The sequence below is a fragment of the Papio anubis genome, chromosome 4, assembly GCF_008728515.1.
Source record: "Papio anubis isolate 15944 chromosome 4, Panubis1.0, whole genome shotgun sequence".
NCBI classification, from domain to species: Eukaryota; Metazoa; Chordata; class Mammalia; order Primates; family Cercopithecidae; genus Papio; species Papio anubis.
Window position 1 is genome coordinate 66,988,946 of NC_044979.1, and position 512,778 is coordinate 67,501,723.

The 512,778-nt window shown below is 37.5% G+C and overlaps 3 protein-coding genes and 2 long non-coding RNA genes across 31 annotated transcripts; 2 read left to right on the forward strand and 3 right to left on the reverse strand.

Annotated features, from left to right (window-relative positions):
- The first annotated feature begins 29,207 nt into the window (after nucleotides 1–29,207).
- ADAM22 (ADAM metallopeptidase domain 22) lies at nucleotides 29,208–275,686 on the forward strand. Of its 18 annotated transcripts, none has more exons than XM_021936095.2 (33): nucleotides 29,208–29,616; nucleotides 30,100–30,260; nucleotides 65,623–65,699; nucleotides 154,493–154,559; nucleotides 180,093–180,175; nucleotides 189,537–189,600; nucleotides 191,697–191,766; nucleotides 200,685–200,755; nucleotides 203,065–203,139; nucleotides 204,825–204,896; nucleotides 205,708–205,874; nucleotides 207,295–207,379; nucleotides 208,764–208,854; nucleotides 210,419–210,470; nucleotides 217,229–217,328; nucleotides 219,315–219,386; nucleotides 219,606–219,698; nucleotides 223,164–223,244; nucleotides 225,177–225,227; nucleotides 225,441–225,504; nucleotides 227,391–227,496; nucleotides 229,903–230,022; nucleotides 236,445–236,613; nucleotides 239,531–239,645; nucleotides 241,832–241,922; nucleotides 245,205–245,222; nucleotides 251,901–252,095; nucleotides 254,423–254,523; nucleotides 254,877–254,943; nucleotides 257,214–257,324; nucleotides 259,521–259,607; nucleotides 266,010–266,133; nucleotides 269,051–275,686. In XM_021936095.2, the coding sequence occupies exons 1-33, from the start codon at nucleotides 29,532–29,534 to the stop codon at nucleotides 269,069–269,071; spliced, it is 3,006 nt and encodes a 1,001-aa protein (XP_021791787.2). In that variant the 5' UTR covers nucleotides 29,208–29,531; the 3' UTR covers nucleotides 269,072–275,686. The 18 variants fall into 18 exon arrangements, with proteins under 18 accessions (XP_021791787.2, XP_021791790.2, XP_021791791.2 ...); XM_021936098.2 differs by having other exon boundaries at nucleotides 29,212–29,616; nucleotides 251,901–252,008; XM_021936099.2 differs by lacking the exon at nucleotides 257,214–257,324 and having other exon boundaries at nucleotides 29,212–29,616.
- Nucleotides 275,687–277,969: 2,283 nt separating this feature from the next.
- SRI (sorcin) lies at nucleotides 277,970–298,634 on the reverse strand. Of its 3 annotated transcripts, none has more exons than XM_003896362.2 (8): nucleotides 298,391–298,634; nucleotides 291,744–291,827; nucleotides 289,938–290,007; nucleotides 283,674–283,717; nucleotides 282,755–282,902; nucleotides 282,069–282,182; nucleotides 281,268–281,326; nucleotides 277,970–279,364 (listed from the first exon to the last, which is right to left on the reverse strand). In XM_003896362.2, exons 1-8 carry the CDS (start codon nucleotides 298,394–298,396, stop codon nucleotides 279,338–279,340), a joined length of 552 nt encoding a protein of 183 aa, XP_003896411.1. In that variant the 5' UTR covers nucleotides 298,397–298,634; the 3' UTR covers nucleotides 277,970–279,337. The 3 variants fall into 3 exon arrangements, with proteins under 3 accessions (XP_003896411.1, XP_003896409.1, XP_009201757.1); XM_003896360.3 differs by lacking the exon at nucleotides 298,391–298,634 and adding an exon at nucleotides 292,839–292,971; XM_009203493.4 differs by lacking the exon at nucleotides 298,391–298,634 and adding an exon at nucleotides 292,023–292,341 and having other exon boundaries at nucleotides 279,151–279,364.
- A 41,017-nt stretch (nucleotides 298,635–339,651) lies between these two features.
- On the reverse strand, nucleotides 339,652–377,729 carry STEAP4 (STEAP4 metalloreductase). Of its 3 annotated transcripts, none has more exons than XR_002521103.2 (6): nucleotides 377,605–377,729; nucleotides 352,597–353,054; nucleotides 351,419–351,946; nucleotides 349,714–349,878; nucleotides 347,999–348,424; nucleotides 339,652–341,305 (listed from the first exon to the last, which is right to left on the reverse strand). XR_002521103.2 is itself a non-coding variant. In XM_003896358.5 (5 exons), the coding sequence occupies exons 2-5, from the start codon at nucleotides 353,050–353,052 to the stop codon at nucleotides 348,194–348,196; spliced, it is 1,380 nt and encodes a 459-aa protein (XP_003896407.1). In that variant the 5' UTR covers nucleotides 353,053–353,054; nucleotides 377,605–377,729; the 3' UTR covers nucleotides 346,829–348,193. The 3 variants fall into 3 exon arrangements, 1 of the variants encoding a protein (XP_003896407.1); XR_002521104.2 differs by lacking the exon at nucleotides 339,652–341,305 and adding an exon at nucleotides 346,829–347,190; XM_003896358.5 differs by lacking the exon at nucleotides 339,652–341,305 and having other exon boundaries at nucleotides 346,829–348,424.
- On the forward strand, nucleotides 366,652–512,465 carry LOC103883093. 5 transcript variants are annotated; one of them, XR_645191.4, is made up of 8 exons: nucleotides 366,652–366,816; nucleotides 435,527–435,679; nucleotides 437,169–437,223; nucleotides 440,647–440,757; nucleotides 476,518–476,592; nucleotides 478,289–478,404; nucleotides 496,883–496,984; nucleotides 510,367–512,465. It is a non-coding gene; the product is annotated as an uncharacterized LOC103883093 (long non-coding RNA). The 5 variants fall into 5 exon arrangements; XR_645192.4 differs by lacking the exon at nucleotides 496,883–496,984; XR_004183197.1 differs by lacking the exon at nucleotides 476,518–476,592.
- Nucleotides 424,448–485,295, reverse strand: LOC103883092. Of its 2 annotated transcripts, none has more exons than XR_002521105.2 (6): nucleotides 485,215–485,295; nucleotides 484,355–484,500; nucleotides 481,419–481,562; nucleotides 480,174–480,310; nucleotides 435,464–435,527; nucleotides 424,448–424,811 (listed from the first exon to the last, which is right to left on the reverse strand). It is a non-coding gene; the product is annotated as an uncharacterized LOC103883092 (long non-coding RNA). The 2 variants fall into 2 exon arrangements; XR_002521106.2 differs by having other exon boundaries at nucleotides 484,355–484,429; nucleotides 485,215–485,292.
- Nucleotides 512,466–512,778: the final 313 nt, after the last annotated feature.

Here is a 512,778-nt window from a genome sequence, read left to right on the forward strand (position 1 = left end):
TGACTGTTTGGACAGCATCAATGAATACTGGCTTTTTAACACCTGTATTTTTCACACCAGTACCTTAAGTAGACTCAATAAGAGTCTTTACAGTGCATACATGCAAACCCTGTTTCCATTGTAAATTATTCCATTTTCTGTCACAAATACATGTATGTATGTGTAAATATCAGGTTTTGTAGACAACCTTTGAAAAATCTAAATGGAACTTGGGAAATTATTTGCAGGTTTATTTCCCTTCAATTATCAGTGTTCCCCAAATTTTTCAAATAACTAAAAGGTATGTAAAGTCACTCTATGATCCTTTGACTTTAAGAGTAACAGTGTCTGGCTGGGTGTGGTGGCTTACGCCTGTAATCCCAGCACTTTGAGAGGCCAAGGCAGGCGGATCACGAGGTCAGGAGATCGAGACCATCCTGGCCAACATGACGAAACCCTGTCTCTACTAAACTACAAAAAATTCGCTGGGCATAGTGGTGTGCTCCTGTAATCCCAGCTACTTGGGAGGCTGAGGCAGGAGAATTGCTTGAACCCCGGAGACAGAGATTGCAGTGAGCTGAGATTGCGCCACCACACTCCAGCTTGGTGACAGAGTGAGACTCCGTCTCAAAAAAAAAAGTGACTTCAATTTGCAGTGGTACTCTGGGCATCATTTTACATTAAGTTATTAAGGAGAGAAAGTCTGAACCCTTCAGTAAAACTTGTTAAACTATTTTGACACTGAACATTGAACTTTTAGAACACCACACAGTCTTCATAATGAGTATTCAGCTTTTTTCAAGTGCTTAAATTTCAGTTTATTTGGAGTAATTTCAGTTTACTTGGGCTACCACATACAGTTGGTTTGGATTGTGCTGTGCAGCTATGCAGATGGGCACCCAGCCAATGAGATGAAGGCAGGTTATTTGCAGCAAGTAGTGTTTCCTGGCAATGAGATGCATCTGCCTAGAGGTAGGGGTAGTTTTTCCTAATTTTTACCAAGGCACAGCCAAGGTAATGTTTACCCAGAAGGTGCTTTGCCTTTTTGTTTTTCTTTGTTTTGTTGTTTTTTGATACTAGGTCTCTCTTGTCCAGGCCTGGTTACCATGGTGCAATCAGCTTATCGTGGCCTCAGACTCCTGGGCTTAGCCGGGCACTGGCTCATGCCTGTCATCCCAGTACTTTGGGAAGCTGAGATAGGAGGATCACTTGTGATCAGGAGTTCAAGGTGAGCCTGGGCAGCATAGCTAAACTTTGTTTTTATTTAAAAAAAAAAAAAAATTGCAGGGTTTGGTGGCACATGCCTGTAGCCCCAGCTACTCAGGTGGCTGACATGGGAGGATCCTTGACTTGAGCACAGTTCTTTTTCTTCTCTTTTTTTTTTTTTTTTTTTTTGAGTGATGGGTTTTTTGGTGTGTTGTCTAGGCTGGTCTCAAACACCTAACCATAAGTGATCCTAATTCTCTAATAGCACTTATGGTTTAGTTCCCCGATTTGTTCACAAAAGGACACTTAATCTTTAATGTAGCAAGGTATCTTGAAAAATAGGAATCTTCAGAGATCATCACCAGGGTAGACAGGAAACTTGGTTTACTTGATAGAAAGTGACCTGCATTGCCAAAGTTGTCCAGACAACAAATCCCCAGCAAGCACGGGATAAAGTAGAATTCTGTAATTTCAAGAGTACCGAAGTTAAAAGATGTTAGGAAAGAAAAGAAACAGGCACCCTAATTAACTTTCATCTAAAGGTAACAGTCTAGCATTCAAAGTTGATTCTATATTTCTAGGGGTGGTCAGAGCAGCAGCAGTGAAGACAGTTTGATACTGTGACTCAAAAATGAATGTTTATTTTTCTAAGATATACAAGTACACAGTTGTAGCAAAAGGTGTATTTCACAAAAATCATTATCATTGGTTTTTGAAGCCAATGACCTTTCTGCATGCATAGTTTAGTATTACGTCTAATATTAGAATAATTTGTGGAATCATACATAGATGCTTCTGATTCTAAAATTTGTAATTTGTATCTATAATGAATGTGCAAGCAAAATATATATGTTTAAAAGAGGAATAGAAAACAAAGAATTTTATGTGTAAAACTTTGACCTAAAACCATTGAATTTGAACCCTTATTTCTAGAAATGTAAGATTATTCTGTGTTATCAGATAGAATTTTGGGGTTTTGGGGGTTTTTTTAAAGCACTTAGTTGCCAGGATGGATGTGTAATTCTATTCTGCCATCTAAAGGATATATTAAAATACTCTAGGTTAATAAATGTTATTTAAATATTACCAGCTTCTCTAAATGCAGTTTTGATTATGAGAACAAAGACAGTTTTATGTTACATTTCAATCAGAAATTATTCCAGTGCTGTTTCATTAATAAAGTGAAATGTAAGAATGATAGGCTTCTTCCTATAAGAGGTGGAAAGGTTCTTAAGCATAATAATAAATGTAAAGTAAACCTCAATCTTAAAACCATGAGTTTGCCAAGTAAAAAAGGTCTAAACAATGCCAGTCACAGAGTGGTATGCTCAAGAGAAATTAATTGGAGCCAGTTACCCTAGATAACAACCACAATGGACTTGCCTGTATTAAAGTTGTGCTATAACAAATTATATACTATACATGAGCCATGTGCTATAATTACATTATTTGTCATGGGAGGTGTCAGAGACTAGAGAGGAAGAATGGCATAGTACAAAGATAAACCAAATGAAACGGCCATTTAGCCTTTTAGCTGCATTAGTTATAGGGAATATCAGAACTTAGGTCTTGCTAACAGTATTTTTAATTAGCATTAATTTTATAGGCAATATTTGAGGAAAGTAGCCTCTTTAAAATCCCACAGCAAAAAAAAAAAAAAAAAAGTCTAGGAGCAGCTCTGGGCAATTAAAGGGGCAAAAACAAATTTGTCAGCAAAAAGTAATCCTGCAAGAAAAAAGTATGCCAATTTTGAACACTGTGATAACATGATGGAAAAGAAAAACTAAAACACAGATATACTCAGCCATACTTATTGAAGAATATGACCAATTCCTTCGTGAGAAGTCAGAATTATCAAAGTCCTTGTATATTATTTTTGTTTGTTTTACTTGGTTATGCTTAAATGTACAGTAGCATTTAGCTTTTGTACTATAGGATAAGATCAGTTGTCTTCAGTTCTACTGCTGACTTCCTCAAACCTCAAAGGATATTGGGAATAGGTGAACCCAGTCAAATTATGAAATCCAGTAAAACCAAGAAGGAACCATCTATAGAAATTTCTTTTAACAAAGCTTTGTTTTTGGTTTTAAAAATCACTTTGACCACATGCTCCAATGTATGTGTGTGTTGTATAACATGTATGTTACTCTACTAATATATATTTAAACAAAAAATATAATTATAATAATATAATTTATAAAAAAATAAATTTATAATATATATTTATATTTATAAAGTATCGCTTTGTCCCCCAGGCCAGAGTGCAGTGACATGATCTCTGCTCACTGCAAACTCCGCCTCCCAGGCTCAAGTGATTCTCATGCCTCAGCCTCCCAGGTAGCTGGTATTACAGGCATACGTCACCACGCCTGGCTAATTTTTAAGGGATAAAATATATGCAACATTTTTTCACCGATGATATCGATACCTTTTTGCTGTCACCAAAAATGCCATTAAAATATTTGACCAAGAGTTAAAGGAACCATTCAAAGTAACTAGATAGCCAGTCTTTATGCTTTCTCATTAGAAAATGTTCTATGATTTAATATTTTGAAAAGTCAGGGTTTTTTGTTTGGGGGGTTCGGTTTGGTTTTGGTTGTTGTTTTTTGTTTTGTTTTGTTTTTGAGACACAGTCTGCTCTGTCGCCCAGGCTGGAGTGTAGTGCTACAATTTTAGCTCAGCATGTGCCACTGCATCTGGCTATTTTTTTGGATTTTTAGTATAGACAGGGTTTTGCCATGTTGGTCAGGCTGGTCTCGAACTCCTGGCTTCAAGTGATCCGCCCGCCTTAGCCTCCCAAAGTGCTAGGATTACAGGTGTGAGTCACTACCTTGTCAAAAATTCAGTTATTTCAATACTTGGTTTTTATGGCTGTCATAGCTCAAAAAACACACACAAAATACTTGGATCCTACAGTCTTAGCTCCATTTGCTAAATTGTAATACTAATTTTTCAGTTCCCCAGGAATCCCAAATATTCATTGAAATCTAGTTAGTAAGCTTTCAGATGCCTGAGATTAATCAGTTAGTTTTCAATTAGAAGGTCTTTTGGAAGATTTTTAAACAGGATAGAAAATTCCGTTTACAAGTGTGAGCATTGTTACAGTGACATGTATTTTCAGGAATAAACGTATGTAACCAATAGAAACATTTCCAAATATTTATTTTCAAAATGCTCTCACTATGTTATGACCATTTCAGAAACAGTTTGTTCCCATTTTGTTAACATTTAACTCGAAGGGATAAATTGAATGGTTTGGTGTTCCCCTATCCAAAACTTTCGAGGCTCTCAAGACCACATTAGGTACCCCTCATAGCAGTTCCATAAAATATTTTCTTTACCCTGTTTTAGCACTTTCAAGCAGTATGAAAACTTTTTATAGACAAAAGTCTATAAAAAGTCATACCACGAGGCCCTCATGGTATGACTTTTGGGTTCCCTCAGCAGGCAGACTGAGATGGAATTTAGTATGCAAATGTTTTCTAAGGGGTGCCTTTGGATATCAGTTGACTCCACAGGGAGCTTTTCAGAGTTGCTCGGTGAAGATGACCGATAAGTCATTTGAGTATGGGTCACTCTAGGAAAGAGCATGACTGTGGGCAATGAGGCTCCTCAGCTGACACAATCTCTGAAGGAGCTGTCAGTAGAAGTTGAAAGCTGTTTACTGTCAGTACTCCCAGAAGCTGGGGCAACAAGTTACTGAAGAGGGATCAGGATCAATTACCCCACATAGTGACTCTGCCTGTTGGTTTATTGGCACAAGGAACTCAAAATAGCTGGGTGGTGGTTGCAGCTTATAATTCAACAGGAGTCGCTGAGGTAGGAAACGCATTCAAGAGGGTCAAATAAGTGATGGCAAGCAGGTCCACTCCTGTTTCACTCATGTGTTGCTAGACGTAGTTTGTTGGGGGTGTAGCACCATAAAAACTTCTTAAACCCCAACTGTATACTGCATCTTAAATGATACCCTATTCTCAAGAATATCACCTCCAAGCTGATGCTACTTAACAGGCCCTTCCAATACTCTATCAGGAAGTTTCTGGTTGATTCAGTGTATAATAAGGCTTGTGAACTGCATGATCATGGGCCTACCCCCATGCCTCCTTTGCTGTAAAGGACATCCCCTGGTCTGATACAAAGTTATATATGATGCCATGCCAGTGAAACTCTGTAAGTCTTAAAAATGCAATGTGAACAACAACAAAACTTAGACCTGGCATGTCTATTACTGTGCCCAGTATAATCAACGAGCCACTCCATGCCTAGTTTCTGGCAGTTTGAACATCTGGCAGTGACAAAACACTAGCTCAGCTTTGGGGAATAAGAACCTAGGGTGTGGAACCCAGAAATAACTTCCATCACTGCCCACCATGACCACTTTGCTCATATGCCCACTATGCCAGAATCAGGGTAGTATTAACATACAATATGAGGACGCCCACACTTCATGCCGACTCCCATATGCCACGTGCCTCTATACTTCCTACTGAATCTTCCAATCTTTCTCTTCCCAGGGCCCTTAATAGCCAGTGCAAGTAATTTCTCACTCCCCAAGACCGTACATATATTCTAAGCTCAGCCTACTTCCCTTTCACACAAAAGCAATGACCAGGTACCCCACTTGAAATTCTGCCCATTGGCAAGATTTTTCCCTTGTGACTGGCTTTCAGTGCCACCACTGAGTAGCCATATGGCAGTTACCATCTATTTTCATCTTGTATCCACAGAAGCAACCCATCCATTAACCAAATTTGGGCTTTCCTCATTTTTCACCTGGTCTTAAGGGATGACCCACACATCTGTAGGTGTGACCTGAGGGAGAGGCATTAATACAACAATGAATGACACGGGAATCCCGGCTGCCTCTTTATGCAACTTCCTTGAGCTCTCTGATACTGCTCTTGCTCAATCCTAAATAAACCAATTCTATTTTACAATGGATTGTTGCTGCATCTGCCTGGTGATATGACTTGGTAGGTCTTATAAAACCCAAGTTCATGATGGGTAGTGTTGACCACATGGTGGGTTTTGCCCCATGGTCAGGTGTTCCATCTCATACATCATCATCTCATAAAACAAAGTATTTTTGCTTTTGAAAAAGTGTGTGACTCTCCATTAAAGAGGGACTAACCTTATTCTAAAATCCTTTGTTTCTGGGCTGTTATTCCTTTACTGTGGGCAGGGAAGTTGCCATAAATTCCTCACAGCATCTTTTCCTACCACTAAATCCAGAACCTTTGAACCTGCCTGATCATATGGCTGCAGAGTCCTTTTCTGCCTGGAAGCTCCACACACAGTTGGAAGCCTTTCCTGCACTGAGTTGAAGCAGTATTCCCAGTTGGGACTGACAGCCTTCAGAACCTGAAGAGGCCTAGCAGACATTATGCTTCCATATGTTTGGAAGGTTCAGCAGGCAATAATTTGTCTTTTACTTTGGATAGGATTTCCCAGCATGCCCCTGACCAGTGGAACTCTGAAAATGTTACTGACATAACAGGTTCCTGAATCTCTCATCCTATGGAGAACATGTGTCTTATCAGTTTCCAATGTACTAGCAACTTCTTGCTCATCTGATTTGATAAATATATCATCAATATAAAGGGTTAATGTGATAATCTCCATGGCATCCAGATGGTCTAGATTCTTCATATTGTAACAAAGGACAAAGTTTAAATAGGCCTGTTATAAGACTGTAAGTGTATACTGTAATCTTTTCCCTGTGAATACAAACTGTTTCTGATCTCTCTTTTTTCTGTTAGGGATGGAAAATTATGCATCTACACAACCAATGGCGGCACATCATGCACCCGGTGCCATGTTCATTTGCAACAGAAAATATATTGTATCTGGCACTGCAACTGAAATTGAGACTACTACTTAGTGCAGCTGCTGGTGGTCTACTCATTTTTTATAATCCATATGCATATAATGGGAATCAACCATTCCTGTATCTTTTAAACATTTAACAGTGGCACTAATTTCCTCCACCAATACCACCCAGTTAAGATACTGTTTTTGATTTATTATTTTGGCTAGAGGGTAGAAGCAGTTTCAAGGTTCCCGCTTGGTCTTTTCCAATGTCTGACTCTGTAGGCCAGAGGCACAGTATGAGGGAGTGTATGAAGTACTAAGTATTTCTCTTCTAATAATATATTCAGGGACTGGACAAATGACGCATTATCAGCCAAATAACTCACTATCAGCCAAACCTTAGCCAGGACTCCATTTATTACATGGCTCTCTATATCTCCTCTACAATAGGTGCTTTGGGTCCCAGGTATCAATGTCAATTCAGACCATGTGTCTAACAAATATCTGGGTAGTCCCCTTTTCCCAGTGCACAGCTACCCAAGTAATTGGAGACTAGTACCTTTTGGGAACGACTAGGAAATAATTACCATATGCAGTTAAAATGTGTTGCAGGGTCTTTCTCCTAGGGTCATGGCCTCTTCTCTAGTCAGGGGTTTCAACGTTGAAAAATTAAGTTAAATCTGGAAACAGAATAAGAAATCATGAGTTTTTACTGGAGCAATTGCCCTTAGCCTCTTGAGGCTGACTCATGGTACATATTGAATGATGACCTCATTGGCTATCCATCCATTTTGCTCCTAAAGATGCTATGTTCTAATAACCAACCCCATAACCCTCAGAGGATTCAGACCTCCTCTAGCTTCCCCTTCGACATTGCCACTTATTATGATAATTATGTCCACCTACCTTCTGATACTTGAATGACACCATCTGGTCTTTATTGTTTCAGGTCTTATCAACCTCACTGCTATTAGTGAGCCTAGTTCTGTAATGGCCTTACCTGCCATCGGTTCTGGCACACTGAGGAGAGCCACAACTGCATATTTTAGTACTATTGTTGGGCATTCTTTATGGCCTTGGTAAGCAGTATGCCATCAGGAACTTTCCATGGAATATAATGACCTGATGGGTGTTTGGGTCTTTCTTTTTTGGAGATAGAGTTTTGTGCTATCACCTGGGCTAGAGTGCCGTGGCACGACCTTGGCTCACTGCAACCTCTGCCTCCCGGGTTCAAGCAATTCTCCTGCATCAGTCTCCTGAGTAGCTGGGATTACAGGCACCCACCACCATGCTTGGCTAATTTTTGCATTTTAGTAGAGATGGGGTTTCGCCATGTTGGCCAGGCTAGTCTGGAACTCCTGACTTAAGTGATCTGCCTGCGTTGGCCTCCCAAAGTGCTGGGATTACAGGTGTGAGCCACCGCGTCCAGTCCCCAGTCTTAATATAGTATATTCACTCAAGTATGTCCACCACTCTTTCTCCACCATCTGCCATGGAAATGTGGCAGTTTTATGTCTCTTAGCATGAGCCATCAATTCTAATATACCGTCAACACGTTCACAGTATATCCTAGGATTCTTGTCAGGGTGTTAAATCCCGTGTCTCTGTAGTCCTCCCAAATCAGTTACTGTCCTTTATCTAACTTGTGTGCAAATCCCCTCGATCAAGTATCCTCAAAATTTAGTACCACATTCACCAAAGTAGACATATTCTGAGTCATAAAAGGAAGTTTAAAACATTTAAAAGAATAGAAATCATAAAAAATATATTCTCAGACCACAGTGGAATTAAACTAGAAGCAAGTAATAGATATCTAGAAAGCCCCAGGTAGTTATAAATAAAATGACACACTTCTAAATAACACATAGGTCAAAGACATAGTCTCAAGAAACATTAAAAATAATTTGTAGTAAATGAAAATGAAAATACATAACAAAATTTGTGGAATGTAGCTAAAGCAAAGTTTGAAGGAAATTTATAGCATTATATGCTTATTTTTATTTTTTATCTTTTATCTTTTTAATTTTTTTTTTTTTTTTTGAGATGGAGTTTCACTCCTGTTGCCCAGGTTGGAGTACAATGGCATGATCTCAACTCACTGCAACCTCCACCTCCTGGGTTCAAGCGATTCTCCTGCCTCAGCATACCAAGTAGCTGGGATCACAGGCATGCACCACCATACCTGGATAATTTTGTATTTTTAGTAGAGATAGGGTTTCACCATGTTGATCAGGCTGGTCTTGAACTCCTGACCTCAGATGATCCACCCGCCTTGGCCTCCCAAAGTGCTGGGATTACAGGCGTGAGCCACCATGCTTGCCTCTTTAATGTTATTTATTTATTTGAGACAGGGTCTCACTCACTCTGTCACCCAGGCTGGAGTGCAGTGGTACAATCATGGCTCACCACAGCCTTGACCTACTGGTCTCAGGTGATCATCTCACCTCAGCCTCCTAACTAGCTAGGACTACAGGTGCCCACCACCACACATGGCTAATTTTTGTATTTTTTGTAGAGATGGGGTTTCAGCATGTTGCCCAGGTTGGTCTTGAGCTCCTGGGCTCAAGCAATCCACCTGCCTCAGCCTCCCAAAGTACTAGGATTACAGGCATGAGCCACCACGCCTGGCCTATATGCTTATATTAGAAAAGAAGAAAGATCTAAACATAAGATGAAGGTCTTTGAGTGGACATGTTTTTGACTCATCAGAGTAAATACCAAGGGTCATGATTGTTGTGTCTTATGGTTAAAGTATGTTTAGTTTTGCAAGAAACTGCCAAACTGTCTTCCAAAGTTGCTGTACTGTTTTACATTCCCACTAGCAATGAGTTGGAGTTCCCGTTACTTTACATTCTCACCAGAGTTTGGTTTTGCTCTTTCGGATTTTAGCCATTCTAATGTGTGTAGTGGTATCTGATTGTTATTTTAATTTGCATTCCCTAATGACATATGATGTTGAGCATCTTTTCATGTTTATTTGCTATGTGTATACCTTATTTGGTTCAGATTTTTTGCCTATTTTAAAAATTGTATTGTTTTCTTATTGTTGAGTTTTAGGAGTTCTTTGTATATTTTGGATACCAGACGTTTTTCAGATGCAAATGTTTTCTTCCAGTGTGTGGTTTGTCTTTTCATTCTTTTAATGATGTCTTTCACATGGCAGAAGTTTTTAATTTTAATGAAGTCAAACATCAATATTTTCTTTTCCTTTTTTTTTTTTTTTTTTTTTTTGAGACGGAGTCTCATTCCATGCCATTCTCCTGCCTCAGCCTCCCGAGTAGCTGGGTCTACGGACTATAGGCACCTGCCACCATGCCCGGCTAATTTTTTTTGTATTTTTAGTAGAAACAGAGTTTCACCGAAACATCAGTATTTTCTTTTGTGGATCATGTTCTTGGTATTGTGTCTAAAAAATCACCACCAGACTCAAGGCCACCTAGACTTTCTTCTATGCTATTGTCTAGGAGTTTTATAGTTTTTTGTTTACACTTAGGTCCATGGTCCATTTTGAGTTAAATTTTGTGGAAGATGTAAGGTCTATATCTATATTAATTTTTTTGCATGAAGATGTCCAGTTGTTCCAGCACCCCTTGCTGAAAAGACTATCCTTTCTTACAATGTTGAATAGGAGGGTGTGAGTAGAACACCTTGTTCCTGATCTTAACATAAAATTATCTAGCATCTCACCGTTAAGCGTGATGTTCGCTTACAGCTACAGCATTTCGTAGATGTTCTTTTTCAAGCTGAGGAATCTCTCCTTCATTTCTAGTTGCTGAGGGATTTTTTTTTTATCATGAATTGTTGTTGGATTTTGTCAAATGCTTTTTCTGATTGATATGATCATATTCTCTTTCTTCTTTAGCCTGTTGATGTGTTGGATTATATTAATGGGAATTAAAATGTTGTACCAGCTTTCAATAAATCTCTCTTAGTACATGTGACTAACACTCTTTCCTTACATTGTTGGGTACAATTTGCTAATATGTCATTGAAGAGTTCACATCTATGTTGATGAGACATACTGTCTAGTTTTCCTCTGTTTTTGGTGTTAGGGTAATGCTGATCACATAGAACGAGTTAGGATGTATTCTCTTGGCTTCTATTTTCTGGAAGAGGTTATAAAGAATTTGGTATAATTTATTCTTAAAAATATTGGTAGAATTCACTAGTGAAACAACCTGGGCCTGGTGCTTTTCGTTTTGGAAAGTTATAAATTATTTTATTTATTTATTTATTTACTTTTTGAGACAGAGTTGCACTCTTGTTGCCCAGGCTGGAATCCAGTGGCATGATGTCGGCTCACTGCAACCTCTGTCTCCCGCGTTCAAGTGATTCTCCTGCCTCAGCCTCCCAAGTAGCTGGGATTACAGGCACCCATCACCACGCATGGTTAATTTTTGTATTTTTAGTAGAGACAGGGTTTCACCAAGCTTATCTCAAACTCCTGACCTCAAGTGATCTTCATGTCTCAGCCACCCAAAGTGCTGGTATTACAGGCATGAGCCACTGCACCAGCCTGAATTTATTTGATAGACATAGGCCTATTTCGATTATCTATTTCTCTTTATGTAAGCTTTGGTATAGTGTGTCTTTCAAGGAATTGGTCCATTTCAGCTAGGTTATCAAATTTGGAGACTTAATGTTGTTTATGATAGTCTTTTATTATCCTTTTAATGTCAATGGGATCAATAGTCATAGCTTGTCTTTCATTTCTGATATTAGTAATTTGTGTCTTCTCTTTCTTTTCTTTGTTGACATGGCTGGAAATTTGGCATATTGATATTTTCCAAAACTAGTTGTTGGTTTTATTGATTTTCTCCTTTGATTTCCTATTTTCAATTTAATTGATTTCTGTTCTAATTTTGGTTATTTTTTTCTGCTGCTTACTTGGAATTTAATTTTCCCTTCTTTTTCTAGTTCCCTAAGGTAAACACATATTATTGATTTTAAATATTTCTTGTTTTCTAATATATGCATTCAATGCTATACATTTGCCTCTAAGTATTCACTGCATCTCAAAAATTCTTGGTAAGTTGTATTGTCATTTTCATTTAGTTCAAAATATTTTAACATTTCTCTTGAGATTTCTTCTCTGACCCATATGTTAATTAAAAGTGTGTTGATAATATCCAAGTATTTTTGAGGTTTTCCAGCTATCATTCTGTTATGGACTTGTAGTTTAATTCAATTGTATAGAAATACAGCCATGTGCCGTATAATGATGTTTCACTCAATGATGAACCACATATATGATGGTAATCCTACAAAATTATAATAGAGCTGAAAAATTCCTATCACCTACTGACATCATAGCTGCCATAATTTTGTAGCATGATTACTTAAATTTTTAATGTTTAGTGCAGCCTAAGTGTACAGTGTTTATAAAGTCTACAGTAGTACACAGTAATGTCCTAGGCCTTCACATTCACTCCCCACTCACTGACTCACCCAGAGCAACTTTGAGTCCTGTAACCTCCATTCATGGTAAGTACCCTATATAGGTATACCATTTTTTATCTTTCACATTGTATTTTTACTGTACCATTTCTATGTGTAGATACATAAATATTTACCAATGTATTATAACTGCCTACAGTATTCAGTACAATAACATGATAAACAGGTTTACAGCCTAGGAACAATAGGCTATACCATGTAGCCTAGGTATGTAGTAGGCTATACCATCTAGGTTTGTGTAAGTACACTCTATTATATTGTTACATTAATTATGTTGCCTAAAGGTATATTCCTCAGAATGTATCCCCGTCATTAAGCAATGCATGACAATAGATATAGATCTATACATGAAACAGGCAAGACGTGGCCTGTAGCACACAATTTCAAACATATTCCAAGGAAACTGTTTCCCAATTATCAACCCCCATCCCCACAGACATCTTGGAAAAACTGTACTTCCTTTAAACATGTTATCTTTTCAGTATCTTTGCTTTTTACTATTATCATATCTTAATATATTCATGGATTGCTGCTAGTTCTTAGCAATACAGAAAATAAGAAGTATCTTTTATGTGCAAGATTATACTTAGAAACTTATTTGTTACAAACATAATTTAATTTGTTTTGCTGGCTTAGAAATTATAAAAATTTTAGCTTTTTATGCAAACACATTTATATGCATTCATTCTTTCTGGCCAGAAGATACATTCATATTTCAAATAGGATTTTTTTAAGTTTCTAAAAACATTTTTTAAACAATGAAAACTTTACATTTTCAGGAGAAGGAAAAGACTCAGTGACATTAATTAGGGAAGAACATTAACCCTCAGCCTCTTATATTGCAATTTCATTTTCAAATTGCCCAACTGATGCCACTGCAAATTCTGTGAGACAGGCAAAAAACTGAGTTCCCAAAGTGTGAGAGTGGAAAACCTGCCTCCGAACACATATCCCTATTGGCGAATATGAAAATCCAGATTACGGAAGAAGGATTTAACCTTATCTAGAGCTGCAACACATTTAGAGAGCTGTGTAAAATATAAAAGTAGAAGCAGCAGCAGGAAGAGCCTTGTAGGCACACCCAGTCTTCAGCTTGAGCCCACGGAAGCTATCCCTGACTGGATTTTGCAGAGGCCCTCAGGCAAGGAAGCCAGCAAAATTAGGGAGGGGTCACAGGTTGAAAGATGCTTCCAATGAAATTATGTAATAATTGCAAATGAGTATGAACTATCTTGAACAGAATCCAGGGGGTGAATGGGAACTGCTACAGATACGCGTGCAGGAGCCTTCACCAACATTGTGAGCAGACGGAGAGGAGCAAGGCCTAAAAGTCATGATTGCTTTCTCATCTGGGAAGCTTACAGCATGGGGGAAGGGCTGAGTTCCATGCACAGGCTTCCTGGATCTAATTAAACGTGGTGCTGTTAGCGGGACACCGCAGAGGCAAGACCAGCCTTGCCAACTGTGTGAGAGTTGGGTGAGGTCTTCGCTATCCCCTACTTCCCTGGTGAACCACATGGCACAGCAGAGGCAGCCATAATCCCCTCTGGAACATACCCCATTGGTCTGAGAACCAAACCCCCATCCCCACGGTGGCTATGGCAAGCACCACCTAAGGAGAGTCTGAGCTCAGACCCACCTAACCCCGCCTCCACCTGATGGTATTTCTCTTCCTGCCCTGATCGCCAAACACAAAAGACAAAAACTTGTGGAAGCTTTATGGCCCTGCCCATTGCCAGAGAAACCTGAACACTTACCCTGTCAACCTAGGGCAAGCTTATATTCCCCTTCAACTACCACAGCTGGTGCTCTCTTGAAAGCATCACCTCTTGATTGGAGGCCAATCAACTCAGGCCATTACCGCAACTCATGACAGAATAACCCTGCTCCCAAGAAGGAGAATACAACAGCTAATACCACTGACTGAAACATCCTGGCTAACCAGAGGTCCTGAGCTTATCCAAGTGACAACTTTACTACTAGAATAACCAGCATTCAAGAAAGCCAGCACACTAAACATACCTACAAGCCAAAGATTCTCACAGCGTCACTTTCAATCCCCTGCCACCTCCACCAGAGCAGGTGCTGATATCCACAGCTGGGAGACCCAAAGATGGATGACATCACAGGACTGTTTGCAGACATTCCCCAGCAGCAGCTGAGAGCCTGGTAGCCCCGCTGAGTGGCTAGACCCAGAAGAGCAATAACAATCACCACAGTCTGGCTCTCAGGAAACCTCATCCCAAGAGGAAGGGGGTGAGCACTACATCAAGGGATCATTCCATGAGACAAAAGAATCTCAACAGCAGCCCTTGAGTTCCAGATTTTTCCACTGAAATAGTATACCCAAATGAGAGGGAACCAGAAAAGTAATTCTGGTAATATAACAAAACAGGTTCTATATCACCCCTAAAATATCACACTTGCTCCCCAGCAATTGATCCAAACCAAGAAGAAATCTCTGAATTGCCAGATAAAGAATTCAGAAAGTTGATCATTAAGCTACTCAAGGAGACACCAGAGAAAGGTGAAAACCAACTTAAAGAAATATAAAAACAATACAAGATGTGGATGAAAAATGTTCCAGAGAAATAGATATCATAAAGAAAAAACAATCACAACTTCTGGAAATGAAAGACACACTTACAAAATACACTGGAAAGTTTCAACAATAGACTAGAACAAGTAGAAGAAAGAACTTCAGAGCTAGAAGGCTTTTGAATTAATCAAATCAGACAAAGACAAAGAAAAAAGATTTAAAAAATTAATGAAGCCTCCAAGAAATTTGGGATTATGTTAAATGACCAAGAATAATTGGTGTTCCTGAGGAAGAAGAGAAATCTAAATGTTTGGAAAATTTATTTGAGGGAATAACCAGGGAAAACTTCCCTGGCCTCGCTAGAGATCTAAACATCCAAATAAAGAAGCTCAAAGAACACTGGGAAATTCATCACAAAAAGATCATTGCCTAGGCACATATCATCAGGTTATCTGAAGTCAAGCTGAAGGAAAGAATCTTAAGAGCTATGAAGTAAAAGCATCAGGTAACCTACAAAGGAAAACCTATCAGATTAGCAGCTGAAATCTTATAAGCCAGAAGGGATTGGGATCCTATCTTTAGTCTTTTTAAACAAAATAATTGTCAGCCAAGAATTTTGTATCTGGTGGGGTGCAGTAGCTCACGCCTGTAATCCCAGCACTCTGGGAGGCCGAGGCAGGCAGATCACCTTAAGTCAGGAGTTCAAGACCAGCCTGGGCAACATGGTGAAACCCTGTCTCTATTAAAAATACAAAAAAAAGAAAAAAGAAAAAAGAAAAAAAAATAGCCGGGTGGGTGCACACCTATAATCCCAGCTACTCAGGAGGCTGAGACAGGAGAATCACTTGAACCCAGGAGGTGGAGGTTGCAGTGAGCTGAGATCATGCCACTGCACTCCAGCCAGGGTGACAGAGCCACCAGACTCCGTCTCAAGGGAAAAAAAAAGAACTTTGTATCCAACAAAACGAATCTTCATAAATGCAGCAGAGATAAATTCTTTTTCAGACAAACAAATGCTGAGAGAATCTGCCATTTCCAAGCCAGCACTACAAGAAATGCTAAAAGGAACTCTAAATCTTGAAACAAATCTTTGAAATACCCCAAAATAGAACTTTCTTAAAATCTCACAGGGCCTATAAAACAATACAACAATGAAAAATAACCAGGTATTTAGGCAACGACTAGCATGATAAATAGAACAGTACCTCACCTCACAATACTAATGTTGAATGTAAACGGCCTAAATATTCCACTTAAATGATACAGAATGGCAGAATGGATAAAAATTCACTAACCAAGTAAGTGCTGTCTTCAAGAGACTCAACTGACACATAAGGACTCACATAAACTTAAGGGAAAGGGATAGAAAAAGATATTCCATGCAAATGGAAACCAAAAGCAAGCAGGAATAGCTATTCTGGTATCAGTCAAAACAGACTTTAAACAACAGTTAAAAATAATAATAAAACAAAGAGGGACATTATATAATGATGAAAGGATTATTCCAACAGAAAATTAGCACAATTCTAAATATATATGCATCTAACACTGGAGCTTCCAAATTCATAAGACAACTACTACTAGACCTACGAAATGAGATAGCAACACAATAATGGTGGGTACTTCAATGCTCCACTGACAGCACTAGACAGTTCATCAAGACAGAAAGTCAACAAAGAAACAATAGACTTAAATTACACCCTAAAACAAATGGACTTAACAGATATTTACAGAACATTCTACCCAACAACTGCAAATATACATTCAATTTTCTTTTTTCTTTTTTTTTTGAGACGGAGTCTCACTCTGTTACTTACGCTGGAGTGCAGTGGCACAAGCTTGGGTCACTGCAACCTCCACCTCCCGGGTTCAAGTGATTCTCCTGCCTCAGCCTCCTGAGTAACTGGGACTACAGGCGTGTGCCACTACACCTGGCTATTTTTGTACTTTTAGTAGAGACTCCTGACCTCAGGTGAACCTCGCCCCATAGTGCTGGGATTACAGGTGTGAGCCACCACACCGAGCCAAGAATATACATTCTATTCATCAGCACATGGAACATTCTCCAAGATAGACCATATGGATAGACCACAAATAGGTCACAAAACAAGTCTCAGTAAATTTAAGAAAATTGAAATTACAACAAGTATCCTCTCAGATCACAGTAGTATAAAACTGTAAATCAACTCCAGAAGGAACCCTCAAAACTATACAAATAAAAGAAAATTAAATAATCTGCTCTTTGAGTCAGATCTGATTAAATAATCTGATCTTTGAGTCAACAATTAGATCAAGATGGAAATAAAAAATTATTTGAACTAAACAATAATAGTGACATAACTTATCAAAACCTTGGGGATGCAGCAAAAAGTGGTGCTAAGAGGAATGTTGATAGCATTAAATGCCTACATCAAAAAGTCTGAAAGAGCACAAATTGACAATCTAAGGTCACACCTCAAAGAACTAGAGAAACAAGAATAAGCTAAACCCAAACCCAGCAGAAAAAATAAATAACCAAGATCAGAGCAGAACTAACTGAAATTGAAATAAACGAAAAATACAAAAGATAAATGAAACAAAAAGCTGGTTCTTTGAAAAGATAAACAAAACTGACAGACCATTAGCGAGATTAACCAAGAATAGAGAAGATCCAAATAAGCTCAATTAGAAATGAAATGGGAGATATTGCAACTGATATCACAGAAATACAAAAGATCATTCAAGGCTACTATGAATACCTTTACATGCACAAACTAGAAAATCTAGAGGAGATGGATAAATTCCTGGAAATATACAACCTTACTAAATTAAATCAGGAAGAAATAGAAACTCTGAACAGACCAATAACAAGTAGTGAGATTGAAACAGTCATTTTTAAAAATAGCCAACGGAAAAAGGTCCAGGACCAGGTAGATTCACAGCTGAATTCTACCAGACATTCAAAGAAGAAATGGTACCAATCCGCCGGCCATGGTGGCTCACGCCTGTAATCCTAACAGTTTGGGAGGCTGAGGCAGGCAGATCACGAGGTCAGGAGTTTGAGACTATCCTGGCCAGCATGGTAAAACCCTGTCTCTACTAAAAATACAAAAAATTAGCCGGACATGGTGGCATGTGCCTGTAATCCCAGCTACTCAGGAGGCTGAGGCAGGAGAATTGCTTGAATCTGGTAGGCGGAGGTTGCAGGAAGCTGAGATCACGCCACTGCACTCCAGCCTGGGCAACAGAGCAAGACTCTGTATCAAAAAATAAAAAAGAAAAAAGAAAAAAAGAAATGGTACCAATCTTACTGAAACAACTTCAAAAAATGAAGAGGGAATCCTCCCTACATCATTCCTTATGCCAGTATCACCCTAATACAAAAACCAGGGAAGGACATAACAAAAAAATAAAACTACAGACCAGACATAACAAAAAAAGAAAACTACAGACAGAGAGGAAAGCAGTAATTCACAAAAGAAATACTTGCTGTTCTTTCATTTCATTGATATTATATTTTGGTAACTCATAAAATGTAAAATGTAGTTTTCCTTAAGTCTTTAGGTTCAGTTTACAATCTTAATTTTTGTTAAAATAAAAATAAGATAATCACTTTCACTGTTCTTTGATTAATATTCAGTTAATTTATAAATCTGACAGAATAATTTCACCCAAATTAAACACTCTATATATAACTGAGGAAAAAACTTTATAATTTATACTTGTTTTCTCAAACACATCAAGCACCTAACAAGTTAGACTTACAAATTTGACAAAAGATATCTTCTTAACCTCTGCTAACATGTGAATGTTTTTGTCCCCTTGCCTCCAAATTCATATGTTGAGGCCCTAATGTGGTGGTATTTGAAAGTAGGGCCTTTGGAAAGTAATTAGGTCACGAGGGTCTAACTGCTATGATGGAATCCAGTGTCTTTATAAAAATAGGGAGAGAACTAGCACTATCTGCGCCATATGAGAATACAGCAAGAAGGTTGCTGTCCACAAGCTAGGAATTGGTCCTCATCAGATACCAGATTTTCCACAACCTTCATTTTGTACTTCCCAGCCTCCAGAACTGTAAGGAACAATGTCTATTGTTTAAGTAACTGAGTCCATGATATTTTTGACATGGTAGCCTGAGTTAAGACAGCCTCCTTAAAAAAATTTTTAAAAAACCCATTTTAATTTTCATTACATCAAGATGATGTGTTTGGCCTATGAAATTATTTTAAACATTTCAAACATCTTAAAAAATTAAAAATTAAAGAGTACAGTTAGAGCAGCATGATCATTATAAAATCTGTTCAAGTTTATTTTCCAGTGAAAAGAACTGAGTAAAGAATTTGGGTCCATGATATAGAGAAGGAAAGTGAAGGACTTCTCTAGGTCCTAGGGTTCTAATTCTCTTTGACTGTAACTATCAGAACATACTGCATTAAAGTCTATTGCATACTACTGAAATCTTGTTCAGCCTACAATTTCCTGAACAATTCTTAACTGTTTTGCTCATTTTGAATATTTGGGGAATTTTTTTTGAAATGACAGTAAGCTCAATGAAATGTATTTACCAAAAATATGATAGAATGTCCCCTTAGGCAAGAATTTAGGACAAGGAAGAAAAAAGTTCCTCTCTATTGTTTGCTTGTGAAACAATATCTAAGCTACATCATTAATTCTGGACACCACACTTTAGCTGGGACACTGACACACTGGAGTATATTTTGAGATCATGATGATGATGAAGGGACCTGAAGCCATGTCACATGAGACAGGCGTTAAAAAGAAAATAGGGAATGAGTAAAATGCTTCCAAAGAACATCATGTAGAAAATTTTTTCTGTTTTACCAAACCAGAATCAGGATCAAGGTGAAGGTTACACAAACCCAGATTTCAACCAGGGAGATGTTGTGGAAAGAAATTCAGACCTAAAAGCAGGAGATTTGCGTCCTAGGCTACTTTATTACTAGCCATGGGGTCTGGGGGCAAGTTGTTTAAACTCTGGAACCCAATGCTGACTGTTCAACAGAACCTTTCTGCATGGTAGAAATATTCTACATCTTAGTTGTCCAATATAGTAGTTATGAGAGGTGACAACGTGCTAGCAGCCCTCGCTCACTCTCGCCACCTCCTTGGCCTCCGTGTCCACTGTGACTAGGCTTGAGGAGCCCTTCAGCCCGCTGCTGCACTGTGGGAGCCCCTCTCTGGGCTGGCCAACGCCAGAGCCGGCTCCCTCTGCTTGCAGAGAGGTGTGGAGGAAGAGGCACTGGAGGGAACCGGAGCTGCACATGGCCCTTGTGGGCCAGTGCGGGTTCTGGGTGGGCAGGGGCTCAGCAGGCCCCTACTCTGAGCAGCCAGCCGGTGCTGCTGGCCCCAGGAAGTGAGGGACTTAGCACCTGGGCCAGCAGCTGTGGAGGGTGCACTGGGTCCCCCAGCACTGCTGGCCCGCATGGGCTGCACTCGAATTCTTGCCAGCCTCAGCTACCTCCCTGGAGGGCAAGGCAGGACTCGAGCCCCGTTCCCCCCACCCCCCTGCTCCCCGGGGCCCCCACACCCCCCACGCCCTCGCCCTCCCCTCCCACCCCCTCACCGTGGGCTCCCGCTCCGCCTGAGCTGGACTGGCAGGCAGGTCCACCCACAGTCCTGGGCGCAGGATCTACTATGTCTAGCTGGAGGATTGTAAATGCACCAATCAGCACCCTGTGTCCAGCTCAAGGTTTGTAAACGCAGGAATCAGTGCTCTGTGTCTAGCTAATCTAGTGGGGACTTGGAGAACTTTTACGTCTAGCTAAAGGTATGTAAATGCACCAATCAGCACTTTGTGTCTAGCTCAAGGTTTGTAAATGCACCAATCAGCACCCTGTCAAAACGGACCACTCAGCTCTCTGTAAAATGGGCCAATCAGCTCTCTGTAAAATGGGCCAAACAGCAGGATGTGGGTGGGGTCAGATAATGGAATAAAAGCAGGCTGTCCCAGACAGCAGCATCAACCCTCACCTCCCCTTCAGGACTGTGGAATCTTTGTTCTTTTGCTCTTTGCAATAAATCTTGGTGCTGCTCACTCTTTGGTTCTGCATTGCCTTTATGAGCTGTAACACTCACGCGAAGGTCTGCAGCTTCACTCCTGAGGCCAGCGACACCACGAACCCACCAGGAGGAATGAACAACTCCGGTCGGAAGGAAGGAACAACTCCAGATGCGCTGCCTTAAGAGCTGTAACACTCACCGCGAAGGTGGGCAGCTTCACTCCTGAAGCCAGCAAGACCATGAACCCACCAGAAGGAATAAACTTCGAACACGTCTGAACATCAGAAGGAACAAACTCCAGACACACCATCTTTAAGAACTGTAACACTCATCGCGAGTGTCCATGGCTTCATTCTTGAAGTCAGTAAGACCAATAACCCACCAATTCCAGACACAGTTACTAGCTACAGGTTCACACTTGAAATGCAGCTAGTTTGATTGAGGATCTGAATTTTAAATTAAATTAAATTAAAATTAAAATAGCCACAAGTAGAATTTTGAGAGATTAATATGGTGGATAGGAGGCAGGACTAGCTTGTAGCTCCCATTCAGACGGACACAGCAGCATGTGGAGACTCACATTGTGAACGTTTGCTCCAAGAACTACCACAGGAACATTCCAGGAAAGCCAAGAGAATCCACAGACCTTTGGAAGGAACTGGATCACTGCTGCAGGCTCCCTGAGACACTGAAAAACTTTGAGTCTGCTTGCTTTCTCAACAGGGAGGCTTGTAGTCTGGGCAAGTTGTCAGCCCTGGTCACCGACTGCCTGTAAATAGACTCAGTGCTGTTGTGGGGCCTGGTGGGAGTGAGACCAGCCTTTAGGACTGCAGGCTGTGTGGGAGTAGGGTGAGGCCTGTGACTGCTAGTTTTCCCTCACTTCCCTGGTGACCTGTATGACTCAGCAGAGGCAGCCATAAACCCCCTGATAATATAACTTTATGGATTGGGAACCCACCCTCAATAGCACCTAGCAGTGGCAGCAAGCCCCACCCAAGAAGAGGTTGAGCTGAGACATGCCTATCTTTGCCCCTACCGGTGGTCTTTCTCTACCCACCCTGGTAGCTGAAGACAAAGGTCGTAATCTCTTGGGAGCATGATCCCCCTGCCCACTGACTGAGAAACTTGAATACTTAACCAAGTGTCCCTAGGGCAAGTTTGCATCTTCCCTGTAGAACTGCAGCTGATGTGCTCTTGAAAGCGCCACCTCCTGGGTGGAGGCCAACCAACACAAAACCAGTGCACTAAACAAAAACAACCAAGGACCCTCACAGGGTCCACTTCACTCCTCTGCTACCTCCACCAAAGCAAGTGATGGTATCCATGGCTGCAAGACCTGAAGCTGGATCACATCACAGGACTTTTTGCAGGCACTCCCCAGTACCAGCCCGGAGCCTGGGAGCTCTGCAGGGTTGCTAGACCCAGAAGGGCAAAAACAATCACTACAGTTCAGCTCTTAGGAAGCCCCATTCCTAGGGGAAGGGAGAACACCACATCAAGGGAGCACACTATGGGACAACATATTCTGAACAGCAGCCCTTGAATCCAAGATCTTCCCTCTGACATAGTCTGCCCAAATGAAAAGGACCAGAAAAACAATTCTGGTAATATGACAAAACCAGGTTATTTAACATTCCCAGAAAAATCATACCAGTTCTCCAGCAATGGATCCAAAATGAGATGAAATCTCTGAATTGACAGAAAGAGTTTAGAAGGATGATTATTAAGTTAATCAAGGAGGCACATGAGAAAGGTGAAGTACCACTTAAAGAAAAAAAAAAAAAAAGATACAGGATATAAAGGAAAATTCTTCAGTGAAATAGATAGCATAAATAAAAAATGATCACAACTTTTGGAAATCAAGGACACACTTAGAGAAATGCAAAATGCACTGGAATGTCTCAGCAATAAAATCAAACAAGCAGAAGAAAGAACTTCAGAGCTTGAAGACAAGGCTTAAAAAATTAACCCAATCCATCAAAGACAAAGAAAAAATAATTTAAAAAAATGAGCAAAAACTCCAAGAAGTTTGGGACTATGTGAAATGTCTAAACTTAAGAATAATTGGTGTTCCCAAGGAAGTAGAGAAATCTAAAAGCTTGGAAAATGTATTTGAGGGTATAAAATGTCCCTGGCCTTACTAGAGATCTAGACATCCAAATACAAGAACACCTGGGAAACTTGTCACAAAAAGATCATTGCCTAGGCACATGGTCACCAGGTTATCTAAAGTCAAGATGAAGGAAAGAATCTTAAGAACTGAGGAAAAAGCATCAGATAATATAAAGGAAAACCTATCAGATTAACAGCAGATTTCTCATCAGAAACCTTACAAGCTAGAAGGGATTGGGGTCCCATTTTTAGCCTTCTTAAAAAAAATCATTGGCTGGGCACGGTGGCTCATGCCTGTAATCCCAGCACTTTGGGAGGCTGAGGTGGGTGGATCACGAGGTCAGGAGGTTGACACCAGCCTGACCAACATGGTGAAACCCTGTCTCTACTAAAAATACAAGTTAGCCAGGTCTGGTGGCATGTGCCTGTAATCCCAGCTACTTGGGAGGCTGAGACAGGATAATCGCTTGAACCCAGGAGGCAGAGGTTGCAGGAGCTGAGATCACGCCATTGCACTCCAGCCTGGGCAACAGAGTGAGACTCTGTCTCAAAAAAAAAAAAAAAAAAAAATTATCAGCCAAGAATTTTGTATGCAGTGAAAGTAAGCTTCATAAATGAAGGAAATATATAGTCTTTTCCAGATAAACAAATGCTGAGGTAATTCGCTACTACTAAGTCAGCACTATAAGAACTGCTAAAAGGAACTAACATCTTGAAACGAATCCTTGAAATACACCAAAATAGGACCTCCTTACAGAATAAATCTCACAGGACCTATATAACAATAACACAATGAAAAATAACCAAAAGTATTTGAACAACAAATAACACAATGAATAGAATAATACGTCACATCTCAATACTAACATTGAATATAAATGGCCTAAATGCTCCACTTAAATGATACAGAATGGCAGAATGGATAATAATTCATCAAGTTTCTGCTGTCTTCAAGAGACTCACCTAACACATAAGGGCTCACATAAACTTAAGGTAAAGGGGTAGAAAAAGATATTTTATGCAAATGGACACCAAAAGTGAGCAGGAATAGTTATTCTTACATTGGACAAAACAAACTTTAAAGCAACAGCAATTAAAAAAGACAAAGAGGAACACTATATAATGAAAAAAGGACTAGTCCAACAGGAAAATATCGCAATTCTAAATATATACGCACCTAATACTGGCGCTTCCAAATTTATAAAACAATTACTCCTAGACCTAAGAAACGAGATGGATGGCAACGCAATAATAGTGGGGGAATTTAATACTCCATTGACAGCACTAGACAAGTCATTAAGACAGAAAGTCAAAAAAGAAACAATAGACTTAAAGTATACCCTACAACAAATGGACTTAACAGATTTTTACAGAACATTCTACTCAACAACCGTTCATCATTACATAGAACATTCTCCAAGACAGACCATATGATAGGCCACAAAATAAGTCTCCTTAAATTTAAGAAAATTGAAATTGTATCAAGTACTCTCTCAGACCACAGTGGAATAAAATTGGAAATCAACTCCAAAAGGAACCCTCAAAACCATGCAACAACATGAAAATTCAATAACCTGCTACTGAATGATCATTGGGTCAACAATGAAATCAAGATGGAAATTTAAAAATTCTTTGAACTGAACAGTAACAGTGACACAACTATCAAAACTTCTAGCATACAGCAAAGGCAGTGCTGAGAGGAAAGGTCATAGCATTAAATGCCTATATAAAAAAGTCCAAAAGAGTACAAATAGATAATCTAAGGTCACACCTCATGTAGCTGGAGAAACAAGAACAATCTAAACCCAAATCCAGCAGAAGAAAAGAAATAACCGAGATCAGAGCAGAGCTAAATGAAATTGAAACAAACAAAAAAACAGACGTACAGAAGATTAATGAAACAAAAAGCTGGTTCTTTGGAAAGATAAATAAAATTGATAGACCATTAGCGAGATTAACCAAGAAGAGAGAAGATCCAAATAAGCTCAATTAGAAATGAAACGGGAGATATTACAACTGATAACGCAGAAATACAAAGGGTTATTGAGGCTGCTATAAACACCTTTACGTACATAAACTAGAAAACCAAGAGGAGATGGATACATTTGTGGAAATATACAATCCTTCAAGATTAAACCAGGAAGACATAGAATTTCTGAACAGACCAATAACAAGCAATGAGATTGAAATGGTAATAGAAAAATGGAAAAAAAAAAAAAAAAGTCGAGGACCAGATGGATTCATAACTGAATTCTATCAGACATTCAAAGAAGAAATGGTACCAATCCTATTGACACTATTCCAAAATACAGAGAAAATCCTCTCTAAATCAGTCTATGAAGCCAGTATACCCTAATACCAAAACTAGGGAAGGACATAACTAAAAAAGAAAACTATAGACTGATATCCCTGATGAACATAGATGCAAATATCCTCAACAAAATAGTAGCAAACTCAATCCAACAGGATATTAAAAAGATAATTCATTATGATCAAGTAGTTTTCATACCAGGGATGCAGGGATGGTTTAACATACATAAATCAATAAATGTGATATACCACATAAACAGAATTAAAAACAAAAATCACATGGTCATCTCAACAGATGCAGAAAAAGCATTTGACAAAATCCAGCATCAAAACCCTCAGCAAAATTGGCATAGAACGGACATACCTTAAGGTAATAAAAGCCATCTATGTCAAACTGACGGTCAACATTATACTGAACAGGGAAAAGTTGAAAGCATTCCCAGTGGGAACTGGAACAAGACAAGGATGCTCACTTTCACCACTTCTATTCAACAAAGTACTGGAAGTCCTAGCCAGAGCAATGAGACAAGAGAGAGAAATAAAGGGCACTCAATTAGGAAAAGAGGAAGTCAAATTGTCACTGTTTGCTCATGATATGATCGTATATCTAGAAATCCCTAAAGATTCATCCAAAAAGCTCCTAGAACTGGTAAATAAATTCAGCAGGGTTTCAGGATACAAAATTAATGTAACCAAATAAGTAGCTCTACTATACACCAACAGTGACCAAGCCAAGAATCAAATCAAGAACTCAGTTCCTTTTATAACACCTGCAAAAAATTTAAAGACCTAAGAATATACCTAACCAAGGATGTGAAAGACCTCTACAAGGAAAACCACAAAACACTGCTGAAAGAAATCATAAGCGACACACACACACACAAAACAAACACATCCCTTGCTCATGGATGGGTACGATCAATATTGTGAAAATGAACAAGCCGCCAAAAACAATCTACAGATTCAATGCAATTCCCATCAGAATACCACCATTATCCTTTACAGAGGTAGAAAAAACAATCTTAAAATTCATATGGAACCAAAACAGAACCCACATAGCCAAAGCAAGATGAAGTAAAAAGAACAAATCTGGAGGCATCACATTACTCGACTCCAAACTATACTATAAGGCCATAGTCACCAAAGCAGCATGGTACTGGTATAAAAATAGGCACATAGTCCAATGGAACAGAATAGAAAACCCAGAAAGAAAGCTAAATACAGCCAACTGATCTTTCATAAAGCAAACAAAAACACAAAGTGGGGAAAGCACATCCTATTCAACGAATGGTGCTGGAATAATTGGCAACCCACATATAGAAGAATGAAACTGGATCTTCATATCTCATCTTACATAAAAATCAACTCAAGATGAATCAAGACTTAAATCTAAGGCCCGAAACCATAAAGATTCTGGAAGATAACATCAGAAATACCCTTCCAGACATTGGCTTAGGCAAAGACTTCATGACCAAGAACCCAAAAGCAAATGCAACAAAAGAAAGATAAATAGATGGGACCTAATTAAACGAAAAAGTTCAGCACAGCAGAAGAAATAATCAGCAGAGTAAACAGACAACCCACAGAGTGGGATAAAATTTTTGTAAACTATGCATCTGACAAAGGACTAATATCCAGAATCTACAAAGAACTCAAACAAATCAGCAAGAAAAACAACAACAACAACAACAAACAATTCCATTAAAAAAGTGGGCTAAGGACATGAATAGACAATTCTCAAAAGAAGATATACAAATGGCCAACAAACGTAAGGAAAAATGCTCAGCATCACTAATTATCAGGGAAATGCAAATCAAAACCACAATGTGATACCACCTTACTCCTGCAAGAATGGCCATAAAAAAAAATAGATGTTGGCATGGATGCAATGAAAAGGGAACACTTTTACACTGTTTATGGGAATGTAAACTAGTACAACCACTATGGAAAACAATATGGAGATTCCTTAAAGAACTGAAAGGAGATCTACTGTTTCATCCAGCAATCCCACTACTAGATATCTACCCAGACGAAAATAAGTCATTATACAAAAAAGAAACTTGCACATGCATGTTTATAGCAGCACAATTTACAATCGCAAAAATATGGCACCAGTCAAAATGCCATCAATCAACGAGTGGATAAAGAAAATGTGGCATATATATACCATGGAATACTATTCAGCCATAAAAAGGAACAAAATAATGGCATTTGCAGCAGCCTGGATGGAATTGGGGACTATTATTCTATGTAAAGTAACTCAGGAATGAAAAAATCAAACGTTGCACGTTCTCACTTATATGTGGGAGCTAAGCTATGAGGATGCAAAGGCATAAGAATGATACACTGGACTTGGGGACTCAGGGGAAAGGGTAGGGGATGGTGAGGGATAACAGACTACACATTGGGTACAGTGTACACTGCTCAGGTGATGGGTACACCAAAATCTCAGAAATCACCACTAAAGAACTTATTCATGTAAACAGACACAACCTGTTCCCCAAAAGCAATTGAAATACAAAAATAAATAAATAAATAAATAAATAATAAACACTCAGAAAAATAAAAAAATAGCCTCGTGTAACTACTGACTAGAAAGGCACACCTCTAAATCTTAATTTTTTTTTCCTTTCTAAAATGGGAGTAGGCATATGCAGTGGCTCACATCTGTAATCCCAGCACTTTGTGAGGCCAACGTGGAGCCCATGAGTTCAAGAGCATCCTGACCTTCATGGGGAGACTCCTGATTCTACAAAAAGTAATAATAATAATAATAAATAGCCAGGTGTGGTGGCACGTGTCTGTCGTCCCAGCTATTTGGGAGGCTGAAGCAGGAGGATGGCTTGAGCCCAGGATCTTGAGCTGCAGTGAGCCGTGTTTTCAACACTTGCACTCCAGCTGGGGCGACAAAGCAAGACCCTATGTCAAAAATAAATAAATACATACGTACGTACATACATAAATATAAAATCAGAGTAATAGTTCTAATCAAATTCTTGACCAAAGGATCAGATAATATATGTGAACTTTGAAAAACTAAAAAATACAAGTATTACTTTATGTAGATAACTATTTTATTATTGTTTTATACTCAAGAATTTTTATCATTTTGAATCAGAGGGAAATGGAATAAGCAGCCTGAGAAAACTGAGTTCCCGATATCTGGTAGAGTTTTGAGGCTGTCTGGCAATAAAGAACAAAAATATCCCGGAGAGTTAGGCTAAATCATCCCTCAATTACCTGCACAGACCTTCCCCGGGAGGTCCTCTTTGACTCCCTGGACTGAATTAATAGTCCTCTAGATATAACCATGACACTTTTCATGCTGTATTGTAAAAAAGTGGTCTGTCTGCTCAACTTTACCGAAGAACAGGTGCCTCTGATCCCCGTGTTCTTCTGGTTGTCAACCGCTGGGTACACAGTATATCCTCAATCTGTATTTGTTGAATAATTTACTTGCATTGTATTCGTGAGGGTATGGTTCTCTGATAACTTAAGTAACTACTAATCCGTGGGAAACAGAACAGCTCTTTAAAGACCATGTGGATGAATACCGGCTATTGTAACTGCCCAGTTGGTGCATCTGAGATGCCAGGAGCCCGTCCAGTGCTGACCTCTTTCTTTTGCCCTTGCCTCCCGCCCCTTCAGTCTGAGGGATATAGAGGACCTCACAGTCATGAGGTCGCGACAGTCCGCGCCGTCGTGGAGACAAGCTGGACGCGGAGAGAGAACTACATTTCCCAGCTGACTCTCCTGCGCGCGCCCCTGCCTGCGCGCGGGGGGCGAGTGCACCGGGCGCTCGCTCCCTGCCGAGCGCTTGTCGCCCGCCCAAGCCTTTGCCAGGGGATGAGGTGGGAGGCGCTAGAAACCACTTAGCTACAGCCAACCGCCCAATGCAGCACTCGCTCGCTCCCCCCGCCAGCGGAAGCGCCCGCGGAGCACAATGCAGCACTAAGCCGCGGTGGAGGCTGCAGCGCCACGGCCGCCGCAGCACCGGCTGGGGCTGGGAGGAGGTGGCCGTGGGGAGCCCAGGGCGCGGAGTGAGGGAAACGGACTCGGCGGCCCCGGCATGAGGAGCTGAGCGTTTCGGGCGAGGCGGGCTGACGGCAGCACCATGCAGGCGGCGGTAGCTGTGTCCGTGCCCTTCTTGCTGCTCTGCGCTCTGGGGACCTGCCCCCCGGCGCGCTGCGGCCAGGCAGGTAAGTTAACCGCCCTCTGTACCTTCGGGCCATACTATTTCCCGGGAATCTTTGGAGCCCTCAGGCGTATTGAAAAGGGGGCATTCCCATTTCCCGAGTGCGCGGGGAGATTTTTTCCTTTTTTTTTTTTTTTTTTTAAATTCGGGAGGGTGGTGAGAAGTGAAGCAAAAATATATGTGTGGGGGCGCGCAGATGCACTAGAAGCCTTGGGTCAAAGCCTGTTTTTCTCCTTCTGAAGAGGAATGGGGAGAATGGGAAAGGGGTGCCTTGCTTCTGGGCCCCGCTCCTGGATGCTCTCGGATGAACTGGTCCAAGGCTCTCCGGCTGTTGTCTCTGCGTCCTTCCCAGATGGGTTCCGAGAGGGAGGGGGAGGTGGGGATTTTCGTAGGGGAGACGTAGGACCGCAGGATGGAGGAGTGCGGGTCAGGGTCATTATTTTCGCCTTTTCTCTCCATTCCCTCCTTTCCCCCTTCCTGCCTGGAGGAGACGCCTCATTGATGGAGCTAGAGAAGAGGAAGGAAAACCGCTTCCTGGAGCGCCAGAGCATCGTGCCGCTGCGCCTCATCTACCGCTCGGGCGGTGAAGACGAAACTCGGCACGATGCGCTCGACACGCGGGTGCGGGGCGACCCCGGCGGCCGGCAGGTGAGAGGCTGGGTCCGGGAGGTGGTCCTCCGCGCCGCCCGGCCCACCCGAGACCCCACGATTGCGCTCGGTTGCCCTGGAGACCCCATGTCTTCTTGGGTGAAATGAGCTCAGTCCCGATGCGAGTCATGCATGGCGCTCCCTGTGCAAAAAAGGGGAAAAGGGTACAAAAAATAACCAAAATAACCACAGGCCGAGGGCTTTGCCCGAGGGGAGTTTGTGCGGGCTGCCTTCAGCAGTGCGGTGACCTGAGAGAAGGGGCGGAGAGCCCTCTGACATCTGTCAAGCAAAAGCCAGGCGTGCATAGGGAGAAGGGAGGTAGTATTTGGGCAGGGTTTGAATCATCACTGTTGTTGTTTTACTCCTCAAAGAGACTTCGTAAGTGATTTAACCCAAGATTGACACTGTAAGAAGGAATTGGAAAAAAACAAGGCTAGACGTTCTTAAGAAACCCAAACTGTAAAAGCAAGCTGAACTTTAAGGTTCTATTCGCTCACATTTGTGGACACCAGAGATATGCCCATTCACCTCTGCCTTCTAGAAAAGGTGTCCTCCTCGCACTTTCTTTATTGGTAGCAGTTCTCTTGGTTTAATTAGGGCTGTGCTGTTCGTTGAGCATTTATAAATTATGTTTTAAAAAATCTAGTTTTATCACTGTATCTGTGTTTAAATCAAGATCATACATTCACAGATATGCCTGAAAATTATTGTGAATTTATTGACAAATTTAAGTAAATACTTCTGGGGCTGTGTATTTTTTTCATTTCTACACATCAGCTTATCAGGCAGTTCCACTTACCTGTAAGTACATTTTAAGATAGGACTTGTTCATGTAGTTGAAAATTTTTGTAAACTTGACTGAAGCAAAGGCAAGCCAGACCTTTTCATATGTGTAGATATATTCATCAGTGCTTTAAGACATATCTTGATGATGTGATAATTATACTAACTTATCTGTATGTGTGAAAAAAGTAAACATAGAAAATATTATTTAAATCTGTATTTGTAGCCAAATAGTTGGTACTGTTAAAATTTTGTTAATAGAAGGTGGGAAATTAACTTAAAGGGCTACATAACATGCATCAAAGATTGTTTTAGTAGAAAATCCCAATATTTTAAGCTGTTAATGAAGGACTCTTGTACGTGAATTAATGTTTGGTAAATGCCTATTTTCCTTTTCCATTTTGACTTGTTTCAATGGTAAAACTGAAGAAGCAGGGGCCATAGTTTCCCTATGTCATCATGTTTTTCAATCAATTAAGATTATTTCTGTGGAAGAATATTTTCACACCCATTTGCAACCTTTTGTTATAAAAAATTTCAAACACACAAAAGAGTAGGATAAGTTAATGAACCCCCCAGCTCCAACAATTAGCAACTCATGGCCAATCTTGTTTTGTCTATACCCTACCTATTTTTTTTTCTATTTTCTTTCCCTCCCTGTATTGTATTGAAGCAAATCATATCATTTCATTCATAAAAAGTATAGGAATGTACCACTAAATGGTAAGGATTCTTTTAAAAATGCAACCGTGTTATTGTATTTTCAAAAATTTAGAATAATTTCTTACTACTATCAAATATCCTGTTTTTCAGATTTCCAGTTCTCGTAAATACATATGTATATATGTGTATGTATGTGTGTGAATGTTTATATATGTGTGTGTATATATATATGTAGAGAGAGTATATATTTAGAGTATATATTTAAGTAAGTTTGTCTGGACCAGGACCCAGATAATGTTTGTAGATTGTAATTAGTTTATTTATTTATTTTTTGTGACAGGGTCTCACTCTGTCACCCAGACAGGAGTGCAGTGGCGTGATTATGGCTCACAGCAGCCTTGACCTCTTGGGCCCAAGTGATCCTTCCACCTCAGCTTCCTGAGTAGCTTGGATTACAGGCATGTGCCACCTTATCTAGCTAATTAAAATTTTTGTGTGTGTAAGAATGGAATTTCACCATGTTGCATAGGCTGGCCTTGAACTCCTGGGCTCAAACCATCTGCCGGCCTTGGCCTCCCAAAGTGCTGGGATTACAGGTGTGAGTTGTGGGGCCTGGCCTGTTTTTTTGTTTTCTAAAAAGTCTTTTAATGTATGGTTTTTCACCTCAAAGTCTTTTAATGTATGGTTTTTTTCCCTTTGCAGTTTTTTTCAGTAAAGACATGGAGGCTTTTATCCTGTAGAGTTTCTCAGAGTCAAGATTTTGCTGTTGTAACCAGTGCTTTGTAAAACAATTCACAAAGACTTTCTAGGAGAAGAAGAAAGACTGAGGGAAATAGAGATACAGAAAAATAAAATGACAGGATTGAACCTGGAAACTCACAGAATCTCTGACTCATGCTGGAAATGTCTTTGGGTACCTCTTGCCTTTTCTGTGTTGATGAAAGACCACCACTTTTGAAAAGTGGAGGAGGTCAGTCCTCCTTTTCTCCCCATTTATGGAGCACCACTTATGCAGTTTTTTGATTCACAGGACTCTTGACGTGGGTTGGAAGCTGTCTTGGGTTCATAGAGCTTCTACTTCCTGTGGCAATAAACCTCACAATAGAGAAGAATGACTGTTTTTTGGTGAAGTATGAATGAATTGGTAGGATTTAGGTTTAACAGTATGAATAGATTATTAATTCAAGTCAGAAATGAAAACGATGGTACCATCTTACAGTAATTATTACAAAACGTTATCCCAGTGCCTAGCACATAGTAAGGTAGACGTAGTACATGTTGATGTCTGTATCACCTGGGAGCCACTGCAGTTTACCATGCTGCTTCAACTATAGGTGGAAATCATTGACAACTAGGACCAGATCTGACAGAATCGTAAAGACCTATTTATCTTAAGCCAACTTTTCCTACAGTTAGGAAACAGAGGAGTTTTCTTGCACTATTGGCATTTCTAGTTTCCCTAAGAGCAACGATTGGATCGAAAAACATAAGTTGATTTTTTATGGCCCTTGTTGTTTCTCTAATACTTAAATAGATCTAATTTATGGCATTTTAATTCTAGAACCCCATAGATTTTTTTTTTTTCTGGAGATGGAATCTTGCTCTGTCACCCAGGCTGAAGTGCAATGGTGTGATCTCAGCTCATTACAACCTCTACCTCCTGGGTTCAAGCGATACTCCTATCTCATCCTTCTGAATAGCTGGGATGACAGGCGCCCACCACCATGCCCAGCTAATTTTTGTATTCTTAGTAGAGACAGAGTTTCACCATTTTGGCCAGGCTGGTCTAGAACTCCTGACCTCAGGTGATCCTCCCACCTCGGCCGCCCAAAGTGCTGGGATTATAGGCGTGAGCCACCATGCCTAGCCACCCATAGATATTTTTATCAACTTCCTTTCTACTTCGTAAGTAAAATCAGGGTGATTTTCTGTGAACTCAAAAAGCTTATATACATTTGTTGATTTGTTTCTTTAAAAGATCTTTATTTATTTATTTATTTATTTATTTAATTTTTTTCTTTTGAGATGGAGTCTCACTCTGTTGCCCAGGCTGGAGTGCAGTGGCACAATCTCGGCTCACTGCAAAGTCCACCTCCTTGGTTCAAGCGATTCTCCTGCCTCAGCCTCCCAAGTAGCTGGGACTATGGGCACGTGCCACCACATCTGGCTAATTTTTTGTATTTTTAGTAGAGACAGGGTTTCACAGTGTTAGCCGGGATGGTCTCGATTTCCTGACCTCGTGATCTGCCCACCTTGGCCTCCCAAAGTGCTGGGATTACAGGTGTGAGCCACCACGCCTGGCCTAAAAGGCATTTATTTACTTGTGTTCCTACTCTGTACTAATTTTTATGCAAGACCATGGGCATTTAGAGATAAAAGACACAGTTTTGCTTTTAAGGAATTCTTAAAGATGTGGAAGATGAATGGGTGACTAAACAATTATACTTTGCCTTGTGATTTTCTGGAGGTGATCACAGAGGCTGGTGGAGGCAAAGAAGGCTAGTACTTAACCCAGGTGAGCAGTCAGGGTGGGCTCTCTGGGGAAGCCGTGTTTCGAGGGTGAGTTTGGAATTGCTACATTAAAAGGAAGGGTGAGCATATCCAACCAAAGAGGCAGTAAGTACATAGGTACATGGGACAGGATATGTTTTTGTTAATTGCAAATAGTATAGAATTCAGGGTCAGATAAGATAAAACAGGAAAGCAAAGAGTAGATGCTGCGGCACTTTCGTGACTTCCTGAGGAATTTGGAATTTGTCCTGAAGGCAGTCACAGGATTTCATTTAGGAGAGGTAACTGACCAGATTCATGTTATTGTCAGATAATCCTAATTGTTAGAATGAATACTTTTAATTTCAAAGAGCACGTGACTGTAGCTGTGTACTTTAGTTCACTAGTAAATGTTCACATAATCTTTAAGATTCATAAGTACTTAGTAAATATACTGAAAATAACTGTATAAATGAGTTAATATTTATAATGTGCTTAGAACAATGCTGGGCATAGAGTAAGCACTATATGAGTCTTTGTTAAATAACATTAACTCCCTCAGGCTGCTTGAGTACTATTTAGATATTTTATGACATCACTTGAATGCAAAATGGTGCCTTAACTACCTGAGTTTAACATAGTCCCAGAAGTATGTTACTAATTACTCAATTTATATTTAACTAAGTGGAATCAAATAGTGGTAGAGATAGAAGAGACCTTATAGGTTATCTAACCTAATTCAGGAATTACTTTTCACTTGTTAAGAGAAAGCCATTGGCTGGGTGCGGTGGCCCATGCCTGTAATCCAGGCCGAGGTAGGTGGATCATTTGAGGTCAGGATTCGAGACCAGCCTGGCCAATATGGTGAAACCCTGCCTCTACTAAGAGTACAAAAATTAGCCCAGTGTGGTGGTGGGCACCTGTAGTCCCGAGGCTGAGGCACAAGAATCGCTTGAACCCGGGAGGCGGAGGTTCCAGTGAGCAGAGATGGTGCCACTGCACTCCAGCCTGGGCGACAGAGCAAGTCTTCATCTCAAAAAAAAAAAAAAAAAGAAAGAAAATCAAGCCATTCACCAAGATGGATATGCTGATTACCCTGATCTGATCAGTATGCCCTGTATGCATCAAAACATCACTATGTACCCCATAAATATGTACAGTTATTATATGTCCATTTTTAAAAAGGTTAAAAATATGGAAATAGCAATGTATTGCTTAATGTTTCAGAAAGCTTGCAAGAACTACAATGATATAAACCATCTTAATTTTACTCTTAATGTGTCCTTGTTTCAATTTTCATCCCTAAATTGGGACAGAAAAATTTTGGAAGAAATTTTCATTGTAGTTGTGTTTAAATGCTGACAATTTGATTGGTTTTAAATAGTAATTCTGTTGATACCAGTGCATATTGTAAATGATTTCTTTACTGTATGGTTACTTGAATGCATATACTTTTATTTTTATCACAAGTGGGAGGATCAGCCCACTACTGAAAGCTTATTATGCCACAAAGTCCTAGAAATGGTAGTCAAAGTAATTATATTTGATTGTGGGTAGCCTTGCTATCTTCAACGTTGTTTACTTAGTCTAAAGTAATTTCATTCCTGGAAAATAGCATTCAGCCCTAGAATATTCAAAATATTAAGAGTCTTTCTTCTGTCTTGAAATTATTTGTGCTGACAGAATTGTATGTTTGCAAGTAAAAGGATAAAACTTATACTTTTACCTGGACTTCTGTGTAGGCAAGATATCACCTACTGAATCTTACTGATGGTTTGATACTACTCATTGTTTCATACACATAATTGCTATTTTTTGAATAAACACTTTAATGATTCTTTTTTGTCAACTAAGCATCACAGATTTACATCAAGGATAAGTTATTTTGTGGTTTATTTTGTTGTGTTTTCACCCCATACATTTTTAATACTTTGTTTTTTACCCAGTGATTATATATTTCTACAAGGAGCAAAATTTCTTTTTGTTGGAAGCCTTTGTGGTCAGTGGATAGATAGGCTACTTTTTTTCCTTTGGCTCTTTCCCTAGGAAGTGTTATAGCTTCCCAAGTAGTCACAGTTTGTCATAGTTTTGATAAACAGTAGCAAATGGGAAAAATGCAAGAAGGCAGCAAGATGGCAGCAAGATGGCAAGCAGTAGGTGTGCTCCATTTTTATTGATGTACTTATACATAATGCCTGTGCATGGATGAGCTGTACTTTACATTGTGCTGTTTCATTGAGGAGCACTGAGTCAGCTTGATGGTTAATTGTCTGCAGTACTGCTTCCCTGGCGGAAAATTGCTCCTAGGAATTACAACATTGGAAGTATTTTGCAAGGGTAGCACAAACATCTTGTTTTTTGTTTGTTTGTTTTAATACTGTGCATTTGTTAAGTAAGTGGGTCAATATTGATAAAGTTTTGCCACCAATCAGAACTTTGTTCTACTGCTATAAATAGGAGACATTTCACAATGAATTTTTATTCTCCTACCAACCATCTTCTTTTCCAATTAAATAGTAAAAAAAGTAAAATTCAGAATTGTGGGAGTTTCCCTTAGTCTTGTTTTTGTGCTATGAAATTCCAATTTGTATGTATAGGTATTTTTGGTATCTTTAAAATTCTATCTAATGAGGTTATGGTGCACAGAAAGAATCAGTCTTTCATCACTTCTGTACAGCTACACATAGGAAACTAACTATGAATGACTCTAAGAGCTTATAGGTTGATAAAAAATGTTCCTAGTTTTATTTGCTTTCTCATATTGCAAAGAATGCCGAGAGTTCTGCTGTCATTTTTAACAAATAGAATCCCTTAGAAGAACATGGAGAGGCCTGCTTTTTTCTCACAACACACTGAGAACAGGAATCTGTAAGGTCAGTAGTATTCCCTAACTCCAGTGGGGCTAATTAGATAGAGTCACATTTATCATTAAGTAGCATGGATAAGTCCCAAAGGGAAAGAAGATAGATGTTCGTAAAAGTGGGGCTGGGGGATGGAGCAGAAGAAAAGTTAGAGTCCTTGTGGGGAATGGTGAGAAGGTGGCAGGAAAAGGAAATGATAAAAAGAGAAAAATACTTTTAATAGTGTCACTATATATGTTATATACTAAAATAGTTAAATATATGGTAATTTACATGGCTATCTTTTGTGTGCCAAATGGTCTTCTGAATACTTGATGTACATTAATTAATTGCATCCTCACAAAAATCATGTGTGACAGGTAATACTTATCATTTTTATTATCTTTAAAATGAAAATGGAATTTGTGAGGATATCTGACATTTAAATGGTGAAAAACACCTCTTGAAGGACATGTGTTTTGTTTGTTTGTAGATATGTACACTGTCTTTTACACTTGTTCATTGTAAATCACATATTAGTATTCAGCAATCAACACCAAAATTGTATATGCTTTTTTGTGGTCAAAGTTTCATAGGTGGAAAAATTAATTGCTAAGCTGGGATCCATATTCATATATTTTTCTCCAAAAGAAAAGATACAAAGTATGTTTTATGCCTTCATAGAACTAATAGTACTAGAGTCCCAAATGTGATATCATTCAGGTAAAAGAGATACATAATCAATAATAACAAAAAATGATAGCTTCTGAGAACATGTAGTTGAATGTGTTTACTTTGATAATAAAAGCACTAGCAAGCAAACATTGGGGGAAAGAGTTGAAAAAATAAGGATTAGTATTTATTAACTTAAATAAGTATAAACATTTATAAGTATAAATATATAATATGTACAAAATATAAATAATATATAACTTTTTTTTTTGCCATGTGCCAGGCATTGTATTGAGTGATTTACATGCATTATCTCTCATTATGAGGTAGATACTGTTATACCCATTTGAAGATGAGGAAACTGAAGTTAATTAACTGCCAAAGGTTATACAGGTGATAAGTGGTAGAAGTGGGAAAAGGATTCTCAAAATGTTAGACATCAACATAAAATAATCTTTTATAATCTTTACTACTTATTTGACATGTAGTTTCCCGTTTATCTCCGTGTTGGAACATACCTAACATTATTTCTTTAAGATACTCTTAGTCTTAGCCGGGCGCAGTGGCTCACGCCTATAATCCTAGCACTTTGGGAGGCTGAGGCGGGCAGATCACGAGGTCAGGAGATTGAGACCATGCTGGCTGACATGGTGAAACCCCGTCTCTACTAAAAATACAAAAAAATTAGCCGGGCAAGGTGGCGGGTGCCTGTAGTCCCAGCTACTTGGGAGTCTGAGGCCAGAGAATGGCGTGAACCCAGGAGGCAGAGTTTGCAGTGAGCTGAGATTGTGCCACTGCACTCCAGCCTGGGTGATAAAGCGAGACTCCGTCTCAAAAAAAAAAAAGAAAAAAAAAAGATACTCTTGGTCTTTCCCAGGTCTCCTCCCTAGCTAACTTGCAGTTATTTTACATATAATTAAAATAGAGTACTACATGCTGTATTTTAAAAAATAGAAATATTTTATATGAAAAATGATTTTAGACTTCTGGCTATCCTTTACTTTTGATTTTATCATTAGAGTTCCTTTTAAAATAGAAGTTTGTTTTGTTTCCCCCAGGACAGACTGTTCTCTGTGACTTGATTTTGAAAATAAAATTGAAAATGTTGTACCATGATCCAGAAATATCAGCAGTTCTAACTGGAAAGAGAAGGAATAAAGAACGTAAATCATTCTCCCCTACTCCTAAATATGCTTGTTATTTGCGTTGAAGAGATTTTCAGAATCATGTATCAGCAAGGTTAAATTAACATTTTTCTTCTCCTTTTTAAAATTTAATTTTATACTAGTGGATTTTAGCACTTAGCAATAATTGCCCTTTTGTTGCGTTTTTTTGGTCCCAAGTAAAGATCGTTGGATAACTCTTTGAAGATGAGAAATCGATGGTGCTTTTCTGCAGATAGGCCTTGAGAACTGACATTTTGCAAGTGGTTTTAAAATTTCCTAGCTGAGGCAGAACTCCTGGTTGAGTTTTGTGAGACCACTTTTTCTGCTTCACACTGCCCCATGTCTCTAGCTTTTAACTCTAGTTGGTCAATTTCTACTCTGCTGCTGCTGCTGCTTCTTTTTTTTTTTTTTTTCCAATTTGCCTTTTAAGTAGGTTTGTTTCGGAGGAATTGTTGCCTTCATTTCCTCCACTAGTGAGGTTAGGGAATTTGAACCTAGACACTTCAAGGTTAGGATGCGGTTAGGGTGTTGGGGATCAGGCTGGTACACACAATTTGCTGGTACACGCAATTTGGTCATAGCTCAAGCTTCTTTGTCTGTATGGTTTATCTTTCTTTGGATTAAACAGCAAGATGCTACAGGAGGAGCTGCCACTTGACAGAACCTGGTTCTGCAGATTTCTTTGATTTCCGTAGTGGATTTTTAAAGCCTTTGGGAAATCCTGTTAGCGTTCTGTTGAGGAAACCAGCTGTGGCTCCTCAGCAGGCCTAAGTGGCAGTTGAGGTTACACATAGCTTGGTGGTATTAATCTAACACAGGCTGGAGAGGGAGCAAGGCAAGCAGTTACCTGAGGAATGATCTGGGATCATCAGATATGGTCAGGAACAGGCTGTAGGTAAAAGAGTGGTGGCAGGTGAGGCTCAGGGAAGCAAGATTATCAGAGAGCAAATTATCAAGGGAAAATACTAGGCTGGTCAGGTCAGTATCCTTCTGGCTCAACTAGAAAGAGCTACCTGAAAGAGTCTAAAGCACTTCGTGAGTTTCTGGCTCCACTCTTGATCTGGGTCTTAGGTCTTTAAAGGGAAACTTGTGGTGTTTTTTTTGTTTGTTTGTTTTGGTTTTGTTTTGTTTTGTTTTAGTCAGTCTTGTTTTCATCCACACATGACCTTTAAGTGTTCAGTTCCTCCTTCCTTCTTCTTCCTTCCTGTTCTTTGTGTGTGTGTGTGTGTTTTTTATTTATTATTTCTTCCTCCTCTTTCTTTACCTTCTTGTCTTTCACCTCCTCTTTCTTCTTCTTCTTGGTTGGTCTTTGTAAAGTTCTGCAGGCTAGTGAGAGAGTGCTTTAAGGGGCTCTATGCTTCTCCCCAGTTTACAGTTTAGACTTTAGATACTGTGCCTCACATGGATCAGGAGATGAGACCCAGTTAAATATTGATTTCCTAATTTATGCAGGAGTTTTTGATACTCTAAAAATCAGTTTGTACAAAATGAGCAACATCTTACTTTGAATAGCATGTGGTCTGTGTTAAATAAATGTATGTTGCGTAAATGAAGAGTCTCTAAGTTAGAATTTGGAAAATTTGTTCTTACTGAGATGGATAATTTTGGTGTCATTGTTTGCCATAGATTCTGAATTTTCAAGGTTGGTATTAGCTGCAGCTTAAAAATACTTAGGAAGGCTTTCATGTCCCTTCCAGAAAAACTTGAAGTAAGTGTTTAATAAGGATGGGATTTTGAAAAACAGATATATTTACAAATTTACCAGTATGCTGAAGAACGAAGCCAATTATTTCTTAGGAAGAACTTTATCGACTTTGACAGAAACTTTAACATCATCAAAGGTGATGAAAGTTTTGGATATATATCGAGTAACAGACTGCTGGATTGAATGGTAGTTCTGTTGCAAGTTCTTTGAGAAATTTCCAAATTGCTTTCCACAGTGGCTGAATAAGTTCATTCCCACCAAGAGTGTATAAGCGTTCTCCTTAGCCTCATCAGCATCTTTTTTTTTGACTTTTTAATAATAGCCATTCTGACTGATGTGAGATGGTATCTCATTGTGGTTTTGATTTGCATTTCTCTGATGATTAGTGATGTTGAGCATTTTTTTTCTTGTTGGCTGCTTGTATGTCTGCTTTTGAGGAGTGTCTATGTCTTTTGCCCATGTTTTAATGGGATTATTTATTTTTTGCTTGTTGAATTAAATTCCTTATAGATTCTGTATATTATGCTTTTATTGGATGCATCGTTTGCTAATATTTTGTTGAATTCTGTAAGTTATCTGTTTCCTCTGTTGATAGTTTCTTTTGCTGTGCAGAAACGCTTGAGTTTAATTATGTCCTACTTGACAATTTTGTTTTCATTGCAGTTGCTTTGAGGACTTGGTCATAAATTCTTTCTCAAGGCTGATTTCTGGAATGGTGTTCTCTAAGTATTCTTCTAAGATTCTTATAATTTGAAGCATCTTGAGTTAATTTTTATATATATTGAAAGTTAGGCGTCCAGTTTCATTATTCTGCATGTAACTAGCCAGCTATCCCAGCACTGTTTATTGAAGAGGGAGTTCTTTCACCATGGCTTATTTTTGTCCACTTTGTTGAAGATCAGATGGCTGGAGGTACGCAGCTTTGTTTCTGGGCTCTCCATTCTGTTCCACTGGTCTATGTAAATAGCCAAAAGAAAATAAATCATTCTACCAAAAAGACACATGCACTCATGTTCATTGCACTATTCACAATAGCAAAGTCAAGGAATCAACCTAGGTGCTCATTCATGGTGGACTGGATAAAGAAAATGTGGTACATAACATACCATGGAATACTATGCAGTGTTAAAAAGAATGGTATTATATCCTTTGCAGCCACATGGGTGGAGACCATTATATTAAATGAATTAATAAAGGAACAGAAAATCAAATACTGTATATTCTCACTTACAAGTGAGAGCTAAACATTGGATACTCATGGTCAAAATGGCAATGGTAGACACTGGGGACTAATAGAGAGGAAGGGAAGGAGAGGGTCAAGGGTTGAAAAACTAACTGCTGGGTACTATGCTCAGCATCTGCGTGATAGGATCATTCATATACCATATCTCAGCATCACTCAATATACCAGTCTAACAGACCTGCATATGTATCCCCTGAATCTAAAATAAAAGTTGAAATTATAAAAAAAGATTATGCAAGTTTTGATTCAGGACTACAAAAATGTTCTCACTTTTTATGATCCTGTATAGCTGGTTTAGCTGTAAATAGTACATAGCTTTTTTTCTGAATTATTTCCTCGTGAAAGTACCTTCTAACTTGGACAGATATTGATTGATAAGAAGATAGGGGAAATTTAAGACATGTTCATTGCTTTCACCAAAGGTGAAGCCATTCTGGTTAGGTAACTGACTAGAGGTAAGACTATTTCAAAACACAGTGTATAACAGTTTTCTCTGACTCTCAGAATCCTCTAAGGTTAAAAAAAAAAAAAAAAAAAAAAAAAAGGTGGTGGGGGGAGAATATTGGTGCCAAGATACTAAGAATTTTCACTTAATTTAGTTTCTGAGACAAGTTTAGCATGATGTTCTTATAGTTCTTAATGATATTGAATAGACAACGTTCTGTCATAGTTAATGAGGGAAAAGTACTATTTACTCATAACCAATTTAATATGAAATCTACTTGTGGTCTTTGATGAGTGTTTTGGGCATTTTCTTAAGTGTTTTGATTATGAAATGATGAACTTTGCAGTTATTGTAGGGTTATGCAATAAAAATTATTTTTAATTTAATTGCACACAATAACATGGAATAAAGGCATGGACCCTCATTTCATTTGTACTTCTTTCTATCATTGAGCACAGACAGAGCCTTGTACATAACAAGTGCTCAAAAAGCAAATGTTGACTGAATGAAAGTGTTGATGCCATGACTTATAGAGGCCCTGTTTCTTCATTAGTGTTCCCATACCCCCATCGTTACATCAGATTTTCCCTGGACAATTGTTTCTTTTCTTTTCTTTTCTTTTTTCTTCATCTCTTTCTTTCCGCATCCCTCGGTATAGGCTCTGTCACTTTCCTGCAGCCTCTTTCCATTTTCCTGTGTACATAGCCTTGCTCTGTTCTCACTCGGTATGACACTTGGTTTATTTTGTATTTACCCCCACTCTATTTCAGTCAAGCGTCTCTTTCTCTTAGTAACTGAAGTAAAAACAAGTCTCTGAAAGGTTATTTACATTCAGTGTTGGGAACCATCCCTGTAGCACATTGCTGGACTTAACTTATTTTGGGATTTGGAAAAAAATGTGTTATAATTCAACACGCTTTTCATTTTACTACTTACTTGTAAACCTATATTTTGTGAGGTTTTTCTTTTTTCCCATTCATTTGTTTCTGTTGTGCCCCTTGAATCGCTCTTCATTCATTCTCCTCTGTGGATGCGGATTTTAGTGTCCCTTCTGCCCCTTATTGCTGGAATAATCTCCTTCCTAAAATCATTTTCCTCATTGCTCATAATCCCCTGGATTTAAGCTTTAAATTATATGCTTACTTTACCCTCTACATTTGCTGATCATGTCACTTCTCAGAGTCTTGGCAGTAATCCATTGCTACATTGCTACAGGATTCATATTCAGTATAAAGGAATGACCAGACATTTTTATAGGTATCCTAAAAGCAAAACTTGCCTCATAGGCTTTGCATAAAGTTGTGCATGCTTTATGTGTCCATTAAGGAGGGGATTGGGGCGCTGATAACTTGTGTGTTAGTAGAAAGTGTTCTTATGAAACAGATTGTAATGTTGGGCTCGCAATTGGTTATTCATATTCACTATTGTTTGTGCACTGCTTAGCACTGTGCCTGACACACAGTTGGTGCTCAGTAAATATTTACGGTCTACTTTTGTTTCAATTTTCTGTCACCAAAAATGCAGGAAAAAAGTTCTGTGACCATTTGTTAGTGATTTTATGTACTTTTGAGATAGTTCCAAGAGTTACAATATTTATTTTATCTGGATTATTTAATGCTTTGGTTGGGATGGCATGGAGAGGATCATGGACATCATTCTACTTTTAGGGCTAAAGCCCTGAATTCTTTCTTCCTCTTCCTGCACATATACTCTTCCTGGCCCAGCAGAGCCGCCTGTGTTAGTATGCCTGGGCTCTCATGGTGAATGAATTGCAATAGCTGTCCCTCTTGCTTCAAATCTGAGTCAGGATTTATTAGGAAAGGCAAGGCCTATTAGGAAAGGCAGGGCCATGATGATGAGGGGGAGGGAGACAGCCGAAGAAAATGACAGGAACTTGGACAATGATTGGCATACTGACATTCTACCATATAAAGTCGCCTTGCTGTCTTGAGGCCACTATAATCACTGTGACAAAATCATTCATGTCAGTTATAGCCTTGTGTCTCCCAACAAAAATAAACTCAAGCTATTTAACCTTTTTGTGTGATTTTATTCACCAGACTTTGTCATTTGCTGCCTGGAGCTGCATTTCCTTTAAGACAATGATGTATGTCTTCTGAGAGAGTGACATCTAGTATTTCTGATGGATTTGAATTCATGTGGCATATTCAGCCAAGGATTTCCCTTATTATTTATTTTTGGGGTTTGATTTTTTTAAGCTATGCTTTTGAACTAAGGACAACATCCTCTTTTGTTTCCCTGTAGCTAAGCCCCAGGTATTTTGTCTAAAAATAAAAAAAAAATTTCTAGTTTTTATCTTACTTTTATGGACTAACAACTTAATCTAAAATATTCATATTATTTAATATGGATTATGTTAGTATAAATTTGTATGTAAATATAAAATATAAATAGATAAAATATACAACTTTAAACATCTATTATATAAATTAATTATAACATTGATTAATTATGTTAATATAAAATATTTCTATTATTTTGTAAATTTTTATTTCTTCGGAGGTGGATGTTACCCATACTCCATGAAATCTTCATGCCTCTAAAAGATCTTCATATACTGGTTTAAATCAGAAAAATATACCAGTAGAGAACAGGCACATTGTATAATTAGCTTCTAGAATTTATATCTCAGTGTAGATGGAGGCTCTGAAAGTAGCTTTAAGACCAGATGAAAAAGTGAGGACTTGTGGTGGAGAGGCAGCCCCACATTAAAAGATAAAGATCAAATATAGCTGTTGTGACTTTAGCTAACCTAATGTAATCCCAGGAACAAAGTAATTCCTATCTTACTTACATGTATTTTTATAAGAGGTTTATAAGAGTTTAATTTGCACAGTATAGAATTCACCCATTTAAAAATGGTATACAATTATCACCACTGTCAATTTTGAAACATTTTCATCACTTCAAAAAGAAACCTCATGCCCATTTTCCCTAACTGCCTCCCACCTTCAGCCTGGGCAACCACTGATCTACTTTCTGTCTCTACAGATTTACTTACCCTGGAGCTTTCATATAAATGGAATCATACACTATCCAGTCTTTCGTGACTGGCTTTTTTCACTTATCATAATGTTTTCCAGTTTCATTCATGTTGTAGCGTGTATCAGTATTTCATTCCTGAATAATATTTCATTATGAATCCATTCATTTTGATGGACATTTGAGTTGTTTCCATTCTTTGGCTATTTAAAATAATGGTGCTGTGAACATGTGTGTAAAAAGTTCTTGTGTGGGCATGTGGAAACACATACACATAAGTATAAAAAATACTTATCCTTATTACATGCAGTGGTATATGTTTCATTCTGTTCTGTTCTATTTCATTTTCTTTAAAACCCTGGCTATGGTGCACTCAAGTGATTTCAGAGTCCTTTCTATGATCTTACCCACAACTTTAAAAACTACCCTACAGGATTCCTCACAGGTAACCTCAGTACCTGTGAGGCAGCCCTTTCTTTAGACATCTCTGACTAAAAAGGTTTTAGAAAGTTGAATCAAGATGTGCCCCCTTGTATGTTCTGTCTGTTACTTTTTGTTTCTTGTAGTTTTCCTGGCAATAATATTAGGGACATCTGGATGGTTGTGCTGCTTATCTGTTAGCTGTTATATGGTAAAAAGTGAAATTGACCATGTGAGGGTGCTTGTAAACATTTCTTCAGTTTGTTTAGCATAAAAAGCTTAAGTTTTGAAATAATTCAAACATACAAAATGGTAGATAGAATAATGTAATGGACACTCTTGTACTCACCACCCAGAATGAACAAAATTTAGTGTGGTTTGTTTGTTTTGCAAGAAATAAACATTATAGATTCAGTTGATGCTCTCTTGCTATTGTGTTTTCCCCTTCCTTCTCAGAGGAAATCATTATCTTGCAATTAGTGTGCATCCTTTCCATCTTTGTTTTCTTTTCTCTTTTCGTCTTTTTTTTTTTTTATTTTTTTGAGACGGAGTTTCACTCTTGTTGCCCAAGCTCAAGTCCAATGGTGCCATCTCGGCTCACTGCAGCCTCTGCCCCCTGGGTTCAAGCAATTCTCCTGCCTCTCGGCCTCCCAAGTAGCTGGGATTACAGGCGTGTGCCACCACGCCTGGCTAATTTTTTGTATTTTTAGTAGAAATGGGGTTTCAGCATGTTAGCTAGGCTGGTCTTGAACTCCTGACCTCAGGTGATCTGCCCACCTCGGCCTCCCAAAGGGCTGGGATTACAGGTGTGAGCCACCGTGTCTGGTCTGTTTTTATACTTTCATACATACATGTATATCCATAACAATATGTTACTGTTTTGTGTGTATTTAAATGTATATCTTTGATAGCATATATATCCTTTTACCTCTCCTCAAAATTAAATTTTTTGATCTCTTATGATGATATAGGTAAAAGAATTGAGTTCATTTCTTTTTATTGCTGCCTGTCTTCCCATTTTATAAACCTATCATTTATTCATTTTCCCACTAATAGTATTTATAGCATATTTGTTATGTTTTGCTGTTATAAACAATGTGTACCATTTGACATACACATTTGACATTTGCATGAGTTTCTGTGGAGTATATGTTTGGAAGTGAAATTGTTGATTCCTAGGGCTTGTACATTGTCAATTTCCCTGTATATTGCCAAATCAAATAGTGATATAGCAATTTACACTCCACTAGCACTGTATGCAAATTTATGTATATTTTCCTTTTCGTCATTATTTGGAACCATAAGACTTTAAAGGTTCTTTTTTTTTTTTTTTTGGAGACAGAGTTTCACTTTTGTCACCCAGGCTAGAGGGCAATGTCACAATCTCGGCTCACTGCAAACTCTGCCTCCCAGGTTCAAGTGATTCTCCTACCTCAGCCTCCTGAGTACCTGGTATTACAGGCACGCGCCACCACACCCAGCTAATTTTCGTATTTTTAGTAGAGATGGGGTTTCACCATATTGGCCAGGATGGTCTCAATCTCTTGACCTTGTGATCCGCCCACCTTGGCCTCCCAAAGCGCTGGGATTATAGGCGTGAACCACCGCGCCTGGCTGACTTTAAAGTTTTTAACAATATTATGGATATGAAATGGTATCTAGTTATTTTACTTTCCATTTTCCTGATGACTGATGAGATAGAGCACCTTTGGTGATCTGTATTTCCTCTTCTGACTGGCCTATTATACGTTCCCCATTTTTCAGTTGGAATTTTTGTCTTTTTCTTGTCGATTTTTGGTATTTAAAAATATTCTGGATTATTCTCTATTATCTGTATAGCAAATATTTATTTATTTTTTAGTTTATGGCTTATTTTTCATTCTTCTCATGGTATATTTGGTTTAACAGATTTAAATTTTTTATTTTATTCATATAGATCCTTTTCTTAATGATTCTTGGTCTGTCTGTGTATTACTTTATCACTGTGGAATTTACTGTAGTTTTTAGAATATCTTATTTTTTCACAAAATAAATCTCAAATGTAGTTTTCTTTTTAAAAAAGCATTATAGAAACATGATTAAATGTTAAAGGACCTAGAATTAGACTCCACCTCTGCCACTAGCTCACTGTGTGAACTTGGCAAACACTTAACTTCTCTAATCCTGGGTTTTTACACCAATAAAATGTGAATAAGAATAGTACCCAGTTCATATGTTGTGAGGATTAAAAAAGATAATATACATAAAGCTGTAGCTGGGCGTTTGGCATATAGTAAGAGCTCAATAAATGTTAGCTCCTATTTTTTTTAGCTCCTATAATTATCTTTTCTTGGTATAAAACTGATACTCAGTGTCTTATATATGCAAATCACTGGATTTCTCTGTTTTCATAAGAGCTGTGATTTGTATCAAATGCTCCAGGATGGTAGAACAATTTGCTCTCTGGTGCTAGTTCTGGATCTAGCTTTGGTCTCACTGTAGGTGTTTCCAAAAACATAGCTACCAGATTAGAGGACAAGATGCTCTATTTTAATAGTCTGTTTTATTTTCCTTTTTAAAAAACATGTTTTGCCTGAAATACTTCAATATGCAAATCAAAAGGAACAGACAGGTGATCTGGAAGAAAGGGCTTCTAAAATTTTATAGATGGTAGCATTTATTATAAAAAGTTGAGTCTTCTGTGAAAATTAAGATTGCTTTGCATTTAAAATATATTTATGGCAACAATACTGATTTTAATATAGTTTTTAAAACAATAGTTTATTGACATATTCATATACCATAGAATTCACTCTTGAATATACAATTCAGTGTTTTTTAATATAGTTTTAAATAAAAGTTTGTCGTTCTGAATTCATTGTTTTTTCCTTTCTGTTTGGACTCTTCTCTTTTTATTATTGTGCTGTTTTTGGTACCATTGTAGAGTAGTTGTAATCTTAAAATTTTCAGCTTCTTATTAATCTGGGCCCAGCATTAGATGTAGCCTTCAGATCAGTGGAAAGAACTGAAGAACTTCCATGTTCTTGCAGTGGATTCCCATATTTAATAAATATTTTAATACTTATCAATCAACCATGTGTTTCTGAATTTCTAACAGTTTTAAACAAACAGTCTTTCCAAAATCTGTTATTCTGAAGTTAGTTGTGTTATTTCTCTTTTTCAAGAAATAATTAAGTTAGAAGAAGTCCATATGCTTTCCTTTTAAGCATTTAAGCATCATATGTTCACTGATGAAAGTGTTCAGGAAGAAAAGAGCTTCAAGTGCAGATAGTATTGTTGCTGCTGGTGGTAGTAGTGTGTGTGTGTGTGTGTGTGTGTGTGTGTTTGTGTGTGTGTGTGTGGTGTGTAGAGTATTCGTGGGACATCTCATCTCCATAAGGCCACTGGGTCACTCTTAGTCCTTATATTCACTTGATGAGAAGAGAAACAGCTATACTTTTCTCTGAACCTTCTGGCCCTTGTGCAATTGGGTATTTCAGTTATATTAGAGCTATTAATCATGCCTTTTTATAGCTCCTGTTCTTTGCAGTGTGTTTTCACTAGAACTAGAGATTCTTGATTTCTCTTTTTATCATCCTATCTTTGAATAATGAGGGAACTGAGGGGATTGGCAAATATTTAATAGACTTCAGTTCTTGTTCCTTTTCTTATAAAGTTGCCAGCTCTGCGATTAAAATTTTTCCATTGGTTCTATTTCAGGTTAAGGCTCAGTAGCTGTTTTGAGTAACATTAATGCAGTTTGTGTGTGTGTTGCAATTTCCTGTGATTTGATTTGTGAACTGACATCCTTTTAACTCTGCAAGCATTTATTGAGGTCCTACTATGTGGCATTGTTCTGTGCCTTTGGGATACATCAGTGAATAAAAAAGATAATTCTTTCTTCTGGGCTTATGTTCTAGCAGATAGACAAATATAGTAAATGATGCAGTAATACATTATACAGTATGTTCAAAGGTGGTAAGTACTATGGAAAATAAAAAATATGGCATGGTAATGGAGACTGATAGTGCGGGGGAGTGTAGGGGGCATACGTTGTAATTTTTAGTAGGGTAGTCCGTTAGGCTTCAGAGAAAATGACATTAGGAAAAGACTTGAAGGATGTGGGGAGTGAGTCATACAGGTATCTTAGGAAGAGCATTATATGTAGAGAGAACAACCAATATGATGACCCGAAGGCCAGAGAGGCCAGAGTGTACCGGTCAAATATGAATAACAAGATGACTACTCTAAAGAAGATTGGTGATGTAAGATCTTATTGGAAACTGTTCTGGTAGGAAATATTTGGAATCATCCACATCTCTGGCAGTATTTTTGGTTTCATCCTGCAGTCTCTCAGTATTGGTTTATCCCACCAAGGAAGAACATACAGATTTTCAGTGTGGTGTCTAAATGTAATCTGTTCCCCTCCTCTTCCCATAATCCCACAATGTAATGCATTTGAATTCTTCTTTTCAAGACAGTATTACTTCCATGCACTTAAATGTGGTTGTATTTTATGTTTAGTACATGCATGGTTATGAATTACTCCTTTTGCAAGATGTTTTATCTGGTGTGGTTGGCAGATATTTTTAGAACTAGCCTGCCATAAAGCTTACTAAGTAGCAGATACTTTCTACTGTGCCTAAGAGATGAGCAGCACACTTCCATGCTTTCTTTGAACATGTTAATATCTGGTTTCACAAATGGGAGAAATAGGACTAAGTTGCATTAAGACGGAGTTTTGTTAGTGATTTAAAAGGAAAAGTAAGATGATTCAGCATCGGAACAGACTATAAATGGGGGTTGAGGAACTGCCTCAAGAACTTATAAAGTAGGTTCAACAATCATTTTTCTAAATAGTTTTGTACAGATGTTTGTTTCCTTACAAGTGAGGGAATGAATCATATAATTCATCGAGCTTGCCCAAAGCTCAAAGTTCCATTCTTCTCCATCTGCCTTATAGATAATGCCCATGCAAGTCATGTAGCCCAACGACCACCAAACTCACTAACAAATGTCAGGTGAATATAGTTAACACAGGAGCACAGGTCAGCCGTATTTCAGGAGAATTAGTGTAATGCATATGCTGTTGAGAGTTACACTCTATAAAACAACGATTGTGCTTATAATTACTGGAGAACTCACAAGAAAACCAGTAAAGTAGTTAAATTATGTGAAAGCAACCTTTATTATGTGAGTCCTGAGAACTACTTTTCACTTTTGGCTAATCACAGTTTGCAAAATAATGTTTGTTCATGTTGTTGTCAGATTAACAGTTGTCAGCTTTGTTTTAAATTTGTAAGTGAGTGCATTCTTTGTGCTAAGCAAGGTGCCAAACGTTGGGACGACAGAGGCACTTGGTATAGAGTTGAGAGTGGAAGATGGTGTAGCTATAAGCCGTGCACCTCAATGAGAGAGGGATAAAGGAATTGTCATCTGGAAGTGACAAGGGAAGCAAGAACAATTCTGATTCCTGAATACAACACGAAATTCTGTTCACACTCCTTACACTTTTTTAAATCATGTGGCAGAATAAGTTCCCTAACGTTTATGGAGCTAGAACATTCTGTGGATTTTTTTTTTTTTTTTTTAAAGATGGAATCTTGCTGTGTTGCTCAATTTGGGTCAAACTCCTGGGCTCAAGTGTTCTTCCCACCTCAGCCTCCCCAGTAGCTATAACAACAAGCACCAGTCACTGCAGCAGCTCGTTCTGTGCGTCTTACATGTATTCAGTCTCCACAGCAATCCTCAGAAGTTGATACTGTTTTTTGCATTTAATAAATAGTGAAACTGAGGCACAGAGAGCTTAAATAATGCCCAGGATCATTCAGTTTAGGAAGGGGTGGAGCTAGGATTTGAACATAGGAAATTTGTCTCCAGTATCTGGAGTTTTAACCACTATCGTATGCAGCTTTTCATAAGCAACTGCTCACAGTTTTAAAACAGAGGGAAAAATCTTGGACAAAGCAATTAAGCATGCCATTGTGTTATTGTCTTGTACGATAATACCATGTCTTTCCAGATAATAAAAATCTGTTGGTAGGGCCTTATCTTTCTCAGAGTCCATTTTGATTCTCCTGGAGTCCTGTGTACACATTAGGAGTTCAGGACTTGGTGGTGGTGGTGGAGACTGTGAGGCATGCAGGGAAGGCCAGAGAAGGACAAAAAGGACACCTGATTGCAGTTTGCTAAGGACGGCCAATCAGGGAAAGTTTCAGTCAGGAGCCTTTGCCAGGAGGCAGCTTCCCAGAAACCCAGTGGGGAAAGTTCAGAGCGACAACCCACCCAGTTTTCAGAAGTGAATAAGTTCTCCTAGGGTATCATTTGATAAATTAAATAAAAAGTGGCCTCCATGTTACTTTGAAAGTATTCATTTGCCTCAAAGCAATAAGAAGTTGAAAAAACTATTATAAAACATAGAAAGAATGACTGTGCCTGGCCTTTTTCCTTTGTAAAAAAGAATCAGGATATCTTGTAGGAATCCTTTCTTTAATCCAGCATGGCAAATGTATGGAATCCTCATTAAACTGCTCTGATTTGCCTCCAGTAGAGGCAAGAATTACAGAGTCTGATTTATTCAGCATTGTATCGAAACACATCAACAGTACAGAGACCTGAGTCACATATGGAACATACAGAAAACAGTGTCTGAGCCCCTGTATACACATAGTTTTGTTAAGGCTAAGCAGCTAATCAGAGGGAAGGAATGAATGGCTCTCCTGTAGCTAGTGGCTCCAGAGCTCCACCATCCTGTGATGGCTCCTTGTAATTTTATTCATCTTTTATGTTTCTGATACTGTTGGGGTCAAGTTCCGTGAGGCTTTGATATGAAATTGTTTCTTTTTTTTTTTTTTTTTTGAGATAGAGTCTCGCTCTCTCACCCAGGCTGGAGTGCAATGGCCAGATCTCAGCTCACTGCAAGCTCTGCCTCCCGGGTTTATGCCATTCTCCTGCCTCAGCCTCCCAAGTAGCTGGGACTACAGGCGCCCGCCATCTCGCCTGGCTAGTTTTTTGTATTTTTTTTTAGTAGAGACGGGGTTTCACCGTGTTAGCCAGGATGGTCTCGATCTCCTGACCTTGTGATCTGCCCACCTCGGCCTCCCAAAGTGCTGGGATTACAGGCTTGAGCCACCACGCCTGGCTGAAATTGTTTCTATTAAGAGCTGATTTCATGCCAGTGAAGAAAGAGTTTTGAGAGTAAGGGTTTTATTTCTTTTAAATATTCAGATGTGAGGTTATAAAATTAATTAGATATCACGAAGGTTATATTAATATATATATTTTCTTGTAGTAACATGTATTTCAGAGCTAAGGGTAGTCTTCATGTGATTCTGACTTTACATCGCTAGACAATGTTAGTATGTCTTAAGTCTGTAAGACCCTTCAGTGGTGATCTATATCCTATCTCCCTCATTTAGAGTGCAGTTTTTTCTCCTATTTCCAACTCTTCTGAGCTGGGCTCAGTACAAGAAAGTTTGCTTGTTTTAAGTGGTAATTATCTTCTAGGTTACAGTTGGCTACAAGCTTTTCCTGCCATAATGTATACACATGCACACATAAGCACTGTTGGATGGCTCATGGATAATGTGACTTGATTTGTGCAGTTTTTCTATGTCTCCTAATAATGTTATCTCTTAGGATTTCCTACTTTCAAAGATCAATTGGAGTCAGTGTATTTTAAAAAGACATTTCACTTTTCTAGGGAAAGTTTAATGCTAAGGATTAGGTGACAAGATTGATCTTTTTTTTTTTTTTTTCTTATCACAGGGACTAGCTCCAATAAATAATAGAAGTATAAATACAATTAGTTTCTAGAGTCTCTTTTATTACCTTTGTCTAACAGAATAATTGCATTATTTTTCAGCCCCTTAGGTTTTTTATTAGAACATGTTTGGAAATATGTACTCATTGAATTTTTTTAGATTCAGATGTTTTTGAAGTCAGAATCCCAGAAGACCGTATACCAGGTACAGGTGATGCAGTACCTATAACAAAAATTTTCATTTTGGATGTTAGTATTTTCTCTCAAACATGAATTGTGGATGGATTCTTTCAACTTTCTTGAAACTTAAGGGCAAGGAGTTACTCTTCAAAGCAGCTTGGAGACACCAGCTGGTAGTTTGTGGAAGCCTCTGAGTTTAAGAATTTGGGGGCAGATTTATGTCATACTAAATCACTGTTAAATATTCTTGCTATTTTCTAACCTATGTGTGCATTACAAGACTACATGGTTTTAAGACATGGTTTTCTCAGAGAGGGCTGCAGAGAGGGCTGGTAGTCTGTTTTCTCTCTTTCTTTCTCTCTCTCACAGACACACACCACAGTCCCATCTTCTCCTTTCTTTACTGTGGTAACTAAGATAGCTATAGGTAGTGTGTTCTTCCTACCAGTCTTCATTCTAGCCCATTGGCAAACAAGAAAATGAAATATTTTTGCAGTGGTTCTTGTCTCTAGAATTATCTCGTTTGGTGTCCCAATAAAGAAAGCCTTTGGTTAAAAGAAAGAAAGGAAGAAAGTCTCTGGTGTTTGACAGTCAAGTCATAGGTGAAAACGTGTCATTTGCATATCCTTAACATTAGGGACTTAACTGCTTTTATTTTTCTCTGACTTTTGCTTTGCTCTTAGAGTGTTTCTTGACCAAGTCCTTGGAAAACTTTTAGACGAGTGAGATATGTTAGTAAAGAAGGCATATGGTCTTATGTTTAAAATTTGAAACATAGTTCCATAGTTTATTATATGTAAATATGTGAGCAGAACATCCTTTAGAATTATATAGTTTCATTCTTTAGTCCTAGGAGAGAAAAGGTCTTTATACATCATATGAAATTGTTTCCCAAAGGAAATGCTATGGAATTTATATGTACTAGCTATTTATCATGGGATTTTGTACAATGATGTTTCCTATTTTTCTTTCTTCAGACACTTGGAGCTAGCCCTTAAGTAAAAGTGAGCCTTTACTCTCAGATATATGTAATGTCTATTTAAGCAAATGAAATCAAGCAAAGAAAAATCCATTGATATTACAGAACTGGCTAAAGTAAACCTTGATGTGAAGAACTCACCATTCTTAATTTTATTATTTGGACATGGCCTACTTCTGAAGTTGCCTCCAGGAGAGATTGTGACCCAGCTGGCAGGGACAATTCTTATTTCTAATTCTGCTTTTAAAATTACTTGATTTAGAGCTAGACTGACTAGCTATTCATGTGAGAGTGTAGTTGACAGCCATTTACTCATTTTTCCTCTTCTCCACTTTTTACCTTTTGATAGTTACATTATTCTCTGCAATGAGCTTTATATACTCTCTTCACCATAAACAAAAATGTTAAGCGTTTTCCTCACAGCATTCTGTAATTGTGACTATTTTCAGTTCGCATATGGGGAAAAAGAAGATGAAGATGAAAGTTTTCCTGACTCTACTCTAAATGAAATATCAAGCCAATAGTGGGGCTGGGAAGAGCTCTCATCTCATTTCTCACAGGCCTTTCCTGTACCAGAAAAGAGTATCCATTTCCCAGGACTGATTTGTCTGAGACATTTTTGTCTGCCGATTTTGTTGCATCTAAATGTTAGGGTTCCTTGTACTCAGATTTAATTATAGTTCAATATAACTATACTATATTGTATTGTTCTCAGACTAGTAAGTATCTTAAAGGTCTGCTTTGGCTTTCAGGATTATGTGAGTAAGCTTTTTCTTGTTCAGGCCTTAAATTGCAGGCCTAGTAATGGGCAGCTAATGGCCAAGATGATGGAGAGACTGATTTATCAGAAGATAGCTGAAGCATAAATAAGTAATGAGGCTGCCTGACTTCCTGAATGGAGATGAGAAAATAGGAGCTGGTGCCAGTGTCAGCATAGTCTGTCTTTTTGTCTTTGCCTCTAGTTTGTTGGAGCAGGGACCACCTTGGCAGCCAGGGAATCACAAGAGTCCATTTTAGTGCCTTCAGAACTGGAAATGTAGCAAGATGTAGCAAGGTAAATTCAGGGAATGCCTCTCAAGAGTTCATCTTATCCAAGGAAAGCCTTTTTTTTTTTTTTTTTTTTTTTTGGTAGAATGTGTAGCCTTCATCTAGGAATCCCTGGGTAGTGAGATCTACATGATGTAATCTCTGTCCTAGGAAAATGTATCCCAAAACAAGGGCAAGAAATTGTTTATATCAGTTGTGATATGGTTTGGCTGTGTCCCCGCCCACATCTCATCTTGAATTGTAGTTCCCGTAATCCCAACATGTCATAGGAGGGACCTGGTGGGAGGTAAGTGAATGATGGGAGTGGTTACCTTCATGCTAGTCTCGTGATAGTGAGTTCTCACAAGATCTGATGGTTTTATAAGGAACTTTTCCTCTACTTCACTCTGTACTTCTTGCTGCTGCCATGTGAAGAAGGATGTGTTTGCTTCCCCTTCTGCCATGACTGTAAGTTTCCTGAGGCCTCTCCACCCCTGTGAAGTGAGTCAATTAAACCTCTTTCCTTTATAAATTACTTAGTCTCAGGTATTTCTTCACAGCAGCATGACAACAGACTAATACAAGTTATAAATTTTTTCATGTAAAATAAAACCAACAGCAAGAATGGAAATTTGACTTGGAAAGCAAATATAAGTAGATGAGAATTCCATGAGAATTGGCCATACTTTAGACTCACATGGAGTAGCTCTTTAAAATATATAGGCTTGGAGGCCAAAGTAGAAACATTGCTTGAGCTCAGGAGTTTGAGACCAGCCTGGGCAATGCAGGAAGGTCCTGTCTCAAAAAGAATAAAAATACCATGGGAATTCCAATATTTTGCTCCTTTCCCCCCCTCATTTAAAAAAACAGTATAGGCTGGGCATGGTGGCTCATGCCTGTAATCCCAGCACTTTGGGAGGCCAAGGTGGGCAGATCATGTGGTCAGGAGTTTGAGACCAGCCTTGCCAGATGGTGAAACCCCATCTCTACTAAAACTACAAAAAATTAGCCGGGTATGGTGGTGTGCGCCTATAATCCCAGCTACTTGGGAAGCTGAGGCAGGAGAATTGCTTGAACCCTAGAGGTGGAGGTTGCGGTGAACTAAGATCGTACCACTGCACTCCAGCCTGGGTGACAGAGTGAGACTCTGTCTCAAAAAAAAAAAAAAAAAAGTATATTGAGGTTCTACTTTGTGAGAAAGCGTGCCAAGGTGCTTACAGAGATATTGGCCCTTAATTTAGCAGGAAAGACTATCTGATTGAATTTCTTTTTCTTCCTTTTGTATTTCTCTTACTCATTCCCTGCTTTTAGAAAAAACTTTTAAAACTTTTATTATTTTGGTTGAACTCAACAACAAAATGTAGGTAGTAAATTGTCATAAGAACATACATTTTACTTTTAAGAAATAATACAGGAATTTAGTAAGTAAATATTCACTTTTGAAAGTTAAACATATTTTGTCATAAATAGTGAAGGAAAGGGACATCTGTTATCACAAAGGTCTTTGAAAGCCATTTTTATGACTTTCAAGATAAGGAGGGCGTTTCTTAGGTTGGTTTAGAATATCACTTTTCAACCGTTGGCTGTACCTTGGAATGACATGTATGGCTCTTTAAAAATTGTTGATGCCTGGGATCCACTGCAGACCAAGTATATCAGAATTGCTGAATTTGAGGCACAGACATTAGTATGTTTAAAAAAGTTTTCCAAGGCAATCTGGGTGTAGTGGCGTATGCTTGTAATCCCAACTAATCAGGAGACTGAGGTAGGAGAATTGCTTGACTCCAGGAGTTTGAGGCTGCAGTGAGCTATGATCGCATCTCTGAATAGCCACTGCACTCCAGCCTGGGCAACACAGTGAGATTCTGTCTCTACAAAAAATTAAAATAAAAATAGCTATGTATGGTGGCACATGCCTATAGTCCCAGCTACTCAGGGGGGCTGAGGTGGCAGGATCACTTGAGCCCAGAAATTTGAGGTTACAGTGAGCCGTGACTGTGCAACTGCAGTCCAGACTGGGGAAAAGAGCATGACCCTGTCTCTAAGGAAAAAAAAAAAAAAAAAAAAAAAAAAAAAGACTTCCTAAGTGCATTAGTCTGTTCTTGCACTGCTATAACGAAATACTTGAAACTGGGTAATTTATAAGAAAAGAGGTTTAGTTGGCTTATGGTTCTACAAGCTGTACAGGCTTTTGCTTCTGGGGAGACCTCAGGAAACTTAAAATCATGGCAGAAGGTGAAGGGGAAGCTGGCATGTCTTACATGGTCAGAGCAGGAGGAAGAGAGAGAGAGAAGGGGGAGATGCTACACACTTTTAAACAACCAGAGCTCCTGAGAACTCACTCACTATCACAAGAACTGCAAGGAGGAAAGTCCACCCCCATGATCTGGTCACTGTGCACCAGGCCTCTCCTGCAACACTGGGGATTATAATTCTACATGTGATTTGGGTGGGGATGCAAATTCAAACCATATCAAAGTCTAATGTGGAACCAGGATTGAGAATTTTAGAAGTTTTTTGATGTCTTCAGTTCCAGCTTGATCTTCCAAAATAAATCAGTAATACATTAATGTGCCTTGTAATATATAGCATGCCTTGTAGTTTCCTGGTTGTGCTGAGCTGTTTGCCATTTTTGTGCCTTTGTTGTTCCTTTTTCTTGTAGTGCTTTGCCTTACATTGTCAATCTGAGGAGTACCAATGCATTCCTTGGTATCCCTACAGTTGAAGGACTGCTGTTGTATTTTATACATATATCTACTGTTGGACTTATACTCACTTTGTAATAATTTGTTTAGTACCTTCCTCTTTTGACTACGAGTTTCCTGAGTGCAAGAGCCATATCCAACTCATCTTTCTTTCTCAGGGCCTGGTATGGTTGGCACTCTATAAGTGTTGAATGGACTATCGCTTATTTAATTATTACAGCAAATCTACAAAGTGTGTGTTATTATTTTTGCTCTTTAAGGGATGAGGACTTTCAGTTCAGAGACATGAAACAACCTGCTCTAGTTTATTCCACTGGTAAATAGAAGACCTAGAATTCAAGTGTACCTCAGCTCTTTAAAGTTTGTTCTTTAAAAATTGTGCTATTTTGTTTTGTTTCATTTTGTTTTAAAATGTCCTGTTGCCAGGCACCGTTCTGGTTTTTGTAATACTAAATGCAGATGGTTGGGTTTCAAGAACAGTTTGGTTTAAAGAAAATATGTAAATTAGATACAATATATAATCAGCTTATGAAAACTACGGGTGTTACTGAGATGGAAAAGGGAGAGTAACATGGAGTCATAGTATAGAAATACGGAGAGAAAACACTAATGTTCTTACATTTATCATACCAATTTACATATAGGTAGACCTGTTGGGTAGAGCTGTCTTTTAACAGATGCCATTGTAATACAGTTCCGCTTCACAAAATTAATCCCATATCTTGATGTGACCACAACAAATTCTAGAATGAGAAACTTTCATCTGAATAGAGATATAGTATCAATCTTTTGCAGCTCTTTTGCCAGAAGTTATCATAAGGCTATGGTGGTTTTTCAGTTGCCTTTTCTGATGTAGAAAAGAGGGATCATATATATAAGCCATATTTGCTCTCTCTGTATATACATACACATATATATACATACACATATATATACACACACACAATTTTTTTTTATTAAACTGAAGATGTTAGACTTCCAAGAATTATACTTGTAGTTTTTTTAAACTGAGCTGAAGCAGTCAAATGGCAAATACATGTTTAGGACGCAGTACCTAAAGATTCTATTACATGCATTAAACCCTTATTTTTAATAATGTTAATTACTTTCACAGTTATCTTATTGTATACTACCTTTTGATTGCTGATATTCCCACCCCATTGGTAAACATCAATTCGTTGTTCAGGTTGGGCTTAATTAAAAACCTAAAGTACCTCGTCTTTCTCATTGTGTCAAGGTTCTGATTCTACTATGAATGTTGTACTGCTAACTTTGCTTTAAAAATTGGCTATCAATAAGGCAGTCTTAAAAAGTTCCCTTGTGTTTGCTCTCTGGGATAGGTAGGCTGACCTTGGTTCATTGAATCTAGAAGTTATGAGGAGAAGAGTACAGGCTGCCAAGAAGCAAAATGCATGAGGAACATGAGTGTTATGTTAATTTCACATTTTAATTTCAGCTATTGCCCATGAATAATAAACAGGCCCCAGTCTGGGGATTGTATTATGTTCTTATGGTCCAAAAATTTCTATGATTCATTTTTGAATTTAGAAATTAGAATTATCTTTATGTAATTATATTGATTTAATTGATATATTTATTATGTAATTATTTATTATGTAATTATATTGATTTATTAAGAGTTCCTGCCATCTGGAGAGTTATTTTATATTTTGCATTTTTCTCCTGTATCTTTTCTTTCACAGTTTCTATAAATGTCAGCCTCACTGCTTGTCTCAATCCCTAAAACACATATGTACTGCACGCACATATTTTACCATGTCCATGTAATTTCTTTTCCTTAAACGAGGGATTTCAATATACGTATTTTTAACTATAACTCTGAGTTTGTAAGCTTGTTATCAAATTGGCCTTAGGACATGGCTTAGGACATCAGCTGTGGTCATGTTATTGACTTTTCGATGAAAATGGAATTCTAAAGATTGTTTTTTATGTTTTGATTTTGTTGTCGTATCTTCTAAAAATGCTCTTCAGAGCATTTTAATGATACTGAAACGACTTCTATTATAATAATTATTCATTAGAACCCAGTAAAACCTGCAAGTACCTCCAAGCTGTAGAATGAAAGCAAGGAGTTGAAATATGATGAAAAAGGCCTACCAGCAGGTGGGATGCCTACTCTGCCACCACATATGTGACTTTGGAAGTGACTTTTGCCCACACTGGCCTCAGTGTCCCTATTTATATACTAAGGATCTTGTATTACATGAACTCTAGGAATTCTCTCAGTATTATTCTTTTTTTTTTTCTTTTTTTTTTTTTTGAGACGGAGTCTCGCGCTGTGTCACCCAGGCTGGAGTGCAGTGGTGCGATCTCGGCTCACTGCAAGCTCCGCCTCCCAGGTTCACGCCATTCTCCTGCCTCAGCCTCCGAGTAGCTGGGACTACAGGCGCCCGCCACCACGCCCGGCTAGTTTTTTGTATTTTTAGTAGAGACGGGGTTTCACCGTGTTAGCCAGGATGGTCTCGATCTCCTGACCTCGTGATCCACCCGTCTCGGCCTCCCAAAGTGCTGGGATTACAGGCTTGAGCCACCGCGCCCGGCCCTCAGTATTATTCTAATACCTGAAGTACCTGTTTAATAGTTTTTAAAATCAGAATTCATTCTTATGTAGTAATTTGAAAGATGGCATTTCTGCAAAATTATGTTTTTCTAGTATCTCTGAGAGGTATTACTACTTTTTAATCTTCAACTTAAAGTTAATAAATATTGGAATTTTTCCTTGACAGTATCTTAGCCTGTTTCCCCCACCAAAGGAAAATCTTGGTATTATACTGATTCTTTCTTCTCAAACATACCTTTTTCCTTAAACTAAAAAGGCAAGGTCTAAGAGTAACTGTCTGAGAACCATCCTGGCTCACTTCAGTGGTGTTGAATAATAAGCCTGATAATACAGCAATTCGGTATAATTCATTTACTTTATTCCATCGCCAAGATAACCTTAAGAAGCAACCATATTGGCCGGGTGTGGTGGCTCACACCTGTAATATCAGCACTTTGGGAGGCTGAGGCAGGCAGATCACAAGGTCAGGAGATCGAGACTATCCTGGCTAACATGGTGAAACCTCATTCTACTAAAAAAAAATACAAAAAATTAGCCGGGCGTGGTGGGGGGCATCTGTAGTCTCAGCTACTCAGCTACTCGGGAGGCTGAGGCAGGAGAATGGCGTGAACCCGGGAGGTGGAGCTTGCAGTGAGCAGAGATCGCCCCACGGCACTCTAGCCTGGGCGACAGAGCGAGACTCTGTCTCAAAAAAAAAAAAAAAAAAAGCAACCATGTTTCTTCTCTTTGTCCTATTTATCGGCCAGAAACATGGGGAAGGTAGGTTCCTGAATATCAGAAGACCACACAAAATGCAAAGAAACCAGGCTCACATTTATTTTAGTGACCACCAACGCAAGTTTGGTTTGGGTGAGAAGTCCTGTGTTCTGGGTTTGATCCTTGAGGCCTCATGAGTTTCAGCCCTGCTGCTGAAAGTGTCTTGGTTTTAGCCAAACTGGGAGGAAAGTGATATTGAATACTGGTGCAGTCAACTCATTGGAACTGCTTTTCAAAGTGTTCAGGGACAGTGCCAGTGATGCTGTATTAGTTTCCTGTTGCCTTTATAACACATTAGCAGAAACTTAGTTGCCTGAAACAACAACTTACTGTCTTACAGCTGTGGAGGTCAGAAGCCTGAAATAGGTCTTACAAGGGTAAGGTGAAGTATTGGCAGTGCTTTGCTCCTTTTGGAGGCCCTAAGGGAGATTCATTCCTTGCCTTTTCTAGTTTCTGGAGGCTGCCTGCATTCCTTGGTTCCTGCCCTCTTCCTCTTAGCACTCTGATCTCTACTTCCACCATCAGAGCTTCTTCTCTGATTTTAACCCTCTTGCCTTCCTCTTATAAGGACTCAAGTGATTAGATTGAGCCCATCCAGACAATCCAGGATAATCTCCCCAAGTCAAGGTCCTTAAAAATATCTGCATAGTCCCTTTTTCCATGTGAGGTAACATGTTCATATGTTCTGGATATTACGGTGTAGGCATATTTAGGGCTCATTATTCTCCCTACCACAGATTCCTTCTAGTTATTAATGTTGTTACCTGGATGTTGCCTCCTTCTGGAGGCCTTCTGAGACACCCTTAGTCCTTCATCTTCCCTGGTCATTCTCGACAGTATTTCCCTGTTTTATTAAGTCTGAGAATACTATGTTTATTTTCTAAACTTGTTTTTAACTTAATTGTTCATTTTCTGTCTCCTCTACTATCAGATAAGCTGCACAGGAGCAGAAATATGATCAGTTTTCTTCACTACTTTATCCCCCAAATCTAAATAGCTCCCAGCACTTGGTAGGCTCTCAGAAGAAGGTTATTGAATGAATCAATCTGTATACAGTCTAAGGAAGCTTGCCTTATTTTAAAGCTATGTTAACATACTCCTGTTCCTATTACTATCAATAATGCAAACATTCTTACTAAGCAGTAGTTAAGCATTCTGTCAATGGATTTTCTTTTGAATTTAAGTACATGAGTTTCTCTTTGGGACATGACTGAGATCAATAAAATAAGATACCAGATGTAAAATGGAGCTGCAGGAAATAGAAAAGATAAGAATTAGAATTAATGCAGACAGTAAATACCTTGCCAAGAAGAATTTTAACATTACCTCGATTCAAGCTGTAATCATGGATACCAAGGTGAATAACATGTGGCCCTTGCGTTGTTCACCACAGATTTGCAGCATTAATATTTCTGATTCAAAGGAAATTGAGGTAAGAGCTTTAATAGTCCTACAAGAAGAATGGAGGAGGGAGAGGTTCATTTTAACTGAAACATCATTTCTGGTAAGCAGAGGCTCTTCCCAAAACATGGTTGTTAGCACTCTAGGAAACTCAAAGAGCTTTAGGTGGAAGGAGTGATGTTATCCATTGACATCATTTTGAAAGCAATGTTAATGGAAAGAGTGTCTTTCTGTAAGCAGTTAATTTATAACTGTTCAGTTGTTGTTCATTTATACATCCAGGGAACTGATAACAACCTTTGAATGAATCAGGTGATCAGAAGATCAACTAAATACCTGGTGCTGATCATTACTAAGGTCTTGATGTGATATTGACCTGTAGTGAGGAGGAGAGGAGGAGGCTAGACGAGGTTGAAAAGGCTTCATGGAAGAGAGGTGCTATGCACTGAATTGTGCCCTCCCCAAATTTATATGTTGAAACTCTAACCCCCAACATGACTGCGTTTGGAGATGGGAGACCTTTAAGAGGTGATTAAGATTATATGAGGTCATAAGGGTGGGACCCTAATCCAATATGACTGGCGTCCTTATAAGAAGAGAGAGAGACACCAGGTATGTGCACTTACAAAGAAAAGGCTATGTGAGGACACAGAGAGAAAACGGCTATCTGCAGGCCAAGGAGACAGGCCTCAGGAGAAACCAAATCTACCAACACCTCAACCTTGGACTTGTAGCTTCCAGAACTGCGAGAAAATAAATTTCTGTTTAAGCCACCCAGTCTGTGGTATTTTGTTTTGGCAGTCCTAGACGACTACAGGTGGAACTTGATCTAAATCTTGAAGGATGAGTAGGGCCGTTTCTGGGAAACAGCTTTGGTGAAGGGTCTAGTTCAGAAAAGGGCTCAGCAAAATTAATGAATGAAAAAGCCACAGAAAATGTTGGAATGAACATAGCTTTTGAACTAAAGAGCAGAAGAGCGAACTGAGTGTAGGTGGGCTATGGGTAGGTGCTTATATACCATTATGCCTGGAGTGGGGAAGGTAATTATGGAAGATCCTGAAATCCAGGGAGAAGGTTTTTTTTTTTTTTTTTTTTTTTTTTGATACAGTAGAAAATCTAGGGCTTACATTTGGGATTTTGATAAGGAGTCAACTTTAGAAAAATCAGGGGATATGATATATGGCAGAGGTGGAAATGAAGAGTAAGGTGTGGCTCCAAGAACTACCATAAAAAAAGAAAACGAAGATTAGTTGGGGCTGAGTATTAGTTGAGAAGAGTTAGGAGTGATAGTTGAATGGCTAATGAGGCTCAGAGGTACCCAGGTAATTCTTAAGTTTTGAGGTTTTATGAGGATTAGAATGTGTTAGCAACAGAATTATAAGATTCTTCCATACCTACTTCTTTAAAATAGGAGGATAGACTTTAAAACAGAAGAATTATCCTTTCTTTCCAAAAAACCTTGTTATTAATCAGACTCTCTCCTTTCACCTAATCTCATAGTTTATTGCGTGTGAAATCCCAGGGATGGTTGAGGTCCCCTGTGGCCCCAGAGACTCCTAAGATGTCCCTTCTGGGATGCGCTTGATCTCAGGGAGCAGCATTTCTGTTGGTCTCACATACTATGTGCATTTGCTCATGAGGCTTTTAATCTCTAAAATAATGTTTGTCACATGTTTCTCGTTTTAGTGATTATACATATTTATTTTAGAGGTTTGGATACTGTGGAAACATAAACACAAAAAAATCCAATAATTTGGAGTCCTACTGTTTGGATATAGCTACTGTTCATATTTGGTGAGTCGAATGGAACTCACAGTTTTGCTTCCTCCTTTCTTTTCAGTTAATTCACATGATTATTCAGTATGCAAATATTAATGCTATGGGAAGCACTATATTTTTTTAGTTTAGAGTCCCTTGTGGTTTTCTCTGGGAGTTCCTAGGATAGCATAGGAAATAGTGATTTTTTTTTTTTTTTTTACACAAGAACATTTGGATAGGTGATATTGGCAGTAGATGTGCAGAGGTTCAATTTTGCTTTTCGGAAGATGTGGAAACCTTGATGAAATTATGTCTGGTAAATTAAAACTGAAATACTATTTTTAAAGTATGTTTTTGTGATAAGCGAAAAAGGTATTTTGTAGAGGTTTAGATATCTTCTCTCTAAATATATCATGTTCACCATATTATTTTATTCTTAAATTGAGCATATTTTACTTATTTTATTTCCAAATGTACAAAACTTTATTTTAAAGAAGCTAGTCACTTAAAATCAGATAAGATGAATGAAGTGCAGTCATCTTGGAAATGAAATGCTTAACCGCTTGAGGTAAACTAAAAAAGTAGGGCACTTGTCCTCTTTGATTGGGTGGTAATTTACTTCAGATTGGTGACTGCTTGGCTTCTAAGAAGATGTAAATTTTACTTTAATATGTTTTCACTTATTCTGCATTTTGAATTATTTTCTTATGATATTGTAAGTGTTTTGAAATAATCATAAGAAAGACTAATTGCCTAATTAGTATGGCTGAGTAATAAATAACCTTTTTTCTTTTTGATATTGTAGTTGACTCATGTTGACCAAGCAAGCTTCCAGGTTGATGCCTTTGGAACGTCGTTCATTCTTGACGTCGTGCTAAATCAGTAAGTGTTGAGCTGCGCTTGCTTTTGTCAGATACACATTAAATCCACTTTCTTTTCCACTTGTAAAGTTTTTTCTTGCTATATTTTACTTCATCTTCCTATACCAGTTAAATATTACATTTGAAACTATACTTGTTGACTGTAGGTTATAAAGTCTGGCAGATAGCAAGAAATGTATATTCATTTGAAATTGAGCACCTATATTAGATTTAATAATGTAAAATGAAAGGCAAGAGTTACCCCAATATTTTTTGTAAGAATATCTATAGCTTAAGTTTCCTGTGAATGACAGTAAATTATGAAAATAATACTTTGGGTATTGAAGTATCTTCCTTGAGAACAGCAGGAAAGAGAAGGTTGCATGTTTTGATTAATGATTCAGAGGACTGGCTGCATGATAGGTGATGCTAAATAATACCTGGAGTTCATTAGATGCTTTGATATAGTGGTGGATTTCTGTGAGGTTTCTGGTCCTGGGATTATCCTGTGAATACAATATAATTTTAGAAATAGTTGTCTACCTAGAATTTTAGGTTTGGAAGGTGCTTTTGATTTGTTGCTGGATTTAATCTCTTTCATTTGGTCTAAATGTAGTGTTTAATAAATCTGGTTAGTTACTGTTCACTTTTTTAAAAAAGGGTTTCTATCCTACTCCTGATCATGGGGCAAGTAGGCAGATACCAGGGTTCTGCCAGGCCTATGCTTCTGAGCTGGGCGGCATTGGGCCATAGTTTTCTGGAAGCATTTCTACAACCATTCAGGAAGAAAGTCTGAGGCCAGAAATTCAGGCAAATCGACCAAGAATGAGAATTAGAGGCTAAGTTGTCTGCAATGGGGAATCAGCTAGATGGAAGACTGTCAGTTAATTTTAAAAAGCATGTAAGAGGCAAGACTTAGGACCATGTTATCTGGATAGGTAGCCATTAGCCACTTGTGGCTGTTTAAATTTAAATTAATTCATTCAAATAAAACTAAAAATTCTGTTCTTCAGTTGCATTAGCCATATTTTAAATGCTCAATAACCCTCTCTGCCTTTACTCCCTCATCTACTTTACTACCTAGTCTCCTTCTCTGCTTCATTTTAAAAATAATACTTATCACCATTTAATATACAGAGGAACTCTCATGACATTGTCATTTTTATAGGTCAAAGAAGTTTGACTACCATTATTGATGCATGGCCATCTAATATTTGATATTTTGATTATTTATTTGGTCTATAGTCTTTTTCCTACTCCTAGAATGTAAGCTCCTTGAGGGCAGAGATTTTCTTTGCTTCACTGATATATCCTTAACACAGTGTAGGGGCTAAACTCCAGGCTGAGAGTCATATTGACTCAGAAACCAGAGGATAGGATTAGCCAGGAGACAGAGGTGAAATGACCAGGAGAGGAAAAGTGAAACAGCAAAAAAGAAGATAAATGTTTGAGACTAGCTTCTGAAAGCCACATGTAGATACTAGGTGTGATTTGGAAAGTCAAGTTCTTAGGTCTCTATTTTAATAACTCCCTTCCATCCCTCTTTGAAATCATTGTCCCTGTTGCTAATCTGTGTTTTCTGCTTCCTGACGTTTGTAATTCCTCGACTTTTAATACTCAAACAAAGAACGGATATTTATTCATGTCCATTCTGGCCAAACTGCCTCACTTACTTTGGAGACATCCGAGTCCAAAGACTTTCTGTTCCTGAAGGAGACACACATATGGTCATACTTATCAAAGCATGAAGTTTGGAATACCGGGGTTGAAGCAAAATTTCTTTTGAGATATTGGCAGAAACCTCTATTGGGCATTTTTCTTTCTATTTCAATGCAAATTTGCAATTACAAGACATGTAAACAATTAAATAAGAGCATAAATGGAGGTAGCCTGGGCTGAGAAACATGCAGTGTGCTCATTTTTTTTTTGCCTGGGATCAATATTAAACATAGGTGGCAGGTAGCTGTTATCTTTATACTATAAAAATCATGATGTGATACAAAAATGTTCATCTTATTTTTATGTAGAATGTTTTTGTTTCATGGTTTTAGTTTGTGTATTGTCTTAAGTTGGTTAAGGAGCAGGAACGTGAAAAACAATATGTTCTTTAAACTTTTTTTTTTCTTATGAAGCAATTCTGGGGCTGTGGAACATACAGAAATTTTTTTTTAACTGGAGGAAAATTAAATAAGTCTATGTGTAGCTAGCTTCTGGTTGCAGAATGGATCCAATAATACATATTTTTTGATTGCAATGGATGGAAAAGTATCATTACATAATGTTTCTTCTTAATGTTCAGTGAATAAAATTATCTATAAGTAGATTATACAAGAGTTTAACCTTTGAGTAGTAACTTCCACAGGAGGCTGATAAAAATACGGAAAGGTTAAAAATGAAAAGCACAGCCAGTTTCTGTTTCATTAAAATTATCAAGAAAAGGGTGGGGAGTAGTTTTTCTTCATGGGGTCATAGTTGTCAAATTTCACTCTTTAGGACAGATGTATTAACAAAATCAAACATATGGCCTGGTCTGGCCACACTAGTCCTGAGGCTGCATTGGACCTTTCCAGAGGTCAGCAATAAGTCTTATACTTTATTGTAAAACATTCCTCAGAAAGAAGAAAGCTCAATAAGGACATGTAACTATTATCTGAGCGATTCAGTCCAGTTTTTTTTTTTCTTGTACATCTCCTGTTCTTGAAGAAGTGGATAATTAAACTGCTCCAAACAATGCAAGGATGTTGAAAAACATTTCCTTTCAGGAGAACTATTTGATCCTTTGCAACAGGGGACCTGACAAAAACCATGCGTAGCCCCCCAACAAAGAAGCAAGCACTGTCTTTGGACTGTGGTTGGTTGTTTATGATGTGAAATATATAACAATTAGAAAAAAAATCTTTTATAGCCTGCTTTTTTTGGAAGGGATTCTGTTGTACAGCTCTCAGATCTTGGATGGTCCAGTGCCTAAATTTTGAGTGTATTTTACAGATTCTCAGCTTCTTGCCTTATTTCAATAAAAACGAAATGGTTTTTCTCACTGTATGATCCTTATAGCAGTCTTCTTTTCCCCCAGTTTTACAGTAAGTGGTGGGAGGACAACTAGGAACTGAAGCATGACAGATGTCAGCAGATGGGGTTGCCCCTGAAGAATGGGAGGTGGCATGGAGGTAGGGAATAGGGAGAGAGAGAAGCAGAAGCAGGGTTAGACAAGGAACTCCCAGATTCTGTTCAAAAGAGCACATTTAGTCTTGCTTTCTCTCATTTAGAGAAAGCATTTCCAATAGTTACCTCTTGCTTGCTTTACACTGTGGCCCTTGAATTTGTAGGGAAAGTAAGAATCACCATGGGTAAAAGACAGGATCTGAATTCAATGGGAATTGAAAGTTAGATCTGGAAGAGTCTCATCATGCTATATTTACAGTGTGGCTGATGATGATGATAAAAATAAGTGATGAGGATAAGATTATAATTAAATGATGATGTTATGTGATGATAATGAATAACAATAGATAACTCACTGTTATTAATAAATCTGTAACTGAATGCTTTGCTGTTCCACTGAATTCATTATGGTGAATATTTGTTTCCATGTACATTTAATACAAAGTTATTGTGTATAAGACAGATCTGTGTTTGGAGTAGTTTGGAATCCTTATTTTCATTTCATATGTATATATATACACACACACACACACGCACACCCCATATATAGGAATATACATATACATATAAACATATATACATACAGATATATGTATACACACACACACACGTTTTCTAAGCCTCTAGTAATGCTAAAAGCTTCTCTAGACCCTGAAGACTTAGACTTGAGAAGAAAGGAAACAAAGACTTTACTCTTAGGGAATTTGCATCTAGCCAGAGAAACAAACAATGAACATTTTAAATAAGGTAATTTCAGAGAGTGACAGTGCCATTTATAGAGAGTGCCTGGTGTGAGGATGAAAATAGTGCCTTCGAGAATTTGTTGTCAGGGACAGGCCATCTCTAAGGAGGTGGCATTTGAAAGTAAGGGGCCCCCATGCAGAGGGAACAGCAAGGGTCAGGGCCCTGTGGCAGGAACAAGCTTAGCATGCTTGAGAGACAGAAATGTGGCTAAGGAGGTTGGAACAGGGATAGTCAAGTTATTAAATGCGTTTGGAAAAGTAGAAGGAACTAAAATATCTAGGGCCTTGTGGGCAACAGAAAGACTTTGGGTGAAAGTCTAAACAGAGGTTATTGATTTTCCCCACACCATTTGTTGCATTATTCACTCCTTCCCCTACTGGCTTATAATGTTTATTCATCAGATTCAGTTATTACATACATTTATTATTATTATTATTTTGAGACGGAGTTTTGCTGTCTTTGCCCAGGCTAGAGTGCAATGGTGCGATCTCGGCTCACTGCAATCTCTGCCTCCCGGGTTCAAGTGATTCTTCTGCCTGAGCCTCCCGAGTAGCTGGAATTACAGTGCACCACCATGCCCAGCTAATTTTGTATTTTTAGTAGAGACAGGGTTTCTCCATGTTGGTCAGACTGGTCTCGAACTGCTGACCTCAGGTGATCCACCTCCCTCGGCCTCCCAAAGTGCTGGGATTACAGGCATGAGCCACCATGCCTGGCCCAGTTATTATATATTTTAATGTTTTTTCAAAGCAATGTCTTCTGAAGATCTATTCATTGATTTTTAGGGCTTAGTACCATCATACTATTTATTGTAGCTTTATAATGTGTTTTAATAGCTAGTATGGAAATAAGTTCCATTATTAGTTTTCTTTTGCAAAATTTTCTTAGATTTTTTGCCTCTTTTAAAACAGAAATTCAGAATAATTTTGTCATTCTTCCTTTACTGGACTGTCACTTTATTGAATTTATTGGACTGTCACTAAACTTATATTTTAATTTGGAAAAAATAGACATTTTTACAGTGCTGAATCTTCCCATCCAACATCACAGTGTATTTTTTTAAATGTTAAGCATTCTCTTATATGTCAGTAAAATTCAGTATTTTTGTTTTTATAGGCCCTGAACATATTTTGTAGAATATTTTCTTAGGAATTGTATTTGTTTTTGTTGCTACCGTGGATGTAATATTTTTCCATCATATTTCATAATTATTTATTGGTGTTATAAAGGAAAGCCATTGGTTTGTGTTGCACCTTATTGAACTTTCTTATTTTTGCTAATGGCTTTTTATTGTTTCTCTTAGGTTTGAATGTAACATTCTAGTTTGACAATAACATGAATGGCAAATCATTGGAGTTTTTCTTTTCAAAATGTTGCTTACTACTATTTCCTACCTTAACTCTTTTTCTAAAAGTTTCTGAACTGTATAATTTGGTAATAATAGCATTTTTATATTGTGTTTTTTTGGTAATAAAAATAACTCTTGTTCATTGTTAAGTAAGTAGAGTGTTGATTATTGATTTGTGAGAGCTAGTCTTTATTTGTTAAAGCAGTATCTTTTGTATTTTAAGGAATAGGCATTAGATTTTATTGAATGTTTGTCTAGTCAGTTAAAGCTTCCAGGGCTAGTCGGCTTTCCCATCGGTGACACTAACCCTCCACAACAAGGCCTTTAGGTAGGTTTGGATTTTATCAGTTGACCTGTTATTATGATTTATTATATTAATGTTTCCCATTATTAAAAATTATTCTCAATGCCGATAATAAACTTGATTTTGTCATGTTGGATAATTCATTGTTTTGTCCCATATGTTGCTGGCTTCTCTGGTTGTAACTATGAAGTAGAATTACCATTCCCATTTTTTATCTTAGTTATTATGGCACAAGCCCCTGCTGACATTCTTGGTGTAAATTAATTATATTCCCTAAGTGTTTCCTTTAACTATTTCTGAGATTGGTCCCTAGCTTTTAATTTTATAATCACATTCCTGCCACTGATAGATCCCCCTGCAGAGACCTGCAGACAGCTGGTCTGCTGGGCAGTTTCCCTTCACTAGTGATGCCTGCTAACATCTGCCAGAGTGGTTTCTTGAAGAACCCACAAGCCCAAACCTATCTACAGGCCTTGTTGTGGAGGGTTGGTGTCACCAATGGGAAAGCTGACTAGTCCTGGAAGGTTTTTAAGACAGAAATCTTTGACAAACAATTTTTTGATTTCTATTGATATATTCACGTTTTTCTACTTGTTTTTGAGCCCAACTTTGAGAAATTATAGTTTTGCAAGGAATTGTCCACACCATGGAGTGTTTTACCTTTATCCATATTTATCTGTGTGTGCTTCTCGGAAAATAATTTCTAAAATTTCCCCTGTTCCTGTTCTTATATCCTCTTTCTGAATCCTATTTTTATTTGTGGTTATCTTACCAAATATATAAACTTTTAGGACCTTTTTTTTTTTTGAGACAGGATCTCGCTCTGTCGCCCAGTCTGGGAGTGCAATGGCCTGATCTCGGCTTACTATAGCCTCAACCCCCTGGGCACAAGCAATCCTCCCATCTCACCCTCCTGAGTAGCTGGGACTACAGGTCTGCACCAACATGCCTGGCTAATTTTTGTATTTTTAGTGGAAACAGGGTTTTACCATGTTGCATAGGCTAGTCTCGAACTCAAATGATTGCCTGCCTCAGTCTCCCAAAATGTTGAGATTACAGACATGAGCCACCACACCTAGCTTAGGAACATATTTATTGTGTACAATGAAATAGTTTTTATTTTTTTAAATAATTTTATTGGCTGGGTGCAGTGGCTCACGCCTGTAATCCCAGCACTTTGGGAGGCCAGGGCGGGTGGACCATGAGGTCAGGAGATTGAGACCATCCTGGCTAACATGGTGAAACCCCATCTCTACTAAAAATACAAAAAAATTAGCCAGGCATGGTGGCGGGTGCCTGTAGTCCCAGCTACTCGGAGGGCTGAGGCAAGACAATGGCGTGAACCCCGGAGGCAGAGCTTGCAGTGAGCTGAGATTGCGCCACTGCACTCCAGCCTGGGCGACAGAGTGAGACTCCATCTCAAAAAAAAAAATTTTTTTTTAATATTTCATAAAAGTCACCCATTTCAAGTATACAATTCAGTGATTTTCAGTACCTTTACTGAGTGGTGCAGCAATTACCAAAATTCAATTTTTAAATAATTTTCATTTCTCAACAAGATTGTTTATTGCCATTTACATGTAAACCTCATTCCTGGTCCCAGCCCAACGCAATCACTAATCTACTTTCTGTCTTTATAAATTTGTCTTTTCTGGACATTTCTTATAAAGGGAATTATACACTATGTATTCTTGTATCTGGCTTCTTTTACTTGGCATGTTTTTGAAGTTCATCTATGCTGTATGTGTCAGTTCATTCCTTTTATTACTAAATATTATTTCATTGTGTTGATATATCACATTGTGACTACCCATTCGGTGGACATTTGGGTTTTTTCTAGCGTTTGGCTAGTATGAATAATGTTGCTATGAACAATCTGTCTGTGAAGTCTTTGTGTTCCTAGATGTTTTCATTTCTCTTGGATAGATACCTAGAAGTGGAATGGTTGGATCATATGGTAGTTTTATGCTTTGAGAAATGCTAAGCTATATTCCAAAGTGGACTTTTGATTTTTTAAAATGGTGCTATAACAGCTGTTTTTCTATAAATTCTATTTTGCAGGAGGGATGATGTCAAGTATAAATAGTTACTAAGGCTTCAGGTTTTCAGTTTCATGTCTCCTGCAAATCTGGAAAGAGTTCCATACTTCTCATGGCTATGATCTTATGTTTTTGATTTATAATAAAACTCTACTTTTGAAATCTATGTTGAACTTTTGAAACTTTTTAAGGGGTGGGATTCTACTATTGGTGGAATACCTTAAGGAGCATGACAGAGGTATGGCCAATGGCACTGAGAGTGCAATGGAGCTTTATTGAACAGAAGTATACTATCTGCTGGAGATTGTTATAGATCATTTTTCTACACACACTAACCTTTGCTCATTGTATATTTTTACATTGTAACTGATGAAAAGTCATTTACTTTAAATACTTTTAAAATATTGAAGTCTAACATATATACCAAATAAGTAACATACATGAATAATTTTTAAATAATTATTGAGAACCAGAATAATTATTAAGATAACTCTACCCAAGTATGAAACATTAGCAGTGTTCCACAATCCTCCAGTGTACACTCTCCCTCCCCACTATTGGAAACAATCACCCTGACTTCTGTGATAATCAGTTCAGTGATTTTTCTTTATAGTTTTATCACTTATATATCCATCCCTAAACAAAAGGTACATTTATTTTTCCCTTTTTTTTTGAGACAGAGTCTCTCTCTGTAACCCAGGCTGGAGGGCAGTGGTGCCATCTCAGCTCACTGCAACCTCCGCCTCCCAGGTTCAATTGATTCTCATGCCTCAGTCTCCCGAGTAGCTGGGATTACAGGCGCTTGCCATCACACCCAACTAATTTTTTTGTATTTTTAGTAGAGACAGAGTTTTGCCATGTTGGCCAGGCTGGTCTCAAACTCCTCACCTCAAGTGATCCACTTGCCTTGGCCTCCCAAAGTTCTGGGATTACAGACGTGAGCCACTGCGCCCAGCCTTTCTCCTTCTTTTAAAATAATTGAATGCAGAATGGACTTGTGGATTTTTATTTATGTGATATTTACACTCAATTTCAATCATGTTTCTTTGTGATATTCAAATTTTTCTAAAGTTGGCTTATAGAAGCCCTTTTGATTTCTGTGTTTTTTTGACATAACCCTATTAATCTTTAAGTGCTTCTTTGTATTCTGGGACAGGAAGAGAGCCTTCTTGCTTTCTGGGACAATCATATTGACTTTTTATTATATCTTAGAATTGATTTCTAGTTTTTTATGATGACTAGTTTATAGACTAATCCTTGTCTTCATTTCCCTGTTTCAGTTGTTTATTATCATCTTAACTTATTATATTAAAAAATGCCAAAGACTGACAGCTATCACTATTCTTATTTTTAATCAAGTATTGAACCAACACACAAATCAGTGACAAGCATTTCAATTCTTTGACTTTTGGGTGGATTGCTTTGCACATATTAATTAAATTGAGTGAAATATAAGATCTCAGAAATAGCTGTTTTTAGAATGCCGTGGTAGTTAACTATAGTGAGTTTGAGGTGGTAATCAGGATTTTAAAGAAACATTAGAATTTTAAAGGGGTAAGTTCTTACTCTTCCCAAGATTGAAACACTCTTAAAACTCACTAGTGAAATCCTTAATCTGTTTTTCTCTCACAACTGAAAGACATTTGATCAGAGATAAGTGAACCTTAATCAGATTCAGCTCAGATCAGAGAAATTATCTCTGTGTTCAAGCCACTCTTGACCATTTAGAGGAAACAGATATTTATCTGGTGATCTATAGTGCGAGATGGTATCAACCCAGGGAAAGAATGAGCAATCTTGCCTGGTTAAAGGGCTTCTGATAAAGTTTCATAGAAAAATTGGTGTTCTTTGTGGCTTTCAAAACTGTGTAAGATTTTGCTACAGCAGGGTTATCTAAAGCAGAGGAAAGAGATGGAACATGGATATAGTGATATGAAAGTGCCCCCGGAGAGTTATATGAAGTTCAGGGGCCTGGGGAGGGCTGGGAGACTAAGAATACCTTGTTTGGTTGGGGCCTAGGGAAGGTGTTGATGACTCCACTAACAAAGGTGTTGATGGCTCCACTAACAAAGGGGAACTTCATTTCGTTGGTAATGGAGGACTGTCAAGGTTTTTAAGTGAATGTTAAGGTTAGTACATTTTTCAGGAAGATAACTTTGATAGCGGTATGGAAGTTTGATTAGTCATGAATATAGACACTTGATATGTTTTGAAATATTGAATAAGAAGCTTACTTTGATTCGTGGTTTTGATTATCAAAATAATTCCTGATTTCCATAGGTGGTATTCATTTTTAGTTCTACTATAAGTGGAGATTTTGCTTATTCCTATTATTGCTTACTTATTCATAAATTGTTTTTCTATAGCACACTTTCATAATGCTTTGGACTTAAAGTAACAAAAAAAGTCTGACTCAAGGATCTTGAAAGGAGATTCATGATCTCCTATAACTGTATATCCAGAGGTTGTGCAGCCCCAAGTGTGACTCCAGCCATGCTACTTTGTCATTCTTGGGTCCAGAGAAGACAAAAAGACCACGTCTTCCTCTGACTCATTGTAGGGACCCAGGGAACCTCTTCACCAAAACTTCAGAGGTCTCATTGGCCAGAACTGGGTCAAAACTCCTCTTAAACTTTGGTAAAGAAAAAGGTACCGCTGTGATTAGTTGATACTAGTCAGGATTACCCCAGAAATGGGGCGAGTTCACCTTTCCCCGAGTCATATAGGAGAAGAGAGGATCACTGACCAAACAAGGGATCTATTGACTAGTGGCATATGGGGTGGATATTGGAGAGATAGCCAGAGAGTCTGCCAAAGAGAATTTTGGTAAAGGTAACCTTGAGGAATAAATAGACTTGAGTGCTATTGTGGTACTGCTGCTGAGTTCATTCCACAGCCTTGCTGAAATGAGAGCCCTCTGTCTACTAAATGTATACCCCTTTACACTTGATCCAACAGGTGCTCCTTTTATCAAAAATAATGAGGCATGCAACAGTAAAACCTGGGAATTCGTATTGAATTTTATTTATTGGTTATCTTTATATATCTTATTATTCATCCCCACTGAGATCCTGTAATAAATTGCTTTAATTTTTTTTTTCATTTTAGTAACTTCTACTGTAAATAGAAGAATAATTAAATTAGAAGTATTGAATGTCAGACTGTGCAAGAATAGCCCTGGGCACACTGTGAAATTCAGTTCTTCAGCTGACTTACTCTGGACACCACCTGAACCTATAGCTTCCCTCTGTCGGAAAGTCAGTATGCCTCAGGCCATTCTAAAGGTCCTTCCATCACCTTACCTGTCACGTGCATTCTCTTCTTCCTTCTGCCGTGCAGTGTGGTCACCCTGATATCTTGGTTCTGTTGATTACTTCTTCTCTGATAAATCAATTCATGAAGATAAATTGGTTGGTTCTAGCCCCCTTCTCAGTCCATGTATGTGACTTCTTGGAGATATTCTTGCCTCTTTGGGGTAACTCAAAGGATTGACTCCAATAGGTGATATTTTAGGACAGGGGAAGATTTTGAGTACTATGATGACTCTTAAACTTCACTGTTCAAAAAGCGATATATACACAGAACTAGCCCTACTAAAAGGGTTATTTGAGCCCATGAAGCCATATTTACACTAGACTACTCAGAGAAATTCCATACATTAAAGCAATAATCATTCGGAGAAAAAACAAAATCAGCTTATTAATAAATAATAAAATTGTTTATAATCAGTAATAATAATCATGAAAGTGTCTGAATTTTCTGATATAAAGAATATACTAAAAATCCCTCTTTTTACAAAAATTATGTTGTGGCTTTGTTTCACTTTGTGAAAATGGTTACTGTCATTCTTTAGCCAAACTTTGACTGTGGAGATCTGATAGCCTTGTTGTCACTTGAGTAACCTTTTTCCCCATTACTTTCTCCCTTTCAGGATCTAATTTTGATGTGGGTCTAATTCATATCTCTTCTTTTTAAAGTGTTCTTTTTTTTTCTGATCCCACCCTGATTCCTCCTGTAGACTATAGCTCAGATTATAACAGACAACAAAGCTTAATAGAGGTCACAGAAACCTTCAGTTCTCACTTTGCTATGTACCTTGCATTTAAAGTGTGTAATCACAGAAACTGCCAAGTTTATCACACAAGTGGGTCTTCTTCAATGCCCATGTGGTGAAATGGCTTTGAAACAGCTTTCTAGCATGTATTTTTTAAGGGCTTTTAGTTAACTGGTAACACATAGCTATGGATGTGAATACCAAAGGATTTAGAGAAATAACAGATATTAGTCTATCCTTCCCTCTGCAAAAATGATCTTGGGAATCTAAGTGCCTGGATGGAGTGGCATAGGATTTTCTCTCATGAACACCGTTGATTGCTATTAGGCAGCGTCTAGAAGGGCTTTCCTTTTGATATCCTTTTCCAAAGCTAACACAGGCCATAAATTAGCGTGCAAACCCAAGGACATCTTACCTTTTGTGACGGGTTATCCCAGTCATGCAAACCACTGGGCTAGGAAAACAGTTAAATGAGGAAGACATAGTTTCCACCATGTCTTCCTCATTTAACTGTTTTCCTAGCCCAGTGGTTTCAACCCTGGCTACACATCATAATAACCTGGGGAATTTTAAAAACTCCCAATACCTGGGTCCCTTCCTACTCCGATAGACCAGATAGTACAGTGGTTTTCCAGAGTGGTCCCTGGGACCAGCAGCATCATCGTGGGAAACTTCTTAGAAATGCACATTCCAGGTTCTCACCCAGACCTACTGAATCAGAATTGCTGATGGATGGGACCTAAAAAACTGTGCTTTTAGAAGCTCTCTGGGTTATTTGGTTCAAGTTTGAGAGCCACTGATCTAGTGTTTTTCTGCATGACATTCACCTGCTATAGTTTTTTCTCACTATCTTGATGTAGTCCAAACCTCAACCCTACACCGATATGCCACTCATTCCCTTACAGATATTTGAATAGGAATGTTTTTAAAATTCAATAATTAAAACTGTTCTTACTTATATTCTAATAAACATAGTGTCTTCTGGATAAATACTGTTGAAAACCATGACCAGATGTTTGTTTGTTCTAAACATGTTTGGCCATTATGAATAACATCAAAGAAGATTCCTACTGGGCCCTCTGTAACTTTCTGTGACCTGAGATATTGCACTCTTAATCTGGAAATGTGTTAATTAGCTACTCAGTCAGTCACTACAGGTTTATTTTGCAATAATATGGACATGGCCGTGGCACCAGGTTATTGGGATTTTAGATCCAATAGGAGGCACAACTTTCTAGAAGTTTGTAATCATGGGGGCAGGAAAGGCAGCACAACAGGAAACCTCTGGCAATAGATGTGCTGGTTGGCTGGTTAATGTACTGTGTACTTTGTGATGTCTTAGCTTTGGCTTCCATAACAAAAATACCATAAGGACTGGGTGGCTTAAAAACAGAAATGTATTCCTTACAGATCCAAAGGCTGAGGAGTCCAAAATCAAGGTACAGGCTGATTCTGTCTTGTTGAGGGCCTTCTTCCTAGTTTGCACGTAGCTACCTTCTTGCTGTATCCTTGAATGACAGAGAGAAAAATAGTTTTTCATGTCTCTTCTTCTAAGAGCATGAATTCCAATCTACTGTCATGACCTAATCACTTCTCAAAGGTCCCAGCTCCTGATATAATCACATTGGAGGTTAGGATTTCCACATCTGAATTTGAGGGGGAAGCAAGCATTCAGTTCATAACACTGAAGGGAATGTTATTGGGACATGCAGCCTCCCAAAGTGATCAATGTGGGGTTCATATAGTAAAAGGTTTACCCCATAAATTCTGGGGTCACGATACCTTATATTTGTTGTGCCAATTGTGGATATTTGATTAAATGGTATCTGTATCAACATGAGAGGCAGTGTTACCAAATCGGTTCACAGCATAGACTTTGTAGCCAGGCTGCCTGGCTTTATCCCACTTACTGTGTGATCTTGGGTAAGTCGGTTAACTGCTCATTGCCTAGATTTATCCACTTGTGAAATAGGAGTGGCAGTAGTGCCTATTTTATTGGGTAGCTGACAGGTTTAATGAGTTAATGCATATGAAACACCAAAAACAGTGCTTGGCATGTAGAGGTGCTCAGTAAGTGTTTAGTTATTATTAGCTAACAGAGGCCCTTTCCTTTAAAGGGTTGCCATGAGTTCAGCTGTCTTGAAGGAACCGTTTAACTCTGAAAACGTTAGGACTGAAAGGGAGTTAGGCAGTGAGATTACTATTGGAGTTTGTTTGTTTGTTAAAAGCATATCTAATAAGGTTTTACTAAAAGTTTCAAAGCCGTATTCATGTTTATTAACTTGGTAAACCTACTGACTATATTTAAAGAACAGAAATAAATAGTTCTGAATCTCTTCAGTGCAATTTTAAAACCCCCGAAGCTCTGAAAGCAGTAGTAACATTTTGTAAACTTGGAGCACCTCATTTGGCAATAAAAGCCTCACGTAATATGCATGAATTAGTTTTGTATTGCTGCTGTTAACTTTAGCTGCTTAAACCAATACACATTTATTATCTCATAGTTTCCATGGGTCAGAAGTCTGGGTACAGTGAAGCTCAGATGGATTCTCTGCCTAGAGTCTCACAAGCCTGAGTCATCTGGTCTATGCTTCTGTGTAGAGGCTCTGGAGAAGAATCTACTTCCAAGCCTTTTTAGGTTGTTGGCACAATTCAGTTCCTTGAGATTATAGCTGAGGCTCCCACTCCTTTGCTGGCTGTTGGCCCTGGATTATTGCAGGGGCTGCCTGCATTCCCTGAGTGGTGGTCCCCTTCCTCCACTTTCAAAGGCAACAGGGGTCAATCAAGTCCTTCACAGGCTTTGAATCTCTCAAACCTCCCCTTTTGCCTCATCTCTCTTCTGCTATCTTCCTCCACCATATCTTTCCCACCAACCCTTCTGCCTTCCTCTTCTGCTTCTAAGGGCTTGTATCAGTCAGGGACAGGACTAATAGGATAGATGTATGTATGAAAGAGAGTTTATTAAGGAGTATTGACTCACAGGATCATAAGGTGAAGTCCCATAGTAGGCCATCTGCAAGCTGAGGAGCAAGGAAGCCAGTCCTAGTCCCAAAACCTCAAAAGTAGGGAAGCTGACAGTGCAGCCTTCAGTCTATGGCCGAAGGCCTGAGAGCCCCTGGCAAACCACTGGTGTATGTCCGAGAGTCCCAAAGCTGAAGAACTTGGAGTTTGATCTTCGAAGGCAGGAAGCATCCAGCACAGGAGGAAGATGGAGGCTGGAAGACTTAGCCAGTCTAGACCTTTCAGGTTCCACTACCTGCTTTTATCCTAAGCACACTTGCAGCTGATTAGATGGTGCCCGCCCAGATTGAGGGTGGGTCTGCCTCTCCCAGTCCACTGACTCAAATGTTAATATCCTTTGGCAACACCCTTACAGACACGCCCAGGAATAATACTTTGCATCCTTCAATCCAGTCAAGTTGACACTCAATATTAACCATCACAGGGCTCATGGGATTACATTAGACCCCTTCAGACAATGCAGGGGAATATCCCTATTTTTTTGTTTTGTTTTGTTTTTTGAGACAATCTTGCTCTGTTGCTCAAGGTGGAGTGTAGTGGCACAATCTCAGCTCACTGCAACCTCCGCCTCCCGAGTGCAGGTGATTCTCCTGCCTCAGCTTCCCAAGTAGCTGCAACTACAGGTGTGCACCACCATGCCCGGCTAATTTTTGTATTTTTAGTAGAGACCAGGTTTCACTCTGTTGGTCAGGCTGGACTCGAACTTCTGACCTCGTAATCTGCCCACCTTGGCCTCCCAAAGTGCTGGGATTACTGTTGTGAGCCACCACGAGAATCTCCGTATTTTAAACTCAGCTTGTTAATACCCCTGATTCCATCTGCAAAGTCTCTTCATGGAGCACCCAAATTAGTGTTTGCTTAAATAGGGAATGGGAATCTTGGGGGACATCTTGAGAATTCTGCCTACCGTCATACATTAGACTATTTATAGTCTTTACTTTATCCCACTTAGCATGAACATCATTTGGTACAGAAATATTAATATGTTTGATTAAAGGTTGCTCTCCTTCATTCTGCTGGGAGCATTATGTAATATATGATATGTGCATATCATTACCTTTCTAAAATTAAACAATTTCTCAACTCTAAAACACATCTGGCCCCAAGGGTTGTTGAAGAGATTGTGGACACGTTATAAAAAGTTACTGGTGGAAGATATTTTTGAAAGCATTTATATTTATATTTTAAAATACTGTGAAGTGGTACATGTGTAGCACCCACTACTTGAGAGAAAGGATGTTAATGTGCTCTCTAGATTTAAATTTAGAGAACTAAAAGGGATATGGAAGACAGACTCACTATTTTAAAGATTCAGAAAAAGGTATCAATATTACAGATAAGAAAGGAAAAAGATGGAAGGTAACATTTATGAAATAGTATACTATTCATTTATACACAATCACACAACATAGCTGTGTGTGGGGTGTATGTGTCATTTAATCCTTATGATCTATGTGGGGTGTTATTTTCCCCATTTTACATGTGCTAGAATCTAGAATCAGGAAGACTAATTTGCCAAGGGTCACATGGCTAGTTAGCATGTGGAACTGGAATTTGAACTTTGTTCTGACTTTAAAAATCTGCTTTCTCTGTTCATCGAAAAATGGTGGCAGATCTGGTATTTAAACTCTAATCTTCTGTCTCACCCTAAAAACACTCAGATAGTTGTTTTTAATACATAATTACAGATTTACAAGTACCTTTTGAAATATTTACATTTTAAAACTTAGAGGGGAAACTTACGATACTTGTTCTGTTATCAGAATTGATTTGGATTTATGATATCAGTTATATGGGATTAAAATTTTCTATTATTTCAGGATCTTTTAAACAATTATTTGAACCTTAAGATTGGAATCTCAATTGAATATTTTATTCTTGGATAAATTATTTATTAAAAATTATTTGCTTGCTTGGTGCAGTGGCACATACTTGTCGTTCCAGCTATTTGGAAGGCTGAGGTGGGAGGATCACTTGAGACCAGGAGCTCCAGGCTGTAGTGTTCCATAACTGCACCTGTGGATTCACCATTGTGCTCCAGCCTGGGCAACCTAGTGAGAGCACATCTCTAAAACAAACAAAAAAAGTATTTGCCATAAAATTCCATCTGTCAAAATGACAGAGTTTACCAATATGACATTCGTTATTAAATGCTCTAAATAGTATATTTTCCAATAATGGAATATGTCTACATTCAGTATTAAGTAATCTCTCATTATTCTTTAGATCTCTAGTTTGTTATTCCTTCTATATAAAATATTCTCTTTTAAAAAATAAACAACTCCCCTGCTGTTTTATGTTTAAACTCCTCCTTGCTGTTTTGGTCTCTGTTTTCTTCATGTAGTAAAGTGTTGACAGCAACAGTACAGAGAGATAAAAATATACATCAGTTAGAGCAGCAAATCACAGTGTAGTTTTCAAGCTAAGTATTTTAGTTATGGCATGAGAAACACAGCTGTAATAAGTGTCTCAATAGGAGTTTCTTTTGAATTGTTACTAAAATTGTATTTCATTGTTTTTTATTTTATGATTGTCCTAGTGGATTAAAAAAAAGTGGAATAGGCATGCATATTCAGGATTGTGCATCACTTTGAAAAATAAATATGAAGTAAAGACTAGTTATTTTACTAATGTCTTCATTCTGTTCCTTTATTCTGTTTTTATAGCCACAAAGACAATATTCTAGTTTTGCATTATTTATTATAATAAATTTTTTAAAATCTTGGTTTTTCAGGACTAACTTTATGATTCAACAAAATAAATTACAGCTTATATAACATGAATTCCTTAACAAAAATCACGTTACAAATGAAGCTCTGAGATGGATACCAGTACTGATGATGAGAATATGAATATTTTTCCATTTAGACTGAAGTTTAGGAAAATTCATAATTTTTCAGCAGGAGTGAATACAATTTTATTAACTTATATACTAGGAAATAAAGAAGTGGAATGACCAAGAGGAGAGAAATAGGCTTTGTTTTCACCTTGGCCTTGAGGACAGTTTCTGTCCATTTCTTTTGTTTGCTGTTTATGGTTTGCTTTTGTTTTATAGACAAATTCCAGCTCAGGCACTATGATTGCATTATCATGCAATTGTTTCTATCTTTTGGGGCTAAGAAGAATTGAGATTGGTTGGATTTTATGTGATATCTTCCCAAAAAGGTACTTCATACTCTGGTACATCTGTCTTTCAGACAAAAGGTATAGAAACACATGCAGGAAAATAGTATATGGGTTAAATATTTCTTATCCAAAATGCCTGGGGACAGAAGTGTTTGGATTTTAAATTTTTTCAGATTTTGGAAGCTTTGCATATATGGCACCAAATTCTAAACATGAAATTCATTTATATGTACCTTACAAACATAACCTGAAGGTAATTTTATACAATCATTTTGATAGTTTTGTGCATAGAACAAAGTTTGTGTTAGGCACTTACATGTGGAATTTTACACTTATGGTATCATGCTGATACTCAAAAGTTTTGAATTTTGGATTTTAGGATTAGGCATGCTCAATCTACATAAGCTTTTGGCCAAGACAGTATGGAAAGCAGTAGAAACTCAAAAGCTAATATTGAGGAATAAGTAATTATCTCTTATTTAGAGATCTGACATATCATTGTCTCTTGAGAGTGGGATCAAGGCTCCCTAATTTTATAGGCCTGTGTTTATATCTGGGGAGGGTGCTTATTCCAAAATGAGAGGATGGCATTTTGAGGTTTAAGGTCAGAACTGATGTGTGGCCCACTGTGTGCTGCCACTTAATAACTTTGTTTTTAAGACAGTGATTATTTCCCCCTTGGCATGGTGGCCTAATAATGCCTCTAATTCTCCTGTTACTAGCAGGTGAGAACTAGCAAGGTGAGACAAGCAGGAGTAAGCATACTGGAAGTTTCTATAATATGTTTATAGAAAAGTAAAACTTATGATTGAGTAGGGATATAAAAGACCCAGGCTTGAGTTGCAGCTCTGTAACTTACTAGTTACATAATCTTGGCCATGCTGTGTCATCTCTCTGGAGGTCAGGGTTTTTTTTTACTTTAAAATGGCAAATGTTCTTGTTCTGCTTGACCTGGCAGAGTTGTTGCAAAAGCCTAATGTTATCAACTTTGCCAAGTAGTCAAATATAATGCGTATCATTTGGGAATCTTTCAGTTGCAAATAACAAAAATTTAACTCAAATTTGCAAAGGAAAAAGGAATGTATTGACTTGTGACAGAAATCCAGCGTAGTTCTGGTTTTTGGTCTCTAGGACTCTGTTGCTCTCTATCTTTAGTTTCTAACTCAATGTGTCTGGCTAGGATACCTTCAAGCATAATTTCAGAAGGGAGGACTGCCTGCCTCTGTCTCAGTGTATCACTGAGTCTCACTGTCTGGAACCAGCTTTGAGTGAATAACAGGCCCATTCCTGAATCAGGCATCCTAACCAGGAAATATGGCATGGCCCTTGACTGAGGCCGGGTACACGCACGCTGGGAGCTGGGTGTGGAATCCGTCCCTCCCAAACCATGTGAGCTGAATGTGAGGGAGGGGTGATTTCCCCTTTACCAGCTCAGTGACTGCGATGCCACAAGAACATCTGATCACTAAATAAGATACTGTTATTTCTTTCTCTGTGATGAAAATGTTTAATGGCTTAAAAGGAAAGTGAAGAAATAATAGTTGGTGGGCATTCATAAAAGTAAAGAAAGAATCATAGTTCAAAGGGGGATTATATTTAATAAGCCAGAGAGGAAAAAGACCAGAAATTTAATGAGGACAGATCCGTAGAAGGATCTGGGTGAAGAACCTTTTCCTTTATGCACCTTGGAGGATAATTATCATAGTTAGTGATACTAACCTCCACTGTATTGGGTGACCATTTTATGAGACTGTTTTCACTTCCTCCTTGATCCTGACCCAAGGCATAATTCATTTTTAAGAAGGCTGGCCTCAGTCCAAAGGAATGGGATTAGGAAAACTTCATCCTTAGATGAAGTAAGAGGATGTAATTTGTGAAGTGTTGGAACCTTAGTAAAAGCTAGCAATTCTTTGTCAGAAATGTATATGTTATTGTCAGAAGAGTAGCTACACAAATTGTGAAATGAATTCTACTTTTCAGTGACTAACTGGGATCAGAATAGTCACTTGAGTTGAAGCAGGGAAAATTATGAAAATGCTAATAAAATTTTATCTGTGAAAGGCAGACAGCTGCAGGAGGCATGTTGTTGCTGCCCCTGAGGAGAACAGGGAGTCATAGGAGATCTGGAATAAACAAACTTAAAAGGAAGAAAGTTGAACAGCTGAAACTCAGGAAATAAGTTGTCAATTTAAAATTGCCCTCTGTGTTCCAGAAACTTTATATTAATTATCTCATTTAAATCTCATGATAATTCTATTTTACAAATGAGGAAACTCAGGCTTCGAGGAGTTAAATAACTTGCTCAGGGTTCTACAGTTGCTTAATATAAGAAGTGGGGCTTTAATTGGGAATCAAGAGGCTCAGTGGTGCTGCTGCTGCAACTCAGGTATTCCCTGAAACTTGTTAGAAAATAGAGTGAACTTTATACATTTAGGTTCTCCCCTCAAATTTGATGTATCCTGAGAATCACTTTTTGATTTTTTTTTCCAAAAGACAGAATTACATGCCAGAATTAAGAAAGATATTGTGAAATATTTAGCTATTTCAAATTTGGGAAGCAAAGAGAAGACAGATTTCAATCTCCAAATGGAGGGAAGGGAATCTTGTTCTTTAAGAAAAGGAAACTCTGAGTCAAAAGACAAGTATTTTCAGAAACCTTAAAAAAACTTATCACTGTTGAATGGCAACTGGTATTTCTTGAGATGATTTTAAATGTTCCTAAAAAAAAGTTTCTAAGGCCAGAAAAGTTTGGGAAAAGCTCTGCATTATGTCTGCCTCTTGGATTTGTATATAGATGAACATATGGAACCAGGGAAATTGCCCTTGCTCTACCGAGTCTCAAGTGAACACTCAGGAATGAACTGGCTTGTTACTGGTTGCTTGCACCTGGTGGAAAGGTACACACAAGGCCTGAGTCTGCAGAGCAGTTAGGAGGATCTCAAAAGAAATATATTTTAAAAGACCTGAAAATGTAAATGGATCTTTAACCATGTAAGCAGAAACGTCAGTAGCTGGAGCCTTCTTGGGGATTTGAAGTCCTAGGAAGCTGACTTCCCTTCCTGGGAGTACTGGTGCATTGCCTGCACTAAGAAGCCTCTTCAGGTAGTGGAGACCTGCAATCATTTTGCCGTAACTTGGTACCTGTTAGTCTATCAGCTCAGTGACAAATGCCCACATGTTTAAAGCTCTGAGAACTCCCAAGATAAAGAAACTTGCTTAATGCCGTATTTCATAAACTTTCTTGGTCATTTTTTCCAACATCTTTTGGAGCACGGTTAGGGGAATAAGGCTCAAGATGTGACCAGGGTCAGATTATTACCTTTGAGGGCCAAAGTACTGAAGAGAGAATGGTGGCTTTACCAAATGTAACTCAAAATAATAGAACACTATATTATAAACTAAGTTAAAGAAGTCTCACAAGGTTCTAGTTTTCTAAATGATGAAAGCACTTAGCATTTACCATGCCAGGCACTGTTCCAAGCACTTCCAATATATAGATGTGTTCAAACTTACAAAGAGATTAAGTAAATTGTGTAAGGCCACCCCTGGAATATGTGCTAGAACTGAGATTCAGAAAGAGACAGTTTGAGGCCAGAGTTAATGCTCTTAAACAATACATATTCTGCCTCTCAGATTAATAATTTTGATGCTTCTGAAGAAAATGACTTTTTTTCCAAATAATTTTTTTTCTCATTTTCTTGATGGAGAGGATCTTGATTTTCCAGAGCCCTAAGTATCAGTGTAGTTTGACTTTGGATAATCCAGCACTAAATGTGAGAATTTAATGCTATATTATTTTAAAACACCGAGTGTGCTGGGCATAGTGGTGCATTCTTGTAGTAGTCTCAGCTGTTTGGGGGGCTGAGATGGAAGATCGCTTGAGCCTAGGAGTTCAAGGCCAACCTGGGCAATACGGGGAGACCCTGTCTCCAAACAAAACACACAAACAAATAATTGTGCCTTGTGTTCACCCACTCACTCCCCATTAAAGTTGTATATTATAGGGATAGGGGATTGCCTGAGCTGGTTGCCAGGAAAGAGATTTGGAACAGGTGCATCTCCTTAACTAACAGAAAACAATATAAGACTGTGATCTGGATGTCAGGGCCAGGGGAGGTGGGGAGCATTCTGGGCATTGCAGGGGTAGTGGCAGCTGTCTGAATAAGCAGATGGTTCCTATGGAGTAGGCAGATTTTGGAGGCTGCAGGCCCAATGCTATCACCATCATCGTGGGATCTACTACCTTCAAACAATTTTAGCTTTAAGGCAGTAGAAAAGTATTCTTTCCATACCCAAGTTGTTCTTGTGGAAGTTTGTATCAGTATATTGACAAGCTCAGATCTTGATCCTGTGACTAGATGGATGTGAGCTCACAGGGACCAGTGAGCACCTATTATACACAGATGCTTAAGGTGGGTGGATGAAGGGATTGGGCAGAGAGAGATGCTAAATCTGTCACATTAACCATATTTCACTAATGTAGACTTAACTTGGAATTTTACTAATATGATACACGACTAGGTCCAGGGTTGAATCCAGGTTCATTAGGCCTGAAAATCATTTAATTTTAAGGGATACTTTTAAGAAAAAAAATAAAATTATGATTACAAAGTTAGGTATGGATGTATTTATAACTATTGAAAAAGAAGTGATAACGTTTTTAAAAGCTGACAAGTACCACAAAAACCTAGAAATATAATATAACAAATACCACAAAAACCTAGAAATATAACATTTAAAAATGAATTGCTTAATACACTACTGTAATATTTCATTATAATTTATATGTCGTGGCCGCATACTTTCCAATCATTTCTCTTAAGGCAATAATCATTTTGAAATATCACTGTCTATACTGAGAATATAGAGATCCAATCTTTCCAGTTAGCGTGGTTGTTTCAAATTTATTTTCAATTATTGATAGTTCACAATAATTGTGAACTATCAAGGTGAAACAAGCTTTTCACCTTGTTATTAGTAATGTACATTTTGTGGATTTTGATCAAATTTGGGAAAACCTCTGACATAAAGCACTGTAAGACTTTATGGCATTTCAAGTTTTGAGGGGACAGTGAATTATCTTAAATACTCTGAATCAATGACCATCATGACATGGTTCTTCATCAGTGTCTTCATTCATTAGGATACCAGGAGTTTTGCATTAGCTTCATTGATGTCAGTATTTCATGACAAATCAGTCAGAAATTTAAATTTTCTGGTATGCTCGTAAGATTAACTTCTCTTCATAATTAGACTGTTAAACAACCCAAGAGCCTATTCATTAAAGTAATTTCAGTTGGTTACATGGCTGTTTTTTGTCACTTTTGTTTCATATTTCATTAATTTTTAATCTGAATTTTATTTTAGTTGTTTAATGACTTTTTTCTAAAATGACAAAAGAAGTAGTTCTTGGTATATATAGAAATCAGGCATCATAATTTTTCACTAATTTTTTGAAATGTCTTTTTAAATCAAAGTTTAAATAGTGTATTCAAACTTCACCAAATATGCTATTCTAATAAAAAGAAGTATGGTGCATTTATGTTGAGTTTGTTTTTGACAGGAGGGCTCTTTGAATTTTGATTAGATATCTGTGATAATGGAATTCTCTGCTTATTATTTTAGACATCTGGTGACTGGAAAATTTTCCATAGACTAGCTTTTATTTTAAACCTTTTGTCCCTACTACCCTATCCTTCAGTTGCAGGCATCATGGGGCGCGTCCCTGTGGTAAGAGGTCTTTGGCCCTGCACCTTGTTGTGTTGATTGAGTCAGCACAGTGGGCTCTGAGAATGTATCTGGATGCCATTTCTACACTGCTAAGGCCAGCAGTAACCTTACTGTACACGATAGTGATGTGAACCATGTAAGTGTTCCCCTAACTCTACTTTTCATTTGTCTGAATGCCAAAAATGTCCACAACGATTCCAACCCATTATGGTTGAATTTCTCTTTTTTTTTTTTTCATATATAAATAGAACCATGTGAACATATTGCTAGGGTCTCTCATAGAACTTGTAAGGGAACTGTGCTTGGAAGAGGCTCTTACGTTCATGGTGAGCCTACTTCTGGCTATGTTTCACTTGGAACAAATCGCCTAAAGAACCATGAAAGGATGGGCCATGGGACACTGGCTATAGGGTGCCAGAACTGACCTAATTTCAAATATGTCTGATAAAATTATCACAGGTTTTTCATCTGAAATGGTTGTTTATGAATTTGCCTCAATACTTTTTTTGCAGGTGAAGGACACCCACTTTTAACTAGTTAGCACTTTGGTAGAAAGAATTTATTGGCTCAGGTAACAAACCACTGGAAGGTAAGCAAGTTGGAAGTAGCCTAAAGATCATCTGGATTTATGTATTCGAACAGTGTCATATCTGTTAATCTGTTTCTTTCTTTTCCCATCTCTCTTTTTCTATGTTAGTTTTATTCTCTACTCCTGAAAAAGGCCTTTTTCTTAAAAAATGATTGCAGGCAGAGTGGGGTTCTATAGTCTGAAAGGCCTAAAGGAACTTCTTTTCCAGCTCCTAGTGGGGACATCCTTAGGAATGACTGGCCAGCTTGGGTGATGTGCCCGCCTCAACTTTTCTGTGTCTCTCCATGAGGCTAGCAAGCGATAGAACATTGTGATTGGCATGTAGTGGGTTGGAATAGAAGAGCAGGTCCCCCAGAAAAGCAGGGTATCATTTTGGTAAGTCAAAACCATAATTGTCCACTATGGTAGCTGAGGCCAAGGCTTGGTGTGGAGGTGGCATGGAAGTTATCAACTGATGAAACCTACTGTGTGGGGTACCACTCCTCATGTATACAGTAACTTATTCCCATTTTGAAGATAATTTAGGCACAAAATTCACTCTAAGTCTCAGAAAGTGTATTTTTTTGTGATTAGTAAGTGTGGTGTGCTTTTTAAAGTGTGCGATGGCATATTAAGAGTTAATTCACACAATCCTTCATTAAAATATGAGTAAAATGGTACTAAATTCGTTCTAAAAATCATTCAGGGCTCTGACCCATTTAACTTGGAATATAATCAGGAAAGCTAATAGTTGAGAAACAAAGGGATCAGAGGGCTCAGAAACTTTCAGAAGCAACATTGTTAGTGTTTACACTAAAATGGTAAAAAAGGGAATGTTTAAATCTAAAACTATTATTGATTTAAACTCATTAAGACAATTGATATTGAACATTGAAATTAAAAACGCAGCCTGTAATCCCAGCACTTTGGGAGGCTGAGGCGGGCAGATCACGAGGTCAGGAGATCGAGATAATCCTGGCTAACAGGGTGAACCCCGTCTCTACTAAAGATACAAAAAACTATCCGGGCATGGTGGTCAGTGCCTGTAGTCCCAGAGGCAGGCGAATGGTGTGAACTCGGGCGGCGGAGCTTGCAGTGAGCCGAGATCGAGCCACTGCACTCCAGCCTGGGCGACAGAGTGAGACTCCATCTCAAAAAAAAAAAAAAAAAAAAAAGAAAAAGAAAAAAAAGGGAATTAAAAATGCTGTGTTTTTTGTTCTTCCAGGATTTTTGTTCTTCCTAAGTCAACTTGGAGAATATTAATAGTTGGTAATATGTTTCTTTAGAGGGAAAATGAGTGGTGAGCCCTGAAAGTAACCCTTCATCTCACTCTGTAAGGTGTTTCTCTCTCTGTCTCTCTCTCTTCTCCCACCCCTCCTCCTCTCTCTCCCCTCTCTCTAGCTTCTTTCAAGATTTGTCTTTGGTTTGCTACACTTTGAATGATATACCTAGGTGTAGATATTTTGGTATTTATTCTGTTTGGTGTTCTCTGAGCTTCCTGGATCTGTGGTTTAGTCATTAACTTTGGAAAATTCTTGACTGTGATTATTTCAAATATTTCCTCTTTGTTTTCTCTTGTTTGTTTTTATGCTATTCTAATTATGCATAAGTCATACCTTTGGAAATTGTCCCGTAGTTCTTGGTAGAATATTGTGTTCTGTTTGTTTTTTTGTCCTTGCATTTTAATCTGAGAAGTTTTTGTGGACATACCTTCAAGCTCACTGATTGTTTCCTCAGTTGTGTCCAGTCTACTGATGAGTCTATCAAAGGCATTCTTCATTTCTGTTAGTGGTGTTTTTGACTGCTAACTTTTCCTTTTGATTCTTTCTTAGAAATTTTCCCTCTCTGCTTACATTATTCAGCAGCTCTTGGATGTTGTCTACTTTTTCCACTAAAGCCTCTAACCTAGTAATCATAGTTAAATTCCCTGATAGTTCCAAAATCTATGTCATGTCGGAGTCTGCTTTTGATGCTTGCTTTGTCTCTTCAGACTGTTTTTTTCTTGCCTTTTAACATGCCTTGTAATTTTTTGTTGAAAGCTGGACACGATGTATCAGATAATAGGAGCAGAGGTATATAGATCTTGAAATGTTTGGTTTGATGTTAATCTGGCTAGTTGTGCAGTTTTAATGATTGCTTTAGCTGTAGGTGCCAGAAGTGTCAAATACTTCTAATGTTCTTGTTTTAATTTGCCTTGTTGTCTTTGTGAAAACCTAAGACCTCCTTCTTAAATAGAGTCTACACCTTGCACCCTTTCAGCTGTAACCCGTGAATATTATACTAGAGCCCTAGAGCCCTGTTCATGTGCTGGTAAGGTATGGAGGAAGAGCAAGTGTTCTATAATCTCATGATTAAATCTCAGTCTTTTAAGTAGGCTCATCCCTCTGCTGTGACCTTCACAGTGTTTCTTAACTATCCCCCTCACTGCCTTTGCTGAGACTAGAAGGCTAGAGGAGTCTGTAGTTGTGGAAATGCTCTTCTGTTAGGTAGGATAAAGTTCTGGTAAAGTCCTTCCTCATGGAGAGTAGCCCTTTGTTCTGAGGAATGTTCCAGATGTATTTCATGTATTTCATATTGGTTACTTTTCCTCTTTCCCTGTAGAGCCAGGGACTCAGGGGACCAGGGAGATCTTCACCTTGAGAACATGGTAAGGTTCCTGGAGGGAAAACTCTCAAAAGTGTGGGAACAGCCCCTAAGACTGGGATTCCCAGATGTCTCTCATGCTTATGCTAGTCCACAGTCAGCACCCAGCAAGGCGTCAAAGCCATTGCCCAAGTCTTCCACCAATTTATAGCACCCAGTAGCTTCTGCTCCAGATAAACTGATCTTAGCTATTATTCTCTATGTTCACCTGTTTTTCCAGATTTGGGGTGGCAGTTTGCCCTGTGACCTCTGTTCTCTGATAGGTTCAAGAAAAGTCATTGATTTTTAGTTTGTTCAGCTTTTTTCCTTGTAAAAATTAGGGTCATGACTTCTAAGCTCCTGACATGCTGGAACAGAAACTGGAAATGTTTATATTTTCAATAGATTATATTTTTTTCTGAACTTTATTATTAATTTTCATTTTCTGTCAGAGAGTCTTGCTGTGTCACCCAGGCTGGAGTGCAGTGGTACAGTCATAGCTCACTGCCGCCTCAAACTCCTGGGCTCAAGGGATCTTCCCATATCAGCCTCCTGAGTAGCTAGGATTACAGGTACACACCACCATGGCTGGTTAAATTTTTAATTTTTATTTTATGTAGTCAGGGTCTTGCTGTGTTGCTCAGGCTGGTTTCAAACTCTTGGCCTCAAGTGATCCATGCCTTGCCTCCCAAAGTGTTGGGATAACAGGGATGAGCCTCCATGCCTGGCCATTTCTTGAACCTTCTGAATGTTATATGGAGATGAGTGATTTTCACTGATGTTGCTATGTTCATACTCATAGGAAAAGTGTTTCCCACATTCATGTTTCAACTTTACTAGAGTGTAAGGTTGATAATGACAGTGCTTTGTCTAGATTCTTTACCCAAATGACATGAATTCTAGGTACTCAAAAATGTTCATGGAAAGGATAAATATTCGTTGTATCTGAATACTGCTATCTTTTTTCTTGAAATTAATTCCCTTTTAAAATCTTAAATACCTACTGCACTCTCCTAAGGAGTAACATCTGTGAAATCATAGGTTTGATATGCTAATTGTCTATTTTTTCTGATACATGTTAGCATGATTTCCTAAAGATTAGAATAAAAAGTTCCTAAAATCATCCTGTATCTATCTAGTGGCATGTGTACCCATGATGGAAAACACTCCTCTAAGCTGATGAGTAACATGTAGCTGTATACTAATTTTTATGATTTCTTTCAAAAATTAGCTGTTAAACAGATACACGTTGCCTCAAGTAGGACAGGAGTAAACTCAGAGTCTCTCTGATTCTGCACAGGCATGACAATATAATGGGCCCAATGCAGCTTCTATTCTAGGAATGTTCAACTTTCTCCCAACTCCCCATCATACACTTTTTTCATAGGAATATTTTGTTGCACTATTCTTTAAATCTGAAAGTCAGGTGAGGAAGTTTTTCCAGCAGGAGCATTATCAATAAGTTACATACTTTTGGCCAGGTGAGGTGGCTCACGCCTGTAATCCCAGCACTTTGGGAGGCTGAGGCGAGCAGATCACCTGAGGTCAGTATTTTGAGACTAACCTACCCAATGTGGCAAAAACCCGTCTCTACTAAAAATACAAAAATTAGCCAGGTGTGGTGGTGGGCACCTGTAATCCCAGCTACTCAGAAGGCTGAGGCAGGAGGAAAAAAAAAAGTTATACAATTTCTGGCAACACTGGGCTCTCTAAGAATTTGCCACATCAAACCCGGAAGTTGCTTTGAGAGCTTTCTGGCAGAAGGAGCTTTGCAGAGGTCACATTTACCAAGTCATCATTCCATTGAGATATGTGGTATTCTAGTGATCCCCAAATGCTGATCCTCAGATTGGCTGCAGCAGAATCACTTGGATAACTTTCGAAGAAATGATTCCCAAGCTAAGTCTCACCCATAGAGATTCTGAATAGATCTGGTGGAGGAAGCCTGGGAATCCACAGGTTTGTAGAATTCTCCAGGTGATTCTGCTACAGAGCCATGACTCTGTATGCTCTGGTCTATGCAGTGATCATTGATACAGGGTAGAACTTTAGGAGTTCAACATACACTGACATTTCTTCTCATCTTAAATAAAGTAACAAAGGTTTAATAAAGAGAAAAAGAAATGGATTGTGGATACTGAATAATACCATTGTTCTGAAGAAGACAATGAAAAGAACTTTAACAACCTTTTAAGAAGCAGTTAAGGGTTAAAGATGATTGAGTTGATTCGAACCCTAGTAAATGTTATCTGTTGATTGGAGAGTGCTTAATAAATATTAATTGTGAAGTAAATAAATTTTACCTTGCTTTTCCAGAGGTGGAAAGAGAACAGATAAATGCCTAAATAATTACCCCACTTCGTGCCATATTATAGCAAAATAAAGCAACTGTGGATTCTGTCTCTGCTCATGTAACCAGGCTGTTTTCACCATCCCTGCTGCCCTTAGTTGTACATTTGGAATCAATCATCACAGGCATGCATAGCTGCAAGCATGTGGTTTCAAGAAAGAGGTTCAGAAAAGCTAAGTGGTAAAAGGAATATGGTTTGATCAAATAAAAAAGCTGCATTCATGAAACTGGAGGAGGAAATGGAAACAGACCTCCAAACATCACATTTCATCTTAGTACATTAAATGTTTTTTTACCAAAGCTAAGCAAAGCCCAGGAAATACTAAAAGCTTGACTTCTGAAGCTAGGCCGCTTGGATTTTTCTTGGAAGCACTATGTTCCAACAAATGAAGTTTAATATTCTCATGTATTGTTCTTTTATTACTAATTTAAGAACCTACATTTCATTTTGCATGGTGAAATTTGTGGGGAGCAGAGGCATTTATTGTGTTTTCTGAGTTTTGTTTTTGATCAAAGTTATGTATTTACTTTTTTTAGTGAATTAATTTGTGGTACACTTTTTCCCATGAGACAACCGCTTTCAAATCTTTTTAAAACTTTTTCTTCATATAACAAATGTATATATGAATGACTGAACTAGAAAATATTTATTTTCCTTTTCCCTAAAACTGTGTTTCTCAAGGTATGTTTTCTGATTGCTTTCATTGAAATTGGCCGATAGGATTATTACAGATGAGGAGTCCTGGGTCCCATTCCAGACCTAGTAAGTCAGACTTGCTAGGGTATGAGTTCTAGGCATTTGTATTTTAAACAATCTCTGAGTAATCTTCATGCAAATTAAAGATTGAAAGTCACTTTCCTAAAGCTTCTTGATTTTTTTCTAGGAATGTAACATTTTCTAATTGTATTTCTGTTTTCATATCCATTGTTATGTGTTTAGGGTCCTGTCTAACAAATGTATAACTTTTACCAATGATGTTAGTACAAACAAGACAAAGTAGTAAGTTTACCCTTTGTAGAACAATAGGAAATGTCCCTAGAGACTGAAATCTGAGTCCTAGATGTGCTTAGTGCTATTGGGTTAATGCTTCTAGGTCCTTTTAGTGGACAAATTTGAAAATTATGTTATTTTTAAATTAGAATTATTAATAGGTACCTTATAATTTATTAAACTTTGTATATGTCTTTTTTTTCTTATGTGAAAATTTATACTTCCTAAAAACAGTAACATAATGATTTCCTGCTGATTGTAAACCCACTGTATGATGTTTAGGATGACTTTGCATCTCCTTTGGATCTTAGAATATTTCCCACTAAGGAACTGCAGTCAAAGTAGTATGCTCTGTGTTCTCACATGTGGGAGCTAAGAAAAATCGAGCTCATAAGAGTAGAGAAGGTAATTGTGGTTGGTAGAGACTGGGAAAGGTAGTGAGGAGGGAAGGATAAGAAGAGGTTTGTAAATGGATACAAAATGACAGCTAGGCCAGCATAGTGGCTCACGTCTGTAACCCCAACACTTTGGGAAGCTGAGACAGGAGTATTGTTTGAAGCCAGGAGTTCAACACCAGCCTAGGCATTATAATGAGACCTTGTCTCTACAGAAAACTAAAATATTAGCCAGGCATGGTGGTATGCACCTGTAGTCCCAGCTTCTTGTGAAGGCTGAGGCAGGAGGATTGCTTCAGTCCAGGAGCTTGAGGTGGCAGTGAGCTATGAGTGCACCACTGTACTCCAGCCTGGTTGACAGGCCTAGGTAACAGAGTGAGACCCTGTCTCTAAAAATAAAAATTAAAAAAAAAAAAAATACAAATTTACAGCTAGATAAGAGGAATAAGTTCTAGTGCTTTATAGCACCGTAGGGTGAATATATTTAACAATAATTTATTGTATATTTTCAAAAATCCAGAGAAGAGGATTTTGAATGTTCACAACACAAAGAAATGGTAAATGTTTAAGGTGATGGATTTGCTAATGACCCTGATTTGATCATTACACATTGTATACGTATCAGAATGTCACTGCATCCCATAAATATGTATAATTATTACATGTCAACTAAAAAGGACAAAAGTACTATGCTGTGTCAGTAACTTAAAATACTTAAAATAAGTTACATTAAATACTTTCTCTGAATAGTTTTATTTATCAGTTTTCTATATATGTAGGTTTATTCATTTTAGTTTGTTTTCACCTAGGGCTGGCACTTTTTGTTTTTGATTAAATTTAATTCTTGAAATATATGAGGCATATGCATGTCCAAAATGATATAAATATAAAAAGTATGTACTCAGAGAAGTTTTATTTACATCTGTTCCTTACACCTAGTTTCTACCTCCTCCTCCTGTATAGGTAATCATTTTTATTAATTTCTAGCTTTTCCTTTCACTGTTTCTTTGTAAAAATGCAAGCATATATGTGCATATATATATATATATAAAATGTGTGTGTATAAATACATACATATATACATATATACCTATTTCTCTTTAGTTTTTCACAAAGAATAAAAAAATTTGTTTTACATTTTTTTTTTCTTCACATACAGATATGGGAAATGAAGGAAAACCTTCACAAACTACCACATTCTTCTCCACTCCCCAAAGACTTCTGCGATGGTCCCATTGAGTTACTAGTTCATCTTGTGTTTAGGTCCTCTCTTGTTTCAGGTCTAAACCAGACCCTTTAACAAAGATCTGTTGTTCAAGGTCAGTATTAATTATCCCATGTTAATGAAAATGACCTGAAAAATCACGTAGTGTATCCTGTTTGTGGGCTAATTCATTCATAGATTGTCCAAACAATATTGATGTCAAGTGGTCAAGAAAGAAGTGGTTTTGCCTTCCTTTTTTGTCCTTTGAAAATAAAAGGTCCAGATGTAGCACCCAGAAACCACCGTTCTCTGTTGTTTCATTATGTTTGAGATGCCACAGTGTTTTTCTTTTTTGTTTCTTAAAACTTTGTTAAGAACAATGAAAGAGGAGTGTCATTATTAGACTCTTCTGTGAGAAACCTTTTATTTTGTAGGTAAATAATATTAGAAAATCTAGATATTTTCCCCCCATCACTTCTACCAAAGTAGCATTTCACGCTGAGTAGAGCGGGAAAACATAGTAGGTATATAAAAAAATAAAGAAGCCAAATCTAATAAAGTAGATGATGGGACTGGATTTTGTGTAGAAATATAAAGCATCTGCTTCTTTCCTTATTTGCACATTCATTGACAATAAGGCACATTGTAAAGAAAGAAACCAATCTTTCTAAAGAAGATTTTCCAATTGAACTCACTCTTTAAGATTCCCAATGGTGTGTTTGCTTCCTATTTTACTGCTTATGAAACACAGAAGTTGGAACATGAAAATCCCTGGAGGTCAAATGTTGTTCAAATTGTTTCTGAGCAGTGATTAATGACTCCTTAGGAATAAATATGTGCATTTTACATGGCAATCTATAAGAGGCATATTGGGTACTTAATTTCCAAGAAATTACTGAATATAACAATGTTTACATAAAGCTTTGGACAAAGGTAGTATCAGCACACATTGCTTTTCATATATAGCTTATTAGCTCTATAGCTTTTTTATATAAAAAGTTTTATTTATGATGTAAAAAAGTGTTTATCTCATGACATATTATACATAGTGATTTTATTTGTTGCCATCTATAAAAATGTGTGAACTACTAAACCAAAAAAAAAAAAAAAAAAGATTAACTTCAAAACTATTCCTTTTTGATTTGGCGAAATAAACTTGCAAGCAATTTATCACTGACCCAGAAAGAATATCTGTTAGCCCTTCTGAGAATTTAGCATACTAGGCCAGGTGCCATGGCTCACACCTGTAATCTCAGCACTTTGGGAGGCCAAGGTGGTGGATCACTTGAGTCCAGGAGTTTGAGATCAGCCTGGCCAACATGGTAAAACTCTGTCTCTACTAAAAATACAAAAAAAAATTAGCTGGGCATGGTGGTGGGCGCCTGTAATCCCAGCTACTTGGGAGGCTGAGGCAGGAGAATTGCTTGAACCTGGGAGGCGGAGGTTGTAGTGAGCCGAGATCATGCCACTGCACTCCTGCCTGGGTGACAGAGTGAAACTCTGTCTCTAAACAAAGAAAGAAATAAATAAACAAAGTTTAGCATACTGACTTTGAAATTTATAATGGTATAAACTTACTTCAAAATGTATTTTGTTCTGGCCGGGTGTGGTGGCTCATGCCTGTAATCCCAGCACTTTGAGAGGCAAAGGCAAGTGGATCACCTGAGGTCAGGAGTTCGAGACCAGCCGGGCCAACATGGTGAAACCTCATCTCTACTAAAAAAATACAAAAATTAGCTGGGAGTAGTGGTGTGCACCTGTAATTCCAGTTACTCAGGAGGCTGAGTCAGGAGAATCGCCTGAACCCGGGAGGTGGAGGTTGCAGTGAGCCAAGATCGTGCCATTTCACTTAAGCCTGGGCAACAGAGCGAGATTCCATCTCAATATATATATGTGTATGTGTATATGTATGTGTGTGTGTGTGTGTATTTTTAAAAATAAAAAAGATTAAACCTCAAGTCATGAAAAACCACATTAGCGTTCTGTCATCTTCCATAATACAGATGAAAATGGAATGTCAAGTTCGTGAACCTTTATGGGAGTTCACAAAAGTAGTGTAAGCCATCTCTTATGTGGATAGCAATTTTTTTTTTCTGGGTAATAGCAATGATTAAACAGAATGGGCTTTGCTGATACACCTGTGACTTACTGCATTCTCATGAGTATTGGTATTGTGGTGTTAATGAGCAGGCACTGAATATTAGTCATGGCAAGGGACAAATGTGTGTTCTCTAACTGTAAATGTAAAAGAAACTGACAATGACATATTTTTTTGCTGGGACCTAATTCAGGCCAGAACCACCATCTCTTTCAATTGGAATTTGGGATTGGTTGGCTCAGGCCTAACAAAATGGGTTTTTAAGTCGCTTTACCTGCGGTTTGTTGAGAAGAGAGGGCTGGTGCCGCAATCCTATGACAATACTCCACAGGGTCTCTCCATGCTTGGAGGAGGATGCATATTTGCAAAGGGGATGGGTTTTGTGATTTGTACTTCTGGGCTTTCACTGGGAGAGCAGAGGCAACTTTTGTCTTGGTTTGTTTCCTCCAATGTGTATTGACCTTGGCCTTACTTCTTCCTTCACTATTCCAAGCCACCCTGACAGTACCACTTCTGAAATTCCACCAGGTGAATGCTCATTAAACCTTTGACCTCTTCCACTGCATCACAGTGGAATAGGTCCAGGCAGTCCCTGAGATCAGCAGATTATTTGAGCCAGGATAACATATGCTTTTAGAATTTTAAATTTTATTTATTTTGTATTCACATACTATGTAATTCAAAATAGGATTATTCCAGGAAAGTTTATTTGCAGTGAGACCATTTACAAAAGCATGGGGGTAAGAGAACCCCAATGGATAATGCAGAAACCTGGCTTTTAGTACCCTAGTTGGGGATGAGGAGAGGGAATGGGTACTGGAACTTAAGGGGTGAGGTCTGGAATTTAGGGAGTGAATTTTACTGTAGAGTCAGAACCCCTTGAAAGGAACCACAGTCTTCTTTGGAGAGACAGCTAACTCCAGGGGACCTTTGGAGAGGCAGCCAACTCCAGGGAACTGTGGTCAAGAAAGCCAGGAAATAAATACTTTGTCGTCACTAATTTTTCTCCTCTGATCTTATGTCCTGCCTTCCATCATCCAATCTTACCAGAAGCCAGAAGGCAGGGAACTCTTTGCTATGAACCATAAAGGTCAGCCTCTTGGGGCACAGGACAGTGTGGCAAGTGGATCGCAAGGACATGGAAATTCCTAGCATAAAAGAAATATGTGAAGGCTCTTTCCTGCTTTGCACCTAGTTCTCCTCTGCAAAAGCAATCCTTTCACCAGAGCCTTCCAGAGACCTTAATCCACTCCTGTTATTTTGTAAGTAAACTGAGGAGTGGGGATTATTTCTACAGAGTTTAAAATCTGCCTAAAGCAAACCTTTTTGCTGGGAAGAAACCCCTGGTATGTGCCAAAGGTTTGCCGAGGGTCACAACAGACAATATGACACATATCCTGTTTCTGTATTCTGGACACTTTGTATACTCCGTTTTGTCCTTAAAAATAATAAATAGGTTAAGTTTTTGTGTTATTGCCTTATGTTTTCTATTAGCGATCTGGCTCAGAAATAAAACATGTAAAAATATATTGGCTGTTTTCAGACAAAAGATTATAGCATTTTTTCTTCAGTGCACTTTTCAGTGGTTCTAAAGCAGTTTCCGGACCCACTGATCATGAATGGATGCTGAATTTCAGGAGTGACTGAAATTGTATTCAAAATATTATGTATATGCATTTGTGCATTTTTCAGGAGAGTGAGGCCATGGCTTTCAGGAAATTCTGATAGAAGTTTTCGAGTCATAAAAGACTCAGAGACAATGGTATAAAGTTTAATGCATTTGGAATTTCCTCCTCCTCTCATTACATTTTTTTTTTTTTTTTTCTTTTTGAGACAGGGCCTTGCTCTGTCGCTCAGGCTGAGGTGCAATGGTATGACCAAAGCTCACTGCAGCCTCGAACTCCTGGGCTCAAGTGATCCTCCCATCTCTGCCTACTGAATGTCGAGGACTATAGACATGTACCACCATGCCTGGCTAATTAAAAAAAAAAAAATTTTTTTTGTAGAGATGGGGTCTCACTGTGTTGCTCAGGCTGTTCTCAAACTCCTAGCCTCAAGTGATCCTCCTACCTCAGCCTCCCAAAGTGCTGGGAGTACAGACATGAGCCACCACTCTTGATCTCATTACACTTAACTATTACTTAACTATTTATTAACCATCACTTAACTATTAATGCGACCTCTGCTTTCTTAGAGTTCAGTAGGCTGGACAGAGGGAATGATACCAGATGATTGATGACATGCAATTCAAATGTTCTCTGTAACTTGCAAACTAAAATTCAGCGTTGTGGTGGATTAACGTGTGCTAAATGATTCTTAACATATAAAACACTGAAATTTTGGTCAAGAAATTCCACTATGACCAGTTAATAAGATGATTTATATTCAATGAGATTATTTCAATTGGATTTTACCAAGAGAACAGTGTTTAGCTTAAGTAATAGGAAAGAGGATTTGGGTTAATGAAAAAAGGTGCCTACCATTTTGTTTTTCTACAGAAAATTGTCTGGAAATTTTATGATCTGTTTTTGTGTGTGAAATTTGATTTTTTTCATACCAATAAGTAGAGTTCATGAATGAAACTACTATACTCATATTTAAGACTTCTCTGATTTCATCATAAAATTATTCTTTTACATAGGATTTTAAATATTTGCCATAGTTTTTATTCCTGCTTTATATTTATATACTCTGTATTCTGGCCAAATATTTTTCTGAGAAAAAAATTATAACAATATTAACAATCACTAGGTAAGTTCAATAAATGATATTTTAGCAGCATTTAAAGGATTTTTCTTTTCTCTTTCAAAAGGCACACACAAACTATTGAAACTATTAGTGGAGCAATATAACTCTTGTTGCACTTTGTAAAACATTGCTAGACTAGATTAGATACATCGATCCACTACTTTTACTTACTTCACTTTTCTTTTGCTTAGGACTCTTTGGTTACAAGTATCTGAAACCTACCTTAACCAAAATAATGAATTTACTGATTTTTGTTTTCTGCTTGTTTCATGGTCTTCTCTTCATTCTTTTCTTCCTTCCTGTCTTCCTTTTGATGAAGGATTATTTAGATGGATTATATTTAGAACAATGGAGGTGGAACTGGCCTCAGGTATGCCTGCATCTAGGATCTCAGTTATATCAGATCTCTTTATATTTATGTATTGATTTTGTTTTTAATTTCTGGGTATATAGTGTAGGTGTATATATTCAAGGATTATATGAAGTACTTTGATACAGGCATACAATGTGTAATAATTGTATCAGGGTAAATGGGATATCTGTCACCTCAAACATTTATCCTTTGTGTTACAAACAATCCAATTATAGCTATTTATTTATTTATTTATTTATTTATTTATTTATTTAGAGATGGAGTCTTGCTCCGTTGCCCAGGCTGGAGTGCAATGGCATGATCTCAGCTCATTGCAACCTCCACCTCCCAGGTTCAAGTGATTATCCTGCCTCAGACTCCTGAGTAGCTGGGATTACAGGCATGAGCCACCACCCCTGGCTTAGTTATTTTAAAATATACAATTAAATTGTTATTGACTATAGTCACCCTGTTGTGCTATCAAATATTAGATTTTATTGATTATTTCTAGCCATTTTTTGGTACTCCTTAGCTACCCCCACTTCTCCCCTACCTTCCTGTTACCCTTCCCGGCCTCTGGTAACCATTATTCTGCTCTCTGTCTCCATGAGTTAAATTGTTTTAATTTTTAAATCCCACAAATAAGTAAGAACATGTGAAGTTTCTCTTCCTGCGTCCGGCTGACCTCCAGTTTCATCCACGTTGTTGCAAATGAAAAAGTCTCATTCTTTTTTTATGGCTGAATAGTACTCCTTGCTGTATATATACCATATTTTCTTTATCCATTCATCTGTGGATGGACACTTAGGTTGCTTCCAAATCTTGGCTATTGTGAATAGTGCTTCCATAAACATGGAAGTACAGATATCTCTTTGTTATACCGACTTCCTTTCTTTTGGCTATATACCTAACGATGGGATTTCTGGATCACATGGTAGCTCTATTTTTAGTTTTTTGAGGAACCTCCAAACTGTTCTCCATAGTGGTCGTACTAATTTACATTCCCATCAACATTGTATGCAGATTCCCTTTTCTCCACATTCTCACCAGCATTTATTATTGCCTAACTTTTGGATATAAACCATTTTAACAGGGGTGAAATGATATCTCATTGTAGTTTTGACTTTCATTTCTCTCATGATTAATGATGCGGAACACTTTTTCATATGCTTATTTGCCATTTGTATGTCTTCTTTGGAGAAATGTATATTCAGATTTTTTGCCAATATTTTAATTAAATTACTGGATTTTTCTTATAGAGTTGTTTGCACTCCTTGTATATTCTGGTTATTAATCCGTTGTCAGATGGTTAATTTGCAAATATTTTTTCCCCATTCTGTGCATTACCTCTTCACTTTGTTGATTGTTTTCTTTGCTGTGCAGAAGCTTTTTAACTTGATGTGATCCCATTTGTCCATTTTTGCTTTGGTTTCCTGTGCTTGTGGGTATTACTGTTATTGCTCACTCTGATATCCTGGAGAGATTCTCTAATATTTTCTTTTAGTAGTTTCAGAGTTTAAGGTCTTAGATTTGAGTCTTTAATCCATTTTGATTCGATTTTTTGTATATGGCAAGAGATAGGGGTCTAGTTTCATTCCTCTGTATATGGATATCCAGTTTTCCCAGCACCATCTATTGAAGAAACTGTCTTTTCCCCAGTGTATATTTTTGGCATCTTTGTTGAAAATGAGTTCATTGTAGATGTATGGATTTGTTTCTTGGTTCTCTCTTCTTTTCCATTGGTCTATTTTTCTGTTTTTATGCAAGTACCATGCTGTTTTGGTTACTATAGCTCTGTAGTATAATTTGAAGACAGGTAATACGACAGGTAATATGATTTCTTCAGTTTTGTTCTTTTTACTTAAGATAGCTTTGGCTATTCAGGGTCTTTTGTGGTTCCACATAAATTTTAGGATTGTTTTTATTATTTCTGTGAAGAATGTCACTGGTATTTGGTAGGGATTGCATTGAATCTGTATATTGCTTTGGGTATTATGGTCATTTTAACAATATTGATTCAATCCATGAACATGGAATATCTTTCCATTTTTTTGTGTGTCCTCTTCAGTTTCGTTGGCGAATGTTTTATACTTTTTATTGTAGAGATCTTTAGTTTCTTTGGTTGATTCCTAGCTATTTAATTTTATTAGTATCGACTGTAAATTGGATTACTTTCTTAATTCCTTTTTCCGTAATTGCTGTTAGCATGTGTGTTAGCACAGACTGGATAATTTATAAAGAAAAGAGGTTTCATTGGCTCATGGTTCCACAGACTGTACAGAAGCATGGCATCATCTGCTTCTGGGGAGACCTTGGGGAACTTTTACTCATGGCAGAAGGCAAAGTGGGAGCAGGCATTTTACATGGCAGGAGCAGGACCAACAGAGAAGGGAGAGGTGCCACATACTTTTAAACAACGAGATGTCACAGTAACTCATTTACCCACTATCATGAAAACAGGACTGAAGGGATGGTGCTAACCCATTCATGAGAATTCCACCCCCATGATACAGTCACTTCCTACTAGGCCCCACCTTCAACACTGGGAATTACAAATTGACATGAGATTTGGGTGGAGACACAGATTCAAACCATATTAGCATGTAGAAATGCTACTGCTTTTTGTATGTTGTTTTTATATCCTGCAATATTACTGAATTTATTAATTCTAACAATTTTTGGTGGAATCTTCAGGTTTTTCCAAATACAAGATTATGTAATCTGCACACAAGGATAATTTGAATTCTCCATTTCCAATTTGGTTGCTATTTTTTCTTTCTCTTGTCTGATTGCTCTAGCTAGGTCTTCCAGTACTATGTTGAATAACAGTGATGAAATAGGGCATACATTGTGTTGTGTTCCCAATATTAGAGGAAAGTCTTTCAGTTTTTTTCCATTCAGTGTGGTACTAACTGTGGGTCTGTTGTTATGGCTTCTATCATATTGTGGTATGTTTCTTCTATAGCTAGTTTTTTGAGGGCTTTTTATCATGAAAGGGTGTTGAATTTTAGGAAATGCTTTTCAGCATCAAATGAAATGATCATATGAATTTTCTTCTACATTCTGTTAATATGATGCATCACATTGATTGATTTGTGTATGTTGAGCCATCCTTGAATCCCTGAGATAAATCCTACTTGGTAGTGATGAATGACCTTTTTAATGTATTGTTGAATTTGGTTTGCTAGTATTTTGTTGAGGAATTCTGCCTCAGTGTTCATCAGGGACATTGGCCTCTAGTTTTCTTTTTTGACACATTTTTGTCTGGTTTTGGTGTCAGGGTAATACTGGCTTTGTAGAATGAGTTTGGAAGCATTCCCTCCTCCACCATTTTTTGGAATAGTTTCAGTAGGATTGGTATTAGTACTTCTTTAAATGTTTAGTAAAATTCAGCAGTGAAGCCTTAAGGTTGCAGGCTTTGTTTTTGCTGAGAGACTTTTTATTACAGTTTTGATCTCTTTACTTGTTATTCCTTTGTTCAGGTTTTGGATTTCCTCATGGTTCAATCTTGGTAGGTTGTTATATGTATAGGAATTTATCCATGTCTTCTAGCTTTTTCAGTTTCTTGGCTTATAGTTGCAAATAGTAGCCTCTAATTATCCTTTGAATTTCTGCAGGATCAATTGGCTCTTTTCTCTTTTTTTTCCCCCATTAGTCTGGCTAAAGATTTGTCAATTTTGTTTATCTTTTCAGAAAAAAAAAAAACCTTTTGTTTTGATGACTATTTGTATTGCTTCAATTTCATTTATTTCTGTGCTGATCTTTATTATTTCTTTTTTACTACTAACTTTGGGTTTGGTTTGCTCTTGGTTTTCTAGTTCTGAAGATGCTTCATTAGGTTGTTTATTTCAGCTTTTCTACCTTTTTTTAATTTTTATTTTTTGAGACAGTCTTGCTCTGTTGCCCAAGCTGGAGGGCAGTGGCATTATCTTGGTTCACTGCAACCCTCACCTCCCGGGTTCAAGTGATTCTCCTGCCTCGGCCTTCTGAGTAGTTGGGGTTACAGGCATCTGCCACCACACCCAGCTAATTTTGTATTTTTAGTAGAAGCAGGGTTTCACCATGTTGACTGGTCTCGAACTCCTGACCTCAAGTGATCTGCCTGCCTCGACTTCCCAAAGTGGTGGAATTACAGGCGTGAGCCACTGTGCCCTGTCTTTTTTCTACTTTTTTTATGTAAGCACTTACAGCTATGAGCTTCCCTCTTAATACTGCTTTTGCTGTATCTCATAGGTTTTGCTGTATTGTCTTGCCATTGTCACTTATTTTAAGAAGTTTTACAATTTCCTTCTTTATGTCTTCATTGACCTACTTGTCATTCAGGAGCATGTTGTTTAATTTCCATGTGTTTGTATAGTTTCCAAAATTCCTCTTGTTATTGATTTCTAGTTTGGTTTCATTGTAGTCAAAGAAGATATTTTATATGATTTCATTTTTTTGAATGTTTTAAAGACTTGTTTTGTGGCCTAATATATGGTCTATTCTTGACAATCATCCATGTGCTGAGGAGAAGAATGTGCATTCTGTAGCTATTGGATGAAATGTTCTGTAAATATCTATTCAGTCCATTTACTCTGTAATGCAGATTAAGTCTCATGTTTCCTTGCTGATTTTCTGTCTGGATGATCTGTCCAATGCTGAAAGTGGAGTGTTGAAGTCTCCAGCTATTATTGTATTGGGGTCTGTTTCTGTCTTTAGCTCTAATATATATATTTTAATATATCTGGGTACACCAGTGTTGAGTGTGTGTGTGTGTATATATATGTGTATGTATTTTAATTGTTATGTATTCTTGCTGAATTGACCCCTTTCTCATTATATAATGACATTCTTTGTCTCTTTTGTAGTGTTTATCTTGAAATCTACTTTGTCTGACATAAGTATAGGTACTTCTGCTCATTTGTAGTTTGTGTTTGCATGGGATATCTTTTTCCACCCTTTTATTTTCAGTCTATGTGTGTCCTTATAGGTGAAGTATATGTCTTGTAGGCAATAGAATGTGGATTTTTATCCGTTAAGCCACTCTATGTCATTTTAATTTTTTTAATTTTATTTTTTGTGGATCCATAGTCAGTATATATATTTGTCAGGTATATGAGATGTTTCACTCTCTGTCTTGATTGGAGAGTTTAGTCCATTTAAATTCATTGTTATTATTGATAAATAAGGGCTTATTTCTGTTATTTTAAAATTTGTTTTCTAGTTGTTTTATGGTCTTCTTTTCTTCCTTTCTGTCTTTCTTTTAATCACTGTGATTTTCTCTGGTGGTATGCTTTGATTTCCTGCTTTTTATTTTTTGTGGATTTGTTATATGTTTTTTCAATTTGAGGTTACCACTAGGCTTGTAAATAATATAACCTACTATTTTAAACTGATGCCAACTTAACACCGATTGCATAAATACGCAAAAGAAAGCTAATAAAAACTCTGTACTTTAATTTTGTCCCCCCTTTTTTATTTTTTTGTTTCTATTTATATTTTATTGTACTGTCTGTATCTTGAAAAGTTATTATAATTATTACTTTTAATCAGTTCATCTTTTTGTCTTTCTGTGTAAGATATGAGTAGTTACACACCAAAATTAGTGTCATAATAGTCTGTGTTTTTCTGTGTACTTACTATTATCAATAAATTTTGTACCTTCAGATGATTTTTTGCTGCTCATTAATGTCCTTTTCTTTCAGATTGAATAACTTTCTTTAGTGTTTCTTGTGGGACAGGTCTGGTGTTGATGAAATCACTCAACTTTTGTTTGTCTGGGAATGTCTTTATTTCTCCTTCATATATGAATGATATTTTTGCTGGATATACTATTCTGTGGTAAAAGTTTTTTTCTTTCAGAGTTTTAAATATGTCATGCCACTCTCTTCTAGCCTATAAGATTTCCGTGGAAAAATCTGCTGCCAGGCATATTGGAGCTTCATTGTATTTTTTTTTCCTCCTGCTACTTTTAAGATCCTTTCTTTATTCTTTACCTTTGGGAGTCTGATTATTAAAGACCTTGAGGTAGCCTTGTTTAAGCTAAAGCCTCTTGGTGTTCTGTAACCTTCTTGTAGTTAAATATTGATATCTTTCTCTAGGATTGGAAAGTTCTCTTATTATCCCTTTGAATAAACTTTCTACCTGCCCTCATCTCTACCTCCTATCTAATCCCAAAAACTCTTTAATTTAATTTTCCCCTTTGAGGTTGTTTTCTAGATCTTCTAGGTGTAATTCATTCTTTTTTATCCTTTTTTAAAATTTTGTCTCCTCTGATTATGTTTACAAACAGCCTGTCTTCAAGCTCACTACTTATTTCTTCTGCTTGATCAATTCTGCTAATGAGAGACTCTGATGTATTCTTCAGTGTGTTACTTGCATTTTCAACTCCAGAATTTCTGCTTGATTTTTAAAATTATTTCAATGTGTTTGTTAAATGTATCTGATAGAATTTTGAATTCCTTCTCTATATTATCTTGAATTTCTTTGAGTTTACTCAAAACAGCCCTTTTGAAATCTCTGTCTGAAAAGTCACATATCTCTGTCTGGGATTAGTCCCTCATGCCTTATTTTATTATTTGGTGATATGGCTTGGCTCTCTGTCTCCACCCAAATCTCATGTTGAGTTGTAATTCCTAATTTTGGAGGTGGTGCCTGGTGGGAGGTTATTGGATTGTGTGGCTGGTTTCTAATGGTTATCATCATCCACCTAGTGCTGTCTTGTGAGAGAGGTCTCATGAGATCTCATTGTTTGAAAGTGTGTAGCACCTCCCTCTTTGCTCTCTCTTGCTCTCATGCCAGCCAAGTGTAAATGTGCTTGTTTCCCCTTTGCCTTCCACCATAATTGTAAATTTCCTCAGGCCTCCTCAGAAGCAGAAGCCTGTGCAGCCTGTAGAACCATGAGCTGATTAAACTTCTTTTCTCGGCCGGGCACGGTGGCTCATGCCTATAATCCCAGCACTTTAGGAGGCTGAGGCGGGCAGATCACGAGGTCAGGGGATCAAGACCATGCTGGCTAACATGGTGAAATCCCGTCTCTACTAAAAATACAAAAAATTAGCTGGGCGTGGTGGCGGGCGCCTGTAGTCCCAGCTGCTCAGGAGGCTGAGGCAGGAGAATGGCGTGAACCCAGGAGGCAGAGCTTGCAGTGAGCTGAGATCGTGCCACTGCACTCCAGCCTGGGCGACAGCGAGACTCCGTCTCAAAAACAGCAACAACAACAACAACAACAACAACAACAACAAAAAACTTCTTTTCTCTATAAATTAGTCTCAGTTCTTTATAGTAATGTGGGTAATGGGCAGAAGATGGAACAATTTGCAGGTTCAGAAGAAGAGAGGAAGATGAGAGACAGTTTGGAAATTCCTAGAGACTTGTTAAATTGTTATGACCAAAATGCTAATAGTGATATGGACAACGAAATTCAGTTTTTAGTGGTCTCAGATGGAGTTGAGGAACTTATTGGGAACTGGAGTAAAGGTCACTCTTGCTATGCTTTAGCAAAGAGACTGGTGGCACTGTGCCCCTGCTATGGGGATCAGTTGAACTTTGAACTTGAAAGAGATGATTTAGGGTATCTGGTGGACAAAATTTCTAAGTAGCAAAGCATTCAAGATGTGACTTCTTCTTACTGTGCATGCTCAGATGTGTGAACAAAGAGATTATCTGAACCTGGAACTTATATTTAAAAGGGAAGCAGAGCATGCTGGGAAGATGTTTCAGAGACCTTCATGGCAGCCCCTTCCATCACAGGCCTGGAGGCCTGGAAGGGGAGAATGATTTTATGGGCCAGGCCCAGGGTCCCACTGCCCTGCACAACCTCAGGACACCGCTCCCTCTGTCCCAGCCACTCCAGCTCCAGCTGTGGCTAAAAGGGCCCCAGATACATCTCAGGCTGCTGCTCCAGAGGGTGCAAGCTGGAGCTGCCAAGCCTTTCAGATGGTGTTAGGCCTGTGGGTGCACAGAGGGCAAGAGTTGAGGCTTGGCTGCCTCTGCCTAGATTTCAGAGGATGTATAGAAATACCTGGATGTCCAATCTACTGCAGGGACAGAGCCCTCAGAGAGAACCTCTACTAGGGCAGTACAGAGGGGAAATGTGGGGTTAGAGCCCCACACATTGGGGCACCCCTAGTGGAGCTCTGAGAAGAAGGCCACCATTCTCCAGTCTGCAGAATGATAGATCCACTGACAGCTTGCACCGTGCACCTGGAAAAGCTGCAGGCACTCAACATCAGCCTGTGAAAGCAGCCATTGGGTCTGTATTCTGCAAAGATGGGGTGGAGCTGCTCAAGGACGTGGGAGCCCACCTTTTGCATCAGTGTGGCCTGGATATGAGACATGGAGTCAAAAGAGATTAAATGATTGCCCTGCTGGGTTTTGGACTTGCATGGGGTTTGTAGCCCCTTTGTTATGGCCAATTTCTCCTTTTTGGAAAGGGAAGCATTGTCTTTCCAATGCCTATACCTGCATTGTATTTTGGAAGGAACTATCTTGTTTTTGATTTTACAGGCTCATAGGTGGAAAGGACCTGCCTTGTCTCAGATGTGACTTTGGACTTGGACTTTTGAGTTGATGCTGGAATGAGTTAAGACTTTGGGAGACTGTTAGGAAGGCATGATTGTGTTTTGAAATGTGAAAAGGACATGAAATTTGGGAGGAGCCGGGGCAGAATGATATGGCTTGGCTCTATATCTTCACCCCAATCTCATGTTGAATTATAATCCCCAGTGTTGGAGGTGGGGTCGGGTGGGAGGTGATTGGATCATAATGGTTTAACACCATCCCTTTAGGGCTGTCTCGTGATACAGTTTTCACAAAATCTGGTTGTTTGAAAGTGTGTAGCACCACCCCCTTTGCTTCCTGTCTCTCTCTTGCTAGCCATATGAAGATGTGCTTGTTTCTCTTTTGCTTTTCATCATGATTGTAGGTTTTCTGAGGCCTTCCCAGAAGCAGAAGCCTGTACAGCCTGCAGAACTGTGAGCCGATCAAACCTCTTTTCTTTATAAATTACCCATTCTCAGGTAGTTTTATAGCAGTGTGAGAATGGACTAATGCATTTGGTTAAGTCATGTTTTTCTGATCTTGCTGGTCTTGATGCTTGTGGATGTTCACTGGTTTCTAGGTGTGGAAGAGTTAGGTATTTACTGTAGTCTTCATAGTCTGGGTTTTTTTGTACCTGTCTTTGGGAAGGCTTTCCAGGTGTATGAAGCTTGGGTGTTTTGGTTGATGCAGCTGTATCTGCATTAGGGGGCACCCCAAGCCCAGTAATGCTATGGCTCTTGCAGACTTGTAGAGGTGTAACCTTGGTGTTCTTGGATAAGATCCTGAAGAATTCTCTTTGTCCAATCAGAGACTCTTGTTCTCTTCCCTTACTTTCTGGCAATCAAACAGAGTCTCTCACTCTGTGCTGGGCTGCCTGGGGCTGAGTGTCGGGGGTGACACAATCACCCATGTGGCCACCATCACTGGGACCACAGTGATGGTTAGACCCGGAGCCAACATAGCACTGCATCTTGTCCAAGGCAGTGGTGACCACTTTCTTGCTACCATCTATGTTTGTTCAAGGACCTAAGGGTCTACAATCAGCTGGTGGCAAAGCCAGCCAGGCCTGTGTTCTTGCTTATAGGGCAATGTGATTCCCCAGGCTTTGGATGGGTCCAGAGATACCATCTGGAGATCAGGGCCTGGAGTCAGAAACCTTAAAAATCTACCTGGTACTCCATTCTTCTGTAGCTGAGCTGGCACCCAAGCCACAGGACAAAATCCTTTCTACTCTTCCCTTTCCACAGGCAGAGGATTCTCTCCCTGTGTCCACCACCCCACAGACCCACGTGGAGTACTGCCAGGCTACCACTAATGTTTACTTAAGGCCAAGGGGCTCTTCAGTCAGTTTATGGTGAATGCTTCTAGGTCTGGAGCTCACTGTTAAGGGCAGTGAGCTCCCCTCTGACCCAGAGCAGGTCCAGAAATGCTATCCAGGAGCCAAAACCTGGAACTTAGTCCTTCAAGAACCTGCTTGGTGCTCCACCCCATTGTGGCCAAGCTGGTATCTAAGGTGCAAGACAAAGCCTCCTTTACTCTTCCCTCTGCTTTTCTTAAGCAGATGGATCCCTCCCTGTGGCCACCATAGCTGGGAATGTGCTAGTGAAGTCAGCACATCTCAGTCTCACCCCAGGCCCACGGCATGTACTGCTTGGCTACTACTGCCGATTATTCAGGGCCCAAAGGCTCTATATTTAGCAGGTGATGAATCCTGCCAGGACTTGGTCCTTCCCTTTAAGGTAGTGGGTTCCCTTTTGGGAGAGTGTGTGTCTAGAAATGCCTAGGAGCTGGGCCCTGGAATGAGGGCCTCACGACTCTTCCCAGTGCCATATTCTACTGTGGCTGAGCTGGTATCCAAGTTGCAAAACGATGTCTTCATTACTCTTCCCTGTCCTCTCTTGAAGCAGAAGGAAGAAGTCTTTTTTGGAGCTGCAAGCTGTGCTGCCAGGGACTGGGGGTGGTGTGGTACAGGCACTCCCTTAGACACCTCAGCTCGTGTCTCAGTAACTTGAGTGCCCCCAAGTCCCCTAAGCACAGCACAGCAATAGGACTTGCCTAGGAGTTGCAATCCATACTTAGACTGCCTTTCAGGTTTATTTAGGGCACCGAAGCACTTTAGCCTCAGGTAGTGAGGCTTGCCAAACTCAAATTCTGACTGCTAGGACGGTCGATTCCCCTTTGGCTAGGGCTCATTTAAATGCTCCTTCTGTGGAAACCAGCTGAGTTCTGCCTGGTGTTACAGCGCTGAATTCCAATGTAAAGTCCCACAATTGCTGTGCTCTCCCTCGTCTAAGTGCACAGTTTCTCTCTCTGTGCCTCCCCCAGACTGCTGCTGGGGCCTGGGGGAGGGTTGCTGTTGGCAGTTGAAGACTGTCTTTCCTACTGTCTTCAGTGCCTGTTTCAGTGATAAGAAGTTTAAACTATTTACTGATCTCTCACCTGATTCTTGGTTCTTATATAAGTGTTTTTCTGTGTAGATAGTTGGTAAATTTGGCGTTCCTGCAGAGAGGATGACCTGTGGAAGCTTCTATTTGGCCATCTTGCTCTGCCTCCTTCTCTTCCTCCTTTATTTCTTGATTCTGCTTGTGTTTGTGTTTGCCTCATTCTCTAATATGGTTTTTCTTCATGCCAAGAAACAGATTATGGTCACAGAAAGGTCAAGACTCGTTATACTCTAGTCAGCAAACACTGTAGGAAAGAAAACTTTCTTTTCGCTTAATAGTGTATACAAATGCAAGAGGAAGGAGTTTGTTGCCTTGGCTTGGGCCCTAGATCCAGTTGTTGTGTCAATTGCTATACCAGCAGCTTATCCCACATTTAGCAGTCCATTTATGGAACAGTGGAGCCTTTCCCCAAAGGAAGGGGTGGGGGTAGTATTATCAGAGTAAGCGGATAAGGTTACTGGGCTGGTGTAGACAGCAGATTTCCAGCACAATGTATTATGTATACTGTTGGACCTCCATATCTGTGGGTTCCATATTCATAGATTCAACCAACCATGGATCAAAGTTTTTTTTTTTTTTTTTTTAAAATGGATGGTTGCATCTGTTCTGAATATGTATTCACTTTGTTCTTGTTATTATTCTCTAAACAATACAGTATTATAACCATTTACATAACATTCACATTGTATTAGATATTATAAGTAATCTAGACATGACCAGAGTATATGCATAGGTTATATGCAAATACCACACCATTTTATATAACAGACTTGAGTATCCGTGGGTTTTGGTATCTGCTCAGGGTCCTGGAACCAGTCGCCGAAGGATACCAACGGATGATTGTAGTTGTGTCAGAAAATACTGCTACCAAATTAGTAACTAGAGTGCCGTCCTCTGAGTTTCATAAGCTATGAATTAAACTGCTTTTCTAGCAGTAAAAGTACAGACAGTTAGGAAAAATATGGATCTATTTAGTTTCCACATGTTCTTGGTCTTTGTGTAGAAGAAAGTCAAGTAGATAATACTTATGTATGATCATCACATAATCTTTATTGTTGCAGAAAGCTTTTAAGTTGCTGGCTAGCTGGCAAAATTAAATATAAATGCAAATGAAAAATAAGTATCACAGTACTTTTTATGCTACTCACACATTTGGAAATGCTCTCTGCATGGGCATTTAAAACACAGTAGGCTTTCACTGCTTATTTTTCTATATAATCCTTCATTTTTCTTTTGGAAATTACTAAAACCTTCACTAAAGAAAGAAAATAACCCCGAGTTGTAATTGATGCAAGGTTTATTGCCCCTCCCGAAGTTCAGAAATCCTCTAGTGTGAATGTTTTTATTTGCTTAATTCTTTTGATGGGAAAAAATAATATCTTTCTTCTGTTGCAGCATTCTAATGAGGGCTGGGGATGGACACGAAAAGGAGTAAAGATGTAAAATATTTTTCACAATCGTAGTTTTGATATAGCAACCCATTTTATCACCACATTTATTATTATTTATAATGTTTGGCAATTCATTAATAATATGTTAACAGTATAACAGCACAGATATAAGGAAGTTTCTTTACTTTAGCACTTCACTGGAATACAGTATTATATCTGTTTTCCCTTTGATATAAAACCTCTGGATAAATTGAGCCCATACTTAGTTTATTTTTATTTTAATAATGGTTCTTCCTTATCCTTCCTTGCTGCCCAATCTGTGAGAAACTTGTGAATTAGAATAAAATGAAAACTGTCCTGATTCATTCACCAATTTTTGAGTATTATTTTGAACAAAGTGACTGTAATTTATAACAAAAACAAATAAAAAGAAAAAGAGGGCCTCCTCCTATATAATCTTACCATCTGAAGAAAACAATTAGCTTTTCCTCCTTTTCTTTCTTTTCCTTTTCCAATGAGAATATACATGTTTTATGTCATGTCAATTTGTAGTCTGCCCTCTCCATTTAACATTTGTCATAAACATTTACATGTATTCCACATTCATTTATGGCTACATGTTTGCTGATGTTCCATAATATGCAAAATAATTGACAGTTTCATTGGACATTTACGTTATTTTCGGTCTTGAACTTTATAAATGATGCTATTATGAACATATTTGTGCAGTAGAGCCTCTCTTCTGGGATTCCTTCTTTGAGAAAAATTCTAAGTAATAGAATTAGTAGATCAAAGGGTAGATACATTTTTTTATAGCCCAGTTTTCTAGTGGATTTGAGATGTTTTTGACATTTGGAAATGTTTAGCAATGATGTTTTGATAGTTTATTTTAAATTAAAGCTCTTAAGAATGCCATTTTTTCTTAATGTAATTTTAATTATTATTCTTTATTGGACCTGTCCTATGTGTTCTACAAAATTATCTCCATTTTTTCTGTTTCACATGATAGAGAAAAAAATGAAAATCTAAAGCCTAGATTTACATATGCAAGAAATAAAAGGGAAAGATGAGAGGACATATATTGATTTTTTCACCCTGTTGTCTAATTTTCATTAAGTCTGCCTGCTGTCCAATTTCCCATATGCTAGCCTGCTACCTAATTTCCATTAGGTCTGCCCTGATGTGTTTTATTGTTTTTTTTTTTTTTTTTTTTTTGCCTGTGAGTAAGAGCTTATTTCGTAACTGTATCTGTATGTTAACCTTTAAACCCTGCTGTTCAATGAAGAATGATGTTTGATAACCTTCCCACCATGTTTCCCTTCATGAGAAGGTTTTGGACAATTATGCCTGCTTTCTACACCCTACACACACACTCACTCCCTCTCCTGGGAGTTTCATAAAACTAGATCACTTTCATTTTCTGTGATAATATAGCCATATGTACTATCTCTTTAAGACTTTCAGTGGGAAACTTTGTGCCAATATTCAGAGAAGTCTTACATGCTTGTTGTACAACTTGGTAAACCAAAGATAGTGGGTTTAATTCTGAACTTGTATCTCATAAGCAGTTTTTCGTACCCCATGGACATGGTGACATATCTCAGCCAGCATAGAAATATTCAGGAGTTATGAGCTACTTGATTGTAAGTGTTGGGAAACCAGACAACGTCTTGTAATTTTTTGTGTGTCTCTAGGACCTAGCTCAGTTCCTGACAAGTATGACTTTTAGCATTCTTCACGTCCTGTGGGTAGATAAGTATACTCCATCTATTCTATGGGAGAGAATGTAGACTATGAAGTGACAAGTTTCAGGAATAATTGGCTTATTTTGACTTAGGATAGAAACGTATTAAAAATTAGCAATGAGCTAAATTTATTACATATAGTGTAAAGTTTAGAATGTTTTGGCTTATGGTTTTCAGACATATTCACTGCCTTATGAACTACAAAATCCCTGGATTTAAACTTAGACTGCAGCATCCAAATATAAGCATGCTCTAAAAAAAAAGTCACATAAACAGAATGATACATCTCTGCTATTCTACATAGTAACTGAATAATAGATGCTGCTGCTGCTGCTGCTGCTGCTGCTGCTTCTTCTTCTTCTTCTTCTTCTTCTTCTTCTTCTTCTTCTTCTTCTTCTTCTTCTTCTTCTTCTTCTTCTTCTTTTCTTCTTCTTCTTCTTCTTCTTCTTCCTCCTCCTCCTCCTCCTTCTCCTCCTCCTCCTCCTCCTCTTCCTCTTCCTCTTCTTCCTCTTCTCCTTCTCCTTCTCCTTCTCCTTCTTCTTCTTCCTCACAGAGTCTTGCTCTGTTGCTCAGGCGGAGCACAGTGGTGCCATCACTGCTTACTGTGGCCTCGACCTTCTGGGCTCAAGCAATCCTCCCACCTCAGCCTCTCAAGTAGCTGGGACTATAGGCATGGGAGGCCATGCCTGGCTAATTTTTTAGATTTTTGTAGAGATTGGTTTTCACCATGTTGCTCAGGCTGGTCTCAGACTTCTGGACTCAAGCGATCCTCCTGCCTTAGCCTCATAATACATTTCTTAACCCAACTGAAGAACTCCAGATTTTTCCAAGACTATGCATCTACAAAGGATGGTAGTCATAATCTTCAAGTTTATGAGAAGAAGTTTTACGTTAGAAAACAAATGCGGTGGCTCACACCTGTAATCCCAGCACTTTGGAGGCCGAGGCAGGCGGATCACAAGGTCAGGAGATCAAGACCATCCTGGCTAACATGGTGATACCCCATCTCTACTAAAAATACAAAAAATTAGCCGGGCATGGTGGCATGCGCTTGTGGTCCCACCTACTTGGGAGGCTGAGGCAGGAGAATCGCTTGAACCCAGGAGGCGGAGGTTGCAGTGAGCTGAGATTGCACCACTGCACTCCAGCCTGGGTAACAGAATGAGACTCTTTCTCAAAAAAAAAAAATATATATATACACACACACACACACATATATGTATATGTACACACACACACACACACATATATATTTCATGTATGGTGGCTATAATCTGAACCTGATTTTGTTTCTGTATCTTTCCAAATATTGAGGATTGCAAGGTCAGGGACAGATAATATAATTATGGTTGAAATGTTTTTCATTTGTGTTTGTGTGTGTGTGTGTGTGTGTGTGTGTGTCTGTCTGTCTGTATTTAGTACGACCAGTAGTGATTACTGTTTGGCATTTATTACCTATCTAAAAAAAGAAAGAATGAGCCACTTTTCTTTTTCTCACTATCTTGTTTCTATCTGTGTTATTCTACTGAATATGCTCTTGCCCTTACCAGTAACATAACTAGTCTTCAAACTTAATGACCTTTTTTGTCCTTGGCTTCTCTGTAGGTACTTGTAAAGGTTGATTCTCTCATCCTCAAAACTCTTAATAGTAATTCTTCCTTCCTTTTCTCCAAGTTCTTTTTAGCACATCTTTCCTCACTAAATGTGGACATATCCAAGCTTGAGTCAATGTCCTTTTCACTCTCCCACTCATCACAGCTCAACCCTATTTCTGTAGATATTTGCTAAGCCTGACCTCTTTCATGAGTGTTCTCCCCACACCGCCAGTTCCTATTGCGTCTTTTTCAAAGGGTCAGGATTTCAGTTATCACTTCAAGATCAACATGTCCATTGTTTTTTTTGTTTGTTTGTTTAATTTTTGTTTTTTGAGATGGAGTCTTGCTCTGTCACCCAGGCTGGAGTACAGTAGTACGATCTTGGCTGACTGCAACCTCCACCTCTTAAGTTCAAGCTGTTCTCCTGCCTCAGCCTCCTGAGTAGCTGGGATTACAGGCACCCGCCACCATGCCCAGCTACTTTTTGTCTTTTTTGGAGAGACGGGGTTTCACCAGGTTGGCCAGGCTGATCTCGAACTCCTGATCTTAGGTAATCCACCCACCTCAGCCTTCCAAAGTGCTGGGATTATAGGCGTGAGCCACCCAGCCCGGCCAACACATCCATTGTTAAACTCATTAGCTTACTCCGCGCCACTATCAGGTCTTCTAGATTTTCACACATCTGTAAGTGGTACTGCCTATTACTTCCCCTGTCATCCAAGTTTATTAAATATCTGTTGCAGATGATATGGTAAAGAGAAAATTAAAATTTTATTTAGTTTTTTGTTTTGTTTTTCTATTGCTGTGTAACAAATTACCACAAATTTCGTGGCTTAAAATAACACAAATTTTTTATCTCACATTTTATGTGGGTCAGGATTTTGTTTTCACATGAGCTAGGTCTCTGCTTAGGGTGAAATAAAGGTGTTGGCCTCTTTGCTTGTTCAGATGAGCTGGGTCTCTGCTCAGGGTGAAATAAAGGTGTTGGCTTACGTCTGAGGTTTGGGGGTTTTCTCAGACTCATTCAAGGTGGTTGGCAGAATTCAGCATTCCTTGTGGCTCGATGACTAAGGTCCCTGTTTTCTTGCTAAGAGTTGGATCAAAACCTCTCTTAGCCCCAAAAGGTCACTCTCAGATCTTGTCCAATGGCCCCTTCCATAGGCAGTTCATAATCTGGCAATTGTTTTTTCCAGGCTAGCAGGAGAGCTTTTGCTATGGCTTCTGTGATTAAGGGCTCACAATATTAAATTTGGCCACTCAAAGTTATCTCCCTTTTCGTTAACTCAAAGTCAGCTGATAAAGGACCTTAATTACATCTGTGAAAACCCCTTTGCCATATCATGTAACATTATATGGATGGTAACCCATCGTACTCACAGTCCCACTACCATTCAAGGGGAAGGAATTATGCAGGGTGTATACACCTTAGGGTGGGAATCTTGGGGGTTATCTTAGAATTCTACTTACCACAGGACAGATGGAAGCAAGAATGGTAGTGAGTGCCATCATTAATTATGTGCGGAAGTTAAAATAGTTATACTAACATAGGTGGTGCCAATGGAATGCCAGCTTGGAGTTTTACATTAGTATATGCATGTTTGTGGAAAGCTATACTAATTACACGTCCATATATATTATATATATATATAAAACATACCTACAAAATGTTTTAATATGCACTCATCTAAATCTATACGTTCATTTTATCTTAAATCTGTCTTTGTTACCTCTTTGTAAACATTTCCCGCAACTCAACCATATTTGAATGTGAAATGTAAGATTAATTTTGCAAATGTTATGTTTTTAATGAGAGATACATGCCAGTACTTTTGCTCTTATCCTTTGTTATAAAATTATGGACAATTTAACTTGCTTTTTTCCCTAGCCCAGGTAAAGTGTAATGTTAAGTGACTGCCTTCCTCTGTCTTCCCAAATAAGGATAATTGCTTCTGGTGAATAATCAAATTATGGCTTTCATCCTCTGACCTTTGAAGGAATAGCATTCATTTTATTTTAAGTTGCCTTTGTGTGTATGTGTGTGAGCCAAGCCACATTTTGAAATGCAATTTTTCTTAGAAACAAATCTGTTGAGAAACAAAATAAAAATGTAGATTTCTTATTTGAATAGAGAGAAAAGTGTTTTTCTCTGGTTTCTTAAAATGTATTTATAAATAGCACCTGTTTCTATGTTGTTAGAGATTTGTTGTTAATTGTTCTCTGCTGGTATTGCTAAAATTTGGTGATAGAGCTTTTCTTTGAGTCATGTCTATATTGTATTGTTTGCTGTACTGTTTAAATCATTTCTTCAATCTAGAAGAAAGTTTATCCTCAGGGGAGGACTTTCTCACTGTTTTCCATTGATTTTGAATACATCAGAGTCTATTGCCAGTTTTTGATTGTTTATTTAGTGGGCCATAAGAAAGATTCAAGTTTACTTCCATTTTACAGAGGGCTTTAAAATTTATATAATTTTTCCAAATATGGTGTGTTAGCTAGAGCATCTTGTAGGGAGGAAAAAAGGAAGAAGTGAACTTTGGTTTCATTTTCAAATTGGTGGATTATGTTCATCTGGTACTAACACTTAAAGACTTAACTGTTTTGTTTGCTTGTTTATTTGGAGCTGCTTATAGCTATCAAGACCATTACATGCAACAATCTTTTGTACATGTATTAATAGATTACTCTGCTCTATGGCCGTTAGCTTTATACTTGATTTGAAGAAGTTTGAAATGAAATTGGAAATTAAATTAGTATTTTTACCTTTATCCACATGCACATTCAGTCTTCATTTCTCTCCATTGACTTAGCATTTATCTTCATTTAGGAAAAAAAATAGATTTGTGGCTCAGTTAGTAATTGTATTCATCCTCTGATTCAAGTCTTTCCTGAACTTGTTCAGGTCAGGCTGACATTTTGCATTTGATTAAGGGAAACTTGATGATAGCTAGGAATCCACAATATAATATCTTGTTATTGAGTGTGACTTAATGTGTTTCTAACCTAATCTCAAGGTGTCCTGATTGTCTTATTCATTCATTGATGTTTCTTCCTATTTCCTTGGCATGCCAGATCAAAATTTGAATATATTAATAGCCTTCTAAGGAAAGAAATACACCATAGCTGTAAAAGAAAAAAAAATGTTGCTTCTGGTAGCAAGAAGGTAGATGACACAAACTTCCTTGCGCAATGGTCACTTTTCAATTAGCTTACCTATTTTCTCTGTTCTTTGAGGGTTTGATGCCAGCTGCCCATTTCACATCTGCAGGTTCAAACAGTATTGCCGTTTCTTCTCTGAAACATAGAGCTCAGGGAAGTGACTGTTGGAAAAGTAATAATAATGATTATGTTTATTATTTTATCAAGTGTATATATTAGTGCAGATAAATGAACATATGGATAAAGAATATTCTACACGTTGGGAGGCCGATGCTGGCAGATCACGAGGTCAGGAGATCGAGACCATCCTGGCTGACACGATGAAACCCCGTCTCTACTAAAAATACAAAAAATTAGCCAGGCGTGGTGGCGGGCGCCTGTAGTCCCAGCTACTTGGGAGGCTGAGGCAGGAGAATGGTGTAAACCCGGGTGGTGGAGCTTGCAGTGAGCCGAGATCATGCCACTGCCCTCCAGCCTGGGCGACAGAGTGAGACTTGGTCTCAAAAAAAAAAAAAAAAAAGAATACTTTACTTTTCAGGGTAAGATTTATGCCATTCTGTATTATAGAAAATGTACGCTAGCCAGTCTCGGAGCATGCGCATATAGTCCCAGCTAGTGGGAAGCCGGGGGATTGTTTAAGCCCAGGAGTTAGAGGTTCTAGTATGTTACGATTGTGGAGTGCCCTCCAACATAGGCAAGCCTGGATAGTGAGGCTCCAGCTCTTAAAAAAAAAAAAAAAAAAAAAAAAAAAAAAAAGAACATGGCACATGTATACATATATAACAAACCTGCACGTTGTGCACATGTACCCTAGTACTTAAAGTATATATATATAAAAAAAGAATGATGGTTTCCAGCTGCATCCATGTCGCTACAAAGGACACGAATTCATCCTTTTTTATGGCTGCATAGTATTGCATGAGATCACTTGGACACAGGAAGGGGATCATCACACACCGGGTCCTATTGTGGGGAGGCGGGCTGTGGGGAGAGAGAGCATTAGGAGATATACCTAATGTAAATGACTAGTTAATGGGTGCAACACACCAACATGGCACATGTATACATATGTAACAAACCTGCACGTTGTGCACATGTACCCTAGAACTTAAAGTATAATTTTAAAAAAAGAATAAATAAATAAAGAGAAGAAAATGTATACTTAAAAATTTATGTTTATTTCCAATTTGAATCAGTGAAAAAGCTGAGTAAAGGTACAGACAAAATAAAAAGAGCATTTACATTATTTATTTCAGATACATCCATTCTAATCCACACAAGTCCATATGTGGATGGAAATTGTGGAGAGTTTTTAATCAGTGTGCATACCATTTAAAAGTACAAGGAATCCTAGGGAAAATCATTTCCATTTTTAGCATCAAAGATACTCCTTTTCATCTGTTTTTATAAATGTGTATTATATAAATCAAATCAGCTATTCTTCTCATTGCTACAATGTGGCATACATTAAATCCAAAGAGAAGTACTTCTTCTTGAAATTAAAATAGGGAAGCTAAACAATATGTCAGTTATTAAAAAGTAGATTTTTAAAATGGTTTTCAAACTTATAGTCAAATAATAGCCCTTGACTACTCTCAAATATTACATTGCAGTTCCACTCTTAGCTAAGCTATTGATAATTTAATTATTTGAAGAAAGTGATTTAAAATTAACTTAAAAGTTACTCTTCCCTTTTGGATAGTAGATTCTGCATTATATCATCTATGATTATGATGATGATATCTTTAGAGTGCTCAGGAGCTGCTGTGTTATCTGCTCTGTTATGTGGTGCCATAATGATAACATGCAGATGGATGTATATGTGGAATTTTCAACTAAAATCTCCTCTATTTGGAGAAATTTATTAAACTCATATAATGGAGACTTTTGTTTGTTTTTGAGATGGAGTCTCGCTCTGTCTCCCAGGCTGGAGTGCAGTGGCGCGGTCTCGGCTCATTGCAACCTCCCCATCCGGGGGTCAAGCAGTTCTCCTGCCTTAGCCTCCCGAGTAGCTGGGACTACAGGTGTGTGCCACCACGCCCAGCTAATTTTCTGTATTTTTAGTAAAGACGGGGTTTCACTGTGTTAGCCAGGATGGTCTCAATCTCCTGACCTGGTGATCCACCCACCTTGGCCTCCCAAAGTGCTGGGATACAGGTGTGAGCCACCACGTCTGGCCTTTTTTTTTTGAGAGGAAGTTTTGCTCTTGTCTCTTAGGCTGGAGTGCAGTGGCACAATCTCAGCTCACTGCAACCTCTGCCTCCCGGGTTCAAGTGATTCTCCTGCCTTAGCCTCCCAAGTACCTGGGATTGAGGCACCTGTCAATCAACACCTGGCTAAATTTTGTATTTTTAGTAGGATGGGGTTTCACCATGTTGGCCAGGCTGGTCTTGAACTTCTAATCTCAGGCGATCCACCCACCTCGGCCTCCCAACATGCTGGGATTACAGGTGTAAGCCACTGCACTCGGCCTTTTTCCTTGAGATGAAGTTTCCCTCTTGTTGCCCAGGCTGGAGTGCAATGGCGTGATATTGACTCACTGCAACCTCTGCTGCCCGGGTTCAAGCAACTCCTGCCTCAGCCTCCCGAGTACCTGGGATTACAGGCACCTGCCACCACACTGGGCTAATTTTTGTATTTTTAGTAGAGACAGGGTTTCACCATGTTGACCAGGCTGGTCTCAAACTGACTCCAGGCAGTCTGTCCACCTTGGCCTCCCAAAATGTGGAGATTACAGGCGTGAGCCACCGCGCCTGGCCTAATAGAGACATTTCAATCATGAATTTCCTATGTTAATCCTTCCTACATCTTGCAGTTAGGTTATTTTTTTTTCTTGTTGCTTTCCCACCCAGCTTTATTAAGATATAATTTTAAAAAAATTGTGTGTATTTATGGTACGCATGATGTTTTAATGTATGTATATACTGTGAAATGATTACATCAAGTGAATTACTGTGTCTGTCACCTCACATGCTTTTCATGTTTTTATGGTGAGAACATTTCACCATTCTCAAGTATAAAATACATTACTAACTGTAGTCACCACAGTGTGCAATAGATCTCCAGAACTTATTGCCCCAGTATAATTGGACTTTCGTACCTTTTAACCAGTGTCTCTCTGTACACTCTCCTCACTTCGTCCAGTGTCTGGTACCATCATTATACTTTCTCTTTCGTAAGTTCAACTTTTTTAGATTCCACATGTAAATGAGATCATATAGTATTTGTCTTTCTGTGCCTGACTTACTTCATTTATCATGTCCTCCAGGTTCATTCATGTTGTTGCAAATGACAGGATTTCCTTCATTTTAAGGCCTAGTGGTATTCCATTGTGTGTGTGTATGTGTGTGTATGTCACCTTGTTTTCTTTATCCATTCATTCATCCATGGATACTTAGTTTGATCCCATATCTTAGGTATTGCAAATAGTGCTGTAATAAAAATGGGAGTGCAGATATCTCTTTGACATACTGATTTCATTTTCTTTGGATGCATACCCAGAAATGGGAGTGCTGGATCATATCGTAGTTCTATTTTTAATTCTTGGAGAAACCTCCAGATTGTTTTTCCTAATGGCTGTACTAATTTATATTTCCACCAATAGTGTATGAGGGTTCCTTTTTCTCTACTTCCTCACCAGTCCTTGCTATCTTTTTGTTATTTTTTGATAAAAACCATTCTAACTTGTGTGAGGTGATATCTCATTGTGGTTTCATGTTGCATTTCCCTGATTAATGATGTGGAGTATTTTTTCATTTAACTGTTGTCCATTTGTATATGTTCTTTGGAAAAATGTCTATTCAGGTCCTTTGCCTATTTTTTTCCACATGTTATTTGTTTACTTGCTATTGAGTTTTTTGAGTTCCTCATATATTTTGGATGTTAACCCCTTATCAGATGTTTGTTTCAGAAATATTTCCTCCCATTTTGTAGGTTGTCTCTTCATTCTGTTGATTGTTTCTGTGCAGAAGCTTTGTAGTGTGGTATTATGCTATTTGTTTATTTTTGCTTCTGTTGCCTGTGTTTTGGTGGTTATAGCCAAAACAGTTATTGCCCAGAGCGATATCAATAAGCTTTTACCCTATGTTTTCTTCTACAAGTTTTATAGCTTCAGGTCTATGTTTAGTCTTTAGCCCATTTTGAGTTGTTTTTTATATATGTCATGATTTAGGAGTCTGATTTTATTCTTTTACATGTGGATATCCAGTTTTCCAACACTATTACAGTTAGGTTAATTTTTATAGGACTTTCATCTTGAATAGTTCTTTAATGTGCACTTGCCACCTTATTGATACAATATAAAATCATTGGCAACCTAGTTTTACTCTTTTTCATTAATAGTGGAATGTGGTTGTTCAGACAGTGGACTCAGGAATTAGACCTACGTGGGAATACATCTTGGTGTAATCATTCACCAGCTGTGGAACTTTGTGCTTGTTCCTTTCGTTGGCCACTTGTGTACCTCTTTGGGCTTGCCATTTGTCTTCAGGCATCTATTTCCTAGCCTACCAAATGAGATCATATTTATAACTACCTTCCCAATTGACTGTTTATTTCTGTGATCTATGGATGCATTTAAAATACCTAATATAGTTCCTGGCAAACCATAAATGCTAGCTGGTGGTATTATTTCCTCAACTTGAACCCTCAGGCAGGCTTATCTTTTCTCTACCTCTGTACTTTTTTCTCTACCTCTGTAGTTTTTTCCCTGCCACAGCTCTGCTGTTGTTATTCTTTTCATTTGAAATGTTCCTTTATGCCTCTTTACAAACCATGGACATTTAATCTATCTTCTAGCAATTAAGTCTTCGTAAATCCTGATTTGACTGTTCTAATTCACCAAGATCATTTCTTTTCATGGAGTCTATGTGTCTACTCTCCGTTCCATTTATTGTGACTCTCAATGATACATTGGGATTTGATTTTTATATTTTCTTGTTTTGTTAATAAGACTCAAAGTTCCATGCAGTCAAGTGCTCTCTAAATTTTTACATATTTCTAAAAATTGAGCATGCAGGCATGTTTTGGATTTTTTTGTCTTTTATTAAAAAATGATTTTTTGTTATGTACCATGAACTGTATTTTGAACATTGGATATACTGGAAAGTATTTTAATTAACAATTTTTTAAAGTTATATGAGTTTGTAATACACTCAGATACATTCAAATTTCCTTTATTATTTATTTTAGCAGGATCTTTCACAAAAATTTATTTTTAAAGTGCCGTGATTAGATTACAAATATGCAGGGCACTGAATTTATTAAGCAAATGGATCAAATAAATAAATGCATCAGATATATATACATTTAAATAAAATTATTCACTTATACATATATATAAAAGAAAAGTTAAATACATTCTTTAAAAAGATGAAAATATAAAATTAGCAATAAAAAAGAAGTGAAATAAAAGTAAAAATGGAAGTTCCTTGAACTTCTCTGCCACTGGAATACCTCTCTGGCCATGTTTTCTTCTTATATCCTGCCCTGTTGCTAGACTTCCACAACGTTTGAAAGAAGTATTTTCCCTGTTATGTTATTGAAACTGATAATATTTGTGCTGATCGGCAGCCTACTTTTTTCACTAAGTTTATTTTATAAAAATTTTTACGTTTCATAAGTAGATCTCTATGGTATTTTTAATAGTTACATAGTATGCCAGTGTGTGATTGTTTTGTAATTTAACAGTTAACTTCTTAGAGTGGATAGATTGTTTCTAGTATTTTGCTGTTATTTTATGAATATCCTTCACATATGTAGTGTTCTGGGCAAATTATTTTGTTTTTTTTTGGACCTTTTCTTAGGAGAGGCATTTTGGTGACTAGAAATATATCCTCTATTTATGCTGCATGTTGTTAAACTGCCTTCTATAAAGTTTATACTAACAATGTATTCACTCAAGATTAACCTGTGTTCCTAAATTTTTATTAATCTTTTAAAATACTTGCTTACATTACGTAAAAAATTTTATCGTTCAATATTCTTTGATTCTAGAAAGATTGAACATATGTATTGAAATGTATATTGGCCATTTGTAGGCATTTTATGAATTGTTTCCTCATGTACCACTTCCATTTTCTACTAGAATATTCACCTTTTCTTATTAATTTGTACATTAACAGTATCAACTATTTTTTATATACAGGGTGGTCGCTAAGTCTAGAAACACAGGAAAATATATAATGAATGATTTATAGATATTATAATTCATGATCAAATAATATCTGTTTCCAGATTTTATGGCCACCCTCTACATTCTACAAATAATTCCTTTTTCTCTCCCTACCTCCCAGTATGTCATTTATCATTAACTGGGTTTAGTGTGTTTTGTCGGAGGGATTATTTAGATTTTTATCTCAAAATGTGGCCAAATTTATAGGGATGTTTTATTTTCAGTTTTGGCTTTGGTTTTAGAAAGGCCCTTCTCATTGAGGGAATTAGTCACCTAAATTTTCTCCCACGACTTTTATTACTTTATTTTAAATAATTGATCATTTAACCCATTTATATAGGTGTTAGTGTGAAGTAAGGCTCCATCTTTGTTTTTCAGAATGGCCTGCCAGTTGTTCTCAGAAGAGGCATCCACCTGAGGCTTTAGTGACTGCTAACTAACAGATATCAAGCTCTTGGGAAATCCCCAACATCTCTGAGTCTCAATTTTCTCACTTGTAAAATAGGGAATTAGAATATTTCTTATCTCAAATTGAAGTCCATGTAGGGTAAATAACTTGTCCAGAGTCTAACATCTTTTCTCATTTGGAATAGAACTTTATACCCTGTGCACTATTTCTTTTTTCTTTCTTTTTTTTTTTTCTTTTTTTTTTTTGAGATGTAGTTTTGCTCTTTCGCTCTTATTGCCCAGGCTGGGGTGGAATGGCAGAATCTTGGCTCATTGCAACCTCCGTTTCCTGTGTTCACGCAGTTCTCCTGCCTCAGCCTCCCGAGTAGTTGGGATTACAAGCATGCACCACCACGCCCGGCTAATTTTGCATTTTTAGTAGAGACAGGGTTTCTCCATGTTGGTCAGGCTGCTGTTGAACTCCCGACCTCAGGTGATCTGCCTGTCTCCGCCTCCCAAAGTGCTGGGATTACAGGTGTGAGCCAGTGCACCTGGCCTACCGTGTACACTATTTCATGTGTCATTTGGATAACTATAGTTTGGGGTGAAAGGGATGATTTTTACCTTGATCATAAATTGAGAAATCTAAGGTTAGAATTGGTGAATGGTATGTCGATTCTATTTTATTTTTGGTCAGCAGCTGTTATTTTAAATTGATGAAATATGATATTGTTTTATATAAAATACTCTTCATAACAGAAACTTTGAAATATGAAGTGCTCTCAGAAGAATTAGTAATGTTACGTTGTAAAAAATACAAGAAAATGTCAACTCAGAAATCAAAGTACAGATATAGAACATAGTTTTTATTTTGATAATCTATTTAAAAACTCTAACCTCAAATGATTTCTTATTTAATAAATATAATTTAAATTTTTGAAAGATTTATAAAGAATTAAGCAGGAAGGCCAGGTGCAGTGGCTCACATATGTAATCCCAACACTTTGGGAGGCCAAGGCAGGAAGATTACTTGAAGCCAAGAGTTTGAGATCAGCTTGGGCAACATAGCAAGACTCCATCTCTACCAAAAAAAATAAATACATAACTGGGCATTATAGTGTGCATGCCTGTAGTCCCAGCTACTCAAAAAACTGAGGCAGTAGGATCACTTGAACCCAGGAGTTTGAGACTGCAGTGAGCCATGATTGTGCTACTGCACTGCATTCCAGCCTGGTGTCAGAGTGAGACCCTGTCTCAAAAAAACAAAAAAAGGAATTAAAAGAATTATACAAGAGAAAATGCCCAGAGTTGGTTTTAGCGATTTCAGGATAACTCAAAAAAAAAGAAACTAAGTAAAAAAGATTATTGAATGGTTTGTCGTCACTGAAGTCAGAGCTAGAAAAGACCTTAAGTTACCTGATTTTTCTTTGAAAAGCATGTGGCTTTGATTTGCATTTCTCTGATGGCCAGTGGTGATGAGCATTTTTTCATGTGTCTGTTGGCTGCATAAATGTCTTCTTTTGAGAAGTGTCTGTTCATATCCTTTGCCCACTTTTTGATGGGGTTGTTTGATTTTTTTTCTTATAAATTTAAGTTCTTTGTAGATTCTGGATATTAGCCCTTTGTCAGATGGGTAATTGCAAAAATTTTCTCCCATTCTGTAGGTTGCCTGTTCACTCTGATGGTAGTTTCTTCTGCTGTGCAGAAGCTCTTTAGTTTAATTAGATCACATTTGTCAATTTTGGCTTGTTTCCATTGCTTTTGGTGTTTTAGACATGAAGTCCTTGCCCATGCCTGTGTCCTGAATGGTATTGTCTAGGTTTTCTTCTAGGGTTTTTATGATTTTAGGTCTGACATTTAAGTCTTTCATCCATCTTGAATGGCGATCATTAAAAAGTCAGGAAACAACAGGTGCTGGAGAGGATATGGAGAAACAGCAACACTTTTACACTGTTTGTGGGACTGTAAACTAGTTCAACCATTGTGGAAAACAGTGTGGCGATTCCTCAAGGATCTAGAACTAGAAATACCATTTGACCCAGCCATCCCATTACTGGGTATATACCCAAAGGATTATAAATCATGCTGCTATAAACACACATGCACACGTATGTTTATTGCGTCACTATTCACAATAGCAAAGACTTGGAACCAACCCAAATGTCCATCAGTGATAGACTGGATTAAGAAAATGTGGCACATATACACCATGGAATACTATGCAGCCATATAAAAGGATGAGTTCCTGTCCTTTGTAGGGACATGGATGAAGCTGGAAACGATCATTCTGAGCTAACTATTGCAAGGTCTAAAAAACCAAACACCACATGTTCTCACTCACAGGTGGAAACTGAACAATGAGAACACTTGGACACAGGCCCACACACCAGGGCCTGCCGTGGGGTGGGGGGAGGGGAGAGGGATAGCATTAGGAGATACACCTAATGTAAATGATGAGTTAATGGGTGCAGCACACTAACATGGCACATGAATACATGTGTAACAAGCCTGCACGTTGTGCATATGTACCCTAGAACTTAAAGTATAATAAAATAAAAATAAAAATAATGTGGCTTTCCAATAGTCTGTTTTTTGTTATTTCTTAACAAGGTCTATAGAGTCTTGGCCTTTGACTTAGCCTTTTTATATTATCATTTCATATTGACTATTGAAAGGGTCTTATGGTACTAGACCTATTGTACCCAATGAATAGGAGTTATGAGATGAGGTTGCTATTTTGTTCTTTTTACTTTGGTAAAATTAGTTTTTGGATTTTTACCTTTGGCTTTCAACAGGACATCATTAAATATCCCTCCAAATTCAGAATGTGGGTTTAGGCTGGGTTTAACTTGCCAGACTGCTTCAAGCTGTTTGCTAATTGAATTTATCCAAATATATAATTTGTTCCATCTTTGATGTGTTTGTTTCGCTCATCAGTCACCATGGGCCATTTACTGCCCACTACTTGGGGTGTCCCTACTATCCACTTCATTTTGTAAACATTGGAAGATAGTTGAATACCATGAAGAAAATAAAGACCTCAGGCTTTTTTTTTTTTTTTTTTTTTTTTGAGACGGAGTCTCGCTCTGTTGCCCAGGCTGGGGTGCAGTGGCCGGATCTCAGCTCACTGCAAGCTCCGCCTCCCGGGTTTATGCCATTCTCCTGCCTCAGCCTCCCGAGTAGCTGGGACTACAGGCGCCCGCCACCTCGCCTGGGTAGTTTTTTGTATTTTTTAGTAGAGACGGGGTTTCACCGTGTTCGCCAGGATGGTCTCGATCTCCTGACCTCGTGATCTGCCCGTCTCGGCCTCCCAGAGTGCTGGGATTACAGGCTTGAGCCACCCCGCCTGGCAAGACCTCAGGCTTTAGCAGTTAAAAAAAAAATTCCTGGCTGGAAACATACCTAAAATCTCAGTACATAGTACACATATCACAAGATTTGTGATAATTTTTGCCAAACAGATTGAAGCTGCATGTGATAGTTTCCTTGTTTATCTCTACTGTTCCTTCCACACACCATGTGACATTTATTTTCTTTATGGTTGACTGAGAAAAAAAGTTAACTTTCCCATGTCCTTCCCTGGTCAGCTATCCTGTTTGCCTTAAATTCTGTTGCTCTTCATTTGTGTTGGTACTTTCAGGCCTTTTTCACTAAACACTGTCTCTCTTCAAATACCTTCTCAGCTGCCATCATTCATATTGAATCTTTCTTCAGTTAAAAAAGTTCAACGTGGACTTTTGTGGTTTACTTCATTGTTAAATGTATATTATGGGCTGGGTGTGGTGACTCATGCCTGTAATCCCAGCACTTCGGGAGGCCGAGATGGGCAGATCACCTGAGGTTGGGAGTTCGAGACCAATGTGGAGAAACCCTTTCTTTACTAAAAATAGAAAATTGGCCGGTCGTGGTGGCACATGCCTATAATCCCAGCTACTAGGGAGGCTGAGGTAGGAGAATCTCTTGAACCTGGGAGGCAGAGGTTGCGGTGAGCTGAGACTGTGCCATTGCACTCCAGCGTGGGCAACAAGAGTGAAACTCCATCTCAAAAAAAAAAAAAAAAAATGTATATTATGGGTTAAATGTGGGTTTTTTTTTTTTGAAAAGATGATATGGGTATAGGTACAGAACTTTTAAAAGTTTGCTTTACATCTCTGTCCTCCAGTTATCCAGTTCCTCCTTTCAGCAGTATCTATTATTGCATTTATTGTCAGTGTCCTTCCTGAGGGAGCCCATGTATTCACGTGTTCATGTATATGTGAACACACACAGACACACACACTTACAGACGCACACATAATTGTATTTTTTTGTACGCAGATGTTGGCATATTAGGTACGTCCTTCTGATATCTCTTACCAAAAGCCAAGAGTTGGAGACCAGCTTGGGTAACATAGCAAGATACCCTCTCCACTAAAAAAAAAAAAAATTAGCTGGTCGTCATAGTATGCATACCTGTAGTCCCAGCTACTTGGGAGGCTGAGGTATGAGGGTCACTTGAGCCTGAGAGTTTGAGGCTACAGCAAGCCATGATTATACCGCTGCACTCTAGCTAGCGGAACAGAGCAGGAATCTCTCTCTCAAGATCATCATCATCATCATCATCATCATCATCAAAAGAGTTCAAGAGAAGAGGAAATGCTCAGAGGCATTCTTAGAGATTTCAGGATAACTCAAAAAAAAAAAAAAGAGTAAAAAAGATATCCTCACTTAGCAAAATGTCTTAGAGATAATTCCATCCTAATACATATAGAAATGTTTCATTCTTTTCAAGGGCTACATAGTATATACCATTTGATGGATTTACCATAATTTACTAAATATTCCTCCGTTGAGGCTCATTAAGTTTGTTTACAGTTTTTTATTATTACAAATGGTACTGTGGGCTGGGCACGGTGGCTCATGCCTGTAATCCCAGTACTTTGGGAGGCCGAGGCAGGCGGATCACCTGAGGTCAGGAGTTCAAGACCAGCCTGGCCAACATGGCAAAACCACATCTCTACTAAAAGTACCAAAAATCAGCTTGGCGTGGTGGCATGCTACTCGGGAGGCTGAGGCAGGAGAATCACTTGAACCCGGGAGGCGAAAGTTGTGGTGAGCCGAGATCATGCCACCGCACTCCAGCCTGAGTGACAGAGCAAGACTCTGTCTCAAAAACATAAAACAAAAAACAAGTGGTGCTGTGATGACATGTACACATATGTTTTTATATGTGTATTATAGTACACATATAGGATTATGTCTGTAAGATAAATTCCAGAAATGAAATTGCTGAGTCAAAGGGAATACACAATTGATATTCTCACCAGAAACATATGAAAGTTCCTTTCTCACACCCTGTTTCCATCACATGCAACATTGCTTTAGCTGTTTTTGACTTCCCTGTAGAGCGTTGAAGTGATGTTCTCCCATACTTCTCTTAGTTTTTCTGTTGTTATTATATTATTCGAAAGCTCTGCCTATTATGTGCCTGTCCTACCACAGCTCCCTCCATCCCTCCAGTCTCTTTTCCTTCAAAACTCAGGTCTATCATACATTCATCTTAGAAACATCCTTGCTCCATAATCACCATTGCGTTCCCTTCCCCTAGAACTTTCCAGGCCTGGTTAGGTGCCCTCCTCTGTGTGTGTGTGTGTGTGTGTGTGTGTGTGTGATTCCTCTGCACACACGGTCGGTTTCTCCTGCACACTTCTATTATGGTGTGCATCACTGTGAATTGTGTTCGTGGGTTCTTTGTACATTCTTTCACCATTTTCATCTCTTTGTCCAAAACGTTTTTTCTATGTCAACATGTAGTAGAGGCTCAGTAAATATGTTTTTGGATGAGATAACTTAAATCCATGCCAGAATTTTAGAATTAGATAGGGCCTTAGTGACCATTTTATATGTTTACTTTGTTAGTGAAAAGTGGAGTTTTAAATTTTAATGTTTTGAATTCAAAATTCAACAATACATTGTTTTAAATCTCTTTAAAAAAAACAAAACAAAACAAACTAATTAAAGTCAGTAGTTTTTACTTGCCCATGACTCTTTTTTCCCTGAGTTCAAATCAATACCCCAGTATTACAGTCCTTAATGTACAGGATTTTTATAATGGAACATGCTGCTGTTTCTTCAAACTCAACATATATCATTCATATATATATATATTTTGTTTCTTTCCATTTTCCTTCTTGCTCAACTATCCTTTGTTCTCACGACCTTGCTCCCTAGACCTGCTCGAGTTTGGAAAGACTGAAAGGGAAGGAAACTGAAAGCAAAGAATCACTGTTCTGGCTGGGTGCGGTGGCTCATGTCTGTAATCCCAGCATTTCAGGAGGCCAAGGTGACAGGGTTTCTTGGGGTCAGGAATTAGAGATCAGCCTGGGTGATGGAACTAGAACTCATCTCAAAAAAAAAAAAAAAAAAAAAAAATCGCTCTTTTTTTTTTTTTGCTAGTGAACCTGTGAAAAGCACTGTGCCTTGACTGTGAAGGCCAAGTGATGCTCTTAGTGCTCCTGTCCCCGTTTCGTTTAGGAACGATATGGGTCTGTAGAGCAGACAGATTCTCATAATCTCTATTCACATTGATCAAGGGCAGAGAGGAGAAGAAGAGAGAGTCTTCACTGTTTACAAACTTTAAAAATATTAACTGCACCTAGTTGAGAAATGTGGACCATGGTCCTTCTCCATAGGGTGGGTAAGAATCCAGGAAAGTTATGCCAGTGCCAATTTCCCTACCTGAAGTCCAGTCACTGGAGGGAGAGGCCCCCTAACACATGTTTCATAATGCTTTTCATTTATTTATGTGCTCTTTTAATTGTATATACCTTTTTTATGTGTTTTGGTATTCATCTCGACGTCTTTTGGTTAACTCTCCTTGAATTGTGGTAACCAAGTTTTCTTAGTCTCCAACCCCTATCATGACAAATGTTTTACTTGTTATTTTCGATTGCCAGTCATCACCCAAGACTTTTACAGCTGTGATACCATTACTCATGGCTCAGGAATCTGCACAAAAGAAAAACCTCAGATTATTCTCAGGCATTTTGGGAAATATTCTGTTAGTCCTGTGCAATAACTAGTTCCTGCGTCCATTTAATTTCATTGCAATTTAAAAAATATTTATGGAGTCCCTATTAACTCATAGTTTTGGACTTCTTGGTACATCTGCATAGAATATTTATAGGTTCTTTTTTTCTTCTTCATTCTCTTTATAGACAAGGATAATGCTTAATTTTTATTAAAATATTCCCCACAGATGCCTAATTCATTTAATACTGAAATCTAAAATAAGAGCAAAAAGTTGAGAGAGTCATGAGAAGAATATGTCAGTGATGTAGATATATCTTGGATTCTTTTCACTTGGTTGCTTCTATAGAAACTATTTTGTTTCAGGATCTCCTCTATTGCTCAGTAGCTTAACGTGAAGCCTTAGCATTATGCATTGATTTCTCTTTTATAAAAGCATAATTTGAAATTTATGGCTGAAAAGCAGCAATGAAGACACTGTTTTTCCTTTTGCTGGGCTGTTGGCTGAATTTAGATTGAGGAATACAATGGTTCATCAGATAATTGTGAAAAGAAGTGCCCCATCCAAAGGCCTCAGATAATCAATCCTCTGTGTCTGGCATATAGACATTCACAGTTGATAATATATATGATGTTTTCTCTTTTTCCATCTCATCTTCTTTTGCATATTTTCAGATGCTGCAAAAAATTTAGTAATTTTCCACAAGAAAATTCACTCCTAAAAGGTTGTCCTAGAAACAATTTTGTAAAATCTGGCAGAATAGGAAAGCAAAGCATATTTAACTTTTATGTTTGCAGTTTTGATATGATTATTAGCTCTTAAAATATAGAAGCTAACTCAAGTTAGATAATCGGGTCAAGGTCTTGATTTGTTTTCTTTCCATTTATTGTTTATTTAAGCCAGTTTTAGGAGTGATTATGAGGCAATGAGAATTTTTAACAGGCCTTTCAAAACTTATACATCTAAGTGAGTTATCCCTTTAAAGTTATTGCCCTAGGATGACATTGTATTTATTACAACAAAAAGCTGTATTGCCCAAACCAATGTTAGATTGGGGGTAGGGCAGGTAGGATTTGCTTTTAAAGTCGACAGCACATTTTTGAATCTTTTTTTTTTCTTAAGACAGGGTCTTACTATGTTGTCCAGGCTTGTTTTGAACTTCTGGGCTCAAGCAATTCTCCTGTATTGGCCTCCCAAAGTTCTGGGATTACAAGCATAAGCCACCATGCCTGGCCACATTTTTGAATCTTTGTAGTAATGGAATAACATCAATAGGGTATATTTGAGTTTTGGAAGTAGCCAACAGCTCTTCAGAATCATCTTTTCACTAGTTTAAGTGATTAGCCTAATTATTTTTTCATCACAAAAATATCTTTAGGAATTAATGAGACTGTTTCTTGTGTGTCACATACATTGTCTCTAAAGGTAATTCCAAAAGATAAACTTTAATTAAGTTTTGAACTATGGCAGCATCATTGGCATAAATGAAGAAGATCTCAAGATGACAGTTTTAAAAATGACGACCCTCATCTGACTATTTAGTTCTGTTATAATAAGGAAAAAAGCCCATTCCATTATTTATAGTAGCATTCTGGTATTGTGAAAACACAAAGACATTTTAGTGGAATCAAAATAAAATAGTTTGTCTAGGTGTGATTACTACTAGCTCATCAAAAGTAATTGTAAGTTGGCTGATACTTGCTGGTAATGGCCCTTGGAATTGAAAGCTAGGTCAGGAAATGACAGCTAATGGAATAGACTGAAATGCGAGAGAGTGGAAAGGTCACCTTTTAAGGACTTACTGCTGGAGTCTTGGGATAAATGGTGAGACATAATTTTCTACTCTTTGGTGCCTGTTTCATGCCCCCATTACTTAAATTTCCCTGGCTCAGGTTTAATCCAGTAATTTTCCATCGTAACGATTATATGCTCATTGTAGAAAAATAAACATTTAAAAATGACCCACATATTTCTGGCTAGGTATAGCAGATTGAACTCTTGCATATATCTTTGCTCTGTTATAATGAGAGTGAGGGTATAATAAACTAACAAGAATAAAACAGATGAGAGACATCAATAACATTTTGGAAGATGTAAGAAGAAGGGACAAGTGGTAACTGTCTTACCAGAGTGGAAAAAGCTGACTCTGATTTCAACAAGAAGTAGAACTTGGGAAAAGTTCTAGAAATAGAAGTGATGAGATACCTCAGAAAACTGGGTGGTATAGATCTGAGAAGAGAAGGTTATCTTATTTTTGTAAGATATTAAACTCTAAAACTGTTTTAAAATGGGAAACCTGACAGTCATAGTTTTGTTTTATTTTGTTTCACATCTATAAACATATGGAAGAAAAGAGAAGTGCCAAGTCTACTCTTTTGGCTTAATGGTTATTTATGCTTTATAGCAAACAGAGATGTCTGTTTAAATATTCTTAATAGGATAACAGATTATTAAGGAAACAAACAGAATTACAGACTTTTTAGAAGTTATACTTACCTTCATGGGACATAACAACACATTTTCATGTCTGAATTACGGGAAAGGGTCTATTGTTGGAAATAATGTTCACAAAGACTGTTCTGTGACATAGATTAGTACTTGCTTTCCTGATGATCTAAAAGAAAGGATGTTTTCTTTTCATCTTGATGGCCTTCCTTTTACCCCCAGTTGGAAGGGCCTGTAGTGTTAAAGCTAACTATTGCAATTCCACTAGGTAGAAGAAAAAAAAGCAGGCTTGAAAAAAGAAAAGCTTATAATGTGGAAATGAAAATGTCAGAAAGAGAATTTTAATCAGTGGAATATAGAACATATAGTGTGTTGCCTCTAGTGTTTGAATTTTCCTAAGGAGCAGTTAGAAGCCCAGCTAAGTTCCAGCAAGCAGGGATATGCTTCTTCCTTTCCCGGCAGGAGTAGGAGGTTCTCTTTCTGGAGAAACAACCCACGTTTCTGGATTGGGGGCATAGTCAGCTGAGGGCAAGTGATATACTGAAAACAAGAGGGTGTACTGATTTCTACACGTTGAATCAGAGATCCTTAGTTCTCATCCCCCAGGTGGCTCTCTGAACATTGACACAAAGTTTATGCTGTCCAACCAGGAGATTGGAGGCTCACTCTCTGGGCAAAGTGATTAATCCATGCTAAAGAATCTATGGATGCTGTCATTTGGGATCCTTCTAATGGAGTTCCTGCCTCCCTCTAGAGATGCCCACCCATCCACAACCCTGCTGTTCTTCACAGAGCTTCCAGGGATGTTGTAGTGCTTCACTCTCAACAACAGTGGAGAGCCAAGGACGATCAGCTGTCTAACCAAAAAGAAAGAGAGCAGAGAAACAAATGAATTCAGTTGAAACAATGAAAAATTAGGGAACAGAAGAAAATCTTTAAAGCTCAAAGCTATAATAATATATAGGCCTACCTTGGAGAGACTGAGAGTTCAATTCCAGACTACCTTAATACAGCAAATATCACAATAAAGCGAGTCACATAAATTTTATGGTTTCCCAGCTCATATAAAGGTTATGTTCAGACACCTGTACTCATATTTTCAATGAAGCACTACTCATAATAGCAAAATCATGGACTCAACCTAGGTGCTGATTGATGGTGGATTGGATTTAAAATGTGGCATATATACACCACAGAATACTATGCAGTCTTAAAAAGAATGAAATCATGTCTTTTGCAGGAACGTGAATACAGCTGAAGGCCATTGTCCTAAGTGAATTAGTGCAGAAACAAAAAACCAAATGTTACATGTTCTTACTTATAAGTGAGAACTAAACACTGGGTACACATGGACGTAATGATGGAAACAATAGACACTGGGGACTCCAAAAGGGGAGAAAGGGATGGGAACAAATGTTGAAAAACTACTTACTGGGTACTGTATTCACTGTTTGGTTGAGAGGTTCATTAAAAGCCAAACCTCGTAACTATACAATATATCCATGTAACAAATCTACACATGCACCCCCTGAATCTAAAAAAAAAACTAAATACTGTATTTACACTATATTGTAGTCTAGTAAGTATGCAACAGCTAAAAAAAAAATGTATATACCCTAATTAAAAAATACTTTATTGCTAAAAATGCTAATGATCATCTTAGACTTCAGCAAATTGTAATATTTTTGCCACTGGAGGGTCTTGCTTCAGTGTTGATGGCTGCTGACTGATCAGAATAGTGGTTGCTGAAGGTTGGGGTATTTGTGGCAGTTTCTTAAAATAACAGTTAAGTTTGCTGTATTGATTACTTTCACAAAAGATTTCTCTGTAGCATGAGATGCTGTTTGATAGCAATTTACCCATAGTAGAGCTTCTTTCAGATTTGGACTTAATCCTCTAGAACTCTACCACTGTTTTATCAGCTGAGTTTATATTATTCTAAATCTTTGTTGTTATTTCAACAATGTTCACAGCCTTTTCACCAGGAGTAGATTGTGCCTTAAAAATGCACTTTTTTTTGGCTGGGTGTGGTGGCTCATGCCTGTAATCTCAGCACTTTGGGAGGCCGAGGAGGGCGGATCATGAGGTCAGGAGATCGAGACCATCCTGGCTAACGGTGAAATCCCGTCTCTACTAAAAATAAAAAAATTAGCCAGGTGTGGTGGCAGGCGCCTGTAGTCTCAGCTACTCAGGAGGCTGAGGCAGGAGAATGGCATGAACCTGGGAGGCGGAGCTTGCAGTGAGCCGATATTGAGCCACGGCACTCCAGCCTGGGCGATAGAGCAAGACTCTGTCTCAAAAATATAAAAATAAAATAAAATACACTTTTTTTGCTTATCCACAAGAAGTAACTCAGCCGGGTGCAGTGGTTCATGCCTGTAATCCCAGCACTTTGGGAGGCTGAGGAGGGCGAATCACTTGAGGTCAGGAATCGAGATCAGTCTGGCCAACATGGTGAAACCCTGTCTCTACTAAAAATACAAAACTTAGCCTGGTGTGGTGGGTGGCAGGCACCTGTAATCCCATCTACTCACGAGGCTGAGGCAGGAGAATCACTTGAACCCAGGAGGCAAAGGTTGCAGTGAGCCAAGATTGCACCATTGCACTCCAGCCTGGGTGATAGAGCAAGACTCCATCTCAAAAAAAAAAAAAAAAAAGCGACTCCTCATCCATTCAGATCTGATCATGAGATTGTAGCATTCAGTCACATCTTCAGACTACATTTCTAATTCTAGTTATCTTGCTGTTTCTACCACATCTGTGGAACTTCCTCCACTGAAGTCTTTGACCCTAAGCCATCCATGATGGTCAGACTCATCTTCCAGACTCATATTTGTGTTGATATTTTGACTTCCTCTTATGAATCATGGATGTTCTTAATGGCATCTAGATAGGGTGAAGGTTTTCAATTTACTTTGCCCAGATCCATCAGAGGAATCACTATCTATGGCAGCAATAGCCTTACAAAATGTATTTCTTAAATAATAAGACTTGAAGTTGAAATTACTTGTTGATCTATGGGCTGCAAAATGTATGTGATGTTAGAAAGTATGAAAACAACAGTAATCTCCTTGTACATCTCCATCAGAGCTCTTAGGTGACTAGGTGCATTGCCAATGAATAGTAATATTTTGAAAGAAATATTTTTTCCTGAGCAGTAGGTCTCAATGATGGGCTGAAAATATTCAGTAAACCACATTGTCAAAAGATATGCTGTCATCCAGGCTTTGTTGTTGCATTTATGGAGCACAGGCAGAATAGATTTACGATAATTCCTAAGGGACTTAGGATTCTCAGAATGGTGAGTGAGTATTGGCTTAAAGTCATCAGCTGCATTAGCCCTAAACAGAAGAGTCAGCCTTTCTCTTTCTCTTCTCTTTCTCTCTCTCTTTTTTTTTTGAGGCGGAGTCTCAGTTTGTGGCCCAGGCTGGAGTACAGTGACACAGTCACAGCTCATTGCAGCCTAAACTTCCTGGGCTGAAGTGATCAACTTGCCTAACCTCCCAAATAAGTTGGACTACAGGCATGTACCACCACACCTGAGTACTTTGTAAAATTTTTTGTAGAGACAGGGTCCTGCTGTGTTGACCAGGCTGGTCTTAAACTCCTGAGCTCAAGCCATCCTCTTGCCTCGGTCTCCTGAAGTGTTGGAATTATGGGCATGAGCCATTGCACCTGACCCCTTCTTTTGAAGCTTTGAAACCAGGTATTGACTTCTCCTCTCTGACTAGGAAAGTCCTAGATGACATCTTCTTCCAATAAAAGGCTGTTTTGTCTATGTTGAAACTCTGTTGTGTGCTATAGCCACCTTCATCAATTGTCTTATCTAGATCTTCTAGATAAATTGTGGCAGCTTCTCCATCAGCACTTGCTGCTTTACCTTGTACTTTTATATTGTGGAGACTGCTTCCTTCTTTAAACCTCGTAAAGCAGCCTCTGCTAGCTTCAGACGTTTCGTCTGCAACTTCCTCATGTCTCTCAGCCTTCATATAGTTAAAGAGAATTAGGGCCTTATTCTGGGTTAGGTTTTGGCTTAAGGGAATATGTGGCTGGTTTGATCTTCTATCTAGACCACTAAAACTTTCTTCATATCAGCAATAAGGCTGTTTTGCTTTTTTATCATTCATGTGTTCATTATAGCAGCACTTTTAATTTCCTTCAAGAACTTTTCCTTTGCATTCACAACTTGGCTGTTTGGCATAAGAGGTTTGGTTTTTGATTTTGACTTATCTTGGCTTTCAACGTGCCTTCCTCACTAAGCTTAATTGTGTCTGGCTTTTGATTTAAAGTAAGAGACATGCAACTCCTCCTTTTCTTGGACACTTAGAAGCCAATGTAGTGTTATTAATTGACCTAATTTCCATATTGTTTTGTCTCAGGGCATAGGGATGCCTGTGGAGAGGGGGAGAGATGGGGGAATGGCCAATCAGTTGAGCAGTGAGAACACACACAACATTTATTAAGTTCACTCTCTTATATGGGTTTGATTAATTGTGCCCTCAAACAATTATAATAGTAACATCAAAGGTCACTGATTACAGATCACCATAACAGATAAATTAATGAAAAGTTTAAAATATTGTGAGAATTACCAAAATGTGACACAGACACAAAATGAGCTTATGCTGTTGGAAAATGGCACTGATAGACTTGCTTGGTGCCGGATTGTTACAAACCTTCGATTTGTAAAACAACAATAGCAACGACAAGAACAAAAACACAGTATCTGTGAAGCACAATAAAGCAAAGCACAATGGAACAAGGTATGCCTGTGTTCAAAGAGATAACTACTGCATTTATGAAACAAGAAAATCATACTTAAAAATTCAGAGGAAAACACCTAGAAAAAATAGTAGAAACAATAACAAGCAGTAGATGTTTGAATAATATGGTTGAAAAAAAAAGTTCTCCCAGGAAACAGGACAAAAAATGAAGAAGTGGAATATAGGAGAGACAAGATAAAAACTTAGAGGATCATTCACCATGGTAGTGATATTAAGAAAAGAAAATTTAGAGGATCATTCAGGAGACTAAGCATCTGACTGGTAGGAGTCCCAGAAAGACACTAAAGAAAGGACAGAGAGGAAATTACCAAAGAAATATTTTAAGAAAATGTTTCATAACTGAAATATAGGAATTTCTAGATTGAAAGTGCCCATTGAATGCCCAGGACAGTGAATGAAAGAAACTTGAAGACATACAATTTTGATGTTTTAGAATGGTGGAGATAAAAGAGAAGATCACAAAGGCTTCCATACAGGAAAAAAAAGGTCACATTGGAAAGATCAGAATCAGAATAGCATCAGACTTCTTACTAGCCATACTAGGAGACAGTGGAACATTGTTGCGTAAGTTCTGCAGGATTTCTGTACTTACAAATCCAAACCATCAATCAAAGGTGAGTTCTCAGAAAATATATGTGCAAGATTTAAAATAAATTAACATGATGCATTCTTTATTTGGAAGGCATTGGAGACTGAGCTCCACCAAAATAAAAGGGAGAAGATCAAGAAAATGTGAGATATAGGAAACAGTTCACAATGAAGATAGAAGCCAAGGGAATTCCCAGGATCATAGATTCTAGGATTATGGCTGTACAACAGTCCTAGGGTGCAGTTAGTCCAGATGTGAGCAGGAGGATGGAAGGCCACAGGAGGGATGTAGCCAAGAAAATATTGGAATTAATATATTACCTAATGTATTCACCCATATCAAAGGCTTTACAGTTATATAGAAAAGTTTAGGGCTAATGTAGCTACATATGTAGAGAACTAGACAAATGAAAATAGAAGAAAATTATGGGAGGAATAAAGATACAGGTTGGGGTTGGGTTTAGTGGTCAAGAGAATGAGCTCTGTAGTCAGGCTGTCTGAATTTGAATCCTATCTATAACACTTACTACCACTAACTGCATACTCTTGAGTAAATTACCTTTCTGTCCTTCAGTTTCCTCATCTATATGGAGATACTAATCATACCTACCACTTTAGTCTACTCCTGCTTCTGTAGCAAAGTACCACGGATCGAGTAATTTATAAATCATAGAATTTTTTTTCTCACAGTTCTGGAGCCTGGGAAGTTCAGGATCAAGGCACTGGCAGATTCAGTGTCTGGTAAGAGGTCATTCACTGCTTCCAAGATGATGCCTTGGTGCTGTGTCCTCCAGAGGTAACAAATGCGTTGTCTTCACCTGGCAGACAGGATGGAAGGGTAACGGGGACTAACTTTCTAAAGATTTTATAAAGGCATTAATCTGTTCTATGAGGGCAGAGCTTTCATGACCCAATAACCTCCCAAAGGCCTCACCTCTTAATATCATCCCCTTGAGGGTTAAGTTCCAATGTAAAAACTTTGGAAGGATGCCTCCATTCAAACCACAGCACCTACTTAGCATGTTGTTGTGTGGATCAGATGAGCTAATACATGCAAAACCATTAGATCAGTAGAAATAGTACTAGTAATCATAGTAATAGTAGTAGTAGTGGTAGCTGTGGTAATAGTAGTAGGTGCTCAAAATTATTAACTATTATTTCTATTGCTATTATTTTTAAAACTGAAAAATAATTAAGATGTTTAATACTTTTCTTGAGAAATTTTGTGATAAGTACCCAGAAGAAACTATCTAAAATGATAAACCAAAACCAAAACATTTTTAATGACCTATAGTGCCACCCCTCAAAGGTGAAATTTTTAAGCATGTGAGTGTATTTTTCCCTGTGCATTGTTTTATTTATATGATTATTATATTCTCTGTATATAATTTTGTGTTCTGCTTTTGTTTTTTTAACATAAAAGAACCATATTACCTGTTAATACAAACTCTAATTAAAGAGTTTTTGTTGACTTCATTATTTTCCACTAAATGTATGGAAAATATTTCACTTAACCAATTATCTATTTTTATATATTTAGTTTGCTTTGTGAGTAGCATTGGGTGATGTCTTTCTAAAATACATTTCAAAATTTAGTTTTCTTATTAGAAATATAATACATGTTTATTATAGACATTTTAAGGTGTAAAATAAGATCAGTAAAATTAATGTAACAGTAATCTACCTAGAAAGAAGCACTGCTAGCATTTTTGTAATGTATGCTTCTTGTCTTTTTTCTTGACAATATATATTTTTTATTTGTTTTGCAGAATGTAGAACTTTTCTTGTAGATGCTATGACCACCTTTTGGTATCTTCTATGTCATGTTAGTGTCAGCAGAGTATTTGATTGTAAATTTTGGGATCTTATTTTTTAAATTGCTTTAAAATTTTTCAGTGTTTCACAATGATAATGTATTGAAAATATTTACAGCTAAAAATCTCTCTTAAAATTATTCAGAATTATTCCTTAAATTCTTAGAAACAGAATTCCAGGTTCAAAAGGTTTACATTTAATATGTATTGTCAAATTTCCCTCCGTGAAAATTCTACAAAACTCTGTGCTCACAGCCTTGTCAACACTAGGTTTTCTGATATTATTTTTTTAATTCCATAAAATGTTTCCTATATTTAGAGTTATTTTCTTCATTAGATTCTTATGTACAAAGAATATTAGAAGTTTAAGACTTTTACTGTTTTGAAAAATTGCTTTATCAAGAGGACAGTATTTGACTATCATTAACGTGGATAATAATGTCTATTACTCTGTGTTCTTACTAATGATGGGATTGTTATATTCTTCACATGGATAGTAAGCGAAGTGTTGATAGGTTAATAGAATAGATCTTAAGCCTTGCAATATTCCAGGCAAGATAGCGTCGTGGCTCAGACCAGGGTAGTAGCAATGGAAATGTTCATATGCTGGAAATTTTTTGGAAAACGCTATTGACAAAATTTTCAATATTTTGTCATATGATCACATATGATCAGTTGCATATGTGATTTGTAAGAGATTAAAGAGTCAATGATGACTCTATGATTTTTGGCCAGGGTAATTGGAAAATTTAAGTTGCCATTTAAGAAGCTGGGAAGATTATAGGAGAATCGTGTTGGTCAAGCAAGATCAGGAGCCCAAGTTTGGACATGTTAAGTGTGATGCTTATTTAATAAGTAAGATATATATATATATATATATATATATATATATATATAGAGAGAGAGAGAGAGAGAGAGAGAGAGAGAGAGAGAGGGAGTTGAATATATAATTCCAGTGTTCAGAGGAGAATTCTAAGCTGGAGATATAAATCTAAGAGACATCGGCATATAATTGTTAATTAAGAGAAAACATTAGATGAAATCACCAAGAAAGAGAGCGTCAGAAGAAAAGAGGAGGATCAAGTACTGATCCCTGGGGGTATTCCAGTGTTTAGGAACTGTAGTGATGAGAAGAAACCGACAAAGGAGACAGAAGCAGCAGCAAGAAAAAGGAGAAAAACCAGGACTGTGTGGTTCCTGGTAGGAAGCTGAAGGAAATATTTCCAAGAGGAGGGGTGATCAGCTGTGTCAAATGCTGCTTATACATCAAGTAAGATTAAGACTGAGAATTAACTGTTAGATTTAATGATATAGAAATAGCTAATTAGTGACCGTGAGAGTACAGGTTTGGTGAAGTGGTGTGGTGAAAACCAGATTAGATGGGATCTTATTTTCAAGTGATTAATATTATAAAAATATTATAAGAATTAGAATCTTTAAGGAATATAATTTATTTGAACTAAGCCCAATAATTCATCTTTTTTTAAGTGCCCAAAATCTCCATTTCTAGGGTACTCATAAGAAGTCTAAGTAAATTTGAAGTAAGTCTGGCAATTTTACCCTTAAAAAACTATAAAACATTAGTCCTTTACTTGGCTATAATGAAGAGGAACATGTCTCCCTCTGTTGATTATTTGCAATAAGATTCACCAGGGGCTCATTTTAATTGCCTTGGTGTAGTATGTTCCCTGGTACCTTGGCTTTTAAAGTGGTATTGAGCTACAATGATCAGCTATGCCAACAGGCCATTATATGTTAATAGACTTTTACTAGCATATTTGTAGACTGTTAATTTGATTAAACTTTCGTGTCTTGATAACTTTTCTTTATAACAGAATAAACCTAGGAGATTCTGATTTGGTAGATCTGAGGGAGTCTAGGTATTTTTTTTTTTTAATCTGATTCTGCTGCAACGCTAGGCTTAGAAAACTTTGCTTTACTAGGAACAGGATTCTATAAATAAGAGCTAACATTCATGATAGTGCCAGGCTCAACTTTTACTTAATCACATTTATTGTTAAGTGCCCTAGCCCTAGCATACACATTTAAAGCTCCCTGAGAATTTTCATCAGATTGTGACTTCCTCAATAGAATGTAACAAAAATAGCCTCACCTTTAGACACAAGGGTACACAGAATATTTATTTTATGTGCATAAGCAAAAACGGAATTATATTTACAAATTGGAAAAGTAATAAAGTGAAACATTCATCCAAAAATCAGATATTGAATAAACTTTTAATTCCCTTTTGTAGTTTCCTTTTAATTTAGTTTAAACAACATAAACGTTTTAAATACCACTTATTACATGCTGAGCATATAGATAACAGTTTTGGCACTTTAAAAAAAGCTGAGGAATGGATGGTTAATTCTCAGTGATATTTGTTCATTTTCTATAGTGAGGATTCTCTAATATATCAAAAGGATCTGGAGGGTTGGTACATGGCTAGAGAAAGTAAGAAAATAAAGAAGGTGAAATGGAGGTGTTGGGGAGGGATTCATAGAATGTAGAGAATGGGAAGAATGTTTTCTTTAAAAAACCTTTCTAAGTTCATAATTTGTTATTCCTCTTAAATGAAATAATGAAATTTAGATCCTTAAAGCTTCTGTGTTTCCAGTTCTGTTCTTCTGGAGAGCTTTCCATAGTTTAAAGACTTTATGAAGTCTTTGATTTTTGATTGTGACCCATGATCTGTGGGCTTTTCTTATTTTCACTGGTTGGATTATAATCATATTTGAAGTCTTATGATTCTTTTATATTGTCCAAAGTAAGTTACATTTAATATTTGGTGACTGCTGTAAGGAAAACACAGTTATTTGGGGCAGCATAACAATCACTGAATGTTAGAATAAGAAGGCATAGTCAGCTTGTTATAGTATATTATAATCTTTACGGTGTGTATTGTTTTGCACAATTCTGTAGGTCAGCTGGGCAGATATGCTTTATGTAGTGTCAGCTGGGATACTATTATATCTGGAAGATGCAGACTTGCCTCAATCACATGGTTGGAAATTGTTGTCAGTGTTGGCTTGGAATTCACTGGGTCTGTTAGCTAGGGACATGATTCTCCTCCACATGGTCTTTTTATGTGGTTGCTTGGGCTTCCTGACAGCATGGTGGCTGGATTCAAAGGAGAATTCTACATGCATGAAAATGGAATCTGCAGATCTCAGATGTTACACAGAGCTGTAATTTGAATGTTTGTCACCTCTAAATCACATGTTGAAATTTAATTGCCATTGTAACAGTGCGAAGAGGTGGGACCTTTTAAAGGTGATTGATTAGGCCATGAGGGCTGGCTGCACTCACAGTCCTGGCATTGCTGCCTTATAGAAGGGCGAGTTTGATTTCCTCTTGCTTCTGTGAGTGCTCTCCCTCTGTGTCTCTGGCTCGCTCTCACCCTCTCTTGCCTTCCCTTACCTTCCCTCCCTCCTCCTCCCTCTCCCTACCTCTTTCCCTGTCTTCTCTCTGTCTCCTTCCTCCCTTCCTTTCTCCTTCTCTCCTCTTCCTTCTCTCTCCTTCTCTCCTTCTTCTTTCCCTCTTCCCTTCTCTCCTTCTACCATATGGTGACACAGCAAAAGGGCCCTCACAAGTTGCTGGCACCTTGATATTGGACTTCCCAGCCTCTGGAACTGTGAGCCAATATATTTCTGTCCTATATACATTACCTAGTCTGTGATATTCTGTTACAGCAGCACAAAACGGACCAAGACACACAATATCACTTCTGTCTCATATTTTTCACAGGGCCAGCTCACATTCAAGGGAAGAAGAAATTATTTCCATTTTGCCATTAGAAGAGTGACAATTTGTAGCCTTCTTTAATCAACCAGTTTGTCCTTTGGCCACAAATTATTTGTATTTATCACATATGCAGAATGCATTGCATTCCTCCAGAGACCCCTGAAAAATCTTATTCCATTATAGTATCAGGCTCGAATGCAAGGTTCAGGTTCTCATCATCTGAATCAGGTCCAGGTGTAGCTAGGTCGTCTTAGGTGAGGTAGCCCAGGTGTAGACCCTTGAACCAAAAAGATAACCTAAAATACAGGGTAGATGGGGCAGGATGACTGCAGTAGACGCTCCTGTTCAAAAAGTGGGATATAGCTACTTAGCAGTCACTGGTCCACTGAGTTTCTGATATTGAATCAGGTATGCCACTGGTTTTTCCTGCTTTGGCAGAAGGGAATGTATGTTGATTAAGGCTCTGCTTTGCTTCCTGGGGGCAGTCCTTTGCGGTTCTTGGGTTCACCTTCTGAGTCAACATTTATTTTTTTAAGAAATATGCTGGGCTTATGCTAACTATCTTTCTAGGTCTGTTTCCTGGTTATAAAAAGTTTGAACTGACTGTCCATTTTGGTACAAGCTGGTGTGATTCTAGTGATATAATTCTCTTAAGAACTTCATAGGTTTCATGTGAATCTCATTGGCATTTACCCCATTAGACAAATCCACATCGACAGATCTTTTTGAGATAGGCCCCTCTCTACTGTGAGTTAAGATGCTGTGGGACAATGCCCTGAAGATTCATACTAGCCTTTTTGTTTAGGTGACAATGTCTATGAGAACCTACGAGATTCTTAGAAACTCTTTTGTCTAGCTGAGGCCTTTAATAGTCTTCGAAACTCTTTCACATAGATGATTTGGTCAAGGCGAAACAGCCTTTAGTCTTTCTGAGTTTTAACAAAGGGTTTTAAAACTACACCTTTGACTTACTCTTGACCTTGAGGTTACATCTTACTGGCAGCACCTTGGATTAGATCTTTGCTCTGAGGCTGTTTCTTTGAAAATCTATTGCACATTCAAGTTTCTTTGTTCATTTGTTTGCTTCTTATGCAAGCATCACTTCAGAAGCACATGATTTTTTTTTTTTTTTCTGTTACTGGTTATGTTAACTGTGATCACTTGGTTAAGGGAATGTCTCCAGTTTTTTTTTTTTTTTTTTTTCACATCAAGTTGTTGCTAGGATACATTTTGAACGTAGAATTGAATGTCTGGATTTGACTGAGAGAGTTGTGCATTAGACATGTTGAATTCGAGATGCCTGTTTGACATCCTAGTAGAGACTGGTTCAGGAGCAGGGGTGCTGGTGATTGGAAAGATGAGGTAGTCCTTTTTCATTTTTTCAGTGAATACAGAAGTGAGGTTATCTGAAGGGAGTAATAATGAGGGAGCACATTGGAGATGTGAGGAGAGAGATTTAGAAGGGTCTTCTCAGAGTAAATTGACCAGGAAAGTGTAGTGGACTTAAGGGCAGTGTTGTGATGCGGGACCATTTGACAACTGTGATCCTAAACCAGCCTATGAACATTCAATATGTTCTGCTTCTTGGAGTCAGACTTTGACTAGTAGAAGGAGTTTTACTGTGATTGAGGTTTGGTCAAGCAGTACAGTGGAAAAAGGGGTAAATTAGTTTAGAGTGTGTGCAGGGAGGTAATTTATCAGGACAGATCATGGAATATAAACTGGATTAAGTAGACAAGAAGGAGGTGAGGAGAGTGAAAAAGTGGCTCAACGGTTTTAAGTCCCAAAACAATGAGAGACAGTTCTAGAGAAAGATAAATAGATATGACATGGTGAATAGGGTATGTGAATGATTGAAATCAGGATTTGAGATGCATTTCATCTGTGTTCTAGTTTAATACCATACCAGCTTTACGAAGTGTTTTTTTTTTTTTTTTTTTTTTTTTTTTTTTTGTCTCCATTTTAAACAGAAGCAAATTATGTTGATCAAGATTAAGCAACTTGGCCAAGGGTACACAGTTAGTAAATGGCAGAGCTTGGATGGAAAATTAAAATATTTGTTTTTGTTTTTAGCTCCCAAACCTTTGTATAATACTATACCAGCTGTCTTTGATTCATGACAGTTGCCCACTAGACAAAGGATAGTCATTATTATGACTGAAAATGTTTACATTTTATTTGTTTTGCTTTTTTAGGCTTATTATGGCATGCAAATGAAAAAAGGCCTCAGAAAACATTTCTAATTTTATAAACATCTACTTACTTCCTTTAGAGAATGAGTGGCCTTTAGAAATTGGTTGAAAATGATTTTTACTTTTTCAGAGTTCACAAACAAGCATTCACACATCATTATTAAGCTATCAGCATGGAGTCAATTCTACCTGACCCATTTACATTAATATAAAATTTCCTTTATGTTAAGGAGGTCTTTCATTTTCCTACACTTAAAATGATTTAAGTAGATCCCTATATAATGATAAACGATGATGTTCTGAGAAAAATAAGGTAATTTGATTATCTCTACTTCAGGAAGCTTCAAGAAAATTTACTTAGGTTCTAACTTTAGTAGAGGGAAAAGTGAAACTTTTAAGTTTAAGGTTTCTCACCCTAATCATTAAAATAACAATACTTAGCCAACTTTCACAATATGCAAACAGACAAAACCAAATTGCATGAGCTGTTTTTGGTTTAAAATTACATGGAGCGCTTTCCAGCAATACTTGTATATAGAGGCTTGATTGAAATAGCTGCATAATTCCTCAGCAGAGGGCTTTTCTTTGCTGTAATTATATTCATGCAGTGACTCATATTCTCTTAATGCCTAGATTTTATAATTCAAAGGGAAATGTTCCCTTGAAATTTGAAAACCTGGAGGACTCAAAAGTTGTTTTTAAATTTTTTTTATTATTATTACTTCTACTATTTCTACACCACAGCTAGTATTCCTCTGAGGAATATTTGACTTAGGTGATTTTGATTTCACTCATGCTGGCTCCAGTAGTGGGGTTTGACTCATGTGACAGTGATAGAGCAAGGATCCCAAAGATGCCTAGCGTAGGGATAAGGTGTTCTGCATTCAGGGACTTCAGCAGTGGGGATTTGGGGCTTTCACTCTGGTATTCACTGCCCTACAGCTCAGTTTCTTTTAAATGTCAGCTTACCTTTGACTTCTGTTTCTCTTTCCTTCATCAGCTGAATGATTTTTTTCTGAATTGACAAGTTCAGATTCCCAGGAGAGGGCACCTTGCTGGCTCTGCTGATAAACATGCCTCTGTATGATAATGTTTCCCTCCTACTTCTGGGGAAGTTTTTAAGACTGATAGCAAGGTTGGAGGACAGTCCTTTGCAAATACCTGGCTAGTATCTCTCCTGTTTTGGGTAACAGGGTGTGATGCAGATGCTGGAGCAATTACCAGTTTTGCCTGAGGCAGGTCTTTCCCGTGTAATTTCACATTTTTGTTATAAACCCTTGGAAATTTGTGAAATATATAATATACTCATGAAGACAAAAAAAAAGACAATTTTCAGTTGGATGTACAACAGGTACTTTCTTCACCACTCTCCTTTCCACCAATATTGTTCAGTTCTCTGTAAAGAATCGTGATGGTCAAGGGAGGCCTGGCAGGACAATCTTGAATGTTCACAGACAAATGTTCTTGTCAAAGGATTGGTTTAGGAGTGGCCATATAATGTAATTCTGGCAAAAGATACTTGAGAAGATGAATGCTAAGAGCTATTTTTGAAAGGGCTTGTTCACTTTAAAAAATAAATACAAGGCTTTTTTCTTTTTTTAATCTTGGAATAATGTAGTTTTTATAAGATGCTGAGAATTGCAGCCGTCATGTCAGGGTCATGAGAGGAGCCAGTTAAGAGAGTCCCAGCTACCATGCCGATGGCAGAGCAGAAAGTTGTAAACACCCCTCATCTCATTAATGGCACTGAGCCACCACATGAACCAACCCTGGAACTGCCCTGATGTCAGGTGGGAAGATTACTTGGATGCAATTGTAGCCTCCAAGTATGCTACAAGGTGAGCTATCCTAGAGGTGAGGGAACCAAAAGCTCCCACAGACTACATTCCAATCCTCATATCACATAATTCACTAAATTGATTTAAAGTGTACAGTGAGAGGCAAGAGGAAAGATTATTAGGTTGGCATACCTGGGTTAGGGGCAAGTAGGGTAGAGGGGCCATGCCAGCTAATCCTGGCGTACCTAGTGTTCATGTTCATACATCTGCATATGCCTTCCCCGCTGATGTTGTGGTTACAAGGACCAGAGTTGAGGTTTGGGCAAGCCTCAAAGATAGCAGTTGTCCCAAGCTAATAACACCTGCTCAAGTGTCTGAGAGATACTGGGACAAGTATGCCTAGTCAGTGGCTGTGGGTTGCCAGTTAGCTTCACAAACAATCATGAGTTCTGTTGTGTTTATTGGACAGATAACAAATGGGGCAGGAAAGAGTATCAGCAGTTGTTGTTAACCAAGGGTGATTTTTGTCCCCCAGTGTCCATTTAGCAATGTCTGGAGACATTTTTGATTGTCATGACTGGTATATGTAAGAGATGCTACCGGCATCTATTAGGTAGAATCCAGGGATGCTAAGTGTGCTATAGTGAACAAGACAGCCTCCCAAGACAAAGAATTATCTGGCCCAAAGTATCGGTTGTGTCGAAGCTGAGAAACCCCCTCATGAATATTAAGTGAATATGTATATTTAGTGTATCCTGGATATTTAGTGCCTCTTATGTATTTAATATATCATGAACATTTATTACTCGTATGCTTCAAGAATAATTGACATTTCTTGATCTTGCAGCCCTTTCTGTCAGCGTGTAACCCATACACAGTCTTCTTTTTAATACTTTATACATTGGTGAATTCTGCTCATGTCTTACTAGCAAAGTATGTACTTAAAATGTCTTAAAATGGTTTGCCTCTATTTTATAAACCTCAAATTTATTTATCAAATAGAACTAAACATCCTCAAAAGCAAATTTACATTATACTAGTCCTGGAATTTCAAAGAAGAAATAACGTGATAAATGTCCTCATTGTTTAATATACTTTTTGTTGTGTTTTCTACAGCTTGCAGCTGAGAGCATGCTAGCTGATTTTCACATGAAGTCATTAAGAACATCTATTCTAAAGATAAATGAAGCATTGACTTAGACTATAATTACAAGTTTCCTAAATAGTAATATAAGCATCAGATAGTACAAGATTATGGTGCCGGCATTAATGTAATGCTTGTTTGATCGTTCTGTTTACATTTAAAGCAATTGTAGGCATGGTGCTTATGATGAACCTCTGTGCTCAAAAATGCACATTTTGAAATGATTGGAACAGTTTTTGTTTGATGATCTTCAGTTCACTTAAGGACTTCTTAGTTGGCTCAATGTCTATTAATAGAGCAACACTGGAAATTTATAGCTTCATGCATTTTTAAAAATTTATTAATGATAGTTTTATTTATATTTTAGTGCTTTAAAAGATTAAAGATATTTTATGGAAGTTGTGTCTTGAGACCCCTCCATTAAAAGGGAAAGTTTTTCACATATACGAAATTAAAGAGAAGCATATTTAATATTATAGAAACAAGTAAATGTTGTTTAGGATAGATTTCAAAAAAGAATTGTTTTCAAATGTTGATGGTATATATTCCATTTCATTTCTTTTAACTTTCTTTGCTTTTTTTACTTTTGTGATGGAAACTAACGTTTTGTCAGATGAAAATATCACATATAACACATAAAGAAATGGTAAGGCATAATATGCAATTAAAACTGTTTGGTAAAAAGTTAAAGTAAAAAATTAAGAACAATATGTCTTAAAAACAATGATGTGCTTACAATAGTTTCCTGGAATTACTGGCTGGTTCAGCAGAATCAGCTGTGCTCATCAATGGAGTGACAGGTGGTGTAGGCAGTTCAACCTTACATTCTTTTAGAAATACTGGGGGTGTGTGTGTGGGTGTGTGGGTGTGTGTGTGGGGGTGTGTGTGTGTGTGTGTGTATGTGTGTGTGTGAGAGAGAGAGACCTATAAAGTGTTGATTTGGGGGGGGTTTAAAGAATTGTTAAAGCCGATATGTGTAAACTTGATCCTGATTTTCATGTTTTACATTTTTGGGATCCTGTTTAATCATCATTTATTTTTGTTGTTGCAGTGATTTGCTGTCCTCTGAATACGTAGAGAGACACATTGAACATGGAGGCAAGACTGTGGAAGTTAAAGTAAGTGAAATTTTCCTACTTGTGGGGAAATTTATTGAGAATCTTTTAATACTACTGATTATGATTTTAATTTTCAATGATATTTCTAATGTACAGTTTTGGGGGTTTTAAAAATAATTTATAATCTAAAGTTTTATCACCCACTTTGGAAAAATGAAACTTTACTTTTAGTTATCAGAAAAAGAATTTTTAGGGTACTGTAGGAATTGTTAGACTTAGGTTTTATAGGATTGCTATACCTGCAAGTACTAGGTTGGTGCAAAAGTCCTTGTGGTTTTTGTCGTTATTTTTAATGGCAAAAACCCTAATGACTTTTTTTTTTTTTTCGAGACAAAGTCTCACTCTTGTCTCCCAACTGGAGTGCAATGGCACGATCTTGGCTCACTGCAACCTCTGCCTCCCGGGTTTAAGTGATTCTCCTGCTTCGGTCTCCCAAGTAGCTGGGATTACAGGTGCCTGCCACCACCCCCGGCTAATTTTTGTTTTTTAGTAGAGAGAGGGTTTCACCGTGTTGGCCAGGCTGGTCTCGAACTCAGGCGATCCGCCCACCTCGGCCTCCCAAAGTGCTGGAATTACAGGCATGAGCCACCATGCCTAGGAAACCCCAGTGACTTTTATGCCAACCTATAGTTCTTTCTTGGATTATGTCACTGAAGATAGTTTTTGAAATTTGCCTTTAGGGTTACCACTGAGAACCAAGAGGTGAAAACTTGGGTCCAGGGTAGGTGTTTGCCTTTGCATTCAGTTGTGAAAGATTCCCACCCCCGCCGCCCCCTAACCCGGCCCCACCCCACAGCACCCCACACCTCCACCAGTAAAATGTAAAATTGTTAGATCTACAGGAGATCAAGGAGTTGAAAATACCTGTAGACAGAAATCTCAGGATACTGGTTATGACAAGTAAACTGTGAAAATATTAACACAAAAATAAAAGCCTCCACCAGCTAGAGGCATAAGAATGTGGGGTTTTCCCCCCAGATCTGCAGATGGTGTAATCTGAGAGCATATGAAAACAAAAGCCACCCGAGTGTAGGGCTTCCTTCTGCTCAATGTTGAGTATAGTGACTTTTGGCCAAGTGTTTATTTTCTTCTGCATAGTGTTCAGACTATCTACTCTACTTTATCTGAATTATAACCCACTTGTTCACATTCATTTCCTTTTTCTAATTACAAATTAGATACATGCTCATTTTAGGAAACTTGTAAACAGAGAAAAGTAGAACAAAAAAGGAAAACTCATCCTTAAACTCATCACTGAGAGATAAATGTTTTCATTTTGTTATTTCTTTGAGTTTTTTTGTCATATGCACACAGTTGTATATATACATAGATATTTACATAGTATCATATATAGCTACAATATTGTATCTGCTTGCTTCTGTATTTTGTAAACATTTACCAAGTTATTTTCCCATAAAGCCTTTGTTCAGTTTTTTATGTACATATATTACTGTTGTAAAGCTTTTTATGCAAACTAAACTGTTATCAGTAACCAAAATAAATTATATCGTCCTATTCAAATGACAATCTGAAGAGAATTGAGTTTTTCAATTATATATATGTAAACTAAAAGAAAACTTTTTATTGTGGAAAAGTTTAAACATATTTCGAAGTGAAAAGAATGCTATAATGAACCCCCTCATTCCCATCATCCAGCATCAACAGTTATCAACACTTTGACTATCTTTTTTTTCTCTTTTTATTTTGTGTGTGTGTGTGTGTGTGTATGTGTATGTGTGTAGTATTTTAAAGCAAATTCCAGACATTAGGACACTTTGTCAATAAATACATCCTGTATACCTATACATTTCTAATTCATAAAGACTTAAAATCTGGTAACTCCTGTAAGCGATCTAGGTGTAATAATTATGCCTGTCTCTCCAGAAAGTTATCCTATACTAAAGATTGGTGAATTGAATGGTGGATTAATTTATATTACTGCCTCCCTACAGAAGGGATATCAGGATTTTTCTAGATATAACATGGGAGAATGGAGCCATTTTGTTTATAGTTGGGGAAAAAAATTACCTAGGGATAGAATCTGCAGGTCCTTTTATTCCCATCCCTGTTCATTTGGCTTCACTTCTCTATTTTCTATGATAATGTTTTTCTGATGTAGAGTATCTCTTATTCCCTTGTTAAATTAAAGAGGAAAGGAAACAGGCCTTTCACTATCTGTTTCCGTCTGTGTCTGTCAGTGGAATGATGAAATGCAAATAGGAGCGTGGAGGGTGGACCCAGCAGATAGCTCTCTGCTCTCTCTATGGTAATATCCTTTTTCAGAAAACTTGTATCTAATCAGCAAAGTGCACTCTACTCTGGGATCTTAAGGCTCCATGGGTATACATAACACATGAAGCACTGACTTTGCCGCACAGTCTTTGCTGATTTTCCAACCTGAGAATTGCAGTTTCTTTGTTGATGGTTTTTCTAACCCGTAAGCCTATCATACTAGGGAAATGATAAATACAAACTTTGTCCAGACTGAAGGGCCAGAGGTTGTTTCTTTTTCCCTTTAAGAAAACCACTTTGGTCTCACCTGTCACCTCCATTTGTTTCCACTCCATTTAAAAATCTAACTCAAAATTCTCCTCTGGGTTTTTCCAGGAACCACATTGAAAGTGCTGAATCCTGCCCATCAATCCAAAGTCAGTAGCCAATTATTTCTCTGCAGGTTCCCTCCTGTCTCGACCTCTGTGCTTAGCTCTTTGGGATATTTCTTTTTACATGAAATCTGATAGCAGTCTATTTTCTTTATTAATGACTCATTAATACATTACAAATCAAAGTTGTAGCATTTTATATTTTTTCCTTCCCTGCAGTACCTTTTTAAAAGGAACTCCCAAAACTTTTACTACTCCTTTAACTTCCATATTAGTTTGCTAAAGCTACCATAACAAAGTACCACAGACTGGGTGGCTTAAACAATAGAAATGTGTGTTCTCTCAATTCTGGAAGCTGGAAGTCCAAGATCAAGATGTTGACAGTGTTGGTTTCTTCTGAGGCCTCTCTCCTTGGTTCGTACATGGTTTTCTTCCTGTGTCATTACATGGCTTTCCCTCTGTGTGTATCTGCATCCTAATCTCTTCTCGTGAGAACATCATTCCTATTGAACTAGGGCCCACCCTAATAACCCTGTTTTAACTGCATTACCTCTTTAGAGACCCTGTCTCTACATACAGTTATATTCTGAGGTATTAGGGGTTAGGACTTTAACGTATGCTTTTTAGGGGAACACAATCCACCTATATAACACCTTCCTTAAGAGCCCTGTAAGTTTTTGGTTTTTTCTTAAAGTTGACTTTTCTCTTGGGACTGAGGTAAATGAAAGGAAATGTGAAATCAAAGCTAAACTCTAAGAGCTTCTTGTGTTAATTGGCACAAGCATGGCCATATGTATCCTAAGGATGCAAATTTAAAATTAAAGTATTATTCCAAACTTAATAACGGCTAGAAATCAGTCAATAAATGGCTGTGCTCAGGTGTCTTTGAACTTTTGGTAAAGGAATAAATGTTTCAGGAGAATACATTTTTAGAAAAGAGCTGGATGCAGTGTCATGCCTGTTTGCAGCTACCCAGGAGGCTAAGGCGGGAGGATCATTTGACCTCAAGAGTTCAAGGCCAGCCTGGGCAACATAGCAAGAGACTGTCTTAAACAACAACAAAAAAGTCATGGTAAATCTTTTAGATTGCAATTTTATTTTTAAAAACCTATCCAGTGGTAAAATATACAACAGACACAGAAATTCACATAAAACAATGTATGGGTTGATGAAATACTAAAGGCAAATGCTTTTATAATGACCATTCAGTTCAAGAAATAGAGCGTGGCCAGCTGTTTGTTTGCTGCATCCCAAACCCAAGCCGTTTTCATCCTCCTCTTGTAAGATTTGTAAACATTATCCTGACTTTTATCGTAATCTCTTCCTTGCTTTTGTTCATAGTTTTATCACCAAAGCAGGTACCCCTGTAGTTTAATTTTGGCTGTGTAGGTTTTAAAATTAATTTTTGGCTGGGTGCAGTGGCTCACACCTGTAATTCCAGCACTTTGGGAGGCCAAGGCAGGTGGATCATGACATCAGGAGATCAAGACCATCCTGGCTAACATGGTGAAACCCCGTCTCTACTAAAAATACAAAAAATTAGCTGGGTGTGATGGCACACACCTATAATCCCAGCTACTTGGGAGGCTGAGGCAGGAGAATCACTTGAACCCAGGAGGCAGAGGTTGCAGTGAGCTGAGATTGTGCCAATGCACTCCAGCCTGGGTGACAGAGCAAAACTCTGTCTCAAAAATAAAATAAAATAAAATAATAATTTTAAAAACATTATCTTTCTCTTTTGTTTCCCCTCGCAATTTATTTGTTGAAGAAACCAGATTGTTTATCTTATGTAATTTCCTACAATCTGGATTTTGATGTTGATTGCAATTTTGTGTTTAGTGTAAAAACAAACACATTTTGGTGATTGTTCCTTAACATAATGATTTGTGTTATCTGCAGGGACATCATCAGCCTCATTGAAATTAGTTTATCTTGTTCACATAGCTGTGCCTAATTCTGATCTTTAAGTTGTATTAAAACTTCAAAAGAATTTTTTTTTTCAAAGGTTACAAAGATAAAGTCTTTATGCAAGAAAAGAAAGATACTTTGTGTTCCTTTAATGAGACATATTAATCTTTCACTTACATTTATTTTCAATCCATTTAAAAATTAAATTATTGCCAGGCATGGTAGCTCATGCCTGTAATCCCAGCACATTGGGAGGCCAAGGTGGGTAGATCACAAGGTTGAGAGATTGAGACCATCCTGGCTAACATGGTGAAACCCTGTCTATAGTAAAAAATACAAAAAAATAGCTGGACGTGGTGTCAGGCGCCTGTAGTCCCAGCTACTTGGGAGGCTGAGACGGGAAAATGGCGTGAACCCGGGAGGCGGAGCTTGCAGTGAGCCAAGATCCTGCCACTGCACTCCAGCCTGGGTGACAGAGTGAGACACCGTCTCAAAAAAAAAAAAAAAAAAAAAATTAAATTATGAATTTACACATCTGTTTAGGGAGAACTTTTATGTGATTGACATGGGTTTCTAAAATAATTTTAAAGTAAAGCCTCAACTAATCAGAATACCTTGGGAATACAACTTTAATTCTGATTATGGAGAACCATGGTTCTGGATTCATAAGACAAAGGACATTGGAATTGATGAGTAGTGGCAACAGAGTCTTAGCCATGCAGTTTGCTGCTTTATAGCTTTTTTTGTCTTGAAACAGAAAGCTGCTAATATATGGGGCTAATTGAAATGAATAGTTATATAGGCTTTAGTTAATCAGTATTATAATACTAACAGTAGTAACTATTTATTACAGTAATAACTTTTACTGTATGATGTGATAGTCACATGAATTTGTATGTACCATTCAATCCTCAGACAACCTGTGATTATAACTATTATCCTAATTTACAGAAATGAGACACAGAGAAGTTATACAACTTGGGAAAGTAACATAGTAAGGAGTAATAAAGCTGCAATTTGAATCTAGATTTTGTAACTCCAGAGCTGACTCTTACATGTATAAGATTTTACATACTATAGAATGTACACCGAATGTATGGTGTACATTCTATAGTATGTAAAGTAAGATAGGCATAAAAATTGAAATGTATTTTATTTATACACATGGTATACATATCTAATTCATTTTTGGTATCTAACAATTTCTCCTTTATGGTCTTTAATCCTTAAACTGAAATGGTGATTTACATAAAGACCCTTTAGGCATACCTCTTAAATTCGGTTATGCATTTGCGTAGTTTTTCTGTAATATCAGTTGCCTTGGGCAAGAATGGTAAAGACACACTCCAGGCCAAAGCTTGTTTTATTTTTGTTTGAATGAACATATGAGGAAAATAACCATAGTATGAATTTTAGAAAACTAAGAGAGGAATGGCAAATCCTTTATATATGTCAGGAATGTGTGTAGATGGGGCAGGGAACAGATTTTCTTGTGGCCCAAAACTAAAAGTAGACATCTTTGTAGAGATATAATTTATTATATCACTAATGAAAGATCATGACAGTCAGGCATATTCTGACTATCAGCATAGTTCTGATAGTAGTTTTTGGTTAAATTATTGTTCTCATATGATTATAGTGAAAAGTAATGGCCACTGAATATCTATTTTTATTAGCTCAAGTTATTTCTAAACTACTGCATATGAGCATTCCGAACTTGTCTTTGGATTAGATTCCTAATCCTTAACAACGAGTTTGTACAATGAGTTGTACAATAACTCAAAAGGTACACAATGTGTTAGAGAAATACTGTTTCTTAAGATACCTTTTAAAATGTGTTGTTTGTAAAAACAACAATGATCCAAAAGTATATGGTGCAATATAACACTGTGTACTCCTTTCTTAAGTGAAATATGTTCTCAGTTTGTCATTAGTGACAGAATTTAGTTTATATACGATATAGGTTATAGTTTAGTGACTGCATTACATTTTTTTTTTTTCTTTTTAATGACAGTACTTAACATATCCTGTTTTGGGACATAGATTTTTTTTTTCAACTTCAATGCAAATTGAATAGTAGAAAATTGCTTGAATTGTTTCTTTTTTTGCCATGGGAAGCACAAAATACTAAACTGTCAAAGTGGCTCATATCTATTGCAACAGAAGAGAGGGGTTAATTTGCTTTTGCTTACACTGGATATGAAATTTCCTTATTGATTCTTAAAACTGCATTACCATGCAGAATCTTGGCTCTTTCTATAAGATTAAGAAGAGTAAGCAATTAAATAAAAAAAGAAAAAACAGACCTTGGTGTGCAGTAAATTTTGCTGCATGCATTATTAGTACAGAGCTATCCATACCATTGCATCAATGATGAATCTTCTGAAGTAGAGACTTGTGTGTTTTTTCAAGTAGCTTTTTAGGTTATCTCTTGTTTTGGATGCTGTCTTTGAGATAAAATGTAAGCAACAGCCACTGTTGCCAAGTAATCTACACTAAGGCTTTTTCCTTTACTCTCATTTTCATTTTTCTTTACCAGTAGAACAACCCAGCAACAGCATTTCTCTTCCAAAGTGCCTTCCTTATTTACAGCTTTCGCTTGCATTTGAGAAACAAGCTTTCTGTCTTGAATTCTCACTTTAGTAGCTTCTCCAGAAACTCTTGGATAATACTTAGTCACCTAGACAGTAATTAAGTCACATGGCTTAGGAAGATGGCTTTAGAAATGACGTTTTTCCTTTTGGAACAGATCTATTTATAGAAGTTGTCACTTAAGCTCCTAATTTTGTCACCAAATTTCAAATCCAAGTTTCAGGCATTTTCCTTGGCTCTGTGGAGATAGGGAGGCTTCTCTCCAAGTAAACAAGCTCAGTGATGTGCATTTTAAGGGCTGGCTGATGGGCAGAGTATCAATTCAGGGCCTTCATTCATTGAAGGGTCTCCTGCTGCCATGGTAATTGGAATTTTTTTTTCTCTAAAAAGAACAGCTATATTGAGATATAGTTCACATACCATAAACTTAAGTGAGTTTTGGTCTCCATTTTGTCTGCTACGGAACGTAGATTCTTTAACAGTGTTTGTGTAAATACAGTTGATTAAAATGATCACAAACAATTAATGAAGCAATGATAGGATTGTCTGGCAGATGCGACTACCTGTATATTAAAATCTGTTTTATGTTTTCCTTGCTGCACCTGCTGGGAGATTTAGGTTAAGGACTCTCACTGTTAAGCTTAAACTCTGAGAGCAGAAGTTTCGGTGTGGAACAGAGAGAAACTTCAGGTGCAGGTGTTACAGGTTGTGGCATGAGCATGCAGGTACCTCACGTAGGTTCTCTCAGACAGGAGAGGAAATTTTGGATGGTATAGCTATGAACATGCTAATCAAAACCAAGTTAACCACAAATACACAGATTTTAAAATTAGATGACTTGCAAAAATTTATTTTCAAGACCATTCTCTTGAAACAGTTTAGCCATGACTTAGTGTCAGTTTGACTAGTAATGAAACTAAAATGACTTTAAAAAATATTTGTCAATACATCCTCAAATATGAATATTTAGTTGTTAGCTGTAGGTAGGCTAGCTTTAAACACGATTATATTTTAATGACGTCATTCTCCCCTAATTACTGAAATAAAATGATTTTTTTTAAAACCTCAGGATATAAAGATCCTACAAGAATAAGAGCTCAACTTTCTAAAAATGATTCTATAAGTAGGGTTCACCATACACTAATTTAATGAGAAATTATTGAATTGAATTTCAGGGTGGTTATGGGAAACAATTAGGATCTTCTGATGTAGAGATGACTCTATAATTGTAAATAGGGCCAACACAGGAAACCATGTCCCTTGGTTCCTGTGGGTTTGAGCTGCTGCCCATTTTTAAGTACTTTCATTTTTAAATAGTGAATTATATCAGAGGAAGACTCATTAATTTTCTGTTACTCATTCAAGAACTGTGATATTCTCACAGAAGTATTTTAAATACTCAACAAAAGTTTAGCTGGAAATATTACAGTTTTGATGGTTAGTATATGTAAGTCACAGTGAGCTAGTTTCATTGATTAATAATTACTGTATACTGCTGTCCTGTAGAAAGATTATGCTTTCATATACTGTCTATTAACTCAGGCTCCCTAACTCAGTCTTAGGGGCAAATAACTGCTGCCAGTGGTTTACTGTTTGTCATTTGGAAGAGTTAACCTTTTCTCCTTACAAATCCAGACTCATTTTGCTTACTTAGGCTACTGATGGAATATTCTTTTTAGTTAATGACACTCATTGTAATGGAATTAAAAAATATAATGACTTGTTTTACTTCTGTTTTACATCATTGTCAAAGTTTTGCATTTTTACAAATAAATATGTATTCCTATAAGCGCTCACTTTAACACCAGGGATTTCCTGTCTTATGCAATCTATACGTCTTTCAATCATACGATATTCAGATGGGATCAATACTAGTAACTGGATTTAGGATTAATAAAATTACTGGTAATAGCTGGAGTAATAGCAAATACTTATATGGTATTTACTATGTGCTAGGTGCCGGTCTAAGTGTTTTACATATGTTAAGTCATTTTATCCCCAAGTAATACCACTGATATCCTCATTTTGCAGATGAGGAAATGAAGGCACAGAAAGTTTAACCAACTTGCCCAAGAATTTTAAGCAAGGAAGCCTGGCACCCGAATGTGTGCTATAATCTGCTGTAGTTTATCCTCCCTATGGAAATAAATGATCATAATAGCAGAGGATTTAGAATGCAAATATTTTAATTACAGCACTTCTACAATTTACCATTTGTAATTTACTGTCTCTTTTAGTAGTTGTTTTAATAGGCCAAAATTGAAGATGTTTTAGTTCAGGTGAGTCCCAATTATTCCAGTATAAAATTTTCTTTATTCCAAAGACCAAATGTCTTCTAAAGATTCCCCGCCCCCCTCTTTTTTAAAACTATTGCATTTTGGAGTTCAGTTTTAGTCCTTCTTTGTTCTTCATAGAAGTTGGATTGTGTATTGTTCAGCACAGGGGAGCATCATCGCTTCTAAATAGTTATAGTTTGAAATATGTTGCTGACTTGCACATGGCAAACACATGGCTCAGTTTTTATGCCCATCTTATGCCTATGTGTAAATTTATCTGCATCTGGAGTAAATGTGAAGTTTTATGGGCAAGAATAACTAAGCTGAAACATACCATTAGCCTGCCAAGAGACTAGAAGATATTTGGTTGTATCTTTGCCAAAGTGCTTCAAAATACCCATCCCCCTACCTCTTTTACCCTCCGTTCCACAACATACACAGCCCACAAGCTGGAAGAGAGTAAAAGAGCTACACAAATTTAACAAACAAACTGATAAAGTGTTTATTTCTTCCTCACATGTAACATCAGTTATTCCAGGTATGTTTCCTAACTTTACTTTTTATCTGCCACTAGACATCATTTAGTATCTTCTGGATGAGCTTGATAATGTGTGCATTTCCCCCCTGGCAGGCTTATGCAGACATATGCTCCTCTGACATCTTGTAATCAGTGTGGTTTCAGGAAGGTCTCGGATTTCATGATTTAATTCTCTTTGCATTATAGGAAAAAAATTGGGGGGATTAAGTAAATTTTGCTTTCTCTTGGGACTGAAGCAAGGTTGCTGTAGGTCTGTCATCATGTACAATGCATCAACTGCCTTAATGGCATTGGTAAGATTGCAAGTGGTCTTAACTCTGTATCCTAAAGAAAATATATTGGCCCATTGCCAGTTTATACAGGTCAGGTGTCTTAGTGCTGGGAGAAAGGAAAAATGAAAAGTGACAGCTGCTGTCAGCATGAGTTCTGTTCCTAAGCTCTGTTTGTAACCTATTTGAGTAGAAAGTCCTTTATTTTCTTTCTGGTGTTAAGATTTTTTTCCCACAATTAAGTATCTAAAGAGTTATTTCATCTGTTAATGTTCAATATGTTATCTATAAACTTAAAAGAAATATTCAGCCATAAGTTTTTTTTTAAAAATCAAAGTAGCACTAGCTGATGATACTTCCAAGTATGGAACTAATTAGCTGTTTTATAATAGAATTTACTATTTTAATTCTAATTATGGAACTAACCTTTTCATTATATAATGCCTTTTCCAAATCTACTCTTGCAATTTTTTTTTGAAACCAGAATGAACTATTAGAGTAATTATAATTGAATAGAAATTAGTAGAAATGTTGTTTTTGACGTTAAACTGGTTTGAAGCAAAAAAAAAAAATCACAAATTATTCCCTTGGTGTTGTCATAAACTACAATTATTTTCCTATTCATTAATAAAAATACCTTACTTTCCAGTGGATAAGGTGTGGCCACTGTAAAATCAGAAAAGATAATAAAGACCAGAGAATATGTACTATTGGTATTGAGTAGTTCGAGTGTTTACAGCCTTTTTGAAGGAGGATAATCGATCAGGGCTACATTTGATGTTTTTTGTTTTGTTTTCTTTCTTTCTTTTTTTCTTTCTTTCTTTTTTGTTGTTTGTTTGTTTTGAGACAGGGTCTCACTTGATCTCCCAGGCTAGAGTGCAGTGGCGCAGTCTTGGCTCACTGCAGCTCAGAGTCCCAGGCTCAAGTGATTTTGCCACCTGAGTCCTACAAGTAGCTGGGACTACAGGTGCATGCCACCATGCCTGACTAATTTTTGTATTTTTAGTAGAGATAGGGTTTCACCACATTACCCAGGGTGGTCTTGAATTCAAGTGATCTGCCTGCCTCAGTTTCCCAAAGTGTTGGGATTACAGGCATGAGCCATTGCATCTGGCCACATTTGATGTTTTATCACAACAGTCTTTTCTTTGCACCTATGAGGTAGAAAAAGAGCAGGTGGACTTGATTTTCCCCATAGCCACTCATAAAAACTCAGGCATGTGGAGTTTAAGTGGCTAGAAAGCTGACATGAGAGATTAACAGCAGAATAGAAAAAAAGCCAAAATTCTCAGATACTCAATGTGTGTTCTCAACCCTCATTTATTCAATAGATATGAGTTGAGTGCTTGCCATGGGCCAGTGACAGGGATATAGCTATAAACAACAGATGATGCATTTCTTGCCCTCATGAAGCTTGTCCTTTAGTGGAAAAGACAGGCATGGTGCAGACAACTACTGAGAAGTCTTTGTCAATGATAGAAATAAGTGTTGAAAAGAATTACATGTTGCTCTGAGGGTACTTGTTGGGACACCTGACCTCATCTGGTTGCTCAGGGAAGACTTTCTTGAGGAAATGATATTAATTCCAAAGTTCAAAAGATAACAGGTGAATGAAATCGGAGCAGAACAACTTTTCATGCAGTCGAATTAGCATGTGCAAAGGCCAGAGGCCTTGATGTAGGATCTTGGTGCATGAAAGGGTCAGAAAGAAACCATAGAAAGTGGACAGAATAAGAGGTGGAGCAAGTGGCACAGGAAGAAAAGGGATGAAAGTAGGAGGATGGTATTTGACCAGAGCCTCAACTCAGAGGATATCAGGTTCAATGTAAAGGAAATCAGACTGACAGTGTTTTTGGACTTCCTACATTGGTTACTTTTTGCCTTTGTTTTCTCTTCTCTGGAAAATCTGGAAACGATTTTGTGACTCTGTGGATGGCAGAGTGGTTGCTTTGGTAATTCTGAGTGGGGTCAATAGGTATTCCACATAGCAATTAGATTTTTGGACAGACTAAGTGCTATTTTCTTGAGGTCCTGCTGTCTTTCTGATTAAATTAAAAAAATAAACTTCTTGAATCGTGTTAACAAATGGTAAAATTTCTAATTCCAGGACAGATCTGTGGTTTGAGGACAGTAAAGCTTAGGGACTGTGAATATTGTGAGGGCTAGAAGGACCTAAACTCAAATCCTGACTTTGCCAGTTAATATACGTGTGTCCTTAGACAATTTACTTATGCCTCCTATACTTCATTTTCCTCACCTGTTAAACAAGACAAACATGTAGCTCAGAGCTTTGCGTGTGGGAAATTCTCCGTAAATATTAGTTCTGATAGCACTGTTGAGGTAAAGTGGCAATTTGTAAAGAATTTCTGGAGAAGTCTTTGGTGGCTTCTACCCATTCTTACTGCTAGTTTCTGATTCCGCTCATGACAGGAAGCATGTCAGGATCACCAGCTGCAGTCCTTCACTTCCTGCTTTATAGTAAGACAATCTTCTGTGCCCCTAGACTGTAAATTCCATAAGAAGTTTCTCTAAGAGAAGCACCCATGGGAACTTGTACTATATTATCAGTGTTTAGCATAATATTTGTACGTAGAAGAGAGAAAGTATCTGCTGAATGAAAAAAATAAGTGAATGAATTAGTCCAGGTGTTAGAAAATGGAGTGGTTTCTCCTGTTCATCCAACAGTATGTCAGATGTGTAGGAAAAAGTTCAGCCTAGACAGGTCTGGGAGAGCGTATTATTCCCCCTACTCTCAAAATGTGCAGTGAATATAAACAGGAAAAATAAAAACTGGTAGTGAGCCTTATAATCTGCTGGAAAAATAAAAACTGATAGTGAGCCTTATAATCTGCTTGCCTGATGGTAAGTGCATCCTCCATGCAGAGGCTCACATTCCTGTGTTTTCTTTCTAAGGTATTTTAGAGCCACAACTGATCAGTGTTAAATTTTAAGTCACCAAATATCAACAATTGGCTTGAGATAAAAATCTCTGTAATCATGAAATGTTTTAAACATGTTAAAAATTGTATAAAATGCCTCAACAGACATCCATGTGTAGATGTAACATAGTTCAGTGTTTTGCTATATTAGCTTTCAAATCTTTTCATGGTTTTAAAAATCTACTAATTATGTATCAGCATGTCTTCTGTTAGTTTTTATTTTTATTCTTGCCTTCACTCTTTTACTTGATCAATCTTGTTAGACTTTTTTGTAAATACTCTCTCCCCACCCGCCCCCCTCCCCTCTTTTTTTAAGAGACAGGGTCTCGCTCTGTTGCTCAGGCTGGAGTGTAGTGGTGGGATCACTGCTCACTTTAAACTCTAACTCCTAGCAGTACTTCTCACTCAGCCTCTTCAGCACCTGGACTATAGGCATGTGCTGCCACACTAACTAATTTTTTAATTTTTACTTTTAGTAGAGACCAGGTCTCCCTATGTTTCCCAGACTGGTCTCGAACTCCTGACCTCAAACAGTCCTCTCGCCTTAGCCTCCCAGAGTGCTGGGAGGGTCCCAAAGAACCAGCTTTACTTTCTTTACTATATTTTCAGTCATTTCTGCTCGTACTTTTGTAATTTCCTTTTTTCTACTCTGAAATTTCTGTTTTTCTTTTCATAATTCATTTAGTTAAATATTTAATTTATTAATTACCAATCTTCCTTACTATATGTATCTAAGAATGTAAAATTTACTCAAGTACCATTTTAGCAGCAACCTAAAGCTCTGCTTTGTAGTTTTTTTTTTTTTTTGCTGTTGTCCATATATATGTGTATATATATTCCATAACTTATACTATGACTTTATATGACTTATAAATTATTTATATTTTTAGAAATAATATAATTATTTTAAAAAATTGTTTATTTGGCATTTTAAAAATTTCCAAACATATGAGCATCTTTGTTGTTGGTTTTAAATTCTGTTTCTTTGTGGTAAGTACAGTGTTCAAGATATTGATTCTTTGAAGTTGGCCTGGTCTTTAAAAGAAAAGTAACCTTTGATTTTTTAAAATAGTTTGCAAATCATAGAACAAGAACGGACTCTGGTGGTTCAACTCCCTTCTTAATTTATGGAAACATAAGTAAGAGAAATAGTGAATGATCAGCTTATTCTCATAGATACACTTGCTGGAAAAAAAAAAAGCACTTCACTTTTTCATGCTTAGTATCATTTTTCATTAGATATAACCTTAAATATTAGTTTGCTTTCCATGAAGGATGTTGTTTGAGACCTCTTTAGTAATCTGATTAGTTTTACCTGTTAATAAATCCTGGGCTAATCCAAAATCATTCATGCAGAGATGAAAATGACCACTGAATGCTAGTATTAACTGCTTGAGCTCAGCAAGTAAGGCTCAAGGTGCAAGAGAGAAGATGCTGCAACCAGAATCTTTTTTTCTTTTCATTTTTCTTTTTTCTTTTTTTTTTTTGAGACAGAGTCTCACTCTATCACCCAGGCTGGAGTATAGTGGCACCATCTCGGCTCACTGCAACCTCCACCTCCCAGGTTCAAGCGATTGTTGTGCCTCAGCCTCCCCAGTAGCTGGGATGACAGATGTGTGCCACTATGCCCGGCTAATTTTTGTATTTTTAGTAGAGACAGGGTTTCACCATGCTGGCCAGATCTCAGACTCCTGACTTCAAGTGATCCACCCACCTCAGCCTCCCAAAGTTCTGGGATTACAGGCATGAGCCTCTGTGCCTAGCTGCAACAGAATCTTTTAGCGGGCAGAAATTTTATTCTTCTTCAAAAAAGGAATGGAGGATAGCATTGAAGTGAAACTAAAGGAGGTTATGTTTATGGTAAAAGTGGAGAAAAAATGATTTCCTTTTTTTCCTTACCTCAGACCCTCATATAGTTGTATTTCCTTAAAAAAAAGAAAACAACAAATATTTCAGATATGACAAAAATACTTATTCCTCCTGTATTTTAGGAATGCACAAATATGTTTTCTCTTTGTGCAACAATCATCCAGTCAGTTATTATTTTTACTCTTAATAGTCAAACATCAACTACAGAATAAGGTTTTAGGTAATTCACTCTTTATGCTAAAAAGTCCATATAGAGTAATGCATTTAAATTTTATTATTTGTAAAAAGGTACAATGATGTAGTGGTTTCCTGGAAAGAGTTATAATTTCATGAGTTTCTAATTATATAGTCATCATATATTATGTGGTCCACATTGATTTTCCGTTCTTCCAGTTTAGAACTTACATCTCAGAGAATCTGTAAAGTTCCCTCTCTGCATTACAGTAATCTGTTGCTGCGCATTTTGTGGGAACCTAAAATTTTTAGTAGTCTGATATTTGTTATAATAGTGGGTGTCTAGTGATTACCTAATAGCTGTAAAATAATTTCTCTCGACTATTCTGTTGTTAAAAATAAGCAATTTAGGAAGCTGTTTTTGACTTAATAAAATGGAATATTAGGTTTGCCATATTGTGTAAAAATAATGATGAGTATTTTAAAATGAAGAGATAGGAAACTAGAATGCTGGTTATAGGTAATTAAGATATGGGTTAATTTTGTTAGATGAGTGATGCTATGGTAGACACCTCCAGTTTCTACCACTGAACCAAGCTTCTTAAAAGGAAAATTCCTGGATTGTGAATAAAAATTTACTTATCTATATATAAAGAGATGAATGGTTGTACTGGTTTGAATAATGTTCCCCAAAATTCATGACTTCTAGAACCCATGAATACTACCTTATTTAGAAACAGAGTCTTTTCAGATGTAATCAAGTTAAGAGGAAGTCATACTACATTAGGGTATGCCCTAATCCAATGGCTGGTGTCCTTAACAGAGAAAGGTATAGACGTAGAGACAAAGAGACAAACACAGAAAGTTATGGCCCCTATATTTTGTGGTGTTCACCATCTTTTAGTAAGATTAACTCCTTCTGCATCATTTTTATTTCTATCCAGTGGTTTTCTACTGTCTTTTCCTTTCTTGTGGAAACTTTTGCTACCATAATATTCTTATGCATCTTTTTCTCTCCAGTGGTAACCGTGTATCTTTTAAATGAGATTATTCTTTTTTGTCAGCTAGTTTTATTTTCTTTTAATTTTTTAAGTCCATAATATGCTTAATCCTTCTGGTTTTTAAAATGTTTTTGATTGATACTATAAGATCCTAGTGCTCATCAATGAATATTGAAATAGTACAGAGATTTTTAATGACTGTTTACCTTTAGATGTTGTTGGATGCTGTTTGAACATTTGTACCCTGGAATGGAGTGGCAAATGTTAATACCCAAAGGTGTTAAACAATATTGTATATGAGAGTTACGTTACCTGTGATAAGATGGGCAGTATGTGTCTTACTGAGCTTTAGCTGATTTTTGTCTTGCAGGAAAATGGAAATGTGGTAATGGAGTCCTAACAGATCTCTTAATTTTTAGGGGAAGATGGAAATCCAAGTTCAACAACTGTGAAAGTCTGAAGTTTTATCCTACTTACAAGTTAATAGGCATTAGCTTGCTGCAGTTTTGTCTATGCCCGCAGAAGACAGGAAACTCCTGGGTCAGAGACAAAGGGCTTTATTACTCTGGCTTTGGCTATAGCCAGAATAGCAACATTTTCTTACACTCGTATCTTCAGCCTTAATTCCCAGAGGGTGACAGAGGATAGGGCCAGGCTAACCTGAGCACACAGTGCATTGTGTTACAACAAAGAAATTCTGAATTTAGGAAACCTGAATGTTTTATAGTGGGAAGTAAACATGCCTGCCCTTTGCTTTGGAGGGAGATTTTCTCCATCTTCCAAAGCTGTTCCCTGTACAAACATCATTGAAAGGATAGTCCAGAAGAATCTCAGGCAATAAGGGGTTCTAGATACTTATTATAGTGAAATGTTAGTGAGTAATTTTTCAGAATTCATTTCCATAGGTCACATTAAATATTACATTTTAATCATTTAAATTAAGCCTGATGATGTAAGGGCAGTTTTGTTTTTAAGGCTTTGAAAACCTGTAGTGCTGAGTTAAAGTCTAGGAAGTGTTCATTTGTATTCTTGGTCTTATACTTTTATATTTCATAGATCCATATACTAACAAAATGAATTTTGAGGATCAACATAGGTTTGCATCATTTCTTCTCTTTTGCCATATATGAAAACAACCCTCTCAAAACATCTAAATACTATTTACTATTGCTACAAACTAAAAAAAAAAAAAATGAACCTAACCACTAATGTAATATGGCACTGTGTTCCAGGATTGGATCCTGGAACAGAAAGAAGAAATTAAAGGAAAAACTGGTGAAATCTCAATGTTCAGAGTCGAGTAAATAGTAATATACCAGTGTCAGTTATGTGATTTTGACAAATATACTAAATAAATATAAGATGTTAACAATGGGAAAAACTGCTTGATAGATATACTATAATTCTCTATACCATCTTTGCAACTTTTCTGTATATCAGAATTATTCCAAAATAAAAGTATATTTAAAAAAGGGAAACAGTTGATATTTTAAATAATAAAGATAAGTAAACCTAGAACAAATGACAGTTTTAAAAAAATTAAATACATTTAGCTTTATGAAAAATTAAGTACACTATACTTATTTCTATCTTTTTGACAGGAACTAGTAAAGATTTTGAGATGCATTAGTATAGATTCATGGATTATTGGCATTTGGGAACCACGTGATAGCTTCACTTAATTTACTGTAAATGAGAAGAAATAGTCTTTTCACTTTTCTTAGCCTTTAGAATGAGGTACCTTTAGAATCAATTATACTCTGTACCTGACCAGATGTTTAGCCTATGTCCCTTCTATGAATCCAGTCCGATTCTGTACAGTCACAGAGTATGAGTTTTAATCGGGATAGGTTGGTGGATCATCGTTAACATAAAATTTAGCTTTTCTAAGGATTTCCATCGTGCAGCTGGCCCTAAGGAGACTTACTTTGTTATTTATTTTCTTATTTTAATTTGTATTAGAGATGGGGTCTCACTATGTTGCTGAGGCTTGTCTTGGACTCCTGGGCTCAAGCGATCCTCCCTCCTTGGCCTTCCAAAGTGCAGGGATTACAGGTGTAAGCCACCATGCCCAGCCTCCCAAGGAGACTTACAACTGGGAAGATGGAGTGAGGATTGGAGGAGGGCAGGTTCCTGACGTTGATGCCAGTCAAGAGGGAGTTGAGACCAAGCAAGAAATGTGGTTTTGGCAGGCAAGCACCTGTGGAACAGACTGTAGCCATGCAGCCACCAATGTGTCAGGACAGTGTATACACCTGGAGGCAATCTAGGATGCAGTAGGGTTCAAGGGTAGGCCGTTAGTTCCTGCAAGGTGGTATCAGCTAGAACAGAGACTCCCAACTATGGTAGCATATTGGAATCATCTGGGCAGATTTGTAAAATACCCAGGTCCCACCCTCTAGAGATTCTGATGCAGTTGGTATGGGGTGAGGCTGGGTATTTTTAAAAAGAGCTTCCCATGTGTTACAATATGCTGCCAGGGTTGGCAACTACTGTGCTAGGGCGGGGTGAGAAAGGGTCCCACTTGTGGAAGAGGGTGACTGGCATGAGCTTCCCCAACTGCATGGCAGAGGCTGGTTCTAGGACCAGTGCCCATGGAGGGGGAGAAGGCTATGAGTCAGTGAACAGAGCAGGAGAACAAGAGTTGCAGGGGCGGGTGTTTTGATCTGGAGGTGCCTACACTGGCCCTGACCCTTTTAGCATGACCAAACCATTCCTATCTGCCTGTGACTTTCATAGATGTAGCACTGAAATACCAGTATCCTGGGAAACCCCTTTGTGCCAGGCAAACTGGAAGTTTGGTTTTTCTAGCCCCTTTGATCCAGGCCAAAGCATCCTGCATGGTATCCTATGATCAGCACCAGCAAAAATAAACAGCTCTGCTCTTCCTTAATATTCTTATCTCACCCCTTACCTTCCATTATGTTTCTGATAAAGCCAGCTGTTTTTTGGGGAACAAGAAACAGAGTGGAGTACATTCTTTCTGTGTCACGAAGGATGAGCTCAGGAACTAGTGTAAGATTTCAGTGAGCTCAGCAGTGAGGAGCTTCAGAATCAGAAACAGGAGTAATGTAAAGCAGTTGTTCTCAAACTTCAGAGTGCAGTAAAATCACCTGAAGGTTTGGCTGAATCACAGTTGGGTAGGCTGCATCCTCCGAGCTTCTGAGGAAGGCTATAGCGAGGCTTGAGAAATTTGCATTTCTAGCAAGCTGATGCTGTTGGTCTGAAAACCACTCTTTGAGAACCACTGGTGTAAATAACCTTGACTTTGTAGCAGGCATACCTGGGTGTGGATGATCTCTCTCAGTCTATGGTTTCTCACTTGTAAAAGGTGGGAAATAATACTCACCTCATCAGTCGTCATGAACTGTCACATAATTCACTAAACAGGATGTCCAGGATATGGTAGATACTTCCATTCTCTGAAAGATCTTTCTGTATCCTTTGCATGGGGACAGTTTTGTATTGAATATTTTTAGGGTTAACAATTCCAGATTTGATCATCAAAATCACGTAGAGGAACTTTTTACACTATAAGAAACCTGGGGCCCTACCTCCTTGGAGATTCTGATTCAGCAGGCCTGAGGGAAGTCCTGGGCATCAGTTGCTTTAGAAAGCCTGCCATGGTACTTCTGAGAGTCAGTTTTGGGAACTGCTATTTTGAGGAGCATTTCTCTCCTGCAAGGGTTCTCAGGCACTGAAGTTGTATTCAGTCATTTGGAGGATTTTAACAGATGCTGATGCCTGGACCTGAGACTGTGATTTAGATGGTTGGGAGTAAGTCATGGGCATTGGACTTTAAAAGCTCCCAGGTGATTCTGAAATGCAACAGAGGTTGAGAACCTCCCCTCTAGGGGTATTCCTGGAACAAGAAAAACACGAAGTATTTGTTACAATGCAGATTCTTAGGTCTTACCTCAGAGCTGCCTGCACAAACTCTCTGGGCGAGAGACAGTATCTACATTATAAATCAACGTCTCAAATAGTTATTCTTAACAAAGTTTGAGAATCACAGCTCAAGGGACATTATAGCATCCCTAAATATTGGTTGACTACACCTCCCTCACCTGTTTATATAGCACTTTACAGTGTACTTTACATTGTTATCTCATGGAATCTCCTGCATATCCTTATGAGACAGCTGGAGTAGATATTATCTCTAGTTTATTGGTGAAGAATTGGATATTCAGGGAGCTTTTCTTTCCAGTAGCACGTGTGGGTATGTGAACATAAATCAGGCAAATGTGCTTCTCTGAAGGGATATAATAGTCTATTGGAGAAGTAACACAGAAACAGGCAGGAAGGAACAATCTCTTCAGGCAGGAAGAGATTGCAGTATGGTTGAAAAATACTATGAAAATTCGGAGAAGGAGGGGTTAGCAGGAAGTAATTTATGAGAAGGGAATTTGAGAAGGCTATTTGGAGGAGGTGGTCCCGGCTCATTTTAGAGCTGTCAAGATCTAGTTTCTTTTGAGGACCTTGATAGAGGGCGCATGACTACGGTCTTACAGCTATGCTCCAATTGTTTCCCTTTATTAGGTTTTCCTCGTTTTATGGTCCAGGCTGTGTAACCTCCTTTGTGTTATCATCTCATCATATTTATAATAAATTCAAATTTTCCTTTGAGATTTTGCTATCTGTTTAATAAAAATGTGGTATGTCTTTGAATTTTATAAATAAATGATTATTTTGATGTTCTTAGAATAAAAAATTACAATAAATTTTTCTCCCATTAGGAAGATAAACCAATAATAGACATATGAACTATCATGTTCATTTTTATAGAGGTAGATATTCTTTTAGCTATAGCTATCTAATTAGGTAAGAATAAACATTTGTACTTTTATGGCTATGTTGTTAGATCAAGGAGTATGAAGAAAGTTTCAAGGACAATGGATTTATTTCTGGAACAAAAGAGACAATAAGGAATAAAGCTATGACTGGCAGTCTGATAAAGAGCCCAACTCTGTTAGGAAAAGCACAAAAGGCTTTTCTCTTTTCCTGCAACATCTGTCTCAGATTATTGTATATAGTACTTCCATATAGCATACTTTTGACTTTTCTTCAAAAGTCATATGAAGACATGGAGAACCTTTATAATTGATAAGATTTGAGAAAGTTTTTTTGGTAGTGGTCTTTACTGAAATAGATAATTTTAAAGTAAAATGCAGTTTATGATTTTCAAATGCAGTGCATATTCTAAAACATAGAAGTGCAAAAAATATAATTATATCTGTCCCATTAGTTATTAAAATTTAAAATACTCCTATTCTTTGACCTCCCAGGTCCATGTCTAGTACTCTATCTTGCATATATACTGATAGAAGTGCACAGGAATATATGAAAGGATGTTTGTTGCAACATTATGACAGCAAAAAGGAGATTATCTGAATGTCCATTAGTACAGGACTGTTTAAGTGAATTATAGTTCACCCCCATAATGGAATAGTATGCCATCATTGAAAAATACGATATTGATATAGAAGGATGCCAAGCTTACCTTAAGAAGAAAAAAGTCAAGTGGCTGAACAGTGTACATAGTATAAAACTATTTGTGAAGTGAAAAGGATATATGTGTATGTGTGTATATATGCCTCTACTTGAATATACATAGACTATTCTTGACATGGTACACAAAATGCATCAAAAATGCTTACCATTTAGAAGGCATCTACAGCTTGAATAGTATATGTGAAGGGAGTTTTTAAATTTTTCACTATGTACCCTTTCAATTCTTAGAATTTTTGCACCACATGTGTATTAATAGATAAAATAATTATTTACAAAATAAAAATACTAAATTTATATTTAATATTATAGTTTATATAAATTAAGAAAGCCAGCCTATCTCTTGGACTAAAAAATATTTCTAGGCATGTTAAAGGAAACAAAAACTTCATTACTTCTTAGTTTAAATAATTATTGACTTATGATTAATTATCCCTGAAAAATATTACAGCACAAAAATGAAGTTTCACCATTATTTCTAATAATTACATATGCCACCAGTTGAGACCTCAAGATTTGAATTGTAGTAATGCAAATTGAGATTTTTTTCCCCTGGTGTTTATGCCTCTGCTGAAGTGTCATGGAAACATTTAATAATGATTCAACCATACTGAGCTCTTTGCTTCATTTGCCACGTTAGGCTTTTGTGCAGATGGGTCCTGATCATATGCTGTTTTTGGCTTGACTCCTATTTTTCGAATCAGAGATTAGTGAAATAGTGTTTTCCATTATTGACTCATCTATATAACTCTCCCCAATATAATGGAGGAATGTTTTTAAAAAATGAATTATTTGTCCTTTTTATGATTTAATATGACATGTTTCCAGAGTTGCGTTTTTGAAGAAAACTTTAGTAATTTATAAAATAGTATGCTTTGACACTGACATATATCCTCATGACTATCAATTTCCATTGTTTTCTAATCTGATGCCATAATTCCCGAGATTATTTTTTTGTTTCTACTTCTCTTTATTTATGTTTGTTTCTACTTTCTTATCTTTGTTTCTATTATCTTCATTGCTATGAGGCTCAGACTTCTAAGAGGAGAAGGTCTGATTCAGTTAGTCACTGTCCAATGTAAGGAAACACTTATAGACAGAGTTCTGTCTTTATCAGGTCATCTGTTGACTGTTGACTTTTTATGTCTGGCCAACGCAAAGCTAGAATTTTGATCTCTGATCCAATTAGATGTATCCAGGAAATCAGGGGCATCTAAGTGATAATGTCCTCTCATATACTCAGAATCTGATCTATGGACTGTTCATCAGTCCAACAGCCCAACACATTCTATTGTAACTTTTGTTAAATTTACCCTTAGCCCTGCTGACAAAGCAACAGAATAAAAGAATAAACCAGCCTAGGGGAAAGTTTAGATTTGCCTTGCATAACTCATAGGTTCGAGGTTCAACAATAGGGGATAGGACACAGGCTTTGTACTCACATAAAGTTTTCATCCTTACTTGGCAACTCCCCAGGCAGACAACCACAGTCTCAGAGATTGTGGTTCCTATATAGAAGAGGGATAAGAATATTTCTTTGTAGGATTGATATGAAGATTTAGTGTGATTGTGTACGTAAATTGCGAACACTGACAGACACAGTAATTATAATAGCAGCAAACATTTGTTGAGTACTTCCTATGAGCCAAGCATTACTTTAAACTCTTTTATGTCTGTTAGCTCGTGTAATCCTCATAACATCCCTATAAGATAATTATCTCCAATTGACAGATGAGAAAACTGAGGCATGGGCAGTCTCTGTAGTTTGCTTAAGATTACAAAGCTGGTAAGGGAAGGAGCCAATAGCTCACATTGTTAACATCTACACTACACTGGCGCTCCACATGAAGTCATGGCCCCGTGTTCTAGTGTCTAGGACTTGTTTCAGCCCCCAAGTCTCTGTGGCTTTCTGGGTTCCATCTTCTCCATTAAATGCAACCACAACCCTCAGTTCATGATGGTCAGTGGCTCCCCTGGGAATTTGGAGCTGGTTTAAGGTCAGGGATTGCATTGTGTACCATTTTACCTGCTCTCCACCTACTCCCTAAAGCTGAGAGTTACCAGCTTCTGTGGGATAATCTTACAAGGAGCAGTAGTCTCAGGCTAGGCTGGTTTCCTTGGATTTTGGTGGAGAAAATGTCTTCAGCCTATTACATCTCCATGTCCTCCTGTTTTCTCTCCTCCATGTGTGAAACACTGAACATTTTAAGTAGTGTTACTCCTTAAGTCCTACTGTGAAGTAGGTAACATTTGCCTCTTTAAACCACCCATCCTATCAGTCCTTTCTGTTTCACTCTTTCATATCTCAGTGAATCAATTTAATTAGAAGCTTTCAGCTACTGAAGAAATAGGAGATTAGTGATAGAATGGGAAGAGGTCATTTAGAGAAGAGCTTCTCAAACTTTAATGTGCATATGAATCACCTAGGGACTTGTTAAAATACAGATTCTCATACAGTAGGTTTCGGGTGGGGCCTGAGATTCTGCATTTTTAACAAGCTCCTAGTGATGTCAATGCTGCTTGTCTCTGAACTGCACTCTGAGTAGCAAGTATTTAAAGGTGACATCCTAAGATGGCAGAAGATTTAACTTCTTACCTTTCCAGGCACATTTAACCAAATAAATGAATCTCTCTTAGTAGAATTTTGTTAATGCAATTGGATGCTAAGAAAAACTTCACAATTTAAAACGCTGCCCATAAACTGCTTACCAGTTAAAGTCATTGCTGGTTTGAGAAAAGAATGGTATGAACTTGCTTATCTGGTAATCAAGTTTTGATATAAACACTGTAAAAACAAGCATTTACTCCATCAATATAATTTACTGACTCTCAAATGATTTATATTCATTTTTACTTAGCTTTGTGTAAAAGAGCATTGCTTTGCTGCTGCTCATGATTGAGTTGCTTTTTTTGTTTTTTTGATACAGGGTCTCTATTGCCCAGGCTGGAGTACAGTGGTGCCATCTCGGCTCACTGCAACCCCCACTTCCCTGGTTCAAGTGATTCTCCTACCTCAGCCTCCCGAGTAACTGAGATTACAGGCATGCGCCACCACACCTGGCTAATTTTTGTATTTTTATTTAGTAGAGACAGGGTTTCACCATATTGGTTGGGCTGGTTTGGAACTCCTGACCTCAAGTGACCCACCCATCTAAGTCTCCCAAAGTGCTGGGATTATAGGTGTGAGCCACTGCACCTGGCCCATGGTTGAATTTCTTATAACTAGGAAAGCAGATGATTAAACTTTGGTGCAAGGGCCACATACGTATTTTCTTTCTTTTCTTATTTTTTTCATTTTTTCTTTTGAGACAGAATTTCACTCTTTTTGTCCAGGCTGGAGTGCAGTGGCAAAATCACAGCTCACTGCAGCCTTGAACTCCTGGGTTCAAATGATCCTCCTGCCTCAACCTCCCAAGAGGCTAGGACTACAGATGCATGCCACCACATCCATCTGATTTGTAAATTTTTTTTTGTAGAGACAGGGTCTTGCTATGTTGCTCAGGCTGGTCTTAAACTCCTGCCTCGCCTCCAAAAGCATTGAAACTATAGACATGAGACACTGTGCCTGACTCCCCATGTGTATTTCAATATCTCTTTCTTTGTTCCTCTAATATCACCTACATAAAAGAAAGGTTAAGTCAACTTTTGTTTCCCTGAATTTTGATTTGGAGTCAGCTCACTCAGAGTGTTTATGAATAATTCTGTTAGAAAAAGTTTGATAATGCTAATCTGAATAATGAAATATCATGTAGAGCTCTAGATGTGGAGATACATTGTGAGTAGAAACCTCCTGTGAAATGAAGCAGCTGATTCTCCTTGTGATGCAAAGGCTTACATTCTTTATTTCTGTTTTCAGGGAGGAGAGCACTGTTACTACCAGGGCCGTATCCGAGGAAACCCTGCCTCATTTGTTGCATTGTCAACATGCCATGGACTTCAGTAAGTGTTCAAAAAGTTATTTGTACTGTTTATTTTTTCAATAATTTATTTTCTTTAGTATGAATGCACTATAGTAGATATCCCTATTTTGTGTCAAGAAATAATTTTAAATCAGTGATGGATCTGATTTTTTTTTTCTATTTTGTGTTTTATAAACCAAGCAGATTTTATTATTATTATTACACTTTAAATTCTAGGGTACATATGCACAACATGCAGGTTTGTTACATATGTATACATGTGCCATGTAGGTGTGCTGCACCCATTAACTTGTCATTTACATTAGGTATATCTCCTAATGCTATCCCTCTCCACTCTTCTCACCCCACAACAGGCCCCGGTGTGTGATGTTCGCCTTCCTGTATCTAAGTGTTCTCATTGTTCAATTCCCACCTATGAGTGAGAACATGCAGTGTTTGGTTTTTTGGCCTTGCAATAGTTTGCTCAGAATGATGGTTTCCAACTTCATCCATGTCCCTACAAAGGACATGAACTCATCCTTTTTTATGGCTGCATAGTATTCCATGGTGTATATGTGCCACATTTTCTTAATCCAGTCTGTCACTGATGGACATTTGGGTTGATTCCAAGTCTTTACTATTGTGAATAGTGCTGCAGTAAACATATGTGTGCATGTGTCTTTATAGCAGTATGATTTATAATCCTTTGGGTATATACCCAGTAATGGGATGGCTGGGTCAAATGGTATTTCTAGTTCTAGATCCTTGAGGAATTGCTACACTGTCTTCCACAATGGTTGAACTAGTATACAGTCCTACCAACAGTGTAAAAGTGTTCCTATTTCTCCACATCCTCTCTAGCACCTGTTGTTTCCTGACTTTTTAATGATCGCCATTCTAACTGATGTGAGATGGTATCTCATTGTGGTTTTGATTTGCATTTCTCTGATGGCCAGTGATGATGAGCATTTTTTCATGTGTCTGTTGGCTGCATAAATGTCTTCTTTTGAGAAGTGTCTGTTCATATCCTTTGCGCACTTTTTGATGGGGTTGTTTGTTTTTTTCTTGTAAATTTGTTTGAGTTCTTCTTAGATTCTGGATATTAGCCCTTTGTCAGATGAGTAGATTGCAAAAATTTTCTCCCATTTTGTAGGTTGCCTGTTCACTCTGATGGTAGTTTCTTTTGCTGTGCAGAAGCTCTTTAGTTTAATTAGATCCCATTTGTCAATTTTGGCTTTTGTTTCCATTGCTTTTGGTGTTTTAGACATGAAGTCCTTGCCCATGCCTATGTCCTGAATGGTATTGCCTAGGTTTTCTTCTAGGGTTTTTATGGTTTTAGGTCTAACATTTAAGTCTTTAATCCATCTTGAATAAATTTTTATATAAGGTGTAAGGAAGGGATCCAGTTTCAGCTTTCTACTTATGGCTAGCCAGTTTTCCCAGAAGCATTAACGGAATCCTTTCCCCATTTCTTGTTTTTGTGAGGCTGGTCAAAGATCAGATGGTTGTAGATGTGTGGTATTATTTCTGAGGCCTCTGTTCTGTTCCATTGGTCCATATCTCTGTTTTGGTACTAGTACCATGCTGTTTTGGTTACTGTAGCCTTGTAGTATAGTTTGAAGTCAGGTAGCATGATGCCTCCAGCTTTGTTCTTTTGGCTTAGGATTGTCTTGGCAATGCGGGCTCTTTTTTGGTTCCATACGAACTTTAAAGTAGTTTTTTCCAATTCTGTGAAGAAAGTCATTGGTAGCTTGATGGGGATGGCATGGAATCTGTAAATTACCTTGGGCAATATGGCCATTTTCACGATATTGATTCTTCCTATCCGTGAGCATGGAATGTTCTTCCATTTGTTTGTGTCCTCTTTTATTTCGTTGAGCAGTGGTTTCTAGTTCTCCTTGAAGAGGTCCTTCACATCCCTTGTAAGATGGATTCCTAGGTATTTTATTCTCTTTGAAGCAATTGTGAATGGGAGTTCATTCATGATTTGGCTGTCTGTTTGTCTGTTATTGGTGTATAAGAATGCTTGTGATTTTTGCACATTGATTTTATATCCTGAGACTTTGCTGAGGTTGCTTATTAGCTTAAGGAGATTTTGGGCTGAGACGATGGGGTTTTCTAAATATACAATCATGTCATCTGCAAACAGGGACAATTTGACTTCCTCTTTTCCTAATTGAATACCCTTTCTTTCTTTCTCCTGCCTGATTGCCCTGGGCAAGAACTTCCAACACTATGTTGAATAGGAGTAGTGAGAGAGGGCATCCCTGTCTTGTGCCAGTTTTCAAAGGAAATGCTTCCAGTTTTTGCCCATTCAGTATGATATTGGCTGTGGGTTTGTCATAAATAGCTTTTATTATTTTGAGATACATCCCATCAATACCTAATTTATTGAGAGTTTTTAGCATGAAGGGCGGTTTAATTTTGTCAAAGGCCTTTTCTAACCAAGCAGATTTTTAAATCAGGGTTGCAAATGGCCGGGCTTGGTGGCTCATGCCTATAATCCCAGCATTTTGGGGGGGCTGAGGGTGGCGGATCACCTGAGGTCAGGAGTTCGAGACCATCCCGGCCAACATGGTGAAACCCTATCCTACTAAAAATACAAAAATTAACCTGGCATGGTGGCAGGAGCCTGTAATCTCAGCTACTTGGGAGGCTGAAGGAGGAGAATCACTTGAACCTGTGAGGCGGAGGTTGCAGTGAGCCGAGACCATGCCACTGCACTCCAGCCTGTGGAATAGAGTGAGACTCTGATTTAAATTAAAAAAAAAAAAAAAAAAAAGAAAAGAAAATTTCTACATTTTGCAAAAGAAAGAAAACATATATATTGTCAAGAAAAAGACAAGAAGCATACATTAAGATGATGCTAGACTCCATCTCAAAAAAATTCAATAAAATTAGAGTCGCAGAAAACAGAGGCTTTTGAATTTCACAATGACACTTTAAAATAATATTTGAGGCCGGGCGCGGTGGCTCAAGCCTGTAATCCCAGCACTTTGGGAGGCCGAGACGGGCGGATCACGAGGTCAGGAGATCGAGACCATCCTGGCTAACACGGTGAAACCCCGTCTCTACTAAAAATACAAGAAAATTAGCCGGGTGAGGTGGTGGGCGCCTGTAGTTCCAGCTACTTGGGAGGCTGAGGCAGGAGAATGGCGTGAACCCGGGAGGCGGAGCTTGCAGTGAGCCGAGATCGCGCCACTGCACTCCAGCCTGGGGCACAGAGCAAGACTCCGTCTCAAAAAAAAAAAAAAAAAAAAAAAAAAATATTTGAAGCATTTTTCTAGTTTCATCCAAATTCAGACAGGAGTGGTTTGGGTTAACTTTGGTGTCTGTTTCTGTGGATGTTTAGCCCCTTGAAATACCCCTATTCCTTCTTCATATGTTTTTATGTTTTCATCAAATAATAGAAGTTTCGGTAAATGGTAACTCTTGTCTCCTTACACAGAGAGAAAAGGTTTCTCGTGACCTCAAGAGTGCATATGTCTTTGCCCCTTTTTTTCAGCCTGAATCCCACCTAATTAACAGCAAATCTGTGGGAGGGTCTGTCGTTTCTCAGAGATCTCCAAGGAACAAAGTTCATCCTTCCTCAGGGCCTTGCTTCCTTTCTCATAACCTTCTCTGTCGAATACTGTTTGCTGATGTTTAACATGGGAATACGTCCACTTCCTCCATCCTGTCGATGATGATAATGCACAGGTGGTTGTTTCTTACTTGTTTTGTAACCCTTTATAAAGCTACCATGTCATTCCTCAGCATTCTCTTTTAACTAAATCATTTCATTTCCTTCTTGTGTGTTTTAATTTTTGTCACAGAACAAGCCAGCACTTTAGTTTTGTTAAATTTTCGTTGAGGAACTTTAAAATAATTCCTTTTTGTTACCAAGTTAGATATGTGGCTTTTCATCTAACAAGCAGTTGCTGGGTGTTTCCTGTGTGCCAACCCTAGGAATATTAAGGCAATTGAAACACAAGTCCTGGGAGTTCACAGTCTCATGAGGAGTCCAAATCTAGCCCATTTCCTGATGTGGAACCCCATAGGTATATTTGATTATTTTTTGAGAGAGAGAGAGGAAAAAAAAAGGGAAAAAATGCAAGCTAAGCATTGTCACTGAAGAACAGGTAGCACCTAAGGGCTCCGGAGACATGCCACCTGAAGACGGTGGAGTGCAATAGGTTGGAATAGCATATCCAAGGGAGCGGGTTACACTGACAGATCTTAAATCTAGGAAAGAGAGCGAATGGACATGGCCAGAAAATCTAGCTAGTCTGCCTGAGTGACACCTCTAGTCAGGATCTTGGAGTAAGCATATTAGGCAGAAAGGAAAGAAGAATATAAGGGTGAGTTAAATAACCAGAGATAGGAGGCCATGTCCTGAGAGCATGGAAGACTTCCATTTCCTTGTTTGTGCTAAAAGACTACTGTGAATAAAGGTGTACATTTATTTACTTTAAATACATTATTTGAAGAAAGAGGTTTTTACAAACATGGAATCCATGCTTAATATTGGGCAGTCTCTGTTTTCTTATTAGGAAAAAGAAATATTGAAGTCCTTTTCAGCAGTAAAATTGTTACATCTGAACTCAAGACAAGCACATCTGTCACCTAGGAATAGTACAGTGAGACCTGTCCCCATTTGTGACAGCAAGTGTATATTGGAGGGTAATAAATGAGGTGGTTGTTTTCCTTTCTCTCTCTTAAAATCTCAATCCAAAGTCATAGTGTCCGCATCTTTCTCAGTACTCGTTCCAGTCTGCCTTCTGGTTTTCCAAATGGGCTCAATGTTGTCAGAATCAGAGAGAAGATATTTGTGCCTTCTAAGGGCTATAAATGGACCTGAGAACCTAAGAATGATACCTGTTAGTAATCCTACTATAGTCATGTAAAGAAGGATTGAAAAATAACTTTTAGGCCGGGCACGGTGGCTCACCTCTGTAATCCCAGGTGTGAGCCACTGTGCCCTCCCTTTCCTTCCCTTTCCTTCCCTTCCTTTCCCTTCCCTTCCCTTCCACTTCCCTTCCACTTCCCTTTCACTTCCCTTTCACTTCCCCTTCTCTTCTCTTCTCTTTTGTTTTATTCTTTCATTCATTTGTTCATTTGTTCATTCGTTCATTCTTTCTTTCTTTCACTCTTTTCTGTCAGAGTCTCACTCTGTCCCAGACTGGAGTGCAGTGGTGTGATCTCAGCTCACTGCAGCCTCTGCCTCCCAGGCTCAAGTGATTCTCCTGCCTCAGCCTCCCAAGTAGCTGCGATTATAGGCACCTGCCACCATGGCTGGCTAATTTCTTATTTCACTTTGGGAGGCTGAGGTGGGTGGACCACCTGAGGTCAGGAGTTTGAGACCAGCCTGGCCAACCTGATGAAACCCTGTCTCTACTAAAAACACAAAATTAAGCTGGGCATAGTGGTGGGTACTTGTAATCCCTGCTACTTGGGAGGTTGAGGCAGGAGAATCACCTAAGCCCAGGAGGCAGAGGTTGCAGTGAGCTGAGATCGTGCCATTGCACTCCAGCCTGGGTGACAGAGTGAGACTCCGTGTCAACAAAACCCAAGGAAAAATAACTTTTAGGAGATTGTATAGTAACTGGATTAGGAATAGAACTCAGAATCCTGCCTTAGTTACTTATTTTTATTTATTTTATTTTTGAGATGGAGTCTCGCTCTGTCACCAGGTTGGAGTGTAGTGGCACGATCTCAGCTCACTGCAACCTCCGCCTCCCAGGTTCAAGCCATTCTTGTTCTGAGCCTCCTGAGTAGCTGGAATTACAGGTGCCTGCCACCACGCCCATCTAATTTTTGTATTTTCAGTAGAGACAGGGTTTTGACATGTTGACCAGGTTGGTCTTGAACTCCTGACCTCGTGATCCGCCCACCTCAGCCTCCCAAAGTGCTGGGATTACAGGGTTATTTTAATTAAGTAGATTTTACTTCTCCTTTTAAGAATGTTTTTATTTGAAACTAAATAAAAATAAACAGAAAACCTATCATGCGTCTTGGAACATTGTCAGAATTGTGTATGACCATTTTAAGCTCTCTTAGACTTTTATGAGCACGTAGGATAAATATACCCTTGTATCATGTTGTTATTTAGTAATTATTACTTCTCGTCTTAACTTTACCTTCTGAACAAAAATTTCTGGAAGAAATATTTTGGGGCAATGTTATGAAATATTGAATAATGAATGTTGTCCCAATTACAGTGGTTTAGATATGAGATGTATTATGTCATCCATGACTCATCCTTTATAAATTACCAAGTGCGTATTTTTTTTCATTTTGGATTTCTTAAATCAGTTGAATAACATAGATAAGGGAAAACCAGATTCGTATATCTTTCCCATAAAGAACCTGCAAGGTCACGTTTGTTCAGAGTCAAAGGACTAATACATAATGTTTTGGTTTTGGTGTGTTTGGTGTTATGACAAAAATCTTGTTACTATGGGAACCGTAAAGAATGGAGTTAAATGTGAGTTTATTGCCCTCTTGTGGAAATTTGTAAGAATGGCTTTTTCCTTTCAAAATCTTATTTTGATACAACCTTTTGAAATTTTAGCTCAATTGCTCTGTGATGACTTGGTCTTAGCTATAGGTTTTTATTAAGTATACTGTTATGGACTCAATATAAAAGGATTTATATAAATAAACAAAAATATTTCAGTTCTCAAAGCATATAAAACACAAGTATTTTTTCATTATTAAGGAATTAATAATGGCACATTATCATATAGCAATCTAGAGTCTTCTGAGATACAGACAGTGTCAGAATCTGTTGTCTTCATATTGCTTACATGATGTCTAAGTCCACTAAAAAGAAATGACTTTCCCATTGGACGTTAACCTAATGTAAGGATAAATAACACTCAGTACTATTTTAACAAAGTAATCTGCTTGCTACTTTGTTGGTGTTGCCACATGAATTTTGGCAAAGTGTGATGGTTTCATATGACTTTCTGGATGGATCTGGCTAGTTCTCAGCAAGGGTAGAGAGATACTCCCTGCCATATTTGGTCTACTTTTTTGAAAGGCTCTCCGTCTGACTCCTTGGGCACATATTGTCAGTAATGTCTTACAAACTGCATCTGTTTATCTTTAAATTCCAAATAGAATGTCATCCAAATTCAGAAAGTACATGTGGCTGAAAACAGTGCAGCTGTGAGAACAATCATACTGTGAGTATATAGAAGTTGAGGACATGTGGAAGATGTTATAGCAGGAATGAAAGAATTTGGATAGAGGCAGAACTTGGAGGCCATTATAATTATAGCTCATGGAATTTCACCAATTTCACTAAGTCTTCAATGAAAAACAAATACTAGTTTATGTTTAGGAGCTTGGCTGTCATATAGTCATTTCTACCAAAAACTAAAAAATTACCACAGAAGCTCATAGCTTTACTACCCTCAGATGCCTGAATGATAAGACAAGTTTCTTTAACATCATAAAGGGCCTGATCTCAGTAAAAGGATCATATTCTTCTAAAAGCAGCAGCTATCAGAATCTGTCTGAGTGGGAGTTGAGGCCATTTGTATATTTAAGTGCTCTCCAGAGGATTTCTCAGATGGCTGGTAGCCACCCCCAGCCTATGGGGTCCAAAATGGATTTTTTTTTTTTTTTTTTAAAGAAATGTAGGGTCTTGCTCTGTCACCCAGGCTGGAGTGCAGTGGCACAGTCATCAATCACCGCAGCCTTGAACTCTTGGGCTCCGGTGATCTTCCCACCTAAGCCTCCCAAGTAGCTAGGACTACAGGTGTGCATCGCCAGGCCCAGCTAACTTTTGAAAACCTTTTTGTAGAGAGAGAGTCTTGCCGCTCACTACATTGCCCAGGCTGGTCTCAAACTCCTGGCCTCATGTGATTCCCCCCACCTTTTCTTCCAAAGTGTTGGGATTCCAGATGTGAGCACCATGCCCAGCTCAAAACTGAACACTTAAAGAATTTGCATCCTTCCCTCTGCTCCCTGCTTCCCTAGGCCCATCCCAATAAGCTCCTTCTGCATCCCCCCCTCCCCCCCCCCCCCTTTTTTTTTTTTTTTTTTTGGAACAGGGTCTCACTCCGTCACATCGTTTTTTTTTTATCTTGTTAAACGACGCGTCCGTTTTTCCAGTTGCTCAGGTCAAAACTTGGAGTCTTCACTAACTCTTCTCTGTTTTACATACTTCGTTTCAAATCCATTAATAAATCCTATTGGTTCTACTTTCAAAATATATCCCAAATTTGACCAGTTCTCACCACTTCCACTATTACTGCTCTGATCTAAGCCAGTACCTTCTTTCACCTGGATTATTGCAGTAACTTCCCTACTTCTATCCTTGCTGTACTAAAAATTATTGTAACACAGAAGCTGGCGTGATCATTATAAAACTTAAGGAAGTTTGTATTTCCCCTCTGCTTAGAACTTTGCAGTGGCTCTTCATCTCTCTTAGAGTAAAAGCCAAGGCCCTAGGAGGTGCGCAGCTGGTATGGCCCCCATGGCCCTCTGGCACCATTTATTGCCCTTCACCTGATTATTTTCTTCCCTAGAATTTATCACTGTCTCTCTCTCTCTATATATATAGTATGTCCTCCCTAGAATACTCATCAGCACCACAAGGACAGATAATTGGTCTGTTTTGTTTGCTATTGTGTCCCCAGCACCTACAACAGTGCATTGTAGGTGCTCTGTAAACATGTTGATTGAATGCATGAATGCATGAATGTAGGTAGGTAACAGGTTGCAAATGGGCAGTTCATGGTCCCATCTGTCTGGGCTCTATTCCTATTTCTGCTCTTACTGGTTAAATAATTTGGCAAGTTACTTTATCTCTTTGGGTTTCAGTTTCCTTACCTGTAAAATAAGGATAGTCGTTGTACTTCCCTTGTAGATTTGTGGAAAAGATTAAATGAGTGTAAAGTATTTAGCTTGTGGCATGTTGTTCAAATGTGTTAGCTCTTGTTACTAGAGCATCTTCCATGTTTATGGTAGATCGGTCATTCTCAGTATAGTCCCTGAAAACCTGCCTCAGGATCACCTGGAGCTTATTTAAAATGCAGTTTCCTGGATTCCAGTCCAGAAATCTGAGAAGAGTCCTGAAAGACCTGCGTTTTTACTAGCTCTCCAGGTGGCTTGTTGCATATGAAAATCTGGGAATTCTATGTTAGACGGAGGAGTGATGGGCAACAGCTAGAGCATGGCAATCCTGAGCATGGGGTCAGGTGAGGATGAGGGGACTCTACCTATAAGGAATTGGAAGGAGGGGCCTTTCCCTTTCAGTGGTGTGTGTGGTGTGTCTGGAGGTGATGGTTGGGACTGGGAAATAGGCATTGAGAAGCAAATGGGTCCTCTGGCTGCTACTGATTTTAAAATGATCTTGTTCTGGGATGAGAGTCGATAGCCATGCCTAATTATTTTCTTGTCATTGGCAGTGGGATGTTCTATGACGGGAACCACACATATCTCATTGAGCCAGAAGAAAATGACACTACTCAAGTAAGTGCTCCTTCTGTTTGTTGTGGCAAATGGAAATGTTTGTGCTGAGAGCTTTTTTCCTCTCCTTTTTTTTCTACTTTATTTCATTTTTATATTGTTTAGGGTTAAGATAGTAAACATATGTACAGATGCTCCTCGACTTATGATGGGTCTATGTCCTGATAAACCTATCATAAGTTAAAAATATTATAAGTCAAAAATATATTTAATACCCTGATAAATGCATCATAAAGTCAAAAACATGTAAGTTGGGGACTGTCTGTATATTTTAAACTAAATATTGAGTAAGTCAAAACCACAAGTGTTTTTTAAAAACTTTCTTGCCGGGTGTGGTGGCTCACGCCTGTAATCCCGGCACTTTTGGAGGCTGAGGCGGGCATGAGATCGGGAGTTCGAGACCAGCCTGGCCAACTTGGTGAAACCCCGTCTCTACTAAAATCCAAAAATTAGCCAGGTGTGGTGGCATGTGCCTATAATCCCTGCTACTTGGGAGGCTGAGGCAGGAGTATTGCTTGAACCTCCTGCCACTGCACTCCAGCCTGGGCAACAGAGTGAGACTCCATCTCCAAAACAAACAAACAAACAGCAAATTTCTTTTGTTTCTTTCTCTTTTATTTTGGAAATATAATACTTTCCCTTTGAGGTGTTCTGAAACCTCTATTTCCATCTCCACCCTAATGTGTTATGATCTTTCTTAGTCTGACTTGGCTACCATAACAAAATCCTGTAGACTGGGTTGCTTAACCAACAGAAACTTTTATCTTTATCTCAGTTCTGGGCACAGGAAGTCCAAGGTGCCAGCATGGTTGACATCTGGTGAGGGCTCTTTGTTTGAGTTGCAGACAGCTGCCTTCTCACTGTGTTCTCACATGGCAGAGAGGGAGAGAGAACTCTGGTTGTCTCCTCTTGTTATAAGGGTACCAGCTATACTGAATGAGGATCTTACCCTTATGACCTCATTTATCATTTATCACTGCCTCACAGGCCTTATCTCCAGACAAAGTCACCCTGGGTGCCAGGGTCTCAATATGAGAATTTTGGGGACACACACACATTCAGTCCATAACAGATCAAATCCACAGGTCTATGATTTTCCACCTCTCCTCTCTTTTCTAGATTCCAGATTTTTCTCTGTTGTCTATTCCTTTTAAGGCTCTATGCTGATGAAGTTTAGAGAACCCTGAGTCATCTTAATCCTCTCCCTCACTTTAGCTGAAACATTCATTTCCCACAAATTAGAAGAAGTTGAATTAATATTATAGACTACAGAGAAACATAATACACTTTCATTCTAGCTCTGTTCATACAAATATTCTTCCTTGTATTACACAACATTAGTCAAGCAGAGAGGCAAATCCTTTCAAGAAACATACATGATTTTTTCACCCATAAACCATCTTGTTTGGGAAATTCTCTGTATTGTATATTATTTTATGGGTACCCACTGCTGCCTGTCTTGTCACTTTGCTTGACAGTATGATTTTTTTAAGATAATATGAAACCTATGACATTCTATTTTTTTTTTTTTTAGTAATTAGATGAAGCCAGATGAAATTATATTTGAGTGTTTATTAACTTTTTAGAAGAAAAATATGACTTTTTATCTCTTGCTTTTTAATATAGCTTGTATGACACTTGAATTTCAGAACAGGGTCCACTTTGGACATTTACTTATACCAGGCATCCTGCTCCCCAATACTGTGAAAATTGTTAGCTCTGTAGTCTTTGCCTACCAAAGCTCTCTGACTTTTAAAAGGCTGCAGGGATCCGTGAAAGGAACCAGTAATAAAAAAACATTAAGTCATTTTGCCAAATGCCTTATTTGTCCTTGGGGGAATAGATTCATTCATTTGTTTTCCATTACTGTAGACTTTGGCTTCTCTGTGAAGGCATTTTTCTTCTCATTGGATATTGCTCTGGTGCTGAGAGAATTCAGGAGCGAATAGGAGGGGTTGGGCAATGGTTCATCACCTCTCTAAACCCAGGAGAATGCATAGGCAAGCTGTGGTTCTTTTAAGGGTCTCCAGCTACATTTGCCTAAGGCTGGAGATAATTCGGTTGTACACGCTTAATCACTGTTGCTTGTGTCATTTCAGGAGGATTTCCATTTTCATTCGGTTTACAAATCCAGACTGTTTGAATTTCCCTTGGATGATCTTCCATCTGGTATGACGTTCATATAGTGACTTTTTATTTAAAAGACAACTTCGGTAATTTATTTAATGCCTTAGAACTAATCTATTTGTGGAGTATCATTAGCCCACATCTGCTTTTGATGTTTTTAGAGGGAGAGCCAAGTCACATCAAGAGGGAGAATAAAATGCAAACTGGCCTCACAGATGAGTTTGGAAAGATGTGGAGGAAAACTTTAAAAAATTTTTAAATTGAAAATAAGGCACTAAAGGAGAAACAAGATTAGAGCAAGAATTGGTCTGTGAGACAAAGTACATACAAGTTCATTCTTGGTGAAATACTGGTCTTGTAAACATAGGGATGAACTCTTAATCATTTCCCTATTTATTGTTTTCCTTGTCTCTTTTTTGCTCTAGCATTTTAAGAAAGAACTATTATAGGTAAACTTTTGTTATCATTATGTGCTATTTGTGAAATTAGTCTTTTCTTCTCATCTACACTGAAATGGACCTAGGTTAATTTTAAGAGTATTTGTCTCCCAAGATTACTTATGATTTACTATAATAAGTTAGAAGAAAACAAGAAATAGACAAATGTCAAAAATACAAATTTTGTGAAATATTTTCAAAAGTAAGCTTATTTATTTTAGGTCGAATAAATGGACCTAGCAACCTATGTTGCTTCTAGAGTTGCTTCTAAGTCTTCACATGACAAGAAGGGCGGTGCATGCATACTTTGCCCTCCTTAGTGGAGCAGTGATTATGTAGGGTGCGTTTCTCTTTGACTGTGCTGGACTCATTTGTTTTCTCCTGAAGACAGACAGCACTCTGAATATCTTTATTCAGAAGATATCTGGATATCTGGTATGGAGATGCTTCCTCCCCTATTTAGTGAACCTTATTTAATTTAATTTAATTAATTTATTTTTTGTTTTGTTTTGTTTTGTTTTGTTTTTGAGACAAAGTCTTGCTCTATCGCCTAGCCTGGAATGCAGTGGCGCGACCTCAGCTCACTGCAACCTCAGCCTCCTGGGTTCAAGCAATTCTTCTGCCTCAGCCTCCCGAGTAGTTGGGACTACAGGCATGCACCACTACGCCTGGCTAATTTTTGTATTTTTAGTAGAGACAGGATTTCACCGTATTGGGTAGACTGGTCTCGAACTCCTGACCTCGTGATCCACCTGCCTCGGCCTCCCAAAGTGCCAGGTTTACAGGTGTGAGCCACCGTGCCCAGCCTGATTATTTTAATTTTTAATCTCATTTTAAGCTTTGCAGAGCCTTGTAAGATTAATGTTATTCCCGGTTTGTAGATGAAGAAACAGAGCTCAGCTAGTTTGTCTTTTCCAGGGTCCCACAGCTAGCAAGGGGTGAAGTTGAGTTTTGAATTATGACACTATGAAAATGTACTATGGTAGAGAATCACAGAGGGAAATGGAGAAATCACCAGCCTGAGAGTAATCCTAAACTAATGCTTAGAAAATCACTTAGAAGTTTACATTGTCCCTTCATCAGAAAATGAAATAAATGTTTCCTAATGTTCCTTTCTCTCTGACATAAGTTTTTAACTCCTCATCCTCCTGTAATTTCCCTAAAGAGAATGAACATTCTCTCCCCTTCTTTCCTGCTGCCAGAGGGAGAGAAGATTTAATAGAATTTACTATTTTGAAAAATTTTCAAATGGGAATATAGATGCTCTTAACCTCTCACAGACTTTTTAGACGGTTCTTTCAGTGGTCTTATAAAACTTTTTACAATCTCTATTCTGATAAGAAAATAAATCATGACTAGCTGTGTGGGAATAAAGCTATAATTTAATGGGTATTACTGGAAGCAGTCAACATTAATTAATATTTAAAGTAATAAATAAAGATTTTCCCCTAAAGACTTGATTGTAGGCTTGCTAGGATTTTTTTTTTTTTTTTTTTTTTTTTTGAGGAAATTGTTCAGGGTTTCTTTCCAGCAGAAACTTTGATGGTGACTTGGCAGTTTTGCTGTTATTAAAATGATTTTTTAGACATATTCTTTGAAAACTCAGGTCTGTTTCAATTAGTTTCTAGTTTTCCTCATCAGAAGTTGGCACTGTCAATTTTGAGAGAGTTTTGTCTCCCAACATTACTTATGATTTACTGTGATAAATTAAAAGAAAACAAGAAATAGACAAATAAATGTCACAACTACAATTTCTGTGAAATAGTCTCAAAAGTAAGCTTATTTATTTTAGAATGCATAAAGTTTAACTGGGTTATAGATTATCAACATCATCATCTTGTTATATTGTATGTATTTCCCAGAGATAGAAATAGGATCAGCTGTTCCCCAAACTTGTTGGACTGTGGAACGTTTCCTTTACATGGCATGCACCTGTCTCAGGACTAGTGTTTCTGAGAACATATTCTGGGAAAATCTTATTTCCTATGGATGCCTATGTACCCAGTTAAAAAAATATGCAATGAAATATAAAAGTCTTGAGTACTATTCAATAAATTTTTACATACATACACTCTTGTTGAGAGAGAGCATTTCTGTTACCCCAGTAACTTCCTTTGTACCCTCTGTAGTCGGTGCCTTCCACCTCTGCCGTTTCTTTTGTCTGTTGTAGAACTTTATACAGATGGAATCATGTACTATTTGCAGCTTCTTTTGCTTAGCACATGCCTATGAGGTTTATGTTGTCAAGAGTAGCAATGGTTCATTCTTTTAAATTATTGAATATATTGTGTCCTATGAATATGCCACTTGTTTTCTGCAGGGGGATGGGTTCTTGCACTGTTGCCCAGGCTGGAGTGCAATGGTGCCATCTCGGCTCACTGCAGCCTCCGCCCCCTGGGTTCAAGCAATTCTCCTGCCTCAGGCTCCCAAGTAGCTGGGGTTACAGGCATACGCTACCATGCTTGGCTAATTTTTGTATTTTTAGTAGAGACAGGGTTTTACCCTGTTGGTTAGGCTGGTCTCAAATTCCTGACCTTGGGTGAACCACCTGCCTTGGCCTCCCAAAGTGCTGGGATTACTGGCATGAGCCACCACGCCTGGCCTATACCACCATTTTTAATCTGTTGGTTGATGGACATTTGGGTTGTTTCTGTTTTTTGACTATTATGAGAAAAGCAACTATGCACGTTCTTGTACAAGTCTTTTCTATGGGCACATATTTTAATTTCTTCGGTAAACACCAAGGAATACATTTGCTGGGCCGTAGGGTAGGTACATGTTTAACTGTGTTGAAAGTGTCCTCAAACTTTAGCATGCGTCAGAATCATCTGCAGGACCGGTAACCACAGATTGCTGGCCCTATCTTGAGAGTTTTAAATCAGTATATCTTGGGTGGGTTTGGAGAATTTGCATTTCCAATACTTCCCAGGTGATGCTAATGCTGCTGGTGCTGGAATCACACTTTGAATCACACTTTGAGAACCACCGTTTTATGAGGAATTGCTGAAACCGTTTTCCAAAGTGGGTACACAAAGTGGTATACTTGCGTCAGCGCTCTGAGAGTTTTAATTGTTCCACATCTTGACCAACATCTGCTCTGTTATTCTTTAATTTTAGCTGTTCTAGTGTATTTGGTGCTATCTCACTTTGGTTTAAATTTGCATTTTTCTTTTGATTAATGATGTGTAGGATATACACTTATTCGCCACTAATCAGAATTTCTGTCTTTTTGTTGTTAAGTTGTAGGAGTACTTACATATTCTAGATAGAAGGCCTTTGCCAAATATGGCTTATGAATATCTTTTCCCCAGTCTTTGGTTTGCTCATTTACTTACTTAATGGCATCTTGTGATGAACAGATGTTTTAAATTTTGTGAAGTTTAACATTAGTTTTTATCATTATTGCTTTCTCCATGCTGAGTAATTTTTGCTAGCTCCCGAGTTTTGAAGATATTCTCTAGTGTTTTCTTCTAAAAACTCTATAGTTTTATTTTTTATGTTTAGATCTAGGATCCTCTTCAAATTACATTTTGTGCACGGTGAAAAGTAGGGGTTAAGTTTTATTTTATTATTTTTTATGTGAATACACAATTATTCTAATACCATTTGTTGAAAAGAGTTTCCTTTCCTTTAATCAATGAATTGTTTTGATGTCTTTGTCAAAAAGTATTAATATGAGTCAATTTCGGCTGGGCGCAGTGGCTCAAGCCTGTAATCCCAGCACTTTGGGAGGCCGAGACGGGCGGATCACGAGGTCAGGAGATCGAGACCATCCTGGCTAACCCAGTGAAACCCTGTCTCTACTAAAAAATACAAAAAACTAGCCGGGCGAGGTGGCGGGTGCCTGTAGTCCCAGCTACTCGGGAGGCTGAGGCAGGAGAATGGCTTAAACCCGGGAGGCGGAGCTTGCAGTGAGCTGAGATCTGGCCACTGCACTCCAGCCTGGGTGACAGAGCGAGACTCCGTCTCAAAAAAAAAAAAGAGTCCATTTCTTGACTCTTACTTTATTTGGCTACCCTTATCATACTTTGTTTTGCTTACTGTGGCTTTATATAAGTTTTGAAATCAAATAACATAAATCCTCCAATTCTGTTTTTTCCCCCCAAAATTTTGGCTATTCTGGGCTCTTTATATTTCCCTACAAATTTTATAAACTACTTGTCAATTTCTGTAAATTCTGGGATTTTTATTAGAATTGTATTAAAAGTATGGATTAATGGGGAAAAACAGCATATTATTAGTAGTGAGTCTAAAATTTCTTTCAGTATTTGGTCATTTTTAGTGTAGATGTTGTATTAGTTATTATCTATTGCTTATCTATTGTATTATCTATTGCTGTGTAACAAATTACTCTAAAGCCTAGTGGCTTTAATAAACAAACATTATTATCTCATAATTTCTGAGAATCAGGAACCTGGGTGTGGTTTAGCTGGGTGCCTGTGGCCCACGGTGTCATGAGTTTGTAGCGTAACTGTCAGCTGGGACTCCAGTTTCATTTGAAGGCTCAACTGGGGAGGATTCACTTCTGAGCTCACTCATATGATTGTTGTGAGGCCTTAGTACCTCACCACATGGGCCTCTCCACAGGGTTGCCCCCCACCAACCTGGTAGCTAACTTGTTCTAGGAGAGAGCGAGAGACCAAGAGAAGAGAGAGAATGAGACACAATGCCTAAGATGGAAGCTACAGTATTTTTGTTAACCTGATCTCAAAAGCAACATCTGATCACTTTTACTGTATAGTATTTATTAGAAATGAGTCACAGGGTCCAGCCTTCTCTCAAGGGAATGAGATTATACAGTGGCATTGTATTAGTTATCTATTGCTGAGGAATACATTTTTATTATGTACAGAAAAATTAGAAAGTAGCTGAGTAATAAATTATCACAAAATGCACCTCTTAAGACAATACACACTTATTATCTCATAGTTTCTGTGGATCAGGAGTCCAAGAATGGCTTAGATGGGTTCTCCTCTTCAAAGGCCCTCACAGGCTGCAGTGAAGGTGTTTTCTAGGACTTCGTCTCATCTCAAGGCTCAACTGTGGAAGGATATGCAGTGGTTGTTGGCAGAATTCAGTTCTTTTTAGCCTCTTATACCAAGGGACTTGGTTTCTTGCTGGCTTTGGCTGATGGTTACTCTTTTTCTCACATGGGCCTCTCCATAGGGCAGCTCACAACACTGGTGCTCGTGTAATGAAAGCCGGTAAGAAAGAGAGTCTCTAGCAAGATGAGTTACAATCTTACATAATGTTATCTGGAGAAATGACCTTTGCTGTATTCCATTGGTTGGAAGCAAGTTACAGGTTTTACTTACACTCAGAGAGAGGGTATACACAAGGGCGTGAGTACCAGGAGGTGGAGACTATTAGAGGTCATCTTAAAGTCTGTCAAATTCTTCTCTTTGGCCTCCAGTGATTCTTGTCTCTTTTACCTACAAAATACATTCTCTTCCTCCCTAGGTCTCTAAGAGTTTCATCCTGTTATAGCATCTGCTCTAAGTCTAGAATCTCATTATCTAAATCAGGTCCAGGTGTGGATGAGGGTCTTTGGATGTAATTTCTCTTAATCCTTCTGTATGTAAAACTAAAGAGACAAGTTATCTGCCCTATGTACTCCCAGGATCCAGTAATGGGCCAGCTATAGACATTCGCTTACAAAAGAGGGAACATTTGAGAAACAAGAAAGACACCGACATTGCAGTTCTGAAATTCTGCTGGGCAAATGTTGAGCCTTTTTGATTGGGTTTCAAGGCCTGGAAAGAATTCTCCATGACTCTTGGCTCTATGTTCTCAGCTCTTGATTCTGCTCATCCTTCCTTTTCTATGAAAGGTAGTACATATTTGCAGCTGAGTAGTTTTATCAGTCTGCTATTCTAGTTTGCTAAGAGTTTTTATCCAGAATAGGTGTTGAATTTTGTCAAGCTTTTCTATGTCTATTGAGATGATCATTCTCCTTTAATCTGTTAATGTGATGAATTGTATAAATTGATGTTTTGAATATGAAACTAATTTGCATTCTCAAATGGGCCCCAGTTGGTTATGGTGGATTATATTTTTGTGTATTACTGGGTTTGATTTGCCTATGTTTTGTTAAACATTTTTAATGTATAGGTTCAGAAAGCATATTGGACTCTAGTTTTCTTTTCTGGTTTTAGTACCAGGGTTTTGCTGGTCTTACAAGATGTGTTAGGAAAAGTTTCCAACTCTTTTTTTTTTAAGTTTGTGTAAAAGTGGTATTATTTCTTCCTTTAATGTTTGGTAGAATTCATCAGTGAAGTCATCTGACCTTACGGTTTTATTGGAGAGTTTAATTAAGAGTTAAAGTTATTTAATAGATACAAGATTATTCAGATTATCTACATATACACATGTTCAAGGAATTTCATCTAAATTAACAAATTTATTGGCACAAAGCTCTTAATAATATCCTCATATTATCTTTTTAATATCTGTAGAATCTGTAGTGATTTGCTGTCTTTATTGATCAAGTCCTGCTGATCAATTTTATTGATTTTTGTTTTTAAGTTTTTAGTCTCACTTTTTTCTATTTGATTTGTGTTTAATTTGCTCTTATTTTTCTGGGCTGTTAAGGTGGAAGGTTAGATCATAATTTAAACTTTTTTTTCTTTTCTAACATAACCCCTTAAAGCTATGCATTTCCCTTCAAGCACTAAATGCCTTACCTGCATCCCTCGTATTTTGACTTGTCATATTTTTACTTTAGGTCAAAACATTTTCTAAATTACCAGGTGATTTCTTCGTTGTCCAATGGGTTATTTAGAAATGTAGAGCTTAGTATCGAAATACTTGGTTATTTTGTTCCAAGCACCTTTTTATTATAGATTTGTTAATTTAATAGAATTGCAATAAGAGAAAATACTCTGTGTCATTTCATTTTCTTTAAATAAAATTTATTGGGACTTGCTTTATGATCTATGATATTGCCTGTCTTGGTGAATGTTTCATGTGTTCTTGAAAAGTGTATGTATTCTTCTATTATTGGGTAAAGTGTTAAAAATGCCAACTTAGTTAAATTGGTTAATAGTGTAAAGTCTTCTGTGTCCATATGATTCTGTTTGCTTTTTTTTTCTTTCAATTACTGAGGGAGGATTGTTGAAATCCTTAACTGTAACTTTGAATTTGTCTATTTCTCCTTTCAGGTCTGTCACTTTTTGCTTTATGTATTTTGAAACTCTGTTATTAGGTGAATAAACATTTAGGAGCATTGTGTCTTTTTGATGAATCAACCCATTTATAATTAGGAAATAGTTTCCTTTCTCCCAGATACTTATTGTCCTGAAGTTACATTGTCTGATATTAATATTTCCTTCACAGTTCTCTTGTGATTAATGTTTGTAAGGTGTATCCTCTTCCATACTTTAAATTTAAAGTGCCCCTCTTCTAAACAGCATGTAGTTAAGTCTTGCATTTAAAAAAAAATCCAGTCTCGTAATCTTTGCCTTTTAGGTGCAACGTTTAGTCTATTTACATTTAATGAATTATTGATATGAGATGGGTTACTTTTGTAATCTTGTTTTTCTGTTTTTCCTATTAGTTTTTTTTTTTTTTTTTAATTATAAAAGAGAACTTATTCCCTTTCTCAGCAAATCCCTTGTATGCCCAGGCCATAGCACTCTGAAAAATGACATGATGGGAGAATATTTGAACATGAAATAAAGAGAGAATATTAATTTCCTTACCCTGATTTTATTATTCAACTTCTTGGTCACAGATTTCTCTGACCATTATTATCTCTCCTGTATGAACAGTATCCAAAAATAATGATAATGGTTCACCTTGAGTGTTTTATAGCATTATTCCTATAATAAGCCCCTTCAGATTGTTCAATCATCAAAGTTTTAGGAAATCTGTACCCTAGGGAAAGATTGCAACTTTCCTTTCACTTTGTAGAAAAATCCTCCCTTATAAATAACCTAATCTTATATTCAGAGATGAATCTATGTGCATAAACAGTTGATGTATGATTTTCACATCTGCTACCAAGAGCAGATAAAGCCTGAGATTAATTTGGTTATGGGCAAAGAAGAATGTAAATTAATTGGAAAAAATTAACTCAAAACTTTGGTGTCCTATAACAATTTCTTAATAAATTATGAACTCAGAAATGTGTGATTATTTTTTCTACTTCTCATTGCTCGTCTTCTATATTTTGCTGCCTCGGGAAGGTTAGTAATGGAAGTGAAAGTTGAGTTGGCTGTTTAGAATATTCCTAGTAAATAACGTAATGATATTTATAGGAGAAATATGAAAATTTTTTTGAAGTAAATTAGAACAGAAATAATGTTCTATATTTTGCAAATTATATTCATCCTTTAAATGTTTATTTAGTATTAATATAGTAAATTAATGTTTAGTATTGACATACTAAGTGTTTTGTGTGATCATTAAGTATAGCATTATATATTATAAAATTCATAAGAAAGAAGGGCAGGTAAAACTTTGCCCTATATTGAAGAAATCTGACAAATTCACTAAGTTAAATTAAATTTAATTTCCTTTTAGAATTTCAACAAGTAAACATTACTCCACCAAAATTTATTTTGAAGCCAAGACCAAAAAGGAGTAAACGGCAGGTATGTATTCACAGTGGTATGTCGTGTTATTTTAAAACAATTGTCAACTGCCAATCATTTTAATCTACGGTAAGTCTGTGTGAGAGGGTGAGTATTAGTTTGGGAATTTGTCAGGATGTGGTAAACTGTAAGGGTGACAGATCTGAAGAAGCAGCAGAAAGGGGAACCATGTTATTTCACAGATGCAAAAAGGATTCAAGACAGTGGTGATAATATGTTTCTTCATCATATTATGGGTTATGAGGCTCCTGCTTGTGGCATCTCAGGTTCTTTCTACAATAGGCTTCTTTCCTTGCCCAGATATGTAACACATCGTGGAATCCACTTGTATGGTTTATATCCTTGTATTTATTACCTTGACTATAACCCCTTAGGAATGAATCAATCCAGTTGTGAAGCCACAAAATGCTTTTGTCTCACTTGAGCAATCTTTGGAGTCCAGGATATAAAATTAGGTCATGGGCTTTATGATTGTTCCACTGGATATTGGACTGGGTAATAATAACTGTTGATATGGTGCTTTAAACCAAATGAAGTCGGTACTATTATTCCCCTTTCACTGAAAGAAAAATGATGACTCTGACATGAGAAAATGACTTGCTCAAATCACAGAACTGGCAAGTAGTTTAGAAAAGTTAAGAGTTGTGGCCATCAGAATCAAGATGTCACCACTGTGGTGATGTGGGCAGGGGAGGTGGCCAATAAAAACACAAGATGAAGGAAATAGATCTCTAGTAAGATCAAGAAGTTGAAGGAATCAGGTGTCTTCTTTTTATTACCTTGAAATAAAATACATGTTTATAGACAGATTTTTATTGTGAATAATTATTGCTAAGTCTTATTGAATACTATTGAATACTTACCTTGTAAAATCCTTATAATAGGGTCTATTATAAGAATTTTAACTATATTAACACATGTAACCCTCAAAAACCTTAAGAGGAAGGTGTTATCACAGGTTAAGTATACCTTTTCCAAAATGCTTGGGACCAGAAGTGTTGCAGATTTTGATTTGTGTGTGTGTGTGTGTGTGTGTGTGTGTGTGTGTGTGTGTGTGTGGTGGAGGGGAGAGTGGGGGTGGATTTCAGAATATTTACATGATACTTAGTGGTTCAGCATCCCTAATTCAAAAATTAGAAATCTGAAGTGCTCCAGTGAGCATTTCTTTTGAGTGTCATATTGGTGCTCAGAAAGTTTTTCATTTTGGAGCATTTGGAGTTTTGGATTTTTAGATGAGAGATGTTCAACCTATAATATCCTCATTTTACTGATGAGGACATTGAACATAAGAGAATCAAGAAACTTGCCCAAAGCCACATAGGGTGACTCTGGTGGAGTTGGGATTCTGACCTAGGAAGTCTGGTCTCAGAGAGGTGCTTATAACCACATATACGCCATATATTGCCTCTCAGACCCATGTGTTCCGTGAATTACTACTACGACCTTTATAAATGTTGTGAATGTTTATATATGTATATACACACACACATATATACACACATATAAACTCATATATATGATTATATATAAACTCGTATATAAACATATATATATATATATATTTATATGAATAGGTAGAGACATATTTATCTTGAGGCCCAGTGAGATAAAATGATTACCATCAGGATTTAATGTGAAACTATTGTTTTTGAATTATAGACTGAAAGAATAGGACAATATTCTAGAAAGCTAGCTGTAATAGATAAGACTGACTGGGAGTTCTCAAAGCTATTTTAACAAAGACCCCATGTCATTTGGGGATCCTCTGAACCATCCTAGATGAAGGCACGTGACTCACTCCCAGTTTGGAGATTAAATAATAAAAGTGCCAATCACTCCAGTCCCTGTACCCTCTCAGAGATCTTCAGAGGACCCAAAAGAATGCTCTTCATATGTTACTATTTTCAAGATAGACTGTTAAATAAAATTGCTAGATGCAGAAAGGAGTGAAATAAACGGAAGTACAAAATAAAGAATATATTCACATTTAGTTTTATATGCATAAATATTTTTGGAAGGAACCAGTAACTTGCTGTATCCATTGTGGGGGAAGGACTAGGAACTGAGTAGGTGGAGAATAGAGGTGAGAGGAAGACATTCATCTTCTGTTCTTTTGTACTTCTTAAATTTTCTGAGCCATGTTAATTTATTACCAACTCAGAAACTAAACAAATTGATGAAAAAATTTTTTAATGCTGAAGGAATAAAAAGGGAAAATTTTGTTTTGTCAGTTTCTTCCATATTTTTTAGGTTTTCACAGCCGAGTTTAGAGGGCTGAATTAGGTGCTGTTTCTTTTCCTGTGTTACAGCTTCGTCGATATCCTCGTAATGTAGAAGAAGAAACCAAATACATTGAACTGATGATTGTGAATGATCACCTTATGGTAGGATTTGCTGTTGTTTTTAAGCCTGTTCGTGCCTAGGGTAAAACTGGTGAGTGTAAAAATATGTTTAGAAAAAACAAGAAGCCCATCAAGCTGTAACCTGGAGAAGGTATTTGTATAATCAAATATATTTGTTAACTAGCAACAACCTGCAATTAGGAAATATTCATAGGTGGAAATAACTAGCAGTAATTTTTGAGTTTTCAAAAATACTTTGTAACTCAGTATCAACTTGTGAATTTGCTTGGTTAGTAGAGGTGCTAATATTTGAATCTCCACTTACTAAAATGACAAGGTTTAAAAAAATGGGAATTCCATTTTATATTGAAAAAGTGAGGCACTAATTATGTGACATTTTAGTTTGCAAAGTACAACTTTATCTTAATAAAAGAAAAGCAATTTTTCTATTTTGGTGTTACTGTGCAGAAATCATATGCAAATGCTTACATAGCTAACCAGTGAAGATTCTTAGGATAAGAACTTGACAAAACTTTCATGTTGTTGAATCAAATTATTTCGACCCATAGTGTTTATATTCAGTTAATGGGCATATTGCAGGCAGTATGACTACATTCATAGCACAACAATGAGTTATAATGCTAATTGTTCCATGTAACCAAAGTTTTAAACTAAAAATGTTTAATGATGCATATTGCTGAATTTTACTTAAGTTCAGGTACAAGTGCATTTTACTTTGACCTGCTTATTTGAGGAAAAGATTATCATTTATTTATGTATGATTAAATACATAATTTAGATCTTAATTATTACAGTTGCTAATAATAATAATCACAACATAATCAGGATTGAGTGCTGCTTCCTTCTTCAAGCTAGGTCTAAGTTTTATCTTTCCACCTATTTGGATCCAGTGAATGTTACTGTTCCCCAGGACTTTTATAAAATAAGTTATAACAACATATATTTTGAGCATTTTAGATAGTCACAAATTTAGATATCCATAGACATCTGTAGACATATAATATAAGTGAAATGAACCAGGTATAAGACAGCATAGGTGGGTGAGGCCTGTGGTGAAAAGAATGGTGTGTGGCCTGTCTAAGGGAAGCAACTGCCTCTCAGTGTTTGCCAGTTATTACCAGGTGGGAATGCTAATTTTAACTGAAGCCAGAAATTGGATTTTACATGATATTTCCTGATTTTTAAAACACATTTGAGACTAAACAAAGATCTATGTGATCCACATCTGCCCTGTATGCCACCTTGTTGTGACCTTTATCTTAGAGCTTTCTTCTTCCTGAATAAGTCTTATAGAACTTTTCGATTTGTATGCTTTTAGCAGTGTTCACATCCACTTTACTGTCTATACCCCTACTTAGATTTGTATGTCTTGCAATTCATAGACAACTTTCATATGTTTTATCATTTTGAATAACAATGCCGATAAAAATAAATCAATGAAATGGATGGATTGGATATTTTTTACTTCATCTCCCAGATGAATAAATTGAGGCCTCAATCCTTTAAGAGCCTTGTCTCAGGCAACATAGCAGATAAAGAACTTGATCTCAACTGACTCTGACATTTTTTTACAGAAAGCACATTTTTACAGAAAAGATTTTTTTTTACATTTGTAGGGATCTTTCAATTGCACCATGTTTTCTCTGATGAGATGGTTGTTTTCTGATCACTTTGGAAGACCTTCACTTTTTTTCTTTTGCTTTCAGTTTAAAAAACATCGGCTTTCCGTTGTACATACCAATACCTATGCGAAGTCTGTGGTGAACATGGCAGACATAGTAAGTATCAACCCAGTCCATTATTGCCCTAGAAGAATCTTATTTCCTAATTGCTAATAGGATGGATAATATGATTCTTATAGTTTCACTGCTCTATGTTGCACTTCAACCAAGGTGTCTAGTAAGTCCCGGGTGACCTTGCAATAGACTTTATTGACTTTGATGTCTGGCTGGGAAGAGGAACTGGTCGAAGTTATCCATAGATATGCCTGAAATTCCATCCTGTGTTTTTCACACTGTAAAAACAGAGGTTGTGTCATACCCCTAACAAAGATATTCACAGTGACTTATAATGATGGAGAAGCAGTACAACAGTTGTACCTTTTTCAAGAGTGTCTGGTGCTGTGGCAGTGATGCAACTAAATAATTCCACTATACCTCCATACTTCCAAAATCTTCCCTTGATGAGGCTGTGCTAGTACCTTCTTCACAAGTCTAATCAGAGCCAGTCAGGTTGTATATAAATTATTTCTTTGGAGAGTCTTCATTGCTCCATTTTTGGCTAAGGGAACTCAAGCATGCATGAATTCTTTTTCCAGGATACCAGAAAACAGATTTAGGTGGAACCTTGAATAGGGTGCAAGTATTCGTCAAAAGGGACCTTTTGTTTCCAAAAAGTGCTCTGTTCTTTGGGTATTAGTCAACAATTTCAGTCTCAGTTACTCAAGGGAAATGCACGTAAATTAGAAAGTTATCTCGCTTTAACTAAAACTCAAAGAATTTTCCATGAAAGGAGTTTTGTAGTCCTGTTCATAAACTGTTTGATTTTACCACATGTACAGCTGATGTGTTCATTTTATTAATATACTAGATATATAAAGACCAACTTAAGACCAGGATAGTATTGGTTGCTATGGAAACCTGGGCGACTGACAACAAGTTTGCCATATCTGAAAATCCTTTGATCACCCTACGTGAGTTTATGAAATACAGGAGGGATTTTATCAAAGAGAAAAGTGATGCAGTACACCTTTTTTCGTACGTAACTTCTGTAATGATGTATTACTTTTTCTGATTTCATGTTAAATGCTTTATTGTGACTGAAATGTATCCTTTCTGCTACATTACACAATTAGGATTTGACATGGCAGATGGCAGATAGATTTGGAAAAAGTTTTAAAGTATAGATTGTTTAAAATTGCCATGAAAGTGTAAGTTTTAATTTTGAGTTATTTTATTACTTAATATTTATTTTTCAAGATGTTTAAATAGAGCATTTACTGAGTAAAAATACTGCTAATATATATAGTATTCTTAACTGCAGATAAATTATATTCTTTAAAGTTACTGTCTTTTAAATGTTAATGTTTTCTCTGTTTTTGGTTCTGAGATGAGAGCTTAGTATTTCTGGAATTTATTTTTAATTTTTTCTCACTCTTATGTTCTTTTTTTGATAGCATGCATATTTGACGTAATAGCAAATTATATATAGTAGAATTTTAAAAATCTATCATCTAAAGTCAGAACTGTTGAAGAAAGTTATAAAAGGAAGAAAAGATGTATTTTGGGGTAACTTTATATATAATTTCAAATTTAGAGAAAAGTTGCAAGAATACTACAAGGAAATTGCATATGCCCTCTATTCGGATTCATCAGTTATTCACATTTTCCCCCATTTGTTTCATAATTTTCTTCCATTCTCCCTCCCTTCCTTCCATTCATCCATCCTTCAGTTTTTTTGTTTGTTTTTGTTTTTTTTTCCTGAACCTTTTGAAAATAAGTTGAAGACACTTACTGGGGATTTGTTATTAAATAGTATATATTCTCTAAGAGTAAAAAGACATTCTCTTATATAACCACAGTAAATTATTGAAACTGGAAAATTTAACGTAAACAATACTTTTATGTAATCCATGGTCTATATTCCAATTTCACCAATTACCTCAATAATGTCTTTTATAGCTAATTTTCCCCATCCAAATCCAATCCAGGATCACACATTGCATTTAATCATCATGTCTCTTTAGTCTCCTTTAATCTGAAAGATTTCCTCAGCTTTCTTTTGTCTATTTTGAGTTTAATACTTTTGGAGAGTATAGGCCAATTATTTTATTGACTGTTCCTCATGGGAATGCCTGATGTAAAGTTATGTATTTTTGGCAGAAATACCAGAGAAGTGATTTTGTGTCTTTTTCAGAGTACATCATATCAACCAATTATTTTTTAATAGATATACTTCAATTTAAGATATTTATTAATCTTATGAGAAAACATCCCTTATAAACCTTTTTCTTTGGTTACATGTATAAACAATTTTCACATTCTTCCCTTGCAACATGAGTATATTGTATAGAAATCTTATGTATATTGAGAAAATAAATGTGGTAAACTAATAATGAGAGGTGTTATGATGTTTGAACTGTGAACAGTAAGCATTTTTCATTTCCTTTTCTAAAAGGGGAAGTCAATTTGAGAGTAGCCGGAGCGGGGCAGCTTATATTGGTGGGATTTGCTCGTTGCTGAAAGGAGGAGGCGTGAATGAAGTAGGTGTGAACATCTGTACAATACAAAGTGGTATGATGGCTGAAAATGTTTTCCTCATACTTAAGAGAGAATTTCTCAGTATCCACATACTCCAGATGTTAGATTGCTACATTACAAATCAATATGGCAGCCTGTCACAATGGCTTATTCCTGTAATTCCAGCACTTTGGGAGGCTGAGGTGGACAGATTGCTTGAGACGAGAAGTTTGAGACAAACCTGGGTAACATGGCAAAACCTCATCTTTATCAAAAATACAAAAATAGTAGCATGTACCTGTAGCCCCAGCTACTGGGGAGGCTGAAGTGGGAGGATGGCTTGAGCCTGGGAGGCAGAGGTTGTATTGGGCCCAAATTGCGCCACCGCACTCCAGCCTGGGCAACAGAGTAAGACCCTGTCTCTAAATAAGTAAGTAAGTAAGTAAGTAAATAAATAAATAAATAAAATAAAATAAAATAATTAAATAAAAAACTAATATGGTTACTATAAGTGACCAGAGAACAGACTGGGGAAATAATGGGAGATAATACGTGATGATTATTATATATTCATGTTATACTTGGAATAATTTCCAGATTAAGCTACTTACAGATTAAATTGAGAGAATCTTTACCTTTACCTTCATTGAAAATAAGGCCCTATTATTCACTTTGAATGATTTTCCAGGGAATAGAATAATTCCCTGAAGCATCAGGTTGTCACCTAACAACCCAACTGGATATTTTTTCCTTAGTATTTAACAGATTTGGAGATAAGAAAAATAGAGTAGGTTTTCCAAAGGGTTTCTCTTACTCCTAAGGCACTAAACCTATTAGAGATGATCGAAAAGAAAATACTTGTATCTTTAAGAGGCTACAAATTGAAAAATATATCCTCAGTTCTTCAGTTCTTCAGTTTCTATTGCCCAAAGATTGTCACTACCTCCTGTTACTCATTTCATTTGTTTTCTGAAGCCCCATTCTATTCCACTTGAGGGGAATTTCAGGATTACAAGTGGACACAAAGATGAACAAGTTCTAAAAAAAATTACCGATTTAATTTTATTTTGTATTATCCAAAAGACTGATTTAATTATATACCAATATTGAATTTTTCAAGAATGTCACTGGTGAAATTTGGACTCAGATATACATTTCCAAAACCCAAAAGCTGTGATTATTTCCTGACTTCTAGTATTCCCTGTAAGACCTAATCAAACATGGATTTTTGTTTCTTACCACTTTTTCCCAAATGCATATTCAGTGCTGGCTACAGTATGTTTAGCCTCTGCTAAAGAAATTGCTTAGAAATTACTTATTTTCAGCGATATTGTGACATTTTTCTCTGGTTCTTTTTCAGTGACAAGTTGGATTTATATATATTTTATTTTTGTTTTTGTTTTTCAGTTTGGGAAAACTGATTTAATGGCTGTTACACTTGCCCAGTCATTAGCCCATAATATTGGTATTATCTCAGACAAAAGAAAGTTAGCAAGCGGTAAGTTTTAGTGCATGTGTGGTTAGTTGTATTTAAAATAGACTATTTGTAAAATATTTTGGAGCGTAAAATTTTTTGATTTAGTTGCTTGATGAAAAGAATTTGAATGGTAGTAAAAGATAAAAAGAATTTGAATGGTAGTAAAAGAATGGTAGTAAAAGATAAAAGATAAACAGCACAAACTGTTGTTTTCCAAAGTAATACAAATAAATATTTACATTATAGGTGGAAATTTCTATGACTATAGTGAACTTTAAAGCCATGTGATAATAAATTCAAGCTGAATTTAACCTTATAAGGGAAAAAATAAGCCCAGTTTGTTCATCATAAATGTTTAGTAGAGAATTCTAGGCATATAGGTTTCAGACATACTGTTTTTTTATGTTTTATTTAAAACATCTCTGAACGTGGCCACAGAGGTAGAATTTCCCTGTCAGGATCAGAACTGATAAAAAGCTTAGTTAATAAATGGACCTAGTAAAATATGCTAGGTTTGGTATCTATGAAGAATGTCTTTTCTCAAGTAGGTAAAGTCACTTTACCCTGAATGGTCAAATACTGTGTATTTACCTTTAAAATTTGATGATTTCCATTTTTATTTTAGTAACCAACATTGTAAATATTTTTATAATCTGGAATCCCAGCAGTTTGGGAGGCTGAAGCAGGTGGATCACCTGAGGTTAGGAGTTTGAGACCAGCCTTGCCAACATGGTGAAACCCCATCTCTACTAAAAATACCAAAATTAGCCAGGTGTGGTGGCAGGCTCTTGTAGTACCAGCTACTCAGGAGACTGAGGTAAGAGAATCACTTGAACCCAGGAGGCGGAGGTTGCAGTGAGCCAAGATTGTGCCATTACACTTCAGCCTGGGCCACAGAGCGAGACTCTATCTCAAAAAAAAAAAAAAAAAAAAAAAAAGCTATTACCATTTATAGAGTACTTATTATATGCCAGATGATTGAATGCTGGTATTACTTTCATTTAGATACTCATTTAATTCTCCAGATAATTCTACAGGGCACCCATTTTTAGCCCCATTTTATAGGTGAAGTGACTAGATCTTACAAGAATAATGTCTCTAAGATTACACATATATCAAATGGCAAACTCAGGTTTTGAACCCTAATATTTCCTGATTCTGAAGCCCTTCTGCTTACCCAATAATTTTCCCCTGCGTTCTACCAGAAACCTTGGTGTGTGCAGAGACTTTCAAAAATGGTCAAGAAATTATGATAGTTCTCATAAAGGCCTGTGAAACTGAGATCCTTTAATAATGCCATAAAGTTTTTCATTCTTCCATTGGTATTTGATTAAATAGTTTAAATATGGCCATTAGTTAAAATACAATGGTTTTTTCGGCAAAAATTATATAATCTTGATAGGGTCAAAGTATATTTTTGTTGTATATTACATAAAAAACTATTGTAAGATGAATTAGAAAGAAGCTATTACTTTTTAAAAGGTATTTTAAGGAATAAAATGGAGATAATGAATTTAAAACAGAAACTGCTTTAGTGCAACTGTGTTCACTTTATAACAAGGCATGTGTGTTAATTTTCTCTTAGGTGAATGTAAATGCGAGGACACGTGGTCCGGGTGCATAATGGGAGACACCGGGTGAGCCATTTGTATTTGAAAATAACTCAGTCTTACATTCCCTGCTGTGCTGTTGCCTTCTGAGGAATATGACACTCAATAACTTAGTGCATGGAATCTAGCATTTATAAGAAATCAGAAATAACTATTCTTAACGGTTCTGTGTATAAAATATTTTTGCAAAATAACGTCTTATTTATAAAAACAATTGATGTCGATTAAGTTGGTAGACATCAGATTTTTTTTTTTCTTTAGCCTTAAATCTAGGCTATAAATGTAAGAAATGAGGGACAACTTTGTTTTTGATGGCTTGCCTGCTAATTCCCTTTCCTTTCATTTCCTTCAATTCTAATTAAATGGTTTATAAACAGTACTGTGCTGGTAAGTTAACGCTTGAAAACAAAAATTAGAAAACAGCCTGGATTTGTAGATTTCTCACTTTTCTGAGGTGTAAATATTCCCACAATGGCTGACTTCAAGCTGTCACTGATGGCTTCATAATGTGGTATCACTGAAAAGGGAGTTGGGAAGAGAAATGTACAGTCTGCTCTCCTGAGAAAGGTTTTCATTGTATACTGTCCTCCCCTTCACAAGTTCAGTCATCAATGCTTGTCTTTTATTCTTGTAAGTAAATTTTACAGTTATCCCTTTTATTCCAAGCTTATCATTACTGCCCTAGTTTAAACTTTGGCCATCTTTCGCTGTTATTATTTTAATAACATTTCAAATATTGAGTATAAATTGGGTTCAGTGCTTGGGTGATGGGTCCACCAAAATCTCACAAATCACCACTAAAGAACTTACTCTTGTAACCAAATACCACCTGTTCGCCAGAAAACCTATGGAAATAAAAAAAGTTGGAATGCTACTAAAATAATAATAGCAAAAAATGGTAAAAGTTTAAACTAGGGCAATAATGATACGTTTGGAATCATCATCATTAAAAATGTATGAAGAATAAAACAGTGGACATTTGTACACCCGTTATCCAGCTTTTAAAAAGTAAAATACTGCATTTGTGGTTAAATCTCCCTTATGTCCTCCATTATTAATCCCCAACCCCAGCCAAGGTCACCACCATCTGAGTTTGGTTCCTGTCATTCTCAAGTCATTCTTTATACTTCTACTGTTTAGTATGTATGTGTGTTGGAGTAAAACATAGCATTTGGTTTGCATGTTTTCAGTTTATGTGAAATACATCATGCTGTATGTATTCTTCTGTGACTTGCTGTTTTTTTTTTTAATCAACATGATATTTGTGAGGTTTAGCCATCCTGTTAATATACAACTCTTGTTCATTAAATGCCATTGTCCTGTTTAGAAATTTTGTGAGTCTCTGATGTCCTAAGAATGTGGTTCAAAATCTTAGCTTCATTATTTAGATGCCCATAATCTTTCCTCATTCTCATCTGCAATCTCCTTTTCCCCTACTATTCATGATTGGTTTGCTTACCATAATTGTACAGGAGTTTCTAGCTTTTTCGATTTGCTAATCATAATACTACATAGATTTTCAGCTTCTTAAATACTTGCTCACCATAATTGTACATTAATTACCAACTTCATTTGATTTCCTCAATATATTCTCTTCATCTGGAATGCCTTTCCCTTTTTCCTCTATCTAACCACATTTCTAACCATCTGAGATTTGTTATAATTTTAACCCCTGCATTATAATTTAATCATGTGTACTTATGCTGCCTTTCACAAATTAGTTATAAATTTTTGAGAGATTGCTTATTATGTTAACACATATTTCAGACCTCACACCATAATCCTTTGTACAAACTTGATTTTCAACAAATATTTCTTGATTGTATTTGAATTTTGAACGCGCAGGATATGTATAACAAGGAAAATAAATGATGGAGGGAATATATATGCAAACATGTGTTTAAAATGTTTTTCCAGTCGGGTGCGGTGGCTCATGGCTGTAATCCCAGCACTTTGAGAGACTTAGGCAGGCAGATCACTTGAGCCCAGGAGTTTGAGACCAGCCTAAGCAACATGGCGAAACCCCATCTCTACAAAAAATACAAAAATTAACCAGGCGTGGTGGCACACACCTGTAGTCCCAGCAACTTGAGAGGCTGAGGTGGGAGGATCACCTGATTCTGGGGAGGTTGAGGCTGCAGTGAGCCATGATTGTGCCACTGAATGCCAGCATGGGTGACAGAGTGAGACCCTGTCTTAAATAATAATAATAATAATATTAATAACAATAATAAAGTAAAATATTTCTCCAAAAATCTTTGGACTTTTTGCTTAGTAATGAGAGGAAATGATAAAAGTTCTATAGATGCAGTTTTAACAATTAATTTCATACTAGAGATTCTTGTCTTTTAAATCCTACGTAGTATATTTGATTATCCTGATTATTAAAATGTTTAATAGATAATCTGCATAGCATTAAGCATAATATACAGTGAAGTCAAATGGCTACCTTCAGATACATATGGCTGTGTACACTGGAATTCTTGCATTAAAGAGATGCAAGTAAGAGAAAAGCCGTTTGTATAAAACTATGGGATATGATGCAATAATTTGATTACGCCAAATATCACCAAGCAGCAGTAATTATGGACATTTGTTCCCATGGGTACATTCCCTACCATTTCTACTTTCTGAAGTTCTGTACAGCTAAGTATTAGAAAGCAGGGTTGAAATGAATACCTTCAGTCCTATTTAAAGGTACAAAAATTAAAATTTGAAGAATGCACTGAATACAATAGCTATATTATTCTGTGAAACAGAAGTTGTGGGGGCAGAGGCAGGGGAGAGACATGATATCTGCCTTCAGATATTTGAAGGGGCTATGTTAAGGCAGAGGAATAAGGCTTTATATAGTTAAGAATACAGAACTGTTCACAAGTTAGAAGTCAGATGTGGAAAAATAAAGGTAAGAACAATCCACAAATTTTCAACTGTTCATATATTTTAAAACCTTCCCTGTTGGGGAGTATACCGTCACTGCCAAGTGTTGGAGAACAGACTGAGCTTCCTCCCAGCTCTTCAGTGGGCAGGAGGGTGGGCTTGGCTGTGACCCCTGAGGGTGCTTTTACAGAGAGGCCTTTATAGGAGGCTCAACTAGACTTTGACTTCTAAGAGTCCTACACTAAGAGTTAGTGACTTTTTACTTTGGCAGTATGGATCCAACTCAGGTTTTGACCAGTAGGATAAAGAGGGACTTTGGGGCTGGACATGGTGGCTCACATCTGTAATCCCAGCACTTTGGGAGGCTGAGGCAGGCAGATCACCTGAGGTCAGGAGTTCAAGATCAGCCTGGCCAACATGGTGAAACCCCATCTCTACTAAAAGTACAAAAATTAGCTGGGTGTGGTGGCAGGCGCCTGTAATCCCAGCTAATCCCAGCTACTAAGGAAGCTGAGGCAGGAAAATTGCTTGAACCCAGGAGGCTTAGGTTGCAGTGAGCTGCGATCACGCCACTGTACTCCAGCCTGGGCAACAAGAGTGAGACTCCATCTCTAAATAAATGAATGAATGAATAAATAAATAAATAAATAAATAAATAAAGTGAGACTCTGTTTCTAAATAAATAAATAAATAAATAAATAAAAGGAGGGACTTTGAAAAAAGACCTATTTAAATTTGATAACTCTGGCAGAGATATGTTGGATGGATTAGAGGAAAAGGTGATAAAAACATTGGCTGGAGTAAAAGCACTGCAAGGAAAAAGGAAGTAATATTGTTACTGTAAAACAGGTAGCTTGGTTGGTCACTTCGTGGGTATCAACTTAATTATCATAACCAAGGAAGATTAAATGAAAGAGATTTTATTACTTTTAACAAGTAAGTAGAATACCATGGATAGTTCCCAAAGCAGTGTCTTCCTGAGCTGGAAGCTGTGTCAGGTTTTATAAGCATAGGGTAATGAGGCATGATCTGATTGGATCTTGCAATGAGGTAGTGCTAGGAGGCATTATCGGACTGGATGCCAGAGCTCAATCTGATTGGATACTGGATCCTGTCATTCAGTGTATATTAGTTTGTTTTTCATTGTTATAAATGAAAACCTGAGATTGGGTAATTTATAAAGAAAAGAGAATTACTTGGCTCACAGTTCTGCAGCCTGTACAAGCATGGCACCAGCATCTGCTTGGTTTCTGGTGAGATCTCAGGAAGCTTTTACTCATGACGGAAGGCAAGGGGAAGCAGGTGTGTCACATGGCAAGAGAGTGAGCAGGGGAGAAGGGAGGGGATGCTAGACTCTTTTTAAACTTATTATCAGCCATTTCCTCTTGAAGGGCACTAAGCCATTCATGGGACTCTCTCATTAGACCCCAGTCTCAACATTGGGGTCATATTTTAACATGAGATTTGGAGGGGACAAACATCCAAACTTTATCATCGTGTCTGCTGCTTGATTCAGTTCCTGCTTCTCAGCTGAGCATTTAGATTCCTCCTGTGGTTGCACCATTGGTTCATCTGAGCATGGTCAGGCTATGTGACCTGAGGGTCCATGGCAACTGAGAAACAATTCATAACATTATTACATAAAAGTTGAACCAGATTGGTCTGGTGCAGCTACCATATGTGTAAGAAACTTTCAAATGAAGAATAAAGTTCATGTCTTGTTAGGATTTGTTACTTGAAAAAAACCTGGTTCCTTTGCCTGGCAAGAACAAACAACTCTTCACCAGAATGCAGGTTTTGGCTGGCCCAGTCGCTCATGCCTATAATCCTAGCACTTTGAGAGAATCGCTTGAGCCCAGGAGTTCGAGATCAGCCTGGGCAACATGGGGAAACTTTGTACAAACTTAAAAATTAGCTGGGCATGGTGGCACATGCCTGTAGTCCCAGCTACTCAGGAGGCTGAGGTGGGAGAATCACTTGAGCCCAGGAGGTCCAGGCTGCAGTGAGCGGAGATCACACCACTGCACGCCAGCTTGGGCAACAGAGTGAGTTCCCTACCTCAAAAAAAAAAAAAAAAAAAAAAAAAAAAAAATGCAGGTTTTGATCAATGGGAGTTTTATTACTAGTCACAAGTACAGAGAGCTCTGGGAGTATTCTGTAGCCGAGTGTGTTCCTGAGGAAAAGCAACAGGAGGGTTTTATGGGGAGGTGGACGGGGAGAGGGTGTGTCATCGCATGTAGAGGAGGGGTCCCAGTGGTACAGATACAGTGAATCATTATGTCAGCACGTAGGTTTCAAGTTATAGTAATGAAGCTATAGTTCCTCCCATGGTGGAGACTTTAGCATGGTAATGAGGAAAGTTTACTTGGGCTCATTTATAAATTGTCAGTTTGTCCGGAGTTGGTTCCAGCTGACTAGGTGACCACATTCCGTACAAAGTGTGGGAAAGAGCAGGCTGCAAGGCAGGAGGCTGCAAAACAGGCTGATTGTTCAAGTTGATTAAATTCCTGTAGCATCTGGAAACCCTCCTCATCTGCTTATAGGAAGTGGAGGTGAAGGAAGTAAGGGAGTTCAGACAACTTAAACCCAAGACAGCTTTATTTGGAGAGTTTGGCATGAAGCACTTTAGAAATGAGTTTAGGGTAAATAATCGTTATAAATTCCATTAATTGATAACAAAGTATTAACTATGCTTAGAAGAAGTAGGGATATAAATGGACAGTTTTTGCAGGCTACTGGAAACTTTATAAAAACTACTCATTCTTATCTTTTTTCCCTTTTTATCAAAGCTCAATGTAAAACAATGTTTTAAAAATATAGAAAATAAAATTTTGGTGACTTTTCCCCAGTGATAACCTTGGTATTTAACACTGTATAGTCAGCATTTTTCTGAGCCTGTTCTTCAACACTGTGATCATTAATAACTCTATGGTATTCTGTTTTATTACTGCATCACAGTTTAGTTAACAGTTCTTACTGTTGAACATTTAGTTTATGCTTTTGTTATTTCCTGTTATAAATTGTGTGACCACAAATATCTTTGTTCATACATCTTTGTGCACATAGCTAATTATTTCCTCAAGAAAAATTTCTAAAAGTAGAATTACTAGATCCAAAGGTGTGCTCTTTTTGAAGATTCTTAATGCATGTTGCCAAATTATTCTCTAATCAAGATCTTTTTTCTATTGACCTTTTATTAGTTTTTTTTTTAAGAATACTTTAAAAAAAAAAACAAAAAAAAAAAAACCTCAAACCTGAAGAAGAGTTGCAAGATTAATAACAAAGAAACTTTTTGTCTGGTGGATCATAAATTGCTTAGTATGCCATTACTCCTAAACACCTGACTTTGCATTTTCTACAAAGAAGTATGTCCTCCTACATAACCACTATACAACCAGTAAAATTATCTAATTCTTAGCCTTCATTCAAGATTGTCCCAGGTTTGAATATTGTCGTTTGTAACAAAAGGAATCACATTTCGTTTTTATGTCTCTTTAGCTTCCTTCAGTCTGGAACAGTTCCTCTTTCTTTGACTTTTAAGACCTGACACATTTATATTATAGGTCAGTTATTTTGTGGAATGCTCTGCAGTTTGGATTCTAGCTCAGTTTTAATATTTATGGAAGACTCATTATGAAATAAATTTTTCCCAGCTCTCCTTGATTTAACTTGAATGCACATGCAAATAATGAAAAACCCACAGTAACTATTAGTCACCAAATGAAGAATTTAGAAATATTAATTGAACAAAACTCTTATAGATTGAATATAAATGTCATACATAAGTAGACTTTATTCCCTCATTTTAAAGAGTAATATACAATTTTAAGTGTTCAGTTTTCAGACATATTCACAAACGAGAAAGATGAGTTGAACCCAGCTATTGATTTTCTTCTCTTTTATAGCTATTATCTTCCTAAAAAGTTCACCCAGTGTAATGTTGAAGAGTATCATGACTTCCTGAATAGTGGAGGTGGTGCCTGCCTTTTCAACAAACCTTCTAAGGTAATAAGTGTGGCTAACAAGGTTTATGATATTAATTATCAACCTTTCTAAAATATTATAAATACACATTTTCAACTATTGAATCTTAGAGAGCTTTTCAACTTGCCCTATATGTACATATTCTAGATATGCTATATATCTGAATATTCAAAGTCAGCTTTAATGTTGGGCATTTTGGGCTATTCTGAAATAACAGTGTTTGCTGTCTGAAAAATTTCCACTTTCTTTTTTTTATAGCCAAGTGATGATTCAGAGTTAGTTTACAAAAATGGTTTTATTACTTTTCTTTTTTATTTTCTTGATGCTTATTTTTTTTTTGGTTACCTAATCACAACTCATACAGGTAGAATGTAGGGGCATATCTACCCTCATCACTCCCTACACTGCTTTTCTGAATGAGCAGTATGTTAAAATTACAAGTATTTCTCAATATGAAAAGCAAGTCTTTCTAAAGCAGAAATGAAGACGATCTTGGACTTTGTCACAGGCTTTTACAACTTGCAGTGCATCCTCTGGTTGCTGACTAGAAAGAAGGTCTTCCTCCTGCATTTTGAAGACTTTGCATGTTAAAAAAAAATGCTTTGTCCTTGTGAATTATGTGAACCGCGAAATGCTTCTGTGCACCACAGGGATATGCACCATTGCCTTTGAAATCAATTTAATTTACCTGGTTTAATTTTCTGTTCACTACAGTGAAATTTAGAAATTTCACTGAATTGAATTGAAAAACGAATTGACAATTTTAAGGCTCTTCAAAAGATTGGAAAGAATATTTGAACTGTGTCACTGCTGCCGTAAATACTAAACAGTTCAAGTCTTTTTACCAAAATAACTGATTATTGTAAACCCAGCGTAAGAGAATAAGTGTGGTTTTCATTTGGATAAGTTTCCATTTTGACTGTTTTTTATTTGTTATGATCTGTTTCAACCAAAAATGAAATATAGACAAAAGTTGACTCATTTGTAGAAGAGAGAATATTTAAAATCAAGTGGGTTTTGTTGTTGTTGTATATATTCTTTATTTTGTTTTTTTTTTTCCTCTAGTTAGTTATGAAAGTATATGTGTGCATGTGTATGTCCATCTGTTTACTGGTGTGTATACATTTTCATTCTATGATATGTAGACTTTGATTAGCTTTTGAATGAATATTATGTATCTGGCATATAACAATTATTTACTAATTTTGCCTATCACCATAGGATACATTATATTCAAAAGAGAACAAAATTGATGAAGAGCTAAACAATAAAACAGACCTAAAACATACACTTGGACAGGTCAAAATCTGCTTCAATCTCTGGGGAAAATTTAATTTTAGTTTGCTACAAAACTATCTTAATAGGAGGAGCTGTATTTTATATTAATTAGATCAATGGATATACTAATTTTTTGATGCTTTTCTCATTGTCTAAGAAATAGTTTCCTGTATCAGAAGGAGATATAGTAATAAAGCATTTTTCACAGATGGCTAAACTTAATCCTCAAAAATTTTCTGATGTAAATGGACAACTATTATTATTAGCATTATTATTCCTGTTCTAGATATTAAGGTCTCTGAGATGTTAAGTAATTTACCCAAGATAAATACTTGAGCCAAGATTTTCCTCTAGACATCTGACTCCAAATCCCCTGCTGCTGGTTTCAAATGAATTTTCAGGAGGCAGTCTGGCTTGATTTTAGTGAATGGTTAGATCATCTTTAATTTTGATGACATTTACCAGACCCTATGTGGTATGTATGTTATATATATAAATATATAGGTAAACTATATGCTATGTATATTAAATATGAAAAGGAAACAGAAGTAGACACTTCTGTTCTAAAGTTCCAAGTTCTGAGCTCATGCTTTCTAGTTTAGGAAAATAAAACTATATTTTAGAATGACTTGGCAGGGCAGGTGTATTTGGGTATGGCACTTATGGTCTCTCAAAGTCTTTGATGTTGATTTTTCTATATTTTAGTTCACTTTTTGGTTTTCCTTACAGCTTCTTGATCCTCCTGAATGTGGCAATGGCTTCATTGAAACTGGAGAGGAGTGTGACTGTGGAACCCCGGCCGTAAGTCTCTGGTTGTTTTGATGTTATTTTCAAGGTAATTGAGGGTCATTCCAGGTCCACACACTCAGATGTATGGAGCAAGTGTCATGCCTGGAAATTTTATAGGATTTGTGGAAGAAAAATTATTGTGAGTTTGTACATTTATTTTAGAAAATATCCTGTTACTTTCAGGAAAGTGACACCATTTTCTGATGTTTTGAAAATGTTTATATTCCTTAGGAATGTGTCCTTGAAGGAGCAGAGTGTTGTAAGAAATGCACCTTGACTCAAGACTCTCAATGCAGTGACGGTCTTTGCTGTAAAAAGTGCAAGGTAAATAAACGTTAATGATCATTTGACAGAAAAAAAAAGAACATACTTGATTAAATCATTAAGGCTGGGTACATATAATCTAATAACAAAAATAGTATCTAATACATGTTAAATGACTAAGTGCCAGGTGCTTTACAGGATCCTCACAAAATCTTGTGTGGTGTAGTTGCTTGTTATTATTCCTATCTAACAGATGAGAATACTAAGGCTTGTAGTGGTTAAGTAGTTTGCCCAAGGTCTTACACCAAGTAAGTTGGGGAACTAGGGCCTGAGCCCTGTTAATCTTCAGAGGTTGTCCTTTCCATACTTCCTGTGGAGCATGCACATTAAATGAAACCAGGTGTTACTAATGTTTAAATGATGTTTGCCTTTCTTGGTAAAGCCAAGGAGACTTTCAGTAGATCTTTTCTTGTTGCTGAGCTTGGTGTATCTCTCACATTAGCTGCTGAGGAAGCAAGGGAGTACTTTGAGACGTGATTATACCATGCATATATTATTGGTCCTGAAAGTTTAGAATGCATTTTCACACACTTTATGTTTTCATCCTCCCAGCAGCATCCTCTTACTTATCTCCATATATTTAAGCCTTTACATCAAGACTAACAATTGAGGCTTACTTCCCCTGAAGAAATCTAATTCTTGTTTTCTCATATAAAATCTGGTGTAATAGTCTACATTATTTCTATCTGTCTCTCACTTTCCTCTGTATATTTCATGGAGCAGAGCCAGGCACTTAGACAGTAATTGGTATACATTCTCAGTAAATATTTGTTGAATGAATGAATAAATATGCACAGCACTCTCTTAGTGATAATTTACTGATTAACTTTAGTCTAATGAGTTAAAGGAGGATGGGATATGAAACTATATAGTGAGTATCTACTGTGTGCCAGAGATTATGCTAAGGACTTCAGTATCATCTTATATCTGAATTTCTCAACTCTGGCACTGTTGATATTTTTGGCTGGATAATCCTTTGTTGTAAGGGTATGTCTTGTGCATTGTAGAATATTTAGCAGTATCTCTGCATTCCACCCATTAGGTGCCAGCAGCACCCCTCCTAGGTGGGACAGCCAAAAATGTCTCCAGACACTGCCAAATGTTCCCTTGCAGGTAAAATCACCCCTGGTTGAGACCACTCTCTGAGATGATGCTCACAAGCACACTTTTGGGATAGGCATTATTGTCTTGATTTTTATAATTAAACAATCTCAGTCTCAAGGAAGTTAAATAACCTGTACACAGGCTCACTCAGCCAGTAAGGAATAGATGTACAGTTAAACCCCAGATCTGCTCTCAGCAGTTTGTTGTTTCCACTCTACCACTGTGTCTCCTGGCAGCTTTTTAAGGCAAGCAGGCACTGGCAGAGATCTCTGAAAGCACTCTGTAAAAAAGAAGATTAAACCAAATGTGAAAGACATTCTTTGATTTTGGCTACCACCCCTGTTTATTCTGTCATCTTTTTCCACTGCCGTAACAAGAGATCCTGAATCATTTATCTTAATCCTCAGTGTTTTAAGTCGGCCCATCTATAAAATGTGTTTAATTACACTGCTTTCCCTTTGATTTATACAACTAGGCTCCCTGTGATATAATTATTTCAAGAAACAAGTAGAAAAATAATACAATTAAAATACATAAAACAAAATGGCATGACTGCTATCCCTCAAAGTAAGTTATAGCTGTATCAGTCAAGAGTCAAGTGAGATCTTCTTTGCCACTTTCTTTACCATCCTTCCCAACTCTCACCTGACACCCTGGACTCCTAGGGCAGCCAGAGGCAGGACAGTGAATGGAGGAGGGAGAATAGAAGAAAAAGATAAGCAACCATGTGTATCTCTATTTTTTTCTACAGGTATTTATAATAGTGTATCTATAAGCCAGCATTGGCATACTTTTTCTATAAAGAGCCAGATAGTAAATAGTTTAGGCTTTGTGGTCATAAAGTTTCTGTTGCAGCTCAGCTTTGCCTTTGAAAGCAGCCATTGAAAATACAGAAACAAATGGGCATAACTGTGTTCCAATAAAACTTTATTTATAAAGATAGGCAGTCAGTGAAGTTTGACCCATGGGCCACAGTTCGCAGACCACTGCTGTTAAAGAGTGCTTGTTTACTTGTTTATTACTTTTCTTCTCCCATTATAATACAAGTTCCAGTAGGGCAAGGATTTTGGTTGATTTATATACCGTTGTATCCTAGCACTTAGTGAAAATCCTGCCTCACTATTCTTTCTTTTAGAAGTTTCCTGGAACTTCTTGAACATTATGCACTCCTCTAAACTACCCCAAATTTGCTCATATTTCTACCCTAGATATTCTAAAATGGTGGCTTGCCTCAGTCCCAAGGAAGAATAGAAACATGTGAAATTAAATTTTCTTATTTCTTTATTTTTAACCCACATTAAGATACAAGTTCCTTATGAGCAGGGTTCTTGTGTTTTGTTCTCCATTGAGTTCCCAGTAGTTAGAACAGTGCTTGGCATGTTATTAAATATTTGATGAATGGATGAATGAATACATATTTTGTTTGGATCTAAAAAAAATACTTGTTGAAATCCAGATTGGAGTTTATAGTGGGCAGTGCATGTTCTAGGAACAGCAGGAGACTCAAATGCCTGTAGGGTTCTGAGCAGCTAGAGAAGATAAAGCTTATCTAGAAAGTGGGGAAAGCAGAATAACATGTGCCTTTGTGTGAGCAGAGACAAAGCATGTAAGGATCCAGCCCTGAATGCTAACATTTTTGAGAGGAAAAAAGAGAAGGATTGAGAAGGGAAGGGGAGGTACTTTAACTATATATCTCAGGTCTGTTTCGTTTTAATGAGTACTCCTGCAATTCGCATTTTTAACCTAATGAAGTTAAACATTTGTGTAATTCTCACACTTGCAAGAAATATTTGAGATGATGGAAAACAGAAAAACAAAAACGCCTATACGAAGACATAAATAATAGAAACACTAGAAAATAATAAAAGACCAAGATCTAAATCCATGTAAAAACGAGGCAGGGGAGAAGATGGGTAGAAGAAACATGGGAAGAAATAGCTTTGTCAGAAAATCTAATTTTTGTGGTTCAACCCAAAATGTAATTTTTAAATTCTTGGTAGATAAGGCAAAAAAGGATAATGTGATTAAAGTGTCAGTGAGAATGAAGAGTAAAGGGTAAATTCAAAAGCTATTTGTACAGAAAAATTACTGGAACCTGGACTAACTGGTCTGTCTTGTGGGATTTAGCAGTATAATATAAAGCTTATGTGTAAGGACTATGGAAATTACATCATACACAAGAAACTGTTTCTTAAAACTACTAAAATTTTTTTCAGTAACCGTGGTTTTGACAGATTACCATCTTACAGTAGTTTAAGGTATTTCTAGCCAAACAATTTTCACTTTGTTTTTTTCAGATGATATTGTAAGATTTTTTTTTTTCTCCCTACAGTTTCACACATTGATTTTTGTTCATTTTAGTTTCAGCCTATGGGCACTGTGTGCCGGGAAGCAGTAAATGATTGTGATATTCGTGAAACATGCTCAGGAAATTCAAGCCAGGTAATTTACAAAATAACTGCTCTAAACCTTATGGGAAAAAGTGGGGTTATCTTTAGTGCACTGACCCTCAAAGAGAAGTGTAAATGAACAAGTTGCTCATGTCTCTTTCACATCATTTCTCTATTTTGTTTTTTAGGAATTTAAGTTTCAGTGATTGAAGCTTGAGCAGATGTTGAACATAATTTTGTCTTAATGTTGAACTAACCTCAGACTGCATGCATGCCTTAACTATTTTGTTTTTGTATTAAGTAGGTAGTACAAGGCATTTTCTTTTTGTCTACTTAGTAAAGGAAGAAACAAAAAAAACCTTTCCCTTCAGCTGATTGAACAAGAAGTCAGTGGAGGCAGGGACTCACAAGCACACTGGATTCTTAGAGAGGACCTTTTTCTTTCTCTTGACTCTTACCTACTACAGCTTGTATCGCCTCAGCCATTAACAGCTGCTCTTGAGTTTTATAGCACTTAGTTATAGATAGACAAGCTAGAGAAATTAAATAAACTTTGGTGGGGGTTCACAGATTTCAAAATGGTCAGTGTACATACAGACTGTCCTCACTTTGAAGGGTAGTGCCAAACCATAAAAATGACCATGCAAGCTGAGACCATGCAAAGTCATTTTATTAATCAAAGGAAAATATTTCAGTTGCTTTGCAGTCTTCAACAATGCTGTCAGATTATTAAAAACTCTCTTACTGCTGGTTTTAAATGGATAGGAAGGTGAAATAATAATATTTATTTAGCATACTGTACATTAAAAGAGAAACATTGAGAATTAAAGGATTTTATTTCTTTGTAAAAACCTTAGGAGTAGTTTGAATAGAGCTTGCCTTCTTATAAGCTTTATGATTTAGAGTGAGCATATTTTCTATGTCTTGTTGAGCTGTCACACTCTTTTCTAAGTTTGGATCAGCTTTCAACATTTTATTCTTTGTGCTTTCAAAGTCATGAGATATCCCTGAGAGATGTGAAGATGTGAACGTGAAGTTTCTTGCTGGCATTACGCCCTCTGGGACATCATCACCTATATGTCATAATCACCTTATTCACCGATGTCATTAAGTCCTCCTTCAGCAAGTTCCTCTGGTTGCATGTCTAGAGGCTCTTGGACAGCAGTATTGACATTCCCACAGTCAGCCATTTTTTTCTATAACTCCATTTAAAAGTTCAATTTGCATTTTACTTCTGGTGTCATCACTTTTCTTTGCCGCACTTCCATCTCTGTTGGCCAGTTTCTTCTCTTGATATTCTGTTTTTGCAAAATGGCACATGATATCACCAGAAGACAAAGAGGCAACATAATTGCACACTTTGCTCTCTGTTTATACTCATTCAATAATGCCTTATAATTTTTCGTAATTGCTGTAAGGAAAAAAGTAGGATTATAAAGTATGTCCTTTTCTGACATTCTTGAAGTGGACTTCAGCTTGAAAGTCATTATTTTCAGTATAAGCACTATGTTTCTTCTCAAGGCAAAAGAAAGGAAACTGTAGTTATTGCTCCATCTATGCAGACTTACTCCTTATGTTTGTTTTGTTCCTTTAGCTTTCTTGCTCTGAAAAATAGTATATCTGTATGAATCAAGATGCTTTTAAATGTATCATCAATTGAGTCTATTGTAGTCAGTTCTTTTTATTTGCTGCTGTGTAATCAACTGTTTTTGCCTCTGGTAGATTCATATTTTCAGGGTCAAGTGTACCCATTGTTTTTCCTCTTGCTTTCTCTTTAATTTTTTAAATTTATTTTTTACCAGATACCCAGACTTCAAGGACATCCACTTGCTTTCTCTTGACCTCCTTTGCATTTTGTTTTATAGATGGTATAAGGGACTAGCCATATTAATAAATATGTTTTTAAAAATGAAAACATTAAAGGGTTTAGCTCAGCCTTATATTTTGCACCGCATTTCGTTCATAGTTGTTCTGCTTTTCCTAGTGTGCCCCTAATATTCATAAAATGGATGGATATTCGTGTGATGGTGTTCAGGTAGGTCACTTCATTTTTACCTATATTTTTCACATGTACCAGCGTAGAAGGAATACTGAAATCTTATCAAAATAGGAAGATCAATTTAAATGTTTATAATCAGTTCTGAAGATAAAAGGCCTTTCTACTATTTATCTATTATTAGTTTCTTTTTCAGTTATCTGACATAAGCAGATATTGCATCGCTAATGGGTATTTGCTTTTCTGTTTTAGGGAATATGCTTTGGAGGAAGATGCAAAACCAGGGATAGACAATGCAAATACATCTGGGGGCAAAGTAAGTAAATAGTGTGGCTGGATCATTGTTAAAGCATGATATCAGGCAGACTTCTCAAGGACATGTGTGCTGGAAGTAAATTTTTGACCACTTTATGACTGGGGGATTCTCAAAGCTACCACAGGTTTTAGCAGGGACATGTTTCTGGAAATTAGAGTAAGGCACCCCCTTGAGAAGACAGCCCCACACATCTTGCTAGTTGGCAGTGCCTGTGGACGAGACAGAAAGTGCCTTTGCTGCCAGGCAGATGAAGCCCATGCCAGGGTGCACAGCTTGGAGATTAGAGCAAACCTGGATTTCAGCTCCATGTATACTCTTTTCAGCTGAGTGCCCTGAAGCTAAAGCTTACACAACCATGTGGGATGGACATGGACCCTGGACAGGACGTCCTTAACTTAGAACAGCAGCATTGTATCTAGAGTCATTTTTTTCCTCCTTGGATATTTTTCTTAAACTCCAGTTGGCTTTCCTAGTTAGAGATGAACTTCTGCTGAAGTGGTTTTGCTGTATGAGAAAGAAATGTTAATGTTTTAGCCTTTAAAGTCTGTCAGATTTTCAAAGGAAAATATATAACATTTAGATTTAAATTATACTCTATTTAAATGTTTATTTAAATGTTGAGTAATGTATTGTTTTCTAGAAGTACTACTAGCCCAAACTTTTGGAAGCAGTTTTTGTTTTAAACTGTTTCAGGAGACAATTTGTAGTAGAAAAAAGGCTATAAAAATGATGATAATTTTTAATTGTTATAAGTAAGTGCCACAATCCTTTTAGGAGGGGAAGTGTATGCTCTCTTTAAGCAATTGGAAACATTGGGATGGGAAAACATTTAGTCAGGCAGGTTTGTACTCTGAAAAAAGATATCATTTTTGTTTTATCCACTTGAGCAAAAATAGTAGCTGACAACAAGAAGTAGGAAAAGAAACTACCAACATAACTAGTTGTTTTTTATAAAAAAATACCAACAATTATTCTTTGATTAGTTTGCATTTCGTCCTAATTCTTAGATAACTCTATCAACCATCCCTGGTTTTAGAAAAGATAAAAGCCTGAAAAAGATACTGATGTACCTCAAAATGTTATTTGACTTCCATAGATTTAACATGAATTCAAACTTGTCTTAAAGCGAAGTAAAATTGCTTTTGATAGCTGCTAAGAAGTGGTGAGCAAGGTAGAAATTGTACCACTGTTTCTTGAATCTATAGGATATAACTATTTTAATAAAGTTGTCTTTATGATTAATAAAATATGCTGAATGAGAAATTCATGTATTATATTTAGCACTTAGATTAAAGAATGGAGTATATATTCAAGGAACTATTTGTTATTGCCTTCCCTAATTATTGGCCAAATTATTTTTTTGTTGTTGTTTGAGATGGAGTCTTGCTCTGTTTCCAGGCTGGAGTGCAGTGGCGTGATCTCAGCTCACTGCACCCTCTGCCTCCCGGGTTCAAGCGATTTCCCTGCCTCAGCCTCCCAAGTAGCTGGGACTACAGGCACATGCCACCACACCTGGCTAATTTTTTTGTATTTTAGTAGAGACGGAGTTTCACTATGTTGGCCAGGATGGTCTCGATCTCCCCACCTCATGATCTGCCCGAATTGTTAGCCAAATTCTAAGGAATGTTGATTTTTGTAGCCTACAGCCTGAGTCCCAACAGAGATCTAAATATATTTGCTTTCTAAATTTCAAATGAGCTTTAATGAAAACCTGAGTCGTGGATATATATGATCCATGGTAAAATTGTGAACCATTGGTAACATTTTTGGAATTGATAACACTGTAGTCTTGAAAAGTCCTTATATTACAATTTTTCTTTTCTGCAAAGATTTTGAGCAGCCAAATGTTACTTCCATCACTGATAGAAAATTTTTTTCTGCTTTAGAGGTGACAGCATCAGACAAATATTGCTATGAGAAACTGAATATCGAAGGGACGGAGAAGGGTAACTGTGGGAAAGACAAAGATACATGGATACAGTGCAACAAACGGTGAGGTGGAGAAGTCAGCCCAGAATTCATCCCCTGGTCAATTACAAGTGTACTTTTTTGAGTGAATGGGAAGTTTCTGTTTTCTGCATCACACAAAGTGTGCTCTTGCCTCCTTAACCTCATCTCTTCCCAGTGTTCCAGCATCACCTATGCAGAGGGCTTCCAAATCTTGACGTATGTTCTCACCTCTTTCCTAAGGCTAGGTCATGCTTGCAGCCACCTCAGGATTTTCTTACCTAGAAGACACCGTTTAGCATCCCAAAAGCAACAGAACTTAAAGCCACCAGAATATGCACTGAGTGCTATTGAATTGAATTAACTGGCTCTAACTTTCCCAAACCACCCCCTTTTTGCCAAAGGTCTCAATATTTCACTGTCCTTCTGTCTAGAAGGCTTAAAGTGATCCTTCCCTCTACACGTCCAAATGCCAAATTACATTCATTCTTCCCTTTGCTTTGCCACCATTTGTCTTTAATTCATGTATTCACTTACATTCCTATTGCCATTACCTGAACTAAGACCTATATTAATCCTTCAACTATTACAAAATTCTTTTAACAGTTTTCTGTGCCAGCATTCCCTAGTGTACTACTCTCAGAATAATCTTTTGGATCTTTTTTACTGCCAGTTATTTGTTGAAAGTTCACTGGTTCCACATGACTAATTAATAGTGAGAACAGTACCCAGCACTGATTGAGTGAACACTGTGTACTAAGCACTGTATCACACTTTACATAAGCTATGCCATTTAATCTTTATGGCAGTCCTACCATTTTATGGAGGAGGAAACTGAGACACAGTTAATTTGCCGAAAGGCATGTATATGGAATGTAATAATAAGCAGAATTAGAATTTGGAGAATATGATTTCAGAACTCTCCCTTCACCACTTTGCTGAATGTCATAGTCTTGTTAACAAATTAAATGGAACCTCAGCTTGGCACTGTACCTATTCCACAATTGTCCCCAACCTACACTTTTTGTCATTTCATTTATATTCTTCCAAATCTAGCAAACCTTACCATTCCTAATATGTCCCTACCTCTATGCCTATTTTTATCCTCTATAATCCTCCAGAAGCACCCTTTAATTCATACCATCATCAACCAAAAATATATCTATTCTTCAAAGCCCAGCTTGCAAAACACTTTCTATATATAAATTTCTTTCTGATTTACTCTAGAAATAAATAATCTCTCTCTTCTTTGAACTCCCACAGCCCTTTGTACTTATTTGTCCCTAATTTTATTTTATAAGTTGTTTATGTGTATGATTTATCTTCTCATCTAGAGTATAATTTTCTTGTGAATGAAGATTATATCTAATTTTCTTTATATATTCTACATTACATAGGTTCATATACATAAATGACATTCAAAAAAGTTTTAAATGAATATTTCTTCTCTGTTGAGAAAGCATTTTTGTTTATGATAGATACTGTAAAATGATGACATAATTTTAAAAAGCATTTTTAAAGAATGATAGTACGTTCTTTTCTATGTTGGTGAAAAATATAGGTTCTAATTTTTCTTTTTTCTCCATCTGGTAAAGTCTGATATTTTTGTATATAATCTTGCTGACTTACTAATTACTCTTCACAAGATATTTTAAAAATATGTTTATTGTTATCTCTACTAATAATTAAAATGTCTTGGATATAAATAATACGTAAGATAGTATTAACAACAATAAAGATATTTTATAAGTTAAATTAGAATCATGTGTAGTAGTTGGGGAAGTAGTGAAATATATTGAAGAAGGGATAATGAGCCTTTGTAGTTGGCATCTATAAACTAAATGGAGTCTATAATTTCTTCTTTAATTCTAGGGCAACAGGTTGAAAAAACATGTGTATTCCAAAAGAATGCTCATCCAAATATCATTCAGTTACCAAGCTTTAAAAAAAATTGGCTGGACACAACGTCTCATGCTTATAATCCCAGTGCTTTGGGAGGGTGAGGAGGGAGGTTGCTTGGGGTCAGGAATTCAAGGCCAGCCTGGGCAACATAGTGTGAGACCCTGTCTCTGTGAAAAATTTAAAAGTTAGTTGGGTCTGGTAGCATATACCTGTAGTCCCAGCTACCTGGGAGGCTGAGGCAGGAGTATCACTTGAATCAGAAATTTGAGGCTGCAGTGAGCCATGATCACACCACTAGATACTTGAACTAATAGACAGTAAAGAAAAAGCTAGAAAACAATTGAGATTTTGGTACATTAATAAGAGTTTCAGAGAAGACACTTTTTAGAGCAGGTGGCACACTATTAGGACTTATTTTATTTTGTTTAGCATATGTGTAGATAATATACTTGATGAAAACCAAATGCTAAAATGAGAGGAGATTATTCTAACTATACATGGTTTGCTATATCTTTGGGAAAAGAAGTAATTGGTAATCTTTTGATACAGGGATGTGCTTTGTGGTTACCTTTTGTGTACCAATATTGGCAATATCCCAAGGCTTGGAGAACTCGATGGTGAAATCACATCTACTTTAGTTGTGCAGCAAGGAAGAACATTAAACTGCAGGTAATTATCTAACCATTCTGTAAGAACCTGAGTCATCTTATTTCTCAGGAATGCAGTTTAGGATTCCTTCCATTTTCAATTAACGTACATGTTAGTAAGTCGAAATATAATCTAGTCTATAGAGGCAATTGAGTAAATCCTAACAGAGAAGAGATAAAAAGAAGACAAAAAGTAGTTGAATGAAGAATATTATGTGATTACTAGAGTTAAGTTTAGATTGGTCAGTAAAGTCTTACAGAGTTTGGAAAATGAATGAGGACTTCTGGGTAAATCAGTGTATTAAATATATGCATCTACTTTTGCTCCCTTATGAAATCCCACTAATAAGATAACAAATGGATCTTTTTTTAGAGTTCATATATCCACAGGGGGCATAGAAAGAGAGACGAGACAATCGCAACAATATTTTGTTATGTATAAAGCAGATGGATGTGTGGCACATGACTTATCAAAGCTGAGAAAGCTGAATTCCTAAGTCAGTAATGAGGAAAACTGAGAATCAATCCAAGATATACTCTTACTTCCCCACAGGCTCAGAAATTGGCAGCATCATCTACTTTAGGAAGAGGGAGGGAAGGAGTGGAGGGAAGGGGCTGAAATACAGAAAATAGATGAAAGGCTGTTTAAAAAGCAGTTAGATACTCAGATTACTTCCCCAACTCAGCTACACTGTGGATTTCCCACCATCCCATGGAAGATTGGAGCTTGATACTCCATAGAGAATAAAAGAGGAGGTTTCTAAGCTGGAGGACAGCAAACAATATTTATATAAGGGTTGTATGGAAGTAGTCCAACATCAGTAGTTCAAATTTCCAATCATCTATTCGGTCTCCTGACTCAAATATGAGCAGGTTATCAGAGACGTGAAAAAAAGTCTGTAACATGGAAAAAAAAAAAAAAAAGGCAAAAACAATGAGACAATGAAGGGGAAGAACACAAAACCACTTATCAGTATTTATGAGAGATAAGAGATTTCTATCACGAAACAAGAAAATAGGGTGCTTTTTTTTAAACAGGGAACGTTCAGAAAGAAAAAATTTAGTAGTTGAAATTATCTTCCATAAAGTAGGGTAAAAAGGCAAAGAAATGGACCATAGAGAAAAACTTACACATTAGAATAGCAGTAATAACAGAGGAAACAGCAGGGAGGAAATTTTCAATGAATAAGTCAAGAGAATTGTCTAGAAATAAAGGACTTGAGTTTCCATATTAACAGGCTCACCAAGTGCTGAATACAATGAGTGAAATTAGAGGTACATCTAAACATATCATTGTGAAATTTTAGAACCTTAGGACAAAGTAAAGAATTCTGAAAGTTTCCAGAGAAGAGAAAAAAATTGAAAACTTAAGAATTAAAATGGTTTAGGATTTAGCACCAGGAGCCCTGGGAGTCAGAAGACAATAGAGAAAATTATTTCCAAAATAGAATTTTGTACTCTGGCAAAATATCAAACAAGTGTGAGGATAGATAATAAAGACATGTTTAGTTATGCTACAGATTTCTCAGGAAAGTACTAGAAATTGCACTCTACCAATTTATCTGAATAGATGCAAAAAAGGGTTTTGATAAAATCCAATATCCTTTCATGTTAAAAAACCAAGAAAGAGAAAGATAGGGAATACAGGAAACAAGATTCCACAAACAGAGACCGGGCAATCCCCAAGTTGATAGTGAGGTGAAAGTCAAGATTTACAGTGCTATGAAACTGACACATGTAGACAATCAGCACAGACAAGAGCAGGCCAGAAACTCCAGGAGACTTTCATAAATAACAAAAAAATGAATTAAGAATAGAAAATGGTTTTCTCCTAGGAGGAGTATCTGGAAGAATGTCTAGAGAGGCAGAGAACTGCTTTATTGTGTTTAAAAACAATTTATCTGTTGATTCTTTAAACTATGTGCATATGTAATTTTGATAAAAATAAATGAAGTGAATGGGTATTGAATGTAAATGGGCTAAATACCCCCATTTGAAAGGTACCAGAGTGACAAGCTGGAGAAAAATAAGACCCCATGGTATGCTGTCTTCAAGAGAGCCATCTCATATGCAGTGACACCTATAGACTCAAAATGAAAGGATGGGGGAAAATCTACCAAGCAAATGGAAATCAGAAAAAAAGCAGGGTTGCAATCCTAATTTCAGACAAAACAGACTTTAAGCCAACAAAGATACAGAAAGACAAAGAAGGGCATTATGTAATGGTAGAAGGTTTAATTCAACAAGAAGAGCTAACTATTATAAATATATATGCACCCAACACAGGGGCACCCAGCTTCATCAAGCAAGTTCTTAGAGACCTACAAAGAGACTTAAACTCCCACACAATAACAGCAGGAGACCTCAACACTTCGCTGATAGTATTAGATAGATCATCAAGGCGGAAAATTAACAAAGATATTCAAGACCTGAAGTCAGTGTTGGACCAAATGGATCTGATAGACCTCTACAGAACTCTCCACGTAAAAACAACATAGTCTATATTCTTCTAATCATCACATGGCCCATACTCTAAAATTGACCACACAATTGGACATAAAACAATCCTCAGCAAATGCTAGCTAGAGAACTGAAATCATACCAAACCCACTCTTAGACCACAGCACAATACAAATAGAAATCAAGACTTAAAAATGTTTTCAAAACCATGCAATTATGTGGAAATTAAGCAACCTGGTCCTGAAATGACTTTTAGGTAAATAATGAAATTAAGGCAGAAATCAAGAAGTTCTTTGAAACTAATGAGAAAAAAGATACAAAATACCAGAATCTCTGTGTCACAGCTAAGGCAGTGTTAAGAGGGCAATTTATAGCCCTAAATGCCCTCATCAAAAAGTTAGAAAGTTCTCAAATTAACAACTTAACATTACAACTACAAAAGAACTAGAAAAGCAAGAACAAACCAACCCCAAAGCTAGCAGAAGACAAGAAATAACCAAAATCAGAGCTGACCTGAAAGAGACTGAGACATGAAAATCCAGGTAAAATATAAACAAATGTAGGAGTTTATTTTTTGAAAAAAATTAATAAGATAGGTCACTAGATAGACTAATAAAGAAGAAAAGAGAGAAGATCCAAATAAATACATCAGAAATGACAAAGGGGATGTTACCAATGACCCCACAGAAATACAAACAATAATCAGAGACTACTACAAACACCTCTGGCACACAAACTAGAAAATCTGGAAGAGATGGATAAATGCCTGGACACATGCACATGTTACCAAGACTGAACCAGGAAGAAACTTATTTCCTGAACAGACCAATAACAAGCTCCAAAATTGAACCAGTAATAAATAGCCTACCAACCAAAAAAAAAAAAAAAAAAAAAAGGGGGGCACGACCAGACAGATTCACAGCCAAATTCTACCAGATGTATGAAGAAGAGCTGGCACCATTCCTACTGAAACTATTCAAAAAAATTGAGGAGGAACGACTCCTCCCTATTTCATTCTCTGAGGCCAGTATCATCCTCATATGAAAACCTGGCAGAGACTCTTAAAAAAAAAAGAAAATTTCAGCCCAGTATCCTTGATGAACATTGATTCAAAAATCCTCAACAAAGTACTTGCAAACCAAATCAATTAGCACATCAAAAATCATATCCACCGTAATCATGTAGGCTTTATTCCTGGGTTCCAAGTTTGGTTCAACATACGCAAATCAGTAAATGTGATTTATCACACAAACAGAACTAAAGACAAAAATCACATGATTATCTCAATAGATGCAAAAAAGGGTTTTGATAAAATCCAATATCCTTTCATGTTAAAAAACTTTTAATAAACTAGGTATTAAAGGAACATACCTCAAAATAAGAGGCATCTGTGACAAACCCACAGCCAACATCATACTGAATAGGCAAAAGCTAGAAGCATTCTCCTTGGAAACTTATACAGGACAAAGATGTCCTGTCTCACCACTCCTATTCAACATAGTATTGGAAGTCCTGGCCAGAGCAATTAGGCAAGAGCAAAAAATAAGGGACATCCAAATAGGAAGAGAGAAAGTCAAACTATTGCTCTTTGCTGATGACATGATCCTATATCTAGAAAACCCCATAGTCTCGACCTAAAAGCTCTTCCAACTGATAAACAACCTCAGCAAAGTTTTAGGATACAAAATCAGCATACAAAAATCACTGATATTCCCATGCACCAACAATAGCCAAGCTGAGGGTAAAATCAGGAATGCAATTCCATTCACAATTGCAATAAAAATAATAAAGTACTCAGGAATACAGCTAGTCAGGGAGGTGAAAAATCTCTGCAATGGGAATTTAAAAACTCTGCTCAAAGAAATTGGAGATGCCACAAACAAATGGAACAATATTCCATGCTTGTGAATCAGAAGAATCAATATCATTCAAATGGCCATACTGCCAAAGCAATTTACAGATCAAATGCTGTTGCTATCAAACTATCAATGACATTCTTCACAGAACTAGAAAAAACTTAAAATTCACAGGGAACTAAAAAGCTAGGGGTATCACGTTGCTTAACCTGAAACTATAGTACAGTGCTACAGTAACCAAAACAGCATGGTACTGGTACAAAAACAGATACATAGACCAATGGAACAGAATAGAGAGCCCAGAAATAAAGTCACACACCTGCAACTATCTGATCTTCGATGAAGCTGACAAAAACAAGTAATGGGGAAATGACCCCCTATTCAATAAATGGTGCTGGGATAACTGGCTAGCCATATGCAGAGGATTGAAACTGGATCCCTTTCTTACACCATATACGAAAACCAACTCAAGATTGAAGACTTAAATATAAAACTCAAAACTATAAAAACCCTGGAAAACAACCTAGGCAATACTATTTTGGACATGAGAATAGTCAAAGATTTCATTACGAAGACACCAGAAGCAATCATAACAAGCAAAAATTGACAAATGGAATCTAATTAAACTAAAGTGCTTCTGCACAGCAAAAGTAACTATCAACAGAGTAAACAGACAACCTACAGAATGGGAAAATTTTTTTGTAAACTGTACATTAGACAAAGGTCTAATATCCAGCATCTATAAGGAAGTTAAATTTACAAGAAAAAACAACTCCATTAAAAAGTGGGCAAAGGACATGAACAGGCCTTTTCAAAAGAAGACATACATGTGCTCAAAGAGCATATGAAAAAAGATCAATATCACTGATCATTAGAGAAATTCAAAGAAAAACCACCATAGGATACCATTTCACACCAGTCAGAATGGTTATTATTAAAACATCAGAAAATAACGTGCTGGCGAGGTTGCAGACAAAGGGGAACATTTACACACCTTTGGTGGGAGTGTAAACTAGTTTAATCATTGTGGAAAGCAGTGTGACAATTCTTCAAAGCCTAAAAACCAATACCATTCGACCCAGCAATCCTATTACTGGGTATAAACCCAAAGGAATATAAATCATTCTACCATAAAGACACAGGCATACGTATGTTCACTGCAGCACTGTTCACAATGTCAAAGACGTGGAATCAGCCTAAATGCCCATCAATGGCAGACTGGATAAAGAAAATGTGGAACATAAATATACACCATGGAATACCACACAGCCATAAAAAAGAACAAGATCATGTCCTTCACAGGACATGGATGGAGCTGGAGGCCATCATCCTTAGTAAACTAACATAGGAACAGAAAACCAAATACCGCATATTCTCACTTATAAGTGGGAGCTAAATGATGAGAACGCATGGAAACAAAGAGGGGAGCGACAGACACTGGGACCTATTTGTGAGGGATGTGATGAGGAGGAAGGAATGGATGAGAGAAAATAACTATTGAGTACTAGGCTTAGTAGCTGGATGATGAAATATTCTGCACAGCAAACCCTCATAACATGAGTTTACCTATATTACAATCCTGCACATGTACCCCTGAACATAAAATAAAAGTGACAAAAATGGGGGCTTTTATAGTAGCATTGACATGGCCCCATATGAATAAATTATGAATATACATTTTCAATTCTTACCGTGGTTTTAAAAAACATTTCTAAATAATATATGCAGGTTTGCTATATTGAATAGTGATGCTACAAAAGTTTAGTCATTCTCAAATGTAATTAGTACATATGCAATCTTTTTGGGTCAAGCAACTTATCAAATTACATACTAGTAATAATGCCTTACTTACCTTTTGGTTGGTAGCCCAAGTGAAATGATAAACCTGTTTCAATTCAGGCCCCAGTTACAGTAATTATGTTTAAATCCTAAACTATATCAATTTCTCCAAAAGGAATTAGATCAAAAGATTCAATGGCTTTTTCTGAGTTTGAACTGGCTTATGCACTGGTCTTTAATGAGTAATAAATAGGATAGAGGAAGCAATATTGCCCACTTTTAAGTTTTTGAGTGTGTTTTCAAAATGAATTTGAATTAATAGACATTTTTTGCTCTCAATTTGTTTTAGTGGTGGGCATGTTAAGCTTGAAGAAGATGTAGATCTTGGCTATGTGGAAGATGGGACGCCTTGTGGTCCCCAAATGATGTGCTTAGAACACAGGTGTCTTCCTGTGGCTTCTTTCAACTTTAGTACTTGCTTGAGCAGTAAAGAAGGCACTATTTGCTCAGGAAATGGAGTAAGTATCCAGTACCTTGTCAGGGTCTATTTATTTCTTTTATATCACAGAAATAGATAGGACCCTAAACTATTTATTTTTCTTAATTATGGAAAACATGATTTTTCATATTTCTAGTTGTGTAAATACTAATTCAATTATAGCTATTTGAATATTTCTGTTGTATAATCTGAGAAAGCCTGGGAATAAGGAAAAGAATAATCTTTCTAACTAAATTCTTCCATCTTTCTTCTCTATGTTACTGTGATCTTGTATAATATAATGCCAACTTTTTACAAGTGAACTAGGTGATACATTTTAACAAACTATGATGGTATTTTAAGAAAGACAATAAAAATTGGATGTGATGGCCACAGTATTTAAAAACGATGTAGTCTGGGCACTGACAAATCTGAACAGACTATCAACTGCTGTAGCCACACCAGCGGGTACAAGCTGAGGATAAGTCCTGGAAATAAAAACAGAATAACTTAGGGAAATGTTTCTTACAAATGAATAGGACAAAAATGGCATTTGAAAGACTTGTAATTCTGTTCTTTCAGTTATGTATCAGATAATGTATATCTTGTACAGGTAAGTTTGCAGGTTAAATATTCATCCTCTACTAGGGATAAAGTTTTGTCAGTTTCAATTAGGAATTCCTATACTACCAAAAAAAGTAATTTGTTCTATTTCTTTCAGCATGTGCTATAGCATGCTTTTCATTTTTGTTCCAGATTTTTTGCTTGCACTGTTGTATTCAGTTAAGATAAAGGATCCCTGTTTTGGAACTGTAAGCCTTCAACCCTGGTCATTTCATACATATCCTCAGGGATATTCCAAGAATTTACTTAGGGAAGTAACTAATTGTTACTTCTTGCCAAAGCATAGGAATTCTCATGGCATATAAGAGTAGAGCAGACACGTACTAAGTAGCTCTGCTCCTATGAAGGAGTCTTCCAAGTCTTATTTTCTTAATCTTTAAGAGGATGTTAGGAGATCAGAGGAAAAAAATAATGGAATTTTTCTTGATCATCCATGCTAATGAATAACCATGTCTTATCCTTCTTAAGGTTCTGAAACAAAACACGAGACCAAACATAGTTGTGCTTAGTAAACATTTGTTTAATTAATTAGTAAAAGAATAATCAGTGCAAATAAATCAGATGGCAAATCAGCATCCCGATAATTTACAACAATTATGCATAATATAATTATGTATTCACAATAATTATGCATAATTATATTTGGCGTAATTTTAACTTACAGCAACTCAACTCTGTATTTGTGACAAAAAATTAATATGAGAAAAATTAATTCAAGTAAATAGTCTTTTTTTTTTTTTTTTGAGACGGAGTCTCCCTCTGTTACCCAGACTGGAGTGCAGTGGTGCGATCTCCACTCACTGCAAGTTCCACCTCCCAGGTTCACGCCCTTCTCCTGCCTCAGCCTCCTGAGTAGCTGGGACTACAGGCACCTGCCACCACACCTGGCTAATTTTTTGTATTTTTAGTAGAGATGGGGTTTCACTGTGTTAGCCAGGATGGTCTCGATCTCCTGACCTCGTGATCACCTCAGCCTCCCAAAGTGCTGGGACTACAGGCGTGAGCCACCGTGCCTGGCCATAAATATTCTTTTTGTACTATATATCATGTGGTTAAGAGCGTGGGCTTGCAATCATACAGCCTGGGTTTGAATCCCAACTTTGCTTTTTACTAGCTGGGTAACATAGGGCAAATTTCTTAACCTTTATGACTCAATTTCTTCCTCTGTAAAATGGAGATAATAATGCCCACTTTAAAGAATTGTACAAAGAATGAGTTAACTTGTAAAACACTTAAAACAAGACTGGGATATGGGAAGTGTTCAATAAATGTAATCTATGCTATTTATTATGATTACTGTACACTTGCATCATTGTCTGTTCTTGTCACTTTATCACTGATACCTGACATATGATATAGCAACTGATGCTTGAAGAAGCCAGGAGACTTGATTAAGGTCCCTTAGTAAGACAGGAGTGATATGGTGAATCAAATCCAGGCCTTTTAAGCCTAAACCTTTTTCTTTCTGCATATTTGTTAATGTGTAGCTCTTATTGAGGCTGTGTTATAGTTACATATGGATGTGGATGTATGTTGTGTTCCTGAAAATTAGATCAGACAAGACAGAAACCCCTGTAGTAAAAACCTGTCTCAGGAGGAACTTTGCTGATCTTCAACCTAACTTAACCCTCTCCTGCTTCTCTATTCAGAGTTGTTTTGAATTAGATTTAGGTGTATATTCTGTTTCCTGAGTGGACAAATGAAGAGAGATTATTTCCCTATAATATAAAAAATGGTATCAATTTTATGTGAATCTTTTTTATATACTCTATTCGTGGGAGTACTTAGTTCCCCTGACCCTGACATCGCTAGTATCTACAGCATGGGTTGAAGTGCCAAGGTTATAGCCTTGTGAAACTTTCTTCTCAGCCCACTGCAAAACATAGGTCTCCTCTCTTCATCAGACTTTTATTTCATTTTGCTTCCTAAGAAATGAATAACATTTTTGCATAAAGACCCTTACTAAGGAAGGAAGGAAACCTTTGTATTAGATAATTGACAGATGATTGTATTTCTACTTAGCTTTTTAAATCTTCCTCATAAAATTTAAGTTAATGAAAGTCAAAACAATAATTTCTTTGATGTTTTTAATAGATGTAGATGAATTTCTCTGTTAAAATTCATTGTTCCCTTTGGGTCAGTTGTTGGTCTCTAGGAAACATTTGCTTGAAGTACTGGAGGGAGAAATAATATAATTAGTATTAGGAAGAACATACTAATAATTTTTCAGAATTACCAAATTCTAAGCATATAATAATAAGAAATTAGTGTTTATTTTTCATGCTTCTGTACCAGAGAGTTGACATTTACTCTAACTTGATTGTGGATTTCAGGTTTGCAGTAATGAGCTGAAGTGTGTGTGTAACAGACACTGGATAGGTTCTGACTGCAACACTTACTTCCCTCACAATGATGATGCAAAGACTGGTATCACTCTGTCTGGCAATGGTAAGTACTTAATTTGGTACATTATGTACTCTTTATACACAAAGAGAAAACTGCTCTCTGAAAACTTTTATTTGAGTTATTTTTGTGATAATCAGAAATACATTCTCATAATAATGAGGTCCATTTTATGAAACTGAATATGTCCATTAAATTGTAATGATATGTAATATTGTGTATAACTTAGTCTATCTGATTTAGCTTTATCTTGTCCTGCTTCATTCTGAGATTTTTTGAGTATTATACTTGTCTGAAGCTGTCAGTAAACCCTAACATTTCTTTCAAATGAAGAAAGTAGTCATAACTCTTAACTGTATGCAATTAAAGGAAGCATTTTATATTTTTGAACTGAATAAAAAGGAACAATTAAAGAATTGGTTTTAAAATATTTTAATATTCTTTATTATAGAAGCTCATTGTTGTTCAATCCCAGTTCTGTAGCCTGAACTGGCTGCAGGTGGTAATCCTGGCCAAGGTTCCTGGAGGGGCTTTAAGAACATGGATAAGAAATAACAGGTGCAGTCCTAAAAGCTAGGGTGGCCCAAACTGGGGTATAGAAATCAAATGCAGATGGTTGAAAGAACTCATACATTGGAGGCAAATGTCCCCTTTTCAACTATTTAATCATTTCATTATTGAGTATTCTTTTATACAAGATAATGCTCAAATCCTGAAGTTCATTCACTCTCAAAGGATGAGAAAAAAGGAGTATGTTCATTCTAATAATCTAAACAGTTTTAGCTAATATGACTTTTATAAAGAAAATCATAGGATGATTAAGATTTTAGAGTCCCCAGTCTTAGCAATGGTAGTGTGGAGTTTGTTCCGGTAATTAATTCAAAGGCAATAATATTTAGGCACATGGATTTCAATGACATGTCAAAAGCCATACCATTACTTAGAAATAAACAAGACTAACATCTAAGTTTATTGATCCCTATTAAGTCCCTGGAAAAAAGGAAGGGAAGACAGACATGCTAGGTCTTGGAGTAAGAAAACTCTAGTGACCCAAGAAATCCTCTGGCATCTGCATCTGTGCATCCCACAGAGGACCTGGCAGGTTGGACTCCACTAGTCTGCTCAGATAGCCTAGCCCTGCTGTCTGGCATGAATTCTGAGGGCTCCTAGACAGAGAGACTGCCACTCCTATCATGGAGAATTGAAGTCTTCTCAAGTAGCCCATGACTCCTGACCTTTGATGTGTAAAAGGATGCCTCAAGAGTGGAGCAGACAAGGATGGATCTAAGCTGCTCTGGATGAAAGCTCTGCAGTTAACCATGTGGCATAAATCATTATCAGCAAAACAGGCCTTCTGGTGTCAGAGCCAGGCCTCATTCAGATCGGCCTTTTCTGCCTTGGAGCCCTCATTTGAGCTTATCGACCAAGCCTTTGACTCATGGTGCCATTCTGCTGTGATGATCCCCTTAAAGATTATATCTCAGCCTGCCTGACAATGGATATTGGCACAACAATGCCATCACTGTGTTCTGAGCTTCAACCCTGCCCTGGATTCTGCCTGCCTGTCTCTCTGCCAGTGTGGTGCTGCCTCCCTCTTCTGCCACTTCAGCTCCAGTCCTCCAGCTCACTCGACTCTTTTGTTCCTCTGGATTTTCCTTCTCTAGAATGCCATAGCCATCATTGCCCAGACAGGGAATTACAAGTCCAGTGTTTTTATCACCTACACTACCTGGGCAGTAACCATACAAGTCTGTGGACATGTTTTCTCCCTTAAGAAGCTTATATTCACTTTGAGAGAAACAAAATATAACACACATACAAAACCGAGAGCAATAAGGACCTTGCATTAGTTGTCAAAGTGGAGTGATATGCACAATAACATTTCTAGAATTTCTGAGAAAGAGATAAGGATCAAAAGGAACACAGGTTTTCTCCCTGTTCCTCCCTAACTGTCATCACTCTTCCCTCTTTTAGTTTAATGACATCATGGTTTCTGGAAAATACAACTGTGCAAAATGCACTTGGACAAGAATTAAAAAGGACATATACCAAACATTATTTTTAAATCAACTGATGTAGATTGCTGAATTATGGTTGATTTTTTCTTTCCTTTGAAAAATACCCATTTTTGAAAACAGTCTTGTTAGTGTGATGATTACAAAACTGAGCAATAAAGTTTCTGAAAGAATTTTATACCACTGATCTTCCTTCTTTCTTTTTTTTCCTCTCAGGTGTTGCTGGCACCAATATCATAATAGGCATAATTGCTGGCACCATTTTAGTGCTGGCCCTCATATTAGGAATAACTGCGTGGGGTTATAAGTAAGTGAAATGTCTCAGTCTTGTTACTATCGAAATATACTTCTAAACATTTTGATTACATGAAAACATCTAGAAAGTTTTGTATCATTGGTTGAATATACTTGCAATGAAAATCAGCTTGGCTCAGCAGCCAGTCAATGCTTATTCTTGGCATGGTGAGAAGTGATAATAACATCATTTTTTTAGATTTCGAGACAACTTCCTTCTATTGTAAAAGGACTGAGTATTATTTTAAAATCCTTGAAGTGAATTAAAGTCAGTCTAAATTTTTAAAAGCTTCTAAGTTGTAACTTTTGAAGAGAATTTGATAGCCTTAAACATTTTGCTCAGTAAATGCCTTCAAACATTGTAAACTTTTCTATTTAATGTGTTCAATTTTCTTTTTATGATTTATACAATCTGAAAAGAAACCAGAATATTCAATTTCCTTTTTAAGTGCTTTAATCCCATGATGTGAAAAGTTTCTTTGTATTCAAATAGCTAATTTAAGTTTAATAAGTTAGAACTTAAATGTGATGAACCTTAAATTTTCTTTAATATTTCAACTTAAAATCATATTCTGCTGATCCTTGATGATGTTCCAGTCCACAGGCCTGGGGCTTTTCTCCATTTGGAAGGCCTGCAGCTTGTGCTAGGCATTCTGGGCATTACCTGATTTCATAGCACATTTTTCCTCATGGATCAAACTTAGGTAACTCAAAGTTTTGGGAATTAGAATCAAAAGTTTAGACTTTTGCCCCACGCCTTTTGATGGACTCACCTTTGTTCCTTGAGTTAATATATGTCAAACATTCAAAGTAGTACCTGGCCCACAGTAAGCACTAGGTAATTGTTTGCTATGATTATTATCACTTAACAAGGTCTTAAACCAGTTGCACTAAAGGAAACACCTTTATAGTGTACGTGGTAATTGCTTGTGAGGTCAAAACCATGAAAGAGTTTCTTTGGCTAAAAAGGGAGAGCAGTTAGTTTACTGGCAGGATAAGCTTTGTATGCTGCAAGCATTAATATTACAGGCATTTGTGGAAGACTGTATATTAACGAGTAGCTTGGAGAGCATAATACAGTTTGGCATAACATGGTTGACATGGCATATCATAGTGAAGGAGAGCACAGCATAATAGTAAGCTCTTTCCTGATTAAATGAGCACCTAGCCCTGTACTGTGTGGTCTTCCACAAATTCTTGTATTATTAATGCTTGTAGCATACAAAGCTTATCCTGGCAGTAAACTAACTGATCTCCCTTTTCAGCTAAATAAACTCTTTCATGGTTTTGACCTCACAAGCAATTGCCATATACCCGTATAAAGATGTTACTTTTGGTGCAGTTAATTTAAGACAGTGTTAGGTGATAATAATAAGTTCATAGCTGATGCTTAAAACCTATGGGCCTCTTTGGTATGCAGGTTACTGGATATATTTCACCTCAGCATAACATTTGGAGTTACAAAATCATATATCTGATAGGAAGGCTTTTCTGTTTATCATTTGATTTCTCCTCACACCACAAGCAAATTAGCTGTGTGCTGGAATCACACTATTTCTCCAACTTAATGCACGATTTAAGTAGCAACTGTCATCACAAGCATTATTGTTTTGAAGTAGCTCAGTGCTTTCATTTGGCTATGTGAAAATGGAAAGAAAAAATTGTTCATTCTGTAGTGTGTGATTTTCTGCCACCTAGTGGTGGAAGTGGATATTTCATTTTTACAATCTTGGAAAAACCTACCTTTTAGAAACCTAAACACTCATATTACTTATTAAATTATATGTCTATTTGCCTTTATTGATTAGAATGAAAATCACCTTTTTCTGCATGTGATTTCTTATTTTTATGGCATTCTTTTGAGATTTGTTCATTCCTGCATATATGATCCACATAGTTGGAAACTCATTTAAGTTGGTTTTAGCTTAAGGAAAAAGACAAAACTTGTGTATATTACAGTATCCTCTTTATAAATAATTAGTCCAAGTAGCTAAAGTTTTAATGTTTCTAAAATTATTCAGAATATGTTTAGGAATATAGTGGGAATGTAGATATTTTAAAAGAGGAATTAAATTCATGAATATGATGTTTTACTTATTCTATTTGAAATTTAAAACCAGATTTAGAACCTGAGAACTCATTTTCTCATTAGTTTGTCCAGTTAAACTTTCTACCCGTTCTCCAAGCCTTGGGGTGGAGAATAGCAGGAATGAAAAAAAAGTAGAATGCTCATTTGGAACCATATGGCTCAGGAAATCAGATTGAAAGAATAAAAAGTAAAACATGTTGAATAGAAAGATACCAGGTTTATTTTTCACCCATCTGATAGTTTCCAGAATCAAAAATAATAACGAATTGGCACCTTTGCCGTCGTGTGTGTGTTATCAAACATGATATGTATAATGTGGATGAAATAGACTGGCAAGTAAAGATGTTACCAATGAAATCCATGTGAAAACGTTATCCTTGTTCTTAGAGGAAGCAGCCCAAAACTACTCAGTTGCATGACCTTTCTAACGTGTCTCCAAAATACTAACAATTATGTCAAGATAGAAAGTTAGCAATGAACCCCTGAAAAGTCACTGGTACTGTACTACCACACCCTTTAGAGCAATTTTTAAATAAGATCCACTTAGTTGGAAACTCATTTAAGTTGATTTTAGCTTATGGTTAAATAAACACAGAGACTAAACACTGAACAAGTATTTCCAATGTGAAACTTCAGCGAGTAAGTAGTAATCACTTAGGAGATCCTTAACAGTCATCAATTAACTCACTCCTATTTGTCATACCTGATGAAATAAAATATTCTGGTATTCATTTATATTCCCCTATTTGAAATTCTTAAGAATAACTATAGTTTGGGGTTTATATCCCATTAGGAATGAATTACAATTTTATTTCTGTGAAAATACAGTTATTTATATAAGTAATGATTCATTAATTTCATTATTTAAGTTAATGTATGTTTGAAGACCTGTATTTGAAATAAGATTTACTTTACAGCAGCGATTGATGTTGAGAAAACAGTTACTCTTTAATGACTGCAGCATATTTATGTTTTTAAAAATGGACAGTTGTTTGACAATATTATCACTGACTCTTTGTCGCTTCTCCTAATGATGAAGTGACATTTTTGTGTGTGCATTCCCATTTTAATTCTGTAATTCAGAATCCTCTAGTGAAGACTTTTCAATGAAAGCTAGAGCTTTTATGTTTAGAGCTCCCTCTTGATGTCCATCCAGAGGTAACTAACTCTGTGTTTCTTCCTCTTTCTCTTCTTGTCCATGAAAAGAAACTATCGAGAACAGAGGTATGTAATAAAAATAATGTGAACGTAAAACTGAAAGGTTTGACTCAGATTAGCATTGCTGGAATTCATACATGCAATTATAATTAAGTTCACTTTGTTTTTATGCTATAATGATCATACACTAATCTTGATTTTTCATTATCTTGAGATAATTTTAATGATGGTGCCATGAAATATAGTAATTTAAAATAGATCTGTCATTTAATTTTAATGGTTCTTTTATCCAACAATACAACAATTAGTGGAGAGTCTTGCTTATTTTTTAATAGTAATATATATAGAAATTGATTTTTTCCATCCAAAACATACTTCCTCTATGGTAAGGTGTCCCATTTGTTTACATTAATGTTAGCTTTTCTTCATGTTTGTAACACTCTTATTGCCTAATACTTTCTGAGGGAATTTGTCACTATTTTTATATTAATAATATCCATTCATAAGTGACAAAGTTTATTTGGGCAGTGTTGCTGTTGGGAATGTTCTAGCATTTGTTAAGCCTGTTTATCTCTGCATAAGGAATTTTTTTGTATTGATTAGGTAACTGCACATTTAGTTAAAGAAAGAATTTGCATAGTTGGAATAATAAAAATGTCTATATTCTTGAGAAAGTCAGACACCCTTATAGCATAACCTTAAAAATCTGTGCTTAACCAACAGCATAAAAACAGATACAAAACATTCATGTTTTTCTATAACAATTACCTATTTTATCTGAATCTAAATTAGCACATAATATTGAAATTCACTCTTCACTTTTCACTTAAAAAGTTACTAGTGCTGTTAGCTATTGATATAAAATATTAAAATATTATCCTGGAAACTGATAACCTAGACCAGGTCTTACACATGATATTGTTCTATACTCATGGTATTTATGCAGATTCCTATTTACTTAACCTTTTCCATTGTTGAGTTGCATGCTTGTGACAGGTTATGAATAAGGTGTATAAATGTGGTAATTTGTCATGCTCCATCACAACTTTCATTTTTTTTCACAAATCAAAAATTTAACTTTACTCTTTTTTAAATAAATTAAAATTCCCATAAGGCTTTAACCGTAAGTATCTGTAGAATCTGTATAAATACATGGTGCCCATGGGTTACCATTTGAAATCCTGGTCAGTTTGTGTAGACAATAGAAAATATTGACCTTTCCCTAGAGTGACTAACTCATCATTACTGGAAAAAGTAAAACTGGGACAAAATTACAATTTAAGAACAACCAGATTTCTTCGTGACATGTTTTAAACTCTTGTGTCCAAAAGCGCTTGAGTAGAGCAGGAGCTGCCGTTTAGGCTTTCTGTTGAGTAGAGGTTGACTGATCGCATTAGAAATCTAAGTTTGCTGAGTTTCTTTAGTGGAAAATAGAATTAGGCAAATAAGATTAAAAAGTTAATGATTCAGCTTCATTTCCACAGGAACTAAGGCTATAATGTAATTTAATATTGCTGAATATATGAAAACAAAAGTGAAATGTCTCATACGTAACATAAGCAAAACTAGCACAGTGGTCTAAGATATGTTCTTATTAGGGATTCTGTCCAGAATAAGGGAATTGCCTACACTTTAGAAAAATGATTAATATTGAAAAGTATGCACAAATTTCTTGTGCTAACTCAATATGTAGAGAGATATAGTTAAGAACATTTTCACATGAAGAATCTCCTTTATGTGCCTGATATAATTTCATGTCTTCTGGTGTTACTGAGTCATCATTTCATTGATCTGGCTACTCTTTTGGAATCTAGTCAGTCATATTTTGAGAGTTGTCATATCTTCAGTGGATATTTATTTTATATATTTTGATATATGTCAACACAACCCTTTTTTGTCCTTGCCCATAACTAATGAATATCAGGTTTGTACAGTAGGTCTCGAAGTGGAGAAATAGCAAAGAATAGACTTTAGATAGGAAGTTGTGAATGTGTAAGTGTTTTCTAAATGATTTTCCTTTTCGAGAATACATGCTAGTGATTATAGACGAAGTGGTAAGGCCAGCAGACCAAAGCATGCATTAAAAAATGTTCAATCTTATAAAAATATCAATAGACATTAAAGTAAATATCTTCCCAAGTCCAAAATATACCAGGAAGTAAAATTAAGAATTTTGAATTGTTATTGCTTTTAAATTAGGTTTTTCTTTGAGGTTCCATGGTAGGGAGACCAATCCACAAGGAATCAGAAATCTACTAGTATGTGGTATTGGAAAATCAAACTTTCCTCAACTCTGAAATCAAGTAAAGTTCTTTGTAATTTGTAAAGCATTATGGTGACGGGAAGTTACTAGCATGTGGTCTTGGAAGACTGTGTTTCTCTGATCTTTGAATGAAAGAGGTGAATGTAGTTCTTCTCAAAGAGGAGGGCAGCATTCATTGACATGAGTGAGGCTCACACATACTGGTTGAGGTGGTGAAAATGTTGGTGAATGTAAACTTTTGCTTTGACACTAAATGCAAGACATAATAAGTATAATAGCCAGTTGTCAGATTCCTAATACTGTTATAATGGCTCAGAAGTGCCAAACTGGGCGTAACTTTCCAATTCCTGGAGAGGACAGGCAAGTAATTTTGTGACTGAATTTGATAACCAGATACATTTTCTCTCCTGAGAATGGGTCCTGAAGGTTTTCAGTACAGAGAAGGATTATATTCTATGTTTTCTTGCAAGTTTGACAAAAAGATATGAAGCAGACCCATTTTTTTCTTTTTGTTCACAAACTTGGTAATAAAAAGAAACTGGAAGCTGCATTCTGGGGCATAGCGAAGGCAGAACTCCACATATGCACAGCATCAGTTTAAATCTGCCAGTGTCTTATGATGGGCAGAATTGTGGAACAAAGGAGCCATAGCCGTAGACATTAGGTAATTAGAATGATGGTTATATTTATCCTTTTATTTGAAATATTCAGGAAAGAAAACTTCCCCAATTTTTTCAGTTGATGTTATTGTTGATATTAGAGCACAATTGCTTTAGGACTCAGAAGCTATATGACTTGTAGTGAGAATTGTAAGTGAATTTTAGTTTTTAGGATAAGTTTGCAAATAGCAATAGAATAAGAAACATTAACTGAACTTAGATACATAAAACATCCATATTTAGCTGAAATCTTACTCTCTTCCTTTGTCTGAGATGAACACACACCATTATGATTGATGAGAAATATAAAAAATAATTAGATTATATCTTTTTGATCTATGTTTTACTTTAAGCAGAATGCCCTCCCCTTCCCCATTTATTTTTTCTCTCACCTATTTTAGCCACTTTATTTTCTGCTTGTGAACTTCCCATCTTTTTTCCAAACCTTTCTTAGTTTGCTTTTATATTATTATTATTTTGGTGATATTCCTGCATCTGTCAGTGTTACTTGGTACACATTATACAGTATTTCTTAAAACAGTAAAGTAACAATTTAATAAGAGACAGCCCAGATGCCAACAAAGCATTGGGGAAATGCCTCCTTCAACACTAAAGTTAAGAGTTGGTTAAATGGTTTTTTCCTCCAACATTTTAAGTATACATAAGAATTATTAAGATAAATATAATTCAATTGATGCTTTTTGGCAAGATTAGACTTCTCTCATAGCAGGACTGTTTGCCTAAAGGTTTTGGGGTGATCAAGAAACAGTCTTACTTAATGTTTAAATTTAGAATGCTAACATAACAACTAGATGATTTATAATTATGAACATATTAAGAGTTGTCTTCTGAAGTGGAAATGTTAAACATTATTATTATTATTATTATTATTATTTTGAGGTGGAGTCTCTCTGTCGCCCAAGCTGGGGTTCAGTGGCATGATCTCGGCTCACTGAAACCTCTGCCTCCCAGGTTCAAGCTATTCTCCTGCCTCAGCCTCTTGAGTAGCTGGGATTACAATCGCCCGCCACCACACCTGGCTAATTTTTTTGTATTTTTAGTAGAGACAGGGTTTCACCATGTTGGTCAGGCTGGTCTCGGAATCCTGACCTCGTGATCCACCCACCTCGGCCTCCCAAAAACATTGTTCTTAAGAGATCTTTAATGAAATTCATAACCTATCACTGACATTTACCATGGGAAGAACATTACATGCCTTCCTCATGGAATTTTAAGGAAAAGCTAGTGAATTTCTATCTTTTGGAGACTTTGCAGTGTGATAGATAAGAATCGAATCTGTTCAACATAATGAAAACAAGGTAGTGCCCCAGAAGTACATTGAACTGAAACTGACTGAAACCCACAGTTTATGATTATTTAGCATTTAGGGTGTTTGAGCACTGTGTAAAAAATGACCATGGACTTCAGAGAAGTTACATTGAAGGGTTAATAAAACATGTTTAGTTAAAAACAAAAAACAAAATTGGGCCCCATCCATTGGGAACGATAGTCCGTCTACATCCTTAGTGTCAGCTAAGTGATGCCTTGGTAATTGCCAGGATAAATGCCTGAAGGCCAGCCAGACCCATGTAAAGAGAAGGCAATTTGTGGGATAGAATACTGGGAATGGTCAAGTGTAGTTCGGAGCTCTTATATAATAGCTTGTCTTTATCTTTTATTTATTTTATTTATTTTTTGAGACGGAGTCTCACTCTGTTGCCCAGACTGGAGTGCAATGGTGCGATCTCGGCTCACTGCAACCTCTGCCTCCCAAGTTCAAGCAATTCTTGTGCCTCAACCACCCAAGTAGCTGGGCTTACAGGTGTGCGCTGCCACACTCAGCTAATTTTTATATTTATTCTAGAGATAGAGTTTTGCCATGTTGGCCAGGCTAGTCTCCAACTCCTGACCTCAACTGATCTACCCATCTTGGCCTCCCATAGTGCTGGGATTACAGGCATGAGCCACCATGCCCAGCCTGGTCTTTAATTGAGTTGAATTTGGTGAGGCACATCTCATCAGTTTATAAAGATTATCAGTAAAAATAGTAGTGATAAATGGGATTTGTTAACCATAGAGATTATTATTGGAAATGTGTTCATGGGATTCTTTTATAAATATTAATATAACACAAAAGGGAAATTTTCTCCCCAAGGCAAAAAATAGAACTCTGATTTTATTGACAGCTTTTTTTTTTTCAGGCATTAATGGAATATTTTACTGATACAAGGTAAAATAGAAAATATTAATAAAGATCTCTTACAGGGGAAGATACAGCAGGTGTCATGTAACAGTCTAAATATGAGGTTTTGTATTTTTTTCCTATAAAATTAATGTTTTATGTACTGGGGAAAAGAAAGGATAACTATTATGAACTGAAGTCATTTACAGAATTAAAAATATTTTGGAGGAATCATATAAAAAAGTTATAGGTGGAATTAATCCTACATTACTAATTTCATGAAAAATTCTGCTTTCTTTAGTAAATGTAAAAGAGAGTAAATTAAATCACACAAGTTAAAATATATGCTTCATACTGATTGAAAAATCTTTCAGATTCACAGACATGTGTAACTAAATAGTATTAAAATAATATGAGAGTATTCAATCATTCAAGAGAATGAATGACCATGTATTTTAAACATTTACAACAATATGGCAATAATTTAAGCAAGCAAACACCTGAAAATGGCATTTTGGAGGGATTAAATTCAGCATCAGCAAATAATCAAAATTATAATGGTAATTAAGGAGAAACCAAATAAGAAAAAGTTAGCAAATTTGTGCTTTTGCTGGAGATTTAATTAAGCATAGCTTTGTTAAAAATTCTCAATTCAGCACTAGTTTGTGGCACCTCCAGCAATAGTACTGAATAGAAAAGAATCAAGTTTTTGATGCAGTTGGCTATTTGGGAGGCTACACCACTGACAAATGACCAGATTAGCTATTGCAGGAGGGTTAAGTGGGGGCCTTATCTAAAAGTTTCTATCTGATTACCTTAGGAGAAGTAATAAAAATCTGTTCCAATCTTGGTTTATTGAAAATCAGATGATTTGGGTCAATAACAGTGCACTACTACTACAGTAGAGATAGAGAACTAAGGTCACCCACCAGCTACCTATAAATATGCTTCTGTAGTCTCAACAAAAATTCAGTTATTTTTTTCAACCTTTTCTTGCTCTTGCTAAATTATCTTCCTTCACATATTCCACTGAACAGTTATAAAATTTCCTTTTTGATTTAACTTTGAATCTTTCTATTTCCTCATATTTCTGTTAAATGAATAATGAAGCTCTAAGTTGAACATCAAACTCTAATAGTGATTTGTTTGCATTAAATTCTATAATAGTTTAAAAATCCATCAGTTCTTTTAAGACCAAATCCAGGTTACATTATGTATGTTTAGAAATTATTAACAGTTTATTCACCACAAAGGAAAAGAAAAGCTATGCTTAATCTGGGTAGGGACTATCTGTCCTAACACACCTTTGACATAATTGTTTTTTTAAAAAAGACAAAAATGCACTTAACATTTTCAAGTATAATGAAGTTACCATGAAAACACTCATATTTTCATATTTTTTCCCCAAAGCAAGGCTTTATTCATCCAAACGATAAAGACATTTGTAATTGCATTTCTGGCCTCTACAGTTAGAATGACTTTAACTTGTCTCATTTATTGATAATTTTATGTGTTGTGATAGATTTGATTCATGTAGATCATTATCCCTACCTCTCTTTTTTCCTGAAATAATATTTGTATATGTCTGTGTTCATGTGTGTGTCTTGTTTTCTGACTCTGAAATGTTTATTATGCCTTAGACAGTTACCCCAGGGAGATTATGTAAAAAAGCCTGGAGATGGTGACTCTTTTTATAGCGACATTCCTCCCGGAGTCAGCACAAACTCAGCATCTAGTTCTAAGAAGAGGTCTGCTTTTCTGTCGCATTTTCAGATTTCTACCTGTTCCATCACACATTATTCCATTAGTCAGAACATTTCATTATTTTGCAGCAGGTTTGATTACTTCTTCCTTCTTTCTTGAATGTTAAAAAATAGTATCCTTTGTTCTTTGATTACTCTACTTCAAAATGCCATATGCTCAGAACCACTCATTACACAAATCAGGCCACAAAACCTAAACAAAGCAAACCAACCAATAACTCTGATTCTATATAGAAACCTCAGGGTTTTTCAGTCTTGCTTTATATGGCTTAAGAAACTATACATAGTATTTAATAATATTTAAATGGTGAGCTTTATGTCATGTTTGGTAGTCAAAGAAAAAGGTTACTGTCATGCTTCAATAAAAGCAATTGTTAACTAAATTGGTAATTTAAGTGCTGCATTGAATATTTTTTAATTTTATATATATCAAAGCTAAGCTCGCTATGAAACAAAGATTGCTTCTCTGTGAATCATATATTTCAGTATTATGATTTTGCCTTTTTGGGGGGGTGATTATTTCTAGACTTTATAAGTTACAACTTAGTTGACAAATTAAGTGTTTTTAATTTTGCCTGAGTTTTATAACAGTACAGGTGGAATTAATATTTATATGTCTTAGACACTGTAGCTATATTCTTATTCTAGCATCTTAAGGTATATGACACCATTTAAAATTCTGCATGCTTTGTAACTGCTTAACAAAATAAATAAAAAGAAGAAATAAATAGTTGGCATAATTTAGGAAATGAGACCTATATTCATGTTGAAGGAAGCAAAAATATTCTTATAGAAGAATTTATTTATTTAAAGTTGCAAATAAGAGTGTAATGGACAGGAGAAAAGGTTTGATAGCCCTGCTCATGCCTTTGAGCACATTAACCACTTTGCAGAGTGAAGGGGAAGTTGCTAGTTTATTGAGAGGAAACATGACCTGTTCCGCAGTTCTGTATAGAGTGGATCATCTGTAAATATTCTGTAATGTCTCTCAGTCTTTGTAAACGTTAATCAGGAACGAGAATAGAAGGAATTAGTGAAACCTGGGAACTCTACTTTATGTGGAACTTTCTTAAGCATGAAGGATAGTTTTCACTTAGATAACGTAGCTTAAAGCAAAAGTAGAAACAATAGTTGTCGCCAAAGGAGTATGGTTCTACAGAAGAATGTTTTTAAAAATGTATTATTTTAATTTATGGAGGGCTTGTTGGCTAAGAGCAGAAGACTAGGGTTCTACTTGAATTCTCTAATACAAATATTTTCTTGATAGAATATTAAATTTTAAATTAAATAACATGGTAAATTAGTGGAGAAATTAATGGTTTCCAGCAGAATTTCTGTTGTTCTTTTGTACAAAATATAAGTCATTCTGTGAGTAGCAAATGATGTTGAGAAATTCCAACCTAGGGAATTCATATGGAATAGTTGTGCTGAGTTCCATTTATTTTCAATCATCAGTAGAAAGCTTTTTTTTGAAATAGAAATTATTAACCATCAACCAGAATAATATGTGGAAAAGATTTTTAAGTATAGTGCTATTTTCTAAAGTACCTATGAAAGAGTTTAAAATATCCATTTGAATAATTCCCAGATTTTAGGAAAATCTCAGTGGGTTATGATTCTTAAGCAGCTAAAAGTTGTTAAGACTTTACTCTGAAGTATATGTAGCTTGTTAAAATTCTTGTGTGGTACAAGGTAGGTGTGTAAATTTTGCTTCTTGTAGATAATTCATTTAAAGATGGTAGGACACAAATAGCAGGTGGGCTCGATGGTACATGGGCTTTGTGAGAGGCACTGTCATGATAAACATCTGATTCAGTTCAGTTATTGAACAATTAGCCAACATGTACTACACTTTTTTGGACCATATTTGTGGAAAAAAATGCCAATTCTTAGAAAATAATTTTATTACTTAAGAAAATCTAAATAATGCTTTGATAAATGTTAACCAGGTTCACTTGAGCAAATCTTTATGTAATCTCTTGGAAGTCCATGTTCTCATAATATTTGAGTGGAAACCATTGCTTTACAATTAAGAAACATCTATGGTGGGACCCCATTATAACTCTGCTGCTGGGGTTATGCTGAAATACATAGTGAATTTGCTCTGTGGTTGCTGCGTTCTGGGGAATGTAAATTGGCTTGCATTGTGTCTTGATACTTTTCATTTATATACTATTGTAATGGGGTTCCATTGTATTTGACTTTTCTTAAATTGGATGTTGTGTAATTCTGCCTTCTTCATGAAGACTTTCATGTTCTCTTCATTCTTTCATTTCAGATTTTTTCTTTCTTGATTTATTTTATTTAATGCACAGTAATGCTTAGAAGTTTTGCTTACTGATCTCAAAACATTCATTTGGTTACATTTTTGAACAATTTATCAATATTTTCAATTTCAGGTCAAATGGGCTGTCTCATTCTTGGAGTGAAAGGATTCCAGACACAAAACATATTTCAGACATCTGTGAAAATGGGCGACCTCGAAGTAACTCTTGGCAAGGTAGAGGCTGGCATTCTGAATCCATCTGTCCACACAATCCAATTTTATATTTTGTGGCCCCTGGTTGTAAAGACTTTTTCATTTCTTGGAAGCTCTTTAGCTTTTCTCCCAACAGAGAGGAGAATATGTAGAATGAGAGCCTAGGTTTTATCTGGATGGGAAATGGTGGGATTCGGCAGCACCAGGACACTATACACTTTGTGAAATTTAATTTGAGAAAGCTGCACAGTGTGAAAACCCAGTGTTCCACAGTGGTGCTGCTTATAAATTACACCCACTTGAAATGCCTCGTAATTAGACATAGGGCAATTACTTATTTACATGGAAATCTAGCTCTAAACCATCTTTTTCAGGTAACCTGGGAGGCAACAAAAAGAAAATCAGAGGCAAAAGATTTAGACCTCGGTCTAATTCAACTGAGTAAGTCTGAACCTCTAATGAAAAAAAGGCACTCCAAGGTCCTGTGCGAATAGTGTCAAAAGTAAATTAAGCAGATAGTCAAAGAACTGTAAACCATGTCTTCGGTCTTGGTTTTATCTTTTAAATTCTTTTTTGCCCTTTAAAAATTAACCATGGCTTTTCTCTTTTACATAGGCATCTCCGCAACTGCGCCCATACCAATATTCATTGATAGTGGGGGTCTCACCCTTGCTGCAGGCTTTTTCCTCCAGTCACCTGCCATTGTGGGGTCTTGGTTCTGTATGAAGGGAATTTGATAACATTCCTTTCTTCTCATCATCTGGGATTCAACCATTTCAAAGGGTCACCCTTCCTCTCCCCAATACTCACACAGCCTGTAAGCATCAGGGAAAAATTCCCATTTTACTGGAGCATGATACTGCTCACAATCTGAAATCACCACTATGAGGTCTTCATGGCTGCAATCTAAGCATTCTCTCAGACTTATGGAATAAGTTTCCCTTTTAAATGTTCTATCTGAGAACATTTAAAAGGGCATTTTCCTAAACTTGCTCTTTAACTGAATCATTGTCACTAAATGCGACATTATCCGTTTTAAATGATAGCCATGCATTTACTTTTTTTTTTTTTTTTAAGGGGGATGGGTTTGGAAGTCACATTTGAAGTCATTTATAATGAAGTAAATAATGTACTTGTTTTGTTTGTTTCTCCATTTAAGAAAGTACAAGCAAAACAAAACCTCCTCAAATCTTTATCTCCCTTCATGGAATAAAACACATCCTTAGTATCCTTTTGGACTGAACTTGCCACCCGGTTTTTTTTTTTTCTACCCATTCTATTTTATCCTTCCTAAAACTTGTTACTTATTTCTCACTGTAGTGATAGTTATTATTTCCAGGATCTCTATTGCTTCTTCACGCCTTAATACTTGGAAAGTCTGAATAGCAGGTATTTGTTAACTGCTTGTCAAAAACTTATGTTAGCTTTTCCATCATATACCCTGCCTTTTTCAGTCCAGGAATAATAACATTGCCCTGAAATTTGGACCTTCCACCTGAATGGTATTGTCTTGTAAGTGGCTTGTCAACATTTACTAGAGGATACTTTATAGACACAGTAGACAATTTCAAGTGATACCATTGCATGGTCCAGAATGGCATCATAGAATTCCATCATAAATAACTAATGTGTTAGAGTTTATCTTATCCATTCCCAAAGCACTTGTATGCTTTAGGGCTCATTGTTGATAAACTCTTCTTGGAATGTTGTTTGGTTTGTTTTGCATGAGGTCACCTAGTAAGAGCTCCTTAACTTATCTTAGTTGCTCACAGGTGTACAGATAAAATTGCAAAATGTTCTTTAGAAGTTCCTTGTGTACTGTTTAGTGTTCTAACAGCATTTCCTATAACAAGGCTTCAAAAACTCCTAAGTTAAAAAAAAAATCAGTACTATGTTAAAGCTGTGAGCTTAGGACCGAAAGCACATTTGGTGTTTAACAATATTCATACGATGTTTTCTAGAGCAGTTACTTATTTTTAAAATGTTATGTATAATTTCCACTCACACTGTATGATTAAAATTGTAATACTGCAGATAGCCTTTGAGAAATCTTGCCTATGAGATAATTAAATTATAATATTTAATATGACATTATAATAGGTTCATCTTTGTGAGGGAGAAGTATTAAGGACTTCCTCAGATTTTTCAGACTTTTCTGATTTTGGTTACATGACTCATGTTAATTAAATGGATCCAAGTCTGTAAAGCTGACCACAATTCTCACATACCTTCTTGTACAGGAACTCTCTCTCTATATACATACGTATATACATATACACACACACACACACACGTATATATTTTCTTACGAGGATTCATGATACGTAGCATATCAAGAATTATGTTTGCAAACTTTTAATACTTTCCATATTTAAGTAATCCCATTTGCTTCTGATAGTATAATACCATTTGTGTGACTACAAGAGGAACAAATTCACCACAAATATCTCTTTTATTTTTTCAAATAAGAGATATTTCAGGTCCATTACTCAAAATTCCCTTTAATACCTCATTATTCCAAAAGATGATGAAAAATTGGGATATGAATTAAAACATGTACCATAAATACATGCTCTGCTAATTAACAAAATAAAATGTCCTCATATATTGTATTGTTTTTCCAGTCAAAACTTTTGCATCTTCCTCATTGTTGTAAATGATATAAAAATTTTTTTGGCTTAGACTTTGTATTATATATTGTGTTTTTACAGGAGGGAGCCCCAAGCACCTGAGCCTGGGCACTCCCTCGCCCAGACAGTCCCATCCCAAGGCATAAGCCCAGGGGGCTCTGACAGCCCCCAGACAGGGAGTCTGGATCACAGGTCAGTCTCCACCTGCCCCTTCATTCTGGGCTGCCACTTAATCTCCTTCCAAGTCCTTTCCTTGGCTGAGAACAGGGTCATTTGATCTTTGAGCGAGCCCCCATGTTTGCTTGGAGGTGCTCCTGGTTCAGCCAGCACCAGCTAATTTTCCTTTGCTTTTCCATCCTGGAAAACAAAAAGAGCTCCCCTATCCCATCTAACGCATTTTTTTTGCATGTTGCGCTATATGCCAAGGCAAGCCACATAGGTAGATTTACTGCAATGTGATAAAATCCCATCACTTCAGCCGCCATGACCTTGAGATGTCAGGAAGCTCACCGTGAAGACATTTTCATGGCCAGATCCCCAGAAAGAACACAAAATTGAGAGTTCTTTTCAGTGAAGAACTCTATGGTGAAGTGACCACAGCCTTCTGAAATGCTCCCTGAAACAGAAAAAAGTCCATCAAGTGCAAGTCAACCCATGTTGTTGTAGCATTCATGGAATAGCTGTGGCAGCAGTCCTTTGAGTTTCTAAGACTGTCAGTGAAAGGAACAAATGTCTCCTCCCGGAAGTGGCCGTCTGCCTGTGGGTGACTCACTTTGCTGTGTGGCTATGTTTCACCTGATTACAGCTGCATGGGCTTTTTCTACGGTTTTCCCCAGGCCAGAGCATTACTAGCCTTCATTTGTGGCTGCACTTGGCTTTTTGACTTTTTCTTTTTGTTGAGAATCTCAGTGGAAATCTTTATGCAAGTTTTAATTGGCTATCTGTGAAAGCACAAGTTGGCAATGATTGTGGCTAAAGGCAAAACTAGTGTGAGTTGTTTCTGAGTCAGGAGATACTATCTTACCAAAAATGGTTTTATAAGCAGAAAAAGCAACTGAACCCTTCTTTCAGAAGGGAATTTCACAATGCTATTTTGTATAGTACCTCGATTGAGGGAAAGGGCTGTGGAAAAAATAACCTGATATTTTTATGTAATTGGAAATGTAGTCTTCCATATTTATGAACAGCTCAATAACTAAATATGGGGGAAAGAAGCAAAATGTAACCAAAAATAAATAATGTATTTTATAATTTCCCCTGGTTTGTTTACAAATAACTTATGTTTTATAGAGCTTGAATCTTTATTGTCTATAGTATCTCTAGAAGTTACTTTTTAAATGAAGAAAAGAAAAAAAGAAAACCTCCAAATTCTTCCAATGTGGAATTTGTTAAATCTACATTATTTCACAAGGGCAGACTCTGAAGGGGATGTATTTTTGCTTGGCTCCCAGGGTAAAAATCAAAGGAAACTCTGGGGAAAACCAACAACTTAGACCTCCCTACAGTTTTATTACCTTTAAAATTTGCACAGTAATTCTGATGGAAACATTGCCAGATCCATCAGGGAAATGCTAAGTAAGTTCATTATTATTCTCTGGCAGTCATTCACACAATTCATGGTCAGACACTTGGAAGGCAACCTCTGAGGGTTGGTTCCTAATGGAAACAGGAGCACTTTATTTTGGAGTGCACAAAGAAGAGGAAGGAACACTGCAGCTGCAACTAAATTGCTAAATCCAGCTTCGAGATCATGGAGGCCTATTTAGACCACACTTAATGCGCATTGAGGCTCCAGGATCAAAAGAGTGGGACCCTATCTGCTCCTTACAGAGTCAACTGGAACATACTTTCATGTTGACTCCAGCTTGGGATCCTCTATAGGGAGTAAGACAGTGGTCATGTAAAAGCCTTCTTATATTGGAAAGAGAACTTTGTTCCTTTTAATTGTTCTTAGGGTGTTGTATGCCCAAATGCCAGATTGGAATTGCAGCCATCTGAATATTTTCAAAAAGCATCATTGTCATTTAAAAACCAAAGAGCCAAATGAGAGGTGGCCTGGAAAAAGCCACTTTGGAGGTGGGTGAATGGGACTGCTGACTGTACTGTGATTGAAAGGGAGATTCTAATTCACTTTGGGAAGCCACTGGAAAAGGCTTTCCCAGAAATGTCGAATACATTGTAGAATGCCTTGATTGAGCCTTGTTGTAGCTAAGATTATTCTCATGTCATTGTATAGACTGCCTCATAATCACCCAACATCCATTCTGGTTTATTTGCCATGGTCACTTGCATTTGGAGGGTGAAGACATCCTTGCTAAGCTTGTGCTGTGTATTTTCAGATTTTCTATCTTGTTCTGCTTTCTTTGTTCCTTCCATTGCTTTCTGCAGGTATTTAAACCCATGGTTCAAAAGAGACTATAATGTAGCTAAGTGGGTAGAAGATGTGAATAAAAACACTGAAGGACCATACTTTAGGTATTTTATAAATTAATTTTTATATCCTTCTCAAACTCTCCCAGCACATACAAATACTGTAGTGTGACTGGCTCTCTATCTTGTATCTCCCAATACAAGTTCCTATAGGTGGAAAGGGGTCCTTGTTTATTTGCTGCCTTTTGACTCTGTTTTTGCTTCGTGAGCAAGTCTGGTTCTTTTCTGAATGTTTCAAATAAAGCCATTTGAAAGGGTTGCCGTTTAGTGCATGTCCCTATCACCATCTTAAGCTTTTTAGTAGCTTTCTCTTCATTTTATGCTATGTAGTGTTCTATGGGCATGAAACATACTTTCCACTAATAAAGAAGCACTATTAACCTGAACAATTTAGTTTCTATAATCTAGCAGTTTCATAATGCATTTTTCCTACTTACTGCCTAAGAGTGCATAGTGTATACAAAAATTCAAGGAAAAACGTATAAAGAAACTAAGTGAAATGTGATGGGATTTTACTTGGATAGAAACAATGATTTGGTCTAACTGGAAAATTACTGAGACAACATTGACCCCATGGGAGTATGTGGAATGAGTTTAGGTTTTATTTGTTCAGTATAACCATTTCCTACCAGAGAAAGGCTGTGCTGAGAAGTGTTTTACAGATTCTCAACAAAGCATGTGAGGAATTTTTTATGCTAATAAAAATGTTGTCATCTAATACTTCAAATAGAACAGGAAGCAGCTGGAAATATATTATTGACTCACAAAATAGAAGAATATCACTACATTTTAGAAACTATCAAATTTACTCAATTCACTGCAGCTCTGTGTGACATTTACAGGTCAGAAAGAATTTCCAAGAGTTCTTAATGGCATTTTTCACCCTTTCTAATAAAGTGATTTCCTAGAGGTAAATGTCCACTTTATATCTGACTACTTTGTGGACAACTAAGGTAAAGGAGAAATATGTACTCAATTACTACCTCTTCTGAACACAATTTTACAATAAACTCATGTTACTGATTGCCATGTCTTGGGTCAACATTGAACAGATACCAAAATATGTATGTGTTTTTAACTCTCAGCACCCATATAAGGTGGACTCTCTCTTCCAGTGTACCATTTAGTTTAGTTATGTATAGTTTGAGAAAATGATTAGACCTACCTGCCTTTTAATTCGATCCATAACATTTGCATACGCCCCAAGGAAAGCATAACTCCTGCCTGCTCATAAAAATATATCCTGCTTTTATACCCCATCTTTCCCTCCTACCCTGCCCCTCTGCTTGTCCAACACTTTCCCACACTGAACCTCATACACATACACTCACATTCAAACATCCCACCCTCATCTGTAGCTCCCAAGATGGCCAACATCAGGAAGACAGGTAAGATGATTTTGACTGTTATTTGGAATCTTGGCTCACCTGCAGTCCTATTTCTCCTTTCTATTTTCCTCAGGCTTGTGGGCAGATTGTAATTTGTACCAGCCATGGATCCAAAACAGAATGACTTTGGTCCTATATGGGTTAGGGTTTTTATTCCCAAATGGATTTAGCATTTTTGCAGCAATAATTTGTGAAATGGTACCCCGGAAGAGTTGATTCACCTCCCCTGGGTGAACTGAGTAGTTTATGTGGCTCTCAGAGAAAGAGGTCACGTTTCTTAAAATCAGCACCCAGGTCTGCCCAGAAGCCGCATGACTAAATGCAATTTGGATGGGGAAATGCTTTAGCACCCCGGTTGCACGTGCAAAAAACTGCAAGGACAATTTTAGAGGGTTCCTTTATTTTCTATTCTAATATGAGATGTTGATTCCTACAGTAGATAGTGAAATTAAGAATTAATTGTTAAAAATCATATTTATGTTTAAAGGTTAAAGTTCTGTGGACAGTTATAATTTAACTCATTTTTGGGTTAATACAGGTGATAAGATTTGAAATTCAATACAGCATTTCTGTGGTGGTGGTAAATAATTGACATGGCCCAGAACGTTTAACACAGTGATTCTAGTGCAAGGGACAATTTCATCCACTCTCTATCCAAGCCAAGCCTCACATAGGAGCCCCAAAGTGCTTCCACACCTTGGCTTGTGCCTTGCCAACTCTATGCTTAGGCTCAGATCTGCTTCATCTGTGGCCAGGTCATTCAGGATTACCCTTCTTGTCAAAATCACCAGTGAGGGCAAAAGTCACCTTATTGTTGTTTGTAGAGATGTGATCTCACCATGTTGCTCAAGCTGGTCTCAAACTCCTGGGCTCAAGCAATCCACCTGCCTCAGCCTCTCAGAGTGCTGGGATTACAGCCATGTGGTGTTGGCTTTGTGGCATCCTTATCAAAAGGCAATCTGCAGCAAACTGGTTCAAAATATAGTCCAGCATTTAAAATATAGTAGCCACACTGCTAGAGAGAGCAAGGCAAATGCCTAAATAGATATTGAGTGATGAGAGTGCCTCTGCTGTGCCCCCTTATCCAGTTTCGATATGACAGTGGTTGCTCAGATTGTTCTCTGCATGAATTCGGGCCACCAGGAAGAAGCAAGTGAGATCAGGACAAGTGCATTATCTTGCCACACCCAGATCCTGGATGCAGTTCTGTTATAAGCTCTCAGAAGGTATCCTTACTCTCGGGTATTATCCCATTGATTTCTCACTTCATCAGGGTTTTCGAGTCCACTTCCATGATTCTATGGAATTTTTGGTGACTTTGAAAGAAAATGTATAATTACAACTATCGTGTATTAAGTGCCTGTGAGATATCTTTATTCCTCACATCCTAAGGTGTAGGCATTCTTATTACCTTTCTGTAGATGGAGGAAACTGAGGTACAAAGAGTAATTCAAGGTGGCACAGCTAGTAAGTGTCAGAACCAGAACTAGAGCCTGGCTCTGAATCCAAAATCTGTACCTTTTCCATTTCACCTTAATTAAAAGTAGCAGAGTGGATACTGATGACTTGAATCCTCCCTTAGTACACTTAACAAATTCTCCTGGATCTAGGCCAGGCATGATGGCTCCCGGCACTTTGGGAGGCCGAGGTCGGCGGATCATGAGGTCAGGAGATTGAGACCATCCTGGCCAACAGGGTAAAACCCCATCTCTACTAAAAATACAAAAATTAGGTGGGTGTGGTGGTGCGCGCTTGTAATCCCAGCTACTTGGGAGGCTGAGGCAGGAGAATTGCTTGAACCTGGGAGACGGAGGTTGTAGTGAGCCGAGATCACACCACTGTACTTCAGCCTGGCAACAGAGCGAGGCTCCATCTCAAAAAAATAAATAAATAAAAATAAAATAACAAATTTTCCTGGATCAACCTACTATAAAACTCACATATGAACACAAGTGAGTAAGAGTTGGACTTGTGTCCCTCTCCATGTGACTGGCCTGGTTTTTAGCCTGTCCGTGGGTACAGAACTGAACTGAGGTTGGCCTTACAGGCATATATACAAAAGGTAATCCAAGGAAGTTTGATGTAGCCCTAAGAGGCACCACAATCCACTGGCACACAAACATACTTTTATTGTGTAATTCTAATAGGGTATCCATTATGGTAACTATCATTTTTTAAAATACAGTAATGGGCTGGACGGGGTGACTTATGCCTATAATCCCAGCACTTTGGGAGGCCAAGGTGGGTGGATCATTTGAGGTCAGGAGTTTGAGACCAGCCTGGCCAACATGGTGAGACCCTGTCTCTACTAAAAATACAAAAATTACGCAAGTGTGGTGGCACACTCCTATAGTCCCAGCTACTCAGGAGACTGAGGCAGGAGAATCACTCCAACCCGGGAGGCAGAGGCTGTGGTGAGCGGAGATCACACCAACTACACTTCAGACTGGTTGACAGAGTGAGACTCCGTCTCAACAAATAAAATAAAATAAAATGCAGTAATAATAATGGTTGACTTGTATCCAGTGATGCACTTTACTTTTTAAGTGAATGAGCTGTGCTGGTGCCTGGCTTTAGGTGAAAGCCAGGCTGGAACTGCCAGGCAAGTAGTCAATCAAGGTCAGAAAAGAGCCTGGAGATAGTTTTGAAGAAATGTCTTCCTTAGACATTTGTGAGACATTTTGAGTTTCTTTTCCCTAAAGTGTTTTACCCTATCATGGCATCTAGTCCTGTTTTGACTCCTGCTCTGGTGCTCTCCATCCCCCCAAGGATAATCAGTTTTATGCTGCCACATACCACCCAGCCTCCAGGACCCTTTCCCCTGCTAAAACTTTCCTGCTGGGCTTCTCTTCCCCTCGGGGTCCAAGATGCCAATTAACAAGCATGTTATTTTTCTTTACTTCTGTTTTGACTCCTGCTCTGGTGCTCTCATCCCCCCAAGATAATCACTTTTATACCCGCCTCCAGGACCCTTTCCCCTGCTAAAACTTTCCTGCTCAGCTTCTCTTCTTCCCCTCAGGGTCCAAGGTGTCAATTAACTAGCGTGTTATTTTAAGAAGAAGTATATGTGCAATTTCTTTGGGGTTCTGCAGAAAATCTCCTGTTTTTGTTCTAACTTAATTGGCTTTGCCCATAGGAAGATATTTGAGGGGAAGACTGGACCTTCAGCACCCCTCATTGGAATGGCTTTGTACATGTTCCAGGCTGGCCATTTGGACCCATGGCCAAGCATTCCAGCTTTAAGCTGGAATGACTGTGAAGCTAAAAGCTAATAGCTAATGGTGTGGACACACATGCTGCAGCAGATTAAAAAGATGCCTCATTTTGCATGATCCCCTAAAGTAAACAAGATTTAATTATTTGTTTGTGTACCTTACTAGCTTTCCTAAACTTGGATATTTTATCAGTAGTGATTAGGCTAAAAAACTGATGCCAGGTTAACAGTCTTATTTTAGAAAGATGCATTTAAATATCTAAATGCAGAAGTTTGCCATCATCTTACATGTACCAAATTTGTTTCTTGAAGATCATAGTCCTATTTAAAGTGTTTTTCTAAAATAAAAAAATTAATTTCTCAATTAAAAAATATGAAGTAGTACATTGCTTTAATAGAACTTTAGAGAATTTGAAGTACTACTATTAGTTACACCCATCCACTCCGCAATGAAGAGCATTAACATAGGAGAAATCAAAGAGCTGCTGTGTTCTAAGCATTCAGGCAAAGGAGTGGTCCTAGCCATTTTTCAAAAATAGGAGTTACAGATTAAAAGTGAATTGTACCATTCTTCATTCTTAAAATCTATCAAGAATGTTCACTACTACTATCTTTGGGTGTGTAGGAAAAATTATTTTCAAACTTTAGTTTGAATTCAGTGTCCATAAAATGGAAATTAGTATGAAAACTATGGCAGAACCAGAGCAAAGGATAATGTATGCATGCAAACCAAAATTTAAAACAAGGGAGGAAAAAAAGACACCTTTATGCTATTGAATGCAGCCTAGGCAGTAGATCTTGACCTACCCAATGCTACCCCCACCCCTCCCAGCCAACATTCCCAGGCTGGGTCAGTCACAGCAGATGAGGTACATTCTACTGAAATAAATACTTCTGCTGTAATGTGGCAGTGTAACCAGTTCAGCAATGTCGGTTTTTACCACCTTGCACCAGGGATTAAGGAGCAGTGGATGTGTAGTGGTAACGTTTGTGAATGGAATAGGTACTACAGTTATCACATCTGTTTTTCATTGATATGTTATGAGTAGACATTTTTTACTCAGCTGTTTTTTTTTTTCACTTTAAAGACAAGTTAGCAATAGATATGGGCTTGTCTAGTATGTTCAGCTTAGTCACAAATTACCACTACACATGCAAAACCAATCAAGTACAGCATAATACACCAACGGCTTACATAGAAATGCTGATGGTAGGGACTAATTAGACCATTTTTGTATGTTCTCATCATACTTTGTTTGGCTGGAACTCTGCACTCCTTACTGCTTGCATGTTTACTAATTTATTAAAAGCCCTGTATTTGCCTTTGTTCCTTCACAACTAACACACTGGCCTCTGAATGCATGAGTGTTGTGTAAACTGGTGTGTGATTTAGCAACTAATAAATATATCAATTGTAATGGATTTTGAGATCTTAAGAGAAAATTGGAATTATTGTACTTAAACATTTTTACATTAAGTGGTAAAAATAAGGCACAATATTAATATTTTATACATGTAATTTACCATTATAAGCTCTTAGAATAATTTCATCCCTTCTCCATTTTAGCTTTTTATCTATTCTATAGGATACATTTTTAGTGGCTTGTAGTTTAAAAGTATCATTCTGTGTACTAACATTTAAATAATCCATCGCAGTCATGAAATTAGGAAGATAAAATACATTTCACTGTTGAGAATGACAGAATATCTTCCCAGTAGTTAAATCTTTGCAGTAGTGGCATATGAAAGTTAGAAGTCAGAGGGTTTGTTCTGAACCCACTTTTCAGATATTTGAAAAATGTTAGGCAATCACATGATGTTTATTTCATGTTCTCAACATCTCAGGACTTTATCTCCTGCCAAGTCTCCTTCTTCATCAACTGGGTCTATTGCCTCCAGCAGAAAATACCCTTACCCAATGCCTCCACTTCCTGATGAGGAGAAGAAAGTGAACCGACAAAGTGCAAGGGTATGTGGAAACCTCTTTCATGTGCTGACATGCTCAGTCATTATCATTTATCTATGAGTTTATAAAAGAGAGAATCATTTTTCCTCCCTTGTTCCTAAGAAAATGAAAAAATCAAACTTGAAGATAAGGAGATTCTTGGGACTTTTGGCTTCAGATTTATATTTGCAAATAGTTCAATCTACATTGATATAGCCTAGATACATTTTGTGTAATTAATTGCTCTATATTTATATATTATTATAGCTAATATAGTAAAACCTTGAGTAAACAAAACACTGTATTTTTCTATGTCACCTTTTACATTTTAATCACACTGCCAATCTGTCTCACAACATTCCTGAAACATATTAGTATGTAGAATTGGAGATAACAGTGGAGTTTAGAGAGGCAGACTGGCCCTCAGAGACTTAAGTGAAAGAGACAACCAAAGAATAATTACCTTTATTGATGTCCAGGCTCTGTTGTGGTCATTTACACTGTAATGTTGATCTTCTTAGAAATAATGTTGCAAAAAAATAAAATAAAGCTTATAAGCCTCGGCAGCGTTAGCTGCTGGTTAGACTTTTTGGTCTTAAGAGATGCTTCAGAATCTCTTTGATCCCAAACCTAAATTATGTGGTTCAAGGTAAACGTGGATCATTCAAATTTTAATTTAACTCAGAGTCAGTAAGAAGGCACAAATAATTAAAAGCTGTGTAGATCACTATAATCCAAAAGTCTTTAAAAACTACCAGCAGTGTTTTGTTAATAATAAAAAATTACCATTGTATGTTAATATGAGAAATGGTAAAAGATAACAAGACAATTCAGATTCCCAGCACTCAGCTTTCTGAATTAACAGAAGACTTCTTGATAGATATCTAGTTGTTCATGATGTCATGTGTGATAATGAAATCTGAGACTGATGTCATTCCTGCCCTCCTCAAAGAATTGCCTAAGTGTAGCACCCGACTTTCTTTCTGCTAAATTGTCTATATCCCTGTTTTGCTCCATCAAGTTAGGGACATTCCCTCAGCTGTTGTCATGTCAGAGTTTGGATTATTGGAGATGTTACCACACAAGAGCCTGTAAAAACGATAGCTCTCCAGAAAAAATGGCTGGCCCATGGCCCCTTTCCTGGGCTGAGCAGATGACTACAAAGACTCTGGCTGCTGCGATTGTTACGTGAAAGGTCTGATTTGTTCTATGCACTGTGGAACAGCCACATAAGCATGTGGCAGAATCCTACCAAATACACAGCCCCTATCATTGGGATGTCTCTGTGGGCTGTGGAGAGTGGAACAAGCAGATCTTCCTATCAGCAGCCCCTCTGTTACCACCACATAGGTGTGGGCCAAGGCATGCCTCATGCTGAAAGTGATGCTTGGCAATTGCTCATTTTATCCCACTGGGGTAGTCATGACATTCAGGTTTTTCCCAATGTTATTCATTTGTCCCTCCCTTCTTTCTCCTTTCTGTCACATATTATTTTTAATCTTTATAAAAAAATATTGAGGAAACTTCAGCTCTCCAAGGCCAGAGTCTAAACCCTTTAGCCCTCCAGACTATCATCTGAGCATCAATTCAGATCGTCTTTGCTCCAGACCCACCACAAGCCCCATTTAACTCCTCTCCACCACCAGTGTCACCCATTCACGAAGATCCCCACAGTTCAGATATTCATTTGGTTTCCAAGGGGTTGGCGTCTTTTCAATAAAAAGGACATATAAAGCAGACCTAAGGTAGATAGGATGGTGGCTTTACCACAGTCCTGTGGGGTAGGCAGACTTGGGCATTCAGAACAAGATTTCCATGAAGATTTGGGAGAACATATTAAGGGAACCTGTATAGAAACATCTACTTAATCACTTGGCTTTTTCTCCTTTTTCTTTCCCAGAAACTCATTATATATACGGTGACATGTATCAAATGTCCAGTAAAAATGGAATATGGATGGAAATTGGATACAACCTAAGTCACTCTGGTCATAGGCTTTGTTTATGTTTATAATAATTACATCTAAATTATATTGCCTGGAAACGTATTTCATCAGCTTGATCTTCTTTTTAAATTGGTCTTCCTTTTCTGGTGAACTGAGTTGCATTCATATCTGATCATGTCACACTTGTTATTAGTCCATTAAGGTGATTGCTGAACATTGTAGAAATTCGATCTGAATAGGGCCAATATAGAGCTCATGGCAAAAGCAAGGAGAGGGTAGGAGGGACAGCATGAATGAAGGGACATCCTGCCTTGAATGTATCATTCCACTGTGATACCTCAGCTCATGAGAGATAACCGTTTTTAAGGAGGTAGTGATAGAATTGGAGTGTATGGCAGTGATTTTCAAGTGGGTGATGGTGGAATTGATGGAGTCACACTTCCCCGATGTCAGTGGTTTTCTGTTGTGGCTGCACAAGGGAATCATCTGCAAAGCTTTTAAAATGTTCTTACGCCTGAGTCCCACCCAGAGAGGTTTTGATTTAGTTGGTCTGGTGTGCTGCCTGGGAAGCGGAATTGTAGAAACCTCCCCAGATTAATGTAATGTGCAGCTGAGGTTGAGAACCACTGCTCTAGCTGGCTGTCTTGGAATCCTGGGGAAAGGAAGGGCATGTATAGCTAAAAAAATAATATTTTAAATTCTTTTATTTCATTTGAGACACAATATTTATTCAAAATTTTAGTAACATTAAATGAGGATGTGATGGTTTTTGTATCAAAAGATGGCTGTTGTTGAAAAGGTTGAGACACAGGTTTTGAGGAAAGAGAGAGCTAAAAGTTGGAGTGTTTATTCTATCCACTTTTTAGACTTTGCAAGAGTGTGCATCCACAGTCACATATGTGTGGATGGAATCACTGAATCTTTTTCATCTCCTACTCAGAATACATCTGCTTCCTGCTTTCACAATGTGCAATTTTGCTCTTTTCTGTTGTGCAGCTATGGGAGACATCCATTTAAGATCAACTGTTTACATGTGATACATCGAAAACTGTTTACTTCAACTTTTATAGAAATCCAGGCTCATGGAATCACTGCAAATCTATCTGCTCTTCAGACAATACGAAGACCCTCTGAGATGCTACAGAGGAGAGGAAGTGGAGTCTCACATCTGGTTACCATTTTCTTTTTGTCATTGGCTTAGGGTTTAACTGAATCATGAAAAGAACTACTGAAATGTTACACTATAACATGGAACAATAAAGGTACTGGTATGTTAACAGATAATCCGCATGACAGATAAGATGTAGAAATATCCATAAAGTTAACTCACATGACCCAAATGTAGCAAGTTTCCTAAGGGACAATAGTGGATTCAGAACTTGATGTTCTGAAGCACATCCTCACTGTAAACAGTAATGCTATATGCATGAAGCTTCTGTTTATTGTTTTCCATATTTAAGGAAACAACATCCCATAATAGAAACGAGCATGCAGGGCTAAGGCATATAGGATTTTTCTGCAGGACTTTAAAGCTTTGAGAGGCCAATATCCCATAGGCTAACTTTAAACATGTATTTTAATTTTTGTTTTGTTTTTTACTTTTCATATTTATATTAGCATACAAGGACAATTGTATATATGTAACATTTTTAAAATTTAAAAAAATGCAGCTGTTACACACAAGTGTATTTTGCCAAATGCCTAAAAATTCAGTCACAATCACATCATCGTCATCCATCCAGTGATCTTCAAAGACTATAAGCAGGTAATGTAAATATAGTGGTCAGTGCTGTAAATGTGTCTCTCCATAATTGGTATTTGTCCAAAACATGTGATGTCCCTTTAACCTGTGCACAGTCTGGAGGCGCAGTTTTATTGAATAAGTAATTGAGTGAGAGAACTAAATGCCCAGCAAAACTTCTGGCCTCCACAGTTTGCTGATGCAGGAGCCCACTCTGCTCCCGATTGGCTGCTCCCTGGACATCATCCATCCCATCCATCCATCCCATCTCATCCCAGTGAGCCAGCCCCTCAGCAATGTGTCCTGCTGAGATTAAGCAAGTGCACCAAAGACACATGAGACCACGTACTGCCAGTGAGCTGGTAGCTTCTGACTTGCCAATACTCTAACCCTTTGTGGCCTGAAGTTTTGTTCCTTGACAAAACTTTTCAGTCACCCTTATCTGTGAAATGAATGACTTGTTTTAACAAAAACAACTTTGACACTATTGATTAAGAATATTTATCATCACTGGGATGTGAATCCCAACAAGTCATTCTGTACTCACTCTGGAGCAAGATGATGGAAGATTCTACTATTTGAGTTGGGTAGCCTCAACCGTTCATAAAGGGTTAAGTTAGATCTAAACCACAGAGATGCAGCAACTGCAGAGCTACACTAACAGCTGGCAGGGGGAAAGAATCTGATGCTTTGAACCATATATTTTTTAATCCATAGGAAAATAGGATTCTATTTTAAAAGACCCTTCTTTAAAACCAAAGTTTGATAACTGTTATAATGGCAGATCTGTCATTCCAAAAGAAAGCTAGCTACCCTAGTGAGGCTGGAGATTGATGGGCTCAATCACATGGTCTGCTCTGAAGTATACTTCTGATTTCCTAATTTTCTGTGTGTTCTTAAGAGGTATGGAACCTGCAGACAGGGTTTCAGAAATAATCTCTAAATTTGATCCTCTTCCATAGTATCCATGGACAAAATCCATATCATCTTCATATGTAATCAAATTGATTACATATGATGCCCAAACTGAAGGGCCGAGTTAGAAGGCAGCATTTTGTGCTTTGTGTTTATGTCTTCAGTAATGGACCTCTCTTTTGAAAGTCTTTGAAATGGTTGGAAAACAATTTAATGATCCAAAATTACATAATGTAAAACAGCATTTTTCATGACAGGAAGGGATGTGATTGTTAATATGACCATAAAGCGATCCATCAGGCCAAGGTTTGGGTGAGTGTTGGGCACTGTTGCCACATAGCTCAAGCCAAGAACAGAAGGGCAGACAGATTGAAAGATGTAGCAAATAAAGTGACTTTTTACCAAGATCACTGTAACGTGCACTGAATGTTTCCTGGTATTGAGTGTATAAAAGGCTAATGCTATAAGGTTTATTTTGACTATAAAAGAGTTTATAGATTTGAATATAAGGTGCCTCATGTAAATATGCTTCCTAGTTACAGGTACACAAACTCTAATTTGAAAGAATCCACAAATGGCTAGCTGAGAAGTTAACAGATCTCTGTCTATCATCCATCCATGTGTCTTTCTTCCTTCACCTCAGTTATTTTTACATGAAATTATTATTTCAAATGAAAATCATTATCATGTGCCTTTTGGGAGACATGGTTGCTCTAGAGGTATATAGTTTGTAATTACCCTCCTTGGAAGCTCCACCTTCCTGTGGAACTGAATAAAAATTTTTATGTTTTATTTTTAGAGATTATGATTTTAGGTATACAGTAACTTTAGTGTTCTATTCTTGGAATCTACTCTATCTCCCATGTTTAAACATTCTTAGAGCCATTTGTGGGATTCATTGAAAAATTTATAGTCTCAAGGGAGAGTTTCAAGAAGTATCTGTATATATACTCATGTTGGGGTTCTAGAGGCATTACATCTAAATATTTATGACTTTTCATCCACTGAGGTAGGTAGCATTAAATATACAAGCACAGCATTATTTCTCTTTAAATAACTATTTTGAAGAGAAACTTTGAGGCCATATAACAGTTTATATCATGCAACTAATATTTATATTTCCCAATCCACTACAAAATCATTGCTAAGCAGAAGAGAGCAGTTATTTGGCCTTTATGTTTCATTGTATGCCTTTTCCCCCTCTTTCTAAAGTTTTATGCATTGATAAGACTACAGATTGGCACCCAGCTGCCCGAGATGTTCCATTTATCCATAGTCGTTGTAGTGCAATCAACCCTGATTTAAAGGAACATTTAAATCTCTCCAGTAAGTGTCAACAGGAAGGCATGGGATAGCAGGGAGTCCTTATGGAGTGGACTGGCCACATGAACTGTCCTCTGCATCCAGCCACTCTTTATTTAGATGGGAAGTGGCATGGTCCTCTGAACGCTGCAGGCTGGAAAGGATCCCAGGGCACGTGCAATCTGTGGAAAGGAATAAATCAGACAGTGCAACATGATGAGGGCTTTCAATTTGCTGTGGTTGCTGTATTTTTGACAAGAAACCCAGAGCTTCGATCAGGAATAACCTATCAGAGTTGTTCCTTTAAAAAATATTGATGAATAAAGCAAATGTGGGCTTAAAATGCCAACTTATTTTTCACTTTGATATTGGTGCTTTATTAAGTGATGCCATAGTTTGTCTCTTTTCCCTCTCACTTTAAAAAGAATTTTAAAATTGTGTTTGTATATAAGGTCAGTCCGGCATAGAATTTCTGAAAGTAACATTAATAGGGTTTCTAAAGAAGTTGTCAGAAAGACAAAAATTAGATATTCTGTGCACTTTCCGAGAAGGACTCTTTATGTTTGAATTTCAAAACAGGCTTACATTTCTTTTCTGTTGATTCCCTTGCATATCTACATAATTTAATCCTGTCTATTGTCCCAGATCTCTTATGGCTACTTTACCTGTTACCTTTTTTGGAATTTTGTTCTTTATGTTTTACAGTTACCTTTGGACCAGAAGATATATGATATTTTTATTCATTTTTTTTCAGTGTTTTAAAATAAGGTTTGTTCATTTTATCCATTCATTTCCTATTGTCATGTAGTTCTATTTTAACCATATATATATAGTACTTTAAATAAATTTTCTTATGTTATTATTTAACACAATAATAAATCCTTATCTAAATAAAAGACTATTTTACTTTATTTTACTTAAAGGAAAGATAATTTATTGGCAGGATATTGAGTAGCTTGTAGAGTATATGGGAAGGGGAGAGCCAAGTTAGGAACTGGCAGGAGTGAGGAGGGATGAGACAGCTGCCTGCACAGTCTGATAGGACACATCTGGCTGCTGCCACTGGATGCCCACATGGGCAGCATATCATAAATATCACCCTACCATTGGCAAGTTGGCATGAATTTTCCATGAAACGCTCTTGACTCCCATTTGCACCGTCATATCTACTTTTTATGTACCTAATTATATTTTTCCTTTAACTTTTATGGTTTTTTTTTTCTAAAACTGCCACCTAAATACCTTTCCACTCTGTTAAATGTATGGAGTCAAGATAAATTTCTCATTCTTGCTCTGCAGCTTAAGATGTATAGGAAGTAAACACTTCCATGGAATAGGGCTTAATTTGGGGCTCAGATGTTTTGGGTTTTTTCCTCCTTAGATGTTTTTGAATGGATAAAACTACTCTGGTTTTGGAAGCAGCAACTTTTCTCCTGACCTGGAAGAAGTAAGGACTTTGATAAACAGTTTCCCGTTGATAGTATCATATAATGAGGGGCGCAGTCTGCTCTTGTGAAAATTGGCCCAGCGGCAGCAGCCCACGCCAGCTGTGTGTGAGTAGCCCTGCTGTTAAAAGTACACCTGCTGGGAATTGTTGGCACATGCTCATAGCATATGCTCTGGGGGGAGGTGCTTTTAATTCCAAGAGGAGCTTTTCTATCACATCTGCAGATGCAGAGCAAAGATGCAGCAGGACTTTAGAAAACAGGAGTGTTTCTATTGACATTTTATTCATTGCTTTGTTAGTCCCCCAAATGGAGAATCTTCTGGTTGTTTGTAAGCAGAAAAAACAAAACATTCAAAACCAAAAACCTAATTAGTACTTTTGTCCTTTATATCCATAGTCTGACAAGCAAGTAAGCATCCTCATGGTGAGATTTTGAGGGATGCTTCCAGAACCGTCCTGCTTCCTATGTAGCTCCCCCTTCAGTAGCTGTGCAACTCTTTCCTCCTGACTAGGAACTTCTCTATTGTGGAAGTCAGTTCCTTTGGCTAAGCTGTCCCTTGAGAGAACCCTAGGATGCCCTAGGGAGTAGAGGTGGCAGGCATCTTTATCTTCGCCCACTGGCACATTAGCAGCTTATGCAACTTAGGAAGTCACTGGGAGATGAGTCCCAAGAGGGTGAATTTCAGGATGGGGAGGAGATAAGAAGCAGAGAACTTTGGGAGATCATGGGGCATTTAGGCCTGGCACAGATGCAGAATGAATATCCACAGGAAGATTCCTGAAGCCAGATATGCAGGAGAGCACACATTGTCACGAGGGGTGTGATGGGAAGAGAGGTGCTGGATGCCTAAGACAGACTTGTGTGCTTGGCAGATTGACTGAGTGTTGACTCTGAATACTTTGTGGTCCAGTCCATGATGGGTCAGTCACTCCTGCCTGATGCATCCCTATTGCATTGTTCATAGAACCTGTATCATATGGGGAAGCTTCAAGGCTGGCAGGCTTTTCATCAGGTAATCATCATTTCATGTTCTTAAGTATCCTTGAAATCAAAACCAGGCAATGTGTGTTTTTGGTTTTGTTTTACAAAAAGGCATACAATGAGACCAATTCCTAAGATAATGCACATACAGAATCATCAATAAAGTTTCAAAGAGTTTATGAAGAAAAGGTATTTTCCTTTCTTGTAAAAAAAATGTATTTTATATATATATAATATGCTCATCTGCATTCACCCTAGGGCTTAGCCTCTTGTTTTATGAATTTTCAGGCTGTGATTTGTGTTGGATGGTTAAGCTCTAAAATAATGCAAATAGCCCCAATCTTTAAATATAGCGGTGCTAAGTTGAACAAGTAACACAATACAGAAAATGCTGATTGAATTAATACTTAGTAATAATACAAAAGTTCCTGCTAAATTATATATGTGTATCACTGCCTGATTAGAAACCCCACTTTTCTTTCCTAATCCAGCACAAAATCAAACTCTGATTCTACAACCAGTCTTTTTAAAGGGCAAAAATGACTCAACACCTTTGTTTTGTATGGAAAAACTTTTTTTTTTTTTTTTACACTAACTGCAAAAGTGCTTAAAAATGTTTATTCAGGATAACTAAGCATGCACTCCTTTTTTAACTTGCTGGAAGACTTGCCTCTCCAAACTAGCACCCCCAAAAGACAACTTCTTTCAGAAACTGGATGTTTTACCTAAACATAGTAGCTTCAATGTTAGCCAGCGGTAGGTCGGCACTAGTGTTTTCCACGGTTATCACCTTTGACAGGTGATGTCCATCTATAGATAGTGGAAGCCACCCCATGGGGAGGTGTTAATAGCAGCATGGTTTCACTTTTGGTAATCAGGTAATCATGTGTATATACTTAGATTCGCATTATTTTAACATTCCTCTGCTACTCTGCACTTCAGGTTCGTTAAGCTGTTTCAATAATTACTGGGGTTCTGGCAAACACCAATGGAAATGTATATGGCAACTGCTTTCCTGAGCAAGTGTAATTTGTTTTATGGCTGTTCAAGTTATAAAATTGTTCTTACATTGTAGGTAAACAAAATCTTGATGTTTTTAAAGGTCACTGTAACTTAAGGTTCAAATTTCTGGCACAGTTTTATTAGTATTCACTTCGAAAGCTAATAAGATACCATGGTTTTCTATGTTACTCTCATTGTAACATTAGTAAACTGACTTTCAATAAAAGATTTATGTTATTTTGATGCACGACTCTTTTCTTTTTTTTTCTCCCAGCCAGTTTCTCTTTCAGAAGCTTCGTTAGGGGTACAGTCAAGGGATTGTTTCTTTTCTGTTCACTGGTGTCCCAGAAGGGGTCACTAACATGATGAGAAATTGAGAAATACAAACCCTTTAGCAAAGCCTGAGTGCTCAATTTGTTGCAGTTTCCTCATCTGAATGGCAGAGGTAGTTTACTTATTTATCTGTTTGCCTCTCCTCGTAAGCACTTCCTCTCTCACCCTAATGAGGATCAATTTCCTCTATCCTGTCCTGTAGACCAGGCGGTGGTGCTTAGTTAATAAGCTCACCTGTGCTGCATTCTAAAGCACTGCGCCTAGGATGGGCTCATGAGTTCATTGCCTAAAAACTGTTCCACCCTGGCCGTTTCATCTTCCAGGCAGGCATGTTACCTGCCCATCATTATTCTGGCATTTGCAGGGTCCTTGCCATCTGCTCATAGGCTGCATAGGAAATAAGTTATAAGTAGTCAAGGTACTGTTTTAATGTGAGAAAAAGAGAAGGAAGTCACTGATGAAGGGCTTATACATTTATTATGAGATTTTAAAAGTTTATGGTGATTACATGCTCCATTTCTTGTATTTATAATATTTTAGTCATATAATAATTCATTTAGATGAACACTGAAACAGTAACACACTCGGCTGAGCCAAAGCAAAGTCTAGTTCACAGATGGCTGAAGTTTTAGCTCACATGCCATCTCACGGACTTCACAGTACCACCTGGAACATCATCCTGAAGGAGAGTCTAAACTCCAGTTTGGCTCAATAGAAGCAAGAGCTTTAATTTAATATGACTGCTGTGGTGCAAATCTATGCCAGCTATCCCCAGGAAGCACCAGGTCTCTGGCAGCCACATTCCTATGTAAGTGCACGAAATGTGTTAAAAGTACTTTATAAATCGTGGATCTCTTGAAACACATGAGTAAAGCACACATCTCCAAAATAAAATTAAATCCTAAATGAGGGTGATTTGAGGAGCTTAATTCTGCAAATAGTTGAAGTATTCGAGCTTGAGCTCGCAGCTTTACCATGCTCCAACTGGATTCTTTAAGAAAAAGTAAACAGACCAGGAAATAATTTTAAAGTAGTGGGTGAGGCTACACTAGAAGTATACAATGAATGAAACACAACCCAACATAAAATAGAAGTAAGGCAACAGATTCCACTTGTAATGAAGACTGGCTGTAATTAAAGGAGATGAATACATCAAATTTGTCAAGGGGAAGGAAACTTTCTAACTGCAGGGACATGCTGAAGACTATGCTCCATGCTTTTGGAAAGAATGGGTGAAAGCAGAAGGGGAGGAGATAAAGAGATTCGTTTTGAGGTATCAACAATTAAAACAGAATTAACTGAATGATGTCTGATATGGTTTGGCTCTGTGTCCCCACCCAAATCTCATCTTGAACTGTAATCCCCATGTGTCGAGGGAGGGACCTGTAAGCCCCACATCAAGGGAGGGAAGTGATTGGATCATGGGGGCAGTTTCCCCCACTGTGTTAGTGTGTTCTCATGAGATCTAATGGCTTTATAAGTGTCTGGCATTTCCCCTGCTTGCATTTCTCTCTCCTGCTGCCTTGTGAAGGTGTCTGCTTCCCCTCCCACCATGACTGCAAGTTTCCTGAGGCCTCCCCAGCCATGTGGAACTGTGAGTCAAACCTCTTTCCTTCATAACTTACCCAGTCTTGGGTATTGTCTTTATAGCAGTGTGAGAACAAACTAATATAATGTCAGAGGGATGGTTTTGTAATACTTTAGCAGTTACCCAAAGCCAATTCAGAACCACAGTTGATACAGCACACCTTGGGACTTGTTCAAATATGGCCCATAACCTTCAGCAAGGGCCTTCTTCCCTACTGCTTATCCTCAACCAGGAAATTACCATTTCCTTAAACTATGATTTCCTCAGAGGACCCTGGTGAGTTGAAACCAAACAGCAGGCGCTGGGACACTGAAGGTGAGCTCCCTGCCTCCTAATCCTCTGAGCCCCTTTTTGGCCCTTTTCTAGACAGCCCAGGCTCAAGCAGAGCTTTGTGGCCTCATACACAATATATGGAGATACAATCACCGTGTAATATATAGCAGGCTGCTTAGTCTGCTGTAGTCGCCGTGTAATATATAGCAGGCTGCTTCACATTCTGATACGTAACCTGGGCTAACTAACTTGTCATAGTTACATGTTAGGTTTGAATAATATGTATTTTAACAACAGTTTAAAAATTAATAGTGAAATAAGGCTAAAGATGCTTAGAGAAAATGTTTTATTTTCAATGGTTGACAACTAATTGTTCAGTTGAATGGTGAGTCTCACCCTGCATCCTAAAATAAGACAGATACTCTGCTGGCAAGTAGAAAATAGACTAATTTCATTTTTTAATCTGTTAAGCTCTCTTGATAAAAAAGGCAAACCAGGCCACTTTTAAATTTAAGAAACAAACATTGTTAGTGCTTCTTGTATCAACACACTTTTCATATTCAGAACTACTCCCAAGAGATAACATATTATCTCCTTTTCAAAGATGGGGAAACTGAAACTTGGCATTATCTATAATGACCAAACCACATAGAAAGAGGCACAAGCCAGCATTAGCATTCAGATCTTACTTGAAAGTGTACAGCTTAAAATTTTTTTAAAAATTTCTTCCATTATAAATGTAGTACCTGCTGACAGGAGAATGTTTGGAAAAGCAGTAAGAAGGGAGAAGATGAACTCATGCTCCTGACTCCCAGTGGTAGCCACATCAATGTTTTGGTACATACTTTCCAATACTCTGCTATGTGTATTTTTTAAAGTGTGAACACATGGTATATCCAAATGGATGTATCAGTATTTTAAAAACTAGAATCTGATTTTAAAAGGAAAGCATATAGAAAATCTGAAAAATACTGAAATATATAAAGAAAACTAAAGTCATCTAGAATTCCATTAATCAAAAATAAACATTGTTAATATTTTCATATATTCCCTTAGTCTTTTTCTATCAATCAATTTTCTTTTTATATAGTTAAGCTTATAATGTACAAGATTTTTAAGTATAGTTAACAAAGGTTTAAATAGATGACAAAAAGGGACTTGGTGACAGACAGTATTTGCCAATCAAATTATTCAATAGGTTTAAAGGGCCTGTGCTAAATTTCTACTAAGGTGAATCCTGACATGGATTACTGGATTACCTTTTTTTGTTGTTTTTTTGCACCCAAGTGGGTCTATGTCATTTACATAAGTTTTTATGTGTGGAGTATTCTTTCTAGGAGAGGAAAGGTAACAGTTGTAGTCTGATTAACAGTTTTTAGTGTCTCATAATGAAAAATAAATAATGTGACTTAAACATTTTGCATACTTAAATTTACACAGTTTTAGCAAGAAAATAAGGCATGACTGATAATGGCTCAGGAAAGTTCTAAAGGGTGTAACAGACTAGATCTTATTAAAGTTCCAAAGAATTTATTATCAAAATTAAAAACAAAACTTCAGTTTTACATAAAGTAATAAACTTTACAACAGCATTGAAAGTCGTGATGTAAGTTTACACATATTACTGAAGGCAAAGAGGACAAGCAAAGGAGGATATTCCAGTTGGAATGTCGATTACATTCATGCAGCTTCCTCTTGATTTAAACGCTCATGACACATTGAATGAACTGAAAGAAAAATCAGCGTTACATGACAGACCTCAAAACACTTATACAGCACAGCCTATTTCTGGCAGCTTGCATTGGGTTTTCTAATTTGAACGTGGGTAAAACAACCCCTACAACTTTCTAAGATATGAGTAAATGATAGATGGAAAAGTTTCCTTTTCTTAGGGAAGCAGTGTAATATAAAATCCATAGGGTTTCTCACATCAAAACTTCTTAGAGAAAGCAGATACAATGTCAATGGATAAATAATTTAAATAATATCTAAGAGTCTAGAAATGGTCGTGGTCAAAGGCACTTACCACAAACACAAATAACTGGAGTTTATACTGTTGTATCATGTGGGGATTTCCGAACTGCACAGTATTACCCCATTACTCTAAATGAACACCTTAAACAGTTTATTCCCTTAAAATCTGCTTTATTAAAATAAATTGTAGCATGCAAGTGTATGTATGCACAGAAACAGAACAGCTAAGCCTTCAGATACCTGAGATTAGAAATACTGGTATTTGCTCTGAAATGTTAGCTTCCCCACTAAACATAAAGCAATAGATTCTGCTCTATCAGTGTTCCCTATACTAGTAAGGTACTGTAAGCTGCTAACCCTTGCAGCTCTATCGCAAGGTCAAGGTGATTATCCCTATTTTAGAGAAAAGGAAAATAAGGATCAGGATGTTTAGAAATCTTTTAAGTAGCCCCATCTGAAGTCAAGGCCCATGGTCTTTCCATTCCCCAGGCAGCCTCCTGATCTTTAGAAACAGCAAGCGGACTGTCAACTAAGAAGTTAACGCATGTTAAAGAGAACACACCCGTAAGCAGGTAAAATAAGCATATTCACACACACATACTAAGCTTTTAAAAGTGTACTTATAACTGCAGCAGCTGCTAAACCAAAAATATATGCATCTTATATTTTGTAATGGAGAATGGAATATTCAGTGATTACAGTCATTTCAGTTCAAGTTTTTTTTTGTTTTTTGTTTTTTGTTTTTTTTAAATCAATGGCTGAGCAAAAACTGAAGAAACAAGTAACCAATCTCCCTAGCTTTGTTATATACATCCAGCTAATGCCATCAAAGATGGCACTTGGTTATGTTCACACTGGTTACATGGCCTTACCCTAACCTCGTTTAGTGTGGCTGTTTAGTAAATAACTTGTTTTAAATTGTGATTTGGCTGGGAGCAGTGGTTCACGCCTGTAATCCCAACACTTTGGGAGGCCTAGGCGGATGGGTCACAAGGTCAGGAGATCGAGACCATCCTGGCTAACACAGTGAAACCCCGTCTCTACTAAAAATACAAAAAAACTTGCTAGAACCCAGAAGGCGGAGGTTGCAGTGAGCCAAGATTGCACCACTGCACTCCACCCTGGGCAACAGAGCAAGACTCCATCTCAAAAAAAAAAATTGTGATTTAAGTTGGTGCCTGCCTTATGCCCTCAATGAAGAACACAGGTATGCAAAGCTATTGAGCTGTTACCTATTCTCAATGACAGACATGATTTGTTTATAGAAGACAAAGGCAGATACTATATCTGCATAGTGTTTTTCAAGGGCATTTTTAGTAGAAATCTTACAACAGCTCAGTGAAAAAGGCATTACTACTGTATCTTCTTTATTCATATAGTGTCACAGCAATTAAGAAACCCGCTTAAGTGATCCAGCTAATAAATACAACAAGCTGGGTCTTGAACCCAGGTCTTTGAATGCAAATCAAACCATAGTCTAACTATAGTTAAGACTAATACATGAAATTAATAAATTCTGGATGATAACTCTTTCTAACTTTTGAATCCCTTATGTCTCTGGCATCCTTAAGATGTTCTTAACAGCTAATTTCAAAGGGATACCCATCTGGTGTACATCTTTTTCATCTACTGTATTTCTTAATTTCTAAGACTTACATCATCATATGGGAAATTCACAACACCTTGCTGAGCAGTATCCCGTCTTCGAAAGCTGTCTGTAAAACAACACAGTAAAATTTACGGTTTTTCTTTAAATGGTTTTTCTAACATCATAAAAGTTAGTTATTTTAGCATTTAATTCACATTGCAATAACATTTAAATTGTGCAACCAATTAACATAAACAAAAGACCAAAGCAAAGAAGCCAACTATATGAATAGTAAAATATTTAATATGCAACAAAATAACAGGCAGAAGTTGGCTGGCTGTCTTTTTCAATGTGGATCTGGAGAAAATACCTTACCCAAAGTCAGTAAAAGCTGTGCAACTTCCATGGCCATTACTTAATTGTGATAAAAGCACAGAATTTCTAGCTTCTTAATAACAAAGATACTGCTTAAGAAACAGAGTCCCCGATATGATAAATGGGCTGTGATCAATTTCTCCACCATTTCAGCTCTGCCCTATGGAAAAGGATTTTACTTTAATTTCATTCTTTCCAGATATGTCACATTATAGGGAAAAATTCATCATAATCTGATCAAAAATGCACAAGTTAGCTTATTATGTTTTAGAACATTTTAGTAAAAATTGTTTATTTTAATGGCAGATTACTTACTAATCTAAAATAAATTCTGGAAAAAAACCAAAAAATTATTCTGCTAGATATGCTTAACAGTAATTTGAAATACTAAAGCAAGAAAAAAACTGGGGAAGAATAAAAGGAGAAGCACTGAGAGATGAAATGTAGTAACTGTGTCTTGGCTTGTGGTGATGACATGACCTTATAGAACTCACCTGTAAGAGCCCTCAGTTTGACGCAGCAGGCGATGTAGTCATCGAAGGTGATCTTTCCATTGGTGCTGTATCGTTTTGCAATTGAATTCACAGCCTGGGGACTCAACCTAAATCCTAAAAGAAAAGTCACCCAGTAAAAAGGTTAAAGGATGGCAAAAGCCCATTAAAAAATAAAATAAAATAAAAATAAAATAAGCACTCGTCTCTACTAAAAATACAAAAAATAAGCACTATTTTATTTTTTAAGACTGTGAACTCATATTAATTATGAACACACACAATTTCTAAGAAAACAGAAACTGCCTTCAGGTAGCAATTATTTATTTATTTATTTATGAGAGGGAGTCTCACTCTGTCGCCCAGGCCGGAGTGCAGTGGTGCGATCTCGGCTCACTGCAACCTCTGCCTCCTGTGTTCAAGTGATTCTCCTGTCTCAGCCTCCCGAATAGCTGGGATTACAGGCGCATGCCACCATGCCCAGCTAATTTTTTTCTATTTTACTAGAGATGGGGTTTTACCGTGTTGCCCAGGCTGGTCTTGAACTCCTGAGCTCAGGCAATCCACCCTCCTTAGCCTCCCAAAGTGCTGGGATTACAGGCATGAGCCACCGCGCCCAGCCTAGTTTTAAAAATAAAAAACAACTTACTTCTACCAATGAATGGAGAGTTCTAGTAAGCCATACCCACCCATTGTTGTCAGGGCCTTCTGCAATTCTTGTGGATCTACTGTTCCACTCCTGTCAGTGTCAAAACTGATAAAGTGTTGTCTCCAGCCATTCAGTACAGCCCAGAGTTCTTTAAATTCATTGAAACCCATTTTGCCAGACATATCTCTCTGAACTGTAATCAAGGATCAGAGCTGTATTTTGCAATATTTTCTAAGGATTAAATGAAAGATCAAGGATAAGGAGAATTCAATATTCAATGACTAAAAAAGTTATTGTAGATTATTCTTGGTATGATGTAAGATTAATGATTTAAAAATAGAACAAAAAGGGGCTATGGAGAAAAAGCTCAAGTACCTATTTTTACTGCGGGGAAAAGATAACTTACATGACCTGATTATAAGGAAATAGCGTTGCCACTGTGAACCACTTATAAAAAGCGGTCTTGTTACTGGAACTAGGCTGTGCTTTCTGGGTGCTTCAGGCTATGCTGTTTGCCCTTCTGTCCTACCATCATCTCTGGTACTAATATTCCCTTGTTTAGTGCTCCCAGACAAATGACATGGGATGGACTGGTGGATAGCTAGTGGATAGTCAGCACTAGCTAAACTCAGTCCAACAACTGGGATACGAAAAAAATCCCATCACTTGCAGAGGAATCAATGTTAAAGAAAAAAAAAAAGCTCTCCTGACACTCTGGACTCTATACTTGTTCTATAATACTTTGATATTTCCTTGAATTTCTGAACAACATTCTGTTTACTAAATTTCTTTTCTTCCTTTATTCACACCAAATTATACCCTATAACAGAAGCTAATTATTTCAGAAAGCTTTTTAGTGATCATTTATTACTTTGTGTTTACTAGGTATTAATTCTAAGGTGAATTCCTTTAGAATTTTAGAAAAAAATATTCTAGACAACAATCAAGGTAAAGGATACATCCAGCATTGAAACCATAAGCCGGCAAGTCTCCAGGTTAAAAGCTGTTAAATCAAGAAAAGTACATACATATTAACACAAATCCAAAAATTCACATTACACTGGATACATTCAAATTAATTAGAAATGACTATTATACACTTTTATTTTTACATGCTACTCAATGAACATGTGACTAATCATATGGAACTTCAAAGTAGCCTTTTCTCCATAAAGAGGATTTTCTGCTAGGAACCCAAATTTGATTTAAATAACTTTGATAGAATTCCTTTTAAAAAGTATTACATAGGCCAGGTATGGTGGCTCACACCTGTAATTCCAGCACTTTGGGGGGCCAAGACAGGTGGATCACCTGAGGTCAGGAGTTTGAGACCAGCCTGGCCAACATGGCAAAAACTCGTCTCTACTAAAAATACAAAAATTAGCCAGGTGTGGTGGCGCATGCCCATAATCCCAGCTACTCAGGAGGTTGAGGCAGGAGAATTGCTTGCACCTGGGAGGAGGAGGTTACAGTGAGTGAGCTGAGATCATGCCGGTGCACTCCAGCCTGGGTGACAGGGCAAGACTCCGTCTCAAAAAAAAAAAAAAACAACAAAACAGTATTACATAGTACTGTTCATACTTTCTTGCTTTGAAAGTGTAATATAGAGAGTTCAAGTCACCATAACGAACCATAATGTATTATATCCAACATGGTTAGTGGGAAGTTGGGGTTGCTTTGTTCCAACTCATAAATGACTATAAATTGCTGGTTTTGCTAATTTTGTGTCTGATTGTTTTTCTATTTTCCCTTCAATGTCAGGTACTGAGCAGTAACCTGCTACCTCAAATAGTGTATGAGCTCTTAGCTTATATATGAAACCAGGTAAATACGGGTGTTAGAATTATGTGTTAAATAAGAGTACTCTAGATAAGACCCCATGACCAATTCAGTAGTGGCCACTATTCAGAAGCCTTTTTAATTTACCTACAGTTTAGGAGTGTTCTGAGGGCATTTTGGTACCTCACTTATGTAACCAAACCAGAGCACACGCAGTGGGTGTGGTTACTGGTAATCTAAGCATTAGGAAATTAAAAACAAATAACCTCTTACATTGTATTAATGGGAATCAATGACTGAAGAAATTGTATGGGTACAAAGAAACTATAAGGCTAAATGGCAGAAGTGACAAGGGTCACGTGGGAAAAGCTGGTATAAATTCTGCAAGTTTGTTAACATACAGAACTAACATTTTTTACAGCTCTTTCTAGCTTCATCATTTTTCTCTAACCAAACTGAAATTAAAACACAACTGCGCTAATTACTGTAATGTCTCCCAACAGTGCAAACTATAGGTTTTACACATTTAATAGATTCCTGTGTTTGGCATATTCTTTAGTGGAAATAAAAGACTAGTGACTATTTCTATTTAGGTCCTTCAATCTCCATCCGATCCACAGATAATATTCTCTTAGATGAGAGGAGGAGGAAGCACTTTTTACACTTTTGGGAAAGAGCTGGGAGATTCTTCATTCTGACTTTTAAGTTGTGTGGAGGTATGAAGTTCCTCTAATCCGGAGCTGTAGTTCTCCACCCTGGTGCTTATCAAAATCAAAGCTTTAAAAGATTCTGATACCTGGGCTGCACCACAGAACAATTAAATCAGGAACTCTGGGTGTGGGACCCAGGTATTTGTATTTTTAAAAAGCTTTTCAGATTATTCTAGTGAGCAGCCAAGGTTGAGACCATCATTCTACTCTTAAGTGTGATTCCTGGACCAGCTGTATTAGCATCACCCAGGAGCCTGAAGAACTGCAGAATCTCAGCCCTTAACCTACACCAATAAAATCAGAAGCTGAATTTTAGCAAATGTGCAGGTGATATATATTTATGTTAAAGCAGCTGGCTCAACCTGAACTAGCATCACATGGAAACCTGTTAGAGGTGAAATTCTCAGGGCTCACTCCAGACCTCTGAATGAGAAACTCTAGCGCAGGACCCAGCAATCTGGTTTTTGTAAGCTTTCCAGGCGATGCCAATGCTGCTCAAGTTTAAGAACTACTGCTCTGGATGGCCTGACAACCACAAGGCAGAGCCGACTGTGTTGGGCTCACGTGAAGGTACTGAAGAGGCTATGAGGCAGACAGCTTCTCTATCTCTGTTAATGAATCGCACCCTCATCCACTCAGCAGTCACCCAAGCCAGAAACCTGGGAGCCTCCTCAATTCCCTCTCCACCAATAATCAATCACCTTCTAAACAGCTGTAAAGTCCATTTCCAGCCCCACTGTCTCTTTAGTTAGCATTTCTCTCACCTGTATGACTAACAGCCCTGACTCTTGTTTTACTTCCATGTCCTCCAATTTATTTGTCTTTACCCTACAGTCAGGGGTGGTATGTGCTCTCCTATGTAAAACCCAGTATCAGTGATCTACTGCTCTCAGGATAAAGTCCAAGCACCTTAACTGGCACATAAGGTAACACACTTATTTTGCCAGTCAAGCTCATCTCTTATTCTCATTCAACCCCGTACACTATCTTCATGGAGAATTTCTCAGTTTCTTGACTGAACCACGCTATTTCTGGGTCTTTTGCACATGCTGTTCTAACAGCCTAGGACACAACTTCCCCATCCCACTCATTTCATGGTCGGCCTCAATTTTGATGAACTTTCACTTCTGCTCAGCTTAGGTATCAATTCTGCAAGGAAAATTTTCCTGACTCCTGTCTGGGTTATGTGCCCATCTTATGTGATTCCACAGCCTCTCTCCTTACTTATCCCAGTGCTTTTCCCCAACACCCAGGCATTGATTGTGGCTACAGAGCCAGCACCTAGCTCACAGGAAGTGTTCACTAAAAATGCACTGGTTGAATGAATGGATGGATGGCACCAAATTCTCACCCCCACGCAGGAAGCTGTTAGAGCCTTGCATTTTATATGTACAACCCTCTTAGATCGTCTAAGAAAGAATGTTTTTTGAATAAAATTTTCTGATCTTTACTAATGTTCAAAAATTAATGTATAATCTTAAATCAAAATGCCAGTGAGGCTACAGGGCTATGATTTTTCTGACTTGGAAAATTTTCCATATTCATTAACTCAACAGCCACCTGTTAAGTCCTTATTATGTTCAGGGCTCAGGGTAACAGCACCTTTGGAGATACAATTGTGAAATTGCATACTGCCCTAGCTGACAGTCTAAGGAAAAGATAAGTCACATACACATACAACCCTAATCATGGTAGAGTGCTGAATTATAATGGAGGCGCCAGAAAGTACTAGACGGGATTGAGAAGTGAGAGGTTCCTTCTTAGTAAGAGAATCAAGAAAGACTTCATAGAAGACATAGAATTTAAGCCAAGCCTTGAATGACAAGAATGATGGGGGCATTTGGTGACAGCTAAGGACCAGCATAAGCAAAAAGAGAAGTAGAAGGCCCAGGACAGGCAAAGTGTAAGTGAAGAGCTCAATATGACTTTCAAAGAGTACAAAAGGAGTGGGAGAAAATATGTTTGGTCAGGGGAGGCTGCATTACAGAGGATCCTGAATTCCTTCTGAGCTGTTAGTAAAGACTGAGGAGGAGAGGGACAGATCAAGATCAGGAATCTGGTCATCTTTTGTGAGAAGGATCTGAAAGGGCAGTGAGATGGCAGTGAACAAAAGTCAATGAACAAAAAATATACCATTCCAGACAGTTCCAATGAACTAGAATGCTGATGTCCAATAAGTTTGGGTAAGGAAAACTCTTTCTCAATTTTGTTAATAGTATAGCTTTTATTAGTGTTAACTCTACTTTAAATAATTATTTAAAATTAAAAGTATAAGTATTATATATTAAATAGTTGTGATATATAAGTGTAACAACATATAATTATAACTATAAATTATTAAATTACCAATTCAACATTTTAAAATAAATTATTTAAATTAAATGTTAATTTTAATAATTTCCAAAGAATCTCTGCTGTAATTTTACCTTTACTCTTTTTCTTCTCTTCTAGTCATTGTACTAGAATGCTTCAAACATCTTTTCTTCTCACAGAAATATACAATATAATAGACCTAGAAGGAAAGCCCTACCTCCAGCTGTTTCTCTCAACCTTACCACAGATGAACAACTAAATTCAGGAAAACAAGAGAAGCTGAATTACAATCTTTCTGACTGGAACATAACTTCTCTCACCAACTCCACCTCTAGGTACGACTGCTTCCTTTTAAACTGGTTAAGAAGGGCCCATAGGCTCTAAGCTGGAGTATCCCAACAGCCCATCCAATTCGGATCTGTGCTTTTTGGTTTGGAAGCTGGGTTTAAAAGACTAATCTCCATATAATATCTGTATTACAAAACCCTGACACTTCATAGGCAGGATGGTTCTGTGGTTCAGTACAGCCACCAGAGAGGAGGCAAATGGATTCAATCACATAGTCCCCATGACTCAGGAAATGCTTTCTCTTTAATGCATTGATCTAAGGCCATCACTAAATGTGGCTTTCTCAATGAAATTTTAAAAGGACTGCTCTCTAAGAATATATAACCCATTTTGTTAGTCAGATTCTAAAATCTACCACACCTCATCTACTGAAAGGGTGTAGAATAACAAGCCGTGCTGTGATCTCACTGCACTTTGATAAACCCTGCTATTAGGCAGGCCTACCTTGTTCACCAGCTCAACTGCATAACAATTAACAATTTAAATGTACTACCTACACAGTAAAGAAGAACATCCCCTAATCCAAAAAGTGCTTATTTTGTTTAGGACTAGATTAAATAACAGGAACTTGAAAGGTTCTTTGTTTGTATTAATTCCTCCAAACTAAAGTCACATAAAACAAAGGATGATGAAAACAAATGCAAAGAGTTCAAAGACAGACATCTAATACATGGCATGTCAAATAGTTTTTTTAAAAAGGCCACTATAAATTCACAGGTGTGAATTCTAGTTTGAACATTTTAATCCACAGCTAACCATGAAATTGAGTCTTCAATTTGATGTTCTGTCTCAATTAATAACTGGCAAAGAAGTTGGCAGGTAATGTATTTGAAGCAAGACATTATTCTCTACCCTGGAAATCTATCATGTTCAAGATCTAATTTCAAGAGGAACCACTTCATATGTGTTGGATGACGAGAAGCCCCCAATTGGGATGCAGCAATTTTTTGGACTTTTTGAGACAGGCTGTCACCCAGGCTGGAGTGCAGTGGCACAATCTTGGCTCACTGCAACCTCCGCCTCCTGGGCTCACGTAATCCTCCCACCTCAGCCTCCTGAGTAGCTGGGATCACAGGTGCATGCCACCATGCCTGGCTAATTTTTAAATTTTTTGCAGAGACAAGGTCTCACTATGTTGCCCAGACTAGTCTTGAACTCCTGGGCTCAAGCAATCCTCCCACCTTGGCCTCCTAAAGAGCTTGGATTACAGGTGTGAGCCGCTGTGCCCTGCCATGGATGGAGCATCTTTGCAGTATTTCACTACTCTCAGCTCATGGCAGAGTGCTCAAAAGGCAGTGGTAGGGTTAGGGCTGAATTATGGAGCAGCAGGTCCAATAAGCAGAAAGGGCAGTTCCCACTTAGCCTGAACACATTCTATGACGTGGAAGAGGAAAGACCTGAGGGATGTCATGGCGACCACTTATGTTAGCAGGAGCATGCCCAAAGCTCAGACCAGGAGTTCAGGATAGGCCACTCAGGGACCAGGGGTACAGAAGCAGCCACTCAAAGCCCTAAGTGCCACCAGGTCAGGACAGAGTAGGTTTTTGGCAAATAACAGTAAATGTTAGTTCCTAATGTCAGTTAATGACACCTGACCTGGCACATTCCATTTCAGCACCCTACCTTGTCCTCTGTGAAGGAGGCCACCCAAACTGTCTCACTGGTTCTAGGTACACAAAACCCAAATCTGAGAAATCCACTAAATTGGCAGGTAGGATGGAATAATTTATTATTACTATTATTTTAGAGACAAGGTCTTGCTCTGTTGCTCAGGCTGGAGTGCAGTGGTACAATCACAGATTACTGCAGCCAAAAACTCTTGGCCTCAAGCGATCCTCCTGCCTGGGCCTCTGAAGTACTGGGATTACAGGTATGAGCCACTGTGCCCAACCTGGAGTGATTTAACAACTGTTTTCAAATCAACATTTTGAAATAGTACTCTATTTTAGCTTTCGGAATTCTAAACTTTGCTAGATCAGACAAGCTCAGTTTTCTTGAAGGCTGTAATCACAAGTAACAGCTAAAATAGGAAACACGAGTACATTTAGACAAACTTTGGGACTGTCAACTTACGTTTGTATCCTCCAGCAATGCCAGACTGTGTCAGACATCTCTGCAATTCATCAGCATCTATCTGCCCATCCTTTTGAAAAACAAATTAGAGGGATCATAATAGTGATTTGTACTTTCAAGTTATTTGTTTACCTTCAGCATTCAATGAAGCAATAACAACCAAGAAAATCAGTATCATTATGCATGACCTTTTATTAAAAGGAATGCCTTCCAAAAGTGGGCATTCTTTTCCTTAACCCACTGCCAAAATTAATGATGAAAAAAAGAGTCTGTCTTGGCAACTACTCTTCTGTCAATCTGAGCTAGGAAACTGCTACAGCTAAACATTTTAAAATAATTTATGTAAGGTGCTTAATCATAATTCCTTGTTTTCTTTTCTTTTCTTTTCTTTTTTTTTTGTTTGAGGCGGGTGGACAGAGCAAGCTACACACCAGACATAAGTAAAGAGAAGGCTTGGTTCAAACAGAAAGAGGCCTCTTGGTCACTTTTTCTTATGACATAGTGAATGTTTTTTTTCAGAACACAAATACATCTGGAAGATACACATTAAGTTCCCAGTGCCTATTCACTGGCTGAACTGGGAAAGAACTAGATATATGTGATTTTTAGGGACTTTAAAATAAAATACCTAAATCCTCAAGTCACTGGGTATTATAGGTTATAAATGAGGAGCAAGAGCAACAATTTGAAACACAATGGGTATGCTGAATACAGGCCAGGGCTGCTGAAAGCTAAGCAGGTGGGGTCACTTACATGCTGGAGGCACTGGCAATCTAAGAATGCTGGTCTTGAGGTTTGCCATGTCTTGTGGTTTCAAAGATACGGATCATTAACAGATTAAGTAGACACTTAAGGGGAAGGTCTTCCAGTTTTAGACTATTTTTCCATTCAATTTCTTAAGCTGTATTTCTTAGAGTACTACCTTAAAAAGTGGTCTTCGGTTTTTTTATCCCATAATATTCTACAGTTTTCACATTAAAATTTTGCTATTTCTAGCTTTTGGTCAAAATAAGACTAGGTTGAATTCATAAGAACAAACTCATGGCAGAGTGCTCTGGACATGTCTGGGTTGTACCGACAGTATATTTACTGTACACAGTGACCTCATGAGCTAGGGAAGTGTCCTCTCACAATGTAAGATAGCACCTGTCAATGTAAGACAGCTCCTGTCATATGACGCAGAATGCAGACAAGTGAAAGGTCTTGGGGAGCTGACCTTCTGCTTCTCTGGGTCAACAGGCCACAGCACCTAATAAGGACACGGAGGGGGAGGGGCTAACCTAGTAACAGCATCTGCGTCAAAGAGAAACTACATTGTTCACAAGATTAACTTCCTGACACTAATAAGGGGACAGTAACTTGCTTATTTAGAACCTGGTGGGTTTTTACCATATTTCCTAAGTGGGTGAATGATTAGCAATCAAGTTCAACCCAAAGGAAGTGCCCATGAGAATCGGGCTATGTAATTACTAATAAACGTCTTTAAGTTGTACAAACAAGGGTTTATATTTACCAGATCTAGAATTTCTTCGCTGGAAACCACCCTGGAACATTTAATTCAACCACAAGTTTGGTTTCGAACTGAACTCACATAAATACGAGTAACACTTTGTCCTAATTTATTCTGAACATTCAAAAATAAACAACTAATATATGAAACAAAGAACTTTCTTTTTTCTTTTTTTTTCTTTTGCAGAAGCAAAGGGACTCAGTACCAGTGGAAGTTCGCTTTTCAGTGTCACTATATCAAAAGCTACCACAAATGCGGACAATAACGGCTCTTTAATATTAAAGGTAAAAGCTAACCTGTCCAGCTACAGCAGCAAAGTAACCATACAGCGGATCCTGAGTTTGTCCGGGAAACGCAGGTCCTCCGGGAGCCCCTCCGTACTGTGAAACAGGAAACACAAACCCGTCATTCAAGTTTTCTTCTTTCACCACTGAGGGCTTTCGTGCAAGGCCATACAACTGCCCGCCTGCCTGCCCTTCACAAGGCTCACCTCCCCACCCCCAGGCACACTCTGCCAACACTCCACCCCTCTCTTCCATTCACACCCCCGTAATTTAAAATCTGGAGACTTGAACCATAAAGAGTTGCTGTGGAAGTGATGTCTGCATATGTAAAGCAACTTTTAAAATCCCTATTAACTTGAAGGTTACTGAGGTGAGTGCAAACTAGGCAAGCCAATGAAAGGGCTTGGAATTCTCCTTTTGTTGTTACAGCATTTATGGTATTTTAAAAGCGTTTTATGAACGATGGAAGGCTGGAGTTGGTAACATTCTGAGACGGGTGTAGCCTAGGGAAGAGTAAGGTGTCTGACCGGGCTGTATCTCGTGGGTGGCGAGGGAACACTGCCTGTCTCGGAAACAGTTCCCAAGACAACGCGCATCCCAGACGCCCGGCAAGGCTGCCTTCCTACAGGTCTTTTACTTCAGTAGGTTTTCCTTTTTTTTCTGTCCCCTTCTCACTTTTTTTTTTTTTTTTTTTTTTTTTTTGAGGGAGGAAGGTATATCGCAGTATAATTCTAGAATAAAATGACTGTTGTTGCTTTGGGAGGCAACCGAGAGGACGGGGGTGGGGTGAAGTGGGGGTTAGTCAACACCCAATTAACACGATTTCACGCCCCGTATCCGAGAAGCCGCAGGGCGGGCTTCTGGGGTCCCAATCCACCTTCACCTTGGGCCCGCAGAGCCATCCAGGAGAAGGGACGGGGGAAACCAGGGGAGAGGCCGAACCGCAGGGGCCTAGGGCGAGGCCGCGAGCGCAGGCAGAAGCCGAGGGCGGAAGGAGCCCGGGCAGCTGCCCAGCAGCGCCTCACCCCGCTGGCCGCAGCATCTCCAAGGTGGCCTCTTAGCGCCCCGGAGCCGCCTGGGCAGCGATCCCGCGCAATCAGCACTTACCCCGCCTGGGTAGTACCCGCCGCCGGCGCCAGGATGCCCTGGGTACGCCATGGTGCAGACTGCGCCGCCGCCTCCCTGGCTCTGTGCACCAAGCCTCCCAGCCGCCTGCCCCGCCCCGCCCTGCCGCGAGGGGGCCGCCCCAGAGCGCACCACACGGGCGTGGGGGACGCACTCCGCAGCTGTCTTCAGTTCCTGCCGGTGCACGCGGCCGTGGTTCCACCGCCTGCGCGCTTCTTCCTATCTTTGCCATTACGGTGCTAACGCAGTGCACGACCGAAGGTCCAGTGGTGGCCTACGACCTGCGAGGCAATTCACACCAGGGACTTTCCTCCCTCCGAAACTAATGGCACATTCCAACATCGATACACCGCCCCAGGAATTCTTTTTTTTTTTTTTTTTTTTCCGTCGGACTTGGCTATTATCTGGCACATTTCTTATTTTAAACAACTTTATTGGACAGGACGGAGCTACTATAAGCGGAGCGCACCATCGCGAGGCAGGGGCTGAATTCCTTCGGGCAAGTCTTAGGTGCTAGTGGGTGAAGGAGTCGTTGAACGATGGAAATACGAAAGCTCCCTTGGAAAACAAGAATTAACTTGACGAACGGTGTGCAAGGGAGAGTCTGGCTTGCGGTTGATTGCAAAGTTCATTCAACGACAACGGCGTATTTCCTTCCTAGGGGACAATTCCTTGCCTGTTTAAGCTGGGCGTGGCTCGTGTCCTGAGTAGGACAGGGGGCATTTTCTGGGCAGGACAGCCTCACCCAGATCGTTCTTAGCAAAATGAATTGTTTGAATTATCTGGATGATTCAGACAAAACAATCCATTTCCCTAAAATTATTCAGCTACTTTTTATATAAGAAAAGTTTAGAACAAAGTAAGAGTGTGTTTTTTCAGTATTCAGGAAGGTAAGAGATAGGAACTTCAATGTAGGTTATTCTTCTTTACTTCACATATTTTTCTATCTCCCAGTTGAATAGTCCGAAGCAATTCAGGCGTGAGCTTTTTGTTTTGTTTTGTTTTGTTTTGTGTAATTTCAATGACACAGAAAAATGTTTGCTTGCCCTTCACTGTTAAGGACTAGACTTAATGATTTCCTGAATTTTAACATACTGAGAAACGCATTAATAAGCAAGATTCACAGTATTTGTTGTGGAGGTTGCACAGAAACATTTAAAGGGTCATCAACATTTCACAAATATTGGAACACCCGCCAGTGTGCTTTTTCGCTGTGGTGGACGGGCTCCCTCCATTCTAAATTCGTGGGCTATTGTCCTCATTCGGTTCATTGTTTTTCTCTTCTGTGTAACTTCCCTCGCAAGCCCTATTGAAAACCAAAGTCCGAATCGTGAGAAAAATTCTAATAGTCCCTGTTGTGGCATAGCAAAGACACTGCATGTTGCCTGTTTTGTGTTTGATTCAGGAAGCAGGTTACAGTTTTCAATCATCAAGGTAGCAATCATCAAGGTAGATAAGACATCTAATAATGTCTGGTCTCTACCCTGGTCTCTCTTTGGAAGCCTGTTTCTTCAGAAAGAGGCAACCAACTATAAGGAAGAGATGTCAGGGCTGAACTCATTGTTGAGTATAAGCTCAAGACTCAAGTTTGAAAGAAGTATAAAGCATATAAAATATTTTTAAGTACTGCAGAATTAGCTTCGTGGATAAACGGCTATACGAATTGTCATATCAGTTGTGCTTAGACATCTTCCTACTGCTTTACTGCTAAGGAATTGCATTTTAATGGAGTGTTGCAAATTCGATTCTTACAATTATTGCTAACAAATTGGTCAGCTGCTAATACTTTAGTTTGCAGGAAAATATTGTGGCAACTTATAATAACATCAGACATATATATAATAATAAAAATATGCCAGATCCTCATAGCATTTTACTTATTTGCTCAATCTTAATAAAAACCCATGAGATAGGTACTATTATCTTTCTCATTATACCGTTGAGGAAGGGGAAGGAACAAAACAGAGCTGAGGTGTGCTGCCAAGCCATCTGACTCCAGAGTCTGTGCTCTACACCCAGGGGCAAGTAAAGGGCCAGGTAGTAAATATTTTAGGCCTATGGGCCATACAGTCTCTGTATGAGAGAGTCTACATACATAGTGGTATGTAGACTATGTAGTCATAGTGGTATGGCCACATACCACTCAGCTCTGCTGTGTCGGCCACAAGTATCCGTAGACAATAGATCAATGAATGGCTGTTGATGGGTTCCAATGCAACTTTATTTATAGACACTGAAATTTGAATTTCATATGACATGAAATATTATTCTTCATTTTATTTTTTCCAACCATTTAAAAATGTAAATATTATTCTGAGCTCCTTGGTGTACAGAAATAGGAGGTGGGTCAGATTTGGCCTTTGGGCAGTAGTTTATCAACCACTGCTGGAAGCCCCTTCAGAATGTGGGCTTATGACTCTCGGAGGTTAGTACTTTAGCAAATGATTTGCTGACTATAAGATAAAGCCTATGGGTAGAATACAGTTATTTGTCTGAATGATTTACTAAGTTCTAAAAAAAAAAAAAAAGACTGTGGGAGGGTTATGACAGCAGCATGGGTTAGGGAGAGAACTATGTGAGGTTTATAGATAGGATGTGGGTCATGGTTATTTTGGTAAGTCATTGGAATTACAGAAACCTTTCTGATCATATGCTCCAATCCTGCTGTTTTGCAGAAGAAAAGACCAAGGCTGAGGGATGGCAAATATCTGGCCCCAGCCCTTGAAGGGCAGACCTAGCCAGATGTAAATATTTCACCCTTCCCAGTTAAAGCTGTGACAGTAGCTAAACATGCTCTCAGAGAGAATCCCATTCTTTTGTGGTACACCTTCCCCAATTATGTTTTCAAGACAAAAGGCAGTGTGGATACTTCCTTATTCCTGGAGAAAAGTTAATGTAAAGCTCTACATATAGTATCCAAGCTGGACTTCTTCACTCAGATAAGTGGTGAAAGAAATAGTATAACTAAGTAACTGTAGTTATTTCACCATATCCTGCAGTTGAATTAACCATAGGTCTTCACTTGTCAGGAATAAATGAGCAATGACATTTGCCAATTTAAAGTCTCAACTTTTGTTTAGTTCTGATCTGTGTGTGGCACCTCGTGATTTAAAGACCTCTGCCTTAGAGAGAAACTCAGATCTCCAAATGTAAGTGGAAATGAGCGTTTGATAACAACATAGGTAACCAATTAATACTATCTCCATTTTCTTAAGATTGTTGGGAAAGAATGTGAAGCCTATGATGTTCATTTGGGAATAAAAGCCACCCTTTTTCTTGAACTGTCCAGAGTAAGAGCTCAGTTAATCATGCTATTATGTAATTTTTTCAAGGGATAGAAAACTTCCACTATTGATGTTTTAGTGCTTGCATGTAGAGTTTAACTGGTCCCTGGCACATTGTAGGTAGTAATGAATCATCAACCACAGCTCTTCAAACAACTTCTGTCACAATAGAAATGTTTGATATTTGTGCCACAGAATAACTAATCACATATGGCTATTGAGCCCGTGAAATGAGGAACTAAAATTTTAATTTAATTTAATTTAAAATGAAATAGCTGTGTGGCTAGTGCTACCCTCTTGAACAGTGCAGGGACCCTTTTATCTGTGTTGGCTTCCTCCTCCCTGGAACTCAGAGAAAGCAAACTCATTTTCCTTGCCTGGAGTAGGCATGATAAACAAGATAAATCAGTTATTAACAAAACACAGCAAGGGCAGCCATCAGCTCTGTAACAAGTGTTCCCATATTCCTGTTCCTACAGAATAGATTCTTACTGACCTGTTCCTTTCCTTAATGAAGCTCTGAGCTAGAGTTGATGATCAGGATTAACCAGGAAGCTGAGGTTGGAGGAATTTATTATGGTTAAATAGATAGGCCTATATACATATATGTGTATGTATGTATATAGATGTGCATATGTAAATATGTGTGTATTTTTACACACACACACACACTATATATATATATATATATACTTTCTTGTCATTAGGGCTGTCAAAAATGACCTTCCAAAGATGAGTTCCCCATCACTAGAAGTGATCAGGAAGAGGCTCTCAGTGATGTAAAAGGGCAGGTTTGTACTTTGAGTAGGGGCTTGGATGAAATAATGCGCTATAGACTACAAAATATTTTCTGATGGCCTACTTAAACTTTACCCAGCCATGCCACGTAGATTATTCCTACTTCACAAGATGAAGAAACTGAGACTCTGACTTGCTCTAGGTTACCAGACTAATAGCAATTCCAGTATTAATTGCTCGTCTTGTCACTTCAGATCTTTTCTCAACCTCACACTATTTTCTCAGGACTCTTCCTTTTAAGATTATGCAATTTATATTGGATCAAGAATTTGGAGACATTGTTTTTCTTTTCCTGAACAGAATGTTTCAGAAATCAGAATATTAAATTTAAAGCAATTGTCTAAAATAATGTACATCTAGGTAATACTATTACTATCAATGATAAGAGTTAATTTTAGTGCACATAATTATTTTGTGATGAACAAGATGTAAATATGCATGGCTAAATGGGTGGCTAAAGTGGTAGCTAAAGGGAGGTCAAGAAATGAATGCAAGAACTGGCTGTAATTAGTTTTTTTCTGAGGCTTGTACTGATTATCAAGTCTTTACAACTTTTACTTGTGACCATTACCATGTCTGGGACTACATAGAAAGCAGAATATTGAATACTGGACCTGTATGCTCAGGTAGAAAATCACCTGTGTTCAGCACCAGAGTTCTGTTAGGATGACTCTTCCTAAGAACATTGGACTAGTATATCATGGGGGTGTTAATTCTAGAAGCTAATTTTTGCAACCTAGGTCTATTTTTTCATAAAGGTCACTTTATGTCTGGTTCTCAGGCAAGCCCTTGAAAATTCTTTAAAGCCTTCAGTGTTCTCCTAAGGAGAAGCAGTCCTGGAGCCAGGGTAGAGCAAGGTAGGGACCCGAGAGCATCTAAGGCGTGGTTATTGCCTGTCCCCATTCCCATCTCAGTCCCTTTATCCAGCCAATCCTGATGTAACCAAGTTTACACAGAACCAGAGATAAATAGAGAAGCCAGACTTGTAGAGAAAGGAGGGGAAGATAATACAATCTCCATCTGTTCAATAAGCATGGGAGAGGAGGGAATTTGGGAAAAAAATTCCAAATTAGTCATATTGCAGCTCTGGGGAAGAAAGAATGACTATTCTTGAGTCCTAGGTGGCTAGGTACAGTAGGTATTTCCAGAAAGCCAAAATTCCATGAAGCTTATATATAAGTCAGCTACATGTAAATTGGGAGCTTCTTAATTAAAATAAGATAACTCTTACTTTATATAATTATTTTTCAGTAGTTACTTGCCTCTTTGCCATAGCACTGGGAAATCAGAGGCAAAGCTGAGAAAGGAAACTGGGTTAATTGATTCTCAGCTTGAAAACCCATGGGTCAGTAGAACTACAAAGATTAGGAACTTTCTTATTCCTGATTAGTAGAATTAGAACATTGGAGCTGCATGGAACAGTCTAATATTATGTACATATCGTTTACTTGCCTGCATCTTGAATTGAAGTCTTATAGGTAGAAGCTGGTGTTCCTTAGAGGATTGCCTTCTTGCAGGGTGGCCAAATAGAAGAATCAAGAAGTATATAAACTGTAATAGCAGAGGAATCACATTGCCTTCTTGACCTTTGGAAATCAGTAACCAACTATAAACATATTCAACAGTGTAGGCAGCTTTCCAATAGGCCCTAGAGAGGCCTTCTATGAAATGTGTTTATTTCACTGTCAGAAAGAATGACCTACCTAAGGCAGCTAGGAACCAATAACGACAGTATTAAACGCACGTACAGGTAAGTATTTGACATTCCTTCAGGATTATTACCTCTGTCTGAGAATTCTTAAGACCTGCAGGGCTTTGCATTGGAACACTCACATGCGGGAGCTGGCTCATACTGGCCAGTGAGCCTATTTTCAGGCATTTTTCCAGCCTATTTTTTTTTGAAAAGGAGTCTTACCCTGTCTCCTAGGCTAGAGTGCAGTGGTGCAATCTCAGCTCAGTGTGACCTCTGCCTCCCTGGTTCAAGCAATTCTCTGCCTCAGCCTCCTGAGTAATTGGGATTACAGGCGCCTGCCACCATGCCCAGCTAATTTTCGTATTTTTAGTAGAGACGGGGTTTCACCATCTTGGCCAGGCTGGTCTTGAACTCCTGACCTCATGATCCACCTGCCTCGGCCCCCCGAAGTGCTCGGATTACAGGCGTGACCACTGCGCCCACCCTTTTCCGGCCTATTTTAAAACACGGCCAATAGTATAATTAGAACTTTTTAAACTTACTGAAAATCAAGATAATAAATAATCCAAATGCATCAATTGTTAATGATTTTTCTATATGGGTAGTGTGTAACTTTGTGCTGTTGGATGTTAATTCTCAATTCCAGACTCAGTCATACCATGTTAGTAGTTTGAATTTGCGAAAAGTTAGTAGTTTATTCCACCATGTTGGGAATATTTACACCCTGGAAATCAGTTTGCACAACAAACAAAAGATTCATTTACTGTTTTTTTTTTAAATTTTTTATTGTGTACTCTAGATTTGGAGGTGGTATTTTGGAGAATATGTTAATAAGGTTTAAAGTTAAAAGTGTGTTGTTGCCAGGCACAGTGGCTCACACCTGTAATCCCAGCACTTTGGGAGGCCAAGGTGGGAGGATCATGAGGTCAGGAGATCGAGACCATCCTGGCTAACACGGTGAAATCCCATCTCTACTAAAAATATAAAAAATTAGCCAGGCATGGTGGCAGACACCCGTAGTCCCAGCTACTCGGGAGACTGAGGTAGGAGAATGGCATGAACCCGAGAGGTGGAGGTTGCAGTAAGCTGAGTTTACACCACTGCACTCCAGCCCAGGCAGCAGAGCGAGACTCCATCTCAAAAAAAAAAAAAAAAAAGTGTGTTGTATCTACAGCCCTTACATTGTGAACTGCATGAACAGTTAAGGAAATATTCTCCCAGAAATATTACATCCACAAAGGAACACACTAATTATCCAGCAACAGATTTCAATGAGAAAGAAATTTATAAAAATCCTTAAAAAAAAATTCAAAATAATGATACCAGAGAAGTTCAGTGAGACATAAGAGGACACAAATAAACAATATAATGAAATCAGAGAAATAATTAGGGATATGAGGGAAAAGTTTACCAAAGAGAGATATCATAGTAACCAAACAGAAATCCTGGATTTTATTTTACTGAATGAAGTAAAAAGTACATTCAAGAGCTTCAACAGTGGATTATATCAAGCAGAAGAAAGGCCTTCAGAACTTGAAAACAGATCTTTTGAAATAATCCAGTCAAACAAAAATAAAGAAAAAAATAAAAAGAATGAACAAAGCATAAGGGACACCACAGAGTGATCAAATATTCAAGTTTCCAGTGTTCCAGAAGGTGAAGAGAGGACCAAAGGAATAGAAAACCCGTTTAATGAAATAACACTGAAAACTTCCCAAGTCTAGCAACAGATTTAGACATCCAGATACAAGAAGTTCAGAAATCCCCAAATAGATACAATTAAAGAAAGTCTTCCTCATGACATGTTATAGTCAAACTTTCAGCAAAAGAAACAATCAACAGAGTAATGAGACAACTTTTTGAATGGGAGAAAATATTTATAAAAATTATTCATCCAACAAGGGACTAATATCCAGAATATACAAGGAACTCAAACTACTCAACAGGAAAAAAAACAAATAATCTCATTCAAAAGTAGGCAAAAGACATGAATAGACACTTCTCGAAAGATGACGTACAAATGGCCAAACAGGTATAGTTTAAAATGCTCAACATCACTAATCATCAGGGAAATGTAAATTAGTGGAGTTCCCATGAATGGACTAGTGCCCCAGAGAGCAGCCTTGTCCTTTCATCATATGAGGTCACAGCTAGAAGATGCCATCTATGAACCAGAAAGTGGGTCTTCACCAGACACTGAATCTGCCTTGATCTTGGATTCCGCAGCTTTCAGACTTTGAGAAATACATTTCTGTTGTGTATAAGCCACCTGGTTTATGGCATTTTGTTACAGCAGCCTGAACTAAGACAATATCCTTTATGTCAGTAAAATTTACAATAACCTTATGTACATATATATGTACATATAATGTCCCACCCTGCCCCATCTTGGAAGGCTACTTGTTAAACATTTACCAGCACACCACTAAAGGGCAAGAAAGTGTCATTCTGAACTCAAGGACTTAGAGAAATATGTCTTGGCTTCAGGCTGTTGATAGAGATTTTCAGGCCCATCTAGGAAATATTTCAAAAGGTAATTTAGGAAAAATTTCAAAAGGTAATCTTTAGGGCCTTCACATACTCCTGTCTTTCAGGTTCTGGAAGCAGCTATCATAAATGCTTAAATGTTCCTCCTGTGCCTCTGTGACTGTCCAAAGTCCCTGTTTCAAGTTCAGCTTTCTTTGAAAAGCCCTTGAGCTTTAATATCACCATCATGCCTCATTAAAACTCCTATTCACTGGGTGCAGAAGAATGCTCATTACTGAAAGTAATTTGATTAATATATAAATACTGCAAAATGTAAGCATGTTTTCCTTTCATTATATGTTCTTTGTCCACACTATTTTTATGGCTGCAGAATATTCAATCATATGAGCCTGTTACACTTTAATCAATGCCAAATTATTTAGATTGTAACTAAATTTTTTTATTACACACAATGCTGTAATAAAAACATCATAGTTAAAATTTTGCTCACATCTTGAATTGCTTTCTTAGACATATTCTTAAAACTGGACTTACTGGGACAAGGTTTTTGAGAAATTCTGGATAGCTATTGCAAATTGCCTCCCAGGAAGTTAGTAACCGATTTATCCTATCATCAGTAGAATATCAGAGCATTTAAGTCCATACATAGAGAGGTACACAGTTATGTGCAATGACATCATTGCGTATATCTTCCTCTATAGACTTGAATTGTAGACTGAGTTGTTAAGATTATCACTGGGTTTTGAGTTTATGTGAAATTTTTATTATTCCTTATGTGTAATTTGTAGTATTTTTTACGTTGAACATTAAAAGAAAAGAGGAGTACTGTTAATTGAAACAAATAAATAAGATTTGTTACATTACCACAGTTCTACGCTTAACACAATTCAAAGATAAATGACACTCTATAAAAATATTTGCAACATCTCAAACAGTGAGTTTATATCCTATACATAAAATATAAATCAGTAAAATGGAGAGTGTTTTTGATAGAATAATCCTGTCATTGGCCTACTCTGTGCTTTGCCCCACCACTCCCTCACTTATAACCCCAAACACACCCACACACACACACGCACACACACACATGCACCCTTTCCCTCTTGCCCTACCCACATCCACCATCACCTACAATCTGGTATCCACCCACATTCACACATACAACCTGCCCTCAGTACTCATTCTTCTTATACTTCTGCATTCCCACACCAAGCCTTGCCCTCACACATCCATACCAACCTTTATCTATAGTCCCACACACGTGCGTGCACACACAGACACCTCTGCCCTACCCACCCTAACCTTCCCCCTTCTACAATCCTGCATATACTCACATGCACACCTTCACCCATACATACCCACTCTCACTTACAAACCTATATCCACGCATATTCATACCTGACCACAACTACCTACCCAGAGATTTGATGCCACACTTTAGAAAGGTTCATAAACCCTACTTTAAAAACCCATCATGATTTAGGCTGGAATTAGTAAACTACTCTTTGATTTTACACATAAAGTTTCAAAAGGCTAAGTAATTGAACAAGGTCACGCTGCTAGCAGTTTCCAAGAGTCCTAAAAAGAACACAGGTATCTGAAGCTCTGTCCAATGTTCTGTCATTCACATCACAGCTGTCTACAAACATCTATTTGAAACAACCTTAACTCTTCTCTCAATATAAAATCGAGGTGAAATACCAAATTGAGGCAGATGGGTCCTGTTATTGCCAAAGTGATAGATTTCCTGGCAACCATTCCACCCAGAAGATATTTTTTTCCCAGAGATAATAATCCCATCCACCTTGCTGGTGGTTAACTTAATAATACGCATGACAATCAACAAACAGATTGAAAAGGCAACCTACTCAGAATGGGAGAAAATATGAAACCATGTACCAGAGAAGAAAGTAATATCCAGAATATATAAAGAATTCCTACAACTTGATAACAAAAACACCCCAATCTAAAAATGGACACAGAACTTAAATAGACATTTCTCCAACAAAGATGTCCACCACACATGTGAAAAGATGCTCAACATCACTAATCATCAAGGGAAAGGCGAATCAAAACCACCATAGCACAATGAGATATCATTTCAGACCCTGTACACTGTTAGGATGGCTACTTTCAAAAAAGAAAATAAGTGTTGGTGAGGAAACACCTGCACGCTGTTGATGGGATTATAAAATGGGCAGCCACTATGGAAAATAGTAGGGAGGTTCCTAAAAAACTGAAATTAGAATTCCCATATGGTCCAATCGTCTCCTACTGCATATATCCAAAAGAATTGAAAGCAGGATCTTGAAAAGATATCTGCTCTCCTATGTTCATGCAGCATTGTTCACAACAGCCAAGATGTAGAGGTGATTCAAATGCCCATCAGTGAATGAATAGATAAAGAAATGTGGTATATACATGCAATGGAATCTTAGCCTAAAAAAGAAAGAATTCCTGTCGTATGCTACAGCATGGATGAACCTTGAGGACCTTATGGTAAGTGAAATGAGACAGTCACAAAAAATGAGTACTGGATGATCCTACTTATGTGAGGTATCTGAAGTAATCAAACTCATGGAAATAAAAGTAGAATAGTGGTTACCAAGGGCTGGGGGAGGGGAAAACACCATGTTGTTCAATGGGTACAGAGTTTCAGTCATGCATGCTGAAAACATTCTAGAGATCTGTTGTACAACAATGTGCATATCATTAACATTACTCAACTGTACACTAAAAAATGTTAAGAGGGCCAGGCACGGTGGCTCACCCCTGTAATCCCAGCACTTTGGGAAGCCAAGGCAGGAGGATCGCTTCAGCCCAGGAGTTGGAGACCAGTCTGGGCAACACAGCAAGACTTCATTTCTACTAAAAATAAAATAAGTAAATAAAAAATAGCCAGGCATGGTGGCAAATGCCTGTAGTTCCAGCTACTTGAGAGGCTAAGTTGGGAGGATCCCTTGAGCCCAGTAGTTCAGGTTACCGTGAGCTATGATCTTTCCACTGCACTTCAGCCTGAGCAACAGAGCAAGACTCTGTCTCAGAAAAAACAAAAAAATGTTAAGAAGATAAAGTTATGTTATGTGTTTTTACCACATTAAATAACAATAACAAAAAAGAATGAGCATCTGGCCTAATTCTGACCAGTAAAATTGGAAGGGAGGTCAGTTGGGGGCTAGAAAATCATTGCTTGCTCTTAAGAAAGTTATTTTAGAAATGATTGTCTGGAACTGTTACATCTCTTTTCCTACCAGTCCGAGGATAAACACACAAGAGACTCACAGGAACAAACCAGACTACTGACTTGCTGCACCAAAGCTGCAATACTTCTGAGAAGTAGATCTCTTTATTAATCTCGCTGAGTGTTTTGTTACCTGCAGCACAGAAACACTTTCCCTGAAAAACAAATAAAACTCTTAAAGCATAATTCTTATTCTTTAGGTATTCTGGTAAGTGATCTGAATGATATGTCTATTTTAAAAAATAAACCTACATTAGACCTAGGATTAATTTATGAATTGTGGTTACTTATTTTAAAGTGGGGGACTGTTATTTTAAAAATATAGGGAGAACATTTAAAGTCAGGTTTATTGAGGTATAATTTATATTCAGCAACCTCCCTCCTTTAAATATACAGTTTGATTTTGGCAAATGCATACTTCTTTATGAATAAGTCTTTATGTTCATTCGCCAAGTAAATAATTATGAAGAAACTATCGTTAACTGCAGTTTTAATTTAAGAAAAGTTCTCTCCAAATGGGGTAAACTCTTTTAAAATAGGTGGCACCACTTTAATTTTTAAAGGAGCCGTGAAGCCATCTGTAGGCATAGAGATAAGAGTTCTATTTAGATCAGTATTTTTTGTTTTTTGGAGACAGAGTCTCGCTCTGTTGCCCAAGGTGGAGTGCAGTGGCTGAGATTACAGGCACCAGCCAGCATGCCTGGGTAATTTTTGTATTTTTAGTAGAGACAGGGTTTCACCATGTTGGCCAGGCTGGTCTTGAACTCCTAACCTCAAGTGATCCACCCACCTTGGCCTCTCAAAGTGCTGGGATTACAGATGTGAGCCACCGCACACAGCCTAGGTCGTTATCTTGAGTGCCAGAAAGTGCTCTGTCCACAACCATATTTTTTTGTTTATCATTTTTATTTGTAATAACCCAGAACTGTCCTGGTTTTTGTGCTGAAAGTCTCCAGTCCCAGGAAACCCTGCAGTCCTGGGCAAACCAGGATGGTTTGTCACCCTAGCAAGATTTCTCAACCTAGGAACTATTGACATTCTTTGTTGTGGGGAACTGTTATGTGCATTGTAGGATGATTGCATCATTTGTGACCTCTACCCACTAGGTGCCAGTAACATCCTCCACTCCCAGTTGTCACAATCAAAAGTGTCTCCAGATAGTGTCAAATGTCCCTGGGGGGCAAAATCACCCAGGGGGGCAAAATCACCAAAATCAGCCATCTGCCCCAGATGTAAGTGCCTTCAAAACTCACACATTTGAAATTCGTAATCTTATTTTCTGTTGCTGTTGTAAAGCAAAAGCAAGTTGATGCTCCTATTTTTATAGCAGAGGACTTAAAATGCTGAGGAATTGCTTCCAGACTCTCCCTTTTTGTAGATCCCCCTTCTTCACCCCTCACCTCTGCCCCTTTTACTTAACATTGCAAATAACCTGAGCAATGATTCTAGGTGCATCTTTCCTGTAGGTTCTGGGAAACTGTCCTTGTGAGCTGTGTCCAATCTAACTCTCTAGACTTGAAATTCTTTTTCTGTTTGCTACTTCTGATTCTCCCATACATACATAGCCATTTCATACAATGATATTCTTAAGACACATGTATAGGATTGAATGTGCATGTGTTTTAATGGGATGGTATTTTGTGTACTTTTCTGTTTTTGCATTTCTCAACTAACAATACTACCTGGAAATATCTTCAACAAAATAGTACAGCTCTAATTTGTTCTTTTTAATAATGGTGTAATATTGCCTGTTATATATAGTGAATATACTGTATTTTATATACCATTTCCCTATTACCTTTCTTTGCCTCAACATGCTCTGTTGCAATAAACATCTGTGTACTTATATCCTCACCTTCTAGAGTTCTTTTTCCTGTGGGAGACGTTTCAAGAAGCAGGATTACTGGATCAAAGGATATTTCTAATTCTAACAGATTTGCCACACAGTTTTCTAGAAAAACTATGATGGTTTCCATTTCTATTTATATTATTGTTTAAATGACAATGACACAAAACCCCTTTTTATGTATCCCTGATAGAAATAAGTGTTATTGCTCCATTTAATGTTTGCCAGTCTGATGAGAGTAAATTCATGTCTCATTGGTAGTTTAATTTGTATTTCCCCAACTAGTGGAGCCTGTACATTGTTTAATGATTGTAGCCTATTTCCATTTCTTCTCTGTAAAATTTTCTGCTTCTGCTCTTTGACATTTTTCTACAAGAAATTTGTTCTTACAATTTGTAAAAGCTTATCTGTATTTACCCTACATGCATATTGCCACCACTCTGTCACTTTTTTTAGCTTTAATTTTTCCTTCTCTTGTTTTGATGACATTTGTATTTTCTGGCATCTTTCGGTCCATTCTTTCATTTCTTGATCTTCCTTTGCTCCTTTTCTTGTTTTACTTGTAGACAGCATGTACCTGGGTTTTGTTTCAGTTGATTCTGAAAGTGAGTGTTTCGTGAACGTACTTGTAGGAGTATTATATACTGACCATATTCTTGATATTCCTTCCATAGTACTACATTATTCATTTTTACTTGGTTGTTCACAATTTCCTTCCCACTAATTAATTTGTAAGTCCCACGATATTTTTCAGTTTTCAGCACTTAGACTGCTGTTTCTCAAAAACATGGTGCCCAATCTTTCTCCCTTCTGAATGCTTAATTTCCTCACTCCTTCTTCCCAATAACATAAGATCTTTAAAATATTTTTTCATCCCTGCTCCTCTCTTAGCCTCCTCTCATTGCCTTTGAAATGCTTTTACTTTGTTCTTATCCTCAACCGCCTGCTCCTAGGAATTGCTAAGCACCTTTAGTGCTTTCAGTTCAGGACTGTCATTTGAGTATCTCTGGCATTATGTCTCTTCTATTTCGATGTTCCTTATTTTTACTTATTCTCCATAGCCCCAGACAGTTTTTCATTATTAATTTAAATGTAAATACATTTACTTTTCAAAGTTAATTGCTCATTACTCTTCTCCTCTTTTCTTCACAGACCCTTATTTTGAGTAATCAGTTCACATTCATTTATTGTTGGGTATCTTTCCTTGAGTTTTTCCTTAAATCAGATATATTTTCTGAATTCATGCATATGCACAAATCTATGGTTGGTATAGGAGAATTGGGCTGCAGGTCTTTTCTCTCGCTCATCCATGGATGCCGCTCTATCTTCTACTATTGCAGATGAGACATTCGTTGCCAATCTAATAGGCAACTTGTGTCTTCTGTCTGAAGCTTGTAAGGTTTTCCCTTTATCTTTGGAGTTCAGGAATTTCTAGAATGTTACTTTGGAGCTTATTGTGTGTGTATATATGTGTTTATCTTCGAATTCTCTAATATTTTTTTCCTCATGAATTGTATCTTTTTTTCTCTGTGCTTAGAAAGGTTTCTTCCACTTGATTTTCCAGGCCACTATTTGTCATCTCCTAGTGCTCCTTACCCTTCCTGTAGAGCTTTCAATTCAATGCTCATGGGCACTTATTTCCCAAAATAAAAGAAATTTCATATTGAAAATAAATAGATTATCAAGAAGTCATAATAGTCATTAGCTTTTATGCCAAAATAGCACAGTCTCAAACTTTATGAAAAGTGATAGAAATATGAGGAAAAATGGATTAATCTACAATCTTTCTGGAGGACTTTTACACATCTCTCTTAGATACCAAAAGATCAATTAGGCAGAAAACAAGAATACAAAAGACTAATATGGCACATAGGATCTAACATACATATACAACTGTGCACCCAATAAAAAAGGAAATACACATTCTTTCATATAGAATATCTCTGAAAATTGACCATGCAGTAGACCACAAAGGAAGTTGCTCACAAATCCTGGAAAACAAATACATATGTACATGACATACCTTGTTCACTGAACACTGAACATACCTGTTGAATTCCACATTAGAATTGAAAAAGATTCAACAACAACAAAATTTTTAAGTGTTCTACAGATAGCTGAAAATTTTTAAATATGGGTTTAAGTAACTTTTTCATTAAACAAGGCATATAAAACTAAACTATAAATATTTGGAACTAGGCTGGGCATGGTGGCTCACGCTTGTAATCCCAGCAATTTAGGAAGTCAATGTGGGCAGATAACCTGAAGTCAGGAGTTCGAGACCAGCCTGGCCAACATGGTGAAACCCCGTCTTTACTAAATATACAAAAATTAACCAGGTGTGGTGGCGGGCACCTGCCATCCCAGCTACTTGGAAGGCTGAGGCAGCGAGAATTGCGTGAACCTGGGAGGCAGAAGTTGCAGTGAGCCGAGATCGCACCACTGTACTCTAGCCTGGGTTACAGAGTGAGACTCTGTCTTGAAAAAAAAAAAAATTAGAAATAAGATAATGAAAGTAGTAAATTATTATGCATCCAAAGTAGTGTTCAGTGGAAAATTTACATTTTTCTTTTCTTTTCTTTCTATTTTTTTTGAGATGGAGTTTCGCTTGTCACCCAAGCTGGACTGCAAAGGTACAATCTTGGCTAACTGCAAACTCCTCCTCTCTGGTTCAAGCAATTCTCCTGCCTCAGCCTCCCGGGTAGGGTAGCTGGGATTATAGGCACGTGCCACCATGCCCAGTTAATTTTTGTATTTTTAGTAGAGAAAGGATTTCACCATATTGGCCAGACTGGTCACGAACTCCTGACCTCAGGTGATCCACCTGCGTTGGCCTCCCAAAGTGCTGGAATTTCAGGCATAAGCCACCATGCCCAGCCTACATTTTTCTTAAATGTTTGCTTTAGAAAAGAAAGATTGAGTATAAATGAGCAAAGAAGCTGGAGAAATAAACAACATAATAAACTCAAATAAACTAGAATGAAGGAATTTAAGAAATAAATATTGAAGAAAAATAAAACCAAAAAAAACCCAATTTGAGCTTATTAACAAAATTCAAAGCTAGTTCTTTAAGATGTCTAATACTACAGAAATGTCTTTGGCCTGATGTATGGAGAAGAGAGCAAAAGGAACAAAGAAAGGATACAGTAAATTTAAAAGTATGTTTTAATACAATACAATCTATGGTAGAATGCATAATTGTTCACAATACTTTGCATATCCCTATATTCATGTCCTTTGTTATGTAAATTCGCAGTTTCTCCTGGTAATGGTAAAATATATCCAGCTTCATTCATGATATTGTGCTGGACAATTGATCCAAAAAGGATTTGACATTTTCAGATGTGGAACCAAGACCAGCCAAGCCCAGACAAGCCCAGCATAGATCCGCCAATGCCCAACTGTCTTGCAGATGTATAAACTGGATTAAATGTTGCTTTACACTTAGTTTGGGGTGGTTTACTACACAGCATTATTGCGGCTACGCTGACTAGCACACTATGTTACCAATACATTGGAAAAAACAGAATATACACATAATTTTTCTCGAAAAATATTCTGGCAAAATAGACCCAAGACGAAGTAGAAAATCTGAACAAAGAAGTTAACACAAAAGAAAAATTAATGATATTGCCAAGTTCTGCCACTACCAAATGATATGTTCTACTATGTCTTCAAAAAGACAGATTAGTCTTGTCCTGTATAAACTATTACAGAACAGGAAAAATGGTGAGAAATGATCCAATTCATTTTTTTTTTAAAGGTAGTATAACATTGGTAGCAATCCCAGACTAGAACAGGAAGAGAAAAGAAAATCATTGATCAAGCTTAATGTACCTACACCCAGAAATCCTAAATAGTAACAAATCAAATCCAGCAGTGAACTGAAAGAACGACCATGACAAGTGCAAGGATGACACTTTTCTCTGGCAGATGATGCCATGAACAAAATTAAACAAAAATGCCAAACTGTGAAAAATATTTTCAACATATGTAATAGTGTCTAGAATATATTTTTAAAAACTTGTATAAACCATTGACAAGAGAAACTAACCTAATAAAATGTGTACAACATCTAAGTAGGGATTTTCACAGTAGAGGGACTACAAATGGACAATAATACAAAATATTTAATCTTATTAGAAATCAAAGAAACACTAGTTGAAAAAAATTAGTTATTTCATGCCATCAGATTAGTCAAAAATAATAAATTGGGTAATACCAAGTGTTGGAGAGATGTGGGGAAACAATTTTTTTTTTTGAGGCAGAGTCTCGCTCTGTTGCCCAGGCTGGAGTGCAGTGGCATAATCTTGACTCACTGCAACATCCGCCACCCGAGTTCAAGCAATTCTCCTGCCTCAGCCTCCTGAGTAGCTGGGATTACAGGCGCCCACCACCACACCCGGCTAATTTTTGTATTTTTGGTAGAGATGTGCTTTCACCATGTTGATCAGGCTGGTCGAGCAATCCTGGCCTCAGGTGATCTGCCTGCCTCGCCTCCTAAAGTGCTGGAATTACAGGCATGAGCCACTGCTCCTGGCTTACAACTTCCATTTGACACTGCTTAGATTATAGTTTGTTACAACCTCTTTGTAAAGCAATTTGCCCATATTTGATAAAGCTGAAAATGAGTATACTTTATGAAGTAACGGTTTGTCTATAAGTTTATACTGGGGATAAGTATAAGTTATACTGGGAGGTGGGGGAAGAAAAGATAATTAGTGGGACCCTGAGGTCTTGAAGGAAAACTGGGCCTCAATTATGTGTCATAGAAATATAAATCCCATAAGAATATTTTTTAGCTGGTCCACTTTGTAGGAGGCCCATGTCTTGTTTTGTGATCACACACATACCTAGAAGCCACAGAGGAAGACATTCATTAAAGTATTGTTTATATAAGCAAAAATCAAAAACAATCTAATGCTAACTATTAAGAGTATGATTAGATAAATGGTATTAAATGCACTGTACATTTATTTAGTGGAATATTAGGCAACCACTAGTATATGGTTATGAAACCTAGGTAGTTCCATAAGAACTTGTTACAATACTTAAAAGCAAAAAAAGCAGTATACAAAATAATATTCATACTATGATTACACTTGTGTGAAAAATACACGCATAGGCAGAAAAGAATTGAAAAGAAATATGTCAAAAACATAATGACTGAGTGAAGTTCACGCAATTAAGAGTTTTGTTTTGTTTTGTTTTACTTCTTAAATAAACTATAATGTAGCAATATTAGCTTGCATTTCAAAGAAAAATTAAAAAATCTTATGGAGATGTGAATAGAAGACCCATGAACCTTACAAGAATTATAGGGAGAAAAACTACTTACAGTTTTTTTTTTACAGGTGAAAAAATACTAACCTTAACATTTATTAAGAGAGAAGTCAAGATAATACATAAGATGTGAACCACGAATTGCACCCCATCTCTAACAGTTATAATATTATCAGGAAATTACAAAAAATAAGATGCTCTACCTAATTTGGTTAACAATATCTATGAAATTGTAATGTACTTTATATTCTAATCTACTGAATACAACTTAGTCCACTTCAAAGTGTACACACATTATTAGAGCCTAAGGTACCACTACTAGCAGCCAAAAGAAAAATAAAAAACATCACATAGAACCCCTTCTTTACTAAAAACACACAAAAAGTTAGCCAGACATGGTGGTGGGTGCCTGTAATTCCAGCTACTCGGGAGACTGAGGCAGGAAAATCTCTTGAACCTGGGAAATGGAGGCTGCAGTGAGCCGATGAGTCAAGATCGCCTCACTGCACTCCAGCCTGGGCAACAGAGTGAGACTCCCTGTCAAAACAAAACAAACAAACAAACAAAAGGACATAAATTGCACATAGTGTTGGTTTTATGAATGTTACCTTTCTTCAAGAGTACAGTCATTTAATCTGAAATAACATTGCTCCATGGAATCAAATACTTAGATCTTTTACAAAATGAAGCAGTTGTTACCAGTTTAAAAAAAAAACCACATGACAACATCCCTGGTAAATTGAAGTCTTCCTTTCAAAAGTAAAAGTTCCGTAAGTGACCTAGTAATTGGGATTATTAGTTGCCTAAACTACTCGCATCCATCCATCCATCCATCCATCCATCCATCCATCCATCCATGCACTAATTAATTAAAACAAATACACACTGGCTGTCTTTTCCATGTCAGACACAGTGCTGGGCTAATGCTTCCTTTTTTGTTTCTTTGAGATGGATTCTGCTCTGTTGCGCAGGCTGGAGTGCAGTGGCATGATCTTGGCTCACTGCAACCTCTGCCTCCTAGGTTCAAGCCATGCTCATGCTTCAGCTTCCTGGTAGCTGGGATTACAGGTGCACACCACCATGTCCAGCTCTTTTTTTTTTTTTTTTCTGTATTTTTACTAGGGACCGGATTTCGCCATGTTGTCCAGGCTGGCCTTGAACTCCTAGCCTCAAGTGATCTACCCTCCTGGGCCTCCCAAAATGCTGGGATTACAGGCGTGAGCCACTGTGGCTGGCCCAAGTCTAATCTTTTTCATCCAAGATTCCATGTTTCTAAAAATTGGGCACCAATTCACTTTCCCACTTTTTTCCTTCCAACAAATCTGGGTAATTCCCATGGGATTGTTAGCCTGTTCTTGTCTGCATTTTTTGTTTGTTCATTAGTTCATCTGTTTATTAACGTTTTGAGTACCTATTATGAAGCTAATATAAAGCTTGGTGCTCTCGGATTATATGAACAAAATGCAAAAATTTGTGCTTGGCCGGGCGTGGTGGCTCACGCCTGTAATCCTAGCACTTTGGGAGGCCAAGGCGGGCAGATCACAAGGTCAGGAGATCGAGACCATCCTGGCTAACATGGTGAAACCCCGTCTCTACTAAAAAATACAAAAAAATTAGCCAGGCGTGGTGGTGGGCACCTGTAGATCCAGCTACTTGGGAGGCTGAGGCAGAAGAATGGTGTGAACCCGGGAGGGTTGTAAAAATTTCTCCGAAATTATGTGATGATTTTGTTTGCCAGATGCATGGAATGAGTTACTTTAAATTTCACACAAAATTCTAAAGTAGACTCTTATGAATAAAACATTGAATGTAATGCATACGTGCTACTTTAACTACTTGTATCTGTGTAATGCTTTACAGTATTTAAATGTTTTATATACATTTTACTGCTGGATATTTTAAAATTTGTAAGTCATGTTTGTAATCTTTGTTTTGCAGATGATTATACTCAGGTTATTTAAGTCAAAGTAACTTGCCCCTGCTTTCACTAATAGCCAAGTTAGATTTGAATTTAGGTCTTCTCAAACCAAATCTCTTGTTTTCTAATAATATTATATAGCGTACTAAATTTCCACATTAATTTAATTATAAAACACGAAAGCAATTAGATTCTGCTTAAGTGGTAACTGACATAAACATCATAAGAAGTAATAGGTTGTTATTAAAAAAAAAAGTTATTAGCAAAAGGCAAAATTTACAAAAATTAGAAGAAGTCATGAATACACTGTGATTATATCAGGGCTAATTTCATTACCTCACACAAAAACAGTTAATTTACAAAGACAGGTTGCTAAAACCTCAGGTTGTGGTTTTTTTTTTTGACAAATTGAAATTTTTAATGTAGACCTCTGCAAGATACTACAGAAAAATTATATAATGAACATTAAAAAATTTAATTCTCAGAAAAGGATGAAAAACACTGATTTATAAGAAAAGATAAAGGAGGTGTTAAACTCGGGAAAATTAAAATGGCAGTAAATTGAATGGAAGAGAACAAGTGATCTTAAAGAGTGATCTAGTGCTGTGTCTCACAGGAATATGGAAAATATATCACCAACTTGTAGTTTCTATTATTCTATGTTTATTTGTTATTCATTTTTTTCTAAGTTAAGTAGCTTTTTTTTTTAGTTTCAAAATGTGTAGTATTTTATGTTTGGTGATTTTACAGCTAATGTTGCATTTCATTTGTTTGGTCAGTGGTATACTGCCAATATCCACAAGGTGTCATTATAACATTATATTTGGTTTGAAACCTTGCTTGCATTTTTCACTCATATTCATTTTCCCATTTACAGTAAGCTTCGGCCGGGCGCGGTGGCTCAAGCCTGTAATCCCAGCACTTTGGGAGGCCGAGACGGGCGGATCACGAGTTCAGGAGATCAAGACCATCCTGGCTAACACGGTGAAACCCCGTCTCTACTAAAATACAAAAAAAATTAGCTGGGCGAGGTGGCGGGCGCCTGTAGTCCCAGCTACTCGAGAGGCTGAGCCAGGAGAATGGCGTGAACCCAGGAGGCGGGGCTTGCAGTGAGCTGAGATCCGGCCACTGCACTCCAGCCTGGGCAACAGAGCCAGACTCCGTCTCAAAAAAAATAAAATAAAATACAGTAAGCTTCAACTTGGACATTTCACAGGGGGTGCCACTGGAGGATGCTAGTTGCTCTGAGGGAAATTGCCAAGGCTAGTGGAGTTTTGAAAAAAGCTGAAGGCTGGACCAATGAAGCTACTATGGGCAACGCTGACCAGAACTGGAACAATTGGAAGGAATGTTGTTTTCCTCTTTTCTCACCTTTTACTCCCATTTTGTAACCCTAGTAACAAAACGCAATAGGCAGTTAGTGAGCAAGGGAGTGTGGGAAAGATATTCCGCAGAGTCCCAGCACAGAGCAGAGTAGAATAGAGTAGGATTGGAGTTGAGAGATAGTAAGTAAATAAGCAGCAGGAATATGTCAAGCAACAATACCCCATGTAAGTAGAAGAGGATGGTGGTTGGAATCCTTGCATTATTGAGAAGGAGAGTAAAAATGTTGATTCTCTTTAAACTTCAAAAAAGTTAAATATGCATATTACAGTCTCTGGGGTACCTACTATAAAGACCAAAATAAACTTTCAAAGCAGAAACAAGAAGAAAAAAATGGAATGAAGGCAAATAGTCCATTAATCCAACAAAAGGCAAGAAAGGGGGAAAATTATTATTATAAAGCAACATAAAATGAACAAAATGAGATATGTGAAATAAATCCAAATACATTAGTAATCACAATCAATTTAAATGGTTTGAACTTTCCAGTTAAAATAGATTTGATTTAACAAAACAGCATAGTACAGGCATACAAAGACATACAAACCAATGGAACAAGATAGAGAACCTAGAGTTAAATCCACACATTTACAGTTAGTTGATTTTCAACAAAGATGCCAAGAATATATAATGGGGAAAGGATAGTCTCTGTGTGAAATGATATGTAACCTTTAGTATCTTCTATCCTTAATGCACATGCTATTTAGAAATCTGGAAAGCAGTTGGAAATGGAATCATTTGTGTCAAGTATAAACATTGATATGATCTTTAGCTTAATTAAAACCACAGGAACGGATCTGAAAAAATAATAAAATTTCCAAGCAGGTATTTGGAAAGTCTATCCTGAGATAGCTGATTGACTAGACATCCTGGAAGCAGCAACGCCTTTCTGTAGCTATCTCTCAGAAGCTAATGCTTTTATGTTAGTCATATATGCAATTTCCTCCCACCGGCTATTTATGACTTTTTATTTTTATTTTCTAATGGAAAAAAATATTCAACTACATAAACATAGTCAGCATTAAAAATTATTTTAAATCATATATGAAGAATTTCATTTGTATATTTCTAACATTTGGGCAACCTGTTAGTATAGATTTTAATTCCTTTGTACCTTTCTCCCCCTAAATCAGAGAAACAACTTATTTTATTCTGTATTTCAAAGCAGATCAATGACTGAATTCTGTAAAGACTTCAGAATTATGTTATGTGTGTATTTGTTTATGTGTGTATACCCTTATGTTTACACACATGCATATATCTACATTTATTGATTTATTCAACAAATATTTACTAAGCACGGACTATGTGTAGAACAGTCTTAGAGATACAGGGAGGGCATAGAATAGACAAGACAAAGTTATTGTTCACTGTGTGTACCTTCATTTATTTTGTATATTCTTCCATATATTTTTAGGTACCCTGTTAACTCTTTAGGCCCCTTTATAGCTCTAAATATTTCCATCTATTACACATATATGTGTAGTTTGTTTTTCTATTCCTGTCATGAAGACATCCTATCATTTGGTGCTTTTTAAAAAACAATTTACACAAAATAATTGTATATATTTGTGTACATAAGGTACAAATATGTACATAAATATGTGCACATATTTACACATTTGGTACAATGATGTTTTGATACACATATATATTGTGTGATGATCAAATCAGGGTAATTAGTATATCCATCATCCCAAATATTTATCATTTTCTTGTAGTGAGAACATTCAAAATGTTCTTTCTAGCTATTTTGAAATATTCAATACATTATTGTTAACTGTATTCACTCTACTGTGCAATAAGACAACAGAACTCATCCTTCCTGTCTAATTGTAACTTTATACCCATTGATCAATCGTCCCTATTCCCCCTCCACTTTCTCCCTTCCCCAGTTGATGGTAACCACTGGTCTATTCACTCCTTTTATGAGATGACCTTTTTAGATTCTACTTATAAGTGAGATCATGCAGTATTTGTCTTTCAATGTCTGGTTTATTTCAAGTAACATAATCTCTTTCAGGTTGTCTTATACGACAGGATTTTATTCTTTTTTATAGATGAATAGTATTCCATTATGTTTATATACCACATTTTCTTTATCCATTCATCCATGGATTAACACATAAATTGATTTTATATTTTGACTATTGTGAATAGTGCTGCAATGAACGTGGAAATGCAGATATCTCTTTGTTGTGTACTATGTACCTTCTACTCCTAATATGGTAGCTCTATTTTTATTTTTTTGAAGAACCTCCATACTGTTTTCCATAATGGCCATAATAATTTACATTTCCACCAAAGGTTACAAGGGTTCTCTTTTCTCCACATCCTCTCCAATACTTGTTATCTTTTGTTTTTGATAATAGCCATTCTAACAGGCATGAAGTGATATCTTGTGGTTTTAGTTTGCATTTCACCTATGATTAGTAATTTGAATATCTTTTCCTATGCTTTCTGCCATGTGTATGCCTTCGTTTGAGAAATGTCTATTAGGGTCTTTTGTCCATTTTTAAATCATATTATTTGTTTCTTTTCCTATTGAGTCATTCGAATTTTTTAGATATTCTGGATATTAACCCCTTGTCATAGGTATAGTTTGCAAACATTTTTCTCCCATTCTGTAGATTATCTCTTCTCTCTTGATTGTTCCCTCTGTCCATTTTTTATATTGTTGCCAGCGTTTTTGGAGTCATATCCAGCAAATTATTTCCCAGGCCATTGTACTGCAATGTTTCTCCAAATTTTTCTTCCAGTAGTTTCATAATGTCAGGTCTCTTGTTTAAGTCTTTAATCCATTTGGAGGTGATTTTTGTACATGGTGAATGATAGGGGTCTAGTTTCAATCTTCTGTATATGGATATCTAATTTTCCCAGCACCATTTATTGAAGATACTGTTCTTTTCCCCAATATGGGCATCTTTGTTGAAAATCAGCTGGCTGCAGTTACATGAATTTATTTCTGTGGTTTTTATTCCTTTTCATTGGTCTGTATGTCTGTTTTTAATCCCTATACCATGCTGTTTTGGTTGTGTTGTGTTTTGGTTGTGACAGGGTGATCCCTATGCCATACTGTTTTGTTGTGATGCCACCAGATCATTTTTTTTTTCTGCTAAAGAAAAATTTGGTGTATTTTGTTGTTCCATACACATTGTAATAATTTTTTTTCTATTTCTGTGAAGATTGTCATTGATATTTTGATAGGAGCTATATTGATTCTGTAGATCCCTTTGGGAAGTATGGACATTTTAACAATATTAACTATTCCAATCCATGAACATGGGATGTCTTTCCATTTATTTGTGTTCTGTTCAACTTCTTTTACTTACATTTTATAGTTTTCAGTGAAGAGTTCTTTCAGCTTCTTTTAAAATTTATTTCTAAGTACTTTTTTTGTATTAATAGTTATATAAATGGGATTGTTTTCTTGATTTCCTTTTAAGATAGTTTATTATTAGCATATAGAAATGCTACTAATTTTGGTATATTGATACTGTATCCTACAATTTCATTGAATTTGTTTAAGAGTTCTAATGGTTTCTGGTGGAGTCTTTAGGGTTGTTACAAATACAGTCATGTCATCTGCAAATGAGGACAGTTTGAATTCTTATTTTCCAATTTGGATACCCTTTATTTGCTTCTCTTGACTGATTGCTATGGCTAAGACTTCCAATACTATGTTGAATAGAAGTGGTAAAAATTAGCCTCCCTGTCTTTTTCTAGATCTTAGGGAAAAAACTTTCAACGTTTTCTCATTTAGTATCATGTTAACTGTGGGTTTATCATATATGGTCGTTGTTGTATAGTATGTACCTTCTAATCCTAAATTGTTGATTTTTTTAAAATCAAGAAGTGATGTTTGATTTCATTTAATGCTTTTTCTGCATTTATTGAAATGATTATATGGTTTTGGTCTTTCATTCTGTTGATGTGATATATGTCACATTTATTGACTTGCATATATTGAACCATATTTGCATCGCTGGGATAAATCCCACTTGACCATTGTAGATAATCTTTTTAATGTGCTGTTAAATTCAATTTGCAAGTATTTTGTTGAGGAGTTTTACATCTATGTTCATCAGAGATATTGTGTTCTTTTTGTGTTGTGTTTTCCTCTGATTTTGGTATCAGGGTAATTCTGGCCTTGTGTAATGAATTAGGAATTATGTCCTCTCTTTCAATTTTCTTGAGTAGTCTGAGGATAATTTGGTATTAATTCCTCCTTAAATGATTGGTAGATTTCAGCAACAAAAAAAGCCATCAGCTCATGGATTTTTCTTTGATGGGAGATGTTTTACAACTTATTCAATTTCCTCACTTTTTATTGATCTACTCAGATTTTCTATTTCTTCATTATTCAATCTTGATATGTTCTATGTGTCCAGAAACTTATCCAGTTACTTATCTATGTTATCCAATTTGTTGGTGTATAATTGTTCACCAACAATTGATCTTTTGTGTTTCTGTGGTATCAGTTGTTATGCCCCATTTTTCATCTATGAATTTATTTATTTGAGTCTTCTCAATTTTTTTCTTAGTCTAGCTCAAGGTTTGTATATTTCATTTATCTTTCTATAAAACCAACTCTTGGTTCCATTGATCTTTTGTATTTTTAAGTCTCTAGCTCATTAATTTCTGCTCTGGTCTTTATTATTTCCTTTCTTCTATGAACTTGGGGTTTATTTTCTTCTGGCTTTTGTTTTTTAGTTCCCTAAGGTACATCATTAGGTTGTTTGTGATCTTTCTTCTTTTTTGATGTAGGAACTTATTGGCATAAACTTCCCACTTAGAACTTCTTTTGCTGTATCTCAAAGGCTCTGGTTTTCGTTTCTGTTTGTCTCAAAAATTATTTATTTATCTATTTATTATATTTATTTTGTTGAGATGGGGGTTCAGTATATTGCCCAGGTTGGTTTTCACTTCCTGGCCTCGAGCAATTCTCTCATTTAGGCTCCTAAAACATTGGTATCACAGGTGTGAGCCACCATGCCCTGTCCTGTCTCAAGAAATTTTTAAATTTTAATTTTTCCACTGAACCATTGATTGTTCACAAGCACGTTATTTAATTTTCATGCACTTGTGAATTTTCTGAATTTGCTCCTGTTGTTGATTTTTGGGTTTATAACATTGTGGTCAGAAAACATATTCAAAATTATTTTGATCTTAAATTTACTAAGGGTTGTTTTGTGGCCTGATGCATGATCTGTTCTGGAGAGTGCTCCACATGCTATTGGGAAAAATGTTTATTCCACAGCTGTTGAGAGGAATGTTCTATAAATCTCTATTAGGCCCATTTGGTCTAAAGTGAGGTTTAGATCTGGTGTTTATTTATTTTTTGTCTGGATAATCTGTCCATTAGTGACAGTGGGCTGCTGAAGGTTCCTACTGTTATTGCATTGCAGTCTATCTCTCCATTTAGATCTAAAAAATAATTGTTTTATATATTTGGGTGTTCCAGTGTTATATGCATATATATCTACAATTATTATTTACTCTCATTAAATTGACATCTTTATCATTATATAATGACCATCTTTGTGTCTTTATGCAGTTTTGACTTAAAGTCTATTTTATCTAATGTGAGCATAACTACTCTTTTTCTCGTTTGTTTCCACTTGCATGGAATATCATTTTCGATTCCTTCCCTTTCAGTCTTTGTGTGTCCTTATAGGTAAAGTGGGTTCTCTACAGGTTGCATATAGTTGGATCTTGTTATTTATTAATTGACTTGTGGTGGGGATAGGGAAGGAGGATTAAATAATAGAAATTTATTTTCTTACAATTCTGAAGACTAGAAATCAAAGATCAGGGTATCTTTGGGATTGCTTTCATTCTGAAACCTCTCTCCTTGGTTTGCAGATGGCTGCCTTCTTGCTGTGTCCTCTTATGATTTTTCCTTTGTTGAAAACACCCCTGGTGCCTGGACTTGCTTTTTTTATACGTTGGACCACAATATATCTTTAAAAAAATTTTTGATGGGTACTAGTAGGTGTATATATTTATGGGGTACATGAGATACTTTGGTACAGGCATGCAATGCATAATAATCACATCGTGGTAAATGGGGTATCCGTCATCTCAAGAATTTATCCATTGTGTTACAAATAATTCAATTATACTATTTTAGTTATTTTAAAATGTACAATTAAATTATTATTGACCATAGCTACCTTGTTGTACTATGAAATACTAGGTCTTATTCATTCTTTCTAAGTACTTTTTGAACCCATTAAGCATCCCTACTCTTCTACCCCCCACCCCCTACTACCCGTCTCAGCTTCTAGTAACCATCCTTCTACTCTCTATCTCCATGAGTCCAATTGCTTTAATTTTTATCTCACACAAATAAGTGGAACAAGTGATGTTTGTCTTTCGGTGCCTAGCTTATTTCACTTAACATAATGACCTCTAGTTCCATCCATGTTGTTTAAAATGACGGGATCAGGCTCGGCGCAGTAGCTTATGTCTAAAATCCCAGCACTTTGGGAGGTCGAGGTAGGCAGATTCCTTGAGCCCAAGAGTTCTAGACCTGCCTGGGCAACATGGTAAAGCCTTGTCTCTATAAAAAAATACAAAAATTGGCCAGGCACGGTGGCTCACACCTGTAATCCCAACACTTTGGGAGGCCGAGGCAGGCAGATCATGAGGTCAAGATATTGAGACCATCCTGACCAACATGGTGAAATACCATCTCTACTAAAAGTAGAAAAATTATCGGGGTGAGGTGGCATGCGCCTCTAGTCCCAGCTACTCGGGTGGCTGAGGCAGGAGAATCTCTTAAACCCGGAAGGTAGAGGTTTCAGTGAGCCTAGATCGTGCCACTGCTCTCCAGCCTGGTGACAGAGCGAGACTCCATCCCCGCCACAAAAAAAAATCTGGATGTGGTGGTGCATACCTGTAGCCCCAGCAACTAGGGAGACTGAGGTGGGAGGATCCCTTGGGCCCAGGAGGTGGAGGATGCAGTGAGCCATGAGCATGCCACTGTACTCCAGCCTGGGTGACAGCACAAGACCCTGTCTCGGAAAAAAAAAAAAAAAAAAGACAGGATCTCATTCATTTTTATGGCTACATAGTCCCCCATTATGTAAAAGTACCACATTTTCTTTTCCTTATCCATTCATCTATTCATCTTTAGATGGATACTTAGGTTGCTTCCAAATCTTGGTTATTGTGAACATTGTTGCAACAAACATAGGAGTACAGATATCTCTTCAACATACTGATATCCTTTTTTGGGGGTGTATACCCAGCAGTGAGATTACTAGATCATATGGTAGCTCTATTTTTAGGTTTTTGAGGAATCTCCAAAAAAGAGTGGTTGTACTAATTAATATTTCCACCAACAGTGTAGAGGGGTTTCCTTTTCACTACATCCTTGCCAGCATTTGTTATTGCCTGTCTTTTGGATAAAAGCCATTTTAACTGGGGTAAGATGATATCTCATTGTGGTTTTGATTCATATTTCTCTGATAACCGATGATGTTGAACAGCTTTTCATATGCCTGTTTGCCATTTGTATGTCTTATTTTGAGAAATAGCTATTCAAGTCTTTTGCCCATTTTTAAATCACATTATTAGAGTTTTTCCTATAGAGTTAGAGCTATTTATGTATTCTGATTACTAACGCCTTATCAGATGGGCAGTTTGCAAATACTTTCTCCCATTCTGTGGGTTGTGTCTTCCCTTTGCTAATAGTTTCTGTTGCTGTGCAGAAGTTTTTTTTTTTTTACTTGATATGATCCCATTTATCCATTTCTGCTTGTGTTTGTGGGATATTGCTCAAGAAATTTTTTCCTGGAGAGTTCCCCCAGTGTTTGCTTGTAATAGTTTAGTAGATTGAGGTCTTAGATTTAAGTCTTTAATCCAGTTTGATTTGATTTTTGTATATGGCAAGAGATAGGGGTCTAGTTTCATTCTTCTGCATATGAATATCCAGGTTTCCTAGCACCATTTATTGAAGAGGCTATCTCTTCTCCAATGTATGTTCTTGGCACCTTTGTTGAAAGTATGTTTACTGTAGATGTATGAATTTGCTTCTGGATTCTTCATTCTGTTCTGTTGGCCTATGTGTCTATTTTTATGCCAGATGCCAGCACTATGCTGTTTTGGTTACTGTAGCTCTGAGGCATAAGCAATATGATTCCTCTGATTTTGTTCTTTTTGCTTGGGACAGCTTTGACTATTCTGTGTCTCTCATATTTCCATATAAATTTTAGATTTTTTTCTATTTCTGTAAATAATGTCATTGGTATTTTGATAAGGATTGCATTGAATGTATAGATTGCTTTGGGTAGTATGAACATTTTAACAGTATTGATTTTTCTAATCCATGAACATGGAATATCTTTAGATTTTTTGGTGTCCTCCTCAATTTCTTTAATCAGCATTACATCATTTTCATTGTAGAGATTTTTCACTTCTTTGATTGTTAGTTCCTAGGTATTTAATTTTATTTGTGGCTATTGTAAATGGGGTTATGTTTTTATTTCTTTTTCAGATTGTTCACTGTTTGCATATAGAATGCTACAGATTTTTATATATTGATTTTGTATCTTGCAATGTACTGAATTTGTTTATAAGTTCTAATATAATCTAATAGTTTTTTGGTATTAGAGCTTATAAACAAAGGTAGAGTCTTTATGTTTTACTGAATATAAGATTATATCATCTGCAAACAAGTATAATTTGACTTTTTCCTTTCTAATTTGGATGCCCTTTATTTCTTTCTTTTGCTCAATTGCTCTAGCTCAGGCTTCCAGTACTATGTTGAAAAATGCCACTGTGTATGTTTTAAATGAAGAATTTAATCCATCTCGTTTAATGTTATTATTTTTTAACTTTTATTATTTATTTATTTACTTAAGAGGCAGACTCTCATTCTGTCATGCAGACTGCAGTGCAGTGGTATAATCCTGGCTCACTACAGTCTTGATCTTTCAGGCTCAAGTGATCTTCCTATGACAGCTTCCCAAGTAGCTGGGACTACAGGTACACAACATCAGGCCTGGGTAATTTTTTAATTTTTTGTACAGACAGGGCCTTTCTATGTTGCCCAGGCCATTCTCAAACTCCTGGGCTCAAGCAATCCTCCTGCCTTAACCTCCCAAACTTTTGGGATTACAGGCATGAGCCACCATGCCTGCTCAAGATGATTATTGATATATCACAACTTACTCTTGCCATTTTGTTGTTTTCTAGATCCTGTTAAAAAATTATTATTTATATATTTATTTTTGAGATGGGGTCTCTGTTGCCCAGGCTGGAGGGCAATGACATGATCTCAGCTCACTGTGATTTCTGCCTCCTGAGCTCAAGCAATTCTCCTGCCTCAGCCTCCTGAGTAGCTGGGACTACAGGTGTGCACCATCGTACTCTGCTAATATTTATATTTTTTTAAGAGACAGGGTTTTGCCATGTTGCCCAGGCTGGTCTCAAACCCCTAAGCTCAAGTGATCCACCCATCTTGGTCTTCCAAAGTGCTGAGATTACAGATGTGAGCCACAGCTTAACTTTGGTTGGATACAAATACTCCATCTTTTCCTCTCCCTACAATTTATATTTTTGTTGCCTCAATTTAGATATTTTTGTATTGTAACTTTCTTAACAACTCATTGTAGATACAATTATTGTTGGCCATTTTGACTTTTAACGTTCATACTGAAGATTTCAAAATTATATAGTTATACAGTTATGTAATATTCTAAACTTATTATGAATTTACCTCTTCCGATGAAGTTTATACTTTTTTCTTATGTTTTCATGTTATTAATTATTATCTTTTCATTTCTGCTCAAAGCACTCCTTTAAGCATTTTTTGTAAGGTCAGTCTTGTGGTGACAAATTCCCTCAGCTTTTGCTTGTCTGAGAAAGAATTTATTTCTTCTTCATTTCGAAAGGATGGTTTGCTGGGCATAGTATTCCTGGTGAAAGCAATTTTTCTTTTATGACCTTGAATATAACATTACATACATTGCATTCTCTTTTAGCCTGCAGTTTCTGCTAAGAAATCTGCTGATAGTCTAATGGGGCTTCCCTTATATGTTGATATTTTTCTCTTGCTGCTTTTAGAAATCTTTCTTTGTCTTTGACTTTTGACAGATTATAATGTGCCTCAGAGAAGACCCCTTTGAGTTGAATCTATATGAAATTCTCTGAGTTTAATGGAACTGGATGTCCACAACTCTCCCAATACTTGGGAGGTTTTCAGCTATTATTTTGTTTAAAAATTTTTTTCTGTGACTTTCTCTCTTCCCTGTCTTTATCTCTCTTATTGTAAATATTTGTTTATTTAATTGCATCCCATAAATCCTCTAGGCCTTCTTGGTTCTTTTCCATTCTTCTCTCCCCATGTTTCCTCTGACTATGTTATTTCAAAAGAGATGTCTTCAAGTTCAGAAATGTTCTTCTGTTTGATGTAGTCTGAGGTTGAAGCTCTCTGTTATATTTTTATCTCATTCACTGAATTCTTCAGTTCTAGGATTTCTGTGTGGTTCTTTTTATGATATTTGTCTCTTGTTGAATTTCTCTTTCAGGCCATCAAAAAGTTTCCTTAGAATTGTTATTTGAATTCCTTTTTAGGCAATCTATATGTTTCCATTTCTTTAGGGCCAGTTACTAGAGCATTATTGTGCTCCTTTGGTGTTGTTAAGTTTCCTTGCTTTTTCATGTTTCTTGTGCTCCTGTGTTGATATATGTGCATCTGGTAAAATAGTTGCCTCTTCCAATTTTATAGAGTGGCATTTGTATTTTATAGACAGACTTTCACCTACAGATGTGTCTTAGGGTGTCAGTTGGGTAGGATGTGTATTGGCTTTGGTTCTGGGTGGGCACAGTAGGGGTCTCCATGCAGTTTCTTCAGCTGTAGTCAACTTTGGTAATGCTTCTGAATGCCTTGGTGGCCTAGGCTGCAGGAGTTTGTGTGCTTAGGCTGCCACATTGGGGTGGGTCTCCTCTGGGAGCAACATGCCTGCCTGGTGAGTGAGGGGTTGGTCTGTCAACTCAGGGTGGAGTCTTTCTGGGAGAACACAACTTGGCTGGTGAGTGGACTGGTGGCATGTGAGGAGCGGTCTGCTGATTTGTGGTGGAACTTCCTTAGCAGCAGCATGCCTGCCTGATGAGTGTGCTGGCAGTATGTGTGGATAGGTTTGCTGACTTATAGTAGCTCTCCCTTAGAATTGGAGTACCTGGGTGGCGACTGTGGGCCTGACTCACAGCTTGAGGCAGGACCCCTTTGGAATCAACATGCCTAGACTGTGAGCTTGCCAGTGACACACAGAGGCCATTTTATCAGCTCTGGACAGGACTTCTATAGAAGCAGCATGCCCAGCTGGTGATCATGCCAGGGTACATGGTGACCACTTTGCTGACTCAGAGGAGGGCCTCCCTGTAAGCAGTGCACTTTTATGGTGAGCACTCTGCTGGCGCATGGGGGCTGATTTGCCAGCTCAGGGTGGGCCTCCCTGGATGCAGCATGCTTGGCTGGTGAGTGTGCAGATGGTCTGTGGGGGCCTGGTTCACTGGCTTGTGGCAGGACACCCCTGAATTGGTGTATCTGGCTGGTGAGTGCATTGGGATATGCAAGGACCAGTCCACTGGCTCGATGCAGGGCTCTCTTGGAAGTAGTATGCCTGACCGGTGATTGTGTTGACTGTGCATATGGCTGATCCAGAGTAGGTTTCTTTGCTGGGTAGGATCATCTATTACTTTGGGGGCAGTAAGCTGCATGGGCTCTGGGGCCAGGTTGCTGGACCTAGGTTCTAAGAGGCTGGAGTCAGGATGCTACAGTCACTAGGATGTGAAAGGCAGAGATTGCCTCCTAGGCAACTTGTTCCCAGGGTTTGGGGATCTGTAGCAATGGGGGAATGGTGCACTTCTTTACGTGAAGGTGGTGTAATGGCATTTTAGTCTCAGAGATGAAAAGATGCAGCTTCTGGAGCAACGTGCACTCTATCTGTTGTTCTGGTTTCAAGGTGGGTACTATATAGCTGCAGATTGGGTTGTGAGGGTCAGAGTGCACACAATGTGGGCTTCTTTTCTGGGGGCAGTGCATCTATATGAATACCAGGCCCCTCCCCAAACTGGGCTCAAGGACTGTGAGGACTGAAGATTTCTCTGGAAGCAAAGACTACAGGTGTTCATCACATTAATGGGGGGTGCTACAGGCCTCCTACATACCTTTATCCAGCAAGTGCCTTCTTGTTCCTAGATAATTCCAGCTGAGATCATGTGGTGGAGGCAGGATGTTTCTGTCTCTTCCGTATGTGGCCCTCCCTAAAGGTCTCCTTGCTCCACAGGTTTTCTCTCTTCCCTGCTGTACTGCAGTGCTCTCCCTCAAACACCCCAGCCCAGTGTAATTTGCATTCATTGCTTAGGTCCTTTTTTGTAGGGTGTACCAGCATTATGCTCCTCTAGTCAGCTATCCTGCTCTGCCTACTGGTGCTTTTTTAATTTTTTTGATTTTTGGATTGAAAACAAAATTTTAATTATTTCAGTAATTAAACACCTAGAATATATCTTCTTTTTCTTTCTTTTTTTTTTGGTAACCGTTTTACTGAGATATAATTCATAGACCATGAGATTCATCCCCTTAAAGTATACAATTAATTGAGTTTTAGCATATTTACAGATCTGTGCAACATTTCCGCTACTTGATTTCAAAACATTTTCATCACCTCAAAAAAGAAACCAAATCCATTACAGTCACTCTCTGTATCCCCTTCAGCTCTGTCCCTGGCAACCACTAATCCACTTTCTATCCCTATATAGAATTGCTTGTTCTGGAAATTTCATGTAAATGGAATGGTAATATGCAGCTTTTCACGTCTGACTTCTTTCACTTAGCATAATGTTTTCAAGGTTCAGCCATGTTGTATCCTATATCAGTACTTCATTTCTTTTAATGGAAGAAAAATATTCCATTTTGTGGATATACTACATTTTGTTTATCCATTTATCAATACGTAGACATTTGGGTTGTTTTCACCTTTTGATCATCATAAATAATAATGCTATGTATATTCATTTAAGAGTTTTGTGTAGACATATGTTTTCAATTGTAGGAGTAGAATTGCTGGATTATATGGAAACTCTATATTTAACCATTTGAGGAACTGCCAAACTATTTTCCAAAGCAACTGCACCATTTTATATTCCAGCAATGAATGAGAGTTCCAATGTGTCTACATCTAATGAAGAGAAACTCTGTTCACTGGTCTACTTGTTGCCTAACTTCTCTACCTCTCAAAAGTATCCCCAACTAGGCATGACTCAGCCTCATTGTGTGTTTAGATATTTACAAAAAGGTGATTTTTTCCTTTTAGGTTTGCAAAGTTTGTTTCTTCACAAACATTTTTTCCTGTGCTCTCTGCTCCTTCTTTTAATCACTTTAATCACTAAAAGACTGGTCTATAGAATGCCTTTATACTTTCCATTTATTCAACATTCCCCCTGAGGCTTTCTTTTAAGGAATCCCGTTTCATCCTGCTTGACTACTTCACAATGAAATCCCAGGATCCTGAAGAGAATCTTTCATGAGGTTGTACATTTTGCTGAAACTAATCCTATCTCATACCTCTCTCTCCTTCACTTTTCCACTGTGCCTTCAAGAACTTACATCTTATGCCCCTTCTATGCAATTTGTGCTCTGTAATCTCCGTTGATCTTTTTGTTCATTGTATCTTGATGGTCGCCTAAGACCACAGCTTTTTCTGCCACGCTTTTGGATGGCAGCTGTTTTTTCTCAAATATTCCACATGACTAAACCTGGAGGTTGGATAGGTATCCTCTTCAGTCCACACTATCACTTCTAGACCATTTACTTTCATCATTCCTAACACTCCTAGGCTTTAGCCTAGGCATAACATCTGCCTCCCCTCCTCTTTCAATCATCTACATCCCCACTGCCAGGTACTACACAGCTGTTTGCTGTCCTTCATAATAAGTTTTCTCAAATTTGTTCATACTCACTGTCACAATTTTCTCTCCTCTCATTCTCTCTTGAACCCATAGCAATCAAGCTTTCATCTCCATTATTCCACTGAAAGAGGTGTTACTAGAATCACCTGTGTGTTCCATGTTGTCAAATTCAGTGGTCAACTTTCAGTCTTTATCTTATTGGGCATATTGGAAGCCCTCATTCCTTCCTGCTTGACTGTCTTCATATGACCTGTAGGTCACCACTCTTTCCAGGTTCCCTTACTTCCTCACTGGTCACTTCTTCTCATCTCCTTTGCTAGATCTTTCTCATGTTTCTACTCTTTAAGGTTAGGCTGCTCTGTGTCTCAGTCATTAGCTCTGATTTTTTCTCTATCTATACTCATGTCTCTGGTGATTTGTTCAATCCCATGGCTTCGAATACAGATCTGTGTATTGAGGACTCCCAAATTTACATCTCCAGCCTGGTTCTCATGCATATATATCCACCTATGTACTTGACATTTCCACCCATATGTCTAATAGACTTCTTACATTTGACCTGTCCAAAATGGAATTTTCTCTCTTCAAAACTGTTTCCTCAAAACCTGGGATCATGTTTTACAATTTATACTGCTACAACACCAATCCAAAGTACTGCATTTTCATTCCTGGATCATTGTCTTCTAATTTCCCCATTCTTTCTCCTCTTGCCCCTACACAGTCTATTCTATATTCAGCGAAGTGAGCAATCCTTTTGAAATATGTCACTCCCAGCCCAGCTAACATGGTGAAACCTCGTCTCTACTAAAAATACAAAAATTAGCCAAGCATGGTGGCACAAGCCTGTAATCCCAGATACTTGGGAGGCTGAGGCAGGAGAATTGCCTGAGCCTGGGAGGCAGAGGTCGCAGTGAGCCTAGATCGTGTCACTACAATCCAGCCTGGCAGACAGATCAAGACCTGTGACACACACACACAAATACAGACACACACACACACACACACACACACACAATTAGCTGGGCATGATGGCATGTTCCTGTAGTACCAGCTACCAGGAAGGCTGAGATGGGAGGATTATTTGAACCCGTGAGGCAGAGGTTGCAGTGAGCCGAGATTGTGTCACTGTACTTCAGCTTGGGCAACAGAGTGAGATCTTGTCCAAAAAAAAAACAAAAATAAAAAACAAAAAACAAAACAACAACAACAACAAAAAACAGAAAAGAAAAGAAAAGAAACATGTTACTCCTCCATTAAAAACCTTACAATGACTTTCCCTTTGTAGAGACAAAAAAGTCCAAGTCCTTGCCCTAATCTAACGGGGTTCAAAGGCTGAGTGGCCCTGTCACTACCTGTTTTTCTTCATGCTCATTCTATTCCTGCCATGCTTGCCTCTTGGCTCTATTGTGAGCACCAGACTCTATCCTGCCTTGGAGGTCCTTGCACTTGCTCTTCCATCAGGTATCCATATGGTTCACTTTCTTAATTCTTTTTTTTTTTCTTTTAAGATGGAGTTTTGCTCTTGTCACCCAGGCTGGAGTGCAGTGGTGCGATCTCAGCTCACTGCAACCTCCGTCTCATGGGTTCAAGCAATTCTCCTGCTTCAGCCTCCCGAAGTAGCTGGGATTACAGTCACCTGCCACCACACCCAGCTAATTTTTTTGTGTTTTTAGTTGAGATGGGGTTTCACCCTGTTGGCCAGGCTGGTCTTGAACTCCTGACCTCAGGTGATCCACCTGCCTTGGCCTCCCAAAGTGCTGAGATTACAGGCGTGAGCCACTGCGCCTAGCCACTTTCTTAATTCTTTCAGGCCTCTTTGCTCAAATGTTATCATTTTAGAGATACTTTCCTGGAAACCCAACCTAAACAGTAGCTTATCCATTCTGTTCACTTAATTTGTTTTACTATTTACTTCATAAAGCTTACCACCTGACGTTTATTTATTTTTTATTGTTTATTATCTGTCTCCTCCAGCTAGAATAAAAGCACCATGAATGCAGGAATTTTGCCAACTTCTGGCACAGAGATGGCTTTCAAAATCTATTTGGTGAATGAATGAATGAATTGCATTTTCTTCCTAAATTTCACAATTGTGAGTTCTTATGTACTTATTGATTTAACAGATATTTATAAACATTCTCCTTATTTCATATACAGAATAGTCAAACTTGAATTTCCAGTTATAAATTCCATTACTTGGGAGTTGAAATTTTCTCAGGTAAATAGAAAACAGTAATTACTAGTAATCTAGAACTCTTTATCATACTCTTGTGACAGTATCATAACATACATTAAAAAAATTGATGAAGTGGCTTATTTGAGTCCCACTTCCATTATTCTATAGTTTTAAAATTGTGTAAATTTTGTCATGCCCGAGGCTTGAAAGCCCTTTAAAAAATGCACAATAACCTCTGGTGAAATAATCTCCAGTGTAGTGAGCTCACTCTCAAAATGATTCATTTTATCCCTTCTTCAGACTGCGGTAGCCCTTATGAAATACATTTCATATGAGTCCAGGTTTGGTGAAAAATGGCTCCCTGCAACATTTACCTGTTGATCCTAGTCAACTGCTTCCCCTTACTTCCCTCCACATACTATGACAACTAATCAAATATAATATTTTAAGATCATTTACCATGGTTGCTTTAAATCCTTGTCTTCCTTTTAAATTGTAGATACTCTACACTCTATAGCTCAGTATCAATTACTGTCTTAATCATAACTTTTTTTTCCTGAAAGCTTATACTAAAGGACACTCATCTGGGGTTACAGCATTAAGTGTCTCTTGAGATATTGCAATACAACACTGAAAAAACCTTAACTTGCTCCCTCTCCATTATTAATAGGCTCCTTCTTAATACAGGTCATGGATTATATCCAGGCATAAGAAGGTTGGAGAACACCTGGTCTACCTATGTTTTTCTATCTTATTGATTAATAAGTGTGTTGTCTTTCTAGCATACAGATACATTAGCCTTGCTGAAACTGAGAGATAACATCAGCAATTAGAATCTGATGTAAAATAATTATTTGTCTGGCCCGTGACTACAGCTATTACATTTCATAGAATTTTAGGGCTAGGTAACATCTTAAAGATAAGTTAATCTAATCCACATATTTCACATATGTGAGTAACCTCATGGAAGTCATTCCGATTAAGCTGCTCTTTCATGCTTTTTTTGCTGTTGTTACTCAATTCTGTGCCCTTTGCTTACCAGCAAGAGTGCATTCATATTACTTTCTAGTGATTAGAGGTGAACATAAGACATAAAGTCATCTGGACTAAGTCCCTAATTTACAGATGATGAGATCTGAAAAGATTAAATGATTTGCCCAAATTCAAAAGGTTTTGTCCAAAACCTGGCCTGGCCCCAGGTTTCCTACTGGATTTGTATTCTAGTACACTTTCTATTACTCTGGGGTTTAGATTAAAGTCTCAAATTATTGAAAAATATAATTACCAATAATCTGGAATCTTCCATTCTATTTCTTGAAAAGTGACATGGAATACTTTTAAAAAGATTTGACAGAGTTTTTCTTTGAGCCAACTTTTACCTTTTAAACGTGTTTTGAATTTTAAATATACATAAAATAGAAAGGATAGTATAATAAATGCTCTTATGACAGATTCAGTAATCATAATTTATCTCACTTATTATCTCCTCTGTCCCTTTTTTCTTTATTTTTTACTGAAATATTTTAAATCCAAAACATTGTGTTATTCTACTGTGACATATTTCAGTAAGCTAAAAAGTAGACTCAAAAAATTGTGAAACTATCATCACCCGTAATGAACAATTCCTTGCTATAATGTAATACATTCAATGCTTACGCTTTCTTGAATGTCTCAAAAATAACTTTTTACTTCTGTTTTTTTCAATTAAGGAACCCACACAAGGTCCACATACTGCATTTTGTTACATCTCTTTTAATCTAGAGCTGTTCTATATCAATGTTGTTGACTTATTGAAAAAAATTGGGTTACTTATTCTGTAGAATGTCACAAACTCTGGATCAATCTATATGTTTCCTCTTGGTTACATTTAACTTGTTACTCCAACCCTTATATCCCCAATTATCCCTGATAATTGAAGGAGTTAGCATTGAATGTTAGATGAGATTCAGGTTCAACTTATTGGCACACACTTGTGGTGCTGTGTGCTTCATTAAATGTACATAGTGTTACTGTCCAGTCATTCTACTTTTGTGATGCTAACAGGATACAATTTCCTAACAGTTTGTCATGTAGTAATTTCATCTACTGATAAAAGCTGCCTGTATCATTTTGTCAGGAAATGCAAAGTGACAATTTTCTAATTTTCACTTTCTTTTCACTTTTATTAACTGGCATTTTTCTGTAGAGAACTTTTCACTGTCAACTAGGACTATTCAGTCACTCTACAGTACAGAAAATGCAGGCTGAATGCTTAATTCTTTTCTTTCTACTGCCAACTTCTAAGGTAAGGAAATGTTTAAATACTTATAATGGTGACCAACTAAATTTGTGTGTGTGTGTTTTGCTTTTTAGTGATGAAATGAACTGATGGATTATAACAAATTAATTGCAACCATTATTCTTTTCATTATTCTCATATTTGGCCAGTGGATTCCTCCTGCATATTTATTTGCTCCTATGGCCTTTGGACATGTCCTGCCAGCTTTTTATTTTATTTTATTTTTTTAAGAATGGAGTCTTGCGCTGTTGCCCAGACTGGAGTGCATTGGTGTAATCATAGCTCACTCTAACCTTGAACTCTTGAGTTCAAGTAATCCTCCCACCTCAGCCTCCTGAGCAGCTATGACTACCAGCACATGCCACCATGTATGACTATTTTAATTTTTGTAGAGACATGGTTTCACCATGTTGCTCAGTCTAGTTTCGAACCTCTGGCCTCAAGCAATCCTCCTGCCCCAGCCTCCCAAAGCATTAAGATTATAGGCATGAACAACCATACTCTGCCTCCCATTAATCGTTGATTACCCTCCTTGCTTTCTGGTACAACAATTTGTCACAGACCCATTTCATGTGTTTTCTGCCCCAAATCTGGAATCAGAATTCTGCCATAGAACTCTGGTTGCTTTTTGTGGGAAATGCTAATCAGAGACCAAAATGTGGGCAATAGGAGCAATCTTGTTTTTGGGTGGTCATTGTCCTCCAGATTTTTGCAATTATAGCGCTAAGGAACATAATGTTGAAAAGAAAAGCAAAATCTGGAAATAATACTGATATTTCCAATCAAAATTTGACATTATAGAATTTTCATTTAACTTAACTTGAAACTCTTTTCTCTTATACTAACAATTTTGGTTCTTAACAACATTGACAACATAACCTATTTGATTTATCTTCATGCACAGATGTATGTATGTATTTGTTTGTATACAAACTGGTTTCGAATTAATAATATTAATATTGCTAGTAGTTTCTTAATTAAGTTTGAGATTCATCTTAAGCTCTGTTTATAATTGGAACTCTTTCTACTTAAGATGTACACTCGAAATACTCAAAAGTCATTTCAAACAAATCTATTGTCTGTATATAATATAATTAATTTGATATATTAATAGGTTCAACTGTTTTCATTTGTTTTTAGTTTAGCAAACTGTGGTCTCCAAAACAGTTGCTTCAGTATCACCTGAAAACTTGTTAAAAGTATAAATTTTCAGGTCCTCGATTTTCTTCTAGATCAGAAACTTTAGGAATCAGTTCCTAAAGACAATTTTTATGTACACTAAAGTTTGAGAACCACTGATCTAGTAATCCATTTTTATTAGTTTTTCTTTTTACAAATAAAACACATTCATGTATATATTAATAATCACTTTTCTTACAAGTGGTATCATGCTATGTATACTGCTCTGCATCTTGCAGATTGGAAAATATTGCATGTTGCATCTTGGAAAATCTTGCATCTTGCCATTGGAAAAATATATTTTGTATAAATAATTTTGTACTTTTAACCAGAATATTTTGGAGTAGATTCCTAGAAGTCAGATTGCTATACAGATTGCTTGTACATTTTTTCCTCTAGACATTATCAAATTTCTTTGCCTAACAGTTGTACCACTTTGCATTCCCATCAGTTCTACAACCTTGCTGATAGAGTATGTTATCAGATTTTTGGATGTTTGCCAATCTGATAGATGAGAAATTGTAGCTTGTTGCACTTTTTACTTGCATTTCCCTTGGTGAGAGTGAAGTTGAGCATTAGTTCATGCATTTAGTGCCATTTCTTCTTTGAACTGCCTGCTTATATATTTTGCCATTTTTCTATCAGATTTTAGTTTTTTCTCAATTTGTAAGAAATCTTGGTATATTAAGAATATTAGCCATTTAATTGCAAATACATTTTTTTCAGTTCATCATTCGTCTTTTGACTTTGCTGAGTCAAAGACTAAGCCTTCACATCCAACCCATTTTTATTCTAATTGTTACTTTTGGTCTGGTGCTGTGGCTTATGCCTGTAATCCAAGCACTTTGGGAGGCTGAGGTAGGTGGATCAGTTGAGCTCAGGAGTTCAAGACCAGCCTGGCCAGCATGACTAAACCCTATCTCTACAAAATATACAAAAATTAGCTGGGCATGGTGGTGCATACCGGTAATCCCAGCTACTCAGGAGGCTGAGGCAGGAGAATCACTTGAGCCCAGGAGGTGGAGGTTGTAGTGAGCCAAGACTGTGCCACTGCACTCCAGTCTGGGTGACAGGGAGACACCTTGTCTCAAAACAAAACAAAAAAAATTGTAATAATGCTTTTAATCTTCTCATTTTTTAGATATGGTCTGTTGATTTCTATGAGAATCAACACTTAAAATAACTACCTACTGCTTTCTCTTTTTCCCCTACCACTCAATTTTATTAAGTACGTTTGTTACAGGAAAGGGGTCCCGATTTGGACCCCAGGAGAGGGTTCTTGGATCTCGTGCAAGAAAGAATTCAGGGCAAGTTTATTAGGAAACTAAAGGAATAAAAGAATGGCTACTCCATAGGCAGAGTAACCCTGGAGGGTTGCTGGTTGCCCTTTTTTATGGTTATTTCTTGATGATATGCTGAACAAGGAGTGGGTTATTCATGTCTCCCCTTTTTAGACCATATAGGGTAACTTCCTGATGTTGCCACTGGATTGGTAAACTGTCATGATGCTGGTGGGAGTGTAGCAGTGAGAATGACTTTCTCTCGTGGCCATCTTGGTTTTGGTGAGTTTTAGCTGACTTCTTTACTGCCCTTTTATCAGCAAGTTCTTCATAACCTGTATCTTGTGCCAACCTCCTATTTCATCCTGTGACTTAGAATGCCTTAACCATCTGGGAATGCAGCCCACGTGTCTTAACCTTGTTTTATCCAGCCTCTAATCAAGATGAAGTTGCTCTGGTTCAAACAATTCTGACAGTTTTGCCTTCATTTTAATCTTTGTATTCTTAAGTATACTCAAAATACTATTTGGTTTATCACCTTCAAGTGATATCCTTAGTTCATATGTTTTTTTTTTTTTCACCAAGTATCTTAAAAGATATAGGTGGGAAGCTAACATCTGATATCTACTCTACTTTTCATGTGCCCTTTTTCTTCCCTTCTCCATTTTCCTTACTATTCTCCATTTTCCATTACTTACTATTCTTCGTCTTCAATTCTCCATTTTCCATAACTTACTATTCTCCATCTTCCATTCACCATTTTCCTTACTATTCTCTATTTTCCATTACTTACTATTCTCCATCTTCCATTCTCCATTTCTTTACTATTCTCCATTTTCGATTATTTACTATTCTCCATCTTCTATTCTCCATTTTCCTTACTATTCTCCATTTTTCATTACTATTCTCCATCTTCCGTTCTCCATTTTCCTTACTCTGCACTTGTGGCATCTGTTTGTGTATTTCTTTAAGTATAGTTCTGATTTCTCATTGTTTGCTCTTTTACCCTCCGAATTCTTCTTGGCATCTGTTAATTCTTATTTTCTTTTCTTCTATAAACTTGTGGCACAACTCTAAGGAATGCTACAATTTTTTCTAATTCTGTAAGTCAGAATAACTTTTTTTGGAGGTACTGTGCACCTAGCCAATATCACATTCAATTTAAGTTAATTTTTGTGTCTTTTTTTCTCTCATCCTTTTCTCAAATCAGGGTCCAGAAATTGATTAGGGCTATAAGGTGGGGAAGGGGTCTGGTCTGTGCCTGTGGTGGTTGACATCTTTATTCTGGCTCTTCTGGCCACATGATACTGCTGTTAAGAGTTGGGTCAATTTAGTCACTTAGCTTTTTGTGACCTTTGAAGTGTTTCTCAGAGAACTTTACTGTATTGACTGAAGATTCTTACTAAAAGCTTTGTGTCTTACTGAAGTAGTGAGGCCTCTCTCAGCATTTGGGATACTTCATTCTACAATCCTTGTTCCTCTGCCTCACATTCAGGGTGGTGGAGGGATTAAATCCGTACCTTTTTCTCAGATTCAGCCATTTTCAACTTTTGCCCCAAGCATCTTTTCTTCACTATCTCTTTACCACATTTAGTCCTTCTCTGAGAATAGCAGCTTCATAACGTTCAGTGAAACAGAAATACATTTTTTTTCTTTTATATATATCTTTAGACCTTAAGAATCACATATTTTCTTCTCTTTCATAGATAGGGGATTGGAACTTGGAAAAAGAGATATGCTTCCCTAACACACTCTGTGATGTACATTTGTCATTTATTTATGCTTAACATCTTAGGACATAACAATTGGCGAAACTATCTGTTGAGGATTATATTTGAGTGAAAGGGTTAATAAATGTCGTAATTATTATCTAATGTTATTAACAAAAGTTATTTATTTTGCTGCTTTTTTGCTTGTGATGCTTTGTCAGTTAGGTTCTCCAAGAAGCAGATACCAAGATAAGATGGGAGATTTATTGGAGGAAATGACTTAAAGGATAAACGAGGAGGGAGCCTTCATATTGCAATGCTGGCCTTAACACATGCAAAAGATGAAGGCGAGGGAAACATTGGAGAGGAGGAGATCCAAGTCATAGCGCAGATGTGAAAAAGTCTTGGCTGGCCCAATGGGAACAGCCAAGCAAACGCTGCCCATTAGAGGAAGCTCGTATGAGGCAATGATCCATTAGAGGATGCTCATATGAGGCAATGATGGCTTTGTTCTAGTATCTCTGTTATGCATGGTCATTGGCTGGGAGCAGCCCAAGGGCAGTGTGGATCATGTGAATAACGTGGTGCTTATCAATAATGTGGGCCAGTTGAAGGCTGTTTATTTATTATGTTTCCTTGCAGCAGGGTCTCTCGAAGGAACATCTGAGTAGGTCATCTTCCATGACTGCCACTGATGTCTACTTGCTATTTTTAGCCAATTTTATAAAAACTATTTTTATTGTAAAATTATTTTATATTAAAGCAGTTTTAACAGTCTTCTTCATATGGGGAAGAATTCCAACAGAGATGAAATAATGGACAACTTTTTGTTGTTGAATATTCCTAAAATGTTTACTAAGACTTTAAATATTATTTTAATGAGAGAACATGAAAGAAGGGGAAAATGTTGTGTATCATTCTTTAGAATTCCAATAATCACAGTCAGCCTAAGTGTACCACTAGATAATTCTGTTTCTTTAGTCTTTGTCATGTTTTTTAAAGGCAAAGTACTCATCACTGACTGAAAAGTCCAAAATTGTAACTGGATATACCTGTTTCGGATCAGTCCTTTTGACCCCCCACTTTTTTTTGGATCTACAACCAACTTGTTTTCAACTTAATCACCTGATTTCAAAAGGATCGGAAAAAACCCTAGCCTGAAAATCAGGTAATCTGTGGTCTAATTCTGCTTTGTTGCAATGTAGCTATGTGACCTTGCAGAAATTACTTCACCTTCTTGGGTTCAGTTTCCACATCTGTGAAATGAATTTATACGATTCGATAATCTCTAGGCTTCATGTAGTCTAAAAAACACTATAGTTGGAGTAGGAGGTTATGGATAAAGTTTCTGTATTTCTTATCAAAAACTAAAATAAAGACATGGAGGCCATGTTTAGGAAATATGTGTGGAGCATATATTCTGGAAAATGGAATAAACATTTAAAACAATTTTCTATGCTGAAGGATAGGTTAATTTCTATGAGATAAACTTTAATAAGAATAGGGTGAGTATTTTTTTTAAATAAGCCTTTTATTTTAAAACAATTTTAGAGTTACAGTACTTTAAAATATTTTTAGATTTATAGCATTATTGCAAAGACAGTGCAGATAGTGCAAGATAGTTTTGCTTTGCACTTAGGTTTAAAAATATTAATGGTAATCATTATAGGGCGGATGGTTTGGTGGTGGAAGCGGGCAGAGATGGGGTAGAGGGGCAGACTATGGAGAGACTGGAATTAATACTTTATGTGAAAAGGCATTAGGCATATTATTTGATGTGATCCTGAAATTATGTGACTATAAAAAAATTACAGTGAATGTGTACACTTTATAGAGACTCACAAGTTAGAATAACAGAAGCAACAATCATATTATATTCTATACCTGCACCTCATCTGGAGTTATATTTTTGATGCTTACTTGATATTTTTAGCCAGTTTTATAAAAACTATTTTTATTGACAATTTATTTTATATTAAATTATTTTAAGTCTTCTTCATATGGGGAAAAATTCCAATAGAGATGAAATAATGGACGACTTTTGTTGTTGAATATTCCTAAAATTCAAGAATTTAAATACTATTTTAATTACAGAATGTGAAAGAAAGGAAAAAATGTCCTGTTTTTGGCTTAAGGAACTGTGTTTCAAAAGGAACATCAAAATGTTTGTAGATCTGAACAAGAGGCACCAGAAAGATGAAAGATTTAGAAATGTTTATATACGAGAAAAGAATGAACGTGCTGGTGAGGTTTAGCATGAGTAAGATAAGATTTAGCAGGGATAGGCAATCAATTACTTAAAAAGTTTTTTTGTTTATAATTTTTTAATTAAAAATTTTTAATTGACACATGATAATTATACATATTTATGGGGTACATAGTGACATGGCAATACATATATAGCGATCAGATTAGGATAATTAGCATATCCATCATCTTAAGAATTTAGCATTTCTTTCTGTTGAGATCATATCTTCCTTCTAGCTATTTGAAATATATATTATTAACTATAGTCATCCTACAGAGCTATAGAACACTACAACTTAATCCTTCTATATAGCTGTTATTTTGTATCTTTTAACAAATTTTTTCCTATGCCCCATTACCTTTTAAATTAAATTTATTTTAATAATTAGGTAACCTACTCATGTAATTAAAAAACCAAAATGATATGAAAAGGTCTATGGTGCTTCTACTCCTGTCACTACTCCTCTGTTCTCCCATCTTGTTTGGTATGGATCTTTTGAATCCTTCTAAGAGTTTCTTTAGGCAATTAAAAGCAAATACACATACGCAAAAGGAATCATACTATATATGTTATTTTGTACCTTTTTAAAAATTTCACAGTATATGTTGGACATCTTTCCATATATGTAAAAGAAGCTGCCTTGGTTTGTTTTAAACAGCTGTATAGAATTCCATTCTGTGAAAGCATCATTGTTTCTTTGACCAGTCCCAAAGATGAATTATTGCGTCACTGCCCATATTCTACTTTTACAATGTCATTCATGAAAAACAAGAAAAACAAATAGCAATGCTTATTTTTCATCTCGAATGCCTGTAGGCGTATCTATAGCATAAATTCTCAGGAGTGAGACTCCTGGATCAAAACTTAACTCTGTGTTTTTATTTTGAAAGACATCGCCTAATTGCTCTGCACAGGAATGGTCCTAATTTACATATCCAAGAGCAATGTATGTGAACCTACGTTTCCACAGCCTCACCCACAGAATGTGTGCTCAAACTTTTGGATTTTTACCCATCTACTAGGTGAGAAATGGTATTGATGCAGTTACAATTTTCACACGTCTCATTATGAATGAAGTAGAATATCTTTTTATATGTTGAAGAGCCTTGTTTCTCCTGTGAACTTTGTTCATACTCTTTGTATAATTTCCACTTGGATGGTGTAGTAGTTGTAGTTGGCATTGCCAACTGCAAGTTCCTCTTGGCAGCCACCTCTACAAGCTGAAAGCTGGTTGTATGAATGCTGGTACCTCTTTGCCTGTGGGCCTTTTTCCCCCAGACATGGTGGCATGCACAGCAAGTGTGTAGGAAAAGCCAGAGTGCCAGAAAGTTAATGTCTTGGAAGCATCTGTATTCCAATGTTAAGCAAGGATTTGGTAGATGAAAAGCACAGTTTCCTTTCCCCTTGATGGGAATAACTCTTAGTTATGTCTGACACTGTCTTCCAGAGTTTCCCAGCAAAATTGAGCTCCAGTTGCCCAGATGGGTGACCAGCGGGAACATTCATACTTTATTCCTTCCCTGCTCTGTCTACTTTACTACTCCATTCCTAGAACTTAATAATTAGATGATTTTTAACTTCCAGTATAAACTCTTTTACAAGAAGTCTTGCCTCAGGATCAGTTTCTAGAAGTGCCAAGCCAAGCCAGGTTGTTAGGCCTACGTTTGAGCGCTGTGCAAAGTGTAGTCTGCCCGTGGTGCTGGCTTGTGAGCTGTTTGTTACCAGTCTGTAATAAATTCAGAAATTGGGGTGAAAAGCTTAGAAACTTTTATGGCAATTTGATGTTGCCATCATATTTAAGCATGTGATTTTGTGTTTTACAGACATATGCATTAATTTGTAATGAACTGGAAAAAAAATGAAACAAAAATTACTGGCCCTCATCTCTGATAGTTGGTGAGGCACTGCTTTAAATGACCACACTAAGAAAAATGGGTAGGAGTACAACTAGGAAAACTTTGGTTATCTACAGAGAGAACTCCCTGATAATTTCCTGGAGTGCTTAAAATGAAAGATTTCTTCTTGGTGATGGTCAATACTCTATCATGAGAAGAGTTAAGCCTGCTTAGAAGGCTAGCTATAAGAGACTTTATAGAAAATTCCTGCATTTGGTAGCAGATCTCTTCGCTTTTTTATTTTCTAAAACTGACAAGTAACAGTTGTACATAGTCATGAGGTACATAGTTAATGTTTATGTATGTACAATGTATAGTGATCAGATCATTGTAATTAGCATATCCATCATCGCAAACATTTATCATTTCTTTGTGTTGTGAACATTCAATATTCTCCTGGCTATTTGAAATTATATGTTGTTGTTAACTATAGTCATGCTACAGAGCTATGGAACACTAAAACTTATTTATTTTACTCTGATGAAATGAGAGCAGGAACTCTGTCATTCTTTTTCATCTCTATCTTAGAATGAAAGAAAGGATTAATAAAAATGAAATGAATACACTGGTTGGGCTCCTTCAAAATCTGTTGATTTTCTAAAACTCATAAGGCCAAGTTTAATTCTAGTTTTCTATTTTATCACAATCTGATACTTTTTGATATACAATACTGTGAGTTCCAGTCCAGCAACCTTTCGTTTTTACAAAACTGAGAAAAAGCTCATTTTTACAGCTATAGGTAACGGAACTAAGCCTGACATGTGTGTGTGTGTGTATGTGTGTGTGTGTGTGTGTGTGTGTGTAACCCTAGATTCTTCAACTAGTATTAAAGTACTAAATGAGAAGTGTTATGAAATTTCTTGCATGGGTTACTGGGTCTCAAGAACAAGTAAGTTCACTCAGTATGCAAAGCAATAAGGTGAAACCAGGGAAAAAGAAAATATTTGCCTTTAAGCTCTGGAGAAGAGCTATCCTCTCCTTGACTGCTCCTTTGAGTCCTCAGGTCTGGGGATTTTACCTACCTCCACCAGAACAAAGCTCCCTTTATAGTTTAGGAAAGCTTGTGGCCAGACTAGAGTGGGAAGATTAAAATGGCAATTGCAATGAAATTGAACTTAATGCGGGAACCACAGATCCTGTGTTTCTACAACCTTAGAGGACGAATTGAAATCAACATAGGTAAACCTGGAGTATTGAGGACTGGGCAATCAGGAATATTTAAAATGCAAATAAGCTTCTTGTCTTTAAAAATGTTTTTAAGAAGCGTTGCAGTGGTTTGGTTCACTTAGTCTATTTTGTGGATTCAAAGGGACACTTAGGAGGACAGCATTGTTGTCCCCCATTATATTGTTGTGTTAAAAGGAGATGGCCCTGGAGTCAGACTGCCTAGATCCCAGCTCTGCTTCTTATTAGTTGTGTGAACTTAGTTAAGGTACTGAGATTTCAAATCTCAGTTTCCTCTTCTGAGGATAAGAAGAGAACCTTAGAGAATTGTTATGAGGATTAAATAAGGTAAGGCATGTGAAATCGTTAGCATAGGCTCTGCTGCTCACAGCATTATGCAATAAATATCATTAAAAGCCTTCCAAAATTCCCTTACAGCAGAAAGCAAGTAGCACTGGATCCTTTTGGCTTTTGCTGGGTAATGGCAAGAGCACTGTCTTGCTCTTCCACATTCCCCTTTTCTCAGTCCCTTTGCTCTCAATTCCTTCATCCTTCACCTCCCTCATATGGGTCTTTATCTGAAACTTTAGGACTTTGTCTTGAGCTTGAGGAGAGGTAATGCATATGTTACCAGAAAGGGGGTCCAATCCAGACCCCAAGAGAGAGTTCTTGGATCTTGCACAAGAAAGAATTTGAGGTGAATCCATAAAATGAAAGCAAGTTTATTAACATTGTAAAGGAATAATATGGCTACCTCATAGGGCTGCCTGAGTATAGTTATAGTTATTTATTGATTATATGATAAACAAGGGATGGCTTATTCATGAGATGTTCAGGAAAGGGTCAGACGATTCCCAGAACTGAGGGCTCCTCCTGCTTTTAGAACATATAGGGTAACTTCCGGATGTGGCCATGGAATTTGTAAACTGTCATGGTGCTAGTGGGAGTGTCTTTTAGGCTCCTAATACATTATAATTAGCATATAATGATCAGCTGAGACGACCAGAGATCGCTTTCATTGCCATCTTGGTTTTAGTAGGTTTTGAATGCCTTCTATACTGCATCCTGTTTTATCAGCAAGGTCTTTGTGACCTGTACCTTGTGCTAACTCCTAACTCATCCTGTGACTGCGAACACCTGCTGTCCTGGGAATGTAGCCCAGTAGGTCTCAGTCTTTATTTATTTATTTATTTACTTATTTTTTGAGATGGAGTTTCACTCTTGTCACCCAAGCTGGAGTACGATGGTGCGATCTCGGTTCATTGCAACCTCTGCTTCCTGGATTCGAGAGCTTCTCCTGCCTCAGCCTCCAGAGTAGCTGGGATCACAGGCATGTGCCACCACACTGGCTAATTTTTTGTATTTTTAGTAGAGACAGGGTTTCACGATGTTGGCCAGGCTGGTCTCAAACTCCTGACCTCAGGTGATCCACCTGCCTCGGCCTACCAAAGTGCTGGGATTACAGGTGTGAGTCACTGTGCCTGGCCAGTCTCAGCCTTATTTTACTCAACCTCTATTGAAGATGGAGTCACCCTGGTTCAAATGCCTCTGATACATTGAAGAGTAACTTATACTCTTTTCCCAAATTCTACTGAACAAACCTTGAGAAGAGTGAAATATTTTTCTAGAATGTAAACCTAATTCATTATAGAAAATTGAAGTAGGATCCTGTAAGGCTACCTGTGGGTGGTGGGGTGTGTGTGTGTGTGTGCGTGTGTGTGTTGGACAAGTGGTAGTGAAGATGATGGTTGTGGTTGTGATGATGGAGAATGAAAATTGCAACTACTATGTGTAGTACCTTGACTGCCATTATACCTTAATTTTGGAAAGGAGCTCCAGAAGCTTTTACGCTCTCAGAGCTCTCAGAGGTGAAATGCACAATATATATTTATCATTATCATGGCTCTTTTGTGATCCCTGAACAATAGATGCATAAAGAGCTCCTGAATGAATTTCTAATTGAAATGGCTTTTTCAGTAGGGACTTTCCATTTGCTTCTAGCTTCCTCCAGGTTGTCAGTCCTCTCTTTATTTATAAGTTTTAATACTATTTTTGAAAGCAGGATAACACCCATCAGGGCTGCAGCAGTCCAGTTGTGCAAGGCATTTAATGCCCAGTCACGCAGTCTGAATCCAACCTAAAGTCTGCTTGTCGAGCCATTAGTCTTACCCCTGTGGCGTCTGCCTGGAGAAGGAAAGCTTTTTTACCTCCTAATTCTCACAAAAGTCCAGCGTGGGATGGTGCAGTCCTCACCATTTAGCCATCTGATGCTCTCCCCTCTCTAAGGGTAATACTGAAGCACACACAAGATACTGGACTGTGCCACCCCACTGAGCTCCAGCTTACATTGCAAGAAGCTGCAAATCTGTTAATGCACTTTCAAACCCATGCACTGCCTTCTCTTTTCCTTATCCCTGAAGGGAAGTATTTTTAGTCCTAGATGCTGGAACTACTGTGATTCAAAACCTTTTAGTAACTTTCTTTGGAATGCTGATGAGTTAAAACCAGAATTAAACAAAACTAGAAAATACTTTTAAAGTAACATTTAATGAATACACATTTACAAAAGTCATCATCCCTTAACATGGGGAAAGTGCACAAAAATAATATGAAAGTACAAAAATTTTTCTAGAATACAGGAAACATATCAGCAGTAAAGAAGTTTAGTTTAACTTTTGTTTTAATGTAAAATAGTTTGGATCTGTTAAAAGGAATACTGTTCACCCAAAGCACCTATTTTCATCTGTTGTAAACTCATTTTTTCTACCTTAAGTAAACTGGAGGAGTCAGCTGTGTTAATATGGTCAAATTAATTTCATGGTTTTGGGAGGAGGGAGGTTGTGGGAAGGACAGAAGGAGAACTTGGGCTTTCTTTGGTCAGCTGGTGGGGCTTGGAGCTCTTGTGGTTGGGGCCAAAGGTCAGGTTTGGCAATGCAGCTGTTAGGCCAAAACCACCAGAGTGCTCTTTAGCTTCAGGCTTCATGGATTGCTTTTAAGTACTCAGGTAGAGCATTTTTACTAGGCTATAAAAGTAGAGTTCATTTTTTTCTATAGGTCAGCATTTTACCTATGAATGGCATTTTCTATTTTCGGTGATGGACTGTGAGCCAGGATAAACACATTACTCCTTTCTTTAACAAAAAAGAGCATGGTTAACTCCAAAGGCTTCTCTAGACCAACCTGAATGATACTTAAACTTTAATCAACCAATGCTCAAGTCAAAGAGCAGTATCCAGCCCCGGTACACCTGACTGTTCTGCATAACATAGATGAGTAGTGACATTTTCCCTGTCTTTTCCACTGATACTGTAGGTTCAGCACCATATAACATGACTCTACTCAATGTCTTCCAGCTTTTTGTATTCTTGCTTGGGTTTATCAAAGATAAGTTGAAGGAGCATGTGTTCTGTGTACCTTTGCAACTAGTTTTAAATAAACACAAATTGAAATAAAAAAGACTATCTACAATAGTGTGATGAAAGCAACACCCTCATCCAATGGTAATGAAATTGATAAGGTCACTTTAGAAATGACTTGGCAATATATAGCAAATGCTAGTAAAAGTTGTTTAATTCTATACTCCCAATTCTTGGCAGGTATTCTGAGGAAATAATTAAAAATATGGAAAAACATTATTAGTGCAAAGATACCTGAAATGTTATTTGTTTTAGTAAAAAAAATGGATATAGTCTACATGTTTAATAAGGAAAGAGGTTTGAAAAATGCCTATTTGATGTGATATTATGCAGCCATTAAGAAAATATATCATGTAAGGCCAGACTAATGCCTGTAATCCCAGTGCTTTGTGAGGCAGAGGCAGGTAGATCACTTGTGGCCAGCAGTTCAAGACCAGCCTGACCAATGTGGTGAAACCCTATCTGTACTAAAAGTACAAAAATTAGCTAGGCATAGTGGCATATGTCTGTAGTCCCAGCTACTCGGGAGGCTGATGCACAAGAATCGCTTGAACCTGGGAGAAGGAGGTTGCAGTGAGCTGAGATTGTGCCATTGCACTCCAGCCTGAGCAACAGAGCAAGACTGTCTCAAAAAAATAAAAAATAATAAAAAAAGGAAAACAAAGCCTCTAGAAAAACAAAGCCTTTAAAAAAGGATGTAAAATTAAATATATAAGGTAGACAGAATTATTTTCAAAAAGTTTTATAGAAAAATATCCTGGATTGTTGATGTTGTTTTAATATATTTTAATCATTTTTGTATAATGTCATGTATAATATGTTATAATGAAAGTGAAAAAAAAAAAAAAGGTCTTAGTAGATCAGGCAGAAAAATGCCAAACTCAGTGCCTATTGGTTATTTTGGTATGTGGGAAGATCATGCATAAGGCTCCTTTTAGCTCCATGCTTGAGCTAGGAAAGTTAATCCCCCTGCAGGTCACCTTGGAAAGGGTACTATCAGCACAGAAAAACAGTGAGAACCATCCTAAATTTCAGCAAGGATTTGAGAAAGATCCACATAATGACGAATCTTCACACCTCTCTGCCCCATGACTTTCCGTAATTTTCGATCATCTGTGCATTGTTCAAATTTATACCTGCAGATTATTTATTTAATTTTACTGCTTACAATTATAATAGACTACTTATTTATACTAGAAATTAATAGATGGCAAATATTGAATAATATTTGGTATATAAAATTTACAAAGCATATTATAATACCTAAATAATACTAAACCTAATATAGTGCAACTTTACAATGTTTATTTAGCTTGCTGTCTAAAATTCTGGTTTATTTGAACTTTTTGATCCAGAACTTTTATCAACCCTTCTTTGCTTATGCACAATGCAAGTGAAATCCAAGTGGATATCCCTCCATTTTTATTCAATCTTTCCTATACCTATTCTTTGTAGAGGAAGAATTACATGCCAACTCTATAGATTTGCATGTATCCAAGACATGGTTACTTTTAATCAATTGTAAATTTTTCTTGTGTTATAAAAATAGTTCCCCTCAGTAAATATCTGTATTGAGAAAAGCAAAGTCAAGGTGTCATTTCACTAGAATTCATCATGGTAATATTTATGTTTGCCTTTACTTCCAAAAAACAACAAAAAAACTCATTCCCTTTTCACATTTCATGTGACCCACTTCTTCAGATATACCTAATAAAGCCTTTATCAGTGGTCACCATTGTGCTGTTTTTCCTTTCACTTAACTCAGCCCTTGAGCCAGAGAAGGAAGTTGCACATACTTCTACTGGATTTTGCAAGATATTAGGTCATACATGTTGCCCATAGTAAGGAAACTCTTTAGTGTAAAACCACAAAGCTAATTTCAATCTCAGCCCCATAGCCTCCGGGAAAATAAGAGGCAGGGATCTGCACTGATTCTTCACTAACCTGAGATAAAATGGTGATCTCTTCCAGTATGTCAATTTCTCAAACACAGGCAGTGTTTCCTTCAGTCACGGTGTAAGAAAAAAGCTTTCCTAACTATATCCATCATTCTTCTTTAAACATTCAACACTGTAGTTCAGAACTCCATGTAAATTGAACTTTGTTTTAAATATTTGATTTTCCATTCAATGCTGATTTCTAGTGTTTTGAGTTCCTTTCCCAGCCCTGGCGGATCCTTGTAAGGGTGTTGTCTACACATGGCATGATTAGGACAAACTTGATCACCAGCACGGTGCAAGGAATGATGAGCCCTAACACATAGGCTGCAGGAAGATACCATTTGAGATTTGAAGGGCTGAGGAATCTCTTCCCACCGTACACCAGGGTATGGGCTGTACACAAGATCAGGGTCAAATAACCCAGTTTGGACTATAAACAAGAAACAAAAATATGTAAGTTAACATTATTTACATCTTAAAGTGAAACACTCTAAGCCAGTGATGGATATTTGTCAACAATCACAAACATTTGAGACCTATAATGTTTAGGACACTTTGTTAAGTACTGAAAAAAAGCACTAACCCTTCCTCAGGATGGTAAATACTTCATTTAAAACAAGATCATTGCTTACAAATGACATAGTAGCTTCACCTTAACCTAGCTGGATGGAAAAAAGTTTCCCAGGAGTAAACTCTTCCAAGTTAGAATAAATCATTAGCTTGCCTTGGTTCCCAAAGGTGAAACTCTTTTATTTATCATCTTTTCTAGAGGTCAGAAATGAATATGACACAGTATGACCTCAAGAAGCACCATCTTAGTATATGTTACTGACTAAAACCAGATCCTAGCTCATTTCTATCACAACAAAGAGCAATAGCCAATCTTACTTGTTTCAGCCTACATTTTAAAGCTTATTGTTTATTTCGACCTTAATACTTTGAACAGAAGTGTTAATGAGAACATGCTGACTGAATTTGGTCCCTGGGAGAAATTGCAAGATTCCAATAGTTCTAAAAAATTCTAACCTGATTTTAAAGACTAATGGTCTTTTCTATTATACTCATAATAAGCATGCATCGGAATCATCTTGAAGGCTCATTAAATTTCTGGGCCACATTTTCAGAGTTTCTGATTCAGTAGGCCCAGGCGTGGCCCGGGGTTTTGTGTATCTAACAAGGTTCCAGGTGATGCAGATGCTGCTGGTCCTACTCAAAGTGCCATACTTTGAGGACCACTGGTCTACAAGAATGTGTAGTTACTAACTGCCTTTAAAGAGGGGTTGGTTGGTGGTTGACATGTGGAAGAAAACAATTTTCCCTCTTATAGGAGAGCATTAAGTCTTCGGGTGTGATGACATCTATCAAATCTTGCTGTGAATATTTTAAACTTTATCTCAACATATGGTTTTCCATATCTATATGTCCATGTTGTAAGGTTAATTTTTAGATGGTGAAATTTTGTCTTGGGGTTTCTTTTCACCTTGTACCTAGTACATCTCCTCACATAAATCATAATAGTTCTTGGTACTTTTCACCCTATAGTCTTAGCTGTAGATCTGGAGGCAGTCAGGAATCTTGGCAAGCATTAAGAAATCAAACCATTATGGATTCTGCCTTTTGTACCTTGGTTCAATGTTTTCTAATTTGAATTTTTAAATGTGATTGCTAGGGAAGTGATGGAGCAAAATGAAAAGTTAGGCATGATCTTGAAGTTCTTACCTGGACAAATCGGAACTCTCTCCAGTTGACTGCATTGCTAACAGATGGCAAAGAAGTGATTCCCAAGAGTACAAACAGAAAAAATCCAAGTATTCCCAAAGCCACATATGAATCACTAAGCCAGGCTGAGGAGGTACTAAATGGATTCTCCTTCTTGAGTATTGCCTAAGAAAAATTATAAGCAATTATAAAACTACATTTTTACAAACTGCCCACACTTTGAAGGGGACTGAAAAATACCTCTGCATGAATTATTTGCTCAAAGCAAATTGTATGGCATTTCTTAAAAATTATGTTAAAATAACTTCAGTGAAAAATGCACTTAGAAATTACATTTTTTGGCAAAAAAAAAAAAAGTAATTGGTTCTGTTTGGACTTGATTCTAGGAGTTGTGTAGAAAGTTTTGATTTTCCCTGTAAATTCTAAAAGACAGTAAACACTCACTTATACCTTCATTACCATCTGCATTTTGATCCCCAAGCAAAACTTGATGCTCTCAAACAATTACATCAGAATTCTGTTTTTCTGCTTTGTATGTGGATTACTCACACTCTCACAGCAGGTTCTTTCACGTTTGTTCTGTCATAATATAATACATCAGTCTTGCACCACAAGTTGAGAGGAATCAGACACTTGTAGTGTGACTCTTACCCAGGAAACTTACATATATTTCTTAGGAAAATAATAGAGAAACCCATAGAAGCAACATTAATGACTAATAATTTTTGAGACTGAAGTAAGATCTATCAAAACTAGCTATTTCTAAACTAGAACTGACTTATAGCACTTCCTCTGGGAGTTTTTTTAAAACTCCTTCAGCTGATTCTCACTGAATCTTTTGATTATGCATAAGATAATATTTGATATTTGCTCAGAATTATTTGGTTTTCTAGTTATTGAGGCCAACTTCTCCCAAGTCAAACATTAAGGGAATTATAAGCACTCTTTTGTGAATTTGTTTGCTTTAGTGTGGCACATGTTTGGTTAGCCCCCTTACTTATAAGATGGTTGGTTTTGACTTCCAAAAGGAAGTAACATGCATAAGAATAGAAGCTTGAAAACACATTAGTTAACATTTGACTGCCATCCAGAGGGATTCAAGCAGGTGTCTTTAGGTTTCTTGAGCCATGAAATCTGTCGGTTTGCCAATATCTCTATGAGCCCTGCAGATACAGCTCTGGACCCAAGTGAACCTGAAAAGTAAACATTTATTCCTTTTTTTTTTTTTTGAGATGGAGTCTTGCTCTGTCACCCAGGCTGGAGTGCAGTGGCATGATCTTGGCTCACTGCAACCTCCACCTCCTGGGTTTAAGTGAGTCTCCTGCCTCAGCCTCCCAGGTAGCTGGGATTACAGGTGCCCACCACCATGCCCAGCTAATTTTTGTATTTTTAGTAGAGATGGGGTTTCACCATGTTGGGGCCAGGATGGTTTTGATCTCTTGACCTCATGATTCACCCACCTCAGCATCCCAAAGTGCTGGGATTACAGGCGTGAACCACCACACCCAGCAAACTTTTATTCTTAATAGTTGTATGAGATCTAAACTGGATTCATTTTAAAAAACTGACATGACATTTCTAATTCTAGTTACTTTAAAAAAGAAGATGCTTAGAAGAGTGACTTTCTATAATTATGAAATGGAATATGATGTAGCAATAGTCTCTGATTTCAGGAGTAAAGGAAAATACATAAGAAGAGATTTACCTGGGTAACGGTTAGGTTTCCCAACCTCCATCGTACATAATATCGAATAGGAATCACAAGTGTGTAGAGGACATGAAGGAAGGCAAATCCCAGAGCCAGCAAGCCAAGCTGCTTTCGGCAAAGCATCCAGTGGTCCAGCCAGTCTGGGAATCGACGGTATTTTGTGCCTCGGTACAGTTGTAGAATGGCAGCAATAACACCAGGGAGGTAAACCAAAGCAAGCAGTGTAAGTGCTGTTATTGGAAAGACACGATTTGGAATGGAAATAGCCATACGAAATGTATTATCTTTCTTTTCATAAATGTAAGGGTAGATTACGTCTCTTATAACACAATAGAAAAACAAGAAGATACACAGAACAGCAGACAAATAGAAGGGGAACCTCCACATTGGAAATAGTTGCAGGGGGTACTTTTCAATTTCTTTGGCTGCTGTGAGTGATCCTTGATCCATTGGAGTAAGTCCAAGATTACGAACAATATCCATCACTCTTTGCTTGGCTTTGCTGTCATTTCCACACACAAATACCTGGTTTAAAAACAATTAATTCTGTATTTACTCCTTTTCTTTATTTAATAATTATTTTGAAAGGCTACAACAGCACCATGCAGAATGATGACATGTAACAGTGAACCGTTTTTAAAATAAGGACGTAGAATTAACATATCTAACAAGATGCTTTAAACTTGTTTGTGGTGTCCTAGATAGGTAAGTACCATGGTTTTTAGTTGATGATGGTTTTAGGCACATCATACTTATATAAGACCTGGTTCTCTGCATAATGAGTAGTTTGATCTTTCTTCTGTATTTGTGGTGCCGCATCACTTATGAATGCTTCTAATCTCAGTGCATAAATGGAACCAGTTTCATACAAGGTAATGGAAGTAGAAAAGGATATTCACCAAGTATTAGTTTCTAGTACTGACAAGAAGCCTCCAGAGGCTGACACCATGGGGTTCCATCAAACTAAAATCTGAGGGTGCATACAGTGGGAGATGAATTGCAACAGTTGACCACCTTACTTGGTCAAGCTCAAGAAAATTATTCACAACACATATTAGCAAAATGTAATATTTAGTGGGTATTTGATCTTGGAATTATATTTTAGAATCTTTGAGGCAAGTGCACATTTAATGATTCATTTTTTAAAGATTGAGTGTAGATTTGTTTAATCTTACCTGCCGACTTGCATCCAGTGCTCCTGACTGGAGAGCCCAGGCTGAGATGGTGTTAAATGCTTTTACCACGTGGGCTCCTGGCACCAACTGAGCAAGGTACTCTGCATTAGACTCTGGATACTGATTGATTTTGAGGTTGTTGCTGATATCTACCAATATTTTTCCATTGAGAACCTCAGTTAATTCTGTGAGAAAATCATAATGCTCTCTGTGGATTGCTATGATTATGATGTCAGACTTCTTGGCTGCTTCTGAATAGCTCAAGACTTCTGCACCATTGGGCAGTAGGTTGTTCTTCTGGGGGTTTCGACTTCCAAAAACAATAGAATAACCACACTGGAGCATTTTCAATCCCAATGATCTTCCAAAATCACCAGTTCCAAAAATACATACAATCTCTTGCTTTTCTGAAGAATTCATAGTAAGAGGAAGTGCATCTATACAAGTTTTCTCCATAACTGAAAAATAATAACACAAATGCCCAACAAAATATAAATGCGCTGTGCATGGAAAATTAAAGAGAGCTATATCCAGGAAGTGTAGTAATTGACTTGTTCTAATCTAATTGTCTTAACGATATTTACCCCCAAATTTGGAAGGAGTGAAAATTGTCATATATATTCTCATATGTGTCTTATATAACAAAATCACTGGTGAAAAGCTTCTGTTTGATAAAAGGATACAGGACAAAATCTGACCAAAAAATGAACCAATAAATTATAGATGAATTCACTTGTTTAGTGATACAAAAAAACCTAAATAAAACATTAGCAAACAGAATCCAGCAGCTTGTTAATAGAAGGTATATGTTGATCATATGGGGATTATTCTACAAATGTGAAGATCAGCTCTACAAGTTCAATTTTAGAAACTTCATTAATACAACTTAAAAGATTAAAATTTAATCTTATATTAAAAGATTTAAGGAAAATGTCCATCTTATTTGTGTATGTTAAAAAGGACATCTGTTAAAATTCAATGTTTATTCTTGATTCACAGTGAAAGAGAAATACACAGATATTTCCTTAACATATAAAAGTTATTGATCTTAACCTAAAATTCAGCATTATGCCTAAAAACATGAGTAGAAACATTTCCAACAAAGTCAGGAATCAGACAAATATGTCTGCTATGACCACTTTAGTTATTGTTCTGGAAGTTCTAACTAACATAACTGGATCAGAGAAAGAAATCAGAGGTACAGAAATTCAAGAGGGATTCCAGATGATCAAACAAGGGAAAATCAACCAAAAAAGTATCATACATATTAAAACAATTCAACATCTGGTCTGGGAACTAGATTAAAATCAATATTCTTCATATATTAAAAAAGAAACCAGTAAGAAGATTTAATCCATGAAAGGATCCTACTTATAGCTGCAACAAAATAAAGACAATATGTAACAAGATAGCAAGGTATGTGCAACATCTATATGAAAAATATTTTAAATGCTCTTAAGAATCAGGAGAAGAGAATTTATATAAATGAAAATGTACAGCATGTTCTTGGATGGCAAGGCTCACAAGATGTCAGTTTTCCCTAATTTAATCTATAAATTCTGAAAAGTAGGTTAATAAATGGGATGCTAGTCATATTAAATATTAACATTTTATAAAGCCAAAATAATTAAATAATGTGGTACTATCAAAGAAATAGATAAAGTTCTGGACAGGAACAGTGGCTCATGCCTGTAATCCCAGCACTTTGGGAGGCCAAGGCAGGTGGATCACTTGAGGCCAGGAGTTTGAAACCAGCCTGGCTGACATAGTGAAATCCCATCTCTACTAAAAATACAAATATTAGCCAGGTGTAGTGACAGGCGCCTGTAATCCCAGCTACTCAGGAGGCCACTGCACTCCAGCCTGAGCAACAGAGAGAGACTTTGTGTCCAAAAAAAAAAAAAAAGAAAAAGAAAAAAGAAAGTAGACAAATTTTAATGAATGAGTTTAAAAAAATTCAGAAATGGACCCAAACACATGATAAATAGCATCTCAGGTCAATGAGAAAACAGATTATTTAATAGCTAATGTTGTAATGACCCAACAGGTTCACCTTGCCTGTTATCTAGACAGAGCTGATTTATTCAAATGAAAGAACATTTCAGCTCTTTAGGAGAGTCCCGAAATTTCCTTTATTTTAATGTAATAATCTCCAAGGTTATCAGAAACTTGCATTCAAGAGCACCTGTCAAAGTTTTACAGCTGATTATAAAACCATCTCCTAAAGAGGACCAAATCAAGATAACAATTGTCTGCAGATGACAGAAATGTTTTAGGGAAGCCACAGTCAAAGAAATTGACAAGGAAACTTGTTATCTCTGTGGCACACAAAAATTCAATGTAACAATTGTAGTTATTACTGATAACATATACTGAGGCATATTAGAATTATAGAAATCTTATACAATTTTATAACACATACTAATAACATGTTTATATGACTATAACTCAAAGAAAGTTAAACACCATTTTATATTTGACAATGTTTCTTAAATGATTTTAATACATTAAATAAGCCCAATATATCTTTTTGAACTTTAGGAGATCTAATTTTTTTTTTTTAACTTAGAATTTGATCTTGGAAGGTTTGTCAAATATCAAAGGTTTAAAACACTGGATATCACAAAATAGAGTCCCATGTCACCAGAAGTTATTCATTTACTCAAAATGACAACTCAGGGCTGGGCATAGTGGTGCACACCTATAGTCCTAGCTACACTGAGACTGAGACATGAGAATTGCTTGAACTTGGGAGGTGGAGGTTGCAGTGAGCCGAGATTGCACCACTGCACCCCAGCCTGGGTGACAGAGCGAGAGTCTGTCCCCTGCCCCCAGAAAATTGCTGGCAGCAATTCCTTCAGAGCCCTCCACACATATAAACACACACACACACACACACACACACACACACACACACACACACACACACACAATGTAAGACGAACAGAAGGCCTTCAAGACACAGATTCCAGACCCAGTCTCAAACCAAGAGTAGTCCTCCAAACAAGTTCCTTATTCTCCATCCAATTAGATACCCCCTAATGGGGCTACAGACAGACACTCTGTAATGGGGCTACAGCTACACACACCTTGTAATGGAGCTACAGGCAGATACCTTGTGATGGGGCTATAGATAGACACTCTGGGAGGTTACTAAGAGACAGCAGCACCTCCAGAGAGGCCAATAAATCAGGAGAAGGAAGGGGCTGTTGGTAGCTGACTGGAATACTCACCAAATCAGACACCTCGCATGGAGGCTACAGCTACAGACACCCAGTGATGAGGCTACAGTTATGGGATATCTCCCTAGCATTATTTCTCCACTACCATTGAATCCATGCATATTGGGTCAGCAGCACCCCACTGGCAGAGAGTGCCAGAGTCAGCCCCTAGTCCAAGAGAACTAGGCAGCCACTTGGGCTGGCCTCCGGATCCATCATCAGAGGTGGGCTACACAGCAGGTAACCACAAAGGCAATCCTGGTCGAGCCCCCAAATTTGTAACTGCCCAGTGGGTTCACCTTGCCTGCTGCCTAGACAGAGCTGATTTATCATGACAGGGGGATTGCAGTGGAGAAGGAGTAATCCAGGCATAGCTGGCTGTACAGGAGATGCGAGTATTATTATTACACAAATCAGTTTCCTGGAGCATGAAGATCAGAGTTCTTAAAGATAATTTAAATTAAAGTAGGAGCTTGGAAGTGGGGAGTGCTGATTAGTCACATTGGAGATGGACTCATAAAGGGGATCGCAGAACTGGTTGAGCCAGATTACCAACTTGGGTGATGTCAGCTGATCCATCCAGTGCAGGGTCTGCAAAATATCTGAAGCACTGATCTTAGGTTTTACAATAGTAATGCTCTCCATAGGAGCAATGTGGGGAAGGTCAGACTCTTGCAGCCAGAGGCTGCATGACCCCTAAAATGTACTAACTAATCATGTAGTTAATTTGTTAGTCCCACAAAGGCAGACTGGTCCCCAGGCAAGAAGTGGGTCTTTTTGGGAAAAGGGACATTATCAATTTTGTTTCAGAGTCAAACCATAAACTAAATTCCTTCCTAAGGTTAGTTCTGCCTACACCCAGGAATGAACAAAGACAGCTTAAAGGTTAGAAGCAAGATGGAGTCAGTTAGGTCTGATCTGTGTCACTGTCATAATTTCTTCAGTTATAATTTTTGCAAAGGTGGTTTCAATGTTGGGGCAATTCAACAGCTACCTGAAAGAAAAAAATAAATTTATACCTTATACTCCACCCCAAGGTAAATTCAAAATAAATGAAAAATTTATTTTTAAAAAAATGAAACTAGAACAGAACTAGAAGAAACCATAGAACATTCTTTCATAATCTTAGAGGGGAAGGTCCTTTTCCTACATCATTAAACCATTAACAAATAGTTGGACAAATGTGATTGCATAAAAATAAATAGGTTCTGCAGTGCAAAACCCACTAAGCAATGTCAGAATGAAGATAATCAACAAACTGGCAAAAATATTTTCAACTCATATAAATCAATGAGAAAAAAACAATTGCCCATTAGAAAATTGGGCAAAGTATATGAGCTGATAGTTTGTCCTAAGGAAATATATAAAAGACTTTTAAACACAGTAAAAGATTCTTAATATTACCCAAAACTAAAAAAAAAAATGTATGTTAAAACTAAACTGAAATACTGTTATGAATCATGTGACTATTTGTAAAATTTAAATAAAAAACCAGTTTCTATGATCTGCAATAATCTAGGTTGCTTTCTATACTTTTGAATAATATTTTTTCTTCAGTGTTGAGTTTTTCTCAAAATCTCGCTCCCCAATATTTAGTTTAAGCTTTCAGTTGATCTTTTATTTTTTTGGTGCATGCATGTGTGTGTGTGTGTGTGTGTGTGTCTATTGTTCGATGATGTATCTTCAGTGCTCAGAAAAGGACTAACTACCACAGTCTAGGAATGTATAAATATTCGTTGAACAACATTAAAAGGGTAGGATGAAGGGGCTGCAAGTAGAAAAGTTTACTCTGTGTCCCAGGCACAGTGTGAGATAAAGAAAGAGGAAGATGCTGAATGATCAAAGAGTAACCAATGGAGAAGAGTAAGAAAGAAGGAAAGAGGCAGAAGAGATGTTGTAAGAACATTATTTCTTTCACCTAAACGGGTTGAAAGTAAAACTCTGTGAATTTGATGCAGAATTTTCAAAGCACACGTAATCACTACTCAATTCTCCTATGGTGGATTTCATGCAGATTGCACAGTGTATGTGGGGTTTGCACCTTTTTCCTGGCGTTTCAGAAATTTGTGCTTTCCATTTTAACCTATCAAAAACACCTATATTCTTACCTGAGCTTATCTGAAGTTGCATGCCTCTACCACAAGCAGAGCATTTAGGTCTTTGTAGGGAGGTAGAAGTTATGGGAGAAAGGGACAAGAAAGACAGGACATTCCTGCACTCCCACAGAAACTCTGAATAATCTAATTAAATACAACATCTGAATCATTTTATAAATGAACTGGTGACTGGTATCCTGAATGGGTGTCATCAAAGATCATGACCACATGTTGGAAAGTACCTGCAGATGATCAGGGACCTTTGTGAAAAGCAGCTGTGGGCCGGGCTGTGGCCTGCCTGTAATCCCAGCACTTTGGGAGGCCGGGTGGATCACGAGGTCAGGAAGATCGACCATCCTGGCTTAACACGTGAAACCCCGCTTACTAAGGCAAAAAACTAGGGGCCGGGCGAGATGGTGCATGCCTGTAGTCCCAGTTACTGGGAGGCTGGCAGGCCTTGGCTGAACCTGGAGGCGGCAGCGGAGCTTGCAGTGAGCTGAGATCCGCCACTGCACCCAGCCCGGCGCATAGAGCGGTAGACTCCGCCTCTGGCAAAAAAGTGAAGCGCCTTTGAAATTTCTACTAGCATCTGCACATGCAGACTAGTTTAGCAATTTACCTTCTATTGGTTGGTTGCCAATCAGTTAACACCTAGTTTTATAAATCAAACCTTCAAACTGCTGAACAATGCCTTCATTATTCTACTGTAGAACTGGTTTGTGTCACAAAAGAATGTCTGACTGCCTCTCCCCTCACTTAAAAAAATTATTTTATCTTAATATTTTTATTCTGTCTTTCATACTGGATGAACATTTGAAAGCAAAATGTAGATTTGATGCAGTTGCCAGTATCCTGTAATGAGATGGGTTTGTCAATTGAAATATTCTCATTTGGATTATCTTAATCATTGCAAAGAGAGAGTGATTCCAGACTATTTTGACTGTTTGGTCACTACATTCATTTATTCTAATCTTTCATGAAGTTTTTTAATGAAGATATTGACTACATGGCCCTATTTTTTGCTTCGCCTCTTACCAGCAATGTCATCTTGAGCAAGTTACTCAAACTCTTTGTGTCTCAGTTTCATCATCTGTAAACTGAGGGATTGCTAGTACCTACTTCAGAGATACTGTGAGTGAAGAGAGCAAAAATCAGCTAATGACCACGAACAGGTACTGGAGACAAAAAACTCCATATCTGAGGAATTTAGAAGTATCATGAAGGGAGCAAAGACCGCCTGGTGACCATCAAATAGGCCATCAGAGGCAAAACTCCATAGCGAGGGAATTTAGAAGTAATTAAAGTTCTTTAGTATCTAAATAGGCACCTGGTTCCAGGCCTCTTTCGAAAAAATTTCTAAGTAACTAAAATTTCTATACATCTCCAGAACGCTATGCTGAAACTCACTGTGCAACCCTTGCTGACAGTAAGGCACCAAAATGACTATAAATGTCATCATTTATCATGACCTATCTGGCTAATATGGTCCAAATTACCCTCAAGCTTCTGTCTTAAGGTTCATAAATGCTCCTAAGGAGAATCCCCCATGGTCTGCTCAGTTCTATCTTACGAAGGCGCCCTGCTGCACTCTTCTGCAGTGTTCTTTCTTTCCACTAAAACTTTCCTTTTTCAAACCTATACTGTTGTCATTAAATTCTTCTTACCAACCCACAAGTCTACCACTTTCAGATGCTAGGGCTCTCACACCTTGCCCAGCAGTGAAAATTAGATGAATTCCTGTATCTCAAAACAGTTCTTGAGACCTAATAAGTGCTTAAGAAAATGACTATTTTAAATAGATTGGCAATCTATTAGTTACTGAATCAAGTATCTAATTAACATAGCCTTTATATAAACTTTACAAATTAAGGGTTAATTATGCTTATATAACTGTGATTTTTATAAATATATAAAAATATTTGAACTAGAGTGCAGTGATTCTTAAGAATCTCCTACTCGTCCCGCTTATTTCTTATAAATAAAAACTCTATGTAAAATGACTTTTGAGGATCATTTGAGGTCAGGAGTTCGAGACCAGCCTAGCCAACATGGTGACACCCTGCCTCTACTAAAAATACAAAAAAATTGAGGTGGAGGTTTTAGTGAGCCGAGATTGCACCGCTGCACTCCAGCCTGGGCAATACAGCGAGACTCCATCTCAAAAAGAAAAAAGAAAAAAAAAAAAGAAAAGAAATAGATATATGTATGCATACTCTCAACCACAAGGGAGATCAAGTTGAGGGTGTATTTTGCATTAAGTACTATATAAAAGATGCTGCTACACCCATTTCAGGCATCTTGAAACTCAAAAGCCGTGTGTAAATATGCATTCATGGAGGTTCCTTGTTCAAAGACTTAAAAAAAGTTTTCTAGTCCTACTTTACTCTTATATCTAGGATAGAAGTAATAAAGAAAATAATAAAAAAGATAGTAAACAGGAAGAAGAGTTATTAAGGGAAAGGTGGGTTAAAATAGTTAAAACATAACATGGGAGTTTCCTCTCCTTACTTCAGTCTCATGGGCTCTCCACAAACCTCAGTTATGTAACAGGAAATACAACAGAAATATTTCTGAGTTTGGAAAATCCGCAGGACTGGTTTTGCCTCTTATGGAATCATCTCCCAGAGATGATAGCCAAGATGGGTAAAGTGATCTCACAAGGCTGTTTACATAGACTAGGAATTAGCAATCAGTGATGCAGATATGAAGGTGGCAAAGATGACGACGAAGCCATGGTAGAAGCTGACTCTGAGAAACCGTGTGTATGTGTTGTGTGTATGTGTGTGTGTGTATGTGAGTGTGTGTGTCATATGGGGGACCAGGTGTGGGTCAGGAGGAGTCCTGTTTATCATCTCTCTCTTTGCAGATCCCACCCCACAGGCCTTGGAAACCTGAGGCAGTATTCTTCTGGGATGTTTCCAACTAGGCTTCCCATGAGGATGTTAGGGCCAGCCTGGCTGGTGAATTTTACTTCTCTCACCTCTCAGAGGTAAGAGGTCTGAGAGGCTCAGGCCTCTTCCAGCTTTTGAGGATGCCAGCATAGTAGAAACATAAAAAGGTCCAAAGAGAATTACAAAAAATAATCTATTTTAAGTTCTTATACTTAAGTCAATGCTTACTAAAAAAATAATTCAATCAAACTTTTGTTTGAAATAATTATAGATTCCAAGGAAGTTATAAAGATAGCACAGGAGGTCCCTGTGCATCTTTCACCCAGTTTCCTCCAGTTTTATGTCACTAGAGTACAATATCCAAACCAGGACACTGACATTGGAGCCATATGCATGTATATTTCCATGTTATTTTATCTCGTGTGTATGCTCATGTACCCATCACTTCAGTGAGGTTACAGACTAGACCATCCCTCAAGCTGCCCTCCTCACTATCAACGGAACCCCTGGAGGTCATTAATCTGTTCATTATCACTAAAATTTGGTCATTTTGAGAATGAATAAAATCACACAGTAATATAAGCCTTTTGAGACTGGCATTTTTTCACTCAGCATAACATCCTTAAGATCCATCAGTGATTTTTCCTTTTATTGCTGAGTGGTATTCCACAGTATAGATATACTATTGTTTAACTCTTCATCTAAGGTAGGACATTTTGGTTGTTTCCAGTTTGGGCTATTACAAATAAAGCTTCTATGAGTATTCACGTACAGATTGTTGTATGAAAATAAGTTTTTGTTTTTCTGTGATAAAGACCCCGGGATACAAATTCTGGGTCACATGGTGTTTGTTTAGCATTATAAGACTTGGCTATACTGACTTCGAATGTGAACTAATTTACTTCTAACCAGGTATTTATGAGTCGTGATTTTTTATTTTAGCCATTCTGGTATCTCATTGTGGTTTTAATTTGCATTTGTCTAATGGTTAATGATGTTGCGTATATTTTAATGTGTTTATTTGCTCTCCATGTGTCCTCTTTGGTGAGATGTCTCTTCATGTATTTTGCTTATTTTCTAATTGAATTGTTTGGGTTTATTTTTTTATTTTTTATTTATTTTTTTAATTTATTTATTATTATTATACTTTAAGTTGTAGGGTACATGTGCATAACGTGCAGGTTTGTTACATATGTATACTTGTGCCATGTTGGTCTGCTGCACCCATCAACTCGTCATTTACATCAGGTATAACTCCCAATGCAATCCCTCCCCCCTCCCCCCTCCCCATGATAGGCCCCGGTGTGTGATGTTCCCCTTCCTGAGTCCAAGTGATCTCATTGTTCAGTTCCCACCTATGAGTGAGAACATGCGGTATTTGGTTTTCTGTTCTTGTGATAGTTTGCTAAGAATGATGGTTTCCAGCTGCATCCATGTCCCTACAAAGGACGCAAACTCATCCTTTTTTATGGCTGCATAGTATTCCATGGTGTATATGTGCCACATTTTCTTAATCCAATCTGTCACTGATGGACATTTGGGTTGATTCCAAGTCTTTGCTATTGTGAATAGTGCTGCAATAAACATACGTGTGCATGTGTCTTTATAGCAGCATGATTTATAATCCTTTGGGTATATCCCCAGTAATGGGATGGCTGGGTCATATGGTACATCTAGTTCTAGATCCTTGAGGAATCGCCATACTGTTTTCCATAATGGTTGAACTAGTTTACAATCCCACCAACAGTGTAAAAGTGTTCCTATTTCTCCACATCCTCTCCAGCACCTGTTGTTTCCTGACTTTTTAATGATCGCCATTCTAACTGGTGTGAGATGGTATCTCATTGTGGTTTTGATTTGCATTTCTCTGATGGCCAGTGATGATGAGCATTTTTTCATATGTCTGTTGGCTGTATGAATGTCTTCTTTTGAGAAATGTCTGTTCATATCCTTTGCCCACTTTTTGATGGGGTTGTTTGTTTTTTTCTTGTAAATTTGTTGGAGTTCTTTGTAGGTTCTGGATATTAGCCCTTTGTCAGATGAGTAGATTGCAAAAATTTTCTCCCATTCTGTAGGTTGCCTGTTCACTCTGATGGTAGTTTCTTTTGCTGTGCAGAAGCTCTTTAGTTTAATGAGATCCCATTTGTCAATTTTGGCTTTTGCTGCCGTTGCTTTTGGTGTTTTAGACATGAAGTCTTTGCCCATGCCTATGTCCTGAATGGTACTACCTAGGTTTTCCTCTAGGATTTTTATGGTATTAGGTCTAACATGTAAGTGTCTAATCCATCTTGAATTAATTTTCGTATAAGGAGTAAGGAAAGGATCCAGTTTCAGCTTTCTACTTATGGCTAGCCAATTTTCCCAGCACCATTTATTAAATAGGGAATCCTTTCCCCATTTCTTGTTTCTCTCAGGTTTGTCAAAGATCAGATGGCTGTAGATGTGTGGTATTATTTCTGAGGACTCTGTTCTGTTCCATTGGTCTATATCTCTGTTTTGGTACCAGTACCATGCTGTTTTGGTTACTGTAGCCTTGTAGTATAGTTTGAAGTCAGGTAGCGTGATGCCTCCAGCTTTGTTCTTTTGACTTAGGATTGTCTTGGAGATGCGGGCTCTTTTTTGGTTCCATATGAACTTTAAAGCAGTTTTTTCCAATTCTGTGAAGAAACTCATTGGTAGCTTGATGGGGATGGCATTGAATCTATAAATTACCTTGGGCAGTATGGCCATTTTCACGATATTGATTCTTCCTATCCATGAGCATGGTATGTTCTTCCATTTGTTTGTGTCCTCTTTTATTTCACTGAGCAGTGGTTTGTAGTTCTCCTTGAAGAGGTCCTTTACATCCCTTGTAAGTTGGATTCCTAGGTATTTTATTCTCTTTGAAGCAATTGTGAATGGAAGTTCATTCATGATTTGGCTCTGTGTTTGTCTGTTATTGGTGTATAAGAATGCTTGTGATTTTTGCACATTAATTTTGTATCCTGAGACTTTGCTGAATTTGCTTATCAGCTTAAGGAGATTTTGGGCTGAGACAATGGGGTTTTCTAAATATACAATCAAGCTTATCCACCATGATCAAGTGGGCTTCATCCCTGGGATGCAAGGCTGGTTCAACATTTGCAAATCAATAAACATAATCCAGCATATAAACAGAACCAAAGACAAGAACCACATGATTATCTCAATAGATGCAGAAAAGGCTTTTGACAAAATTCAACAGCCCTTCATGCTAAAAACGCTCAATAAATTAGGTATTGATGGAACGTACCTCAAAATCATAAGAGCTATTTATGACAAACCCACAGCCAATATCATACTGAATGGGCAAAAACTGGAAAAATTCCCTTTGAAAACTGGCACAAGACAGGGGTGCCCTCTCTCACCACTCCTATTCAACATAGTGTTGGAAGTTCTGGCTAGGGCAATTAGGCAAGAGAAAGAAATCAGGGGTATTCAGTTAGGAAAAGAAGAAGTCAAATTGTCCCTGTTTGCAGATGACATGATTGTATGTTTGGGTTTATTTACTGTTGAATTTGACGATCTTTATATATTCTACATATGAGTCTCTTGTCAGATATGTGATTTGCAAGCATTTTCTGCCAGTCTATAGCTTGTTTTTTTCATGTCTTAACACATTCAAAGTCATAAAACAAACATTTTTTAATTTGATTATGTCCAATTTATTTATTTATTTTTCTTTTATGGATTGCACTTTCAGTATCTTACCCAAAAACTCTTCACAAAGCCCTAGTCCTGAATATTTTCTTCTAAAAGTTTTACTTGTAAGTCTATGATCTATTTTAAGTAATTTTCATACAAAGTGTAAGGTTTAGGACAAGTTTTATTTTTTGACCTATGAATACATGACTACTCTCCTACTATTTGTTGAAAAGACTATCCTTATTTTTTGCTGAATTGCTTTCAAATTTTTGTGAAACATCAGTTAAACATAGAGGTGTGATTCTATTTCTGCATTCTCTATTCTGTTCCATTGATCTATGTGTCTATCCCTCTGCCAATACCACACAATGTTGATGGCTGTAGCTTTATAATAAGTCTTAAAATTGGGTACAGTGATTCTTCCCACTATGTTCTTTTTCAAAACTATTATAGCTACTCTAGTTCCTTTTAATTCCTATACATTTTAGAATAACCTTGTCATAAATTTTTTAAAATGTACTTTAAATGCTTAAATTAAAAAAAAAAATGCTTAAAAATATTCCAAAACTTCAATGCAAATTAGTTCATGTTTTAGGAGAAAAATATAGATGACTGTGCTAAAAAATTAATTCATACAAAAGCATAATAGCAGTGTGTAGGTACAGGTTAAGCATCCCTAACCCAAAAATATAAACTCAGAAATGCTCCAAAATCCAAACTTTCAGACATGATACCACCATTAGAAAATTTCACACCTGACTTTATGTGACTGGTTGCAGTCAAAAGCAGTCAAAACTCTGTTTTATGCATAAGCCTATTAAACAGTTTGTATAAAATTACATTTAGGCTATGTGTATAAGGTGTATATGAAACATAAATTTTGTGTTTAGACTTGGGTCTCATTCTCAAGATATCTCATTATGTATATGCAAGTATCTTAAAATGCAAAAAAAAAAAAAAAAAAAAGAAACAAATCTGAAATCCAAAACATTTCTGGTCCCAAGCGTTTCAGCTGTGGGATACTCAACCTGTACATAATAAATGGGCACAAATTTAAAGTTATATGATGGACTATATGCATAGATCTCATTTAAATAATAAGTAAAAATCAATTTTGAAGGTCTTTGTGTGTAAGCAGCCTGGGGCCAAATGGTCCCTTTGTCCCTCCCATTCCCTGGAATAGATCCTGTTTCTCGTTTCTTTTAGTAATAAGAACAAAGTCAGCAACCTAACCATATCTCTTCTAAATGGTGGTACTTTCTTGTCTTATACTTGGAAAATGGGCCAATTTTTACCCCCTGAAATTTCATAAAGATAAAAATATATAGATACCTATGCATACAATGCCATTTGTAGACAAAGAAAAGGCAAGAAAATCTTCCCCTTTCTTTGGTACAGATAGGCCTGGAAGGGAAAATTAGCCTCCATGAATCCCTCTTAGTTCTTTTATTTTTAAAAAACACACAAAGTATACAAATGAAGATAGATTTCTTTATGTAAAGACTCAACCATTGTTTATGCACATCATTAGGAGTCTAACTTGTTTCTTAGCTCACCTAATTTTACAAAAATATACAAATTAAAAATGCAAAAAAGTTTTATATGAAAAATTTGGAGGTAATCATTATAAAAACAACTGTAAAGACAAGAGTCTTTCATCAGTTTCAATCATCACAACCTAATTTTTAGTAACAGAAAATAGTATGCTGGGATCCATCATTAGATAAGTTGGCATAGAAGAACCTACAAAGCTTGGTTTGGAAGGATTCAGAAAGAGAGAGGACATGGTAGTGGTACAGACAGACAGATGTCTTCTCAGCACCTTTTCTCAGCACCAGTGATCTTTAATCATTGAAGCAACTTCTTAGTTGCTTATGAAAATACAAATACCTCTGCAAAGGGCTACACTAAGGCTTATGAAAATGCAAAGGGTTACACTAGAAACCAGTGGTTCTCAACCCTGGTGCATATGAGAATCAGGTAGAGAGCCTGATGACCCAGACTCTTGGAGAATCTGAATCAACTGGTCTAGGGTAGAGCCTGGGCATTTTTCTTAAGCTCCCCCAGGTGATTCAAACGTACAGCCAAGCTTGAGAACCACTGCCTTAAAGCTTTTATCAGCTTTTATGTTAGCTTTCATTTAATGGCCTGCTACAGTCGTTCTTCTTCCTGGTAACACATTAGAATCAGCTGGGGAGCTGTTAAAATGCTAGGAAACCACCTCCTGAGATTCTGAATCAGTTGATCTGAGGTAGAGCCTAGGCATCTGTATTTTAAAAACCAAACTAAAACAAACTTAAGTGATTCTAAAGAGCACCCGTTTTGGAGAACCACTGGAGGTGGAAAAAGGTAAAGTTATCTTTTTCTTTTCCTTTTTATTTTGGAGAGGTGTGGTAGGGAAAGGAAAGATAAGAGGAAGAACAGGATGTTGAGGTTGTAACGAGTTGCAGAAACTTCACCTTCCTTACAATTTTTTCCTCTAAGTCTTCTTTGGCTGAGAAGCTAGAATTCCTCTCTTTTTGAGAACCAGAGGCAAAATGAGTACGTTTGAGTGTGAGTGTGCAGGCCTCGGAAAAGAGAGAGTTCAAAGTATGCCAGATTCAAGACTTGTCAAACTGTAGTTAAGGTTTGTTCCGTAACTCTCTCGAGGAAACCTTAAAGAGTTGTCTTCCAAGAGCCATGAAATCATAATTTGATCAGATCTACTTATACATCTACTCAGTACCCCTAGCAGCAACTATCACAGAGTACAGCATAATGTGATAACGTGTCATTAATCAGTTGGGTGAAACCATTAATAAAATCATTCTGCCTGTTTCTCTTTTTGAGAATTCAGCTTTGAATTCTGAAATAATCATTCATCCAAACATCTGAATTCCTCAGACGCTATCCCCTCTGGGCACATACAACCACTAGTGTAGCACACAAATCAGAGATCTGGCTTGGCACCTTCCACAGTTGGAATGCAAATAACACCTTCAAACTGTATGAGATGTGACAGGATTTTTTATTTTAATTTAACGGCTGTAAATAGGAGGGTTTTTTTAAAGTCCTTCCTTCTGTTTTATTATTCTTTCTGAATTTCAACCCAAAAGCCCTTGATGACTTGATGACATATTTGTAATGAGCCGAAACCCATCAATCAAATGTTCCCTTTCATCACAAGGCAAAAGGGCAGGAGGGGGTTCTGCAACTATGTCAGTCTTGTTGTGATTCACAGCATTTGCTTTAATATATCCCAGGGACAATTAGAAAGCAAAAAGTATTAAAAAAATAAAAACCTTCCATGAACACACAAATGTATCCAATTATTCACTAAGCTATTTCTGTATTTAGTGAGATCAAGGCTCTCTAGGGATAACAAACATTCACATTCAAGTACATGTTCTTTTATTGGCAGGTATGTATTACTGTAGCAAAATCAGAAGACTTTGGTTTAAAAAGATCACTGATTACAGTTTATTTAAAAAAATGCCCATAATAAATGGCTTTTTCTAACATTTTTGGACAGTTCAATCTTTAAGCCATATATAAGTCATTTGAAAATATAAATGTATATTTTAAAATTTAGCTTTGTAGGTAGAAGTAGTGCCGTTTGCAAGGGCAATTTCTTCCTGGTGATATTTATGTATAAATTTCAAATTCTTTATTTTAATATACACATTAACACATTCCTTCATCAAATATTTATTGATCACCTGTTGTGTAGCACATACTGTTCTATAGGTTGAGGGTAAAGAGGTGAAGAATATAGATCTCACATAGAGTTTGAAAATGTTATCTCCTTACAAAGTGCTAAGCCTGATCTCTGAATTTGTGTGCTTCAAAAACTGTGTGTGTGTATATTATTATAAGAAAGTTGGACAACGCACACATGAAAATAAGATGATTTCAGATGGTAGTAAGTGTTCAGAAGAATTCTGAGTAGAGTGATGGAATAGAAAATGCTGGGAGGAGAGAGAGAGGGAGACTAGTTTTGAGAATTGTTTAGCATAAGTCTCTCCAAGGAGGTGCCAGTCAAGTGAGGGTTGCCAGATTTAGCAAATAAAAATACATAATGCCAATTAAACTCAAATGTCAGATAAACAAGGAATACTTTTCTAGCATAAGTATATCCTCTGCAATATATGGTGCACATTTGTACTAAAAACACAAATGTGTTTTCATATGAAATTCAAGTTTGAGTGGGCATGATGTATTTTATCTGGCAACCTTAAATCAAGCTGAGATCTGACAGGCAAGAAGGAGTTTGTAGGTGAGTTTTCCAGGCAGAGGGGAAAGTGAGTGCATATGTATGAACTAACTGTGGTAGCAAAGGGCAACCCTTACAAAAATACAGATGCCCCTCAATTTGTGATGGAGTTACCTCCCAATAAACACATCATAAGTTGAAAACATTGTGACAGAAATGCAATTTATACACCTAAACTGCCAACATTTTAGCTTGGCCAAATCTACCTTAAATATGTTCAGAATACTTAATTAGCCTATAGTTGGGCAAAATAATCTAACATGAAGTCTATTTTATAAGAAAGTGTTGATTACCTCATGTAACTTATTGAATACTGTATTGAAAGTGAAAAACAAAATGGTTGTTTGGGTACTCAAAGTATGGCTTCTCCTGAGTGCATATTGCCTCTGTGCCATTGTCAAGTCAAAAAATCTTAAGTTGAGCCATTAACTTACATAAGTTGGGGACAATCTGTACTCAATTTAAAATAGCCTAATTTGCAACTAGGTTAGTAAAGAAGCTATTACTGACACTTAAAAATAATTTCATAGCTGGGTCATATGAAGTGAAAGATTATGAAATGCTTTTATATATCTGTAGCTCTTTTTAACTGAGTGAGAATTAGAGAATGTGGTCAGAGGAACAGGGTCCACTGGAAAGAAACTTCAAGCTTGTGTATTAGTATCTCTTCTTAATTGAATATCAACCAGAACTAAGATAAACCATTCTGATATTAAAATATAATTTGATTGGAAATTTTAATTATAATTACATCAAACTGGTTCTTGGAAACACACACACACACACACACACACACCTTTTACTCCAGGGGGAGAGGAACTTGAGTTAAAGAGAGTAAAAGCTTGCCCAAACTAATTTTCAGAACCTACATCTAATTTCTTAGGCATGTGCACTTCTCATAAGTTCATATTGCTGCCCATTCTCTTATTATCACATCAGTTTAAGTAAAAATTACAGCAATCCTGTAGCATGATAAATCATCAACTTGTGATTTCCAAAATAAGTTCTAGTAACTACTTAAGTTACTAATGGCTATAGATTAATATAAATATATCATTTAAAGCTCTTTTTCTACATCAAGAAACTACTTCAGGTTGGTTGCTAAAAAACTGATTATTTCAATTTTTTTGTGAGAAAATGTTTTGTATCCCATAGCAACTGAATTTGCTGATTAGTTTTTATGCTAGATAATAGAATGGCACACAAAAACACAGTAATCTTAACTTGCACAGTTTCCTCAAGTCACAACAACATAATTAAAGGCAATCTTTACATTAATGTTCTATGGACATATATCTTACATGAATTACTAACAACTAGCTATGAACTAACTATGTCATATGCGGCAACTAAAGTGATTGTTAGTAATATTTTACTAACACTCTATAAATTATGAGGAAAGTGAGGTAATAGAGATCTACGTTAACTATTTTAATTGTATTTTAGGAGAAAATTATTTATCTTAAATTTAGGTTCTTTGTTGAAATTCTAGTTCAATTAAAAATCTCATTAATACATGTTGCCACATTTTGATCTCAGCAGTATCTGTCAAGATAAATTAAGATTATTTTATAATTCTCTGGCCCAGAATTTCATCAGGTAGGTTCATTATCTGCTGTTCAAGCTGGTTAGTTTATCTGATTAAAGCCCAGGACTCATGACAACAAGGTCAGGGATTCAGTTGTGTCTCTGGGTTAATTTACCTTGACTTCCATTTACATATTAAATCCTGAACAAGTTCTTACAAATCTGTGGGTCACCAAAGATTAAGCATCCGGTCAGACCAGGACCAGTGGATTGCCACTATCAGAAAAACAGCTCTATCTCATGGCTTTGGTGGCATTTTGCTTGTATGCACTTTATAAGCATTTGCTTAATCTGATGATCTGCATCAACTCCCCTAATATTTAGTGTTCATTAGTGAGTTTTGCTTTTCTAGGTCTATTGTGGTCAGAGATATTTGGGAAATAAATTGTAATTTCAATTTTGAATTAACTTTGTTCAAATAAAATTTCTTAAGAATGGGCATTTATCTTTACATTAAGGCCAATAGGAGTTATCTAAATACTGCTAACTGCCAGTTAGTTTGGAGATAGCAGTTTTGTTGTGGATCTTGACCCCAGCCCCAGTCCTTGCTGTTGGAGGAGCTCCATTCTGCTTTAGGGTATCTCCCAACCATTTTTAGAAATCTCCAGGGGCAGTCCGCAATGCTTATGAATATAGCCTACTTCATCTTCTTTTGGGTAACTTCTAATGTGGCACTGAGAGGCAAGGACTCCCCAGGGCCCCAATGCCTCTGATATTTGCTGAGACCCATCAGATGGAGCTGCTGGGCATAATCTGGCCTTGCAGCTGCTCCATTTCTGACCCCAGGGAAGAAAGTGCTCTTGCAATTCTCTCCTCTAACCTTTTGTAATATTCTGATATACAAGCTTGAGAGCAGTGCTAGTTGATAAATATTTTAAAATAAATAGCTCTTTCTTTTTAGTTTCAAGGTTTTTATTTTATTTTAGTTTTTGAGACATACCCTTGCTCTGTCACCGAGGCTGGAGTGCAGTGGTGTGATCTCAGCTCACTGCAACCTCTGCCTCCTGGGTTCAAGCGATTCTCATGCCTCAGCTTCCTGAGTAGCTGGGATTATAGGCGCGTGCCACCACATCCAGCTCATTTTTTTTTTTTTTTTTTTTGTATTTTTAGTAGAGACGGGATTTCACCATGTTGGCCAGGCTGGTTTTGAACTCCTGGCCTCAAGTGATCAGTCCCTCCCTCCACGTCTCCTATGCCCCCTTCCCCACCTTCGGCCTCCCAAAGTGCTAGAATTACAGGTATGAGCCACTGTGCCTGGCCTAGTTTTCAGGTTTTTAATCTTAGCCTTTCAGTGGTGTGGCTATGGCCAGCTTGCCAGCTAGGAGCTTGAAATCAGTCATGGAGTTTTTACCTTATGATAATCACCAAATGCTACAAATCAGGACTTTTTTTTCCTTAGAGAGCCATTTGCCAACATACCACTGGCTCTTCCCCTGCCTCTTACACCCTTCTCCCCAAGACTCTGGAATGTGACCACAAAAATGGGAAAATAATTGGGCTGATATTACAAAATATTACAAATAAATTTGTAACTACAATACAGTATAGCAACATAATAGGGACACTAAATCAGGAAATACCAAGGTTCCTGCAGTTTCTTCTGCTTTAAATAAAACATTATAATAATTTCAACTATTCATTTTATATGTGCTATATAGTTCAAATAAATAAATGCGATAATACCATTTTCCCAGTCCTGGCTGAATCTTAGGCATCAATCTATTTCCTTAGGGCCTCGCCTTCTTACAAGGTTCCTAAGTATTTTTATGAAAACAGAATCCATGTGGTTTCCCTACCCCAACAAAGGTTCCAGACCCTCTCTACCTCACACATGGCATCAACACAATTTTAGCTCTAAACCTGATACCTTTAGAATCTTGGTTCCCTAAGGGAGATAGATACAGGGACCCATCTGTGTACCACCACCCCCAGCACATATTTTACAGTTATTCAGACACACCTAAAAAATAAGGTAAGTTCAGTTTAGGATCTCAACTATGAAAACCAGAGGCAACTGGCACACTTTCATTATTAACTGCAATGAACCATTTACCAACCTGCTAATTGCTTTCTCCTCAATCTCCTCCCATTTCTTGTACCACTTACGTCAGGGAATTGAATAGGATGAAGAAATCACTTTAGTACTTTGGTACTGGAGAAGAGCATATCATTCTTAGACAGGGTCTTGCTTTGTCACCCAGGCAGGAGTGCAGTGGCATGATTATGGCTGCTCATGCAGCCTTGACCTCCCAGGCTCAAGAGATCTTCCCGCCTCTGCCTCCCGTGTAGCTGATACTACATGTATGCACTACTATACTTAGCTAACGTTTTAATTTTTATTTTTTGTAGAGATGGGGTCTTACCATTGCCCAGGCTCATCTTGAATTCCTGGTCTCAAGTGATTCTCCCACCTCAGCCTCCTAAAGTGCTGAGATTATAGGCATGAGCCACTGCACCTGGCCCCATATCACATTTTTTTCTTTTTTCCAGACAGCTAGAGTGCAGTGGTGCCATCCTCTGCCTCCTGGGTTCAAACTATTCTCCTACCTCAGCCTCCCAGGTAGCTGGGACTACAGGTGTGCACCACCACGCCCAGCTAATTTTTGTATTTTTGGTGGAGACGTGGTTTCATCACGTTGGCCAGGCTGGTCTTGAACTCCTGAGCTCAGGCGATATGCCCACCTCAGCCTCCCACAGTGCTAGGATTACAGGCGTGAGCCACTGTGTTTGGCCCCATATCACTCTTTAAAATAAATTAGAATACAAAACATTACAAATAAATTTGTAATTACAATACAGTATAGCAACATAATAGGGACACTAAATCAGGAAATATCAAGGTTCCTGCAGTTTCTTCTGCTTTAAATAAAACGTTATAATAACTTCAACTGTTCACTTTATATGTGCTATACAGTTCAAAGCAACCTCATGCCTCTCCCTGAATGGTAGGAAGTTAAAATGTGGACTTTGCCACTGCACTTTGACCCTGTTAATTAACATTGTGCAGGTAGCATCTATACTCATTATGTACTATGTTCATAAGGTAAGCATATTCCAAAAGTAAAAATCAGTGTTATTAGCAAAGCCTTGTTTTCAACAGAGATTTATTGAATAGCCATGCTAAGAGCGATAAAGTGAGAAACGAGATGGACCCTGTCCTCAAGGAGCTTTGGTCTTGGGAAAGATGAAGCATATAATCAAATTGTTGCAATGCATAGTGTAAGGGCCAGAGCAGAGGAATGTGCAGAGAGGATGGGAGCCTACAGGCGAGGAGGGACTTGAATCTGTCGGGAAGCAGAACAAGGAAGTTTTCCAAAGTCTGTGCAAAAGTTTTGCAGCCACAATGTAGCTTGAGCTCAAAACTGTTTTCATACCCTGTAAAAAGAGCAGGTATAGATGGAAGATGAACAATCAGCGATGACCGTTAATTATCCCTTCCTATTTCTGCACTCCACGGTGCTAATGCCATCAGCTCTCTGAGCCCTGGCTCTGTTCCTAATGCATTTTTTTTTTCTTTAATATTGGGTGCTGGCCAGGTACGGTCACTCACTCCTGTAATCCCAGCATTTTGGGAGGCCAAGACAGGCAGATCACTTGAGGTCAGGAGTTCAAGACCAGACTGGCAAAAATGGCGAAACCCCATCTCTACTAAAAATGCAAAAAATTAGGTGGGCTTAGTGGTGCATGCCTGTAATTCTAGCTACTCAGGAGGCTGAGGCAGGAGAATTGCTTCAGCCCAGGAGACAGAGGTTGCAGTGAGCCGACATCATGCTACTGTACTCCAGCCTGAGTGAAGGAGTGACACTGTTTAAAAAAAAAAAAAAAAAAAAAAAAAATTGGGTGCTGAGGCCAAAGTGACTAGCTTGTATTCTACTAATAACCTTCCAAGAGCAGTGCTATATAGTTCTATTAAATTATCTTTTAGCCTTCTTTTTATTTAGAATTATAGGCCCTAACTTTTCAAAATTACTCTTTGCACATATTTTCCTTCTTTTTAAGATGAAAAGGGAACTTTATCCTGATGTTAGGATTGATCATATAATCTACATTTAAAAAAAAAAAAAAAAAAAGGCTGGCGGGGCACGGTGGCTCACACCTGTAATCCTAGCACTTTGGGAGGCCAAGGCGGATGGATCACCTGAGGTCCGGAGTTCGAGACCAGCCTGGCCAACACGGCGAAACCCCGTCTCTACTAAACATACAAAAATTAGCTGGGCATGGTGGTGGGCACCTATAATCCCAGCTACTCAGGAGGCTGAGGCAGGACAATTGCTTGAACCCAGGGAGTGGAGGTTGCAGTGAGCCAAGATCCTGCCACTGCACTCCAGCCTGGGTGACAGAGTGAGACTCAGTCACAAAAAAAAAAAAAAAAAAAGTCCTCCCAAAATAGAAATATGTGACTGCCAAAGTACAGTACAGTAAGACCTCTCCACACATGACTGAATAAACTCTTCAGAACATTGTGGAGAAGAATTTAGATTGGGCTGTCAATGTCCTGCCTAGTTAATTGGAGTGTACACGCTTCCTTCAGTAGAATAGCGTGTTCTTTTGCAGGGATATATTTCTGAAAGAGGATCTTTGAACAGCACAAGGATCCACTGTTTTCTATTCCTTAATGATTTGGGAGGAACAAATTGTTCATGTATGTAGGCCAAGTATGTTTTCTTAGCATGTTTTGTTTTATGCATTAATTATTCCTTAGTTATTTATTTAGTTTGATTTCTTCCAGGACTGATTTCTTTTCAACAAAAGGACAAATGCTAATTCAAATCACTTCGGAAATGACCTAAAAGTCATTAGAAATATCTTGAGTGGAGTTAACACAGCATATATAACTGTTCAGGAAGTTTTCATAATTCACCAGTAAACCATTCTCTTTAAATTTAAAAAGAACAAACAGGTAACTTCAGAGGTCTTATCTCTGTAAACCTTACATTATCATTACCTGGCATAAACTTACAACAAACAAACAAACAAACAAAACCCCACCCAGAAAACGTCATTATCCCTATCCTCTTCTGCATTGTTATAGTATGAATTCTTGGTAGATGTAGCTGCAGGCACTAGCAAATGACCTTCTCAGAGGACAACTCGGAGAAAACTTAGCTACAAAGTGCCCTAGCAAAGTGCCCAATCTTCAGGTTTTGAAGGACTACTGTGTTGCTGCTTGTGTGTGTGTGTGTGTGTGTGTGTGTGTTGCTAGCAACTTACCAGTTTTCCCAATATTTTCCAAAAAAAAGATGATTTTTAAGTAGCATTTGATAAACATGTCTAAATTAATTATGAAGAGAACTAGATGGTAAGGATCCTAAAACAGTAGAATGTGTTTCTGAGAGTGACAAAAGAATCAGCTACCCAGCCTTTAAAAAGAGAATTTATATCCTTTTAATAACAGAATAATAGTAGGGTGATTCAGGGGAAGTCCTTCAAGAGACAAAGTAATGCAGAGTGACCACTCCGAGTTTCTTCGAATATAAAATTCCATAACTTATTTTTCTTAAAATTGTTCACACATAGTGCAAGGCCTAAGGTTTTTAATTTAACAAGCTGAAAAAGTCTATTTAGTTCCTTCTAAACAACAGTTAGCAAGCTTTAGTAAGACAGAAGTCTGGAAATTGTTCTTCAGCCAGGGGCCAGGCCTTGTACACCTGATTTCTGAACAATGTGAACTTCAACAATGTGAACAATGTGAACCTCAGTGGAACCGTAAAATGTTACCAAATAGAAAAAGTGCTATGACCCAATTTCTCTGTACACATGTACTATTTACTTTACAACCTTGGAGCCTGATAAATAGGAAGTGTCTCATCCTGTTTTCTGGGTTGGCAGTGTTTGCCATGCAGGTAGAATACATGTAGGTCGAATCTCATATTGTGCTAAGTCACAGCATTCTGAAAAACTTGGGACCTTGTAAAAGGCCATATCTCAGAAAAGTTACTGCTTCAAATAAATGTGCCATTTTATAAAATTATACCTACTGTATCAGAAAAAAATGTTCTCTCATGTGAGTGACATTTAGATGACTGCCATTTGTAGGGAATAGGGCATTCTCACATAGCAAGGCTGAAGAATGGTTTTGTAAGCTGAGAGTATTTTCTGAATGATAAATGTGGTAGAACTTGAAGATGCTCCTGTGGGAAGAGACTCTCCCCCCACAACTGGAGAGTTTCCTTATAAAAGTGGAACCTGCATTATTATGAAAAAAGTAACCACTGAATTATAGTTGTAGCATTAAGGAGATTTTCCATATATTTCAAACTTGCAGGCATCTTTAGTCACAGCTTTTCACCTTGTTAGAGTTGAACTGTCTGGATCATCTGGCCCAACAGCCAGCCTTTTATTTTATATCTGTGGAAACTGAGGCTGAGATATTGAGCTTCTAGTTTTTCTAGAACTAGGAATAGTATTCTCCCTTCCCTCTCCCATTCTCTATCCAATTCACTTTCTCAGCTCACTGAAACCTCTGCCTCCCAGGTTCAAGCGATTCTCCTGTCTCAGCCTCCTGAGTAGCTGGGATTACAGGCACCTGCCACCACGCCTGGCTAAGTTTTGTATTTCTAGTAGAGACTGGGTTGCACCATGTTCGCCAGGCTGGTCTGGCACTCCTGATCTCAAGTGATCTACTGGCCTCGGCCTCCCAAAGTGTTGGGATTACAGGTTTGAGCCACCGTGCCCAGCCTCAGTACACCAATCTTTTAAAGAAATTTCCTAAATAACCATCTAGAGGTGGGAAGAAAAATAATAAAATTCTGTCTCTGGACAAACAAACAGAACTGAGGCTTTATTTACTCTTCACAATAAATTACATTCTGAACAATCTTCCTCCAGAAAAGTAACCTTTAAATTGCATGAGGAAATTTAAATCAAGATCAAAGATGGAAGTGGTTGCAGGTATCAGGACAAATTTCTAGCTACTGGTCAAGAAGCAGCTTCGGGTCTGAGACCTTGGAGATTGCTAAAGCCACATTCTTCCAGCCTGCTTTTTGATGGGCGCCCCAATAGTGCGCCAATCCAGAAGTAAGATGCAGAGAAGAATCTAATCCCCTAATTTTCCCACTATGGGCTTCTCTGCACCCTGTGGTAGGGGTGAGCGTTAAACTCCAGGAAGTTAGAAGCTTGACGAATCGCGGAGCAGCCTCAGGTGACTTTCCCCGAAAGGGATGCCAGGGCGCGGCGGGGAGTTTGCAAGCACCTGTTCCTCAGTGCTAGTGGGCTGGGGAGTGGGGTCCTAGCAGCAGGGACTGGAGGTGAGCTGAGGCAGATAAGGCACGGGAGCCTTGTGGCGAAAAGTGACCCACCTGTGGGAGAGGCGCTTCCGAGGAGGAAGCGTCCTGCGCAGCCGGTGCGCGCCGCGGGCCGGGCGGGTAGAGAGAAGTTTCGCGGCGCCTGCAGCTCAGTGCTGGGGCTTGTGGCTCTGGCTGCTATAAGAAGCCAGAGAAGGGCGGGACGGTCCGCGAAATTTCGCAAGAGAAGCGGAGAGGAACTTGTTTCCTGGAAGAGTTCAAGCTGAGAATCCCAGCAGCTGGAAGGACCGGAACTTCTATACTGCGGTGCTGCTGATGGTGCCGCTGACCCCTGGGAAGCGGGGATTTTAAGGATTTCACCCGAGACTTGGCATCTGTGCATCCCAGGGTGATTGAGGTTTGAAGAGGTCTAGGAATCCCCCTTTCCTAAAGGAGCAAGAAGGATCTCTTTGAGTAGCTGAGAAAACAGCACCTGGACTAGGCTTCTAGGCAATTCTTTTGCCATCTTAGTTTATAGAAAAGGTGGTATCTTTCCCCTCTGCCTGGAAGCCATGGGTTCTTATGGGGCTCATGACTTGGAAGATCTTGAGTTTTCAGGTCTTAATTTAGGTAGATTAAAGAAATAAAACAAATGAAAGAGGGATAGGGATACCTTATGATATGTATACAAGTGGATTCGTGTGTCTTTCTATATAGTAGGTCAGACACCACAGCTATGGTTGTTTAAGATTGAAATAATCCTGATAACCTATGGGGCAAGCATCCCCACACTCCCAAACTCTGTAATCTAAATCCCAGAGTCTTCCCAATGATCTCCATCCAGCCATAGGTCTTAAATTCCACAGTATACGCTTGCCAAGCTCCAGAGGCCCAGTTACATGGGAGGCCTGTTCCTCCCGTGGAAGGGGGTTGTTAAGTCAACTTTCCCTTTGTCTGGATTGCAGCTGTCCTCATAGCTTCTTGTGGGGTCGGTCAGACCCCATGTCTTTCAAGAAGTCTTTTCTGAGCCATTGGTTGCAATTAATATTTTCTTTCTCTATACAGTAGTTTATACTTTTAGCACAGTAATTATTGTCTTTCAAAAGAGTTATTATCAGGTGTGTGTCTCTTGTTCCGGACTGCAGTCTTTGAGGAATGACACCCCAGTCTTTTCAGTCTGGAATTCTTCACAACACCTAGCAAAATGCATTACTTAACAATGGGAATTTATTCTGAGGAATGCCTCATTAAGCAATTTATGAAATATATTCTGAGGAATGTCTCATCAAGCAATTTCGTCATTGTGTGAACATCGTAGAGTACACTGGCACAAACCTAGATGGTATCACCTACTACACGCCTAGGCTAGATGGTATATAGCCGATTGCTCCTAGTCTACAAACCTGTGCAGTGTGCTACTGTACTGAACACTGTAGTCAGTTGTGACACAATGGTAAGTATTTGTGTATCTAAGCATAGAAATGGTATAGTGAAAATGTGGTATAAAAGATAAAAAATGGTATACCTGTATGGAACACTTACCATGAATGGAGCCTGCAGGACTGGAAGTTGCTCTGGGTGAGTGAGTGAGTGAGTGTGAAGGCCTAGGATATTACTACACACTACTGAAGACTTTATAAACACTACATTTAGGCTATGCTATTATAAGAAATTTTTTTTCTTCAATAGTAAATTACTCTTAGCTTACTGTAACATTTTTACTTTTTAAACTTTCAAGTTTTAAAAAACTTTTTGACTGTTTTATAATAACACAGCTTAAAACACATATTGTATAGTGTGTACAAAATAGTTTTTGTCTTTATATCCTTATTCTATAAGCTTTATTCTGTTTTTAAAAGTTTTAAATTTTTTGCTAAAAATGAAGACACAGACATACATAGTAGCATAGACCTACACAGAATCAAGATATGCGCTATCACTGTCTTCCACCTGTATGCCTGTTGTTACTGAAGTGTCCTCAGGGGCAGTAACATGCATGGAGCTGTCTTCTGTGATAGCAATGCCTTTTTCTGGAATACCTGCTAAAAGACCTTCCTGAGGCTGTTTTACAGTTAACTTTTTAAAAAATACAAGTAGAAGGAGTACACTCAAAAACAATTTTAAAAGTACATATAATAAGTACATAAGCTAGTAACATAGCCATTTATTTTCATTATCAAGTATTATATACTGTACATAATTGTATGTGCTATGCTTCTATATGACTGGCAGTGTAGTAGGTTTCTTTACACCAGCATCACCACAAATGTGAGTAGTGTATTGCTCTGTGATGTTACAACAGCTACAGTGTCCCTAGGCAAGAGGAATTTTTCAGCTCCATTATAATTTTATGAGACCGTTATTATCTATGCGGTGCATCATTGACCAAAACATTGTTAGGTGGTGCATGAGTGTAATTGGTACTTAATATTTATTGCACTCATTAATTAATAAATCTACTGCCAATTATTATATTTTGCAAAAAGTTCATCCGATAGTATTCTTTGGCTGGGGAAGAACTTAAAATATTCATTGATTTTATAGCATCTGATTTTCCCAGTTTGCAGACTAATAGGCAAGAGAGGGATGTGCACCCATGGAAGAAGTTCTGCTGCATGTCCCTAAGAGTCTTCATAGATGATCAACACAATTTTGGAGACTTGACCCTTGTCTACCATTTAGTTTTAAGCCTTGATGGGCACAGAAGCTTGATAAGCACACTGAGCCTGAAACAACCAAAATGGTGACTTGTTAGTTGTTAATGGAATATAAAGCAAATAGTTACTGTAAAATACAGTTGCTAAGGGCACCAGACATTATGGCCATCACATTCTCTCCATGTAGACATATCCTGTGGAAGCTATTTTATATGCAGAAGACTGCTGGATAAACAGAGGAGTGAGTTATAAAATTCCAAGGTTTACTGACATCTGGTTAAGAGAGTACCTACATCGATGCATGCCATTTAGAAGCAGAAGCTGGGGTCTGTGGACCAGGTCACTCTGGTTTCTAGCTGGTGTTTGGATCCACTATGAGTTGACATAATGGGCAACCATATTCTCAAATGCATCCTCCAAGTAATAACGGAATCATTGCTTTATAAACTTATTATTATTAGGTGGATAAAAAATTGTGAAATGTGATTTTTATGAGAGGCAAATATATTTCAGTTATGTAAGTTCTTTTCTTTGCCGAAGGCAACTGGAGTCCTAGAAAAGGAAGATTAAATTACTGGGATATGAAGGATGGAAAAAAAATGCCTTTATTAGTGCAAAACTTAAGAGGCACTTGACATATTTATCTTGTGGTTTAAAGATTGATTTTCCCCTTGGGCCTAGGAGGGACACACAATTCATAACTCTCCTAGTCTTTCTGTAAACCCTTGCCATAGGGGAAAATTAAGTTTCCCAAAGATGCCAGCAACCTGAGTACCCAAGGATTTCCTGTTGGCAGGATTCATCCTTCTTCCTGTAGTTTTATACTCAGAGCTCCAGATAAACCTTCCCAGATGTTGTGCACCACCAAAGGTTCTTACTTAGGGATTTCCACATTTACTGTGCCCCTGAGTCTTTCCTGTTATTTCCTCTCTCCTCCTCCTACTATGTCAAAGGCCGCAAATGGCAGAATTTAGGCAAACTGATGAAGTAGGCCTAGAGCCAGTGTTCATTAAATGTTATTAAGTGATTGAATAAATGTTACCTTTAACATTTTTGTATCTCCCTTTCAATGTCATTTTTCTCCTTTTCTCCTTTCTCCCCAGTAAAGGAGAAAACTAGTGCTCCCCTCTGCACTATTTTGTGTCTTGGGCATTTATCCCTCTTCCCCAAGGCCTCTCCTTACAGTGTTCCACACCTTCTTATGGGGTGGGAGGGAGCTTTCAACAGGTGCCGGACCAGGAGGTGATTGACTTGATGGTCTATAATTAGCATGTATATGTGAATCTCTTATTGACTTAAAGATTTGCCCTCTAGCTGTTTTTGAAAATTTTTTTTTTTGAAAGATTCCTAGAGATGTCTCTGTCTAACCCCCCAAAATGAATCTCTATGGCAGAGATTTCAGGCACTCTGGGAGATATATTTGAGTACTGGTGTAAGGAATATTTTGTCTTTTGCTTACCTAGCATCCAGGACCAGGACTAAGTGAAGTGAGTGAGGAGGCTAGGGAACCAAATTTGTGGAGGTGCTCACTCTCAAAACCCAGTCTGCATGAACCTGAAAATAAATGGCTTCTTAAATGTTGCTCCTTTGGTGCCTCACTTGCTTGCTCTAGTCCTGGTCCTGCAGCATCCATTTCTCTTTGCTAATTATATCTTCATTTTCCTTTGATAAATGCCCTTGCACAATCTTGATTCACGTGGTTCAAGTTGAACAGACAGCACTACTGGGGTTCCAGGATCAGGCACCTGACTTAGGCCTGGTCATTCAAAGCATAAAGCCTTGTCCACAGTGATTGGTTCAGTGATGGCATATGACCTGAGTTGGGCCAATAGGAATCTTTCCTGGAACAACCTGGGAAGCAGCACACTCTTTACAAAGGGTTGTGGAACTGCTAGAAAGCAAGCCTGGGTCACTGTGAGGAGAAAGTCAGCATGAGAAAGAGGCCACTTCAGGAGAAAAGAGAGCAAAGAGATGAGAAGAGACAGATTTCTGCAATTGTTAGAGTGCTGTATCTGAAGAAAGCTGTATACTCTGGGCTTTTTAGTGACATTAGTCAATAACTGAATGTCTGTTATTTGTATAAAACGGGGTTGGGTAGGAGGAGAAAGGCACCTGCTCAGTCAGATTTCTGTGATTGTAATGCCTACTGAGGTGACTTCATCACAACGTGCGGTCAGAATGAGGAAGGCATTTGTTGTTAAAAAAACAAAGCAAAACAAAAACCTTTCTGAGTTTTCTTGTAGTAGTTTTGGGACTTGGATAAATAATCAATTTCTGTGACTGAAGTTTTTCAGCGAATTCCTGGGATATTCAGAAATTCATTTTCCTGTCTCAGGAAACTTTTTTTCTACTTCTTTCCTATTCTAGTAGGAGTGGGCAGATATAGAATCCTTCTCCTCCATTTTCCTGAAACTGCAAAGGGTATAGTGAAGAAACCAGGTCACTGACCTGGTTTTAACCAATTTCTAGGACTCCTGCCAACACAGATCAGGAAGCAAAACCAAACAATATTTTACTACCCACTTGTACCCAAAAAAAGTACTGATGGTAAAATACGTCAGACACAGACAGTATTGGAGTCTGAACTAGGGATAATGTCAGGAATGACAATAAAGAACTTAAAAATAAGACCTAAAGAACTTGACTTTAGGTTCAAGAGAAGGTTGAAGAGGAAGAGTTGAGTATGTGGATTAAGTGAATAATAATATTTTAAAACATCACTGACAAAGCCTAGAAGTGACAGACAGCTGCTGCTACTTCTGGGAATTGAAAATAGGCAAGGAAACCCTTTTCTCTTAATCTGGGTCTCTGACTCCCTGGGTTACAAGGTCTGTGTTAATTTTGGAGGCTTCTAAGGCACTGGTAGGGCTATGGACTGACTATCACCAATAGGAATCTGGAGGCGGCTCAAGACCACACCTGCTGACCTCAGAAGAGGTCACTTAAGTACGATGTTACCAAAGAACAAGATGTGCAAAATAGTTTGAAGAGATGGAGAAATATTTGAGTTAATTTTTTGATAAATGCAGCTGGCATTAACAGAGATGTTCTTTCTGTAATTCAAAAACTGAAGATATGTCATCTCCTTTCACCCCAGCCTGCTGGTACACACTATGATATATCTAGCTGCTAGCAGAGCTATGAATCAACAGTTGAGTGGTAGTTACTGTTAGTACTGGAAGTATTATTGGCAACGGCAATTCCAGTCCAGGAAATTTGTGCCTAGTGCCAGTAAAGGAAGGTTACTTAGATTTTTCACGTGCTAAAGAGGAGACAAAAATAAATTTAAAATAATTAGAGTGAATGTAGTCCTGTTCACTTTCAAATAGAATTAGCAGGGAAAATGGTATCAAAGCAATCATAGGAGGAAAAGCAAAGGACAAGAATACTGAAAATATGAGGTTATTTTTTTCTTCATTTTCTAACTGTAGAGATCAATTACTTGCTAAAAGTTATTTTCTTTCTTGGGGTTTCTTTAAAGATAATTATATACATTATTTTTATGCTGATAGTATTAACTATAGATGATTCTGTAGTACCAAATACAGATGATTTATGCTCACAGAATGTTTGCTACACAATTGATTTAGTTACTATAGATTGTTTTACATTACATAACACTTTAGTTTAAATAATTAAAATACGTAAAGAATTGATGCAAAATTCAAGATATAAAAGGGATATGTTGAAAAGCTGTTTTCTGCAGACATTGAGCTCTCCTGTCTGGAGGCAACCATGTTGATGATTTATTGGGCTCCTTTCATAGATAGACTATGCATATAAAAGCATATATATTTGTTCTTAAAAATTACAAATGGTGGCCAGGCATGGTGGCTCATGTCTGTAATCCCAGCCATCTGGGAGGCCAAGGTGAGCAAATCGCTTTAGCCCAGGAGATCGAGACCAGCCTGGGCACAAAACTAGCACAAAAAGCACAAAAACTAGCCAGGTGTGATGGCACATGCCTGTAGTCCCAGTTACTCAGGAGGACGAGGTGGGAGGATCGCTTGAAGCTGGGAGGTTGAGGCTGCAGTGAGCTGTATTCGTGCCACTGCACTCAAGCCTGGGTGACAGAGCAAGACCCTGTCTCAAAAACAACAACAACAACAAACATAGAAGTGGAAGCCTACTAGTCACATTCTGGTACACCTTCCTTCTGTTCACTTAACACTGTAACTTAAATATCATTCACAATAGAGCGGTCAAGGCAGTCCTATGTCAAACCGCACGCATCCATGCCCACCTCCTTCCCTTGCTCCCCTTTACTCTGCTCTCCATTATTTCCATGGCACTCATTACTTTCTGACATACTGTCCTTTATTTGTTTATTACATTTAGTATTTTTCTTTCCTCTGGAACTCAAGAGCCATGAGGACAAAGATATTTTGGCGTAATTTTCACCCTACTGTATATGTACCACTTACAATGGTGACCAGCACATAGTAGGGTCTCAATAAATATGTTGAATGAGTGAATGAATGGTTTGAAGGGAAAATGATGGACTGGTAGAAACCTGTAAAAGAAGTATGCAGAAATATAAGATCTTTGAAACCATTCATGTCAAAAATGTATTGGCAAGGTTAAATCAGTGCTTCCCTAGCTAGGGAATGCTCAAGTAACTGCCTCTACTGATTGCCAGTTTGTGCTTAAATTTATTCAGAAAAGGCCAGATGCCTCCAGCTACTTTATCTCTTGCTATTCCCAGGGTTCTGCTTTTTTTCTTCAGACTCCTTTTTAATCTATAACATTTTCATTTAATTACTTCTTTCCCAACTCTATATCTCCTATGTCTGTAACAGCATTCTGTGAAAATATAATAGAGTTCCTAAGCCCTTTTTTTTTTGGAAAGGATCTCTGTAGTGAGATATTGCTTACTAGGTCCCAGGAGTCAGCTGTTATAAACAGTCTGTGGAAGAATGTGCAGCATTCATTATATAGAAGGAAGTGGAGACTTCCCTCTTCACATTACAGAACTGTACAGCAGCCGCTGAAAGAGTTTTGATGCCTCAGAGCTGTCATGTCATTTTGCGTGTGTAATGACTACAGGAAAGAGGATGTGGACATGTACTATCAATTGGTGTAAGTAAAAAAACATTTTTAGCAGTAAAAAAAGGAAGTGAAGAAAAACAAAACAAATGGCTTATTCTACCAGTCCTCTTTAGATATCTGCTTTGGTTGGGCTATTGGCTATTTGGGAATAGTCTTAATTTGTGCTTTCTTGCATTTTGTGTAGAGTGATTATATCATAGATTTTACACATGAGAAAGGCCACACAGGAAAGAATCTTTAGACGCAGGGGGAGGTAGGTTACAAACTTTTATGTTATTCAAATGCGAATTAATTAAAACTCCAAATCAGAACTACTTTAACATTGAAATTAAATTCTGGGCCATTCATAACTTTATGACTATCCCACAAGAAGATTGTTCATAGGCAAGAGAAGTATCTTAATTGAACACTAGAAATTTAAATACAGAAATTTGTCAAATCTTGTCAAAATCCATTGGCTAGAAATAAAGGATTATTATTGTCAGTGGTTGACTTCTGTCAGCCTTGGTGCCCCATTTTCCTCCTCAAAGAGTAAAGCTTCACTTGTCTGGAGGGAAGGAAGACAAGGAAAGGACATGAGAAATCCAAACAGATTCAGTTAAGTTCATGGACTTCAATTTAGGTATGCCCTCAAGGCTCTCACTAAGAAATGCTTTAGTTAATTCTAGAAACTAGAAGTCTAGTTTTCAGCCTCCTGTGCCTGAACAGAACAGAGGAAAAAGACAGGAAAATTCTAAAAAGCAGACTTAAGGACTCCAAACACAATTGTCTAGGATAACTTACCGTACAAGCAAAACAATCAGGAAATACTTAGGAAATTACCATATATATCATACCAGAATTAATTTTTATATTGATCATCTTTTATGACCAGGAAAAAACAGAATTGTTTAGTCTACATCAATAATACAAAAAATGGTGTAAGGCCGAGCGCGGTGGCTCACGCCTGTAATCCCAGCACTTTGGGAGGCCGAGGTGGGCGGATCATGATGTCAGGAGATCAAGACTATCCTGGCTAACATGGTGAAACCCCATCTCTATTAAAAGTACAAAAAATTAGCCGGACATGGTGGTGGGCAGCTGTAGTCCCAGCTACTCAGGAGGCTGAGGCAGGAGAATGGTGTGAACCCGGGAGGCGGATCTTGCAGTGAGCCAAGATCGCACCACTGCAGTGCAGCCTGGGAGACAGCAAGACTCCATCTAAAAAAAAAAAAAAAAAAGGAAAGGAAAAAAAAGAAATGGTGTAAAAATAATCTTAATAGCATTTCCATCTCAAATGATTGTAAAGTAATAAAAAATCCAATGTCAGTTTTTGATATGGATCTTTTTTATCCACCTTCCTTCTCACTTAGATGCTATTCATATGGTCACAGCATCCACCGTTTCCTTACTAATAGCTGCCCCATTTTCATTTAAAATGTCTCATTTTCTGATCATTCTCTCTTATCCATCCAGCTCACTTACCCTGCTTATCCCACTCTTGCAAGTTACCAAAGTCTTCTAATCCCCTGACTTTGTTATTTATTTTTTATATTCATCATATTCATCACATTCTCTATCTTTCACTTCTTTCTTACCAGCTATGATTTCACATACTGTTATGACGATTTTCTTACAGATGCTTCTTGATCACCTTGGCCATCTCTTTGCCACTTCCTCGCCTGGCAAAATTTCAACACAGTTATATTGAAGTGACTGCCTACTTTGCATCTTCACCCAAGCAGCTAAATGTTACTGGAGAAAATAAAATAATTATTGCTAGCTTTAGTTATTTCACAACCGTGACCACAAATGTCAGGGCATATTACACTTAGTGGCATCCTACTATACCTGTGGAGCATATTCCATTTCTAACTCTCTAGAATGATTTCTTAAACGTCTTCTCGTTCCTTTCCTCACTCACTCACTCACAGGTTATGATCCCACCATAATCTCATTTTCCCACCTCTAGTTCTACTAGCTCACTATATTCATGCCCACATACTCTTCCAACTCTCGTTGCTCTAGGGCAATTCCCTCCTGATGTGCTTTGGATTCCCACCCCATACCATCATAAAGAATTCACTCCTCCAGACCAGATGCAGTGCCTCATGCTTGTGATCCTAGCACTTTGAGACGCAGAGGTGGGCGGGTCACTTGAGGTTAAGATTTCTAGAGCAACCTGGCCAACATGGTGAAACCTCGTCTCCACTAAAAATACAAAAATTAGCCGGGCGTGGTGGCATACGCCTGTGAAACCAGCTACTTGGGAGGCTGAGGAAGTAGAATTGCTTGAACCTGGGAGGCGGAGGCTGCAGCGAGTGGAGATTATGCCACTGTGCTCCAGCCTGGGTGACAGAGGGAGACTCTGTCTAAACAACAACAACAACAACAACAATAATAATTCACTCCTCCTTTTTCAGTTGTCAGTTCATTCCTTTCCACTGGGCCATATCCAACAGTGTGCCACGGTGACTTAATGCACCAACCTTGAACATTCTATCACAGGATGTTTGCCTGTTGCAGTTGCTATTGCTTCTGCTTGGAAAGCTCTTTGCTCAGATCTACTAGTGGCTACCTCATTATTCTGGTCTCAGCTAAACTTCCCTCCTAGTGGTCTTTACGGGTCTTCTTAGTTCAAATTAGCTCTTTCATCCACCACTTTTCAAGCAGGCCTCATATGTCACATTACACAATTTTATTTTTTTTCATATTATAGAAGTATCTTATTTTTTATCAATGTGTTCATGTTTTGTTTTGTTTCATTTTTCACTGGAGTATAAGCTTCTTGACAGTAGGGACTGTCTCTTCTTTATTATTGTAGAACATGCCTGGCATACAATAATAGATATTTAATAAATACTGATAGACCGAAGGATTGACTATTTAAAGGTAGTAATGTCAATGATTTGGACAATTTAGGCTGGACATGGTGCCTCACACATGTAATCCCAGCACTTTTGGAGGCTGAGTGGGCTGATTACTTGAGGTCAGGAGTTCAAGATCAGCCTGGCCAACATGGAACCCCGTCCCTAGTAAAAATACAAAAATTAGCCCAGCATGGTGGTGGGTGCCTATAGTCCCAGCTGCTAGGGAGACTGAGGCAGGAGAATTGCTTGAACCCGGGAGGCAGATGTTGCTGTGAGCAGAGATCGTGCCACTGCACTCCAGCCTGGGCAACAGGGTGAGACTCTGTCTAAAAAAATAAATAAAATAATTTGGAAGATTTTGTTCCCCAACAATGCTGAATAGAATATGTATTATTGTATTTACTCCTTCAGACAAACCTATTTCTATAAGGGTAGTGAATAATTATAATACCAGCACTACTACTAATAAAAGTGCTTATATAGAGCTTCCTATATGCCAGACACTCTTCTGAACACTTTATAAATATTAACTTATTTAAGCAACAGCCTTGTGAAGCAGGTATGATTATAAATTCTATTTTACAAATGGGGAAACTGGGGCACATTACAATTAGTTGCTCCCCTCACTGAGGTTTCATAGTTGCTTCAATGCGAAAAATACTGAGTCAGGTTTATCTTACATAAATTCCTTCAGCAGCCTCACATGTGCAAGTGGTACTTTCCACAAGAAGGAACAACTATTTATAGGTAGTATTAGGAAATATGGGACTACCATTGATTGCGGATTAACCAAGAACTGTGCTAGGCATTATGAGAGCTACCTAAGAAGAATAAAACGGAATCCTTCCTAGAAAGACATAGTATTCTTCTATGTATAATAGTAAGTCTAAGAAGGACTATACATCTATAAAGAACTGCATAATATCACTAAATACAATGAACAGATAGGTTGATAAAATATTTACACCTTTGCATGCATACTTTTGATTTTTAGATGACAATATGCTTTCTATTTTGAAAACATGGAAATATTTATGAAGTTGGATATGTGGATAAAGGCCACATCATCATACATTGACCCCTAGATTTAAAAATCTTAAGATATGTGAAAAGTGTTGGATCAAAAAATGAGTATCTCTATTTGGGCATCATGTGGTCTGCCCTTTCTGAAGAATGTGACTGCAAGTATTAGTGGCTATTCCTAGTTCAGATACCATTTTTTCCTTTGTGTTACATTAAATCTTTTCTCCAATTATTTTAGGTTAATTGTAAACATAAAAACATTAATTTAGACGAAGTGGCTACATGCCAGTAGATGAACTATAAATTATTTAAAACACAAAGAGTTAATTCAAGCATAAATATAGGCAACATATTTTAAACCCTTCAGTAATATCTCCAGTGTGGGTTAGCCTATTTCACTAGAGAATTGGGAACACCTTTAGGCAGTTGTGACTAAGGGGACATCTGTGTTTATTTTGTTTTTATACCCTATAGTGGCCCACACCCTTCCGTGCTGGTCTAGACACATCTAATTTCAGAGGTAATTGCTAGGAATTCCTGGTTTGTGTTTATAATTTCTCAGAGTTACACCCCTAAAATATTTTAACTTTCTGTCTTAGCTACAGATTATACCAACTCCATTTTTATTCTGTAGCTACATATATTCCCTATGATTTTTGTACAGATCTGCAAATGTCAGTAATTATGTGCAGTTTTAAAAAATAGCATTATCTACTAATAGTGTTGTCAATTGAGAAAAATAACGAGGCAAGTCTTAATCATTTTAGGAGATTTATTTGCCAAAGTTAAGGACACGCCCGGGAGACAGGTCTATGCCTTTCTCTGAAGATGATTTTGCGGGCTCCAAATTTAAAGAGGTAAGGGAGGGATATTGAGAAGTACACAATTTTCTTTTTTCTTTTCTTTGAGACAGAGTCTTACTCTGTCGCCCAGCCTAGAGTGCAGTGGTGTGATCTTGGCTTACTGAAACCTCCACCATCTGGGTTCAAGCGATTCTCATGCTTTAGCCTGCTAAGTAGCTGGGATGACAGACGTGCACCACCATGCCCGGCTAATTTTTGTATTTTCAGTAGAGACAGGGTTTTGCCATGTTGGCCAGGCTGGTCTCAAACTCCTTGGCTCATGTGATCTGCCCACCTTGGTCTCCTAAAGTGCTGAGATTACAGGCATGAGCCATGTGCCTAGCCAAGAAGTACACATTTTTTCACGTAGGAGATGGGTAGGGGAAAATAGTCATTCTTGGCTTTGTCTGGCTCAGTGAATCTGCATTTTTACATAAGGTAACATAGATAGGACAGGGTTCAGGGAATCTGCATTTTTACATAAGATAACAAACAGAAATGGAGCTGGGAAACAATCAAATATCCATTTGTGCCAGGTGAGCAGAGGGGTAAATGCGTCTGTAAAGATAAGCTATCAGTTTACGTTGCCTTGGTGAATTTTAACAGAAATGCTTTAGGGTAAACATCTTGGAGCTCATCAGGAATTTCCTTGTGGGGAAAATATGAGGGAGGTGTGTAGTTTTTCATCTTGTAGCCATCTTAATTGGGAACCAAAAAGGGTAGGCAGATTTGCGTGACCCAGTTCCTAGCTTGACTTTTCCTTTTGGGTTAATGAGTTTGGGGTCCCAAGATTTATTTTCCTTTTACACTGGCTGTAAGAAAAAATAAGTGCTTTGTGCTTTATGTTGGATCATCTTTTTAGTAAAGTTTCTGTAGCTAGAATATGTGGGATTTTAGGAATCTTTGGTATAGTAGGTTAAATTGTGTCCCTCAAAAAGAAATGTCTAAGCACTAACCCTTGGTACCTGTGAATGTGACCTGATTTGGAAACAGGGTCTTTGCAGATGTTACTAGTTAAGGATCTTGAGATGAGATAATTCTGTATTTAAAGTGGCCCTAAACCCAATAACTGGTGTCCTTATAAGAGAAAGGAGAGGGAAATTTGAGATACAGAGACATAGAGAAAAGGCCATATGAAGATAGAGTCAGAGGTTAGATTTTTGTAGCCCCAAGGCAAAGAATGTCAAGGGTTGCTGGCAGACACTGGAAGGTAGGAGTGAGACATGGGAGAGATTGCTCCTCCAAGCTTCCAGAGGGAACCAATGCTGCAGACATCTTGATTTTGGACTTCTGGCCTCTAACACTGTAAGATAATACATTTTTGTTGTTTTAAGCCACCAATTTTGTGGTAATTTGTTACAGTGGCTTTAAGAAGTGAATATGCCTGGTTATAGGTGAGAAAATAACAAGTTCCGGCTTGAGTAATGCCATAAAGATGCTCTCCTATTACTGACCATTGCATCCTCTAAAGTTATTTTCTGTCATATATCATCAAATACGTCAGGCCTCTGAGCCCAAGCTAAGCCATCATATCCCCTGTAACCTGCACATATACATCCAGATAGCCTGAAGCAACTGAAGATCCACAAAAGAAGTGAAAATAGCCTTAACTGATGACATTCTACCACTGTGATTTGTTCCTGCCGCACCCTAACTGATACGATATATTCTGCCCTGCCCCCCGACCCTTTAGAAGGTACTTTGTAATATTCTCCCCACCCTTGAGAATGTACTTTGTACGCCTATCCCAAACCTATAAGAACTAATGATAATCCCACCACCCTTTGCTCACTCCTTTTTCGGACTCAGCCCGCCCGCACCCAGGTGAAATAAACAGCCTTGTTGCTCACACAAAGCCTGTTTGGTGGACTCTCTTCACACGGATGCGCATGACAAAATGTACACTTTATCTGTGTTAAGGATTATTTCTCCCACCCTTTATAGTAAAAGCAACTCAGTACCAACTAACTAAATAAAGACTAATCTGCACTTCTGTGGTTTTGCTTTTTAAATACTCCACGTGTGCTTTACATATATACTTACTATAAAATTCCTATTGTTATCATATGTTTAGTAGTATTTTAGTAAACAATGGTCAACTTAGGATTTTGGTAAAACAAAAATTTTTTTTTTTTTAATAGAATCTGGAGCCTTCTAGAGAAGTTTTAATGAAAATTGTGCAGAGAGAAAGCATGCTTAGCAATATGATCTTAGAGACCTGAGATTGCTATTTGTACTTATGGGTTTTCAGGACACAGAGAGAAAACCATGTTGTGCTGGGATAACTGAAGGAACTCCCCTATACCCATTCTTCTCCAGGGCCCTTCTGGGAGCCAGTTTGGTGGTGAATTTATTGGATGTTACTTCTCAGAGTGTATCAGAGATTCTTCACATTCGTGGACTTTAATCTTCCCCTTGTCAGCTGCAGCCACAGTTGTATTTCTGCGCGCTCTGAATTCTCAGTGGTCTTGATAGTTCTAGAAAGTGAAAGTTTGCGTTCATTTAGTCAGTAATCACAGTTGGTGAACAGTAATTATCATTGTAGTTTTTCTAAAAGGTGCAACCAAGAGTTCTTAATCTGGAGTCTGTGTATTCAGATGTGGGGGGAGGGGGATATTTATTGAGCTCAAACTGAAAATGAGAATTTCTTCCAACTATAAATGTAGGCTCTAAACCACAGAGCCATGGAGTACTACATTGTATTAGTATATACCTGTGACTCTGTTACAATAGAAACCTCTACTGATTTTTTAAATTTCCTCACATGGGATAGTTGTCTTGAAATATTGTACATGGTAATTACCATACTGAAATTATGGGAGTTATTTAATATATTAACAAAGAAGTTGCATATTATTATACAACAAAACTTTACATTTTATTTGTATTATATGTAACAACTCTTTTGCTATCACATTGAACAAAACTTATTAGGTTTTCTGCCAAAGGGTGCACTAGGTTATAATCATCAATCATTGGCAGCTCTCAATTTTTGGTTTTGCATGTGTGAAAATCTTTACTCTGCCTTTCTCATATATTGATCTACCTTGTTTGATTTGTCACTGGAAATGAAAAGAAGCATGCTATCCTCAGAATGTTAGTGCTGGAAGGCACAAAGTCATTTTATAAGACAAGAGAGGCAATAGAGGAAGGAAGGTCATGTAGAAAGAGTGTCATGGAATTTCCTTTATGGAAATGAAAATGCTCTGTATTTGTATTACTGTGCTTTACATAATGGCAAATGATTCTGTTGATGGAATGGTTTTCTGAGTGTATGGGTGTGGCCGGATTAACTCTGATATATCATGTAATTGCACTCCTCTGATGTTCAAGGCAAGCAGAGCTTATTATTTTTGCCTCTCTTTAGGGCTAACGGCTGCAGAATGCTCTTTCTTTTCTGAACTAGTTTTTAAAAACTACCAGTAACAAAATCTACGTACATATTTACACATGAATGTTTGAGTAGCAGAATCATATTCATTCAACAATATTTGTTAAGTGCTGACTATCTGCTAGGCCTGTGCTGTGGACTATTGGTTTACAAGCTAACACTATCAGCCTTCTCAATAGACCCCTTTTGTGACTTTACAGAGAGGCTGGAAGACATCGTGCTGTCAACTGTGTTCTTCTCCAAATCAGATTTTTCTCCTCAGGATCACTTTCCTCCTCAGATCCCCTTTCAGAATCCTGTTTCTACTAATTTTACTCTCTTTTAAGCATTTTCAAACTCTGGGTTCACTGGTCCTTTCTCCTGAAACCCCCTACTGCCACAATCAGATCTTCAATATCCAAGAAAGGAAAAAGAAAAAAACAAAAAGGCTCATGGTCAGTCCTCTCTTTTCTGCTTTTCTTCTCCTAATTTACTTGAAAGACTTCTCCTTTCTAATCTGATATTCTCTCTCATCAAGCTACTGAAAATGCTCAGTCATTTTTCAATTGTGAATTTTGCTGGCTATTCTCAAACTCTTAATTTTCCAACCTCTCTGAGGTGCTTAAAACAGTGACCGCACTCTCCGTATAACTCCTTAACATCACCAGCGTGTGCTGTCCTGATCTCCTCTGCTTTTCCTGTGGGTTTTTAGTCGTATTTCCCCCATCTATTTATTCCTAAATGTGGACCCTCCTCGAGGGTCCTTCGATGTATGCATCCCGTACAGCCTACAGAACTATGAGCCAATTAAACCTCTTTTCTTTATAAATGACCCAGTTTCAGGTATTTCTTTATAGCAATGTGAGAACAGATGAATACAGGCTTCATGGTGGGAAAACAGAAAAACTGACTCCCCTATTTACTAGCTATGTGGCTTGGGGCAAGTCACTAAACTTCACTAATACCTCACGTGATTACCGGAGGAATCAAATGAGATTATATTATGAAAATATACCATGTAAATGGAAGAGAACTATGCAATAGATGTTTATTGTTATTATTGACATACTTGGTCAGTCTGGTATGATATCTCTAAGAACATGGGAATGAAGAAATTAAGAATTTTCTCTTTATAGATAAATTGTAAAATTAGTCCTTGTGAAAGGCAGGAAGTCTTCTAGGCCAGCAAGACTGACCTCTATTATATTTGAATATATTAACTTATCTAATAAGTGAATGTACCAATCAGAAAGGGGATGAGTCAGACTGAAATCTTGATTGATGATAGATTCAATCAATCATAACTCCAATGCTACTTCCTTCAAGAACTCTGTGATTATTTAATCTATAGTAGCCTCTGTTTCTGACTCCTATGTAATTTGTTAAACTCCTTGTCCAACTGTCATACTAAAAAAAAGTCATTAGCAGGGTTGGATCGACAGAAAGACAAGACATAAATACCCTTTGAGTACATAAAATGCATTTTACTTTTAGTAATAATGCAGTAGCAAACACTGTTTTGATAAATGATAGCAAGATCAGCAGCATCATCTGAGACAAAGATTCAAACTTCCTGTGGCTTTATCTAGCCAGGGGTTACACAATTGTGAGTGCAGATTACAAGTCCTTTTGCAAGCGTAACTTGTCCCCTTCCATACCCAATACTTATGTATAAGGCTAGAGAAGTCTTATACATTGGCTAGTCTGGATATGTGCTTGGTACTTCTTCACTTGGTCCAGGTATACCTCTTCAACCTCAGCATTATTTGATGAAACAATACAATTGTGGCAGTACATTCATTCATTACTCTGAGACTCTTGAGACTCATTCAGCTGATCCAACCGCATTCTTGAACTCAGATCTGTAGAAGCAGAATAGGCATCAGTATCCCAGAATTCTTTGGATTCACGCTAAGAAACTCTTAAACCATCTAAAATGTTTTTTTTCCCTAGAATTATTTTCCCCTAGAATTTTTAAATCACTTTAACAAAAACATAGAGCCTTGTAATATTCATTGGTGTGCTATATCCCTCATAGATTATAAATTTATAGAAAGAAGAGATTATACTTTATTTATTTTTAAATCTTCCATGTACCCAGCATAAAGCCTTGTGTATAACTATAAAAACAAAAAATTATTAACAAATAAATCTTCATTATTAACATCGAAAACATGGATGCCTACTTAATCCTTTTGCCTTTCCTATTTTCTGAAGACTCCTACTTGTTCTTTAAAACACTTTGATCATTTATCACCTTGTATGTGACATCTTCCTGACATTCTGCAAGAAGCTAGTCAGCACCCTCTCCCACCATATCCTCAATGGCACTTTAGACACAGCTTTACAAGGACTGTTTCAACTGTGTTGTAATAACATGTTCTCCACCAGACTGTGAATTTATCTAAGGCTTGGACCATGATTTATTCATGTTTGTGGTCCTTTCCAGTGGTGACAAGTAGGGCATGGCATTGAGACTGTTCATCATAAGTGCTTATTTAAGGAATGAGTCCCTAGGTGCTCCCTTTCCCATGAGTGCATGGTATTGTAATGGAACCTACAGTGGTGTGATTAGTATGTCCTCTTACGTAGAAAACCAACATAACAGTAGGTAAAAATATAGGCTCCAGAACTACATTAGTTGGGTTGAATTCTGGATCTGCTACTTACTAGCTGTGTGACTGGGGTAAGTTACTTAGCTTCTCTGTGCCTCAGTTTCTTTGACTGTAAAATGGAATATTAATATCTCACAGAGTTGTACTAAATGAGATAATATTTGTAAGGTTCCCAGTAGATGTTGGCAATTATTATTACAGAATTTTTCAGTACATGGCTACTGAATTTAGTAAATTGTGGGGGGAGGGGGGAAGAATGGAATCAGGTATTTTGCCTCATTTTAAGAATGACTTTACTTATTTTTTCCTTCCATTAGTTTCCTCTCATGTTTTTACCTTTCCCTTCCTCTTCTTTCTTTTCTAATCCTGTTCCATTTCTTCCTCTTAAATTGAGCAGGAGGAGGTGTTAGTGATAATCAGTGTCAGAATTGGAAGTTGAAAAAGCAATCATTCTTGGAAGTCACTAGATTAAGCAGAGTAGACTATAGTAATAATAAGAATTTGATATGTAGGAGTCATTTGGAAAGGATTCCTGGATGTGGGCCTAAAAGGTTTCAGGAGGAATATCCAAAAATTAAAGGAATATGAATTGGCCAAGAGATGAAATGCATCTGATATCCTTTACCCTTGTTGGCTATTTCATAATTCTTTACTTAAAGCAAATAAAATGCCACTAACATTTTGGATAAGCTATACTTCCTTAACTAAGGGAAACCAACTAAAGCTAGATGAAAAGAAAGAATCCAGGGCTCCAAAGTTGAGATTCCCTTATTTATAAAAAGGTTTACACTTCAAGGTGTGCACCTATAAATCTTCTTCATCTTTTGATTATTATGTTAATTCTAAAATCTCTTTTGGCAAAATTTTAGCTTCTTAGTGTTGATTGTAATTTGATCATTGGTAGTTACATAAAATATGATGTAGCCAGGGATGTTTGCATTGCTTTGTCCTTGAAATTCTAGGTGTATTTGACTGTCTCTCTTTAACTACTTGTAATACAGTCATCGTATACTATAGACCAGAGCTACAGAATTCTTGAATAGAAACTTTTTTTTTTTTTTGTCATTTGTGTCTAGAAGTTCATTTTGGTACTAGGACAGTGCCAAAATATGCCCTCTTTAATGCCTTTAGCTTAACCAGGTTAGTTCATTACAAAAACAGGTATTCACATAGCTAGCCTAAATTTTAAGTGTGCTTCCCCATCCCTTAAGTAATACTGTGTTTCCTATATAATCAATTATTTGGGAAATCAAGAGGGCTGAGATAGAATACAAGGGTGGCTATCATGCGATTATGTTTGGATGAGGTAGATTTCAAGTCTGGAATTAAGACTGATATGCTAAATGCATTATTCAAGCCCTGGGAAAAAAGCCTAAAGTTAAAAAAAATTTAAAGTAAATCTTACATGAAGTAACTTTGTGCTTAGTAAGTAGAGTGCTTTGGGGAATAAGATGAACATGAGAGAGAAGCATATATACTATGGTAATTGGAAGCTGCAACAAAACTATCCACACAAGACTGGAAATGGATTCTGATGACACATTAGCCTCAAAGGTGAAGCTTGAGTGGCTTCTAAGGCCATCAAACCTCAAGGGTAAGGGAGCATACTTATTTACAGTGTTCTTTTATTAAAGATGCTGAAGGGATGGCTCACAAGGTCAATGTGAGACACATTTTAAATGAACTGCTCTCCTGGATTTCTTCAAGGCCCTGCTTACAAACTATGCCTCATTTAACAGAGGCACCCAAATCAAATGTCCTTGTTTTCTTTAGTTTTTTTCAGAATATCCAAGCAGAAATTGATGAGCAAATCTTTCATTTTCATATTTTCTGGAATACTGTATTTATCTAATTGTTTAAAGGGATATATTGTTTCTTTTAACTTTTATTTTAGGTTTGGGATACATGTTCAGGTTTGTTATATAGGTAAACTTGTGTCTTGGGGGTTTGATGTACAGATTATTTTACCACCCAGGTATTAATACTAAGCATAGAACCCAACAGGTATATTTTTTTCTGATCCTCTGCTTCCTTCTACCCTACACCTTCTAGTAGGCCCCAGTATCTGCTGTTCCCCTAAAAGATATTTTAAAATTACTTTTAACTGCACAATTTGAGTAGATTGGTAGGTTTATGCCACAAAATATAATATATCAATTCTGGAATTAGTAAAAATATCAGTCTGTTTATGGATACATGTTCATTATGGAGAACTTTACCAGTGGTAAGGTGATGGGGCATATGGAAACTTTCATTGAGTCAGAGATTGAGAGGGTATTTCTGTTTTCTCTGGTTATTCCCTATGACCACAAAAATCAGGAAGTGGTGATGAATAACAGATTCAAAGATCTAAATAACTAAATTTTACTTGACTAACAAACTATAAAATATGATACCTGCTTATGAACCAAAAGTTTAGATGAAGAATGAGAAAGATATGAATTCAAAAGAACTTCTATTTAATACCTTTTTAAAATTTGTTTTTAAATTGTGGCAAAATACACATAGCAAAATTTACCATTTTAATTGTTTTTAAGTGTACGGATGAATGGCACTAAGTACATACAGGTTGTTGTACAAACTTCACCACCATCCATCTCCAAAACTCTTATTTAGTATTGTTTTTTGAGGTGAAAGTCCTCTGTCTCTAATTCAACCCAACAATTATGAAAATCAAAGAGTAGAGCTACCTTAAGGAATATAAGAAATGGGAATCATGACTAAAGGTAGAACTTAGAGACATACATTTGGCATGAGTAGAAAAAGAGGAACAGGCAGGTTCACCATATTTCAAGTGATTTCATGGTATAAGTACTATTTATATACGAATATACTTAATCTGGTCTGGCATCTGATGTCTGTACAAAATGTCAATGCCTAAAACCTTGGTATATGTTTAATTGTCAAGGATTAAATCAGATGCTGTGCTGTGTGTTGCTCTGGCCACAAATTGGATAAAAGGGCAGGGGTTGTTATTTCTGTTCTGGGGCTCGGTTCCTCTTAGCTCCCAGAGGTTTAATGACTCCTTCTTGCTATAACCTCATGTCTCCCGTGTCCATAATAGGCAGAAGAACTTTAGGTCATACAGAGGCCTTTACTTTCCCATGTTCTGCATGGTTAGAGAAGGGCTGAGAATGGTGAATAGTTGACACCAGGATTAGAGATCAGGGTAGTCTAATGAAGTTGGAAATATGCAAGAAGGTCTGGAAGAGTCTCTGTTTCCCTTCACACCAAGCCAGAGTTTTGATGGCAGTGGCTGCTGCCATCATGCCCATGGGCTGCAGCAGGGAATCTTGGACGGGGCTGCACACTCCATGGAGCCGGTGAGAGCCCTGCCCCTTCTGAATTGGGATGGGAGCTCCCCATGCTTCTGCAGCCACCCAAACTGCAGCTGCAGACCCAGGCCTCCTGCTCTAGGGAGTAAGCAGTAGCACCACCCAGGAGGGACTGCAGCTGAGGATCGAGCCTCCCTGTGCTCTTGTGGGAGTTGGAAACAGGCAGGATCTGCCTTCTCTGGTGCAGCTGCAGCCGCCCCACCCGCGGCTGCAGACCTGGGCCTCCCACTCCAGGAATTAGGCAGGAGCCTGGGACAAGTTGGGGAGCCCTGCCCCTTCCAAGTTGGTTGTGCAGGAGCTCCTGGGTGCAGCTGCGGCCTGCACCCTGCACCCTTGGGGACCCCAGGCAGGGCCCCCTACTTCTTGCAAGCTTGGGGGTGTCTGCTGCCACTGCCTGGCCTCTCTCCACTCCCCACGCGCCTGCTCCAATCTTGGAGCGGGAGTGGGGGCCAATGTCAGGGGCCATGAAATGACAGCGGGAGACAGGTTGATTCCTGGCTGGAAGGGGGCAGGTCCCCAATAAGGTGATTCAGGATAGGGAGGGCCTGAAGGCTGGGAGCCAGGTTGCCAGTCCTGTGGACTAGTGTGAGGACTCCTGGTGCCTCTTCTGGACCCACCCGTGGCTGCTCATGGACCAATCCGAGCACTTTCTGCCCTCTGAGGCCCATAAAAGCGCTGGGCTCAGCCAGAGCAAGGCAGAGGATGGCCAGAGGATGAAGAGGGCAGAGAAAGGACGGGACAGGATGCCCAGGTGCAGAGAGGAGTGCCTTCTCTGCTGATAGCTGGAGAGGATGGGAGGACTAGCAGAGGCGACCTGCCTGCGGAGAGGAGTTATCCTCTAGGGCCGCCTCTCGGCAGAGAGCTGAACACGCTACTGGACAACCTGCCTACAGAGAGGAGCTACCCATTCCTCTGAGCTGTTCTAACACTAAATAAAACTGTTGTTCTTCACCCTTCACTTGTCTGTGTTCTTCATTCTTCCTGGACGCAGGACAAGAACTTGGGCCTGTTGTTCTTCACCCTTCACTTGTCTGTGTTCTTCATTCTTCCTGGACGCAGGACAAGAACTTGGGCAAAGACACCGTGACCACACAGAGGTTTCCCACTAGAAAAATCAACACTCGAGACTCCAGAGTCTCAGTTTGATGCTAGTACTACAGGGCAGAACTGAGCTTAAGATTGGCTGGAAATGAGAAGAGCAGATATTTTCCCTTGGGTAATTGTCTCATTGTAAGAATTGGTTATATAGCATTTTCAAAATTGTAGGTCATGATGGTGAAATTAGTAATAGATTACTGCAAACATTTTAACAAACTGAAATAGAAGAGAGTAGAAAATATCATGAGTATTGCTTCATGAAACTTTCTTAGTTGTATGTATGTGTGGGTGTGGACATGAGTTTTGTAAGTGGGTGTTTGTGTGCAATGGAACATTTATTTTTTACCAAGAGTCACTGGGAAAAAACTTTAAAGCCACTGAGGTCAGGAACCACTTGCTTCTAATTTTTTCAGAGTCTAATTTCCCCAAGGTATTAACTAACATCTGGGTGTAATTAAAGCATGTCTGTATACTTTTTTCTCAGCATACTTCTGGTTACAAATAATTCTTGTTAACTCAAGCTAATAATAGAGCATAAGCCAGTGTGTGGGAATGGTAATTCATTACTAAAAATAGCTAGTATTTACCATATTGCCCAGTATTGTTCTAAGAGTATTATATGTATTGATCCTTACTACAATTCTTTGGGAGAGGAAACATTATCATCCCCATTTTACAGACGGAAAAATGGAGGCCTTGAGAGCTTAAGTAAATTGTCCAGGTTGACGTAAGTGGTAAGTGGCCAGATGGGATTCCAACCCAAGCATCAGGCTTCCAAGCATGACCTTGACCACTACACTATACCACCTTTCACTATACTAGACAGAAGTATTTTGTAAACACAAAAATTTTACATTTATAATATCACACTGTAGACTTGCATCTTTGGTAACATCTGGTTCAAGTGATTGAAATAATGTTGTCACTGTTCTTTTCTGATAATTCCATTTTAGAAAATATTTGCCTTGTTCCTTAATCATCAGTGTGGTAAAAAGATGCAGTGTGACCACTGTCTAAAGTTAAGCTAGCTTATAGTTCATTTTCCTGGATGTGAAGAGAAACAGTATCCATTAACATTGAATAGTGTTTATTAAACAAGCTAACTTTTAGTTTGAAGTCTCACTTAGATATTTTCTATTGGCAAGTATCTGCATAATGGGGTCCAGAGAGTGACTATGCCATTCTTTCAACCAGAAAACAGGTAGCCTGGGCGACAGAGCAAGACTCCATCTCAAAAAAAAAAAAAAAAAAAAAAAAAAGAAAGACAACAGGTAAGGGTATTGCATGCCACTTTTCTGGCATTTTACTGTCTTAAGACTTAAAAAACCAAACAAAGTAGAGTTAGAATTAAACACGAACTATTTGAAGCCATCTGCCTTAGAAGGTTGAATTATTTTGTATGGTAATCATTGTATCATTTACAAACAAGGCCTCATTATTATCCTCAGGACTTATTTCTTGTTGCTCCAGAAGACTTCCAACTGCCAATGTCTGCATCAGTGTGCCTGAGGTCTGTTCCTGAACCACTCTGGCTGCTCCTGTGCAGTTGGCCAGAATTGCTCATGTGTTAACAATCTTGAAACAGTCCTTCAATGACTAATAAGACTCATATATAAATACCTCAGTTTCCTCATTCCTAGGATTAGATGGATTAATTCTGAAACATAATTTGTAATTTCCCTGCCAGATTAAATTCCAATAACCCAGTATGGCAGGTGGTTGTGGTGAATTATAAACTAAACACAAATTCTCCTGCCTGTCATGTGATATTGCAGATGCCCCATCAAAACATAGAGTCCATTTCCTCAACCTTGAATCTAGATGGACTTGCTTTGTGCATTGGTAGACTAGCAAACATGACCTAATCAGAGGCTTGAAAAGTGCTTGCATGTTGGGGCTTGTTTTCTGGAACCTGAGACTGTCGCCTAAAGGAGTCCAAGCTAGCCTGTTGGAGGATGAGTGATGGAGACTGAGAGACCAGCTATTCCAACTAAAGCCACCTAGACCAGTCATTAGACATGTGCCTGGCCATTGAAGACAAGTAGACCTGGTAGAGTGTCCAGCTGAATGTAGATATCAGCTGAGATAGTCCAGGTAGGAAGAACCACCTGAATGACTCACAGAAGTGAGAGAGACTATACATGTTTGTTTTTAAAGTCAGTAAGTGATGGAGTGGTTTGTTATGCAGCAGAAACTAACCAACACATTTGCTTGCCAGCTTACTCCCCATTGGTTGCCTTCCTTCCCCTGTATCTCTTTCCTACTCTGCTACTGGAGTTTCCTGAACCTCCCAAATAAATGTTCACTTAAATCCTTGCCTCATGATCTGTTTCTTGGGGGACCCAAGCTAAAATAGTCTTTAATTATTTTTTATACACACTGAAGTCTTTTTCCTTAAGAATTCTCTATAGAAATTGCGAGCTGTAAAGAGACACTGAAAAAGAAATAGAGAAAAAACAGCCTTCCCCTTTGAACAACTCTGCAGTGGTCAGCTTGACGAGCTCTCAGGTTGTAATGTTCTCTCCTAGAATGTCATACTCTCTCATTCCTGTAAATCAGAGTGTAGTGTATGCCTTTTGTTCTTCTCCAGCAAGATAGCAAAAATCCTTTATAAACTATTAGATCTGGGAAAATTTGTCTTCCTAGGCTTAAATGGAAGTGCAGATTTGATCACATTCCTATTTGCAATGAATGAGGAAAAGGTGACTATTTCCATGAAACTTAACTGTGATTCCCTTCTTCTTTAACCAATTTATGTTCAGTGTGATTTGAATGAAAAAGAGAAATTTATAAGCTTAGCAGTGGTTTTATGAATCAAAGAAACACAATTTCCTTTGGATTTTTTCTAGGTAGCAAAAACAGCAAACAGAGTTATTGTAACTAGATTGCAGAAAGCAGAAAATTTACCAGGTAAAGTTGCAAAGAAATACCAGTTGTTTTTGATATCATGGCAATAGGATATGTGTGTGTGTGTGTGTGTGTGTGTGTGTGTGTGTGTGTATTGGGGAGCAGGAGAACTTGGGATAGTGAGAAAAGAAAGGAAGATACACTTATAGGATAGATATATTCATTAACTTGCAGATACATTGATTTTATAAATCCTTTAATACAAGCAAAATAATTTTGAATGTGGTTATGTGAATCAAATTTTTCCAAATATTTTTTCACAAACTATGTGGTGATTATATGAACCTAATAATGTAACTCTTAAAATATTTATTACCATACATCAAAAATTAGTGTACGGATTAAAATGATCAATGCTTCTAAAACCTGTTCTGTTTATGCCACTTCACAAAGAGCACTATTTACCAGAGGTACAGTCTCCTGTTCTTGATTATTTATTCTACCAGCATCTTTCTCTAGAGAACTTCTGCATTTGCTTGACGTATGACTTTGGGACTATTAATAATTCTTTGGCTTCCCATTGTAATCCTCTGACACTGCTTCATTGTAAGAGTGGTTGTTATTTATTATCATTTCAAGGTGGCAAGATAGGACTATATCTCTAAGAAGTATCACACAAATTATTCTCTGTCATTGCAATGAATAGCTGCTTTTCTTTTCAATCTTCTTGGGCATCCAAAATGCATTTTCTTTGGCATATAGTTTCAAAATATATAGCATTTTTATTAAAAGGTAATATGCATTCATTATAGCTGATTCTGGAGTAAAGGTATAATGGCAATAAAATAGTAAAAATTATATGTATTTCAAATACTTAAGGGCTGCTTAATAACTAAATAATAACTAAATTTCCTTCCAAAATTTTAAAGTAAAAATGCACATTTATTTTAAACTTAATTGGCATTATACCATATTTAAAAGATAGAATACATTTTAAACTTAAAACTGGACTGTAATTACTTTTCATACCTCTAAGTATTTTAACATAATGTTAAAGGCTTCATTGTATCTCCCTGCATGGACATTCCTGACTTGTTTTACTCAACCCCTATTACTAGACATTTATGTCATTTCCAAATTTTCATGATGATGATTACAAATAATGCTGACATCCTTTTAATGAAATCTTTCTGCTCATCTATTATTATTGTCTTAAATTCCCATAAATAAAATTGCTATATCAAAAAGTACTACATTTTTGAGACTTTTGATGCATTTTTCTCTTGAAGAGATTATACTTATTTTCATTCTCTGAGTGTATGTTTTTATATTTTTTGTTGCTCTTGGCAACATGAATTTTAGATTCCACTGCTAACTAGTATGATCCCAAACTACTAAGTAAAATGAGGATCTATCTATCTATCTACCATCTATCTTTCTGAGAAAATACGTAAGAACACATAAAATTCATCTATTTGTTCTCACACATTGTATTTTGTAAAAGACAGCTGGAATTTAGCAGTGGTATGAATCCACTTCTCAGGAACACTTTCTCTTCCAAGCCTCTTGTAACCTTACCTTTTCCTCCTCTCATATCAGTGGGTTTGGTAAGAGTGGCAGCAAAAGTACCTGGCATTATGTGGCATGAATGCCTCATAGTGTGTTGTACCCAGACATATTTGTTTAGAGATAATATTGCAATTCAATTCACCATTGCTGTGTAAGTCAGGATGATAGTTGTACTACTGCTTCGGCCTAGTCTCCTGCAAACAAATGGGCTTTAAAGAAGGTTAGAAAACTCTCAAAGAAAATTCATTTTGTGAGACATAAAATTTAACATATGAGAGCTTGATTTCTCCTTTGAACCTAATGGAAACTATTTTGCAGGTGGAGTGAGACTATTGAATAAGACAAATTTGAAGATACACTGTTTTGGGGGGCCAAATATTAAAACTAGAAGGGAATGTGCTTGGTTAATGTAAGTAAAGTTATTGGAAAACCAATTGAACACATTTAACAAGAGAAAAAAGACCTGTAGGAGAAAGCTTGCATTTTCAGGGCAGATGCTTCAATAGAGCTAGCCAGCCTGCCATCTTCCCCTCCTTCCCAAGTCTCATCTCCCTCTCGCACCCCAGCCTGAGACTGACCTTGCCAGTACTTGTTAGTCTGGTTGTAGCCTTTAAAACCACCTGACTCTCTATTTCACAGAGACTCTCCCTGTTGTTAAAGGCTCAAGGTGCTCACTACGTGGTCCTCTGGCACACGTGTGCTAAAATGACATCAGAAGGAAGAACTGCTCCCTTTGTGGGCTTTAGCCTACCACAACTCTTCTCCTGGGGGCTATGCCTGCTGTTATTGTTCAACTTGAGGGACATAAGGGGTGAAAGAAAGTCATCCACAATCCTCAACACACACTCCTGATACTCTCCCTCCAAATGAAATATCTAAGTGCTTAGATTTTAATCATATGTTTATTCATCTAATTAATACATATCATCTGAGAACTTTCTATGTGCCAGTCACTTTACAATGAACAAAAATATACCAATTCAAGAACATAATGGAGATTACAATCTAGTAGGAATGGATAATTAGCAAGTATGCAAGTTTTCTGTGTATATTAGGTGTAACATATAATGCATGTTATAATGTGTAATGTTAGGTAGCGTCAAGTGCTATGAAGAAAAATTAAGAAGAATATAAGAATAAAGAGAGAGAGAGTGAGAGAGAGAGAGTGAGCAGGCCTAGTTTTCTAGATGACAGGTCAGGGAAGGCCTTTCTGAGAAGATGGCATTTGAGCAGAGAGACCTGAAGGACGAGAGAGAATAAGCCATATAGATATCTGTAGGACATACTGATGTCTGGATCAAGAAATGGTAAGTGCAAAGGCCCTGAGGTGGGTGTGTGCTTGAGAAGAATAAAGAGACCAGTGTGTCTGGATGGAGTAAATGAAGAGGAGAGTACAAGGAGATGAGGTCAGAGATGACCAAGAGTTAGCTAAGGTAAGTAATATAGGGTTCTGCCAATGTAAAGATTAGAATATATTTAAAGTGTGATGTGAAGCTATTGGAGGCTTTTGAGAAAGAAATGACATGACCTATTAAGAACCTTTTGTTACTATTGTAGATTTTTTTCTATTTCTGCCTTTGTTGTCCTTTGCTGCAGCATTAAGACAGGTGACAGTTTTTCAAGCTTTCTTTTGCTTTTATCGATATTAGCATGTGGGAGACAGTTTATGTAGGTAGACATTCTCTCTCTGACAAAGGCATAATTAAGATTTCTGGGGCTTTAAACAAAACTTCACAGAGAACTTGGAGTAGTTAAGTTTCTTTGGACTTCAAGTCACAGAATCCCAATTCAGATTGCTTTACCAAGCTCCTTGGAAAATTGTATGTCTTTCAGAATCCAAGGAAGAGGTGCACGTAGGTCTTGGGAAACAGGACTGCTCTGGGGCTGCAGTAGCAGCCAATTGTGATCCCTTTTCTGCAGTTTCACATTATTGAGACCAACAGTCTCTAGGTCTTTTGATTGAAAAGTCCAAATAGTTGAGAGAGAGAATGTGATTGGCTCAGTTTAACCCAAACATCCTTAAGAGGGCAATGATAGTAGAAACACAACTGCTCTGAGAAGACCTCTGTGGGTGAGGTGTGGTTCCTGACAGCAAGACACATCATGTATAGACAACCTTCTAGGGATGGCTCATGACTACTCTGTGGCCAATAACTAATATCTTTGTGTGTATGCTTTGATAGAGTTAAGACCCCTAATGCAGTGGTGTCTATGCAGCTGCCTTGTCTCTCTGCTTTCTTTCTCTATAGAGAGTTGATATCCTAGGCATTTTGATTGCCCTCTCCTTGATAGCAAGGGGCAGTTTTATCTCATTTTGTATTTTCTCCCACAAAATAAACAGTAGAACATATTTTTGTGATTAATTTTGCTTTGCGCTCTGTGATCCTTCATGATCCTGAAGCTGTCCTGCAATGATCTAAAATGGCAGGTTCTATTATATATTCTTAAAAGATTGGTTGATAAGTCAGTAGGCAGATATAGTTTTATTATGAAGAAATGTTTCCCTGCTTTCACATGTACTGTTGTGCCAAGAACATGGAATTTAGAGTCAGGAGACTATCTTAAGTATGGTTCCTGGGAAACCCTGAGATGGAGATTGGTGAGCAGGAGGTTTACTGGGGAGTGCTCTGGGGATCGGCACCTACAACAGGTAAGGGAAGCAAGACTGGGCAGATGGAGAAGCTGAACTTTGATGCAACTACAACAGATGCTTCAGCTGATCCTATAGGGATCTCTGGAAATAGGAAGTCCTTTCACTATTACATAAGGCAAGGAGGCAGGGCTCTATATCTTACAGTGACTGACTAGTTGGGGGATAGCGCCCAACCATGGGGAGGGTGCACAACTCTGGGGGATGCAGCTCCCTCAGGCCTAAGGCAATGCCCAGAGAGGGATGCATCTGTGAGCTGTCTGTCACCCATCCCACCAGCAGCTGAAAGAATGAGTGCTTTGCTCATGATGGGCAGGGTAGGGATAGGAAGGGTCTGGTTGGTCTCCATATAGCACCTATTCCAAAAAGTTAGCTTCCATTCTGCTGTACCATACTAACCTGTGAGACCTTAGGCAAATCCTTTCTGTGAGTCATCATGTCCTCATTCAAAAACTATGGGCCAAACCAAAACAACTAACCTCATTTCAAAAATAGGATTACATAAACAGTGTTGTGAGCACTGTTGAGGACACTTTCACTTATGGTATATTGTTTAGTTCTCCCTGTAACTCTGTGGCATGTCTGTTTTAGGCCAACTTTATGGATAAGGAGGCAGATCCTCAAAGAGGTGAAAGCAGTTTGCTTGAATTCATATGGAAAAAAACATATAGAAAGTACAGTTCCAGATCTTTTGAAATTAAGTCCTTATTTTGGTCAATTTGCTAGAGCCTCCTTGCAGCAACAGAAATAACATTAATAATACTAATATTAGTAATGACAAATAATGTTTAATTTATATGGTTGTTAGGAGGATTGAATGAAAGATTTGTAAATTATAAGTTGCAGAAAAATAGTGAGTCAATATAAGTGTTCTTCAAAATTGCTTCTTTCCATCAATAACAAATGAGTATGGTTTAATCAATCTTGTAAAGGTGACGGAAAGTTTACCCAGGATCCTGGAAAATCTCTGTCAGCCAATCCCTAAAAGGCACAGGGCATCGTGCTGTTTCCAAGTGTCTTTAATTGATGTTAGGACCCTTCCGCTTCACTCTTTCAGAGCTTAAAAAATTCAGCTCACATATTCTGAGCTGCAGTTTATGAGGCCTGTGCTGTAGGGGAAGGAAATGAAAGAAATGTTGTCTTTCAGTAAATAAAAATAAGACCAGTTGGTGATGGTGACAGAACTCCACATACTGGAGGGAGAGGGACATTTCAAAAACCCTGCCACACCAGCAGAGCTTGGAGGCTCTGTGAGTCTAGTCCCATGCTTAAATTGTCAGTTGACTTACAGCATAGATGTCCAGTTAGATTTTGAACTTTATGTGCTTTGATTCTCAGGATCATGTTTTTTTTGAGGTGGAGTCTCACTCAAGCGATTCTGGTGCCTCAGCCTCCTGAGTAGCTGTGACTACAGGCACCTATCACCACACTTGGCTAATTTTTGTATTTTTAGTAGAGATGGGGTTTCACCATGTTGGCCAGGTTGGTCTTGAACTCCTGACCTCTAGTGATCCGCCCACCTCAGCCTCCCAAAGTGCTGGGATTACAGGCATAAGCCACTGTGCCTGGCCCTCAGGACCAATTTTTAAAAGTTGAAGAAGTAATGGAAAATAATGAGTCTGTGTTGTCTCTACCAATTTGAAATAACTGTCTCTGTATGTGAGGCTTCTTTTCCAATGGCATGAAGGTATTTTATATGACACACAAAATCCAAAGGACACAAAGTTGTTTTGAACCCACACATGATCACAGAAATATTTTAAATCACTTTGTAAATGATTCATATTCATGAAACTTAATGCAAACTCAATAGCACACTTAAATTTAAGTTGATCCCAGCACTTTGGGAGGCCGAGACGGGCGGATCACGAGGTCAGGAGATCGAGACCATCCTGGCTAACCCGGTGAAACCCCGTCTCTACTAAAAAATACAAAAAACTAGCCGGGCGAGGTGGTGGGCGCCTGTAGTCCCAGCTACTCGGGAGGCTGAGGCAGGAGAATGGCGTAAACCCGGGAGGCGGAGCTTGCAGTGAGCTGAGATCCGGCCACTGCACTCCAGCCTGGGAGACAGAGCGAGACTCCGTCTCAAAAAAAAAAAAAAAAAAAAATTTAAGTTGAAATAGGCTGTCTCCACATTACTGAGAAAGCCTATTTTTACTCCTCATATAGTTACTTTGCTAGAAAATTGCATGTTGAGATAGAATTTTTACTTTCTCTTCTTTCTGGAAAATAATCAAATGTTGTTACTAGAGTGTACTATTTGATCAAAGGTATTGCTCCACAAACATTAGGTCTAAAGTTCTAGGTTTTCCCATATTTATTTCCCCAGTCTGGATTCATTTAGTAAATTCCAGATTCCCCAGTGTACACTGCAATAGAGGTCAATGGATTCTCAAGTCACTGGTTTGTTTACTTTTTATCTCCACTTGATCTAGATTAAAAAGTCAAGGCTTTTTGGTAAGAGAAATTATCTGAAAATGAGCTGTAACATTTTGGCGATGGTTAAAATGAATCTAAAATTTCTACCTATGTAATTTTGGAGAGATTGGAGTCCAAAAGATTTGGTTAGTTTGTTTAACAACAGTTTCACTGCTTGGCTGCAACCATGGTATGAAAATATGTCAACTAGGCCTGCGATTCTTATCATTCTGCGAGCCACAGTGGATGTAAATGACTCACTCATTTAATTATGCTTTGAATGTATAGACCTGGCTAACGTTTTGGATGTGATCTGGCATAATACATCAAATTGTAAAGCAATACTGATATACATGTCACAACTAAAGACAATTCTGGTTGTAGTTTGTAGCAGAGAAAAGAATTCATGAATCTTAATAATTTTACTAATTAATAATTGGTGAATTTTGAACATGTTTTTATTTTCCCTTTTTGTTCCCAAGACTATTATTATCCTTTGAGTCAGAACGGTAAACAAATGAAAGTGCTTTCTAGTGTAAAATGCAAACCACATTGTGTCAAGCACATTTAAAAAATGCAATCTCATTTTCACTTTCTGAAGTATATAAACAATAGTTAACCTTAGAAATGGACATGATAACAGAAGCACCCTTTATGTGTGTGCTCTAGCCAGAAATCCAAACTTAATCTGAAAAATGTAAATATAATTATCTATCTTATAACGCAGGATCAAGCTTCTCAACTTCTGCATTATTGACATTTTGGGCTGGATAATTCTCTGTTGTTGGTGCTGTGCTGTACTCTGTGGGATGTTCAGAAGCATCCTTGGCCTCTGTCCATGAGATGCCTATAGCACTACCAACCTCCCTACTTCACCAGCTGTGATAACCGAAAATATCCCCAGACATTGCCACACATCCAGGTGTGCAGGGAGGGACAAGATTGTCCTTGGTGGAGAACCAGTGCATGACTAGCTTTCCTGGGTTCCACAGTTTAATTCATTATTAAAATTTAAAGGTAGAATTCACCTATGGAAAATGTAGGAAAAATCTCTTTCCTGGAAAAATTTCCCCCCAAATAGGACTATATTATATGTCTATACATCTCTCTGATAGATAGAGGCCAGAAAAAATGTCTTCTTGCAAACTTTCTAGGCCTATGATTCAGACACATTTAGAGGAATAGGGATTTAAAGCCTTTCTGTTTTCAGGCCGACAGAATTCAACGGCATATCTTTAAAATTATCTTTCAAGTAACAAAAGTAAAAACTGAGTAATTCTCATACTGACTTCATCTCAAATAAGAAAATAACATTTAGACTTAGAGAGAAACAGGTTGTCAATAACTTTGAGAAATCTCTAGGTGTACCTAAATATTTATGCCAAAGAGCTTGGGAGTAAAATTATGCCTCTGCACAATAATGCTGCAGTGGAGAATCATATATTCATCCTTTTGTCCACATATTTTCTTATTTATAGTATCCAAGTGTAGGATTGAGAGTATCATTATTGTTAATTTGCTCCTGTCAACAAATCATCATGTATCCTGTTTTATTTTTCATTTTCTGTTTTTGGTAAGGTTATTTCTATTTCTATTTCTCTAGAGTTAAATAAAAGTGAATTCACAATATATCAGCCTTAGGATTTATAACTTTTATGCATATATGAAAGTATGTGTGCATCGGCTCTTGGGAAGACACCCATTTGCCTTAGTTCTTATGTCTATTTACAAGCACCTCCCCCCCATGTCATCTGCCTAGGGCAGGTATGTAGTCCATTAAAAGCAAAAATATTTTCAAGATCTGTTGAGTTTTAATTCAGCCAGAAACAGATTCTATATCAAAATGCATTTTAGAAGTCAGAGGATCCAAAAATTACCAATTCCAGTCATCTTCCTCTCTCCTGTCAATCTTGGGCTTAGCTGTGAATGCAGCAGTCTGATTTGGATAGCTGCTGCCTCTCCTCTCTTTGTGTTGCTCTGACCTCCAGGACACCCATTCACTCTTGCAGCCACTTGCCTGCCCAGGACTCTGTGTGGAACTGCCCCATGTTAACTCTGAGCACCATGGCAAAATCCCTATTAGTATGTTACCACACTTCCCTCCCCCTTTAAAGTTGAAGAGAGTGCAAATTTTTCAAAATTCAAAGGAAATAAAAGGTACATATTGAAAAATCCCACATCCCATTCTTGTCGTGCATCTGCCCATTTCCTATCCTCCTCCAGCCACAGTTAATCACTGTTGTCAGTTTTTTATGTGCCCTTCCAGAATTAAAAAAGTATATATACAAAAAAAATACTGACATATTATTTTCTTCTCTTTCTTATACAAAAGGGAATGTGTTGTACATCATGTACAACACATGGTTTTTCTTCACTTAGCAATTTTTCTTGGAGGATCTTTCCAGAGTAGCGCACAGGAAGCTTGCTTATTCTTTTTTGTAGACATTCAATTATATGAATGTACAATAATTTATTTAACCATTCCCTTATAGATGAACATTTGGGTTGTTTCCACTTTTTCGCTATCATAAACAATCAGCAATGAGAAACATTTAACCATTTTTTTTTTTTACGTGAGTACAAGTATGTATGTAGGATAAACTCACAGAAGTGAAACTGTAGGGTCAAGAGGTAGATGCAGTTGTCATTTTGATAGATATCGAAAAATTACACTCCATATGTGTAATCTGAGCAGCAACATATAAGAGTGCCTATTTCCCCACAGCCTGGACAACAGAGTGTTATCACAATTTTAAATTCTCACAATGTAATGGGTAAAAATTGTATGGTTTTAATTCACATTTCTCTTTTTATGGATGAGGTTTAGATTTATGGTTGAATTTTGAATGGGCCTTTTGAATTCCTGTTAGATGTGCTCCTTGAACATTCATAATTTTAGGCAGTATGAAATTATATGGGGGCTGTTCAGAAGGTAAGATCCCACATAAGACCCTCTAGCTACTACTGATTATCTAGATGTCGAGGTTGACACAGCTCAGATAATGTACTTAACCTGCATTATTATATTTCTCTTAGAGTGAGACTAATATTTATCTATCACATGACTAAATTTTATAAACTACTAATTTGTATTTTGATAATTTATGTATTTGAAGACTACCTGTCTTATTACATCATTTGTCTTTATTTATGGTGCCAAATGTTTTCTCTTTCCTGTGTTAAATTCTTTGGAATTATGACTAAAGGATAATGCTTTTCCATATGGCACACCTGAAATTGTCCCTCAATTTCCATCACATGAAAGACAAAAGATGGAAGATATTTATGCCAAAAATTGGCCCCTGAGTATCATTCTCTTCACTGCCTTCTCTTCTACAGTAATGGCTACAGTAGATGCCAACAAGTGAATGTGTTCATGTAGACATTCAACATTTAAGCAATATTCACTAAGTGCCGACTATGTGCCAGGCACTGCTCTAGGCACCTACTATTTCTGCTACAGCCAGCAAAGACACATATTTGGGTATTCATCAGATTTACCTATAGTGTGTGTGAGTAGGAAGACATATGCATGTATAGCACATATTGTGCAACCTAAAGATCAAGACTGGCAATTGGGACATGTGGTTCTATTCTTGGATCTGTCATTATCTTGCCGTGAGTATTGGGCAAATCCTTGCATCTCTATGGGCCTCAGCTTTCTCATCTGTGAAAAATATGTTGACTAGAATAGATGATATTTACATCCCATCTAGTTTTAACATTCTAAGAACACAATGCCCATATGCTACTTTTACAATTAAAAAAATACCCAAGAATCCACACTTACATGTGGCAGGCAACTGTGCCTTCTCTCTTTTGTGCCTACCCCACCAAGTATTCATAATCATTCCTTTTTCTATCTTGAGGTAGCAGTATATATATTTCCTACAGGAATATGTTATAATTATTTGTAAGCATTTGCATTAAAAATCTTCCAGGACATTAAATATTCAACATTTATGACATATTTCTGTCCAAATATATCTAAGTGAATAAAATGTCACCAAAATATAAACCTTAGTAGAAAGCTTGAACAATAGACAGATTTTGGAGAAGCCAAAAATAACTAGGGAATGGATTAGAAGGAGACATTACAATGCCGGCCTATGTTGTTTAGGACAATCTAGCTCCTCCAAGAAGAGTCATGACCGCTGGCATGCAGGTTTAACTCTATCTAGAACCAGGTTACCTGCCTATGAACTCGGAGGTGGTGAATTTTTTTTGAAATATGCTTAAGAATCTCCTAGAAAATTATGTTATCAAGTCATCCTCGCCACTGCTTTGTCCATATCCTTCTTTTATCATCCTTCTCTATTATCTTCACCCTGGGGTATTCTTCAGGTTGAATAACTTCATCTGTCATAGCAGTAGGTCAAATTGTAAAGTCAGTTTTAAAATGTATCCTCTTTCAATAACTCTCTTTCTTTTCTTTTTTTTCTTCTTTCCTTTTTTTTTGGATGGAGTCTTGCTCTGTTGCCCAGGCTGGAGGGCAGAGGTGCCATCTCGGCTCACTGCAACCTCCGCCTTTTGGGGCTCAAGTGATTCTCCTGTCTCAGTCTCCGGAGTAGATGGAATTACAGGTAGGCATCACCACGCCCAGCTAATTCTTCCCCCCCCCCCTTTTTTTTTTTTGAGATAGAGTCTCACTCTGTCACCTAGGCTGGAGTGCGGTGGCTCGATCTCTGCTCACTGCAACTTCTGCCTCCTGGCTTCTAGCAATTCTCCTGCCTCGGCCTCCTGAGAAGCTGGGATTACAGGTACACGCCGCCACGCCCGGCTAATTTTTCGTGTTTTTTTAGTTGAGACGGGATTTTATGGCGTTGCCCAGGCTGGTCTTGAACTCCTGATCTCAGGCAATCCACCCGACTTGGCATTCCAAAGTACTGGGATTACAGGCGTTGAGTCACTGCGCCTGGCCAATTCTTCACATTTTTAGTATAGAGGGGGTTTCACCATGTTGGCCAGGCTGGTCTCTAACTCCTGACCTCAAGTAATCCGCCTGCCTTGGTCTCTCAAAATGCTGGGATTACAGGCATGAGTCACTGCACCCGGCCTCAATGACTTTCAAACAGATTTTAAACAAGTTAAACAATTTCATTGGTTATCTCTAATGCAAAATATTCACATGAATATTAACTTACTACTTGCCACGTTGGATATATAAGTAGCTCTTCATTATTTTCAAACTAACATGAAGTAGTGAAAAGAGAATCGATATTTGAAGTTTTTGTTTTAAATGCCAGCTTCATCAGTTACTGCTTACGATTTACCATTTTAACATTTGTCCGAGCCTCAGTTTATTTCTCACATAATTATTTTAATAATTTTCAAACTGTTGAGTGATTAGAAATAATATATGAATACATAAGATTATAGAAACACAGTAGAAACTCAATAAACATTAGTTGTCTTATCATTATTATGATGATGAGCAATCAGATAACATAACATGCCACTAGCAATTTTTCCTCTGCTATTTTTGTGTAAGGCAAAGATTAGGAAATTAGATCTTGCTGTTTCACTTTATTTCTTACTGGTATTTGAGAAATATTTATTTCTTATTGCTGTTTGAGAACATCTAGCAACTTATACGATGAATATTCAAATATTGGACAAATTCAAGGAGAGATGAATCACTGCTCTCATAATCTGGTGATTGATCGCTGTGTATAGACAGCACGCTTGTATTCCTAAAATGCCAACAATAGAGGTCTTTAATGAGCTATTTTTTCTCATGATTGCCATTCTCAAACTCATTACCATAAAAATGCCAACATCATATTTTATTTAATACAATTGGTCTTTGTTAGTATTGTTTGAAGATTTACGAAGAAAGCAACTTTGTTTTTAAGGGAAGAGAAAAGAAGACTGAAAACCTCAGAACTGGTGAGTGGCTCCGGGATGCATTTCAGAGCTCAGCGCCCAACACTTCGCTTCAGAGCCGCGCCTCTAGATGGCGGAGGAACGCTGCGGGGAGGGGCGCAGGCTGCCCAAGGATGCAGTTCAGACCCCTGGTGATTTAATAGCCCTGAGACGGAGTAGTCAGCGTTGCAATACCAATTAACTAAAGTTATTAATTATGCTCTCAACATAAATGCCTAACTCATATTTTTAATCCAGTGTGTACCCTTTAAAAAAAACCACATAATTGCTTAAATATAAGAGAGCACCTAGTAGTGTGTAATACAGGAAATCAATTTTTAAAAAGAAAAGCATTCTTGTGAGATTGGTCCTTCAGTGTTTTAGAAGCAATGATTTTATTTGGGGGTGGAGAGAGCGTTAGGGAGCAGCCTGAGATCTGAGTGGTTGCAGTCCAGATGAGAGCTCAGAACGTTCTGGGTTTGAATCCCAGCTCTCCCGCTTCCCGTGTGTCGTTGGGCAAGATGCATACACTCTCTGAGTTTGGGTTTGTATGGTCTGGAGATAACGACAGCGCCTACCTCATTAAGTGATTGCAAAGATTAGAAAATCAAGTTGAGGTGAAGCGTTTGGCACAGAGCTCGTAAGTACCCCTAAATGGCAGATTTTGAGCCTGATGAGGAATAATACAAATTAGGTTGGCTTATTCAGGTTGAACAACATAGGTTGTGGGAATGTGAGACATCACTAGAATCTGAGGGAGTGAGCAGGCATCCGAAGAGCTTTTTATTTTTTCGAGACAAGGTCTCACTCTGCTGCACAGGCTTAGGGTGCAGTGGTGTGATCATAGCTCACTGCAGCCTGCAGTGATTCTCCTGCCTCAACTGCCCAAGTGGCTGAGACCACAGGTGGTACCACAATGCCTGGCTAATTTTTTTAAAAAAATATTTATTTATTTATTTATTTATTTAATTAATTTACTTTAGAGACAAGGTCTCCATATGTTGACCAGCCTGGTTGCAAACTCCTGGCCTCAAGCAATCTTCCTGCTTTGGCATCCCAAAGTGCTGGGATTACAGGCATGAGCCACCATGCCTGGCATCCTAAGAGCTTTTTTATACCTTGCTGTTTAAATGAGAAACTGTACCTAATTCTCTGTCTCTTTCTGACAAAATGCATGGGAATGATAGGGCAGGAGGAGGAGATTACTGAGTTCTGACAGGCAGGAAGCTCAGGAGTGTCATTTATGCACACTCCTGTGGCATAGCTTCTCAGTAGATTCTAGTGCTTTTAAAATCATAAACAATCTTGTCAATAGTTGATTTTCAAAGAGAAGATAAAAGATGTGTTTTTTTCTGATGCTTGGGACAGATCCTAATGCTACCAGATTCTGGTTAAAATTGGTGACCTAAACATGTACCTACCAAAGGAATCATAGAGATGTCACAGAAAGTGATATTGTGAGTATTTTGTTTGTAACAAATCGAAAGGAAGTGTGTTTTAGTTATGTAAATGCAGGCCTTTTGGGAACAATATGACACGTTAAACCAGTATAATTGCAGTAAGCGTTGACAGGTGAATTTTTTTTTTAAATCCCACTATCCTCATCTTTTTACATTTTGGGCTAATTTTTTCATTCTCGATAAACTTTCACTCATAAACTAACTGGGAGACACAGGGATAGTGATATTAGAAGACAAATGAAGTACAGCTTTATGTATTTTTCCTAGGTACTCACCTTTTTACTTGAAAAAGAATAGAAAAAACATATACACTTCTGATTCTTACCCAGAAAGGGCAGCAGATCTAAAAATCAATATATAACTTGGACCCTGTTCCCTGTGCCCAGGGGAATGAAGAAACAAAAACCTGGGCTTTCTTCTCTGCTCAGTCTCCAAGTGACATAGTTATAGGCACGTCGTGGGGTAGGTGTGGGACTTTTCAGATCAAGAGCCTCTCCTGGGCCAGCTGTACTTGGCGGAATGTCCTGTTTCTCTCTGCACTGTACAATAGCTGTGGGTAGTAAGTAGCTAAGACCGGTGGTGTGGGCGGTAAAGGAATTTACCAAGACAATTGTAGGTAAAGAAAGGCAGATTTATTAGAGAAAATACGAAAATACATTTTAAGGATACAGTCAGCAAGAGAGGAGCTGACTGCGAGGAGACAAAAACTTGCTGGGGATTTATAGGATGGTGCTGGTGCTGGAGAGGGCTATGTGCGGTACTGATAATGTTAAGGTTGCGGTGAGCTAACTTGCATTTTTCTACCAGTTGAGGGTCTCGTGGTAAGTTGGGCACAGGTAGATTTTGAGTTATTTGTGCAGGAGGGCCAGGTGTCCTGAACCATGAAGAAAGGCAGATTTATAGTTTATCTGCTTTTTCTTTTTGCTTCCCCTTGGTCCTGCCAGCCTGACTCCTTTTCCCTAATTAGCCACACTGCTGACTGGCTTCTGCCCTCTAACCCTCTCCCCATCTTGGTGAAAGGATCAGTGTCTTGTGGACCTGAACTGGGGATCCCTTCCTGAGAGCCAGAAGTTCTGACTCTTGCCCAGCTCAATGAGGCCTTCTCAGTGCACCTGGGCAAGTTACACATAATGGAAACTATATCTGTTTCCTTAGGTTTTGAAGACTTGAGATATTATGTAGACTTCAATAAATATTGCTATAAATAGTGACTTAAATTCATTCATTGAAATTGCAGTTATTTTATGCCAATTTGGTGCCAGCTGCCCTGCTGGATACTACAGATATAAAACAAAGACAGACATGATTCCTGCTCTCAGACATTAATGAGACAGAGATGGGCCGAAAGAGAGAAGTTACTATATCACCTGCACACTTGGTATATGATTGGCCTACTGTTTTCCTGGATCTATTCTCTTTGGGAGCTGTGGTGATTGGTGATAAATTAATTGTGCAGGTGGTCTGCTGGGTTAAGGGAAGAAAAAGGAAGAAATCTCAACCTCATAGTTTATGTCAAGATTATTTTAGCACTACATATAACAGAACAACCACTTCAGCCAAAAACAAAAAAAAAACAAAAAAAAAAAAAACAAAAAAGTCGGGGGGAGTTGGGTCTTATATATTATAATCTACTTTATTAGTGAATTACTTTCAGGATGTTGGGGGCAATCTGTAGTATCCATGATCACTCAGAATGATTACTTTGTCTTTGTCAATTGCTGTATCTCTGTCTGGAACACCCATCACTATAGTTACAAGGTGTTTACCGAAATGTGAGACAAGACCGCAAGGAAGGAGATAGTATTTTCATTTCTCTATTTAACTAGAAGGAGGAAGAAGGAAATTGCTTAGGATTTAAGGATTTTAGATTGCCTGGTTTATTGTATACATACCCGCTATGTATGATTATTGAAAGAGCTTTGGAGTAGTTTGAATTTACAGCCTTGAAAATAGCAGATGTACAAATAGGTGTAATTGTCTTTTAATGCTGCTATTCCCAAAGCATCTTAAAATAAAGGTCAATATTGATAAAATGTTTGGAAGCGGGCTTTTAGGATAATGCCATTTTCAAATGTGAGGTTATTGGTTTTCCAACCGCCTTCTCATAGGTAGTCAAAATTTTACTGTACACACACATTAACATTATTGCAATGTGTTATTCATGTTATTCTGAATGAAATATCAAACACTGACAAGACACAAGTTACTATCTAGAATATAAGGAGAAACAGAATCATTAGGTTACCATAGGTATACATGAATAAATGGAGAATATCTGTTTTTGTTTGCAGAAATCCAGAAGTTGACTTTTTGGATGTTGAAAGCAACACAAATGCATACACACACACACACACACACACACACACACACGTATGTAGGAATACATGTTAGGAATACACATTTTATATGTATGTATGTGCATGTATGTGTATTCATATGTGCCAAAATTTATAATGTATTTCTGCCATTTTTATTAAAAGTTAAAAAAATTCTAAAATATGAAGAAATACACATTCATCTGAAGTATGAAGCAACCCTCCAGGAAAATCTTTCAAAACTTCATCTTTATCATAACACCCAGAAAATGTCAAGTCATTCATTACATATAATTAATACATCTATTTTTTTCTTTCTTCCTCAAGCACAGACATTGCAAAATGAGGCATGTGGTTTTGTTGTAAATAACACTGTTTTCAACAATTTGTTTCCATGTCTGGACAGATGTATCATTTAATTTGTCAATTCTGGAAATTTATTTATTTGGCTCAGTTTTTGTTCTCAGATGCAAACACACATACCTAATACTACAAATATGGAATAAAAATCTTCATTTCTTAAGAGTCAAAAAAATTGTTGATTACAAACCTTTGATTGCAATGTGACAACACAATTTATCAAAAGTATCACCATCCTTGAATAAGGTGGGATCATTTCATGAATTTAAAAAATGTCTTCTAGTTAAAGAAAGGTCATGGGACTAATACAAGCATTTAGGCTACTCAATTTTCTATTTGTGCAGAGTAAGTCAATGATTTACTTCTTCCAGAAAGATTTCAAATGGGAAACAAGTTTAGCATTTAGTGTATTAAACTTTCATGCACAGTAGGTACTCAGTCCATACATAGTTAAATCAATTTTGTATATTGTCTTCCCTGAGAAAAAGTAGCATTTGCATGGATAATCCATAGGTATTTTTTCTAGCATCTTAATGTGTGTTTAGAAGTTTATTAAGTTTATTTGGTTATCAGTGACTTTATCAAAATGTGTGGGAATTCAACACTTTATACACAGTAATCCAGTCATCCAACTGAAAACCAACTCAACTATAATATCTGTTAATTTCAGAAGGATCTCTCTTGTTTTCAGAGAAAGATATAAATTAAATTCAGTACCTTTTAATCCTGTAGGATAAAACATATATGTAGGCCATCTAGATGACAAGCATTAAGATACTTCCCAATTCATGCTGGAATTTGATAATGTAATTTCTTAGAGAAATACAAATTTCTAAATTTGTGAGGCAAACTCTACTGATTTTATCAGGTAGGAGTGGGGGATAAAATATTTTGGTTTAAAATGATAAGCAAAAGAACACAAATACAAATACAGCCGAAGAGTAGTCTGAAAGTAAAACAGATTGTCACATTGTTAACATTTTTTCCATGAATAATTAAAAGGTAGTTATATTATTTTAAAAGTTCTTCCCAGCCTGTAGGGCAAATGAGCAATAAAAGATAGTAGGTAACTGAAGCAGTTATTTGAATTACTCTATCAAAAATTCCAACCAATTATATATCTATGTGTGCTATGAAATTGAGGCCAAGGCAGATATTTTAACTTAAATAGATAAATAATTCCTTTGGTTTGCTAATGTGATTAACATTTATCTGTATCTGAAAAAGTGTACTCTTTTTCAGTAAGCTATATTCTCTGTTAATTTCAGAAGGAGTTCTTGTTTTTAGAGAAAGATGTAAATTAAATTCAGTGACTTTTTTATCTTTACGACACATCTGTAGGCCATCTAGGTGACAAGCATTAATAACTACACTTTGACAAAAGATGGAATTGAATTTTATAAGCTCCTTGGAAATTATGACACATTGAGTTACTTGCTCTTGCAAATAGCCAGGCTCTCACATTATTGAGTTGAATGGATTCTTGTTTGTTGATAAGTAACTCCTTTACCTTGAAACCCTCCATGGTATCCCACGAACCACATTTAGCAGAGAGTTCTTCATGTGGGAAGTGGGGAACTATCTGGCATTAAGGACTAAATGAAATTTTCTGTACGATTCTGTTTCCTAGACCATGTGTCATGGGCTTCTGCTCATATTCCCAGTGTTCTACGCAGACAGACACTTGCTGCTGAACGTTTAGTCAAGGATAAAGATAGAAATGCAAAAGTCTCACAATATAGGTAGGATTTTTGTTGGTATGCGTTAGTTTTATAGCTCCAGGCAACATAACAACAGAGATAATACACAATTACTCAAAGGAAGACATTTTTGAAAAATAGTCTTTGTCTCTACCCCTGAATAGTTCTGTCTAATGCCATGATTCCTGATTAGGAGGGTCTCTCTCATCCCTTCCACATGGCCATGTTTGATTTTTCTCTAAGTGGGAGAATCTCAGTTGCGTTCTCGTTGGAGGTCTAGGTGTAATTATAAGACTCAGGGTTTCTGGCAGGAGTAAAAGAATGCATACAGTCTTGTTTTCTTCTTTTGAATCATTCCCTTTGGAGGTCCTGTTTAGAAATGGCTCATTATTAATTTCTGCAGTGAAACGTGAGCTCCTGGTCTGTGGCATCCATTAGGGTCGCTTGCCCTTCATTCACAAAGAAGCCTAGTTCGGCAAAGATTTGAACTTTTCTTTTTCCTTTTCGCTTTAAATGTACATATCTCTAAATGTACAAGTGTCTGCTTCCACATGTTCACAGCTTCTGAATGGAGGTCATAGAGGATACATGACTGGCATATCTCTGTGACCCCAATTTATTCCTCATGGTCTGTTCTATACTCATACTTTACTGATGAAAAAGAAAACAATGCTGTTACTTGATAGCTTGTTGAATTTAGGAATCTCAGATATATGGATGAGATAAGGTCCTAAGGAAAAGTTGCATAAACTGGAGTCATAAAAAGAGTATACTGCTGAGACTGAGTTTGAAAATGTGTGGCTTAAAATAAGGGGACTGATTTTGCCATGGTAGTAAAATTACAGTAGGTCAGTTCCTGCAGCCTTGATTGCCGCTTAGAACTTCGGAATCTAGAAGTTATGAAAATGCAGGAGCTATCCATTACATGTGCATTTAAAAGACATACACGTTAAAAGGAAAACAGGTTCAGATGATTACTGAATATCTGCTTGTACAAAATGCAACACTCTCTTATTTATTTATATTTTAAATAGGGCTTTCTGTAACATTGGCAAGCAGGCAATTGGAGGCCATGAAAATTCCATAATTTAATATAAAACTTTTTTAATTGCCAAGAGTAGGAACAATTTTTTTTATTGAAACAAGACAGAGAAATATTACATTATGTAATACCATAACTCATACAATAAAATAATTTCAACTTAGGAAATTAGTTTTGCATAAGCCTGGCTATTAGTATTAGGGACCAGGGGACTGATAGGTTTCATTATTTTTACTACAGTGGGATATCTGTACATAAGGTCCTGAGAGAGTAGGTAAAATAGTGAAAATCTCAACAAATTTCTCTGAGAGATATGAGGACTGCAAAATTCAATGCTGACCTCAATGGAATGCTCAGAGAGATAAGCAACAACATTATGGGGAGCAGACACAATTCCTTCCACACCGAAGTCTAATGACAGAAAAAATCAGAAACCTTTCCTGCTAAAAAAATACATAATGAAGTAAGTAAATAAACCAGTGAAATGTTCTCCTGGAAAATGCCTGCTTTTTAAAATATATTGTGTCCTTAGGAGAGGAGAATTACTCAGCAAAGAAACTGGGTTCTTGACTGGACTCTGCCTATTTTTTTCACTGTTTCACTTACAGAAGACTTTTAATTTGTTGCTGTTTTAAAAATAATACTACCTAATGGTGTTACCATGGTAACCATGTCTTAGAAACCAATCATCAGAGCTGCCCAAATGGTACTCAGAAATTGGAGTGTAGAATAGTAATACAAATAGAGAGAAACTGTCCCATCCTCACCAAGGGAACCTCCAAACAGCTAGATGAAGAATGCAGACATGAAAAAGTTGGAAAGATGGAGGACACAACCTTAGGTGGAGACAACTAAGAGCCAAAGGGATTGAAAAAACAAGGTGTCCACTGAAGGTTCTTTGCCTTGAAGTAATAATGGAATTTTTCAAGTTAAATTGGAAGGGATTGGAAAATCTATGCTTGCTGTTGTGGCATGGGCAATTTAGAAAGCAATTCTAGTAGATCACCTATAGAATTTACCAGGTTGAAAGTAGGGGTTGGGGGATGAGAGAAAATGACAAAACCACAGTGTGCACAGACTCAATTTTAAGGCCACATTCTAATGATGGGTGTATATGTGTATGCGTGTGTGTGTGTGTGTGTGTGTGTGCGCGCACATGCATTTGTGTGAAGAGTGGTGTTTTTTTAGTTGAGTATAAACTGGGTTTCACAGTCTGGTTTTGTTTGATAGTGGGTTGGTGTACCCTTTCCTACTAAGCACACTTTTGTGTATGTGTGTGTGGGGGGGTGGGTGGGTGGTTCAGGAGTGATTTAATTAAAAATTTAAGCATTTTTAATTTTTTAGTGCAGAGACTCTTGACAGCAGGCTGTAAGGCACATGGTTGTTATTTCTTAAGTAGAGTTCTATAGTAGAATGGAAGATCTGTTTATTCTACCTCCTATGTAGCTATTTAATCCATTTTCATCTGTTTCCACTGGCACTATTTAGTTTTGGTCCTTATCATCTTTCTCCTTGTGGCGGTTGTTTTTCAGCATTTTCTTTCTAGAATCCATCCTTCTATCACTTGTTGGCAAAGTGATCATTCTATAATGCTGGAGTGATCATTTCACAGACTGACAATCTTTTAATGGCTTCTGACCACTGTTAGGAACTAATCCTCACTTTGCCCTTCATGATAAGTCCCTGCCTACTTCTGGTCTTATAATGAACCCTACGCCATTAACAAATCTCCTTCTAGTTCCCAAATCCACCTAATGTCATGCCCTTCCTTTTCAGTAGTCCTGGAATCCTGTCTGTTCATCTTCTCCCCACCTCCGCTGTCTCTCCAACTAGCAAGCAAGAGGAGAACAGTTAAGAAAGGAAACCAGTTAGCTGGCTGGCTTATAACTCTGAGTATTTGACATTTATTGAAATGGCAATCTTCAGAAATTCTTTTCTGACTCAATTTCCAGCTCTTTTTATACAAAAAAGCATTATGCTCTTTCTTAATTTTGTTAGGAAAATCAGTTGCCTTTTTCAAGTAATAACAATATTATTTGCATAAAGCAATGTAAAATGTTAGTATTTCTTTTTGAGAAAAATACATGTATGAGTTTGCAGTATTTAAAAATAATCTGATCAAACCAGGAAACTCAGGTTGAGGTATGGCAGAAGCACTACCGTTCTTCTGGTGGTTCTAGCAGAGGCATCCACAGTGAATTAGTTGCAAGGAATATACCTGTGAGAGGAATGAACAAGTTATCCCAGGGTTATTGGGGAACATTCACACCATAAGAGCAGGTCCTCTGCATAATATCTGGGTATCCCTTCTGTATGAAATTAGAATGAATTTCTAATGTTTTATTCTAAAACTAAATGGAATCACTGACCATTTTACTGATGGGAGGTCAATGCTGGTGTTTCAAAAAGTAGAAAGCAGAGAGTTAGTCTGTAGAAACTGGACATTGAAAGTGGGGAGCACCTGTCTTAAGGTAGCTCTTAACATAAGAAAAACTTTGGGTAAGTCCCCTTACTTTCAAAATATTCTTCAGTCTAAAAAGCCGAGGTTCTCAAAATTGAGGGTGCATCAGAATCACCTGGAGAACTCAGTGTAGCACATTGCTGGGCTCCATCCCCAGAGTTTCTGAATTAGCAGGATGGTATGGGACCTGAAAATGTGTACTTTAACAAGTTCTTAGGTGGTGCTGATGCTGGGGGTCTGGGGCAAGACTTTAAGAACCACTGGGCTGAAGGATATATAATGTCCACATCCTATTTTATGAATTAAGGGGGTAATTATAAACATGACAATGCCCTTTGAGTTGGAAAGTCACTTCTGTAATGTGTAGGTAGGAAATGGTTACAAAACAATAGGAAAAAGGGAACTAACATCTTTTGTTAGTTGCAGGAAAATTACTTAATACCTTTTCTTTAAAAAGAAAAATAATACTTAGAAGGATAAAGGCAAGAGAGAATCCCTTCAAAAATTTCAGAAAGACTTAGGTTTAAGTAGCACATGTGAAGTGATTTAAAAATACGAGCACACACACACACACCACTTTTTAATCTAATGTATTACTTCTTCTTAATTGGCTGATAAATAACCAATAATACATTTAGACAATGTTAGAATTATAGTAGAGATTATTGTGTGATTTTCAAAACAGCTGATAATTATAACAATAGTAATATAAAGTAAAGATATATTTTTTTTCCTGGTTGGGGGAAATAAAAAAAAACTATCATGGGAATTAAATTATCAAACAAATTCTTTTTGTGCCTCCCAGTTGTTCATCATGCACTAACAGTTTAACAGAATCAAACCCATTTTCTTTTGCAGTTCACTTTTTGATAATGAGGCAAGTGATAATAGAATAAATTGACATTAGTAGTTTTTAAAGCAATTGTCACTGAATATCCTGAGGTGAGGACACATTCAACTCAATCCTGTGCTATTTTGACACTCCCATTTACAATATTGTAAAATTATCTTAGACCCTTTGTCCCCACATCATGGAGACATCATCCATCCCCACATGGTATATTAATCACCATTCTCCAGAACCTTTACACACACACACACATACACACACACACACACATGCACCCCATATATAAAGACATTTATTATAGGGTATTGGCTCTTGTGAATTATGGAGGTCAAGTAGTTCCAGATCTGCGGTCTACAAACTGGAGACCCAAGAAAACCTGGGATGTAATTCAAAGACCTGAGAGCCAGAGAACCAATGGTGTAGATGTTCCCAGTCTCAAGGTCTGAGAACCAAGAGTGTTGAAAGCAGGAAAAGATTAATGTCCCAGCTCAAAAGCTAGGCAGAGAGAGAGCAAATCCAACCTTTCTCCTCCTTTTTGTTCTACTCAACACCTGGACGGATGGGATGAGGTCCTCCCACATTAGGCAGGGTCATCTGCTTTACTTAGTCCACCCATCCAAATGTGAATCTTTCTGAAACACCTTCACAGATACATCCAGAGATAATATTTAATCAGATATCTGGCATCCTGTGGCCCAGTCAAGTTGACATATATGTCTAAAATTAACCATCACACACAGATATTTAAGTATTACTTACAAAAACATGAACATCTACAGATACATGTTGCAAATATTTTCAACTGTAGAAATGAGATGCTAAGGTTTCCTAAATAATTGTCAATTATCTAGAATATGGAATTAATCAGAGCACCCCACTCCACTCCCAGTGATTTTGCTATCTGAAAGGTGCATCACATAAGAAGAAAACAGTATTAGTCCCTAATGTCTTTGGGTCTTTTAAAAAATTTGATAATAAATTATGTTGAGGGACCCAAAGTAGCTATGTCCACAGGGCAAAGTGACATGTGGATCAAAGCCATTCTAACCAACTGAGATAATTATATACATCATAAATTCTGAAAAGAGCCATCGTCCTTATAGGAAGTGAGTTAAAAATCAAAAGTCACTTCATTATTCCCTTTAGAAACATTTAGAATTTCTATGTAATATGGTCATGTAAAAATCAAACCAACAGTACCTCAAAAAAAAGAACAGCAATAAAAAGAACATATTCAGAAGTACTGAAATCCTTTTTATCATACTTATATAATGTATAAGACTTACGTGATTAATCATCATCACCATAGCTAGTGTGTGACTTAGATAATTTAGGATATTAGAAATAATTTTAGCGAGAAGATTTCACTTCAGCTTATTGCAAACACACACATACAACTTATAGATGCTAAATGAAAGTATTATTTCAAATGAGAGCATATTAACTTGTTAGCCTGGAAATTCTGTCAAACCTCCTGACTAATCAAAAATATGTATTTGAACAATTTGCTGTTGTGAATTCAGCCTTTTGCACCTTCTACCTCTCTTTTCAATTGTAGTGTTAGAGTGTTCTGTTGCTTAATTCCCACCATAATTAAATAATTTATAAATAATGCATACCTCATCTCTTCCCAAGAAAGAATTTAAAGAGGCTGCATTTAACTAGGAAACTACCATAAATATATAATGAGGTGGATTTCAGTACTCTCTCTTTGGTGACTGGAAGGTCACTCCTCCTTGCCAGGGAAACAGAAACAGTCTCTGCCAGCCTGTGGACAAAGTGAACAGGACAAGACAATACTGCCTCCTTCTGCTGGGCTTGGCTCACTTTGGGGGTGGAAGGCTGACGGTTTAGTCCTTAGGAACATGAACCAGTTCAAATTTTGCCTCTTCCACACACTAGCTTTGTGTTCTAGAAAAAGGTACCTGGTCTCTCTGTACTCATTTTCAGTTATTTTATTTTAGTAATAATTACTAAATTAATTATTTTAGTAATAATTATAGTTATCTCATATAGTTGTTGAGAAGATTAAATGAGTTTTAAAAAATAGAATGTGACAAAAATGCCTGGTGGTTAGTAAGTACTACTTGAGTGCCAACTAGTTAGACATAGCTTTCTATTCAATTAAGACAACAGTTCTTCAAAGATGCCACACTTAAACCAGTCCCAGTGCTATAGTATCATAGGCACTTGCACTTTTCTTTATGACACATCTTCATTTGCAATTGATATTTAAGGCTCTGAATCTGTTTCTCCCATGAGGTTGTAGGCTCCGGGAAGGCTGGAATCTTGTCTGTCTGGCTTAACATTCTATCTCTGGTATGTATACAGTGCCCAGCGTGAAGCAGTTATTCAATAACTGGCTGTTGAATGAACGAATCCAGAAAGACATGCCTATAAACATGCTAATCAAGATGGGATTTCTAGTAATTATTTTGTTAGTTTTGCAAATTTTTATTATCTAAGTTTTTATACTTATTGTATTTTCTTTGTGCAATAATGAAAGTAAAATCCTGTTATATCACCTTTGTGTACTATTGTAAATCACTTCAGTAAGACAGCAATAGAGCTGTCAGATGAAATTCATGTTTTATTTTTTGTGGACCTCTGGAATAGGTTAGTAGTTTTCAATTGGGGGTAATTTTGTGATACCTCCTCCCTCCCCGCTAGACATTTGTCAATGTTTGGAGATATCTTTGATTGTCACAATTGCAAAAGTGCTACTGACATCTAGTGTACAGAGGGCAGGGATGCACAGGACAGTCCCTTACCACACTGAAAACCATTGAGTCTGAAATGTTAATAGTGCAAAGGTTAAGAAATCCTGGCATAGATCTATAGAGCCCAGTTAAAAAAAAAGTTTGTTTAACTTCCAAAATTGGTTGAGATGTTAAATAATATGACATCAGAATTTTACAAGTTAATTGATAATAAAAAGTTAATAATTAAAATAATTTATTGTGAAATTTTTGGTGGTTTGTATTTGCTTCATGATATAATTTGCTGATAGTTTTAGTATTTAGTGTAGCATATTCACCAATATTATCTATGTCAGTAGAGAACTTTATAGTCTGCTACAGGTTTTTCTCTTTACAACCAGTGAAAGTGGTTTTAAAAGAAAAGCACCAATTGACTGTTTACATACTGCTAAATAACTACTTTGGCAGATTTATTTTTTTAAAGAACAGTTCGTGAATAAATTTAGCCAAACTGTTGGGCAGAGTACAAATAACCATATTGTCTATAGATTGTTGCTTGTAGCTCTGGACTAATAAAGCACAAATAAGATAGGGATATCTAATGTTTATGTAGCTTGGTCTATTTGAGTTTAACAACTGGGATGGTGTTAGACAGGATAGGTTAGGTTCTGCTGCAGTAACACATCTCAGTGGCTTTAACATAGCAAAAGTTTATTTCTTCTTCAGAGTAACTCTCCCATACAACTGCCTCTGTGTGGCAACTCAGCAATCCAGCTGGGGAAGGTAGCATCATCCTGGAACTGCACTTTTTGGAACAGATGGCCTTATTAGTCAGTGTGATGGGGAAAAGAGAACATGGGAAATTGCATGTTAACTCTAATGCTTTCATGTGGAATTGACACAGGTGACTTCCAGTAACATTCTATTCACCTCACAAATCACATACCATGGCTAGATTCAGGGATCCAGGGAAGTTTAATCTACTTATGTTGCACAGGAGAAACAAATATTTCTGAGCCTGAGTAATAGCTATCATAGTTAGCTTTAGCATTTGCTTACCTTTATATATGGTTGTTCAGTACAGTTATTAAGGAAGTATATTTGCTGAATGCACAGATACCATTTCTCTTGCCAAATTAACCTAATATCATTATGCTTATTTGGGTTCTCTATATCTCACTTAATGAATTTGTAATGTGCTTCTAAATGTTTAGGCTGCTAAGTGAAAGTCTTTGCCAGATGCTATGGTCTCTGATTTCTCAAATAGGCTAACATATTCCATAGTACTGAATGCTAAAGGAAAAGATGGTGGTCTTTTCAATTTACATAACAGTAAGTATTCAAACATTACTTTTGTGGTAAATCAAAAATTGAGATACCTCAGAATAAAAATGAAGATGAATTTTTAAGATTAAAAAAGAGACCTCAATGAAATTTTGTGCTGTGGCAGGCTGCTTTATGCTCCAGGGGAAAGTATTTTTACAGGGTTGAGAAGCACTGCTTGTGTACCTAAGTTTTTATTCAACTTTGATATGGTTATTTTCTTAATTGTCTTCATTTTGTTTTTTAATATAGCTCTTCTTCTGGGACCCATTATTATATACATTATAAAAATGGGAGAATTTTGCAAAAAAGAATTCACAATTCTATTCTGTATCCTACTAACAGCTTGATAAGAGAAACTAAATAATACAATTGATCATTGTGGTCATTATTCTAGACCACTACATGGACTTGCAAGAAAATGGAGAACTATACCCGCTCTTCCCTGTTTTATCATGTGATTTGTCCATTTCTGGTTTATATTAGCTATAGCTATCTGAGTCTGTATTTACACATTTATTCATTTTTCATCTGTCAAACAACTTTTGAGCATCCACCCTATGGCATTATGCTAGGTACTGGGGATTAGGGCAAAATGAATAAGACAGTTTCTCCCTTCAAAGACCTTACTTCTAGTAGATGATGGCTACAGGGGTTATGAAATATCTCATTCATTTCACTTATATTTATTGAGCACTGATATGTGACAGACACTGAGGAATACTATAGTGAATGCGAGGCAGTAGAGTGTAGTGTTTGAGAGAAGTGTCTCAGCAGTCAGACTGGAATCAAATTGCATTGTGAGGCCTCCTGGAGGCTCTTCAGCTACCTTGTGCCTCAGTTTCCTCCTGTGTAAAACTTGAATACTGTAGTTGCAATATTGTGACACAAGAAATTTAAATTTTGTCTTTGTCCCCATTTCCTGGCACAGAGTTCATGAAACCCTTGTAATTTCCTAAGAGACAGGAGTGTTAAGAGCATCTTTTGTTCTAATATTTGGTCTTAGACCACAGTTCCTGATTCAGAATTCCTAAATCCTGTGGAATTTTCTGGGTGATAGAAGTGTCTCTTGTTCTAGTGAGGTGACTCTTGTTGGGTTCCTAGATAGCTTTAGGGTTGGGGTTGGTCACCAAAAAGACCAAGCTATGATTAGAAGCTTGGAACTTTCAGCCCCACTTTCACATTCTCCAGAAAGGAGATGGAGGCTGGAGATTGAGTTAATGATAGATAGTGTCTATGTGTTGAAGCCTCCATAACAATCCCTTAAAGACAAGGTTTGGAGAGCCTCTTGGGAAATTAACACATTCATATGCTGGGAGGTGGATGCACCCCAACTCCATGGGGACAGAAACTCCTGCAGTAGTAACTCATCTTATGTAACTATTCATGTGGCAGGTTGTACCCTTCATCATATCCTTTATTATATAATAAACAAATGTTGCAGGGCTTTTCCTTAGTCAGCTAAAGATGGTGGTCCTTATCACACAGCCATAAAAATTTAGGCTCGCAGATGACTTGAAGAGTGAGGAAAATGGGATTTATTGGGCAAAAAGGGGAAACAGACTCTTAGCGAAGTGAGGGAGTGTGCTTCCTGCCCGTGGGTTTCCCGCCTCACAGATTGAATCTCAGATTCCACACAGGAAGAGGAGGGGCCAGGCTCCTCCCCTATGAAAAGGGCGCTAACTTCTGTGGTTCCAGCCCAGTTTGAGGCCAGCTGGAGTTTTTCCAGGAAGCCCTTCCCACCTGTCTGTCTCACAAGTAAACATAAACAAGTGTTTCTCTGAATTCTGCAATTCCTAACAAATGATCAAACCTGAGGAGGGTGGTCATGGGAACCCTGGTTGGTCAGAAGTGCTAGAGACCTGAACTTGCAATTGGTGTCCGAAGTGGGAGGCAGTCTTGTGGAACTGAGCCTTTAACGTGGGATTTGATGGTAACTCCAAGTAGATAGTGTCAGAACCGAATTGAATTGCAGGACACCCAGCTGATGTTTGGATAGTTAAAGAATTGCTTGATGTGGAAAAAACCCCCACATATTTGGTGCCAAAAGTATCGTGAGAGTACAGAGGAAAAAATCATTATTTTTCTTATACAATAGTTTATCAGAAAACCTGTTACAAATATCACTTTAAAAAACAATGGGAAAAATACAGTTCTATCATTTTCTGGTTTTTATGTAACACTTTTTTTTCAAATCATGGAAAAAAGCCATTGCAAATCACATTCTTCAAGGGACTTAACAGGTAAGATATTTGATCCAAGGGCAAGACAACCCCAATCGGAAGTGTTGTTTTGCAGAAGCCGCTTCCATTTTTCCAGGCTCTGAAATTCTAAAACATCTCCTGTCTGCCTCTATTACCAGGGCCTTGTGCTTGCTCTAAGAGTGGGCATTCATCAGGGGTACAGGTAATTGTCAACAACCTAAGGGGCTACCTTGGCACCAGAGCGGCAAGTGCCTGCTACTTAAGAATTTTATATTGCCTTTGTGAAAGAGCTTCACCAGTGTGATTTAACTTTGCAAAGGAATAGGTATAGAGAGAACTCAGTGGAGACCCATTCTTTGGTAATATTTGCATTTTATGGGAAGCATACATATAAATTTCCCATTCTATAGTAGTATGGCTTTAATCTTAATGAATGCCATTTTGTTGATACTCTTCAGAGAGTGGAATTAACATTCACATGTGCACTGGAAATGTTAAAGTGTTATTAGTCTCCCGAGGGTTTTGCTTCTGGCTATGCAGTTTCAGAGATTTCATCATAGTTTAGGTATAACAAAACACCACCATTTCTGCTTACTAGAGTGAACTCTCCAAGATTTCTTTATACTTTAGACTAAGGCTTGATTTTTTTAAAACAGAAAAAAAGGTTTTCCTAGACCCTGAATATAACCTGATGTCAAAAATCAATTGAAAAGCCAGTAAAAATTTGTCATGAGTTCTGTGAGAAAGCTTTTTTCATAACAGTTTTCTGGTTTTTACTAACAAATTTCTTTCTTTCTTTCTTTCTTTCTTTCTTTCTTTCTTTCTTTCTTTCTTTCTTTCTTTCTTTCTTTCTTTCTTTCTTTCTTTCTTTCTTTCTTTCTTTCTTTCTTTTCTTGAGATGGAGTCTCGCTCTGCTGCCCAGGCTGGAGTGCAGTGGCACAATCTCAGCTCACTGCAAGCTCCGCCACCCGGGTTCACGCCATTCTCCTGCCTCAGCTTCCTGAGTAGCTGGGACTACAGGCGCCCGCCACCACGCCCAACTAATTTTTTTTTTTTTTTTTTTTTTTTTATATTTTTAGTAGAGGCAGGGTTTCACCATGTTAGCCAGGATAGTCTTGATCTCCTGACCTCGTGATCCACCCACCTTGGCCTCCCAAAGTTCTGGGATTACAGGCGTGAGCCACCATGCCCGGCCACAAATTTCTTAATTAAGTTGCCCAAACTATTAATGTGGTTTTGTAGAATTTTAGAAATTTTATTTATTTATATAATGTTTACACATTCCCTGATCTTACAAAGAATTTGAGGTGACAAGCCCCATTTTATGCTAGTTTTCCACTACTCTTTTTTTTAAGACTCTAAAGATGAGAATTTAGATTCAACAGCCATGCAAAGTAACCAGAGGTTTGAAAACACTGTTTAATTTCTTACCTTTGCTGCCTGTCTTTTCTTTCACATGTGAACCCCTTTTTTTCTCATTTATTCTCCAGGCCTTGATCATTTTACCTTACATAAAGATTCTTGGTTATTAGATAAAAATGAGGGAAAATATCCCAGATTTTGGTTATGTAGTAATCAGTACAAATGGTGTGAAACTTTTGAGTGTAGCTTCACTTACACATGCATACATGTGCAGAAACAAAAACATCCACATTAGACTTTAACATTAAAATTCATTTCATAGAATCTGGGTTTTCATTTTGCTTATTTTTCTACTTACATCCAAATTATAACATTCCAAATCTGAAGGCAATATTCTGTTATAAAAAAGACAGCCAAAACAAAGAATATTTATGTAGGGCATTATTTGACCATCCTCTTATCATGGTCTTGGGAGGTTTTTAAGCCCTTCCAAGGACTGTGCAAGGTAGAGACTGTCATTGCCATGCAAATGATAAGGTTGTTCCTGGACCAAACTGAGGGTTGGGCTGCTATTTCTTGTGGCCCAATAATGAGATGCAGATGAACTGGGGAGGAAGAGAGTTTTTATTTCTTTCATTGGTTACAGGGAGAAGGCCTGGAAATTATCACCAGACCAACTCAAAATTACAAAGTTTTCCAGAGCTTATATACCTTCTAAGCTATATGTCTATGTGTAATTGTGCGTTCATCTAAAGACATAAGTGATTAACTTCTTTTAATCTATAACTAAGGTCTGATTCCTGAGGAGGTACCTTCCTCTGGAGGCTCAGTAAATTTACTTAATCTAAATGTGTGGAGGTGCTGGGGTGATTACCCTTATCTTGTCTGCTGCTAAATCATGGAGGTTTGAGGAGTTCCTTCAGACCCCCAATAAACCTGTTTGTGGAGGCCTGGGGAGTTTCTTCAGACCCCCAATAAAACTTGTTTAATCCTAAATGAGTCCTGTTAAGAATCCCTTTGTTATTTTGTCATGATATAAGGCACAGGAAAGGCCTCGGCAAAACTCCTGATGGGCTTTTGTTACATCTCAGCCTTTGTATAAGAGCACTGGCTTTTAATATTTAACTTCACCACTTGGTCAGCACTGAAACAGTTGTTAGTGAGACCTGGCCCTCCACAAGGTAACTGAAGGTCTGAGATGTTAAGGGACTTGGCCAATGACATACAGCTTTTAAGTAGTAAAGCTGGGATTTGATTCAGTCATGTCTAGCTCTGAAGGTACCACTCCGTAGTGCTATCCTGAACTAACTGCCTCATGTCACCTAAAATGCAGAATCCCAAGCCCCAGTACTATAGGATCCAAATTGAATCTACATTTTAAGGAGATCCCCCCGTGACTTATATGCACATTAAAGTTTAAGACTGCAAGTATGGTTCTATATGCACATTAGAGTTTTAGACTGGAAGTATGGTTCTTAAAAAATAGTTTCAGGCAGTTAAATACAAGGTACTGAAAAAATTCCATTTGAGAGGCTTTTTGGTTGCTGGGCCTTTATGATTTTTACTTGATTACAAGCTAGACTGTATTTCATTATCCTTCAGGTGTTCTGCTTTCACATTGGCTTTGAGCTAGTCTAACAAGAGTCATGTCGGATGCTGTCTTCTGTGACATTTCTTAGTGATCTGTTTTGGTGGTATTATTGTCAGTTTAAATAGCCTTGTGGTTATAAAGCAAGAAAAATTGATTCTGTCCGAACTGTTTGATCTCTCTGTGTATCTGAGTAATCTTCTTGTCACATTTTCCTCCAAATTTACCTGTGCTTGCTTAATTCTTAAAAACAATCTATGACTTTCTCCTTGTCTACTCTTTCAAAACATTGTAAGTGACTTCCAGTGATAAAGCTCACTTAAAACAGACAAGATAAAAAGAAAAATTATAGAAACAAGTTTAAGAAGGTGAAACATACTTACATCATGCATATGAAATAAATTAGTTGCTGCAGTTGAAAACCGAATTTAATTTTCATCTTCTAGGCTGTGAAGTCAAAAGGAAAATGTAAGAGGCTGCCGAGTTCTCGAAGTGGGATGAATAGAATCATTCATGTTCATCTGGAGAGAAACACGTGTTCCTGTGACTGAATACTAACAGAAGTATATTAGAAGTCTCTTTTTCTAAAAGTTCATAAGGTAGCATAACATAATATAGTGCTTTTTGCAAAGAAAATGAAATGCATTACAAAAATGTACCTTTCTCATGCCAGTCTTCAGTACATGTTAAGGTCATAACTGAATTTAGATTTTATGTAATGGTTTTGGGTGGACTGAAAATAATTTGATGGGGTATATTATTTTTTGATGCTCAAAAACCAAATACAGTGAGAAGAGTTTGAGAGCCTTGTCTATATGTGTAATTTAATATTTTGCTTAAACTGAGCCTCCCTCTTGCATTAGATATACTTGAAGTGGGCTTTTTTGGCTAGTGCTAGATCTCCGTAAGTTTGAATTTTCAGATGAGTGTTAAGGTAATAAAATGTTCTGCCATTGGTTCAGATAGGCTTGGAATATTAGGGATGTTGGCAGGAATGTTGACATCCCACTGTGAAAAGCATTTTTCTCTTCTTAGTGGAACTCTCACTGTTGCAAACCTCTTCTGATTAGATAATGGAGGAGACGAGTTTTTGAGAGCACATGAGTTAGTCTTAAGCCCTCTAAAAAAACGTAAATCTCAAGTATCTTTCCTAGCATTGCTAAAGATGATTAAAGATTACAGCTACAAGGTCATTTGGCATTAAACGATTTTGAGGCCCAGTGTTGTTTGTTTCTTTCCCAGACAGTGGAATAATTACTGATTAAAGCATGGTCTCAACTCTCAATGTGTTTGCAGATGGTCAGGGAATAAAACTCTGAACTATTATTTCAGCAGAAATAACGTTTTATATATATTCATTATGAATAAGAACAAAGCCTTAAAAATTTGGTTGATCTTTTGCCCCAAAATCACTTGGCAATGCTTGCTAAAAGCAGAAAATAATTCATGTAAATACTAAAATCTCTATTTTAAACAAAACTTCCAGGTGACTTATATACAGGAGTCTTTGTGGACACTTTCAGAAATAATGGATGAGAATGGTAACCTTCTATTTAATGGATTGACTGGTCATTTTGGCTGTGTGGACACCCAGTTAAAGTGTAATGACTAAGGTCATCTGTAAAGACTGATTTTAATAATCTCCTTACAATTTTACTTGAAGGGAGTTATCCATGTTAATCTCCAGGCATGAAATGTAATGATCTGTTTTATTATTGTTAATTTATGCTCAAGCTTCCTTTTGCTCTTCTTTTTAGCCAACATAACAATTATACAGTCTAACTATTTGCCTCAGGGAGATGCTGTAATAGGACTAATTAAATATTTAATATTTTAAAGGACTTAAGCAACCTTGTAAGTAATACGTTAAGAGGAGATAAAATCATGATGATCTCCTTAGTAGGAGGAATGTTAATGAAGCACTGGGGTCAGGCATTCCTTTAATGCCCATGTCCTGTATCTGTCAGAGGCTGAATGGTTTCATGGTTAAATTAATGATTGTTGTAACTTATGACAGTTCTTCTACTTCCTAGTTGGAAAGCAAAGTTTTTAACCTTTCTATGCCAATCTCATATTTCTCATCTTTAGAGTGAGGAGATAAGAATACCACCTCTCTTTGTGGATTGTTGTGATGACATATGAGGTATGTGTCTATCAAAAGAAAGTGGTTTTTATTAATATGAATTAATCCCATAACTATTGGTATTACAATATCAATTCAATGCAAGTATTGAATTCAAAACTTGTAGATTCTTATTTTAAAACTAGCAATGAAATGGATATGTACTTTTAGACCTAATCTCAAATTTAGAAAGAAGGAAGAGAAAAGGGAGGAAGAAAATGAGGAAGAAAAGGAGTAGGAGAAAATATCTCTAAAATCCACCCCAAACAGGGGTTAAAGACAAAGAGAAAGTGATCATTGTGCAGACGATGAAGACTGATTGTAGGTATGTGTAGTCAATGTAAAACTGACCTCACTGATCTAGAAAAATAATAGAATCATCAAATGTCAGAGCACACAGATTATAAGGAAAATGCCTTTATTTTTTAGGTCAAGGGCTAGTGAATAAATCTGAATTAGCAGAAAGTTTTCATTATGACTTTTTAAAAAATGATATCTTGTTTTTTCAAAGCTCATACAGAAAAAGAACTAGACTAACAAAAATTTAGAAAAAGTTGTTCTTTTGAAACGAGGTCAGGATTAATTGAATAAGCATTTTAAATATATTAACTGTCACATCTAAATATTTTTGAAAACTTGTTTCTCCTGTTTACTAGAAGATTTTCCCTTTACAACTAAAGATATTTTGTAAACTGCTTTCTAATTGAGTCTAAATGTAAAATTCATCCAGATGATTTTTCTTGATTTTATGAATTCCAAATCTGGTGGGAGTTGCAAATAATGAGATTTTGTTATACATTCCAAGTTCACCAGCCTTATAATGAACTTCATATTCTACAGCAAAGGGGCAAGAGGAGCAGTGTCCCCAATTCCATTCATTCAACAAATCTTTATGATTGCAATTGTGCGCTAGACCATTCATAAGAAGGAATGAGCTTACATTTTCTTAGCTGTGCATTTTGTTGTCATTTTAATGCCCCATCAGCAAGTCTTCTTGATTAATTCTTAAGCGTTTATCAACTATATGTTATTAAAAATCAGGATGAGCTTCCACTTTCCTTTCTTCTAGGACAGGTACAGCTGACCTTCAATATTTATGGATTCAATTTTTGATAATTTTCCTACTTGCTAAAATTTATTTGTACCCCCTCCCCCCACCACCTCCAATCAATACTTGTGGTACTTTTGCAGTCATTCATAGACATGTACAGAATGGTGAAAATTTTGGTTGGCCCATTCACATGTTCCCAGCTGAGGCTAGGCAAGTGATGCTCTGCCTTCTTGATTCAGCTTTCCTACTATAAACATGTGTTTTTACTTGGTGTATTTAGTGTCATGTTTTTTGCAGTTTTTCTTTTGCTTTTCTTTGGTGATTTAGAATAATCCCCAAGCATAGACAACTGGAGTGCCATCTAGTGTTCCTAAGTGCAAGAAGGCTGTGACGTGTCTTACAGAGGAAATACATGTTAGATCAGCTTTGTTCGGACATGTTGACCATGATTTCTATGTTAATAAGTCAACAATATGTATTTTAAAAGGTGTCCTTAAACTGAAACACACATAAAACAACGTTATGTTTTGATTGGTTGACAAAAATGTTGTGACCAGAGGCTTGCAGGAATTGAAGCTATTTCTCCTAAGAGTAATGGTTCAGCATTTGCAAATTCAGTATTTGCAGTGTCTTTATAGAACATAACTATCATGAATAACAAGAATCAATTGTATTTGAAATTTGGGGGGATTTTAATAAATATCTATTCACTAAAGTGTCCCTTTTAATGTAAACCAAGATGCATGATTTTTTTCTGATCTGTAAGCAACTAGTAAGTAAATACAGAGGGGTGGAAAAATGAAAATTATATATAGGACTAAACCATAATTTTTGTTTTTTTCCTTATAAACTTAAAAAAAAAAAACTGCTGCTAAAAAACAATGTAATAAACCTGGAGGGGTTTGAAGTCTAGAAACAATTTGTAATGTGATGGAATCTTGTTTGTTAGTAGTGATTTGTCTGTCCTGTTTGCTACCTATGCCTAGCACAGTTTCTAACTTACATGGAGTGCTCAAGGTATTTAAAAAAATAAAAATAAATTGCAGTGAATCAGTCATAAATTGACATTGAAATAGCCTTGAGAGTGAAAAGATTTAGCAATAAAAATAAAAGTTGGAGAAGTATAATGAACATTTTCCGGTTGGAGACGAGAGGTCAGTCTACCTCACAGTTGGCTGGGAGAATCACCTCTGTCACTGGGCCTGGGCAATGACAGCATCCGTAGGTGCCAGCTGTACCGTACTTGGGTTTACCATTAACTCTCTGTGTCATCTGGGTCAGATCATTCAGCTTCTTTGGGTCTTGACTTCTAATTATTTCCTTGATAACCACCATTATTATAAGGAAACAGAGAAAGCCATTTACATTAGTCAGAGTGTTCCAGAGAAACAGAACCAATATTTTTTCTTTTCCTCTGCCTTTTTGTTCTGTTCAGGCCCTCAACAGATGGGATGATGCCGATCTGCATTTATGAATTTTACAAATTTATAAGACTTGAGAATATATGTAAATATGAATTCTGAGTACCTAGACTGGGGAGGGGAAGGGGAAACACAATTTAAATAGAGCTGAATTTATTTCTATGAATTAAGTGTACTGTCTTGAGCAGCTGGGAGTGGTCTAACCTGTCTGCTGGTTGGCCAATTGAAACCTATATGGCCTACATTGAATGAAGCTGATGGCCAAAATTCCTTGCCAAAATGTAAAGAAAAGAGTCCAAAGACTTCGGAAAATAGGAATGTTGGAGTGGATTGATCACCAGCAACTGCTTATCTCCCATGCTATGACTGCCAAATAGCCAGTTATTTACCATTAACATAATAGCAACTTTTGGAATAACAAGGAAAAAAGGAAGAAAAAGAAAGAAAGAAATGCTACAACAATAGACCTATTTTTTTTTTTTCCTTCAGTGCATTACATCCAGAGTTTATATCTAGGTCATGCAAACAATCAATGACCTAAAGATTTTTTTGGGGGGGGAATTACTTTTGACCAGTACTGGAGTATTGGGCATGACTACAACTAGTCAAAAGTAATTCCTCTCTAAAAAGCCACAACTCTGTTATATCAGTTTTTGGGATTATGACTTTTAAAGCACCTCTACTATTGCAATAAGGCATATCAAAAAGCACTTGGGCTTTCTTGCCACTGCCATTTAGTTAACTTGTGGTTTCATTTTTTCCTTAATGGAACTATGTCTTCTTGGACAGTAAACATCCCTTGAAAGTCAGATGGAAGCTTTTGCTTAAATAGATGTTCAATGCTTTGTGACAGGCTTTCACCACATATAAAGTAGACATACCAACAACTCCTAGCTTTAAAATAACTTTTACACAATCACTTTTTTTCCCTCAAGCTTTATAGTGCTGTGATATTTTTGAAATCATTTTTAGGAAGTACACGAGATGCAATCTTCGGAAAGAAATGCAACGGTACAACAAATAAACCCAACAAACAAACAAATGAACACCTCAATTGAAGTGACAGTTGGATCAACAGATACTGTAAGTGCCTGGCAGTGACAGTTATTCTTCTGCATGAATGCATTCACCTTTTTTAAAGTGTTAAAATAAAAAAATTATTCCAGATTCCAGAAATCATAAATGTATATCCTATAATTAAAGAAATGGTAGACATAGACTATATTATCATCTTATTTAACCTTCAATCATAAAAGACCTACAATATGGTATCACTATATCCCCCCTTTTAAAATGAGACTAGGAAGTGAGTCTTAGTCTAAAAGAGGTGAAATAACTTTCTCATGGTCACAAAGCTAATATGTGATGGGACTGAGTTTCTACCTAATGCCCAAGCTTGCAGCCACTCTACTATATTTAGCTTCAAGCTAAGGAAGTGGAGTTGATGATCTTTTCCTGCTCAGAAGTTCTGTTTTTTCATTTTATATACATCTTTGTTATGGTTTATATATGTATACATATTATAACGTTTCTTTATCCACTCTTTAATTCTCTCTCTCTTTTTTTTAAATTATACTTTAAAGTTCTAGGGTACCTGCACACAACGTGCAGGTTTGTTACATAGGTATATATGTGCCATGTTGGTTTGCTGCACCCATCAACTCATCATTTACATTAGGTATTTCTCCTAATGCTTATCCCTCCCCCAGCCACTCACCCCGCGACAGGCCCCAGTGTGTGATGTTCCTCACCTTGTGTCTATGTGTTCTTGTTGTTCAGCTCCCACCTGTGAGTGAGAACATGTGGTATTTGGTTTTCTGTCCTTGTGATAGTTTGCTCAGAGTGATGGTTTCCAGCTTCATCCATGTCCCTGCAAAGGACATGAGCGCATCCTTTTTTATGGCTGCATAGTATTCCATGGTGTATATGTGCTACATTTTCTTAATCCAGTCTATCACTGATGGACATTTGGGCTGGTTCCAAGTCTTTGCTATTGTGAATAGTGCCACAATAAACATACATGTGCGTGTGTCTTTATAGTAGCGTGGTTTATAATCCTTTGGATATATACCCAGTAATGGCTTCGCTGGGTCAAATGGTATTTCTAGTTCTAGATCCTTGAGGAATCGCCACAGTGTCTTCCACAATGGAACTAATTTACACTCCCACCAACAGTGTAAAAGCATTCCTATTTCTCCAAATCCTCTCCAACATCTGTTGTTTCCTGACTTTTTAGTGATCGCCATTCTAACTGGTATGGGACAGCATCTCATTGTGATTTTGATTTGCATTTCTCTGATGACCAGTGATGATGAGCATTGTTTTCACATGTCTGTTGGCTGCATAAATGTCTTCTTTTGAGAAGTATCTGTTCATATCCTTTGCCCACTTTTTGATGGGGTTGTTTGTTTTTTCTTGTAAATTTGTTTAACTTCTTTGCAGATTCTGGATAATAGCCCTTTGTCAGATGGGTAGATTGCAAAGATTTTTCTCCCATTCTGAAGATTGCCTGTTCACTCCAATGATAGTTTCCTTTGCTGTGCAGAAGCTCTTTAGTTTAATTAGATCCCATTTGTAAATTTTGGCTTTTGTTGCCATTGCTTTTTGTGTTTTAGTCATGAAGTCTTTGCACGTGCCTATATCCTGAATGGTATTGCCTAGGTTTTCTTCTAGGTTTTTTTTATGGTGTTAGGTCTTACATTTAAGTCTTTAATCCACCTTGAATTAATTTTTGTGTAAGGCGTAAGGAAGGGATCCAGTTTCAGCTTTCTACATATGGCTAGCCAGTTTTCCCAGCACCATTTATTAAATAGTTGAATCCTTTCCCTATTTCTTGTTTTTGTCAGGTTTGTCAAAGATCAGATGGTTGTAGATGTGTGGTGTTATTTCTGAGGGCTCTGTTTTGTTCCATGGGTCTACATATCTGTTTTGGTACCAGTACCATGCTGTTTGGTTACTGTAGCCTTATAGTACAGTTTGTAGTCAGATAGCATGATGCCTCCAGCTTTGTTCTGTTTGCTTGAGATTGTCTTGGCTATGCAGGCTCTTTTTTGGTTCCATATGAACTTTAAAGTAGTTTTTTCCAATTCTGTGAAGATAGTCATTGGTAGCTTGATGGGGATGGCATTGAATCTATAAATTACCTTGGGCAATATGGCCATTTTCACGATATTGATTCTTCCTATCCATGAGGATGGAATGTTCTTCCGTTTGTGTCCTGTTTTATTTCATTGAGCAGTGGTTTGTAGTTCTCCTTGAAGAGGTCCTTCACATCCCTTGTAAGTTGTATTCCTAGGTATTTTATTTTCTTTGTAGTAATTGTGAATGGTAGTTCACTCATAATTTGGCTCTCTGTCTATTATTGGTGTATAGGAATGCTTGTGATTTTTACACATTGATTTTGTATCCTGAGACTTTGCTGTAGTTGCTTATCAGCTTAAGGAGATTTTGGGCTGAGATCATGGGGTGAGATCATGGGGTTTTCTTTATTTTATTTTATTTAATTTAGTTTCTTTCTTTTTTTTTTTTTGGAGACAGAGTCTCACTCTGTCACCCAGGTTGGAGTGCAGTGGTGTGATCTGAGCTCACTGCAAGCTCGACTTCCCGAGTTCACACCATTCTCCTGCCTCAGCCTCCCAAGTAGCTGGGACTACAGGCATGTGCCACTATGCCTGGCTAATTTTTTGTATTTTTAGTGGAGACAGGGTTTCACCGTGTTAACCAGGATGATCTCGATCTCCTGACCTCGTGATCCACCAGCCTCAGCCTCCCAAAGTGCTGGGATTACAGGCGTGAGCCTCTGCACCTGCCCCATCTTTGTGGTTTTATCTATCTTTGGTCTTTGATGTTGGTGACCTACAGATGGGGTTTTGGTGTGGATGTCCTTTTTGTTGATGTTGATGCTATTCCTTTCTGTCTGTTAGTTTTCCTTCTAACAGTCAGATCCCTCAGCTACAGGTCTATCGGAGTTTGCTGGAGGTCCACTCCAGACTCTGTTTGCCTGGGTATCACCAGGGGAGGCTGCAGAACAGCAACTATTGCTGCCTGATCCTTCCTCTGGAGGCTTTATCTCAGAGGAACACCCACCTGTTTGAGGTGTCTGTTGGCCCCTACTGGGAGGTTTCTCCCAGTCAGGCTACATGGGGGTAAGGAACCCACTTGAGGAGGCAGTCTGTCCATTCTCAGAGCTCAAACACCATGCTGAGAGAACCACTGCTCTCTTCAGAGCTGTTAGACAGGGACGTTTAAGTCTGCCAAAGCTATCTGTTGCCTTTTGTTCTACTATGCCCTGTCCACAGAGGTGGAATCTATAGAGGCAGTAGGCCTTGCTGAGCTATGGTGGGCTCTGCCCAGTTCATGCTTCCTGGCCTCTTTGTTTACACTGTGAGCTACTCAAGCCTCAGCAATGGCGGATGCCCCTCCCCCCGCCAGGGTCCTGGGTTGATCTCACACTGCTGCACTAGGAGTGAGCAAGGCTCCTTGGGCGTGGGATCCGCTGAGCCAGGCATGGGAGGGTATCTCCTGGTCTGCCAGTTGCTAAGACTGGGGGAAAAGTACAGTATTTTGTCATGAGTGTACCATTTTTCTAGGTACAGTCTGTCAAGGCTTCCATTTGCTAGGAAAGGGAAATCTCCTGACCTCTTGCGCTTCCCGGGTGAGACAACAGTCCACCCTGCTTTGGTTTGCCCTCCATGGGCTGCACCCACTGTTCAACCAGTCCGAATGAGATGAACCAGGTACCTCAGTTGGAAATGCAGAAATCACCTGTCTTCTGCGTGGATCTTGCTGGGAGCTGCAGACTGGAGCTGTCCCTATTTGGCCATCTTGGAAGCAACCCCCCAATTTTTCTTAATCTTATTTAAAAAACAGAAAAAACCTGTTTGTTGTAGGGAACATAAGACTACAACTAAGTTTGGATTATATATATATATATGTACATATATATATGTTGATATATAATATTATGTATATATAATGTAATATATAATACATTTAGATATAATTTTTGTTATTTATATATACTTTATAAACTTATATATAGACATATGTATATACTAATATATATATATACTGGGAAATATTGAGAGAATATTATTCTCCAATATATCCAACTGATTTTGAGAATAATATTCTCTCAGCATTCCCTGGTATGATATTTTATTATAAATTTGTTAAACATTGAAGAAAGACTAACTGAATGTTCAAGACTTAAGCATAATGATGGAACTGCCCACTTGTGGCAGAAATGGTGGTTTGACTGCTAACATCTGTTCCAGTTTCTCTGTAGAGTGCCTTCCTGTACTACAGAGGCTGGAAGGCTAAACATTTCATTTCCCAGAAAACCTTGCACCTGGAGATTCCAATGTGGTTTAGTGTCTGCCAATCAGGAGCACCCGCAGGAAACTTAAATTTGTACCTATAACATCCATTTGCTGGTACAGACCTATCAGGTGGGGTGGGCTCAGAAGGCTGTGGTCCTGGTGGCAGCTTTCTGTCCGTGGGTTATGGCTGTTGTGGTGTGATCCTTGGCACAACTTCTTGGTTACAGCAGTGATAAGATGTTCCTTAGCAGGGCAATTCTGTGGCTGTGTTTTGGAAGTCATTCCTGCTCCTCAGGCCCTTCCAACAATTTTTTAAGAACCTAACTCCTAGCACTAAATCCATTCCTAGATAAAGTGGTGCTAGAAAGATTTCTGCTATTCACAGATGAGTATTGACTGATTCAATACATCCCACTTCTGACTTTTAGCATGTTTTCTCTAGCCTGATAAATTTAAGATTTGGGGTGATTTTGGAGTAAATAGTCATTTTTTCTCAAATAGGAGTCATGCACTAAAATAGCAGAAATTTCTCTTTTTTCTGGATCTACTCAAGATGGGAATAAATTACCTTCCCTCTGAAGCACATAACATGAACAAAATTCTGGAATATTGAAGGCCTTGGAGTTGAATTTTATAAATGCCTTTTCTTTCTTTTTCCTTTTCCTTAAACCTGTTATTTGTGTGTTTGTAAGGGACAATTTATCTAAAATGTAAAGGAGTAGCACTTGTGATTCCTAATGATTCCTAAGACCTGCTATAGGTTAGCAAAGATAAATGGAAGACTTTCATTCTTCATTAAGTTTTCTACATTAACTTACTGAGGAGGTAGAGTAAAATATTTTAACTGCCTTAACGAGCTTAGAAATTGTTGTGTGGGCACTTGAAGTAACTTAGAAAAATATTATTTAGCATATTATTATGGAATTTTGACAGGTTATTAACTATCAAATGTAAAGAAATGTTTACATTGTTAATAATTCTACATGTATACATGAAAATATTTACATCTATTCTTTTTAAAAAATTTTTGAACGACTGAACTCAAATATGCAGAATAACCGTGAGAGACCTAACTATTATGATAACATTTAGTATTACATTATTGTTAGACTCAGACATTTTTATTTTCTTAAAGCCAAAAATAACAAAAATTCTATCTAAATTTATTTAAATATCAAGGATTATAACATCAAATCAATTGAAAATTGGCCTCCAGCTCCATTATTATAATTCAATACATCAATTGATTAAAAAACATTAGCATTCCCTTTATATATGGCACTGTTAACTTTGAGAAATAAGTATTTGCAGCCTTATTGTGACTTCCCCATAAGTGCTTTGCTTGCAGCACCTAAGACATGGCTTTATACAGACTAAAAACTGAGTTGTCTTAAAAGAGATATTAAATAATGAGCTGATTATGGATGATAGCTTATAAGCAGTTCAATTCTAGTTTTTCAGTTGTAAATTTTCTCTTCAAATCTCTAAGATTGCTTTATATACAGAGGTAGGTAATCAAAGGTAAGAAATCTTTATAACCTGCAAGGTAACATGAGTCATGCAGATGCCTCACTTCTTCCTTGCATGTTGTCCTCAATGATCAGGAGTTTTCTATTTTGTATTTGAATGTTTCTATGCTGTACTCTTGGGCTCAAGTGATCCTCCCGCCTCAGCATCCTGGGTAGCTGGGATGACAGGTGTGTGCTACCACACCCGGTTAAACTTTGTTTGTTTGTTTTATTTTTTGCAGGGATGAGGTCTTGCTATGTTGTCCAGGCTGGTATGGAACTCCTGGCCTCAAGCGATCCTCCTGTCTCAGCCTTCCAAGGTGCTGAGATTGTAGGCATGGGCCACTGTGCCCTGCAAGATTCTTAATATTAACTCACACACATTATGTTGTTTAAGCATGGTTTATATGCCATGCTACATGAAGCATTTAATTAAGCTCAGGTATTCCTCTATTATCAAACATGTGAATGTGTCCAATTTTTTTCCTCCTATAAATCATGGTGAAAAGTCTTAATTTGGGGGTTAATTTTTGTTAATTTTCCTCAAAGTGAAATTAACAAGTCAGTGGGCATGAACCATTTTATTCATTTATTCCTTTATTAAATATTATTTGTTTCCTAATTTACGTCAGAAATCGTGTTCACTGCTGGGCATGTGATAGTGATTAGTAAAAAATAAAAAAAGTTTTTGCCCTTAATTTTGTAGGTCTTGTCACACAGGTCAGATTGCTCTCCAGAGAGTGAACAATTTACAAAACACTCAACCATTCTCATTCCCTCCGACTTTGCCAGCATTGGTTATAAAATTTTATTTCCTTTTTTTTCTAGTTTAAAAACTATGTCATGGTACCTGAAAATTATTTTGATTAGCAATTGTTTAGTTGCAAGTAAAGTGTACATTTCTTCAAAAATCATCAATTTATTCATCTTTTTTGTTTTATTTGAATAATTGGTAAATTATTTTCCCTTTTGTTAAATAAGAATTTCTCTTTTTTCTGTAGTTTCTTAGAATTCTATTTTGAGTTTTAAATAGACAGTAATCAGACATAGTAGAAGAATAAAGTTTGACAATTCTAATAAATACTCTTCTTGGAATAGGAAATAGAATGAATTTAAAGACATTAAAGCAATCATAATAAAGTTGGCTTAAATGATTAAAAATCTCCATGAGCACAGATAGCATTTTTGCTTATCCATGAATATATAACACTGATTTTTCAACAAACCTAGCTAGAAGAAAAAGAGCATAATAAGAAAATTAAGAGTGCTTTAGGAAACAAAGCTACATTAAACACATTTTTATTTACTTAAGAAAAAACCTCAAAACAAAAGTGATCTTTATCAAATCATCATTGAATAGACTTCTTCTTCAGGAACTTACAGAGATATTTTGAATTTAAAAAAACCTCTTGGTCTGATAGTAACTTAAGCAGGTATCCTGATTCATTAACAACAATGTCACAGCTGCAGCACTAACATAACCACCAAGCAACTTTAGATTGTTGGTTCAGCTGAGACAGCTCAGCTTGTAAATCAGATCTACCCTGGCTGGCTTTGATTGAGTCAGTGCTTCTCCTTCCTAGAGCTTCGAAGGCTTTCCCAGGAGTCTTCCGTATCAGAGTCATGGGCCCTTTGGCTTCCTCTCTCAGGAACTCTCCTCTGGTAGGTTTTGATTTGTATTTTAAGGGAAAAGATTGAATATGGAAATTCTCTGGAGGGTGAGGGGTGCAAAACACCACACAAAAATAAGCAACAACAACAAAACTCACAAAACTTGGCCCATAACAGAAGTTCTTTTTTTTTTTTTTAAATTTTGGAAACCTGCAAAATGACATTTGAGTTATTTCGTTTCTCCCTCAAGAGTTTCTCTTTCTGCCAACTTGTAGATTTCCTCACCCAATCTCCCTCTCTCCAGGGCCCAAACACATTCACAGACACAGACACACACACACACACACACACACACACACACCCACACCCACAGTTGATGTGTTGATGTGATGGTTCTGAAACTGATACAATCTTTAAAAATAAATTCTTAGAACTTAATGAAATTACTGTTATTTGATCATTGGTTAATCCAAGACAAAGTCAAAGGTCTATCTTCCTTGAATAGGGAACTTCATAAGTATATAAATTCTGTAAACCGGAAAGTGACTGAGGCAGGTCTTAATTGATTAGACATTTCTTTAGCCGAGGTTGAGGACATGCTTGGGAAAAAACACAAATCACAGGAGCACCTGTGACCTATGCTTTTTCCAAAGGGGACTTTGGGAACTGCAATATGTAAAGGGAAAGGAGCAAGCAGGAGGGGAAAAAAGAAGGGAATTTAGGCAGTGAGGTTCTCATTAGCTTCAGTACATCTGCATTTTACATGTGAAAAGAGAGAGTAGAGGAAAAGTTAATTATGCGTTGTCATGCTCAGTAAATCTATATTTAACTTTTTAAAAATTTCAATAGGTTTTTGGGGGACAGGTGGTGTTTGGTTACATGAAGAAGTTCTTTTTTTGTTTGAAACAGAGTCTCACTCTGTAGCCCCTGCTGGAGTGCAGTGGAGCGATGTTGGTGATCTGCCTCCCAGGTAAAGTAATTCTCGTGCCTCAGCCTCCTGAGTAGCTGGGACTACAGGCCTGCACCACCACACCCAGATAGGTTTTGTATTTTTAGTAGTGACAGGGTGTTGCCATGGTGGCCAGGCTGGTCTGAAACTCCTGACCTCAAGTTATCCACCTGCCTTGGCCTCCCAAAGTGCTGGGATTACAGGCATGAACCACTGTGCCTGACCCATGAATAAGTTCCTTAGTAGTGATTTCTGAGATTTTGGTGGACCCACCACCTGAGCAGTGCACATTGTACCTAATGTGTCATCTTCTATACCTCACCCCCTCCCACCCTTTCTCCCGAGTCCCCAAAGTCCAGTGTATCATTCTTATGCCTTTACATCCTCATAGCTTAGCTCCCACTTGTGAGTGAGAACTTACAATGTTTGGTTTTTCGTTCCTGAGTTACTTCACTTAGAATAATGGCCTCCGATTCCATCCAGGTTGCTGCAAATGCTATTATTTTATTCCTTTTTATGGCTGAGTAATATTACATAATATATATAGATCACATTTTCTTTGTCCAGTCATTGATTGATGGGCATTTAGGCTGGTTCCATATTCTTGCAATTGTGAATTGTGCTGCTATAAACATGTGTGTGTAAGTAGCTTTATCCTATATTGACTTCTTTTCCTCTGAGTGGATACCCAGTAGTGGGATTGCTGGATCGAATGGTAGATCTACTTTTAGTTCTTTAAGGAATATCTACACTGTTTTCCATAGTGGTTGTACTAGTTTACTTTCTCACCAACAGTGTGAAAGTGTTCCCATTTCACCGCATCCACGCCAACGTCTATTATTTTTTGATTATGGCCATTCTTGCAGGAGTAAGGTGGTATTGCATTGTGGTTTTGCTTTGCATTTCCCTGATAATTACTGATGTTGAGCATTTTTTCATGTTTGTTGGCCATTTATATATCTTCTTTTGAGAATCGTCTATTCATGTCCTTAGCCCACTTTTTGATGAATTTTTTTTTTTTTTCTTGCTGATTTGAGTTCTTTGTAGATTCTGGATATTAGTCCATTCTTGGAAGTATAACTTGAGACAATTTTTTCCCAATCTATGGGTTGTCTGTTTGCTCTGCTGATTATTTCTTTTGCTGTGCAGAAACTTTTTAGTTTAATTAAGTCCCATCTATTTATCTTTGTTTTTGTTGCATTTACTTTTGGGTTCTTGGTCATGAAGTCTTTGCCTAAGCCAATATCTAGAAGAGTTTTTCTGATGTCAAGTTCTAGAATTTTTATGGTTTCAGGTCTTAGATTTAAATATTTGATCAATCTTGAGTTGATTTTTGTATAAGGTGAAAGATGGGCATCCAGTTTCATTCTTCTACATGTGGCTTGCCAATTATCCCAGCACCGTTTGTTGAAGAGGATGTCATTTCCTCACTTTAGGTTTTTGTTTGCTTTGTTGAAAATCAGTTGGCTGTAAGTATTTGGCTTTATTTCTGGGTTTTCTATTTTGTTCCATTGGTTTATATGCCTATTTTTATACCAGTATCATGCTGTTTTGACGATTACGGCCTTATAGTATAGTTTGAAGTCAGGTAATGTGATGCCTCCAGATTTGTTTTTTTTCTTAGTCTTGCTTTGGCTATGTGGGTTCCTTTTTGGTTCCATATGCATTTTAGGATTTTTTTTTTTTTTTTTTTTTAGTTCTGTGAAGAATGATGATGGCATTTTGATGGGAATTACATTTAATTTGTAAATTGCTTTTGGCAGTATGATCATTTTTGCAATATTGATTCTACCTATCCGTGAGCATGGGATGTGTTTCCATTTGTCTGTGTTGTCTATGATTTCTTTCAGCAGTGTTTTGTATTTTTCTTTATAGAGCTGTTTCACCTCCTTGGTTAGGTATATTCCTAAGTATTTTATTTTTTTGCATCGATTGTAAAAGGAGTTGAGTTCTTGATTTGATTCTCAGCTTGGTCACTGAGTTGATCAGGCTGATTTTATTGATTTGGACCCACCAAGTAGGGACTCTGCATCTAATATTGCAGCTCAGGGAGTTAAAAAAGGTTCTAATAATTTATTTGCTTGGTTAGCAGAAATATGGATTAAAAGATGGCCCACTATGAGGGAGCTAGAAATGCCTGATCTCCCTTGGTTTAATGTAGAGGAAACGATCAAAAGGCTTAGGGAGATTGGGATGGTGGAATGGATTATTCACTTTATACCTATTCATCCCAGCTGAGATGGTCCAGAATATATACCCTTGACCAACGGCTTGCAAAATAGATTCGTGAGGGCAGCAGCTGCATCTTTGAAGAGCCCTGTAATTCCTTTTCTCTGTATGTCAGATCTAACAGTGGGAACCACAGTCACTCAACTACAAAATTGAAATACAGTGGGAATCATTGGATCCTGAGGTGGCAGGGGCCAAGTGGCAGCACTCAACTGTCAAAGGCAAGGTGGGCGTAGCTACCATAATGGAAAGCAGAGGTAAAACAGCAATCAGAATAGTCTGACTCATGTAGAGCTCTGGCATTGGCTAATGAATCATGGTGTTTCTAGAAGTGAAATTGATAGGAAGCCTACTGCATTTCTACTTAAATTATACAAACAGAAAACTTCTAGGTCGAATGGACAAAAGATTAATTTGAATTATAAAAACAGAAAATCATGGCCCCTCAATCAACTTCCAGACTTGAGCCAGTTTACAGACCCAGAACCCCTTAAATAAAAGGAAGGGTGGGTCCCCTTGAGGAAGGACCCCACTACATTACTGATAATTTATGCAGTGAATCTTTCTCCTATACTTCCTCAAGGGGACCTCCAGCCTTTTACCATGGTAACTGTGCATTGAGGAAAGGGAAATGATCAGATATTTTGGAAACTACTGGACACTGGCTCTGCTGACATTGATTCCAGGGGATTCAAAACATCATCGTGGCCCTCCAGTTAAAGTAGGGGCTTATGGAGGTGAGGTAATTAATTGAGTTTGAGTTCAGGTCTGACTTGCAGTGGGTCCAGTGGGTCATTTCCCCAGTGCCAGAGCGCGTAATTGGCATAGACATACTTAACAGCTGACAGAACTCCCGCTTTGGCTCCCTGACTGGTATGGTGAGGGCTATTATGGTGGGAAAGGCCAAATGGAAGCCTTTAGAGGTGCCTCTACCTAGACAAATAGTAACTCAAAAACAATATAACATCCCTGGAGAGATTGTGGAGATTAGTTCCACCATCAAGGACTTGAAAGATGTAGGGGTAGTGAAACCCATCACATCCCCATTCAACTATCCCATTTGGCCTGTGCAGAATGACAGTGGATTATTGTAAGCTTAACCAACTAGTGACTCCAATTGGAGCTGCTGTACCAGATGTAGTTGCACTGCTTGAGCAAATTAACACATCTCCTGGTACCTGGTATGCAGTCACTGACTTGGCATATGGCTTTTTCTCCATTCCTGTCCACAAGACCCACCAGAAACAATTTATCTTCAGTTGGAAAGGCCAGCAATATACCTTTACTCTCTACCTCAGGGGTATATTAACTCTCTGGCTTTGTGTCACAGTCTTATTCGGAGAGACCTTAATCGCTTTTCACTTCTGCAAGATATCCCACTGGTCCATTACATTGACAACATTATGCTGATTGGATCCAGTGAGTAAGAAGTAGCAAACACAATGGACTTATTGGTGAGACATTTATGTGCCAGAGGATGGGAAATAAATCTGACTAAAATTCAGGGACTTTCTACCTCAGTAAAATTTCTAGGGGTCCAGTGGTATGGGGCCTGTTGAGATATTCCTTCAAAAGTAAAGGATAAGTTGCTGCATTTGGCCCCTCCTACAGCCAAAAAAGAGGCACAATGCCTAGTGGGCCTATTTGAATTTTGGAGGCAACACATTCATCATTTGGGTATATTACTCTGGCCCATTTATTGAGTGACCTGAAAGGCTGCCAGTTTTGAGTGGGGTCCAGAATAGGAGAAGGCAACAGGTGCAACAGGTACAGGCTGCTGTGCAAGCTGTTCTGCCACTTGGGCCATATGACCCAGCAGATTCAATGGTGCTTGAGATGTCAGTGGCAGATAGGGATGCTGTTTGGAGCATTTGGCAGGCTCTCTTAGGTGAATCACAGCAGAGGCCTCTAGGATTTTGGAGCAAGGCCCTACCGTCTTCTTCAGATAACTACTCTCTTTTTGAGAGACAGCTGTTTGCCTGTTACTGGGCTTTGATGGAAACTGAACGTTTGACTGTGGGTCATCAAGTCACCATGCTACCTGAACTACCTATCATGAACTAGGTGCTTTCTGACCCATCTAGCCATAAAGTGAGTCATGCACAGCAGCATTCCATCATCAAGTGGAAGTGGTAGATGTGTGATCTGGCTCGAGCAGGTCCTGAAGGCACAAGTAAGTTACATGAGAAAGTGGCTCAAATGCCCATGGTCTCCATTCCTGCCACCCTGCCTTCTCTCTCCCAGCCTGCACCAATAGCCTTATGGGGAATTCCCTATGATCAGTTGACAGAGGAAGAATAGGGCCTGGTTCACAAATGGTTCTGCACAATATGCAGGCACCACCCGAAAGTGGAGAGCTACAGCACTACAGCCCCTTTCTAGGACATCCCTGAAGGACAGCAGTGAAGGGATATCTTCCCAATGGGCAGAACTTCAAGCAGTGCACCTGGTTGTGCACTTTGCATGGAAGGAGAAATGGCCAGATGTGTGATTATATACTGATTCCTGGGCTGTAGCCAATGGGTTGGATGGTCAGGGACTTGGAAAAAGCATGGAAAATTGGTGATAAAGAAATTTGGAGAAGGGATATGTGGACGGACCTCTCTGAGTGGTCAAAAACTGAAGATATTTGTGTCCCATGTGAGTTCTCACCAACGGCTGACCTTAGCAGAGGAGGGGTTTAATAATCAAGTGAATAGGATGACCCTTTCTATGGACACCACTCAATCTCTTTACCCAGCCACCCCTGTCATCGCCCAGTGGGCCCATGAATAAATTGGCCGTGGTGGCAGGGATGGAGGTGACTCATGGGCTCAGCAACATGGATTTCCTCTCACCAAGGCTGACCTGGCTACAGCCACTGCTGAGTGCCCAATTTGCCAGTAGTAGAGACCAACACTGAGCCCTTGATATAGCACCATTTCTTGGGGTGATCAGCCAGCTACCTGGTGGCAAGTTGATTATATTGGACCTCTTCCATTATGGAAAGGGCAGAGGCTTCTCCTCACTGGAATAGACACTTACTCTGGATACGGGTTTGCCTATCCTGCATGCAATGTTTCTGCCAAGACTACCATCCTGGACTCACGGAATGCCTTATCCACCATCATAGTATTCCACGCAGCATTGTCTCTGACCAAGGCACTCACTTTACAGCTAAAGGCTGGGTGTGGTGGCTCACGCCTGTAGTCCCAGCACTTTGGGAGGCCGAGGCGGCAGGATCACAAGGTCAGGAGAGCGAGACCATGCTGGCCAACATGGTGCAACCCCGTCTCTACTAAAAATACAAAAATTAGCTGGGCGTGGTGGCGCATGCCTGTAATCCCAGCTACATGAGAGGCAGGAGAATTGCTTGAACCAGGAGTGGGAGGTTGCAGTTAGCTGAGATTGTGCCACGTCACTCCAGTCTGGCAGCAGAGCGAGACTCTGTCTCCGAAAAAAAAAAAAAAGAAAAGTGCAGCAGTGGGTTCTTGCTCATGGAATTCACTGGTCTTACCATGTTCCCCATCATCCTGAAGCAGCTAGATCAATAGAATGGTGGAATGGCCTTTTGAAGTCATAATTACAACTCCAACTAGGCGACAATACTTTGCAGGGCTGGGGCAAAGTTCTCCAGAAGGCCATGTATGTTCTGAATCAGCATCCGATATACGGTACTGTTTCTTCCACAGCCAGGATTCACCAGTCCATGAATCAAGGGGTGGAAATGGAAGTGGCACCATTTACCATCACCCGTAGTGATCCACTAGTGAAATATTTGCTCCCTGTTGCCATGACATTATGTTCTGCTGGCCTAGAGGTCTTAGTTCCAGAGGGAGTAACACTGCCACCAGGAGATACAACAATGATACCATTAAACTGGAAGTTAAGATTGTCACCTGGACACTTTGGGCTCCTTCTCCTTTTAAGTCAACAGTCTAAGAAGAGATTTACAAGGTTGGCTGGGGTGATTGACCCAGGCTATCAAGACAAAATCAGTCTAGTACTCCACAGTGGAGATAAGGAAGAGTACACATGGAATACATGAGATCCATTAGGACATCTCTTAGTATTACCCTGCCCTGTGATCAAGGTTAATGGAAAACTACAACAGCTCAATCTAGGCAGGACTATGAATGGTTCAGACCCTTCAGGAATGAAGATTTGGGTCACTCCACCAGGTTAAAACAACAACAACAACAACAAAAACACAACCTGCTGAGGTGCTTTCTGGAGGCAAAGGGAATACAGAATGGGTAGTAGAAGAAGGTAGTCATCAATACCAGATATGACCAGGTGACCAGCTACAGAAATGAGGACAATAACTGTCATGGGTATTTCCTCCCTCTTTTGTTAAAAATGTTTGTGCATGTATACACTTGTACTAAGGAAATATCTTCATTTTATTTCCTTTTCCTTTATCACGTGACATAAGATTTATTGACTTCATATCAGTATTTAATTATTGGTAACGTTTTAAAATAGTATTTGGGCTGGGGATTGGTGCACACACCAATCACATATATATAGAGACACACACACACACACACATATATATATAGAGAGAGTGCCAATGATTTGCTCTCAAAAAAAAAAAAAAATATATATATATATATATATATATCTCCTATTAGTTTTGTCCCCCTAAGAGAATCCTGACTAATACAATGTTACTAGAACAATGGGGGTTGTAAAGTAATGAATTGGTTCCTTTGCTCTGTTTACTCTTTCATTATTTCAGATGTATTTATTTAGTGATGACTACTGGGCCCATATTCTGCTAGGATTTGTGAGAAAGACAAAATATGTGGTATCTTTCTCTCTGTGACAGTCAAGTTGAGCAACACAAGACAGAAATCCATGGAATAATTTAAGAAAGATTCCAAGGCAAATACCTGATAGTCAAGAATGGGAAGAATTCTTAAGTGTGGTAGGAATTCGAAGTAAGAGAAAGGTCAAGAGGAGCATAGGTTATCTGTGCCTGGCAAGACTTCTTCAGGGAGACTTCCAGGGAATAAAGAACTCTAAGCAGTGAAGCTGTGTCAGGCATTGTACTCATTGTAAACACATATTAGGAACTGGATTATAAAAGATAATAAATGTATAGGTTTGTCCAAAGGTCTAGTATGACCTTTAGTTAGTACACTGATGTTTCCATTTGCTGTAGAGTACCCTAGAGACTTTAACTGATTCCATGATGCTTCCTTAGGACTAACGTATGACCTTATGAGTGTTTAGGTATCTTGAGATACTGCCTCACTGAATTCTTCTTGATTACATAATTAATCTCCTTAGACTTGTCACTAACTTTTTTGGGTGGAGGTAAAAGAAAGGCAAAAAATGTTTATTGTATCAGGGCTTGTGCTAGAATTTCCAGAATGTGTAGAAAATAATACTGTAATCTAACCAAGAAACCACAATGGTCCTCTTGACACACCCAATATTCATGATTCTCACTGAAAGGAGATTGTTTTTTCTAGTCTTAGCTATCAAGGAGAGAAATTATATGGCCTAGTCATTTAACTATTGCATAAAGGACCAACTCACAGAACATAATAAAATAATGTAATAAATCAAGGAGAGTTTTAGGGCTGTGTTTTGCATTGAAGAATGAATATCAATAAGTTTAAGCGAGGTTCTTCTCTACTAGGCTTTTAAAAAATGAATAACAGAACTTCCTTGTAGTTCATCATGAATACAAATTATATACAAATGTCAGAAGAGGAGAAAAACAAGTATGTAATTCAAGTTTTAGTATTACTTTTTAAAGTATATGACTTGTCAGGATAGGACGGACCAAAATATTGAGTTACCAGTTCCACAAAATGAGAATACTATAGTTGTTTTCTGATGTGCAAAATACCAATAGATACTTAAAGAAAGAGGAAAAAGATAATGATACCGCTAGGTCTTTAAAAGTAAAATGGACTCATTTCCCAAGATTAGGAGGAGTCAGATAAGAAGGTAAAGTTCATTGCGTGCTGTAAGCTTTCCATATTTCAACCCTAAGATATTTTATTCTTAGCCCATATACAAAAATGCACTGTCATTTATGGTCTTCAACAGTATAGAAATGGAATGGAAACAATGTAATCAGATATCTCTGTGTTACTTGTAAGTCATTGGTATGCTAGCCAATGATTTGTTCTCAGCTGGGGATAAAATTCTTGGAACTGAACTCCGTACATCACTCCTCCTCTATTTCCACTTTCAGGGTTGTGTCATTCTCGGTTCTTCCTATCTTTATCAGAGAACACTCTACACTCTGAAGCATCTGATAGTTTAGTAAGGCTTATTAAAATGTCTAGACCCACCCAAAAAAGCCAAAGTATTGCATAAGTTGGCAGTTTATATGCTTTCTTCTATCCTTCTCAAAGTTTTCCATGCATATAAATATACTCTTCCAGATTGCAAGTCTTCTGGGGGCAGAGACTATTTCTTTTCACTAACTTCCCTTCTTCTTGCCATCAATGTGGCACTTGCTCCTTTCATCCTTCTCCGCAGTGCCCTCCCTAATTCAGAAGATACAGATTATTCTTAATATTCACTGCAAAGCTCTTGGGGAATTAACAATTTCCCTAACTATAGAAAGAAAAAATCTGTACCAACAAATTTGCTAGTACATCTGCACTCTTTGGTTTATTCATTGTGCATTTGCATTCTGTGAACTTTTTTTCCTCATGGGGGAAGACAAACTACAAACGAAAGGGTAAAGTTGAGGAATATTAGGGGTCATAGACGTAGGCTACCCCTGAACCTTTGTAGGAAGGATTTTGCAGGCAAGTCAGGTAGAATCCTGAGAGAGCAATTTCAGGGCAGAGAAAGGCAAAATGAATCCCATTCAGGTGAACAGAGAAATATTTATTCATTACACATAAGTTAGGGGGAAGAAGAAGTAGAAGGGGCTGGAGACCTCTGAAGAAAGGAAATAGTTACAGATTCCTAGGAAGATAAGGAAGAATCTGAAGTTGAAAATACCAGCCGAGGGCATTGTATTGCTTCCTTTTGAGGAAAAGAGGCCTCAGGTTCAATTCATTTGTTTTGGACTAATAACAAAAAGGCTTCCAGGACAACCCTGTGATTTTAAATATGAAGAAAACAAGTCCGTGGAAGGAAAATCAAGCTCCAGTATGTGACCACTGGTGTCCTAAATAACATTAAATTACAAATCAATGGGTGACTTGAAAGGAGATTAAACTTTGTGTTTGTTAGTCTATTTTTAAGCATTTCTTTTATAAGGATAGGAAATAAGGCTATACAAATTTTAGCTTTTTGTAAGATAATCTAAAAGCACCTTTTCCACCTTCTGTTCTCAGAATTGGCAGTGAAAAATTGTTCTGATCACAGTTTCTTGAAGTATAATTACTTTGTCAAAAGAAAATATAATTAGAACTATTTTAAAATGTGCTTTAATTGTATTTAAAGATTTGATAATTTGTTCATGTATAAAATGTTCTGTTAATTTAGCAACAAGCAGCAGCAGTGAAGTCAGGAAATGATCTGACAGTTTTTCTCTTTCCTGTTTTAAAAATACCATCTATTCTACCCTTTTGTCTATTCAAAGAGACACAGTCAATTTCAGCAGTGGATTGAATTAAATGCTTGACACAGCTTTATGAGTATCAGATCCATTTATTTCCTCTGTCCCACTGCACTTTTCACACATCTCATACAATAACTGTGGCAGAATAACAATGATAGGTGCTGCTAGATTCCAATACACCCCTTCAGATCTCTTCATTCATAAACTTAATTAGCATAAATCTATTTCTTCTTTCTCATCCCTGCCCTGAAAACTCTGGAAATTCCTTCCCTCCTTCTACTATTCTTATTTATCACTTAAAAAATCTCTTCTTTTTGGCAGCAGTTTGATAGTTTGAATTCCTCCATGAAAGGCAAGTTCTTGTCATATTGCCAACCTGCAGATTTGGATCAATAAATCAAAGCTTTTTGAAAAAATATATTTCTTAGAAGTGAAAGGGGCTCCTTTTTCACAATCCATAAAACTACATAAAATACTGGGTTTCAAAAAAACTCAGAGACACCAAGTTTTAGAATTGGGTAGAAAACAAATGTAAATAATTAATGATTCTTGGTTCATATCATCTAAGACTAGAATTGTTAGCACCAAACGAAATAGATGACTTTCTCCTCTCTTTCTATTGAGCGTGCTCTTCTAATTCCCACCTTTGTCCTCTCTGGGACTTTGGCAATAGATGGGGACTGGATCTAAGAGCATGTGCTCTTTGGGAGGGACTTACAGGACTGGTAAGGAGTGGAGGCACTGAAGTAAGATGCCTGGACCTTGAATCTCAGTTCACTTACACTTTAGCCTCACCAAACTTCAGTTTCTCTAACATATAAGGTAAGAGTAATGATAGTACCTATCTTTTTTTGGTTGTTGTGAAGCATTTTGTAGTAGTCCTTTCTCACACTGCTAATAAAGACATACCTGAGACTGGGTAATTTATAAAGGAAAGAGATTTAATTGACTCATACTTCAGCACGGCTGGAGCGGTCTTAGGAAATTTACAATCATGGTGGAAGGTGAAGCAAACACGTCCTTCTTCATGTAGTGGAAGGAAAAAGAAGTGTGAAGCAAAAAAGGAAGAAGCCTTTTATAAAACCATCAGATCTCATGAGAATTCACTGCCACAAGAACAGCGTGAGGGTAATCACCTCCATGATTGAATTACCTCCTGCTGTGTCCCCACTACACAAGGGAATTATGAATTATGGGAACTACAATTGAAGATGAGATTTGGGCAGGGACACATCCAAACCATATCACATTTAGAGTTTCTAGTTATTACTGTTATCATGCGTGATTAAATACTGCCTAGCCAAATGTTTCAAACGTATGAGGAACTAAGATGGGTCCTCTGGGACTGGAATATTTTCTCCTAGAATTCAACTTCTGATTAATTGATAGTGACCCTTAGTTAAAATTACATAAATTTCTAGCTAGTTTTATTCTCCTCTCTCCCTTTAACCACTTTCTAATTGAAATAAATTCTGCAATGGTCATTTTCTAATTTCACACTTGAAGTGAAAATATGTATATGAATTATTTGGATAAAATACAATTTTCTTATTACTGAATTTTGTTGTGTGATCTGAATTACTAGTTGAGGTCAGAATATCTGGAAGACCACAAAAATATATGTGAAGAATATAAATTTCAATCTCTCATTCTAAGTCTTTTTTTCACCATGGTCTGATATTGATTTGCAGAAGTGGAATGGATGGAAAAAAGAATGACAGTCCATTTAGATAATTAAAATAATTGAACAGAAGAAAGAAATTCAATGTTGGCTTCAGTTGCAATGCAGTAATGAATTCTCATTTGTGACATACATTGTTTAGCATGAAATTGATAAAGAATAGGATGTTCTTCCTATAATGTTTTATGTCATCTTAATCATTGGCATTTAAGCCATTTATTGACCATACTTCTCATATTCTTCAGGTTTCAAAAAATTTAAATTGCAAAATAGATTCAGTTTTGTACCAAATTATAATGACACCAGGTAAATGTATGAATAACTAAAAGTATTTGTTTTATCTTATTGAATAATGGTAGATCTTTGAAAGTCTATTTGAATTATTTTCATTTTATAAATGTGAATACTCTAACTAGTTAACATTGTAGAAACTGCACTTTAGTTTCTTAAGGGGGCATGATACCCTCACCTGGCATTGAAAGCAGAATCCTTAGAAATAGATGAAAATGCTTTCCTATGTAACTATGTGAGCTTCCAAATGATGCAGACTATTGGATTGGTTATGGGGATGACCTTGAATAGGAAAAACTAAAAATGAATGCTTAGATCCAATCCTTTTTGGAATAAAAAATATTCATAGAGGTAGTTTGACTCAACACTTTTAGCTTTGGCTAAAGTGACAGAAGGTATGCAAACTAGAATTACAAATCATTTTTAAGAAGCCCCAAAAGCAGAGGATAAGTTCATGTTTGACCATTCTGACTATTGACAGAGCTCTCAGGATTGACTGGGATTGTCAGTTTTATGGGACTAGCTAAATACTCATTGTTGACTGAAGGGAAGCAGTACATTGGTAAACATTCCAGGACCAGAAAGTTAATAATTTTGACTTGGTTTGAATTCCCAGAGGGAACATGGAACTGTTTTTATTTGAATCTACAGCCTTAAGCTGAAGAAATGCAGCCTGCTACAGTACATGTGTTATTAAATGCTGTATCTTGCCTCAGACCACGATGTGACTATCATTTAAAGCTAACTATATGCTACATCTGATTGGGAAAAAAACTTGTATAAGTCCTTAAACAATCTCTAAAGGCAGTGGGTTGTATAAACCCTATGTCTTGCTAGTTGAGTTGAACAGAAGCAATATTTACTATAATATCTTTTTTCTCTTTTTCTTTTTTTTTTTTGGTCAAAACGTTAGGGCAGACAATTTTTAAAAATGTTTTTCTTCTCTAACAGCAACTGCTCAATGAACTGAAAAATCATTTTCATAGTAGTTCAGAATGATAGTATTTATTTCAAATTTAGCAAACGTTTATTGGGGTCCTACACTTTACCAAGCACATTGTTAAGTACTTCGGGCTATAAAAGTGAATATGGCTCAGTCCAGTCTTAAAGGAATTAAGAATATATGGGTGACACAGACTTCTAAAAACAAAACAAAAACAAACATGCTAAGCATAAGGTGATTTACTAGACAAGTAAACATTAAAGACAGAAGTTTCGCTTAGTTGAGATAGATTTTTCTGCAGGCAGAGAAAGAGGAAAGGGGATTCCAATTCTTGAGGTATACAACCTGCCAAGGCATAGAGGTGTGACAGTTCATACTGCCAATAGGAAACAATGTGTAGTGCAACATGTAGCAAATTATAATCACCACTTTTGATATAATCCAAGGACTTGGTCATCTTCATTGACTGCTTCCTTTTCTTTTATGAGTCCTATAGTGTGTTGCCTATACAACCCCCTATATATTTAAAGGATGTAGAACTACTATCATTGAATGCTGGATTAGAAATTGATCTACGGTGTCACTCAAGTTTTTTTGCTGGGATGCACCATTTGAGTTTATAAATGTTACAACATTCATTAAAGACCTTGGAATTGAAGCTGCTATTAATTTTATCTAGTCAAAAAAACTTCACTGGAGGATTGATTATGAAGTTGGGTTAAAGATTAAATCAGAACCTTACTTTGGAGCACTGGCTGAAAAGTAGTGTAAGATTTCTGGCAGATATCTTCAGCATGGAGGTTGAGCTTTTTTATCTGTGTACCTTCCAAATATTGTGGTTCTTAGATCACAAATATAACCTATATCGTACTTATAAGGGAGTATGTGTTCAACAAATATTTGTGAAAAGAATGAAGGGATATAGGAGGACACAGCATCTCCAGTGGATCAGATAAAGTCACAAATCTCTGCTGAGACTGTTTACATTTTACAATGGAGGTAAATGTCATGATCCTGAGTCCCTATTCCGGAATAATAAAATATCCTCCCAGACAGAATACAAAATCCAACACTAAATTCTGGTCTAGGGTGTGGAGTAGAGAGAGTTAACAATTGAGAGAGAGAAGTTTTTAAAGGAGTTGTTAGAAGTAGTTTGTAGTATAGTCCAATAATCGTTGATTATAAAAGTCACCAGCTTTTAGTTCCTGCTTGTGATTTTCATTAGATTTAATGAATGTAAATCATGTGGTCCTCTACTGACCTGCTCAAGTTCATTATTCACTAGGTTGTCTGCAGCTGGTTGTTTCAGGATTAACTGTCATGCTTAGAAAGAAGAGCTCATGTTATTCACAAAGCCTTAAGCAAGGGTGATTTGGGGAATTAAAGTTAGTCCACTCAGAGCATGTGGCTTCAGTGCTTGGCTTGTATGTGGTGACTCCATAGGTGACATGAGAGAAGACACACAGATCCTAAGTGGGCATAGACCCTGGATTTCATATGCAAAATAAACCCCAGAAATGCCTTTACTAATATTTGATTTATTAGTATGTCAATGAGTATTTATTGGTTATAATTATGATTAAATTGAACTTTATTTTAAAAATTTAGGGGAGAGATGTAGGGTTTGAATTCAGTATAACGTATTGTGAGATTAGGTCCCATTAGTCATATAGTTATGAAGTCTGACTGTACTTTTGAGTCACCTGGAGAGCTTTGAAAAATCCTAAATCCAGACCTCAACCTGGGTCAGATTATAACTTCTAGGATTTCTGGTTTGGCAAGTCTGGTCTAGCAAGCCTGGGTCTCTCTCATAATTTTTTTGTTTAAAATTATATATCTCTTACAGAAAAGTTGGCTACCTACATTCATCCATTTTGAAGGTTTTGTCACATTTGCTTTATCATTTCTTCTCTTTATGTATCTTGATTTTTTTTCTGAAATGTTTGAAAGTAGGTTGCATACAATATGCCTCTTTACCTAATGATTATTCAGTGTATATTTCCTAAGAATTAGATATTCTTTTACATAGCCAAATTACAATGACCAAATTCAGGAAACTTAACAAACATAGTTTTTAAATTAGTAGACTTTATTGTTTCTTATTATGGCAAAAAGTATTGTATCAATATACAATACCTTAATCTACAAACCAAATTCTAATTTGGTCAACTGACCCAATAAGTGTCTGTGATGTTTAATTTATGTGTCAACTTGACTGGGCCAGGGGGTGCCCAGATACTTGTTCAACCATTCTGGGTATTTCTATTACCCAGAGTGTTTTGGGATGTTTAGAGTGTTTTGGGATGAGATTAACATTTAAATCAGGAGATTTAGTACAGCAGATTGCCTTCCATAATGTGGGTGACACCATCCAATCAGTTGAAGGCCTGAATAGATAAAAAAGGCTGGTAACCCTCCCTCCCAGGTAAGAGATAATTCATTGAGCCAGATGGTCTCAGAAATGGAATATTGACTTTTTCCTGCCTTTAGATTAGAACTGAAATGTTGGCTCTTCCTGGATCTTGAGTCTGCTGCCTTCAGACTAGAGCTACACTATTGGATCTCCTAGTTCTGCAGCTTGGTGACTCACTCTGCACATCTTGGGACTTGCCAGCCTCCATTATTTCTACACAGGAGCAGATTTATTATAAAGGATTGAATATTGGTTCTTCTCTGGAGAATACTGACTGTACATATTCCTCTATAGTTTTTTTTTTTTTTTTTCCCCTAGCACAGGATACAGTCCAGGATTGTATGCTGTGTTTAGATCCATATGTCTTCAGTCTTCTTTAAACTGGAACAGTTCCTCAGCCTTTCTTTGTCTTTCACATCACTGACATTTTTTTGAAGAACACAGGACAGTTATTTTACAGAATGTCTTTCTACTTGGGTATCTCTGATATTTCTTTATGATTACATTCAGGCTATATATTTTTGGTAGAATACTTCATATGAGCTGTAATTTTTTCTCCTATCCAGAAGCACATTTTATTGGTGACATTAATTTTGATCTCTTGGTTAAGTTGTTGCCAGTCTTCCCACTGTACTGTTATTCCCATATTTTGTTTTGGAACTAAGAAGTAATTTGTGGGAAGATACTTTGAAATTTTTGTTCTTTTGAAAGTTTTCACCACTAGAATTAGCACCCACTGATGATTCTTGCCTAAGTCAGTTTTTACAAGGATGGTTGTAAAATAGTGATTTTTTTTTCTTTCTTCTTTTTTTTTTTTAATTATACTTTAAGTTCTATGGTACATGTGCATAACGTGCAGGTTTGTTACATATGTATACTTGTGCCATGTTGGTGTGCTGCACCCATCAACTCGTCAGCACCCATCAACTCGTCATGATTTTTCTAACTTGGCTTTCCTTTCTTTATTAATTAGTTGACATTCTACTGTAAGAAAGAGTTTCTTACTTTCCCATTTATTTGGCTATTTATTATCAATAAAGATCCAGGGATTTTTATTCAACTCAATGAGTTATACTGTATCACTCTGTATTTATTTTGATAATAAAATTATTCTAGATTTAACCAGTGAGAGTCCCTTCAAGTTGGCTGCTATATCTTCTTGTTATTCTCTTATAATTTTTCATGCTTATTTTTATTCTGGAACATGAAGGTGTTTCTGATTCATTTAATACCTTCCATGTCTCAGTCCTAGGATTTAACCATTTCTCTAGGGACCCCTGGTTCCTTTTAGTGGGGAAAGATATTTAGAAACCAAGGTCTGGGTGATATTGTATTTTATTAATAAAGTCAATCATTAGAGTGAACATAGTGATGTACGATTATGGGAGCAGATATTGTGAAAACTGGAAATTTGGAATAAAGTTGTTCATCAATTACTTAAACCAAAAAGGATGAACACATTTACTTAAGAAAATACATAGCTAAATATTATGATAGTTGATTTTCAGTTGTTTAAAAAAGCATTATTAGAGTCAAGAAAAAGGAAACAATATTTTATAATTCTATTTTTTTTTTAACTAGTAAGCAGTGTTGTTTTTGTTTCAAAAAACTGGCACAGGCCCATGCTTCTGCAAAATGAATGACACTGTTTAGGTCTAAATCAGTTGCAAAGTGACCAAATCGCGGCAGTGACAAAATAGACTTGACATATAACTACATTGCAGATATGTATTTGAGAAATAGGGTATTGATGCAATTGATGAGTTTAGGAAACATCAGTTGCTTCAGAATGGAAGACATGAACGATGGGCAGGTCAGATCTGTGCTGTGGCTGAATCCTGAGGAAGTAGCAAAATATTACACTCTAAAGCAGGAAGAAACTTAAGAGAGATAACCACTGAAAAGTGAAATGTGGAAATCAAAAGCCCTGTCTAGAAAAATTAAAAAATAGTGAATTAAAACATATAAAAAACAAAAGTAAGTTGCTCAACTAAGTCTGAAAACAATGTGCCATTGTGAGAACACATAAGTAAGTAACCTCACAATACTAGGAATGAAGTTATTAATCAGTCTAACAAATTTTCTTTGAGATATAGAAAACTTATTTATAAAACTTACATTAACACATATAATAACGAAATTTATTAAGCGATATTGCCCCTAATGGCAGGATGTGGGATGGTGGTGGGTGTTACAGGCAGAGGGTTGGCTAATGATGTCACTTGCAAAGATTCAGGGGCTTTATCATGTGGAAGAAGGTATTTTCAGTTTTGATGCTAAACAGGAAGTAACATTTCTAGCAAAAAGAGTAAAAATACTATGATATTGTCAAAATATGAAGAATCCTGATGTTGATCATAGCAGAGAGAACAAAGACCCAACATATTGAGGCTACTTGGAGAAAAGAAGTTCACGGACTCATTCAGACTTTTCCTTTAGCAAGTAGAGGACGAAGTCAGTGTCTCACAGAACATGATGCAGGAAAACAAAGTAAGAATCAGTGGTTAATACCTGGTGCTTAATGATTTTACTATAAGCAGTGCATGAGTGACAATGAAACATTTTGTGCAGTATGCTAGAAATATCAAATTAGGACTTACATAGGGTACACATGATCACCAGACCTGAAAGAAGAGGACTATAGAACTGAGCAGAGAATACAGTATTTTCGTGATGCCTGTAACTGAGAGGCCTCCTCAATTCCTTAGTGAACAGAAGCTGGAAGTTGCCATCAGAACTTTGTATGTCCTGTTTGTACTTATAGATAAGAAAATGTGTTTAATTATTAATACACAAGGGGGTTGAAGAGTTTGGTTGATGGATTTCACCCTGGAAACCATAACTGTCACCTACGGGAAGCTGTTTGGTACAGGCAGACTTTCACTCAGTAATACCTTTGTTCAGGTGACTACTTACAGGATTTTCCTAACATTGTAAAAGCCTAGAGAGGTGCTTTTTGCATGACAAGAATAACCAGGCCTGGAGATGAACTCATGCATGCAGTGCTGATTAGAGCATAGACACCTGTTTAATAGTTTGTGCTGAATGACTATTATGATCACATGGGAGTTTCCACATTTCTTCCTGCTGTGGACTTAATTGTATCCCCATCCCCACATCCATCCAATTAATGTATTGAAGTCCTGACCCTTAGTGTGAAGGCATGTGGAGACGGGAACTTTGGGAGGTAATTAGGGTCAGATGAGGTCTTGGAGGGTAGGTCCTTTATGATGGCATTAGTGGCTTTATGAGAGGAGGAAGAAAGAGAGCTCTCTGTCTGCCATGTGAGGACAGAGTGAGAAGGTGGCCATTTGCAAGTGAAGAAGAGGGCCTCACCAGGAAGCTCATAAGTTCGCACCTTGATTTTGGATTTTCCAATCCCCAGAACTATACATATCTGTTGTTTAAGCCACCCGGTCTATGATATTTTGTCATAGCAGCCCTAGCAAATTAATTCATGCTCTCCAGGGCACATGCCACTTTAAAAGGCAGCATTGTGTAGGGCTTAAGGGCACAGACTCTGCCACCTACCATCTTTATAATCATAAGCAATTTCCCCATTTTCCTCATCTGTAGAATGGGGGTAAAAATAATTTCTACTCCTACCGTGTAGGATTATTGTGAGGCTAAAATATATTAATGCATATAAATTGCTTAGAAAATGTCTGGTATGTGGTAAGGACACGTTATATGTTAACCCTTGTTGTTTGTTGAGGAAGTTACAAAGGTATGGTCTTCAGCTTTGAACTAGGTGGACACAGAGTATCATACTAATAGATGTAAACTAATCAAACATGTATGAAAAGATGTATAATCCTTATGAGTAATTTATTAGTACCCAGGGGTGATAACTTTTTCCAATGATGGAATGCTGGAGCCCTTATCCAGAGCATCGATTTTCCTGGTATTGAGGGACCTAGCAATTTCAACGATATCAAAAAAATGCTTGGGATCATGAATTCAGAGAGGAAGGGAATATTTTAGGCCATTCAAAATTGAGGCTTGATGAGTTCATTTCCACTACCCACGTAACTATATATGCTCCTTTGCTCCTTTGGGTCACATGCAGAGCAAGCCTCACCTGGAAAGTGCTGGGTAAACAGTACCACATTAAGGTCTCAGGAATTGCTCAGGTTTCATTTTTTTGCTTTCATGTTTATGTTGATTCTGTCTTCTATTCATAGTATTTCTCCTGAGATGTTAGAATGCAATCGGTTAATTTCAGTTTAGTAGACTTCAATTACATAGTCTTTTCCTTTGGAGGATAATTATTTCTCTGTGTTGAGTCTAGGGTATTTTAAGACTCTTCAGTTACACATTTGTGGATATTCTCCTTAGAATTTTTCTAACCACTGGCAAAGGACAGACAGAGTCTTTTGTGGAAGAGATCCTAGGCCTGAGCAAATATTCTATAAAAAACCATGGTTGTTCTTCTTAATCCCAGAACTCTGTTTCCTGTCCAACATTTTCCAGGAATTTTAAAGGATGACATGAAGAAAGCAGAGGCAGTAGGAGAGAAAGAAGATCAATGATAAATAGATGGCTGTAGAGAACAGATCAGGGCTGTGAGTGAGGTACAACTCCTAAAGGAATTGCAAGGAGAGAAAAAAAGATACTCTCTCCCAACTCTATTAGTTTTCAACATGGGGTAACTTTCCACATAGTTCCATTTATGAGAAAATAAATCCCTTTATTCTTCTGGGAAAACAGGGAAGTATAATCCTTTGTCCCCAAATAATTTCAGATGCCATTTTGTGGAAAGGAAACAACCAAAATCCCAAACAAAATTATTGTGTGAATTTTACTGGCTAACTCTTGACTGCAATCTTATTTCCAGGTTTTCAGGAGCTGCTTTACTGTTTTCTCATGAATGGTTTACAAGGACTGTGGGATAAAAGTGATAAAGGGACTCTTGGGGACCAGGAGATGGGGATTTCTGTTTGAGCAGCTACCCAAAGTGCCTTTGGAAGGTCATCAAGACCCGAGAACCTTTATCATTCTTTTGGTCAACAAAGAAGGCTTCCCCTGGGAGAGGGGGAGTGATAAGCTGCTTATGGTGTGACCTGGGAGGTGCTAAAAGAACTGTCAGACAGTATCTTCCTCACTGGCTTGCCATGGAGTTGGCAGTCTTCACCATTAGAATGCCTCTAAGAATGGTCACCAGAAAAACTTCTATTCAGAAGAAATGTTACCTTGGAGGCAGTGGCATATTAGCCCAGACACCAGCTTGAAAATAGTATGTGCAGGTCGAGAGCTGTGGGTTCGAGGGGCTGAGGTGTGAACAAGGCTAGCACATTTTGTAGAAGGGTTTGGGAGATAGAGTGTGGTGAGCAAAGTGCAGAAGGGCTTTGCATTTGCCCTCTCCTTAGCAGAGGACCTCAGACTCTAAGTGGCAGAGAAAGGCACAGAAGTGGAGAGCAGTGACTAGAAGACCAGCTGGTTTGTTTTGGGTGGGGTGACTCTTTAAGCATTCATATTGCTTGTATTAAAATAGTGTTGTAAACAAACTAGTGTCCAACCCCAGATATCTGTGCAGAGCGAACCACTGCTGAATTTCAAGGGAGAAAAAGCTTTTTTTTTTTTTTTTTTTTTCTGAATCCTACTTGGCAGTTGTTTTCATCTCCTGGTAAGAAAGCATGGCTCCATTGAACTAACCACACTGAGGCATTGTTCCAGTCCGTTTGGATGCTTCATTTCAATAAGGCCTTTCTCCAGTTCAGGGGAGTTATCACCCAGCCAGGTTTGCATATTTTTCTGATTCATGGCTTCACATATCCTGAGTATTTCTCATTAATTTCGGAAAAGAAAGGAAAGGGCCTCATGAAGTCCTCACAACAATCTTGAGCTGTCTTCTGGTCTGCAATCTGTTTAATTGGAATGGAGCCTACTGATTTCAAAATGAGTCAGATGTTTTTCTCTTGGAAGGGATGTCTTTCTTTTTCTTAAAATTGATAATTTTATGAACATATGCCTTTTGTAAGTATCTATAAATCTGTAGCAGTTTTTTCTTTTTCTTCCAAACTGCACAAAACCTAGCCATTACCCGGTGAACCACTAGTACTGTCACTTTCTATGCCAGGATTTAGTTCCTGTGGAATTGTTGATATTGTTTGTGCAGTGTTATACTATATATTAATATGAAAAAGTAATATATCACCACATGACTTAAGGGACTTGATAGTTGACATGAAATTATGATCATGTACAGCTCTAAAGCTATGTACAAAAAGATGAAACTGAATCATTTCATTGACTACAGTACATTTTCTCCCCAAATAAATTGATTTTAGATGAATTCCCTTCATCTCTTCCACCCTGCTGGGCCCGGCTGCTTGCTGTGAGACACAGCTAAGGAGGAAGGAGGCTGTTGTTATTTGACAGCAAATTAATTCAACAATTTCAACAAACATTTATCGAATGCCTACTATACACCAAATACAATGCTACGTGCTAGGCAGAGGAATCAGGTATAGTTCTTGTTTTCAAGAGGTTCACTATTGAGTGAGGCCAGAGAATTGTTTACGATTAGCCAAAATGCTTGTGGTAAGTGGTCTCTTAGTGCCGATGCAAAGAACATGTGTGGAAAAAAAAAATGATTTCTATTCTTGGGTGACAGCTGAACTGGACTTTGAATCTTAGCAGGTGAAAACCTGGAAAGGCTGTTTCAGCAGAAGTCAAAAAATAAAAACAACATTCCGTAAACTTTAGATTACCTACTAGGTATCTGGCTACAATGCACTAAGACTTAATCTGGCATCAGAGATGAGGATTAAATCTCTCCCATCAATCCGTAAACTAACATTTATATATTGTTTTATGATAGAAAAAGTGCTTTCCCGTGAATTATAGCATTTACTCATCACAGAAACTTGGGGAAGTGAGAATTACAGACATTCCTTTGCTTCAGTATATTCAGATTACAAATATTTCCTAATCCATATAGTTCCTCTGCAGAATAAAAATCTATCAATTCTGTTTGCCACCAACAGATGGTGATAGTGGTTGTACATGGTTGGTAGCCGCTCTGGGCCTCTGCAGTTTGCTCATAATCAATTGTATACATAGCATTTGTGTTAGTTTTAAGTATTTCACAAGTACAGTCATGCTTCACTTAATGATGGTTATACATTCTGAGAAATACCTCCCTTAGTCCATTTCATCATCGTGCAAACATCACAGAGGGTACTTACACAAACCTAGATGGTGTAGCTTACCACACACGTAGGCTACAGAGTACAGTCTATTGCTCCTAGGCTACAAACTTGTGCATCATGCTACTGTACTGAATACTGCAGGCAGTTGTAATACAGTGGTAAGTATTTGTGTATCTCGACATAGAAAATGTACAGTTAAAATATGGCATAGAAAATAGAAGCTAGTGTGCCTGTATAGGGCACTTACCATGAATGGAGCTTGCAGTACTTGAAGTTTCTCTGAGTGAGTCAGTGACTGAGGGGTGAGTGAATGTGAAGGCCTAGGACATTACTATACACTACTGTAGATTTTATAAATGCTGTACACTTAGGCTACACTACATTTATAAAAATATTTTCTTTAATTAATAATAAATTAACCTTACCTTACTGTAACTTTTCTAGTTTATACACTTTTAAATTTTCACCTTTTTGACTGTTTTGTAATAATATAACTTAAAACACAAACACATTGTACAGCTGTACAAAAATATTATCTTTTAAGATATCCTTATGCTGTAAGCCTTTTTCCTAAATTTTTCTTTAATTACTTTTGTTAAAAATTAAGACACAAAGATACACATTAACCTAGGTCTACCCAGAGTCAGGATCATTGCTATCACTGTCTTCTACCTCCACGTCTTGTCCCACTGCAGGATCTTTAGGGACAACAACAGGCATGGAGCTGTCATCTCCTATGATAATAACATCTTTTTCTGTAATACCTCCTGAAGGACCTGACTGAGGCTGTTCTACAGTTAACTTTTTAAAAATATAAGTAGGCTAGGCGCAGTGGCTCATGTCTGTAATCTCAGCACTTTGGGAAGCCAAGGCCGGCAGATCACCTGAGGTTAGGAGTTTGAGATCAGCCTGGCTAACTTGGTGAAACCCTGTCTCTACTAAAAATGCAAATTAGCTGGGTGTGGTGGCAGGCACCTGTAATCCCAGCTACTTGGGAGGCTGAGGTAGGAGAATTGCTTGAACCCAGGAGATAGAGGTTGCAGTGAGCCAAGATTGCACCACTGCACTCCAGCCTGGGTGACAGAGCGAGATTTCATTTTAAATATATCTACACACACGCATACATGCACGCATACATATACATACATGTGCATATACACACACATGTGCGTACATGTATAGATACATATATGCATGTTTATGCATACATATGTGTACACATACATATGTACACATGCATGCATATACACATATATTCATATATGTATACATATATGTATGTGTATATAGATGTATATATGCATGTATTTATATATACTATATATGTATATATACATACATGTATATATGTATACATACATGTGTTTATGTATACATATATGTATGTATATATGTAAAAGGAGTATACTTTCTAATAATAACAAGTATAGTAAATACATAAACCAGTAACACAGTTGTTTATTATTATCAAGTATTATGTACTCTATGTAATTGTATGTGGTATACTTTTATATGACTGGCAACACAATGGGCTTCTTTACACCAGTGTCACCAAGAATGCTGTAATGTTATAATGGATACAATGTCACTAGGTGACAGGAATTTTTCAGCTCCATTACAATCTTGAGAGACCACCATCATATATGCTGGTCATTGTTGACTGAAAGGTCCTTTATGCAGCACATGAATGTTTTATTAACTGTGTTGTATACAGTAAGTGCAAAGGCAGAATGTGGCAAGTGTTGGTATGGTGTTTATAGTATGGTGGTGCCCCCATCACATCCCTGTGGCATGCTTCTGATGTTAGCTGCAGCCATAGTGTACAGTTCTGTGCAGGCACAGACTTCTATCACATACCAGTGTTACCCCTCAAGAGTGCATTGTATTCTGCTTCAGGGCCTTCTCTGGACTGATAGGAGCTCACCCAGACCACATTCAAGTGTAGCCCTCTTGGGTGCAGGGAAGTTAATGTATTGAAGGCAATCCTCAACCGATGATGGGAGGAGCCCATGGATAAATCTTCTTGTCCTTTCAGTAGACAATTCTTTTTTAATTTTTTTTTCCTAGATGGAGTCATGCTCTGTCACCCAGGCTGGAGTACAGTGGTGCAATCTTGGCTCACTGCAACCTCTGCCTCCTAGGTTTAAGCAATTCTGCTGCCTCAGCCTCTTTAACAGCTGGGATTACGGGCTCCTGCCACCACGCCTGGCTAATTTTTGTATTTTTGGTAGAGACGAGGTTTCACCATGTTGGCCAGGCTGGACTTGAACTCCTAACGTTGTGATCTGCCCACCTCGGTTTCCCAAAGTGCTGGGATTACAGGTATGAGCCACCAAACCCAGCCCAGTAAACAATTCTTAAATCATTCCTATGAGTCCTGGTTAAATCCAGCCCCTGGTACTATAGCACTTAGTTCAATAATAAACCCTTTTATTGGCTTTTCTTCCTTCCCTATCCTTCTCTACTGCCTGATAGCACATTTACTTAGAGATTGTCTTCTTCTTCTTCAGAATATTAACTCCATAAGGACAGGGGCTTTGTTTAGTATCTCAAAGTGTTCCAGGGAAAGAGTGGTGAATAAATATTTAATAAATGAATTAATAAACAGAGACATATGACCACAAAGAAGAAAATAGCTGAATTTAAAACTTTAAAGGAATAAACTCATACTCTCATGTCACAGAAATGCATTGATGCCTGCAAGATTAATCCTTTCTCTGTCACTTTGAACTACAAACAGGTAAACTTGGAATCTAACTGATTGATGGATAAAGAACTATATGATACTGTCTATATTTTGTACATGATAACACTGAGCCTCAGGTAGACCAAGGACTTGGGCAAGACAGAAGAGAATGAATGAGACTGTGGCAGGTTGAATAATGCTCACCCAAAGTTATCAAGTCCTGATCCCTGGAACTTTGGATTTTATTTTGTTTGGAAAAGGGGTCTTTGTAGGTATCATTAAGTTTAAAATCTTGAGATGAGGAGACAACTATGGATTTTCTGGGTGGGCCCTAAATGCCACCATATATATCCTTAGAGGAGCAAAGGGAGATGACAAGACACATAGAGGAGGAGACACATAGAAGAGAAGATAATTTGGAGCAGAGGGGGCTGCAGCCACAGCTGAGGACAGCTGCCGCAGCTTAAGGGAGGCAAGGAATGGAACTCCCTCTAGAGAGTGCATCCCTGCCAACACCTTGATTTTAGACTTCTGTCCTGTAGAACTAATACGTAAATACTATCTAATGTAGAAAACAAATACTGTCTATTGTTTTAAGCCACCCAGTTTGTGATAATTTGTTATGGCAGCTCTAGGAAACTAGTACAGAGGCCCAATACATTTGTCAACAGTCACTTTAAAGAGTCTCAGAAAAAAACAAAATTTCACCAGAGTCAGCAGACCACCTTGTTAGCATCTTCAGGTCCTTGGTGAGATTCCTTTATGGAAAACTATCCTTTTTCCCTTTCAAATAGCCTTCATGAAAGACCAGTTAGAGGCAGGGAAGAAGCTCTGGTGGTCTTTGACTCATTAGTCATGCCCTCCAGTGACCATCTTAGAAGGGAGTCAGGGGTGATCATCCAGGCATCACCATGTTAGAGCATGGTGCATATTAAGCTTTGAGACTGGTCCACAGCCATTTGTTGCTGCTCTCCTGAGCCAGTGTTAGTAAAAGTTTTAAAATGAAAAAGATTTCTGAGTTTATTTAAGCAAATCAAAGGTTGGAGAGTTTCCCAAAAAGCTTACTTTTAGGGAGAATCTCCAAAGTTAGAGTAACTAGAAATATCCCTTCTTCTTCTTTCACTCTACCTCCAGCATATATATGACGAAACACACCACATTTTACACACCCCACAACTCTCCCCAAATACACACCACACTGCAATACAACATGCACACATGTATATGCACACACAGCTGTGCTAATAGCAATAACAGTGTGCCACTAAAAAATATCTTTTTAACAACCCAAATGCCTATTGACAGATGAATAGATAAACAAATTGTGTTGTATCATATAATAGAATGCCACTCACCAATGGAAAGGAATAAACCACCATTATGTACAATAACATGGATGAATCTTAATCTTATGTTGAGTAAAAGTAACCAGACATACAATGTACATGCTGTTTGACTCTATTTGTATGAAATTGTAGAATAGATAAAACTAATCTATAGCAAGAGTGGATTTGTGGTAGCCTGGGGCTGGGGATTGGGAGATTGATTGCAAGAGAGTATGAATGAGCTTTTGGTGGGATGGAAATGCTCTATATCTGGGTTGTAGGGCTGATTAGTTGGTTACATGGCTGTGCCCATTTGTCAAAACTCATAGGACTTGTACATATAATATAGATGCATTTTATTGTATGTAAATTATACCTTGATAAAAGTAACCTAAGAAAAAAAAGTAAAAGATGTTTTGTGCCACTTTTGGCATGGATGATCTAGCTAAATTATATTCTGTGAAAGTCCAAATATTTTATGTCAGGAAATACTATTTCCTCATTTTATAAGTTATTGGTATAAAAACACAAAACATTAGGTAACTAGAAATATCCATTCCTATTCTTTCATTCTCCCTACAGCTTGTACATGATTAAAGACAGCAACAATAGGTTTAAAAAATGCTCCCAAATTAGGAAACTTTCTGCATGTAAATTCAAGTTTGGAATGTTGATAAAGTTTGAACAGAGGGCTGTTTTTTAAGTGTCCAAATAAAGTTTATCATAGGCTTGAAAACATCCATGATTTTTGGAAATGTAAATTGTGGCCCACTCATGACATTTTAAAGGTACTTTTAGTCATTTTGCCTGCAGGAAAGATGGGTATATATAACACATTTCCAAATGTTTTTTCATATGTCTCAACTTCTAATGTTTATTATGAGAGAAGAAATGGTGACTCTCAAGCTATTCATTTCTTTCAGTACCAGTATTCTCTTAATAGCAGGTTAATATAGATCATTCCAAAACCAAAGAGGTCCATAGGATGTATCTCCTGTTATATATAAAACTGTCAGCTTAATTCAAGCAATCACAAGGCATAAAATGTGACCCACCAAGAAAAATGACCCAAATCCAGTCACTCAGTAAATATTTTTGTTTCAAGTAGAACTCCAGGATCTTGATGTAAATGTAATTAGTTCAAGCCTTTTCTCAACTAAGTCCAAGAAAAAGATGATTAGTTAAATGTATCGTATTCCCTTTTGCCTAGAGAACTGAATACAGTTGCTTAGAAAGTTACCGAAGAAGTTGAAGACACAGTTCATTTTGGGGCCACAGTTTAAAGGTAAAATAGAAAATAGGAGATACCTGTTTTGTGTTTCCCTTTAATAGGAAATCCAGTGCTAGCATAATTCTAAATGGCTGTGGGTAAGGATGCTGCTAAGGGCCATTTCTCATGGACAGTGGAGCTCTGTCCTGGAAACTCAATGGATAAAAAGGATGGAGCCAGCCAACAGCAGTGATGATTCTTTCATACATTCTACTACTCTCTGATTTCTCCTCAGGACTGTAGATTGGGGGCTGGGGCTCATGCTCCATTAATCACTTCTTCTGTTCCCCCTTTCCTCTCTCAGCCCCACTGCCATAATATCTGGCAGAATGGTGACATTTTTGAGTGTATTAGAGCAGGTCAAAAGTTTCTTTCTCCTTCCTCCAAGCTTTATTGAGGTGTAATTGATAAAAATGGTATATATTCAAGGTGTACCATGTTTTCATATACATACTCTTGATTTGATACAGACATACATTATGTAATAATTACTGTGGTAAAATTAAACAACATATCCATCACCGTGTGTGTGTGTGTGTGTGTGTGTGTGTATGTGTGCGCGTGTGCGTGTGGTGAGTGAGGACATTTAAGATCTACTTTTAGTAAATTTCAAGTAAACAGTATGGAATTATTACTAAGTATAGTTACCATGCTGTTTATCAGATTCCCAGAATTTATTAATTTTATAACAGAAAGTTTGTATCCTTTGATCAACATTTCCCCATTTCTCCATGTCTCAGCATCTGGCAACTACTGCTCTATCCTCTGCTTCTGTGAGTTCAGCTTTCTTGGATTCCTCATATAAGTGAGATTATCCATTTGTCTTTCTGTGTCTGGCTTATTTCACTTAGCATAATGTCCTCTTAGTTTATCCATGTTGTCACAAGTGACAGAATTTCCTTCTTTTTCATGGTTGAATAATATTCCATTGTGTATATGACACATTTTTTTTTAATCCATTCATCTATCCACTCATCTATCCACGGACACTTAGGTTGTTTCCATATCTTGGCAATTGTGAATAAAGCTGCAGTAAACGTAAGAGTGCAGATATCTCTTCAACATACTGAGTTCATTTACTTTGAATATAGACCCAAAAGTGGGATTACTAGATCATATGGTAGTTCTATTTTTATTTTTTTTTTAGGAAAGTCCATACTTCTTTCCATAATGGCTATACTAATTTATATTCCCACCAACAGTGTACAGTGGTTTCCCTTTCTCCACATCCCCACCAACACTTCTTATAGCTTGTCTTTTTGATTCTTGTTTACGTGTGTGTTCTTATTGAAAAAAAGATGCAGCTCACAAACTACATATATGTTGAGTGAATGAACAAATGGTGAGAACTACAAATGAACAAATGCTTCTACATAAACATAAAAGAAACCATCAGTGTAATTCATATTATGGAAAACAGTAAAGTCATGTATGAGGGTGGGCAGTGGTGGAGGTTATGGCAATGCAGAGGTTAGGGGAGCCTAAACTATGTGTAACACTAGACTAGATAAGAGTAGAAAGCAAGAATAAAGAGGCTAGTATTATGTTTTGGATTCCTGAACTTCTGTCATAGAGATATGCTACCATGACAGTAGGTTATTTTTTATCTGAATGAATTAGTTGCCTGGGAGAATAAATGACAATTAGGTGAGTCTATTCCCTCACCATATTCATACTCTACTTACATAAGAGTTTTTCTTAATTTTTCAAGGAAGCTGAAGATTGGAGGTTTCAAAAGGTGGCCAATCAAAGCTATTCTGATGTTCATTGCCATGAAGTATGTAAAGTCTGAATACTTATTTCAAGATTTATCACTAAAATTTGTCAGTAAGTACAAGTCTATGTTTAAATGATGTTAGTTATATTGACAACATAATGAAGGAAAGCAGTAGTAACTGCAATTCTTTACCTTCAACTATATCCATGTATTTAATAGTAAGGTCACTATTGAATTCACAATATATGAGTAGAAAATTGGTGAATTATATCCTGTTGGTTCTGTGGCATTTTGTTCTGATAGTGAGTCCATGTAGCAGCCTCTGGTCAGTGACCTTGGTGGAAAGTTTTGGTTCTATGTGTACACATAATACTATGAGTATAGGGTCCAGTTGTTCTATGCTTGATCAGTTCCTTGTTCAATTTAAACTGACCAGCCATTGTGGAGTTTCTGATCCATAGATTTATTATACCAATTTTATATGCATACATTTTACCAATTTTGTATGCACACATTTTCCCTTTTAATAGAGAAATAGACATTAGGTGTATTTCCACTAGTGTTGTGCCCAGTAGGTACCCAGTGTCTTATTTTGGAATTTTGTGATGAGAACCACACATACATGGAAATACAGCTTATTTTGGAGTGTCGCCCTGTCGCTCAGGCTGGAGTGGAGTGGCGTGATCTCGGCTCACTGCAACCTCCACCCCCAGCGATCAAGCAATTCTCCTGCCACAGTAACCCAAGGAGCTGGAATTACAGGCTCCTGCCACCATGTCCAGCTAATGTTTTGTATTTTTAGTAGAGCCAGGGTTTCACCATGTTGGCCAGGCTGTTCTCAAACTCCTGACCTCAGGTGATCCACCTGCCTCGGCCTCCCAAAGTGCTGGGATTACAGGCCTGAGCAACCCACCGCGCCTGGCAAGCTATGTTTTTAAATGGAGCAATTAGGTAACATAAATTGCAGACAGTGTATAAGAAATAACTCACTGTAATTGAATATGTCTTATATATATTTATATGGCACATTATGCACCTATCAATCGACAATACGGCCAACTAGTACATCACATGGGTCATGAATATTGCATTTAGAACAGACAATAATGGAGTAGGAGCCTTGTAAAACATGGTACACTTTCATTAATACTTAAAATGGCACAACCTTTCTAATATGAGCCCACTCACTGAAATCAATGCTAAAAAGAGTTTCTCACTTTTTATCTAGCTAGTATGTTTAGGGATATTTTATATTTAATATTTTAATTAAATATATGACTATATAATAACCAGTGAGATGGATTTGATGAAAAACCACATCTATTAAACAAATCAGATAACTGGAAAAAATGTTTTCTTTCTTTCTGAAATACTCTTTTAGTCCAGTAGTGTTGCCTTTTCTTCCCAATAGTTTCTGTTACAAATCCCATTTGCTCAGCTGACGTTCACATGGTCTTATTCTCATAAAATGACCAGCTTCTCTTTATGGCGAAATATAGCAAGTTTAACTTGCTAACTTCCTGACCTTTGAATTCTCTCATTTTCCTCACCTTCTCCTTCATTATTTACTAACTGCCTTTAGCAATCTATATTCTCTTTACAGAATTTCTCCAAAAGTAGGAATCCTTTCAGAATGAAAATTTTGCACTTGCAACTCTAAAATATTCCTTTAGAATATGTTTAATTAATACCCCCCCCACACACTCCATATTTTCTTGCTCAAAATGCCAGTGAGATACAGTTAGAAATTGATTAAATGAGTATGAATTGTTAGCAAACTCCAAGAGAATGCAGTGGCAGAGAGATTATATGTGTTAGAAAGAGAGCAAATTAAGAACTTCTGGGTTCAAAATAAACTTGGGATCTATTCTTAACTCACCTAAGTACTTTCACCCATTAAAGGAAGCCCATTGGAGTGCAGGTAGCACAGGAAAGAGGAACATCATGTATTTGATGAACCTGGCTATCTCATCTCTTGTGAGAGTCAGGCCTTTTGGAGCTTGGATAAATCAGAATCTGCAAAGAACAGAGGCAAAAGCATTTTACAGGTGGTGGGATCAAAAGCTTTCTCCTCTAGGGAAAAATTGCTCCATTATTTTCCATTTCTAGCCTTAGGGTTAGAATTCAGATTGATGTTCCCATGAGCGTAGTCCAGTCAGAGCCTTCTGTAAAAAGGATTTCACTTAGTTGATTCCTTTATGTAATTTTGGGCCTCCAGTGGTGGTTTCAAATTTTTGGATCTCAATAGAGCAACTGCAGAAACATCCCTGGGATGTACAATTGTCTCTTAGAGTATTTTATCTTTCAACCCCCTGGTACATATAGACTTATTGGCTATTATAGAAAATCCTTGAAGTGTGTGTGTGTGTGTGTGAGAGAGAGAGAGAGAGAGAGAGAGAGCGTGCGCCAGAAATTCAGTAAATAAACCTCCACTTTGTTAAGATATGAAAATACAAGCATTTAAATGAATTCTACATCTGCCTGTGTCTCCATTTACATTGAGTAAATTATGAAAATTATGACTGAATTAATTTGCTCTAAACTCCATACTTGTACTCACTAGAGATGAAGTGCACTTGCAATCTGTGTCATACCTTTGTATATGTGACTTTAAATATATCCTGCTAAAATTAAAATGTGAACATAGTAATTGCCTCCTGGATAAGTTCACACATTACAATGTTAGGCTTCTATATAAAAACTTCTGAAGGATTTTTCCTCCCTTTCTTAATGATAAGAAATCAGACTACTGGGGAAGACTCTCAGGAAAGGACTCTTCATTCTGACCACCAGATGTACACTTCGGGGGATGACTGCTGCCAAGCATGAAGTGTGCCTTTTATCCAAGTGTCCAGACAAGGGTCCTGTCATTAACAAGATTTGGGCCCAGCACTAATCATTTATTTATAATTGATGAGAAGGTTAAAACAATCATTGCTCATTTCAAGGCCCCAAAGTGGCAGACCTGTTGTGTAGCTCAGAAATAAAGAGCTTGGCCGGTAACCTGTTTTAATTATGTCTGTTGAAGATGAGGTCAAAAGTGTGTAAGAAGGTGTCATTTATTCAGTGTTTTCCAAGTGCCAGGCACTGTGCTATATCCTGTCAAGTATAAATTGTTACCTACATTTTGTAGTGAAGAAGATAGTCCGAGAGTGCTTGAGTGATTTGTCCAATAACCAATTGCTCATAAGTGACAGAGAAGTAGGGTTCAGTCTTGGTCTGCATAATTCCAAACTTGTGCTCGTAATTGCTTCACTCCAACAGCCCCCTGAAGTTATAAAATTTGTTAGGACCTTGATGAAGCAGAAATATCCTCACCTCTCTGAGAAAATGACTATGCTGTCTTATTATGAAAGCAAGAACAAGTGGTCATGAATATAATCTACCTGATTGTTTCCATAGGCTTTACAGTAATTTTAGATTGACTCTATTCTAGTTGATTTAATTAATATACTCCTCCGAGCAAAGTTGAAATTAACCTCCCAACTAGGTTTCTTAGAAAGTTATGAAATTTAAAAGCGTAAGGGAAAATATTAAAGATCATCTGGCCGGATCCTCTTGCTTTATAGAGTAAACGTTTTAGGAGTTTGTGTTTGGTGACAATGCATGTGAGATCACCTAAGAGTCTGCTGCTGTGTGTTTGTGTTTCTGTGCTGCAGGTGAGGAGATTGTCACCTGTATTGGGAGTCAATATATAATTGTGATGCATCTGAGAGACTCTCATCGAAAGGAAGTGAAAATCTATAGTTAGTGGGAGGAATTAACCCGAATCTGCTTTTTTATTTATATTGAGTTCATCAAAATCATGACTGAATTAATTTTCTGTATACTCCACATGCCTACCATAGTGAAGCCAGTATATTTACAGCCTATATCACACTTCTTTGTATGTGAATTTAATTTCATCACCTTTTTCTAGCTCACTAATTTTCCAACTTCTTCAAGGATAAGAATCTTTCTAAAAAACTCAAAGCATTACTGGAATTTCTACATGATAATAGTAGTATTTTTAGCATTCACTAACTCAGTAAATACACAATTTCAATAACTCTTTTAAATAAATTTGTATTTCATGAATGTCAGAAGCATCTCCACACATTTGAGAAGCAGTAGTACATGCCTGTAAAGGAACTATTTGTTCAGTATGTAGACAATACCCGATGTGATTATGGATTCTTTTCAATTGCTGTAATTTCATTCATTCATTCATTCATTCATTCATTCATTCATTCACAACATTAACTTTTCATTTAGCATATATTGATAGCACATGCCAGATACCATGTTAGGCAGTGGACATGCAGCAGAAACTAGATAGGCAGGTTCCTGAATACTTGGAGCTCACAGCATAACATATGCGATGGAGGAAATTTAAAGGGTACTAAGAAGGCATTAGTAGTGGTACTTGTCATAGTTTAGAGGTCAGGCAATGCTTCTTGAGTTGATGACTCATCTGAAACTGGAAGGATGAGCAAGTTTTAGGAAGGTTATTGGAGAATGAGCATGGTGCTAAGAGAGCCAGTGCCCATAGACCCAACTCCAGTTCAGACCCACTTCCTATGGAGTAGGAGAAGAAGAAAATTATATACGTATATATATATTTAATTTTATATTATATAATATTATATTATATATATAAAATGTTCTCTTTATTCTACATTAAATGAATGAAGTGTAATACTAGAGACCAGGAGAAAACATTTAGCAAGGCCCTCCATGGTGAAGGCATGGAGTTATCAAAAAGGACGTACATTACAGAAATTCTTATGGGAATAGGACTTGCAGTATGGATGCAATATGGAAGCTCCAGGCCCATCACATGTGCTTCCTCCCAGTGTAGAGTCCTTCTTTCTGACTCTCACCAGGGCCTTGCTGAATCTCTCTCAGAGGAGGAGTCTAGCCTTTCCTTCAAACACCTGGGAGAGCTCTCATGCAGACATTCATTTGTTCACAAATGTTTGCAAAGTTCCTACTACATGCTAGGCACTCTTCTAATCAGTGGGGATATATCAAAAATCTTCCTTTTAAAGTTTAAATTCTAGTAGGTAGGCAGATATAAATAAATGTAGGACATTTCAGATGGTGATAAGTGCTATGAAGATAAAACAGTAAGCAGAATCAAGAGATGGGTGGGCGATGCTATTCTGTATAAAGTGTGCAGGTTAGGTGTCTCTGACCACATGACATTTCAGCTGAGACCCAGAGAAAGTAAGAGAGTCCCATTGTTACATGTCCGTATTTTCTACACCCTATCAAGTCAGAAAGAGTAATGTGACACCTTCTGTTTCTATTGTAAGGCCTAACCTCTAAGGTCACATTTTCTGCCCATGATTTGCTGCTTTGTAGGGTGACTGATAGTGTTAATATTTATTCAATTCAAGATAAATCTTAAAGCAGAAACTATTTTGTGAGGGCCTTTTGACCCTATACAGCCTCTAACAAATCTCTCAGCTTGGTACAGTAGTTTCAAAAGTTTGCTGGTATCTATAATAAGTTGTGATAACCTTTGCTACTTTAAGGACAATTTTTTGATCTCATAGTATAGTTTTATTTATTTTTCCAGTGTTATGGTCTCCTAAGAAGAATGTGCAACAAATATCTTGGAACATACATGTTAGTCATTAGGGATGCTCAAAAATGAAATTTCTGTAATTCCAGGTTTATTGGTCAAATTGTTTTTCCCAATCTATTTGAACTCAGCCTTGGCCATGAGATTTTTTTTGGACAATAAAATGTGAGCTGAGATGATTGATGTGTGCCACTTCCAGGAAGAAGCTTTTAGAGCCATTTCATATTTCACCATGTTTTCCCTATGCCTCTGAGATTATGGAAAGTATGTGTTGAAAAAGAGTCTTCTGTTAGCTGGGTTCCTAAGTGGTAATATTGAGTTGGGGTCCCTGGCTTACCTATAATAGCATGAACAAGAAATAAACTTTGTTGTTTAAACTCACTAAGATTTTGGTGTTTGTTGAGGCAGTTACCTCATATTGGCTGATTCAACAGGGTAGAGCGTGTTCTCATTCCATGCACAAGTGTAGGAGTGGTCACTTTGCCATTTACCTGTAAAAGGTTTCCACTGAGCCAGGAGCAATATCATCCATGAAAAGATGAGATGGTGGTGTAGCTAGGCAAGAACTGGAGAAGACCAGAAGAAACTGGGTCTTACATCAAGTTGAAGACATTGGAATGATATCAATGGTCTTTAACTACCAAGATGGGAAAACAAATGGGGTGACTATTAGGATGCCAGTAAGGTCAGACATGTAAGAAACCCTAGGCATGTGACAGAATATTTCTTTTATATAGTATCTGATAATCCTTGCTACAGGATTAGAGTGGCAAGTAAAAGCACTGGTGAGGGATGGACAAGTACATTCTTCTCTAATGCAACCCATGCCCCAGAATGGGATACTTGGTTGAATACTTAACATTTGCTCCTCCAGAAGCACTCTATATGCTTTTTAATGCTATTCTTTGCACTGGGACTCTGAGCAACATGAATTTCTTTGTCCCCTGGCTGCTAATTAAGTTTGGGCAATGGGAGACTCCATCAGAAGATCAAGAATAAAAGGACAGTGAAGCAGAAGTATGTAGTGTACTGGCTGTATTGCTAAGTTGCTGTAGGATGGTTACATCCCTCTAACCAAAGCCACAGCTTGTCACGTGGACCCTCTACAGACAGCCATTTTCTCAGGGGAGAAGTAATTGGTCCCTCTCATTGTCCCTTCTGGCTGAAATACAGTAGAAGCACTCTGCTGTTTCTGGCTGTGAACACTGCACCTTCCCTTGTTGGTTCCCCTGAGCCTTGCTCACAGTTTTGTAAATGGTTCCTTTAATAAATTATACTTAATTACTCCATCAGACAGTGCCATTTTGTTTCCTACTAGGGGTCTGACTACTAGAGGTACCTATTTTCTTACCTCTTCAACTTTTCTTTCTCCATCTGTTTTTTCCAGTGCAATTATTGGGGGCAGTCTTTGTCTCCATTCTCAAAAGACTCATAGTTCTCAAAGTGAAATTCATCCTTTATTCTGAGGACTCTCATGGTTTTCATGCATATAAGGACTATCTGTATTCTGCCTGGGTATCACAAAAGTTTTGAAGTGGGAGTTAGGCCCTTACTGAGACCCATAATGTATTATTTTAATTTCCATTTAGAGTTTTAAATGCCTAAGTAAAAAGTAGTTGTAGAAAAATTAGAAATTACAGATAATGATTATAACTAATCATTGTCAACATTTATAAGTAGGGCATACTCTACATTGACTACTCTTCTTGGTGTTTTATTAATACGTGTATTAATTAGAAAAAATCTAAATACCATATATAGAGAGACAGAGAATTTTGTTACATATCTTTTGATTTTTCTTATGCAATAAGGCACAGTTATTTTAACAAAAATAAGAACTCATTAGGTATATTATTCTGTAATCTACTTTTTTTCACCTAAAATACCTGTTTTCATTTCTCTAGGCCTATATGATCTATAACATGATCTACATCATCACTTTTAACAAAAGCAAAATATTGCATTTTATATTGTATATGTGCATTCTGCTATTGTTGGATATAACAGTTGTTTTCAGTTTTTTGTTATTGTGAACAAACTGATGAAAAACATCCTTGTACATAAATCTTTGGCACATTTCTGATTACTTTTTAGAATAAATTCCAGTGTCTGGAATTACAAGGTCAAAGGATGTAAACATTTTAAGACTTTTGAAATTACTCTATAGAACATTACTGAGAGTTGTATCAGTTTCTACTTACGTCAGTAGTGTAATAGTGTTTCTATATATCTTACCCAAACAGGTTATCATTGTTAATATTGGTCTTTCCTAATAATAATAATAATAATAATAATAGTTGAAAAATATCTTGTAGCATTTCTTTAGTTGCTAGTGTGACTGAGAACATTTAATGTGTTTATTATTTATGTGTTGAAATGTCTCAATGCATTTTGCCTATTTTTCCATTAGAATGTTTGTATTATTGAGTATTTGTGTATTTATTTTTAACTCAAGTTACACTACACATAATTTAGGGAGTCACTAACTAGAAAGTTTGTTAATGAAGACAGTAGTGCCCATTCCTCCTGACCTCCATTTCCTTTTCCCTAGAGGCGACCACTTTTAATACTTTGAGTTGATTTTTCTTGTCCTTATCTCTACATTTCTAAAACATGTGATTCAATTGATTTTCCACTATGGAATATGAAGATTCAGCTCTCTTTCTCAGTATTCCCTCCCCGCCAGCATGTGATTTCTCATCTTTCAATTCTCATAATATAACTACAGCTTTTTATGGTTAAATTAAGCTTTTTTGGTTAAATTAAGATTCAATTGTTTCTTATAGATATACATTTTTGGAGAAGAGCCATGTTAAAGTATGATTTCTTTCCTTTTTTACACAACTTTTTTTTTATTTCGCCTGGATTAAACATCTCTTTAAAAATAGCCTTTTTCTCTTGTCTATTTGCTTGATTTGTAATGTTATGAGCTATGAACAATTTGAGAATCAGGCAGCCCCCAGAGTCATGACAGATTCTCAGAGACTCCCGGGGTGGCTTTGTGTTCAGAACAAATTTATAGACAAAAAGGTAAAGTTACGTACAGGAATCAGAAGTGAGGTACAGAAACAGCAAGATTGGTTACAGCTCAGCCTTTGCCTTATTTGAACACAGTTTGAACTTTCAGAAGTCAATGAGTGGTTGAAGTATGGCCGCTGGAATTGGCCAACACTCAGCTATTGTTACCAGTGCATACTATTAAGTTAGGTTTTCAGTTTTGTCTATTAAGCTAGGTTACAGTTCATCCACAAGGACTCAAATATAGAAGTACAAAGTCCTTCTCAGACCATATTTAATTTGTTTTAATAGTTATTAATTAATAACAACCCCAAATTATATTTCCAAGGTTTTATTCTCATTTATATTAGATATTCTATCAAATTAATCTTCCTGAAAAAGTCTTTCCTGGAAAGTTATAACCTACCCCAATATGGACTGGTAGCACAGATGGTGTCTCAGCATCTCCTTATATTCTCATCCATATGATTTCTTTCATTTTTCTTTTGTGTTGTATTTTTTATTTCCTATAACTCAAATCCCTCATTATTTGTTATTTCCTATACCTCAAATCTCTCATTATTGTGTTGTATTTCTTATTTCCTATATCTCAGATCTCTCATTATTTGTTTACTCCCTCATTTCTGATGCAGTGTATCCTTTGTATTTTCCAGAGTGAGGGGGCATGAGGTTAAAATTTTAGATTTTACAGGTCTGATAATGTCTTTATTTCCACCTTCACACAATGGCTGGATCATTGGCTAGATAGAGAATTCTGGGCCAGAAATAACTTTACCAGAGTTTTGAAGAATTGCTTCCAGTTTTGAATCTGAAGCTATTCTCTCTCCTAATCATTTGACTGAGATCTGCTTTTTTTTTTTTTCCTCTGGACACTTGTGGGATCTGTTTGTTTCAACTATTTTGAAATTTTGCAGTAATATGTCTTACTGGAGATCCACTTATAACATCTAGTGTTGAGAACTTGATGGGTCAGTTTAATTTGGACATATAAACTTTTTAAAACAATTTATTTCCTACTCTTCTCCCTCCTCAGTGCTTTCTTTTTGATTCTGCTGTTATTTGACTGTTAGATTCTCTGGGCTTTCTCATTTTATCTTTTTCCCTAGTTTGTTTATTATTCCGTGTCTTTTTTCAGGTTTATTTTCCTTCTTTTTTATTTTTAATCTCTTTTGGTTTATTTCCTCAAATTTATCTTCCAATTGTGATCTTCTAATGAATTAAAAATATGTTGTTAGATTTGTAATTTAAAGATCTATTTCTCTCTCTCTCTTTTTTTTTTTTTTTGGTTCTCTGAGTGTTTCTCTGTTTATAGTATGCTGCTCTCACTATGGCTTTAATGACTGATTGTCTTAGGATTACTTACTGCCCATTGCCAGTTAGGCTTGGTGATTTTTTTGTTTGTTTGTTTATTTGTTTTGTTTTGTTTTTCCACTTTGGTTCCCTCAGAAACATAGCAGGTTTATAGTCTAATTGTGTCCAATAGATTTAAGTGCAAGAAGCTCCAACAAATTTGCCTAAGTTTGAAGCCTGAGAATTGTTGGTGTTTGGCTTCTGTTTTGAACATTCTCATTAGCTTAAAGGCTGCTACTTTGCAGGAATTTGAAATATCCTCTTGGCGGTGTGACCATCCCTACTATAGGCCAAGTTCTTTTTCTGCCAGAGAACTTTTAATGGAAAGTGCTTAAGTAAGTCCAGGGTCACCAACCTCATTTTCTGTCAAGGCTGCCACTTCACAACTTGTAAGAGTTTCAATATGGGATACGGAAGCAATTGGCTTTTTCACCCTGCAAGCATCCTACTTGGGAACTCGCAGTCAATCTAGATTGCTTGCTGCAAGTGGAGTGTATCTCAGTAATGCTGTACTACTTTCCATCTCTGCAAGCAGACTGGCTCACTCTAGTCTGAATTTATCCTTTTTTGGGTTGTTGAACTTGGTTGAAAATTGCAAGAATTAACCATCGTATTCCCACATTCTGAAATGTCTCAACAATGTAAAAACTACATCCTGTGTTGAACTCCCAGTCTGTGATCTGGAATGGTCAAGCCACGCTTTGATCAAGTGTTCTGCTGCCACATAGCAAAGGCTTCCATATTGCAGCATGGGATGTCTGGGTCTCCAACAGTTGGTTGTAGCTCCTCCTTTCAGGCAACTTCATGTTTTAGGTTCTGTTACTTGCAGTATCCTGCTTTCAGGAACCAAATTCTATCCTAATCAGTTATTGATTGATTCAGCTCTTAGTAATGCAAAACCAAAGCAGCAGTAGTTTAAACAAGTAAGAGTCCCTCTCCCTCTCCTCTCCTTCCTTCCTTCCTTCCTTCCTTCCTTCCTTCCTTCCTTCCTTCCTTCCTTCCTTCCTTCCTTCCTTCCTTCCTTCCTTCCTTCCTTCCTTCCTTCCTTCGTTCCTTTCACTTAGCATGTCTGAAGGTTCATAGTCCAGGGCTAGTGCAGCTGCTCAAAGTTTTCCTCAGTGGCCCAGGCCCAGGCTCTTTTTGTGTTCTCCATTTGCCATCTTTAAAGTGTGCTTTTCAGTCTTGTGATTGTAAAATGATGGCTGTAGCTTTTTCTTTCTAGGGAGAAGGGGAAAGGCAAAGTGGGCGTCACTTGCTTCTCTCCCTTTGAGAAAGCTTTCCCAAAAGTCCCACCTGCAACTTCTGCTTATATGTAATTAATTTGTCACTGGCCATGTGGTCACCATTGGCCCATTCTGTGGATGGGATAAGTGTGCTCTGGATAGAAGTTGTGTTATTCAATCAGTACTGTCTACATGGCCACTGTGCCTGAGTCTGTCTGTGCTGACCTTTTATTTCAGCTCTCTTAGAAGTGACCTCTCTCCTGACCAAGATCCAGCCTGATTCTATACAGATTAGTGGGTTCTTCCAACCTTTAGTTTAGTGGTGTAGAGCTGCCTGGCTCAGTCCCTGCAGTAAGCCTGCTGCTGCTCCCCTTCATTCTGAATGAGCATCATTTTCTCTACCCATTTTCTCCTGCTTCTGCTTTGTTCAGTCAGATCCTATTTATAGGAAGTTTCTTATTCAATCCCTTAAACTACAGTGTATTTACTTAAATGAACTCTGAAGATTTTACAGTGGTGAATCTCTGTAACCTCAAGCAAAATATTCAATTTAAATTTGAAAGGCATTTTAAAATGTATCAAGGTATATAAATGGATCTATATTTAAATTCCAATTCTATTAGAGCAAATATGGAGGGTAAGAAAATATTTTTCAGTTTTATCTAATCATATATAAATTCGGCATTACCGAAAATGCCCTGATCTCTATTTATTTGCCCATTATTATTGTCATTCTGATACTTGCACTTCCTTGTCCTCTAATTCGTGGGTCCATGAATCTGTTCTAATAGAGACCAAAGTCAACTGAAGGCAGAATTCAGAATTCAAGTTTCTCACCGAGAAGTAGTTGCAAGAATTGCATGAATGAACACAATAGGTTTTACTGAAGGAAGGAAGAGGAAGGAGTGTATTTATATCTTACGCCCTACAGGAAACAGTTTAAAAATCTGTTTTAAATAAAATCTCAGTAGTTCTGCCATGGAATCTTTCCTTTTCCTATTAATAATCTGCTTTCATGCCCCATCTTCTTTCTTACTGTATTCTGCTCCCTGCCCTCCTTCAACTCATACCTTTTGCCTTCTATTATACAGATCAATTCAGTTCTGATCTGACTGCCACCTGTAACATTGTGTACATGAACTCAGAAAGGCAGTCATCAAAGCAAAGCTCTGTATTCTCCTTAGAAGGCAGATAAAGTTGCTTATGGGGGAAAAAAGTTGTCTGTTACCATAAAATCCTGTAGTTCTTAAAGTACACTGTAATCAGAAATATGAATGTATTTTGTGGAATTTGATCACTTCTAAATGTATTGTTATATTATGTGTTCGAGAAGCACTGGTCTTCTGGAGAATATAACTGGTCTATGGATCATTTTGACTAGATCGTCATTGCAGACCAAGTTTGTTTGTTTGTTTTTTTCAGATGGACCATAGTGGTAGAGTAAGAGGTTAATGCTGCTTTGTTCCTTTGTATATATATTTATACATCTTTATGCATTGTGGCTGAGATCCTTCACTGTCCTCTTTCATAATAGGACTCTGACTATTCTTCACAGTTAGGTGTGGTCTTTCCAGTAATTTCTCACCAGTGGGATGTTATCAAACTGTTGTACAAAACTCATGACCAGTGTCCTTTGTGCATTTCTCTTTATTGTGGAATGGAATACAGACGTGATGTCTGGGGCTCCAGGATCCGTCTTAGACCATGACTGGGGAGCATGTACAGCAGTGATGTTAGAGAAACAAGACAGAAGGACCCTGTGCCAAGGGAGCTCTTGGTTGCTTATATTCAAACTTTGTTTATGTGAAAAGGAAATAAGCTTCGATCTTCCTTAACTCTTTGGGCTTTTTGTAGCATGCAGCAAAATCCATTTTTAATGACAAGGATTTAAAATAATCAAAGAGCTTTTTACTAGACTGACTTCTAAAGCAGAATTCTCTAAAATGAGAACAGTATATACTAACGTGTATACAAGATGATCCAAGGGAAAATAAGAGGAAATATTAGAACATTTCCTTTTTAAAAAGTCTAATAATAATCTAATAAGAAAAAAATTAAGATTTACTCGCTTTCAATTAACAGATTGACTGTGGCACCTTGACTCTGTATGTGCAACAATTGTATATCCTAAGGGAAGTCTAAAAATGGAAGATTCAGTGGTCACAGACTAGATTCTCAGTCTATTTTAAGCATATTGCAATATTTAGCATGTTACTTGTGCTGGTTAAGAAAAGTTACAGATCACATTTTCTAAATTTAACTAAACCGACCTTTACAATGTGACTAAATGACTATAAAATATTCTAGGAAAGATACTGTATATGCACGATTATCCTAACACAAATGAACAGCAAGAAAGTGGCAGAATAGACACTATTCTAAGTACGAGTTTTCTTTTTTGCTGTTATGAGGTGATTACTCTGCCCTGGTTTTATCTCACAAAGTATTGTTATTTTCAGTGTAAGAAAAACAGCTCTGCTACTGCTAATAGACACAATAATCTGCTTGAAATGTTACTTATTCCATTTTAATCTTTTCATTTATAATTTCTATTTCTGTGTCTGTTTATAGTGTATATAGTATGCACACAATAATAAATATGTATAATGTATAAGTGGGGTAAGGTTTCTTTTTCTGATGGGGTAAATTAATTTTTTTTTAATTTGAAGAAGGTGAAAAGCTAAATCTCTATTTCTAAGCCCTCTTGGTCTGAAAATTGAGAGGAGGAAGTGAGGGATAGGCCTCTTCCCTGTAGTTAAAGTCAGCCTGTTTCTGAACTAAAACTGCAATAACTCCATGCACAGCTTGAAAAGAGATTATGATAAGCATGTTTTGTTTCTCCACTCTTTCAGTTTCCCAGCAGGTCTGGCCTAAGGTCCAGGAGGGAAGAAAATACAGAAACTAGAAATAATAGTAGCAATAATTGGTACCATCCAATGAAACTTATCTTAATTCTTGAACCATCTCTTTTGTATCAGGTTTCCATTACTCACCAGACTGACATTAGGCAGTTAAGTCAGCTTATTTCAATTCACTGGCTCTATGTGATTCACTGTTTGTCTGGACAATATTTTCTAAAGTTAAAATTGAGAAATTTAACTCTAATGCCATTCTTAAACTCTTTCTGAAAAATACAGCTGCTCTTTTAACCAAGAGCTAAGATTGTAGGCAATGCATCTTCTACTTCTGTTACCATGACAATAACTTCTTGGCATAAATTTCTTACAGTATAAGGCTAAGAATACTCATGAATGGAACTTCAGAAGATTTGGACTGGACTAGCATGAATGTCAGAAATGGCTATAGTTATGCTGAAATACAGTAAAATATCCTTTTCCAGAAAGGCATGAACACTCATTCTTTCTTCTTCCCTGAGAATGAGATATAAAGTAGAATCCAAGGCATAGGGTGTTCAGAGTGATTCACAGTGAAGCAAATATGAATGAAGTTCTCATCAACCTTTCCATTCTTCCTATGTTGTTTTTGATGTTGACTAAATGGAGATGCCCATCTTGCTTCATGTTTCATGATTCAAAGTTTGTGTGTGAGGCTACCTTACCACTCACTTCCAAAGTTTCAGTCCTCAGTCATGATAACCTCAAAGTATTCTAAGCCTGAATTTAATCACGTGGTTGTTGTGTAAGAGTAAGGATGTGAAGATGAATTTAATCATGGCTATGTGGGAGGGAAGGATGGTCACAGTGGAAGTGGGCATGGCAGGGATCTGGGTGACAAAATGTGACTGTCCTTATTATATTTATTTTAAATGACCATTACAATCATGTTGAGTTTGTGGTCAAACTACAGATGTCCTATATAATAGATGACAGAACTGCCATAAGATTTCGAGAAAGCCAGAAAGGTAGAGCTAAACAATGTGGCAGAAATGTTCTTTGCTGTGAACACTGCTCTTTGAACCGGTTGAAAATTTCCCTGCAATTGAAGAAATGGGCAAATGGAGAATCCAGTGGTGTTTTGTAATAAAGATCAGCAACCACAATTTATAGGCTGTTATACGCTAAAAAATATGATTATTTCTATTTTCAATAGGTCTATTGATGTATAATTTATATAACCATACAATTCACCCATTTAAAGTATACAGTTGAATGGCTTTTAGTATATTTATGGAGTTGTGCATTCAATACCACAAATCAAATTTACAATACTTTTATTATCCCCAAAAGAAACCCTATGTCCCTTAGCTGAACCTCCCAATCCCTCATGCCCACCAGAGCTAGGCAATGACTAATTTTTCTGTCTATATATTTGCTTATTCTGGACATTTCATATAACTGAGGCAAACAGTTTATGGTCCTTTGTGGCTGGTTCCTTTGACTTAGCATAATGTTTCAAGGATCATCCAGGTTGTAGCATGTGTCAGTATTTCTTATTTTATTTTTATTTTTTGCTGAATAATGTTCCATTGTATGTATATACCGTATATACCGTATTTTATGTATTCATCAGTTGATGGACATTTGGGTTGTTTCCACTTTTTGACTATTATGAATAATGTTGTTATGAACACTTGTCTACAAGTTTTTGTGTGGACATATGTTTTTGTTTCTCTTGAGTACATACCTAGGAGTAGAATTGTTGGATCACACGGTAACTGCATTTTAAAATTTTGAGGAATTGCCAGAGTGTCTTCCAAAGTGGCTGTACTGTTTTACATTCCCATGAACAGTATATGAAGGTTCCAATTTTTCCACTTGTCAACACTTGTTGTTGTCAACACTTGTTGACAACACTTGTTGTCAACACTTGTTGTTATTTGATTTTTTTATTATAACCATTCTTGTGACTAAGAATGGTTTTTTTTAGTATAACCATCTCATTGTAGTTTTGATTTACACTTTCATAGTGACTAATGATATTGAACAGCTTTTCATGTGCTTATTGGCCATTTGTATGTCTTACAAATCTTTTATCAGGTATATTATTTGCAAGAATTTTCACTCATTCTGTGGATTATCTTTTCAGTTTTTGATTGGTCCTGTAGAGGATGATTTCTATCTGAGAGCATATTTTGGATAGTATCTACACCTGAACTTCTCTGAAAGCAAAGCTGGAGACACAAGTTTATGTACAAGGGGTTTTCTTGAAGTGATTTTAGAGAGCTAGTGTGAGGTACAGGGTAATTGAACCAGGGAAGAAGGGAAAGACAAAAGGATAATGTGTAACTGAGGTGGCCACTGACATGAGTGACTGGCACTTGATTATTGCTGGGACTTTCTGAGGAGTTTTATAAAACCTGTTTTAGAACTGTCCATCCACAGCACAAAGGGTAGGGGGGAATATTTAACCATCAATCCTCATTCGCTCACTTGTTGAGGATGGTTCCAAGGACATTAAACTTCTGGGATGTACATGAGGAGTGCCAAGCTGGTTTCTAATGGCATATTATGCTGCATGTCAGAGGATCCCTGGGACAGGGAGCAAGAGGTGTGTTCTGTAGACCCCCAGGCAAAGGCTGTCCAGTGGCACCTACATTATGCAGGTTAAACCTCCATTGAACTTGTCATTCAGCGGTGGCTGGAGTAACAGGTGGGACTAAGAGATTTGAGGTGTAATACAAGAGATGTCCATTCTAATAGGCAACAGAATTCCTAGAAGTTTATGAAAAAGCCAGAAGTAACATGGTAAGGAAAATATTATTGAGTCCATTCTAATTAAGATGAAATAAACTAGTATTGTGGATAATTCCTGGTAATAATGTGGTTCATTGGAATAGTAATTAGCAGTCAAGTGCTTTTGAAAACATCTCATTTAATCCTCGCAATAACTCCAAGATGGGGAAATGGAGTCTGAACAATGATGAAATCTCTTGCTTAAGGCCACACAGTGAATTTTGCTGCTGTTCAATACTGAGTCAAAGCTTGTTGAGAGAAATATTGATGCTGTACTGTGTTGAGTAAACATACTCTGCCCATTCCTCCAGGTCAAGAGTTTCAAACTCATGTGAGTATAGGGGCCAAACAGGCAGAGTTGATGACTGCAGTGGGAAGACAGGGGACAATGGCTGATCTTTAGTTCCCAATCATTGCTTCATGTGGGACTAGAGCTACTAAATAAAAACAAACCCCGCTATTGAATCTTATTTGAAATTTCCCAGTTTAAATGTGGGAAAACCCCCCAAAGCTCATGAACCAATGAAAATATATCTATGGATCTATTTTCTGCCCATTTGTGACTTCCACTCTGGATACTTTAAGCCTCCATCAAAGGACTGTGTACCTAAGGCATCACTTAATCTGTTCTGTAGAGCTGGTTTTATGGCATTGTACTTTTGGAACATTGTACTTTGACTTACACTGAGGTGTGTGAAGTACATGATAAGAAACAAATTCTTACATTTATTCTAAGGCTGTTTAGAGGACATTGTTCACTGCATTAATCCTCATTATAGAAACTTGATAGAAAAAATTTCTCCCTAAACTCAATACCAGTAATAGTTGCACTTCTCATGAAAAACTTTGTTTTAGTCTTATGTACTCTGTCAATCATGTAATAGACCATGCTTTTTAACAGGCCTTCTAGAAAGCTCAGAGCCACGTTTGTGGCCTACAATAAAGTATTAAGGTGATTGCTCACTATTTGAGTACTGATCTTACAATGATTTTATTTCATTTCCTGCTCGTATATTATCTTTACTCCATTTACTTATTCTTGAAAATAATCTTGTACTGACTGCATTTGGAAACTCCTATACACACACACACACACACACGCACACACACGATATAAATGATACATCTAGTAAGGGTTAGAAGGTTAGAATCTGAGTTTAAACCTGGAGCTTCAATTCTAAGTCCAGTCCTCTCTCCTTTTATGACAAAATTTACTCTTGTCTGTAGTCTCTGAAACTATGAGTAGTTAGATTGGAAGGCATATGTAGTTATTTCAGTTCAGTGCAATTTATTTTCTTTTTATTATTATTATTTATTCTTTATTTTTATTTTTTGTTATTATACTTTAAGTTCTAGGGTACATGTGCACAACGTGCAGGTTTGTTACATATGTATACATGAGCCATGCATTCTGAGCAAACTATGGCAAAGACAGAAAACCAAACACTGCATGTTCTTACTCGTAAGTGGGAATTGAACAATGAAACACTTGGACACAGGGTGGGGAACATCACACACCAGGGCCTATCGTGGAGTGGGGGGAGGGGGGAGGGGGGAAGGGGGAGGGATAACATTAGGAGATATACCCAATGTAAATTCATTTTCTTTTTCAAAAAACAGACTTCTTGGTGTGAGTGTATGTGTATACCCTGCACACATGCGATGCTGTGGAGTTTCAAAAGGGGCCGAGGGGTTGCTTAAAATAGATAACCTTGTTAACATAGCCAGAGTAGGACTGCAAAAAAAATAGGCTCTAAGCTTAAAAAAATTAACATTTTTCTTCTTTCAATTTCAGGTCATTTTTATTTGGCTAGAAATTGTATTTATGAGAAAGTGCTGAAGCATGTGTATATGTATTAGATTCAGATGTATATTCTCTGTTTACTTGGAACCACAGGTAAGGCTTAGGGGAAGGCAAGCTAAAAACAGCCAGGGCAACTTGTGTAGCTGAAATAAAGCAAAGCACATGTTCTGCTCACCTACTATTCAGTGAGGTCATTAAAGAAGTTTAGGACACCATAATTTTTACTCTTACATACTTCTTCAGTCCTAAAGTTTTTGAAATCTCATTGCACAGCTTCAAAGGTGCACCAGCATTGTCCCTGCCTAGCCTATTATTGTATTATTAACTCATCATCCAAAACCCATTCAATTTCTTATTCTCTTTTACCTTTGGGCATTTAATTATATCTAAAACTATAAGGCCATGAAAGCTTTTCAGGGGTCATTAGTTTAGCCTTCTGCTACCAGGCAAAAGTATATATTTTTTTAGCATTTCCAGAACAGTAGATTTTATAACCTCCTTTAGAAACACCTTTTGGCATTTAATTGGTTCTTGCCTTATACTTAGCTTGCATCCCTCCAGCTGTATCTTGAGCACAGTTCTTTCTCTGTGAGAAAGAAAAAAAATCAATGATCTACATCAGTGCTTCTAAAGCCTTGCCTTAGAATAACCTGAGGTTCTTGTTAGGATGCAGATTCCTAGGGCACCAACTGCAGAACTGCAGATTAGAAAGATCTTGGGTAGGACCAAGGAATCTGTAATGTTCTCAAGCACTGGAGCAGGTGGCTTTTCCATACTTGCAGAAGCACTGCTCTATACCTTAGACCATGAGCCCCAGACTTTAGAATAGGGTTTGCTAAATTTGATATACTTGCCTAACCTTCCTTCTGAATAATCACACTTTACAGATCTGAAATTGGACCTTGGAATTCATAGAAACATTCCTGGTAATAATGTTCACTAATGTCTGAGATCAATGGCATGAAGTCATCTCTTATCTTCTCCATAAATTTCAAGTTATTTAATTCCTCTTCGCTTGAAGTCAACACTTTAATGTCTTAAGTGTTTTATCTAATATGTAAAAGGTATTCACGCAATATTTAAAAATGTGTAAAACATGTACGTAATATAGTTCTTTCCATGCTGGAGCAAATTTTTAAATATATACACTAAAAAAACTATGTTGTTCACTTACGTGGGTAATTTTGTGCAATAAATTAAAAATGAAATCAAAACATATAGCAGAGTAGGGAGAATAACATAACAAATACTCAGATACTTACCACCTGGATTTAAGCATTGCCTTGTTGCTATATTTATATCACATTTCTTTTATTTTTAAGAATACATTATAGATAAAATTGAAGTATCATTTGGAGCCTCACCTCTCCAATTTCCATTCCCCCCTTACATTCTTGTAATTCTTAATTAATATGCACATTTTTTCCTTAGAATACATTTCCAGGATTCTAATTGATGAGTTGGAGGATATAAGCATTCAAAGTCTTGCCAAAATTGCTTCAAAGAAAGAGGGTATCAGTTTATACCATTGCCAGCTATGTATCAGTGTGCTCTTTTCTGCTAGACCATTGCCAAATTGGAAATTTGTCATGAACAATAATTCCTAATTTGATAGGTGTAGGTGGTACTGTTTGAATTTTAATTTTCATTATTATAATTGAATTTGAGCATTTTAAATATATTTTTAAATCTAATTTTTTGAATACAGTAATACATACATATTGTTAAAAAATCAGGAAGTATGTGGTGAAAATTCACTCTTCTATCTTTGACATCTCCCCTCAGAGTTAACTACTGCTTTTTAGTTATTTTGTCTATTTCCAGAGTTTGTTTATGTATGTGCAGGCAAATATGAATATTTCAGTAGACTTTTATCTTCTCTTACCCTTGATACTCCAAAGGTGGCATATTTATTCACTATCTGTACTTCGATTTTTTCACATTACCATGTACCTTGGGGATGTATCTATAGTAGTACATGGAAATTTCCTTTGCTTATTTTTTTCTGGTGCACAGTATTCTGTTGCACATGTGTTGTAATTTACTTAACTAGCCCCTATTGATGGATATTTGTATTGTTTTCTCGCTCTTGCTATTAAACATGACTTTTCCATGAGTCATTTCAAATGAGTGACAGTGAATTTGCTGAGTCAAATAGTGTATTCACTAAAATTTTGATAAATATTGTCATATTGTCCTCCTCTGATGTTGCACCAATTTACTCAAGAATGCATGAATTATACATAAATTTAAAATACAACAAAAGAGAATGCATGGACTATCTGTTTTCCTAGCCAATTAACCATGGTGTGATCAAACTTTTGAAATCTGGTCAATCCAATAGATGGAAAAATTTTCTTAGCGTATTTCTGTCTTAATTTTCTTTTACTTTAAGTGAACTGAGCATCTTTTCATGTGTTTGAGAGCTATTGTATTAATGTGAACTCTGTTCATATCTATTGACCATTATATTGAGTTGTTATTTTCCTTACCATAAAAGCTTTGTATTAAATAGGTTATTCTTTGTCTCTGATATCAATTGAAAATTATTTTTTTAAAATTTTTATTCTTAATTTTTGTGGGTACATGGTGTATATATTTATAGGGTACACGAGATATTCTGATACAGGCATTCAATAAGTAAGAATCACATGGCCATTACATTGTCCTAACATGATTTCACTTCTTGATTAGTCTACTTCCCCCCACTGGTGTGAAACTCTGTCTTTATTATATCATATTGTGAATTATGAGGATCTGGGTCAATTTCTGGATTTTCTTTTCTACATCACTGGTCTGTTCATGTCCCATTTAAACACCGATATGATTATTAATATACAATAAATTGTTTTAATATCTGGTAGTAGTAATCTCTCTTTTGATTTTTGTTCAGTGTTTTCCTATTCTTTTTAATTTTTTAATTTTTATGGATTTAGAGGGTACCAGTGCAGTTTTATAAAATGGATATATTGCATAGTGATTAAGTATGGGCTTTAGTGAGGCACTTTTCACTACCACCTGAATAGTGAACATTGTACCCAGTAGATAATGTTTCAGCCCTCTTTTCCTTCTCACCCTCCCCACTTGGAGCCCCGAGTGTCTAATACTTTCCTCTGTATGTCCACATGTACCCATTGTTTAGCTCCCACTTATAAATGAGAACATGTGGTATTTGATTTTCTAGTTCTGTGTTAGTTCACTTAGGACAATGACTCCATTCATGTTTCTACAAAAGACATAATTTCATTCTTTTAATGTCTGTGTGTTGATGATCCTATGTGATTATTTTTATATGAACTTTATGATCAACTCATCTAGTTAAAAAGGTTGATGTTTCAGGTTGTGCAAATTTATAAATCAGCTCAAGGAGAATTAAGATAATGGCATTGAGTCTTTCTCCTCAAGAACATGGCATATCTTTCCATTTGTTCATATCTTCTTTTGTGTCTTTTAGTAGTGTTTAGAAGTTTTTTTATAATGGTCTTGTGTATTTCTTGTACTGTTATCTTAGTTATTTTGTGTTTTTCAATGTTATTACATATTAGATTCCCCTTCCCCTTCCCCTTCCCCTTCTCTTCTCTTCTCTTATGGAGTTTCGCTCTTCTTGCCCAGGCTGTGCAATGGTGTGGTCTTGGCTCACTGCAACCTCCACCTCCCAGGTTCAGGCGATTCTCCTGCCTCAGCCTCCCAAGTAGCTGGGGTTACAGGTGTTCACCACCACGCCAGGCTAATTTCATATCTTTAGTAGAGGTGGGGTTTCACCATGTTGGCTAGGCTGGTTTCGAACTCCTAACCTCAGGAGATCCACTGGCCTCTGTTTCTCAAAGTGCTGGGATTATAGATGTGAGCCACCATGCCCGGCCTACATATTGGATTTCTTATTCCATTCTGTTTTATACCTGGTTGTTATTTTTACTTAGAAAAATATATATTTTCCAATCTGTTATGAAGATTATTATTATCTATTACATTTCAAATCATAACTGCATTTTTACATTTGCAGAAATTTATTTAGTTATTAAAGCTCAGCCAGAGCTTTCATCACAGGGTTCTGGTCTTTCATTATAGTTTCTATTTATTCTTTTAGCTCTTTATGCTAAAAGATTTGTCTTATAGGGATTTGGGTCTGTTTTTGAAATATTCTGTCCTTCATGACACATCCTTTTCTCGAGTAATTTAACATTTTTAGTTTGAACTGGGCTACTTTTCCCCCATAGGAGTTCCTTGAATCCCTAATTGTGAAAATATTTCTAGAGAAGTTTGAGGATACTTCTGTGGGAGCCTTACTGTTTTTAACGGTTGTAAATAGATCTATCTTAATTTCTTCTCTTTAGGACCCTTACCCTGTGATTAGTGTAGATTGAGACCCTGAGCGCCCTAGATTTGACGTCCCGTGAGTTTATTTTTATCCTCGCTGAGAGCCTCGGACAGATGGCAAACTTTCTCGGCCTTTCCCCAGGCTTTTCTAATTCTTTTTTTTTGTGGAAGCGACAGCTCTTCAATACTCACATGTGTTATGCAGGGGACTCAGTTTCAGCTGCTTTGCTTATTGCAGGCCGAGGTCAATTCTTTTCCTGTAGGAGTGTTCACACGCTGAATGCGCTGTGCGCCTTGGGCCTATGTCTTCTCTTAGGAATCTTAATATTGACAGGGCTAGACTGTTTGTATTGTTTTCTCACTCTTGCTATTAAACATGACTTTTCCACGAGTCATTTCAAATGAGTGACAGTGAATTTGCTGAGTCAAATAGTGTATTCACTAAAATTTTGATAAATATTGTCATATTGTCCTCCTTTGATGTTGCACCAATTTACTCAAGAATGCATGAAGTATATGTAAATTAAAATGGATAAGGCTGTAAAACCCATAAATATCAGAAAAGAATAACCATGTGAGCAGGGAGAAATTTCTTCTTATTCTTATAGGAAAACATTAGAGACATAGACTAGAGTAAATTTTTCCAAGTGAATGCCCCAGGGTTTTTGTCAATTTGTGCCCTTGCTTTAAGTAAAAGTTGTTATGGTCTGCATTTTTGTCTCTCACCTTCATCCCTTTTCATGTCAGAAGTTAATTATCCCAGTCTATGTAATTATTACCAGCACACAGAGTCTCAGCCTGCAAGAGGTTCAGAATTACATATGGGCTTTTAGCAATTTACACAGTATGGGCTTTGAGCCAATTTGAGAAACACTGAAAGCCATTATCATCTATCTGTAAAATGCCTTGCCCTGCGTTTGCTGTCCTGAGAACAGTGAGCTACAAGAAAGCCACAAAATACTGGTAAAATAATCTGACATGCAGTTCTGAGCTTTTTGTATACCCCGTTTCTCTAGCTGCACATCCATTGTGTGCTTATTGTGTGCTATATTTTTCTTTTTAGGAAGTCAGGGAAGTTTTTCTTTAGTTCTAGAGAATCACTATCCTATTCCAGCTGCCCATTTCCTTCAGAGTATTTCTTTGCCATTATCCAATCTTCCCAGCAGACAATTGGATTTTATTCAAAGTCCATGAGTGTCACATCCATGTTGGCTGGAGTAGTCATTGCCGAGTGATGTTAAAGTTTTGTTTTTTTCTCTTTGAGTTCAGGGATTAAAGGTTTGGATTTCATCCAACAGTTGACTTTCTTGAATGTTCTTTCTCTTCTTTCCCTACCCTACTGTAATCTTAGTACTTTCCTACTTTCCCTCTAGTGGGTATTCATACTCAAAGTCATCGAAGCCTTTGGAAATACCATTTTTTCCCCAGCCTTTATAGTCTTTGGTAGAATGCTTCCATCTTTTATATGAACTGCTGTTTGATTATGAATAAAAGTCTCTTAAATTATTTAAGTCTCTTGACAGTGATACAAGATAGCTTTACACCATCTTTTCACTAGGTAAAAAACAACTGTACTATGCCTTTTTAGAAAATAAACAGTATCACACACCAGTCAACAAAGCACCACTGGAAACCTTCAACTCATGAGTCACTGGAATAATGAGAGGAGGGTGGGTTTTTGCTACAATTTCAGACCTCATCATTCCTTACCATACTCAACTATACATTTGGCTATAAACCTTAGGAATAAACCATACACCAGATTGTTATGGTATGGAAAGGAACAAGTAAGTTACTCCTGCCTCCAGAATGCTTTGCCTAGAGCAAATGAGCCAAGTCTGTGGCTAGACATAGTGTAAACTGAGATTTGCCACTAGACTCAGAAAACTGTCTTTGGTGTTTCTAAGTTAACACTGTTTTCCCTTAAGATAAGAGACATCTCCCATGGAATGGGGCCTCAGATGCAGAGAAACTGTTAATAAATGAATGTCTTCCTTTTTAATGATAGGAAATCCAATTTGCACTGTACACTGACTGCAAAAACAATTTTGTGGGGGCTCTGGAGCCTCACTGGGGATGTATTTGGGGGAAAATGTGATGAGGATGGCAAAGTGGTGGCTCATGGCCCTCTGGGCTGCTTGCACTGATGTGCTGATTTAATTCAAGGATGTGCTGAAAAGATACTTCTCTGCTTAGAGCACAAATTCTGAGAGAAGCACCCTTGCAGTCAGTAAGAATGAGGAGATAGTAGTTTTGAACTGAGAACATTTATTTTTCACTAGAGGTTTTCTCAAAGTTTGATAATTAGAAGGATGTGGTTGGGCTTAAACTAGGGTTCTCTCTCTTCCACCGCTGATTGAGTAAAATGGCCTACTTGGTTGATGAGAACATTACAGGGTGTCAGTTTGCTGACACGGTGGGTCCACATGTTATTTCAGAAGAGATAGATACTGTGACTGGGCTGTGGGATGGCAGATAATTATCCACGAGTAGGAGCAGTTAAGCAGGAAGGGACTTTAAACACTCACTTGCCCCATCTGCTCTATCTTTTGAAGAGCTGTGGGCTAATTTGCTAGGTATTTCTAGCATCTAGAACTAGAAATACCATTTGACCCAGCAATCCCATTACTAGGTATATACCAAAGGGTTATAAATCATGCTACTATAAAGACACATGCACACATATGTTTATTGCGGCACTATTCACAATAGCAAAGACTTGGAACCAACCCAACTGGATTAAGAAAATGTGACACATATACTCCATGGAATACTATGCAGCCATAAAAAACGATGAGTTCATGTCCTTTTCAGGGACATGGATGAATCTGGAAACAGTCATTCTCAGCAAACTATCACAAGATCAGAAAACCAAACACCACATGTTCTCACTCATAAGTGGGAGCTGAACAGTGAGAACACATGGACACAGGGAGGGAAGCATCACACACCAGGGCCTGTCGGGGTAGGGGGTTAGGGGATGGATAACGTTAGGAGAAATGCCTAATGTAGGTGATGGATTGATGGGTGCAGCAAACCACCGTGGCATGTGTATATCTATGTAACAAAACTGTACGTTCTGCACGTGTAACCCAGAATTTAAAGTATAATAAAAAAATTTTCTATCAAGAAAGAAAATATATTCTCTTAGCATAGATGGGGACTATAGTAAAATAATCATTTTACCATACTACTTTTCCTAAGGTAACTCTAGTTCTATAAAATCATTGTAACTGTGGCAACCTGACAATCTGAATTCTTTCAATTTTTCTGTTACTTTGATTCCCGATAAAAGGAATTCAAAAAGCCGTGGTTCTCTTCTATGTCAGGGCTTCTGCTTCATTCAAATAGAATCTGTTTTTAATGCACTTTGTTATAAATACATAATGATATTATTTCCAGGGCAAAATGTTTAGGAATTTACAGATATATGCATGTTTTCACTAGGGGAGGTTCTTTGCTTCAGGAAAAGAGTTCTGATTTTCAAGAAATAGTTGCACTGTTAAAATATTACTGTGAAATACTATATTTGGCTAGCTCCCCACCACGAGCCTTAATTCTAGGCTTCTAGCAACTAAAAACACTTCACAATTTGGCTGCAGGTATTTGGGAAACTTGCTGGCTTTGAAGGTGACATTGCCCCCTTCTCTTATTTATGAGTTTTTTTCATACAGAACCCTTAAATGAAAAGACATAAAGCACCCTTTAGAAACACCAATGGAAACAAAACCACAGTAGAATTCAGTTCCTGGAAGCATTCCGGCTCACTCACACAGGTTGAACCCGTGTTTCCCCTCCCCTTTTTCGCCAATGTGACGGGTCCCTTCAGTCAGTTAACAGACCTTCCCTAAGCACTCAGTGCCAACTGCTGGCGAGAATAGCTTTACCAAACTCTGCATTGACTTTCCCGAGTGCAGCTCACCACCAAATAATCCTGTAGCTTCCCATGCCACCTATAGTGAGAAATGTTTTGAATTTCTTTTCTGTGAGTATTTCCCTTTTCTCCACTTCTCCTGGGGTAGGGACATGGGTGATACAGGTGAGGTGGGAAAGATGGTATCAGAATTCATGCTGTGTGGGAATATAAAGAATATAAGAATTTAAGCTTCCCTGAGGGCTGTAGTAGAGTTTCTTCAGATTTCACAATGTCTACATTTTGGGAACATGTTTTTAAAAATGAGACAACATTGGTTTTAATCTGTTTTATTGAAATATAATGGAATGACATCTAAGAGCATGTAATTTGGAATCATGCACAACTGTGTTCAAATCTAAGCTTACCAGTTACAATCTATGTGTACTGGGACAAATTACATAATCTCTCTAAACTTAGTTTTATCATTGTAAAATGAGGCTGATAATAATAATAAACTCATAGCATTGTTTTGAAGATTAAATCAAATATTAAATGTGTAGCATCTGCCACATAGTAGAGTCTCAAAAACACTAGTCCCTATTCTCTTTTTTTTTAAATAAAATAAATCTGTCAGGAAACTTGTATATCTATACTAAATTCAGTTTTGGCATCTCAACTAACATCAGTAAGATGTTAAAGTGGCAAAAATGAAAGAAATTTAAAAGAAGGGCAATGGAAACAATTGATGTCAAGAATAAGATTCATTTATCCAGGTAAGAAAGATAAATGTATTTTGGTGTAAACTATGAGGGGAACACACTTCGGCAAACAATGCTAATATAAAAGCATTTTAAATAAAATTTAGTATAATGCATCTTTAGTAGAATGCAAAATCCTTTCTCAAGGATTTTTTTTTTTACCCAAGTTTTTATTAACCTTTCAGAAGCACGTGAGGAAGATATTTTCTCTAAATTGTGGATGAGAGAAAAAAAAGGTACATAGGAACAATGTGATTTGAGTAAATTCACCCAATGAATCACAGGCAGAGACTAAAAAATCCACTCATTTGGCTCTTGCTGACTCTGTCCAAACCTTCATTGTTTTGGATTAGGGGCCTGAATGTACAGGGTCACCTGCCACTATTCAAGAATGTAACAGACGCCACTTTGGGACTCCTACTCAGAATCTGTTATAGAGGAGGAATTAATCAGCCAGTGATCTGCCATTTTTACCGTCCCCATGCCCAGCTTAACCTCCATGACCAGAAGCTGTAGCCTCTCCTTTGCCCTTCGTCATACTCTTTTTCCCAAACCACAACTCAGGTTAAGTACAACTAACTTCTCCAGGCCAGTACCCATGTGGCTTAAGAAAAATAATCACACTGATTAGTCTCTCTTTGAATTTATGACCTTGAACCTCAGTTGGGCTCTAAATGCTCCACTGATAATCATACCTTATTCATGTTTGCCATGAATTGACAAACCTTGACAATTCATTCACCATTCTGCTCTACTTGATAATTACTTCACTCTTTGCTCCTCCCTAATCTTCAACACATTCTTCCCTACCTCCATTTTCACAGGGGAAATTGAAACATTGGAAGAGGGTTTCCATAGCCTCTCATGATATCTACTTTCAAAGCCTTCCAGCATCTATATCAACATACTCTTCCTCCTTACCTGTGACCACAGGTGATCTATACCCCTATCTGAGCCACCAAGTCCCATCCTCTTTCACTTTCTCAAGGTGACTCATTTAGCAATTCTACTTTCTGACATCATTAGGGTTTTTGTTGGTTGGTTGGTTGGTTTTAACTGGTCTACTGGGTCATTTTTGTCAGCATTCAAACGTGTGACTTTTATCCCCACTATTATACTCAGACTTCTCGTGTCTGTGTCACCAGTGTCTTCCTTGTTGCTAAATTCAGTGGTGAATTCTCATTTCACATCTTACATAATTCTGCAGCAGTTGACACATTGATCTCTCCCTTCTTCTTAGTAAACTTCTACCCTTGGCTTCCAGGACACTATATTCTCTGCTTTTCTTTTATATCACTGGTTATTCTTTCTCAGGTGCCTTTGCTGATCCCTCCTTATTTTCAGACCTCTTAACGTGGTATTCCCATCAGTCTTTGGATGGCTTCTTGATCTGCATTCACTCCATCTCATGCAATCTTGTGGTTTCAGTGAACAAGCCAACCAAGAAGGACTCCCATATTTACATCACCCTATCAGACCTCTCTTATTAATTTGAAAGTGATACTTTTGACTGCTTAATTATTTTCTACTTAGATGTCTAATAGACATTTCAAATTTAATACATCTAAAACAGAACTCCTGATCTCCTCTTAATAAGCTCTGCTCCCCGCTTTGTAGGTGACAGCAAATCCATCTTTCCAACTTCTCAGGCTCAGATTTTATTTGGAGGACTCCAAAATTCTCTTTTCCTAAGATTTTACAAAAGTAACCCATGTCTTTTTTTTAAATTTTATTTTTTAAAATTATACTTTAAGTTCTAGGGCACATGTGCACAATGTGCAGGTTTGATACATAGGTATACATGTGCCTTGTTGGTTTGTTGCACTCATCAACTCATCATTTACATTAGGTATTTCTCCTAATGCTATCCCTCCCCCAGACCCCCACCTCCGACAGGCCCCAGTGTGTGATGTTCCCCACCCTGTGTCCAAGTGATCTCATTGTTCAATTCCCACCTATGAGTGAGAACATGTGGTGTTTGGTTTTCTGTCCTTGTGATAGTTTGCTTAGAATGATGGTTTCCAGCTTCATCCATGTCCCTGCAAAGGATATGAACTCATCCTTTTTTATGGCTGTGTAGTATTCCATGGTGTATATATGCCACATTTTCTTAATCCAGTCTGTTATTGATGGACATTTGGGTTGGTTCCAAGTCTTTGTTATTGTGAATAGTGCCACAATAAACATACGTGTGTGTGTGTCTTTATAGTAGCATGATTTATAATCCTTTGGGTATATACCCAGTAATGGGATTGCTGGGTCAATGGTAATTCTAGTTCTAGATCCTTGAAGAATCACCACACCGTCTTCCACAATGGTTGAACTAATTTACAGTCCCACCAACAATGTAAAAGTGTTCCTATTTCTCCACATCCTCTGCAGCATCTGTTGTTTCCTGACTTTTTAATGATTGCCATTCTAACTGGTGTGAGATGGTATCTCATTGTGGTTTTGATTTGCATTTTTCTGATGATCAGTGATGATTAGCATTTTTTCACGTGTCTGTTGGCTGCATAGATGTCTTCTTTTGAAAGGTGTCTATTTGTATCCTTTAACCCATGTCTTTTTTTTTTTTATACTTTAAGTTCTAGGGTACATGTGCATGATGTGCAGGTTTGTTACATATGCATACTTGTGCCATGTTGGTGACATAACCCATGTCTTTAGTATCTTACCTGATACATGAATAAATAGAGGAGCAAAGCTCCAGACTTTTTGTAGACTTTATGGTTTTCTAAAGTGACATGAGTTCTAGAATATACTTAGTAGAGGGCAAGGGAACCAGCTGGGTCTCCTCTGTGGCCAGCTTGGAACTAATGACCACATAGCGTATACTGGGGCACTAGAAATCTATTGGAGGATGCAATGATTGTTAAATAATTCATGTTGAGGTGGAAACAACACAAACTTGAAGTCAGGAAGATGTAGGATCAGGTCAGATCTTGGACTTCTCCAGGCTTCTCTTTCCTTCAACTATAAGCCATTGTGAGGCTCAAGTGACATACTATGTGTAAAGTTCCTAGCCCAGGGCAGGAACAGAGCAGGACCACTAAGGGTGTTGTTTGTTTGTTTTTTTTCCTAGGCAAGAATCACCTGCATTAACTTATATTATATCATTCCCTGGGTATCACAAAGAAATTTAACTTGCCTCAATGCATGATTGTACACTAAAAAGATTAATTTGTAAACTGGAAGAAATGGAATAAAGGGCTTCTAGCTTCTCTTTTACAAACTCTGAATGCTTCAGATTTGCAATGGATGTTATAAGACGATAGGAATTTCCAGGGAATATCAATAAAAGGATCATGAATCATCAATTCTGGAGATGAATATAACGCAGTAGCTATTTAAATTTCTACTAAGAATATGTGATTATGAATACTTATTGAGAATCTGCTGTGAGCAGGCATTAGGTGTTTTGTAGAACTGACCTTAGAAGAGATGAGACTTGTGGATTCCAGAACTACTAAAGAGCTGGCTTAAACGTTATACGCCTTCCTAGTACTGGGCAAAATATTTCTATTAAGACTGCTAAAGGGCTTCTGAGGGACTTCTAAGAGACTGTTAGTACACTTCAGAGGATCCTGTCAGGAAGCTTTTAGGGGAGTTGTGCAAATGCATAGTCAGCTTAAAGCTGTTAGATGCATTAATTAATGCCAATTATTCTCATGTGGTAGCCATAGCTTCAGTTGAGAATGACTGTACCACATCTGTTTCCTTAAGGCACAGCTTTTGTCTTCATTTGAGGGAGTGTGTAGGAGATCTAGCATTTAAAAACCCTTAGGAATGCTAAGAAATTAGATTTCTCCAAAGCCCTATAAAAATCATCTACCCATTCAGTGCTACAATTGCTTCACCTATGAAACAGAAATAGTGACAATGAAAATAAAAATTATTTTTCCTGGAACTTCTAATTGAAGTTCCTCAAAATTGAAGTGGGCTGAAATTGATTATGGAAATTGTAATGCAACTCAATGACTGAGGAAGCTGCATTTCATTATAAGGATAAATATAGATTAAGCTAGTACTTGTTCCTGTTTGCCTGAAGTTGCTGCTGCCTGTACTGGAAGGTAATACTCCAATAGCAAGTATGACTAATACCAGGTTTAAATTGAGTTTGTCTCATCTTCCAAAATAAGTTATTTTCAGCTATTCAGAAAAATATACAAATAACCACCTCTAATGGTGCAAAACCAGTTTAGACTATTGACTTTGATTTATTTAAAACATGTAATAGCAACTAAACTGCTGATTTCTGAGTATTAACTGGACATAAATACATAAATTTATGATATGCTTTAAATAGGCAGTAATAATTATGGATATAATTTGGTATGCTTTCATCAACAGCTAAGTGAAAAATCATAATACAAAATTGAAAATAAAAAATCTCAATTATGCAAACATATTTACATTATCACATTTTCTTTACATATATGTATAAGAAAATATTGGAAGTAAGCACAGAGAATCTTAGCAGTGGTCATCTCTAGGTGATGGACTTATTGATGTATTTTTTTCTGTCTTTTTCTTACTATTTTCAGTGCTTTCTAGGTGCCGGTGAAATCTATTAGTCTTATCGTATTAGAAAATAGTCATTAAAATTGTGCTTGAAGATGGTACTTCGCACAGAGCAGGAGCAGAGTACAGTAAGCGCTGAGCGAACAAAGGGATCCATCAGAAAAGCTGACAAGTTTTACCAACTCTCTGACAGCTTTGTCCATCTTTCTTGTAGGATGATAATAAAATGTCACATTATGGACGTTTCATCACAAAATAAAGATAGCATATTATAAATCACTACCATAAATAATAAGCGTGGACTAATCAAGTCCCTTTTGTGGTGAGACAGCTCTAATTGCTTTTAATTGCATGCTTTCACTTATAGGACTTGCTAATTCTTAAATTTGTAATCTCCAGTGTTCTCTTAGTCATTAGTATAAATTAGCAATGTTGTACTCTATGCAAATCAGTTGGCTGAAAAAGTCAGTTATGTGGAAAATACTGTAAATAAACTTTTTCAACTCAATTAAACAATTTGGGTGTGATACCCCAGGCTTTAAGGAACAAGTAATTGACTAAAGCAGTTAAAAACCCGTGGGTCCAATCCAGAAAACCTTACACAGACAAAATTCCCACTTTCTTCGGCACTAATCTTGTACACCCAGGAATATCAGAATAAGTCCAGAGATGAAATTCCATGTGGAAAAGAGAAGAGGGTTATGGGTAATATTACTGACTGCTACATGCACTATCATAATTCTTAGTCCTAAAAGTAACTATGGTATTAAAATATAAAATGCAATGAAAGGCATGCCCTTCAGTATTTCCCAAGCTGTGTTCTACTGATTGTCTACTCTCTCAAGATGCGTCGTTGGTTACAAAGGGAGTCTTATGATTTTGGTAAATTTTACATTATACATATATATATGTATCATATATGTATATTTATTTCAAAGGGTCTTAGAGACAGTAAGATATTAAAAGTCTGAGCACTTGTACAGTAAATATTTTTTAATTAGTTTATTCCAGAGATTAATCCCATTTGAAAATGGAACTTTATTTTGTTTTACTTTTTTAACTTAATATCTACTAACAGTCCACAGAGTTTCATTCCATGGAAGAGACTCAAAAACAAAAATGTATTAAAACAATATTCTGAACATGGGACTTGTTGGATATGGTGCATATGTAATTTGGAGGTAAATTCTATAGTTCTCACATTACCCTCTAGTAAGTAGTTGTGATACAACGCAAAATATATATTTGGTCTTTGTCCCTCGTTCATGGCACACAACTGGAGTATCTTTTGTGGGTTGATGAGATGACTGGTGGCTGGGGTCTCTAGATAGTTTCTTTCTGGTGACCAGGATAGGAGCTAGTCACCAGAAAGACCATGTAATTAGATGGTTGGAACTTCTAGCACGACCTCCTGACCTCTGGGGTAAGGAGAGCAACCACAGATTGAGTTCAGTCACCAGTGGTGAATGATGTAATCAATCATGCCTACGTAATGAAACCTCCATGAAAACTACTAAACAGTGGAGTCCAGAGAGCTTCTAGGTTGGTGAACACATGGAGGTTCTGGGAGGGTGGTGGCTTTCTAGGAGAGGGCATGGAAGCTCTGCACCACCTTGCCTTCCACTCCCAAACATTGTCCTCTGCACCTTATTCATTTGGCTGTTCCTGAGTTGTATCTTTTATTAAAAAACTGCTAATAGTAAGTAAACAATTTTTCTGAGTTCTGTGAGTTGTTTGAGCAAAAACACTGAGCCCCAAGTGTGTGGTTCATGGGAATCTCCAATGTGTAGCCAAGTCAGATGGAAGTATGGAAGTGTGGAAACCTGGGGACCCGATATTGTGACTAGCATCTGAAGTGGGGGCACTCTTGTTGGGCTAAGTCCTTAAACCTGTGTAGTCTCACACTAGCTCCAGGTAGCTAGTATCAAGATTGAATTGAATTGTAGGACACCCAGTTAGTTTCTAGACAGTTGGAGAATTGGTAGGTGTGAGGAAACTTACACAGTAGTGTTGCAAATAGATAGTCTGTTTGTTTGTTTTTGCTTTTTGGAGCAGGGGTCTTGCTTTGTCACCCAGGCTGGAGTACGGTGGCATGATCTCCACTCACTGCAACCTCGGTCTTCTGGGCTCAAGCAATCTCCTGCCTCAGCCTGTGGAGTAGCTGCGATTACATGCACCCACCACCACGCCCGACTAATTTTTGTATTTTTAGTAGAGGTGGGGTTTCACCATGTTGGCCAGGCTGGTCTGGAACTCCTGACCTCAAGTGATCCACCTACCTCAGTCTCCCAAAGTGCTGGGATTACAGGCATGAACCACTGCGTCCAGCAGATAGTCTATTCTTCCTGTGAAAAAGTATAGGGACCTGGCAGCTGCTAGGATCCCCTCAATTCCAGGTATGTCTGATAAAAAAAAAAAAAACTGTTAGGATTCTT

Bases quoted from the DNA above. Each gene is read 5' to 3' on its own strand.
- STEAP4 (XM_003896358.5), bottom strand. From the start codon at position 353,052: ATGGAGAAAACTTGTATAGATGCACTTCCTCTTACTATGAATTCTTCA. The intron at 349,879-351,418 runs GTAAATCTCTTC...AATTTTTCTTAG, and splicing joins GAAACCTAACCGTTACCCAG to GCAATACTCAAGAAGGAGAA. The intron at 348,425-349,713 runs GTAAGAACTTCA...TCTTGTTTATAG, and splicing joins GAGAGTTCCGATTTGTCCAG to TCCAAACTGGGTTATTTGAC.
- SRI (XM_003896360.3), bottom strand. From the start codon at position 292,889: ATGGCGTACCCAGGGCATCCTGGCGCCGGCGGCGGGTACTACCCAGGC. The intron at 283,718-289,937 runs GTAAGTTGACAG...TTGATTTAACAG, and splicing joins CATTGCTGGAGGATACAAAC to CTTTTAACCTGGAGACTTGC. The intron at 281,327-282,068 runs GTGAGTTCTATA...GTTGTTTTACAG, and splicing joins CAAACTGAGGGCTCTTACAG to ACAGCTTTCGAAGACGGGAT.
- ADAM22 (XM_021936091.2), top strand. From the start codon at position 29,859: ATGGGGAGAATGGGAAAGGGGTGCCTTGCTTCTGGGCCCCGCTCCTGG. The intron at 203,140-204,824 runs GTAGGATTTGCT...TTTTGCTTTCAG, and splicing joins TTGTGAATGATCACCTTATG to TTTAAAAAACATCGGCTTTC. The intron at 204,897-205,707 runs GTAAGTATCAAC...TTAATATACTAG, and splicing joins TGGTGAACATGGCAGACATA to ATATATAAAGACCAACTTAA.